General features: G+C 43.3%; 1 protein-coding gene across 8 annotated transcripts; it reads left to right on the top strand.

Annotated features, from left to right (window-relative positions):
- The first annotated feature begins 114686 nt into the window (after nucleotides 1-114686).
- Nucleotides 114687-526276, top strand: SCHIP1 (schwannomin interacting protein 1). 8 transcript variants are annotated; one of them, XM_060274433.1, is made up of 12 exons: nucleotides 114687-114835; nucleotides 188507-188571; nucleotides 191305-191385; nucleotides 196848-196998; nucleotides 418037-418783; nucleotides 503620-503738; nucleotides 514445-514562; nucleotides 516568-516765; nucleotides 518526-518649; nucleotides 521080-521173; nucleotides 523065-523115; nucleotides 525494-526276. In XM_060274433.1, the coding sequence occupies exons 1-12, from the start codon at nucleotides 114827-114829 to the stop codon at nucleotides 525543-525545; spliced, it is 1809 nt and encodes a 602-aa protein (XP_060130416.1). In that variant the 5' UTR covers nucleotides 114687-114826; the 3' UTR covers nucleotides 525546-526276. The 8 variants fall into 8 exon arrangements, with proteins under 8 accessions (XP_060130416.1, XP_060130418.1, XP_034988766.1 ...); XM_060274435.1 differs by lacking the exon at nucleotides 523065-523115; XM_035132875.2 differs by lacking the exons at nucleotides 114687-114835; nucleotides 188507-188571; nucleotides 191305-191385; nucleotides 196848-196998 and adding an exon at nucleotides 417554-417712.
- Nucleotides 526277-544407: the final 18131 nt, after the last annotated feature.

Below are 544407 nucleotides of genomic sequence, written 5' to 3'. Positions count from 1 at the left end.
CCCCACATCTACTCCTGAGGGTGCTTCTATTAGCAGAGCCAGAGAGAACACTTTACTGAGCAAATGGAAGAAAAAAAAACAGTGTGCAATTTGAGGAGAAAGGAACAAAGAGCATTTCCTGCTTCAGACCTTGTTTGTTCACCCGACATATGGAGGGAAAGACTCCTGCAGATTACCTCAGTGAAGACCATTGTTATGTACTGAGCTGAATCCTAGAACAATAGTATCCAGAATCAGCAGCCTGATTGGTCCGCAGGAGCCAGCCAATCCAACTCCAGGTGGAAGTGAACCAGCAACCTGATTGGCCTGCAGGAGCAGCCAATCAGGCTGCTGGCAGAAGTGAATCCGCAACCTGATTGGCCTGCAGGAGCAGCCAATCAGGCTGCTGGCAGAAGTCAATCCACAACCTGATTGGCCCACAGGTGTAGCCCTGAAGTAGCCAATCATGCAAGGCCCATTGTGTAAATAATGTATATATAAGCAGATGATTTTGGGAAAAGAGCCATTCTTCTCTTCTTCTCCTTGATGACTACGAGCTGAATAAAGAGCATGAAATTCACTCTCTACTCCGAGTATATTTCAACCATGCTTGGTCACTAGCATCACCTCCACCCAACACCCCTTGGATGGCTGACAAATAACAGAATTAACCCTGAAGTCACAAATAGAATGATTTCTGCTCTTGCCTTTCCAATACCTGCAACCCCCTGCAGCAGATTTTGAGGGGGTTCTAGGGCTAGAGCAGGCTTCCTCAACCTTAGCCCTCCAGATGTTTTTGGCCTACAACTCCCATGATCCCTAGCTAGCAGGACCAGTGGTGAGGGATGATGGGAATTGTAGTCTCAAAACATCTGGAGGTCCGAGGCTGAGGAAGCCTGGGCTAGAGAATGGGGGAATCCACTGCACAAGTAGAAACTTGTTGCCAGAGTTAAATGGTAGTGTTGGATGCAGCCATTTGAAAAAGGAAGAACTAACAAGGGATCCTGCCCAACACCCCAGTGAGGAGTGAGCATGCTCAGTGTCTACAGATGCTGACCAATGGTCAAAAGGGGACAATACTGAAAACTGGATGGGATGGCTGGAAAAGGTGGATGTAGGAGAGAAATAAAACTAGTGACTGACAGAGTGTGAAGGGTAGGAGCACACCATATATTTTAAGCACATCCAGTGTTCATGTAAAGCAGATGACTTCCCCTAGAGAGTCCTGGAGACTGTCATTTCCCCCCTCACAGATCTACAATTCCCAACAATCGTAGCAAACAATGACCTTCAGTTGTGTGTTGGATATTCTTTAAATGTAAGGTGTTCCCCTGCCATTGTTGTTTAGTCGTTTAGTCGTGTCCAACTCTTCGTGACCCCATGGACCATAGCATGCCAGGCACTCCTGTCTTGCACTGCCTCCCGCAGTTTGGTCAAACTCATGTTGGTAGCTTCGAGAACACTGTCCAACCATCTCGTCCTCTGTCGTTCCCTTCTCCTTGTGCCCTCCATCTTTCCCAACATCAGGGTCTTTTCCAGGGAGTCTTCTCTTCTCGTGAGGTGGCCAAAGTATTGGAGCCTCACCTTCACGATCTGTCCTTCCAGTGAGCACTCAGGGCTGATTTCCTTCAGAATGGATAGGTTTGATCTTCTTTCAGTCCATGGGACTCTCAAGAGTCTCCTCCAGCACCATAATTCAAAAGCATCAATTCTTCAGCGATCAGCCTTCTTTATGGTACAGCTCTCACTTCCATACATCACTACTGGGAAAACCATAGCTTTAACTATATGGACCTTTGTCGGCAAGGTGATGTCTCTGCTTTTTAAGATGCTGTCCCCTGCCGTTATGCATCATCAAAAAGGCTGACGGATTTCCATAAGAGTTGTGTGTGCTCCTTAAGATGTATTGTTGATCCAGCATTTAGAAATAATTACTGCAATTGAAATAAAAATGCAAACTATATATTGATGGGAAAGACTGTGGCCAGGCAACCTGTGTACCTGCTCAGTCTGCTGTCCAGCAGCTGGCCGCCCCTGTGATCTCCCTTATTGTGCTTGCTTATCTTTAAACAAGAGTTGGACTGGACAGCCTTCCAATGGAGAACACACCTCTGTGAAGCAAGACACAGGAGCCACTCTCATTGCTCATTCAGCATATGATATCCTACTGGGACACAAATTGTAGCACTGGGACTGATCACACCCACTGCATGTAAAGAAACCACAGTCCTCTTCGAGGGGTTGAGGCCTAAAACATCTTCCCCCTTCAGGAAGATTACATGAATGCAGTCCTGGCCACAGTTTGACTAGCCAGATTATGGAATTGACTGTGCAAGATTTTGTTGCCTTGCGTTTTCTTGAAGAGGAGACAATTGAAGCCTAAATTAAATATATTTAATTTTCCGATGTGCCTGGAGTTCTGTAAACACGAAGCTATAATGTGCCCCAAATTACCGAAATGCTCTATTTTTCTAAGAGCATAATCACTGCAATTAATTGTGCTGTTTACATGTTTACAAAGCTTGCTCATGGAGCTATTATGCAGCTGTTAATGTCAGCAAGGGGAAAGCCAGTTAGCTTCTACAGTACTTTGCATTTTGCCCTGCCCGGGCAATTCAAACTGAAGCCTTCCTGACAGGCAAGGGACCCTTACTATATTGACCCAATTCTGCAAAGGTATCCTGGGCATGTAATGTTACCGGCATGAGTAATGCCAGTGAAATCAATGAGGCTGCTGATTGACTCATTATTGTCAGATTGTCCCAGAGCTGCAGTCAATTAGATCAGGATTTAATTGTCTTAGGTACTGATACTGCCCAGACATGTGACTCGATGATGTTCCATTCCTCAAAGGCCTTACTGATTGCCCAAATAATACAGCTGATGGATGCAACCAATAAACAAGTGGATTGGATGTAATATCATGAGATAAGACTGTATTATGGGAAAGGTCTCGGTAATGACAGTTTAGTTGGGACAGATTTTGTATTGTCGTAGGAAAACCAAATTAAAACTTAACAAATGTACCATGGCTTAAAATTATGAAGACCAAAGTCCACTTTAGCAGAAGTAGGAAGTGGTCTCCTAGGTTGTTGTTGTTTAGTTGTTTAGTCGTGTCCGACTCTTCGTGACCCCATGGACCAGAGCACGCCAGGCACTCCTGTCTTCCACTGCCTCCCGCAGATTGGCCAGACTCATGTTGGTGGCTTCAAGAACACTGTCCAACCATCTCGTCCTCTGTCGTCCCCTTCTTGTGCCCTCAATCTTTCCCAACATCAGGGTCTTTTCCAGGGAGTCTTCTCTTCTCATGAGGTGGCCAAAGTATTGGAGCCTCAGCTTCACGATCTGTCCTTCCAGTGAGCACTCAGGGCTGATTTCCTTCAGAATGGATAGGTTTGATCCATTCTTAAGGTCTCCTAGGTAGACAGTAGCAGTTGTGTGGCTTGCAGAAGTGGTGGTTTTTGACCCATTCCCTAGGTACGTTTTCATGGCTACTGCTTTTAGAATACATTACCAACGTAAGGTATATATGCTGATGGGCTGCCAATTAACTGTGACTATCCAAGAAACAGATCTTGGGGTCCTAATGTGGAGAGCATCGGTTTGTTGAAAAGGGCAAGTACAATGCTAGGAATTATTAGGAAGGGAGTTAAAAATAAAACAACAATTACTGTCTCAATCAAGTCACAATAAACCATGGTTTATGAGCCTGAGGAGAAACAATGCACTCAGGGGCCTTCCTTGCTCATGTGCTCAGCTCCCTGTGCCATTCTAACTGAGAAACTAGCTTAATCACCACTTACAAGCCAGAATATGATCGATCCAATGAGGAATGAGGAAACTGCAATTTCCTCATCCAGACGTTAAAGGAAACAAGCGGGGACAGAAACACCAACACAGGAGGGTGTATGTGGGCTTGTGGCTTGTTATCGGGTTGATGAGCCATTGGCTCATTGTCTGCTATGTCTGAGCCAAACTATTATTAAATAATACTAGTTACAGGTAGGTAGCCGTGTTGGTCTGACGTAGTAAAAAAATAATAATCCTTTCAGTAGTACCTTAGAGACCAACTAAGTTTGTCATAGGTATGAGCTTTCGTGTGCAATGAGGAAAGGTTTCATTTCTTAGAATCATAGGAATTCCTTCCACTAGCACCTTAGAGACCAACTAAGTTTGTCATTGGTATGAGCTTTCGTGTATATCTTTCGTGGTATCTGAAGAAGTGTGCATGCACACGAAAGCTCATACCAATGACAAACTTAGTTGGTCTCTACGGTGCTACTGGAAGGAATGTTTTTATTTTGTTTCAACTACGGCAGACCAACACGGCTACCTACCTGTAACTAGTATTATTTAATAATAGTTTGGTTCAGACATAGCAGACAATGAGCCAATGGCTCATCAACCCGATAACAAGCCACAAGCACACTTGTATCTGAAGAAGTGTGCATTCACACGAAAGCTCATACCTATGACAAATTTAGTTGGTCTCTAAGGTGCTACTGGAAGGATTTTTTTAAAAATTTTGTTTTTATTATTAAATAAGTCAAGCTATCACATCTTTGCAGCCATGTTTAGATTGCTTTCTAGAGGAGATAAACAGTTCAAACAAGGTTCCAAGTCCCAGAAAGGCATCCAAATTACAGATGGATAAGGTTTTTAAAAGACTTTAAAAACAGCTGATAAAACCTTTCTTGGAGGAACAACGTCGAGCCTCTTTATGCAACTCCCTGCTGAGCCGCCATCTTCTGAGTCTTTTCATTATTTGTTACTTTGTCACCACAATCCAGCAGTTTCTTCCATGGAGCTAAACTGTGTCCGGACGTATGGCAACACTACAGTTTTCATTTTGAGCAAAAAACCTCAACAACTTTTGTGTCTGGATTTTCACCTTTTGAAATATGATGTACCTTACCTATGAGAAATAACAAAAAATAAAATAAAAAATGAAGCTTTTAGTTTAGAGAAAAGTTGACTAAGGTCAGGGACTATGTGACAGAATACTGTTGTTGTTTAGTCGTGTCCGACTCTTCGTGACCCCATGGACCAGAGCACGCCAGGCATTCCTGTCTTCCGATTATGCAATTACAAATGGAGAAGATACAGTAAGAGATTCTGCCCCCCTTCTATTCTCATACTTTGGGTTGCCCAGTACAATTGATTGGAAGTAGTTACAGGCAGACAAAGGAAATGATTTTTGCACAATGCATGAACAACTTAGAATTTACTATCCAAAGAGACAACATGGCTATCGTTTTATAGCCTATGTAGACATTGCTGTCACTGGACAATCCATGGCTGCTCATGCATGTGGTCAGAGTAAAGTAGAAAGATGAAACTCTCAAAAGATCATTAGTTCCAAGTTGTGATTTTCCTATTTGCAGAAGAGGAGCTATACTGCTACATTATTAACCTAAGACGTTTAGTTGACATAAGTAGGCCATTCATGTGAGTAGGTAGTTACAGGGATTAGCCTGCTGGAATGATGACCAAAAGGGATGAGAGGGCTTTATGAAGGTGGAATCTATCAACATGCCTGGTAATTCAGATGCACTAGTGTTGCAAATGAATTACCAGATCTGAAGATCATTGGAATTACCAGGTCTGAAGATCTGAAGATCCTTGGGACCAACTAGGAATGATCTGCTTAAGGCCATTCTAATTTATGCCCAATGGAACTTTGTTTTGATTCTGGAGGGTACCGTAATTTTCCCTGTATAAGATGCCTCCATGTACAAAACGGCCCTTACTGTTGGGGTCCCCTAATTTAGAAAATGGGCCTATGCACTATCCGTGTATAAGATGCCCCAGATTTTTAACCTTACTTTAAAGTAAAAAAAAGTACGGTATTTACATTCTTGCTTGTCTAATGCAGAGAACCAGTAACTCTGTGTGTGTGTGTGTGTGTGTGTGTGTGTGTGTGTGTGTGTGTACCATTGGATACAATTATTTAGCTGCAAATTCAGGTGCAAAGGTGCAATATAGGCATTTATTACAGATTTATAGAATCAGCTAGCCAAGGTCTGACTTCCAGTTTTCCTCTGCAGAGACTTATTTAAAAATAGTAGTTTTAGTTGCTGACAAAAAAAGAGAAAGATGTTAAAATCATTATCTGTGGAACCTTTCATTTAAGATCAGCAAAGCGAAAAAGATGAAGAAAGGCTGTGGAATCGTAAGGTTTAATTTAAACTTAAGACTTATCCTTAAATATTTTATATTATTGATGTATTCTTGTGCCAATACGTTCTGACATAAATATGGCAATCCATAACATATCGACTGCAATGTCAACATTATTTTAAAGCTGACTCAAGAAGAATACCTCATTGTTGCTGCTGATATATACATGCTAAGTTTTATGAGAGGAGTAAACCCTTTTAAAACCATTGAAAATACAGCCTGGATTTAACCTTTTTCTTTCTGTTCAGTGTGAAAATCTTTCTAAAGGTTTGTACAGAGATACTGCAGAACCCCTGGCCTCATTGTCTCTTGGTTGTATGTGAAATATCTTATACATTCAATAAGGAATCTAGGGGAGCTCATCAGATCCAAGCAAAGCACACATGCACATACTGTCTCTCACTATGTTGGAAATAGTGTATCACAATAATTTTCAGGTGCAAAACTTCCTCGGAATTCTGTAGCTAGCAAAAAGTTGAATGTCAGGCCATATTTCAAACATGGTAAAATGGTGATAGGCAGGGAATTCTGTGCCATCAAAAATGCCAGCATCTCTGCTTTGGTGTTTTATATATATCTTTTCTAAAGTCTTTATGGATTTCTTCCCCATAAGTACAAATCCGTGCCTTTAGCTCCAGACCCCAGGGATTTATTTGCCCATTATGAAGACCTGGGGGGAGGGTGTTTCTTCCACCTGTGAAGTTCCAAAGTCTTTTTTATTCTGTGCTCAGCTCAAGCTGATATGGAAATTCTAGCTTGTTCAAAGAGGGATATTGCCTGAAGAGGCTATCCTGCAGGCATTGTCTTCAGACAACCTCATTCAATGTTCCTGCAAATTCTCAGAGGTGATGTACACCACATTGGCTGGCACACACAGGAATTAAAATTGTAAGCATACCACATTTACAGCTCAAGTGTATAAACCCTATTTGCATTTTGGCATGATGCAGAATTTGGGAGGAGGCAAGCCCAGAACACTGGGAATGGCTTAATTTTTTAAAAAAAATATATAGTAGACTTTTATCCTGGTAGGTGGCCTTAAAGAGCCCCTAAGGTACCTTGCAAAATACTGAAAGAGTACAAAGATAACCTGAGAACATGAGAGCCCTGTTGGATCAGACCAAACTTCGATCAAGCTTATACTTTTCCCCCAGTGGTCATCTTGTTGTCTCTGCAGAAGCCAGAAGCAGAATTTCTAAAAGGAGAGAAAAAAAGGAACCAGACCGAGTGCTTTCAAGAAAGACTCGGACTGCCTTGGTTTTGCAAACTGCACTGCTTTCCATTTGAACTGTTAGCTGGGGGAGAATCGGGTGGAATTTGTTGTAGAATGTGCTTGGTGCTGTTGAAAACAAGGTTGGTCGATGAATAAAATTCTGTATGGAGAGAAAAGTAAGTCTTGGGCTTATAGAAAGACCCTTCATATGATAACTTGAAAGAGGGAAGTGGTTAATGGTGTAATAAATCAAACTTGCAAGGAGAAAACTATCTGAGGGTACTATATTCACTTGGGGAATTAATTGTTATGAAGAATGTGAAAAGGGTTCGGTGTGTCTTAAATAATGAATCCCAAATAATTCCAAACTAGCTAATTGTTTACAGTGCAATTCATTGCCATTGTTTATATATGGATATCTTGTTATTTCTAATTTGCCCTCCATTTCCTCCCCTGCCTTTTCCATTATATTGATATTTTAAGATATTATTTTAAGGGTCATCTCTAGCTAAGTTATACTGACAGTAGGTCCATTGAAACTGATGGATCCATGTTAGCCACATCTATTAATTTCAGTGGGTCTACTCTAAATAGAACTAACATGCTAACTTACCCAAAATTAGGGTTGCCATATTTCAAAATGTAACATTCCTGACACACACAAAGTGTGTAGGAAGTAGCGAGACCCCAAAATTGAGCTTTTGGGGGGGAACAAACCCAAATTGTTGAGCATTTTAGGGGAAACAAAACCCCTAAAATAGTGATTTTAAGCTTTTTGTGCTGTTTCCGCTTATTTTCCCACCGTGTTGCCATACATCAGGGTTTTCTCAGAAATTTTACTGATTCGGCAAAATTCCCCCTGATGCCAATTTCCCTGACATATGGCAAACCTACCCAAAATCTTTCAACCAATTTGTGCACTGGTATTGCTGGACTGAAAGTAGCCTTCTGTACCTATGAACTCGGGAGCCAAAAATGGATTTCATGCGTAAGATCTGGACTGTGATTTGCTGTCCTCCCCCCCAATCTTTTTTAAGAACGTCAACTATTATTGGGGCAGTAGCTTAAGGTGGCAGGTGCCGAACCTTTTCTCTGTGCTATTTCCCCTGTGAAATTCATTTCCCCAAAGCTGCTATTAGGTTTGTTGGAGGAGAAAATATACTGAGAGCAAGGTACTGTGTCTATCTTTATTCCCCAGTATGGCTAATACATTTCTTTAGGATATTTGTTTGTGGTGCATGATTTTGATCAAGGCAAGTGGCACAGAGAGAACAGCTAAATAAAACCTTCCTCAGCATCACATCTCAATCAAATTCTTCTGTCAATGAATGCTAGAAGGAGATGCAGTTTTGGTTTAACACTTGGAAACATTTCCCCCAATGAATATACAGTTGGGAACTATTTATTAGATTATAGTTGTTCCCCATTTGCTTTGACTCTTGCATTTTTTTATTTTCTCTTCACAACAACCCTCATCTGTAACTTGTCGCACCAGAGTGGTGCATGCTCTCGTTATCTCCCGCTTGGACTACAGCAATGCGCTCTACGTGGGGCTACCTTTGAAGGTGACCCAGAAACTACAATGAATCCAGAATGCGGCAGCTAGACTGGTGACTGGGAGCGGCCGCCGAGACCACATAACACTGGTCTTGAAAGACCTACATTGGCTCCCAGTACGTTTCCGAGCACAATCCAAAGTGTTGGTGCTGACCTTTAAAGCCCTAAATGGCCTCGGTCCAGTATACATGAAGGAGCGTCTCCACCTCCATCGTTCTGCCCGGACATTGAGGTCCAGTGCCGAGGGCCTTCTGGCGGTTCCCTCGCTGCAAGAAGCCAAGTTACAGGGAACCAGGCAGAGGGCCTTCTCGGTAGCGGCACACGCCCTGTGGAACGCCCTCCCACCAGATGTCAAAGAGAAAAACAACTACCAGACTTTTAGAGGACACCTGAAGGCAGCCCTGTTTAGGGGAGCTTTTAATGTTTAATAAATTATTGTATTTTAATATTTCTGCTGGAAGCCGCCCAGAGTGGCTGGGGTATAAATAATAAATTATTATTATTATTATTATTATTATTATTATTATTATTGACAGAGGGACATAACTCTGCCCGGACATTATCTTAAAATGTGTCTATGTTTGCACACATGTTTCGCAAATGCACATGTTGCGTGATTCTCATTGTTCGGTTCTCATGCACAGTCACATTTTATTGGCATGTTCATTCAGCCTTGCTGAATCTAATATTAGCAAGATCTCAGTTGGTATCGCAGCCAGGGTGCTGCAAGAAACAGGCACCAAGGTGAACTTATTGACTTGAAGCATGTTTACCCTGCGCTCCATATACCAAGGAATCGAGCGATAAAAACAAAAATGGACTCATTTATAGAGCACTCCTGTCCTCTGCGTGGTAAAGCTCTGTCGATCCCACTGATCAAGAAAGCAAATGAGGTGGCTACACCTGCCACAGAGAGGCCACAGGATGCTCTTTCACTGCCGCTGCCGTTCGGGACAAACACAGGATTCGCAGCAGCAGCACTGGCAGGGAAACTAGGGACATTCTGGGATCTGAACAGGAGCCAGGACGGCTTTTTGTAATTCTGCGAATGTCCCTGGAAAATTGAGACACTTGGAATGGAATGGGAATGGCGTGCTTGAAGGTGGTGCCTCCAGGAATGTTAGCAGCAAGACCACTGGGCATGTTCCCCAACCCCGAACAGTGTTTACCTTTCCTATTCTGGCACAGCACCTGAAGAGGGCTTCATCCTTACAACTGCTTGATCAGATATGCACAGGACACGAATACTCATATATATGATTTAATATCACAGGTCAAGTGACAGGTCCATAACTAAGTAAGGATTTGAACGTGAGTCTCCTTGGGATAAGTCCAAGATACTTATCTCTAAAGCAGCCTCTCAGCATTTATATAAAGCCCCACTACTGTGGGAAAGATTGAATATGTGTGTGAGTGACTTCCTGTGAACAGAAAGTTGATTTGTCTGGAGAAAAACAACAAAACCCCAATCAGCCTGCATGATCAACAGTTAATGGATATCTTTATTAATCCACCTAAATTTGCTGACTCTTGTATAATGCATACGTGAAGCTGCACTTATACAGCCCTCATGTCAATAAAACATTGTAAATGTTGCATTACTCTGAACCGAAACAGTGGCACTCTTGGGACTTGAGATTCAAATTAGCTGATCATTAAAGGAATGAATGGAGGATCTAAAACCAATCTCCTCTTGGATAGAAAGCACGTTTGTTACGGAGCTAGGAAAAGTAATTTTTGCTCATTTGGAAGCCATTTACAAACTTTATTAGGCAATACTCAGGTGATGGATTTCAAGAGATATACCCTGTACAAGCAGCTATGGCTTGGAACGCCACAATTAGGTTAAAAGAATGAAGGCACTTCCCCCCATTAATTGCATGCAAAAGGCAAAAGGAAAACACTGGGGACAAATTCATAGTTTGGTCCATTACATATATAGATGCTTTAAGACGTGGGCATCTGGTGGGTTGCTGTGAGAACAGGAAGCTGGAGTAGATGGTCCAGCAAGACTCTTCTGATATTCATATCTTCAGACAAACTCCCAGCAATCTAGGCAACACATGATCAGATTATTGACCAGTGCTTTTAGGGAAAAGGGCTTAATGTTTTATTTTTATTTTTGTAAAGGGAGATGTGACAGCGCTTGCCAATGGACTGAATATGAGGAACAAAGGCAAGAGAAGAGTATGGCAATTTGTGGCTTCTTGAAACTGAGGCTTCAATATCTCAGATACTTCTGCAGGACATGCAATTTCAGCCAAAGGAAGAGAAGGGACGAAAAGCATTGTGTATAACTGAATTGTGCTTTTGAATATATGCTGAACGCTCTTCTTATACCAGAGGCACTGGTGTGAACTAGAAATGAAGATTCCTAAACAGTGTTAGATGAGGGGCGGGGGGCAGGAAGGGGAAGTAGAATGATTTCATTTGGGAGAGGAAAAAGAAACCGGATGGTTTCATTTCAAATTAGGACAGGCTCAATTTTGCCCATTGAAAAGAAGTGGGATAATTAGGCCCTCCCAACCCACTTTGAGCACTGGTTGCTAAACATAAGCAGTTGCCTTATATTGCATCTAACCTAGGAGTGGGGAAACTCTGCCCCTCCAGATGTCGCAGAACTTCAAATCCTATCCCCAGCTAGCTAGGAATGATGGGAGTTGTAGTTCAGCAACATCTGGAGGGCCAAATATTACCCACACCTGGTCCAGCCCTCCAAATGCCAACTGATAACCTCTCTCCAATGTCACATAGAAGTTTCCCCAGCCTCCTACTACCAGAGATACTAACTGCAGGGGTGGCCCTACCATTAGGCAGAGTGAGGTGGCTACCTCAGGTGACCGATGTTGCGTAGGCAGGCTGTGGCAGTCAAATATGCCATGCAGCCTGCCTTACAAGCCCTAAACTAGCCTGCTGCCGTCAGGTGAGGATGCTGTCCTGACACAAGGAAGGAAGGAAGGAAGGAAGGAAGGAAGGAAGGAAGGAAGGAAGGAAAATTTGCAATTGCAGTGGCTACTTTACTTACCCCTCACCAAAAAAAGAGGGCACAGGTTTGCATAAAAATTGCACATGCTAATTGACGTGTATAGGTGCAAATGTAGAAACAATTCCTGTAATTTAAATAAAAACATGATATACCTCACCATAGTGGGGAGGATTAATAATACAGGCTCACATGCATGAATTCTGCATACAAGATTGGATTAGTTAGCTAATTTTTCAGTCCATGAAGGCACAAGTAATTTCTTGAATAAAGGAAAGGGAAAACTGTGTTCCAGCAGTTCTGAAATGTTGTTTTTTGTGCCCTTTTTAAGGCTTAACAGGATCCTTGACTTGTGAATGGGTAAATGATTACTTTAGTTACTTTCCAGTAGTTGCCTGGGTTTAGAAAGAGCTTCTAAATTAACAGAAAATTGGACATCATTGCATATTACCTTAGTCCGTCTGATGTATTGGTTTTGTTTTCAGCAATAAGTGGCTTGTCACAATGGGTTATGACACATAATGAGGCTCTCCCTACCCCAAATAAGCTGTAGTCCTTTGAGCCAATGAAAGGGTCTTCATGCCAGCATAATAAGGATCTTGAATCAGCGGTGAGTTATGGACAATCATGAAGCATATTTGGGCACAATAACTTTCAACTGGCAAGTGAAGAAGCATAGACAAAAGTGTGTGTTGCTGTTAAGCTGCTGAGAAAGCTGGCCTGCTATTCTACCAAAATGCCATTGCGCCACATGTGTCTTTTTTGTGTCTCCTCCCCCCCCCATGTAGTTACACACTTCTTTCTTGCTTCAAAAGCATTTCTATAGTGAATCGATCCAACTGAATCATAGCACCGAATGTTATGGCGAACAATATTTATTTGCAAGTGTCACACTGGGGTGCCTAATTTGTCCCCAAGAGAGAGGTTTTCTGCTCAGACTTTAAAACACTGCGATAAAATTCCTTGATTGATGCTGATTATCAGATTAAATGGCTTAGCTCTGGGTACAAAAGTTATAAATTACAGCCACCCAGAAGTTGTGATTGGCGACTGGAGATCTTTCCAAGTGCCAGCGGTTGTGGTTTTTTTTTTTAATGAGATCATATATTTTCAAGTCTCTATGATACATCAAGTTTTTGAAGCTTATCGAAACAGTGTTTTAAAATAACACTGCGTCAGCTTTTAGAAAATTCAGATACATTCTTGATTTACTTGGCCAAACATTCAAAGACTGAACAAAACACACCAACCCCATGAAACTTGATGCTTAAGAAGTGTGACTTTCTGTGTAAATGCAGTACTTAACAGCTGAAAACTCAAAGCGGGGGTTCCATACAGGGCATGTTAATTTAAGGGCAGATCCACACCATGCATTCAAAACATGTTCAATGTATATTGGCTTCCTCCGAAGATCCCAAGGAACTGTAGTTTGTCAAGGGTGCTGCGAATTGTAACTCTGTGTGAGTGATAAGTACAGCTCCCGGAATTCTTTGTGGGAAGCCATGTGTGGATCTGCCCTAAAGGTGTATCCTGGTAACATTTCCATCAATTGGAGAAAGTGGTGTAAATGTCTTTTAGTGAGGTGTTTCTCCTTTGTAACTTTATCTCCATAATTTACAACTTTCCTTCATAATTTCATTTTCAGGTACACAAATAAGGCATTTCTATTCCTGACAGCAACATCCCCTTCAAATATACCGTACCCTAAGGGGTTTCTAGAATGTTCCAGGAGCTATGTATAAACCTTAATGAATCTGACAAAGATGGTAAAGGGTCATATGCTCATTAAACACGACTTTTCTAGCTTTGCGATCAATATTTGATTATATATAGACACCGTGCTGATCTAGTTTGCAATCCCTCGGTTTCTGTCTCAGCAGGCTTCACTGGTTCTTGTGCAATGTATAGCCAGCAACTGCTGATTTATACATTTTCTGTATTGTTACACACCACTTCCAAAGACAGATGCAAATTGGACGAGATGACTCAAAGTTTTCAGCTTCCATAAAGTATGACAGGTTGTAGTTACAACTGCATGTGTGCTGTTTAGGTAGAGGTTGGACATAGTTTGAATAGTAGCATGAAACTGGGAAATACAGAGTTTTGAATTTGGAGATACTTGTTGCATGGCAAGGCCCCGAGACCTCACCCATTTCTTGAAGAAGAAGAAGAAGAAGAAGAAGAAGAAGAAGAAGAAGAAGAAGAAGAAGAAGAAGAAGAGTTTGGACTTGATATCCTCCCTTTCACGCCCCTTAAGGAGTCTCAAAGCGGCTAACAATCTCCTTTCCCTTCCTTCCCCACAACAAACACTCTGTGAGGTGAGTGGGGCTGGGAGACTTCAGAGAAGTGTGACTAGCCCAAGGTCACGCAGCAGCTGCATGTGGAAGAGCGGGGAAGCGAACCCGGTTCACCAGATTACGAGTCCACCGCTCTTAACCACTATACACACGGACACCAATATTTTGAGTTAATGGGATAATTAAGGCCACAACTTTAGTGGTTACTGGCTTAGGCATTGGAACTGAACCAACTATATCTGACTCCTGCCTGTTGTGCAGGTAGTCTCATAAGGGTTCACCCCCAGTAGGGGGAGCCCTGTTGATGTACATCTACTGCGAGCTCCCCCAGGGTCCCTAATGGGGTCATGGCATGGCCCTAGCCCTTACCCAGGCTTTGGGCAGGATCCACACCCCTGGATCCCTTTAACGGAATACCCTTAATGAGGAGGGGCAGGTGAAGGCCACAACCTCCCCTCCATAAACCAGGTTTTACCAATGCCTAACTGCAAAACCGTACAAAGTCATGACGATTGCTACGAGGCAGACGAAAACCATATGGCTGGAAGGTGGAAGTAAGGAGAAGGAGCCCCTGGCCACGCGGCGGTTTAAATAGGGCAAGCCATGCCCCTGGTCGACCGGAGTGATCAGCTGGTGGTTGTATGTCAGGAAAAGGCCAACTTACGAGTAGGACCCTGGCAGAGACACATGCCCAGCTGGCATGTTCTCCCCCTGCTGGGCGATCGTTCGGGAGCTTCATATGCATTCTCCTGCCCGAACATCACAGTGGCTGGTGTCAGACGAACACCAGCACACTTCACAGATATACAGAGGTTTGCACAGTTGCGTACAGACTCAGTAGCACAGCATTTGGCTAAACTACTTCACTTACATATAAACACACACGGAGCTCTTCATCATGGCTCCCTCTCTCTAGCTTCACAGACAGCAAAGAGAATGAACAAAGAACAATAGTTCCACTTCAGGAACACGTATGACAAACATCCTGTCTACGTCACTTCCACTCTGTGGAATGAAAACACATACAGTCATATGACAGACAACAAACCTAGGACTGCACACGAGGAATGAATCTCCCAACACGTGACACTGCCGGGACTACCAGTGACAAGGGAGGCTTCACCACGCCTGCCCCCCACTGTACACAGGGAGTACACGTGGCCTGTCTGCAACCCCGCCCCCCTAGGAAGGGGAGTGGCCTTCCCACCCTGCCCTGCTGTTGCTAGACCAAACTGACATGGGAAACACTCTTTCTGCGGATTTTCAGGCGAGGTAGAGTGTATGCTCCCTTCCCATCTCTCTACAATGGGGATAGGAAGTTTTGCAACACTAGCATGGGCGTTTCATTAAAAAGGCAGGGCAGGCTTTATAATCCTACTCCATACCTCCAACATCTTGAGTCTCAAAACTGGGATGTGTGTCTTCATGCTTGTGCTTCCATGTGAGTCACGTGACGTGCAAGATCAAGGAGCCCCAATGATGCATTTTTTTCCTCTGGGGCTGTGCTCTAAGATGCGCTTTTTTGGGTGCTGAATAAGATTGTGGCCCCCCCCCCAAAAGTTCTTTGTCGGGGTGAGATCTTGGTGAAAAAATGGGATGTCCCTTTTTCCTGGGATATTTGTGGGGTATGCTACCCATCATTTATCCATACAGAGAAAGCATAGACAAATGGTGCTGGGCTTCACCAACCAACTGCAGCCTCTAGGCAGGAATTCAGATGATTTTGAGAAAACTACAGTAGCATTTCAGAGGTGTCCATGCCAAGAGACCCCTTCATCTTTCCTAATGTCCGCAATTTTAAATTCCAATTTCACCCTTTCTTAGGGTCTTTTTCCATGGCCAGAACTGGGACGGGGGCAGGGGATATTTCAGTTTTGTCTCTACTCGGCTTATACTCTCCCCCCCCACCCCTGTTCCTTATGCACTGTCATAAACTAATTGCAAATCCTTTTAGTTGCTAAGAAGTAAAAAGGAAAATGTACCTTGTAGAAGATTACATCAGACGGAAACAAACAGCCACAATTATTATAATGAATTATAATAATTGTGCATGGCAACATGCAGCAACTTAAAAGAAATTAATTTAGCATCCTTTAAATATGAATAAGTAATAAACACTGCCATGCACTGGGACTCTTATTTGTTTAAATTTTGCACATATATTAACAGCGTTTTGCAAATTTACAGGAAAGCCCCCCTCCAAACCATATACAAAGTAGAATATAAAAAGAAGCAAGCTAGTTCAAGTGTGAAGCGTCACATATTCGTAAAGGCAGTCCCTTGTTCTTACTTAGAACATAAGTTCCATGGAAAGATACCATTCAATGTTTTCCAGCAGGATTTGATGGTTTGGCTACCTTTAACCTCCCTGCAAACAAGGCAACATATAGTAAAAATTAAAACAGTACCAGCAATGAGACAATAACAATAAAGCTACTAGGATATGGCATTACGTAAGTTTGGTAAAGATAAAAATAAATCAGGAGTATAAAACTTTTGAAGGCTACCAGCACTTGAAAAAACAACACCAACCATTCGCACCCACCTGATTAGGGCCCCATCGCTGCTTTGATTTTTGGGAGGGTTCATAGAAGAAAAAGAGCTCCCTTCACATACTCTGTTTTGCGTGACAAAGCTCCCAGAAATCCCAAAATAGCTCACAACTGACACGATATTTTAGGTTTGGGTTTTTGGCATTATTTTGGCCACAACTTTATTCAAAAATACATTTTAATTCTGAGTGTTGGCTTAGGCTTTGGTTAATCCATCTGTCCACTCTAAGGGACAGGACCATTTCCATCTGACCCCCATTGGGTCAGGACCATTCCATCTGCCCGGGTTGGGCAGGACCAATTCCATCTGACCCATTTGGGTCAGGACCAGCTCCGACTTACCTGATGGTAGGTAAGTCAAGTAAACACCCCAAGGGATTGGAGGTACTGTTCACAGGCACTCTCCTCCCCCAAGGAATGTTCCCCAAGGCTCGGCTCTCTAATGGCCGCACCATCCTTGCCTATGGCAGGATGAATGGACTAGAGTCCCTGAGCCCCAGGATTCCTTTAACAGAATACTTCTATAAGGAGCAAGTAAGGGGGGTAGGCATTTTTTATGCCATGCCCCTCTTATACCAATTTTAACCAAAGCCTAACGGCCAACCTAACAAGTTGTGACAATTTGCTTGTCAGTAGGCAAAAACCAAATGGCAACAGCCAATCAGCCAAGTGGCAAAATTCCTACTGGGCCCCTGAATACAGGCGACCCCCACGAACGGGCAAGCAGTGTCGACTAGGCCTAAAAGCAGCGGCCGGCAGGCGGGAGATTCGAAGGCTTTTTTCCGAGTGAGGTAAACCGAAAGCAACGTGGGCGTTAAGTAAAATGCTGCTGTCAATCAACTCAATGGCACGCCCCGTGACTCAGCCTAACTACAACCCACCCCCTCCCAGATTTCTTTTGAGCTCGTCCGCAACCCCCACTACACTCTATGAGTGTAATGGGCTTTAAGCAACATTTCAAAATAGGCTTTCTGCGGTGGGTTGAAAAGAAACCCTTCAAATAATGGTTGCTGAAGGCCTTTGGCTTCCTTTTAAAATTTGGTTGATCTTTTAACCTAGAAGCAATTTTGTGTGGTTGAGATTTGCTGATACTGTAGTTAGGGGAGTTTCTGAAACCCGAGAGAGATTTCTTCAAGATCTCTCAAGAGCAGAAATGTCTCATTGTTCTGTGCTATATATGGAAAAGGAGGAGAAGAAGAAAAGCCCTTTTCTCAGGTTGAATGCCAGCACACACATTTTACCTCAGAAAATGGAATGACACTGGCAAAAGGCATTTGTCTAAGAACCAGAAAAAAATGAGTCGTGCAGAGTAGGAAGAATTGAAATGAAGGGCAGAGGAGACTTGAAGGGAAGTAATTCCTCATCTTATTGAGGCTGGCCTGCTTGCAAGACTTGTGGAATTATATTTATATTGATTTGGTGAAGATGTCAGAAATAACAAATAAACTGCTTCGGCACAGTAAGTAAAGCATCTGATTATTGTGTGAAAGATATTTTGGCGCCCAGCAGGTTGGTTCTGCAATTCTGTCTGTGCTTCAAGGGGGAGGTCCGGAGTGTGGATAACTGCAAACTTCAGTGTCGTCATTTTGGCTTCCATTTTGGGGATCAATTCAAAGCCCACTGTAATTAACTAGAAAGGACAACATCGGAGCCTGCTGCTGTCAGACTATTGACTCCAAATCACAGGGCCAGCGGACGCCATCTGCCCTGTGGGAAGGAAGAAGAGATTGAGAGATAGAGGCAAACAGAACATGCAGATGGATTGCCCTCACCACTTTGCCCCTGGGGCCAATTTTACATTTTATATCATTTATTTGGTTTAGTGTTTGAAAAATTATAAGCTGCTTTGGTGACTTGGCAGACATGCAGCAGAAAACATGCAAGTCATTTATTTATTGAGTGAGCCTACCTGATAATTCCATATCTACCAACCCTTCCAAGTCTCAATGTGGCATGAAGCTATATGTGACCTGTGGTTGCATCCTTTCTCTCATTTTTTTTTAAAAAAACCCAAAACCATCTCAAAGAGCAGTTATAATCTTGAGCAAAGGACTTGCCAGGAGCTGCATAGCTTGTCAGCTAATTAACTTTTCCTCCTCAGGTCATCCCCCCCAGTGGAAACATATGGGCACCATTGAGTCCCTCAGCCTATCTCTGCCTCCTTAAATGTTTGAAAATTCAAAACATGTTAATCCCTACTGCAGACTCCCACCATTCCCACCATAAGGAGGGTATCTTGCTGGTATCAGCAGAAATTGTGTGAGGGCAAACTACGGTGCCCAGAATTCTTTCAGGAGAAAAAATGTGCTTCAGATATGCTTTAAATGAGTTGTGTGCACACCCTCTATGCCATGATGTTCACATGTTATACGAAACACAGATACAAGCTTTTTCCAGTGGCACCTGGGGCAGGACTAACCACCTGGCGGTGCACACACAACTTCCGTACGGACTGTGCATGCGCGGCAACCCGTACGGTCGCCATACGAGAGGCAGCCTGTACGGGCGGTGCCTGAGCAGCGCCCATACAAATTGCATGTGCTCCTTCGGCCGCTCTACAGCTGGGGGGAGGCAGTGGGCCATCTTGTCACCCCCCCTGAGTGGTACCCGGGGCGGCCCGCCCCCTCTGTACACCCCTGGCTGTCTCTACACACAAACAACTGTTTGTGTGAAAGAGTGTACCCTGGTTGATTTGTGCAGCTCAGTTAATGGGCACGCAGGTACACAGAGTGTACATTTGTGGAATGCTATGGGAACACCCCATAGTCTCATTTCAAGTGTCTTGGGGTGGCGGTGGAGAAGTGGAGGCCACCAGTGGATGAGGGGTTAAAGCAGGCACCCTCAAACCTGGCCCTCCAGATGGTTTGGGACTACAACTCCCACCATCTCTAGCTAACAGGGCCAGTGGTCAGGGATGATGGGAGTTGTAGTCCCAAAACATCTGGAGGGCTGAGTTTGGGGATGCCTGGGTTAAAGGAAGGTAGGAAAAGCAAATGAAGAGGCTGCCCTGCCCCTTGCCCATCAAAGTAGCAGAATATTGGCAACTCAAGGCAAGAATAGCAGGAAAGAGAGAAAGTACACAAAAAACTGAAGCAAGCTCTACTCCTCTTCCTAACTAAAGACAATCCAGAGGGAAAACAACATCTAGATAATCTCACAATTTCAGGCTAATCCTGGAGAACATGTGGTGAGAATTGGGGATTTTGCAAGTGCAAAGATGCACAGCTTTTGAAAACTAGGTGTTAAATAACAACCCTTAAATAAAAACCACTGGGGGGGGGGGAGAATGTACCTGAGGACATAGTTTGAATGTCATGCATTGACAATATCTGACAGTTTAAAACTGTTCATGGAGGGAGTTTATGAATAGCTTCTTTAAAAAACAAAAAAGCACATACATTTGTTTGCATAGTTTATCTTTTGAAGTATTGATGCATCTGTTCATTGGCTATCAGAGTACACCTGAAGCAACTAAAACATTCCTTAGATGATTTTGGATGCTTTGCTTTCTGCTTAAACTGCACAAGGGAAGCAAACGGCCAGATGGATTACTGCGCTTTAAGCCTTCTGTCCGCAGACTGCCATGGTTTCATGGCCATGTAAGCAAATGATTCACTCTAAATTGAATTCTTACCAACCATAAAAATCACCTTGCAGGTTGAATTTTAATGAGCTAGAAAAACATTAACAAATATGACCTATTGCTGTGCTGTGGCATTTGTGGTAAGGCCAGTATTTCTTTATGGGCTGTGGGAGGTGCAGAAAATAGCAATTCATGTTTTGGGGGGAGTGAGGGAGTTTATTCTTGGTTAGCCGTTGCTTACTTTTTTCAAAATTAGCTTTTAAGAATTTATATTTTAATTAAAGATTAACGCTGTTTAATTATGCTATTGCTTATTTATTTATATTGTATTAATCATTTGGCTGTAAGCCACTTTGAGGAACTTTTGTAATGGTTAAGGAAATTTGAAAAATGCATTCGTCTTCCCTAGCTTTTAATTGAAAGTGGTTTTTTTTTTTTAAAAAAAAATGTATATGATGCTGCTGGAGTTTCTATGCCATTTTGAAATGTATTATTTATTCCTGCATTGCAGGGGATTGAGCTGGATGGAGCTTGGGGGTCCTGTCCAACTCTACAATTCTGTGATTTATTTCATTGCATTGCATTGCATTTATATCCCAACATTCCTCCAAGGAGCTCGAGGCTGCATGGCTTCCTCTCCATTTTATTCTCACAACAAACCTGTGAGGCAGGTTAGCCCGAGAGACTGTTAATGGCCCATGGTCATCCAGCAAGCTTCGTGGCTGAGTGGGGTTTTGAACCCTGGTCCCTCAGGTCCTAGTCCAACACTCTAACCACTGTGTTCAGCTGTAATTCCTGAGTTGGTCTAGATGACCCTCGGGTACCTTTCCAACTCTACAATTCTATGATTCTTTTGGGAGGGAGGAGCATATACCAAGATTAGAACCATCACTTCCTTCTTCATTCACCTGGGGCATGTGCAGGAAAAAAAAAAGGCATGGATAACCTAACCAAGAGTTGGATTTTCAAACCCATGCCACATAACTGCACCCACCTTTTGTGTCTCACTTATGAACCAACATGTGTTTAAACTCCTGTAATGGTTATCATTAAGTCAACATGCAGTTCTATTTCAGAAGTGCGTCCACATACTTTGAACTGGGGACTGGGGACCGGACAGCCCTCACAGAAATGCAACACTTTGCTGCTAATTAAACTTCAATGCTATGACAAACAGCTAATTACTGGCCTCTGCTGTGTGAATACAGGGAGAGTTTTGTCTATTGACACACCCATAGTAGCTATTGGTCGCGTAACCCCCATCTTCCGTGGGGGTGTCTGTCACAGCTTCCTTTCTGGAGGGTGGACGTTAATAGCGATGTGTTTCTGCCTGATACAATAGAAAATCAATAAAAGCCAGCTCTCTGGTGTTGCCTAGTGCGACCCTAGGTACTGAAATAATGCAACGCAAGTGGCCTTAACCCTGGGTTAAGGCTAGAAACCTCGGCTTTTCCCACACTTTCTCTGGCACAGAAGGATCTGAAGATTTACTGCCTGTGAAACTGCCGTGTGAGTACTTGAATCAAACGGCTGTGATTGAGTTGTTCTCAGTGGGATTCAGTATGCTGAATCACTGATTTATCTCTCAGGGAAGAAACGATGAAATACAGTCGTACAGTTTGAACCGAACATCTCCAAGAGGCCATCCAAATTCCAGAACAGGAATATATATATGAGAGAGAGAGAGAGTAGATTATGAATAATAATTTTAGCAGCTGCAATTGATTCTGCCTAGAGAGTTTCAAAAAAGCACTGGGACTGTCTTATCCCACCCATTCCCCCCCTTTTGTGGCTACATTAAGCCAGAGGAACTGCTAGTGTACATCCCTCCCCAACAAGTTCAGAAAGGGCAAATTCGGCAGGTGTGAACTAAAGCAATTTTCTCCTTAATTCTGAACTGAGGGCACTTTTCAGGAATTGCGAGAGTTAAAAAGTGAGTAGAGGCTACTCCCATCGTTCCCCAGGTGTGCTGACTCCTCTCAGATTTGTTCATGAAGGTTTGAAAAGGGCTTCTGTATGCATTCATCCCTGTGCACGCTTGTAACCTTTTGGGGCTCAAGGAAACAGCTGAAGAGGGCTTGTGGCAGATGTGCAGGTGATCCTCAGCAAACAAGCAAATGTAGAATGGGCTCCAAGGTGGAAAGTTGGAAAACTATTGATTTAATCAACTGCTTTGTCAAAAATGCTATACTATACACTTTGGGACTATTATGGCCATAGTAAGATAGGTGTACACTCCCTTCTCTAGTCTGGTTGTGCTCCCACCCACCCCACTAAATTAGCAACTGTAAATCCATAGTCATTTGCAGCAATCCTAGACTGCCAAGCTGCACAAGGACTGTAAATCTTGCTTGGCTATTCATCTGTCTGTCTTGATATATCAGAGAGGGCTTCCACTTTTCCTACTTACTTGAACTTTCAGAGCTTGTCCTTGAAATGAATAACGTTCAGTTCACAGCTGTAAAAAATAAAATCTCATTCCAGAACCGCAGAAGAGAAATTTGTTGTGCTCCTTGTTAGACCTACTGTGTGTAAACTGTATGCACTGTGACACCAGCATTCCTCTTCAGCTGCAATTTTTTTAAAAATGACAAGACTCCCATGGAAGATGTCTGCTTTTGTGTTGTATTATTTTGTTTCAAAGTCTCTAGAAGGTTTAGCTTTCTTGTGCTATGTGAATGAATTTGCAGTTTAGATATCAGTGGTTATGGTGGCCTTGCATCCTAATTTACAGAGGGCAGTACTCTGTTGGAAGGGCTGTCAAAGGACAGTTCTCTGTATTTGAAAAGCTCCCCAGTCCAAGGGCTATCAAACAGTGGTAACTGGTGTCCACTAGGACTCGTAGGATGGAAAGCAGGGAAGCCAATGTTAGGAGGAGCTAACTACTTCTAGTTTTGTCCCCATCCTCCTCCCTGTTGTTGTCAGGAGTATGGGCAGGAGTCAGGCTCTGGGGCCTGTAGTGCTTTGCAGGACTGGGGCCTGCCTCAGCTTGTGCTGGAGAGGCAAGGAGTGACCACTCAGGTGAGACTACTTGATATCTCACTGCACCTGGTGGCAGGAGCTGGGAGGGATAAAAGCTCAGCATTTCCCTTCAGCTCTTTGCCACAGCAACGCTATCCCTGCCTGGTTGCATCTGGCCTCTTGCTCCTCGGACCCTTGCCTTGCCGACGCCTTGCTCCTCGGACCCTTGCCTTGCCGACGTCTTGCTCCTTGGACCCTCGCCTTTGCTGACGCCTTGATCCTCGACCCTTGGACCTTTGCCTTGCCGACGCCTTGCTCCTTGACTCCCAGACCTTTGCCTCTGCCTTGTTCCTTGACCCTGCCACTGCCTGCTGCTGGACCCTCAACCCTACACCTGTTCCTGCTTCTACATCACCATCTTGCCTCTGGTCCTGACGCCCTCAGCCAGGGCTTCAACCGCCCGCCGACCGGACCGTGACAGTTGTGTTCTGCAAGTGCAAAGCAGAGGCGAGGGAGGAGGTACAGTAGCTGACAGCCAGGGCTGACTGGGGATAGACTGGCACTGGTGAGGCAGTGCTCCATTTGCCCTAATAGACCACCCCCAGTGCTACCTAAGGGCAGTCCTCTAAAGAGAGAGAACCATCAGACGTGAGATCAGGGGCATTGAAGTTGCCCATCAACAGCATCTGGGCAGCAACAGATACACAGGATCAGTCTTCCCTACTATGATGAGATGTATTATAACGCGGGTGGCGCTGTAGGTTAAACCACAGAGCCTAGGGCTTGCTGATCAGAAGGTCGGCGGTTCGAATCCCCACAACGGGGTGAGCTCCCGTTGCTCGGTCCCAGCTCCTGACAACCTAGCAGTTCGAAAGCACGACAAAGTGCAAGTAGATAAATAGGTACCACTACAGTGGGAAGGTAAACGGCATTTCCGTGTGCTGCTCTGGTTTACCAGAAGCGGCTTTGTCATGCTGGCCACATGACCTGGAAGCTGTACACCGGCTCCCTCGGCCAATAGTGCGAGATGAGCGCCGCAACCCCAGAGTCAGTCACGACTGGACCTAATGGTCAGGGGTCCCTTTACCTTTATTATAATTCTATTTAAATTATAGTAATTCTAAATTTGCATCTATACACATAAATTGGGACATGGAATTTTAATGGAAATATCTGTGTCCGCTTTCCTTGCAATGTATTTATTGGACATCTTACAAGTGGTGGCTCATGTCGATCTGGAGACAGCTTTTATTAAGGGAAATGCAAATGAAGTTCACTTCCTTTGAGGGTGATCCTCATGGAATACATTTCATGCTATCAGTACTTTAAGCAAAGTTTGCAAGTCTTGTAACCTGCTATGTCTTAGTGCAGGCATAGGCAACCTTGGCTCTCCAGATGTTTTGGAACTACAATTCCCATGATCCCTAGCTAACAGGGCCAGTGGTCAGGGATCATGGGAGTTGTAGTTCCAAAACATCTGGAGAACCAAGGTTGCCTATGCCTGTCTTAGTGCATCATATAAATTTGCATCTATACACATAAATTGGGACATGGAATTTTAATGGAAATATCTGTGTCCGCTTTCCTTGCAATGTATTTATTGGACATCTTACAAGTGGTGGCTCATGTCGATCTGGAGACAGCTTTTATTAAGGGAAATGCAAATGAAGTTCACTTCCTTTGAGGGTGATCCTCATGGAATACATTTCATGCTATCAGTACTTTAAGCAAAGTTTGCAAGTCTTGTAACCTGCTATGTCTTAGTGCAGGCATAGGAAACCTTGGCTCTCCAGATGTTTTGGAACTACAATTCCCATGATCCCTAGCTAACAGGGCCAGTGGTCAGGGATCATGGGAGTTGTAGTTCCAAAACATCTGGAGAACCAAGGTTGCCTATGCCTGTCTTAGTGCATCATGTTTGCGCCGTTTCTGAATTGTAACAGGAGACTGGATTGAGACTAGACATCCCCAGCTCCCCCTGCTCAGTTGTTTTGTGGTCACTGAATGATGGAATCCAGCAGAGCAGGATCTCCGTTGAGGTCCTTTCTTTATCCAGTGGGTCAGATCAAAAAGGCACTACCCCTCTATGGGTCATTTTGACATGTGGGTGAGTCCACAAACTTCTCAATCATCCGATATAATGAACTCAAGTGGATTGGAGCCTACTCGATAGCACATTCTTATGTTGTCACCTGCTGATTGATCCTTGGCGGTGCTTAAATTCAGTGCCAAATGCAAGCCCCGCTGCTTTCAACAGAGATCAGCTCCACTTGGGACCTGCAATCCTGAGCTCCCAAGTGGAACTAATTCCAACCGGACTTCCATTCAGAACTGAATGTGCATAGCCAACAGGTGTGTTGGTGACTGGAAGGCAGGGCAGGCCTGCAAATGTGTGAGAGCCCCTTCATGCATTCATACTGAATTCCACAACATCTTGCCTGCCACAAGTTGCGCTTACAGGAGTACAGAAGCGTATGTCATCCGAAACCCATGACAATCCAATTGCTCTGTATTCTTCTCTGAAAAACAGTAATCAGCTAGTGGTGAAATAAATGGCTGTTTTCTCAGAACCATGTGAAATAGTCATTGTGTTCATTTTCTCATCCAACTGCTTTAAGGTGTGAACTGATGTCTTTTGGTGCTTTGAGCAATTGAGGTCAAGTAGATACAGCAGCTGCTGCTTTGCCAGGCACCTTCTTTTATCTAGCTTAAAATTGTTTCCAGTACAGTGCATTCTGGGCTGCATTCCAGGTGGTAAAATTGCAAATATCTCAAATGTAGTCAGTGCATAGTCTATATATTCAGGTACCCTAGTTAGTTAGGACCCTCTCTCTCTCTCTCTCTCTCTGCCTGTCCATGTTTTCCAGTCTATACGGCCTTTGGGTGAATCAGAGGAAAGAGCCCACCTACATATTCTGTTCATCACTGTACAGCTAATGGGACAAGTTCACATGCTACTTCTACTAAAATGTCTAGGCTGCAAGCATGCCACAAGCTCAAAGGAAGCACTACAAGTGCACGCAAGCCAGTTAAGTCAAGCAGTGTGGAGCCCAGTTGCAACGGCATGTCAAGCAGTTACACATATAACATGCAGGTTCCCTTGTTAGCCCTCCATGCATGAACAGAGGAAAGAGGAGGGAATGTGGCTCCGCCCCAAATGCATGTGCATCTCCCGCCTCCGACATCAACATGTTCAGTGGAACATAAGGAGATGAGAGTGCAGGGTTATTGATCCCTGGAGATCCTATGCCCATACAACTGTACGTGACTCAGTTCTCCTCTCCCACATTCTGCTAATTCATGGAGATCTCAGAAGGGCCTAGGGGTGTAGTCGACTTCTTCCATGCATATGGTATATGCCCAGAGGCCCAGCCCTGTAGCCACTCTCCCTTTTTAGGTGGGGCATTTTTGAGGGGCAGCACATAGCGCCAGCCAACCCTCCCCAACACACAGGTGAAGAGGATGCGAGGGCCAGGCAGTGACCTTCCTCCTCGCTGCTCTTCCATGCAGAGAGTATGCTAACGTTATATAATGGGCATGCCATGGTCAGAAAATTGAGTATGTGCACCGTTTCATAAGAGGATGATAAGGAATACCAGTGGATATCAGACAGAAGGAGGTGGTTGCTCCTTAGAGCAGATATTTGGAAAGTCATACTGCACCCTGCTCCTTATGCTTCTACTATCCTAAACTTATCCACAGCTGTAAATGAGGCTTTGCTTCCCTTTATAACCAAGAAGCAGAACCATTTTCAGAGCTGCGGTGGAAATCAGAAGTGCCCTTTGGCAGAAGAAAGATAGCTGCGCTCTTTGTGCCGAGGGAACTCTCAACTGCATATCTGTGTAACTGCCTGAGCTGTAGCTTCTCCGTAGCTTACTTAGCATAGCGATTAATCCATTCCTGATCATTCTCTGCCCTGCTGCCTGCCTGTCTCCCCACTGCTGGCTGCAAGCCCAAGACACGAGACGAATGCTTCATGCTTCCAGTGGACTGAGACTGGACTTGAACTTAAAACTGGGGACCCTAACAAGAAATAGCGATTGAAGTTCTGACCGTAACAAATGAGTTCTGCTCAGAGAGATGATTTACTATAAAACGTGAAGTGGTGAAATGTTTATATTCCTACATTACATTTTTAAAAACAAATAATATTCCCCAGAGCTGAATCCATCACATCTCAAATAAAAAAAAAGAGCAAAAGCTTAAATTTAAAGTGTTGAGCATTGCTTTACAGCTTCCTGGGCTCCATGGATTTGAGACATGCAGCATGTGGACAATTTGCATATGATTAAACGTGGTATTTATGATACATTTTTTATGTTGGTATAAGTAAATGGAGTGGCACTGACATTCATTTTAGCTGTAACCAGAGGCAATGAAGACTTTGTATAACAGGCTAGTGACTTTTCAAGAGGCAAACACATAGTTATTGCAATAATTCTAGTTTTTTTAACTTCATTTATGTGAATTCTGATAACCTGGGTTTTAAATGTTTAATGTTTTAAATTCTTATTTGCAACCCCTGCTGTCTGATTATTTAATTCTGTAATTGCAGATTCAGAGCTGGTGCAGTGTAGCGGTTAAGAGATTGAGCTATGAATTGGGACATTTTGTTTCTGGACAGACAGGCTGAATTAATATGCAATAAATAGATAAATTCTATTTCCTTGCACTTCTTTTCCTCTGCATATATAAGCCCCCCTGGTTTAAGACATGGGTCCCCCTGGTCTAACTTCACATCAGGGTCAGCTGGGGCAATTGCAGGAGACAGACTGATTGATCTTTTGCATCTTGAGGCTGAGGACTCTGGAAATGAGCTGCCCTGAAAACCTGACTGAAGGATGAGGTATGAATCCCTATAACAAAACAAACACAAGACACGGAATTGAATGCTAAAGGACCACAATTGCCAAACTTTGTTCCACATTAATTCTAAAAAGAATCCAAATCACCTACTCATTCCTTTTTCTAAAGTAGTCTCTTGAGTTTTCATTCAGTACAACAAAGCTTTGGGTAGACTAGCCTGCAATTGCCCCCATTCTCCAGACATTATTGAATACTTGCCCCCAGGCCTTTTGGGACACATTTATTCTAGTGCCTCAACTCTACTTTCTAATTGAGACCACTTAACAAGCACCATGTTAATTCCAGTTACTTAACAAGCACCATGTTAATTCCAATTCCAGTTAATTCCAGGTAGGTAGCTGTGTTGGTCTGCCGTAGTTGAAACAAAATAAAAAAATTCCTTCCAGTAGCACCTTAGAGACCAACTAAGTTTGTCATTGGTATGAGCTTTCGTGTGCATGCACACTTCTGTTTCAGTGTATCTGAAGAAGTGTGCATGCACACGAAAGCTCATACCAATGACAAACTTAGTTGGTCTCTAAGGTGCTACTGGAAGGAATGTTAATTCCAGTTAGGCTCACACCAGTTGTCTAAACTGCTCGAGATGTGAGGGCTATTGGTTATTCCCTCTTTGGGCTCTCTACCACTTCCTCTGACCTTCCTCTCTGCAGGATCCGATTCCTTGTCTACCTCTACCTGCTTTTCCCGAAGAGCTGGAGTTTGCCCAACAGGCTTGTTTGTTTAGGATAATTCTGCAGAGTCTGTAAGATAAGCTGATATAGATTTACTTTAGGCTCTGCTCTAGCTCTGAGCAAAAGTCCTGCCAGCAGTTCATTGGCATCTACTAAGATGATGGAACAGACCCTTCATAAAGGTGATAGTATTGTTTGAACATTGTGCTGAAATGCCCCCTTGTGTCTAGGGATGTTGGTGAATTCTGATGAAAGCAGAAACGAGAGTGGAAATTGCTGATCTTTGCTTATAGTACATCCCGTGTCTGGAATGGAAATCAATTCAGCTAATACGATTGGTATTCACTGTTATTGTTGCTTTCACTCCACAAACGATACACAATTGATTACTTCCCTCCTTCGTTTGTACCGTGTTTCCTTTGCATTGAAATGGATGGTATAATGTAATGGCAAAATAATAAACATAATTAATTACATAAGTTGCAAAACTTCACCATAGCAGACAGAGAAATGAATAATGTAGTTTTTGGTAGAAGGTGGAATGAGGTGGAATGTAAACAGCGCTGCATGCAATGAGTACAGGGCAAAATGGAAAATGATTCCTTCTTACATCCTCTGTTCGCACATGCACAAATACCTGCAATGTTTTCTATTAGAAGTTGGGACCTGGTATCTTAAGTAAACAACGTGAAAGCAGTCAAAGCATGCCTTTTAAAGGTTGTTTAAAAATAAAATAAAAAAGAAAAGAAAAGAAAAAGGAGAGTAAAAACGTAGTTACATTCAGACCATGTAACTTCTGCAAACTTCTGTTGTTTCAGTCTGATGTGTGAAAATTATGTCATTTGGAGCAAGTTACATGAGTGGCTTTTTGCTAAGTTGAAATACATATTTAATTTTTATTTATCTACCACTTAGACAAAAACCTCTAAGTGGTTTACATAAAAACATATGAAATATTCAAAATATAGTACCAATAAAACCCAATGTTAAAAGCAAGAAGACTTAAAATTTAGCAAAATATGGATAAAATCAGTAGTTTTTAAAACATTACATGTTTGCTAGACTTGCCTAACAAAAAAGTCTTTAGTGGGTAATGAAAGCAATACAGTGAAAGACACCTGCCTAATATTAATTATGAACAAGTAAAGGAATGTATGAGGGCAGATGAACCTCATATTGGAAAGGAATTCTGAAATCTGGGGGCTTAGCTGTGTGATTGCCATGTGGGACAACTTTCATATGGGTTTCAGGGTTTTCCCTATAGAAGAAATAAAATATATGTATGCATTACATCAGCCCAGATGAAGGTGTGTGTGTGTGAATCTTGCTTTTTCACTGTGACAGTGGTCGGTAATAGATTTAGAAACTGAATGTAGATCACTTTAAGAATGAGGCTATTCTCCTATCCAGTTTTGAGCACTCTTCACACGATTGATGAGACGGCGTAAATAGCAGTGAAAAGTTCACTTTCCTTTTTTGCCACATGTCACGTAAGACATCAGCTAAGCAGTAAAAACACATACTTGAGAGAACAATGAATCTAGTTTTCTCCATAATGGCTTGAAAGAATACACAGTGTAGTTATTTACATCCCCATAAATTTGCAAAATTCACTGAACAGATGGTGGATGAAAAATAAAGCTTTCCTCTAACTCTTCTATAAACTATCTCAGATGGAAAGGTTTAGGGGTTCTGCAAATAAGTATTACATTTGCTGCTTCCTGGAGATAGCAATAGCAAACGAACAGTGTAATCCTTCCTATGTTTCCTAGTTGGAAGTAAGTCCCATTCTGTTCAATGGGGCTTAGCTCCAAGAAAATGTGCACAGGAGCACAACCAAAGGCAGAAGAGTTTATATGAGAAGAAGTAGTTAACAAGTGAGAAAGAGAAAGTTGAACTGTTCAACTGTGGAAGTTGGAGACTTCCGACAAAAACGTGAGGGAGAAATGGACGGAGGGTACAATAGAAAAATAAAGGAATGGCAGATGAAATTGACAGAATATATAGAAATGGCTAATTTGACGAGTAGACTAAGAGATCAGGATGAATATATATATAAGGAAGACTGGAAAAATATGTAGAATATGTGAAGAATAATTGTAAACACATCAAAATGTTGATAAAATGAACCATGGGCGGGGTGGGGAGGGAAGCTGTTGATAAATATATGTTTTGCATTTGGAATTAAAGTTGTCTGTTTAAATTTGTAAAAACAAGACAAAACAAAACATAAAGGCAAAAACATGAGGGCAGAAATTGCCAATGCTCACTTATCCATCCCATGTCTGTAATGGAAATAATTGCAGTGAACACTGCTGTTGTTTTCAACCCACAAACGATATTTTGTGACCTGCAATTGATTATGATATCCTCCCCCATTGCATTAAAATGGTGTGTGGAGTAACATAATGATAATGTCATTCATCACATAATTAATTATGTAAAATTCCACCGTAGCGGATAGTGAGTTGACTAACTGCAGCGGAAAGGAAACAGCACCGCATGAGATGAATATGGGAAGAAACGGAGACCAATGCCTTGCTACATCTCTGTGCTCAACTCCTATTTTGCCCCCAACTTCTCCCAGAAGGGCAATTGTTTGCAGGTAAGTAGTATGACTGGCGAGGGTACAAGACTGCAATTCAAGATTGATCAGACATTGATCCTGATGGACTACGGAATGCTGTGGGGGACTTTCCAGTGGATAGCTCAAGTGATCCTGCTGAGGCTCTCATCTCACTGTGGAATGGTGAGGGGCAAAGGGCTAGTCATATGTTCACTTCAGAGCACCCTCTCTCTGGTGCTATGGAGCCCTCAGTACCCCCTGGTATTCTAGGGAGTGGCATGTGATGAAACTGGCATAGAATTCACTCTGAGGCTGGCCAAGTTAGAGTGCATAATTACACCTACCATGTGGCAATAAGGCCAGTATTACTGTGTGGCATCTATTGTGTCCTGCAGCAATCCTCCAGCAGAGCTTTTCTGAGTCGTCCTATTTGCTGGGGATGCTCCAATTATATGCTCTGGCTCTGGATTCCTTGCACTGAACATGGGGTTGGACTCAGTAACCTACTATGCCCTGCCCAAAACTATTATTCTGATACTGATAATATGAGGTCTTTGCTCTGCGATCGTAATACTTTAAACACCTTTAGGGGGCCCAATTAAAAACGTAAGATCATATGCCCATCTAAACCACCATCCTGTTCTCACAGGGGCCAACCAGATGGCTGTGGGAACCCTGCAAGCAGAAACTGAGTGCAACAGTATTCTGCCCATTTGTGATTCCCAGAAACTAGCGTTCAGGGGCATACTGTTTTGGACATTGGAGGAAGAATATACCCATTGTGGCTAGTAGGCACAGATAACCTTATCCTCCATGAAATTTAATGTTTAGGCCTGGGAATTTAGGAAGGAAGTTACAGAGCTTGATTACCGTAATTGCCGATTATAAATTTGATTACCTGTATTAGATGTTATGTTCATATCATATCGCCATGTTGTCCTTATGGCTTTTTCTTGTTAAAGCCTTTGAGCTGAACTGAACTGAACATGGAATTGAAATGACGAAACTTCAACTGAATAAGTGAATAAGATAATTAGTCATCATGAATCTTTCACCATTCTTCTGTGTATCTGGCTGATAAGGTAGAAGTTCCCAAGTTCAGACTTCAAAGCCATGTTCATTTATCCAAAGTAAATGCAAGCTTTCATCCAGTAATGTGTGTGTGTGTGTGTGTGTGTGTGTGTGTGTGTGTGTGTGTGTGTGTGTGTATATATATAGAGAGAGAGAGAGAGAGTTGAAACTTCATGATCCTGCAAATAGGCAACAGCACAGAAGAGCCCTCTGCTTAAGCAGGGAATAATTTATATGTTATTTTGGCATGTAATTTCACCCCTGCTGATCTGGAAACTCATTACAAGGTAGCAGGGATTGCTAATCAAGATTTCTGGGTCCCATTCTCTTTCTGATAAACCTGCACACCATTATATCATAATCTTCAGCTGATATCAGCATGTCTCATGTCTTGCTGTAAGTGATAAAATGTAACACAGTGTTCTATGGTCCTGTTAAGTATAAATGAATAACGGTAAATCATCTGGAACAAATTAACTTGTTTGGGGGTTCTCCAGTTTATAGGGTACATTCTTTACAGCCCAGAATCTTCCTCAACACGGATCAGTTTTGAAGGCTAAACAGAAGAGCTAACATTAAATAAACCTATCCACCACACAGAAATATTAAAATCGGTCCTGTTTCTGGTATTTATTTCAGCTTCTGAGGTTGGTTGTCACTCATTTGTATGAATTATAGGTGAAATTGGTAAGTAAAATATGAGTTAAACACCTGTCTCTGGCTTTTTATAAGGGATCAAGTCTTTGTCCAGTCATCAAGTTTTCATGAAAGGTCCATTATGTCAAAAGGAGAATTGGTGGTGCTTTGTCCTGGATATTGGGCAAGTCGATCAAAAAATTGTAGCAACAACTTTTGGGTTTTCCTATAAAAAGCTCAGAAATTTTGGGGTCTTGCTAAAAACAACAAAAACAACAACTCAACAACTTTTGGGGTGTCCTGATTTTTACTTATTGAAATATGGCAACCCTAATTACACCGGTCAGGATCCTGGGGGAGGCTGTGTGCCGCCAAGAAGAAGAAGAAGAAGAGTAGTTTGGATTGATATCCCACCTTTCACTCCCCTTGAGGAGTCTCACAGCAGCTAGCAATCTCCTTTCCCTTCCTCCCCCACAACAAACACTCTGTGAGGTGAGTGAGGCACCGGCACCTGCTGCTTCAACAAACTGAATGAGGAGGAAGCAGCACTCAGTTAGACCTGCCCCCTGAAAGAGTCTGCTCCTTAGCCTGCCTGCAACTGGCCAGCGAGGCAGACCATTTGGCTTCACTGCTGTCTGGATATGTCCTCAAACAGGTGTTCATTGTTGGATTCAGGCAAGGTGGCACTGGCCTGCAATGCTGCCAAACCAATAAGTGGTAAGTGGACTTGTCTCATAAGACGAGCTGAATTGATGGGAAATTCAAGACAGACAAAAGGAAGCACACCCCCCCCAATCGCATTGTGAGGAGACCTCTATTTTCACCACCGAGCTACAGTTCCCAGAGTCCCTTGCGAAGAGGGATTGACTGTTTAAGCCACTCTGAGAAGCAGAACACCGGACTTGGTGGGCCTTTGGTCTGATCCAGCAGGGCTCTTATGATGTTATTAACTGAACTCAGGCCCCATGCTGCCATTCTTTATAGTCAGCAAGAGAGTAACCCCCTGGAAAATATGACTAACCATGTTTACCACCTGAATACTGATGCTGCTAAGTTCAAGGTCAGCCGTCCGTGCTGCTGCTTTTAATTTGGTATTGACCCACCATTGTCTCCTTGAGTTCAATTTTAAGGAAAACCATCAATTAGAATAATCCAAGAGGCATCATTATAAATTGATTTTCAAATTTAAATGTCAGTGCCTTTGCGTATCACATCTAAAATGAAATGGATTTCTGTTTACTGCGGCACACATTTAGGCTCTGTATTATTTGCCAAGAGAAACTATTGTATTTATCTGCTTTGGTTTGGTGCTCAGAAATTGCATCCCCCCCCCCACTCCACAACATACCCTTGCTCCTTTTAAAAAAATGAATTTGTTTGGGAGAGGTTTACCTATTCATCATTCATAATGGTAATTTCTTCCTAGGCACCTTTCCCTCCTCCCCTCAAGATTGCCTGAACAACCGAACATTAACGCCATCTGACTAGGTAATATCGTTGAAACAGACTGATACAACTTAGTGGCAAAATAGAGTTTAAATATCAAGCCATAAGGGGAAATGTGTGCAGTGTAGTTGCACTTAGACTGACCTGGCCTGAAATTCCATTTCTGCTCAGCTATGAACCTCCTTCTATAAATGTCTAGGCGATATATAGTGAGATGTTTTAACTTCCTAATGAAACAGTTCATGCCCTATAAATATTCTCAGTCCATCCAACATAGCTGAACATGAACGACATTTTAAATACAGTTCCCATTGCTGAGCACCCCTGCCGGAAAGTTCACATTAAGCCTAGGGATGTATCCCTATCGTTAGACAAAGCATGTCTGTGGAATTTTAGCTATTATGGTCCTGAAAGTCTCCATTCAAAGTGACAGTCTAATAGACTGGTAGGTCCCTGTTCAAACACAACAGCCTGAGGTCCACACACAATGTGTGTGCATCATTGTGTGTGTGTGTGTGTGTGTGTGTGTGTGTGTGTGTGTGTGGTAGCTCGGCATGGCAATGGCCTGTTGACTAACCAGGGCTCTGGCATGGAGCATGAGAAAAAATGAACACCCCAGTGTTAGCAGTTGTCCATTCTCTTCTTTTAACATAACTCTGTTGACTGAGGCCTTTTTGCATGAGCTTATGCATTCCCTGCAGGAGATTCAAGCAACATTCTTGTACTTAGCATGCCCACCGTGATGGAGAGTTTCCTCCTCAGGTAGTATATTGATTGCAGGGAAATTGCATATCCTCTGTTCTCAAACCACAGAATGGAGTTACTGAGTCATGGGATTATTCCCACCAACACGCGCTTCCCTTACTTCCAATAGCTGCAGGTATTCTGGTGGTGAGAGCATTGTGGGCACCTATCATTTAGTGCCCATGACATCTCTAGTGACCAATTGCATAGCCATAGACCTCTCCCATCATGCTGGTGGCACTGTATATCCTTTGAAAACTTTTGGAGAGGGGGTTAATTAATTCCCCCCCTTCTAATGAGCTCTTTTTCCTTTACTTGTTACAGGTAGGTAGCCGTGTTGGTCTGACGTAGTCGAAACAACAACAGCAACAAAAAATTCCTTCCAGTAGTACCTTAGAGACCAACTAACTATTTAATTGCTCATCTTCTAACATTGTGTATGCCATCAAATGCCAATAGTGCCCTTCAGCTCTCTATATTGGACAAGCAGGCCAAACCCTACACCAAAGGATAAATGGACATAAATCTGACATCAGGAATCACAAGACAGAGAAACCAGTAGGAGAACACTTCAATCTCCCAGGACATTCTATACAAGATCTCAGAGTAGCTGTCTTATTACAGAAAATTTTCAGAAACAGACTGGAACAGGAAGTTGCTGAATTGCAACTCATTACCAAGCTTAAAACCATGGAGAGACCTGGTCTGAATAAAGACATTGGATTCTTATCTCATTATACATGATAAAGCTTTCTTTAGCCATCTCACCCCTTGCTTTTTCCCGCAAGACCAATTGCAGTCGTTAACAGTTGTTAACAGTCGTCAACAGGTTTACCACTCCTATCAGGCAATCACCCATTCCCACCACCCTTCTGAGTAATACCCCTCCCCACCCTCTGACTATACATAGGGTCTGGTGACTTCTGTTTCAGTGTATCTGAAGAAGTGTGTATGCACACAAAAGCTCATACCTATGACAAACTTAGTTGGTCTCTAAGGTGCTACTGGAAGGATTTTTTTGTTTCTTTTTCCTTTAAACACACACACGAACAAAACTGATATACATCTGTACACTCCTCCCCTTCCACACTGGAGTGCACAGACAAGTGGTGGGTTGTTTTTTTTTTACAGTATGAGATGGAGGAATGGGAGCCAAGAGGGCAGCAAGACTGTTCACACCAATACCCAGTTTAGTGTTCTTAACTAGCTCATACCATGTAAATATGGTTTTAGTACCAGCAGATTTTTGTCCCCTTTTTTTGTCTTTCAGAAACATTCTCAATTCAGCCCTTGTATGCATAAAAATCACTCAGCTCATATGATTATGGTTTTTTGTTTTTTAAAAAGAATTTCAACAAGACATCACAGCAATAACATTTTAACGAGACTCTCAACTACACCCTTCCCCACCCGTTATCGACCCCCACCCCCGTTCAATAAACTTTCAATTGAACTGTTGATCAATATGCAAAACATGAAAAAGGAAATAAAGCGGAGGGGAAGGAAAGGGAGGCGAACACACATGGACGCAACAACTTAGATTTCAAATAGTTCCTGGAATCCTGCCCAAACTTTGTCAGTATACTTTAATCAATAGGTATGTTTCCCTTGTTGGAGATGTTCCTTCTGGGGGGGAAAAAACCAGCAGAGTTATATGAGTATGTTTTATTAAAAGGAAGAAGAGACATACTGCCCATAGATATTTTTTTTAATGTATCTCCAAATGGTATTCATTATCAAGTACCACCAAAGAGACAGGGAATATAATAAAGCTATCTATCAGGAAGGTGTTATAATATTCTTCTTCTTCTGTGCCACCCCATCCTCCTTCGTTTGTTTTGTTTCCCTTCCGGCTCTTCTTTTTCAGTCCTAATAAATTCAGTCCCAAGCCCTGAAAGAGGCAGCTGCAGCTGGCGTTGTGCAGTTGGTTCAGTGGCCTGGCAACTGTGACAAGAACCATGTCAGTGCCATGTTGCAATCCATGCCAGGCTGATTACCTGGCAAGATGCGTCCCGGTCATGATTGTCCTGAAGCACATGCCAACGCATATCATTTCTGTTTGGAACGCATGTATCTCCTGACAGACTGGCTGGCAATCCTGTTTATTACTCATTAATAAGCTCCTGAATAGGACATTGCTCTCTTTCTCTCTCCCCCTCTCCCGTGTTTTAAGTCAAGGACAACTGAAATGTTCGATATGAATGGGCACTTTGGAAATGTGTCACAAGCCTGGGGATTGGACCCGCTTTGCATGTCTGATTGCAGATAATTAACATAATTTGCATGAGCAAGTTGAATGTCAGGGCACTGTTGGCAGAAATGCCCTGTTTCACCAAGATGAATCTTGTCACCATCTGGAGTGACAAAGGACCCTATTACTTGCTCCCAGCAGATTTGCTCAAGGCAGCAACATGAGAGCCAATCAACTGCATACCTCACATGCCAGTGGTGCTAGACTTTTGAGGGTCCTAGAGATCAAAAACAGGTCAAGTCTTCAAGGGAATACTTTAGAAATGCAAAACCTGCAGCATGTCAGGTATTGTTGGATTTCAATTCCTATCAGTCACAGCCTGTTCATCAGCAGAAATTGTGGGAGTTGCACTTCAGCAACATCTGGAGGGCCACCGTTTCTCCATCACTGGTCTAAGGTAACAAAATGCTTTGTATGTTAGGACATAAATTTATCTCAATTTTTTTTAAAGATACTTTGACTTTGCAACAGTCATTCAGGCCATGACATTATAACAGTCTGGTCATATTTCAAACTGCTTTAATTGCATGCATATGTTAGGGCACAATCCTAATATTATTTTTTTTAAAAAATAAATAAAAATAAAATGCACACTGTAGTTCCCTGTTTAGGGAAGCTTTTAATGTTTAATAGATTATTGTATTTTACTGTTTTGTTGGAAGCCGCCCAGAGTGGCTGGGGGAACCCAGCCAGATGGGCGGGGTATAAAAATAAATTATTATTATTATTATTAATGTTAGAATCATAGAGTTGGAAGGGACAGTGAGGGTCATCTAGTCAAACCCCCTGCAATGCAGGAATCTCAATTAAAGGATCCATAACAGATGGCCATCCAACCTCTGCTTAAAAACCTCCAAGGAGAGAGAGTCCACAACCTCCCTAGGGAGACCGTGCCATTGTTGAACAGTTCCCAAATATCAAAAGCTAAAGTACCACTCTTTAGGGCCTCAGACAAAAGAAGGCAAAATTTTACAGTAGCAGACGGGACCAAAGTGGTCCAAAACTCTAGTTTGGAACCCAGACTTAAACCAAAATGAAGAGGTAGAAGTTTCAGTAATTTAAAAATACCAGGCTAGAATGAAACCCATTTACCAAATAGGAAAATTAGGAAAGGAAAATACTATTAGGAAGACAACAAGACAACAACAATTAAGCTAAGCTAAGCTAGCCTAATATATTGTCATTTAATCCATGACCTCATGAGGATGGAACACAGGTGCCAATCAGGGAGGTAAAGACACACTTTCACTCCATAACTAGCCTGACTCTTTGCAGCCAATCAGAAGATGCCTAGGCTATAACTTTCCAAAGCTGACTCCAGGGTGCACATGTGACTTCACAGCTGTGGAATTTTTCCCAATTAGCAAACTGGCCATCTTTAGCCTTTAAGTCCTGATACAAGCTAGGTAGCACAGGTGTAATTAATGAGAGTGCTAGCAACCTGCTGAGAGAAAAACTGCTTTCTCATGAGCTCGCCTCTTTACCCAGAAGTCTACATTCCTGACAGAACCAGCATTTGTGAACAAGACCTCATACAAGGCTCCTTGATATCTGGACAACTTCCCCCTTCCTGAGGTAAGCCCAACTTTGAGCTGAATTCAGTGAGAGGGAGATAGGTTTACATGCCACTCTTTCCAGAGTGGATTTGGTCTAGAGGTTTCTTCTCTCCTCATGGTTGATCCTACTGGTTTGGAAGTGCTGCTCTCAGTTAAACATACCTCTGTCCCCCTTTAAAAAGCAGAATCAACCACAAATGCTTGAGGGAAGAATAGCAGAATCAAGATCAGTTTAGTTTAAGTCTTCATGACGGTCATATCAGGTTAATAAGGTGTACAAAATGTAGTGGTAGAAACCTAAAAACAACTCTCAAAGAGGACTTTCATAGTATTCTGAGATAGTATTCTTTATCTATGGGGCCTTCCGTGTGTGTGTTTTTAAATTGCACATTCATGATGATTCATGCTCATGATGGTACCTTGGCAGTTATATGCGATTCTGTTCCCATCACCCCCACCCCCACCCTCTGAATATACATAAGGGTTTGGTGGATTCTGTTTCAGTGTATCTGACGAAGTGTGCATGCACACGAAAGCTCATACCAAAATAAAAACTTAGTTGGTCTTGAAGGTGCTACTGAAGGAATTTTTTAAATTTTGCTTCGACTCAGACCAACACGGCTACCTACCTGTAACTGTTTTCAACGCTGTATGTAAAGATTTTGGGGCAGTCATACTGCTTAGTTTCTAATTGGTACATGGCGTTAAATTACACTGAGTTAAATTACATGTGCTTGGTCTCATGTCTTAAGGAGCACATCCCTCCCCTCTGGATGTTCTGAGATAAAGGTGCCACACAAAGAAGGTGGACTGTATGACTTGCTGAGTCATGGATCCTCCCATTGCTTCAGGAATGTAGACAAGTACAGTGGTACCTCGGTTTATGAACACAATTGGTTCCGGAAGTCTGTTCATAAACTGAAGCGTTCATAAACTGAAGCGAACTTTCCCATTGAAAGTAATGGAAAGTGTATTAATCCGTTCCAGACGGTCCGCAGAGTAACTGTTCATAAACTGAAGCGAACTTTCCCATTGAAAGTAATGGAAAGTGGATTAATCCGTTCCAGACGGGTCCGCGGACTACTCAACCTGAAGCGTTCATAAACTGAAACATGGGTGTAATTGGTTCCGGAAGTCTGTTCATAAACTGAAGCGAACTTTCCCATTAAAAGTAATGGAAAGTGAATTAATCCGTTCCAGATGGGTCCGCGGAGTTCATAAACCGAAAATTCATAAACCGAGGTGTTCATAAACCGAGGTTCCACTGTATAATAGTTTCTATGGCATTGGTTTCATTATGTCCAGTTGCATATCTGTGTCCTGATGCTGTACTGCTTGCTGTCAGGGTCTGCCTCTGAATCTGTGAGAGTCAGGGGAAGGGGCTGTGGATTTTATACAGCAGCTTTGGCTAGTATGGTGATAATGTTAGTGGATCTGCACATATCTTTCCTTCAGTGACTAGAATAACTACATATAGTAGATACTGTAGTAGTTTTTAGCTTTGTCTTGTATCTGGAGACAATAAACACTTTTGTTACTTTGAACTGTGTGGGAGAGGAGTTTTTGCGTGTGGAGGTCCCGATAACCACCCCTCAAATAACTCACCACATAGACAGAATTTTTGTTTAATGGTTTTTTGGCATGAATTTGGCCACAACTTTTATTTAATACAAAACATGTGAGTGGTTGCGTAGGCATTGGTTCTCAACTGTCACCTAAGGACAGAAATAATAATAACTTGCCTTGTCAACACGGGGAAATCCTACAGGGAGAGACGGGGACCCGGGTGCAATGAACTCTACCCTCTCCCTTCAGGCTCCCAGGGGCCTCAATACCCCGTCCTGGCCCCCTACCTTGGGGTTACGGACACAGCATAGAGCCCCTGTATTCCTGACCGGGATTTCCCCAACCACGCAGGCATAAACTTGGGGCCAACATACCGTGTTTCTCATATTATAAGACATGTCTTATATTCATTTTTTCCTCAAAAAAACACACTATGGCTTATTTTCAAGGGATGTCTTATTTTTTTTCCTCCTCCTGCCGCGGCCGGCATTGCTGCTGCACCTATCACTATGTCTTATTTTCGGGGTATGGCTTATATTCCTTGAATGCTTAAAAATCCTGCTATGGCTTATTTTATGGGTATGTCTTAAAATATGAGAAACAGGGTAATCAATAAGACCCTTTAATACAACCAAAATAACCAATGCCTAACCGCCAACCTTACAAGTTGTGACTATTTGCTATGCAGTAGGCAAAAAACCAGATGGCACCAGCCAATCAGCCAAATGGAAAAAATTCCTACCAGGCCCCTGAATACAGGCAACCCCTGAAGAGGCACAGCAATGTCAACACAGAGGCCTATAAACAGTGGAGGGAGGGTGGGGATCAGAAACGCAGCCAAAGAGAAAGAGAAACCAAGCATTTAGCCATTTATACCCCAGGGGTTGGACTTGCCACTTGCAACATGCTATTTTGTCCAACAACAGCCCAGGTCCAATCGGGCGGTGGCCACTCATGCCCCCACCTTTGACTCAGGAGTGGTTTGCTAGCCCCCACCGCAAATCGTGCTCTCTATGATAGAGAACCCGCATTCCCTTAACTGGGGAAGAAGCTGTTCTGCTGGGAGCAGGAAGTCTCTGAAGACTCTCCATAATCTGCTAGTAATCATCATAACTGTCAAGTTATCCCTTTTTTTTTAAGGGAAATTCCCTTATGCTGAATAGACTTCCTCACGCAAAAAGGGAAAACTTGACAGCTATGGTAATCATACTGGGCAAGGTGTGGGTGAACTACTTACTTCCAAAAGTGTGACTTCCACACATCTCCCATAGCTTCTTGCTGAAATCCTATAACTTTCCCTACTATAAATGTTTGGTGTGTGTGTTGTGTGTTGTCCTGGAGAAACATCACAGAACAACTGATAAAGTGGAATGATCTGTAGATGTTACAGTATAAAATTCACCCCTAATACACTATTATTGCATTAATTACATGTTGAAGACAATACCTGCACAAAAACACAGGAAACACTGGTCCCCAGCCTACAAAGCAGTCTGGAGGGCCCCATAGCGTTGACTATGTTTTCGGCAACATTGCCAGTTCACTTTTCTCCCTTCCAGTTTTTCTTAAACACTAACCTCATTGTGTACTTATATGGGAGAACAAGGCTATACAGTGGTACCTCGGGTTACAGACACTTCAGGTTATAGACTCCACTAACCCAGAAATAGTACCTTGGGTTAAGAACTTTGCTTCAGGATGAGAACAGAAATCGCTCGGTGGCAGGGCAGCAGCAGCAGGAGGCCCTGTTAGCTAAAGTGGTACCTCAGGTTAAGAACAGTTTCGGGTTAAGAACGGACCTCCGGAACGAATTATGTTCTTAACCTGAGGTACCACTGTAACATCTTACTTGGTTGTAAGACCCTGGTCTGGGGTATTATACAGATAAGGATAAGAATGTAATTCATTTTGGTATGTTTTTAATGGCTTTTGTGGTTTTATCAAGTGCATGTTTCATTTATTCATCCTGAGCTCTCAGAATAGGTTGGCTTAAAAGTCATGTTTCCCTGACATGCAAACTTTGACCAAGAAAATAGCTACCTTTGCATGAAAAGCAAGGGAATCCTTTTCCTCTGTACATACATGTGTGCTTCCGTCTTGCAGACTTGGAGCTGTGCAGGAAGCAGTCCAAATACCACAATCAATTTTTCTCTTTCATGATTTATCTTTGGTGTATCACCTGGTTACTGTTGTTCCCCAGTAGCCAGTATTCAGCATATATAATCATCATTACTGGTAACCAGTCACCAACTTGTCCTCCATGAATTTGTCTAACTCTCCCTTTTAAGCAGGCCCCATGGGGGACCTGTGCTCTTCCAGATATTGCTGAATTATATCATCATCATCACTTTTAATTTGTATACCGCCTTTCTATCATACAATACTCAAGGCGGTTTACAAGCTGAAGAAACAGAATCTAATGAAATACAAAACTACCTCATAACAATCTAATGCAATACAAAAATGTGATAATAAAACATAGCTTTAAAATAAGCAATCAAGGATGTTGGGCAAAATACGCACCAACCGAGTGGCAACAGCGGCAGGGTCGACGAAATAACAAAGTCGTCTTCAGTATCTTTGCTTGCTTTTATTTACAATTATATACAACAAACTCCTCTACTCCTTTCCTCTCATTTCACAATACATCACCCCCACCACACCCATGAACCATTTGCTTAAATACAGAATTCAAAATAGTCAATTACCCAATCACATGACAGTAAGCAAACTCTACCTTCAATTATTCAAATTAGCAAAAGCTCACAGGTGTGTTAATATTCAGAACAAGGTTACAAACACACATCTCTGTGTAGCACCATTGGCCACATCAGTCTTAAAGGAAAAACCTAACAACCCCCTGCTGGTCAATGATGCGTAGCAGTAACATTCAGCATCTTCTGTGTATGTTTAAGATGCGTAGCTGTTGGCAAAGCTTTTGTGAAAATATCTGCTATTTGCTCTAGTCCAGCTACGTATTCAAAAGTAATAATTTTTTCATTAATCATTTGTTTTGCAAACTCCAACCGTAACCGTAACGTTCTGGTACGTTGGGTATTGCCTTCTGATGTCAAAATGGCTATTCCACTTTGGGAATCAATGTGCACAGGTATTGGTAATTTTACTTTTATTTTTAGGTCTGCAAACAACTGCAAAAACCATTCAATGTCTCTGATGGCTTCAGAACATGCACAAAGTTCACTTTCTGTGGTTGACAGACAAATTACGCGCTGTCTGCGTGTTCTCCATTCAAATGGACATTCAAACAAAACCGGACACACCTTTATATTTGAAAAGTTCGGACGCATGAGATGCGTCACAAAAAATATCGAACCCCGTATCATTATGCGCCTTAATATGTAATCTGTAATGCAGTGTGTGTTTAAGATAAAGCACCACTCTTTTTAATGCTCGAAAACACTGCTTGGTTGGATTCTCCACAAATGTGGAAAGAAAATTAAAACTGAAAGATATGTCTGGTCTGGACACGCGCTAAATAAAGTTCAGCTTTCCTAATATCGACTGGTAAAATGTTTTGTCATGAAAAGGTGTATCCTCTTTAGTAAAAGTAAATCCACATGTTAATGGGGTTTCTTTTCCTTTTGCGTTCTCCAAATTTAGCACTTCTATTAAATCTCTTATTTTTGCAGTTTGATGTACAGCAAAAGAACCATCTGCAGCCCTGTCTATTTGCATGGACAGGTAATTCTTAACTTTCCCCAAATCTTTTACATCAAAATGTTTACCAAGTTGAGAAATAAACAACTGGTATTCCTTTAAATGTTTACATGAAAATAATAAATCATCAACATAAACGGCCAATTTGACAACAGAATTACCACATTGTCTGGTAAAAATGCAATTATCAGCTTTCCCCTGCGCAAACCCAAAATCAATCAAGGTTTGTTTTAAAGTTTTGTGCCAGTTCCTGCCACTTTGATGCAGGCCATACAGAGATTTGTTTAATTTACAAACTACCCCAGGTGCAGCATCTACACCATCCAGAACTTTCATGTATATGTGTTCATGCAAATCAGCATTAAGATAAGCTGTGGAAATGTCACAATGGTACAATTCACACCCATTTTTAACAGCGTCTAGCATCATTAACTTTATACTTTCATACTTCACACTCTGAGAAAACACATTCTCATAATCAATGCCTTCCAATTGTTGGTAACCCCTTGCTACTAACCTAGCTTTATATCTCATTACTTTATTTTTATCATTAAGTTTTACTTTGAACACCCATCTTGAGTCTATGACCCGCATATCAGGTGTTTGCTTCACAAAAGTCCAGGTGTTATTTTGATTTAGAGATGCAAGCTCAGAGTCTATTGCTTTTTTCCATTGCTGAGCTTGTGACTTTGGCATGGTTTGTATCTCTTTAAAACTTTTTGGTTCAAAATTAACTTGGTTACAATATACATTGTTTGCAACTTCTTCTATTTCCTCATCAACAGTAGCAATATTTCTACGTTTAAACAACTGCTCCTGTCGTTTCTGCCTTTGTAGCTGTTGTTCATTGATGTAACGTTGAGGCTGTCTAGTTATCCTACTGGAGCGCCTAAGCTCTGGTAAACTTTCACTGTCAGCTTTTAAATTTCCTTCCAAAACTTCAGAAATACGGCTAGTAGAGGGCTTTGGACTATAAGTATGGTCTGAGTTGTCCATTGCCTCTTGTTTCCCTTTAAACTCACATTCTCCAATCTCTGACTGATTACTGTCAGGATCGGTATCAACTGGCTGCTTGTTAGCATCAGCTGTACTCTTTGGGGATATTTCTTTTAGACCATCACTGTCTTGAAACTTAGCTACACCATCCCAGTGTACTGAAGGTATAATGCTACGGGTAAGGTGAAACTTTTTGGTGTCTGGTAAATAAATGCGATAATTCCCTTGTTGATATCCCATAAATTTACCCGGGATACCTCTTTCCTGCAGCTTCCCTTTAGCTGGGTAATGCATCATAACATCACTGCCCCAAACACACAAATACTTTAGATTGGGACGCTTTCCAAAAAGCATTTCATAAGGTGTTACTGTTAATGCAGAATGATAGGATCGATTCTTTATATGAGTATAACAGCTCAAACATTCAGCCCAGAAGCTATCAGGAAGTTGAGCATCATGGAGCATTGTTTTTATCCCAGATTGTAGGTTTTTGTTAACAACCTCAGCAATCCCATTCTGCCAGGGACTCCTGGGTGAGGACACTTGGTGTACTGTCCCCTGTGCATTTAGGAACTCTTCAAAATCCTGGGACATAAATTCACCTCCAAGATCAGAGTACAGATTTTGTATATTTTTACCAAAATGAGTCTTAACCCAATTGCAAAACTTTTTATACATTTCTAATGCTTGAGACTTCTTAGAGATTGCATATGTCCAAACATATCTGGTTTTCTGGTCCACAAGTGTTAGCTAGAATCGGGACCCTCCAAGAGATTCTGGCAATGGTCCTACTAGATCACAGTGAACCCTTTCAAAAGGCTCTGCTACTTCTCTCATAGTGCCTTTGCCCTTTCGTGCCACCTTAATTCTATGTTTGCAGCATGATAGACAGTTCATGTAAAATTTACATGGTTTAATCTCTAGACCAGGCACTATATCCCGTGTTTTCAAAACATCTGCAAAGTTTTTATGGCAAAGCTTGCGGTGAGCTTCATGTAAGCAGTTTTTATGTGGCTGGCAATTTGCCAACCCCTGCCTGCTCCTATTGGCTACACCACAACAGCTATTGCTTCCTCCTGAAGAGGAGTGAAACTTGAGCCTGTAAAGCCCACGAGTCTGTTTTGCATAGAGAACCTGCTTATTGGCCCGATAAAACAGGCACAATTTTCCAGTAAATTTAGCTCTAACACCTTGACGTGCAAACTGATAAACCGATAATAAATTCCCACACAATTCAGGGCAATAAACAACATCTGATATAGTAATATTCAAACTATGCAGTTTTATAGTACCCTTTCCAAGTGAGGGCAAAACTATTCCATTCGCTAAATGCATGTTTCCAGTCTCTGGTGTGTACGTTATGAAGAGACTGTGATTGCTGCACAAGTGCTGCGATGCGCCACTATCGATGATGAAAAAGTCCCAATTACCTCTTAACCTCACAAGGCTGTGGTTCTGCAAAGAATGCTTGTGGCTCGGGTCGACTACCTCGCTGCGGTCGCTGTGAAGGCTTCCACCCCTGAGTGGCTGTGTGTCCCTTTTGCGACCTAGAGGAAGTCTTTTTACTCTTTGCTCTGCATTCTGAAGCAAAATGTCCCAAAAGGCCACAGGCAAAGCATTTCTTGTTGGCTCTTAAAGCTACAACATCCCTATTGTCATTTGAATGCACATTCTGCTCTTTGGGAACCAGCATAACAGAGGCGTCTCGCCTGTCCAGTTCCGCCATCAGTTTTGCAGTCACACCTTCAATACTCAGCTAATCAGGAGGGACCAAAGCGAGCTGGCTTGCGACTGTGTCATACTCTTTGTTTAACGAGCAGAGGATTATAAAACAAAATTAATTAACAGGAACCACAACGTCTCTTCTCAAAAGCTCCAACCTGATTTCCTGTAAATGTCTCAGGTGAGCTGCCAGGTCACCGCCAGGTTGCAGCTTTGCCTGATAAAGCTGGCGGTAAAAAGCCAAGGCTGACGCGGACTCTTTTCTCAAATGGATTGCAGCCAAACTCTCCCACATTTCTTTAGCCGACGTTTTATCTCTGATATATACAACTTGCTGGTCGGACACTGCTAAGTTTATAAAAGCTTTGGCTTTGTTATCCCCCCGTATCCATTCAGGGGTGATTATCTGAGGAGGGTCATCTGTGGCGTAGTCAAACAGGTCCTTACATTCGAGTAATCCTCTCATTCTAAAGGACGAAAGACTATAATTACCATCAGTTAGTTGAGGAAAGGTAAGCGCCGTCTGGATATACTTCTGGCTCCTTTTCGACCGGCAGATAGCTCAGCTTCGCAGCCCTCTTAGCAAGCAGTTCAAACACCCATGCGCAGTTCCTGGGCCCATAACCGGATGTTGGGCAAAATACGCACCAACCGAGTGGCAACAGCGGCAGGGTAGACGAAATAACAAAGTCGTCTTCAGTATCTTTGCTTGCTTTTATTTACAATTATATACAACACACTCCTCTACTCCTTTCCTCTCATTTCACAATACATCACCCCCACCACACCCATGAACCATTTGCTTAAATACAGAATTCAAAATAGTCAATTACCCAATCACGTGACAGTAAGCAAACTCTACCTTCAATTATTCAAATTAGCAAAAGCTCACAGGTGTGTTAATATTCAGAACAAGGTTACAAACACACATCTCTGTGTAGCACCATTGACCACATCAGTCTTAAAGGAAAAACCTAACAAAATAATGTAATGTTCAACAATCATTAGAATAGTATAGAATAATATCAGCATATTAAAATTAAACAGAAACCCACTCTTAACATTTATAATAAATAATTTCAAAACAACAATCAATAAAACAACAGCAAGCCACAGTGCATAAAACAATACAATACAAATCAAAAAACAGAAGCTGGAAAGTGAGGCAAGGCAGGTGGAAGGAGGCCTTGCCTGATTGAGTCTCTCCCCTCATCATTATAACTCCCATCAGTCCCAGGCAGCTTGACCAATGATCAGGGATGGTGGAAGTTGTAGTTCAGCAACATCCGGAGAGCCAGAAGTTCTTCACATCTGAAGCCCATGTCCGCCAGCACATTTTTTGTGGTAGCCAATTCTAATGGTTAACTGTGCACAGTGTGTCCTCCTGTTGTCCTTCTGAATCTCCTGCCAGTCAGCTTCATTCATTTCCATTTTTATGTGCATTTTCCAGCCTAAACTAAGAAGCCACAAACATTGCAACCTTTCCTCGTAGGCAAATCAAATGTAGGATCTACTGCCCAATATAGCAGCTACAGATGAACGCTAGGAAAGTTCAATTTGGTGTGGTGCTGTGACAGCACACATAACTTTCTTAATTACTTGCACTGACAACAAACACTGTTTATCAGGCTTGAGATAAAGTGGTTTTAAAGTTAGAAATTTACTAGATCTATGTGCTAGTCAGATGGTTGTAATTTTTAGGGCATTGGTTTAAAGGGACATAAAGTAAGAGATTAAAAAAAGGGAAGATAGCAACTTTTAAATTAAAGGAGGTGGCATGCATTTTAATTTTGCTGGTTACTTTGCCTTGTAATGTATCTAAAATAAACAGCTGCTTTCCATTTTCCTTTCTAAACCAGAGAACAGAGGTTGTTCCCTAACCGTGCCCTATTCAGTTTATTGCAAAGCCAAGGAGATGCTTAGATGGAATTGTCACATAGAGAAACAAGTTGCTGGCAGCTACCATCCTTCATGGCAAGGAGAAGCATGTAATACATTTCCTTCAGGGAGATAAACGCACCACTGCTCTAGAGATGCAGAAGGTAGGAAGGGCAGGGCGCTACCCTGTAGAAAGCTGTAGTTTTGCTCATTTAGGGAGGCAGTAAGAGAACAGAAGATCTTAAACTGATGGGTCCTTTTTGCATGTCTAGGGCTGCCAGGCAATATCTTTACAACATGGTGCATCGTATTGCAACCTTAAGTACTAAAAAAACCTGCATGACAGAATTAAATTGCTGCAGTTGCGTGCCGCAAAATACCAGCTTCTGGTGCCACGCAAGCAGGAGAGGCCTATTGCAAAGGTGAAGTTGACACAAATTCCTGCATTCACACATAAAATCTACTAAACGTTCTGTCAAAGTCCAGAGCAGAGGTATTTTTCCTAGCAGTACTGTATTCAGATTCTGATTGACTCTCTCTTGAGTCACAAGGGAAGTCAGTGTATAATTGAAGAGCTTCAAATGGGGTGACTCCCTTTATCAGTCAATGTTACTTCACCCCCACAATTCCGGGAAAATACATAATACACCTTTTCTGAGTTTCGGGGATGGGGGTGGCGCACAGAACCAATTGCTCTTTCTTTTTCTTTTTGGATTTAACAAGGATTACAAGTTTTCAAGAGGCTTGAAAAAATATTGGGTTAGTAGATACGGGAGTATTTTTTTTTTAGTGATTATGTAGGTGGCAGCATGGAAGGCTAAGTTCCAGGCAACGCCATTGTGGACTTTGAAAAACAGTCTGATTCATCATGAATGGGTCTTCCTTGCTGATGCTTTTTCAAACTGCAGAACAAAGGAGCAATTTAACACTTACATGCTCCCCTGATAAATTAAACACAAATTGGCTCCATTGGGGGCAATATCCCACCACGCTTCAACATACTTGGCAATCTTTAGCATCCATCTGACACAGCAGTCATTCAATTATGCTTTCTTTCTTTCTTACTGGGGGTGGGAAAACTCATGAAAGCCTCAAGTTTGTTTACCTGGAGCTGTATCCTTGATGCCAAATGGAATGCTAGTGCAATCGAGTGATTGGCTTCCTGGTTGTATGTATGGCTGCCTAGCAAAAATCAGGTTAACGGGGTTGCAAACTGATTTTTTTTCCTGCAAGCATTTAACATGGAAATTAACACCAGATTTCCACTAAATCCTCCAAATTTTTCATGTCTTCTGAAAGATCACATTAAAAAATCATCACATAAGGAAATGCCAGGAAAATGGAATAAAGTGTTGTCCGAATGCAGCTGCTCTTTTACACCCTCAGTTTACTTCACTCCCAAGAAAACCCTGTTTAAATGGCTCGCCCTTTCTGCTTTGTACTTCCAGCCACCAGAAATTTATGATTCCTTCCTTTAGCACTATGGCAGGGCTAAGGAGTCTAAAGGGGCTACTTAAATACAGTGGTACCTCAACTTACTAAGGACTCAACAACCAATTTTTTCGACTTACGAATGGGGCAAATGGCCGCACGTTTATGATTTTTCCGACATCCGAATGGAAACCGCGGCGATTTTTGATAGGGTTTTTCGACTTACGAATTTTTAGATGGGGTTGTTTCGACTTACGAATTTCTCCGTTTCCCATGCGCTTTTCCAATGGCGCTTTTCGACTTACGAATTTTTCGACCTACGAAGGTGCCTTCGGAATGGATTAAATTCGTAAGTCGAGGCACCACTGTACATCTTTACATCTCCCCCCACATGTTCCCTGGACTCAACATAAATTGGACTACTGTATTTACATCTTAAAAACAGGAACCATTCAGAGGCTAATTCCTTTGAACACATCCATTTCCTGTGCTGGGTATGTTTTATTAGTGGAAGGGCTCTAACTTCAAGTGAGGTTCAATCACATATTGGTAAATTCAGGTTGCACAGTTATAGTTGATTGGAAAGTCCTGTGCAACAAACCCGCGTCTCCAACAGATTGGACTTTTTGCAGTAAGGAAAGCGATGGGGAAATACACTCAAAAGTGTGGGATAAAACTTCTTTTGATGAAACATCATTTAACCAGCAAATGAATAAGAATGAATGGGCATTAAATAGCCAACATTCTCCAATCTCTATGCCAGGCATGTCAATCCCCAAAAAAGGTCAACAACTTTGTTTGGTCAGCCTTCACGGCCCTTCACTTCATCAAATCTGGCCCTCTTTGAAAAATGTTTGTGCAAACAAATCAGGATGAATTCTCAACAAATAGTTGCCTTGGAGTGCCTGAAGCTTCCAACCTTGCTCATTAGTGCCCGAGGCCCAAACACTGGGTGATGAAAGCATTTTGGAAAAGCAGTTCCCTCATCAAAACTATTTTTTATCTATAAACCACTGGAGCTTGAGGATTCTATCAAGCCCAGAGTGCCATTGACTAGAGCAAGGATGGAGAATCTGTGGCCTTGCAGAAATTGCTGAACTACAACTCCCATCATCCCTTATGATTGACATGCTGTCTGGGGCTGATGGAAGTTGGAGTCCAATGACATCTGTTGGTCACAGATTCCCCAGCCCTGCTCAGTATCATCAAAAATATCAGTAGGGTGTGGCCATATGAGATGCAGAAAGAATAACATGTTGCTATTGTAGAAATAGATTCAAAATATTACCTGGGTTTAGGATGATTGCCTTGTAAATTGCTTTAAAATATTCTCCATACTTTTACACATTGGGATTGTAAAGACAACAACATTTAGCACTTCACTGACTCCACCGCCTGCTTGAATAACAGCCTTGTTGTTTTTCCCTGTCTGTGCAAATATCTCCAAAAACCCTTCTGGGAGAGTGATATATATATTATCCATTAACAAGTGTATTCAAGAGGGGCAGCTTATTGATTCTAGTATAGCCACCCCTGCAAATTTTGTAAACAACTTAATTTTATGTTTGTTCCCAGGACACACAATAAGTTGTTTCAACTTATTTTTCATCACACACTTATTTCCTCTATCACTGCTAGCTTTTCATTATCAGTATAAAATAAGTTTTTCTTTTCTTTTGTTCTTTCTCGAACTGACTGATTTACATTGGACTCTGGAGTTCCTTTGCAACTCCTTGACTAATTAGGAGTTGAAAAATCAAAGAAACAACTTTCAACCAATCCTGATTCTTGCCTCTTTGAGGTATGTTGCAAACTCTGGCAGGTGCATTCCCTGTAGGACTGTTAACCAATGAGGGAATTATCTGGTTTTAATTGGTCAATTGATGCAATTTATACATATTGTTTCATTTCAAACAAACCCTATTATGAAGGTCTTTCTGAGATATTAAAGAGAGTTCAAACTTTTAAAAGCCCAGTTCTCTGTAGAGATAGCTGTGCTTAAGCTCATTGAAATAAATGGACACAAGTTGTCTAATTCTGCATAGAATCTGTGTGTAAACCTACCATTTATACTTGAGTATTTTCTTTTGCATTCATTTTCATTCATTCTTTCAAGACAAATTATGTCTATTTGCATTGGTAAGTACATAAAAGCAAATCACAGAAAATGGGACAATAAAACAATTGTTGTTGTTGTTGTTGTTGTTGTTTAGTCGTTTAGTTGTGTCTCATTCCTCGTGACCCCATGGACCAGAGCACGCCAGGCACTCCTGTCTTCCACTGCTTCCCGCAGCTTGGTCAGACTAATGTTCATAGCTTTGAGAACACTGCCAACCATCTTGTCCTCTGTCGTCCCCTTCTCCTTGTGCCCTCAATCTTCCCCAACATCAGGATCTTTTCCAGGGCGCCTTCTCTTCTCGTGAGGTGGCCAAAGTATTGGAGCCTCAGCTTCAGGATCTGTCCTTCCAGTGAGCACTCAGGGCTGATTTCCTTAAGAATGGATAGGTTTGATCTTCTTGCAGTCCATGGGACTCTCAAGACTCTCCTCCGGCACCATAATTCAATAAAACAATAAAAAGTCATAAAACCGAACACTGCCTTAAAATGCCTGTTGGAATGTGAAATTCTTAGTTATACCCCTGAAGTTCAGCAAGGAGTGTATGTGTCTAATATTGCATCTAATTTTCAACCAATTGCATCTGATATTGCATCTAATTTTCAACATTTTAACTGATGCACTGAATAATAAAGTTTTCAACCCTGGCAAAATTTCAGAAAGATGAGAGTAGGCCATAGGGAGTTATGAACAACCACCACCACCACCAACCTCTGGTTTGTGTTCTGCTCAGTTGGTACCCTAAATTACAGAAACAAAGCTGATTTGTCAGGAGTGGATGCATACATAGCTGCCAAGTTTTCCCTTTTCTCGCGAGGAAGCCTATTCAGCATAAGGGAAAATCCCTTTAAAAAAGGGATAACTTGGCAGCTATGTGCATAGGCGTGTGGTCAAGGCGTTCTCTAAGCAAGAACCACTAGCTGAACTAACAAAGAACACAGTACAGTACAGACAAGGACTTTAGGTCATTGCGTCAACAACCCTTCCTCAAAGCACTGTGATTAGAGAGCAGTTGTAAAACCATTCCCTCTAATTAGAAGCTAGACCTGTCAGTCACAAAAGAGCTCTTTCCCCCTCCCTCTGGTGATTTCCTTCCTTGACAAGCTTGGGGAGAAATGATTCAATTTTTCAGATGCACATCTGCAGCATTTTTGAATTTTTTTATTTTAAATCTGATATCTCTAAAACACCTTGGAGCATTCTGTTTGAGGTTCCTTGGAGAAATCACACTTTGGGTTGGACAATACCCAAATTCCTCTGAAATAACACCATGTTGGTTCTGGATTCAAGATACACCTCCTTTTTTTTGCACACCCCTAGGAAGTAGCTCTGCCAGCTGTCTCAATTAGGATGTCTTTCCCAACCCTGCCGTGTGAGATCCTCTGATTGGAAATTCTGGGGATCGAACCTGCAACCATCTGTATAGACCATGTGTTCTGCTACTGATCTATGGCCTCTGACTCCTATTATAAAGAGGGATGGGGCATTGATGAGGATGTGAGATCCTTTCACACAATGGGAAATGTTGTTGCATTTCAGTTTTATTGAAATGTTTGGAAGAGAATCTCCTCCTGGACATTGAAGCCAAGTTATCAATAAAACATGTACTGTATAGTGATTTTTTTTTACTACATCTCCCCCCCCCAGAAGGAGGTTGCTAAAGAAGGAGCCTTGAAAATGCAAGGTTCCTCCCCCCCTCCTTCTGCTTGTTAGCTATAAAATGCGGTGAAATGTTTCATTGCCAATTACTGCCATAGCCTAATTACCTACGGCCTGGAAACTCGACATTCTGACACAGGAGAAAGTGAGTGTTAATTTTGCTGAAATGGGGGGGGGGGAGAAACCACCTCACCACATTTATGACTAGATATAAAAAATAGCCTTAACTGATGTTTCTCTGAGCAATTTTAAAAGAAATTCTCCATTGTTAATAATAAAACTTTCACTCACTTTGCTGAAACTATTTAGCTGATCACCTGGATACTTTGAAGAACCTGTTTCAATATGGGGAGCCTTAGCTAACTGGGTTGCAGATTCTAGTCTCGGTAATGGAAAAGATTGTTCAGAAGTTGTTGTTTAGTTGTTTAGTCGTGTCTGACTCTTTGTGACCCCATGGACCAGAGCATGCCAGGCACTCCTGTCTTCCACTGACTCCTGCAGTTTGGTCAGACTCATGTTGGTAGCTTCGAGAACACTGTCCAACCATCTTGTCCTCTGTTGTCCCCTTCTCCTTGTGCCCTCCATCTTTCCCAACATCAGGATCTTTTCCAGGGCGCCTTCTCTTCTCATGAGGTGGCCAAAGTACTGACCTAGATAAACCAATGGTCTGACCAGTTATAAGGCAGCTTCCTCTGTTCCTATATAGCTCCAGCCTTAGCTCAAAATTAGCATAATCCTCTGGAAAGGATGCTAAATGGACCAGTATGGACTGGTCATTTTGTCAGAGGGCAAACGGGCAAATTTAGCAGGGGATCAAATACTTTCCCCCCTCACTGTATATGGATGATTCAAAATTATCTGCTGAAATTGTTATGCCCCACGTCTTCATCCCAAAAACGGGACTCCTAAGCTCACCAATAACCATAAAACAACTAACATTAAAGTAATATAAAAACTAATTAAACAGAAATCCCCAAATCCCAACTGAGCCAGCCAGAGTCATGACAACATCTACAACAACAACAACAACTCAGAAAGCAGATTCCAGCTTATTGAACTGAGAATGCTTTTGTGTCAGCATCACGTAAACAGATACAGTGGAACCTCGGTTTATGAACACCTCGGTTTACGAATTTTCTGTTTACGAACACTGCAGACCCATCTGGAACGGATTAATCCACTTTCCATTACTTTCAATGGGAATGTTCGCTTCAGTTTATGAACGCTTCAGTTTATGAACAGACTTCCAGAAACAATTGTGTTCATAAACCGAGGTACCACTGTACTTTATATTTGCTGGCGATGGAAGAGACTGGAGGGTGTGGTTGTCTACATTGTGTTTTGTTTGTGTGTGTGAAGGGTTGAGGTGTTGCTGGGTGAAGTTATCTTGATTCGTATACTTTTGGGGTGTGTGCGTGGATGTAATAAAGGGGAGCCACACCAGGGTGAAGGCGCCCTCCTGTGTTTGTCCCCATGTTAACTTCAATCTGTTAGTTAGCTTCTCTAGTAGGGCAGTTTCCCATACAGTTTGGCACCAGTGGTCCATGTTCACTCTTGATTGATTGCTGGGAGGCATTGAGGAAGGTGCAGGGTGCTGCAGCCAGCCCTATGCAAGTACCCAGCTGCTGGCTCAACCTGGCCACAGACATAGGCTACTAATCTAAGCCTGGGCAGCTATCCATTCATCCGCCACGTGCTTGCATTTGTGCTCATTGCGGCAGTCTGCCTCCATGCGCCTTAAAGATATGGAGAGTGGATTTCCCTCCCCATCAATCACAACACAGCAGCTGCAGGTAATTTCGCCTAATAAGCCACCTCAGTGTCCGGTGTTGCTTTATTTTTATTTTTAATGTGGATTAAGTGCAGTCAGCTACAAGGCTTCCATTATACCTGAAGAGCATTGTGTACAGATCAGATCTATATATTAAGAAATGCATTAGTCACAGTGGGTTAATTTTGTTCCAAGGTGTTTAAAGAAACTGTGACTCATGTTTGCATCACACCCAAATTAGGCGGCATAGTACGGATGTGAGGTAGGTGTTTAGCTTCTAAAAAGGAGAAAAGGCGATTATAAATCTCAGCATTTGTCCTTGAAAAGTTGGCCGCTGCACTGTAATATTTTCTGAAACTGCACAACATTAACTGGCATGTGGAAGCAAGATTCTGTCCAGAGCAAAACATGGTTTTGTAGGCACATGCCTAGGATGCCTTACTCACTTCAAAAAATTCCACCAGTGACCTTTCCTAAGAGGTCAGAGCACTAGCAATCTTGCCTTCCAAGCCCTCCATGGCCTTGCCCCTCATTATTTCTCAGTGCTCATTTCCCAACATATCCTTTCTTGTGACCTTTGCTCATGCAGGGCTTTACCCTCAGCCATCCAAAGGCCCCCTGCTCCCTGAAAGAGCTCCCCTCATTCCCACCTTATTGGCCCTTATGCTTGGAACTGCCTCTTAGAAGGTCTCTATGGGACTGCACCTTCCTTTACTCCCTTTAAGTCTCTCCTCAAATCTCAATCTGTCCAGGAAGCCTTTGAATTGTCCCCCTCAAAACCAGGAGTAGGAACCATCGGACACAGGGATCAAATGTGTCTGGGCTTATCCATCTGTCCCTCACAACTCAACCTAGGCCACACCCTTCACTCATCCTATTTTACGTCCCAAATGTTTTTGCCTGGCTGAAATGTGTTCTTGAACTCTGACAATGCTACTTGCTTTTCTGGGCTGAAAATACTTTGAAGTCTTCATTCTTTGCTCTGTATACTTTTCCTTTGGCCCTGACCACCACCAACATGTATGCTTCAGGTGGTTGTTCAGAAGGAAATACGGACCTCAGCCACCCACCCCATCCCTGCCTTTGTCCATACAACTATGCCAAAGTATGTAAAATTGAAATGATCACATATTTTCCCGCTGCCTACCTATGGCTCCATTTCACACCCTACCTGGGACAGGGACCAGTTATATATGTTCTTTGTGAGGTGCCATGTCAATAAATAATAGCATTAAGGAAATAATGTATGACCACATTAGAGTGTTGAGGTCTTATGCTATGCATACAAGAGAGAGGAAGATATTTTGAGCCTTGTAAAGATGCAGTTGAAACCCTCGAATGTGGAGACAGCTTGACAGTGAAGGAAATGGTGGCAAGAAGAGGGTTAAGCAGCCCCCTCTCCTGCTGGTTTTTCACACAAAATTCCCCCTCCCCACACTGCTTTTGCTTACCAAATGGGTCCTTTTATGCTTGCATTTAATGAGTAGTTGGTTGCTTAGCTTTGGCAGCTGGGAATAAAGTGGTTTATTATGGTTAATAGAATAAGGCAAATCCCCACCCCCAATTGCCTTCTCACTTCAGATATTGTATACATTTAACTAACAGAATATTTTGGGGATATTGTAGTACAGGTACTGCTGCTAATATCAAGAATCATGTTGAAATTTTCACTGTTCCAATGACATCTGCCCTGAGAGACAATATTATCCTGCAAGGGAGAAGATGGCAAGGAAATGTGCTGTGTGCTAAGATGAAAAACAAACATTAATTTCCAGAGTGGTATTTGAACAACACAGCAGTACCAGAATGAAAAATTGCACGTTTAATCTGAATAACACTGGCTCACTGATCAAGGATCATTTGAACGGATCTGAAGGGCAAAAATATGAGCTATGCAGGTGTTGTGATTGTACACTCTGGGATGTTTCAGAATATTACAAGTGGAAACTGCAAATAAATGTTGAAAGTATACCCACACCCATTAATCCGAGGGCTCCTGTTTAAGGTACCAGCTAGTCGTGCAAGGGGCTAAAATAGGCCAATTCACTCTTCTCACATCTCACTCTGCTTTTCTTTCAAGCCTTGCCCTATATCACACCAGAAATGTATGCGGGCACTAGTTATGGGCAGTCAGCAGATTGCTATCAGAAGCCCCAACAAAGCTGCCGTATTAGCAGTACAGAAAATCATCTGATGTTTCTTGTTGTCAGGAGTATGGGCAGGAGTCCTGTAGTGCTCTGCAGGACTGGGGCCTGCCTCAGCTTGTGCTGGAGAAGCTAGGAGTGGCCACTCAGGTGAGGCCACTTGATAACTCACTGCACCTGGTGGCAAGAGCTGGGAGGGATAAATGCTCAGCATTTTCCTTCAGCTCTTTGCCACAGCAATGCGTTCTCTAGCTTGCTATGTCTGGCCTCTTCCTGCATCCTGACTCTCGGACCTTCGCCTTTGGGACGCCTGCCTCCTGACCTTTGCCTGCCTCCTGACCTTCGTGATCCCTGCCTTGTTGCATCTGGCCTCCTGTTCCTTGATCCTTTGCCTTGCTCCTTGGACCTTTGCCTTGCCGATGCCTTACTCCTTGACCTTCAGACCTTCGCCTTTGTGACACCCTGCTTCCCGACCTTCGGTTCTTCGACCCTGCGACTTCCTGCTGCTTGACCCACAGCCCCACGCTACCTGGACTCCCGTTCCTGCTTCCACCCTGCCATCTTTCCCCTGGTCCTGACGTCCTGAGTCGGGACTGCCACCTCCCACCAACCAGACCGTGACACTTGTGCTGTGCGTAGTGCCCACATACACTACTTAATACGTATGAATGATTGAAAACCCTCTAGGCCAATCCTATCAGTCTGACCTATTTGTTCCAGTGCTCTACTCTTGATTGGCCATAATTCCCCATGCCCAGAGCTTGAACCTGGATCCTTTTGTATGCAATGAATGTCCACTTACATAGAGTCCCTTCAGAGGGGCCAACTACAGACAAGCAGGGTTTGTTTTTTGTTTTTTGCAACATGGCATTGGTTATTTATGATCTAGACCTAATACAAAATGCACAAGTTCCCTTAATGAAATTAAACTGGTGACCTCCTAATGTATTTTATTGTTTATATCATCTGGGTGGCCTCATTCCACACTTTTAAAGAAATGCAGATCCTTCTTACATATGTTGTCTCTTAATGAAGTAACACACTGTTAGGAGCCTCCCAAGTATCCGAAATGGCCCACTGGTTTCCAAAGCAGCTCCAGGCTGTTGTGTCTTGCTTATTCTCATAGGGAAACAATGTCTTGCTCTATTTTTGCTAGAGGAAACAAGGAATTAGAGCTGATTGTTATCATTAACTTGAATTTAAATATTCAGATTGATTGTATTGTGAAAATCACGCTGTGGCAGTATTTAAATACTGTGACTTTTCCTTTGAACAAAATATTGATGGAATAGTGCAAAGGAAACTGGCAGAAGCTGAATATGCAAATAAGTTTCCAGAGGATACCTGTCATTTTGCCCTTAGAAAATGAAACTGGCAGTGGGATTCCCCCTGTGGGGTTTCCTCATTGGTTCCCCAAATTCATCAAGATGAGTGAGGGGTGTGTCTCTCTCCAAGTGAATACTGTACAGTCTGAAATACAAGGTTAGGACTCTTAAATGGCAGGTAAGAGCCTAGGTTCTCATCTGAACACAGTTGTACCTGAGAAAATCTGGGTATCCCACATTTCTTCAAGATGAGACGTAGCACTAATTTAATTTACTAGGGTCCTTTAGCTACGTAATGTTAAGAGGCCAAGTTTTGCCTCTTTTGTTAAAATCTTCCTGTACTCAGAAAATGGTGGAGGTGGACTGTTGTTGCAAACACAAAAAGAGAATTACAATTCTCTAAGTGAATAGCATCAGCTACCCAGGGCATGGCTTCTTATGCTGCTTTCAATCTGCTTGATAAAAAGATCAGTCAGCTCTAAAGTGGGGGAAGAATCAGTGATAATCTGTCATACCTGTGATACTGTGATAGAATTTAAAATGTCGTGCTGTGCTGATATAGTAGAATTTTTTATCCAGCCTTTTGTTTAGCTTAACAGGACAAAAATCACACAACGAAATTACTTCTTAAGTTTGCTCAAGGTCTGGCCTGCTTGTACTTGTATGCACATCTGCACACGGGCTTCTCATGCTCCTATTATTCAGTGCTAGGTGTGTAAAACTGTGCATGCTCTCATGGAAGAACACTGTGAAAATGTCCACTTTACCACGAGAGCCTATGCTGAGGAGCTAATATGTTGAATCTTTTTGGGAATGCTGCTAAGTGAAGTGTGTTCACATAGGAGGGGACCTATATCCTCCCCTCCCCATAGAAGGTTATGGGGAGAGTCAGAATAATGTTATATGGGCCTCTTGATCATATACGCCTTTGAATCTGGGATAGCAGCCAAAATGTTTAGTTAAGGGTAAATTTGTGCACAAATCTGTATTTTACTGCTTCTGTCGCCCACCTGATTTCTCCCCCTCCCCTTTTTAAAAAAATGTAATCTCCACAGTCTCTCGTTTGGCACTGCAGGGCTGACCTGTTACTGTATTTATTGTGGTAATGCATTCATAAATCGCAGAATCCGATGGGTGCACCAGGAAATGGTTCTGCTGCATTATTATAAATGTGATAATGAGAGGCTGTATATCACTGTGAAGGGCAAAATCGTCTGGGAAGATCTGTGGTCACTGGTGCTTGTTTTTGATGTTTCAAAGCCTCTTTCTACTGTTGTTGAACGCCTGCTGTTGAGCTGGTGGAAACCTGTAGAGCTTGGCTCCCTGAAATGCATGTTGTTATTAGGAGAGTAGTAGTAGTAGTAGTAGTAGTAGTAGTAGCAGCAGCAGCAGCAGCAATAATAATAATAATAATACTTTTCTGTAGGGGTTTTTAGCAGAAATTTGTGAAACCTGCAAGAGGGAGTATTATTAAGCAGCTGTGTTTTCCATGCTTAAGGAACAGATTTCCATAGGAAACCCACCTGCCATTTGACCATTAACTTGTGGGAGTGTGATAGATGAGTGGTCTTCAACTGGTTCAGACTTAAGACCCACTAGACCTTGGGGTGAATGTCTTCATCCTATCTCCGTCCTCCCTACTTTGTGGAAAGTTGCTTGGATGTGGTGGGTTCTTAACTGTCTTAAGCACCTGAATGCACGGTGCCACTAATCTTCCTCCTTAAATTGTTACTAATGATGGACCCTCCAAAACATTTGCACTGCCTCACCTTTTTGCATGACAAATTGGTTTGGAATATTTGCGACACCAATTTAATAGTATGTCTGTGTCTCTGTACATGTGTGTGTCTCTCTGCGTGTCTGTGTATCTTAATATTTTATTGGGTAGTTGTTGATACGTCCCATCTGTAGAACTTATTTGCTGGCGCAGAAAGTTTCAGGATTGGGTCATAAATTTGAGGGCATTATTCTTAGGCTCTTGAAAGCTTTCTGAGAGGCTGTGTTATCCCTTTCTGTAATGTGGTAGATTGAAATAGTTTCAGATGTCTGTGTGGCAAGAGCTATGGGAGTTCAGAAAATTGCTGGCCAAGCTAAATGATCTTGGGATAAACATTATGGCAGCACTCCTGTTGGGTTTCTCTTAAATTCTCCTTTCCTGAGATAAGTTTGTTAATTTCAGAAACCCTCCCTTCCATCCAAACCCTATTATAAGCAGAGACTTTTTTTTTTTTAAAAAAAACCCTGTCAAGGTACAGAACCTTGGAAACAAATGGGTTTAATTTGTTTTCATACTGCTAAAGCTGTCGAAATGAAGCAAATTGGGTGGCCATGAGAAGGACCAGTCACTTTAGTGCTGTGCCAAAGCAGGGGGAGGATAAACATTGTTTATGAGCCTTTGAAAGTCCTTCTCTTAAAACATCCTTTAAATATAGGCAACTTTGGTGAGGTTAATAAAGTCCAAGATGTACAGATTGTTTTTCATCCCTGTTATGCAGAGTTCTGTATTAATTGTAGACCTTATTTCCTTTTATGTTTTATTCTATTCAATTTATCAGTCTCCTAATAACAATAAAACTCAGCAGCAAGCACAGGGTCCAGAAGTCATGATTCCAAGGCACACGACCAAGGCAAGAGATATAGAACTAAATGGAAACAACAGAGTTGTCCCAGCAGTTGTCACACTCCTCCTGCCAAGTATTTAAAAATGAGGCAGGGTGAGCTCATGGTTTATGAGAATGTTGCATGTGCAAATGTGTATTTTGTCTAGGCTGGTTCCCCCCCAACACTGGTGTTGCCTGGTTCTCGGCAACAGTACTGTGTCCTGCCCCTCTGACCCCAGCTCCAGCATAATCTGATCCTGCTCAGCCTCTTACACTGACTGATGGAAGTCCTACCCCCTCCTCAATTATGCTTTGTGCTCCCGCGGGGGGGGGGGCAGTAAGGAGAACAGGCAGATCTGCTTCCTCCTCTGTGAGATCTAGAGTCACAATGGGAGAACCTGCATTGTCCATCTCTTGAGTGACAGCCTTCAAGATTCCCCTCCCAGCGTGGTGTAGTGGTCAAGAGCGGTGGACTCACAATCTGGTGAAACGGGTTCACTTCCCCGCTCCTCTACATGCAGCTGCTGGGTGACCTTGGGCTAGTCACACTTCTCTGAAATCTCTCAGCCTCACTCACCTCACAGAGTGTTTGTTGTGGGGGAGGAAGGGAAAGGAGATTGTTAGCCACTTTGAGACTCCTCAAGGGGAGTGAAAGGCAGGATATCAAGTCCAAACTCCTCCTCCTCTTCCTCCTCCCCTTCTTCTTCTTCTTCCCTGTCTTCTGCTTCCTCCTCTTCCCCTTCCAAACCATGCCAGTTCCTGATGGAATTGAGGAGCCCATGATCCTCCCAGACATTCTGCTCTGTTGCCCCATAGCACCTCCCTAGCTCTGCCCGCCTCCACACTTTGAGCTTCCACATGTACAACTGAACCCCTGAACATGCCTTCTCTGATGACTGTGCACTCGGTTGCAAGCTTAGGTTTGCCTCTGTGTATTGTGTGAATGACTGCAGCGGAGGGCACAAGTAAACTTTTGGCTACAGTATAGCATAAAAAAAGCTTCAGAGCACCTCTAAATTATACTGGCAGTTCTTCCATCCCCTGCAGCAACTCCACATGATGAAGGCATGAGCAATAGCCCCGTGGTGCATTGCTGCTAATAGTATTTATTACCTTATGGACTGCATTCAAAATGCCAGAAGTTTGAAAATGCTAATATATATACTTTCATGCGTTACTGCTTTGTCAGTTATTGTTCAGTTTCCACTGGGGGAAAAACATTTTTTTGTTGACTGTCACAAAGTTGGCTTGGAAAAAAAATAAAATCTTTCAGCCCTTCAGGGGGATCTTTGAATGAAAACTTCACTCCTCTTTTTGTAGGGTAGGTGGTAAGACTTCTCTTTTCAACTGGTAGAAAATAAAAATATAAATGTGGAGAACAAAGGCTTTTATTTTGATGATGTGGGATTTGTGAAGCCTTAAACTTTAAGGCTTGAAGGCATTAGGATGGGATCTTCATAAGATTTACCCTGTGTCCAAATTTAATTTGGAGGAGTGAAAACTAGGAACCTCCATGTTCTGCTGAAACTTCACTTTGCACCATTGTTATTGACCTCTAGTGTGTGTTAATGTGTTAGTGTATTGTAATGTGTTAAAATACAAAGCTGAAGGGCAAATAAGACTGATTAGGTGTCTATTAACTTTAATTCTAAAAGGCAGGTTGTTGACAGGTTTGCGAACCCAGGAACTATATTTAGTATACTTCATTTAGTAAAAAGAATTCCAACTGTATCTTGTTAGTAAATCATGCACGATTTGAGAGGGTGCTTTATTAGTTGACCAAGATTTGACAGCACTCCATATCTTTTCTTAGATTTATATTCAGGGCCGTCTCAAGCAGGTCGGGCGCCGTGGTGCGGAGATTGCTTCGGCGCCCCACCCTGTTTCTTGCCGCGACTGGTGGGCTGCTGCGCGGCGTGGCCACGCGCGCCCCCCTGCCAGCCCCACGCCCTGGTGCCCCACACCACCCAGCTTACCCCTAGAGCTGGCCCTGTTTATATTCTATCTTTCTTCTCTGATGGAACCTAAAGGGAGGTATATACGGATCCCTGGCAGTTACCCCTCTAGACACTGACCAGGTGCAGACCAGCGCACCTTTAGTGAGGTGGTGGTCTCATGTATCCTTCAGACAACACCATAGGAGGATACTATTGCCTTTGGTTGCCAAAGGCAAAAAAACAAAAACACTTTAGGGGAGGGGGGAATTCATGGCATGGTATGTTGATGACCCCATGCCATATTTTGAATTATCCCTAGATAATTGAGGAGGGCGGCAAAAGCAAAACACATGGCTTGTCCGAGGTAAGGCCCCAGAGTCCTTAATAATAATAGAATCATAGAGTTGGAAGAGACCACAAGGGCCATCCAGTCCAACCCCCCGCCAAGCAGGAAACACCATCAAAGCATTCCTGACATATGCCTGTCAAGCCTCTGCTTAAAGACCTCCAAAGAAGGAGACTCTACCACACTTCTTGGCAGCAAATTTTAATTTTAATTAATTAATTAATTAATTAATTAATTAATAATATTTATACCCCGCCCATCTGGCTGGGCTTCCACAGCCACTCTGGGCGGCTTCCAACAGAAGAACAAATTACAATAATCTTTTAAATATTAAAAGCCTCCCTAAACAGGGCTGCCTTCACAAGTCTTCTAAAAGTCTGGTAGTTGTTGTTCTCTTTGACATCTGATGGGAGGGTGTTCTACAGGGTGGGCGCCACTGCCGAGAAGGCCCTCTGCCTGGTTCCCTGCAACTTGGCTTCTCGCAACGAGGGAACCACCAGAAGGCCCTCAGCGCTGGACCTCAGTGTCCGGGCAGAACGATGGGGGTGGAGACGCTTCTTCAGGTATACTGGACCAAGGCCATTTAGGGCTTTAAAGGTCAGCACCAACACTTTGAATTGTGCTCGGAAAGGTACTCAAATGAAGATTGGCTGTTAATGCAGGAAGCCAGTGGCAAGCAACAAGGTGGGCATGGTTCAGATTCTAGAGAGGGTAGAGCTTGTGGCTGCCCAAAGAAGCTCAATGTTGGAAGATTCAACACAGGCCAAAAAGAGAGAGAAGTACTTCATATAGTTTAGGAGTTGCTTCATCATTTTGGTTGCCCTTTTCTGAACCTTTCCTGTGTTCTGTTTTCAGCATCAACCTTGTGTTTTCTGTAAAATCTGGTTTCTTGAGCTTCTTTGATGAACTCCTAAGTGCGGCCTCCCACTTCGTTTCCAGATACGTCTTAATTTGAGCTCATTTTCTGGGTCATCAGCTTAGTCTCTGAGTGCTTTACAGTCCCGAGGAATCCCATTTAGAAAAGGGTCATATCTTTTAATCATTGCTACCATTTCGGCTCCGTGCAGTTTTCTAACAAAGCTTTCAAATCCATGTTCATTTCCGTGACCTGAAATGCCCTCAGCTGTATAATGCTAACTGCATTGCCTCCATTGGTATATTGAATCCATACCTCATTGGTATCACCTCTTCAATCAAGATTAAAAATCAATATTAAAAGAGGTTCCAAGGTTGAGATGTTTTGATTAAGAAGTATTTCTCCAGTCTTGTAGCTCAATGGAGAGCTGAAGTGCTTGGTACATTGCATGTGAATGGTTCCATTACAAGCAGTCATAAGAAGATAAGTATAGCCCTGCTGGTTTAGACCAAAGATCCATCTAGTCAAGCATTCTATTCCTATGGTGGCCAACCAGATACTTAATGGAAGCCCACAAGCAGACTATGAGTGCAATAGCCTTCTTCTGCTGTGGTTCCCCAGCAAATAGTATTCAGAGCCATGTTTAATTTGTCCCAGCATCTCCACCATACTCAGTGAGCCAGATCTATCTATCTATCATCTATCTATCTATCTATCTATCTATCTATCTATCTATCTATCTATCTATCATCTATCATCTCTCTCTCTCTCGGCATGGAAGGGGGGAAATGAGGTTGGAGTTAAATGGCAATAGAATGGAAGCGTACAATCTGTGACAATTCGGTTAGAACTTAAATGCATGTAAATGACCTTTTACAGCAGTAGTGTTCCAGCTTCTGTGGAAGCCTACATGTACAGAGGTCAATGAGTGTAAACTTCCACTGCTCAGAAACCCATGGACATTGGGGGCAACCTTGAAATTAAGAAATACACAAAGCCTGGCCTGTGGTTGTTTCAACAGCAGATGCATTGCCGTGTGCTATGGCAGAATGCAGGGAGAGAGCATTCAAATATTGTTTATTTGATATATAACATTGACCATAGTTGTTCTGAAGCACTGTGCATGTGCCGTTTTGAAGAATCCACCCTGCATTTAAAAGATTCCTTTTTCTGAACAGTATACAAATGATTTGCTACATCGTTGTCAGCATTGTGATATATATTACAATGCATTGTCTGCCTCCTTTGTGTATAATTTAGTGAAGCCAGTTTCATAAGGGAAAAATACAGTTAATAATTGCATTAGACACCAGTGATTAATGGGGAAAGGGGCCATAAACCTGCCATTAGCCGCAAATGCTTTTGTGCGACTCTGTTTTCCACAATGCACCCAAGGTGGATGTTTGATGAAGTTATCTTTTGGCGCAGTCCACCACCTGTAATATGGGGCTAATAATATCTCATATTTCATGATAATATATACGAAGAGCTTGGAGAAGTTTAAAGCATTATATAAATGATAATTATTTAGAGATGGGCATTTGACTAGGCAAAAAGGACTTGGTCAAATGACTAATCAAGTACCTTTAAAGCACTATTGCTAGGAGAACACCAAAGAAGATACTCATAAGCAGGTTGGATGATTTGTAATAATCCAATCTGCTCTGGAGTTTATGTGTATTTAAACTACACCCACCCACACCCCAACCAACCAATAAATAAATAAATTAAAACCACAGTACAGTACAGCTTTAGAATGAGAATGAAACAATTAATACACATTACATCATTGGATAAAATGTTGATTGGTGGGAAACTGGGTTGGAGGTAGTGATGTTAAATTCTCGAGAATAATCTTTTGGAGAATTTTCTCGGGAATATTCCTGAGAATGTTCTCGATTAATGAGGTGTGTACATTTAAAGCAGCTGCATAGAAGGCACAGAATTTACAGTTTGTGGAGAATATTCTCTGGAAAATTTTCTAGCAGAGTTAAATTCTCTCCGGAGAATATTCTCACCTCACCTCACTAGTTGGAGGAGACTAGTTGGAGGAGGGGGGTGTCTCTTATTTCCTCCCTAACTTCAGCTGCTTTGGAAAGGGGAGCAGGGATACCATCACTCCAGAACTTCCTGTGGAATAGAGTGCCTTGGTAGAAAACTTCTGAACTTCTTGTCCTGCTCCTAAACTCCTGAACCCTCTCCTGTTAAGCCTGTACTGTTGCTTGCCTGAATGAGAGCCTTTGTTTACATATTTTGTGGTGGGGTTCTGGACAATGGGAAGTCCACAAGCAGTGCACTAAATGCAACAACATTCTTCCTATTTTTGATTCCCAGCAGCTGGTATTCAGAGGCTTACCGCCTCTAATGGTGGAGATAGAACATTGTCATTGTGGCTAGTAGTTACTGAAAGCCTTACACTTTATTGATTTGTTTATTCCTCTTTCAAGCTGGTGGCCATCCCTGCACCTTGGGGGAGAGAATTCCATAGTTTAGCCACACGTTGTGCAAAGAAGTATTTCTTTTGCATCTTCCAACACTCAGGTTTATTGGGTAGTTTAAGGGTCTAGTATTATGTGCGGAAGAGAGAACCTTCTCTCCAGCCACTTCCTCCCCATTCCCCCATTCATACTTTTATACACATCTCTCATGTCCCAAGAATAAGAGGATGGGTGGGGGGGGGGAGTTGAAAGGGAGAGACCCAGATCTCTCCAGTATGCTTGGGTTCAAAACCACAACAATAAGAGCTCAGACATAAAGGCAGATCAGGAAAGGTACCTCCAGGATGCTAGAGTGGTTAATGGGCGTACTGTACAGTTAAAGGAAACTACAGTATTAGAGGCAAAATGGACAGCTCCTCTCCTGCCCAGTTCTAGGCCCCTGACTACTAGCATTGCTGGACAGCTCCTCTGCCTTTGTCAGAAGGCCAGAATGGGACAGCAACCTCTTACTCTCAGAATCAAGAGTACCTTTCACACTTGCTGCCAGTAGCACCTATGCCGGTGATGGGCAACCTTTTGAGTTTGGTGTGTCAAAATTTGCCAAAAAACCGAGCATAACTCGAGTGGCGTGTCACTTCGAGAAAAACCCCATTAATTTTGCGATATTTATAGTTTAAATAACAAAAATGTATAATTGTAATATATAACTGTATTTAATAAACCAAAAATTAATTATTTAACCTAACCAAAAAACCCTTATTTATCACAAAGTGCCCAGAGTTGTTGAGCTTCTTGGGGGGAGCTGCTGACCAAAGTTTTGGAGGTTTTTTTTGGGGTGTGTGTGCAAAAGTTGCTTTGCTTTTGGGGGGGGATGCCCCAAAGCTGCTGTGCTTTTTGGGGAGGAAAGAGAACAGAAATAAATGATGAATAATACCTTCGCTGGAACTAACACGCAGCACCGGCACAGTCTGCCAAAGCGCCAAAAAACCCAGCACAGAACGGGTTAAAAAACCAATCTCTGGCTACCAGCAACAACAACAAGAAAAAGGATCTGGGTTTTAACAGTGGAGACAAGCTGTAGCAGAGACAAACAAGCTCTAGCGGAGGCAAGCTGTAGGAGGAGCGGGAGAACAAACAACAACAACAACAGCGCGAATGGGCCGATGGGGCACATGCCAGCAGTGAGGGCTCTGCGTGTCACGTCTGACACGCATGTCATAGGTTCGCCATCACTGACCTATGCCATAGGTTGTTTACCCTTGTCTAACCAGAATTATTATTTTAGGGGACTACATGATCGGCACAATCATTTAGGTGAAATGCACCCCCCCACCGCCAATGGACAAGCTTTGCCTTGAGCCATCATCTTGAACTATAAAAAAGTTATGTGAGCAACAATTTACAAGCGCAGCTTCCCCCAACATGGGGACAGAAGTGATAGGGAGATGTTGTTCTGTGAGATCTCTGCCTGCCTTGCCTGTGGAACAGATACCAGACTGGGCTATAAATCAACAAACACACTCCACATTCCCACAAATCCTGAGAAACCATAATATTTGTCTGGTGTTCTTCATAGCTGCAATAAATAAAAAAATAGCAGGTACAGCTAATTTTACAGGACGGGAAAACCGTTTTGTATATTTGGAGATTCTAGATGAATTCCGGTCCAGTTTCACACTGAGGCTCTGCTGGAAGTGGAAGCTGCTGGTAGACGCTGGAACCGATCCCAGCAGGGCAGGCAAGTGGGATGCTGAATCCAGTGCATGCTGAGTTAAGCTATTTCTATCCCCCTAAATATGCATAGCAGGAGTTCTTCTTAGTCCAAGTCAGATTGCATGCTAGTTTTATAGAACAGGCAGGCGTGCTTGGCAGGTGGATGCCATGCTCTGATTCCATTCATGTGAAACATCCCTTCTGGTCTTTTCAGAAATTGAGAGGAATGGTGAGAAACTAACATTTTAGTTCTTTCTTTCTTTCTTTCTTTCTTTCTTTCTTTCTTTCTTTCTTTCAAGAAAAGCAAAACTTTGCAGGAAATTGTATCTCAGCAAATAATGGGTCCAGAGCTGGATATTATATTTGACATGATACAGCAAAATAAATTAACATTTCTTCTTCTTCTTCTTCTTCTTCTTCTTCTTCTTCTTCTTCTTCTTCTTCTTCTTCTTCTTCTTCTTCTTCTATGCACTATTATGTTATGTTGGGGGCGGGGATTCTGCAACGAGACATTTCCTCCAGTATTCTACCCTAGTCACTTTCAGAGATGTGGATACTTAAAGGGTAGGGGATCTCAAGCCCAGGTACCAAATGTGGCCCTCCAGGCCTTTCAGTCTGACCCTTGGGACTCTCCCCAGTTGACATGTCCTCCTCAGCTACACTTCTCTCCCGTTGACTGTGATTGCCTCGTGTAAATAGGACCCCATACAGTAGAACAGCTGATCAGTTCAGGACTGAATCTGACATGTGGGTAAAACTATATTCTGCAAAGGACATGTGGCTGCTACAGATAGCAGTAGCTCTGCACCCCCCCCCAAAAAAAACCTCTCCTGGTAATATGTATGAAACAAGGCATTTGTTGACTGGTATGTGTGTGCATGTGTGTGTGTATGGAGGGCAGGGAAACTCTCTGTCTGGTTCTCTATCACCCTTCCTTTAATGGGCATTATGCAGAAGACACAAAATATGCACACCCCCCCGCATAATATGTCTAGTTTGCCTTATAATCTCATAGGATTCAGTTTCAATGAAACTTGCTTCCAGGCAAGTGCTCAGGATTGCTGTGTAAAACCTATTCCAAGGGATAGTCGGTGGGTTTGTGGAATGAAAGCTCACCACCTGCTGAATTATCTTTAGAGTCGGGTAATGGTTGGCCCCTTGTCTGTGGTGTGTGAGTGACTCAGTTCAGACTAAAGGTGGGGCCAATAGAAGCAGCCTGGAAGCAAGGATGAGCCACTGCTGGAGCTATTGCGAGGACTGCTGAAATTTGTACAGTCATGGCATTGGATGGCCATGGGAAGCTGCCTTATACCAAAATCACACACTGGTACTTCTGGCTCAGTATTGTCTACACAGTGGCTCTTCAGGGTTTCAGACAAGAGTCTTCCCCAACCCCACTTGGAAATGCAAGAGATAGAACTTGGAATATTTTAATGCAAAGCACATGTATATTCATTCTGGCCATTGGTCCACTTCAAGCTCAGTATTGTCTACACCACATTTCCCTAACCTGCCACCCTCCAGATGTTCTGGGCTTCAACTTGCATCAGCTGTTGAAGCTAGCATGGCCAGTGGTCATGGAATTATAGTTAATAACATTTGAAAGGCATCAGATCTGGAAAGATTGGTCTACACTGAATGGTGACAGCTAGCCAGGGATTCAGACAGAAGTCTTTTCCTGGAGATCTCAAGGACTGGAGTGGCAACCTTCCTTTAGCATGCTAATCATGTACTCTACCACTGAGCCTCAGACCTTCTTTAAAGACATGCCACAAGTTATTCATGAAAGGGGTAAACATTCAACCTAGTGGGTACTTCTTAAAAAAAAATCACACCACATTAGTCTTTGCTTGACTTGGACCCATGTCTATAAAATTCGCGTGCATTGTATACATCAGTGTGGGGTGAATCTGAACATGCTGAAGCACTAGCAATTTACGACGCTTACAGCATCAGAGGGTGCTGGGATTTTTAATGGTTTAATTATTTTCAGGTGAGACTGCTGTAAATGTTTAAAATTTGATTAAAATTTTGAGCTGCTAGCTTTGATTTCAGAAAAGGGGAAGAGATGGGAAGCCAAGCATCTCTGTTGCTTGGGCACTTGAGCCAAGAGGCAAGCAGCCAGTGAACAAAGCCACTAGCGAGGCCAACACCACCCCACCACAGCCAAGTGGAAGGCTTTGGTGCGGTAGAAGCATCCATAAATGGACTGAGCAGCTTGGAGCAGCATCTAAGGAGACATAATTAACTGGCCTGAAATGGGTAATATCCTTTGAATTCCTGTCAAGGGTTAGGAATCACATTTCTCCTATTGAGGGAAAAAAAGGGATTTCCTTATTTTATAACTCATGACCAGTCTACCAGCCTTAGAAAATAGGTAGTGAAGGGATGGGGAACCTGTGTCCCAACAGTTCCAGCCAGTACTGCCACTGGTCATGGATGATGGGAGTTATAGTCCAGCATGATCTGTAGAGCCATACATTCACCATTCCTCCAGTAGTGTGATTGTCAGAGCAAGCAAAATAAAAAAAAAATCATTCAGTAGCACCTTAAAAGGTAAAGGTAAAGGGACCCCTGACCATTAGGTCCAGTCGTGACCGACTCTGGGGTTGCGCGCTCATCTCGCATTATTGGCCGAGGGAGCCGGCGTATAGCTTCCAGGTCATGTGGCCAGCATGACAAAGCTGCTTCTGGCAAACCAGAGCAGCACATGGAAACGCTGTTTACATTCCCGCTGTAGCGGTTCCTATTTATCTACTTGCATTTTGACGTGCTTTCGAACTGCTAGGTTGGCAGGAGCTGGGACCAAGCAACGGGAGCTCACCCCGTCACAGGGATTCGAACCGCTGACCTTCTGATCAGCAAGCCCTAGGCTCAGTGGTTTAACCACAGTTCCACCTGGGTCCCTCAGTAGCACCTTAAAGACCAACTAAGTTTTTATTTTGGTATGAGCTTTCATGTGCATGCACACTTCGTCAGTGCATGCACACAAAAGCTCATACCAAAATATAAACTTAGTTGGTCTTTAAGGTGCTACTGAAGGAATTTTTTTTTATTTTGCTTCGACTCAGACCAACATGGCTACCTACCTGTCAGAGCAAGCTGATACATGTCAGTTTGTTGAGTTCAAAGGTATAGGATTAGGTGCCTTTATGTGTCACCCCAGCTATTGTAAGATTTATCTTGCATTTGCAAAATGTCCCTTTCTAGTTGAATGGTAATCTGGTATATGATAAATTCAAAGGTGAAGTAATACAATGGTTTTGTATGGTGTACATGCAAAATTCAGTCTGTTGCATCCACAGGTAGAGTTGTGAAAGGAATCCCAGAGAACTGGTTTGATTTGGTATAAATCTGTTTCCTGTATTCCTAAGCAAAAGGATAAAGGTGATACCCTTGAGTGTCACTGGTAATGCATAATCATAACAATTAAAAAAAACAGACTTAACTTCTGATCCAACCTTTTTGCCATTCTAGGACAGGACAGTGAGTTCTCTGACTGTAAAATGATATATTGATAATCTACTACAGGGGTGGCCAACTCCCAAGAGACTGCGATCTACTCACAGAGTTAAAAACTGGCAGTGATCTACCCCCTTTTTGGGGGGTTCAGGTCAAAGTTGTTGAGCTTTCTTTTAAGAAGAAGGAAGGTGATTCGGGTAAAAGTTGTTGCGTTTTTTCAGGGAGCAGGTAAAATGTTGAGCTTCTTTTTTAAGGGGAGCCACAGTTGTTCAGCGTCTTGGGGGGGGGGAGCCAATGATCTACCAGTGATCTACCAGTGATCTACCTGTTGGACATGCCTGATTTATTTCATTGGGGGTTTTATGAATAACTGCTCAGTTTATCCATGGTAGGAGAGGGATTACTGTAGCATGGGCTGATTCTTATCACTCTATCACCCTTTCCAGGCTGTCAGTTTTGGAGAATTCTAGTCCATGGAAATATTGTGCTGAGTTACCGCTTTACGCATCACCACACCTGATATCCTGAAAAGAGGTGCAGCATCATGGGTAAGAGTTACAGGTAGGTAGCCGTGTTGGTCTGGATCGAAGTAAAATAAAAAAATTCCTTCAGTAGCACCTTAAAGACCAACTAAGTTTTTATTTTGGTATGAGCTTTCGTGTGCATGCACACTTCTTCAGATACAGTGAAATGGAAGTTTCCAGGCACTTATGTAGAGAAGGGGTGGGGAGGGGTGGGGATGGGGAGGGGGGATCACTCAGAAGGGTGGTGGAAATGGGTGATTGACTGACTGATAGCTGTTGATGACCGCAAACGACTGCAAATGGTTTTGCATGAAAAAGCAAGGGTTGAGATGGCTGAAGATCGCTTATCATGTATAATGAGATAAGAACCCGATATCTCTGTTCAAACCAGGTCCCTCCATGGTTTTGAGCTTGGTGATAAGTTGCAATTCAGCAACTTCTCTTTCCAGTCTATTTCTGAAATTCTTTTGTAGTAAGACAGCTACTTTGAGATCTTGTATAGAATGTCCTGGGAGATTGAAGTGTTCTCCTACTGGTTTTTCTGTCTTCTGGTTCCTGATGTCAGATTTATGTCCATTTATCCTTTGGCGTAGGGTTTGGCCTGTTTGTCCAATATAGAGAGCTGAAGGGCACTGTTGGCATTTGATGGCATACACAATGTTAGAGGATGAGCAATTAAATAGTCCTGAGATGGTATGTTGGATGTTGTTGGGGCCAGTAATGGTGTTGTCTGGGTGTATGTGGCAGCAAAGTTGGCATCTGGGTTTATTGCAGGCTCTGGTACCAGTGTCCATGTTAAGTCTGGTGGTTGTATTATTGTGGGTGAGGAGTTGTTTAAGATTGGGTGGCTGTCTGTAGGCAATGAAAGGTCTTCCTCCCAGAGCTTGAGAAAGGGAGCGGTCATTGTCCAGGAGAGGCTGTAGATCTCTGATGATGCGTTGTACTGTTTTAGCTTGGGAGCTGTATGTGATGACTAGTGGTGTTCTGTTATTTTCTTTTTTGGGTCTGTCTTGCAGCAGGTTCTCTCTAGGTATCTGTCTGGCTCTGTTGATCTGTTGTTTAACTTCATCAGGTGGATATTTTAGTTCTAAAAAGGTTTGCTGTAGATCTCTTAGGTGAGATTCTCTGTCTGTAGAGTTGGAACAGATGCGGTTGTAACGTAAGGCCTGGCTGTATACGATGGATTGTTTGGTATGTTTGGGATGGTAGCTAGAAGCATGTAGATATGTTTGTCGGTCAGTTGGTTTTCTGTATAAGGTGGTGTCTATACGTCCATCCTGTATTTTTATAGTAGTGTCCAAAAAATGTATTTCTTGCATAGATTGGTTCATTGTTAGGTTGATGGTGGGGTGAAAGTCATTGAATGTCTGGTGGAAGGTTTCCAGGGTCTGTTGTCCATGTGTCCAGATAATAAAAATATCGTCAATGTATCGCAGGTACAGGAGAGGTTTGAGTGGGTAGGAGTTAAGGAAACGTTGTTCTAAATCTGCCATGAAGATGTTGGCATACTGTGGGGCCATGCGGGTGCCCATGGCTGTGCCGCTGATCTGGAGGAACAGGTCATCACCAAATTTGAAGTGGTTGTGGGTAAGGACAAAGTGGCAGAGTTTGGTAGCAAAGTCCGCTGTGGTTTTATCTGAAATGGTGTTCCTTATGGCTTGTAAACCATCATTGTGTGGGATGTTGGTATATAGAGATTCCACATCCATAGTGGCTAGTATAGTATTGTTAGGAAGATTGTTCAAATATTGTATTTTCCTCAGAAAATCTGTGGTGTCACGTACGTAGCTGGGAGCACTGATAGCATATGGTTTCAGAACAGAGTCCATATAGCCGGAAACACCCACTGTAATGGTGCCAATACCTGAGATGATGGGGCGTCCTGGGTTTCCTGGTTTGTGTATTTTGGGTAGAAGATAGAAAGTTCCTGGCCGAGGTTCCGCTGGTGTGTTTGTGAGGATCTGTTCTTGGATGTGTAGGGGTAGCTCCTTAATAATCTTGTTCAGTTCTTTTTTGTATGCTTGTGTGGGGTCTGAGTCCAATTTCATGTAAAAGGCAGTATTGGAAAGTTGTCTGTGGGCCTCTTGGATGTAATCAGTTTTGTTCATGATGACGACAGCTCCACCCTTGTCTGCCTCTTTAATTATAATGTCTGGGTTGTTCCTGAGATTTTCTATGGCTCTCCTTTCAGCATGGTTTAGATTTTGTTGTAAGCGATGGTGTTTTCTGGTCACATCCGTTTGGATTCTGTGGCGGAAGCATTCGATGTACAGATCTAGTGTGGTATTGCGTCCATCAGGAGGGGTCCATGTGGAGTCCCTTTTTGTGTAACTTCTTTTCGGTGGTAGTTGGTGGTCAATGTTCTGTTCATTGATGCGTTTGGAGGGTGATGGTTGTTCCCCAGTAAGTTGAGAGGTGTTGTGTTGTGGGGATGTAGTTTGTTCTACTTTGTCTTGTTCTTGTGTGTGATGAAAATACTCCTTCAGGCGTAAACGGCGGAAAAATGCTTCCAGGTCCCCGCAGAACTGAATCATGTGTTGGGATTTGGCAGGGCAGAATGATAGTCCCCGTGAAAGGACGGATTCCTCAGCTGGGCTGAGTGTTTGCTGTGAAAGATTGACGTTACAACCTTACGTTACGTTACAACCGCATCTGTTCCAACTCTACAGACAGAGAATCTCTACAGACAGAGAATCTCACCTAAGAGATCTACAGCAAACCTTTTTAGAACTAAAATATCCACCTGATGAAGTTAAACAACAGATCAACAGAGCCAGACAGATACCTAGAGAGAACCTGCTGCAAGACAGACCCAAAAAAGAAAATAACAGAACACCACTAGTCATCACATACAGCTCCCAAGCTAAAACAGTACAACGCATCATCAGAGATCTACAGCCTCTCCTGGACAATGACCGCTCCCTTTCTCAAGCTCTGGGAGGAAGACCTTTCATTGCCTACAGACAGCCACCCAATCTTAAACAACTCCTCACCCACAATAATACAACCACCAGACTTAACATGGACACTGGTACCAGAGCCTGCAATAAACCCAGATGCCAACTTTGCTGCCACATACACCCAGACAACACCATTACTGGCCCCAACAACATCCAACATACCATCTCAGGACTATTTAATTGCTCATCCTCTAACATTGTGTATGCCATCAAATGCCAACAGTGCCCTTCAGCTCTCTATATTGGACAAACAGGCCAAACCCTACGCCAAAGGATAAATGGACATAAATCTGACATCAGGAACCAGAAGACAGAAAAACCAGTAGGAGAACACTTCAATCTCCCAGGACATTCTATACAAGATCTCAAAGTAGCTGTCTTACTACAAAAGAATTTCAGAAATAGACTGGAAAGAGAAGTTGCTGAATTGCAACTTATCACCAAGCTCAAAACCATGGAGGGACCTGGTTTGAACAGAGATATCGGGTTCTTATCTCATTATACATGATAAGCGATCTTCAGCCATCTCAACCCTTGCTTTTTCATGCAAAACCATTTGCAGTCGTTTGCGGTCATCAACAGCTATCAGTCAGTCAATCACCCATTTCCACCACCCTTCTGAGTGATCCCCCCTCCCCATCCCCACCCCTCCCCACCCCTTCTCTACATAAGTGCCTGGAAACTTCCATTTCACTGTATCTGAAGAAGTGTGCATGCACACGAAAGCTCATACCAAAATAAAAACTTAGTTGGTCTTTAAGGTGCTACTGAAGGAATTTTTTTATTATGGGTAAGAGTATTATCATTAAACCCAATCTGCAGGGGTGCTCAATCCCAAAGAAAAGAACCCCAAAGGTGAGGGATCCCTACCAGTTCCCAAATGTATCCGATTACCTTAATGCAGGCTTCCTCAACCTCGGCCCTCCAGATGTTTTTGGCCTACAACTCCCATGATCCCTAGCTAGCAGGACCAGTGGTCAAGGATGATGGGAATTGTAGTCTTAAAACATCTGGAGGGCCGAGGTTGAGGAAGCCTGCCTTAATGCCTGCCTACAGGTTTCTTTGTCCATGGAGTTTTCTTGGCAGGGATACTGGAGTGGCTTGCCAGTTCCTTCTCCATGGTCCATGGGGTCACGAAGAGTCGGACACGACTAAATAACAACATGTTTCTGTCTAGTTCAGTCAGTTTTCCTCATTTATTCTGTCACGTGGACTGCATTAAAATATCCTTCCTCTTTCCCCCCCCATTTGCATCCTAGAGCTCTGGCACAACATTTATTACATGCCAATTAAAAACGAACCGCCTGCAGATTGGCAACATGACATCTCGTTTCCCTCTAGAATGTAGCTCCATGCCCAATGGCAGTCCACAAAGCATATCTTGCTGTGCAGTTCTATTCCTTAATAATACGCACCCTCCCCCGGCTTCATTAAGGAGCATGTTTCTGTGCAAAGGGCTGTTTTTTCTTACAACTGGAGGCTGGAGTTTCTGTTTTGTGTGTGTATGGCCATTTGTAAATCACACTCTTTGTCCAAAATCTTTTCCCCCTTCCTTGCTTCTCTGTTTGTAACCACTTCCATGGCACAGCTGTTGATAAATGCAAGATTATGATCCCTCTGAAAACCAGGAGGCTCTGTATACAAGAAGAGGGAAAATATTTGTTTGGAGTCAACCATAGATAACTGAGAGATTGTTAGATATATTTTTTAATAATTCCTATGGTGTCTTTCAGAATACAGAATGCTTACGGTTTCTGCTTATGTTTAAAATAACCCTGTGGAATACATTGTGGGGGAGATTGCAATCTGGCAAACAGTGATTTAAGACCTCCATAGACTCAGTGCTCTAGCCCAGTGGTTCCCAAACTTTTCTGCCATGGACTTGAAAATTGCTGAGGGCCTTGGTGGACCACTTAATGATTTGCCTGCCTGTTGTAATGCACTGTGCTAGATACTGTATGGTTTTTAATTGTACTATTATTGCTTCTTCTATATCTTCTATATTGCAGTTTATTGCATTGCTATTTTAATTCCATACACTATAAAAAAAATAAAAGCAGCAAGTAAATGCAAGTAAAAATCAGTGTGGACATTTAATGCAATTAAAATACTTAAACCATGGCTAAGGATAAGCTTGAAGCCAGGATATGAAACCAAATGCAACAGCAGGAGTACTGGATTGGCTCTGTTGGTGTATTTGAACTGTGCTGACCTCTCTTTGACTTTACCCCTCTTCCTCCAGTAAGCAAAAGTTGAACCACCTGCCAGGAAGGTAGTGTAGTGCCTCCACCACACCTGGTGACCTGCTGTTTCTGGCTGGACTACAACTCCCATTATCCCTCACCAATAGTTGGGAGTTGGAGTCCAGCAACTTATGGAGGGCCACAGGTTCACCATCCCTGTTCTAGTTGGTTGGCTGATTCAGCCTTCAAAGAACATCAGACTATTTGAGAGTGATTTGCTTGGTTTAGGAATTGATTGATTGTATTCTGATGAACTATTTTGGAGGAATTGATTGGATGTTCAGAGCTCTGAATGAGGTATCATTCTTTCTATATTCCATTTTCACTTCAGAGTTAATTAATGAATTGGTTCTTCTCTGATTAAAAGCATTTAACTAGCTGAACTGATTAGAGTCTCTAATTCTTAAATGGAATGAATGAGTTTCTTTTCTAATTGAAACAAAGAAGGTAAATGAAACTGTGTTTTTGAGCTAGCTTCTTCTCTGATAGATGCCATAGGAGCTCACTAGCACTGCAACCTCTACGACCAGGCTGCTAATGCTGGCACTGCCTTGGTATAACGTTATTGAAATTCTGTGCATACCCAGCAGCAAAGCAGAAAAGAAAACAATCTCAGTAGAAACAAGAGACAACATCGTGGCACTGACAGACAGTTGCACGGCTTCCATGGCCAAACCTATCAAAGCATTGTGCACTCATGGTGCTCCTGCATTACTTATGAACGGAGTGCCCCAACTAATGTGGAGCAATGGAAGGACAATCCCATGTGTAGAAAGGTTTCAGTAGCCAGGGGAGGGCTTTCCCCCAACCCTATCTCCCCAAAACAAGCCAATTGATAGAAATGCTGCCACCACCCTTTGCAAATAACTGCTGCCAGCCCAAACAGAGGGGAAAAGGGATAAGTCCCTCTGCTTTTCCAGCTGCACAGCCTGAGTTCACTTTCCATGAGCACAACTCAATCCCAAAACAGTAGGAACGAGCAGTCTGGAGCACTTTAGACTTAGCTTTGCCTCATGGAAGTTCCCCCCCAAAATCCACAGACTAGAAATAATATTTTCCAGGTTTGTTTAAAGAAAACCACATATCATATCAAAATTACATAGTTCCCAATTACAGGTTACAGGTAAACAAAATAAAAACATTGTAAAATATACTGACTAAACTTGAGAAAGTACTTACAAACAGAACAGAATTTACCAACACCTTGGCTCCTCTCCCGAAGGTAGGAATCAGGCAAGAGTCTTAGGCAAGTTCCTCCAAGAAGTGACTAAAAGCCTCTGCTTAGAGCAGGGTTAAGAGCAATCTCCATTACAAAGAACAGGACTTTTATCCTTCTCAGACCCACGAGGGAAAGTTTGAATTAACCAATTAACATACTTGTTTAATTAGGGATTAGCCAATAGCCGGTTGATAGACATCCATCTTATAGCTTGACAGGACAAAAGCCAGATGTATATGATTTACCCATAACAAAGAAATAACCAAGGCACTCCCCTCTCCCATTCCTGGACGCCTCCCCATGCAGCTGGCAAAGGTTAGACGCCCTTTCACAGCTAAGCCTTATCCTGCAATCAACCCATAATTGAAAGTTACCCCCTCTTTCTTGCCATCTCACACAGAAGGCAATTAGCATGGAAAGGCACCTCACACATGGCTTTTACAGAAGACCAGAACACATTCCAGATAAAGGTCGGCATAGCCCATTTCCCAAAATGCCGCTCCCTCTCAGTTCCAGAATGCACTCTACCACGAACCCCAGTTTCTGGTTATTCACAGAGTCCTCTATTTCACTACACCATGATTTCACCATACACAGTAAACATACATACAGAGTGCAGTGAGACAGTGTACTTTCCCTGCACATGTCATAACCTTGAGAGGACATCAAAACCCCTGGGAACTCACCCAACAGATGTCTTCAGATCTTGTTGGGCTCCAGTTCCCATCAGCCCCTGTCAGTTTGACCAGTCATTAGGGAGATGTATAGCATCTGGAGAGCCACAGGTTAGCCTCCCCACACCTTGCCTTAAGGAGTGAGTGTGCATATAAATGTGCACACACACACTCATTTGTCTAAGGAGAAATGGCTTCATCTACCTTGATTTTTTTTTTTTTTTACGAATTTGGTGGCAAACATTAATCCACGTCCTTAAAGAAATTATGGATTATCAAGTACCTCTGAACTGTTTCACAATTCTTCTTTGTGATCTGAAAGAGCAAGTCAGAATGTATTACTTGAAATTTATTATTAATCCCCGTTGCAGTATCAGGATAAACTTGGAAGCTAATTGGGGGAAAAATGCTTGGGGAAATGTGGCAGATAGACAAAATGACAAAATGGACAAATTTCATGCGAGTTAGGGAAGGACGTCAAGTTGGTAATAGATTAACAGAACATTGGGTGTGTTGTTCAACTTTAGAATGATAAATTGAATTATAACATTCTGGTGTAGCCTTTGTTCTGTAAATTATTAGTGATACATTTTCCCCTGTCTCTCACTCTGAACCCACATGCAGCTATTTGCTTATAACCCTTTGTTATAATTCAAAAGTCATTTTCTCTTTGTAACATACATTTCTGATTTCCAAATTGAGAAATACAGCTTCTGTTACTTATTTATTTAGTTTTTCTTTTTTAAAAAGCATACCCCCCCCCTCCCTCTGCAAAGCAACTTGTGGACAGGGCTTTAAAATGTGGCCTTAACATGCTCCCTCTCCCTCTCTCTCTCTCTCTCTCTCTCTCTCTCTCTCTCTCTCTCTCTCTCTCTCTCTCTCTCTCTCTCTCTCTCTCTCTCTATCCCATCAGAGTGATGCCATATCCTCCTTCCCAGTGTTGATTTTGCTATTGGCACCAGTGCTGCGGCAAAGCAAGGTATACAGCTCCCTAGAGGAGTTATTTTAGCTGCTTATTCATTGCCTATCTCCCCTGTCCTCCTTCCAAGGACCTCAGATTGGCACAGATGAAATTATATTATCCATTTTCACCTCACAACAGTCCTGCTAGGTAGGCCAGGTTCAGAGAGAGCTTCATGGGGGAAGCTGCCTGAAGTCAGACTGTTGGTTCATCTAACTCAGTACTGTTTACACCAGTGTTTCCCAAACTTGGGTCTTCAGCTGTTTTTGGACTACAACACCCGTCAAGACCAGTGGTCAGGGATGATGGGAATTGTAATCTGAAAACAGCTGGAGACCCAAGTTTGGGAAACACTGATTTGCACTGAATGGATGCGGCTCTCTCGTCTTTTAGGCAGGGGTCTCTCACAGCCCTACCTAGTGATGTTGGGGGCTAAACCTTCTTAATGCAGAGCAGATGCTCTACCTCTGAGTAAAGGAACCCCTGGTCCAGTTGTGACCGACTCTGGGGTTGCGGCGCTCATCTCGTGTTATTGGCCGAGGGAGCCGGCGTACAGCTTCCAGGTCATGTGGCCAGCATGACAAAGCTGCTTCTGGCGAACCAGAGCAGCACACGGAAATGCCGTTTACCTTCCCGCTGTAGCAGTACCTATTTAGCTACTTGCACTTTGAGGTGCTTTCAAACTGCAAGGTTGGCAGGAGCTGGGAGTCTGGGACCGAGCAACGGGAGCTCACCCTGATGCAGGGATTCGAACTGCCGACCTTCTGATTGGCAAGCCCTAGGCTCTGTGGCTTAACCCACAGCGCCACCTGTGTCCCACCTCTGAGCTACAGCCCTTTAAATTACCTGTGCTGTAGTGATTTGAACCTAGGCACCCCTGAGCTATCTACCATACACAGTCTATTGTAGAACTACCTCTGTCTGTACTGTGACAGCCCGAAGCAGCAACACAGGATTAATTTGTTTCCTTAATAAATGGTGTTTCTTTCGGGGGGGAAAGCAACTTGTGCCTCTGTCTGCCTTTCATGTTCTACAAAATTCGCTTTACATAAAAAGTTAATCTGATTATGCAGCGCAGTACCTGCCACCCAGGCTGCAAGATATCATTACCATGTGTTTAGCTTGAACTTGTTTTTAGAGGATATGAGGTGAAGGAAGGTGATAACCGATTTACTGACCCCACCAGTCACTGGAGTCTAGCAAAATGAATTGCTGTTGCCCAAGAATTGCTATATTATCTGAGTTTACAGTTGGCCTTCCTTCCTCCTCTGGCTCTTTCTGTATCTAATTTAGCAAAATTGCATTTAAATTAGTCCCTGATGAGAGACCCAGAGCTGACATTTTTCCTTTAATAGACATGTTAGTCTCCCTGCATGCTAAAATTCCATAAATGGCTCTTTACTTTTCACAGGCGAGACAGCTATTATACATCAGTCAGTGCATTATATTCCTAGATTCACCTTGGGGAATTATTACTAGCCGTCACAGCATTTCTTCCAGGAGAAAGTCAGGATTTCTCGACTGGCTAATTTATATTTGTATTGTTCATACCCGCCTCCCCCTGCACAGCCATCTTGTAAAGGGTACTTTTCAGCAAAGTTAATTTAGGGAAAAGAAAATGAATTCAGTACAAATGAGATTATATGTCTATCTTTAGACTTGAGCTCTTGAATGTTAGATTGTGTTAATTTCTAGCCCGCTGATGATACACATTGTTGATGGCACCACTGAGGACGACCTACTCAGCTGAAACATGTTCAGTTGTCAAATACTAAATTTGTCTGAAGTTATCGTCATCTATATAGTTCATTGTTAGATTAGCTGTTTTATTATTATTATTATTATTATTGATATTGCCCTGGCCAGGTTGTTGGTTTTTTTAAAAAAATCAAATTCCGTTTGTAAGAAAGGGATGCTATACTTGAACTGGCTATCTGTTCCTAAACAATGGAAAGCTTTTTCCTCTGGCATGCTTTAATGCCACAAGCTAAGAACCAGATTAAAGCACATGCTAAAATTTTACATGCCTGGATAGGCTTGACTAAACTACAGTGTTTTTAGGAGGTGATGGATAGAATACAGTGGAGGCACCTGCCTGATGTCAGGAGGCAGGGGGTACCGAAGTGTAGATGTTGCCACACTAAATGCTCAGTTTCTTACAAATGCAGAATGAGTGTATTGTGGCCTGAGCCCCTGAATCTTTGATGCTCTCTGAATTTAGAACTTGGTGGAAGACAGCCTGTTTTGCAATCAGACTATGCCAGATTATATCTCTGGTATCTGCAGTTGAAAAGATCAGGTAGGAGGGCGTGGCGTTTGCCCGTTCTTTTGGAAATGTCCCGTACAGGGGGAGAGAAGAGTTAATAGGTAGGCCAATAGAAAAGCCCAGAGGCGGAGCCTACCTGCTTTTAAAAGGCTTAGCCCAGAGGTTTAGATAGTTGGGAAGACAGTTGGAAATAGAAAGACAGTTAATTTGGTTGGTTTCTTGTGGGTGGGAGGCATAGGAGTCGGAGTGGGTTAGAGACAGAGGGGAGACAGAGTGAATCGGATTACAGTGTTTCAGAGTCTTTAAGCAGAGGCTTGACAGGCATATGTCAAGAATGCTTTGATTGTGTTTCCTGCTTGTCAGGGGGTTGGACTGGATGGCCCTTGTGGTCTCTTCCAACTCTATGATTCTATGAGAGTATTTAAAACTTGTTTGTGTTCACAATAAACTGGAATCTTTGTTAATACGCTACAACCTGACTGAGTTTGAATATATTACCGGGGAAACCTGGTTGGTGGCAGTGGAAGTGAATAGACGTGGTGGCACAGGGTCAATAGTCTGTGGAACGACCGGGGGCTCTGTGTGAATGCCACAGAGGGCATCAGGTCCTGCCTGTGGGCTTTCCATTGGCATCTGGCTGCCCACTGTGAAGACAGAATGCTCATTGAGATGGTCCATTGGCTTAATCTAATGGTGTTCTTCTCATGCTTTTATGGCATGAGAAATGTTGGGATGTACAACATTTCCTGTTTGCCCAGAATGAACTCATAGGGGAATGTTGCTCCAGCCAGGAGGACTTCCTGTCACATCTGGTCTGGAGCATCCTCCCCCTGCGTGTAAACAGGTAGATGGGCGTGACACTGCGAGACCCCATAAAAGGGCTGGTCACATAGCCATCTTCCCTCCTCCTCCTCCTCCTCCTCCTCCTCCTCCTCCTCCTCCTCCTCCTCCTCCTTCTTCCATCTTGATGTATTTTGCTGTCTGCTGGCTCTCAGCCAGCACATGGGCTCATTCCCATATGGGATGAACTCAAACTCTCTTCTGTAACTCTAAGCTAAAGTCTGCCTTCAGGGATCCTAATGTGAACTGAATGTGAGTAAACTTATAATTACTTTTAAAGAAGACTGTTGTGTCTTTATTCTTTTTAGGAGGAATAAAAGGGGAATTTACCAGGAACAAAACCCAATCTGGGCAAAGCCAGATTGGATTGTTTAAGTAAAGAGATTCAAACAAATCTACCAACTAGCTTCCTGCTATACACTGGGGAATGTACTCTGCTAGTGACTCACTAGCGTGAATGAGGAAGGATAGTATTTAATCAATGTATCATCTCCTAGTATCCACAACATTCCCACAAGAAATAGGTATGTGTGAGATCCCAGCAGCTGCTGCCCGTCAGAATAGACCATGCTAGGCTAGATAGACACAGCACCTAACCTGCTGTAAGGCAGCATCCTAGACTCCCAAGAGATACCAGTGCAAATGTGTTTCCATTTCATTTCACGTGCCCTGTCGTGCTCTTCAGTTGTGCAAAAAGGTACCACTTTGTTAAGCATCAGAAAAGAAGCAAGTTAAGGGGAAACCTTCAGGTGGAAGAAAGGCTGTATATTATATACCTTTAGCTCCCATTCCTACAGATGATGCTTTTGAATTTTGACAGGCTCATATTATTTCAAATTATTGCTGTTGTGTATAACGGTGGAGTGATTTAGAAGTGGCAGGATTTTATTTGCCACCCTAGAATTGCATGCCTTTGAAATGGCTTTAAAAAAACAACGCACCTGCAAACCTACTCATACCCCCCTTTAATGCTGAAATTTTTGTTCATTTCCCCTGCTAGGAAAGGAGCACATAAAACGTCTCTGGTGTAGCATCTTGAGGCTGCAAATAGCTGTGTTGATGGCTCTGTTTTGATTTAAAATGAGCTCTCATCTCATGTAGAGCTCAAAGCGTAGGGGCAGCTTCTCCCTTCGATGCCACACCTCTAATACACATGGAAAACAACTGCTGGGTGGGTGAGTGGGTGGGTGGGAAGGCAATGCACTTGTAGAAAATGAATGCCCAGGTAAGGAGTCAGAATGGATGGCACAAAGGGCCAAGGGTTGAGACGAGGCTCATTCCATTACTCATGCTCTTACTCTTGGCAGTAAAACTGTTGCCCACAGATTGTGAGCCACGTATCATTATATTCCTGCAAATGGGAGAGAGGTGCTGTGGCAATTAGGGGTTGGAAGCCGTGTCTGAAAAGTGCCGTGATGTTTAAAGGCAGAAAGAGCACTGAAAGCCTTGGGTGGGCTTTACTATACGAGGACTGAAGAGTGAATAACTTTTAGCGCATTGTGATGCCAGAGACTGACAGGAGTGATCATTGAATGCTGACCTCTTCACTGCTCTTCAAAACCATCACAACAACAACAACAACCACCCCACTGCTGCCTCTTCCTCCAGATTTTTTTTTAAAGCTGTAAGAGATGGATTGGTAAACACATGCACATACAGGGGGTCTTGGGCAGCGGTGCTTCAGGAATTTTATCTTCGTGAATTTTGATATTAACTCTCCTGTTCTGCACCTCCTGTTATGCAGTTCAGATCATATTTAGCCTTTGGATTTCATGCTTTTTCCAAAAAATAAATAAATCTGATGCAGTGCTGAGGTTCCCCATGATACTCTTGTAAAGAAGCTGGTAAAATGCGGGCTAGACAATGCTACCATTCAGTGGATTTGTAACTGGCTTACTGACCGAACCCAAAGGGTGCTCATCAATGGCTCCTCCTCATCCTGGAGAGATGTGACTAGTGGGGTGCCACAGGGTTCTGTCTTGGGCCCAGTCTTATTCAACATCTTTATAAACGACTTGGATGATGGGCTTGAGGGCATCCTGATCAAGTTTGCAGATGACACCAGATTGGGAGGGGTGGCTAATACCCCAGAGGACAGGATCACACTTCAAAATGACCTTAACAGATTAGGGAACAGAGCCAAAGCAAACAAGATGAATTTTAACAGGGAGAAATGTAAAGTACTACACTTGGGCAAAAAAAAATGAAAGGCACAAATACAGGATGGGTGACACCTGGCTTGAGAGCAGTACATGTGAAAAGGATCTAGGAGTCTTGGTAGACCACAAACTTGACATGAGTCAACAGTGTGATGCAGCAGCTAAAAAAGCCAATGCAATTCTGGGCTGCATCAATAGGAGTATAGCATCTAGATCAAGGGAAGTAATAGTACCACTGTATTCTGCTCTGGTCAGACCTCACCTGGAGTACTGTGTCCAGTTCTGGGCACCACAGTTCAAGAAGAATACAAGCTGGAACGTGTCCAGAGGAGGGCAACCAAAATGGTCCAAGGCCTGGAAATGATGCCTTATGAGGAACGGCTTAGGGAGCTGGGTAGGAGAAGAGAAGGTTAAGGGGTGATATGATAGCCATGTTCAAATATATAAAAGGATGTCATATAGAGGAGGGAGAAAGGTTGTTTTCTGCTGCTCCAGAGAAGCAGACATGGAGCAATGGATTCAAACTACAAGAAAGAAGACTCCACCTAAACATTAGGAAGAACATCCTGACAGTAAGAGCTGTTCGACAGTGGAATTTGCTACCAAGGAGTGTGGTGGAGTCTCCTTCTTAGGAGGTCTTTAAGCGGAGGCTTGACAGCCATCTGTCAGGAATGCTTTGATGGTGTTTCCTGCTTGGCAGGGGGTTGGACTGGATGGCCCTTGTGGTCTCTTCCAACTCTAGGATTCTATGATTCAAAAAACAGTAGCAATGTGCATTTAAAGCATGTGTTTTGCGAGAAAATAGGTTCGGAAATACTATTTAAATATATATTTAAACGCAAACTTCCATGTGGACTATACATATGCTCAGATTAATGTATAAACTGGATGGAATGGATTTATGAACGGCCACATGCAAAAGCGGCACAGAACAGGAACCAAGGGATCCTGCTTGTAATGTCTCAGTTCTAAAACTAAGAATCAGTGTATCAACTCTCCTTCCCTGGTATTCCTCACTGCAGACAGCTCCTCCCTTTCTGTTGAACTGGTTTATTCAAGGCAAACGAAGTAAATCAACATTTCTGAAATGCTCAAACCAAAACACAGCCATCCTTTGAAATTTGCACAACTCTGTATTTTGCGATGTGCTTCTCCAGTCAAGTAATGTGTACAAAAATGCATGCATAAATTCTGGTAAACTGTCCACACAAATGCAGATATTAGCAAAAAAAAAAAAAAAAAAGCCATACAGAATTATATTAGAGAGAACTGCTTTGCAAAAAAGGCATATATTAGGCAAAATGTGTTTATTAGGAGGAATTTGCACTAAAATGGCAAATTGTCATGGGGATTTTTAAAAACACACTTGCAAATTGCTGTCAAAATATGGAGAACAGAATATAAGATTGGAAAAATGAGAAATGGAGAAAAATGGGAACAGACAGATCTATCCACTCCTGGTCTGCAATAGCTTGACTTGCACTGATTTAAAAGCCCATGGGGGAGTATTCAAAAATGTTGATTCACATCTGTAGCCTATAGTAGCACAGTCCAGCAAAAGCACTACCACCTGATTTTGCTGAATGTATAAACTGGACCATAAAAGTACTGTGACTGTTTGAGGGTCATATCTCAAGTGTTCCTTGCACGTCACAATTGACTTTAATACAATATTCATCTCACATCCCCGACTCTTTGACTCAGAAACCATTTACACAAAATATTAAATAATATTGTTAATCACTGCATGCATAACTCAGGTGGAATGTTCTTTTTGGTTTCATTTTATGCTTCTATCTACCCCATGCCATTTCTGAAATCATCACCTTATGGTTGATTTCAAAACGTGCCTTCCTTTTTCAGCAAGGCATTTTTATTTTGTAAATCAGCATAATTTTTATTTTTATTTTAAAAAAACCCACATTATGCGCCTTGTTGATTGTAGATAACAAGGGCTACTGTGTTGGGTTGTTTGCCATTTGCTTATCTCAATTTATATCACTTTTACCTGGCTCACAATATCAGGATACCAGTTTGAAGCCACCCTAATTTTTTTTAGCTGTTTGAAAGATCAGTCACTGCTCCACATTTACCAGCTTTTTGTTTCTTTTCAGTCCTTTTTTTTAAAAAATCTGCCAACCTATTGCTGGCTCCCCTCCCTTTTGATTCTTGATGTTGTTCTAAAGCAAGATATTTTTGCTCATTTTCTGCTACTATTGCCAGTAGGGCTCCATATGAATCTATAGAAGGCCCTGTTGCACTAGTTAGTCCCCTGTTGCCATTGGGACAATTTCTCTGTGAAAACAGTGTGGCTCCAGCTGCTCTGCTTATGACCCAGGTATGAATTACACTGTAACCTTCTGAGTAATACCCCTCCCCACCCTCTCACTATATATAAGGGTCTGGTGACTTCTGTTTCAGTTTATCTGAAGAAGTGTGCATGCACACGAAAGCTCATACCAATGACAAACTTAGTTGGTCTCTAAGGTGCTACTGGAAGGAATTTTTTTTAAAAAAAATTGTTTTGACCGTAACCCAGATATTTATTCCGGCAGACCATGGTGGAGACCTGTTTACTGGCTCTAAGCTCAAGATGCCTTGTTGTTTTGCTTCAGCCGAATAATGGAGACTTGCTTTGGGGGCTCCCTGCCGTTCTTGAAATGTGTGCCAGCAATCAAGAGGTATTCTGAGAGGCCTTAAAAATCGATACTGCATTTGAAGGGCAGAATTGTGGATATCCTCGTGTACTGTGACCTTCCCTTAAATACTCACCCTATCCATATGTGCCTGTGCTTTTCTCTTTGGGAAGGCGGCGAGTGCCTAGCAGCCACCTTGCTAAAATGATGCCCCATTACAGAATTTATATGGAATATCTAATCCTTGCAGTATCAGCCTGATGAGCTTAACTGTTCCAAATCGCTACAGCGACAGGATGCACTGCTTGTCCGTTTGACCCACTGTGCAAGTGGGGATGGTCATTACTGTTGCTTTGCTGCTCCTGGAAGTGTCCCCCAGCTGTGGAGGTTTGGTGTTTTACTGGATTTAATTACCTCAAGAGGATCCTGCGGCAGTTCTGAGCACCTCGAGGGAATCAGATGTAAGAGCATTAAAAATTACAGAGCAGATGGTTCCTGAAGTCAAAGTAATGGCTTCTAGCTTTGCGAGGGGAAAGAAAGATGAATAGACTGGCCTTTTCCAACAAAGCATTCCGTTTCCACAGTGCTTGCTTATCTACTACCAGAAAACGTGGGAGAGTGGAAGCTTTTTCGGAATGTCAAATGCACACGTTGGGGGGGAAAAGATCGAATTGCTCAACTTAAAGGATGCCCAAATTTGCCTGCCTGTGCTCCATGTCACTTTTGCATGTACGTCTGTTCATGCAGATTTCCACATCAGTGTGGATTTTTAAAAAATGTGCACAATGTTGCCTTAAAATACATATTTTAGAAACGTATTTTTTCTCTTTAAGACACACATTTCCAATGTGTGTTTCCTTTCACAATGTGAAGGAGCAGCTGGAGGTAGGGCAGCAGCAGCCACCTGGCATCCTGGCATTGGCATCGCTGTGGATTACTGGGAGGTGGAGGCAACAGGTAACTTAGCACTGCGTAGTCCCAACAATGGAGCCGATCCATAGCTAGCTCCTGCTGGCGTGTCTGCACAACACCAACCTTCCTGTCACCTCTCCCCTGCCTCCTTATTCCTCGTAAGCTGTAGAGATGCCAGTGGAGGGAGACCAGATATGTCTACTCTTCACAGGTCACAACTTTCTCTTTTATGCTTTACATTTATATTTTGAGGTTTTTTTTAAATTGATGGAACCCACCCTGAAACTTTAGGCTGAAGGGTAGGATATAGATCTCATTCATAAATCAGTATTTTTTGTGTCAATACAACCGCTCTCTATTGCAGACTTACTGATTATGACTTCTGATGGTATTCCTCTGGGCAGGTACATACTTTAGTTTTCAATATTATCTACCACCTTATCATATACTTTGATTCTGGCCAACATCATCTGAATTGCTACTGAATTGGTTATTCTTCTGTCATGTTATGGCCATATAAATAAGCTTTCAGATCAAACCATCGTGACTGATGCTTACCAGAGCTGAACCATAAAGATTTAAAGCCTAAGACGTTTTTATATTGTCATACATTAATGTGGTTGCTATTCATATCTAGGAATGAGATGGTTAAGGTTATGCAAAAGTTATACTTAGCCTATACTGGCTTTCATTAGAAACCAGCAGCACGACTAATAAGCTTCCCTTTGCTGAATTTCTCCTGTGATTTTTTTTTTGACAACTCAGTGTGTCGTCTTCCCAAAGCTTCTGTGTACATAGGATCAGCTATGTGAGTTGAAATTTCTAGTCATGCATCTTTCCTTAATAGAGTTTTTCCTCCAGAAGCCAGGTCAATGATTATATCATACAGTCATTAAACCTTGTCCTTTTATCGCACATTGACCTTTTATTATTCATGTGGGAACATTGTTTCAGGGAGCATAATTCCATCAACAGCTATTTGCTGTGATATTTATTTATGAAAATTATTTTCCACCTTTTCCACAAGGCAGCTAAGTTGAAAAAAAAATCACTGCCCAGTTTAGAAAAAAAAGATAATTATGGAGGAAAGTGTATAAATTTATCATGGTACGGAGAAAATTTCTCTCTCTTATAATACTAGAACTCAGGGCCATCCTATGAAGTTGAATGTTGGAATATTCAGGGCAGACACAAAAAAGTACCTCACGCAACCTCCAACATGGATGGCTTTAAAAGAAATTTAGACAAATCCATGATAGATAAAGCTGGCTATGGCTTCTAGGCATGATGGTTATTTTCTGCCTCCACTGTCATAGCTAGTATGTCTCTGAATAACAGTTGGTGGGAATCACGAGTGTGGAGAGCACAGGTGTACTCAGGTCCTTCCTGTGGGTTATGGTTGGCCACTGGGGAAATGAGATGCTGGCTGATGGCACACCCTGATGCTGAGACAAGGAATGCTATAACTTTCTATCAGAACTGGGCTGTTGGCATGTCAGGGACCGTGCTGAGGAGGGCTGCACTGAGGAAGAATGGTGGGAGTCACATCTCCCCCTGATCCTGATCCTGAATCTTCCCAGGAGCAGGAGGACAGTATAGATTTAGAACATTGGTTTGCAGAGGGGTATACTGTAGTTCAGAAGGCAGAAGCTGGGAAACACTGGCAGAAGAAACACTAGCAGAAGAAACACTAGAAGAGAGAGAGAGAGAGTTAACAGATTCACAGTCTCTGGACAGCACTCACCCCCCCCCTTCTCCAAAGACACGGAGGGCTCAGAAAGTGTTGGAACAGAAAGCGTAGAGGGTACAAGCTCAGATTACAAAACGTAGGAGTGATGTAGATTAATAGGGATGGAGGCGGGGAGTAGGCCTTAATTGGGAGCACCACCATTTCTAGGTAGATGTGTTCTTTTATCTCTTACTGTGATTATTAAAGAATCTAACTAGTAAGACGTTCCTTTCATTTGATCTTTTTATTTACTGCCACGAGGGAGGAAGCTGATTTCCCTGAAGTCAGATGGCATCAGTCTGAGGCAATCAGTATTTCAAGAGTTCTTTCCCAGCTGTACCTGCAGATGCCAGGGACTGAATCTGGACCATCTGCATGCAAACCTGATGCTATATTACTGAGCAAAGACCTTTTCCCATAGAGCCTTCATAGATGTGTCATACAGCAAGAGAATCAGTTCACATGTTCTGTCACCAATCACCAAGTAGGGACAAACCATGTGATGTTGTGAGCCAGATTTTTCTCCTTCTTTTCAACAGGCACCCCCTGCACAGGTTCTATGGGAGGGAGGCTGAGCAATGAATTGGGCTCTCTCAAAAGTATTCCAACTTCTATGGAGGTTACTAAGTGGAGTAGTCCATAAATTAATGATGGTAAGTAATACTTCTGTTCTGCGGCCAAGGAACAAGCCGTTCCATTTTGAGTGCATCCTTCATATGTTCAGTAGGACTATTTTTTGCAACAGTAAAGAACAGACCATTTGGGGATGAACTCATTTTACAAGGCACATTTCTTGCTCTCAGAACACTATTAAATATTACTCTGAGAAGTCTACACTTTTAAAAAAATGTAATAAAAATAAGCACAGAAGGCTTTTATATAAAGCCAGGTCCATGATAAAAATGGAAGTGGAGTGTCATTGCAACAGATCTCGAGTATGCTAGTTAATTATAAATGGCATGTAATAAAGGGATATGAGTGACAGAGGAGAGTTCTATGAAAAAGGAAAGACTTCATTATTCCTACCTTCTTTTCTCACAAATGAGGGCTGAAATTATTGTCCTTACAGAAGACGTCTGTTTTGCTCTGTTTAAAATATGATACTTCTTGTATAATTAACTATGCAGCACCGTGCTGTGGGACCTTGAGGTTTCTCTTCCTGCTACAAATTTGTTGTGTTTGGGATTGATCTGTTAGAAATGCACCAATATATTAAATAAATGTGCAGAATCTAGTTATACCAATAAATATGTATCAAACTAAACCAGATATATTGCTTGGGGGTGGTGGTGTAACCACCGCTACATTACTTATGGCATTGCAAGAATAATTTACCACTATTTGCCTACAATTAAGTTCAATAACTTTTATGCTGTGATTAATTAAATCCTAACATTTCCCCGTAACCCCTGCATATATTAAACATGGAAATGAGTTTTCTCTACCAACTCATTAAGCATGTGGCAAGCCCAGTGATACAGTGGAGTTTCACTCTAATAAAAAACACTTAGTCTTTACATTGCATGGAGATCTTTATATGCATAGCAATCACTTCTAGCTCTCTAGCTGACCCCCAGAGGGAAGCACAAGGCAGCATGCAAGTCGCAGAGCTGATGCAGTGATGCTGACAATGTTTTGCAACTGCCTGCTTGCATACCATGAGTAGAATATCTAAATGTCATGAATATTAGGTTATTGGAAATATATATGGATTTTTCTAGAGAGGAATAAATCATCAGTTTGTCTTGTGTAATTCTGCAGAACTTTCCCTGCACTTCCTTCATTTGAGTATGTTTTAATGGACATCTGCCAGTCAAAGTGGGAGGTTCACATAAATGACTTTGGATGGTACACGAAGGTGTGATATAACATGCAATGTCACAAGCAATCTTTGAGGTCTGCAATAAAACTATGGGCTCATCTGCATGTAATATTCTTGCTTGCATAACCATAGAGAAGCAATCAAGAGTGGCCTGCAAGGTCCTATGCTCTTCCTCTCAACTTTTCCCTCCTGCAGCATGCCTTGCCTGCTAGCCTTATCTATGGCTACGTATACCATGGGTAGCAGCACCAAGGACTGATGTGTGTTGAATGCAAAAAAGTCCAAGGTTCAATCTCTTGTTTTCCCAGGTAAGTCTGGGCAAGACCTTTGTCTGAAGCCCAAGACGCTCACTGCCCATCAGTGTAGACAATATTGTACTAGATAGATCAATAATCTCACTTGCTGTACAGCAACTTTCTATTTTTCTAACATTATTGCAGTCAGCATTGGTTAACTGTAACCATAGTGAATACCTGGGCTGATGTAGCTCTGATCAAAGGTGAAGGCAAGTGGATGAAGGTTTAGGCTACGGGGAAGGCAGTATGAGACCCACCAGTCAGATTACTCATTGTTTTACTAACTTCAGGTAGTAGACAACATTAGGAGTCCATTTAAAACTTGTTTGAAAAGAGGCGACCACCCAAAGTGTAGATGTGTATCCAAGTGCTTTATTCATTTAGGGAAACCTGTGGCCCAGATGTTGTTGGACTTCAAATCCCATCAGCCCTAGCCTGCATAGCTAATTGTCGGGGATATGGGTGCTGTAGTCCAAAACATTTGGAAGCCCACCCTTAATATAGGCGGAAATGGACTAAGCACTTTTGTGGATGCCCAGAGATGCCCATAACATTCCCATGGATATATGTCTGAAAGCTGCATTGCAGCAGTGGTTGGCTCTGTTTTTTCAAGCATCATTTAAATTTGATCTCTTTCGAAAGCTTCATTACCACAGAGTATGGGGGAAATGGGGTGCCAATATTCAATCTTTTTTTTAAAAAAATGCAATGAATATTCCTTTTGTTTGAATGCCTTTGCATTTTGTATGTGCATTGGATAAATTTTTGCAAAATGCACCCAAATTTTGTGAGGATATTTGTAATTTAAAAATGTTCTTGCAATTCATTCAGAGGGCAAAATGCTCCTGGTATGCAAATGGCTTAGCAATTCTTTCAATTTCACAAAATCGGCTTCTTGACATTAGTGAAACAAAGGGGCTTCAGAGCTGTCTAATAGCTTTTGTTTTGATTTATTATCTAAGATTTGAAATAGCAAACAGACCCAATGCTAAGAGATGGCTGATTTTTTTTTCCCAGCAAGTCTTTCCTGCACTAATTAGCTCCCAAGAGGTGAGAGATTTTTGTTCTGGCTTCAGCTTTGAACAGAAGGAGCCAGCCTTTCCTCCCCCACCCCCACTCCGTTTCCCATTGGCATTCAAAATGTGTATTGTTTAAAATCAGAAGCCATAGCTGATAGCCATAAATGATTAATATGCTATTTATAGGGTACAATTTTCTGCAGTGTACAATAGGCACATCTAGAGTAATTCTTCTTTCAAGTCTTTCAAAGCCAAATTACATTGAAAGTTTGTTAGGCCTTAACGAAAGTTAAAAGCATTAAAAACAAGGCAGCTTCAGAATGATGGGTGTGAAGCTGTATTTGCTGTGTTTAATTGATAAAAGCGTCTCCATCCCCGGATGTCAAGTGGGAATCTGATTGCACTTAGTAGAAACTGAAAAGTTCGGGGTGGTTCTCCAGTGCTTTACGACTTCCTATCAAGATGTTGTCTTACAAATGTTTTGCATGATCATTGCAAAATAGAGCAGGGGTGCTTGGGGAGTGAAGTGGCAAATGTATAATACTATTGAGCCAGATATCTATCCAACAGAAATTAGCCCAGGGTGGGGAGCCCTTATGAGCCCGAAGGACTTATTCTGTCTTGGGCAACCTACCAGGGTTTGCATGCCAGTGGTGGGTGGGGCCAGAGGAAAAAGTGGGTGGAGCAATGGATGTGACTCTTACCTTTGAATAGCAGGTTACACTGGTAGCCAGGCAAAAGTCAAGAGGTTTTTAATTCTCCCCTCTTCTAATCTTTCAACCCAGGGATGTTTTTCAACCCAAGGCAGTATTGTAGTTAAGGAAACCATTCCAGGCAAAAGTGCTCAAAGAAGTTGTGGATCAGGGTAGGTGAAGGGCAGGGGCAGATTTAGGTTTGATGAGGCCCTAAGCTACTGAAGGTAATGGGGCCTTTTATACGGTATGTCCCGCTGTCCTTTGTCAACAACAAATTGTCACTGTTTTTTGTGTTGAATATATGCTATATGGTAATTTATGGACCTAATAGGTATCTAAAGCCATTTGCACATGCAGAATATAGGCACCCTATATATAGAAATGAACAAACCAATGATATTTTAGGGAGCAGGCCAGCAGGCGGGGCCCCATACTTACACAACACAAAACACTGTTGCTATATGTAGGTTTTATTTTATTTGTTTTTTATCTTATATTTTGGAAATGTACATCCAGTTTTTTTCCTTTCAATTTTTTTGGGGCCCCCAAGAGAGTGGGGCCCTAAGTTATAGCTTGTTTAGCTTATACGTAAATCCGGCACTGGTGAAGAGTGTGGCCTGAGGAGATGGATTTGTGTGGTGGCCTGGGGAGCAGGTGTGGCCTGTTTAGTATCCCAAGGACTAAATAGAGATGCCTAAAGGGTCACATTAGACCCCTGGGCCCGAGATTCCCCATCCCTATGTTAAAAGGATTATTACTGCCTGAGAAACAACTCATTATTTACTTTAGTCTGCAGCAGGGGTAGCCAACATGGTGCCTTCCAGAAATGGCTTGGACTGCAACTCCTTCATCCCTCACTATTGGCCATGCTGCCTTGGGCTGATGGAGTCCAATGGCTTCTGGAAGGCACGTGTTGGTTACCCCGGGCTACAGTAATGTGCAACCGACTCTTCTTTCATAAAACTTTGAGCAGTCCTCTATTTAACTACTGTATCCTGTTCAGTATCATTTTCTAGCAAGTCCTCTCACTTTCCTTCATCTTCGTCCCATCAGTTACACTTAGATTGTAAGCCCTCCGGGAATGGCATGTGTCGCTTTGGTTTGCACTGCAGGTTACAGTACACTGTAGGGATCACTAGTATTGTTAGCTTCTGATTTGCATTTTGAAAGCTATTGAGGAAGCATTGATGTACAAGTTGATGTAGAGTGTAGTTGCTAAGCATTTTGTCTCCCTCTTTCTTTTCAATGGGTTCACACCCAACTGACGACTTATAGGAGTTTAGGAGAGTCCTACACAAAAGGGAGGAATTAACTCTCACAACCTTCAAAGCAAAGGGTGGCACTTCTTATTGTGTTTTTCAATATTCTGTTGGAAGCCACTCAAGAGTGGCTGGGGCAACCCAGTCAGATGGGTGGAGTACAAGAAATAAATTGTCGTCGTTGTTTACAGAACAACCCTGTGCAGAGGAGTTTCCTCTTCCTTTCATTGTGTTGCTTTGCTCCCCTGGCTAAAGGGCAGCTACCAAGTTGATTCTGCTTGGAACCCCTGGTGTATTTTTTGAGAATGCAAATCTCACCCTGTTTGTATACTTCAAAGGTTACCCCTGCATGTTCTCAGTGGACTGTGTTATTAGTGAAACTGTGAGTAGTGCTGGACCTAGGGTAGGCCCTTGTGGAACTCTGCTTACCTTCTCGCAACTTGATGATGTCCAGTTCAATATTACTTTGGAGCACAACTTTCCATCTTGTTGCCACAATTAGTGTTCTGACCAGAGTAACTGCTCTTTTGGATTTGAAGGCAATAAGCCAGGCATCCCCAAACTGCGGCCCTCCAGATGTTTTGGCCTACAAGTCCCATGATCCCTAGCTAACAGGACCAGTAGTCAGGGATGATGGGAATTGTAGTCCAAAACATCTGGAGGGCCGAAGTTTGGGAATGCCTGCAATAAGCACACTTTTGGGTGAAGACTACAAGTTTTATTAGTTGCACAGCAAGCATTAGGCATAAAAAAATGCACACCAAATCTATAGAGAGCCTCCTCAGACTGAGTAAGGCAGACTATTGAGCATTTACACACAACAAGCACAAATTACTTCCCTCTCTGCCAAATGCCCTGGAAAAAAGGGACATCCTCTTTTTGTGTGTGAGATTGCAGTGGCTGAAAATGCTTTGTTTGGGGCAAGAGTGAGGTGCAGGTCATGTGACTTGCCCGAGAGAGCATCCTGGAAGACACGCATCCTCGCTTTGGGTCTCCAAAGGTTGGACAGTATGCCTTTCCCATACTGCTTCATTCTTGCATTTCATCTGCTGTTGAATGACAGTGAATGCTTCTCCTTGGAGAATGACCAATGCAAAGCACTAGCTTGGTCTGTGCTGGGTTTTCCTTGACAGCATCTCCAGCTCCCATATTTTTAGGTTGCACTCTGCAGAGTAAGCTAACTTGTGCATTACTCATGTAGACGCAAGTCACACATCGGAGGTCCCAAGACCTTCCCATATGGATTAAAAGGATGAGATTGCAAGTGCAGCTGTCTCATGACCCTGGCTTTCGAGGTCACAGCATGTGACTTCACCCAGCTGGTGTCTAGGAGATAACCACCTGCCAATCATTGGCCATAAACTTTCTCTTTTGCATTCCTTCAGCAGTGGCTTTTCTCACCAGATGCCAGTGAGAAGCCCGAAAGCTGCTTCTGAGCGCAACAGCACTCTTCCAACTTGTAATCATCAGCAATTGGTAGTCAGAGGCATACTGCCTTCAACAGTGTAACCATCATGGCTAGTGGCCACTGATATCATTATCCTTTCTGAATTTATCAAAACCTGTTTTAAAGCCATCCAGGTTGGTGGCCATCACTACATCTTGTGAGAGTGAATTCCATAGTTTCCACGCTGGGTGAAGAAGTTCTTTCTTTTGTCTGTCCTGAATTTTCCAGTGTTCCCCTTCAGTGTATTATCCTGGGTCTCAGGGGCACCCAGAGAAGGACTCATGTCCAGCAGCAGTTGGACTTGCAGAACTATCCTTATGAAGTAGTTGCATAAGAAACTGGCAGGCAAAGGTTGAGAGGTTTCACAGTGGATCCTGAAGCTTCCCCCTAATGCCTATCCCTTTGGCCATGCATCAGCAGCACATTTGCACAAGCAATGCCATCATTAAGGGCACCCCTCCCTCTTGGTGACTGCTCATCAATAGCAGCTGCTTAAAGGCCTCTACTCCAGATCACTAGCCACTGCTGAAACAGATGGCTCTGGACAAAGAAGCATTACTTTTCCCACCCACCAGATTGGGATTACATTAATAAATGAAAGAAAAAGAGTGCTTGGAACAGAAGATTTTTTATTTTATTTTTAAAAAATACTTTATTAAAAAGGGCTTAGCTGCCTCCTCCTCCAACTCTGCTCCAGGAATGAATTCTCATAAATAATCTCATCTTTAATCAGCCTGGTTTTTTTTATTTAAAAAATTACTTTCCCATCAGTTAATGTTTAGTTACTGATTAAAAACAGAGTAATAAAATTTAACGATGCTATCTTAATAAGAATAGTCATTCAGCCTCCTAACTATTCTAAGCCGAATTCATACTGCCAATGATCTGAGAGGCTACAACTTGGCCCCTGCCCAGGCATTTTAGAAGAGCTAGGGTGTAAATCATTAACTGCTTGGACAGTTCTTCAAAATATGCAAGCTTTAAGCCAGAGTCTAATGTCCTGGCCAATGGCCGGATTTGGAGAGGTTGTAATGCAGGTGCAGGCATGGACAGAGGCAGAAGAGGATGAGAATGGAGGAACTTCATAGAATCTGATTGCAGGTGGACTGGAGCAGCATGGCAAGTGCAAGATAAATTGAGGAACTGCTACATGGTCCCATCAGTTTCAACTCCAGATGCCCCTGCATTTGGAGGTTCAGCTAACGACGGGAGACAGGGGCTTGTTGGTGGTGATGCTCCATACATACAATGTTCACGCCAGGAACACTCAAATGACACTTTACGTGGTTTTAGGTGCCAGGGGATGCGGGTGGCGCTGTGCGTTAAACCACAGGGCCTAGGGCTTGCCGATCAGAAGGTCGGCGGTTCGAATCCCCGCAACTGAGTGAGCTCCTGTTGCTCAGTCCCAGCTCCTGCCAACCTAGCAGTTCGAAAGCACGTCAAAGTGCAAGTAGATAAATAGGTATCGCTACAGCGGGAAAATAAACGGTGTTTCCGTGCGCTGCTCTGGTTTCGCCAGAAACGGCCTAGTCATGCTGGCCACATGACCTGGAAGCTATATGCCAGCTCCCTCGGCCAATAATACGAGATGAGCGCTGCAGCCCTAGAGTCGGTCACGACTGGACCTAATGGTCAGGAGTCCTTTTACCTTTACCTAGGTGCAAGGGGAAGTCAATTATATGTGGCCAATTGATGTGCTCAGGTTACAGTGGTACCTTGGCTCTCAAATGTCTTGGTACTCAAACAACTTGGAACCCAAACACTGCAAACCTAGAAGTAAGTGTTCTGGTTTGCCAACTTTTTTTGGAAGCCGAACGTGCTCCATTTTGAGTGTTGCGCTTCCGATTTGAGTGTTACACTGAGGTCTGTTTTTGCTATTTATTTTGCATTTTTGTTTTTGACGCTTTTTTGTTTTGCTTTTGTGACTGTGTGAAATCCAGTTCAGCTACTGATTGATTGATTGTGTGACTGCAGTACATCGTTTATTGCTTTCATTTTATGGATCAATGGTTTTGTTAGATCGTGTCCTCCCTCAAAGAGGGCATGTGTTGCGGTGAGACCTGGCAACCAAACCCTTGTGTTGTGGGTAGGTACAATTGGATAGCCACAACACCCGATTGGTAGGTCCATTGTTGCTGGGTTTAATCTGACCAATGGGATGCTAGCCAAATGGATCAAGGGACCTATATATGCCAATCCTAAGGTTCCTCTCTTGGTCAGTGCATCGGAACACCCGCCCACCTCTCCCTATATTTAGGGCTTGTGCGCTTGACCTTGCTATCGTGTGTCATCTGTCGTTGGGACAGGGGTACGGCAGGAATTTTCCCCTCTTGGCTGACTGGCTGGTGCCATTTGGGTTTCGCCTGCCGCGTAGCAAATCATCACAACTTGTAAGGTTGCGGATAGGCTCTGGTTCAGGTGATAGGGATGGGAGAATGGTCTCGCCATCCCTATGTGAAGGGGTATTCTGTTAAAGGAATCCAGGGACTCGGTGGTTAGGTTGTGCCTGTGCCTGAGTCCAGGGGGACATCTGGGTGGTGGATATAGCATGTCCTTGGCTTTCTGCCATTCCAGGTGTTCACCCTTGGCTGACCTACGATAGAGTTCTGGGTCAGTGCTACCTGCAACGGTGCAGGGAGCTAGTTGAACCAGAGCCTATGCAACCACTCACTTGCTGTGAAGTTGTGGCCTAAATTCTGCCAAAAACCAAACCAAAATTTGAGTCTTGTGTGAATTTATTTAAGGGGGAGGTTTAAAGGTCTGAACATGCAAATAGTAAAAGTCAAGTTAAATTGCTGTTTTAGGGGTTGTTTTTAAAAGTCTGGAACGGATTAATCCATTTTGCATTACTTTCTATGGGAAAGTGTGCCTTGGTTTTGGAACGCTTTGGTTTTAGAATGGACTTCCAGAACAGATTAAGTTTGAGAACCCAAGGTACCACTGTATAGTCCTAAATGACATAGGCCCCAAACATCTGAAAGAGCACCTCCTTCTTCACACACCCTCTCAAGTGTTAAGATCAGTAGAGAGGTCACTCTTGGTAGTTCTGCTGTCCTCAAAGATTCGGTGGTGGATGGTGCAGGAGAGGACATTCTCTCTGGCAACTCCTCTGTTGTGGAATTTCATACCCACAGAAGTGCATCTGACATCTTCATTGTATCGTTTCAGTCATATGCATTGGCCTGGCCTTTGACACTTACCCTATTCCTATGCCTGTAATTTTGCTGTTTTTAAAATTGAACTTTAGATTGTTGTAGCTTGTTATAATATATTCATGCTTCTCTAGCTGTTGTATTGCTTGTTTATTGCTGCTGATTGTTTCAGGGCTGGCCTCTTTTATTGCTGTTTTGACATTGCTGTATGTATTTTAGCTGATTACTTATGTTAGCAAAAATAATGCAGGAAGGAAGCTCAGAGTTCTGCTTGAATAGAGATGTTCTCCCTCTCTCTCTGTGTGTGTCTCCCCAATAAAGTATTGTACTGGAACAGGCAACAATGACATTATTCTGTGCTGGTAGGATGTTTTGAGGGGGAAAGCATCTCTTCTCCATGTCTTGCATTCTGTCTGACTAGCTGCAGGAAATATAATTGTATAACAGTGTAAATGGAGTTGTGCAGGAGCCATAAATTATAGCTGTTCTGGTGTACATTGTTAGGTGATATCAGCTACTCCCACGTGTGTGCAGTAGACTGTCACACAGCAAATAGCAAACACCTCCAAAATATTGTTGGCACCTGTCTGTCTCAGGAGACAATGGAAATGTGTGCCTTCAGGGGTAAAGTCATCTGCAAACAACATATCTCGGATAAGAACCTGCCGCACTTTTGTCTCAGCGCAGACACATGCCAGGCTGAACAGACCTTCATCGCTTCTTGAATGGAAGGACACATCATCTAAACTGAAGGCATAGGAGAGAGACAGGGAGAAGAATATGCCAAGGAGAGTTGGGGCAAGAACACAACCCTGTTTCACACAGCGGGAAGGGAAGGTGTCCAAGGATGAACCATCATACCTGGACAGTGTTGTTCATGTTCTCATGGAAGGACAAAAAACTGAAAACAAAACAAATGCACCATATCTGCTTTGCAACTTTCCTGTGCCTATTAGTAGCAACCCCGCTTCAATCATAGGCAAAGAATGAATTAAGAAGAAAGCAGTGTGTTATTTATGCAGCACATAGATGTTTCTTCACAAAAATCTATTGCCATGCTAACATTCGCATATTGAGGTTTCCTAACACACACTATATGGCACATAAACAGAAAAGGTTATGACAGTCCCCGCATATTCCAAACAAAGTATGCATTTTGCGCCAATATGTCTAACATAAATAGGCGTTCTAAATGCACATGTTCAGGAAGCTTAGAAATGGGAGGACTCACCCAGTGCCAGCTATTAGCCATTATGCGTACATCACTGACCCTGGTGTTAGATTTATAGGATGCTGATAGTACTGTGTGTTCATATAAACTTAATGAGCTTCGACAATTTATTGTGTTTACAGTGAGCCACTGTGCTGAACTGGAAGGCCATGGGACTGGATGTTAGCTCGGGCAAGGCCAGTAGAGGCCGGTGTGGAGGATCAAAGTATTGCAACTGCCTTTCTGGCACTAACATCACCACAGCTCACCTGGGTTGGAGTGGAGCAGGGTGGATTGGATGGCAACCGAGGCCAAGACTGTGCATATGCACCAGTGGGAATGCTGGATTGGTTTACAACAACAACAACAACAACAAAACCTTTTTTTATAAAATCAAGTGGTTTTACAATTTACTACATAAAAATTTCGAACCAGAGATCACCAGTTAACTATTTCTGAAGAAGGTTTCTTAATTGTCTGCATAAGCCTGGTAGCATAGCAAACTCTTCAGGAAACATTCAAAGGTTAAGATGGAAGGTTCTTGCTGAATCACTAGGGAAGGGCATTTCACAAGAGTGACACCAAAGACTCAGTTTCATACCGATGTCTTATGAGCCTCAGCAATATGGGGAACAACAAATGAAGCCCTTTCAAATGGTGTTGGTGATAGCCCTATGATGTAGGGCGGTGTTCTGGTGGTCCCTAAAGTAACCTGGACCTAAATTATTTAGGGTTTTGCAGTAGTTGGGCAGCCAATGCAGATGTTTTAACAACGGTGTTACATGTGAAGCCAGTCCAAGCAATTGCTTCACTAAGACTGGAGCAACCTTTAGAAGTCTCTTTGTTTTTTGTCCTGCTTTCCTTAATAAAGAAACAAACCTTTAAGTTAAAAAACACTAATGGTATTACATGTTGTTGGCCATGTCGCCTCATCTGCAAATGATCCTTCTGAAATGCAGTGTGATTTTTCTCCCTGGAAGAGGGCTACAGGTAGTCCTTGTTGTGACAGTTTGGCATTGCTCAGTCACCACGTAAGGGGAAGGGCATGGATTCAAGGAGCAATGGGGTTGAGCAAAGCGTTCTCAGGGGCATTGTTCACTTATTGCAATGCTTCTTTCATTTTATTTTTCCTTTTTAAAAGAAGAAATTGTGTTGTTCTCTTATTTAAACGTCCCCTTGATGCTGTGAACACTTTCCCATTCTTTTACTTTAAAAACAACACATAATTCACTTTGCATTTTAATTCATTTATTTGCAGGTTCATTGGCTGCCTGCCTTCTGACTTTATTCACAACAATAAAAATAAATATATGCAGTTATACTTGGTGTGTGTGTGTGTGTGTGTGTGTGTGTAACACTCCCATCCATTAAAACATGCCATCAAAGGCCTGTTGAAAGATATCTTTGAACCTGTCCCCCAGGTTAATGCCACTTCTTTTCATTTTGCAAACCCTTTACTGCTGATATTTTCAGTGTAATCACACATTCCAGCTGTTCTCATAGTCCTGTCATGCTTTCGCCTGTTGCCTGGCAGGGGTGCTGCCTGGGATGTGCTTGTTAGCGCCTTGAAGTTCAGTTCCTCTTCCCTCTAGCTTCGTGGACTTCTGTGTTTATCCAGAGCCATACATAGAAACTCTGGAATTTAATGGCCTAGCATTCGTACAACCAACTTTTCCCTATTCCATCTCTGGGATGCTGTTTGAACAGAAGTAGGACCACGTAGCACTTCAAATCCAGAAAGGAGCACTTCTTTTGTGAGTCACACCTGATTTCCAAAGCCCAAATGTGTCAAATCCAGCTAGGTCCCTTTAAGACATGTTTTTCCATACATGGTTTCCATCGGCAATAAAGTTCCCACAACCAGAACAGTTAGTTGGTCATTTTGTAGATTTATGAGGCAGGATAAGGATACAGCTTGTTCTTCTGAAGTGTGAATTAGATCTCTAGTGAAAGTAGTAAAAACATGGCTATGGTAGTAAACTAAGTGGATGCATTTTTAAAAAATTACCAAGGGACAGATATAAAACATACAGTGTCCTTTTGTGTCACGTCTGACCATAAGAGAGCAAATCTGGGATTATAATGCCTTCCAATTTATAAAGGTTTTTTTATATTGCAAATATGCTTTATATCTTTCTCTCTTAAATTTTTTTTTGCAAACAGTTCTGTACCTGGGGAGAAAAGATATTTCCCTTTTCCTTTGCTTTGCATAGATGAGCATCTTTACTGCGAATGAAAAGATGTGAAGCATTCTAACTTATAGAAATCCTATAAACTATTATTCTGTGTAAAGAGAGAGAAAAGGCTTACAAAACCAAACTGGTTTTATTCATGAGTGTTAGCGCGTGATCACCATCCAAAGCTTCTTGTTACATTGTGCAGACACTGGAGGATCCCTCCTGTTGTCTGCTTACATGTGAAAATGTTTTGTGAAATTGTTTTCTGGCTGATCTAAACTGGCTATAGCTCACAATTTTCATATCCCTGCTATGCGGAATTCAGCGCCAGCTGGAGCGTGAAAAACCCATCTTGTTTAAGTTGGAGTGATGTGACATGGGGCAGTGCCGTGGCAACAGGATGCAGACAAGATGCAGACTCTGCATGAGAGATCCTGCCAGAGGAACACCCTGGTAGGTTTTGCTGCAGCAAGGCTGCAGATATTTAAACTTAAGAGGAAGGATGCTACCATCCCAAAACTTCAGAGAGAGGGAAAGCAACCTGCTTTGCCTGCAGATGGTCCTAGGTTCTATCCCTGGCATCTACATCTAAGGCTAAGAGCTGCCTGTCTGTGCAGGCAATATTGAGCTAGATAGACTCAGTACAAATGAGCTTCCTATATTCATGGGAGTACAGTGGTACCTCGGTTTACAAACACAATTGGTTCCGGAAGTCCATACTTAACCTGAAGCGAACTTTCCCATTGAAAGTAATGGAAAGTGTATTAATCTGTTCCAGACGGGTCCACAGAGGACTCAACCTGAAGCGTACTTAACCTGAGGTATGAGTGTAATTGGTCCCGGAAGGCCGCACTTAACCTGAAGCGAACTTTCCCATTGAAAGTAATGGAAAGTGGATTAATCCGTTCCAGACAGGTCCGCGGAGTACTTAAACTGAAAATACTCGAACCAAGGCATACTTAAACTGAGGTATGACTGTATTTGGAGCCAGAAAGGAGAGATACAAAACTTCACCAGGTTGATTTCATTAATGTATTTAATGTATTTACTTGTTTAACGTCTCACCATAGCTGCCAAGTTTTCCCTTTTCTCACGAGGGAGCCTATTCAGCATAAGGGAAAATCCCTTAAAAAAAGGGATAACTTGGCAGCTATGCGTCTCACTGTTCTTCAAGGTGACATGCGTTGTTCTCTCAATCTCTGTTTTAAGCTCATGGCAACCCTATATGTTAGGTTAGACTGAGAGAAAATGACTAGCCCAGGATCACCCATGTATATCATTCTAGCTTTTTTCCTTAGCTATCTACAAAGGTCCGTATAGTTAAAGCTATGGTTTTCCCAGTAGTGATGTATGGAAGTGAGAGCTGGACCATAAAGAAGGCTGATCGCCGAAGAATTGATGCTTTTGAATTATGGTGCTGGAGGAGACTCTTGAGAGTCCCATGGACTGCAAGAAGATCAAACCTATCCATTCTGAAGTAAATCAGCCCTGAGTGCTCACTGGAAGGACAGATCGTGAAGCTGAGGCTCCAATACTTTGGCCACCTCATGAGAAGAGAAGAATCCTTGGAAAAGACCCTGATGTTGGGAAAGATTGAGGGCACTAGGAGAAGGGGACGACAGAGGACAAGATGGTTGGACAGTGTTCTCGAAGCTACGAACATGAGTTTGACCAAACTGCGGGAGGCAGTGCAAGACAGGAGTGCCTGGCGTGCTCTGGTCCACGGGGTCACAAAGAGTCGGACACGACTAAATGACTAAACAACAACAGCATCTGTTTCAGGGAGGAAACACAGAACTTTCCCTGCAGAGAGATCATGGTTTTTTCTGTAAGTGTCACTATTGCCCAGAGGGGCTCATTGCATGAGGCAACTTCCCTCTCCCTATATATAGACAAGCTGGAATGTGTGCAGAGGAGGGCAACCAAGATGACTGAAGGTCTGGAAACCAAGCCTTATGAAGAGCCATTAGGGAAGTTGGGTATGTTCAGGGCTGGCTCTAGGTGGAGCCGCGGTGGCGTGGTGTGCCGGGCTGGTAGGCAGGGTGCTGCGCAGTGAAGCCGCGCAGAAACCATGCTGCGCCCTGCGAGGGTGGGGGCGCTAGAGCAATCTCTGCCCCTCAGCGCCAGGGCACCCAACCTGCTCGAGACTGCCCTGGGTATGTTTAGCCTGTAAAAGAGGAAACTGAGAGGAGATATGATGGCCGTCTTCAAATATCTCAAGGACTGTCACATGGAAGAGGAAACAAGCCTGTTCCCCCCTCCTCTGGAGGGTAGGACTTGAACCAATAAAGGGGGTTTCAACTGAACATCAGAAAGAATTTTCTGGTGGTAAGAGCTGATGGACAATGGAACAGACTCCTTTGGAAGGTGGTGGACTCGCCTTCATTGGAGGTTTCTAAGCAGAGGTTGGATGGCCATCTATCATAGGTACTTTCGTTGAGATTCCTGCATTTCAGTGGGGTTGAGCTAGATCAGGGACATCCAACTCCCAAGAGATAGAGATCTACTCCCGGGGGAAAAACTGGCAGCGATCTACCCATTTTTTTGGGGGAAGAACAAAGTTGTTGAGCTTTTTCAACTTTCAACTCTTCAATTCTACAAGTCAATGTTTCATTTCTTTTTAGCATTGTAGCCGCGTGGTGTTTTGCCTCTCTTGACTTTCTGCAAGAGAATTCCCTCTGTAAAACATCTGTGGCTTCTGACTTTGCATCAGCTTTATCGCTTCTGAGGGTAGAGAGGGATGGAGAGTAATGCAGGGCATCAGAAGATGCTGAGCCAGCCAGGCATTCTGCTTTTCCACTCTAATTTGTGGCTGGTGAGACTCAATACACACATTAGATTTTCTATAAAGTGCCCACATATTAGGGGAGTGTTTGTCGGCTTCTTCTTCTTCTTCTTCTTCTTCTTCTTCTTCTTCTTCTTCTTCTTCTTCTTCTTCTTCTTCTTCTTCTTCTTCTTCTAAAAGTATATCGAAAGGTATCCAAGTACAAAAATGCACAAGCCTCTTATCAATTATGAAAGGCATGTGTGCTTCAAATGTGACACATAGCCCTTTAAAATGTGTTAAAGTGCCAATCAGGGAAGGGGGTGGTGCCCCTGCTTTCAAAGATACGCACAAGAAATGTTATCCATTTATTTATTTAGCATAATTTAGATATCACCTGATTTTAAAAAGCAACACGCGTACACGCCTTAGTAGTTTACAAAAATATAAAATACAATTCTTGATTATAGCAGTTAAAAACACATATTTTAAAACATTCCAGAGATGATGAAAATCAACAGTAGCTAAGAAGAGATTAAAAACTTTTGCATGTCTGGATAGACCTGCCTAAACAATTTTTTTTTTAAAAAAAATCAGGCACCAAAAAGCGTTCAGCAAAAAGCACATCCCTGATGCCAATATGTGCACCCGCTTTAATGTGATAAACAACTCATCCATTTTGTACTTCATTTTCCATAGGCTCATGTATATACATATTACACACACAAAGTGCCTTGGTGGTAAAAAAAATGAGTTGCCAGTACTCACATCTTGATAAATGTGCTGTGTTTGCCAGCACACAATGACATAAAAAGTGGTGCTGGCATTTTGTACCAGTGAGTATCATCAGAAATACATTTGTGTGTGTGAAGGAATGGATTCCCTTTACGTCCAGAGCTGATGAGCCTGCGCTTGGCTTTCGCAATCTATTACCTTGAGATAGCAAGTTAGAATAATGCTATATTTCTTTGCAGGCATCTGAACTCGTCTGGACAATCTCTAGCTTTAAATTCACTCTTTCTTCTCTCTGCTATAATGTACATTAGCATGTCTGGTATTGATCTCCCTGATCCTGTGGCTCAGGGATTGCACAGTCCCTGCCTATAGGAACGGGCTATATATCCACAACCACCATGTGTTTTCATAGAGTTATGGCTAAGTAGCAATCATTATAGATTGCTTCAGTAAACATGACCCAAACCGGTAGAATCCAAAGGAAATTAAGGTATGCTTTTCTGAGCCTCTTTCTCCCACCCCCCTTTTTTTGCTTGAATGGGAGAGGAAGGACCTGTCCACACTTACCATTTAAAGCGGAACAGATGGTGTTGGCATTATTTAGCTAGCATTTCAAAAAAATGGAATAGACACCTTCCTTTCCAGAGGCACTGGGTTGATGACATGTCTGTGATGGAGGAGCTGGCCACTGGATGTGTGTTGTTGTGCGAGTGCTGTCACGCTCGTGTGAGACGTGTGCAGGGCTGCCTGAATATTTTATTCAACTGCTAACTATACAGAAAGCTACTCTGTTATCAGAGCTAAAGGAAATTCAGCACAGGGTCTCCTAACAACTCTCAGAACTTTAAACAAACTACACTTCCCAGGATATTTTTGGGGAGGGGCCATGACTGTTTAAAGTGGTATGGTGTGCCTGGGGGCTTCTATAGCTTATTTAAAACAAATGTTAGCTTTGCACGTCTATTTTTATTCTCCCTAACTTTTGATAAAAGAACGGCTGCCATTTAAAAAATGTATATCTGTGGTTCTGGCTTTGTGCCAAGTTTATTGCTTATGTCATAAGGCATTTCCTCACCCTTTTGACTGCAGAAGCTTGCCAACTCCAACAGGTTTCTCATTAAGACTCAATTTCAGAAGGTGCTATAAATTCCAAATGTGAAAGAGGCCAACTGCACACACACACACACACACACACACACACACACACACACACACACACGATATTGTATCCTCCTGGATGCCTTGCTGAACAAGTTGAGTATTTCATGTGGAAAGCTTTTAAGCTATTTATACCTTTCGGTTATTCATCTGTCTGACACAATGCCAGTCGTGGAACACTGCTGTTTTCACATGCTTGTGGCAAAGCAGTTTGGCAAAAACAATAATATAAAAAAAGCCACTGTTTATGGCTTGCTTCTCTGCATTAATCACTTTAGACAAGTTTGTTTGTGCCACTAAAGGCAGTATAAAGAACCCAAAACAAGAAATTTGGGGAAGTACATTCCTAGAATGTTTTTGGCATGTCCTGTTAATGGAGCGTGTATTGCGAAGCACAATCATGACCAAATGAGAATAACTTCACACTTCTTTTTTTTTACTTCTTTATGTATTTATTTGCATGATGTCCCTCAGTCAAAACAAGGATGGGGAAGTGGTGACTCCCCAGGTGTTGGTGAACTCCACATCTCATCAGCCCCGTCTAGCATATAGTCCTCAGCTAAAACAAAACACACACTCCCAGAATAGCTCACATATTGGAATGGCCCTATAGAATAAGAGTCAATAATTAAAATACGGTTTCAAAATGTTAAAGTTGCAGAAACAGCAAGGCTCAACGCAATAGAAAAACATGTTCTATTTATTTTTATTTAAAACATTTATTTTTTTATTCAAAGCATTTATTTTATATTTATTGCTTTTTATTTTATTCAAAACATTTATTATTTCTACCTCCAAGGTGACACAGATGGAATTAAACAGTCACAACACTAAGGCTTACTTACACACTGAGGGGATAGACAACTTACACTTACTAGGGATAGACAACATTTTTTGAACTTGAGTACAACTTTCATTTGGAGGGAGTCACATTTGGAGGAGGACAAAGCTGGCTGTGGTTGGGTGAGAGAGTCACTCCACTCTCAAGAACATCACCATTCCATATGGCATCTCTTTCTCCCCCTGAAGAATCTTGAGATTGAGGAACATTGAAGGGTGGGGATCATCTTAAGAAAACAAAGGCTGTGCTCCATGAGTTGTGTATAGGATTGCACTGTGATTTTCCCCTGACACCCAGTGAGCTGTATGGTCAAGTGGGGATTTGAACCCTGGTCTCCCTAGCTAATAGAGAAGAAATCCCAGCAGACTTTAGAGATCCCAAAATAATCGATCTCTTTTTTTTCTTTTTTAAAAAAGTGACAGAACTGATTGTGGAAACTATCGAGGCATCTCTCTATTAGCTACAGCCGGCAAAATTCTTGCAAGGATCTTAGCAAACCATCTCGTAACAATATCTGAGGTGACCCTTCCTGAATCCCCAAATGGTTTTCGGCCTTCTAGAGGGACAGTGGACATGCTTCAAGAAAAATGCAGAGAGCAAAACCAACCCCTGTATATGGCGTTTACTGACCTGCCAAGGCTTTTGACACTGTAAATCGTAATGCTCTGTGGACTGTCCTTCTGAAAATTGGCTGCCCAGATAAATTTGTAAACATCATTTGGCTCCTCCATGATAATATGACAGCAACAATTGCAGATAACAATGGCTCTCAAAGTGAACCATTCACAGTGGGATCAGGTGTTAAAAAGGGTTGTGTTATTGCCCCAACTCTATTCATTATTTTCATGAATTGCCATGATCCTACACTTTGTCGAAGGGAAACTCCCCACCGGAGTAGAAATCATATATCGAACAGATGGAAAGCTCTTCAATCTGAGCAGGCTGAAAGCAAAAAGTAAGGTTACTGTAACGTCCATCATAGAGCTTCAGTATGCTGATGACAAGGTAGTGCACGCGCGCTCAGAGGATGAACTCCAAACCATCCTAAATATCTTTGCAGAAGCTTACAAAAAGCTTGGCTTATCACTCAACATTCAAAAAACCAAAGTGCTGCACCAATCAAGTACAAAATAACCCCTCTGCAGCGCCACAAATCCAACTCAGTGGTGTAACGTTGGAAAATGTCGAGCACGTCTCCTACCTAGGAAGTTAGCTTTCAATGGCCAACATTGATGCTGAAATCCAGCATCGCCTGAGCTCTGCGAGTGCAACTTTCTCCCGATTGAAGTGCAGAGTGTTTGAGGACTGGGACATTTGCAGGGAAACCAAAATGTTCGTTTACAAAGCTATTGTACTACCAACCTTACTAAATGCTTGTGAAACATGGACCAGTTATAAACGCCATCTCCAACTCCTTGAAAGATTCCATCAACAGTGTCTCCAAAATTTTTTACACATCACTTGGGAAGACAGGCGAACTAATATCAATGTACTGGAAGAAGCAAAGATCACCAGTGTTGAAGCAATGATTATTCAACATCAACTTCGTTGGACTGGTCATGTTGTGCGGATGCCTGATCTTCCAAAGCAACTACTCTATTCCGAACTTAAAAATGGAAAGCATAATGCTGGTGGTCAACAAAAGAGGTTTAAAGACTGTCTCAAGGCAAATCTTAAAAAAATGTAGTATAAACACTGACAACTGGGAAACACTGGCCTGCGATCGCTCCAGTTGGAGAACAGCCTTTACCAAAGGTGTCATGGGGTTTGAAGACACTCGAACTCAGGATGCAAGGAAGGAAGGCACACTTGGCAAATCCACACCGTGATCAACTCCCGCCTGGAAACCAATGTCCCCACTGTGGAAGGATGTGTGGATCCAGAATTGGCCTCCACAGTCACTTATGCACCCATTGTTAAAACCGTGTTTATGGAAGACAATCTTACTTGGCTACGAGTGATCAACGAAGAAGAAAGAAGAAAGAAGAAAGAAGAAAGAAGAAAGAAGAAAGAAGGAGAAGAAGGAGGAGGAGAAGAAGAAGAAGAAGAAGAAGAAGAAGAAGAAGAAGAAGAAGAAGAAGAAGAAGAAGAAGAAGAAGAAGAAGAAGAAACTACAGTAGTGCAGTGGTGGGTAGCCTGTTCAAGCCTGAGGGCCACATACTTTTCTGGGCTACTTTCCAGGGACAATCATACTTGGATGGGTGAGGCCAGTGGCAAAAGCAGGCAGAGCAACAAATGTGGTTTTTACCTTGTTCAGTAGTCTACTTTTTGCACCAGCCAGCTAGTCTCCATCCAGGCAAGGACACATTCTAGCATAAACTCTCAAGTAGGGTACAAAGTAGCACTGGAGAAGAGGGGTGTGTCTGAGGAGGTGGTGTGGCCTGGGAATTTTTTTGAGGATCTGGAGGGTTGCTTTTGTCTCCTGGTTCTGAGGTTCCCCATCCTTGACATAAACACTGGGCTCTACTAGCTCCCTCCAACAGAAGAATTGATCTGAAGCAGGGACTCCTTTAACCAGTGGACAGATTCCTTCTGTAGGAGGTGGATTCTATCCATTTGATAGTTAAAGGAACTTGAGAATCAATCCCAGTATTAAATAAATAAAAAGAGAGAGAATGCTTCTCAAATCAATGTTTTAGAAGTTATTTCTATTTCTTTGTATGTTTCGCTCCCTCCACAACAAATACTTATTTCAGAAACGGACTTGGTTCTTGTGAAAAGAGTCCAATGCACGACTTATTTGCAGCCTGAAAGACCTGAAGGTTTGCGTTTTGTGGGGTGACTTGGGAACTGAATGCTTGCTGGGCCATTTGACATGGTTCCCACCATAGAGTCGTTATATTTTTTAAAAAATCTCATTTTGATAGAAAAGCAGTTGTTTGAATTCAGCCTTAAGGATATACAGTATGAAGAACAACCTTAGAAAATACATTTTAATCATATTGGTTGGTTATTTGAACATTAATACTGTTTTTATTTTCTCATTTGCCACAATGTTTTTTTTTTACTGGAACCAACATGCAATGTGGTGAGTACTTGGAAAGATGCATTTCCTTTTCCAGTATTTTTTATTTTAAATAAGTGTAGCTTCATAAAATATCTGAACTCAACTAAATGTGGGTTTGTTTTATGCTCTTGGAACAATTGGTCAGTAAAAATATATAGGGCTAGATCCAGATATTCATGTTTTACAATACAATTCTATACGTGCCTACTCAGAAGTAAGCATGGGTTCAATGGGATTTACTCCCAGCTAAGTGCTTGAAGGACAGCAGCCACATTCCCATTGAAATCAAATGAGACAAGTTTGTCATGGCTAATTTGACCCATTGATTTCAGTAGGACTAAAATACTATAACAAACTTTATCTGGATCCAGTCCTTTAGTCTTTTCTTTTTTAGGGGGGTTCTTTAACTGGGGAGATTTGCCTATGCTGAATGGGTAGAAAATGGCTATTTACTGTCTCTTTTCACCCATATATCTACAATTTGTTGACAGCCATTTTTGTTCAGGGCTCGGATTTTTGTTCCTTCTTTATGCTCTTAGTGAAAAGTCTCAAATTCCTTCATTTTAATAGTGCTGGCCTTTTCTTGTATGAGATCGTGTGTGTTTGTGCATGAGAGACATATATTATTATTTTTTTGGAACTATATTTTAGTTTCTTGGTGGAGTATCAGAAATTCACTACTGGCATAAAAGCTGTTTATATGTCTAAAGTGCATTATAAAAAGGTATGAATCCACTTTCAGGCATAAAAGGAATTAGATCTGCTATAACAGCTCTGTGCTGGGATTAATAAAATGCAGAGCAAATAGCTGATGGAATGACCTGTTTGAAGTTGGTTCTGCTATCTGGGAAAGCTGGTCAGAACTGCTGTGTGTGTGTCTGTGTGTCTCTCTCTCTGTGTGTGTGTGTTTGTGGGGGGAGAGTCAGATTTCTTCAGTATTATTTCTGGAACAGCATTTTAAAATTAGCTGAGATAAAGCCTGCACATATTTGCAGAGCCGGTTAAGCAGGGACAAATCCATCTGTAAACCTAAGTTTCCCTTCATTTCCTTCACTATATATCTCCAAATTACAGTGAATTCATTCCTGGGTTGGAAAGGTGCCAGAAGTTTCTCATCTAGCTATTTGTGGGCTGCCTCTTTCTTTCTCTCTCTCTCCCTCCCTCCCTCCCTCGCTCCCTCCCTCCTCTCACTCCCCTTTGAGGCTTTCTGATGCCTATAGAGTGAGCTCAACTCAAAGGTTTTCCAGCCTCACACTTTGCTGGTATTCTGTAACAGTCAGATCAGGCTCTGTGTAATATTAAGGAATACTGTGGCAGCATCCGATTCCTAGCATTTTCTCTCTCCTCTGCAGGTGATCCTGCAACTTCACAATGCATCTGGTAATGTATACCTTTTTTACTAAATAAACCATGCAGGGGTTTTCCCCTTGATTTTTATGCATCTTTCTGAGTGAACTGAATGTGAATATGGTGTGTGTGTGTGTTTGTGTGTATTAAGGTATATGTGCATGCTGTTTTAAAACTAAATGTATTTAAAGTGTCTGTGTAGAAGATTCTCATCCAAGTAACATTTTCTTTCGGAGCAAAGCTTGTGAAAATAGAGATCAGCACAGGCAATTTAGAATGAGCAAGTTTTCCAAAGCAAACTGAAATTGAAGACTACAGTTCACACCAGTATGTTTGAGTGCTGAGATGAGATACTTGCCTGACAGCAATAGATTTAAAAGCAAGGACTGAATAAATATCTGGAGACTCAATGAACTCTGAAATAGCAAAGATCCTGCTGCTGTGGCAGAATCTCTGTAGATTTTTTAAATAAAAAATATATCTTTTGTCTTTTCGTTTTGCAACTCCTGTGGAGAGAAAAATGTGGTTGGCATTATAGCTATTCTAAATGCTACACCTTGAATAATAAGTTAATGTAAACCTCTGTAGCCAAGAACTGAGTTGTTTTGCCATGAGTATTTCCGGGGGGCGGGGGGGGGGGTAACATATTTGTGTGAAAAGGCAGTTGTGCTCAGTTGAGATCTGTCTGACATGTGGCTCTGAGCTGATTTCTAGTGTAAATTTGTAGCAATTAAAGTTAACTTATCAAAATGCTTTTGGGGAGAAGTCTAAAGACACCGTTGATGGTTCACTAGCATCTAGTGATCTAGATGTGAGATGGCATAGACGCCTTCTATTAGAAGGATACAAAAAAAAGTACGGATATCACTCCCAAGTACAGAAAGGCTCCACATTTTACTTGTTGGCTGATAGGTGTGGCATAAAACATTCACTTAGTCTGCCATCATTATACTTACCTGGGAGTAAGTGCTCTAATGACCACAGTGGGACTGACTTCTGAGTACAAAAGCACAGGATGGCACTGTTACACTGCATAAGCCGCTGTGAACTCACTATAATACTGTTTCCTAAAAATCTAATTTTTTAATTTTTTGTTACATTCCCTATTTAAATATCCTCATGTATTGATTAAACTTTTACAGTATTGCTCTGTCTTTACAAAACCTGTAGACAGGCTACATAGCTAAGAATCCAAGCATTGCATGCTATTAACTTAAGGGACAAATAAAGTGGAATGGTGCATTTCTGAGATGGCTAACTGGTATTCGGTTCAGATGCAACTATTTGGGCAGTGGCAGGTTGACCTTTGGAAGCTGCATTCACTTTTTTAAAAAAAATTGCATTGAGCCTGTCCTTTGGAAAGAGAATTGTAAGCTAATGAATTGGCATGAGTTGTAAGCTAATCCACAGTATTCTGCCATGTTGGTGCATCAAAGCTGTGATATGAGTTAAATGACATCACAGCTTTGCATTGGTATTAAATTGTAGTCCTGGAATTGCGGTAGAGAAGTTGTTAACTTACTCCAGGTTGAGGGTCTGAGTGCAAATACATTATTCAAGGAGGGTAGCAAAAGATGATAGGGAGCAGAGTTGATGAAGACTAGGAGAAGTGGGTGTAAGCTGGACCAATTCCACAATATCCCATGAGTTTCCTGTGCCCCTGGTTTCATGCTTTGGTGCATCACAGATTTTTCTGTTATGAATAATACAAAAGCTGCACAATAGATTTCACACCAGCAGTGCTCCATGAGAACTGCACCACAGCCTACAATTCACCACATCCACAAGATGTGCAAGCCACCAGCAGCATGAGAAAGCATGCTCTTGATGGGACATACTCCCAAACTGCTAATCCCTTATTGCGTCCTTAGAAAACAGTCAAATAAAGCTCAGATATTTTGTGGTAGCAGCTCTTGGAAAGCCTTTTCAAGGTGGATTGTGTTATCCCGTTGGAATACTTTTGCAGTTCCACATGGTATTATATTAGCATTATTCAGGTGTGTGAGCGATGGGAATGTGCCACACTTACCCACCTTCCCCCGCATACGAGGATGTCTATGAATTGAGGACCTGTCTAAAGCAGGACTCCAGCTTATGGCAACACTTGACAAGCTGCCCAGTTTCAGATATGATGTCACCATTTGGAAACATTGGGGAGAGGGGCAGAGCAAATTCACACAACCCTCTCATGTGATTGTCACTGTATATTTTTGAATGCTCAGATAGCGTCTGATAAGATTCGCCGTGAGACAACCCAATTTGGTAAAGATCTGTCTCTGAGGAGGTGCAGAAATCAATTCATGATGGAACAACCCCCCCCCCCACCTCAAAACAAATATGGTTGTGTGAATCTTGCACCAAAGGAAGTTTGTGTGTTTTGTTCAGCGCTGTTCCCTGCTGAATAACCAACCTTGGACCATAATCTTTGCAGACAGGGTTGCATTATGACTCAGATCTACGGTGATATCTGTTCAGTAGAATAATCTTACACCAGTTCTTGGCTTGGAATTTAAAATATTGACTAATGGGCTATGCAGAACTAATATAAATCTAAGCCTCAGCATTCTCTAACAAATTTATTGGACAATTACAGACTATTTTGTTAATTCACACAAATGAAAATGTGCATTAGTGATGATTAATTTACCAAAAGGTGGTTAGACTTTGATTCACTCAATTGTCCAGCCAAAGCCTCGGTATCCATTTGCTAATGGTTGCCTATATATTACAAATGTCAGCACACACAAAGTGCCAACCTTAGAACTTTAATTACATATTGAATACATAATTTATCTGAAAGGCAGCTTAGTGGCATAAAACACTGTAATTGTGCTCTACTTGTTCACAAATTAAGCCATTTTATAGATCAGAAGCTTCTGTCATTGCCTGCTTTGGGTTTTCTGCTCTTCTATAGGTTAGACTTACAGCCTAAAGAACTACAATGTTTTATGCGCATCTGTGGGTGACTCTCACGTAACTTTTTTGTATATGGCAATTCTCTTTTATTTCAAGAATGTGGATATAATGTAATGTAAACTGACTGTGCACATATATGTTTTGGCTCTGCCACACATGTTGTGAAGTCATACGTGCTGTGAAATCACTGCAATCATTTCTAGTGAGTATAATAAATTGGCCGCTATATAACCTCAGGAAAGTTCTTTATAGTGGTTCAAATCTCTGCTCAATCATGAATACCACTGGATCGCCAATTATTATCTCTGTCTAGCCTACCTCTCAGCGTGTTGTAGGATAAAATGGGCTATCCCCCAATATATGCTGCTGGAGATCCTTACAGGAAGGGTGGGATACATATGTGACAATTGTGTACACTGGACTGTGATTATGCTGGTGAAGCCCTTGAAACCAGTTAGCCAATCTTATAATCCTATTTGGGGGGCTCCAAAATTTAGAAAATAGTGGGGATGAGCTTTGGGGGAGGATTATTTGGGGGAAATGCTGAAAATCACTAACCCGCCAGAACACAGCACACAACTGCTCGCGTCGCTTACAATTGCCGCTTCCAATCTCGGGCTCGCACTTCGTTCCAGCGGGTGAACGATTTTTGGCACCCCCCCAACAATCAAGGGGGGCAAAACACCGCTTAAAATCTCAGGCTCACGCCCAAAAACCATTTGCCCGCTCCCCCTCAGCACTACCCGTGTTTAAGACAAACCTAAATTTTGAACCTCATTTTTGGGTCTAAAAAGCTTGTTTTATACATGGGAAAATGCAGTATTCTGTGGGGGAGTCTGAGGACTGGGGTTTGCTGGAGGTCCAGAAACAAAGCGGCTGAAGGAAGGATGCAGAGTAAGTAATGGACCTATGCACAGGCATCTGATGGAAGAGGAGGATATTGAAATAAATGGACAGAGAGGTTTAAAGAAATGGTCTGAGACAAGGAGAGGGAAACAAGGAAACAGTTTCACATTTTGTTCTGTACTAACCAGCTTGTTCTATGGGCTGCTGGCTTCCAGAGTATATAAAGCAGGATGATAATGACACCACACAAAGCAACTATAGCGATAGATATAATAACGAAATATAATGTACCAAAGGAGCACACAGTGGACTTTCCCAGTAACTAGCTCAACAAGTAAGGTGAAAATTTCTACACAGTAGATAGCTTCTCTGGCATACAAAAGCTCCCATTCATAATGCTGTGCGTTTATTTTAGGATGGTACAAAACCCTTCTCCACACACAGTGCCTGTAGCTTGTTTTCCGTAAAAATTAAAATGAGTAGAATGAAATTGTGAATGAGTCCAGCTAATTGGATGAGGTGTTGGGAAAAGGATGAGTTTGAAGGTGCTTGTTACATTTTAAAAAGGTAATAACTGGGAGGTCATGAGCAGTTGATTTTAGTTTGCACTAGTTTCCATGGGTAACTGCAGGGTTAACAGAGAAAAAAGTGGGCCAGTATGGTATGTTTGGCAGTTCCAAATACAGTTGGGGAATTAATACTTGATTGATATAAAATCAGCTGTACGTGGAAGCAAACACATATTTCTGATCTATGATAATGAAGCTTTTTTACTTTTTGTAGGGGTGGGGTTGAGACTTTCAGTTTGCATTTAAAAGTAAATCTACCAAATCCACACTTTTCAAAACAATGCACAATCTGAAACAAAGACATGCTTCAAAATTCACACTCTTCTGAATTTTGCAATGCAGCTCTCCAGTCAAGTAAGGTGTACAAAAAATGCATATAATCATGGTAAAGTTTGCTTTTAAAAAGTGCATATATTAGTGAAAATGACATTTAAAAATACATTAACTGGGGGAACTTGCCTTGCAAAAATATGTATGCTGGGCAAACTTGCATATAGAAATGTGTATATTCGGATAAATTTGCACTAAAATGCTGATGAATTTTCATGGGAACTTTATTTTTTAAATAACAAACTGATATTGAAATAAGGACAACTGTAGACTAAAAAATGGGAAACAGTGAGAAACTGGAAATGACACATTTGCCCTACCCTAGAAAAATGCTGTTGACATCAATCTGACTTCTCCAGAATGAATGTTTTGATGATTCTCGTTATTATTATTATTATTATTTAAGCCAAAAACGTTTTTGCTTTTCACAAGTGCAAAATTGGTGTCAGTGGCATGGGAAGTGTTTGTACGTGAGTGCTGAGTAGAATCGCAGAACTGTAGAGGTGGAAGGGACTACAAGGGTCATCTAGTCCAAACCCCTGCAGTGCAGGAATCCTTTTGCCCAATATGGGGCTCAAACCCACAACCCTGAGATTAAGACTCCCATGCTCTACCAACTGAACTACCTTGTTTCATTCAATCGCCCTGGTTCAAAGTGGTTCTTAACTCTCTGTTAATCAGAGTTCTCATTTGTGAATATGCTTCTAAGGCTGTGTACACACAACATTATATTCTACTGAGATCTTGGTGGTGTTTTTTTAAAGTGCTCCTGAAACCTGCCTTACTCCTGAATAAGCAGGTAATAGTAGCAGCCAGGAGTGCAGTTTCTACCCTTGCATAGAACAGGAAATCTCACCATGATAAGCCATATAACCTTGAGGGTTGGCTACTATAATCTACTCAGCGCTGGGCCGCCTTGAAGATGACTCAAAAGCTGCAGTGGCTGCACAATACTGCTTAATCAATTCAAAACAGATTAGCATGGCTATAAGCCATGAGAGTTTTTTGTCGTGACAACCAGAAGTGCAGCCTTCATTTCTGATGACAATACTTTTTCAAACTAGAAACAGAGGACACACAGGGGATTTGCTATGACCTTAGTGTGAATCTATGGTATATCATCTGTTTGACCACTGTTGGTAGACAAAAAGTTGGTTCAGTTGCTGTCCTAGCTTTATTCTGGTCTCAGTGCCCCATTCATCCCTTCCATGTGCATTCCTGTCTAGGTTATCATTCCTATTATCTGGTACGGGGTCTTTCATTAACTCTTCTACAAATTCCCCCCTCATTTTATCTGTCTCGATCCATGCATCCAGGCTGCCATTATTTTGTAGAAGGGATTCAAGTGGATGCCAGAATTTTAGATTTGTGCATTTAAAGTGGAGTAAAGGGTTCTACCGCCCTAACACAACAAACCGACTTTTAAAAAAACATGGGCCTTCTTTCAGCTTGGAAAGGGACAGGGAAGTACCTTGAAACACGTGAGGTGAAGAAATGACTTGTGAGAAGGTGTTTAAAAAACATCGCAAGCAAATCAAGATGAATGAAGGATGAATACTCATTGATGTATGACCACCCAGAAATGAATCAGAACAAATGATCAACAAAAATGTGATATAGTCCAGTGTTTTTCAACCACTGTTCCGCGGCACACTAGTGTGCCGCAAGATGTTGCCTGGTGTGCCGTGGGAAAAATTGAAAAATTCGATTTATATATAGTCAATATAGGCACAGAGTTATTTTTTTAAACATTTTCTAATGGTGGTGTGCCTCGTGATTTTTTTCATGAAACAAGTGTGCCTTTGCCCAAAAAAGGTTGAAAAACACTGATATAGTCTAACCTAGGGGTCAGCAAACTTTTTCAGCAGGGGGCCGGTCCACTGTCCCTCAGACCTTGTGGGGGGCTGGACTATTTTTTTTTGGGGGGGAGAACAAATTCCTATGCCCCACAAATAACCCAGAGATGCATTTTAAATAAAAGGACAAATTCTACTCATGTAAAAACATGCTGATTCCCGGACCATCCATGGGCTGGATTTACAAGGCGATTGGGCTGGATCCAGCCCCCGGGCCTTAGTTTGCCTACCCATGGTCTAACTACTGCATATGACTTGTACAAGCAAATCAGGATTAATGCTGAATAAAGAGGTAATCTGGAGGAGCCCTGGGGTGGGTGTGAACATCACCACCAGTCTTTAAAAATGGGCATCATAACTCCTGCAAGAATGAAGGGGTTACTCAACAGCACCACTTCCACCTTGTCTGGTCCATCTAGTCCACCATCCTGTTCTCACAGTGGCCTGTGGGAGCAGAACATGAGCAGAAGAGCACTCTGCCCTCCTGTGGTTTCCAGCAACTGGTTTCCAGATGCATTGCTGCCTCCCAACTGCCTCCAAAATTTAGTTTCTTTTTACGCTCCAAATGATCTCTTCTACTTGCTTCGTTTAGCTGTTAAACGTCAGACTTCATGGAACAGTGCTGGTTTGTGGACAATCACTGGTCAATTCCAGTAGTTCTGAGACAAAAATAAATAAATCAAGCCATTGGAATTTGAATCGGCCTGGGCACCACTGGTGGCTTGTGAGGGCAGCAGTGGCAGTGGTGTCCGCCTGGAACTAGCATGTTGCTCATTGAGATGGAGATGTGATGGGTACCTGCAGAGCTGCTACCAACCTGGAGCTTCTTGATCTCGCTGCTGCCTCGCACTTCCCTGACCTGCCAAGCACAGTCTGCTGCTGGGAGGACACCACTGCCCCCATAAGCACCCCAGCTTGGCACCCCAAGCACCATACTGGAGGTCCATATGTAGGGCGATGCTTATCTAACTCATATCTGGCTTCTCTGAGGGGCAGTGGCTCTCCGAAGTCCCAATCGGGCTATCTGCCCAAGCCTAAGGCTGGAGATGCCAGGGAATGAACCTGTGGGGTCTTCTGCTTGCAAAACATGTTCTGTACCTCTGAATGAGTCTTTCCTATCAGTTGGGAACCAACCCTCTTTAGGAGAAGAAGGAGAAGGAGAAGGAGAAGGAGAAGGAGAAGGAGAAGGAGAAGGAGAAGAGTAGTAGAAGTAGTAGTTTGGATTTGATATCCCGCTTTATCACTACCCTAAGGAGTCTCAAAGTGGCTAATAATCTCCTTTCCTTTCCCCCACAATAGACACCCTGTGAGGTGGGTGGGGCTGAGAGACTTCAGAGAAGTGTGACTAGCCCAAGATCACCCAACAGCTGCATGTGGAGGAGCAGAGACGTGAACCCGGTTCCCCAGATTAGGAGTCTACTGCTCTTAACCACTACACCACACTGGCTCTCTAGGATGGAGGGTGCCATTTGAAATAGGCAAGATCTTTGGGTTTGGTCCCTTGCTCGCATGGTTGCATCATTTATACACAGCCCTCAGCTACGTGGGATGTAATCACAGACGTTCAGCTCCCATGCGTAAAGGGTAGCTTGGTCACTAAGGAGTCCAGCTGCTGCAGAACAGCCGCCTAAAACATTTTCTCTGCGACGATGCTGTCTGTATAGTACCTGGTGCATGTCTGTGACAGCTGAGTCTTCAACACCCTTTATCACCAGAGGCTTTGTTTCCATGCCAGATCCGAAACAGCCCATCCAACGTGTGTCTTGCCAAGCACATTTGGCTAGTTATTAATCTGGAACAGACCATATCAAGTTCAAATAGACTTCAGCTGGTTTCAAACAGCATGGAGAAATAATGACACCTTGAACTTTACATTATGTAGGCATCTGTGAGCTTCCCGTCAGGTGTTTTAAAGTACCTGTCTCCATTTTTATGCAGTCTTCTGATCTCCTGCTCATATCGTGCTACCCAAAGATCATTTCTATCTACACTTTTGTCTTTCAAAATCAAACTCTAGTATTTACATGCTAAGCTCTTTTTTTTAAGCTGTTATTTTTCCCGTAAAACATTTTAGCCTTACTGAATTAGCACAGGTGCTCCAGGTTCTCCCATCTGTATACCTTGCAAATACCAGGATTGTTTGGCAAGCTTTTGTGCTGTCAGGTTTCCTGTTCTATAATATGATTTCCTTTTACTGGCACTTTAGGTTAAAAAAAAACCCACCAAAAAAAATCTACATGATTCCTGCTGTTGGGCTTATTAGTAGTTTGGCTACCATAAAGGTAAAGGGGCCCCTGACCATTAGGTCCAGTCGTGACCGACTCTGGGGTTGCGCGCTCATCTCACGTTATTGGCCGAGGGAGCCGGCGTACAGCTTCCAGGTCATGTGGCCAGCATGACAAAGCCGCTTCTGGCGAACCAGAGCAGTGCACAGAAACGCCGTTTACCTTCCCGCTGTAGTGGTACCTATTTATCCACTTTCACTTTGACGTGCTTTTGAACTGCTAGGTTGGCAGGAGCTGGAACCGAGCAATGGGAGCTCACCCCGTCACAGGGATTTGAACCGCTGACCTTCTGATCAGCAAGCCCTAGGCTGTGTGGTTTAACCCACAGCACCACCCGTGTCCCATTGGCTACCTCACCACAATGAAAAACTGATTTTTCTCATTGAGTCTGCTCATAACACTGAGATCCATGTGGTTGCTTCAGAATATGAGCTGAACAAGCATATCTCAATTTTGGCATACATATGATATAGAAATAATAATAATAATAATAATAATAATAATAACAACAACAACAACAACAACAACAACACCTGCACTGCAGACCTAAACTGGTTTAACAAGGAACCTTGAGGGTTGTAATCCTGATAGTGAATTAGCGTGGGATACCTAACAGGAAATTTCAGCATCCTGCCGTACAAAAATAAAATAAAAATCCCTGGATTCTTTAGGGAAACCACAATGATTTAAAGTCTGTAGTGTAGAAATTCCCAAAGTTAGTTTGCAATGGGAAAAGTGGCTATATGAAACCAGCCCGGGCAGCTCATCCTACCACGCTTGGCCAGTGTGTATCTTTTACTTGTTTTGTTAACAACAACAAAATAATAATAATAATAATACACTACAGATCTCTTTTAAAGGCACTCTTGAAAAGTTTCATCTAAGCTCTAACTTATTCATGGACCATGTTCTCAAATGCCTTGTGTGCATCCTGGCTGCTGCATCCTAAGCCTGAATTTATAACTGTCAATGTTCCTCCAGCTTTATAATGTTTAAAAGATGAACACCCAGAACACTCTGCTAAATTTGAGCTCAGGAGATTTTCCATATTTTTATTTATTTATTTCACACAACAAGGCAACCTGCAACGACTCCCAACTGAACCCAAACAAGCATTAGAGTAGATGAATTACAAATAACCACCAACTCCCAAAAATTGCATTACAAATTCCCAGTGGTTGCATCTTTCCTTGATCCTAATATTTCCCCTCCACTATTATTTTATTTATATGGCTTTATTGCCCTGGAGCTTCAGACTGAATTTAATCCCAGTTTATTTATTTTATTTATTTAAAAGCACGTCTAAACTACTTAATATTTAAAATCTCTAAGCAGTGTACAAAAACAAACAAACCTAAAAATAATAAAACCATATCATAAAAACAAAGGGGAAAAAACTAGAAATAATTCTAGGGTCCAATCTTATGGAGCTGGGCAGAACAATAGGCTTTTACAAGATGTCAGAAGCAAATTATGGGTGATGGCTCATGTATGGCAAAATGAAGGGGATTTCAGAGCATAGGGGCAACAGTTCATTTTTGGGTCATTGCCTTCTGGTATTCTGTAGAGTACTGTGGCATGAGTAAAATTTCCCCAAATGACCTAAGTCAAACAGAGCCAATGTGGTGTCTTCCTGATGCTGTTGAACTACAGCTCCCATCAGCCCAAGCCAGCATGGCCAATGGCCAAGGATGATGGGAATTGTAGTCAAACAATATATGTACGGCACCACATTGGCTATACTATAAACTAAACTTTAAACTAAGTTTAATAGTGCCACTAACCGTAATGCACAACTGTCGGGCACGTGGTACACAGCCTCCTAGTATTCCTGTACTTACGTAAAAGCCCAGCCAAGGATGCACAAGCCCTTGGGAAGTCTTCAGAAGACAGACCAATGGAGTGATGTTTGGTAGAACAAGCATTCCCCCCCCCCAAAAAAGGTAAGAGCAACAAAGTCCCCACAATCTGATGAGTATTTCACAAAACAATTCCACCCCATTTGATATTTTTGAATGCAGTATCTTTTATCATGAATTGACAAAGAATGGTTATTGGGTGAGAATGGAATAAATTTAAAGTGACTTTTCTTAATAGGGATCTGTAAAGTTTCACTACGGTATTTAGGGATGTGTCTGTGGTATCCCTGAGATTCAGTGCATAAACGTGCTGTAGTGATAGCTGCTACTACCTTGAAAACATTTTGTTACCATCCTTTGCTTAAATTGTCAGAAGCAGATTTCAGGACCATAGTTTAGTTAGTTAGTTAGTTGGTTAGTTAGTTTTCCATTGAAACAGATTAACAAATGCAAAGGCTGCTTATCCAGTACTTGGGTTAGCGATGGTTGCGACCCAGTGCAGTGGCTCCTCTGTCCTCCCAGAGCCACACCATTTTGTTTGTGGCTGTTGGCCCCTTCTCCTGGCTGTCGCAGAGCATCCTGGGTTGCCACCAAACTGAGTCTTGAATTCTGGCCTATTCATGGTGGCCTGGGGGGTGGGGTGGGGTTGGGGCCAGGGAACAGATCATGCATCAGCAGTCTTCACTTTGGTCTGCTCCCTGGGCATTTACGTGAGCCAGTGACATTTCCTTCAACTGTGAATTGGGTCAAAAGAAGGGTGTTCAGATAAGAGGATGATTAACCATTTCCATTTTGGTTGTCCACACAAACCAATCAGGTGAAAAACCATCTTGCTTTGGAGGGAGCAGAAGAACAACAACCAGTTAAACTGTGACTCCTCCACTCTGAGTAATATCCTGTCTCAGGGCTTTTTGGTGTGTATATGTGACCCACTGAATTTGTGTAATGTAATTTGACCCACAGGGAATAGATTATTTTGACACTTATGGGAGCCAGATGTGTTTTTCTCCCCTTCACTTGGCAATTTCCAAAGGCACAGGTGCGTATCAGAATGCAACTGCCTTGCTTCCTGAGAATTTCTACACCTCTTGATTGCAATCCCTGCTGAACCAGCTTGTATTATGAACTCTGTGGTTAAAAGTTGAAAGTGCTAGAGGCAAAGGTTGTAAGCGATGAGAACTGTTCAAGTGATCACTATCAGCCACAAGAGCAAGGCATTATGTTAGTTAGGTTTAAATTAGCAGGAAGTAGAACCATTCTGAACAGGGCAAATCTAAAAAATTACTTTAGCCCTACTGAAGCCAAGTGCACGCAGCATTATTCTAGAAGCTTGTTGTAGTAGATCACTACTACAACATTGTCTTGCCAGATGTTGCCATACTTGAACTGATGGGAGTTATTGCAACAACTGGAGGGCCAACAATTCCCCTCCCCTGCTCTAGGGTTAGGGACAGTCTAGTGAAACCACTGTTGAATCAAATGTGATGGCAAAGCCCATCCAATTTCAACCAAGCTGTGTGTAATATGTTGCTTATAGTTTGCTTATAAAGAAATATCCATGTATATTCAGCATACGTTTTACTGGATTCCCATCTAAAGGATTTTCTGGCATATGAACCTACCCAGTGCTGGGGATCCTGTGGGAAGAGATGTCAGCTTTGGTTTCTATTGATTTATCATTTTCCCAATCAGTTTGGTTTGCACCATTTGTGATTTTTTTTAAAAAAGTTTCACTTGGAAATTTATATGCCAGGGCTGATTGGAGTTGAATGATCAGAGCTCTAACTTGCTGCCTCTCACTTCAGGGAAACTGGTTGCCAACAATGATTTACATTGAAGCAAAGTAACATTTCCACACACACATATATATATTGGTGAAAATTTGGTAGTTTTCTCCTGCAGAAATCTGGTCCCTATCCTCTATAAGCAAACTATAAGCACTTTGACATTATCAGTAGAAGTGCACCCACAGCCTGAGCAACTTGCTGAAATTCACACAATTTAGTTATCGTTTAGCAATATGCAGCCAATAACAATGTAATGGTGCATTCCTAATTCGTGGTTATTCAAAGCCAGAAGACTAGAAGCAGTGAGAAAAGGCATGCCACAGATTTGGAAAGGCAGAAAAAGTCCAAGTGAGTACCAGCATGGCTGTTGAGTTATAGAGTTAAGGAAGATCCAAAGGACAAGAAGGCTTCTTTACAAAAATGGAAGCCAGGGTCCAAATGTGGAAAATAAAAACACCCTCAACTCTGACCAAGCAACCATAAGCAGGCAATGAGGCAAGTGGAAAATAGATTTTTGAACTGCTAATAATAATATATATATATATTTAAACGTTTCTTTAAATACATTAGAGGCAGAAAACCACCCAGTTGGCATGCTCGATAATGGCAGAGGTGTAAAAGGATTAATAAAGTTGAAGACTGCAGAAAAGTTCAATGATTTCATTGTGGAGAATATTGTAGAAATACCCATACTTGGTCCACTTTCTCAGGAAGGACATCTGAAGACCGATCTCCTGCTTGTTTATTCCAAATCAGGTTTCAGTGGATTCGAAAGCAGAAAATTGCACTGGACCTCCTTGGGAGGAGGCATGCAGAAAAGGACCTCCAGTGATGATCTTGGGGTCTGGGCAAGTTCTTATGGGGAAAGTCCTGAGGTACAGAGGTCCTGAGTTGCATAAAGCTTTAAAGGTCAAAACCAGTGCTTTGAATTGGGCCCAGATACAAATTGGCAGCCGGTGCAGTCAGGCCAGAACCAGTGTTATATCGTTATAGCTTCTGTTTCCAGTTAACCATCGAGCTTTGGGCTTTGAACTTTCCCATTTCAACACATAAGAAGAATCAAATAGTCCCATTACAAAGAGGGATACACAACACATGTGTGTATGTGTGCTTTAATGAATAAACTCATTGATGCAATGCAGTTTCCTGCATATTTTCAGCCCGCTGTTCTTTTGTTCCCTAGTCTTAATACTATTTTTTAAAGAATAAAATAGGATCAGAGGTTAATTTTGTGATTCCTGGAGGGCATTTTTCTTTCAAAAAGTTTTACAGAAGCATTCTAGAATATATTATGCAGGTGATTCCATGAATCCATAATATGAGAGCAATTAACTGAGCCTATCTTGAATATGTTTTGCTCCATATTAACTGAGCAATAGATTGCACTTGTGTAGCGGAAAGAAGCTGTGTAACAATAAAATTAAAATTAAAGGTGTTTTTTTAAAAAGAAAAGAAAAGAAAAAACCCTCCTTCTTGAGAAGCATATATTAAGAGCCTGAGACTTAATTCTAGTTGATCCTCATGATTTGTGAAAGATCACACCTGATCTTCCAAAAAGGTTACTGGAGATTTAGCATACTTCAATTATAAAAATAACATCTAATTTGAGTAGCAAGCTGACTTTTTACACTCACACACTTGCTAATTTACATAAAAGTAAATGTACTTGACCGTTGCTATACTACTGCAACAGGAGGAGGCAACCAAGAATACTTGATATGAAGACTTAAAAGGAACTGAACAGATTCTGTTAAACTGTTAAAAGGAATTTAAAACAGGATTTGCTCCAGGTCCAAGGGAGTGTGTGGTGGTAAAGTCCTCTCTGGTGGGCTCTCTTGTCTACAGGAATCCAGCTGGCTTACCTAGTAGGAGCACCAGCAACCAGTGATAACAGCAACAGGTTTTCCAGTCAGTCTCTGCCACTTTAATTTCTGATCATAACCCAACATAGTGTCACCCCAGGGCACTGTGGGAAACTAGAATGATGGTCCTCCTGCACAGATCAGGAGACTTGATTTAAAGAGGGCTCAGGAAAGGCATCACCAGCAGCCATGCCAGGAGTTTGGGTCTCTGGTAACTTCCCAAGGGTGCTGTATGCCACCATTTTGTCTGCTTCTTTAAATAAAATCTCCTCTAAAATGTTTCATGCATATATCATGCTTCATAGTGACTGTAATGCATCCAGGCATGGCCAACTTGTCACTTGCCAAGCTAAGCGCTGCCCTAAATTGGACAGCGATTTCCTCATTCTTGAAGCCCCAGGCAGCAAAAATAATGGCGATATCCTTCTAGGGTTTTGCCTTTGTCTTGGTCACAAGTTGTGCCTGGCCTACAGTAATATTTATATCCAGCTTCTGTGATTTCATTTGCAACTGGGTGTTATTAGTGATGTCCAGCCTTCAATGAACCACTAAATTGAACATAACCTTGAATCACTAAGAATTGTTGCAAATTCAGCCTTGTGTACACCTAGGCATATAAATTAGCATATGCAAATTAAATGCAAACTGGCTTCCTCTTTGATTCATTTTCTTCTTTCTGTGGGTGTGTGAGTGGTCACCTTAATTCCAGAGGGTACCTAGATGATTAGAACAACTTTTGGGGGGCAGTGTAAAGGGTTGATGTCAGGGAGGAGGCAGGCTAAGCTCTGTTACCTGGGAAGAACTCCACTTTTGGATCTCTGGACGCTGCCCAAAGACTTCAGAAAAGCCTCTAAGGTTCCCTTAAAAGTTGCAAGATAATATTTCAAGGCTTTGTTAATTAAAACAAATGCACTTTACACTCATATACATTATTTCAATATAAACTCGTCCATTCTAGTAGATGATTTATTTTTCTGGCATGTATAGTCTCTGGGGTAACAGCTACCTATGTATTTATAACACGTTAACAATGCTGCCTTATCCGGAGCCTTTAACATTTAAGTAGCATTTCCCCCCCCCCGCCCCCATACATGCTTTCTGGGGACTCACTTATCCATAAACACGGTTACAGAAATTGGGCTGTGCCCCAAATTGGGGCTGCATAAATACTAATGAGGGTTAAAGCAGTCAATCTTTCTGGTCTTTGTGCATTTAGCACATTTATAGCTGATATGCCTAAATGCTCAAGAAACGTTGTGTACGTAGAACATGATTCACCTACCATTTACCCACTTCCCCTGAAATAAAGCTATGATCATAATAGAGTTCACACTTGATTCTCTTAAAACCTTATCTTATAGAACCCAAGTCAATGTTGTAACTCACTTGGCAATGTCTTTTCTTGGAGGATATTAAATATATATATAACCAGTCATAGCAGGGATTTCTGCTATGTAATTTTTCATAGAATATAAATATCCTATTGTGATAGTTATTGATCAAAAGATTTCTCTCTAAATGGAAAACTTCTATCATGCGCCACAATCTTAGGCTGCTGATACATTTAACCCTTTGCACAGAGGTTACTATAGAAGGCATCTTCATAGAAAGTATGCAGTTACCATGCCCAGAATTTCAAGTGGATCATGTGTGTGTGTGTGTTAAATTATATATATATGGGGGTATAACACCTATGGCTGTAACAGATAAGCAGTAAATATAAAAACCACCAGATTCCAAATGTCTTTTTGGAAATCCATGTTTTCTTTTGCCCAAAGCTGCTCAGTGCTGGGACCAGGTGGGTCTCCCTGTGGAGAGCATTCCATAAGGTTGGCACCACTACTGAGAAGGCCCTGCTCCTATTAGACATCCCGTCAAGGTGTGCATAGGAAAGCACATCTAGGAATAGGCTGTCCTTAGCATACCCAGGTCCCAATCCATTTAGGACTTTAAATAGAAGAACTAGTATATTTAAATTGAGCCCGGAGATGAAAAATCAACAGAGGTAGATTGAAAAATGCTGAAATAATATGCTCAAGTGATGGCAATCAGGTGGAGGTGTTACCAGCTGAAGTTTATGGCGTTCTTTAAAGGCAGTCTCAGATTCCTCCTGGGCCACATCAATAACTGCTGCCTTCTGATCCATGTGTGGATAAAAGGCTTTGCCCTAACTCCTCTATTTCTTTAAACCATCTCATTGTTTTGGGCAACTGAGTTTCCATGGCCTTTAGTGGGATGGGAAGATAAAAGCAGAGACATGCGACACTGTGTTCATTGCAGTCCTTAATGTTGGCGCACTGCAACCAGAGCTGCTATGTAATGTGTTTGGAGCATGTATGTTAATGTGTGTAAATGTATTGTTGAATGCCTGGAGGATCTTATCTTGGGAGAATGGGCAGGAGGAAGTGATCACAGAATTAATTTGTTTCATGATTCATGTAAATAAAAAAAAAGCACTAGGCAAAGGAACAATAATGTCCATGTATAAAACTGTATTATTTACTGTACTATAAGAAGTGAATATTAATTCACATAGCTTCTGTTTTGTTTTCCACTCATGTTCTGCAAAACATCTCCAAAAATAGATGGATAATCTCTGTAATCGGCTCCACTACATTTTTGCGGTGTGGGGTGTGTGTCCCACATCCAAAATGATGTGCCCTTAAACTTCATCAAACTCAAAGGAATTAAATCCCATTTATTCCAGTGGAATAGAAATATTCCACAATTTTGTAGCAAATGTACCATCATGCTCAGAAAATGTGGAGCTTTACCATAGTCACAAGGTTTTCATGGAAATCTAAATTACCCTTTTTTTGTTGTGGCGGTTGCTTAGAACCAGCAAATTAATGTCATCTGAGTTGAAAATTTAAGTGCTACTCTGCAAATTAAAACCTACATTTTCCTTCACTTCACTTTAGGACTGGAAGTAACATTCTTGAGTGAAGTTTTGTAATTAAAACCAAAACAGAGGCCTGAGGATGATAGATGTGACCTGCAGCTCCAACATACTGAAAAGCCTGTGCAATTTTTCTTTGGCAAGGGATAGGCTGTAGATTTATCATCAGGACAGCAAACATATTCACTTGGGTTGGGGGTGGAGGAAGCAATTAAATATAGACCTTGGTGACAGTGCCTGTCACAAAGAAGTGTATGAATATCCTTACATGAATTTTAAATTAAAATCTGGGCTTTATTGTCCTTGTGAGTAACTTCATGTTCATTTCATAAGCCAAGCAATGAGATTAGTGATAGATACGTTCCACTAAATGCAATATGTGGAGGTATTCTTGACATGAAGAGATAAAGCAGTCTTAGACAATAGTTACTAGTGGTGCCTGTCACATAAACAAAAATAAACTAAAAGCATTTGGCTTGCAGTCCTTTACCCAAGAGTAAAGACATGCAGAGGATTGTGCTGCAAATAGCAATTGAATGTCCTACATGTTCAATCAGACAGTCTACCCTAGTGTTCTTTGATGGTGTAATCTGTAATGTTCTACTGGTGGATATGATTAATGCCCATCTAATGGAACAAAGAAGCTGAAAACATTTCCTTTCCTCCCTACAAAAAAATTGGAAGCATTAACCTAGGCATAAATGGCATAAATATTTGAAAACATCGGCTCGTTAGGACCAATAATGTGTATAATAACAGCACTTTTCAAGTTTACTGCTGTTTTCACTACCCCAGATGGCTGCAAAATTGGACCGTGAGCTTCCATTGTGTTCTTTCCCTCTGCCTAGCTAACAAAAGGATGCTAACATTTCCACTCACCATTACACAGTATGTATGTTAATTGTGTAAATGGCTTTATTGCACTTCTAAATTTGCTCAGAGCAGCAAGGCAAGATGGGAGCTCTCTGAATGTGCAGCTCAGGTTATGTACTGGTTGGGGTTCTTCAGCATGGATAATGTTGCACTGCTGTTTAGTCAGCCTGCTTTTCACAGAGTTTCTATTATATAGTATTTGACTTTTGTTCCCCTGAGAGGCATCAAGCTCTAATATCTTCTTCCCATTCCTTACTACAGCATAAAACTTATTGCGTCCCCTTGCATTATAGCTTTTGGAGAATATGGGTTTTCAGAAGTTACCTCCTGTTTGTGTTGAGGTCGGAGAGGGAAACCTGTTAGAGATCCATTCCCCGTGTTTGCTTTCATGGGATTGTTCTCTATCACATGACTGTATATGTTTTACATTTCACAGAGTGGGAAGTGACAAAGACAGGATGTTTGTGTTACTGTGTTTCCTGAAGTGGGACTGTTGTCCTTTCTTCTTTCTCTTTGCTGCCTCATGTTAGAGAGAGAGGGAGCCATGTTGCAGTGCTGCGTGTGTGTTTATATGTAAATAAACATAGATTAGCCAAATGCTGTGCTACTGAGTTCTGTTACGCGACTGCGCAAACTCTGCGGATCCATAAGTGTGCTGATGTCACTTGGCATCAGTCACTGTGATGTTCAGGCAGAAGAATGCTTTTGAAGCTCCCGAACGATCGACCAGGAGGGAGAGAACATGCCAGTCGGGCATGTGTCTCTGCCTGGGTCCTACTTGAGAGTAAGAGTTCCTAACAAAACCATGGTGTATAATGGTACATGTAACCTGCTGGGGAATATTACTGGAATTTATGAATGGGCTTTAAATTATAACCTGACTTGGTTATAGTATGCTGTGGATTTGGGAAAGGTACTCCCTGTGGGAGGAAACCTTGCAACAGTTTTGTCTTAACACCAGGAAGCAGCAGGTGGCAGGAAAATCTCAGTAGCTGTATTTATTTGTGACCAACAGATCAACAACTCACAATAGCAAATAGGACTTGCTAAAGGTTCCAAGGGAGCCACACCCACATGGAGAGGAAAGCCAGGAAGTTTCTATTAGAGAACAGACAGGCCACACACACTGACTATACTGTCTAGTCTTATTGTCTGTTGGTTAAATATTCCCTAATCTTATGCATTGGTTAATGGGTTATTGGTTTATAATTTCATTTTTCTTAATCAGGTATTTATTTATTTTTTGCCTCGTTGGGCATCTTCTGTTGCAGGTGTGGAGAACCTGTGGCCCTCAAAATATTGCTGAATGTCAATTCTTATAATCCCTGGCCATTGCCCACCTAGGGCTGACAACAGTTGGGGGGTCAAAGGTTCCTCACCCCCATTCTATTGGACACTTATACTGTATTTTTATTATATATTCATGAATTGTTCAATGGTTATTATTGGTTGTGTGTTAGTACCTTGTTAATAAGTTCTTCATTGTATTTTATATAGTGGTGTTATAGAATGGATTATTATTGTGGTGGTTATTATATTTTGGGGGGGATTACCATATTTTTAATAGTTTTGACACAAACTGTTACCTTGATCATTATGCCTCTTGGATATGGAAAGGGTGGTATTTAAATAAAAATGACCATTAGAAGGAACGATATTTCAGCACCAGGTTATTGTGGACAGTTCTAAAATCCACATGAGAATTCAAGTGCATGGACACAATGCCTTTTTTCATTCTCTCTGTGTATCTATGCTTATTTTAGTGGTCTACTGTAATGTTGGTACTATTTAAAGGCAATTGACTTTCTCATTCATACTGCACTCTTTCTTTAAACGACCTGAGATGTTCTGATGAAGAAGTGGGAGAGGAAGGGAAAGAGATTTGCCCTTCCTTTCATTCTTCTAATAGGGAGTTAAGATCCCTCTCTCCATGAGAAGAATGTGTGATGGGGGCTGCAGTCCCAACAGCCATTCCTCATTCATCTGTGCTTCCAGCTGGTGTGTGAAGGGGTCGGCTTTGACTGGACTTAACCATCCAGGGGTCATTGACTTTTACCTTTAGGGATGTACCAATGGGTGTACCTCGAGCTCCTTCGTGTAATGGGACATTAATTGGACCAGGATCCACCCTCTGCTTGTGTAGATCACTGTGCAAAAAAGCCTGCTCAGTGGGTGGAAGACCAGAGGACATGACCATTGTGTTCACCACCCCACTCATAAGTGTGGGAGTCATCTGAATCCCCAAGTAGAATTTTCCATTTATAACTTTAGATTGAGGTGGTGTTAGGTGTGGAGAAAGCAATGTATGCATTACGTTCCAGTGTCAGATATTGTATGCCTCCGAATACCAATTGCTGGGGAATCGGAGAGGGATACTGCTATTGCACTCATGTCCTGCTTCTAGGCTTCTCATAGGCATCTGGTTGGCCAATGAGGGAACTAGATAGGCTCTTGGTCTCACCCAGGTGGGCTCTTGCATTCTTATGCATTATTTTATAAGTGTCATGCTAGAAGAAACACAACTCACTTGTAATTCCTGTCCTGTTTCTTTCTTCAAATACCTCAAAGCTTTTCTTTGTGTAAGCCACGGCAGACAACTTCTGCATTCGACATTCCACTGCCAGTTCCTTGCCACAAACGTCAAATAGTTAGAGTTAACATTGTTTCTGGGCAATGGATTGGGTTGGCTGCTTCTTTACCTTTGGATGAGAGAGTATGACACCGTAGTGGTTGCACTGTCTGCCCTGCTCCTGGACTCCAGCTTGGGAAGTGTTTTTCCTTACAGTGTTTTTTCCATAGACGCCAACATTTCATACATCACTAAATTGAGAGACTGTAATTAATGGCTTTTGTTTGCCAGCTTCAGCCAGCATAAAGTGCTCATCTGAAGTTGAATGATTTCATGTTTGTTAATTGAGGGAAGAAATAAATAAAATGCCAGTCAGAATGATGAAGCTTCTCGCTGGAGTTCTTTGTACACTGTTGTAGATTTCCTACAGTTTTGGAGCCATCTGCATAATATCTCTCTCCCTCTTCATGGTGTATGTGAGAGAATATGGGGTTTGTTTGTTTTTTACATACCTCATTTTATAAAAAACAAAACCCAAAGCAATTTCCATGAAATAAGTATTGATAATAACAAAATCAACAAAGTATCATGAGACACTATTAAAATATTAGTAGTAATTAATAACAGCTTAATTCTATTTAGCAGTGATACAAAAAGAGAGATCCAAGCAGATTTAATTAGATTTAACCTCCAAAGGCTTTGGGAAACAAATGGGTTTTTATCATGGGTCAAGAGTCCATCAATGGAGTGGCCATTCAAGCATCCAAGGGGAGGGTGTTTCATAACGGTGCCAGCAGAGAGAAGGCCCTTTTTAAGGGTCCCTGTAGAATGAGAAACATCTTTCAATTGATGTTCAGAATAATATATTGACTTCTTTTGTTGTCAAATGTGTTTTGTTGGCATTTGAAAATGTTTCTGGTGTGTGTTGTTGTTTTGAGTGTCAGTGAGTTAATAGATTTGGGTATAGTTCTTTTCTCTAATAAGATAATGTTACAAAGCTCTGGATGTTCATCAGTGTTCTAGTTCAATTTATCTGCATAAGCTATAGCAATATGAGCAGTTGTCATTGCAGTGACAATGAGTGGTATTCAATTATGTTTTATTCAGAATAGAACCACTGAGATTAATGGGCCTAACTTAATAACGTTCATTAATTCCAATGGGTCTACTATGAATAAAGCTTAGTTGAATAACACCCCGTAACTTCCAGCCAGATGAACACTCCTCAGATTCCTTTTGGACTCAGGTGAACATGCCAGATGACATGCACATCTTGTCAGGCATGGAAAATGTATGCATGTAGAATTAGATAAATTTCTCAAAGCCACACAAAAACAGTAGGGTGGTTTTCATAGCTGCCAAGTTTTCCCTTTTCTCGCGAGGAAGCCTATTCAGCATAAGGGAAAATCCCTTAAAATAAGGGATAACTTGGCAGCTATGGTGGTTTTCTCTCTGTTCCTGCTTCCCATTTTTTTTAAAAAAGGACACACACTTACCCTAATTGGGTATGCCCTTTGTGCTTGATGGGGCATATTTGAATTTTATACTCATGTATCCATACCTGAATACCAAACATTAAAGAGAGAGTTTTTATCCTGTATTTTTATGTTGTGAACTGCACTGAGATCTACAGCAGAAGGGCAGTATAAAAATATAATTAATGGTGATGATATCCATTATCTGAGTTTAGTATGAGTTTGTCCAAGAAAACAGGACAATCTGACTCTTCTTGAAATAAAATTTTTCCAGTCCAACTTGTTCCAAAAACCAATGTTTGAAACAATAATGTTACATTCGGAATACTGTATCTGAAAGCAGTGTCCAGGCAGAAATAGGGTAAATGTCCGGGAAAATCTGGATGTATGGCAACTGATGCCAGCAGTGTTTTTTATTTTTTATTTGCCAATTTCCCTAAAAAAAATAGCTGAAAGATGCCCAATTTCTTTGCGAAAATAAGGTGTGTCTGCTCAGAGCTGGTGTTCTAATGTCCAGATGCTAACTCTTGCTGGGAAACTTCAAGTCTCCTGCTCTGTCCTGTTGCTCTTTTATTTTTCAACTTGGACCCAACAACCCTTAAAACAGAGAGTGGCAAAGCAGGTCACACAGCCAACCTTTGTGGGTTATTGTTTTCGAAACTTAAATTCAGCAAGTCCAATGCTGTAGTACGACAACAGCATTCACATTCAAGTGCTAAAGAACAAAGCAAAGAATGAGGGGAAATATACAGGATATTTGACCAATATCAAACTTGGGTGTGAATCCTTGGGTGTGGGCCTAGAAAAACTGATCTTACTGTAGACTAGACCTTGACTCTCACCATAGGGTGCTTGGTAATGTTGCTAACTTTTGTAAACATGGTTGTGGACATGATTAAAGGGCTAGAGGATAGAATACTTTTAAGCTAGCTTTAAGTTAATTCTAGTGCTCTCCAGCTGGAAATTTCCAGGTGGAACCATGCTTGTTACATCCTGAAATTACATTTTCTGAATGATCACATCCATTTCCCATCCTCCGCTTCACACCAACAGAGACAGGCTAATGTGTGTTTCAGAGCTGGAAAAACCAGCAAAGAATAATTTTGTCTGTCAAATTTTGGTGACAAAACATTTACTTAGTGTTATACAAAGCACTAATAAAGAAGAGTCAATAGAGGCAAGAATGTGTAATCTATCCACTGTGAAGGAAAAGTACTGTGTGTTTGATCTGAGGTGAACCATTAGTCACTAAGATAGCCATTTTGTGTGCTTGTAAAGGCTCTTTCCATTTCTTTTTTTTCTCCTTAAAAACAAAACAAAACAAAAACCCACCAGATACATAAACAGCCAGGTAATCATCACAGTCCCCTTTTTCAAAATTGCCACCAAATGGAAATGTTTCTAATAAATAATTGCTCTGAATTTCAGGAGTGCATTATTGCTTTGGGGCGCGTACACTCAAATATGAAATGGATTCTTGTGGAAATCTAGCCAGTTGCCTTATTACATCAAGGAGATGTCTGATATGACTAATAGCTTTTGAATAAATGAGCAGGGAGTTCAGCTAAGGACTTTCACTTGCATATTCCAGGTCTTGGTTTTGTGCACATAGTTTCCATCAACTTCCAGGCATGCATACAAAGGAGGAATTAGTACCCACGAGTGTTTTGTATAATTTATGCAAGTAAATTGATTTAAATTATTCAAATGGATGTCTGTACCATCTCAGGGGGAAGACATTATGCATGCCAAAACATTTTGGAAGAAATAAGAAGAGATGTGCAGTGTCAAAATGAGAACAGACACTGATTGTTGGGGGAGCAAAGCATTCCCCTATATAAAAATTAATTAAGGGTAGTTCCAGATGGGGGCTTAATTTGCAAATGGGTCATTGAGTTTTTGCAGTTGGGTTATTGGCAAAAAGTTCCTTATCAGATTTTCCCCGGAAAGGGGAAGAGCCAGAGCTCAATAGCAGAGCATCTGCTCTGCAAGGAGGGTCCCAGTATCGGTGTCAAGGTAGGGCCAGGACGAGAGACCCATATCTAAAACCTTGGAGAGCTGCTGACAGTGCAGATAATATTGAGATAGATGGACCAATGACTTGACACTCTGTAAGGCAGATCATTCCTAAACCTGGATTAAAGGGGTGGGAGGAGTAGGGGTTGGCAGTTAGGTGCCAAAGCTATTACTTGTGTGAATGCTGCAAAAAAACAACAACCTTGCACGTATGAGAAGCACGGATCCTACAATAAATACCTGTCTGGAAATATCCTAAGATACTGCTATAGATTTTCCTTTCAAAGCTGGTGTGAATAAACAGTTAAAATATTTCTTTAAAAACTGAAGTGCAAAACTTGCTTTCACAGAAATTCCTATGTAGACAGTGCCTCAGGTTCTATCTTTACAGGAGAGTTTCTAAGAGTCGGGGGCAATCCATCTTCTCTTTGCTTGCTTACTTTTCGCTTACTGTACCGCAGGCTGCTGCATTCAGTACTATGTGCACCAATCAGAGCTGTGCATGTCCACAGGACAGTAAGACGGGGTGGGTAGCTGCCAGGTTTCTGAGACCAAGGGGGCAAGGCTTACTGAGAAAAGCCTAACTTAGAATAGGGAACCTTTTCCAGTTCAATAGCCACCAACATAAATCCTGAGCCCGGGTTCAGCCAGAGCTACATACAGTATGTCTAAGTATCTCATCCCAACTCAGATCCAGCAGATTTTAAACTGGTGTAAACCCTGAAAAGGGGGTTTCTGGGTGAGTGTAGGAGGTGGCTAGACTTAGCTGGATCCTCAGCCTGTCCAGCTTGGTCATGTGACCCCACAACCCAGCATAGTCTAAACTGGGAAAAGGGGTGGTGTAACTCAGTTTTAAAGGCTTGTTTTCCCTCTGCCAGGCTTAGATTGGCTCAGCAAGCAGGAACACTGCTTCTGAATGGAGCTTGGATCTGGCATAGTTTATGCCATTTTAATTTAAGCTGGTGTAACTTCCACTGGCTTCCTCTTCTTAAGATTGCTTCCTTAGTCCATTAAATCACAAAAAGTAGCAACAGGTGCCGTAGGTTTGAGCTCATTCCGTATGATAATCCCAATGCATTTGCAGACTTGTCAAAACACAGCAGTGTGTCTTCAAATTGTTATTTGGGAAATGGCAATATATAAAATATATGCAAGATAATAATGCATTCCTTGTTATGCCGGTTGGATTTTTTATATATACACAGTATAAAGAAATCACCTTTCCACCTCCCTGCTCTTGTACAAGTTCCAGTTACATTTCAATGGACTGTGCTCAGAACTGCTGCCTATCCTTGCCATGTGTCAGTCACATTAATTTGAATGCAAATTCTGCTCTTGAAGCAGAAAGGGAGGGAAAGGGAGGGGACAAGAGAAACCATTTCCAGAAATGTCACTAAACTTCAACAAGCATACGCTTGGTGAACTTTATGTAAAGAGGTTTAGTAAAGGAAAATGAAGCATTTGATAAAAACTCTTGTCACTCAGCCATGTGCTCAGGTGTACTTAGGGTAACACATGGCTGTGCTGCACTTAGACCAAGATTATTTGGGCTGCAGTTTGGCGCTCACCTACCTGGTAATAAGCCCCATTGATTCAGAAGGGACTGGCTTATGAAGAGATGTGTAAAGGTTCGACAACCCATCTGTTCTGAGCTTCTTTTCATTGAGAGGTTGAGGCTGATGGGAGTTGGAGTCAATCAACATCTGGAGGACCACAAGGGTCTCAATGCCTGGTCTAAACTGCTGCTGGTTTTGAAACTGCATCTTTTAAATGATTTTCATTGGTTTGGATCAACAATGTGCTTGACCAACATGTTCCAAAACTGCTGTTTTAATTACTTTAGTTTTATTGGAATACAATATTTTACTTCCCCGAATCTTCCATTTTTGTGCTTTTTCTAAGTTTCCACTGCTTAAGTCTTCCTACAGAGTGATACAGAAAAACATGGAGACAGTGTTTTTGGAAGTTGCTAAGTCAAAATCAAACCCTCTTTGTTTACTAGTTTAGTACTCGGCTTGACTCACAGGGACTTGGACACATGACATGCATATTTTAATTGTATTATATATTTTTTAAATTATCATTCATGATCACATCAAAGAGCTTTAATTTAAACAAATAAGGCTGCTTGCATATAAGTTTGGGTTGTTTCCGATTGATTAATGCTGCCACCACCACCACCCCCGCCCCCACACAGAGTGTAGCCTGAGTCTCACAAACTCCTTGGCTACAGACCGGCACCTGCTTATAAACCCAGTAGGCATTGTGTTTTAATTAAAAAAGCAATGGGAGACAATATTTGAGCAGTGCTGCCACCATAAAACCTGCATCGTTGTGTGTGTGTGTGTGTGTGTGTGTGTGTGTGTGTGTTGCTGCAATGCAGGAGGGAAAGAAAGGCAGCTCAATTAGCCTCATCATCACTTTGTAACTTTCCAGAGTTGACTTCCTGTAATAAACTTTTGTCACTGAACCGTATTCCCATCAGAGCCTATTTTTAAAAATAAGCACTCTTTCTGTTTGATAGATGAAGAGAGGAGTGATGCAAACAACTTTAAATTGCAAACAAAATCTATTCGGCTGCTTTAGTCTCGTCCTATTAAAGAACTGGATCTGGTCATTGCTCTGCTATCATCATCACTTCTTGTTTATTTTGTTATTCAGATTCCTTGGATCATGTGTAGAAACCAGACCCCGTGTTAAAGAAGCAATGACCACTTCTTCTTCTTCTTCTTCTTCTTCTTCTTCTTCTTCTTCTTCTTCTTCTTCTTCTTCTTCTTCTTCTTCTTCTTCTTCTTCTTCTTCTTCTTCTTCTTCTAAAATAATAATTTATTAAAGCTTTTCCATAATACAATAAGATAAAAGAGACAAATCTGAATAAAAACAAAGTCAGAGAGAGAAATAAAAAAGAAAACAAAGAGTCCCCTCTCAATGGTAGCTCTTAACCTTTGTCTTGCACACAACCCTCTCAGCTCTCACCTGGGAACTTTCCTTTTTTCTATCAGTCTTTCTCACCCTGGGAGGTCCTCCCTTCCCTGTCATCACTCAGGGTCCTTCCACCAACCATCCACCACCTTCATGTGTGTGTAATGCATGGACCCCCAAAATGGCCCAGAGCAGAGGACACCCAAGGAAAAGGGAAGAAAGAAGAAAGAAGAAAAATATAAATATAAAGGACTTTCAATTTTCCATTTGTCAGACGCATAAAAAGAAATTATTCAAAACATTCACTCTAGTATGACATCCAACTGTTAAAGAATATTTTCCCAGTCTTCCAACCCAGATGTCCCAAATTCATGCATTTTCCTTTTCACACAAACAGTCCAAAGGGGTTTCTCTAATTGCTGTTATTAATAAACGTCAGCAATGGGTTTTCTCTAATCAAATAACTTCAACAACCATTCCTCCATATTAAACAATAATAAGTTATTCCGTCTTTGTTCAACACAAGAGTCTCTCTGCTGTGATCATATATTAAAATAACATTCCATAGTTCTTTTCTTGTTATGTATTCATTAACTCACACCTAGTTCTATATCAGGCATCCCCAAACTCAGCCATCCAGATGTTTTGGGACTACAATTCCCATAATCCCTGACCACTGGTCCTGTTAGCTAGGAATGATGGAAGTTGTAGTTCTGAAACATCTGGAGGGCCGAGTTTGGGGATGCCTGTTCTATATCTTCCATTCCCATTTCCAGGATGGTCTTCCATCCTGATTTTAAAAATTATCCCTTCCCTTTACACATTTTCAATTCCCCCCCCCCAAGAAAAGAGCCAGAGGTTTGATAGCTTTTCTTCTAAATTCAGTCCAAGTTGTACACAGAGTCCTTTCTCTCTCAGCTTTATTGCTGCTAGCTCAGGATGTCTATTCATCTCACCATCCATGGCTTCATTCCACTTCTCCAACAAGACAACTCTACCATCTGGCTGTTTCATTCCTCTAAGCTTTTCCATTTCACCATCTGTTGCTGCCAACTCTTCCATTTCACCCTCCTGTTCTGACAATCTTTTATCCATATTCTTCTCCAAAGTATCTGTGTCCACTTTGATTCCACCTTCCCTATTTCATTCTTCTCTGTTCTACTTTCATTCCCCATTTCATCAGTCTTTGCTCATCAAATATTTGCTGAATATTAGAGAATGGTGTTGGGTTTTTTGTTTTTTAAAGCCAAAAAGTAGCACACACTGAATGTAAATTTCCACTGGCAGATGGAGAAACCTTTCTCAGTTGTAAATTATAACCATCTCAGAGATGATTAAGAAAGGGAGACTTTTGCAGACCACAGGCCCATCAGGGCTCTTACTGGTTTTTGAGCACAATGTTGATGCCTCCACTCATAAGTTGCTCACCCCTGTCAGGGTTCCCAGGAGCTGGCAACTTATCAGTCTCCAGACATAGAAAATGGCTTTTTCAGAGCACCAGATGTTCATCCCCTGTTCACTCTTTCTCCAGAGTGAATTTGATAGCCATGTTTTATGCTTAGCTATCATCAATCATCACATAATTATCTTTGTTGGCAGCCTGCTGACCAACGACGCTCAGTCCGCCATGTTCCTCTCCCAGAAGTCCCAAGAAATGACCACTTCTGTGACTGTGGTTCCTGCAGCTCCATCACTCTATGGGCTGAAACAACCATGGTCTGGAAATGGATGCAACAGTGGTTGTATAGTTTGAGCTTCAAGGTTGCCTTCTGGGTGTTTGTAAACCAGTTGTGTCTCCTTTTCTAGCATAGTTTTTAACAAAGGGAAAGTGAATATTTTGAAATTTGCACACATGCATATGGACAAGAACAAGAGACAGCTCCTTTCTTTCCTCTCCTACTCACTTACTCTAAGAGACCTAGCCATGCTTTTTATATATTTTTCACCAAGAATACTGTACTGAAATGTAAGATACTGCACATTTTAGAATACTAATGTACTGGTTTAGAATGAATAATTACCAAAGACTTGCCAAGAAAAATTAGGCTACCATAGGAACAGGAAGTATTGATCTTAATATATGGTTCCCCTTTTTCTTGCCTGGTAATAAAATAGAGAGCATAAGGTTTAAATAGAAAACCATTCACTTTCCAATTGTTTTACTGTATTTGTTCTAAATTTAGGGGTAATTATGTCCTCATTGCTGCTAACAATTCACTTTCTGCTCTTTCTGGAGCATTTTGACTGATCAATATTTTGCCAAGCATAACAGTTTCCCAGCATCACTTTGTTTGTAGCAAAAAGGTTTATGATCTTCTGCATACCATCTGCTAGAGGAAGATGGATTAGCGTGTGAGTAAAATGATGTGGCCTGAATGACAACCACCTTGTTGGGGGGGGGGGAGCTGAAACACCAACTCAAATTGATCTCCAAAGAGCATTTGTTTTTAGAATCTAACCACACAATCTGTAGGCAGAGATATAATGCTACAACAAGCCGCACCAGGCATTAAACAAACTCATTTCTTTCACCACAGTTAAACTGTGGCACTTGCTTCTACAAGAGGTAGGGATGGCCACAATGACTTGAAAAGAGAATTAGGCAAATTCGTGGAGGTTTAAGGTTATCAGTGGCTACTAGCCATGATGACTGTATTCTTCCCGTCACTGTCAGAGACAGCATGCTTCTGAATACTGGCTGCTGATGGTGAGGGTACTGTTAAACTCCAGTTATGCTTGTGGGCTTCCCATGGGTGTGCTGGCTCTCCTCAAACTTGGCAAGAGCTGAAGTGTTCCACAAGGCATTGCCATTTGTCTCCTTGATGGGGAAGACAAGTGGCAACATTGCATATGGGAAAATTATGGCTCTCATCAAACTTGGTGTGAGCCAGGGTGCTCTGTCAGGCATTGCCGCTTGTCTCCTTCGCTCCAGAGGCAGGGAAGACAAGCAGTAACACCACATGATGAGAAGGGGGCATTCTGGGGGTGGCAGAAGCAGTGGGGCAGGCTGGGCACTGCTTGCTGCACTTCCATTGTCTGAGGCAGGTGCTTCTTCCTGCCTCATGGGTGGGCCAGCTGGGTTGTAAGTCATATGTTTATAACCATAAGAAGAACACACACTATTTCTATTGCTTGATGAGATAATGGGTGCTACTATGAACTCTTAACATTTCCAAGGCTCAGGAGTATCACAACATGAAGCTCTCTTCCCTAAAGTATGATGCTATAAATAGTAAAGGATTTAAGAGGTTGTAATTATGTGTCATCTTATGATACTGTAGTTTGCTAAAGGTTTGCAAGCTTCTTAAGTCATTCTTTATTGTGCTTCATTTGACATTAATACAAAAAATTATGTCAAGATCTTGAATCAAGAATATTTTAAGCTAATTATTGGGGAGGAACAGAAGTTAAAGTGGGGAAAGCCTTGTGGACCTCCATGCATCAAACAAATATTGCTCTTTTAAGATGTTTGTATGTGGATGTCTAAGATAACACACTTTATGAGCCATTTGCACTTTCCGTAGAGACTGAATCTGGTTACTTGCTAAGCCATCTATGACCATTGCTGTATCCAACAGCTGGGGGAAGTTCAGTGCTCGTATGTGTGTTGTTCCTTATATCAGAATTATATCTATGTGCGCACACACACACAGAGAGAGGGGTGGGTGGATGAATTGGCTGGTTTTGGTTTCCACCAGCTTATCATTTTTCAAGTTCTAAGTTTAGTTCTCCTCATTTTGACATCAATTAGCAATTTTGTTTAAACAAGAGTCACCATGAAACCTCAACACTACAGTGGTGCCTCGACTTACGAATTTAATCCGTTCCGAAGGCACCTCCGTAGGTCGAAAAATTCATAAGTCGAAAAGCACCATTGGAAACACGATTTCCCATAGAAATGCATTGGAAACAAAAAAATTAGTAAGTCGAAGCAACCCCATCTAAAAATTCGTAAGTCGAAAAAACCCTATCTAAAACCGCCGCGGTTTCCGTTCGGATGTCGAGGAATTCGTAAGCGTGTGGGCATTTGCCCCATTCATAAGTCGAAAAATTCGGTTGTCGAGTCGTTCATAAGTCGAGGTACCACTGTATTTGTTAGAAATTGTGTGTGTGTGTGTGTGTGTGTGTTTTATATGACATGTGTCTGTGTTTAAAAGGAAGATATATGCTGTGACCTCTGTGACAGCTATGAGGCCTTGCATAGTTCTAGTAACAAGCCTGTTTAGCAGTAGTTGCTAGATGACAAGTTATGGCGGAGGAAACATTTAGTAAGCAGCACTGCAAATTTCTGTCTAATTGGCTGGAGGTTCCACTCTGTTGGACAGGTAATGGGCAGTTCGTGGGGGAGGGTCAACTGTCAGTGAGAGGGGGGCAGCAGAGCATTGGTTGGTGAGAGGCAGTGTGGACATAATTGGCTGGGTTGGAGGACTGGGAAAAAATGGCTTGAGGGAAAAGCCTCTTTGAGGCTTCTGTGAGGAGCAGTGACTCTCAAGTCTTCAGAAACTGCCAACAGTCACATTTGAGGTGTGACTTTCCCCCTATCTATATAAAATGTATATATGTATATAAAATGTGTGTATATATATATGTCACACACACACACACACACACACACACACACACAGTATACCCAGTTTAAGTTTATCCCAGCTTTGGTGGAAGAGTCCATCACTCACCAAAGCTTAACCATGTTACCATAACCCTCTAACATTTCTCAAATGAAAATAGGGGCATCCTAAGGAAAAGTGGGACATTTCGGAATCAAATCAGAAACTGGGACGGGTTCTCTAAATCAGGAACGTCCCTGAAAAATAGGGAAACTTGGAGGGTCTGTGTTACTGGCAAATTGTGAAGCATTGTGAGAGAACTGGTTTCAGCAAAACAGTGAAGGAGGCAGAAACACAGGTACAGTGGTACCTCGGTTTTCGAATATCTCCGTTAACATACGTTTCGGTTTTCAAACATCGCAAATCTGGAAGTAAATGCTTCAGTTTTTGAATGTGCCTCGGAAATCGAACATGAAACTCAGCTTCCGTATTGAGTTTTCCATATTGAGTTTTAATTTTTTAAAAAACATTTCGAAACTCAAACCATCTTCCAGAACAGATTACATTCGAAAACCGAGGTACCACTGTACTAGATAACTGAGACTGAGGAAACGGGGATATCTTACAGGGCTCTAGAATGTTCTGTCAATGAAAGTCTAACTCTGAAAGGAACACATCATTGGCTCTAATAATGTAGCATTTTTCTAACCAAAAGCAGCTAACCCAGGGCTCTCCCCAGAGTAGTCTAACTCTGTTACATTGGTAGAGCACTAATCACAGCTGACAAAAGCTTTCTGATCAGCAATGGAGGTTGACAGACAGGGCAGGCCTACTGTTAGGCTGCATGAAATGGGGGCGGAGAGTGGACTGAGGTGTTAAGAGGACAAATCTGTGTGCATGCCACATGGTCGGCCCTGAAGGCAGGGGCGTCTTAGCCATAGAGGCTACTGGTGCAAGGCACCACAGAGCCACAGCCTGGAGGGCGCTTTGGAGGGCGCCTCCTCCATGCTGTGCCATGCCCAGAGCCTCCTCCGTGTGGGAGGAGCAGCCCTCAAGCCCTGCCGGTAGCGCCGCACTTGCCCGCCTTTTCTCGGGCTGCGGGCACTGTTGCGGGGAAGCCGGCCGCGAGCCTCCCATCGGCATGGCAGCCCGGGCTCCCTGGGCGGCAGTGCTGCGCAGCCACTTCAGCTGAGCAGGCGGAGGCGGCTCGGTGATTTTCATAAAGCGGAGACGCCTCGTCTGCCCAGAGGCGGAGGAGCCACAGGAGGAGGAGCGGTGCGGTGGCGCTCCGGGTCAGGTAACCTCTCCAAGGAGCACCCCGGGGCTTCCCAAAGCGGGTGCACGAGCCTGTATTTGAGGCTGGAGGGAAGAGACGGGGGCTGGATGCCCAGCCTGGGGACCTCCTGTTGTGCTCCATTGAGGTGGTGGAAGGGAGGTAGGGGTGGGGGTGGGGGTGGGGTGGGGTGCCTGAGGGATCCTTGCACCACGGCACCAGATAGGCTTAAGATGGCCCTGCCTGGAGGGAATCTGCTTGTCACCAACGTCGAAATCCGATTGACCTGCCAGCCCAGTCAGTTTCTGTACGTGGAATGGAATGCCGTTTTAGACTTCACCTCAGGCAACAAAATGGATTGTGCCAGCCCATGTGATAGAGAACCAGGTTTGCCCCAGCTCTGACTTCTGGGAAACAGGGACAGCTTCTTTAGTGTCTAGCCAGAAAGCTGTCAAGCACCTGGCCATCTATCCAGCCTAGCAACTACACCATCATTAGGTACGTAATACAATCATGGGAAAAAGAAAGTGCACCCTCTTTTAATTCTGTGGTTTTTACATATCAGGACATAATAACAATCATCTGTTTCTTAGCAGGTCTTAAAATGAGGTAAATACAACCTCAGATGAACGACAACACATGGCATGTTACACTGTCATGATTTATTTAACAGAAATAAATCTTCCATAAATACAGCATCCTGGAGAAGAGAGAATCCATTATAGTCTGTCTTACAGCTGTGCAAAACCCTCCAATCATTTTCTTTCTGAGATCTCTTTTTCTTAACAATGCAACATTTACTCTCTGTTCTGTACACAATTATGCTGGCATAAAATTATATATACATAAATTAGGCATGCCTATTTGTCACTGACTACAAAAGCACTGCCCAAAGGACTTTTCTGGCTTTGGGAGAGAACAAGAAATGAAGTTTGTACTTTGTAATATTTGACATGTGCATTGCGAGCAAGTAAATAATGAATTTCAATTTTGTACTTCTCGGTATTCCCAAGGTAAGTGTGACATGGACCATGTTTTGGGGAGAATGTAAAACCTATATAATTTAATTGTAATGGTATTCAGTTCAGGGCCTTCGCCGTATTCAAAGGCTAAGAAATCCCATTGCCACTTCCGGTCTGTCGCGGCGGAGAGAAGGACGCAGGGACCTCGCGCGCCGATGTCCCTGGCTTCGCGGAGGGGGGGGAGGTCCGCAGAGCGAGCGGATTCCCCGTAAAAACACCGGGTAGAGAGTCCCGGTGCCTCATGCGCCCAGTGGCTGCTCCGTTTTTTTTGCGGATCCCCCGCTGCCCGAGAGCTCAATAGAGCGATCGAGAGCCGGTGGGGTGGAACCGCGGGAGCCATTTTGGGCTTGATCTTACCTCCGAGAAGTGAAGCTCCGAGTCCCGACCCGGCAAGCGGCAGATTCTTCCGAAATAAATTTGAACTTCCAAAAAAGTAAGTGGAATTGTGATTACGGACTTTAAATTCGTTAATTGGAAAAATAGGAGAGACTTCAAAGAAACGGAAGTCGGTCTATTCCTAATGGAAAACTGGGAGGCGCTTTAAATAACCTTAAGCTGAACGACAAAGATCTTTTGAGATTGTGGACCCGAGAGAAAGAAGACCTTTTTGAACCCTCTCAACTCCCGAGTCCGGCTCCCCTTGAGGTACAGCATCATTAAGGGGGAGAGCGCTTTGACAGCTGTCAAAAAGCTGTCAAGCTGTCAAAAGATTGGATGGACTGATTGTACTGTTAAAATCAGAAAAAATTGGATGAAAATGTGCTAGAATTATTTAATTTTGGATTTAAGATTGGAGTTGTGATTGAGTTTAAAAGACAAAGGAAAAGATCAGCCAAAATGGAGTCGACCGTCTGAGAGAGGAATTTTCCAGTACTTCTTTGTTCTCCACCTCCTGTTTGTCTGCGGTCAGAAGAAATATGAAAACAAAGTACTCTCGAGCCTTCCAGGAGGCTGTGCTGAACTATCTGCAAATATGGGAGGATATTTACAAGGAACGGCAGCATCCCAATCTACCAGCAGACGAGGATGAAGTCCAAGCCCAGGACATAGAGGAAAATTTGACTTTAGAGACTGTGGAGATTGAATCTGGATGTCAGGAAGAACAATTGGATCAAAATTTTAAAGAGGACTTGGACTTTAAAAAACATGTTTGGGATGAAGCAAAGTATGGACATCAAAAGGAAGAAAACCAAGCAGATCAAGACACTGAGAAGCAAAGGAATTTGAGGATTGATGGACTTGAAGATCCTGGAGGGGGTGAAATGTGGGATGATGTTAAGGAGGAATGGAAAAGACAGGGGCAGGGGGGGACAAGGGCCTGGAGATGGACATGGGAAAGAATGGGTGTGGGGTGAATACTTTAGTTAAAAGACTTTGTTTTTGGTTTTAAAAGACGGTTTTTCGAAATTTTGGCTTGTTTAATGGAAATGCTGATCCAATTGGGGGAAAAGACTTAGGGAGAGGAGATGGAGCTTAAAAATGAATGGAAAAAGTTGTGCTTTCTGGAGGGAATTATAAGAGCAGCTTAGGAAAGAATCTAAGTGAATGTAAATTTTTGTAAGATAAGTTAGATATAGGCAGAAAGCTGTCTACTCTTCTTTCCTTACTCTGAGATACTCAGTGGCAGGGGGTGCTCGGAGGGGTAAGGAGGGGATATAATGGAACCTTGGAAATGCTGTGCCTCACGGATTTCCCTTGTGGCAGGAGGGGGTCTGTGGGAGGGCAGCATGGAAAAGGAGGAGGGTTGAATTAATATTATAAGAAAAGGATTTTAATCTGAAATAGAAACCCGCCATCAATTTTAGATTTTGTTTTAAGGAAAACCAGGAGGAAGACTATCGAGGAAGTCACAAGTATAAGGTTAAGGTAATAAGAATTGGGGAGTTAAAACTCTCCCCTATTATGTCTGTATTTTGTTTGTATTGTGTTAAGATATACTTATGAAAGAGTTGGGGGAATCCAATCCTCAGAACTCCTCCACTCCTGTCCTCTCAGTGGCAGGGGGGGGGGAAGAGGGGGGGGAGGGAGGGGGGAGGCTAAACCCAGCTTACAATGGACCCCTTTGTTGCTCAAAGCACACTGGTTTCACTGGTGGCAGAGGTGAACCAGTGTGTGGAGGGAGAACGAAGGGACAGTATTATATTGTATGTTTGTGTAGTTGTTTAGTTTTGTTTGTAAAATCAATAAAAATCATTTAAAAAAAAAAAGAAATCCCATTGCCTCATTTTCATGAGGAGGAGGAGGAATGCACTTGTAAAAATTTCTGCTAAAAGAAAAAGGTGCAATCCATAACATACATTAATAGATCTTCGAACACTGTGTGTGATGTAGACTTCCAAGTCATGCTTAAAGTAAACCCACTGAATCCAATGGGATTTTTTTAAAGCCCCATTGAGTATGGTGGGTGTATGCTAAACGTGACTTAAGTTTGGATCTAGCTTAACGTACTTTCCGTTTTCACGCTGACCTTTCTGCTATGGAACCCAAACACACTGAAGCGGTTTCTGGGACTGGTAGACTATGCCCCTGGCAGGACTTAGACCCAAACTAGGCATGATGTTGTCATGCATTTCCCCTTTGCATTTTTTTAAAATAGCCAATATGTGTGCATGGGGGAGCCAAATTGGGACTGACCTGAGGGAAGAGGAGCATTAACCCTTTGCTTTACCATGCTCCCAATCAGAATCAACCCCCCACCCCAGTGGCTGCTATTCACAATGGGAGGGAAGCAGCCATTGGTGCCAATGGGAACTTTCCTCTCATTGTGAAGAGCAGGTATATGTAGTTCTGATCAGGAGAGCAGAGGGGCAAAAAGTTAAAGCTGTTCTTACCACACATAGGGATGCCAGAGAATTCAAAAAGAAATGGGAGCCCTCATCCCATGTAAACTGTGGGTATAACCTGAAATCCACCCAGTGCTCTCCTACAGCAACACAATGCAGGGAAGATAAATTAGGATGGGCAAGTGTGAAGTTTTTCATGTCATTTCTGATCATCTTATCCTGACAAGCTTCCAAGGGCTCCAAAGTTAAGTTTCCCGGAACAGTTTGAAAACCACTGTGTTAATATATTTATTTTGGTGGGTAGAAGGAAATAGCTGTATCGTTCACAGGGCAAAGCAGTTAGGTAACTGAGGACATTACTGTGTTCACTGTTGTTGGCATCCATGTGTCTTAATAGACAATGAAGTGCACCTCCAGGGGTGAAGTCAAATGGCTGCATTAACAGTACCAAAGTGACCGTCCCAGGGTACAAGCCTGGGAAGCGTGTATGGAGGTCCTGGATTGTCCAGATGACAAGAGCCTCCCTCTCCTGGCCTTGCTGATGTGGTTCAAAGGAAAGCAGAACAATACATTGTTACCAGCTTGGCTGCAGGAGTTGCCGGAAGCGGGCGTACGAGGCGCCATCCAACCATCTTAGGAACTCCACTCCAGATTTGTGTACTCCTTTGCCTATGGTTGCTGTAGGCTGTAATATTTACATGAAGAATGGTAACCAAACCACTTCATTGAGAACAAACTCCAACACATATTAAGCATGAAAAAGCCCTCCAGAAATTAGAGAGGTGAAAAGGCAACATTTTCTGTTCTGCCTTGTGTTTATTGCATGCAGCATAGTTGCTGTTCTGCTTCAGTTCGTCTTCTGCCAATAAATACACTATTTTACTCTCTGTCTGCTGTGGCAAAATTATCTAACATATGCAATATATGTAATTAGAATCATAGAATCATAGAGTTGGAAGAGACCACAAGGGGCATCCAGTCCAACCCCCTGCCAAGCAGGAAACTTGGAAATTATGTACATTGCAGGAAATTATGTACATTGCATAATTACTAGACATTTAGTTTTAATTATTTTGATCCAAGAGTCTTAAAACAGCCTACAGCAGTTAACAACAAGGGGAAAAATAAGAGTTGCACACAATTTTGGGGATAGGAATAGATGCTAGGAGAGTATATATTAATTAGATATTATCCTTCCTTCTTCACATTTGTGAGTTCAGCAGAGTGCTGTCTCTTTGCAGCTTAAAGGGATAGGCTGGTGTTAGCCTTTTAGTTTATGTATTATGTAATCCAGGATGCCTTAAGGAAGACTGGATTTTCCTGGTGTTTCCCCCTTTTCTCCTCCTTAAAACAACCACCGCACAAACAGTATTATTAGAAGATAAAAGTAGCATTTACTCACTCAGAATACTTGTTGAAGAGTAACAGATACAGCAGCTTTGTTCAGGCAGGCTTAAAATGGTAATTCAGTTACAAAGACGCACTTGAGGCTAGCTTAAAATGCAGTCTGACCATGGAGCTCAGACTTAGCAGACGTTCTCACATTGCTGGCAGAGCGGAAAGAGATGGAAAGACGAAAAGGGTGTGCCCAGGCAGGAAGGAGAATATATATGTGGTTACACTCTCTCCCTGCCAGGGCACAGTGGGCAGAGAGTTCTCTCCAGCAAACTTACAGGAAAACTCTGTGAACTTCAGCTCCTATAATGTGCCTGTGTAGCAAAACATGATTGTCGGTTCAACTGCACTTTCGTATGCCACAACAACATCTGTAGGGCTACACCTGGTCTAGGTGGTGTCCCTGTGTTGCAGTTCGGTCAGCCAGGTTTGCAGGCAGGGCAAATTGTCAGTGGTGTCCTGATTTCGGATTTCCCACTACTCCTCTACTGCCTTACATGAGCACAAAAAAGTCAGAATTAACCTATGGCCACTGTGAGGAACTTAATAAAGGTTATCTGTAAAAGTCCTGAATGCTTCTATTAAATAAATCTCTACTACTGAAGAAATGCTCATTATAATGTCACGAATTGTAATAACCAATTTTCAAAACTATAGCATGAAACTTCTGCACTGGAGATAATTCTTCTTCATTTACTGAGTGGAAATTTACAAGCTTGTGTAATGCTGTTTATTTAAATAAGGAAATTAGTCCTGGGGACAGTGAAAGCATTATAGGAATGAACTTTGCAAATCTGCAATCCTAACTGAGAGCTGAAATTGTTTAAAATATTTGCATGATTTGGGTTTGTTTAGCATTAAAGACATATTAACACAGGAGCTCAGATAAGACTCCTCTGGTGATGCTGATCATAAAATATTAATAGTTACAGGTAGGTAGCCGTGTTGGTCTGAGTCGAAGCAAAATAAAAAAATTCCTTCAGTAGCACCTTAAAGACCAACTAAGTTTATATTTTGGTATGAGCTTTCGTGTGCATGCTTTCGTGTGTATCTGAGCTTTCGTGTGTATCTGAAGAAGTGTGCATGCACACGAAAGCTCATACCAAAATATAAACTTAGTTGGTCTTTAAGGTGCTACTGAAGGAATAAAATATTAACATTTCTATTACAACCTTGATTTCCTGTTTGGAATGATGCCACTGTCTTGGAAGCATTTTGACTATGAAACTTTAGCCTATTACAAAACAGAATTTTAAAAGAATATATCAAATGCTTTGTTGTTGTTTAGTCGTTTAGTCGTGTCCGACTCTTCGTGACCCCATGGACCAGAGCACACCAGGCACTCCTGTCTTGCACTGCCTCCCGCAGTTTGGTCAAACTCATGTTCATAGCTTCGAGAACACTGTCCAACCATCTTGTCCTCTGTCGTCCCCTTCTCCTAGTGCCCTCAATCTTTCCCAACATCAGGGTCTTTTCCAAGGATTCTTCTCTTCTCATGAGGTGGCCAAAGTATTGGAGCCTCAGCTTCACGATCTGTCCTTCCAGTGAGCACTCAGGGCTGATTTCCTTCAGAATGGATAGGTTTGATCTTCTTGCAGTCCATGGGACTCTCAAGAGTCTCCTCCAGCACCATAATTCAAAAGCATCAATTCTTCGGCGATCAGCCTTCTTTATGGTCCAGCTCTCACTTCCATACATCACTAATCAAATGCTTTAGCACCTCATATATGATATCATAGCATTGGAAGAGACCTCAAGGGTCATATAGCCCAACGGTTCATGGATAGAGGTAACCCATTCAGTATCCCCATTTGTTGTCCATGAAAACATCCACTGCGAGGTAGTCTTTGTCTATACTAATTAATGAAGGTGCGAAACACACCTTTGTGCAGGTGGAATTCCGCCAAATAGGAGCTGCACTCTTCCAAAACTCTGAAGGTGGTGGAGCTGCCAAGAAAGCCTTCTCTGTTTATCTTAACATCCAATATGATCCGTAGGGAAGGAGGCAGTCTAGAACCTCTAGAACAAGAGTGGGAACCTTCAGTCTGCAGATTTGATTAGCATCTTCTCCACTTCTTCATCTAAATCCAATTTCTAAAGATTCTGAAAAACATCACGCCCAGGACAGCGCCCTTTGAAGATGCAGTTGTCACCTCTGTCCATGTTAACAAAGAGTATTTGATTAGGACTCTTTAGGTATGGTCCCTCAAATCCACCTAACCCTAGGATCATCTAGGGTTACATTTTACTAACTTTCCAACAAAGACCATCAGACATTGATGATGTGACCATATATTATAAAAACTAGTTCTTGGATTTCTTCTTCTAGTCTCTCCAATAGTTATCATGCACTGTTCCAAGGAACAGTTCGAAGTCAGCTTCTCTGCTTGGGAATGGTATGAATTGGGGCTAGGATGGGATTTTCCATTTCTCTTCCACACACCCAGACCATTACCATAATAATGTCTCCAAGATCATGGAAATTATGAATCCATTCAATTTGCCTTAAAAACAAAAATCTTCATCCAGATTTTTACTTTAAGGAAATTTATGCCACAATAAAATCTGTTGAAACATCCCAATACTGGTGTTGCCACATACTGCACCAGAGAGAGATATAACCTAGATGCCCCCACCCCTCAGTATTTCCACTGAGACTAGTCAGCTTAAAAGAAAATAAAAGCACCGTGTGCAGAGAGGAGGTCTTCAGTTTACCTTGCCTTTGGATTTTGACCTCGGAAACAGCAACGGCATCCAGAAAGTAGTGGCTGAATCAATTTATTTTGGATAGTTGCTATGGAGACTTCCTACTGATACAAAATTCAATGAAAGGGTTAGGGGAGAAAAATAGGGCACTGGGTTATGAAAGCTGACAGAATGGAACTGCACTGTGTGGCACACATTAGGAGCCAAGTAAGAAAATTGTTCTTGGAATTATATTTATTGATTCAGTGATATAAAGATCAACAACCTAAATTAGGAGGAAATCATCTTGGCTTTGAGACAGATCATAGCAATTAAACTATTTCATTGTAATTTTCTCCCATCCTCCCCTGCTCTTCTTCCCATGGGAAAGCCCTTCTAACAGTACAGGCTTATATCAATGCACAAGGATACAATGTGATGGAGATCTTCAGTGTTTCGTGTCCTTCTGACTCCAGTTCTGCACAGTGGTTCCATTTTGGATTTCAGTGGAGTGGGATGGAACAAAGATGAGAGAGCGAGAGAGAGAGTGCATTCATTAAACACATTTTGGCAATGCACATTGTAAATGTGAGGTCTCCAGCTCCGATTGAGGGGCAAAGAGTCATAGCCACCACCCTCCAACCCTTAATCTGGATCCCTGGACTTAAAGGTGGTGCTACACCTGTCTAGAGCACCTGGTGACATTTTCCTTCTGGAAAGACTGTCTTTTAATGGTAGAGCATCTGCATTGCCTGCAAAAGTCCCCAGGTTCAACCCCTGGCATCTCCAGGTATGGAAAAGAAGGCTCCTTATTTGGAGAGCTGCCGCTGGATGAACCATGGGGTCTGACTCAGAATAAAGCAGCTTCCTATGTAAAAAAGCAACTGTACCCTGCCCCCAGTTCAAGAGAGGTCTAACTCTTTCCCCCTCAATCCAAATCTTTAATCCAGGTAAGTGAATATAGTATTTCACCCTTAAGAGACTGAGATGCAATTTGGGAAGTCCCCAGTGCATTCCTCATCTCTGGCATGACCTTACTAGGTGATTGTGGGAAAGTCACCCATTCTCATTTTTGATGTCCCCCAACTTGTCTCAAGACTCCATCTATAATATGGGAGTTAGGGGAGGGGTAGTACCTCTGGTGGAGGACATGTTGTGCTCCTTCTGGGGTGGTTTGTGCACCTTTGGCTCCTAGAAGCTGTCAACATGCAACAGCTGCCACATGCCAGGAAACGGCTTCATCTGGCTGGCTAAACCAGCTGAGGGTAGCTGATGAGTCTCAAACCCTTGGTGAGTTAGGAACGTCCCCTGCATGCGAAGACAGACTCCAGCAGATTGAGTGGACAAGACCAGTTGTGGGTCCAACAGTCCAGAAGGTGGTTTCTGCATGTGGTGTAGAGGGATGTGAGGGGCAGATTGGGCTCATCAACCTGGGAAGGTAGCCCATCTAGGGGAAACAAAATTCTGATCCTAAACCTCCGCTACTTTGTGGGATATCTTTGGGAGAAAAAAAGGATAACGAGTAAACTCTACACAAATCTGGAGTGGAGTCACTAAAATGGATGGATGGTGCCTTGTATACGTTCTGGCAACTCCTGCAGCCAAGCTGGTGTCAAATGTATTGCTCTGCTTTCCTTTGAACCACATCAGTGAGGCCAAGAAGGGGGTCTTGTCATCTGGCAGCCCAGGACCTCTATACACACTGCCCAGTGCCCAGGGGGGTCTGTTGGTCAGGGCTGGCTCTAGGCCTGCTCCCGGTGGCGCGGGGCGCCAGGCCACCAGGGGCGCTGCTGCGCCCGCGGCTGAGGCTGGCCCAGGCGCGCCTCCGCTGTTCAGCGGCTTCAGACGGCTCTCCGGAGGCGTGCGGGCCTGGGGCCGCCTCTGCCGTGCGCAGGGGCGTCACAACAGGGGGCGGGCAGCACCCCCTGGCCCAGGGCCGGCCCTATGGCAGGCTGGGTGGCGCAGTGCAGCTGCGCCCGCGGCAGCCCCCCTGCGCTTGGCGCGCTGGGAAATGGGGTGGAGGGGCGCCGGGAGGGATCCAGCGCACCAAGGCGCCGGGCATGCTTAAGACGGCCCTGCTGTTGGTGCTGCTAACACAGCAGTTTGATTTCACCCCTGGAGGTGCACTCCATTGTATCTCAAGACAGATGCCAACAACAACCATACTAACATGTTTTACAGAGTTGTTGCACAGCTGAAACCTAGATAATGTGTGTGAAGCACTTTGAATGCTTGAAAGTGTTGAGTTTTATTATGGTCTTCTTGAAACAAGTGTCTGCACAAGCAATGAAAAAACTACCCCAGGCTAAGAATATGTATTTGTTTGTTTATTTATTCAGGTAATGTATTTACTGCTCCATATTTCAGAGAAATTTCTGTTAAGTTTTCAGCATAGATAAACATCCCAAATAAAATGTTGAAATCCTCATTTTAAAGCAGCACAAAACACCAATATAAACTACAACAACCAACATATGAATGAGCAACAATCACTTTCACATGGCAAGTTCATGATCATTATACTTTAAAATGTTTCATTGCTCTCTCCCCTCCCCCAAATTGACAGATGAATTATTTACTGCTGTGGGTTATAAATATATATCTCTTTAAAGGCACCAACAATTTCATACATGCTGGGACACCAGGAGGCAAACCAATATGTGGTTCGAGAAGGAAATGATTTGTATACACAAGCCTACTTTCCATTCAAATCACCCGTCTTCGGTGACATAGGCTTTTTTGTGTGTGATACAGGAATTACAGGGCTTGTTACAGAGGGAATGAACATTTCCATGGAAGTGAATGAATGCTAAGTAGTTATTCCATGTTAAAATCTGTGTTTGAAAATAACAGGTTACAGTTTATTCTGCTGGTACCCCTACACTAAAGGTTTGGAGAAAGAGCTGCAACTTGGCCTGTTCCTTTCTACGAAACACATGCCCAATGTATTTTATGGCTGTATATTCCCACACTCAAGGGAATGCATCTATAAGTAATATTCAGTTCCTTTATTCAGGAGAAGAAAACCCTGGTGTGCTTGAGGCGAGCATACTTTAACCACTGTGCCTGACTATGCTAGGGAAAACATAAATCAACAGTTTAACATTACACTTGGGTGTATTTTTCTCTTGGTAATTTTATTCCGTTGTATTTGTGTAGTAAGACACAGGTCAAATAAGGAAGGTTAGTTTAATGTCCCAATAAATAAACCTAAATCTGTTTTTCGGTAAAGAGAGTAGTTGCCTTCTAAAGTCACCTTGGGTCTCAAATCTTGCTACACTGAGAAAGAGGCACAATTTCTCTCCTCTCTGCAACACCATAGCTAGTCATCAGAAGGAGCTACAGGTAATTCAGTGCTCTATGCAGTGGAGATTAATCCATTAGGGTGAATGAGGCATTGCCCCAACAGCCTCAGTCTGCCCTCAGGAAGCCCTCAACTGCCTGACTTCTTAAAGGTAAAGGTAAAGCGACCCCTGGCCATTAGGTCCAGTCGCAGATGACTCTGGGGTTGCGGTGCTCATCTCGCTTTACTGGCCGAGGGAGCCAGCGTACAGCTTCCGGGTCATATGGCCAGCATGACTAAGCCGCTTCTGGCAAACCAGAACAGCGCACGGAAACACCATTTATATATCTATTTGCACTTTGACGTGCTTTCGAACTGCTAGGTTGGCCGGAGCAGGGACTGAGCAACGGGAGCTCATCCCGTCGCGGGGATTTGAACCGCCAACATTCTGATTGGCAAGCCCTAGATCAGTGGTTTAACCACAAACCAGCGTGTAATACTGCTTTTCAGCATCCTCCTCCTAAGTCTCAGTGTTGCCCTTGTACAACTCAGCAGAGAGGAGAGTGAGGACAAAATGAGAATTAGTTGGCTCTGGCTGATACTGGCTCTTGGCTCCCTGCAGTCCACCCTACCAGTCTAAATGGACCCAGCCACAACTGTCTCATAGAAGTTGCACCCAGAAAATTAGGAGATGCATTTGCTAAGGTCCCAGATACATCTAATACACTTAACACATGCAAGGTTTATAACTTGTTAACTATACAGCCCTAACCATGTTTACTTGGAAATCCTATTAAATTCAGCAGGGATTACTCCCAGGCAAGTAGAGTTAGGAATGCAGCCTAAAAGTTCAGAATGTGTCCCCAGAGACCTGTAGAAAAAGTCAAGGGGATCACAGCCATTCATTTATTCTTTGTTGTTGTTTAGTCATTTAGTCGTGTCCGACTCTTCATGACCCCATGGACCAGAGCACGCCAGGCACTCCTGTCTTCCACTGCCTCCCGCAGTTTGGTCAGACTCATGTTGGTAGCTTTGAGAACGTTGTCCAACCATCTCGTCCTCTGCCATCTCCTTCTCCTTGTGCCCTCAATCTTTCCCAACATCAGGGTTTTCTTCCAGGGAGTCTTCTCTTCTCATGAGGTGACCAAAGTATTGGAGCCTCAGCTTCAGGATCTGTCCTTCCAGTGAGCACTCAGGGCTGATTTCCTTAAGAATGGATGGTTTTGATCTTCTTGCAGTCCATGGGACTCTCAAGAGTCTCCTCCAGCACCATAATTCAAAAGCATCAATTCTTCAGCGATCAACCTTCTTTATGGTCCAGCTCTCACTTCCATACATCACTACTGGGAAAACCATAGCTTTAACGATACGGACCTTTGTAGGCAAGGTGATGTCTCTGCTTTTTAAGATGCTGTCTAGGTTTGTCATTGCTTTTCTCCCAAGAAGCAGGCGTCTTTTAATTTCGTGACTGCTGTCACCATCTGCAGTGCTCATGGAACCCAAGAAAGTAAAATCTCTCACTGGCTCCATTTCTTCCCCTTCTGTTTGCCAGGAGGTGATGGGACCAGTGGCCATGATCTTAGTTTTTTTGATGTTGAGCTTCAGACCATATTTTGTGCTCTCCTCTAATAAGGCTGTTCACCAAAGCCAGATATCAACTCTGCCACCATACGCTGACAAGCAACAGTGTTACAAGGCCTAATTACACCAGCTCATACCATTACTGTTATTATTAATTACCTGACCTTCAGCCTAAGGTCCAGGGTGGGTTACAACAATTTAAAGTACAGCATTAAAAACAGATTTAAAAACCTCACAACCATGAAAATGTGTCCTGAAAGTAGATGTCTCAGGTGTTTATGTAAGTTTGTGTGAGGGGTAATGTATGTACATCTCATTTTCCTTTCGCTGTGGCTGACCTCTTCCATGTTATGGTATGATTTTTTTTTGTCTAAAAAATGAAAATAAATGAGCACTAATGGTCCCCCCCTTCCTTCATCTGCACTCCTCCATGTACCTCAGGGTAGTGTACATAGTGTGTATACTCCAAGTGTATCATTATAAGGATCACCATAAAAACCCCTGTGGAATAGGTTAGACTAAGAGGATGGTGTTAAATTAAATATGCACTAGTGCCTAAGGATTTTGCCCCCCTCTTACTTCCCCTGCACACACCCTGCACCATCCCTAAATATTTTCTGGAGGGTTTTTGGGGGGAAATACCAGAAACAGGTTGGGCAGGGGGGAAAGAGGGAGAGAATGTTCCATTGTGCAAGGAGAAATCCTTGCCCTGATGGAACAGGCTCAGCTCTATGTTGGAGACAACCCAAAGGGCGCAACTGGCCTGAGGTCACCCAGTAAGCTTCATGGATGCATACAGTATTTGCACCTAGGTCTTCCTGGTTCTAGTCCACCAGCTGCTTCAACACATTAATTCATATTCTATTGTAGATCATAATGACTAGAAGCTATTATACAACTCTGGTTGGTTTTAATAGAGCTAGATTGCACCCACAGTGGCACTCTGTTATATGTAACGGAGGCCGGAGTCATGCACAGGAGAATGAATGCATCTTAATTTGAAGTCAAAAGTTTCTCGTGGATGAACTTTTCTCAGCATGACAGAGAGCAGAGCACAAAGCTTTTGTATTAAAGATTGAGGAGAAATACACTTAGGAAGAATGCATTAATATTTAAATAGGCGAAGGGAAAGAATATTGCAACCACTGGCCTCCTTTATGGATCAGCTTCTTTTTCATAATTCAGCAAAGAGGTGACTGACTGCACTTTTGTAACTTAGGGTGTAATCCTGTTCTCACACTGCACCAGTGTACACTGGCATTCCCTTGATCACTCAACCTGAGTCTTCTGCTTGAAATGCTGTACTGTATTACTGGAATAGTTTCATTGCATATTTTAATGATGGATGTTTATATTTTAAAGTTTTAATGGGATTGTTTAGTGCATATTTTTATTGCAGATTTTTAAAATATATTTTAATGTTTGTGTGTGTATCTGCTTAGAAGAATTAAGCTTCTTCATTTCTTTTTACTTGTGGCTTTTTCAAGGAGTTTAGCTTGGTAAATCAAGCCCTATGCAGTTTGAGACACAAGGATTTGAAGGAGTACTAGTTCCATTATCTACTGTCCCCTGCCTTAATATTTCCAGGGGACACCTTGTCAGTGGTCCTGTTGATGACAGTGGTATCATCATCATCATCTTCCACCCCAACCATGTTGGGTGATGGTGGTGATATGGGACAAGGCATTCATGGAATTTCCTCCTGGTGGAGATAACGGTTGTCCCCCATATTACCAGCTTCTTGGTGTCAAATGACCACCTGTCAGCTGCGAGCTGGCAGTAAATCACACTGTGCAAGTTGGAGTTAACTCTTCGTTAGCAAGAACACGATCTGCACAGAATTAGCGGAGTTGTCATGCCTAATGAGCACAGCAGCTCAGCTCATCCCTGGTAGGTCTTGCTCCATGGATCAGTTGCTTAGACTGAAAGTCCCTGCCTCCCCACAGCTGTGTAAGGAGTCCATGACACCATGCATATTTTTCTTCAGGCTTTTGGACATGGATGTGTGTTGTCTGTCTGCTGCTAGGTCATACATTCTATTGTATTCTAAGGATGGCCGTTTCTTACGTTTTTATGATTTTATGTTGCACTTTATCTTAAATACTGCATAGTGCCCTGGGAACCCTTGAGCTGAAGGGTGATTTAAACATCATCATAGAGCACATAGAGGAAATGGTAGTTGTTCCATCAGCATCATGGAACATAACCCGTTCATTCATAGGATGGCTCTGCACAGTGCCTAAACCAACATAAGACCATAAGAAGAGCAGGCCAAAGTCTCACCCAGTCCAGCATCCTGTTCGCCCAGTGGCCAGTCAGGTGCCTATGGGAAGCCCACAAGCAAGACTGGGTGCAACAGAACTCTCCAATTTAACATTTTCCCCTACCTCTTTCCACTTTTTCTTTTAAACTTTCTTTTACCACCAGACAGCATTAATTTGCATCACGATGCACTCTAGCCAGCGCAAACCCTCCAAATACGCTGAATGCTTCAAATTATCCCTGTGTGTTTTTATAATAAAATGGAGGAACACTAAATAATTTACATAGACAAATGAAAACTAATTTGCTAATTTTTAATTTTTATCCAGTTGCACGATCCGTGGTGGTGAATAATTAACAACTAAAAAATGAATATCAAATCAAACTCTTTCTCTGTAGGGTCTTATCGTAAATGTTATCAGCTGCAAATCCTTCCCGAACACTCATTTATTATAAAAACATATTTTTTTAAAAAAAGAAAAAGAAATAAAATAAAACCCAGAGGAAAGAGTGTTCAGAATGATCTGGGCTGTAATAAGAAGAGTGGCATGCTCTAGAGAGTTCATTTTGTATCCATGTAGACCCAGGATAATTTGTTGGAGGCTGTTTTTGAATTATTCACATACACCAAATGCTTGGCTTTTAGAGGCTGAATAAAACCAGCTTCAGTCATATGCTGCTTTTATAATATTTGCATTTAAAGCTTTCTTATAAGATGCCTTTCTTATTCAGCCACACAGCTGGGTGCTGCAGGATTCCATCCATAAACTATATAACATTAAGGATAGGAATTATATCTAGAATGGTGAATTTGACGAATTTGGTTCTCTCGGTTTCTTACTTTTCCAAACTTAAATTGAGTTCTCCACATTTTCACGGCAATCTGATTTCCTTAAATAAAAATCCTCATGAAAATCTTCCAGCATTTAGGTACTGATATCACCTAATAAATATATTTTTGTATGTGGCTGTGACTAATGCACACATTTTTGCAAGCAATTTTGCCTAGTAGCATGCATTTTGTATGCTATTTTCACAAACATATGCATTTTTATGGACACATTACTGTAACATATGTATTTGTGTACACATTCCTTGGCTGGAGAACTGCACCTCAAAATTCAGAGAAGTGTGAACTTTAAAGGATGCCTGTGTTTTGGATCATTTATTATTTTGGAGCATGCAGATTTTGTAGGTTCACCTTTAATTGTGAACTAAATCAAATCCCCCCCCAATCCCTACTGGCAGGTGGGTCTTGCAGCAACATACTCCAAGGCAGAGTACTCCTGATCACTATTCCAGCCAGTCAGCCATTCCATTTCTCCTCTTCCTATCATCATCATCATCATCATCATCATCATCATCATCATCATAGAATTGTAGAGTTGGAAGGAACCCCAAGGGTCATCTTGTCCAACCCTCTGGCATGCAGAAATCTTGCCTTCAGCAGCCCCTGGGTGGGCTTGAACCACCAACCTTCTGGTTAACAGCCAGGTGCACCAACCATCTGACTGGGTTGCCCAAACCACTCTGGGCAGCTTCCTACAATTTTTTTTTTAAAAAAATAAGGACAGTAAAACATCAAATATTAAAAACTTCCCTAAACAGGGCTTCCTTCAGATGTCTTCTAAAAGTTAGATAGTTGTTTGTTTCCTTGACATCTCACAAGAGGGCGTTCCACAGAGCGGGTGCAACTACCTGACCTCTGCCTGGTTTTCCTTCCCTCCCACCCAACAGTCAGCATTCTGTGGCGACTGAACGTATCCAGTCTGCACCAAGCTGTTTTGGGGGTTCCACCATAGGGCCTTAAAAAAAACAAATAAAGTTGTGTTCTTCTTCTGCAAACCTTGGAGTTCCCCCGAGTATGCTAATGCCTCACACTATGAGCAATATAAAAAAATTCCTTCAGTAGCACCTTAAAGACCAACTAAGTTTTATTTTGGTATGAGCTTTCGTGTGCATGCACACTTCTTCAGATACACTTGAAACAGAAGAGCCAGACCCTTATGTATATACAGAGGGCGGTGGGGGTGGGTGGGAACGGGTGATGGACTGATAGGAGTGGTAAACCTGTTGATGGCTGTTAATGATGGCTGATGACTACAAGATCTATACAATATCTCAAAGCAGCTGTTTTATTACAGAAAATTTTCAGAAACAGACTGGAAAGAGAAGTTGCTGAATTGGAACTCATTACCAAGCTTAAAACCATGGAGCCACCTGGGATGAACAAAGACATAGGATTCTTATCTCATTATGCATGATCAAGCTTTCTTTAGCGCCTCAGCCCTTGCTTCCCCCCCGCAGGACCAATTGCAGTCATCAACAGTTGTTAACAGCCATCAACAGGTTTACCACTCCTATCAGCCCATCACCCATTCCCACCCACCCACACCACCCTCTGTATATACATAAGGGTCTGGCTCTTCTGTTTCAAGTGTATCTGAAGAAGTGTGCATGCACACGAAAGCTCATACCAAAATAAAACTTAGTTGGTCTTTAAGGTGCTACTGAAGGAATTTTTTTATATTGCTCATAGTGTGAGGCATTAGCATACTCGGGGGAACTCCAAGGTTTGCAGAAGAAGAACACAACTTTATTTGTTTTTTTTAAGGCCCTATGGTGGAACCCCCAAAACAGCTTGGTGCAGACTGGATACGTTCAGTCGCCACAGAATGCTGACTGTTGGGTGGGAGGGAAGGAAAACCAGGCAGAGGTCAGGTAGTTGCACCCGCTCTGTGGAACGCCCTCTTGTGAGATGTCAAGGAAACAAACAACTATCTAACTTTTAGAAGACATCTGAAGGAAGCCCTGTTTAGGGAAGTTTTTAATATTTGATGTTTTACTTTCCTTAATTTTTTTTTAATTTTTTGCTTCGACTCAGACCAACACGGCTACCTACCTGTAACTAGAACTATGAGCAATGACACTCTTGCCTGAACACCAGAAATAGAAAGGATGAAGCTCCTGACATTCCACACAGTGCACAAGGAAGGATGAGCCCCTGAAATGTGAGAAAGCAGGTTGACAAATCTTGACAGAATTGACGTTATTTGTTTTGACTCAGAGTTACTGTCGCAGAAAAAGACACTCATTAAAACTTCACATGTTGAATCGGGTCCCAAGTCTTTGTGGTGCTTTTAAAAAATACATTATAATGAGCAGAGGTGAAGAATCTTGGGTCCAGGAGCTGAATGTGTTCCTCTGGGCATCTTTATTTAGTCCTCAAGACTTTCTCTAGGTCACAACTCTCTTCTCAAGCCACACCTTTTACTGGCCCTGTCCACCTGCCCCTTGAGTGCTTTTATCTGGCTGGAATCAACCGACAATGCATTATTTCTACTAACCGATGGAGTCTAATGTACATTTTCCCATAATGGATGTATTTTTGTATACAATTTTTGGTTGAAGAAACTGCATTACAAAATTCAGAGCAGTGCAAACTTCGAAGTATTTCACTTAGAAATCAAAGCACTGAATGCTGAATAAAATCAAATACCTGATTCACTAGCTAATATTTTCCAGAAGCTATTGAGAAATAGAGTTTTCTTGGCAGGGATACTGGAGTGGCTTGCCAGTTCCTTCTCCAGGTGGAGCACATTTAGTCAAAACTCTCCAATATGACCTGTCCATCTTGGGTGGCCCTGCATGGTGTAGCTCATAGCTTCTCTGAGTTATTCAAGCCCCTTCGCCATGACAAGGCATTAATCCATGAAGGGGATCAGCCCTGAGTGCTCACTGGAAGGACAGATCCTGAAGCTGAGGCTCCAATACTTTGGCCACCTCATGAGAAGAGAAGACTCCCTGGAAAAGACCCTGATGTTGGGAAAGATGGAGGGCACTAGGAGAAGGGGACAACAGAGGATGAGATGGTTGGACAGTGTTCTCGAAGCTACAAACATGAGTTTGACCAAACTGAGGGAGGCAGTGGAAGACAGAAGTGCCTGGCGTTCTATGGGGTCACGAAGAGTCGGACACGACTAAACGACTAAACAACAACAAATTGAGAAATATTTTCCTCCATGCTTTGATTGGAGAGCTAAGCAAGTTAGTTCACCTTTTGATGTGTGTAGCTTTATAACAACCACTATTATTTTTTGAAGCACATAACTTAAAAAAGAGCCCACTGTACACATGTAAGGTGGACAATGTTCTCCGAGCACATTCTCACCATAGGAACTTTGTTTCTTGAAACACTTCTCCATGACTTCTCAGAGAAGTGTGTGAGAGAAAAACTTCTAGTCAGTCTGAAGTCTGACATCTACTTTTATTCTGGTACTCAGGTTTGCAGTGTTTTAATTGGTATTTATCTCCTGCGGGTGAAAAATCTTCCCCGCAACAGGTATTGCAGAACAAAGTTGCTATGCAACCATATAAAAATCTTCCTTTTAAAAATTGGCAGTGGGAAAGAGATTAGATTAACTCCTGGGGAACTGAGAGAGGAACTGTTGTTATTGCTTTCCCACCCCCCTTTCTGTATTGGTTGTGGCTTTCAATGAAAAGATCACACTTCAGAGTACACAGTTTTCCTTCTCTTCCATTTTAAAACAATGCCATTGTCTCTCCCATTCCATTACAGAAGGTGCCACTTTGATACTAATAAAATACCAGGAGAAGGAACCTCAACTCCATAGGGCTTCTCCACTTATTGGCCCCTTGCTGAACAGTTGTATACATAGAAGAACTTGACAAGCTGGGACTGCTCAATCAGTAGAGAATGACACTCTTAATCTCAGGGTCGTGGGTTCGAGCCCCACATTGGGCAAAAGAATTGCATGGGGTTGGATTATATGACCCTTGGCTGGATGCCTGAATACTGCAACTGGATTGTCACATGTGCTTCTTGGATGTTGGAGTGTAAAGCTTGCGTGCAAAGCCCAGTGCAGGGGGCTGAATCTAATGGTGGCTTTCCCAAAGCACAAAGCTACCACTGGATGCAGTCCATGAGTTGAGCATTGCTTGCACTCTCCCAACTTCTGCCCATGCAAGATGGAGCACCCAAATTTTTGCTGACACCCATCGCCTACTGCAGCCCTCAGGAATACTACACAGTCCTCTGTGGTAGCTTTGGAGGAGGGGTGGGGGTTAATAAAAAATTGGGTTCCCTGAATAAGTGGGGGCTTTCTACTGATGCAATATCACCCTTGGATACAACCCATACGATTCAGCAATACTGGATGCCACCAACCATTGGTTACAGCTATATATGTCCACAGTACAGTTGTTTAAAATCTTGAGTAGCCTGCCAGTTTTAATACTGCTCTGCACTGCCTTTCATTGTTTCTTTAATGTTGCACACCAGCCAGATGTTTTATGAGAGGGCAATATATAAACACCTTTATAAATAAACAAACCCATAGTCAGTGTGGACTTGTAGCACCTAAAGGATTTTAATTTGATCTTCAGTGCTTCTCTTTATGTTTGTGGGACATAAGACCACTTTGGAAGAGCAGCTCAAAAATCCCTGCTGCATATCCCTGATCCATTTCGCCATTTTGTTCCTCCTACATGGTAATAAAATGAAATCAATCCTGCCTGTGAGTACTGCTCTTTCCATCTCCTTCAGTTTAAAGGAGTGTGCTCAGATACTTCATAAAAGTGAATCTTCCCACTGAGACAAACAAAGGTTGGAATCAGAGCTTTTCTGACAGAGAGGGTTTGAGTTCTTCCTTCCCAACGGCACAAGTAATCTGGAAGACTATTAAAATTCTCCCTCTTGTCCTGTAATGTATCAAAACGCTTTGCCCATCCAAGCTCCCGTCTTTCTTCTTTGCCAGGGATTGTTCTACTCCTACTCAATGCTTGTCGCCTCCTTGTTAGCCGGATTTCAGTCACTTTGCACTCCAGGCAACTCTATTTGAAGCAGACTCAGGTCATTTATGCCTAAAGGCTATCACTTGAAACTCCTAGATCTGTTCTTTGACTCTTAGGCTCCAGGTAAACTGCACTGTCAAATTAAAACAGATGATGCAACAGGGAAGTGATACAACATATTCCCTCTTAGTCTTTTTATGCTTCCTTCATGATGCGGCTATGCTCTGGAATGCCTCTGCTGAAGTGGATTTACTCCCAAGTAACAAGGGAAGGGATGCGGGTGGCGCTGTGGGTTAAACCACAGAGCCTAGGGCTTGCTGATCAGAAGTTTGGCAGTTCAAATCCCCGCGACAGGGTGAGCTCCCGTTGCTCGGTCCCAGCTCCTGCCAACGTAGCAGTTCGAAAGCACATCAAAGTGCAAGTAGATAAATACGGTAGGTACCAGTCCGGCGGGGAAGGTAAACGGCTTTTCCGTGTGCTGCTCTGGTTCGCCAGAAGCAGCTTAGTCATGCTGGCCACATGACACTGGAAGCTGTATGCTGGCTCCCTCGGCCAATAAAGCGAGATGAGCCCTGCAACCCCAGAGTCGTCCACAACTGAACCTAATGGTCAGGGGTCCCTTTACCTTTACCTAACAAGGGGGGAACTGTGCACAGAATGTGCTTCTGCTTATTTATTTATTTTTTTACTGCAGGGATAGGGAGCCTGCAGCTTTCCTGATGTTGTTCGACTCCAGCACCCATCCTCCTCAGCAGCACAGCCAGTGGTTAGGGATGATAGGAGTTGTAGTTAGCGACATCTGGAGAGTGATGGGTTTCTTGTCCTTGTTTTTGAGATCATTTTTGTTTATGCATGCAGCTGCTGAACCTACAATTTGAAAGGGAACCACACTATTAAGAAGATAAGAAGTAAGAACTGGTGTTTGAAGGTCACATATAGCATTGGTTTCTAGAAGCTAAGCTATACTGAAAGACAGCCAGACAGGAAATGGAGGCGGCGGTGGCGGTGACTGGGGGGGGGGACATTTCCCCTAGCTGTATAACATCTTTACACTGTTTTTGTGGACAGAATGAAAGGATTAAGCTTCCAGTAGTACAAAATATATAATGGGAAATTACTGGCCCCTTTAACTACAATGGAAATTTAACTCAAGCTGTTAAGTCACCACATCCCAGTCTGTCTTTAATCAAAGAAACTTGTATACCTTTTGTACTATTTTAGTGCTTGTAATTTGTTGCTATTCACTGAAAGGAATATGTATTGTTGGGCAGCCTGCCTTCCACAGGACAGAGTGTCCTACCAAATTGCAGTTAAATAAATAAATACAAGTGGAAAGCAAATTAGACTGGCTCATTGAAAGAGTCCCCCACCCCCCGCTTCTCAACCTGTTGCTTTCTGTGATGCTTCTTAAAATCCTTTTCACCGCAGCTGAGATGTTAAAAAGATGCGAATGAATAGTGCGGTAATTTGCCTCTGAGTGTAATCTCTGGCCATCTTTTTTAAATGGTACAGTAAAATTATACACAGGTAGTAAAGAGACCACAGTGGATCGAACAATCATGTTAAATGACTGTTATCAAGTAATTAACTATGGAGTCGGGTGTAGAGAAAATTGGATTATTTCACCTGTGAGATTGCCATGCTCTGTCTCTTAATGGCATAACTAATTAGTACGATTCCATATTATAGTAGGTCCCAACGAGCTGCTAAAGTTAAGAACTTATTAGTACAGTCTCCACTCCTTGATACATCATCTTGGCCATTGCAAACTGTTTTTGAGTACAACCCGCAATGGCAGGGATGTGTCACCCGTTCCCCTCCAAATGCAGCTGGACTCCCAACTCCCATCATCATCATCATTATTGATTAAAGTTGTATATCATCAGAGCCGTCTTTCCCATAGGGCTTAGTGATGCATTGCGCCAGGGCGCCAGCCTCTCAGGGGCAGCCTAGCGAGTGATGGAGCTGCGCGGCTTTGCCTCCCCCTTTGCTGCATGCCCACCAGCTGCGCCCTGTCAACCACATGGCTGGCGGGCATGCAGCTTCCCTCCCAAGCCTCTGCAGGGATTGCTGTCCCACAGCATCATGGGGGAGAGTTGCGCACCGCCCCCCCCCATGGCTGGCAGTGCGCAGCTTCGCTTCCCCTCCCCACTATCCGTAGTAATTTGGGGGCACTGAGCGGATATTTGCACCCCGGCACCGCATCTGCTAAAGACGGCCCTATATATCATCCATGATCTTTGGCCATGCTAGCTGATGGGAGTTGGACTCCCAACATCTGGAGGGCTGCAGGTTTCTCCTATCCCTGCCCTAGGAAATTGTGCAGGGTCATCAGAAAAGCATGTCATTTGCAAGAGTGCAGTGGTCGCATTATTACACTGGAGAGTTCTGGAGGCAAGGTAAGATTTTTGGCTATCTAAGGGCAGTTTTGGGGGCAAGATGCAATCTATGTAGCATTGTTAAATCGGGTGGGTGGTACTGCATTAGCCCCCTTCTAATGTAGGCATTGCGGCAACCTGTACACGTGGTCAGGAAGGAGGTACTGTTCTTGTTAGATAGGCACAATCAAAGAACACACTCTGCTTTTAATGGAGTTATTTAAACGCTTACATACTATGTTGTTGTTGTTTAGTCGTTTAGTCGTGTCCAACTCTTCGTGACCCCATGGACCATAGCACGCCAGGCACTCCTGTCTTGCACTGCCTCCTGCAGTTTAGTCAAACTCATGTTCGTAGCTTTGTAGCTTGCATACTATAAAACCAGTTGAAGTCACTCCAACTATATTCCATACATATTTAGGCTAACGTTTTCTATTTTGATGATGGATGCTTGGTTGAAGCTCTTATTTTTGCAGGGCACAGAGATAATGGCTCGTGGTGCAGCTGATATGTGCTTGGATTAAGCAGCTTCCGCGGCTGATGAAATGTTTGCTTTGCAAATGCTCCCACTTCACATTCTCAAGTACCATAGAAACAGTCATTAGAAGAGTCTCAGACACATTATCAACAGGCTTCCACTCTCCAAGTGTTCCTGAGGCTGCAGTCCTATATCCACTTAACTGAGAGCAAGCCCCACTGAACTCAGTGGGACTTACTTTTGAATAGGATTGTACTTTTACAGCGCAATCATATGCATGTCTGCTCAGCAGAAATTCCTAGTGAGTTCAATGGGACTCACTCCTACAGTAGGTATGTGTGTATAAGATTGCAAACTTAATTTTACTTTTTTGTCTTCTCCTAGTCTTTTTACCAAAGATAGTTTCAGGACCTTTCAATCTGGGAAATTGTTTTGATGAATGAATAGACAGCCATGCACTACCAGGCCAGGTTCCAGGTTTTTATATTAATTTATGAGGCCCTTAATGACTTGGATCCAGAAGATTCCAAGGACTGCCATATCCCTGCCTATTTGCTGAGGTCTTCACTATTAGTGGCCTCCCCTAGCTCAGATGCACAGTTGGTACCCGTGAGTGGGGAGATGGATGGGACAGGGTCTTTTTACAAGGCCACTGCCCTGGCTGTGAGCGGTAACAGGCACCGAAGAGCAGTCACTTGGTTCTGGCTTTCTTCATTTGGCCACTATGTCTGTGTCCTTGCCCCAGCCTCTAAGGAAGAGGTGTGGGGAGGGATGACAACAGGGGTAGGACACTGATGTAGAATATGTTCCTATTTTCATCTGAGGAATGCTGGAGGGTACGCACAGGCCTGAACTACATACTGCTGCCTTTCATACAGCAGCTACCTTAGAACATTTTTGACACGTTCTCTTTCATAGAAAGAGCTATTCCCCTCCAAATTATTTGTGCAGCATAGGCATAAACCATTATTCCCCCCCACACTTTGCTTCCCCCCCATCTCAATATTGCCAGATGTTGTTTGTGAGGTGGATTCTGAATAGCACCGCTCAGCAAAGACATCACACAGGAATACTGCTCCAAGCTTTTTCCATTCATTATGACCATCTTCCTTATTTTAGTTTCTCGCTCTCAGACTGGGCTCCGTTTGCATATGTGGCTTAAACAGCTGCTGGATATTAAATCTGAGCGTGTTTTATATTGATCCACCAAGAGAGAAATAATTCATTTGAATAAGAGAAGGCAGGGAAATGAAAAATAGGAAGCGTTGATTTTCAATCCAGCTCTGCTTTGGTTGACAATAATTAATGGACGGTTGATTCTTTAGGGTTTGTTTTTTTTGCTAAAAGTAATCCAAAAGGCTTCATTTCTTTCAAGAGAAAGTTTTTCATGGCATAAACACAGCATAAGCCTATTCAAAGGAAATCACCCTTTATATAAAGATTTAGGTAAAGGTAAAGGGACCCCTAACTGTTAGGTCCAGTCGCAGACGACTCTGGGGTTGCTGCTCTCATCTCACTTTACTGGCTGAGGGAGCCGGCGTACAGCTTCCAGGTCATGTGGCCAGCATCACTAAGCCGCTTCTGGTGAACCAGAGCAGCGCACGGAAACGCCGTTTACCTTCCCGCCGCAGCGGTACCTATTTATCTACTTGCACTTTGATGTGCTTTCAGACTGCTAGGTTGGCAGGAGCAGGGACCGAGCAACGGGAGCTCACCCTGTTGCGGGGATTCGAACCGCCGACCTTCTAGTTTACTTAGTAATATTGGGATTACCCAATTACATTTGATCCATTCTCAGTTCTAAAGTTACAATCCTGCAAACACTGATGGGCCCATAAGTGTCTTGATTTCAGTCAGGTTATTCCTTTCCTAAGCACCAGCAATAGAACTGCAGCCTTCAAATATTTTTAGATGCACCTGAACTGATATAGTAGCATTTTCAAGGAGCTGTTAGCTTATGATACTAGGTCAATGGTTTGTTTTATAGAAGGCTGCTTAGCAGAATGCTCTTGAAGCTGATTATTAAAGGGCTCATCAGGAAATGCATTTTGCATTTATAGTAAAACCACACACAGGGCCAAGCTTCACATCTCTATCAGGTATGCTTGTTTGTGATGTTCTCTCTGCTTTCGTTGCAACTGAGGTTTTCATGCATTTACTGGATCTTTCAGAAGACAAAGCAAACAACTAGATCGACCCTGTTTCACTGAAAAGAAGACATACCCATAAAATAAGCCATAGCAGGATTTCTAAGCATTTGCACAATATAAGCCATACCCCGACATCGTGATAGGCGCAGTTCTGGAGGGTGCCAGGGAAGAGGTGAGGCTGGATGCAAAATAAAAAATAAGACATCCCCTGAAAATAAGCCATGGTATGTCTTCTTGGGGAAAAATAAATATAAGACAGTGTCTTGTTTTCGGGGGAACACGGTATGTAGTGTGGAAACAAGACAAAGGAATTGTTCCAGGAGAGAATGACATGGTGTGATTTTTCTTTTTAAGTGATACAATGCTGTATCACTTAAGATGACATTCAGAGAATTAATCTAGGCTATTATCAGTCCAAATTTTGGTGTACACCGACCTTCCCCAACCTGGTGCCCTCCAGATGTTGTTTGATCAGCCATGTCAGGAATGATGGGAGTTGTAGTGAAAATATCTGGAGGTCACCAAGTTGGGGAAGGCTGATGGACAAAGTGCAGGATATGATAGAGTATTCTTTTGCAAACTTGGGTCTCCAGCTGTTTTTGGACTACAGTTCCCCTCATTCTTGACCACTGGTCCTGCTAGCTAGGGATGATGGAAGTTGTAGTCCACAAACAACTGAAGACCCAAGTTACAGAAACTCTGCATTGGAGTGACTTTAAGGCCGTAAAGGACCTCTAAGAAAAATAGATTTAAAGCTGAAATTTTATTTAGTTACCTGTATTAAACCCCACTGAACACAGTGGGGCTCACTTTTGAGCAATCATGCATAGGATTGTGTACAAATCATGTGTCTGGGAACTAGAAAGGAGCACAGTGCAGCCTGAGCCTGGCTGGCGCAGGCTGTTAATCACAGGTAGGTTTGTTTATTTCATTTCAGGGCAGTTTTCCGTTTTGAAACACTACAGCAAAGAAATGGCATGAAATGTGGAGCCATCTGGAGGGTACTGTGCTGGCTGCCCCAGCGCTGCATGCACCTTCGCATCTAGCTCTGGCTTTACATGCCTTTTTTATTGCCTCCTTCAGGCTCTTGTGGCCACAATCTCCAGTGACAAACATTCATGTATTTTAAAACAAAAACAAAGCAAAACTCCGAAAACAAAAGAAATGTATTCTCTTTTCTTGGCTTTTGCTCATGTCAAAAAGCTGACATATTCTAACATGTAGAGCTACCGCTGCAGCTAACATAAAAGAGTTTCATAAAGAAATTAAGGGGGGGAATGTGTGTATGTGACTGTGTGTCCCCCCTGCATTTGAGTGCCCCTTGCGGTACCATTTTTAGGATGTGTGTGTGTATTTTTTTAACTTGTAAAGCTGTATGGGATAACTCATTACTATGGGAGAACAATAGGACCCTGCAGTTTCTTTTCATGCTACTGAGGTGGTAGGCATGGAAGAAAACAACTTATTAGCCAAAGAAATGGGACAGAGCACAGCATGTCTCAACACAGAGACACATGTGGGTGGGAGATCTAAATAGGGAAATGGTCTTTGGATTAGCCCGTGCTCTGTTATAAAAAGAAATGTCAGCTGTTAACTCTCCATTGCCTTCTTTATGTTCTCTCGGGGAACTTTGCTTCTCCTTCCAACTCTTCTTTCTTTATTCATTATCATGGCTGTCGTTCATAATTCATTTGTTTTGTATAAAAATGTCTGGATGGGATCCTATGGAGTGGAGTATTGTGCAATCTGAGATGAAGGAGGTGTTCCTGTTGTCTTACAATCTAGCGAAACTGTGTGATCGTTGCCATTGTCATCGCTAATGCAGCCCTTGAGAAACATGAAAGATCTAAGTGGGAGGTGACAAGCACCACACCCAGGATCTAAAGAACAATGAAATTAGCTCCATGAGATCAGTAGCAGCCTGCAGTGCCCAAGCATCGCCCTTTGAAACCAACCATCCAAGTTGGACTGGAACCACCACAAAGCAGTGCCGCCCAGCCTGAACTCAGCCCCTCCCCACATGTATATAAGCATACATCGTACCTTGGAAGTCAAATGGAATCTGTTCCTTAAGTCCGTTCGACTTCCAAAACGTTCAGAAACCAAAGCGTGATTTCTGATTGGCTGCAGGAAGCTCCTGCAGCCAATCAGAAGCCACGTCGGACGTTCGACTTCCAGAAATAGTTCGCAAACCAGAACAGTCACTTCTGGGTTTGTGGCGTTCGGGAGCCAAAACGTTCAAGAACTAAGCTGTTCGAACAAGGTACGGCTGTATAAGTATTTGTAGTAAAATTGCCATCAATAAAGCTCCAAGATTTCGAGCCGTATTCTATCCAAATCTTAGGAGTGTTCCTGTGGAGTAACTATAAGAACCTAGGAAAAGCCCTATTAGATCTGACCAAAGGCCAACCCGGACCAGCATCTTCAATGGCCAACCAGATGCCTCTGAGAAGCCTAGAAGCAGGGCCTGAGTGCAACAGCACCCGCCCCAGAGTCAAAGGATGACAGAACATCTGGACTACATTTTAAAAAAGAACACACGCCCTTTATGCATACCTCCCAACATTTGTCCGATGAAAATAGGGGCTATTTTTCTAGAAAGAAAGGTGCTGGAAATCACCAGCAATACCTCCCTTGATCTATTATAATGGCAATGGCACCCATCTGAGGGGTGCCAGAACTAAGTTCCACCGAGTACCAGCTGAAAAAGCCCTGTTCCTACCATACCTTACAACATTTCTCCAATGGAAATAGGGACATCCTAAAGGATAGTGGAACATTTCGGGATCAAATCAGAAACTGGGACGGCTTCTGTGAATCCAGGACTGTCCCTGGAAAATAGGGACACTTGGAGGGTCTGAGTATGTATGGAAGATGGCTTTCCTAGGCAGGCAAATTTTGTGTGTGAAAGGGCTTAAAAAAAACAACTAAATCAAGAGAACATTCATAAATGTAATCCTCCATCTGTGGTCCCAAAGTGTTCCAGCCCAGAAACGCATCATGTGCAATAGACTACTGACGGTGCTCTTCTGTCTCACATGGTGGCTGTGCTCTGCCAAATGTAGAGCTTGTGCTGGTGCTAAAGATGTGTTTTTGAAATGGTCACAGTACTCTTGATTATTGCCCTGTGAACAGCCCCTAATAAAATATAGTAGGGCACACGTTGAACTGCAGCATCTGCTAGAACGGAGAATAATGAAACGAAGAGCAATAAACAGTATGAGTTAATTGCTTGGTGGCTACTGCTCCCGTAAGTGTATTCCATTTATCGGGTAGGTATTTAGAAATCTTGCTTGCAGTGCCATCACTTAACCATTTCCACTAAGCATCCACAAAGCGTAATGTTTATCCCAGTGGTGTTCTAATTAGCAGTTATATCTTTCCATTTTGAAAGGCTCCAATTATTCCTGCCCTCCAGCTCGTGCTCTTGGCTTCATTTCTGTGCAACATGACACCTTCCTCTATTCTGACTTTCATTGGTCTTTGATTGATGCGTGTTGTTTAGAAATACAAATGCATGCATGAAAGCACCCCAATGCGCCCGGCTGTATATTCTTATCACCTCTAATGATGCAACAACAACAAATGGCTCTGCCAGGTTGCCACCCAGAGAAAGCTTATTCATACCTAATACAGGTGCAAGCTGTCTCTACAAGTGCTCGTGCGAAAGAGCATACATTTGTTGATTTGTGCAGCTCAACTATTGTACACAGGGACACAGACTGTACACCCTGAGCATTACATGTGAACAACTCTACGAGCATAACAGCTCAACGCCGTGTAAACAGGGACACAGATTCTAACTTTGGCTGAATGTTACTGTTGAAGACTCCCAGAGTGGAGAGCTTTGAAAGCACCAATTCATTGAAGAGACAAGGGATCGGTAATAGGTCCTGTCCACCCCTCTCCTAGTCCTTTTGTTTGCCCCTCCTGCAGCAGGAGTAAGGCAAAAATTGCTACTGCAGATGGGTTGGGGGAAGCACTGGGGGAGCAATGGTCGGTACAAACTGTTATAATAATAATAATAATTTATTATTTATACCCCGCCCATCTGGCCGGGTTCCCCCAGCCACTCTGGGCGGCTTCCAACAAAACAGAAATTCTAAAATACAGAGATCCATCAAACATTAAAATACAGAAATCCATCAAACATTAAAAGCTTCCCTAAACAGGGCTGCCTTGAGATGCCTTCTAAAGGTCTGGTAATTGTTGTTCTCTTTGACCTCTAGTGGGAGGGCATTCCACAGGGTGGGAGCCACTACCGAGAAGGCCCTCTGCCTGGTTCCCTGTAACTTGGCTTCTCGTAGTGAGGGAACCGCCAGAAGGCCCTCGGAGCTGGACCTCAGTGTCCGGGCAGAACGATGGGGGTGGAGACGCTCCTTCAGGTATACCGGACCGAGGCCGTTTAGGGCTTTAAAGGTCAACACCAACACTTTGAATTGTGCTCGGAAACGTACTGGGAGCCAATGTAGGTCTTTCAGGACCGGTGTTATGTGGTCTCGGCGGCCGCTCCCAGTCACCAGTCTAGCTGCCGCATTCTGGATTAGTTGTAGTTTCCGGGTCACCTTCAAAGGTAGCCCCACGTAGAGCGCATTGCAGTAGTCCAAGCGAGAGATAACTAGAGCATGCACCACTCTGGGGAGACAGTCAGTGGGCAGGTAGGGACTCAGCCTGCGTACCAGATGGAGCTGATAAACAGCTGTCTTGGACACAGAGTTGACCTGTGCCTCCATGGACAGCTGTGAGTCTAAGATGACTCCCAGGCTGCGCACCTGGTCTTTCAGGGGCACAGTTACCCCATTCAGGACCAGGGAGTCCTCCACACCCGCCCGCCTCCTGTCCCCCACGAACAGTACTTCTGTCTTGTCAGGATTCAATCTCAATCTGTTAGCCGCCATCCATCCTCCAACCGCCTCCAAGCACTCACACAGGACCTTCACCGCCTTCACTGGTTCTGATTTAAAAGAGAGGTAGAGCTGGGTATCATCAGCATACTGATGGACACCCAGCCCAAACCCCCTGATGATCTCTCCCAGCGGCTGCATATAGATGTTAAAAAGCATGGGGGAGAGGACAGAACCCTGAGGCACCCCACAAGTGAGAGCCCAGGGGTCTGAACACTCATCCCCCACCACCACTTTCTGAACACGGCCCAGGAGGAAGGAGCGGAACCACTGCATGACAGTGCCCCCAGCTCCCAAACCCTCTAGACGATCCAGAAGGATGTTATGGTCGATGGTGTCAAAAGCCGCTGAGAGATCCAGCAGAACAAGGAAACAGCTCTTACCTTTGTCCCTAGCCCGCCGGAGATCATCGACCAGTGCGACCAAGGCAGTTTCAGTCCCATGATGAGGCCTGAATCCTGACTGGAAGGGATCCAAATGGTCCGCTTCTTCCAGGCGTGCCTGAAGTTGTTCAGCGTGCCTGAAGTTGTTCAGCTCAATCACCTTGCCCAAGAATGGAAGATTTGAGACTGGGCGATAGTTGGCCATATTGGCCAGATCTAAAGATGGTTTTTTAAGAAGCGGTTTAATAACCGCCTCTTTCAGCGGGTCTGGGAAGGCTCCTTCATGGAGAGAAGCATTTACCAACCCGCGAAGCCCATCGCCCAGCCCTTCCTGGCTAGCTTTTATAAGCCAGGATGGGCAAGGATCAAGGAGACAGGTGGTTGGTTTCACTCGTCGAAGCAGCCTGTCCACATCCTCGGAGGTAACAGATTGAAATTGATCCCACAAAACTTGACTAGACAGGACTCTAGCACTCCCCCGCCCCGGCCCTGCTCCCACGGTGGAGTCTACCTCTTCCCGAATCTGAGCGACTTTATCTGCAAAAAACTTTGCAAAATCATTGCAGGAGATCATGTGGCCCGTACTGGGCCCGGATGGAGCAGGTGGTTCCGCTAAATTGCGAACCACCTGGAAGAGTCTCCTGCTGCTGTTTTCTGCAGATGCGATGGAGACGGTGAAGAAGGTCCTCTTCGCTGTCGCCATTGCCACTTGGTAGGCTCGAAGTTGAGCTCTAGCCCGTGTCCGGTCTGATTCAAAATGAGTTTTCCACCACCGGCGCTCTAGCCGTCTCAACGACTGTTTCATCGCCCTCAGCGCCGGGGAAAACCACGGGGCTGTCCGGGCTCCATGCAATCTGAGAGGGCGCTTCGGAGCCAGACAGTCAATAGCGCTGGTTAACTCCGCATTCCAGCGGGCCACCAGGGAATCAGCTGAAAGGCCATTGACATGGGATAAAACATCCCCTACCACTCTCTGGAAGCCAATTGGATCCATTAAGTAGCGGGGGCGGACCATCCGAATTGGTCCCACCTCCCTGCAGAGGGGAAGGGTTGCGGAGAAGTCCAGTTGCACCAGAAAGTGATCTGACCATGGCACTTCTTTTGTTTCGCTTTTACTTAATGTCAGATCACCAACATCCATAGAGGTGAACACCAAGTCCAAGGCATGTCCGCGGCTATGAGTTGGGCCAGACTTATTCAGGGACAGCCCCATGGTGGCCATGCTTTCCACGAAGTCCCGAGCGGCTCCTTGTAAGGTTGTGTCGGCATGGATGTTAAAATCCCCTAAGACAACCAAGCTAGGTGTCTCCAGGAGCACATCCGACACGACCTGAAGCAGCTCGGGCAGGGAATCCTTGGTGCAGCGGGGAGGTCGGTACACCAAAAGGAATCCTGTACTGCCCCTATTGCCCAACTTCCAGAACATGCACTCAGAAAACTCCGTCTTACCAATAGGACGCCTGGTGCAAACTAATGACTTCCTAAAAATCACTGCAACCCCCCCTCCCCGCCCAGATGGCCTGGGTTGCTGTGCATAAGAGAAACCTGGTGGACAAGCAGCGCCAAGAACGGGCCCATCGGCTTCATCCAACCAGGTCTCTGTCACACATGCCAGGTCAAATCCTCCATCCACAATCAGGTCGTGAATGGCAGTGGTCTTATTCATCATCGACCTGGCATTGCACAGCAGCACCTTCAGGTCATGTGGGTATCCCTTGCTGATTCCAATATCCGTCCGGTCAGGACCAGACCCGGAGGCAGGGATAGTCCTCAGACAATGACTAAGTCTGCCTCCTCGGTAATGACATGGTCTGGTCTTAGCGTAACTCCTCCTCCTACCCGTGACCACTGAGATCGGTTGTCCCAGTGCATCACCCCCTGTGGAATCTGCCCCAGCCATTTTGCTTGCTGGGACCCCTTCCCGGGCAGCCCTGACCCCTCCCCCTTAAAAACAAAATAAAACCTCTGTAAAAACAGCAAAGAACAGAACAAAAGAAAAACACAAAAAACACAATAAAACAATAAAACCAAAAACAATAAAAATTACAAATACACTAAAATTTAACAGATTCCCACACCCGACTAAAAATCCCTCCCTAAAACCTATGTAAATAAAAAAATACAGTAAAACAATACAAAGACAGAAAATTACAAACTAAAATTGACCCCTCCCCTTAAAATCAAATTTAAAACCAATACAGAAAACAAACTAATGCAATAAAACAATACAAAGACAGAAAATTACAAACTAAAATTAACCCCTCCCCTTAAAATCGAATTTAAAACCAATACAGAAAACAAACTAACAGACTAAACGATAACCAAAAACCAAAAACAATAAAAGTTACAAACACATCAGAATTACAAGAAAAGCAGCAGCGGTACTGTTTCAGGCCTCCCAGGAGCCTTAAAGCTGTGGTAGAGTATGGGTCCCGCCCCCGGGCCCAAGGTGGAAGTGGGCTTCAGGGGGAGCAGTCCTTCCAGTACTCACAGCAGCAGTGATGTTCCAGGCCTCCCAGGAGCCTCAAAAGCTGTGGTGGAGTGGGGGACCCGCCCCAAGCCCCAGGTGGAAGTGGGCTTCAGGGGGAGCAGTCCTCCCAAACACTCCCTGGCAGAGCAGCAGCAGCAGCAATGTTCCAGGCCTCCCAGGAGCCTTAAAAGCTGTGGTGGAGTGGGGGACCCGCCCCAAGCCCAAGGTGGAAGTGGGCTTCAGGGGGAGCAGTCCTCCCAAACACTCCCTGGCAGAGCAGCAGATTTTTTCCATAGACAAATCAGTGCATATACATATTCGGAACCATAAATAAATAAATAAATATTGTAGAAAAAGAAAAGAAAGAAAATGAAATGAAATTTATTATGGTCCCAGACCAGCTTCAAAGAAAGAAAAAGGAACAATCAATGACTACCGTGTCAGGGAAACAATTTGATGTTGCCATAAATTAAAACTTTCTTCATTTTTGTTCTTTTATAGATTTTTGCAGGTGGTACAGGATGCAAACTTCCACCATCAATCACCAGTGTTAGTCGGCAGGCATCAAGCATTCCAAATGCTTGTGGTCTTCTGAAGAGCCTATAAACATTTTAGGAACAATTAAAAATACACCTGGAGATAAAAAATGGTTTATACCCTAAAATAGGTTTATTAACTTATATAAAAGGGGACAGTCTAAAAACAGAGAAACACTGTTTCTTATGAGAGTAGCAGCTAGTCTCAGTACTTGTTTCATAATTTTATTTATTTATTTACATACTGCTTGATTGGAAACAGAGCCTTAAGTGGCTTACAAAAAATTAAACTTCTGGTTTACCCCCCCAAAAAAAGTCAATAAAAACAAAAATAAGTATTATTATTTTTATTAAATTAAATCAGCATTTAATTAAAATGAGCAGTTGGGTCATAATAAAATGAAACACATGCCAACTTCTACATGTCTGGATAAAGGTAAAGGTAAAGGTAAAGGGACCCCTGACCATTAGGTCCAGTTGTGACCGACTCTGGGGTTGCGCGCTCATCTCGCATTATTGGCCGAGGGAGCTGGCGTATAGCTTCCAGGTCATGTGGCCAGCATGACAAAGCCGCTTCTGGCAAACCAGAGCAGCACATGGAAACGCCGTTTACCTTCCCGCTGTAGCGGTTCCTATTTATCTACAGTACTTGCATTTTGACGTGCTTTCGAACTGCTAGGTTGGCAGGAGCTGTCTGGATAGACCTACTTAAATAAAAATTTTTTAGCAAGTGCCAAAAAGAATACAGCAAAGGCACCTGTCTGATGTCAATAGGCAGGGAGTTCCAAAGTGTAGGTGCTGCCATGTGAAAATACCAATTTTCTACCAGTGTGAAATGGGCATCATCTGGCACCTGTAACCTGTGCCAGTTCTGCAGATTGAAGCAATCGAGTCGACATATTTGTGTTAGGGCGATGCCTCAAGAAAACTGGTCTTAAGCTGTTTAAGGCTTTCTTGAGGAAACTAACCTGGTCCATCAGGTTAAGCAAGGGGCATGTACTACAAAGGTCCGTATAGTTAAAGCTATGGTTTTCCCAGTAGTGATGTATAGAAGTGAGAGCTGGACCATAAAGAAGGCTGATCGCCGAAGAATTGATGCTTTTGAATTATGGTGCTGGAGGAGACTCTTGAGAGTCCCATGGACTGCAAGAAGATCAAACCTATCAATTCTGAAGGAAATCAGCCCTGAGTGCTCACTGGGAGGACAGATCCTGAAGCTGAGGCTCCAATACTTTGGCCACCTCATGAGAAGAAAAGACTGCCTGGAAAAGACCCTAATGTTGGGAAAGATGGAGGGCACAAGGAGAAGGGGACGACAGAGGACGAGATGGTTGGACAGTGTTCTTGAAGCTATGAATTTGACCAAACTGCGTGAGGCAGTGGAAGACAGGAGTGCCTGGCATGCTCTGGTCCATGGGGTCACGAAGAGTCAGACATGACTAAACGACTAAACAACAACAACAAAAATGTACTACATATGTCTGAAACAGAATACCAATTTATTAGGCATCATTGGAATGCTGGACAAGATACAATAATTGAAAGTCCACGTCATAAGAAGAGCCCTTCTGGATCAGGCCAAAGGCCCATGTGGTGCAGCATCTTGTTTCCACAGTGACAAACCAGACAAGCCCGAAAGAAGGGCCTGGGTGCAACAGCACCCTCCCCTAGAGGCAAAACGCATATAAAGCCATTGTCACCGAGAGCCATTGATAACATTATTCTCCCAAGTGTGGGCCATTTGGTTTAAAGAACAAAGTTTACTGACACTGTCAGCCTCTGTGAAGCAGGCAATACTTTTTGTGTTCTCTCATTAGTCCATCAGTCTCAGTGCTGAACAATCACCATGGCAACTCACCCTTAAATGAGAGGGACAATTAACCATGTAAGAGCCACAAAGCAGATGAAAGCTGAGGTAAGAAAAAAAGTTACATTTAGATGTGTTACACTTCAGATTCTCTTGACTGGAGTTTGCAGTTTTGTACATTTGCATAGGCTAAAATGCTAACTTGAAAGTTTCTCATATTATTATTATTTGTATATAGAAAGATGGTGTGTGTGTGTGTGTGTGTGTGTGTGTGTGTGTGTGTGTGTGTGAGAGAGAGAGAGAGAGAGAGAGAGAGAGAGAGAGAGAGAGAGAGAGAGAGAGAGAGATCGTGGAATGCCTTCCAGAAAAATTAACCAGGAACCAGTGTTACTTCATTTCAGGCATCTGGTGAAACACTTTTTATTTGCTCATTTTAAGTATTATATGTGCTGTGGGTATTTTTATTATTATTATCATCTCTGCTGGGTGCCCCTAATAAGCTGGTCAATTTTATGCATTTCGTATGTTGTCCTTTTTCTAGATTGTCCAGGAATAATATTTTAATGAAAATTTACACTTTCTTTAAAAACAAAACAAAAAACAAACAAACAGCACTTTCCCTCAAAACTCATCCAACATACCACTTGAAAATTGCTGAAGGTCTGGGTGGGTCTGCTTTTATAGCAATTGACATGCACTCTGATAGGTGCTCTGTGATTTTTAATTGTGTTTCAATTGCTTCTTTTTATCTTGTATATTGTATTGTTGTAGTACAATTTGAATCCCATATAATTCACATGGAAATACAGTAACATACAATCTAAGAAAGAAAAGAAGCAATAAAAACACAATTAAAATTAATAATGGATATTTAATGTGGACAAGCTACAGACCACCAGAATGCAGCTTGTGGACCACTGATGGTCCACAGAACATAGTTTGGGAGTCCCTGCTATAAATATATTGGTATTGAATGTTTGGCCCCTTAACACATGAGCCCAGCATTCAAAGGTTACCAGAGCATAATGGGATCAAGTGGTGAGGGTGTGATTCTGACATTGCCTAGGAAAACACATGGACATCACCAGTTGTGTGAAAGAAATGTTGGCAGAGCTGGGAGAAGTAGCTACAGGAGAATAGAATGGCCTGCTGCATTTCATTCCTTGATAGACTTTCCCAAGCAACACTTGCGTACGGCACCACAATATTATTCCTCAACAATATAAATCTACAAACTCCATAGACACAAGCAAGAAATGTTCTGCACTTCAAAAAGCAAGGTTGCATTTTTGGACCCCCAGTTTCTTTAACTATTAATGTCCTTTCTCAACAGCGGGGTTGGGAAGAAGAGGCACTGCACTGAATTTTACAGTACATTTACATTATAACAAGTTTATAGAAGCCTCGTAATTCACCGTGTATTTCAACAGAAGTTTGGACTGCTTCCAATTTAATTTTCTGAAGTTAGATTTTGCAGCTGGGTCACTCCCGGCATAATCTGGGAGATGTATCTCCTAAGGCTGTGAATTGGAACAACAGCATCTCTGCTGTAGCCTGTCACCAGGAGCCATCATTTACGGCACTTGAGGTCTCAGGGCAAAACATCAAAATCACTTTATGTGGACACAGCAACATGGCTGGCTTCATAAATTTTGTTGCAAGGAGCAATAATCAATACTTCATGTTTAATGATGCAAAACTGAAATTAGTATAGATTTTATGTCTTCTGCTCTTCCAAATTATGCAAACTTTACTAGCTCCTTTTGTAGTTGTCCTATTACAGCTTTCCATAAAAAACAAGCCAATAATATTTAATCGAATGATTGAATGGTCCCAAAAATGTCACAGGCATTTTTTTTAGGAAGGTTTTTTTTTTACTAAGTCTTTACCCCTAGGTTAATATAAAATGATGTCAAACACATGCACAAAATGATTTATGTAAGTCGTGTAGGTTTTGTCACCCTTGGCTATATATAAAGTCAATTGTAAATTGTTTCCACATTCTAAATTACCTTATGTTGCTTTGGGATACACTGAAAACAAAATTGACCGCTGGAGTGCTTTGGAAAATGAAAAAGGTTATCTTTTAGAATCAAGTACTATAGGCAAGTAATTTTTCAGGAAAACTTGGGGAGTTTTCTGAGTTTTACACATGTCAAAAAGGAGAAACTATTTTTGAGGAAATCTGGAAATGGAAGATGAGTTTAATGACTAGGCTCCTCCAAATGGCTTTTAAATTGGTCTGCAATGTTTAAAATCATCTTGCAACATTTCAGCCATTTGATGAAGTGGTTAGGGGTGCGTCGTTCAGAAAATGAGAAGTTGGAAGACATTTTTTAACACATCTTGACAAATCTACTTTATACCTGACATATTGTTGAAGTATTGATCGGTGTTTCCAAGTTGATGGGAAATGAAAGTTGCATCATTAGTAAATCTGTAACTGACTGTGATGCAGTGTCCATTTTTAATTTCTGAAAATTCTGCTTCCCCACAGCAGCAACTTAAGACTGTTTTTGTTTTGTTTTTTTGTGTGGTGGAAAGTACATCTACCAACTTTTAGAACACTGTGACTTTGCAGTCTCATTGGGTTGGGTCCAGGCTTTGCCTTCTGCAGATGAAAAGGCCCTTTCTGTCAACAGATGACTTTTGAGCCAGTGCAGAGATTCTGCAGCTGGAAGAAGTGTCTCACTAGGTGGGGCAGAACGGTTTTGCTAGCTTCCCAGCAGATGGATTACTGTTACTTCCTGGGAAGTTTGGGGGTGCCTGTGCCATGATATCCCCCTGGGAATGGAATTCCAAATGGAGGCCAGCGCTGAGAAGGCCCTCACTCTGATACTCATTAATCTGTCAGCAGCAGCAATAACAACATATGCTTCAACCAGACCATCAATGTTTAGTATTTTCTACAGACGCGGGTGGTGCTATGGTCTAAACCACAGAGCCTAGGGCTTGCCGATCAGAAGGTCAGTGGTTTGAATCCCCGCGACGGGGTGAGATCCCGTTGTTTGGTCCCAGCTTCTGCCCATCTAGCAGTTCGAAAACACGTCAAAGTGCAAGTAGATAAATAGGTACTGCTCTGGCGGGAAGGTAAACGGCGTTTCCGTGCGCTGCTCTGGTTCGCCAGAAGCGGCTTAGTCATGCTGGGCACATGACCGCTGTCTTTGGACAAACGCCGGCTCTCTCGGCCTAAAGAGCGCCCGCAACTGGACCTAATGCTCAGGGGTACCTTTACCTTTACCTTTACAGACATTAAAGGATTAGCTCCCGTATCAGGTGACCTTTGACTCAGCCCTAAACTGGCCCTTTATTTGAGAATGCAGAACACAGGTATGTTTGAGCTATGGATCTCCTTGCCAACAAATCCAAAACTTTATTTTTATTCCCAGATTTATTTCCAGGTCAGCTTTGGCGCAATGTACAACACACATTTCCTCCTTTTGTTTTTAGAATGATATTAACCTTGTCAACTTTGAGGGTTTCTTTTACCTTGCAAACTGGCAAGCAATTCACCCTGAGCCTCACTTAGTTCCAATTGGCCTTTGTCTTTACATTACATTCTAAAACTAATCAGCTAAAGGAAGACGTGAAACAATGCCTCAACTTCTTAAATTGCCTTCAAGTCCACTTCATGTTAAATTAGTACAGGATTGATGCACAGTAGAGAATGGCGAGATATATTAAGTTAGAGATGATGTGTTTGTTTTCTAGTCTAATTGGGTTCTTTGAGCCTTTTGTGGTTTGTTTCTTTTTTCCTGAATAACTCTTTATTGTGCTAAATCTGAGTCTAGAACTTGTTAATGAAAAGCCTGTCAGCAAAGGTCCCTTCACACAGAAAGATGCCTTTCTCAGGGACAGGTAATTGCTTTTCATATCAAGGGCAGAGCCTATTTATATGTTTTATCCCTCTGCTTTTCTTGTTAGGCCAGGGGACTCTTGTCCTGCTATTAATAATCTTTGCCACAGACTCTGCCTGGCTTTTCTTTGCCTTACCTTGCCTCTGCCTCGTCTTTGCCTCACTGCACCACCTTTGCCCTCCCCACTCCAATTAATGGGCATCATGTAGGTGACCCTTTTCTCCAGCTGTATCTCATGTTAACCGGATGGGGCAATCCACTTAACCTGAACACAAGAAGAGTCCTGCTGGATTGGACCAAATGTCCATTGAGTCTTCACAGGGTAGCCTTCACAAAGCCGATAAGCGGACATGGAACTAATAATGTTTTCTTACTCTTCGTCCCCAGCAAGTGACATACATGTGGGTCACCATCATGACTAACAGGCAGATAGACCTGTTGTCCATGACTTTGTCCAAGCCCTTTTAGATCTACAGCTTTCCTCTCTCCCACCAGCAAAGGTTGCAGCTGGAACCAGCAGTCATTGCACGAGAGGCAAGGAGGATGAGATTGCTGTCTGTCTGTAGCGCCATCATCATTACCTGCCATTCACCAGCAGGTCCCAGGACACGTTGCAACAAATTAAAGTTCAAACAAAGTACAGTACAGTCATGGAAATAGGGTCGATTCTAGTTGTGATGGCTTTATAGCAGGCATCCCCAAACTGCGGCCCTCCAGATGTTTTGGCCTACAACTCCCATGATCCCTAGCTAACAGGACCAGTGGTCAGGGATGATGGGAATTGTAGTCCTAAACATCTGGAGGGCCGAAGTTTGGGGATGCCTGCTTTATAGTCTGCAGCATCAGAGGTGGTATAACTCTGTATATCAGGTGCTGGGAATCAAATATGAAGAGGTTGCTGTGGCACTCATTCTGCTTGCAGGTTTCCTATAGGCATTCGGCTATCCTGAGAGCTGCAGTGTCTTGCTTCAAGACAAATACTGAGTAAATCAAATCAACGCATTGACATCTTTTATTTTTGTCCCACTGCAGGAAGAACTCAAAAAACTGCAACATATATTGGAGCAAATTAGTGATGGGAAATATTTGCTTGAAAAGTAAGTACTAACGTTTTTGGATTGCCACCAAATAAAAACCTTGTGTAGATTTTAATGGAGACTTTTGTTCAGCTTTAATCTGATCGCTCAGCTAAAGCTTTGTTGCAATCCTACACCCATTTTCCTGGGAGGAAGCCCCACTGAACTCAACAAGACTTACTTCTGAATAGTCAAGCATCATGCTATTAGTGAAATCAGTGGGATAGGAATTTGTTTAGTTTTAAGCATCTTGCTTTATTTTTTAATATAATTCTAAAATGAGCTTCTATGTCTGCATCTATCTGCATGTATATCCTTTATGCAGCATCATCTAGGTGTCACCTTTTCTAAAGTATAAAAGGACAGATCCCTCTTACAACCTATTCATTAATAGAAGGCAGTCAGCAGAGGAAAGGAGGGAAAATGAAGGCAAGAATATAAGGGGGAAGAATAGGCAATTATTTCAGTTATGTACATTTAGGCACCACAGCACCCCTTGTCACCTCCCATAGTGTCCTGAGGCCTCTTGCCCTTATGGACTTTATCTTTTGCTCTCTCTCTTTTAAAAAAATATTTGGGCAGTAGCTAGGCTTTCAGGAAAATAAAGAATAGCCCTCTCTATCTGCCCTACTTTCTTCCCTTGCTTTCCTTTCAATTTTTAATTTACTTGTAGAAATTAATCTCTCTCCCTTTGTTTCAAGATCTGGAAGTGGGTGGGTGATTGTGTCAAGTATATGAAGACATCAAACAAAGTATTATAATACCATGTACATGTGGCCCAGAGGTATTCTTCTTTGGAAAGGAAAGCAAGAGGGCAGGGCAGCTGGAAGCCAATGCTTTGCTGCCCAGTTGCCTGGACTGCTTGAAAAATAAATAAAAAGAGAATAAAGGGAATGCAAAAATAACACTGCTGTTGAGGGGTAAGTTTGGGGAACTGGCAGGGGCTGGAGAGTCTTTGGGGGACATCTTTAGGGGGTGCCTCTTTGGGGAGGGGGTGATTTACCTGTTTCAGTTTGTTTGTTTGTTTGTTTTTTGCCTTGGGGCCTTTTTTGAGGAAGGGGGTGGTGGGTGGTGGTGGGTTTTATTTGAGTATCACCAGCTTTCCTTCTCAGAAATATGTGTTTTTATGTGCTTTAGGGAGGGTAGTATCTGGGACTCAAGCCTTGTACTTATTTTCTTGGGAAATGTGTCTACAAGCTCGCAAGGATTGGGCAGGACAGGGGCACGCTGCAGTAGGGTATAAGGAGTAGAGCAGGCATGGCCAAACTTGGCCCTCCAGCTGTTTGGGAACTACGGTTCCCATCATCTCTGACCACTGGTCCTGTTAGCTAGGGATGATGGGAGTTGTAGTCCCAAAACAGGATGGTGCCAAAGTATTTTGAGGAGGGACCTGAAGGAAATAATAGAAGTGATATAATGGAGGTATTGTGGGAAGCATAAGGAACAACAAAGGAGAAAGGGTGAATCGTTCTAAGGTAGCAGGAGATCTTCAGGCGCCTGTGCGAACTTGATGAGCAAAGGTCACACATAGGGAAGTATTTCAAAATACAAGCAGACCAGTAAGAGAAAGCAAAACTATGAAGGGTTTTGAAGGCAAGGATGAAGAACTTGCATGGAATTGGGAAAAGGAGCCAGAGTAAGGATTAAAGGAGAGGTCAGAGCAAAGAGAGAAGTGATGATGATAATGATCTACCAAGTAAGGTAAAAGTAAGGTTGAGGACCCCTGGACGGTTAAGTCCACTCAAAGGTGACTATGGGGCATGGCTTTTCAGGCCAAGGGAGACGGTGATTGTCCAGAAGACAGCTTTCTGGGTCATGTGGCCAGCATGACTAAACCGCTTCTAGCTCACAACAGAACACCGTGAAAGAAACCAGAGCACACAGAAAAAATGTTTACCTTCCTGCCGCAGCAATACCTATTTATCTACTTGCACTGGCATGCTTTCGAACTGCTATGTTGGCAGGAGCTGGGACAGAGCAATGGGAGCTCACTCTGTTGTGGAGATTCAAACCGCCAACCTTCTGATTGGCAAGCCCAAGAGGCTCAGTGGTTTAGACCACAGCGCCATCCACGTCCCTACTGATCTACCAAGTACTGCTGCATGAGCGACAATTGCAAGGGTTAAGGCATTGGTGGGAAACTTGTGGACCATAGGGCTCATTAGGCCTGCAAGGCAGTTTCCCACAAACCACAGTTACCTCCCCCACACCTTTATGGTGTGCTTCTAGTGCCACTCAGCTAGTTTTGAAGTTTGAAAGGTGCCTATCTCCTGATGTCATTATGGTGGCAGCTGATTGACAGGTGAGTGGTCCTGCCCATCTGTCAAAGTTGGCCCGCAGAAGTGAAAGGTACAGGAATCTGGCCCACCAACCTTGGGTTCCAGGACCCAACCTTGGTTAATTTTTGTACAGTTTTGTAAAGCACATCAATTGCGTAAGAAGAGGTACGGCTGTTTTCAGCTTGAGGAATGTGCTGCTGGAAGAACCAGCAGTATCAGAAACATCAAGAAAGGAAGTCCAAACAATGGTAAAGGCAAAACTAGCCCATTATGCTGCTTTTGACCACATTTTAGGGCAGCCTGGCCTTAAGATCTCCAGCAACACTTCCCTCGTCGGCTCCTGTGTCTTCTCCAAAGGAGACCCATTTCAGAGCAAGCAATTGGAGCATGTACTCTTTTAAATGGATCTATGTACTTGGAGACTTTACAAATGTAATGGTGGAATAGATTTTAATGGATAACCTCTCTTTTACAGCCATCAGCTTGCTATGGATGTGGAGAATAATATTGAGAAATATCACATTAATTTACAGCCCTTGGAATCCAAAGTGAAAGTGTAAGTGATATAAAGTCTACTCTTTTATGTTTGCTTTAGAAATGCAGCAACATTGCCGGAGCTCTAGGGAGACGCCTTATTTGGCTGATTGCCTTTGATTTTTAAGTGTCTTCCTTCTTCTTCCTTTACATGTAAGGTTAGGATTAATCTAACAGAAAAAGGTAACAAGAGCATATTTGATCCCTTTTAAATCATATAAAACTAAAAATTACTGTGGAGTGCAAATGCAATATACAAATGCCACAGAGGAAGTTTTGCATGGTACATTTTCTGCTGGTTATGAATTCTGAGGGAAGATGGAAGAGAGTCTGTGTGATACGAAAAAGAAGATAGGTATTGATGCTGGATCCCAGGTGTTTTATGGCTGCTGAGAGGCTGATGTTGCATTATCTGAAAGCTTCTCTATGGTGGTCAGATGCAAAAGAGGCCAGTGTAAATAAAAAGTTGCATAAGAATGTAGAGCAGGGGCCCTGAAGTCATTTTATTTTATTTTTAATTATTAAATTTGTATACCGCCTGTGAGGGACAGGGGATACCGGGAGGTCCCTCCCATCTTCAGCTGCAGCCCATCCCCGAGCGCTGGGGAAAGCAGGGAGAGTTCCGCCTCAAGTGGAGAAGCAGGAAGTGGTGTCCGAGGCTCAGGCAAGGTAGCGGAGCCACTGCCCAAGGTGGGACAGGAAGGGGGGAGCAAGGGGGGAAGGCCGATCCCGCTGACCCCGGAATTGCGCAAGAAACGTCGTGGGAAGAGGCTGGGTCTCCCCAAGCTTTTATGCTGGAGGAAAACGCGCCAACCTCCATTCGGAGGTTCTGAAGAAGACGGATAAGATGTGCCACTCTCTGTAAATAGCACTGCCTTTAGCACTGTAAATACATAGCACCAATAAAAGGATAAAATGCAGAGCTGTGTGGAGTCGTTACTCTGAAGTAGCCCACCCAGGCCACTGTGACACCGCCATTCATCCATAGATCTCAGGGTGGTTCACAACATAAAATTACACAATAAGGAAAATAGGGGGGGGCAGCAATCAGCCCCTCCCACAACACATTTAAAAGGGCATCAGATGTCAAACATCCAAAGAAGAATGCTTTCATCTCGTGCCTAAATGTGTATAATGAAGGTGCCACAAATGGGGAGCCACTGCAGAAAACGTCCGTTCTCGTTTGCCACTCTCCAGACCTCTTATAGAGGAGACACATGAAGAAGGGCCCCAGAGAATGATTTCAGGGTCTGGGTAGGTCCTGAGCTGTTTAAGGTTTTATAGGTCAACACCAGCACTTTGAACTGGGATACAGAAGCAGCTCCCCAGGTAGGGGGGTGGGGAGCCACTATGCAAAATTCTCACCAGTTGCCACAAGCGGTTGAGGTCAGTGTGGTGCAAGCACACTGGTGGAGCCCATCTGGCACTCTTGCCAATGTGTTTCCAGCATGTTGACCTCCCTGCCACGTCACCCTTTCCTCTCCTCTTCTTGGTAAGCAGCAGTGCCCCATCTATTGGGAAGCTAGCATAGGAACTCTACCCCACCTGGCAAGGCACTTCTGTGATGATGAGTATTTATAACCGGCTTTTCAGAGAAGACAGTGATCACCTGAATGGCAAAATGAGCAGGCACACAGATCTCCATTTCTAGCTGCAGCTGTACATATAAACCTGTGTCCTCCTTTGACCTCTTTTTGGGTGTTTTATAAGTTACTGGCTGACTCTGCCCCCAGAAGCCTTTTCTCCCAGTCCCCAGAATATACTCCTTGTCTTTCATTTTAGCAGTGGTAGGGAAGGTGAAAAGGTTTTCACCCCCCTCCCTTCTCAGATGCTCCAGCACATTGATTAGCAGTATGTAGGGTGGCAGAATTGATTGTATCTGAGGATGCAACTCTCAAAAAGGCTGCTAAGTCAGAAGCAGATGAGCCGTAACTCAGGGACAGAGCACAGGCTTTACACGCACAAATTCAAGGTTCAATCCCCAGCATCTTCAGGTAGAGCTGGGAAAGACACTTCTCAAAAACCCTGGAAAGCCTCTGCTAGTCAGAGTAGACAATGCTGCTTGATGGGCCAGTGGCTTGATTTGGTGCAGTTTCCTTTGTTCCTTTGGAGAGCATTTAGCATCTACCCAGCTCATGAACTTTTGCTCTAAAAAACAGGTCTTCATCTTCCCAGCTGGAAGGGAGAAAACAGATGTGTGCTTAAGCCGGGAGTGGGAAACATGTGACACTCCAGGAGTTACTGGACTCCACACCCCATCAGACCTGACCAGCAGGGCCAATGGTGAGGGATGATGGGAGCTGGAGTCCAGCAACATCAGTGTGTGTGTGTGTGTGTGTGTGTGTGTGTGCGCGCGCTTGGGGGGGTGAGTTCCCCCACTCTGGCTTAACTGGCCTCTGGCCTGTAGTTTGAGCCTCAATTTGACTCTGTAAGACTTGCCAAAGATTACTTTTCCTAGGTAACCTTTCCCATTACTAAACTGAATCCTACTTTCAGATCAAAAAGCTCAAGCTCAAGCAATTTAGCGAATGTTAAAATATTACTAGAATATTTATGGGACATGAAGATTTCAAATTAAAACCAAGTGTATCCTTTTAGTGAAGCAGATTGTAGGTAGATGAAGGAATACGAAGAGTTTAAGTAGGCTTTGGATAGAAGCTAGTGGTGTGGTGTGAAAATTCTAGATCCCGTTTTAGAAATGTAACTGCCTTTACTTTTCCTCTTTTTATTTAACTGAGTGCTTCTTCATACTGAAAAAATGAGTTTATCGTTGGTGCATATATAGTTGTGTGCTACAATACTTTGCATGCTTACTCATAAGAACCCCAAAAGATCAGACCAAAAACCCATCTGGTCCAGCATCTAGTTCTCATTGTGGCCCACCAGTTGCCTGTGGGAAGCCTGCAAGTAGACCTGGCTTTCCCAAACTGTGATCTCCAGCTGTTTTTGGATTACAGTTCCCATCATCCTTGCCCACTGGTCCTGCTAAGTTTGGGATGATGGGAGTTTAAATTTCCAGTTTAAATGGAAGGAGCTCGCCCATCACTAAATGGAAATAACACGTGGGTTATTCTCTAAAGGCAGAAAACATGTTAGATTCCTCCCTTCCTATAATACTAATACTAATAATTTATTTATAGGCCGCCCATCTGACTGGGTTGTCCCAACCACTCTGGGTGGCTCCCAACAAAAAATAGTAAAAACACAACCCAAAACCAAACACTAAGAACTTGGGATGATGCAAAATATATTGGCCTTTTGTGGAGTAAAGAGCTTAGGTGCTCAACTTCTATATGCCAAAGAGGATTATTATTATTATTTTAAAGTGTTTGGAAGTATATCGAAAATAAAATAAAGAATTGACACAAGAATTTGTAGATTTGACCAGAATCTCAAGGAGTTGTTGTCTGGGATTTTGTTTGTGTATGAATCACTTCCCACGAAACAACCCAAAGCGATTTAACAATATAAGCATCAACAATATAAACATATGTAGAAACAATTTCAAACCCAATACAGGTGCCAAATAGGATTTATACAGACAATCTTCTAATGAACAAATTTTATCTGAGTTACTGTAACTATTCTAATTTGAAAGCTAATTTGTTTGATATTACACTGCCACCTGGTGTCAAACACAGGGTTGTAACCAAGCACCTGACTTCTCAATAATCCCAATTTTTTATTTATTTTAAAGACTGTATTGGAAACCTGTTTTAAGAATGTGCATATCAAAATGTAGGAAATGCATATATTTTCCATGGTCTCTGTTGCATATGCCTCTGGTTCCAGAGTAGCTGTGTTGCCAGTTTATTGCAGCAAAAACAACAAAGAGTCTTGTGGTTCCGTAAAGACTAACACATTTATTATGGGATACACTTTCATTGACTACATTCTATTAATCAGGTGTCTGAAGTGTTATCCCAAGTTATGGTTGTGTATTCACATGTGAGGGGGGGGGGACTGTGAGCACTGAGGTCAGAGGGAAATAAAATATAGAACGCCTAGACGGCGATAATTGCATAATTAACAGGGGCCATTTACAAAATCATTGTTGCTGATAACAGAGATCTTGGCATTGGTGAGCTAATTAACACATTAATACATCTGTGCATATGTCTATGTATTAAATAAGATTGTATTGGGGTTTTTTCCCCTTGATATAAAACAAATCAAGTTGCTTTGTACTCTTTTTAGAAAAAGCAGTGTGTGTGTGTGTGTGTGTGTGTGTAGGTAGGTAGGTAGGTAGGTAGGTAGGTAGAACTCGGTAACCAGATAGCAAAAGATGGAATGGACTTGTGCACCTCTAATTGCTATGCAGAAGAGGAAATATTGGCAGGCTTATTGCAAAAGCTACAGCTGCTGAAATTTCCCTTTCTGTACAGCTTTGAAAGGGGCACAAACCCTGTCCTCATTTCCGTCTGGCTACCCTACTGTGGGCACAAGTGGGGCTGGAGTAGAGCAGCATTGCTTACCTGGCTTTCCAGTGCGAAGGTTGCTGCTGGTAACTGAGATGAGAGGGAGGGGAGGTTGGTGCAGGTGCAGGTGCAGAAGTGCTGCTTTGGTTCTGCTACTGTGGCTGCACCATTCTAACCCTCTTGACCTTCTGATCTCATGTTGGGAAACCAGGTGAGCCATGCAACTCCCTGCCACCAACCACTACTGGCTAAATGTAAAGCTTAAGAAGGTGGGAGGGGGTTGGTTGGTTAGTGGAGAGCAGTGAATAAGTCAGATGTATCTAAATTCAAGTTCCTGCTCTTCCTAATTTGCTTTCCCCCCAGCCCTCAACATGCCAAATTCTGTCTGTTAGATTTCATATAGAAATTGACAAGTTGATCAGTGGTGCGTGGTCAGTCGACTAAGGGATCAAAGCTGTCCCCCTAAATGTTCTTGGCAAATTAAAGTATTAAAGCCTAGTGCTTCTTTCCCAAAGCCTGGGAAGCTTCTGCCTGACTTAGGGAGGGAGGTGCGATGCTCATGCATGCAATGTTGGTGCGCCCCCCTCAAATCACTCTTGAAAGTTGGTGCCTCTGGCCCTAACTGCTCCCCTATGAAAAATTCCACCACACGCCACTTAAGTTGATACTTTACATTATTGTTTAAAAACTTCATAAACTAAACAAGCAACACAATCCTATATAAGTCTTTTTTTAAGTAAGCCCCATTGAATTCAGTGAGACTTACTGCAAGTAAGTGCACAGAGGTCTGCAGCTTGAAGCATGCACTTAGCGCTTCCCTTGAAAAGAAACAAGCAGGCTTTGGATTTTGGGCTTGGTTTGTACCCTGTGTTTTTGGAAAAGCATATATTTGAAAGTCCAATTTCAAAAGATGAAAGATTTTCATTTAAATTCCAACACTGTGCAAAATTTCACTCTGGCTCTGCGAGATTACCTTCTATCAGGCCCCCATTGGAGGGAAATGTTTCAGTAGTGTGCGCATATATAAGAGGTTTCTCTATTCACCCATGTTTCAAATTACATACAGCATTCAGAGAGCATGGCGTGAATATCTACAGCGTCAAGATTTACAGAGCCAGGAGCATCTGGAGAAGCGCAGTCCATCACCCCCTTCCTTGTCATCTGACAAGATGAGCAGCTCAATCAGTATGAACACCTTTTCAGATGGCAGCACCCCTGTAAGTAAAGTTTTCCCCTTCAAAGGTTGTTTTGCTAAATATATAAATATATGTTATTTTTTTGCTAATATCACTGCTCAGAAATACTGTAAAGAATCTCTTTGTGTTTCCAGGCCACTTCTCATTGTATGTTAGCTCTCAGATGACGCTGGTAGCTCTTTGCTCTGCCTGAGGATTTTGCAAAGTCTAGCATCACGTTTGAGCTTTGAACTAGTTGCAGAAGCATGAGAACAGGGAATGTGGATATGCTCGGCGTGTTCCTGTTGTTTGTGGATTGTGCTCACCTCTGTTTCAGTCTGGAAGAGTAACTGTTAGATTTGCATTTATTTATGCCATGACTATCCAGACTCTGGTGAGATAGATCTCTTTAAGCTTTGGGTTCCCGTTGCAGCGCATGCAGAGGCAGCTTTGTTTCTCCTCAGTGACTTTCTGCTGTGGTCAAATTATCTGGGAAGAAAAAAAAACCCTCCCACTATTTACAAAGTAATGGAAGGATATTTCTGGGGAAAGAATTGAAGGTCAAATGCGAAACTTGGAAGCAGCTGCCTGTGAACATAGGGCCATGGTGGCAATACTAACTGTACTGTATTATTTGGAAACCATATGCCCAGGTGGTAATGCGGGAACCAGCTTTAAACAAACATTTATGTTCCTTAGACTATTCTGTCACTTAAAATACCTAAGGGTAAAACTACATGTAATGTATGCATCTACACTCCTCAGCTGCACCCACATCCCCGGGAACTTTTGAAAACTAAGCCTCATAGCCATGTAAATGAACCAGTCTTTAGGAGGGCATGGCTGAAAAGCGAAGGCATTAACCTTACTTGCCCACTGTGATCCTGATAGTGACATCTCAGTCCCCTGAATCTGGGAAGGTTATGTGATTACAGTTTGCAGGCTTGTTTTACTGCATGTCCTCACACTTGGTAGAGTAGGAAACTCTTAATCTCAGGGTCGTGGGTTCAAGCCCCACGTTGGGCAGAAGATTCCTGCATTGCAGGGGGTTGGACTAGTTGACCCTTGTGGTCCCCTTCAACCCTTTGTTTCTGTGACTTCTCTGTGTCTCTATGTAGAGGTGAATGTTTTATTTACAGCGAGAATATTTGAGGTACATATTTCATTTCCTGCCTTTTATACTACCTTTCTATCAAAGCTTTTGGGGTTTTTTCACCATTTAAAATAATGGCTAGTATGCTAGCTAGGGACCCCCCAAATGCTTTTAGACTCCAACTCCCACCATCCCCAGCCAGCATGGCGATTCCTCGGGGGGGGGGATCTGAGTGCAACAACAAGAGCTAGTTTGGTGCAGTGATTTAGAGTGTCGGACCAGGAGCTGGGAGACCAGGGCTCAAATCCCTACTCAGCCATAAAGTTCCCTGGGTGGTGTTAGGCCAGTCACAGTCTCTCAGTCTAGGCTGTGTCACAGGGTTGCTGTGAGTGTAAAATGGGGAGGAGAAGCACACCATCTTGAGCTTCTTGGAGACAAAGTGGGGTATTAAAGTAATAATAAAAATACCAGTATATGGAACCAAGGTTGACTTCCCTTGGTTCCGAGGTTGAAAGATACAATCCAAAAAGGAAGAGGAAAATCAGTACATTTGGGTACCAGTTGTTTCATAAAGGTACTGTAGGGCAGGTCAGATGTCTCACTTGTCCCTCTGTTGCAGCTGGGTGGCAATGTGATACCCTATCCCAGTTTCAGATCATAACATCTCTCACACCAAGGCAAAAATGCATCTCTTCCCTAAAAATTCATTGAACTATGGAGTGTAATGTTTGCATTTTTGGCAGTTTCCACTGGGAATCCACTGACTCTTTCACAGTTCATTACACCATAGGGAACACAGGGGTCTGCTTTATACTGTGTCAGGCCACTGGTCCATCTACCTCAGTATCGTGTACACTGACTGGCAGCAACTTCTACAGGGTTCCCAGCAAGGTTCTCTCTCAACCCTACCTAGAGATGCCGGGGATTGAACCTGGGACCTTCTGTATGCAAAGCAGATAATCTACCACCTAACTATGGCCCATAGGAAGGAGCAGGAAGTCATCGTGACTGTGCATGTATTGAAGTTTGGGGAAAGGAAGGGAGTCTAGATTGTTAGAATATTGGGGTGTAAATTCCAATATTCTTACTACTGCCCCTGGCTTCGGTTAAGAAGACAGTAAACAATCGTAGGTGTTAATCTACGTTTATTAAGAGAGTGTGGTTTAAGTGTATTCGCCATCACTCTCCAGTTCAGAAGTGAAAGTAGAAACAGAACAAAGGAACATCACATGACAGGAGATCAAGTTACACTGTCTCCTGTGTGTGGGAAAATACAGCAATCTCATAAAGTAAACAATCAGCCACATGCAGCATCTGTGCCATGTAGAGGATTTATGCTAACATAGATAAGTTGACCCCTTCCTGGTACAGAAGGGCCTATAGATAGATTAGATAGATAGATAGATAGATAGATAGATAGATAGATAGATAGATAGATAGATAGATGTGGAGCAGAAGTTGTAGGGAGTGTATGGGAAAGGGCCTGGAAGGGGGATCTCAGCAGAGATGAGCATGGCAGGATACTTGCAAGGCTAGAGTGGCTTGAAAGTGGGACTGCTGTCTATGGTGCTGAAAGGATGAGATAACCAATAGTTTGCAGTTTACTTCAGTGGCTACCTCAAAGAGAAAGGAACAGGTCATTTAGCTGGTGCAGTTTAAGGGTTTTGCCAGAGGGAACATCTCAGCTGACTGTCCCATGCCAGTCTTAAGGGGATGAGTTATAATGTTTCCTTTCCCATGGCATCAAATGTTATGCCATGCACTTCTTTTATAAATTTAGGGCCTGTTTAAGCATAGCTATCACTATCTTCCTCTTTATTTTCCCTCCTGCAATGATTTTTTTTAAAAAAGATCACAGTTTTCAACTCGGTGAAATCTTTTTAAGCCTCTTTCTGCTTAAATAAAGTTTGGGTTCTTTAAATGCATTGGTATATATTAGACTGTGCCATTTTTTAAAAAAGCCACAAGAGGTCTCTCTTCTACCACTCAGGAATAGCTTGGCTTTGACTCTGGTAAGAATCAGTTAACACTGGTAATGACAAAGGGTTCAACTCACAGCTATTAACACCAACTGGAATTTTTCCAATGCCTTCAGATGATGGTTTTTTTTTATTTCAAATGTATATGTTACACATGTGCTTCTAAAATTCTCGTATGTTGAAATTTCATGATAGCTATTTGTGACATTAGGGCCCCTGGGTATTACCTTCCTGGCTACCTCTAGGTAGACTATGGTGAAAATATTTGTACACCCTTTTTTCGGGCTATCACTCTTGCTCCACTTTCTGCTTGCTCCTTCATTCTCACTGTTTTTGATGTTCAGATCTGAGTGCCAATGCTTAGGAAGCCAAAACTAAAATGCAACAGGGAGATATCAGGAGGCTGGGGCGGGAGGGAATCTCAGTGTCTCCAGTAGTACAACCAACCAACCCAAAACACTAGGGGGAAAGTGCTTCGTAGGGAAGAAACCTTCAAAACGCCCACATGAAGACTGAGCATACTCATAGGTCATGAAACTATCTGTTGGCAGGGACGAATTTGAGCTCTCAAATTTCATTACCACCCAGTACGATGTTAAAATTTGGCACCCCCTGCCTCTCTCACTCCATTCTGCAGCATTGTTGTGGTGCACCCTGCAGCATGGCTTCCAGTGTGACCACACCAGTCATGCTACCCCAAAACCGCCTCTGCTGTTGAGGAATGGAGTCTCACAGAAGAAGGCATGGCTGACTTTCTGGAACAGTGAACAGGAGCACTTCAAACTACAACCTTTTATGCAGGTCCCACTTACATTCCACATTCACATCTGTCTCTGTGGCATCTGTGGGGTAGCTTATTCTGAAAGCTCAAGTCTACCCAGTGAACTTCCAGACTATGGGAGATGAGAGTGCTGGGTTGTCTGCCTAGCATCTCCAGGGATGGGGAACTTGTGTCCCTCCAGATGTTGCTGGACTCCAGCACCAATCATCATCCCTGACCATGGGTACTGCTAGAATCCAACAACAGCTGGAAGTTCCCCTGTACCTGCTTCAGACAGTGGAATGGACTCCCTCAGAAGGTGGTGGGCTCTCCTTCATTGGAGGCTTTTAAGAAGAGGTTGGATGGCCATCTGTCAGGGATACTTTAGTTGAGATTCCTGCATTGCAGGGAACTAGATGACCATCGGAGTCCCTTCCAACTCTACAATTCTATGATCCTATGATTCATAGAATCACAGAACTGTAGAAATGGGTTCATCCAATTGCTTACTTCTATGTGGTCTCAGTCACCTGCTGAGAAAAAAAAACTCCAAACGTACTAGGAGAATCATGACAACCGTGTTGATCAGCTTCTTCCTTAATCCCTTGAAATCAGTGGCTCCAAGTCATAATTCAGTGGGCTGACGTGTGCTAGTCAGCCATATCACAGCTTTCATTTGGGTGGTTTTTATAAGAGTTTTTAAAGGCTATTAGGGTTTCATGAGCTGGGGAGAGCTACTAAAATTGAATTTCCCCCTAGCCAATATGATGTGGCCGACATGCAATCAGTCATTTGATCACTGGTGCGTTATCTAGAGTGATAGGGATGTTCCCTCTGGTGATGTGTTGCTTGTACATCTTCCAAAAAAATAAAATAGAAATAAAGGAGCAGCAGTGATTTAGTATCTGTTTCTTAGCCTCTAAACAGCAATAGGGTTAGATCAGGTTTTCTGTAAAGCTGCTTGCCTTCAGACAATCTGCTTCTCTCTCTCTCTCTCTCTCTCTCTCTCTCTCTCTCTCTCTCTCTCTCTCTCTCTCTCTCTCTCTCTCTCCTCCCTCCCTCCCTCCCTCCCTCCCTCCCTCCCCCCTCCCCTCCCCCCCCTCTCCCTCTCTCCTCCTAAGCTCTTCCACCTGATAAATCAGCAATAGTGTCCCACAGTGCAGACATATATCAAAGATTTTTGGAGCCACTGCCTATGCTCAGACAAAACTGATGCAATCTTTGCTATAGAAGGTGATGCCTCAGACTTGGGAATTCATGTCATCTTTGAAAAGCTAGAAATGCTCTCCCCATGCAGACAAGTGCTTGTGTCACCCAGCTCTTTCAAGACAAAGAGATTCACCTGTTAACGGGTAAGAGACAAATCATACAGCAAGCCAAGCATCAGGAACAGAGAGCCTTGTCATCACCTGCTTCACGCATTATGAAAATAGGTATACATTGTGTATGGCAAGTACTGACAGGCATGTGAGAATCATCTTTCAGATTGCAGGGATTTTCAGCTTCCTTCAAACCTTGAGGGACAGAGCTTACCCCCATATCTCCTTATTTGATCATGCAATTTTTAAAAAGACAGAGATTGCTGCATGGCAGATATACATGCATTGTACAGACCCCAGCTGCTAGTTTCTCTGTGGTTTGAATGAGTACCTAATGTACGCATGCTTAGAAGCATTTAGTTACCTTCAGAAATGCAACTTGCAAAAGGAGCCGGTTCCCTCTCAAGTAAGCTGATCAGATAGTGGCCCTCACTTCCTTTTCCTTCTCTCCTACTATGTGGTGGGTGCAAAGTACCCAGAGGTACCTAATGGGGTGCAGAGACAAGCACTTCTGCATAACTTGGGAATTACTGAGGTCCAGTGCCGAGGGCCTTCTGGTGGTTCCCTCGCTACGAGAAGCCAAGTTACAGGGAAACAGGCAGAGGGCCTTCTCAGTAGTGGTGACCACCCTGTGGAATGCCCTCCCACCAGAGGTCAAAGAGAACAACAATTACCAGGCCTTTAGAAGGCAATTCAAGGCAGCCCTGTTTAGGGAAGCTTTTAATGTTTGATGGATTTCTGTATTTTAATATTTTGTTGGAAGCCGCCCAGAGTGGCTGGGGGAACCTGGCCAGATGGGCGGTGTATAAATAATAATAATAATAATAATAATAATAATAATAATAATAATAATAATAAATTATTATTATTATTATTATTATTATTATTATTATTATTATTACAAGTCCTCAGTCTCTCTCACACACCCTTGCTTCTGGTCTCAAACCTGTTCACACTCCACTAGTTGAGGTTCAGAGGTTGCTATTAAAGGGACTGATACTAAAGAACATACAAAAAAATAGATGAGATGAGGGGAGACACAGGGTTGGGCAATGAAGCCAGAACTGTGTGGGAGGAGATACTTGCCTATTTGACCTCCTTACATGTATGTAATGTGTTCACATCAGTGGAGGGTCCAGTACTAGATGCGGCTGATGTCCATTTGGACTGGTGCGGCAGAATACAGGGAGCCAAAACAATAGGGGGAGCCAGAGTCTATAACACAGAGAGCCAACTAATTCCCCACCCTCTTTGCTGTGTTCTACAAGGGCAGCACCGACACGGATGAGGAGGAGGAGGAGGAGGAGGAGGAGGAGGAGGAGGAGGAGGAAGGTGACAGGGAATCACATCCCCCTGGATTGGTTGAAAGTAAGAAAGCAGGCAGCTGGGGGCTGGCTGAAGTTGGTGGGGCAACACCAAATTTGCCGCCTCTGTCCAGTAAGATGTTTTTCCTTCCTAATTCCTGATTCCTGTGCAACCAAGCCTGTTGGTAAGGTCGGGGTCAAATGCAAAGAGACAGGTCAATTCTCTGGAGAACCTGCATTCTATTGTGAGACACAGGAAGGGGACAGGAAGTCTTAAAGCTCTTCCTTTTTCCATTCAGTGTGTTTGTTTCTGTAGCCTTTGGGCACAGTTGCTAAAGCTACTTGTCTCTGTGGCATTCCAGCTCCTGCCTGCAGGTGTGCAATGTGCCCCCCTTGGCTTGCTGATGAGTAGCAGATGGTAGGAAAAGGCTGCCATTTATTTTCTCAAGCCCTGACATCTTTGTCCTCATTCTTCCCGGCAGCAGATTTTGTTGCAATGAGAGTGGAGAGTTGGCTCCAGTTGTGTTTTTTTTAAAAGGAACGGTAGTCACAGGTAACATGCACATAAGAGAATGCTACTCATGTGAAAAACCAACACACAAAAAACTAACCGTTGTTCCCTAGCTAGAACTTTACTAAAGGCCATGTCATGAAACTCAAGGATGGGAAAGCATATTCATTCCTAAGGTCATATTTCCTTTTGGGCAGCCTTCCAGGGGCTACATGCTAGTTGTAGGTCAGGCTTCCTCAGCCTCAGCCCTCCAGATGTTTTGAGACTACAATTCCCAGCATCCCTGACCACTGGTCCTGCTAGCTAGGGATCATGGGAGTTGTAGGCCAAAAACATCTGGAGGGCCGAGGTTGAGGAAGCCTTTGGTGGTGGAGGCAGAGACAAAAGTGGGCAGAGCAATAAATGTGAATTTTGGCTCTGCAGAGTCAGCTAATTTATGCTACAGACCTGGGTCCCCAAACTAAGGCCCGGGGGCCGGATGCGGCCCAATCGCCTTTTCAATCCAGCCCGCGGACAGTCCGGGAATCAGCATGTTTTTACATGAGTAGAATGTGTCCTTTTATCTAAAATGCATCTCTGGGTTATTTGTGGGGCATAGGAATTCGTTCATATTTTTTTTCCAAAATATAGTCTGCCCCCCCCCACAAGGTCTGAGGGAAAGTGGACTGGCCCCCTGCTGAAAAAGTTTGCTGACCCCTTCCCTGCTACAGACACATTCACACCCCTCTCTATCATTCATCCAGGCTTTTTTTTAAAAAAGCATCACCCATTAAGCCAGTGTGGTACAGTGGTTGGAGTGTTAGACTAGGACCTGGTAAACCATAGTTCAAGTACCCAGTTCGCCATGAAGCGCACTGGGTGACCAGTGGCAGTCTACTGGTCTGACCTACCACAAAGGGTTCTTGTGGGGATTCAATGAGGAGGGAGATAAGCTGAGCTCTGTGGAGGAAAGGTGGGATATAAATGTAAGAAAGAAATAATAAATTTATTTTTGGCACCCATCTGTCTTGGAGGTTAGCAGCATCAAAATGACCTCCTCAGGGTGCAAGCCTAGGCAGTGTGTATGGAGGTCCTGGGCTGCCCAGACGTGGTCCCAAGGAAAGCAGAGCCATACGTGGCTTGGCTGTAGGAGTTGCTTGTAGGAGGTGTATAAGGAGCTATCCAACCATCTCAGGGACTTCACTCTTGATTTGTGTAGGGTTTACTCCTTAGCCTTTCCTTCTCCTGAAGATATTCTGCAAAGCAGCAGAGGTTCAAAAAGGTAAAGGTAAAGGGACCCCTGACAATTAAGTCCAGTCGCAAACAATCAGAGTTTTCCTTCTCTTAGATGGGCTGCCTTCTCAGATTGATGAGCCCCATCCAGCGGCGGAGCTTCATGCTCCGCCACCGGGGGTGGAGAACAGGCGTGCTGCCCCCAGTGGCGTGGCGTGCGTTCTGGGGGCGGGGCGCACCGTGCACAGTGACGTGGCATGCATTTTGGGGGCAGGCCGCGCCGTGGGCGGTGACGTGGTGCGCATTTTGGGGCGGGATGTGCCGTGCACAGTGACATGGTGTGTGTTTTGGGGCAGGGCACGCCGCGTGCAGGGGCAGGGCACACGTTTGGGGGCGGGGCGGGCAGCAGCGATGGCGCCCCTGGGATCGCGTCACTCGGGGCACACCGCCACCACCGCCCCATCTTCCTACGCCCCTGGCCCCATCTGCCCCTCACTTCCTGCCTTCTTGACTGTTGGACCCATTATTGATCTCATCTGCTCAATCCACCTAAGCCTGTTTTTGCATGCAGGAGAAGTTCCTAACTCACTGAAGATTTAAGACCCATTGACTACCCTCACCTGGTTTAGCTGGCCAGACAAAGTAGTTCCTGGGGCGTGGCCGCTGTCACATGCTGACAGTTCAAGGTCATGTTCCACCCAGGTATAAACTCTCTAGGAGCATGTGAAGTAGGATTGGTAAAGGTTGTTGCCGGGTAGGGCTGGGGGAGGGAATGTTTCATTTCCACCAGAGAGAGAGAGAGAGAGAGAGAGAGAGAGAGAGAGAGAGAGAGAGAGAGAGAGAGAGAGAGAGAGAGAGAGAGAGAGAGATATGCATTTGCCCCACACTGACATGGGCAGTACCCAGATAAGGATTCAAGTTGCTCCTTCCCTAGTCATCCAATCGATAACCCGCCCATTAATTTAGCTGAGAAGCAGGGCTGTGTACCTGCGCATATGTTCTGTTTATGTGCTATATATGCATGCATGTGAGAGAGTGTGCTGGCTATACCTGCTTTGGTCCACACTCACCCCACACAGCCCTTAGCAGATAGGCCAAGGGTGAATGTGGCCTTCAGGCAAAGAGAGAATTATTTTCAGTCACTCCTTCATCAAGCCTGTGCCTTCCTCTTCACCATCATTCTGGTCATCTAACATTTGATCCCGATCCAAGCAGCTTATAACATCATTTGTGGATCCTATACTGCAATTGACATACTGTAGGCATGCAATAAACATGCACTTTTATCTGCAAAGGCTTTGTCTCCTAAGGAATCTCATGTCGTGCAGCTATTCCACTTATTTATGGGGAGGTAGTAAATATGTTTACTGAATTTGTGGTTCCACGAAACCATTTAAAACCAAAATTAATCTGCTTCCTCCTCCTCTCTCAGCACAGCCCTCAATGCAATGTTGGGGTCTTTCCCAGCTGCTTTATATCCTTCTTTTTAAAAATTGCAATAAAGAGCCCGGCTAATTTGTAGAAATGAGGTTTTACTTCATTGGTTTATAGTCTACATAGAGGAAAAGACTTAAGTTAGGATTATATTAAATTTGGGTTCTAACTAAATCCACATGTTGTATTTTATAAGCTAATCACAGAAGGCTGATTTAAATGCCCCCATGTGGTCATCAGTACAAACTGATTACACATGATAGGGCTCCACATGGTGAGCATAACATTTAAAAGCTTTTTACTCTGTGCATCAGCTAGGGTACAAAGACACAGCACCAAAGGTTATTCTGCAGCAGCTTGTAGACACAGCATATGGTGGGACAGCATCACCTTTTAGAAATGGTAACCACCGGCATGCTGGCACAAATGAATGCTTTTTGGTGGCTTCATAGGAGAGGCTTAACATTTCAATCACCTCTAAAATATCATGTATCCAACAATACTAAAGGAACTTGTAGATGTAATCCCAGAGGCTCTGTCTATAATCTTTGAGGATTCTTGGAGAAGAGGTGAGGTCCCTCCAGACAGGAGGCAGGCAAATGTTGCCCCCATCTTCGAAAATGGGTGGTGTGGGAAATAAGACTCAGGTGACGACCAACCAGACAGCTTGATGTTGATAGCAGGAAAGGTCCTAGAACAGATAATTAAACAGCCAGTCTGTGAGCAGCTAGAAAAGGATGTTGTGATGACTAAGACCCAGCATGGCTTTCTCAAATAAAACTCATGCCAGATGAATCTCATTTCTTTCTTTCTGGTGGATCAGGAGAATGCTGTGGTCATAGTGGTTCTTGATTTCAGTAAGGCTTTTGACATGATATGTTTGCAGAGAAGCTGGAAAAATGTGGGCTGGACAAGGTAACTGTTAGGCAGATTTGTAGCTGGTTGGCTGACCAAACCTAAAGTGTGCTCACTAATGGTTCCTCACAGTGCTTTTTTTCCTAGGAAAAAAGTTCTGGTACTGCCCCCTCACATCAAAGCACCACTTCCACTGAGTGCCTGCTGATGTCCAATCCACTTGTGCAATGACTTTTTTTTTGTTAAGGGAGTAATTGTATGTAACTATACACAAAAATCCATAGTGTGTGTGTAGTGGAGTTCAACATTGCTCCAGGATGAATGTTCTGTCTGCACAAGCATTTCAGCTTGCCAGATGGAACATGCCCCCTCTCATCCCCCCAAGCTCTATTCTAGGGGTTCTCCTCATCTTTCCCATGCTAATTTCAGGGGGTGCTTGGGGCAAAAGGGGGAAGCCCAATTGCCCAAGTACGACTCGTAGCATACGGCTTCCATTGAATCATTAGGTGTTCACTAGGTGAATCCTGCCTGATATGTATAAAATATTTACATCACATGCTACACTATACTTCTGCACCATTCTGTGGTCTAAACCACTTAGCCACCTGTGTTTGCCAATCAGAGGGTCAGCAGTTCAAGTCTGTGTGACAGGGTGAGCTCCTGTTGCTTTGACCCAGCTCCTGCCAACCTAGCAGTTCGAAAACATACTAGTGTGAGCAGATAAATAGGTACCACTGCGGTGGGAAGGTAAATGGTGTTTCCATGAGCTCTGGCACTCATCACGGTGTCCTGTTGTGCCAGAAGCAGTTTAGTCATGCTGGCCACATGACCCGGACAAACTTGCCACTGTCTGTGGACAAACACTGGCTCCCTTGGCCTGAAGCAAGATGAGTGCCACACCCCATAGTTGCCTTTGACTAGACGTAATCATCCAGGGGTCATTTGCCTTTGCCTTTACCTCTGGCACCATAATCTTACATTAATATATAGGGATTTTAAAATGAAAATGGTTCACTGAGAACTACTTAGTAGACATAGCCTGCTGCTTATTGTTGTGGGAATGGAAAGCCAGAGTGGGAAGGATGGATGGCTTGGAGTATCTTAGAAAATGGCATAGCTGCCTGGCTGGAACCCTGAATAAGAGCAGTCAACACTGCAACATTTTGTTTCAGGTCCCACTTGTAAATTCGACATCTTGAGCAAGGAGAAGAAGGTTTAACTTTCCACAACTCTGACTTCAGTAACTGTGCATACCATAGGAAAAATATTTCAGGTTTGAGAGTCTGCTTGTACAAATCAAACATTAAGGGGTCTGGCAAGGCATCTGTTGTCTGGTCAGACAGTAGACAGATTTGATTTAAACCTAATGATGCTGAATAGCCATGACTGCTGCTTATATGCAATTGTAATTCTATGTAATTGGCGTGGCTTCAGGTGATGCACTTGCCTGCACCATGCTGAGGGGGAGCTGCAAAGCAGACTGTTTCTCTGTTGGCGTTGGACAAGCAGTAGATTACGGTGCAAGAACACTTCAGACCAGACTGAAAACTGGCAGGTTTCTTGAACTTGCACAGAATTCAATGAACAGCAGATGCCTCAGATGAAATGCTATGTGTAGAGGGAAATATTTTTGTTAGGCAAGTGCTTCTACATGGTGTAAAGCATGCATAGGCAAACTTGGCCCTCTAGATGTTTTGGGACTACAACTCCCATGATCCCTAGCTAAGAGGACCAGTGAGCAGGGATGATGGGGATTGTAGTGCCAAAACATCTGGAGGACCAAAGTTTGCCTATGCCTGGTATAAAGGCACAGTGTTGCGTATACCAGAGTAATAAATTACTTGGTCACTGGTGGTGTGCTTTTTAAATTCTGAACATGGAGAAACTGGATTATTGCTTACTTTCTGGCTGTTTACCGTCATGTTTGGTACTTCTGCCCTTCATACGTATGGCCAAGGCACAACTTTTTGACATCTTTTATATGTCTTCTTTGCCTCTTCAACAAAAGGTTGCATAATTACTGGATGTTTAAAAGAAATTAACTGCATGCGGTGTATGACAGGAGTGCTGCCCAAAATGGCATCCGTGAGCTGATTTCCCACTGCAATGTTTTCCTTTGTCTCACACCACTGCATGTTTTCCCTGTTTCTGCTCCACATAATTTGTTGCTGCTGACAAGGGTAGGGAAGCTCATGATGTAACATAGGAATCTATGGCTTAGCATTATGGTGATCAGCACTGGAATTCCACTTTTGAATTCCTGTGTTGAAAGAAACATGCAGTTCCCTAGCAATAAATATTAAAGTTGCAGTTTTTACCTTGGCCACAGTCCATGGCTTAGCTCTGATCTCTATGTTAAGTGCTCTCCAGTTTCCTGAACTAGGGGCAGTAGAATAAGGTTTAGTTTCCTTCATAGTGCATTGGGGACACATTTGTTTATTTAACTAACATAATGCATATACGTATGAATATAATGCATATATGTATAATGCATATACGAATATAATGCATATACGTATAATGCATATACGTATGAATATAATGCATATACGTATGAAGGGCAGAAGTACCAAACATGATGATAAACAGCCAGAAAGTAAGACATAATTCAGGACAGATCCTGAAGCTGAGGTTCCAATACTTTGGCCACCTCATGAGAAGAGAAGACTCCCTGGAAAAGACCCTGATGTTGGGAAAGACTGAGGGCACAAGGAGATGGGGAAGACAGAGGATGAGATGGTTGGACAGTGTTCTTGAAGCTACGAACATGAGTTTGACCAAACTGCGGGAGGCAGTGGAAGACAGGAGTGCCTGGCGTGCTATGGTCCATGGAATCACGAAGAGTCGAACATGACTAAACAACAAAATGCATATAATAAGAATAACAATACCACTTGGTTGTTAAAAGTATCAATAAAACAGCTAAAAACATATGATATCTTTGTGATTTTTTTTCTTTCAAAAATAGAAGATTAGAGTGGAAGTGAATACAACAGGCAGGAAAATGGCTGGTTCTGCATCAGACTCCCAAAGCAATGGTGTGAATCCCACCAGCACTATCAGTTACTTCCAATCAAGCTAAACTCCTGTTCAAATACCAGTTGACTCTACCCAGACATTCTGTGTCTGCCAAAATTAAACTGGCACCTCTCTCTCTCTCTCTCTCTCTCTCTCTCTCCCTCTCTCCCTCTCTCCCTCTCTCCCTCTCTCCCTCTCCCCAACTGAAGAGCGCTGTCATCCAAAGGCAGGGGAGGGAGCATTCCAACTATCAAGGAACATTAATTTTCTTTGATTAAAATCCCTGAGCTCTCATTAGTTGCCCACCAATAGTCCCATGCACAGTAATCAAGACAGCCTCGTTCCTAGCGATAATGTAATTGTTGACTGCAAAGATGAATTATTATTTTTTGGTGAAGTTTTGCAAAAAGCTCTATATGGTATCACAGTGACTCTGGCTCTCAGTTCTTCAAACACAGCTCTGCTCTAATTGTCTGGTTTGAATTCCAAGATTCCATCATGGAACCAAGATTGTGAGGAAGGTGGTTGAGTGAGGTGGGGTGAGAAGATAAATGGATCAGCAATGATAGTTTTGCTGAAAGATTCCAAAGTGCTGAGCCATGGTAGTCTGTGAGTGCTTATTTTAAAAGAAAAGCCTTGATACTGGAAGAACCTGAAGAACCTTAAGACTGACTTATTTTATTTTAGGAGCCTATACTTCAGCAGACTACATAAGAAGGGATTTTACAATTTTAATATGAAAATGACTCTGCTAGATCTTTGACTTAACGTGATACGTCTTAAATCCTGTCATACTTTGCTTCATGGGGAAGGAAATGATTGCAAATATGTTAATATAGCTCTTAGCTCATGAGTAGCTAACCCTAATGTTCCAGGGAACTTCCCTACACCACAGGGTTGTCATGAGGACAATGCGATGGGTAGAAGTGATGGTGGGAAGTGATGCATACAGACCCAGACTCATCATGCAGCTTGTAAGCATTCCCTGGAACTTCTTTATGTGCCAGCAGGTTGGTTTAGGAGACCACAGTATAGAAGGTCTCCTCTTTTTTTTTAGCCTTCCAGTTGTTCTCTGGCTCCTTGCTCCTGATGCCCTCTCTTTGTCATGTTGTACGTTCCCTGTCATCCCCTGGAACTCAGCAAAGCATGGCCTCTAGCTATATTGGAGCAGTAACGCTCAGTTTCTTTGCTGTGGTCTTTAGTCTGATATGTAATAAAACTACTACTGGAAATGATCTCCAAATGATTTTACAAAATTTTAAGACAAACTTGAAGCCACTGTCATTTGTTTTCTGATCAGGATATAAGAAGTCCCAGAGTGTTTGCATTTAGCTATGGCTGTAATTGTGATTTATTTAAAGATGACATCGGTTAAAATCAGGGGGCTCTTAAAATGGTTCAAACATAATGCCCAAAAGCCACAGAGAGCTTGCTCTGTGCTGCTGCGGTAATCCTCAGCAGATGAGCAAAAACAAGCAGGAGACATCCCCAACTATTGAGTTTTTACAGCATTCTTTTAAAATAAATTCAAATTTGTACCAGAAGGATAACAGTAGTTCATCTCTTCAGACAGAAAAGGTTATTTGGTGAAAAATAATCAAATCTGCTTTTGTGCCCCCCCCTACTTTGGACACTTGACTTTCTGTGGAAACACCTATATTCTTGTTATGACCACGTGTTCTTGTTCTTTAATGCTCACTGCTGCAAACTCTTATGAAAATAATCGTGCACAGTGTGTGTGATTTTTCAGAGAAGCTTACTTTACTGCAGGTGTGAGGAATCTTTTCTCTCCTCCCATTGATGTTGCTTAACTACAGTTCCCATCACCCCTAGACATTGACCATGACTTCTGGGACTTCTGGGGGGGGGGGGTCCAGCAAAATCTGGAGGGACACATGTCCCCCACACCTTAAAGCCAGTCTGAATAAACAACTGTTGCTTTCAAATAGGCACTGTTGCTTTCAGCACCGTGGACAGCTCAGGACAGCATTCTGTAGGTCAGCCATAGGCAAACCTGGTCCTCCAGATGTTTTGGGACTACAATTTCCATCATCCCTGACCACTGGTCCTGTTAGCTAGGGATGATGGGAGTTGTAGTCCCAAAATATCTGGAGGGCCAAGTTTGCCTATGCCTGCTGTAGATCTTTTGCAACCCTTTTGGATATTATAAAAAACCCCTTTCTGCCATGCTGGTTCCTCTTTTAAATGTGCATAAGTTAACATGAGATCTCAACACAGCATTGGCACTGTGGACATTAGACAAGAGGTTCAGTGTCGAGAAAGAGCAGTCAGGTGCAAGGATAGGTTGTCAAACGTGTGATGAAGATGAGACAGAGGAGACTCAGGTAACAGTGAAGGTATCTTGTTTCAGGGAAGGATCTTGAGAGAGAGACCTGAATGTGATGGAAGTACCTTGGGGAGCAGAGCACAGCTAGTGGAGCTATTTCAGTGACAGGGGCATCGTGGCAGAGGAGAGTGTGATGAGGAAAATAAGGTCTGGAGACAGCAAGAGACATGGCTCAAGTGTTAGGCCTCAAATATTTGATTCACAGTTTGGTGAGCTGTTCTCTTATTTACATTTATAATTCACATGTACAACTGCATTGTAAACTTTGTTGTTGTTTTTTGCACAGTAGTAAATATTAGGTTCTTTCATTATTATTATTATTTTTAATGGTTTGTATCCAAGGCTGTGAATATCAGAAGAACAACAGGGTGATGTTGTTGAAGTGGCATATAGTTCTGCAGCATTTGGGAAATTGGAGTGAGAATTCACTGGGTACCCTTAGGCAAGCTGCAGTCTCTCTGCCTCCTACCTTCAATATGGAGGTAATAACACTGGGTAACCATTATGGGTTGCTGCAGAGATGATTAAGATAGTAATGCATGGGAATTGTTTTCAACATGTAGGCAAAGTGATATTATACTAAGTAGGCTGGTGGCTTAAAAACTTGGACAGTTTATATATGCTGGAGGAGGATCTGCTTTAATAATTTTGGGCAATATTGGTGATATCCTGTTTTTAGTCTTTTGCAAACAGCTTTTCAGATCCATTTGGACTGAAAATAGATGGAAACATCTGAAATGCAAATATAGAACAGAGTCCCTCAGAACCAAAAGGTTGCCACATAAATTCTCTATAACCTGCTTTGCATATGGTTTGAACTTGTATATCTGAGCATTCGTAGTGCAAAGCTCCCTTTCCTGCTGTTTGCATCTATATTTAACTGCAGGTGGGGGTGAGACCAGAAAGCCTGAGCCTTATCTTTGCTCTCCAATCTTGCCTGCCTCTCCACGTGGCTCTTTTGCATACATTTCCTCCACCTCAGCATGGATATGCCAACATCTGTTATAAGCTGGTTGGGGTTAATAAGAGCTCTCAGATAACATGATGACTCTGTGTTTCCATGCACACTTTAAATCAACTCCATTAAAAACTGTTCCATTAAACTGCAGAAGTACACTGAATTATTGAGAAAACAATGCCCCAATTTCAGTCTAGTAATATTTGTGTAAATTGGTTTAAACCAGTATAATGCAGGCAATACAAGATGTTAGCTTTTGCAAAATGAAAAAAAAAAAAACCTTTCTCCTATAGTCCACCTATCTGTAAAACCTGCATAGGCTTCCCAGCATTACCTGTGTTCTTCACAGATATATGCACTATTAATATCCAAATAGCTGTCACCATCCCTACCAACCTGCTTGGATATTGAGATCTTCAGAGGGGGCTTTCTTGTTGTTAGTTAGTTGGTTAGCAGGTGGCACTGTGATCTAAACCACTGAGCCTCTTGGGGTTGCCGATCAGAAGGTTGGTGGTTTGAATCTCCGCAACAGAGTGAGCTCCCGTTGCTCTGTCCCAGCTCCTGCCAACATACCGGTAGTAGTTTGAAAGCATGCCAGTGCAAGTAGATAAATAGGTACTGCTGCTGCGGGAAGGTAAATGGTGTTTTCATGCACTCTGGTTTCCGTCACAGTGTTCTGTTGTGAAGTGGTTTAGTCATGCTGGCCACATGACCCAGAAAGCTGTCTGAGGACAAACGCTGGCTCCCTCGGCCTGAAAAGCGAGATGAGCGTCACAACCCTATAGTTGCCTTTGAGTGGACGTAACCATCCAGGAGTCCTTTACCTTACCTTTACCTTACTTGGTAGATCATTATCATCATCACTTCTCTCTTTGCTCTGACCTCTGCTTAAATCCTTACTCTGGCTCCTTTTCCCAATTCCATGCAAGTTTTTCATCCTCGCCTTCAAAACCCTTCATAGCTTTGCTTTCTCTTATTGGTCTGCTTGCTGACCGCATGACCCAAAAAGCTGTCTGTGGACAAACACCGGCTCCCTCGACCTGAAAGCGAGATGAGCGCCACAACCCCATAGTCACCTTTGACTGAACTTAACTGCCCAGGGGCCCTTTATCTTTCTTTTTACCTAATTAATTAACTATCCACCTTTCACCTAAGGTCCCAGAATAGGTCACTTTTTAATATAAAAAAGCCACATCAAAAACTGTTTAAAAATGGATTACAATCACAAAACAGGGGGTGTCCTAAAATATATACAGTGGTACCTCTACCTACGAATTTAATGCGTTCCAAACATACATTCGTAAGTCGAAAAAAATTGTAAGTCGAATCCCATAGGAATGCATTCGTAAGTAGAAGCAACCCTAGCTAAAAATTCGTAAGTAGAAAAAATCCTATCTAAACCGCATCCAAGATGGCGGACAGAGCTCCATTCGTAAGTAGAACCATTCGTAAGTAGAGTTATTCGTAAGTAGAGGTACCACTGTATCTCAAGTGTCAAAGATGGTTTGTAAGAAATTGTGGCGAATGATGATAAAGCATGCTCTGTGACAGCCATTAAGCTGTGGAGCTCCTTCTCCATAGAGGTGCATCTAGCATCTTCTAGTGTAATTATTTTATTTATTCAATTTTATATACTGCCCTTCATCAAAAGATCTCAGGGCGGCTCACAAGATAAAAGCACACACAAATAAACAGTTCAAACAGAAACAACAAAACAATAACCTGCCTTCCTTTTGTAGTTTTTTTTTGTAAGCTTCCTTTCCAGCCACATTATTGTGTCTTTCAAATTTTGAAGTGCTGTCCTGATAATTAGAAATTTTGGTCACATTTGGCTGCCTCTGAGATGCACAATGAGCTTGAGGTGGGGAGCCTAGCAATGAAATTGCATGTGATGAGGGGTCCACCTGAATCCTCCCTAATTGTACCAGCCCAGGCTCTCTTGACTTCATGGTGTGTGTCCAAATGAAGGTGGAGAAACTGAATTCAATTTCACACATAATAAAACTGACCAATATTGGTAGAACAATCTGGTTCCTGAGGCAGACTTCAAAGATCTTGTTAAAAATAGCAAATACGAGGCAAGATGCTTATTAATTGGCTGGGTGGGAGTTGAGGCTTTCATCGGTAAAAATAAATAACATAGCATAACTCTGATCAGCTCTGGGTCTCACACTGACTGATTGCACACATTTATACATTTGATTCCATGAATTCCTTCTTTGTTTCTGGGCTTCAAATGTGCATTTTTTTATTATGTGAGTAATACAGCATGGCTTGCATATCTTAATAAGTCATCACAGATCTGACGCCATCAGTGCTCTATCACTTCAAATGCATAGTTTTTCAGTGCAGTCAACTGTCAGTTGAGATGCTGCAATGTGGTGCAACCCAAGTGAACTCTGGCATTGGTTGGAAGGGTCTTTCTGGATCAGAGTGAACAGCTGCACATTTAAAATCCCATTGAAATATAAATGCCCTCTTCAAAAGTAGTTTTATCACAATCACCATTCCTTCTAATAGCAAACGCTGTGTTCCCATGCCATCTGCCAACAGGACTGGAGTCTGTTTTTACCAGTCCTCGCCGAGAGCAGCCATTGCAGCTCTGGAACAGACACGGTGGGGCTCTCCCCCTTTGATTTTGGCATGAATGGAGGAGACACTTACACCTCTTCTCACTGTGCTGATTGCTGAAGACACCATACCTGCCAAGTTGCTGTCAGAGAAATAAGGGACCAGGCCGGAAATAGCAGACCGGAAGTAGCGCTGCTGCCATTTTGGAACTGGGCGGAGCATGCTCAGAAGTGACTTTTGATGCTGCTTTGCCCAGTTCCAAAATGGCCGTCGCGCCAGAATAAACCGGGGAAAAACAAAAAAATCTGTTTTTTCAGCTAGGAACAGCTGGAAAAACGGGGATTTCCTGGGGAAAATGGGAGACTTGGCAGCTATGGAATACACACCTGATCAGGCAAGGGGCAGGCTGGTCATATCCCTGCCATTCCTCCCCCGCTGCCTCCTAGAACCAGGAGGGGCTTGAAGAGGGAAGCACAGCAATGACTTCTGTGCAGGGGAAGTTTCAGGTTGTGTGACTGCACTCCATCAAATGAGGGTGTGTGTGTGTGGCCCCACTGTTGCTTCAACTGCTCCGCCAGTCCAGGGGCGAATGAAGGCGTCATGACACCCAGGGCGGGGCATCGCTACGTAGGACGCATGTGCGATGTCGCTACATACGCTTCACATGTGCTGTACATAGCAGTTTGCTGGCGGTGGCGCTCCAGCGCCGTACGGGCGGTGCCGGGATCCTCTGCTCGTGGCTGCAGCCACGAACGGAGGATCATCTGTTTGCGGCTGTAGCAGTGGTGGAGGGATCCCATCACCGCAGTATGGTGCTTGAGCGGCACCGGCGGCAAACCGCTATGTACAGCGTATGTACGGTGTCGTTACGTACAGCTCGTGTGCGCGATGCCACGCATGCACTGTACATAGCAGGTTGCCGCCACAAACGGAGGATTGTCCACATGCCACCATGCCCGGGCCGGGGCAGCAGGGAAAGCACCCCGTGGGGTGCCTTCTTGTCACTCTCCCAGATGTGGAAGCTGCAAAACAGCTGTGTAGATGTTAGAAAAGTTTGTGTGTGTGTATGTGTGTGTGTGTGTGTGTGTGTGTGTGCACATCCGGTGCAGCTAAGGAGCTGCTGTAAATGTGTGCTTTTATCAATAAATAATTATCTGTCGTTTCCCTTCTGTGGCTGGGTGTGCACAAGACATTATATAAACGATCAGATTCTATAATATTCAGAATATAAAGAACATGCATATGAACGCATATCCTAAATTATGTTAAGATCAATGAAGCACCCCAAGTTATCTCTGTGTCTTTTCAGTGCAGTTGGGATCCCTTTTGAATGGAATGTTTAATTCAATACCAGACCAGCTTGAGCAAAAAATACTTCCAGGTCTGTGTGGCTGGAAGGCCCCTTTGTCACCATTTTTGTCTCAGTGGAAGGAAGGGAGGAAAACAAAATCTGCTGAAATGTGGTGATAAGAGAAATAAATGTATTTGGAAAGAAAGCCTCTGTGTAGCTGCCTTTGTTGTTGGTTTTTTTAAAAACAACAACAACAGCACCAATCGGCCCAGGGAAAGCAAGAAGTACAATACAGTAGATTCTTTGCAACTCCAGGTGAGAACAGCAGATTCTAACTTGTCTCTGTTAATTAACCCACACAATGATATGAATGATCACCTCTTAATTGAAGTAAAAGGGGAGGAAAGCAAAAGAAAAACAGGTTAGTGAAATAGGAAATGAAATGTTGAAAGATCACCAAATACATTTCCCCCCCCCCGTGAAGAAAGAATCTTTACAACACTGGTGTTTTAATACTTGAGACCAAATGCTTATTAGTACAGTTCTACTTCTTCTTTTAAGGAAAGGCTTCATTCTAATTATATCAGTTGCCATACCAACTATGAAAGGTGGCTGTAGCATTTTAGAAATGACTCTTATAAAAAGAGCCGTGCATCTCCTAAAATGCTGTCTGCTCACATTTGCTCCCAAAAGACACAGCTGTTTATTTTTGGTCCTCCTTACAAATGTATTGGGGGGGGGGGGCTTGACGTTGAAGAATGAAAGTAGTGAACAATCCTTTGTGGTAGTTTTTGTTTATTTTGTTTTTAGCAAGAACTCCCACTGTGATTATTTCTCTTCTGGTGTCCATCCAAACACATCTAAATATATCCAGATAAGCAGCTTTTTATACTGTTTGAATGCTTCCCCCTGTGCAGGAGCTGTAGAATTTGTGTTCAAGAAAGTTATTACAGAATATGCTCAACATTTCTGACATATCTGCAACTTTTCTTGTATAACAGAATTTCAGGCTACATTTGCAGGCCCTTCTAAATGGCTATCAATATATAGGCAAAGTCTCAGGTATTAAAGGAGCAGCAGACTTAATACTGCTGATGCAATATTTTTCAATGAATTAAGGGAGATGGTATATTGTAATGTTCTGTGACCCAAGGAATCCCTTATATTTATCAATTAGCTCAACACATGATTCACAAATCACACAAAGTCAAAATCCATGACCTCTGGCCATGCCATTTGAAATAAGGACCCATCTGTCTGTAATGAGGTCATTATCTGACCCCTCATTCTGTTGAATAGATGACATAAAAGAAACTACAATGCAGCCATTATGTCACTCTGTGAGCCATCTTCCATTGCAACTGAGGCAACAGTCTTGTTTACCAGTTGAATTTTCACTGACCTCTGCCTTCACAGATATACACATTTTGCTTTGGATCACAGAGCGGAAAACACATTGTGGATATCAATCAGAAGAGCGACAACACTCACATTCAATTTACCTCTCCTCTCTATACAGTAGATCTCTTTTCGGTCCTTCAGTGTATACAGTATTTCTCTTTGGCCAGAACAACAGCAGTGCAATTTAGAAACCCTTGAGTATTATATCGTAATGCATTATTCCATAGGCACTTAACGGACACCTGTAATAAGCAATTGCATTCTATCACAGTCTTTTTAATAACTTTGGTGTTTGTCATGCAGGGGTATACAGAGCAATTTCAATACGAAAATAGAAAAACTGTGTAATGCATATCGTCTATGCCATGCACAATAATAAATAGTTGAATGTTATCATTACTCCAGAATGCATTCCTTCCCACTGTATTCAGCACAAACTTTCTGCTCAGATGCTAAATTTATACCTCCCTGGGTTTCTAGGAGTAAATTCATATTTATGCATCCCTCTTCTCTAGGAGAGAAGGCATATACATCTTCTCTTTCAACACATCTGGGAGACTTAACCTGTACTTTCTTTTCTGCCAAGAGGGAAGGAAGAAAAAAAGCCATAACATTTGATAGCAGACTCATCGTAAGCTTTCTCCACAATATGTGTAATACATTTCAGTCACTCTTTTTAAATTATAAGAGGCAAAGAAAGGTTGTGCTGGATCTGGGAGCTGGCAAAGTTAGAGCCTGATGGGCTGTGGGCAAAAGGTGATGCTCTGTTGCATATAGGAAATTCCTACCTGAATCACTGTCCCCTCCACTCCTGAGATTCTAGGGGTAACAAGGGCCAAGAGGCAGGTAGGAACCCAAGCAATTGGTGCAAGAGGAATGTTTCAGTCCTAAGACATCTTATGGTTACAAGTGGTGGTGAGATCTGTTGTAGGGTCCTTTTCCTCTGAGAAAAAGTCCCAGTGTCTTGGCTAGGTGGAACCTTGATCCCCACAAATCCCAAACTCCTGATCGCAAGGCAAGTGCAGATATTGTTTAATGGGTTTTCTCCTACAGTGATACCTCGGTTTATGAACACAATTGGTTCCGGAAGTCTGTTAATAAACTGAAGCGTTCATAAACTGAAGCGAACTTTCCCATTGAAAGTAATGGAAAGTGGATTAATCTGTTCCAGACAGTCTGTGGAGTACTTAAACTGAAGCGTTCATAAACTGAAGCAAACTTTTCCATTGAAAGTAATGGAAAGTGGATTAATCCGTTCCAGACGGGTCCACGGAGTCTCAACCTGAAGCATACTTAACCTGAAGCATGGGTGTAATTGGTTCCGGAAGTCTGTTCATAAACTGAAGCGTTCATAAACTGAAGCGAACTTTCCCATTGAAAGTAATGGAAAGTGAAATAATCCGTTCCAAATGGGTCCGCGGCGTTCGTAAACTGAAAATTCGTAAACCAAGGTGTTCATAAACCGAGGTTCCACTGTACATCCATTTTGTGATGGTAATGACTTCTACATGACTTTCTCCCTTGGGTGAACTGGGCAAGTCCTGTTTCCTCCCTTCAGAACAGGATACCCACACAGTTATGTTTCTAAGGGTGGTATCCAACACACTTGATCTATTAGTGCAAGGATTTGTGTTTGTGCAATGGAAATTTCCCTCCTCTTCTGCATAAACATTGCATCCCCCACAAATCTGCTACAGAGGGTTGCGGGAAGACCCCGAATAGATATAGTGGATGGACAGGGAGAGCCAGAGATGAGAGAGAGTTTTGTTCAGCAATGCTAAATCCTTTTGCTAACAAAACCAGTTCCTTAGTGCTTCATTGGATTCAACCCCAAATGCATAGCTTTAAAAGCCATCCTTAGCATTTCCATTTGACATGTTGCAAGCAAATTCTTCATCTCCATGTCACGGTTCATACAGCAATTAGTCCATCCATTTGAAAATGTTTCCTTATCAGTGTTTCTCTGCGGGGATGTGTGTGAATCTCATTCCAGAATGCTTTTGTGAATTAGATAGGAAATTGCTGTTTTGCAAAGATGAGTTAAAGCTTTTGTGCTAGTGGAAAATATTGACAGATGAATGCTGTAATAGAATATGTCAATATTTTTTATTGGTTCATCTTGACAGAGTCAACATTACTGTACACTGTGTCAAAAAGAAAGAGATGTTTGTGTGCATGCTATAAAGTACAAGCAATCAAAGTACTATTATTCACAGTGCAATGGAACAAAATACAGAATAATTGATATAAATGGCACTTGAAAGTAACAGAGCTTTTACCGATCTCAAAAATAACATGGTTTTTACCACCTGCTTATCTATGACAGCTGTTGCTTAAGACATGCCTGAACTTGCCTGCCTCTGTCTCGTTAGTGGATGCATTTAATTAAACTGAAAGAGCCTCAATGCCTGGCCAGGCTAGTTGGCAATGAGGGCAAAATTGATGGGAGATGAACAGTTAACAGCAGGAGATACAAGGGGGGAAGAAATAAAAAAGCAATAGTGGAAGGAAAGGATATTGCTGCCGTATATTATATGTGACATTTACTGTCTTGTCTAAAAAATCACATTCTTCAGATGATGGGCTGCTATGTTACTTCATTGCTTGACTTTTTTGCGAAGCTTTTGGGGCCTTTTAACCTGATTTGTAATCCCCCCCTTTTTCAAGCCCTCATTATGTTGGTTATTTTAATTGTATGATTACCTTGTGTGTTTCAGTCTGGCTACTTAGCTAGAAAGGCGCCTCCGTATTCATGTAAATGGAGGTGTCCTGGCTCATCCAAGGTATTTAAGATTCTGCTGTGGTTTCCATAAGCCACAGACAGTGGGTTATTTTTCACAGGGAGGCAGTACATCCTCCTCTGGGGGGTTTTGTGGACAGGCTATATAAAATGATAACACAATGAATGGGGGATCTGCCATACCCTATCAACTGCTTAAATCAGCTGCTTTCAGACAGAAATCCAATACCATAGTGTGTTTCAAATAGACTTGCAGGTTTGAGATCGAACAAGGGTTTTTGGCGTCTTGGTATTTAAATGCATGTCATTGCTTCATCAGGGGAACAAGGCAGAGAATGGGTTTTGAATCTCTCTGCCTAACCTGCCTCATAGGATTGTTGTTAAGATGGGGGGGGGGATCTTGTTTGCCAGCATGAGCTTCTCTGAAGAAGGGTAGGGCAAAAATGTAATACAACAAAAAATGCAGGTTGAACTACTGAGCTCAAAGTGTGGGCTTTGATGATGCTGTTTCTCCATCTGACTTAACGCATAGAGTTGTTCTGAGGATAAAATGCTTTTCCTAGTAAATACAAGATGTCATTCTGGGCCACAAGAGAAAGAGCAGGCCACTGAAGCTGCACTGTGCTTGGCTCCATGCTTGCCCCTGATTTTTTAAAAACATTGGGAGGCCTTGCCCCCCTCCCCATGTTGTTGTTGTTCAGTCGTTTAGTTGCGTCTGACTCTTCGTGACCCCATGGACCAGAGCACGCCAGGCACTCCTGTCTTCCACTGCCTCCCGCAGCTTGGTCAAACTCATGTTGGTAGTTTCGAGAACACTGTCCAACCATCTCGTTCTCTGTCATCCCCTTCTCCTTGTGCCCTCCATCTTTCCCCTCCCAGAGTGTTTGTTGTGGTGGAGGAAGGGAAAGGAGATTGTTAGCCGCTTTGAGACTCCTTCGGGTAGTGATAAAGTGGGATATCAAATCCAAACTACTCTTCTTCTTCTTCTTCTTCTTCTTCTTCTTCTTCTTCTTCTTCTTCTTCTTCTTCTTCTTCTTCTTCTCCTTGTGCCCTCAATCTTTCCCAACATCAGGGTCTTTTCCAGGGAGTCTTCTCTTCTCATGAGGTGGCCAAAGTATTGGAGCCTCAGCTTCAGGGTCTGCCCTTCCAGTGAGCACTCAGGGTTGATTTCCTTCAGGATGGATAGGTCTGACATTCTTGCAATCTTTGGGACTCTCAAGAGTCTCCTCCAGCACCATAAAATATGCCCCCAAAATATGAGGGGGGGGGGAAAGGGTTGGGCCCCCAGCTGAGCCAAGATCAGGAACTTAGGCCTAGTGCTATTTCTGAGGGGAAAGAGGTGCCGGAACTCACCATGAACGCCTCCCTTGTTCTCTTATAATGGCAATGGTGCCCACCTGAGAGATATCAGGACTGAGTTCTGGCAAGTTCCGGCTGAAAAAAAGCCCTGGTAGGCCAGTGTATGTTTGACTTACATTGGCATAATCCAGCCTGAGGTCTGCTGGATCCTAACTCTGCTACCCCCAGCGGATCTAGCCTTAAGACGGACCCTTAATCAAACTTGATAGTTGTAGGAGGGTGGTGGTGAAGAGAGAGGATTGTTGACTTTTAAAGCCAAGATGAGGCAGGAAGAGTGGTTCCTTCGTCTTTTTTATTTTAGATGAATTCCTTGATGCATTTTCTCACTAAGTATATCAAACGCCCAACCAGCTGCTTCTGCATATCTTAAATTCTCTAACTGTAATTAAGAGATGCTTGAGATCTCCACATCATAGTCTTTTTTTTCAATGTTGGTAAATCTTGAATAGTTGAGAGTTTTTCATTAAGAGCAATTTTATTAATCAAGTGAATTTGGCTTAACCAATTAAGTAATTAGCACACTAAACTCTGTTACAGAATCTGAATATGGGTAAAGCAAAGTAGAGGATAATTCACAAACATCAGCTGTTCCCTCCCGCCATTGGCCAATTCAGGAAGATTTGGTCACAGACTGTTGTGGGTGCAATTTAAATGTGGGAGCGGGGTTATTAGTTTGTTTTGTTCTTGTTTATATTATGCGCTTTTATTTTGTACTTTTATGCTGTGAACCGCTCTGAGATCTTTGCATGAAGAACGGTATACAATTCTAATATATAAAATAAATAAATATTTGGGGGGGGGGGTGAGGCTTTGCCTCTTCCTTTATTTCTAGCAAACTTGCTAAGTTTCCCCCTCATCACCCAAGGGAAAAGCCACCCCACCCGAGAAAACTACCAAATAAATAGTGGGTCAGGAACACAACATCATTGCCAGTTCATCCCAGGCATTCCTTCTGTGGGGAGGTGGGTTTTGGAAGAGTAGTCTAAAATGACAGCCTCCCAGATTGATAGGAGTAAGCCGATCATCCTGAGTAATCTCTCCTAAAGAGGATTGCAGAGAACGTTCTGATTTTACACATCACAGCATAAGGCTTTGTGCTTCTGTGCTTCCCACCTTTTGCTGGTTTTGGTGCCTTTAGGATCTGTGAGCTTTGCTGAAAGGCTCGTGTCATAGGACATAGAATGGGGCCAAGAGTACCCTCTTGGCAACTTCTCCACATGTAAAACGAGACACAGACACTCACTGGAAGTAAGGCTGGTCAGCCTCTGCCAAGCTTCAATTCATGAGCATTAAAAAAAAATATATCCCAAAAGCATACAGTAATTACACCAAATAACTAAGTGTCCACATTATAAAGACCTATAATATACATACATTAGTATTTTGCTACGTGGAGAAGCTATTATACTCACCATCATTCATGTTATATTTATTCTTCATAAATCCCATTAGAGGATTCTACATCCTTCCTGTATGTTTTCTTCACCATCGCTATCATTCTTCATCAGCTCATGGGAAAAAAAATTGCATTCAAGTGTTGTCAAATGGTGAGCAGGGGAAGTTTCTCCTGGGTTTTGTTGTGCTTACTTTCAAGCTGGCCCAAATTGGGTTTTTTTAAAAAAAATTAATTTTTTTATTCACTTTTCTTTTTATATCATTACATACATCTCATATCAATAACATTTATATTGCATCACCTCTTCCCTTCCCTCCCGGGCTTCCCTCAGCTTCCACTTCTGGTTTGTTTCCCCTTATTACATACTGCTGTTTTGTAAAAGTACACTATATCATTTCTTTGTTATTTTAGATGTTCTTTGTTAATAAAGATGTGAGTGTTTATTTAAATCCTGCCATCAAGTCAATAGTCTTCTTTTGTTTCTGCAAATATATTATAAATGGTTCCCACTCTTTTTCAAAGTCACTGTTGTCCTTTTCTCGAAGTCTGTCTGTCAATTTTGGCAGTTCTGCGTAATTCATCAATTTCTCTTGCCATTGTTCTTTAGTTGGAATTTCTCCAGTCTTCCACTTTTGTGCTATCAGAATTATCGCCGTCGCAGTAGCTTACATAAATAATGTCCTCTTCTCTTTCAGTAGATCTTGACCTAAAATACCTAACGGGAAGGCTTCTGGTTGTTTAACAAATGTTATTTTCAACATTTTCTTCAATTCATTATATATCATTTCCCAGTACATTTTTACAATCCCACCACATATGATAAAAAGTACCTTCAGCCTCATACCTCCAACACTCCTTCTTTTCATTTTTATGCATTTTTGCTAGTTTGACTGGTGATATATACCATCTATACTTCATCTTCATATAATTCTCTCTCAACAATATACAATCCGTAAATTTCTAATTTACTTTCCACAATTTTATCCACTCTTTAAATTGTATATTGTGGCCTATATCTTGTGCCCATTTTATCATTAACGATTTTACTTCTTCATCTTTAGTTTCCCACACCAAAAGGATATTATATGCCTTTTTTTAATAATTTTGAGTATTCTTCTATCACTTCCTTTTGAAATTTAGAAACCAAATATGAAAAACCTTTCTTATTGTCCTCTTTAAAAATATCTTTTAGCTGTCTATGGTGCAACCAACTTTGAAGATGCTCTCTTATTTCTTCATATTCTTTCAGTTTTAATTTTCCCTCCTGTTCTACTAATAAATCTCTATATGTTGGCCATTCTCCCCCCCCCCCAATGTTTTAAGTGACAGTGCCTCAATAGGTGATAACTACCAAGCTGTCTTAGGTTCTAGTAGGTCTTCATATTTTCCCCCACACTTTAAACAATGATCTCCTTATCATATGATTGTGAAACCCTTTATGTATTTTCACCTTTCCATACCATAGATAATCATGTCATCCACACCTGTTGTCATGTCCTTGCAGTTCTGTTATGGTATTTCCTCCCTATCTAACTTGATCCAATTCCGAATCCCTATTAGGGATGCAGCTTCATAGTACAGTTTTAAATCTGGAAGTGAGAATCCGCCTCTTTCTTTTGCATCTGTAAGTATCTTATTTTTTTATCCTTGGCTTTTCCCCATTCCAGATAAATCTTTAGATCTCTCTTTGCCATTCTTTGAAGCATGCATTCCCTGTTATTACTGGAATAAAATCCTTGGAAGTACATTCATTTTTATAGTTGCAATTCTTCCCAATAAAGAGAGAATCAACCTATTCCATATTTCCATATTTCTTTTGATTTCATGACAATTTTTTTCATAATTATCTTTAAAGATGTTTATATTTTTTGCAGTTATCCATGCGCCCAAATACTTTACTTTTTATGTACTTCTATCCCTGTCATTTCTATTATTTCTTTCCTTTCAGATTCTTTAAGGTTTTTAAATAACAATTTGGTCTTGCTTTTATTTAATTTAAATCCTGCCACTTGACCAAACTCTTGTATTATATTCATTACTTTTGGGAGAGAGTTTTTTGGATCTTCCATGGTTATTACCAAATCATCTGCAAATGCTTTCATCTTATGTTCATTTTTCTTTTCTTTTATTCCTGACACTTCTCTATCTTCTCTTACCCTTCTTGTCAAAACCTCCAGTACCAGAATGAACAACAGTGGTGACAATGGACATCCTTGTCTTGTTCCTTTTTGAATATCACATTTATCTGTTATCACCCAATTTACATTTATTTTTGCATTCTGTTCTGAGTAGACAGCTTGTATCCCCATGTTAAAATTTGGTCCAAATCCCATTTCTTCCATCACTTTCCTCATGAAGCTCCAAGAAAGATTATCAAATGCTTTTTCTGCATCTATAAACATCAATGCTGCTTTTTTCTCATTTCTCACTTCCAGGTATTCTATAATATTCAGTATATTTCTAATATTATCTTTAATTTGTCTGCCTGGAAGGAATCCCGATTGGTCATAATGAATAAAATCTTTTTTAAAAAAGTTCAATCTATTTGCCAAAACAAATGCAAACAATTTATAATCATTAACTAATAATGATATAAGCCTATAATTTTTTTACCAATGTTACATCTGAATCTTGTTTTGGTATCAAAGTTATATAAGCCTATTTCCATGTTTCTGGAACTTCCCCTGTTTTTAGGGCCTCGTTCATAGTATCTTTCAATGGGTTCACAAGCTGGTCATTCAGTTTTTTATAATATTTAGCTGTTATTCCATCTGGCTCTGGGGACTTCCCTACCTTTGTTTGGTTTGTTGCTTCTATTACTTCTTGGGGCAATATTTCTGTATTTAATATCCTCATTTGCTCCTCTGTTATCTTTGGTAGCTTGCTATTTTTGATATAGTCTTCTATCAACGTCAATTTCTCTGGTTCCTTTTTGTAAAGATCAGTAAAATATTTTACAAAGGCTTCCCTTATTTCCTTTGTTTTCTCAGTTATTCTGCTGTTAAGCTTTATCCTATTTACATAATTATTTTCTCACTTTTTTCAATTGCCATGCCAGAAGTTTTCCTGGCTTGTTGGCATTTTCAAAAAAAATTCTGTTTTGTTTTCTTAATTTTCCATGCTATTACCTCATTAATTAACATAGAATATTGTGGTTACAATAATTTTATCGCCTGTTTTGTTGTTTCTTTGTTTGGTGCTGTTATTGATACTTTTTCTTTCTCTGCTATTTCATTTAAAATTTCCTTCTTTCTTTTCTCTCTTGTCTTCTTTTGAATTGAATTTTGTTGAATAAATAGGCCTCTCATGACCGCCTTGCTAGCATCCCAGACTATTTGAAGTTTGATTTCATTATTCAAATTTTGTTCAAAATATTCTCTTATTATCTGATGCTGAACAGAGCTTGGATTTGGTGTACTTTTGCACCAGACTATCTTATACTGGCTCACTGTTAGTCAGCTGCAATAGTAATCATTATGAAACTGAGTCAATTGGTTAGAACATGGTGCTGACAACACCAAGGTTGCAGGTTCGATTGCCATATGGGACAGCTGCATATTCTTGCATAGCAGGGAGTTGGACTAGATGATCCTCAGGGTCCTTTCCAACTCTAAGATTCTATTATTCTTTAATCTGTAAATTATTGTGTCTGTTGCAAACAGAATATAGGAGTACAGTGGTACCGCTACTTACGAATAACTCTACTTACGAATGTTTCTACTTACAAATGGAGCTCCATCCGCCATCTTGGATGTGGTTTAGATAGGATTTTTTCTACTTACGAATTTTTAGATAGGGTTGCTTCTACTTACGAATTTTTTCTCCCAATGCATTCCTATGGGATTTGAATTTTTTTCGACTTACAAATGTGTGTTCGGAACGCATTAAATTCGTAAGTAGAGGTACCACTGTAGTTGCAATTACCCATTGTTGCAACATATACTTCTTTGGCTGGCTCCCTAGTTCTTCTATTCATTAGGGTTTTAGATTGGGGTTGGTGGATGATAGACAGTGTGTTCCTATTATCATATTATTGGGGTGGAGGTGTTTCCACCCACAGGGCTTCTGTGGAAGATTTTTATTTATTAAAATCACATCCCACCGTTTCTCCCAAAGAAACCCAAGAGCGCGAACAAATGATGAAATGATGAAAAGATTTAAAAATCAAACATCTTTACAACGTCTAAAGATGCTTCTGAATTTTTCTAGCAGTAAAAAATCAGGAGGCATAATTGTTTTGTTTTGTTTTAAGCCGGTTTTGGTGGGTGCATTTGCTGGCATCCGTTTTGTGAGTGACCAGAGAACACCATTTTTAAATATGTAGCACATAATGGAATGTTTAGTCATCCATGACAGTTGATTCATTTTGCTTAACAAGATCGAAATCGGGCTTATAGATGCAACATTTATTTTCATTTGGTTGTAGGCCAAAACCTGCCGTTCTCTTTGGGGGTGAAGAACTATTTCGCTCACCATTTGTGCTCTGCACCCTCCTTCAGTGTTTTTGCCTGGCTCAGTTGTGTCCTTGAAGTGTGATAGTGCCTCACGATTGCCTGAATTGGGGGGGGGGGGGGGTTAGAGAGAGGTGCATGTTGTGCATGAGTTGAAAAATGTAACCATTGCTTGTTTGGGATGCGGCCTACTGTACAAAGTTAAGAGTGAGGTCGAGCCATTGTTTTGTCCTAGCACCCTGGCAAACTAAGCAGTGGCTGTGTGCAAAATGGTTCTAAAATAGATAAATCTGAGCTGTTGAACTCAGATCATGCTTGTTGACTTCTCATAGGCCATTGTGAGAACAGGATGCAGGGCTAGATGAGGCACTGGCCTGATCCAGCAGGGTGCTTTTATGTTCTTATGCCAATGCGAAACTGCATGCTCCGGCATTGGGAGTGGAGAGCAGGCGGGGGCGTGGCTGGTGCGCATCCCACGGAGTGTGGCACGTCCCCCGCGGGGGCATGACACGTATCCCAGGGGCATGGCATGCCACCCGGCGCGGTGGGAGGGTGTGCGGCATGTGTCTGGGGGCGGCCACAATGGTACCCCCTCCCCGATGGTGCTGGGGGGCGGTGCACTCCCCCCACCCCCGTACCTCCACCAGTGCTTATGGTCACACATTTACCAGATATTAAGTATCACTGAACTCAAATGATCTTCCAGCAAGACCTGCATAAATTTGGGGTGAAAGTTTATCAAAAGATCAGTACTGAAATCTGCTTGTGAGCTCTCACACGTAAGGCAGGAAGTTGGTTTCTGTGTGAGTTTTGATGGAGCTGTGTATTGGACTATAACTTCTATTGGCCCTAGCCAACATGGCCCTACAGCTGGAGTCTGAAACATCTGGAGGGCGCCAGGTTAGAAAAGTCTGGTATCGCCCACCAGAAAACCACTGCATCCACCCACCCACCCAGATTGATGCATACATTTTATGAATATATGGGAGGGGGAATGGTAAAATATGATACCCAGGGCTTCTTGACATGCCTGTTTTTAATTAAAACACATTTTAATTAAAACAGGGGAACAATTTCTGAGAAACTCTTTCTGCCAGATGGTGATTCCTAATTTACCTCTCGTGTGTTGGATGCAACATGATTCTTTTCTGATTAGATGAGGTTGATTGGATATCCAGGGTACTGTTTTTGTTGTTTAAAAAAATAATTTGACAAATTATCCCTTCTTGATGAAAGGAGCATGTGCGGAGGGTGGGGGGAAAAGACATTTTCTTCCATAGACATTAGAGAATTTAAGCATGTATGTGATATGCTTCATAGCAAACTTCCTCTTGAAGGGTTTGGGTATGTTAACATTTTAATAATTTTAGATTTTAAAAATAGGGAAGCTCTGTGATGGTATGTTTTTATTACTTGCAATGAAGCATTTTAAAGATGGAAGGGGAAATAATTTGTCACACTTATTTGCTTTGCTTTGTTTTTATTTGCAAAATAAAAACATTAAGAAAAAAATACCATAAAATCAACAATAAGATTACATTCATAAAACAAAAACAAAGTACATTACAAATCATTAGTACAGCTTAATACATCAACATAGTTAGATAACCCATCAGGGAAAGAGTGGGTGTACAGATGAGTTTTAAACAGGTGTCTAAATGCCAATACTACCCATCTATGCCCTCCCATCAGATGTCAAGGAAATAAGAAGCTAACTGACTTTTAGAAGACATCTGAAGACAGCCCTGTTTAGGGAAGCTTTTAATATTTGATTAATATTGTAATTTAATATTTTGTTGGAAATTTCCCAGGGTGGCTGGGGAAACCCAGCCAGATGGGCAGGGTATTATTATTATTATTATTATTATTATTATTATTATTATTATCATCATCATCATCCCTGCCTCATGTTTATTGGGGGCGCATTCCAAAAGGCAGGAGCCACCATGCTAAAGGCCCTGATTTTAGTAGACATGATAAACCTATGGCAATTAATCTGTTTTATTATTTTAACTTTTGTATGTTTTAAAGCACCGTTGCCATTTTTTCTTGATTTTCTTGTTTAATCTTCTTGTAAAGTGCTATGAGAGGTTTGGGGTTTGTTTGTTTGTTTGTTTTTGGTTTTTTTTGCAACCAAGCAGTGTATACATTTTATGAAATAAATAAATAATATGATACTACTAAGAGTGTCTCTCACAAGGATCCATGTGACCAGGTAGATGTATGTAAGGCAGTATGGTAACGTGGTTGCAAATTGCTATGGGCTTTATCTGCTAATAGTAAGACCTAAACTTTGAATCGCAGAGTTCTAGAGTTGGAAGGGGCTTGGTTACTGGTAGGTATTCCATTTTTTATTCCCTTTCTTCCTCGAGGAAGATGGGATCCTGTACTGCAGTGGAAGGCATGTGATTGTGCAGCCACACAGTGTGCCAACAATAGCTGGCAGTGGGGCTTCAGAAACTTTAAGAAGCTCTGGTGCCCTTTTTGCTGCTTGTGGAATCCACCCTCCACCTCTCTTCAGTCAAAACGTGTAGGCATATTTGCTTACCAAGCAGATTAGCCTAGTTTACACAAACTCCACATACTGCTTTATTTAGGGGAGGATTTGTTCTAGCAACAGTTTGTTTGGTTTGTTGCTTCTATTACTTCTTGGGGCAATATTTCTGTATTTAATATCCTCATTTGCTCCTCTGTTATCTTTGGTAGCTTGCTATTTTTGATATAGTCTTCTATCAACGTCAATTTCTCTGGTTCCTTTTTGTAAAGATCAGTAAAATATTTTACAAAGGCTTCCCTTATTTCCTTTGTTTTCTCAGTTATTCTGCTGTTAAGCTTTATCCTATTTACATAATTATTTTCTCACTTTTTTTCAATTGCCATGCCAGAAGTTTTCCTGGCTTGTTGGCATTTTCAAAAAAAATTCTGTTTTGTTTTCTTAATTTTCCATGCTATTACCTCATTAATTAACATAGAATATTGTGGTTACAATAATTTTATCGCCTGTTTTGTTGTTTCTTTGTTTGGTGCTGTTATTGATACTTTTTCTTTCTCTGCTATTTCATTTAAAATTTCCTTCTTTCTTTTCTCTCTTGTCTTCTTTTGAATTGAATTTTGTTGAATAAATAGGCCTCTCATGACCGCCTTGCTAGCATCCCAGACTATTTGAAGTTTGATTTCATTATTCAAATTTTGTTCAAAATATTCTCTTATTATCTGATGCTGAACAGAGCTTGGATTTGGTGTACTTTTGCACCAGACTATCTTATACTGGCTCACTGTTAGTCAGCTGCAATAGTAATCATTATGAAACTGAGTCAATTGGTTAGAACATGGTGCTGACAACACCAAGGTTGCAGGTTCGATTGCCATATGGGACAGCTGCATATTCTTGCATAGCAGGGAGTTGGACTAGATGATCCTCAGGGTCCTTTCCAACTCTAAGATTCTATTATTCTTTAATCTGTAAATTATTGTGTCTGTTGCAAACAGAATATAGGAGTACAGTGGTACCGCTACTTACGAATAACTCTACTTACGAATGTTTCTACTTACAAATGGAGCTCCATCCGCCATCTTGGATGTGGTTTAGATAGGATTTTTTCTACTTACGAATTTTTAGATAGGGTTGCTTCTACTTACGAATTTTTTCTCCCAATGCATTCCTATGGGATTTGAATTTTTTTCGACTTACAAATGTGTGTTCGGAACGCATTAAATTCGTAAGTAGAGGTACCACTGTAGTTGCAATTACCCATTGTTGCAACATATACTTCTTTGGCTGGCTCCCTAGTTCTTCTATTCATTAGGGTTTTAGATTGGGGTTGGTGGATGATAGACAGTGTGTTCCTATTATCATATTATTGGGGTGGAGGTGTTTCCACCCACAGGGCTTCTGTGGAAGATTTTTATTTATTAAAATCACATCCCACCGTTTCTCCCAAAGAAACCCAAGAGCACGAACAAATGATGAAATGATGAAAAGATTTAAAAATCAAACATCTTTACAACGTCTAAAGATGCTTCTGAATTTTTCTAGCAGTAAAAAATCAGGAGGCATAATTGTTTTGTTTTGTTTTAAGCCGGTTTTGGTGGGTGCATTTGCTGGCATCCGTTTTGTGAGTGACCAGAGAACACCATTTTTAAATATGTAGCACATAATGGAATGTTTAGTCATCCATGACAGTTGATTCATTTTGCTTAACAAGATCGAAATCGGGCTTATAGATGCAACATTTATTTTCATTTGGTTGTAGGCCAAAACCTGCCGTTCTCTTTGGGGGTGAAGAACTATTTCGCTCACCATTTGTGCTCTGCACCCTCCTTCAGTGTTTTTGCCTGGCTCAGTTGTGTCCTTGAAGTGTGATAGTGCCTCACGATTGCCTGAATTGGGGGGGGGGGTTAGAGAGAGGTGCATGTTGTGCATGAGTTGAAAAATGTAACCATTGCTTGTTTGGGATGCGGCCTACTGTACAAAGTTAAGAGTGAGGTCGAGCCATTGTTTTGTCCTAGCACCCTGGCAAACTAAGCAGTGGCTGTGTGCAAAATGGTTCTAAAATAGATAAATCTGAGCTGTTGAACTCAGATCATGCTTGTTGACTTCTCATAGGCCATTGTGAGAACAGGATGCAGGGCTAGATGAGGCACTGGCCTGATCCAGCAGGGTGCTTTTATGTTCTTATGCCAATGCGAAACTGCATGCTCCGGCATTGGGAGTGGAGAGCAGGCGGGGGCGTGGCTGGTGCGCATCCCACGGAGTGTGGCACGTCCCCCGCGGGGGCATGACACGTATCCCAGGGGCATGGCATGCCACCCGGCGCGGTGGGAGGGTGTGCGGCATGTGTCTGGGGGCGGCCACAATGGTACCCCCTCCCCGATGGTGCTGGGGGGCGGTGCACTCCCCCCACCCCCGTACCTCCACCAGTGCTTATGGTCACACATTTACCAGATATTAAGTATCACTGAACTCAAATGATCTTCCAGCAAGACCTGCATAAATTTGGGGTGAAAGTTTATCAAAAGATCAGTACTGAAATCTGCTTGTGAGCTCTCACACGTAAGGCAGGAAGTTGGTTTCTGTGTGAGTTTTGATGGAGCTGTGTATTGGACTATAACTTCTATTGGCCCTAGCCAACATGGCCCTACAGCTGGAGTCTGAAACATCTGGAGGGCGCCAGGTTAGAAAAGTCTGGTATCGCCCACCAGAAAACCACTGCATCCACCCACCCACCCAGATTGATGCATACATTTTATGAATATATGGGAGGGGGAATGGTAAAATATGATACCCAGGGCTTCTTGACATGCCTGTTTTTAATTAAAACACATTTTAATTAAAACAGGGGAACAATTTCTGAGAAACTCTTTCTGCCAGATGGTGATTCCTAATTTACCTCTCGTGTGTTGGATGCAACATGATTCTTTTCTGATTAGATGAGGTTGATTGGATATCCAGGGTACTGTTTTTGTTGTTTAAAAAAATAATTTGACAAATTATCCCTTCTTGATGAAAGGAGCATGTGCGGAGGGTGGGGGGAAAAGACATTTTCTTCCATAGACATTAGAGAATTTAAGCATGTATGTGATATGCTTCATAGCAAACTTCCTCTTGAAGGGTTTGGGTATGTTAACATTTTAATAATTTTAGATTTTAAAAATAGGGAAGCTCTGTGATGGTATGTTTTTATTACTTGCAATGAAGCATTTTAAAGATGGAAGGGGAAATAATTTGTCACACTTATTTGCTTTGCTTTGTTTTTATTTGCAAAATAAAAACATTAAGAAAAAAATACCATAAAATCAACAATAAGATTACATTCATAAAACAAAAACAAAGTACATTACAAATCATTAGTACAGCTTAATACATCAACATAGTTAGATAACCCATCAGGGAAAGAGTGGGTGTACAGATGAGTTTTAAACAGGTGTCTAAATGCCAATACTACCCATCTATGCCCTCCCATCAGATGTCAAGGAAATAAGAAGCTAACTGACTTTTAGAAGACATCTGAAGACAGCCCTGTTTAGGGAAGCTTTTAATATTTGATTAATATTGTAATTTAATATTTTGTTGGAAATTTCCCAGGGTGGCTGGGGAAACCCAGCCAGATGGGCAGGGTATTATTATTATTATTATTATTATTATCATCATCATCCCTGCCTCATGTTTATTGGGGGCGCATTCCAAAAGGCAGGAGCCACCATGCTAAAGGCCCTGATTTTAGTAGACATGATAAACCTATGGCAATTAATCTGTTTTATTATTTTAACTTTTGTATGTTTTAAAGCACCGTTGCCATTTTTTCTTGATTTTCTTGTTTAATCTTCTTGTAAAGTGCTATGAGAGGTTTGGGGTTTGTTTGTTTGTTTGTTTTTGGTTTTTTTTGCAACCAAGCAGTGTATACATTTTATGAAATAAATAAATAATATGATACTACTAAGAGTGTCTCTCACAAGGATCCATGTGACCAGGTAGATGTATGTAAGGCAGTATGGTAACGTGGTTGCAAATTGCTATGGGCTTTATCTGCTAATAGTAAGACCTAAACTTTGAATCGCAGAGTTCTAGAGTTGGAAGGGGCTTGGTTACTGGTAGGTATTCCATTTTTTATTCCCTTTCTTCCTCGAGGAAGATGGGATCCTGTACTGCAGTGGAAGGCATGTGATTGTGCAGCCACACAGTGTGCCAACAATAGCTGGCAGTGGGGCTTCAGAAACTTTAAGAAGCTCTGGTGCCCTTTTTGCTGCTTGTGGAATCCACCCTCCACCTCTCTTCAGTCAAAACGTGTAGGCATATTTGCTTACCAAGCAGATTAGCCTAGTTTACACAAACTCCACATACTGCTTTATTTAGGGGAGGATTTGTTCTAGCAACAGTTGCAATGGTCTCCATTGCCAGGGTTTTTGTGGGAAGATAGGGAACTAGTGTTAACACATGTCATAATGGCGATTCCCAAGCCACTCTGGCCTGTGTGTGGATTCCTGGAGCTGGGAGGTTTGGGAGGGGGTGTGTGATTCTTGCAGAAAAGCCTCAGCACCTGAATAGGTGTGGCTGATGAAAAGGGAGAGAGTGTTGTGGCATGATTATCCCAGTGACTGCATGAGCTTGGTATATCCTGATTCATTGCTCTGACATCTTTTTCCAGTGTGTAGCCACAAATGCTTTTGCCTTGAAGAAATACAAAGCAAAATGCCGTGCCAATTTCACACATTTGATTGTTTTATCTTCTGATGCTCCTGAGTCTTGATTAAGGTTTCCTAAACATTTCAGCACTGCTTTGATGCTTCACTTCCTTTTTGTTTGTTTGTTTGTTTACAGTACCTGTGTTTTTGATGCTGCCCTCACCTTTTCTCCTCTCCTCCTCCTCCTCTTCTTCTCTTCTTCTTCATCATCATCAACACATAATAGCACAAGGAAAGTGGAATGAAATAGTAAATTACTGAAGTGGGAGATCATATGATACTATTTCTGTGGGTGCTCTGAATCACGTCCCTACACTCATTGCAAGTAGGCCTGTAAGAAGGGGTGGTTTTCCGTTCTTCCCTGAATTCGTCACATGAAACACCATTTTGCTCCATAGCAGTTTGTCTTCCACCAAAAACTACATTAACTGTACTCGCTGTCCGCTATCGCAAAGTTGTGTAACTTGTAATTTATGTAATTGAGGCATTGCTGCATTATTCCACCCCTTGCATTTCAGTGTAAAGGGAACATGCCGTGCAAATGGGGGGTAAACACAATTCGGTTATATATAATTTGTAGCCTGAAAGCAACAACAGCAGTGACTACCAATAGTATTTGCTGGATTGATCTCCATTCCAGACATTGGATGAATAAGCGGACCCAGGCAATTTCTGCTCCTGTTTCTGTCAGAATTCTCCGACATCCCTACTTTCCAGGATAAAACTAGCATGTAGTTTACTTGCCTTTCTCAGTCTGGTGCTGTACAGATGTTTGGAGCTACAACTCCTATCAGTCCTATCCAACATTTCTAGGGACCAAAGTTGATGGGAGTTGTAGTTCAAACCATCTAAGGGGCAACAGGGTTGGAGAAAACTGGTGAACTCTTACCACCTCAGGATTCTACAGCGCTCTCTCTCTCTTTTTTTTGCATGGATAAACCAGGTATTGGAATAGACCAGCAGCTGATCTGCTGAGTGCTACTAAAACATTTTCTGTCATAATTATATAGCAAAACTAGACAGATTGCTGAGGCTTAGAGTTACAGCGTAACTGGACAGGAATCCTGTAAATTCTTGAGCTGGGTTTTGCATACCTTGCTCACAGACAGTGACTGTCCTACTATTTTCTACCTGCAGTTTGGCATTTGGAATGTCACCCTCCCTCTTTTTCCACCCGTATTATTCTGAGCGTGATCAAATTTAATTGACACTCCAACTTTATATTGCTGTCAAAATGCTGAGCTGAAATCCAAATTAAGCTTTATTTCCGAAAAAGAAGAAGAAGAAAAAGCTCGCGCCATGTCCCATGGTACAATTTTCAAAGCAATTTATTCAATTTCAGCTTCTGGTCATAGTTGGATTTGTCATCTCAGCAACACAACTGAAGGTCTTCAGAATGATGTTATTTAATTGGGAAATATCTGCTTGAAAGAAACAAGGCAGCGTTTACGTGGGCACAGCATTTCTTCCATTTCTCCATGTATTTATTGTCTTTTTTTATGCAGAAGCTACCTAGGGTCCAGCTACAAGGGAAGGGGGGCAATGCTACTCAGCTGAAATTCACCCCCTGGTCCCTGATTTGGAATGGAAAGTTAGTTTTAAAACTTCCCTGTTCCTGTATTATTGATTACTATTCTTTATTTAATTTTTACTTTACTGTGCATGCAGAAGGTTTGGAGTTCAGTCCCTGGCATCCCCACGTAGGTGTGGAGAGAAGCCTATCTGAAACCCTGGAGAACCACAGCCAGTCATTGCAAACAGTACTGAATTAGGTGGACCCAATGGTTTGAGTATAAAACAGCATCCTCTAATCCTAAGCAATTTCTTTTCTCATTAGTTGATAGAAAATGCAGTAGATTCTCCCCCCCCCCCAAACACTAGTTTCTGCTCTCTGTCTTCTTCCCCACAAGCAGTTTCTTAGCTTGGAGCCATTAAAGGCATGGATTGAGCCATCTGACTGGCAGCCCAAATTATGTCTTCATTTCTTCCCTTTTGATGAAGCAAGGCTCTCCAGAGCAGGAATGCATCCCCCTAATACGGAGCAGCTGGAGGACCTTGTAAGCATGGATTGGATAACTGTCCTGCATGTTTTGTTTTTATAGTAATTTTTTTATTAGTTTTCAATTACAGCCCAAAGATAGCCACATTATAACAACCTCAATTTATAATACAGTTATTAATACCAATTGTTCAAATACCAAATTATATAATTTAGATAAAGTCCCCCCCCCGCGTGCTAGATTTGATGGTTTGATGATTTTCTTTATTTCTGTGTTCCAAAATCTCATTAATTTCAATTACATTCTGGTCATAATAATAATCCCTTATACAACAACTGCAATATTAACTTCCATTCGTGTTGACACATTAAATGATTTATAAAGCTACAAGTGAGGAACTCAAACTATATCCTTGTTCTTCCTTTGTGTGACAATTATTCTGTCCGTGGTGTTTCTTCCTGTCCTTGTAAGATGTTATGTCTTTCTTCCCCCTGGTTGTTGCTGTTATCTGTCATGCCTTGGGCAGAACTGGTATCCCATTGTTGTGCCAAAAAATTCTCCATTGCTCCATCCCGTGCTTCGTTGTTTTGCAACTCTAACAACAGCTGCAAAAATCAGTCTGTCCCAGTAAATAACCTGTTGTCACCATTTTTCCTCTCAGCTTGGGAAGAAGAGTGGTCTGTCGAACTGCAGATGACTCAATAATGAACCTTATCGGTTTCTTGGCAGTTCACAGACTCTCTTTCATCCTTCCAACTGAAGATATATGAGCAATTATAATTCCAATTAAATTAAATTCCAAGTCCTCTTAGTGTTATTAAGTTTACTTTGTAAATAATAAAGGATGGGGAAGAGTCAGCTCTAAGTTTCCATTGTAAACTTTTTGCAAAATAGAGCTTCCCTCCCTTCCCCCCCTTTTTTTACACACACAGTTCCGTTTGATGTTATATTCCATATTTATAATAATTTCTTCCATCCACACTTGTACAAATATAAGTTGAACTAAGCTTTAGATAGGGGTTGCCAAATCATAAATGTAGAGATTAAAACTTTAAATAAAGAAACCATAGGCTCCCTCCCCCATCTTTTGCACCAAATGAAGTCTTATCTCAAGTTCAAACCTTGCGGTTGGTTTGTTCCGCAGTTTGTGATCTCTTCTAGTACATGCCTGTACTTTAGTCCAATTAAGCTCTAATTAACAGGAGAAGCTCTGCTTCTTAATGGCGGCATTGGACGGTTTTTGGCAGGTGAAGTACTTTTGCACTCAGCGCCTCCCTGCCCCCCACATTCCATGCCTCAGCGAGAGCTAGCTACCAAGATTCTCTGCGAGTGAGGCCCGTTCCCCTCCCCCACCCTGGGGGGGGGAATTTGCAAGGAAAAATTCCCTCAATCATCTTTGTTTTTCCTTTGCTAATGATCTCCTGCTGTCGTGGGGGCTGCTTCTATTAAGGCAGAGCTGAACCGGAAGCCTGCATGGTTTTTTTAATGCTCCTTCTCTTCACCCCTGTTCTGCACATGAGTTCACACATTGTCCACTATTTTGAGAAACTTGCTCCTTTCTTCGTTCTGTAAGAAAATTATCCAAGTTTCCTGCTACCTCCTCCTTGTGTGTTTGACTAAATAGGCATCAGCATGGAGAAATAGAAGGAATACCTGTGGAACGCCCTCCCACCAGATGTCAAAGAGAAAAACAACTACCAGACTTTTAGAGGACATCTGAAGGCAGCCCTGTTTAGGGAAGCTTTTAATGTTTAATAAATTATTGTATTTTAATATTTCTGTTGGAAGCTGCCCAGAGTGGCTGGGGAAACCCAGCCAGATGGGTGGGGTATAAATAATATATTATTATTATTATTATTATTATTATTATTATTATTATACCTGCCAAACTTGACCTTAAGCAGAGAAATCATAGGATTCTCCTTTTTAGGAAAAATTCAACACTGCTGGTTTTATCTTTTCCATTTTTATTTACAAAGGCCAGTGCAGCTTGTGATGCTAGGCCAAATAATGCATTCAGGTAACATCTTTGGACTTGAGACATGACAGATGTTGTTACACTGACTAGCGATGCTCTTGTAACTAACATTGCTAACTACTACTTTGCATACTAGTTTATTTCCCACTGATAAGGTTTTTCCAGCTATTTGAATTTGCATTTCAAAGTAGCATTAAAATATGTATTTGGGTGCAAAGCATTAGCATAAAACTATTCAGTATTATATGTTCTGTCAAAAGTGCCAGGATGAAGTCCACAGCTATTGCCTTTCCATCTGGCAGTTTCTTCCAAGCCTGAACAATTGCATAAATATTTCAGCAATAAAGAGAAATTATGAAACATAAACTCTTTACATTGTGTTCCAAATTGATTACTTCTTCAAAATTTAATAAGCCAAGGAACCGTGCAATTGCAAAGCAAACTGCTTCTCTGCTTTCCAACTATCTTGGGAATGTTACTCAGGAAACTGCCATTCACATTAATGCCTGACTTTTTTTTTTATTAAAAAAAAGCCTATTAAAAATCAAAGCAGCAGACTTTGGGCTCTCAAATTCAGCGGCACCCTGTGCAATTTTAAAATTTGCCATACCTCCACCTCTCATGCTCCATTCTACATCACCGGCACTCAGTGCAGCTAAACCACTCATGCTACACTAAAACAGCCTCTGGGCTGGACAGTGGAACACTTACTTTTAAGCCCTGTTAAGGGTACCAAACTGCTCTTTCATGCCATCCCATTTGCTTGCCAGCCCTCCCAGCTGTCATTCGATTAGCATCAGTCTGAAGGAAGTCCCTTCCACAGAATTGTGAACCCTGACTGGCCTGGGTTCCTATTACCATTTTGGAAAGCCTACATGCCCTGTTTAGGGAAGTTTTTAATGTTTGATGCTGTACTGTTTTAATAATCGGTTGGAAGCCGCCTAGAGTGGCTGGGGAAACCCAGCCAGATGGGTGGGGTATAAATAATAAATTATTGTTATTATTATTATTATTATTGTTATTATTAGTGCTGCTGCCCTTCCCTGACTGATGCCAATTATGTATTGGTAGGGAGTGTGATTGGTGCATGCATTGGGGCTTAGCAGATGTTAATATTTAATGCACGTATGGGAGCTCTGAACATTCTGCAAATACTTTGGAGCAGGGATGGGGTACTTTAAGCTCAGGGAATGGTTGTCTATCTGGCTCAAGGAATTATTCTCTGACCACACAGGAATTCTTCCCTGGCCACACCCCTCCTGTAGTGAATGGCAGAATGGGGCAGTGCTACTTACCTGTCCTCTGGTCACCCACATCACTGCTGCATACCATGGTAGAGAGGAAGGAGGCGAGGAGGCGTCCAGGTTGATGTAGTGCAAATGCACCATTGGAAGCACTGGTGGAAGCTTGCCAAGCACCTTTCAGTACTAACCACTCATGGGCAGTGAGTTTAAGCCTACTCTCTTCAGGGGTTGGCTGTATGGTCAACTTCCCCATGCAGCCAACTAGGTTGCACAACCGACTCAGCACACTTAAATTCACTGTTTTCTGCAGCTATCCGTAGCACAAGTGGTTTGCATTAAAAACCACTGCCAAAATGGAAGAAAAAGAGAGCTGAATTTTAATGGAATTCCCATGCAAACCACAATGCTATTGGAACAAGACATGAACAAGGGAATTTAGTGGGGAGAAAGTACCACCTGACGTGGCCTGCAGTTTGTTTTATATTTTTATGTCCCCGATACTGCGATCAAAGTAAAGTCTTTCTGAGGTCAGGTCAGAGAGAGATCGTCAAATCTACGAGGCATATAACCTGGATCGGGTGTTGCTTTCTCACTGGGGTGTAGGGAGAATGGAGGGTGCGTGTGCGTGTGCAAGAGTCCAATACTACCATAGCTTTGCAAACATCTGGTTGCCTGATTTGAAAATAATACTTTTTTAAATGCTATAGAATGCACACAAATAACTTCTAATAGGAAAGGGCCTCTAAAGTTCTCAAAACTTTAAGCAACAAGAATGTGTTAAAAAGAGAGCCAGCATTCTACTTTATAAAAGTTTGAGATATGGAGCAAGGATCGATGATATCATAAATCAAAAGGAACAATATATCTGCCGCTGAGCAGCCCAACCTGATTACTCTGGCAGTGAAAAAGCCAAGAAATGGCTGGATCAGAATAGTTTGCACAACTCTCCATCTATCTTGTCATTAACACTCAGGCAGGTTATATTTACACATGATCAGATAGCGCTTTTCTGATCTCGGGGACCTGGAACTCAATTTTCAGTGATGCAGCCTGCGCAGTTTTCACTAAGTTTTATACTTGAGAACATAATGCCACCTGATTGACATTCAAGATACAGTGTTCATGCAACTATTATTCTGCGTTCAGTCTCTCACTTGTACAGCTTCCCTAATGCATTAAACTGGGCTGGCCCTCCCATTAAGCAAAGTGACATGTCTGCCCCGGGCAGCAGTTGTTGGAGGGCAGCATTTCCTTGGACTAGCCTGCTGCCCACAGGTGCTGTGGAGGATGCTATCTCATTGCCAGAGTTGAAATAACATTAAACAGCCAATCCAGTCAGCCACTTTATGTGGAATGCGGGCGCCATCTTTGCCTCAGGCAGCAAAACTTCTTGGGCCTGCCCTGGCATTAAATTGAGGGGGGGAGTATGACCCTCCAAATACATTGAATTCTTACTGGCAGCATCGCCACTACACAGAGGAGGTGTAGTCCAGCAACATCTGAAGGACCAAGGCAATATTTGGATGACAATAAAGATAAAGGTAAAGGGACCCCTGACCATTAGGTCCAGTTGTGACCGACTCTGGGGTTGCGGCACTCATCTTGCTCTATTGGCCGAGGGAGCCGGCGTGCAGCTTCCAGGTCATGTGGCCAGCATGACAAAGCCGCTTCTGGCAAACAGAGCAGCACACGGAAATGCTGTTTACCTTCCCGCTGTAGCAGTACCTATTTATCTACTTGCACTTTGACGTGCTTTCAAACTGCTAGGTTGGCAGAAGCTGGGACTGAGCAACGAGAGCTCACCCTGTCGCAGGGATTTGAACCGCCGACCTTCTGATCAGGAAGCCCTAGGCTCTGTGGTTTAGCCCACAGCACCACCCGCATCCCATGACAATAAGTGAGGGTCAATTTACTCCACACCACCATTTTCAACTCATTATGGACAAGGAAAAACACAAAGTCAAGCTATTTATATATTTATTGTTGTTGTTATTACTGTGAGAAGGTGCACATTTTTCTGCCAAAAGATTATCACAAGCAAGCATCATAAAACAGCAGCTAAAAAAAAACCATCCATTCTTCAAACAAGAGACAGGTATCAACATTCAAATGCTTGGATGTATAAAAAAATTCTTAGCTTGGTGCCAAAAAGAAGTTAGATTTTGGCCCAGGGTCACTGAGGACAGTGTTTCTGTGGGTGGCAAAACAGAAAAGGCCATGCCTTGGGAGGCCTCTGAAACTGGCCTCTGAAATTTGCCAGAAGTCAACAGAGTAGAATTATGTATTTATCTCTGTCTTCTTTCAGGTAAATCCAAAACATTTTATATAAGACTACCAGACATTGGGTTTTTTTTTTTAAAAAAAGATACAGTCCTGAAATAAAATTGCCTAGCTTTAATGGCTCAACAGTATCATGTTTCTTAAGGTGATTTCCTAGACTTGTTAAAGGTAAAGGGATCCCTGACCATTAGGTCCAGTCATGACCGACTCTGGGGTTGCACGCTCATCTCACATTATTGGCCGAGGGAGCCGGCGTATAGCTTCCAGGTCATGTGGCCAGCATGACAAAGCCGCTTCTGGCAAATCAGAGCAGCACATGGAAACACCGTTTGCCTTCTCGCTGTAGCGGTTCCTATTTATCTACTTGCATTTTGACGTGCTTTCGAACTGCTAGGTTGGCAGGAGCTGGGACCAAGCAACGGGAGCTCACCCCGTCACAGGAATTCGAACCACCGACCTTCTGATCAGCAAGCCCTAGGCTCAGTGGTTTAACCCACAGCGCCACCAGGGTCCCTTAGACTTGTTAAAGGTAAAGGGACCCCTGACCATTAGGTCCAGTCGTGACCGACTCTGGTGTTGCGCGCTCATCTCGCATTTTTGGCCTAGGGAGCTTCCAGGTCATGTGGAATTGTTATTCTGCTACAATTGCTACCATTGTTATTCTGCTACAATTAGTGCCATGACCACAGAGAGTACAAGTCTCAAAATCTTAAAGGAAAATTGCTGCAAATGTCAATTTGAAAAGACTAAGCTTAAAAACATACCCACTCATCTTTCTTATTGCATGTAGTAACATATATCTGGAAAAAAATGTACAAGGTCAAGCTTGAGCTAGCGTTTTTAGCAGAGGAGGAAGCTGGGTATATGTTAGTCAAATGGGAAGAAGAAGAAAAACTTAATTAACCTATCTGAATTCTGGATGCAAGACATAACAAAAGCTGGGGAAACTGTTGCCAAAGTGATACTAAAATCTTAATAACCTGTCAAATTTGCTGTTCAAATGGCATTTAGAATGAAAAATAGAGCAAGGATTTCTAACTGAACAATCTACAGTCCACCGCAATTCATCAAAATTCAAACTGAAAGTTAATTTGCCTTGAGTCACGATCAGGATGAAAACCAATCATGGCCATCTTTTCATAGTTTAATGGAAGAAAATGGGTAGCCACCTATGACTTTTTGCCTGCCAAATGTGTGAGTAATAGAATAGCATATTTTGATTACACTGAGTTAGCTAACATACATATTCCTATAGGATTGGTCCAGTTCCGAAAACTATTATAGCTATGAATAAATAATACTCAAATAATAAAGCCAGAATGGAGCTCTCTGGGATATTAGAGCTAACTGGCCTAATGGAAGTGACGAATTGTAGTTTAAAATTAAGCCCACACTGTTGAGTCCTTTGGGATCTGATGCAAATGAGCTGATGCAACAGAATATGAAACAGATCAAGTGGCATACACCCACACTCTTTTCAAAACCCAAGAACTGCCCAGAAAAAGTTGCTTGCTGGCATTAACAAAGACATGGCTAATGTGTTGCAAGATTAAAATTAGATGCAATTGAGAGAGAAAAAGTGCCCAAGAGGGGATTTGGAAAAGAGCCCAGATGTCTCTCGACTATGAGGACATTCAGCCTTCGTACACACCATACATCTAAAGCACACACACACACACACACACACACACACACACACACACACACACCAAGAATCCTGGGAACTGTAGTTTACCTCTCACAGAGCTGCAATTCCTAGCACCCTTTGCAAATTATAGTTCCCCGGATTCGGGGGGGGGGGGCTGATGAATTTTCATGATAACTTTTTTTAAAATGCAAATAAATTGCAAATTGAGGCGAAATGTGGGGAACTGAAGTTAAGATTGGAAGAATGAGAAATAGAGAGAACCCACTTGACCATTCTTTCCATCCCTACTCTAGTCCTCTTCAGGCCACTACAGCCATGCCTTTAGCTCCACCTTTGTAGTCACGTGGTTGTGTCAAGTTTCCCTGTGTTCTAATGTAATTGTTAACAGCTGGGAGTCTTTTCTACTCGTGGGAAAGCAAGGCTTTTTAACTTTATTCAACTCTAGTTAAACTATGGAATTTGCTCCCACAAGATGTAGTGACGGCCACTAACTTGGATGGCTTCGAAAGAGGGTTAGACAAATTCATGGAGGATTAGACTTTTTGATTAGATTAGATTAGATTACAGTGGTGCCTCGCTTAACGAATGCCCTGTAAGACGAAATTTTCGCTTAAAGAAAGGATTTTTCTAGCGGAGGTTGCCTCGCTAGACGAATTCATTTTACGAAAAATTCGTCTAGCGAATCGCAGTTTCCCATAGGAATGCATTGAAATTCAATTAATGTGTTCCTATGGGCATTTTTTTAAAAAATAATAATAATGCAATGCATTCCTATGGGATTCGCTAGATTAAATTTGTCTAGCGAGGCACCACTGTAGATTGAATTGATATACCGCCCTCTACCTGGAGGTCTCATGGCAGTTCACAATATCAATATCTGCTCTCAATGGTTCCACCTCCACTGTTGGATGTAGTGTGCCTCTGTATCCTAGTTGCTGGGAATCACTCAGCTCTTTCTTGCTTCTAATGGGCATCTAGTTGCCCTCTGTGAAAACAGAATGATGAGCTAGATGGGCCATTGGCCTGATCCAGCAACCCAAGCTGGGATATTTTCTTTCTTCCAAAGGAGCAATCATGTGTTTTTTAATTAGGCGAGTTATTACTGTTTCCAAATTTTTGGCAGGAAGCTATGAAGAGATGCCAAGCAAGCATTTGTTTTCAGTCCAGTGTACAGTGCTGCAGCCTCATCATACTCCTAAGTTAACATTCCTCTGCTTTTTAAAACTTAGTAGCCCTCATGCCTCGAAGCTGCGTCACTTGCAGATTTGCATAGTGACAAATTGCAGCACCCAACTTGACACCTGCTGCTCTAGTTCCTTAATGTGAAACATGGGATCCCACAAAAAATATAATAGAAGGGTTGGGAGGGAGGTTCCCCTTAAATAATAATAATAATAATAATAATAATAATAATAATAATTTATTATTTATACCCCGCCCATCTGGCCGGGTTCCCCCAGCCACTCTGGGCGGCTTCCAAAAAAACAGAAATTCTAAAATACAGAAATCCATCAAACATTAAAAGCTTCCCTAAACAGGGCTGCCTTGAGATGCCTTCTAAAGGTCTGGTAATTGTTCTCTTTGACCTCTAGTGGGAGGGCATTCCACAGGGTGGGTGCCACTACCGAGAAGGCCCTCTGCCTGGTTCCCTGTAACTTGGCTTCTCGTAATGAGGGAACCGCCAGAAGGCCCTCGGAGCTGGACCTCTCTTCCTTGTTACGTGATTTGGTGTCAGAATTAAAGCTGTGGGGAGAAGCTTCAATCTGCGACTCAAACCTGGTCACATTTCCAAGCAGGTTAAAAATGAACTAGGGGGGAAAGTGGAAATGGAGAATGTCTCAGATTCAGTCTCTGAGTGTATTCTACCTGAAACCCTGGACCAGCTTTTCCCAAACTTGGGTCTCCAGCTGTTTTTGGACTACAGTTTGCATCATCCCTGACCACTGGTCCTTCTAGCTAGGGATGATGGGAGTTGTAGTCCAAATGCAGTTGGAAATACAGGTTTCCCAAACAGTAGACAGTACTGACTTGGATGAACCAATGGTTTGACTCATTATAAAGCAGCTTCCTATGTTACGCAGGTGGCACTGTGGGTTAAACCACAGAGCCTAGGGCTTGCCGATCAGAAGGTCAGCGGTTCGAATCCCTGCGACGGGGTGAGCTCCCATTGCTCGGTCCCAGCTCCTGCCAACCTAGCAGTTTGAAAGCACGTCAAAGTGCAAGTAGATAAATAGGTACCGCTCCAAGCAGGAAGGTAAACGGCGTTTCCGTGCGCTGCTCTGGTTCGCCAGAAGCGGCTTTGTCATGCTGGCCACATGACCTGGAAGCTGTACGCCGGCTCCCTTGGCCAATATCATGAGATAAGTGCCGCAACCCCAGAGTCGGTCACGATTGGACCTAATGGTCAGGGGTCCCTTTACCTTTACCTATGTTACTAAAATGACAAAAAAATGAGCATTTGCACACAAACTTGTAGGCATGGAGCTTGTGACAGGTCAAACTCCAAAGATGTGGGGTCATTGCAGAGCAGGTCTTATCCTGCAGGCCCACCAACCTGATTGTTCTCACTGGCAACAGCAATAATATCCAGGATAGATGGCTTTTCCATGAACTTCTTCCATTGTCCTGGCAGCTTTCTAAAACTGGGTTAACATCTCAGTTAATTTCCATGCCACATTTTCAGTGATGTGCTGAACCTAGCAATATAACCTGTAACATCTCAACACAAATGGCAGAAGATCTTTGACGATCTCATTAGGCTTAGCCATGAAGATATCTTTGCGCAAGGAAACACCTAGTAAATGCTGAACATGGAGGTTGAAAACTTACCTTTCCCTGTAATTAATGCTCCCATCTCTACCCTCTCTGACACAGAACAAATTAAGCAGGCACTGAGAATAGGAAAGAGTCATTACTCTTAAAACAAGAGGTTATATTTCTCAAGTGTACAAACTGTTAATTAGAACGAGACAGCTAATTTAACCAAAGATGTGAGAAGCTTAAATTAAGAACGTTGAGTTGCAAATGAAATGGGAAAATTTTAAATGCTAGGAATGAGTACTAAGGCAATAGTAACGCTTAGGCTGCACTTTGGAAACCTGACTATTGAGATGTGCTGGAATGTCACACGGTTTGGAAGTATAACCAGAAGAAATGGAATCCATTGTTGTTTCTTATTCATGTGTGTGACAGAGAAGCAAAACCCCCCTATTACAGTTCACAAATGAGTAAATTAAGGAGTTTATGCCGGCCGTGTACACAGGATGACTAATAGCATCTGGGTGTGTGGCACCATTTTCTGATCAAGATATGAGAGTGAGTAGCCAGTTTAGATACCATGCAAAGTATATTAGACATACTTTAAAGGAGACAGACACAAATGCCCATGTTCATCCATCACTGACGGGGCAATAATTGATTGAAGTAAGAGATTCATCAGTATTTATTCAAATGCACTGAGCCTGTTTGTGAAAGGCATGTCCTCCTCTGGGGATCTGTTTTGGAGCCTGACAAATGGGATCTACAAGAAAAAGTTGCAGTATGCAATACTCCTATTTAGGGTTCCAGCCAGCAAGGATACTGGGTTTCAGGATACTCCATTACATTTTCCATTCCTCCCCAGTTTTCCATTCCTCCTCCCTCCATCCCATACCTCCAAGCATACTCCAACCGGACTGTTGTTGCTTTTTTTTGGACCTTTTCCTAAACATTTTTGAACTCCAAAAAAGTTTCCTCAAGCTGGCTAACCCACTCACCCATCCACCCCACCACCACACTCACCTGTACATAGATAATACTTATTTTGGCTACATAAGCATCCATGCTTAGGAAATGAGTTTGCTAATGATATAGAGCAAGGATGTCCAAGTTACAAGAGACTGTGATCTACTCCCACTATAAAACAACTGGCAGTGGTCTAGAGCAGTGGTCCTCAACCTTGGGCCTCCAGATGTTTTTGGCCTACAACTCCCATGATCCCTAGCTAGTAGGACCAGTGGTCAGGGATGATGGGAATTGTAGTCTCAAAACATCTGGAGGCCCAAGGTTGAGGACCACTGGTCTAGAGGAACCTGGGCTCTGCTGAACCAAGCTTCCAGCACTTCCTCTTGCTTGGAGGAAATAGAAAACCAGTTGTCTCTTGAAGGTTCTTCATGGGGTTTTACTATAATACAACAGCAGTGACTAAAAATGGGCCGCTTGAGTCTTGCATACTGAAAATGTGTGTGCATGTGTATATTTACCCATATGAAGTAACTTCACAAGTTTGAGCATGTTCACAGGAGAGATGTGCCTTTTAGTCAAACTATATATGTGTGTGTGATGCCATGTAAATGAGTATTGATTTGGAAATGATTAGTGCTGTGCTGAATTTTTTTTTCCACTTCTTATTTTTTAAACCATGAATTAATGAGAAAAGAAATTGCATTTGCAAAATTCTTGACATGGGAGAGAATAGTTTAATGATGGGCTTTTCATTGTTGTGGTGGTGCTCCCTTTATTTTTGAGGTGTTCAGGTGTTCTGCAAGTGCCCTTTCATCTTTCACCTTTAAAAGGTAAAGGGACAGGTTTCTCTTAAAAACGAAGCCAGCAGGTTCAGACTTTTTGTGATAAGGAAAGTGACAGGGAAAATGTGCTGGAAAGTGTGAAATAACACTTGAAACGTCATCTAACTTCCCCACAAACAAATCAGAATAAACGCTCCTCAAATAACCAATGCCATCTAATTGTTGCGATCCACAGAATGCTGTGTGAAATAGTAAGTCTGCAGGCCTGAGTGTACAGTGGAACCTCGGTTTATGAACACCTCGGTTTATGAATTTTTCGGTTTATGAACGCTGCGGACCCATCTGGAACGGATTAATTCACTTTCCATTACTTTTAATGGGAAAGTTCGCTTCAGTTTATGAACGCTTCAGTTTATGAACAGACTTCCGGAACCAATTACACCCATGTTTCAGTTTATGAACGCTTCAGTTTAAGTACTCCGCGGACCCGACTGGAACGGATTAATCCACTTTCCATTACTTTCAATGGGAAAGTTCGCTTCAGTTTATGAACGGTTACTCCGCGGACCGTCTGGAACGGATTAATCCACTTTCCATTACTTTCAATGGGAAAGTTCGCTTCAGTTTATGAACGCTTCAGTTTATGAACAGACTTCCGGAACCAATTGTGTTCATAAACCGAGGTACCACTGTACTAGTAAAGTGAAACCGGCTGATGCAATACTTTCTATAGAAGTGCTGGGTCAGAATGACTCAGCAGTAATGTGCTGTCAGTTGATTGGCTGTCAGTGGTTTAAAAAGAAAACCTTTCTTGCAGTGGGGTGGTGGTGTTGTAGAAGGGTGTGGTCAGTGAGAGGTTTAGAGAGTGTATGAACTGCTTGTGTATGAACTGCCTGTAGATATTTGTATATAGCTCACAATAAATATACTGCACTAAAGAAACTGGAACTCTTAACATCTCTGCTAAAGCGCTGTGAAGGAATTCGAAACATATCTGGGTGAATGCTCATTAAGCAGGTAACCTGGAAGTGCCCTCAGACTCCAAGCATTCCCAGATTGCTTTAGTTTCATTTTAATGTCTAGTTCATCCTCACAAATATGAGTAGAGTTTTCAGAAAGGAAAAATTATTATGGATTAGAAACAACAACAAATTTTGGCATTCAAGCCAGTCTGATGCTACTGAGTACAGAGGTACCTCGACTTACAAAGTACTCGACTTCCGTATTTTTTGAGTTACGCGCGGCAAAAATGGCCGTGCGCTTACGTTTTTTCCGACCTCCAAAGGGAAACCGTGGCGCTTTTAGATGCGGTTTCCTTAACTTAAAAAGTTTTAGATGCGGTTTACTCGACTTGCAAATGTTTCCGTTTCTGTTTTTTTTAAAGGGGAAGCCGCTTTTTCGACTTCCGAAATTTCCGACCTACAAAGGCACCTTTGGAACGGATTATCTTCGTAAGTCGAGGTACCACTGTACTGGGCATAACAACCCAGTTAGGGAACAGTGTTCTATAGTAATGTGAGACACAAAACTTGATTTCCCCTCCTCTCCCATTCCTTTTTCCTCGTGTGATTGTGAACCTGAGAACAAGCATCTGTCAAGGGACTGATTTTTGTAAGCCACTCAGAATGCATTTTTGGCTAAAGTACAGGATATAAATGCAATAAGTCAGTCAGTCAGTGGCTCCAAAATGCTTCGGACCACCTCCCTGCCCCCATTAAAAAAACTGGTTAATAATTTGACAGCACATGGCCATTGCATACTCTGCTTCTATTTCTGTCATTTCTGTGAAAGCCGTTGATCAGCATCAAAATTCTGATGTCTGAAGATCGCAGCTTGATAACGCATCTCATTGTCACCAAGACACAAGCTGGGGTGACAATCATTTATATCTTAGCTGCTTGCCTAGTTGCTCATGGTGGCAATTAATACGAGTGTCTAATATTTACAGAATTCTTATTGCCACATTGTGTGTTACTGCACTAGCTGCTGTTCATTTCCTACATAAATTATTTGATAACCGTCTCAGCTTTGCAAACCAGTAAAAAGGATCTTAATTACACAATACATTGAGCACAAAGCTTCTCGGTAGGCCCCAGACAAAGGAGATCAGTGATAAAATGCATTAAGCCTTCACTGGTATTGTTTATACATTTATAATAGTGGTTGTGGTCTTTGGTGATAGCAGAGGCAATAAATAAAAGCTATTAGAACTGTTCTTTTCATTATCCTATGATTTTATAGCCCCTGGTTTCTTAACTAGCCATGCATAAAATTAACTGATATCATTCACAATTACGGGAAATAACTACTTTTAGCTCTTCCAGCTGATATCTAGAGCTATAAACTGATTTGCAAGATGCCGGTAGGCCTCATCACAATATTTCAGAATGTGTTTGTTAACTAATAGTCAAATGAAGTAAAGCATGTGTGCTGCAGCTGGGTAGACAAAACGACCACCTAGGATCATCTCTAAATGAGTTTGACACTCAACTTGATTATTATATTGATGGGGGGAATGTAGTGGCCCAATCCTGCCCAGTCTTCAACCAGGGATGGGGCAGAAATTCAATCCATTTTGCATTTAAAGGCAAATTTGCATTTGCTGAAACACTTCCCCGAATTTTGCAATGCAGCTCCAGCTGAATTTATGTGCACCAAAATGCATAGGCTAGGCCAGGCATAGGCAACCTTGGCCTGCCAGATGTGTTGGGACTACAACACCCATGATCCCTAGCTAACAGGACTAGTGGCCAGGGAAGATGGGGATTGTAGTCCCAAAACATCTGGTGGGCCGAGGTTGCCTATGCCTGGGCTAGGCTATACTGTACTGTGTATAAAAATGCCTGAACTGGTGGAAACAATGCAGAAACATACATTATATTGGAGTAATTTGGTTTGCAAACGTGTGTATTAGGCAACATTGCACAGGAGAATGTGTAAATTAAGAGAAATTCACACAAAAATGCTAATAGATTTTCATGCAAACTGATGTGGAGATGTGAACCAAGCTTAAGATTGGAAAAAGTAGAAACATAGAGAAACTGAAATTGAGAGAGTCACCAATCCCTGCTCCTAACATGGCCATTTACCATGGACAATCAGGATTCTTCTTCTTTCTCTTCTTCTTCTTCTTCCTCCTCCTCTTCTTCTTCTTCTTCTGATTTATATACTACCCTTCATCACAAGATCTCAGGGTGGTTAAAGAGTACTCACTACTGGTTCCTCACCATCCTGGGGGAAAAGTGACAAGTAGGGTGTCACAGGGTTCTTTCCTGTGCCTGTTGCTATTCAGCATCTTTATAAACAACTTGGATGAAGGTATTGAGGGAATGCTCATCAAATTTGCAGAGGACACCACACCATGAGAAGTAGCCAGTGCCACCTAAGACAGAATCAGGATTCAAGATTGAAGAAGTGGGTCAAAATTAACAAAATGCATTTCAATAGGGACAAATGTCAGGTTCTGCTGTAGTGGGCAACTTTGCAAAATCTTTGGGAGTCAGTTTGCCGTAGGATATCCAAGCATTTTGGTATGCTATCCTGGGACTTAATTAATTAATATGGTGATCTGATAGTTATTTATTATGCTTTCTACATAAAATGTCTCAAAGTGACTTACAGTTGTTAAAAAACAAATTCAAACTCGGAGTAGACCCATTGAGGTTAATGGACATGACTATGTTAAGGCTATTCATTTCAATAAGTATATTCCTAAGTAAAAGTTAGTTGACTTCCACCCAAATATTTAAAACATCAAAAAATACAGCAACATTATTTGCTAAGAGGTTGCTTCTTGCAATATTATAAAAGGATGACTTCTACCCCACTCCACTGAAAGTTGAACAGCACAACACAACATTATCCTGTTTCACAGAGATAATCTAGCAAAATGGATTTTCAGTTAAGCCCTGTTGAAATCCATGGAATGAGGCTTAGACACAACTAATTTTGCTGGGTCACATAAAAATTTACAAGGGGTTTTATGAAAAGCTATTCCTTCCAGGCACTGTGAACCCAGAACTTTTTCTTTTCTTTGGTTTACTGGTGTTGGTTAGTTTCTATTAAACGTAATAAAATAGGGGTTAAAACTATAAAATGCCTTCTACCCTTGGCATCTTTCTGTTCTGTGCAATTTTGCAACAAAAGTAAAAAATGATGAGAATGGACAGCCCTGGAAAGTCAGATGCAAGGCATAATGATGATGGACGAGTGTTTCAGACTGGCCACATCAACGTTAGAAAACCCAGTGATAAATCTCTAAATATGAAATAGTGTGATGAAGCCCATAATATTAATAACATTCCTAACAGTTCAATAATTCTTTTGGTGGGAGATATTTTCAAGAAGCCCTTTTGAGGGCTACTAAATAAAAGTTCAGGGTTCCCAGTGCAGTGCTTTGATGCTTAGCATGGTTGATGGCTAGATTGACAAGTGCGCCAATATATATCTAGGCACTGGAGCCATGGGCTGCAAGTACACCTTCAAAAAGGCCATTACTGCAGTTTAGCATGACAAGAAAATGTCACAACGAGCCTTGCACTCATGAGTTAAGATCAGAAACTTTCTCTTCAGTTTCAGTTAACCATGGTTTGGCATGTCCTCCAAACCCAGAGCTGAGTTCACCTGAGTTATTTTTACCCAGGGTTTATTGACACAAGCCAACTTTGTAAACTACAGACTAAGGGCCACTTCTTAACATTATTCTGACAGTGTGGGAGCTATTGCAACGTGGTTCCTTCTTGCAGCACATGATAAAGTGAGTGAGGAACTGGATTCAACCAAATCCTGAATCCTGGGATGAATTTGGCTGATTTGGACCAATTTGTATCCTGTCTACATCAGGTTGAAGCACCTACAAATCACCACCACCCATGACCAGATTGTATATGAAATAATGCTCCAGCATTTTACAAAGATGAGGGGTTTTTAACAAAAAAAAAGCATCAAAAACATATTTAGAAAAGATCTCCTCCAAATACATAGTCTAGTTTTTGACCCTGTCTACATCAGTAATGTGTAGTACAGCAGCTGGTGTGCTATAAATGGAGCTGCTGTCTAAGGCATATGGTACAGCTCTTTTAAAATCTGAGGAGTCTTGATGACACAAATAAATTGCTTTCCAATTCACAGCCCCTTCCTCTTTATAAATAGTCTTCACTTCTCACTTAATAATGGACTTTTCTGGCTTAAAACATAATGATTAGGCTGAGCGAATCTCCTTTCCTTTGATCAATCTTTCCCCAACAGGTCTGGCTCTGGGAGTACTTCCTTTCAAATAACAGATTTGCAAGTGCACTGTGTGTGTGTGTGTGTGTGTGTGTGTGTGTCCCTTCCTGCCTTGGAATATACTGAAGTCTTTGCAGATTCACCACCCTACAAGCTTTGTTATCTACTCCCAAACTTTGCTTCATCTGTACTGTACTTCCTCTGCAGTCTGAGTACAGAAATTTAGTTCCCCAAGAACACTACAGCAAAAAAAAACCCACACAGTGCACCAGCACCAGGTCCTGCCCTGAGAGAACTCTCTGACCATGAGCAGCTGTTTGACCTGTTGATCAGTGCAGCAGGAAGGGTGGCTGGGATAGAAGGGCTGTCTGAATGGGTAGAACGTAGGAGGTAGTTAAGCCAGAAGTTATTCAAGCTCAGCACTTAATTCCTCCTCATGCATCTCTCTTTTTGAGATGAGCATTACAAGCTCTCCTAGCTTATGTTTAGGACCAAGCTTGGTAGTGACCCACCCAGGGTGGAATGGAACAAAGCAAAGGCATAGTAAAGTTACTTTGTCCCCAAAATGCTTTGGTTGTCCTCAGAGATGCGGTGAGTCAGCCTTCAGATACAGGTTCACCCATGACTGGTGAGCCTGGCAAAGGGCATACTCATCTGTTATAGCAATAATAATAATAATAATAATAATAATAATAACAAAACAACAACAACAACAACAACAACAACAACAACTGCAACACACTCTACGTGGGGCTACCTTTGAAGGTGACCCGGAAATTACAACTAATCCAGAATGCGGCAGCCAGACTGGTGACTGGGAGCGGCTGCCGAGACCACATAACACCGGTCTTGAAAGACCTACATTGGCTCCCAGTACGTTTCCAAGCACAATTCAAAGTGTTGGTGTTGACCTTTAAAACCCTAAATGGCCTGGGCCCAATGTATCTGAAGGAGTGTATCCACTCCCATCGTTCTGAGGTCCACCTCCGAGGGCCTTCTGGCAGTTCCCTCACTGTGAGAAGCAAATTTACAGGGAAGCAGGCAGAGGGCCTTCTCGGTAGTGTCACCCGCCCTGTGGAACACCCTCCCATCAGATGTCAAAGAGATAAACAACTATCTGACTTTTAGAAGACATCTGAAGGCAGCCCTGTTTAGCAAAGTTTTTAATATTTGAAGTTTTATTCTGTTTTTAATGTTCTGTTGAAAGCCGCCCAGAGTGGCTGGGGAAACCCAGACAGATGGGCAGGGTACAAATAATAAATTATTGTTATTGTTATTGTTAAGAATAATAATAAGAAGAAGAACAAAGAATATTTCTTGAAAGTCTTTGAAAGGTGCCACAAGACTCTATGTTGTTGTTTTCCTGCAAGAGACTATCACAGTTACCCATCTGGAAAGAATGTGACATCGCTAAAAAAACGTAATTGTAAGCTTTTGCAGACTGACTCTAACTTTGTCAGCCCCCTCACAATTTCACAGCTAATTTGCTCCCCCACCAGCATCTTTTTAAATATATGTAGTCTCAGATCTCCCACCAGGCAGATGCAGCTTAAAAAAAGAAGAATTAAACATGTGTGAGAATAGGGAATAAAATCTGTAAAACAAAGTGGACGGTCCCTTCTGCCTCTAACACAATTCTGTTTGAAAATGCTGATATTATAGACCATCCAGCAATCATTCAATTTCCCCCCTCTCCTTTAAATGCCTTTTTTCCCAGTGACCAAGTATTTTATGAATAAGTGATGTCTCGCTAGTCAACATGATGAATGTCAGAACATGGAGGGAATAGTTAAAGAATTTGTTTTAACGGTTATGCATTTAAATTGTTCTATTAGAGTGGATGTTCCTGCCTTCGCTACAAATAACCAGTTTCTGAAGCTGATTTTTTTGGTCCTCTTAAAGGTGTAGCTTTTGTTATCTTGCAATATCCTGGATTAAAGGAGTTATTAATAGAATGATGAAGCAGTCCAAGCTATTTCTCACACTTGTTGATTTTTTTTTACCAAATTCTTTCATCTTAATCTAGAAATGTCATCTTAAAGACATCAGGATTTGCTCTTAAAACTCTTTACTAACTAATGCTAAATAACAGGGCAATTCCACACATCCATTAGTTCTGCTGGCTAAGGCAAGCTTCCACCAGCCATCACCAGCCTAGTGACACATTGCACCCTAGCACACCACCTTGCCCCCGCATGTCAACACTCCCCATGGCGTTCCAGAGCAGGGAAGGAAACCAATGAGACACATTGCTCAAACTGAGATGTCAAGCTCAAAGTAGCACTTACATCGAGTCAGTCAGACCCATATTGGTTCATTAGATCCCTGAACTGGCTCAGCTAATGAAGCTTGTTCTCTGATGTTGAAGCCATGTTCTCATGGTGCTGAAGGCATGACAGAATAGGAAGTTGCCTTATAGTGAATCAGGCCATTGGTGTATCTAGCCCAGAATGGTTGACAGCTTACCTTCCAAGTCCTGGACTGCAGAATCTGGGACTAGCAGCCGTGTGACACCGGAAGTTGCGTCGACGTAACTTCCGGTGTCGCTTTGCCCTTCTATGGGCACCAAAAATGGCTGCCGCCGGCTTCGAAAGTCGCTTGTACGCATGTCAGGAAGTGCGTTGACGCAACTTCCGGTGTCGCTCCGCCCATCTATGGGCACAAAAAATGGCTGCCGCTGACACCGGAAGTCGCGTCTATGCACTTCACTTCCGGACATGCGTAGATGCAACTTTTGAAGCTGGCGGCCATTTTTGGTGCCCATAGAAGGGCAAATCGGAAAGGAAAAAAATGGCCACCGGCAGGAGAAAATAACGGAGAAAAACGGGAGACGAAGTGATACGGGGGACCACCGGGAAAAGGTGAGTAAAATTGGGGGTTTTCCAGAGAAAACGGGATACTTGGCAGCTATGGTTGACAGGGACTGGCAGCAGCTGTCCAGGGTTTCTGGCTGCATTCTCTCCCAGCCCTACCTGAAGATGCTACAGATTGGACCTGGGACCTTTTGCATGCATGCCACTCAGCTATGTCCCTTATGTCATCAAGCCAGTAGTCCCTTCAGTCTGGCAACATTTAAAACATCCATTAATTTTTTTTGATACCACATCAGACACTCGTGGCTTCCCCCAAAGAATTTTGGGAGCTGGTTAAGGGTTCTGGGAGTTGTTAGGAGACTCCAAGTCTCCTCTTCCCAGGGAATTCTGGGAATTGTAGCTCTATCAGAGGAATAGGGGCCTCCTGACAACTCTCTCAGCCCTCCTAACAAACTACAGTTCCCAAAATCCTTTGGGAGCAGCCATGGCTGTTTATCACAGTACTTTAAATGTATCATGTGAATGTGGCCGCTGAGAGCTGTCCCAGTGGGGCAGGGGATAAGAGTACCAAGTTTAGTTCAAGTTGCCCAGTGCCTTATACCTACTTCACCCTGGTCCAAATCCCTGGTTCTTTACACTGTGAAACAGATTTTGTGGGGCTCATGGGAGCAAAGTTATCTGGTGGGATCAAGGATGAAGCATGCTTCCCCCTGGGCTCACTGAACTTGTGCTTCCGGTTCTGTGAGCCCAGGGAAGAGCACGGTTCATCCTTGATAGTAAACAAGAGGCTTTGACAAGCTACTTTCACAAGGCTCATACATGGCATGCCACATCTAATTCGTAAATGTTCCTTTCAACAATGCATATTTCTCTCATCTGAGAAAATGTACATTTTTATATTTAGGTACTGCACATCTATATAATTTTCTGCTGGCGGAATAAACCATATGGTTTAATCTTGGCAGCTATCTACCTACATCAGGTGCTCTGCTGAGCAAGGAAACCAAAGGGTGGAATGTGTTTATTGCAAACAGTTATGCCTAAGAAGCAAAAAGTCTACCACGTCTCCAACAGCAAAGCAGGGAATGAGAAATATATGTTGACTTGGGGAATATAATAGCAAAAAATTAAGGCAAGTCCCTTGTGTGAGCAAACGTTTTTTCTTATAGTTCTCCTGTCTGTTCAGCTCTGCAGTAGTGTCGCCTGCAGACATGGAAATGGAGAAGCAAACTCTTGGGCACTCCATTGCGTCCTTGATGCCTTCCTGTTAAAAATGCTCTGGGAGGAACATGGGGAATATTTCAAATGACATTATCTGACTAACAAACAAACCGCAAGAGTTCATTATTTAATAACAATAAGTAATTGCATATTGCATATTCATCCTGCTTCCTCAGCTTTTTTAATAGATGCATTTGCTTAAATGTTTAATTTGCATGCTGTCTGTTGCGGAATGTATAATATATTTCCAGGGTGGGAGTTGTACTCTCAATACAAAAGAATGGACAAGCTTTCTTCAACATGCAGCCCATTCAAATTAATGGCTACTTCTTTGCAGTGACACAGCACTGGAAAAGTTCCAAGCTGAGTGCAACTGTTGGGTGCAGGTAGCAATCACAAATTTGCTATTGTGTCACTCTTTATAGAGGACAGTCCTCTATTTGAAGGTGTCCTCTATTTGTAGAGTTATTTGACTGAACCCTGAGATAGCTCAGTTGGTAGAGCATGATACTGTTAATCTCAAAGTCATGGGTTCAAGCCCCACATGGGGGAGAGATTCCTACATTGCAGGGGGTGTGACTGTTGTGATGTATGTAAGCCCCATATGAAACACTCGTGAGCCAAGCTGTACTTCAAGTAGGGCTTTATTCCAGTTGCAGTCTTGCGTCATCATAAAGTAGACTTCTTACATTCAGGAATCAGCATATCACAGGTGGAATTGCGTACAGGGGAGAAGCCAGTGTGGGGAGGTCAACCATACCATTTTATACTAGCTGGCTATAGACCAATTAGGCAACACCCTATGTCTCCTGATGCTTACTCATCACATGCTGCTGAGTCAGCATTTCCACTTAGCACAGAGCATTAACTCCTTGATACCCACAACACTCCAACATGGACTAGATGACCCTTGCGCTCCCTTCTAACCCTGGTTTAAAGATAAAGAACCTTAAGGAAGGAGAACAGGCGCCTTCAAGTGCCCATCAACAGTTAGTACCCATATAGCAAACTGAGCAGGGACCCAGGTCACCTGGGCACAGTCTTCCTCACCATTGTGAGATACAATGTACTTCGATTTAAATAATAGAAATTATGTCTAAATGTGCATCTATGCATATAAATTGGCACATGCAATTTTTATGCAAATCTCTGTCCTCTTTCAGTCCTCTTCTTGAGTAATATGTGGTCACCACGGGCATTTATTATTACCTTAGTTTTGCTTGTCTCCCCTCAGTCACTAGTTGCTCTTCTGTGAAATGGGTTTATTTCTATGCATCAAATAGTTGCTAGTTGACATCCAGTGTTAACTGAACATGGGACAGAGCATAGGAATCCGTTCACTGTCTGAAGCAGGGAGCCTCTTGCACTTATGAAGGCTCCGCACATCTTTTAGAAATCAGATTCCCGCCCCCGCCCCCCAGGATTCTAAAAAAGCACAGGGAGCATTCAGAAGTTCAGATGGCTCCCTGCCTTATATATCCATCCTCCCAACTTGTTGGTGGCAGAGTGAACAATGATCGGGCAGGGCTAATGAGCAATCTCACGTGTATAGTTTCATTAACCCTGGATGTGAACACCTGAAGAGGGTGAATGAGTTGTGGGAATTTGAAAATTGTTTGTTGCAAAGTAAAAGCAGCCATTTGTTGGGGGCTCTTTGAGGGGGATTCAAGGGCTCCTAAGATACCAACTCCTTTCAGTCCCATCCCACCTTTTTGGCTCACTCACTGATCTTCCCTTTATACGTTCTTGCGACCTCTATGAATCTATAGTGCCTGAACTACAGCTTTCTGTGGGGGAAACGTGCTTTAAATAAAAACCTTTGAATTTTTCATCACATTCAGCAGCCTGTATGATAATTTCTGATAATAGGCATGAAATATGACCAGATGCAGATACAGCAAATGAGGGAAGACACTGTTCCATTACTCATTCCTGGAGACTACAATATTTATGGAATTATAGACAAGCATAAGCTCTCTACATGTTCGTTGAAATAGGCATAGCTAGCAAAAGACATAAGGGTATTTCAGGCCAAAACGGAGCATTATGGCTCTGAGTGAATTTTAAAACTCATGTTAAAAGGATACTGTCACAGTGGCCGGAGTGGACTACTTCAGAGTAAAGACGCTACGCAGCTCTGCATTTTATTCTTTTATTGGTGCTGCGTATTTACAGTGCTCAAGTCATTGCTATTTACACGGAGCGATGTTGTCAGTCGGTTTCAGAACCTCCTAATGGCTTTTGGCGCGTCTTTCTCCAACACAAAAGCTTTGGCAGACCCATCCTCTTGCCCCTCCTCTTCCTGCGTAATTCTGGAGTTGGGGGGATGGGTCTTCCCCCCTTACTTGCCCCTTCCTGTCCCACCTGGGACCCTGGCTCCTCTACCTTGCCTGAGCCTCGGACACGACTTCCTGCTTCCCCACTGGAATCGGAACTCTCCCTGCTTTCCCCTTTGCTCGGGGACGGGCTTGAACTCAGGAGGGGAGGGACTTCGCGATATCCCCTGTCCCTCACATCCACCCCCCTCCCAAGCTCTCCTTCACCCCTCCCCAGGCCCCCCCCCATGTGTCGGTGACGACTGGAAGCCTAAAAACTCGGTGCTCTCCGAGCCCGTTGGTGTGAACACCTCCCCCCAGTCCTGCGAGCCCCCCCCTTCCGCCTGGGAGGACGGGAATCCCAAAAAGTCCGTGGCGTCAGAGCTGGTGGGGGTAAAAATGTTTTGCCAATCTGCTCCTTCCTCTGACTGGGTGGATCTTGGCGACACCCATACCTCATCCTCTGGTTCCTCAAACTCCGCTTCCCAGCGCCATGGTGAGCTGTTCTCCCGTGCCTCCTCCTCCTCCCCCTCCCTTTCCATGTGCCAGGGCTTGGGTCTGTGGGGAAAGAGGGCGTGAAATTCTTCCACCAAGAATTCCTCCTGTATCTGAGTGGCGGGAACCCATTCATTCTGGGACGGTGGAGCATCCTCCCATGCCATGAGGTACTCCAGGCCCCCCACCCCCCACCTTGAATCCAGGATGGCTGTGGCCTCATTGAGTTGCTCCCTGCTTTCCCTCTCCCCCCCTCCCTCGGGGGTTTGTTCGCTGTCTCTGAGCCTGCTGCTTTCCCTGTACGGCGACAGCAGCGATCTATGAAACACTGGATGCACCCTCATGTCCTCTGGCAGTGCCAGCCTGTATGCCACCGGGTTGACCTGTTGCGTGACCGTGAAGGGGCCCAGCCATTTGGGTGCCAGCTTTTTGCACCTCCCTCTGGTGGGAAGGCCCTCCGAGGACAACCACACCTTGTCCCCCACCCTGATGACCTCCCCTTGTCGCCTGTGGCGATCTGCCCCCTTTTTGTACGCTTCCTTGGCCCTCTCCAAGTGTTCTCTGAGCTGCTGGTGCACCGTCTCCAGTTCCTCTGCCCAATCCTCAGCCTGTGGGCCCTCCTCCTCCTCCTCCCTCTCCCTCTCTGGGAAAGATCTGAGGTCGCGCCCGTAATTGGCCTTAAAGGGCGACACCCCTGTGGAGACGTGCACTGCATTGTTGTAGGCAAATTCTGCTAGTGGCAAGCGATCCACCCAGTCCGTTTGCCGCTGGCTGACGTAGCATCTCAGGTACTGCTGCAGAATGGCGTTGACCCTCTCCGCTTGTCCGTTGGTCTGCGGGTGTCTAGCCGTCGACAAGCTGACCTCCACCTGCAGGAGGTTCATGAGCCGCCGCCAGAACCTGGAAACAAATTGGCGGCCACGATCCGAAATAACCCTTAAAGGTAATCCATGCAGTCTGAAAATGTGATCAACAAACAGTTTGGCTGTCTCTTCTGCCGAGACTGCCCTGGCACACGGTATAAAGTGACACATTTTGGACATGAGGTCCACCACCACCAACACTGCAGTCTTACCCCTGGACGAAGGCAGATCTGTGATGAAGTCCATGGACACCACTTCCCACGGCCTGTGTGGTGTGGCTAAGGGCTCCAGCAACCCTGGTGGCGCTGCTCTGACCACCTTCGCCCGCTGGCAGGTGGTACAGCCCCTTACATAGTCTCGAACATCTTCCCTCACCCCTGGCCACCAGAAGTGTCTCATGACTAGGTGAGTGGTCTTGTCCCTTCCAAAATGCCCCGCTGTAGGGTTGTCGTGCATCTGCTTGAGGACCGTACGTCGAAGCTGGGTGGTGGGTAGGTACAGCGCACCCTTGTAGAAAAGCAGCCCTCTGCGTTCTGCAAAGTCTTTTGCCTGCTCCCTCCCCCCTCTCAGTTCTCTGAAGATGCGGTTGGCAAATTCATCCGCTGCCGTCAGTGCTGTGAGTTCTGCCTCGCTCACCACTGCTGCTCCGCAGGACCATGCCGACGGGGGGAAAATGTGCCTTGGGGCTGGTGGCGCCTCCTCCTCCATGTACTCTGGCTTGCGGGAGAGGGCATCCGCCCTGACATTCTGCTCTCCTGGGATGTAGTGTATGGAGAAGTTGAAGTTCGAGAAGAACTCCGCCCACCGTATCTGCCGCTGGTTGAGCACCCTGGCAGTTCTCCAGAACTCCAGGTTCTTGTGGTCTGTGCACACCTGGATGGGGTGCTTGGCGCCCACCAGGAAGTGTCTCCAGTGCTGGAACGCCGCGTGGATCGCAAGAAGTTCCCGATCAAAAACTGTGTAGTTTCGCTCGGGCTGGGTCAACTTCCTGGAGAAGAAGGCACAGGGTCTCCACTCTCTGTTGGCGTCCAGTTGCAACAAAATGGCGCCCACAGCCTTATCAGAAGCATCTGTTTCAATGCGTAGGGGCGCGTCCTGAACCACGTGGAACAGGTTCTGGTCTGAGGCGAACACCCTCTTGAGGCTTTCGAACGCTGCTTGCGCCTCTGGTGTCCACCTGAACTTCTGCTTGCCTCTCAGGCAGTCAGTGATGGGAGCCGTAACTCGAGAGAAGTTCTTGATGAACTTCCTGTAGAAGTTGGCAAAGCCTAGTAGGCGTTGGGCATCTTTGCGCGTCCTGGGGCTGTGCCAGTCCAGGATGGTCTGCACCTTGTCCTTGTCCATTGCCAGCCCCTTGTCTGACAGCTTGTAGCCCAGGAAGTCCACCTCCTTGGTGTGAAACTTGCACTTATCCAGCTTCACATACAGGTGGTTCTCCTTCAGGCGCTGTAACACCTCCCTGACGTCCTTCACGTGCTGCACTGGGTCGTTGGAGTAAATAAGGATGTCATCCAGAAAGACCAAGCATTTCCTGAAGAGTAGGGACCCCAGGACGTGGTGCATGAAGGCCTGGAAGCATGCTGAGCCCCCTTGCAACCCGAAGGGCATCACCAGATATTCAAAAGAGCCCAGAGGCGTGAACATCGTGGTTTTCCACTCATCGCCTTCCCGGATCCTGATCAAGTTGTACGCCCCCCTCAGGTCTAGCTTGGTGAAAATCTTGCCTCTGCGTGCCGCTGTCAGGAGATCATCCACTCTGGGCATGGGGAAAGCCACTGGCTCTGTCACCGAATTCAGCCGTCTAAAATCCACCACAAGACGGCGCTGTTGCGTGTCTTTCTTGTCCACCCAGAAGACCGGGCTGCCCCCTGCTGCCTTGCTTTCTCTGATGAACCCCCGCTTGAGGTTCTTGTCGATAAAAGCGCGCAGATCCTCCAGTTCCTGGGCTGACATGGCGTACAGCTTGGCTGGGGGTATAGTTGCCCCAGGCACCAGGTTGATCTGGCAGTCAAAAGGCCTGTGTGGGGGCAGGTGGTCGGACTCCGCTTCACTGAAGACCTCCTGCAGGTCCCAGTATGGTTTGGGTATCGCCTCACCCCCTTTGACGTGCATGGTGGCCACCGTGGCTATCGGAGGCCCCTCCCCTGGTTGGTGCTGCATGCAATGTTCCAGGCAAAAGTCCGATCCAAAAGTGATGCATCTCTGATGCCAACTTATGGAGGGGTCGTGGCGCGCCAGCCAGCTCATGCCCAAAACGATTGGGGGGTCTGAGATGGTGGTGACGTTGAATGCCAGTGTCTCTGAGTGCCTTCCAACCGTCATTCTCATGGGGGGGGTTTGATGAGTGATGGCCCCTCCCAGCAGCTCTCTGCCGTCAATGGTTGCCACGTGCAGAGGAAAATCCAGCTGCAGAAGCTGGATCTGGTGCTCTTCTGCAAAGTTTCTCGAGAAGAAGTTGGCTGAGGCACCACTGTCAATTAGGGCGAGGACCGTCAATGGATAGCCATTTGGGAGCGTGAGCGTCACTTCTAGAACCACTCCTGCTCTGGGAGGGGTGGGCTGGCTCTGCTCCTCTCTGTGCGGGTGGGTGGGCTGGGGCTGTTGTCTGCTGACTGTGCCTGGCTGCCGCCCCTTGTCTCCTGCAGCCAGGCTTTCCCGTTTCCCTGCTGTGGTGCTGCGTCAGTGGGGGAGGGCACAACCGTTCCCGCCTTTCCTTGCCACTCCCTGCGATGTGGGCAGTCTCTGACGAGATGCTGGGGGGAGTTGCAGAGAAAGCAATTCCCACCCCTTCCCTCCTTGCGTCTTGGCGCCGCTGGGGTTTGAAAAGCCCGCGCGCGCGCGCTATCAATCTGCATGGGTTCCTGGTCCTGACTGGCCCCAGGCGTGGCTTGAAAGGGTTGTTGAGGGAGTGGCTTCTCCTGCGACCGTGGGAACCAAGCCCGCTTTGCGCGCGTTGCTTGCTTGTCGCTCCATCTGGATTCCTGCCTCACCCCCACCGCCAGAGCCGCTTTGCTCAGTTGATCCATATTACTGGGCTTTGGACCTCTCGAGAGCTCATCCTTCACCTCCTCATGCAACCCCAAGTAAAACGCCGCTTGCATTGGGGCAGACTCCAGATCCCACCCCAATCTGTGCACCAGCATGGTGAATTTCGCCCAATACGCGCGAACTGTCATATTTCCTTGGCGTAAATTATGAAGTTCCTCCTTAGTCTGGTCCATATGACTATCGGACGAATACATCGTTTTCAAACCTTCTAGAAATAGTTTGACATTCTTCATGCAAGGATTCCTTGTTGCAATTAACGGTCTTAGCCACTCCCTGGCCGCCCCTGTAAGGTGCTCCACAATAAACGCTACTCTGTGCTCATCATCAGGGAACTCATCGTGGTGCAGCTCAAGAGCATACACAATCTCAGTCTCAAAGCCCTGAAACTCCTTCGGGTCTCCATTGAACTTGCTTACTAGGGTCCCGGCTCTCCTTCCTGGCAGCACTTGGACTTGGGGTGCCCCTCCCGCCTTGTTTTTCTCTGCATCCAGCTTGTTTTGGAGGTCTACCGCCACCGCCCTTAAATGCTGCTCTTTTTCCTGGAGCTCTCTCACCTGTTCCGCAAGTTGTAGCCGGTCGTCCTGGACCTTCTTAGTCTCCTCTTTAGCTGCCTTCAATTCTCCCTGCGCCTGCAGCGACAGCTGTTGCAGTTCTAGCTGGGCTTGCTCAGCGATCTGCCGCCACTTCTCCGCCTCTGACACGCTCATCCCGGCAACTCCAAAGTAGCCCAAAAAGGATTAGGAGGTTGCTGTCACAGTGGCCGGAGTGGACTACTTCAGAGTAAAGACGCTACGCAGCTCTGCATTTTATTCTTTTATTGGTGCTGCGTATTTACAGTGCTCAAGTCATTGCTATTTACACGGAGCGATGTTGTCAGTCGGTTTCAGAACCTCCTAATGGCTTTTGGCGCGTCTTTCTCCAACACAAAAGCTTTGGCAGACCCATCCTCTTGCCCCTCCTCTTCCTGCGTAATTCTGGAGTTGGGGGGATGGGTCTTCCCCCCTTACTTGCCCCTTCCTGTCCCACCTGGGACCCTGGCTCCTCTACCTTGCCTGAGCCTCGGACACGACTTCCTGCTTCCCCACTGGAATCGGAACTCTCCCTGCTTTCCCCTTTGCTCGGGGACGGGCTTGAACTCAGGAGGGGAGGGACTTCGCGATATCCCCTGTCCCTCACAGATACCTTCTTTTACTCTTCCTGAAATGTGGTACTGCTGGTTTATTAAATCCCACTGACTTTTAATTTCTTATGATATTTCTCTTTCATGCCCTTGGATAATAAGTCAAGGTGGGGGAAAAGATTGTATATACATCAGCGCTGTAATATACACCAGCAATGTCATATTTCAATTACTTTAATCACTGGTGTTTTTTTAAAAATTTAGCAAATAAAAGGCTACAGTAACTAGCATGAAGATCTGTGTACCCATTATTTTCCAGAGGATTCTGAATTCATGCTTTTGTGTTATAATTCTCGGTGTGGGGAAAGATCTGGTTGGCAAGAAGACCAGTCCTGATGACAAATGTCACTGGGAGATGGAAGGGAAAGGTAAAATAGAGCTTAATTTAGGGGCCTCTTAAAACTCTTTCACGCAGCCTCTGAGACGGAAATCCAATCTCTTTTTAGTTTTTCTTTATCCTGAAGTCTAAACTGAAGGCTGGACCACAGCCAACATATAGTGAAATGGCCTCTGGGCCAGCCTTGACTCACATACTCTCCTTCCAATGACCCATGCATGCCATTCCTATACATTCATCCAGGTCTATACTGCTGCAGGTAGACCGGGTAGCTTCTCTTCTCTTGCCCTCAAACAGTCTCTCTTTCCCTTAGAGCTCATCAGTGCCACCTCAGGAAACCCTGCCTCACTAATTTGGATAACTTGTGCTGCAGAGTTTTGTTTCCCTGCTTAGCCTCTAACTTCCAGGAGGGAAGACAACACAGATGCAAGATTTGGATCCTGAGTACCAACACTAACATGGCATAGTAGCCATGTTAGTAGCCCTAGGCTTCCCCTTCATATTATTTGAAATCAGAGAACCTTGCAGGAGAGGTTGATAAGATGGCATAACTCCACCTGGAGGAAGGCAGTGCTAGCTTGGAAAGTTTTCACACTGTGTCTCACACATGTTATGGTCAGGGACCAGGAAATAGATGCCTCATCAACGAGTGTTGGTGAGGACTCCCAACCTGAAAGAGAAAGGGGCTTTAGTTGGACAATAGTTATTGAAGAAATCTGTTCATCAATGTACCATACCAACTCCTAGGTTAAGGGCCTCATTTTGAACTGGCCTTTAAATCTATTTTTCTACACTGCTTGGAATTCATTAATATGGATCACTTGTTATTTAATCTTTTTATATATCAAAATAATAATATGTCATACAGTTAAGGAGTGCTAAGGGCTGAGAAGCAATGGGAATTAAGATAGGTGACAGGCAATGCTCAAGGAATAATCCCACATTCACACCCTCCCCAGCCTTGTGAAAAGGTCTTTTGTCTAAAAATACCATCCGCAGCCTGATTTTCAATTCTTAGCCAGTATCTTTAAGAATTTCATTAGCTAGCTGCCAGTAGTTACCCTACACCCCCCCCTTGCCATTCCTTAAGACAGGCTTGCTCTTTAAAACAAAACAAAACATGGTTGAACCCACCTGCCATGGTTTTACAAGACTCTGATATTTCCCTGGAGTCTTTATTTCAGGAGTTTGAAGCTTCCTCTAAAAAAGAACTCGTGTTTACAGAACCTGAAAGCAGAACAGGAAAGAGCAGGCGATGTATAGCAAGTTCATTCAACCGTTGTGTGTCAGTAAAATACTGGCTTCCCCCCCCCCCATTTGTTTGTACGCAAGAACCAATGTACCGCTCAACCTTCTCAGGCAGTGTTAGCATTATAGCATCTGCTGATGAATTTTTAGTTCAGAATATTTTGAATGAAAACACTTCTTTTTTTCAAACAAGGAATAAAATACCGTAAAATAAAATTCAGAGCTATTCTCTTAGATGTAGGGAGGTTGGAGAATTCCAACCCCCCCCCAAAAAAAAAGTGGGGGGGGAGGAAGCAGCATTTGTCGCAGTTCACAAGTACACCCGTGATCAGGAATGGAAATCAGTCAAGTGTATACTATCGGTATTCATTCACATTGTTTATTTTAAAGTCCCCTAATGATATGTAATTACATTTTCATATTGTTTTGGTGGTTTGTTTGTTTTTCACAGAAATGAATGTAAGTTAGGTAAATAGTTACTTAAAGACTTGCTTTTTTAAGCAGAGGGTGGGTGGTCATCTGTCATGGATGCTTTAGTTGAGATTCCTGCCTTGCAGGGAGTTGGACTAGATTGCCCTGGTGGGTCATTTCCAACTCTACAATTCTATGATTCTATGAAAACACTATAGTTCACAGTATTTGGCTGATGTGGCTTAAGCCACAAACACAAAGACTCCCAGCTCCTGAAAGCAAGCAAGCAAGCAAGCTGGGATTCTCAGGCTGCCAAGAGCCTACACCTGTTTAGTTTGATGCACGAGAGTTCAAACCGTCCTTGTGATAATGGAGCTTACATGCACCATGCATTTTTGGAGAAGGAGATACCATCAATGTTTCCTAAACGTAGAGCTTCCTCAAATGATCGTTTAATTGCAGTCTCTAAAAGTTAGCACATAATTTTATAGGAAAGCTGATATCATTTTCTCTTCAGGGGAGGAAAGGTTTTCCTGTTAGGGAAAATAGGTGCAAATGTGAAGCAGGCGTGTACTTTGATGCTCTTATAGTACTTAATTTGAATTCTTGGAGATACTGGGTGGGGGAAGCAAGTAATTCTCTGTAATCTGACTCCATTTTCATAAGAGCTCAGTTTATTGAAGCATATTATTCTGGAGGGATATGCATGGCAAGCTGAGCTAAAAAGAGGTAAAGCAGATTAGCTCTGTTTGCATAATAAGGGCCACCTAAGTGGGTTCTTTTTAAATTATACCATCTGACAGCCAAGGCTGAAATTTGCAGCTGAGGAGTAATGTAAGGGAGCCGGAAACTGCTCAGAAGGCATGTTTTCATTTTCAACTCCTCACTTAATGCTTGAAGAGGAGGAATTGTCTAAAACAGCTTTTGCCTGCCAGCTGCTCTCCGTATGTTTTGGACTAGACCTCTCATTAGCTCCAGCCAACATGACTGTACTGACTGAGGCAGATGGGAGGTCTAGTCCAAAAGATCTAGAGAGAACCAGGTTGGCAGAGGCTGGTTGAAGGGCTGGGCTTCATCTGCAACAGGACCCAAATTGCAAAGCATTTCCTGAACAATACCACTTCCAGCTGCAGAATGCTCACCAATCACATGCCAAGGGATATGCTTTGCTCATAGAAAACTGGCGTGCTAGCTGCGTCCCAATAGGCAAACATAGAGACAGAGACATAAGCTGGAGTTGGACTAGGCCACTTTTATATAGACCTTAAATTAGAATCAGCAGAGGGGGGATTGCTATGGGGCGGAAACTAACATAACCGGATAACTACAGTCCTTGGGTGACCCATCATTGCCTAAGAAATTAGGGCATGGCTCCCGTGAAGGTGAGAAGGGAGGCCTTGCCTAGCTCCCACCACCCAGGAGTGCAAAACCCCAGATGGATGCAGGAGTTTGGCATCAAAGGAAGCTCTTTTCCCACCTCCTTAACTGCAGAGCCTAAGACATGAGCCTCGGGGTCAACCTGAAGGGTACCTAAAGGGCATCACCAGGCTAAACCAAACTTTATTTCCCTGCACCTAAACTGCCAAAAGTGACCAAATCAAGAAGATCAACCTATTTAAACAACACAGCAGACCACCTAGCACTCCAACCTGCTATATGGGTTCATCTCTATTGTGCCGCTGGATTCCCAGGGGAGCATCACAGTCCTAGTATAATTCTGGAAGTTTAAAATCCATGGCATTGGTGTCATGAACCTTCAGGAGAAACAGAGCACAATTCTAATTTGAGCTTGTTTGTAAGACTGGTCAGACTGGATGTTGTAACTGCAGGTCGCCTGCTTTGCATAAACCTTTCCCCTGCAGCCATGCAGGTAATTTCTAATCTCTTCAGAAGTGAACGGTTTAATGCAGATGTGCTTTAATGACTGTGACTTTGCTTCATCCCTCTCGCTACCCTTTGCTGAGGGACACAACATAATTTATTAAATTTCTGTACTGGAATATGTTCTCTTGGAGACTGAGCGGAGCTTTGCAGCCTGCTAAGCCACATTCATGCTTGCCCTTTTAAGAAATGCACAAAAGAAAGATGTGTAAAATAAGCACGCCCAGGGATCACAACACGTACCAGAGATTTAGGTCCCTTATCGTTGCCAGAAGAATGTTTCTTGATCCCAGATCCCACTGATAAACCACAGCAGCTTTGCATTTCTGCATTGAATTTAGTTATATAACTATGCCTGTAAAATAGCATAACACATCAGGTTGTATGAGGACAGAAATGACATTGAGCAGGATCAACATAGTATGGAGGTGGCCCCATAAGGGGCCTGGGGGGAGGATTGGGATATCTTCCTGGAAGGAAACTGCACCCTGGTTGCCCAGTGAGAACTTGCTTGCCTTGCATCGTGGAAAGGTTCAACACTGGCCAACTCCCATGGAACAGGTTTGGAGCAGTCCGAATCTGGCAGATCCATCAACATGGGGCTTGGGGAATGGTGAACTGATCCTGGGACCCAATGCCATGCCACCCCTTACGCTGCCTGCTGCTGTCAGTAAAGATTTGGCCTGATTTCATCCCATCACTGTTGTACAGTCTGGTCATTTTGCTGCTCTCATGGGTCACATAATGTTCCTGCCTGGGCAATGTGCATTCCACTAGGTTATCTAGTCAGTTTGGTTGTAGCCAGGACCTTACAGGTTTGAAAGGGCCCTTGTCTAACCATCCTCTGGTGGGCCCTTTGTGCTGCAAATTGGCCCAGTGGGGGGTTTAACTGCTGGAGAAGAAGAAGGAGAAGGAGAAGGAGGAGGAGGAGGAGGAGGAGGAGAAGAAGAAGAAGAAGAAGAAGAAGAAGAAGAAGAAGAAGAAGAAGAAGAAGAAGAAGAAGAAGAAGAAGAAGGAGAAGAAGAAGAAGGAGAAGGAGAAGGAGAAGGAGAAGGAGAAGGAGAAGAAGAAACACAGGTTGACTAGACCATGGTGGCCATGTTCTGCCTTCACTGTCAGAGACATTACGTGAAGAACTGAATTTAAAGTGGGAAGAAGAAGAAACTGAGAGAAGCCAAAAAAATTCTGAGATTCTGAAACTGAGATTCAGCCACTCCTGGTTGCAACTCATAGATTATTATCAGGCATGAATGCTGTGCTAGCAGCATTAATGGAAATCAATGCATATATGAAAACCGTGTAGGTTGAATCAAGAGTAAAGGAAACTGGCATCAGGGTCCATCCCTGCCCCAACTTTTCTCACCCACAAAGAACATGAGAAGAGCTTGAAAGAGTGTTCAGTTTGATGTAGTAGAAGTAGATTATATCCATCTGGAGCCTCAGAGAGAGATTCCCAACAGACCGCTGCTTGGGACAGTGAGCTCCAATGAATGATTTTGAAGCTCCAGTCAATGAGCTCTTCATGGCATCAGCCTGACTAGCAATAAGCTTACTTGCAGCTTATCCCCCCACAATCTCCGGTTGGTCAATGCCTGAATGGACAAATATACAGTTTAAATGCACTACTCTTGATTTGTTGGATTGATTCCCCAATAGGATGTTTTATAGTCTGCATCACTTCTCAGCTGGTGGGCTAGAAATCTCCAGGAGCTTTTGGCTTTCGGGTTATCCACAAAGAATAGCAATTGCTTTAACAACTGTTGTGTGCTGGTTGTATATAGCCTCTGTTCCCATGCAACCACTGCTGAATTTTTTTTTTAAGTAAGCCAAGGCAAGCAAACAAACAAACAAACAAACAAACAAACAAACAATAACCTCAGCATCCATTTGAAAATAGGTTTCTAGCCCTCAGGATTGCAGGAGAAATGTTGACAATGTGAATATTGTGTCTAATCTTCTGAGCTTGTGGGCTGATTCATGCTTACAGTGTGCAGTCTTTGGACAGAGTAAGGCACACAGGGAATCTAATAGTGCCTGTACGGGGGGGGGGGATATTACATTGATATAAGGACTGTTTCTGACCTACCAGAAAAGCATTGCAGGAGGAAATTGAAGCCAAATCTAGATAAGTTGTTCTGCATCTACAACACAGAGAGAGGGAAAGGGCCGCAGCTAGTGTTTCGCATGCAGAATGATGTGGAATCTAGGTAGGGCTGGAGAAGACTTTTCTCTGAAACCCTGCATATATGCTTCTGCCATGACCAGAGGTCAGACTTCACCTTCAGGAGATGAGACCAAGGATTCAAAACTGGGTAAGTCATTGTCCCCAGGGACACCCCCAGATGTAGATACTCGTCTAGAAGCACTTGTACAAGAGATGTCTGTTGTGGCAGTATCTTTCCAGCATGGGAAAATTGCATTGCCCTCCTCTGACTCCAAGGAGTCCAGTTCAGAAGGCCTCGTAGAACCTCAGTCTCCCCATCCCCTGACTCCCTTGAAGTCAGTGACTGGTAAATTAGGCTGCTGTTCTTTAACTGAAGAACCTCTCCTCATAGACTCTTCTCTAGGGCCCCTCCAGGATTAGGAGCCCCTTTGCGTACACTTGTGCTAGGATCTTGCCTTTGCAGTATTCCAGATTGCATGGAAATATCCCTTTGTGCAAACGGCTGTAGATCACCTATGGAGCCTGGAACTGCAATACTGCTCCCTGCAATATGCGTGTTCATTTAACTCTTTTTAAACATAGGAGGAAAATAGACTCTAGTAGAACCTGAATTTGACTGACTTTTCAGACCCCAGTGCTGGTTAGCTGGTGGAAGGACACAGTTGTACTAAGTGGACCAGTAAAATACCAGTTGCTAGGCCTGTTAGGCAATCCTACTTTAATTATCTCCTAAGGCTTGGGCAATCTAATTATTATTTTTCTAGGACATCTCCAGTGACAGTAATTATACAACTTAGCCTAATAACATTGTCTATTGCTGAAAGTCCTTAAATAAGTTGGAAGGGTTTTTTAAATGCTACTTTGCAGAAAACTTCATTGTATCGCATTGCACATTAAATTGCTATGGCCTATGACCATGTTTTCAATCAACTCATGTAATGGTTTAGTATTAAAATAGCAGGAAAGTGTTGTTGTTTTTTTTACTGTGAATTCCTAATTAAGTCAATTCACGATAATGCAAGAACAACAAATGTTGTATAGAATACATCAGCGCCTTGCTAATTGATTTAGGATAGACTTCTCTGCAGAAACAATACCTGAAACTACTTTAGGTAGACTATATTCAACTTGCCTTAAGGAATGAAGCTGGAAATTAGAAAATCTTTGCTAGATGCTCAGGGCCAATTTGAAATCGCCATGTAGCTCATCTAGACTATGGATGCATGCTGATTAAAAGACTGACAAGGAATTATTTACATGTTACATTTTAAAATGAACAAAAAACTTTGCAGTTTTTGCTTGCTCTGATGGATGTTGGCGCAAACTAGCCTCCTCCGTCTTCCTGGCAAAGTCACTTTTGGAGCATCAATCACCAAGGTCAACACTAGCAGAGATTTCTGCTTTTACCCCTAAAGCTCAAAACATCTATCCATACTGTTAGGGAATATGCCTCACACATTACACTTCCATCAGGTGTTAGATATGAGAAATCTCTAATGCTCTCTCAGTGATGTGAATTGCCAATTGGAAATGTGATAAAGTGTCACGATCGGCTATGAAGATTTGAACAGCATTTACAACAACACAATCTGTTTTGGAGCAGCGATGCTGGGTGCGAGCAGAGGTTTTCAAATCTATTTAGCTTCCCCAAGTCAAGAAAATAACTGTTTGAGCCTTCCTTTGTCTATAACAAAGTATAAAGGACTTATTTTGCATTAAATTCCCACTCACTAGCAGTTCCCTGTAGAGATGGAAGAATCAGTCCATGTCAAGCATTGCATCTGGGCCTATTGAGCACACATTGTGCGTGAACCTGAACTCACGGCTTGTTTCCGAGATAAACCATGAGTGGCAAGTCAAGAACAAACGTTGGCCTCCACATGTGGTTTCAAGAAAAAACACAAGCCTAGATTCACACATAATGACAAGCTAAACTGTGGCTTGTTTTCTCCCTGACAGCAGCAGGGGAGGAGTGAAGCAACATGCAACAGCACACAACTCATTCACATTGAACCATGGGTAGGCAAACTAAGGCCCGGGGGCCAGATCTGGCCCAATTGCCTTCTAAATCTAGCCTGCGGATGGTCCGGGAATCAGAGTGTTTTTAAATAAGTAGAATGTGTGCTTTCATTTAAAATGCATCTCTGGGTTATTTGTGGGGCATTGGAATTTGTTCTTTTTTTTCCCCTCTTCAAAATATAATCCGACCCCCCCACAAGGTCTCAGGGACAGGGGACAGGTCCCCTGCTGGAAAAGTTTGCTGACCCCTGCATCAAACCATAGTTTGTTTTAACTATGGCTTAATGTGACATGTGAACTAGGCCAGTAGACTGTCCTCCCCCCTCCCCCCAAAATGTAAATAGATATTCATGGAAAGTACAATGTGCTAAAGTAGGAAGGAAGTGCCACATATTTAATACCTGGTAGTTTCCATTCAAGGAGTTGATCCTGGAGTAATGCTTTGAAAGGAAAGAAAGCTATAAGGGCAGGCAAATCAACCTCATTTGCATACATGCATACACCTGTGCAATGGTTGTTTACAAGTGTTGTGTTTCCAAGAACCATCTGTCAATATTTAATTTGTTGGTTAAGATTAACGTATGTAGACAGAACAATTAGAAAATGTAACACTGCATGTTAATTGAACACTGGCTTATTCCTTTCTGATTATAACAACTCAGAGAAGATTAAATCAATACTAGTTTCTCCTTGGATCATTTACGCATTGACTTTTGTTGCTCTTTAAACATAATACAGTGTATGCTTATGTGATGCTTAAATCAGCCAATAGATTGATATTAAAGGGGTTTTTTTCGCAGTGAAATGAGATCCGTTTTCCTCTTAGCTCTACAGGGGCACCGGTCCCCATCCTCAGTAGTAATGTGATAACCATACCAATGGAATGGAAGAGACAATGGCTGCATATGGGATAATTTTGCAGGGGGTGAACTGTCTGTTGCCTCCTTAGGAAAAAAAACACCAGGAACTCAACACTGTGGTACTGCAGGGAAGGGCATATATTCCTGAAAATAGCATACATTTTACTGAAAATATGTGTATATTAGTCAAAACTACATATAAAAATATGTTTAATAGAAGAAATTCACATTAAAATCCTGATGAATTGTCACCAGGATGTTTTTATTTTTAGAAATTTCTAATTGTTGTGGAAAACTTAAATATAGATTAGCAAAATGTGAAGCTGAGAGAAACCAAAATTGACAGCTTAATCCAGGCATCTCCAAACTTCGGCCCTCCAGATGTTTTGGACTACAATTCCCATCATCCCTGACCACTGGTCCTGTTAGCTAGGGATCATGGGAGTTGTAGGCCAAAACATCTGTAGGCTTAATCCATCCCTATTCAAGTGGTAAACCAAGTAAGCAAACACTCATTATCAAACTCTGCCACTTCAGGTATACACACACACACACATACAGAGGAAAGCATCAAAGGCAACACACTTACCCATGTCAGCCTTCCTATAATAATTGCTGCCTTTGCTGTCGCTTCTAATATTGGACAGCTTTAGCATATTCAGGAATCAAAGCTTTGTATCTCCTATGTAGGAAATGTATACTTTTTGTCACAGTAGCCAACCAGATGAAACTATCTGAAACACCAGTCTGATTTCAGCACTCTGTCTAGAACAGGGGTCCCCAAACTAAGGCCTGGGGGCCAGATGTGGCCCAATTGCCTTCTAAATCTGGCCCGCGGACAGTCCGAGAATCAGCATGTTTTTACATGAGTAGAATGTGTCCTTTTATTTAAAATGCATCTCTGGCTTATTTGTGGGGCCTGCCTGGTGTTTTTACATGAGTAGAATGTGTCCTTTTATTTAAAATGCATTTCTGGGTTATTTGTGGGGCATAGGAATTCGTTCATATTTTTTCCCCAAAATATAGTCCGGCCCCCCCACAAGGTCTGAGGGATAGTGGACCGGCCCCCTGCTGAAAAAGTTTGCTGACCCCTAGTCTAGAAAGTAAAAAAAGAAACAAGTTAAGGTGACTGCCAGACACTGTGCCTGTGTCATGGGGAGCTACCCTCACCCCAGACCTGTGCTCAGTGATCTGTCCGCCGCAGCATCGTGGAAACCACAATAATCACTTTCCGATAATGTTGTCTTCTCCAGAGTAAACATGCCCAGATATTTCAACCATTCCTCATTGGACTTGGTTACACCTGGCAGTGAGGAGGGGTGTTGGCACAGAAGGGGTACCCCTAAAACTCTATAAAAAGTCTTTTTAAAAAAACTGTTTGCTGGGGTCAGATTTGTTGGGGTTTGCTACAGCAGGGAAAAAATGAACATGTGGACCTCTTGCTACCAGAGCCTTTTTTTTTTTTTTTACGAGTTGGTGAGGTGGCTTTTCTCAATGGAAAAATAGTAGTTGCTGTCTGTGGGACATGATTTCCCCTTTCAACCTAACCGTATATTGCAGCTACACTATTAAAGTTTTCAAAACTGATTCTTTTTTTTTAAAAAAAACCCTCTGCATTTTTATTCTGATGAGCCTTTGGGGAAATTTGAGAACGTTGCTGTTGTTAGCTTTTATTACATTTTAATTATTTTTACGGCCATTTTAATTTGCCGGTTGTTTTGCTTGCATTTTGCCAGAGAGCTCTCTTATTGCTCTATATATCCTCCCAAAATGTGTGGTTGTTTCTTTTTTTAAAAAACCACAGCATTAGATTTTGATGGCAATGGGGCAGGTAGCAGCAAGGAGGTGTTGGAGGCACCTCCTGTGTAGGCTGTCTTGAACCCCCTAAGCATGCCTGTCTCCCTCAGATGTGGTAAAGGTGATGTTGAAGCCCGTGTTGAAGAAAGATTTAACTGCCAGCCTCGTCAGCTTCCTTATCCTGTATGTGGGGTGTTGGGGAGCAGCTGCAAATAAAACATTTTAAATGTGTTGTAAAGTGCACTATACAAACGTGACGCTAGATGGCGACAGTGAGCTATGCAAGATGCAATGTATTTTTTTCAAACGTTTTTTTTAAGCGTTTTGTATATGTGTGTAGATTCCACCTTGGTCTCGGGAAGCAAAATGCGTTGGGATGGCCCTGGATCAGAGCCATCCTCTTAACACAGCTGTCTCACTGTGTCTAATGGCAGGACCTGCCTTGCCCTGGCTGGGTGCACCATTATAGGGCATTGTCAACAGATTGACATTTATATAATCTTGGGGAAAACCATTTGGAATTTTTTGCCTCAAGAACTGTAATGCCCCAGGCTACTTTTGTGTCATTTTCTCTTTGAGCTTCAAAGCCTTTTTTTTCTCCCTACTTCACGGGAGAACATTTGCAGCGCTGAACAAAGGGGGTGCAAACTTTAGATGATCTATAATTGAGAAGATCCATGTAGTGGCACCCATCTTTTGGTCTTGCACAGAGTACCTTTTAAAGATTATCCAAGTCCATCCCTGAATTTTGGCTGGAAAACTGGTGGAGCAGATTTCGTTTGGGGGGGAGTGGGACAAAATTCCTTGAAAGGTTCAGGGTGTGTGTGTAATGGCAAAGTGGCATCAATGACAGCCATTTCCTGCCCCCCCTCCCAACTTGTGCCATTGTGAGAGCAGCAGCATAGATCCTCTATGCTAACAAATAGATCCTCTGCTTTTAGCACACTCTTAACAATGCCCCTCTCAGACTGATGCTGTGTATCCCCAACCAACTTCTTCGTCAGATTCTAAAGTTCTTCACAGTAACCTCACCCCACAGTAATTTGGAGCAGGGCTTTTGGTGTGGTTTCCCCTGTTCTGTGGAACAGCATCTGGTTAAATACGGCAAATGCCCACTATTTGTGCTTTCTGGACGCTATTGAGAAGATTTTTGTTCCCACAAGCTTTCCCAGTTGAATGAATACATCTGTCCCATGGGGAGCCTACTTTGTATTGCTTCTGAATATTTTCTGCTGTTATTTTCTGTGTTGTTTTCAATGGTTTTTTTAGCTGGTTGATATGTGTGTGGAAGGTGATCAAATGATGATGATGAAGTAGTACATAGTAGTAGTAGTAGTAGCATTGCTCCAGGAACACTGCAGGAGAAATTGCAGCACTGCAGGAGAAATTGCAGCTACTCCTGCCCCCTTTGTGCCTGGGTGGTGCCATTTTGGCTACATAAGCACCTGCACTCACCTCTGAACATTGGGCGCAAAGGGAAGGAAATATCATTTCTATTTGGAAGGGAATGGTTGTCTCCCTTATGCCATGCAGGAATGCGAACACATTATAAATCCATAATTTAAACAAATAAGGTTATTGAAAATAAAACTGCTGATTTTAGACAGGGGGCTTCTGCATATTTTAACTGAAACATCTGTCCGTCCCAAATGCCTGCAAACCTTCTAGCAGATGGGGGAAGCAATATCAGATTATCACAGTTGGGTTCTTTATCGATTTTACTGTTAATTTTCATATTCATTTCTAATTTCCACTATTAAATCAAATGAAACAGCTGCAAGCATTACCTTGCATGGAAGTCAGAGGATTGTGAAATCATGGCTAAACTACCCCCCCCCCCAATTTTCTGTTTATATATATTTTTTTCCTGCTATTGAGAGGTGTGCTGGATTGCAGTGACCTACCATCTCAATTCCTGCACAACACTGTGCCCCTACCCCTATGTAGCATCTATCTCTTTGGCCACCTGGAGTATGCTATATCAAAGCCAAACATGCACACCCATCAACCGTCCTGATTAAATTGGGATATCCCTTTTGGGGGCACCGTGCTGAGAGCACAAGATCGTGGAGCCCCCCCAAAACATGCATTTTGGAGCTCCGTGATCTCTCATGGGTCCCACAACTCACACTGGAGTGCAGCTGGGAAGTTGCAGGTCCCAGTTTTCAGCATCAGCATGTTGGAGGGTATGAATGTGGGGGGATTAAATCAGCTGCTTCCCGCCCCTCGCAGTGCCTCTGGAGTAGCAGATCCCACCTTATTGCTACCACTGCTGCCTGCTGGGTTGCCTGGTCAGCCCATAGCAGCCCAGCAACAGGGAAGGGAGGGAAGGGAGGGGGAATTAGTGAGTACATAAGACGAGCCCTGGCTGCTTCAAGCCACATGCTCAACCCGTTCTCACAGTGACTAGCCAGGTGCCAGGGGAAAGACCACAGGTCATGAGGCAATATCCCTCTTGTGATTCCAGCAGCAGATACTCTGAGGCATGCTACCTCTGACAGTATAACATAGTCATTGTGGCTTGATAGCCTTTGTTGTTTAGTCGTTTAGTTGCGTCTGACTCTTTTTTATTTTTTTTATTTTTTTTATTTATTTTTATTACAAAGAATAACATAAAACAGTCACACACAAGAAGAAAAACAATACACTTACGTTCCTGCACATCCATCAGTTACATAATACAAACAAATCTATATCTTTATTTCTCCTGTTAACATTTACCTAAAGTTAAGATCCCAAAAAAACTATTACTTACAGTTGCGTCGGAAAGGAGAGGAGCAATGGGGAAAGAGAAAAAACGGAGAAGACATGATAATAATGGTAATAATAATAGTTATATTATTACTAATACTGAGAATTATCTTAGACAAAAATAAAGTCAACGATTAAAAGAAAAGAAGAGGAAAAAAGGAGAAAGAAAAAAGGGGGGAAAAACAGACTAAGAAAAGAAGGAGGCAAGCCCCAGTTGACTGATTCAACAGTCATATCTTAAGCACTTGATTACACCACATCTTCTACAGCTTCCACCGCACTTTGCACAGAATTTCGATCTTCTATACTTCTATATCTTGTCCTCTTAGTACAATACACTGACTTCTGTTAACAAAACTGAAGTCTTCAAGTTCATACACAGTTATTCTAAGCATAGCCATGTTCTGTTGCCCAATCCTATTTTGTTTAAATAATCATTTAAGCACTCCCACTGTTCCTTGATTTTATGTCTAGGTTTGTTACGAATCAAATCAGTTAGTTTTGCTAGTTCTAAATATTCGCAAAGTTTGTCAATCCATTCTCCTCTCGTAGGTATCTTAGGTTCTTTCCATGATTTAGCAATGATCATCCTTGCTGCTGTTGCTGCATAAAGATATATATTGGTCTTATCTGAAGGTATTTCATTATTAAGAATTCCCAATAAATAGGCTTCTGCTTTCTTACTAAACGGAGCTTTAATTAATTCTTGAACTTCCCTGTGTATCATTTCCCAAAATGTTTTAATTTTGGAGCATGACCACCACATGTGGTATAACGTTCCGGTAGTTTGCCCACACCTCCAGCATTTGTCATTACTATTCTTATTTATTTTGGCTATTTTTTCAGGCGTTAAGTACCACCTATAATGAACTTTCATGAAATTCTCTTTTAAAGCATAGCAGGCTGTGAAATTAATTTGTTTATCCCAGAAATCTTTCCATTTTTTGTATTCAATCTGATAACCTAGATCTTTTTCCCATTTTTCCATGTAATTGTTCTTACTTTCTTGTTCCCAGTCCTGCTCATTTAAAAGTTTGTACATTTTCGAGAGGGTTTTTCCCTTGCTGTTAATGATTTCTGATTCAAATCTCGTTTTTGTTTCTCCAAATCCTCTTTCCTTTATATCTCTTTCAAATGTGGCTTTTAATTGATAGTATTCTAGCCAGGATATTCCTCTGTTCTTAAGATCATCATATTCTTTAAGTTTAATACTATCGTTGTCCTTTTCAGTAATTTCTCTATACGTAGGCCAGACCTCTTTCTTATAGCATCTTAATGTGGCATTAGCTTCCACCGGTGATGCCCACCAGGGAGTCCTATCTATGATTTTATCTTTAGTTCTTTCCCAGACCTCCCATAGGGCCCTCCTTAAGATGTGACTTTGAAACTCTTTGTTTTTCTTTCCTTTTTCATAAAACAAGTAACCATGCCACCCAAAGATCTTGTTTACCCCCTCTAGTTCCAGAATATCCGATTTTTTTAACGTTAACCAATCTTTAATCCAGGTCCAGCAGGCTGCCTCAAAGTATTTTTTCAAGTCTGGTAGGGCAAATCCCCCGATCTTTCTGGGGTTCGTTAATATCTCTGCCTTCATCCTTGCCTTTCTTCCCTGCCAAATGAAGTCCGTCAGGTCTTTTTGCCACTCTTTTAGATATTTGGTTCCAATTAATATGGGAATGTTTTGAAACAGGAACAGAATTTGGGGGAGAATCACCATCTTAATCATAGATACCCTACCCCAAATGGATAGGTTCATACACTTCCATTTTACCAATTTCTTCTTTACTTCTTTCCATTTCTCGATATAATTATCCTTCAATAAATTTGTGTTCTTGTTAGTTATCTGAATCCCTAGGTAGTTGACTTTTTTCTCAATTTTAATCCCTGTTATTTTTTCCAAACTCTCTTGATCCTTTACTCTCATATTTTTCGTTAGCATTTTCGATTTGTCTTTGTTTAACCTAAATCCTGATACTTCCCCAAACTTCCCCATCTCAATCATTCCTGTTACAATTCCTTCCTCCGGATTTTCGGTCATAATGATTAGATCGTCAGCGAACGCTTTAGTTTTAAAACAGTAGGCTCCTAATTTTATTCCTTTAATCGCTTTGTTTCCCCTAATTGCTATCAGTAAAGTCTCCAGGGTTGTGATGAATAACAGGGGAGACAAGGGGCAGCCCTGTCTTGTACCCCTCTCTATGCTAAATTCTTCGGTAAGTTCATTATTTATAATTAACCTTGCTCTTTGTTCACTATAAATTGCTTTGATTCCCCTTAAGAACCTTTGCCCCAGTTTTAGATTTTCACAGGTGTTTATCATAAAATCCCAAGACACCCGGTCAAAGGCATGTTGTTGTTGTTCAGTCATTTAGTTGCGTCTGACTCTTCGTGACCCCATGGACCATAGCACACCAGGCACTCCTGTCTTCCACTGCCTCCCGCAGTTTGGTCAAACTCATGTTCGTAGCTTCGAGAACACTGTCCAACCATCTCGTTCTCTGTCATCCCCTTCTCCTTGTGCCCTCCATCTTTCCCCTCCCAGAGTGTTTGTTGTGGTGGAGGAAGGGAAAGGAGATTGTTAGCCGCTTTGAGACTCCTTCGGGTAGTGATAAAGTGGGATATCAAATCCAAACTACTACTCTTCTTCTTCTTCTTCTTCTTCTTCTTCTTCTTCTTCTTCTTCTTCTTCTTCTTCTTCTTCTTCTCCTTGTGCCCTCAATCTTTCCCAACATCAGGGTCTTTTCCAGGGAGTCTTCTCTTCTCATGAGGTGGCCAAAGTATTGGAGCCTCGGCTTCAGGAACTGTCCTTCCAGTGAGCATCCAGGGCTGATTTCCTTAAGAATGGATAGGTTTAGCCTTATCCTCCCAGACATCCAGACTGATGGCCATCTCCACATCTTGTACAAGCATGCCCCCAAGTGGGCGGGGCGCAGAGGGCGCCCTCTGTGGGTCACAGTTCAGGGGTAGGAGAGTGACGGGGAAGCTGCTGCCCCCTCTCCTCCTGCTCTGGTCTGACCTGGCAGCAGAGCTGCTGCAGCAAGGCAGGAGATGCCTTGCAGCCAAGGAGGGTGGGCAGCAGCATTGCCCCCGACTCTCCTGCTCTCCGCCTCCAGGTCAGAAGTGACTTGGTGGTAGAGCTGTTGCAGCGGCCGAGGAGGGTGGGCAGCAGCGCTACCACCCACTTACCTGCTCTCCTTCCCCAAGTCAGGCCTGACCCGGGCCCCACAGAGCTGTGCCAGGCACAAGCGCCGTAGCCGAAGCATAGCTCCTTCCGGCGCAGAGTCAGGCTCCAATGAAGGAGCCTGCTGTGGGGGCGCCTGTTTGCGCCCTCTCTCAAAATTGGGCCCGGGACCATGGCACCCACAGCACCCCTCTGCTTGCTGCCCATTCTACATTGCCCAGCTGAAGCCTTCTTAGAGGGGTAGTTGGTTGCAGACCTGTTTGCTATGCTTTGCTCCTGCTGTTTGCAATCTATAGCTGGTTTCCCACACACATGCAGCAGCGTAGCTCACGCACCTGGAACGTGCCTGTTTTGCCCAGGGGCGGGGCAAGCCGCCCAATGGGTGGGATGAGCTGGGGCAAGGTGCATGGCATCAAGCCTCGCCACGCCCCCCCCCCAGCTGTAGGGTGGCTGAGGGAGTGGCAGCGGGCGGATGCAAGCCCCACACTGTCGTTTTGGGCAGCGTGGAGCCTGCAGGTGCCCAAGCCACCGTGTCACACAGCCCATAGCCAATTTGTCACCCCCTTCCAGAATGACACCCGGGGCAGCCCACACCCACTGCACTCCCCTTCCTATGGCACTGTTCACAGCAGGGGGAAGGGGAGAAAGGGCACAGGAATTGAGGGCCCCTCCTGGGCCTTGCCCCCCTCTCAAACCCGACCCACTGGGCCTCTAATTCAAACTTTGGATCCAACTCAAAAGTTGCCAAAAAAGAAAGAAAGAAGCACTGGTGCAAGGGAGCAGGTTTTAATCCTTTATTTCCATCACAGACCCAACTGGAAGCAACCTCCCTCCACTTTTACTGTTAGCAAAGGGTGGAAATTTCAGTGCGGCTTGCACAGGGAGATTTTATTATGAACTCCTCCCAGTATTGCCTGTATTAGAGTTCAGTGATTTAATTACCAGCATCGGAGGATATGGTTCAGGAATTTATTATATCATATGATAGAATATAGTGTTAAGAAGTTAATTAAATGCATATTCCTTTTTTCCATAGTTTTACTATTGAGGACTCCTATTAATCAGATATTTTTGGCATTTTAAACATTTACTTCCTCACTGAGAAGGAAGAGAAGGCTGTCACTTTAAAAAAAATTTTTAAAGGGCAAATATATAACAATCATTTATAGTTAATCTCTGAACAGTGAGGGAAGCTGGCAAAAACCAAAACAAAACAAGCCTAATATAAGTTAGGCTTGTATAAAGTATGCCAGATTCAAACTCCACTTAGAAGCAGGACTCCCTTAGCTTGGTAGAGGGGAAAACAAACCTTTAAAGTAGTGTTTTGAGCTAAACTAGCTTTTTTGCTGGCTTATCATAAGCTGGGTTGACAGGTGACATGACTGAGTTGAAGAGCCTTAGGATCCAGTCCCCTCTCTCTAGTCCCACCCCAACCACATCCCCAGACAAGCAAGCCCCGTCCTGCATAATCGATCACAGGATGTGGCCCATGCACACCATTTGAAAGGCAGCACCCATCAAATTTGGGAGAGGGACAGACCCCTGAAATACATTATTGGGGGCCATGTCTCCAGAACACACTCTCTCTCTCTCTCTCTCTCTCTCTCTCTCTCTCTCTCTCTCTCTCTCTCACACACACACACACACACACACACACACACAAACTTTTCAGGGCTTATGCTAGTTTAAGATCTGCTGAGCTTGGCTCAGCTGGGATGTGGGAGGTGGACTGACACATCTCTGGCTGAGCTGAGAACATGGGGGTTGGGCCTATGAAAGACATATTACCCTGTTGAGGTTTTTTATTCTGCTGGACCGTTGCAGTGGCAAGCATTTTATAAACTGACCAATTCACGTGAGAGCATTATTTTTCTGCTTTTTTAAATTGCAAAGTCAATCATCATCATCATCCCCCCCAAGTCAATTTCTCTTGCAAGTTCAAACTTGATAGGCAAAACAGCTTCCAGCAGGGTGGCTTAATGTTTTTTTCCCCTGTGTGTGTGTCTGTGTGTGAACTAGACATGAGCTCACATACATTTTGGAACACCCATCCACCTGCCTTCTCCACTGAATCTACCAAGTGGGAGTGTTGCGTGGTTAGGAAGCCACCGTTTTAACATTCCTGCAATAACCTGAAGCCATGCTGTGGCAGGGCATTGTGGGAATGCCATGCCGGTGGGTGTCTTGTCATTGGTAAAGCATGACAGTGCAGTTGCCTGCCAAAGCACTACTGCCTCTGGTAAACCTACTAATGTATAGGAGACCTGAGTTGAAGGAAGCCTCACAGGTAGGGTTGCCAGACTCAATAGTGGACAGGACTTCTGTGCCTTTAATTGCCCTGCTCTCTTTTGAGTCTGGAAACCTTAAAGAGAAACCAGCAGACCCTTTAATTTCCAAGCAAAGGGTCTGCTGGTTTCTCTTTAAGGTTTCCAGACTCAAAAGAGAGCAGGGTAATTAAAGGCACAGAAGTCCTGTCCACTATTGAGTCTGGCAACCCTACTCACAGAATAATAATTTTTCCAGAAGGGTCTCACATCTGGAGCAGGCCTTTGTATGTTAATCATTGCCAGCATGGCAAGGGATTGGTTTCAGCCACCTCACAGTCCTCACTGCCAGAAGTGGATCATTAAAGCATGCAATATTTTTTAAGCTTCTTTTCAACGCAGACAATGTTGGTAAGAGGTATAATGTTGGCATCTTGCAGTTGGAAATGATTATAGCCAGGAAATGCATACATGGCAACAGAGAGAGGCAGCACGCTGCCTATTTACTAAGAAATCAAATTGTCTGAAGTTTTGAACTGGCAGCTAATCCCCTTACTTGTACCCATTTTCCAGGTCCAGCGAAAAATCAGCATTTCCTGCAAGAGTTATGTAAAGAGGGCGCCTTGGCTTTCCAAAGGAATGGGAAAGGTGATGGCTAGAGCAGATTAGAGGAATTGCTCATGGTATCTAGGGATGGGGGGAAATTTTGATGCTCTTTGCATCTAAAGGCAACTATACCTAATTTTCAATTTCTGAAACACTACATAAACCAAAACTCAGCCGGCCTTCAAAACTTGCACTTCTCTGAATTTTGTAATGCAGCTTTCCAACTAAGTAATATGAACAGAAATGCATATACTAGGGCAAAGTATGCATTGAAATGCTCATATTAGTAAAAAGAACATACAAAGATATATTATATTAGTGGAAATTGCTTTGCAAAAAGGTGCATATTAAGGGAAGTTGCATACAAGTGTATATACACAGTATTAAGAGAAATGATTCTGATGAGTTTTCATGAGGACATTTCTAAAAACTGATATGGAAATGTGGAGAACCAAGATTGGAAAATTGAGGCACTAAATTAGACGAGCTTGGCCATCCTTAATCACAGCCATAAATGAAAAAATAGGACATAGAGATGAAAGCATGACACCTGTCTATCATAAGCAATCAGGATTACTATTGTCAAGAAAGAAGGGGGAAGAGGTTTTATATATCATCCAGGGACTTCCGGTCTGTCGCGGCGGAGAGAAGGACGCAGGGACCTCACGCGCCGATGTCCCTGGCTTCGCGGAGGGGGGGGGGAGGTCCGCAGAGCGAGCGGATTCCCCGTAAAAACACCGGGTAGAGAGTCCCGGTGACTCATGCGCCTAGCGGTTGCTCCATTTTTTGTGCGGATCCCCCGCTGCCCGAGAGCTCAATAGAGCGATCGAGAGCCGGTGGGGTGGAACCGCGGGAGCCATTTTGGGCTTGATCTTACCTCCGAGAAGTGAAGCTCCGAGTCCCGACCCGGCAAGCGGCAGATTCCTCCGAAATAAATTCGAACTTCCAAAAAAGTAAGTGGAATTGTGATTACGGACTTTAAATTCGTTAATTGGAAAAATAGGAGAGACTCTAAAGAAACGGAAGTCGGTCTCTTCCTAATGGAAAATTGAGATGCGCTATAAATAATCTTAAGCTGAACGATAAAGGATTTTTGAGATTGTGAACCCGAGGGAAAGAAGACCTTTTTGAACCCTTTCAACTCCCGAGTCCGGCCCCCCTTGAGGTACAGCATCATTAAGGGGGAGAGCGCTTTGACAGCTGTCAAAAAGCTGTCAAGCTGTCAAAAGACCGGGTGGATTGATTGCACTGTTAAAATCGGAAAAATTGGATGAAAATGTGCTAGAACTGTTTAATTTTGGATTTAAGAATGGAGTTGTGATTGAGTTAAAAGACAAAGGAATTTTGTCTGAGAAATTTTCCGTCTGAGAAAGGAATTTTCCAGTACTTCTTTGTTCCCCACCTCCTGTTTGTCTGCGGTCAGGAGAAATATGAAAACAAAGTACTCTCGAGCCTTCCAGGAGGCGGTACTAAACTATCTACAAACATGGGAGGATATCTACAAGGAACGGCAGCATCCCAATTTATCAACAGACGAGGATGAAGTCCAAGCCCAGGACATAGAGGAAAATTTGACTTTAGAGACTGTGGAGATTGAACCTGGATGTCAGGAGGAACAATTGGATGAAAATTTTAAAGAGGACTTTAAAAAATATGTTTGGGATGAAGCAAAGCATGGACCTCAAAAGGAGGAAAATCAAACAGAGCAAGACAATGAGAAGAAAAGGAATTTGAGAATTGATGGACTGGAAGATCCTGGAGGGGGTGAAATGTGGGATGATGTTAGGGAGGAATGGAAAAGACAGGGGCAGGGGGGGACAAGGGCCTGGAGATGGAGATGGGAAAGAATGGGTGTGGGGTGAATATTTTAGTTAAAAGACTTTGTTCTTAGTTTCTGAGAGACGGTTTTTCGAAACTTTGGCTTGCTTAACGGAAATGCTGATCCAATTGGGGGAAAAGACTTAGGGAGAGGAGATGGAGTCTAAAAATGAATGGAAAAAGTTGTGCTTTCTGGAGGGAACTATAAGAGCAGCTTAGGAAAGAATTTAAGTGAATGTAAATTTTTGTAAGTTAAGTTTAGGCAGAAAGCTGTCTACTCTCCTTTCCTTACTCTGAGATACTCAGTGGCAGGGGGTGCTCGGAGGGGTGAGGAGGGGATATAATGGAACCTTGGAAATGCTGTGCCCCACGGATTTCTCTTGTGGCAGGAGGGGATCTGTGGGAGGACAGCATGGAAAAGGAGGAGGGTTGAGTTAATATTACAAGAAAAGGATTTTTAAATGAAATAGAAAATCCGCCATCAATTTTAGATTTTGTTTTAAAGAAAACCAGGAGGAAGACCACCGAGGAAGTCACAAGTATAAGGTTAAGGTGATAAGAATTGGGGAGTTAAAACTCTCCCCTATTATGTGTATGTTTGTATTGTGTTAAGGTATCTATGAAAGAGCTGGGGGAAACCAATCCTCAGAACTCCTCCACTCCTGTCCTCTCAGTGGCAGGGGGGGGAAGAGGAGGGAGGGGGGAGGCTAAACCCAACTTACAATGGACCCCTTTGACTCTCAAAGCACACTGGTTTCACTGGTGGCAGAGGTGAATCAGTGGGTGGAGGGAGAACGAAGGGACAGTATTATATTGTATGTTTGTGTAGTCTGTGTAGTTTTGTTTGTAAAAATAATAAAAATCATTTAAAAAAAAGAGGTTTTATATATCATCCAGACATCTAAAAGGAGGCGTTCAAAACCAGAAAGGCTATTAACCATTGTTATAAAGCAAAATAGATATTTATTGCATGTTTCAACCTGTATATTTCAAAGCATGTGGCAAATTAAAGTATGTTTAATGCTATGTTCAATTTCCTACTTAAAATGCAGCTTTTAAGTTCAGCCAACTGTTCAGAGGCAAAGCATTTGTAATTGCTAGCCCAATTAGGCCTCCAATTACCTCACTGAAATCCAAATGTGTGAGATTTTACACTCAAACTCTTTCTCTCAATGCCATACACAAAGGTTGCTGGCAGATGAAACAGAACTTATCTATGGTTGATTGCTCTTTTAGCTGACAAAAGACCTCACTTAAACATTTTTGTTTAGATGAAATTAGCATAACTTCTACTCCTTAATAATATTTATTTCGTTGACATCTTCACAAAACTTCCTAATCATATCCTCCATTCTGCAGCTGGGAAATCATGTGACCCCAATACACATGATAGTATTGACCCTTCCAAAACAGGATTTTAACATTTTGCGATTGGCTGTTTTGTTTCCTCTTCCTTCTTTTTTTTTTTAATAAAATGGCAACTTTCCTGGTTACTAGCAAGAACAGGAAGGTCTTTGGACAAAGAATCTGGCATTCAAGTGACATGTATAAAAAATGGAAAGAAGGACAGGTCACTAAGGATGAGTGCAGATGAGGAGCCCAAACGTGTACATGCTCATTGCTCAGTGCAAAGCTAAAATAAACACATAATTCCAGGACATGTACAGAGTTCCAGCTGAACCAAACTTCTTCTTAATAAGATGCTTATTGGCGTTTCATCATCATCAATTCTTTATTGCATTAGCATTTAGCCATAGCATACAACCCAACAAAACAGAACAGAAGACTGCCAAATGCATACAACAGAAAACATATCAATTGCTACAATCAAGACATAGCATAATAAAAAACTTTAATTACAATAAAGTAGGTAGAGCTAAAATCTAAACTTTAAAGACCAAATATCTAAAATTGCTAATAAATATACAACAAATAAGAACCTGGGATAACCTCTACAAATTAAACTAGGGACAGAATAAGGAGAGTGATGATGGTCTGGGGCTGGATCGCACTACCCTGTCAAATCAACCCTAAGTTTCAGCGCCTGCAATATGAAAACGGCCACTCCGCGTGAAACCTGTGGGTTTGCATCCACTAGGAGGAATTTCAGACAATCTACCTTAGTTATAATGGTGGACGAGATCAGGAGAAGAAGCTTAGGTCTTATTGAGTCATATAAGGGGCAATAAAAAAAAGAAATGTAAGAAGTCCTCCATCTCTTTCATATTGCAGGGGCAGAGGCACTGATCAGTAGGGATCTTGAGGTATAATAATAATAATAATAATATAATAATAATAATAATAATAATAATAATTTATTAGTTATTATTTATACCCCGCCCATCTGGCTGGGTTTCCCCAGCCACTCTGGGCGGCTTCCAACAGAAATATTAAAATACACTAATTTCTTAAAGATTAAAAGCTTCCCTAAACAGGGCTGCCTTCAGATGTCCAGGTATATGCCCTGAAGGAAGGCCGTGGGTAGAGTATGAAATCGGGCCATAGAGAAAGCTCTTCTTAGATTGGGCTCCGTCAGATCACTCAAATAATTTGCAAGTGATCTTACAACCTTCACTCTAGGGAACCACATGGAGAGTCTTGGACCATGCCAAATCCATGGCTTTGTCTTTAGCTAGGATCCAATCACGAATGTTGTCTTGATCCCAAGCACAGCAAATTCCAGAAAAGAGTATCATGTGAGGATAGTCTCCATTCCCTTGGACCATGTAGAACTGTGGGAAAAGGTTAAAAAAGCCTGCTTGGCTAATAATAAGTTTGGAGCATCTACTAATTTTTTTGTAAAAACTAATGATCCTAATATGAGCTTTCGCTACAATGGAGGGGAGGCCCAGTTCTGTTCTTAACTGGGTGGCTACAGACCCCTTAGGAAGACCTAAGATCTTTCTTGCAAAGGAATTTTGCAGGATCTCCATTCGTTGTAAGATTTTTAGATTCCACCCCCAAATTTCAACCCTGTAGAGTAGCATCAGGAGTATTTTACTAATGTATGCCTTTCTAATTGGCAGTACCAACTGGCCACCTTTTGCATAAAAAAAATTCTCCAGGGCTCTGATGGTTCTGCGGGCTGCCAGTATGGTCGTATTTAGATGGGCTGACCAACTAAGCTTGTGCTGAAATGTAATACCCAGGTATTTAAATGTCAAACAATGGCCAATGGAATGGCCCTCTATATTCCAGAATGGCTTCATATTTGTCATCTTTGGCATTTGGTGCATTCCTGCAGACATGAATAAGGTGCCTCAAACGGCATGTGCATACAAGACTTGTGGTTGAAGTAATTATTGACATAGCGTTAACTTGTCCTCTGAAATGGGTATTGTAAAATGAGTACATGCTTCAGGTCAGTTCAAACATTTGCTGAAAGACAACTAATATACTTTAGCTACATTGCTGAGCAGCAGAGAGGTAGGTGATAAACAGCCGGTCATTAAAATAAAAAAATTCCTTCAGTAGCACCTTAAAGACCAACTAAGTTTTTATTTTGGTATGAGCTTTCGTGTGCATGCACACTTCTTCAGATACAGTGAAATGGAAGTTTCCAGGCACTTATGTAGAGAAGGGGTGGGGAGGGGTGGGGATGGGGAGGGGGGATCACTCAGAAGGGTGGTGGAAATGGGTGATTGACTGACTGATAGCTGTTGATGACCGCAAACGACTGCAAATGGTTTTGCATGAAAAAGCAAGGGTTGAGATGGCTGAAGATCGCTTATCATGTATAATGAGATAAGAACCCGATATCTCTGTTCAAACCAGGTCCCTCCATGGTTTTGAGCTTGGTGATAAGTTGCAATTCAGCAACTTCTCTTTCCAGTCTATTTCTGAAATTCTTTTGTAGTAAGACAGCTACTTTGAGATCTTGTATAGAATGTCCTGGGAGATTGAAGTGTTCTCCTACTGGTTTTTCTGTCTTCTGGTTCCTGATGTCAGATTTATGTCCATTTATCCTTTGGCGTAGGGTTTGGCCTGTTTGTCCAATATAGAGAGCTGAAGGGCACTGTTGGCATTTGATGGCATACACAATGTTAGAGGATGAGCAATTAAATAGTCCTGAGATGGTATGTTGGATGTTGTTGGGGCCAGTAATGGTGTTGTCTGGGTGTATGTGGCAGCAAAGTTGGCATCTGGGTTTATTGCAGGCTCTGGTACCAGTGTCCATGTTAAGTCTGGTGGTTGTATTATTGTGGGTGAGGAGTTGTTTAAGATTGGGTGGCTGTCTGTAGGCAATGAAAGGTCTTCCTCCCAGAGCTTGAGAAAGGGAGCGGTCATTGTCCAGGAGAGGCTGTAGATCTCTGATGATGCGTTGTACTGTTTTAGCTTGGGAGCTGTATGTGATGACTAGTGGTGTTCTGTTATTTTCTTTTTTGGGTCTGTCTTGCAGCAGGTTCTCTCTAGGTATCTGTCTGGCTCTGTTGATCTGTTGTTTAACTTCATCAGGTGGATATTTTAGTTCTAAAAAGGTTTGCTGTAGATCTCTTAGGTGAGATTCTCTGTCTGTAGAGTTGGAACAGATGCGGTTGTAACGTAAGGCCTGGCTGTATACGATGGATTGTTTGGTATGTTTGGGATGGTAGCTAGAAGCATGTAGATATGTTTGTCGGTCAGTTGGTTTTCTGTATAAGGTGGTGTCTATACGTCCATCCTGTATTTTTATAGTAGTGTCCAAAAAATGTATTTCTTGCATAGATTGGTTCATTGTTAGGTTGATGGTGGGGTGAAAGTCATTGAATGTCTGGTGGAAGGTTTCCAGGGTCTGTTGTCCATGTGTCCAGATAATAAAAATATCGTCAATGTATCGCAGGTACAGGAGAGGTTTGAGTGGGTAGGAGTTAAGGAAACGTTGTTCTAAATCTGCCATGAAGATGTTGGCATACTGTGGGGCCATGCGGGTGCCCATGGCTGTGCCGCTGATCTGGAGGAACAGGTCATCACCAAATTTGAAGTGGTTGTGGGTAAGGACAAAGTGGCAGAGTTTGGTAGCAAAGTCCGCTGTGGTTTTATCTGAAATGGTGTTCCTTATGGCTTGTAAACCATCATTGTGTGGGATGTTGGTATATAGAGATTCCACATCCATAGTGGCTAGTATAGTATTGTTAGGAAGATTGTTCAAATATTGTATTTTCCTCAGAAAATCTGTGGTGTCACGTACGTAGCTGGGAGCACTGATAGCATATGGTTTCAGAACAGAGTCCATATAGCCGGAAACACCCACTGTAATGGTGCCAATACCTGAGATGATGGGGCGTCCTGGGTTTCCTGGTTTGTGTATTTTGGGTAGAAGATAGAAAGTTCCTGGCCGAGGTTCCGCTGGTGTGTTTGTGAGGATCTGTTCTTGGATGTGTAGGGGTAGCTCCTTAATAATCTTGTTCAGTTCTTTTTTGTATGCTTGTGTGGGGTCTGAGTCCAATTTCATGTAAAAGGCAGTATTGGAAAGTTGTCTGTGGGCCTCTTGGATGTAATCAGTTTTGTTCATGATGACGACAGCTCCACCCTTGTCTGCCTCTTTAATTATAATGTCTGGGTTGTTCCTGAGATTTTCTATGGCTCTCCTTTCAGCATGGTTTAGATTTTGTTGTAAGCGATGGTGTTTTCTGGTCACATCCGTTTGGATTCTGTGGCGGAAGCATTCGATGTACAGATCTAGTGTGGTATTGCGTCCATCAGGAGGGGTCCATGTGGAGTCCCTTTTTGTGTAACTTCTTTTCGGTGGTAGTTGGTGGTCAATGTTCTGTTCATTGATGCGTTTGGAGGGTGATGGTTGTTCCCCAGTAAGTTGAGAGGTGTTGTGTTGTGGGGATGTAGTTTGTTCTACTTTGTCTTGTTCTTGTGTGTGATGAAAATACTCCTTCAGGCGTAAACGGCGGAAAAATGCTTCCAGGTCCCCGCAGAACTGAATCATGTGTTGGGATTTGGCAGGGCAGAATGATAGTCCCCGTGAAAGGACGGATTCCTCAGCTGGGCTGAGTGTTTGCTGTGAAAGATTGACAATGTTGTTGATCTTGTTTTGATTGGTGGCCTGTAGGTTGGAAAGGTTGCAGAGTTTTTTATTTTTCTGGTTCTTCAGTAACTCCAGTTGAGAGTGGTAAATGGTTTGTTTTTCCTTGTGGAACTTCTGCCAGGCCGGGTGATTCCTGATGGAGTTCTCCAGTGCAGAGAGTTCCTCCTTTATTAACTTCTGTTTGGAATACAGAACGCCGATAAGATGTTTCAGCAGTTTCTTAGATAAAGTGTGGCATAGTTTTCTGGCATATTCTGTGGGATAAGTTGATTGAAGAGGGTTCTTAATTCTAAGACCCTTAGGTACATTACTATCACATAAATCATTACTATCATTACTATCACATAAATCTTGTAATTGTGGGCTCCTGCAAGAGGTACTTTTTATATTAATAGCACCAGCTGGGCCAATAAGTGTGTTGCTGAAGGATTAGAGGCAGGCAAACTCTCTCTTTTTTTACAGCCTCCTTTTGTCTTCTCACCCTGCAGTCCTAGAAACTCTGAGCAACTTTGCGAACAACTATTATCCATCCACTTAGCTGCCAGATTTTTATACTCACCATCAATATACAAACATCAGGGCATTACAAAGGTCAAAACAGAGCAGGTATGCAGTGAAAAAAGTTGGCAAAACCATAAAGGCAGCAGGAAAAAAGCAGAAGGAATTGACTGAGAGGCTGTTCTATAGTTGGCCCACATTGACTGTTTACGTGCAAAGAGAATGGCAAGAGCTTATTCACAGAGCAACAAATGTGAGAGAGGAAATAGATTTTTTTGGGGGGGGACGACATATAAAGCTGCCATACTAACTGTGGGGTGTGTGGGGAGGCAGTGAGCTAGCAGTGAGGATGATACAGTGCAAACACATTGGCAGGACCACTGGGTCAACTCTGCTGGTGCATTTGCACCACCCCAACCCTGCTACCAGCTTTCCCCTGCTGGTAAGCCGCAGCAATAACAGTTTGTGTATATTCTGCTGCCCTGCTGACTGCTAGTACCCGTGGCTCTCCAGATGTTTTCAACTCCCAGCAGCCTGTCAAGGGCCCTGGATGCAGGCACAGCCAGCTTGTCTAATGGACAAAGATGGTGGCAGTTATAGTCTAGCCAAAGATTCCTGGCTCCCAATCTAGCCCATCTATTCTGACGGCTGGGAATCCTCCAAATGTCTCAAGCAGGCTTTTTCTGTAGGCCTGCTCATTTTGATCCTTTTAGTGGGAGAGGCCAAACATCCCCTCTACCACTGATTCACATCCTTGGTAGAAATAAGTAAGATGGTTTCTCATGTGTTAGCTGCACAGCAGTAAAATACCTAACAATGGGCATTTAGGAGACTTTACTAAGGAATTTGTTTCACTTTTATGCAGTAACGGTAGAAAATTGCATGCACTGCATAAGATTCATGAAACAAAACACTAACCACTTTATTTTCATCTGGTGTTTATTGAGGAATCTATGATTCACACAATACGTTGCGCTGCAGTTAACAGGGAAAAACAGTAAAATAATCCTACAATCACTATAAGGTATGGGTGCTGATCATAGTGATTTTCTGTGACAGGAAAATGTATCCTTTGGGAGGTCTTATTAATACTTCAAAGCAGATTATACTATGCTTCTCTGTATGTTTACTTTATAGTAATGGTTGCCTTTTGACAGCTGTACCATTCAGGTTCCCTGCTGAATATTGTGAATTTAATGCTAAACCTTGGGAATGATAACTATGGATTACATGGCAAGTAACAATACATTATTCAGAAATTGTGTTCAGCACTCATGCATCATCTTTTAGAAAAGGATTTATCTCCAGATTTCTTGTTACATACTTTCCATAATTCAATACTAATATCATCAGCTGTTTCAGATAGCTCTGCTCTCATGCTAGGTTACAGGCTCCCCCCATTTTTTCCCATCCAAAATAGGAAACAATAATGATACATTCTGATTATATATTTGAGTTGTGGATATTTGGATACTAAGCCATGTGCTGACTGATCACTGTGTAACATATTGGTCTCTAACATTGATGGAACACACTTGAAGAATAAGTCTTGCAAAATACCAGCAATGAACAAGGAAGGATGTGATACTGCCTAACTCTGGATGTCCTTAGGGAAGTCACTATATCTCAGCTTCAGACACAGAATCCAAATATTAATAATATTCTGTGCCAACATCTAAATATGACTCAGAGTCTTGTTTAGGTAAAATGTGATGGTTGTAGGCAACCTTACTCAGAATATGCCCATTGAACTTCAGTAGATCTACTCAAAATACCTTAGTTGGATACTGGATACACCTTAGTTGGATACTGGATACACACACACACACACACACACACACACACACACACAATTCCCCCCCCCCCTGAAAATCAGCAAACATTACCTACAAGTTTTAATACTTTTGCCATTTTTCCTTCTGGCTTTTCAAACGTGGAATGTTTGAAATTAACAATTCCTTATAAAACCACTTGAGGACAGAAAAAGCCATACAAACTCAGTAGCAAGGCTAGATTGCTGCACCCATTTTTAAATTTAATTTTAAATAAGGCAGGCCTTGTTATAGTAATTAGCCTGACTGTGATAGCTTTGCTGCTGTTCATACAGGTCCCATGGTAATAAAGCTCATCTTGAATAAAAAGGCAATTCTGGCCCCAGCTATGTATCTCTAGGGTCCTTTTTCTGTGCTTGCTTATTGCCCAAATTCATAATTGTTGAGCTGATGCTATGTTTTAATTGCACTTGCTGTTCTGTATGCAGAGCAAGCCATAACATTGATGACTTTTGCACTTTGATTAAGCTGTATGAAAATGTACTCATTTTATTTATAATCACATGCCTCTCTAAAAACACTAAAATTCCTAATAAAATATTAGAGAGTGACCATATGACACTTCTTTTCCTGTATGTACATCAGGAGTTGCATACATTTGTGGTAGGCATTTTGTGACCGCACGCAATAAAATAAACGTATTACAACTTTTAAATACAGTTTTGTGTGTTCAATGGCTACTAATCATGATGGCTTTATTATGCAATTTCCAGGTTCAGTGGCAGCATGCATGTGACTGAGTACCACATTGCTAGGAAGCAACAAGGGAAGTGGGCTATTGACCTCATGTTCTGCTTTTAGGCTTCACCACTATGAGAAACTGACTGCTGGATTAGGTGCCCCCTTCAACTAACAGAGCAGAGTTATATGTAGGAGCATATTGGAAGGGAGCAATTCTGAAAAGCAACCAAAATAAAAACAGTAAGAAGAGAATTTATCCAACAAGGGAGAAGCTGTCTGGAGTACTCCAATAAAAATAAAGCTGAACTGATTTTTTTGAGTGAACATCAGATTTCCATAAGAAACAACAATCTAAAAGTTGTAATGGTGCTTGGTACGAAGAATAAGTCTCAGCCATACTTGTCAGGCTGGCCTTATCACAGGAATCCTTCAAAAGTCCCATGTACTGTAGTTGCTTTGGCTTCTTTCCAGGACCTGGAAATGGGAGGAGCCATTGCGCTAACTTAACAGGAAGTGACCAGTTTCTACTTCCTGTTGTGATCAGAGCCTAGCCGATCCTCTCCCTACAACCTCTAGCTGTCATACCAAGTAGTGCTTGCCTTCTGGAGTAGAAAGGCACCCATAGTGTGGAATGGCAATCTAATGTTGTATTGATCATTAAAATCATCTGTAGTGTGCTAATAAATAATCCTCAAAGGAAATAAACAGAGTGCTAGGGTTCAATTGGTGTTCTATATTAGATCTGCATAAACAGATCAAGCAATTAACTTTGCCTTCAGCTTTGTCTATTCTGCTGTTTTCTCGCTTGCATCCTTAAAATTTTGTTTAATTTTGTCTAATTATGCTAGAACCATGGGGGAAGTAAACAAATTTCTAGCTTTTAGTGAGTAATTGTCTTGTTCAAAGGGCAGCAATGTTTTCTTCCAATATGAGCAGGAAGCTGCAGAAGTAATTTGTGATGCTTCACAATCTTTGAGAGTGGGAAAAGTACAGAAGGCTCCTTCCAACTTTCTTCATCAGCTCTCACCCACTGAATTGTATTGTCTCCAGTGCAGAACTATGCTGTGTAAAGATGACAATTTGTCAGACTTGATTCGACTAATTTACTCTTAATTCAACCCCACACCTGCGGAAAGTGGGGATTTCTTAATATATAACTTGATTTATGGCTAATTGGGGATAAATGTCGCATTCCCAAACTCAAATTTGCCCAGGAACATGAACACATGGCACTGGGTCACAGAAAAGCTTCTGTAGTGTGTAGCTGAATAAGAATATAAGAAAAATCTGCTGGATTAGGAAGCTCGCCAATCTAGTCCAGCATCTTGTTCTCACAGATGTCTGTGGGAAACTTTCAAGCAAGACCCAAACACACACTCTCCTCCTGTGGTTTCCAGCAACTGGCAATGTGTTCTTGGAGGATGTGAAACTAGTTAACATTTTAAAATGTAAAAGTTGAAAGCCTAAATGCATAATGTTTCCTGTGTGTGTCATTCAGCGAAAAGGTGAATTATATTTTCAAAAAGACATGAAAAGATTTAGCCATACAACGCCAGTCAGCATCAATGAATTCACACAGTTGGATGCCTCTCAGAAATCAATCTCTTTCTTTTTCTTTTTTCAAATTGTTTTCAAAGGCAACCTTAAAGTCCATAAACAGCTCCTCTCCTGTGGAGTTGCATGTTTGTTTGTGCTGTGGTTGCCAGGCCTCACTCAGTTGGGAAACATCCCAATTCGTCATCTAAATAGCCTTTTGCCGCACTGAAATGGTTTTTGATGTACTCATTACATACACAAGTTTTATATAACCCAAGTCCAAGATTGTTGCTTTGAAGCTAATTTTCAGGTTCTACCTTTCGTCCTATCAATTTGGTTCATGCAGCAGAATTCTAAATGCTTCTTAACAAGTACTCTTGCCTCAGAAGTTGCCAATCAAATATCAGAGTCATTAGAAGGACAGCAGTTGTTGGCACATTGTAGGCAACAGCAACCAAAATATAACAAACCAGCAAATAATTCTCATATTGGCTTGCTCCTAACAAATAAATAGTGCAATCTTCAGCAACCTGGCGCCATCCAGTTGTTTTGAACTACAACTCCCATCAGCCATGCTGATGGGGAGTAGTGGTCTAAAATATCAGGTTGCCAAAGGCTGAAATAGCAAAAAGGTAGGATAGGCATAGATAGGATTAGGAAACCATTGTTCCTTATGTTTTGTCCCTCTGTCTTTCAATGAATTATGCATTTCAAATACCTTTTTCACTCATGGGAACTATCCATTCGACATGGACAACTCAATTGGCATCAGTAGCCTGCAAAATCCTAACTGTGGACAATTCTGCAAGTCCACCATTGCATTCCCTCTCCACTCAGCAAGTTGTGAGACAGAGGCACTTGCCAAGGGCTTTTGAAATTTAGCCTCTGGCCCCACACCACCATGCTGGCTCCTTTTCGTTGTCACACCCATTGCTTTGGCTCTTATTTTGTACGGCCATCAGTTATCTTAATCCAGGCTTTTAATCAGTTTTATCAAGGGAACACTGCTAATGTCCTGTAGACCATATTAAGCAAACTAAGATCAGCACCCTATTTGTCTCATAAGATTATTTTTTTATAAATTGCAAATGACAGTCAGACAGCAACACTATTTGCATGCTATTTTTTCCAAGCTCCGTAAATTACTTGTAGCATGGTTTCATGCATCATAAAACACTTGGCACAGACAAGCGAACATAAGAACAAAATTTGGGTGGCTTTACTGGTTGCATACAAAAGGGTTTGGATATTCTGAGACTCTATACTTAGGGTAATTTTGCAGGGTATTTGTCCTTCATATTCTCATCCATGCAAGATTATTACATTTTTCAATTGTCCACCCATGATATTTCACAGGAGCCTTTCATCCTTAGATAAAGCTAACACTTACTCTGGGCATGGTGAAGAAGAATTTCCAATCAGGTTTTCACTGGCTGAACTGGAGTGAGGGAATGTGGGGGATGAACGCTATATTATTCTGTGATGCAGTTTTTGATAGTAAATGTTATCGTTCAGTTTTTAATGCTTGGTGTTTTAGATGTTGGTTGAGCTACAGTTTCCACTGCCAAGGGCCAGCTGTCTCTCCAATTCCTTCAGTGTATCTCCAACTCTGCAAAGGCACAGTGCAAAAGGCTTCTGATAACTATTGTGGTGCAGTGTGTAAAAGTGTGAACCATATCAGATCAGACATAATCATAGTAAAATGTACCGTAGCAGTAATTCTTGTAGAATGCCCTCTCTAAGAATGATGGCCTGGTGCCAACTGTGATGTAATTTTCACATCACATTTTTATTTGCTCATACATTTTATACATATAAACACACACACACACACACACACACACACACACACACATATCTGCAAGCTATCCTTGGGTTTTGTTTTACTTCTTCCACTAAATTTTATGATTTGAAGTGCTGCTTTCTTAAGTGTCTACTTGCTGGTTTTTTATTTATTGTTGATATAGTGTGTGTGTGTGTGTGTGTGTGTGTGTGTGTGTGTGTGTGTGTCTGTTGTAAACTGCCGACAAACTTTACTGAAGAGCATATTTAAAATTAGCAGACAATGTATATCAGGTTTCTGTTGTTGAGTATTAAAAAGCGTTCACATCCATTCTCTCAGTAATCCTCACTTCACCCCTGTACAATCTTTACTATTACCCCTTCTATTGAAGGTGGGACTTGAAACCAACAAACACTAATCCATTGGCCCAGTTCCCAACAAATCATGGCTTAGCAATATGTACAGGAACAGGGAGGAACCCACTCACACATGGTCTCCTCTGCTCCTCCCATGTAGCCTAGAGAAGGACTTCACTGTCATTTACTTTCAGCTTCCATGGAACTGCAACTTGGCACTACGTATGAACCAAAGACCATGCTTTGAAACAAACTCTGGCTAATTAGACAAGGCAACTTATTAAGAAACCTACCAGAGTTTGCTTTGAAACACAATCTTTGGTTTATACTTAATGTACTAAGTCAGGATCCTGTGAAAGTGAAATCAATGCTAGCAGAGTCCTTCCCCCAGCCATGTGGGAGAAGGGGAATCATGTAAACTTGAAGCTCATTTCAGCTCATGCGTGCAGCACTAAACCATTGTTTCATGTTAATCAGCCCAGTGGGTGGCTCTTGGAGAGCCAGTATGTCTTTCACTTGGCCCTCCATCAGTCATAAGAGGATAATAATACCGACTTGCCTTTCAGGGTTATATGAAAAAAACACCCTGATATAATGTAAGGGAAACACTTTTAGGTGCTTAGGAAAAGCACCATATTGCTACTAAGTATTGTTTTTGTATTGTGTCCTGTGTTCTTGAGGAATTGGGGGATAGGGTCCCTTCCTATTTCAGCATCCATTCCTTAGCACTAACGTCAGCAGCTAGAACTAATTACATAGTGCCATGACAGATGAGGGTGGCTGGTCTATCTGACAGAAAACTGGAAAAATGGCTTTTAGCTGGGCAAGCTGGGACTTCTTTAGCCACTGGGGAGCAATCAGACTTTTCCACTTGAGCTCTAATTTAAGTGTCTATGGCAGTCAGGCAAGCCACGGAATCAATGACAAAGTAGGTTCTGTGTGTTTCAATAGCCCTCCTCATACATTAGGGCTCTTGTCTACATGTTGGCTGTAAATAGAGATGGCAGGCAGCGGCAAGCTCTCCTACCACCACCCACCGTGAGATTAAAAATTGTGTGGATCCATTTGTACCAGGGCCCCAAATGATCAAGAACCCTGAAAAGGCAGGGCCACCTATTGTGTGGTGCTTAGGTGGTCAGATAAAAATGCCAGCTATTAAAGGTGCAGGAGCCCTGCTCTCTTTCTATCAGGCCACCCTATCTGGAGCCTTGCCACCATGCAGATATGCAGGTGTCAGCTGGATGAGACTGCCCCACCACTACCACCACCCATGCAAACAGCACACTTGCAAATGAGAGCTTTAAGGCAGGGGAGGGCCATAGTTCAGTGGTGGAACACCCGCTTTGCATATAGAAGGTCCTAGATTCAATCCCCAGAATCTCCAGGTAGGACCCAGGGAGACTCCAGTCTGAAACCCTGAAAAGATGGGCCAGTGGTCAGACATGAGCTGAAGAAGACACTGCAGGTCTACAGATCATAGCTGCCAAGTCTCCCGTTTTCCCCGGGGAAACCCCTTTTTTACTTACCTTTTCCCGGTGGTCCCCCGTATCACTTCGTCTCCCGTTTTTCTCCGTTATTTTCTCCTGTCGGCGGCCATTTTTTTCTTTCTGATTTGCCCTTCTATTGGCACCAAAAATGGCCGCTGCCAGATTCAAAAGTCGCATCTACGCATGTCCAGAAGTGCATAGACGTGACTTCCGGTGTTGGCGGTGGCCATTTTGGTGCCCATAGATGGGCGGAGCGACACCGAAAGTTGCGTTGGCGCACTTCCTGACATGCGTACAAGCGACTTTCGAAGCCAGCGGTGGCCATTTTGGGTGCCCATAGAAGGGCAAAGCGACACCGGAAGTTACATCGATGCAACTTCCGGTGTCAAATGGCTGCCGGTCCCAGATTCTGCAGTCCGGAACTTGGAAGGTAAGCTACAGATACTGCAAAGGATCCTGCTTTGCTGGCCTGGCCAAGATGGAAGCTCGGGTTCCTATAGCCTCATCTACAGGTGTGCATAAGCCTCATGCACAGATTATGGTCTATAAAACAAAGACAACACTGTCCTACTAAGGAATGGATAAGGAGCAAGATCTAGCCAATGGATCAGATCCTGGGATCCTCAACCCCAATGGGCCTCTGTCAAATCATGATGACATTAGGTGACCAATTTTTCCAAGAAAGGCCAAGCAGGGTAGTAGCTACATAGTAAACTTAGTATTTAAAATGTATATCTTAAAGGTTTAACAGACTTTTCGCAGTAGGTGTTAACTGTTCAAAATGTGATGCATTTTTATAGGAGCTATGCGATTTCTTGGTCATGAAAAATAGCAAAATTCCATTCCTTTGTAGAAACAACTTTTGTCTCCACCTACAAAAATTTGACTCCATCTACAGAAGTCAGTGTATTACATCACACAAATTATTCAACTCCTGACAGTAATGCCATCTTTAATTTCTGGATGCTTTTGTTTTATCAAGTAACAGATACCTTCTCTGTAATTTGAAATGAGCATCATGCATAACCTAATGTATCTCTAATGAAAGAGCTCAGAACATGTGAGCAAATCAGGTAGTATAAAATATTAATTTAATTAACATTAATTACTACTATGCCTAACTTTTTTAGGTCTTGCTTGCTCCTACTGTTTTCAGGGAGGGAAATGTTGCTTTAGTACTGTTTGCTAAGGTACAAAGTACTTTATGGATTTATTGGTGTGATGTCTGGATGCATCTTATTGGTGTGACATGTGGAGACGTTCATGTAGGAAAGTTTCAGCACCTACATTTTCTAATTTAAACATAAACTGACCTTAAAATCCAAGTAAAATTTTACAGCATGAAAAGCCAAAGAACTGTGATTCCAATCCCGAAGATCAGAATTAGGTGTGCATCTATGGATCCAGTTTGCCCTTAAAGCTAAGCCAAACCATGGCTTAGCAGGAACATGCAACAAAAGGCATAGGCAAACTCGGCCCTCCAGATGTTTTGGGACTACAACTCCCATCATCCCTAGCTAACAGGACCAGTGGTCAGGGGTGATGGGAGTTGTAGCCCCAAAACACCTGGAGGGCCGAGTTTGCCTATGCCTGTGCAAGAATATAGGTTCCCAGAGAGGAGATTGTGGGCTGACCAGCTAGTGCTGTGCTGTTGAACCATGGTTTGACTTAGTGTGCCATCCAAACCCTGGCTCATGGTTTATCTCAGTCTAGACAAACCACCAGCTGTAGCCAAGGTTTACTCTATGGCTTACCATTTGTCATTTGTCTGAAGGGGAGAAACCATGAACCTCAATCTCATTTATTTCCCCTTCTGGCATCTTATTTTTCAGAACCACTGAAATACATATTTTCTCCACAGTCTTTACTCTGCATGAGTCCTTTTGTAGTGGCACAGAAATGGCATCAAAATATTTCATGTAGGTTTAGATCCAGCACAAGCCTTATAGCACCCTGAGAGAATTTGATACCCAAAGCATGGCTGCTTCATACCCATTATTCTAAATGGCTTTCTTCTCCTAACAAACTGCATACTGGTCTATCCAAAGGAAGGCTGCGACAGAGAGATTTGAGGTTTAATTATCTATTATTTGCTAAGTATGTATATTGCTTTGCTTGAGTAAATTTTTTCAATTTAATTTTAAACCCACAAATTCCTCTAAATAGGCTGCAGCATACAAGATAAGCAGGCATATTACACAAGATTTTAATTCCATTAATAGCCCTTAGCCACACCATAAAGCAAGAGGCTGAAGGTTAAACGGGCAGCTATTGGAACCTAAAGATGGAATTTCCTAGAGGTGCTTATCTACTTACATATTGCAGTTTTGTTACCCAGCATTGCTTCTCCACAGAGCAACAGCATTCTAAATTCTTTTAAAACCTAATTGGCTCTACTCTGCTTTAAAGGCTGCCGTGTATAAAGAAACAATGCAGCAGTTAACAGAGCAACTTAAATGTGATCTCAAGTAGCCAAGCACAAGTTTGAGAGAGAGATAAAAGTGTTCACAAATTGCCCCCCATGTTACAGAGGCCTCAACTCATTTCATATTGTTGGTCCCATATTGTGGAGCACAACCCCAGCAGAGTTTCAGCAAGCATCTTCACTTTTCACTTTCAGGCATCTCATGAAGACATTCTTATGGATAGCTCAGTTGGTTAGAGCAACACCAACCCCGCATATTCCTTCACTGCAGGGGGTTGGACTATACAGAGACATCCTCTCCAGCAGTGGAGGTAATATTGTCAGCATCCAGAGGGGGTTGAGAGGCCAGCTGACTAGCCCCCAACTGGATCATGTCCTTCCAGCCGACATGCTGGACGATCCCCCGATCTCTGGTGTGACATAAACCAGCGACCTAGACTTCTAAAGTCTGAGCACACTGCGCGAACAGAAGCAGCGTGAGGAGGCTTGTGAAAGCATAATAACAAGCAGATTTATTAAGCATATATCAGGACAAAGAAAACATGTTGTCTCTCCTTCGTCTCCTCAGAGAGAGTTACCAAAAGCAAAAGCTATACACAACGGAAGTTCCCAGCAATCTGTGCTGGTGTGTAAACAGACATGTGACACGCAACAGTTCCATTTCTGCACTAAAGGTGGAATGGCATTTCCCCCAAAATACACAGCTATCATGGCTAGTAGTCATTGATAGTCTTATCTTCTATGAATTTGTTCCAAATAATGTTGCTTCAGAAGAACATCTGAAGGAGGTCTATTATAACAGAAGCCCCAATCAAGTGCTGAACCTGAACCATTAGGGAAGTTTCCTGTGCCACCACGTGAGTGGTTCGTCTCAATACAACTTAGCTGTCCATTTTAACCAGTGGGATGTAAAGTAAGAGCTTCCTGCTGTTTTGACTTTATCGCTATGGCACACCACAGTTAACCTTTCTGAGCAAGAAAATGAGATGAGCTAAAGAAGGTCAAATCCACAGAGAAGGGTTTAGCTTTTCTTCAAGCAGAAACTGAAGAAAATTTATGGAGGTTTTTATTTGTGCTTTTCACCCTTAGGAAATAGCCTGGACATTAGCTGAGGTTCTAAATAATATCAAGGCCACTCGATTCTCCCTTTCCTTGTCCCCCGTGACACCCATGGGCACCATGGTGCCTGATACTACCTCCCATAGCACCCATAAAAAGTCTCAGTACATTCCTTCAAACTTCTATAATGCATTAGAGACTGTTTGATCTCCAATCTTGGTCCTCTTAGCCTCACCTACATTGAATATGTCCCTTTGAACATCACCACATTTCACTGTATTAGCCACCCATGCTCTCCTCTGTTCTGAATAGACAAGAGGGGCAAAGAGCTTCTTGCTGTGATCACAGTGGTGGCTGATATCAGTCCCCTTTTCCCCATTGGTGGGAGTGGCTGGCCTGCCATTTTCTGGTCCTATTTCTTTTTGTGCTCTTTGCAGTGTGGCGGCCATTTTGTGTTATGGCACACACAAAAGCCACACACCAGAGCCTGTTGGCAGCCCCTGAGTTCGTGGAAAGGCCTTAGTCAAACCACTCTCTCCCAGTCTGTCTCCCTGTATGCAAACATGGGAATAAAGGGTAGAACTATCTCCTCCTTTGGTGACTCCTGGATCCAGGTGATGAGGGAAGTGTCTCTGTTCCCTGAGAGGTGGAGCAGGGCTGGCAAAACATCCCCCTCTGGAGGGGCAGGGCTACTCACAGTGTCTTAAGGTGCTGGGCAAAGGGACATACCAGACATTGTGGATGTCATGGTCCGGTCGGCGGTTGAAGCCCTGGCTGAGGATGTCAGGACCAGAGGCAAGATGGTGGTGTAGAAGCAGGAACAGGTGCAGGGCTGAGGGTCCAGCAGCAGGCAGTCACAGGGTCAAGGAGCAAGGCAGAGGTGAAGGTCTGGGAGTCAAGGAGCAAGGCGAAGGTCCAAGGGTCGAGGAGCAAGGCGAAGGCAAGGCAAGGGTCTAAAGGTCAAGGATCAAGGCGTCGGCAAGGCAAGGGTCCAAGGAGCACCGAGCAAGAGGCCAGCTGCAACCAGGCAGGGATAGCGTTGCTGTGGCAAAGAGCTGAAGGGAAATGCTGAGCTTTTATCCCTCCCAGCTCTTGCCACCAGGTGCAGTGAGGTATCAAGTGGCCTCACCTGAGTGGCCACTCCTTGCTTCTCCAGCACAAGCTGAGGCAGGCCCCAGTCCTGCAAAGCACCACAGGCCCCAGAGCCTGACTCCTGCCCATACTCCTGACAGTGGAAGTGTAAGAGAGGGGCTCCAACAGCTGTGAAGACAAATGAGGCGAGAGAGCAGGTTGAAGGACCCCGTCCTCCGGATCCTCACTATCAATTTTGGCAGAGACCTCCACATCCCACTGGAGCCCTCCCTCAGGTCTATGGCAAACTGTTCATCTGCATCTTCCTAGCTACACCAGCCCATGACGCCCTTCTCCTGAAGGAACCCATGAAAGCTCTCCATAAATATACCCTCAAAAATTAACAAGGTATGAGAGGCTGTTAGCTCCTCCTTGAATGGCCTTGGCTACTCCTACACTTGGCCCTCATGGCAGCCATTTTGTGTTACATAAATAAATTAAATAATGAGCTATATAAATAAATTATCTTACATCCCACAACAGCCATTTTGTGACAGGTGACTACAGGACTTTCTCAAACTTCCAAATGTTCCTACTGACCCAAAAAGGTTAGCAACCTTGGTCTACACTGCTTGGAAGCTGCTCTCTGGAGCATGAGAGGGGTCTTTCTTAGCCTTAGTTGGAAATGCCAGGTGTCTGACATTTTAGGAATAGGAAGAATGCTCTCATTGCTGCATCCATGTTTGTACTGGGATTTTGTCATATCATTTTCAATACCTCAGTCATCATAAAAATATTTTCCTCATCTCCCACGTACCATACTTCATTAATCAAAATTCCTGATTAAAGTTTCAGGTTCCATTATTTCAGAGGCATTTTTCTTACAGTCATAACAATGTAGTTACAGGCAAGGGGAAAAACAACAGAAAGGATCGATTTTTAACTCCAATGCTGGCAGGAGAAGGTTTGAACTTTGTGGCATTTGCTCTGCCTTCTGCTGTCAACAAGAAGAATGCAATTGTCTCAGGTCATGGCAAATGGTCCAAGGGTTTCTTTTGTTACTGGGCAGCTTAAAAAACTGGGCCCCACTTTTATGAGAAGCAGATCAAGCGAATATGCAGGTTATGTGCACTGACCTGCTTAGTACAACTGCAACCTCTAATTCAATAAAGATTTGGAGTCTGAAAATTCAAAAACCTGTGCCAGCCACAACCCCTGGAAGCTGAGCAAGTGAATGGGCTCCTGACATAGATATGCTTTAGCTAGAATTGTTTTTGCTATAACTCGGAAAAGTAGCCAAAGATGAAGTGAGACAGGAAACAATAAGGAGAAAATGGGAACGGTTGGAGCTGGTTCATTATGGACAATCCTCCTGAGGAAGCTGCAAATGTAAAAGTGACTCTGAGAAGTTGGAATCCAGTAATTCAATACATCAAGGGGAAATTAGGGATGGAAGAGGAAGAGACATGGTGTTGTTAATCATATAAAGGCGGTGATATTGAAGTTTTGTTTCAACTAGACCGGATTAATTGCACCAGTACTCCCTTCTCAAAAGCAGGACCTGAGTGCAACAGCTCTCTTCCCACTTGCATCCAATATCCCTCCAATATCTGAGGTAGTACAAGGAACATTTTACCACACCAAGCACAAATACTGTATTATCTTTCCTGCTTGTGCTCCCCAGCAACTGGTACTCCGAGGCATTCCCCCTTAGATCCTGGAAGTATATGCATAAACAAACGCTGTCTCCCTTATTGTGGGACTGATAAGAAAAATGTCCTCTTTCTTGTTTTGATTTCCGCTTTCTTTCCTTTCAGAGTTAAATTCACACTGAATTTAACAAGCACTCAGTGAACACCACCTACAGAGGGACAACATTCTTTCCATGTTTCACATATATCAGGGGTGTCAAACTCAAATTCATCGGGGGCCGCATCAGCAGTTTGGTCACCCTCAAAGGGCCGGTTGTATCTGTAGGACTATGTGTCCAACTCTTTATTATCATAAATTATTATCACTGCATTCAATTATTACTGTTTTTTGTAATAATGTAAGTAATAACTAACATAGAATAATGGCAAGTAGATATTCAAATGTACAATTATTGTACAATTTATTGAAAAATGATTTTTGGTAACTGCACTGGGTGGTGGAGGCTCGCTAGGGTTTCATGCAGGAGCTTTGCAGAGCTACTGGTACCTGGAGATGCTGGGGTCCTTCTGCATGCAGGACAGATGTTCTGCCAGTGAGCCACCACCCTTCACCAAAGGGACTGGCTGAGGTTGACTCACTGGAGCTGTTCTCCTGGTTCCAGGGTTTAAGGGCCAGAAGTATAAAGCAGCATCCTATGTTTCTGAGGAGAGGGAGAGGGAGGGGAGGGGAGGGGAGGAGAGGGAGGAAGGAAGGAAGAAAAGAGGGAGTGGGAGGGAGAGAGGAAGGAAAGAAGCGAGAGAAAGAAGAGTAGGAAATAAGGAAGGGAATAAAGAAGGAAAGAAAAAGAAAGAGGGAGAGAAGACAGAGATAAAGAAGGAAGGAAAGAGAGGGAAAGAAAGAATAAGAATGAGGGAGAGGAAGATAGATGGGAAGGACGGAAGGAAGGAATTAAGGAAGAAAGAAAGAAAAGAGGGAGCAGGAGGGAGAGAGGAAGGAAAGGGGAGAGAAAGAAGAGTAGGAAATAAGGAAGGGAATAAAGAAGAAAAGAAAAAGAAAGAGGGAGAGAAGACAGAGATAAAGAAGGAAGGAAGGAGAGGGAAAGAAAAATAAGAACAAGAGAGAGGAAGAAAGAAAGGGAAGGGGGGGGTCGCTGCCTTGATTCAGCGCCAGAAAAGAGCGTGAAGGGACCCAGGGGCAAAAAGCATTTCCCGTGCAGTGTGAGGCAGCGGGTGTCCATTTTAGGAGACGTGCGTAAAGCCTCAGAGTTGCACGTTCGTGAGGCTGAGCCGCTGCTGAGCTCACGTTCATGAGGCTGAGCCGCGGCAGGAGGAGGAGGAGGTGAGGCAAGAGGAGGAGGAGGAGGAGGAGGCTTGCCAGGTCGGTGCCCAGCAGCGTACGGAGAGTCCCGAGCCTCTGGGACGCAGCAGTGCTCTGTAGCACTTTGATTCCTTCTCCTCCTCCTCCACGCGGCACTGCTGGGTGCTTTGTCTGTGCTTCAACATCAGCAGCAGCAGCTGTTTCCAGGCGCCGAGCCGTGGCAGGAGGAGGAGGATTCAAAGTGCTACAGAGCACTGCTGCGTCGCAGAGGCTCGGGAGTCTCCGTGCGGCGCTGCTGGGCGCTGACCCGGCAAGCTGCCTCCTCCTTCTCCTGCTGTGGCTCGGGGTGCTCCACACAGCGCTGCTCCAGCCGCCTTTCTACCCCCCCCCCAGGCCCCAGATGTTTGTCGGCGCTTTGTCGGCGCGGCGCTTCAGCAGCAAGGTCCCGCTGCTGGGTCCCACTGGCTGGGGCACTCGGCGGGCCACATGACGAGGTCTGGCGGGCCGGATTTGGCCCCCGGGCCTTGTGTTTGACACCCGTGACATATATCATTCACAATTAAGCATGGGTTGATAAGAATTTGAAGTTCCCCAAATACCTTTGTTTGCTAAATGCTTTTCCACTGAATGCTTCTCGTACAGGTATGTTGAGAGCTCCTTTGAGTTTGGGCCTTTTATTGCCCGACTTCATTCTAATGTAATCTCGGGAGTGTAATAGGCAATCAGGGGTTGATTTATTTCATCCCATTACTGAGTAGGGGGCAAGGAAAATGTTTGCTAGTTCGTGTAAACTTTGGAAATGGAAAAGAATGGATCTTCTGTGGCTCTTTAAGATTTTATCTCTTGGCTGTATTCAGCACTGAAAATTCATTTTTATTTTAACTATGTTGAAGGAGTTTTCAGTTTGACCATAGAATGGAGGGTGGAGGGAGTGCACACAGCAAAATCCCAGAACAACAAAGTTCAAATGGTTGCAATTTTCACTTAATGGCAGGAGGAGAGTTGAGCTCATTAAAATGACGACTGCTTTATTTCTTTAGCCTGCATTAATCTTTTTGTCACCTTTAGCAAAGCATGTACAATTTATGCACCATCCTCAAATTCAAGTGTGAATAATTACTGCATATTCAGTCTCCACAAATTGCCCTTACATTTTCATCTTTCAGCAATATTCTTTGTCATGAGTTACTGGGGCTAAAATAGGGGCACCTGATTTATATTCTGCTGCCCTCTGCAAGCCACCCACTCAGGACTGCGTGGAAAAGGCTGAAGACAGTTGTATTGTCTTTCCAGTTTCCAGCGTAGCTCCAGCTTCTAAGAAACTCCTCCCCATCCCTGCATGTTTTAATAATTTTCTTTCAGGTTCTTTGCCCAGTGAGTGATCAGATACCAACCTTGTCTGCATCATTTTTCAGGTGCTCTCCGAGCCTTTGTGCTTCCCAACTTGATTGCCTGTTCTCCACTCTGCCTGTCTTTTAGAGGAGAAGTCATAGCTCAACAACTTGAGTACATGCTTCACCTAGAAAAGGTCCCAGGTTCAATCAAAGGCATCTCTATGCAGGGCTGGAAAAGCCCTCTGTCTGCTGGAAACCTTGGAGAGCTAGCTCCCAGTCAACATAGACAAAGCTGAGGTGATGATGGTTTTGATTTATTGCCTGTCCTTCACCCTAAGGTCCCAGGGTGGGATAAAACAATTTAAAAGACAACTTTAAAATCAGTTTAAAACATTTACAATCACAAGAATAGGGTAGGTCTTAAAATATATACATCTCAAGCGTCAGAGGTCAGGGTAAAGTGGTGCATCTTCAGCATTCAGCAAAACCCATATAGTGAAGGTACCTGTCAGGGGGACTCCTTACAGGGAGCCTCCCCCCATCATCCTGACCCAGTGCTATAATAATAATAATAATAATAATAATAATAATAATAATAATAATAATAATTTATTATTTATACCCCGCCCATCTGGCCGGGTCTCCCTAGCCACTCTGGGCGGCTTCCAACAGAAGAATAAAACACAATAATCTATTAAACATTAAAAGCCTCCCTGAACAGGGCTGCCTGTCTTCTAAAAGTCTGGTATTGTTTTCCTTTTTGACATCTGTTGGGAGGGCGTTCCACAGGGTAGGCGCCACCACCGAGAAGGCCCTCTGCCTAGTTCCCTGCAACTTGGCTTCTCGCAACGAGGGAACCGCCAGAAGGCCCTCGGTGCTGGACCTCAGTGTCCGGGCAGAACGATGGAGGTGGAGACGCCCCTTCAGGTATACTGGACCGAGGCCATTTAGGGCTTTAAAGGTCAGCACCAACACTTTGAATTGTGCTCGGAAACGTACTGGGAGCCAATGTAGATCTTTCAAGACTGGTGTTATGTGGTCTCGGCGGCCGCTCCCAGTCACCAGTCTAGCTGCCGCATTCTGGATTAGTTGTAGTTTCCGAGTCACCTTCAAAGGTAGCCCCACGTAGAGCGCATTGCAGTAGTCCAAGCGGGAGATAACTAGAGCATGCACCACTCTGGCTAGACAGTCTGCAGGCAGGTAGGGTCTCAGCCTGCGTACCAGATGGAGCTGGTAGGCAGCTGCCCTGGACACAGAATTGACCTGCGCCTCCATGGACAGCTGTGAGTCCAAAATGACTCCCAGGCTGCGCACCTGGTCTTTCAGGGGCACAGTTACCCCATTCAGAACCAGGGAATCCTCCACACCTGCCCGCCTCCTGTCCCCCACGAACAGTACTTCTGTCTTGTCAGGATTCAGTCTCAATCTGTTAGCCGCCATCCATCCTCCAACCGCCTCCAAGCACTCACACAGGACCTTCACTGCCTTCACTGGTTCTGATTTGAAAGCGAGGTAGAGCTAGCAGCGGGTCAGGGGAAAGCGGAATGGAAGGGGGAAGGCTCAGTGAGGCATCAGAGCCCTGGCAACGCTCTGGGGAACAGACAGTGGAAGAAGGGCTCAGTGACTTATCGGAGCCCCTGCACCACTCTGATCATCCAGGGGTGGAGGGTCGGCTCAGGGATGCGTTGGAGCCCAGGCACCGTCCCAGCCAGCAAGGGGAAGAAGGGACACCGCTCCTTCCGACGCCCGAATTGAGGCGTGCGCCCAAACACAGGGCGAAGGGGCAGCTTTTCGGGGTGCCCCGGTTATTATGCTGGCCCCGAAGCCAACGGGCACCATTTCCGGGTTCTGAGAGTGACTAGGTGGTCATGTTTTCTGCTATCTCTGCGCTGTAAATAGTATGCACAATAAAACCTTGAAAGACACATCGGACTGGAGCATTTTTACTCGGGAGTAGCCGCAACAACTCCCTGACAGTACCAGAAGCACCTCTCCAACAGAGAATCTCCTCTCCTGGGCCACCCCTCCAAATCAAGAGCCCCCCCTCCAGGTCTGTAGGGAAGGAGCTAGCCTTTCAGTTATTTGAGGCCTGTAGCATTTACAGCTTTAAATTCTCACATGAGCATCTTGAATTAGGCCCAGGGGTTATATGGATACCCAGCAAGTAACCTGGTTGCTGAAGTTTCCAAGTCACCTTCAAGAACATCCCCACACAGCACACAGTATAGGCCAGCTTCTTAGGTTCCCATTCCCTCCAATATTCCTCAGATGATAATAGGGACATTTCTCTCACACACACAACTGACCCTCCTCAACCCTCCCGCCCCCCAACTTTTGAGTCCCTACCCCACACAGAATTTCTTAGAGAAGAAGGGTGAAAGCCGCCGCCACCACCACAGCAACCTGTCACAGCACACACACCCTCTACCCAAGGTAGGAGGCCTGTGGCGGCAGCCATGGAAAAGCCATAGAGAAGCAACGGGATGCTCCCTCGCAGCTGCCGCCATTGCTCAGGACAAGCCCCGGCTCATCCTCCTTCCTGAGCTTGGCGACGGCATCACAGGCAGGGAAAATAGGGCCATTCCGGGATCAAATCTAAAACGGGGGTGGCTTTCGCAATTCCGTGACTGTCCCTGGAGAATCAGGACACTTGGAGAGTATGTGTTCTTATGCTTCTTTTGCCTGCTTTTTCAGCTGAATGCTGGTCCTGTTCTAAATAACCTCCCTATAGCTGGATCTCGTACCTCTTTCTTATACTGCATTCCTTGCTGCTCGGCCTCCTAGCTGAAGCTGGGCCAAATATCACTCCCTCCAATTATACAAGATCACCCCCCACACACACACACACACAAAAAACATGTGTATGGGGATATTTGGTGGGAGAATTTTAAGTGAGCTGATCTTACCTTTAAATATGATGTGGCTGAGGGTCCCCTTTTCTGTTAAGCCCAGACCTGCTTCTAATTTTGTTACACCACTGAGCTATATTAAATAGTTGCTGCAATTTTCCTACAGATGCCAAAGCTTTTTTTATTTGTTGCCACAGTGATATATTTGCGAATGTGGATGAGAACTTTTGGGATCACAGACATTAAATGACCATAAAGTTGTGTTATTGAATGTCGCTGGGCAAAATGCTTCTTTATCATTTTTCTGTAGCTGGAATAGATTTTTTGGGGGGTAGGAAATATAAATCTGAGCAACGTATTGATTGCATCAAAGTAATATAGGGTAATCTGCAGCTGCAATAAATAATGGATACAATATATTATCATTATTTGAATGGCGCCGCCGTAAACTGCATGACAAACTGGACTATGAGGTTGCAATCCTGACTCGATGGGATTTACCCACAAGTAAACACATTACTAGTGTTGTGCTAGTGCTATGCAGGTGTGCTATACTGTTTTAGTTCCATAGTTTTTACTTATTGTGTGCTTCTATGGTGTGGAGTGCTGTGGGCTCCCTTCAGAAAAAAAGGATATTTTATAAACACAATAAACAGATAGATGCCAGAATAATCCCTTGTATTTGGGGATACCGGACTACCAATCCCCCCCCCAAAAAAAAACCCCTAACCAGGTGTGGAATTCAACACAATTACTGCAACTTCCCAAACAAAATGATCCCCCCTCTCCTCACCCCCCACACTGTTCTCTGGGATCTATTGAGCTCCCAAACCAATTTCAGGGGAAACTGGGGAGAGTAGCTGGGTTGCAGGAGTGCAAGCCCTCATGAAGGGCCTCTGCTGATGGGACTCGATGGGTGAATCCCGCCCTAGAGATTATTTTTTTAGTATTATTGCCTAAGCCTTAAGATACTGTGATAACACAGTGCTAATATGGAGGTGCCAATGCTTGGTGTGTGTTTTTTACAATACAGTGGTACCTCGCAGGACGAATGCCCTGCAAGACTAATTTTTCGCAAGACAAATGTGTCTTGCGATCTGATGGTGACTCGCAAGACGAATTCATTTTGCGAAAAATTCGTCTTGCGAATCGTGGTTTCCCATAGGAATGCATTGAAATTTAATTAATGCATTCCTATGGGCAAAAAAAGGAATTTCAATGCATTCCTATGGGAAACTGCGATTTGCAAGACGAATTTTTTGCAAAACGAATTGACTCGTGGAACGAATTAAATTTGTCTTGCGAGGCACCACTGTACAAGACAACAATAAAGATCAGCCTCTTGGCTGTACCTCTCAGGTATTGACATAGCGCAGCCTTCCACAACCTCAAGGTGTTCTGGACTTCCATTGGCATGGCCAATGGGGCTTTTTATTTTCCTAGAGATCTTTTTTTTTTTAATGGTAGTTATCAACATCATCATGTTTATGTGCATGCCACTTATCCAGATTATGCTCAGCAGATCACAAAAACAGTGAGGGACAACTGTTGTGTGTAGATAATAGAAACACTTGTAAATATATTGAATACATTTCATAATGTAATGTTTGAATTGGGGTTGGGAATCTCCATACGTTGCTGGGCTGCAACTCCCACTATCCTCAAACATTGGTCTTGCTGTCTGGGGCTGATGGGAGTTGGAGTCCCCTGACCCTGGTTGAAATCCACATTAGCAAGCTAACAAAAGAAAAAGAAAAACACAATTAAACATTCTTTTGGCACATTGCTCCGTTACCAGAAACCCATGCTCTAACTACCACATGTGACAAAATCTTAAGCTTTAGCTCCAAAATATGGAATTTCTTACTGGTGCTAGAGAACCATTTGTAAAGGATTATGTAGGAATTAGCAACTATCAGTTTCAAGTATCAAAGCTTAAGTGAGTTCACAATGATGGAAGCGAATCTGCATACGATGTTAAGGCTATTCACGGTGCATTAAATTAAAATGAGGCAGAGGAGAAAAGCCAACAGGCACAAACTCATTTGCCTCTTGACACAAATTATTAAATATTATCATTTTTTGTGACCTAATCCACATGCTTTCATGGATCAAGAGAGATTATCCATGTTGCTCTGAAAACGAATTAGGCATTCTTGTTAAGGAGAACATTTATGGAAGCATAGCACATAATTTACATGTAATTACCAGTATTACAAGTGAAAGCCCTTTTCAATTTAAAATAGGGTGTGTAGCAGAGAGAGAAACGTGCCGTTTCACAAGTAGCATCTTTTAACAAAGACTAGCTTAGAGGAGGTAATCCTGCTTTGGGAAGGAAAGGGCATGCTGAGACATTGGCAACTAATGCTACTTAAAGTTTATTTACAGTTAAAGCTATGGTTTTCCCAGTAGTGATGTATGGAAGTGAGAGCTGGACCATAAAGAAGGCTGAAGAATTGATGCTTTTGAATTATGGTGCTGGAGGAGACTCTTGAGAGTCCCATGGACTGCAAGAAGATCAAACCTATCCACCCTTAAGGAAATCAGCCCCAAGTGCTCACTGGAAGGACAGATCCTGAAGCTGAGGCTCCATGGCCACCTCATGAGAAGAGAAGACTCCCTGGAAAAGACCCTGATGCTGGGAAAGATGGAGGGCACAAGGAGAAGGGGACGACGCCTTAAAGCAGGTTCATGTTGGTTCAGTCCCCACTGATGAGTCATGAAGCTGATCAGGTGACGGTGAGCCAGTTGCCTAAATTGAGGATAAAACTGTGGGACGGGGAAAACTATGTATATGCCATCTTTTGCTTCTTGGAGGAGAAGGTGAGACATAAACATAATAATAAAACTGCTTCTTTCTGGCCTGACATGAGGTTGCAATGAACTAAGTGCTGCTTAGAGTAGACCCATTGAAATTAATGAACCTGATAGTCATGTCCTGTATACACTGCTATTTTATCCCCCCCCCAACCGCTTACTTGCCTTTTTCGTAGCTTAAAAAAATCCCAAATGTTGCAACGTGTCTTCATAGCGGGCTTGTTTAGACACAGCAGGATGTACGCCTGCATAAACATGTGCAGGATTCAGCATTTTGTGCCAAAGTCACCTGCTGGCATCTGTTATCTTGGTGGTGGTTGGGGGAAGCAGGAACTTTATATCTCAGAATGACTCGCGAAAAGTCCACCAGGCTTTGCAGAGTTGCGAAGGGAGTGGCGTGCGTTTTTGTCTCTGTGTCCATGTGCTTGAATCCTGTAATCACATTAAGAAAACCTGTGTCTGTTGTAATTTTGTCAGCCTCAGGGCTTCAGTAATATATGCCTTCCCTTTATAAAAAATGAGGGAAATGTGAGAGAGGCAGGAGCCCTCATGGGCTTCTTAATGTCTGTTACCCTCACCCATTTAAATCTACCATCTGATAGAAATGCCTTTTATGGAGCAACAGACTCTTCTCTTGTAGGGCCCTTAAATCTCAGGCCTGAGGCAATTACAGTGCAATGCTATGCATATTTACTCAGAAGTAGTTTAAAGGGTCTTACTCCTGGGGAAAGGGCGTATAGGATTACACCCTCAAGATGGTTTTCATCAGCAGGTCATTTAAGTAAGAAATGGAAGATAATTTTGTTAAGTTCCATGTTTTTACCTGTGCTGTGTGCATGTGCATATGCACATCAATGTGTGTGTTTGTGTCCAAATGCAGCATGAATGAAACATGTGCCTCCAGAAATTAAGATTTACAATGCAATTCCATGCATATTTTAATGGTATGTATTTTTGGACTTTTATATTGTAAACTGCCCTTGATCTTCAGATGATGTGTGGTATAGAAAATAATAATAATAATAATAATAATAATAATAATAATAATAATAATAATAGCTTTGAAGTGAGGCTTTCCCCCCTTTTTATTTGTGTTTAGGATTGCAGCCTTAAGTGCAACGTCCCCAAACCTTATGATGTCTTACAAATATTCTTAAGGATCTGCCAATTTTGCATATGCTTGAGGCATTTGGCCCTTGAGCTGAAGAAGGCTTCCCATCCCTTCCCATCCCTTTTCTTTCTATCTCATAGGGTCATAGAGTTGAAGGGAACCAAATGTAGACTTTTATCAATCCCTCATTGGGAAGCAGATTCTGCCATCTCTAGTTGTTTTCCTTCTCTCTCTCCCCCCCCCCCCCGATTTGGGGTCACACCTGCATTTGCCCTGGCATCTTTAGGTGTGTGAAGGTTTGTGATTTGTTCATGACCTGTTATAATCAGGGCTTATTAGGAAGTTCATACAGGCCAGGGTGGCACCATGCAAACTGAGAGCCAGCGTGGTGTAGTGTAAGAGGAGTGCAACCAGGTTTGCTTCCCCACTCCTCCACATGCAACTGCTGGGTGACCTTGGGCTAGTCACACTTCTCTGAAGTCTCTCAGCCCCACTCACCTCACAGAGTGTTTGTTGTGGGGGAGGAAGGGAAAGGAGAATGTTAGCCGCTTTGATACTCCCTAGGGTAGTGATAAAGCAGGATATCAAATCCAAACTCCTCCTCCTCCTCTTCTTCTTCTTCTTATTATTTACACTTGGGTTGCAGGTGTGACAGTAATGTGACTTGTATAAACATTTATGTTTTAATTTTTTCTTAATTTCTTGAGGCCCATTATGTGTTTACCAAAGCGTGTAACAGCTTTATGTTAACAATGCAACAATGCATCATTAAAGGCATGCCAGCTGTTCATATTTTATTTTTCTGTCGCTGATAGCCCTCTGCATACCCTGTCAAGAGGGGGAAATGTATGTTTCCTCTTTAATAACTAACACTAACGCATCAAAACAAGAGGCATTTAGCGGTGAGTCCTTGACACATTGCTTTGATAAAACACTGTCTTGGAACTCATTAGCGTTAACAGGCTGGGTATGAAGTGGTGTATCCAGGCATCAGCCTCAAACTTGGAGAGCTCGGCAGCAATGAGGGTCTGCAACAGAAGATTCATTCTCTGAATGGATTTGCTGATGCCCTTCCAAATGGCAGGTTTATGAATGCCTGTGAATCCCAGGTCACAAACAAACACTCTGTTTTTCAACGAGAACTTTCAAATAAAACATTTAACAAACCTGTTTGGCTTCACGCTACAAAATACTGAGTGATTAAACAGAGACTTTCCAACAAACTACCCAAATAGGGAATAGAAAATGGTCTTCCATTTGGCTGACATCTTACTAACTGCTCACGATGCAAGAAAAGTAAAAGTCTTAAGCTTCTAAGGGCATGCATGCAATTCTAAATTTAGAGGCTTCTTCGTTCTTCAAATATTTTATTTTCATTTTTTAAACAATATTCTTACACATTTACATCATTTTCAGTTTCTACACTTCTGGGATTACTTTGATCCCTTGGACTTCCCCCCCCCCTGGCTTCCAATTTTTCCCTATTTTTTGCATCTAATTACGTTGTTTTAATCCATTTTATCTCCTTTTTTTTTAACCGAAAATCATATTATATTATAAGTGCTATAACAATCCTGCTAACATTTTTAAGTATCTACAGTGGTCTTACGATATTCTATCATTTCTCCCCACTCTTGACTATTTTTTTTATCATCTGATCTTCGAGGTCATCTTTGCCATTTCGGCGTAGTCCACCAGCTCGTTCATTCTTCAATTGCTCTCCAGCGATCCCTGCCCTTATCTACATTTTTGGGTTAGATTTTGGTCTGCCTGCCTACATTATTTTTTATTTCCTTTGAAACAAGATGAGCAAATACATTAAAATGTGCATGCTTAGTAACTACCTTAAAAGGCAGAGTACTAAAATGCCTGACTGGAGTTCATTAATCTAAATGGATGATAACTGGAGTGAATGATCAAAGTTTTTAACCAAAAAGATCTGGAGGGCACTATTTTACAATGTGACCAAGAGATGGAATCCAGGAGCTGTGTGTGGCCTCAACTGCACTATACATTTAAAGCAGTATGATACCACTTCAACTAGTCATGGCTGCCCCTCCAGAAGAATTCTGGGAACTGTAGTTTGTTTAGGGTTCAGAGAGGTATTAAGAGATATGCAATTCCCAGATTAGTTTAACAATCAGTCCCTCTTCCATGGGCACTTTGGGAATTTTAGCACTGTGAAGGGAATATTGGCCCCCTAAAAAATCTCAGTACACTTAACAAACTAAATTTCCCAGTATTATTGGGGTGAGGCCATGACCATTTAAAATTGTGTTATACCATTTTATATAGGTGTGAGTATGGGTGTACATTCCACATGTTCATAGCCCAGTGGAGGTTGGGGGGGATGGCATACTGGGAATTGTATCCTCAACTGTCCTTCATCTTCCATTCATAGTTTAGACCAGGCATCCCCAAACTTCAGCCCTCCAGATGTTTTGGACTGCAATTCCCATCTTCCTCGACCATTGGTCCTGTTAGCTAGGGATCATGGGAGTTGTAGGCCAAAACATCTGGAGGGCCGCAGTTTGGGGATGCCTAGTTTAGACCCAATAGTTCATTCTGTCTGCATTTAATTTGTTTATCTTTTTTTCATTTTCATAATCTGTTTATTTATATGCCACTTTCCCACAAAATGGGGCCCAAAGTGGCTCACAACATATCAAGTGAACAATTAAGTATCACAATTCTCTCCCTCTCTCTCTTAATAATAACATCAATAAATAAATACCAAATCCAGACAAGTTGGTATAAAGCAATACAAACCAACCAATCTAATTTAACAGCTTAAAATGGAACAGGAGAAAGAATAATGCCTAACACAGAACTTTAAAAAGTCATATTTCACAATTTTGGCGTTCTCTGGACATAAAATGATAGGCATGGAAATTGTATCCAATGGTATCCATGCTACCAGACGATGAAGACAAACAGTGCTATGGCTTAGATTTCTGCAGCTCATGGAAATAACATGCACTGCATACTTGAGGAGGCATTTTTATTGCTAATTGTCATACTTTTGTAGTAGCTTGTGGTATGTGAAAATAAATAAGTAACCCTGAAGGGAATATTTCACTGGAGGGTGACCGGATTCAAGATAATCTATTACCCTGTGTGCTCCTGCTTGGAAAGCTATTGGAAGCTGTGAGTTTTATGCAAGAGTCAACAACAAAGATGGATAAGTCTTGGCCACTTAATGGGTTAGCTTTTAAGAGCACGGTATGCAAGGTCTCATTTCTGAAGCTAATGCTTAGCAATCATACCAAACTGGTCTGCAGACATGTTTGTTTTTTTAGCATTTGACTGTTTATTGTCCATGGAAGGAAGCACAAATTGGTCTGATGACTTTTTAAAAAAGAAACTGAAATCCATATATGCCTACTCAGAGGGAAGACTCGCTGAGTTCAATGGTGCTTAAAGGTAAAGGGACCCCTGACCATTAGGTCTAGTTGCAGACGACTCTGGGGTTGCGGTGCTCATCTCGCTTTACTGGCCGAGGAAGCTGGCATACTGCTTCCGAGTCATGTGGCCAGCATGACTAAGCTGCTTCTGGCAAACCAGAGCAGCGCACGGAAACGCCGTTTACCTTCCCGCCAGAGTGGTACCTATTTATCTACTTGCACTTGAATGTGCTTTTGAACTGCTAGGTGGGCAGGAGCCATAGCTGCCAAGTTTTCCCTTTTCTTGCGAGGAAGCCTATTCAGCATAAGGGAATTTCCCTTAAAAAAAGGGAGAACTTGGCAGCTATGGCAGGAGTTCATTGTTCTGCTTATTCCTCAAGTACAGAATTTTTTTACAGAACATGACAATTATCGTGCTAGATGAGCCTGAGGGTCCATCTGGGACAGGGCCGGCTCTAGGTAGACCCCCAGTGGCGGAGGGCACCACAGCGCCGGCCCACCAGGAGGGCGCCGCGAGCTGCGCCTGCCCGCTGGCCGGCCGGTCCGCCGGTTCGAAGCGCAGCTGCGCCCGCCCGCCCACCGCGCTGGGAAACGGGGCGGGGGCGCCGGAGGGATCCGTCGCTCCACGGCGCCAGGGGCGCTTAAGACGGCCCTGATCTGGGACCAGCACTTTCAAGAGTGGTCAATTAGATACTCTGGGAAAGCTCACACATAGGAATACAGGAAGATGCCTTACACTAAGTCAGAACAAGTATCCATCTAGCTTTGTATTGTCTATCCATGCATGTCCAACTCCCAAGAGGCTGTGATCTACTCCCATTATAAAAAAAACTAGCAGTGATCTATCCATTGTCATGGGAGGGAGGAGGAGCCTGTGTGGGGTGGGTGGATAGCCCAGAATTGTTGACCTTTTTAGGAGGGAAGTGCACAGAGTTGTTGAGCTTTGGGGGGGGGGCTGCAGAGTTTTTTATCTTCTCCCCCTATAACTTTTTGCACATGATAAGGATCCCGCGATCTACCAGGATCAGCCGGGGATCTACTGGTAGATTGTGATCTACTGGTTGGACATCCCTGGCCAACTGGTAGAGGCTCTCCAGGATTTCAGACCTTTTTTATCCTCAGCAAATGGTACTCAGAAATATACTAATGGCACAAGTATTAAAGCATGGCATTTCACTGCCTAGTATCCACTTCATCCAATACATGATAATTTCTATTTCCTAACATTGAATTTGCTTTTTCTGCTGCCTCATTGCACTGAGCTGATCTTGGAGGGAGATGAATACTATTGCACTTGATCTGATTGCTAGGGAGCCAGAGCCATATATATATATATATATATATATATATATATATATATATATATATATATATATATATATATATATGCATTACTTTGCAGTTTCACTGAATATTGTCTGTCATTCTATTGCCCAGTAACCCACTTAGCAGAGAGACTTTTTGGAGCTTTCCACAGTCTACACAAATTATCCTGAATATTTTGGTGTCATTCACAACAGTGGATAAAAGGTGTGGGAGGGAAAGGGCCTGAGATTAGCCACTCCTGACCTAGTTTGTTTCTGACTTTATATAAAACTATGCTGCAAGATCCCAGATTACTTGTATGGTTTGCCTCATCATATTTAACTAGACCACTCCCATATGTTGGACAGATATTTGCCCTTTGTCAAGAGCAAGCCGGCAGTAAATCACACCGTGCAAGTTGGAGTTAACTCTTCATTAGCAAGAACATGACCTGCAAAGACTTGGCTGAGTGTCAGGCCTAATGAACACAGCAGCTCATCCCTCTTAGATCTTGCCCAATGGATCAGTTTGCCGAGACTGAAAGTTTCCGTCTCCTCACAGCCATCTAAATTCCCTCCCCAGGACTTTTCCCAAGCCATAGGAGACTACTGCTGTGTGAAGCCAACCTCTCCTCCACCCTTTACATGCCTCTTCTGGTTCTGGGAGACAAGAAGAGGGAAAGGAGCTTGTCACAGCAGGTGAAGAAGACACCTGTGACTCTTCACAAGTTGGACTCATCTCGGCCTCTTGCCTCCCAACCCCCTGCTTCAGCTTCTGCCTCTGATTCTGGACTTCTCTCTGCCGCAGACTTTCCCAGCTCACTAAGCCCTGTTACCCCTTCAGTTTCTGACATCTCTTCATGGGCGTACCCAGCACGGGGCAGGGGGGGGAGTTGCCCCCCTAGAAGCAAAAAAGGGAGATCATGGCACGACAGGCAGGGACGCTGCCAGCTGTGCTCTGCCTCAGCCTGCTCGACTGAAGCGAAATGGCAGCAGCAGCAGCAGCATATCTGCCTCCGTCGAGGGAAACCTGGATCTGGACCTGGGCTAACTTCAGCCCACACTCCTTCAAGTCACAGCGAGCACAGCACAGAAAGTGCTGCCCCACAATGCTCCGCGGCACCTCATCTACTGCTGCCTCATTTATAGTCACCGCTGCTGGTAAAGGAGCAGGCGAGGTGGCGGCAATGGCTCCAGCCCCCTCTCCTCTGGGGGGCGTGGATGTTGACCACGCCTCCTGGGGGGATCCCGGCCACGTCATTGCCAGCCAGCCAATCGGGTGGCTGGGGGTGGGGGACTTGGCTGGCATGCCCCCCCTAGTTTTGATCCTGGGTACGCCCATGCATCTCTTCTTCCCAATCTTCTCCCTCTTCTTCCTCTGACCACTTCCTGGGATCTGAGCCTTCTTCCCTTGGTAGTTCCCCAGCCGGTTCCTCCCACCATTCCTCTGTGTCCAGCCTGCCCATGACATCTCCTTAGCATTCAGAATGTCTAACTAATGACATTCTAGCCCAATGACTAGCTCTTTGGAGCTGGGCTTGAGTGAGGAAGGATTCAGCATCTGGCATTGCATGTTACTCCAGAGCACTCTCAAATATCTCGTCTAAGGACCATTGCATCACCCCTTCTCTATTATTTGTTTTCAGTCATGCATATAATTGAAGCAGGGTAGCCAGCCAGAATTCTTATGCAGTGGGAGTGACAGCATAACGGCTCTGTTTGATTCCAATCTTCAGTTGCTGGAAGGGAGGATCAAACCCATTTATCTGGGCTGGCACAGAAGTCTTGGAAAAACTAAACTTAACCATAAGAAAAATTACCCCGATGCCATGGACTCTCTAGGGACTAATTAGTTTTGTACTCATGGCATGATGGATGATGACTGCCCCTTTTTGTAGTTTTAATGTACTATGTCCCCTAAATCCTAACAAACTTTACTTCTCAGTCAATGAATTAGAGATGCTAGTGCTATGCTTGATATAGTTCTGGACAAAGAAAAGGAGGGCTGCAATCTTAAGTGTTAAATTCTGCTTTAAGGCGTTGCAAGGAATAGGTAACCATAATATATTTATTGCACCAATCTGGAGGCGAATAGAGAACTTATGCCCCATTAGGCATTGCTCCAATATAGTGATTATTTACTGTTCATTATCTGAGATCCAGTGCAGCAAGTAAACACTATATGAATAAATAAATTGATTGATAGATGTACCAGATATTGATGCATTATTTAATACTTGGTTATTGTAATTTATTCCATTTGGGAAACCCAGCCAGATGGGTGGGGTATAAATAATAAAATTATTATTATTATTATTATTATTATTATTATTATTATTATTATTATTATTCCAACTTTCCTGGTTCCAGTGTGGGTTTGATGTTGAACATTTATATTTCACCAAGCAAAAGCACCAATACATTTTCCCCAAACTTGACCCTCACAAGTTCAAGCAACCTTTTCCAACCTGGTGCCCTCCAGATGTTTACAACTACAATTTCCATTTTTAAAAAAATATTCATATAGCATATACATTTTATTAGAAGCATAATATAATAAATATCTATAAAAACATTTTTATACCACACTTCATTCCATTCAACATTTCAAGATAATGTATAATCAATTAGATTAAACATAAAACGCGACAATAAAACAACAAGGGAGAACTAAATTCTCAAAACATGCCCAGGATCAAAATGCCCAGATGAGCAAAAAATCTTGGTGTCAAAAAGATCACAATGCATGTACCAGGCAATCCTCCAAGGGGAGAGCATTCAAGAGACAGGATGCCACCAGTGAAAAGGCTCTTTCCTTGGTTGCCACATATTGTCCCCAGAAGTTGCTGCAAGGTGGCACAGGTGAGACTGCATCGCTCTCCTTGCTTGCCAATACTGCACTTTCCTGCCGCTTATTGGAAGGGTGAGCAGGAGGGGCAAGGCAGCAAGAAGCTTGGCAGGGGTGGGTGTGGTGTCAGGAACATCCAATTGACTCTACCTCTGCACTGCAGTGCTCCCTGCTGCCTTGCCCCTCCCGCTCGCAGTAAGCAACAGCAAAGTGCAGAGCTGAGAAACTGGGAGAGCAATGCAGCTCCACTGGCGCTGCCCTGGCGCTGCCCTGCTAATTGTTCCTCTGTTAAAGATAACTGAAGGAGGACCTAAGCAGAAGGTCTTAATGTTCAGGCAAGTGAGAAGAAAGCACTCCTCTGGATATTTGAGTCCCAATCTTGAAAGGTAAACATTGATCGCAATATATACAGTAGTGGCTGGTGTCCATTGGCGACTGGCAGGACATAAGGCAGAAGACCAACACGTAGGGCAGAGGGCCAGCAGTAGGAGCAGTCAGAGCCAATAAGTGGCAGATGCAGTAATTTCTAGCTTGTCACCAGCTTCCTCCCTATTGAGTTCTACAAAGGCAACACCAAGAAGAGAAAGGAAGAGGAGGAAACTGACAGTCATTGCCACCCTCTGGGCTGGTTGGAAGCAAGAGGGCAGACAGGTGGGGACTAGCTAGGGGCAGACTAGTGGGGTGGTGTCCCATATGTGTAAATCTGACTGTGCCAGCCAAAGGTCTTCCCCAATGGGAACTTCAAAGCCAACATCATGTATAATGCAATGCAGGAATATCCGAACCAAAGATTGGCATCATTGACATTGTTCTCTCACATAGACATTTGCATCTTTTCCCCCAACAGGTGATTGGCATCACACCACTCATAATATCAGAAGAGACAGACTGCTGATTGGCAATGTTAGACAAAGTGCCATGCCACTTAGACTTATTTCCAGCAAAGCTGAGCAACATTATGCTAAAAATAATGTCAGTGGCATCTGGCATCCTATCTGCATTAGGTTTTTTATAGTGCAGACGCGAAACTAGAAGAATTGGTGTCAGCAGCAGTAGTAGGAAAGTTTTCAAAGGGGTCCCTAGTGTAGATCACGCCATAGAGAACTTGCCAGCAACAATTAAAATTGCCTGGAAGCTGCTCCTGAGTTGATGGGCTTCCATTATTCTTGGCAAAGAAAGGACCATTACAAAAGATTGAATCCATGGTTGTAAAAGAGAGATATTTTCCTGCACATCTTTGGGGAACTAGTGTACAGTTTTGTAGGGCATATTCAAAGAATTTCCGCATACATGGCAAAGACAAAATATGGAATTAACTTGTCTGTGTATGCGTTTTGTTGCTGCATAAATACTTCTAAGCAAATATTCTCTCAGGATACCTTTGCATTTCTGAGACTAAACAACTCTGAGAGTAAACAGCACTAAGGTCACCTTACATTTTCTGTTCAGCACTCACTTGAACACTGGCTGTGCAACAAGGACATTTCGTTGTTCAGCAGAATTTCCATTTCCTTTCCTTCCCTCAAGTGCCACCTTAAACCATTCTGGGGGTTCTACCAATCCTGGCACTGGCAGAAACATCTCATCAGATACTGCCTGGCAAATTTCAACAAGCATTTTCATTAATTTCAAATGGTGTGCTCTGAGTAGGACAGCCATTGGGTACAATGCTGTATTTTCCATGCACCATCTTCTTTTTTTCTGAATATTTTTATCCTTGCCGTAGAAGCATACAGAGAATTGTTTTAACAATGTGCCTTTGTACTTGATCATAGTTTAAAAATATTTGGCTCAAAATCAACAAATGTAATATCAGTAGTACATGTGAAAATGATCTAGGGGTCTTAGTAGATCACAGGCTTAACAGGAGTCAACAGTGTGATACAGCAACAAACTAATAATAATAATAATAATAATAATAATAATAATAATAATAATAATACCCTGCCACTCTGGGCGGCTCACAGCATATATCAGAACATACTAAAATATCAAACGTAAAAAACTAATGTTTAGGTGGTGTTTTTTTTAAGGGAGGGCGCCACTACTAAGAAGGCTCTCTGCCTGGTTCCCCGTGACCTCACTTCTCTCTGTGAGGGAACCAACAGAAGACCCTCTGAGGAGGACCTCAGTGTCCAGGCTGAGCGATAGGGGTAGAGACACTCCTTCAGGTATATTGGGCCAAGGCTGTTTAGGGCTTTAAAGGTCAGCACCAACACTTTGAATTGTGCTTGGAAACACACTGGGAGCCAATGAAGATCCGTTTAGGACCAGTGTTATATGGTCCTGGCGGCCACTCCCAGTCTAGCTACCGCATTCTGGATTAGTTTTAGTTTCCGGATCATTTTCAAAGGCAGCCCCACATAGAGCACATTGCAGTAGTCCAAGTGGAAGATATCCAGAGCCTGAACCACCATGGCGAGACAGTTTGCAGGCAGGTAGGGTCTCAGCCAGCATATCAGATAGAACCAAAACAAAAAAACGTGACAATAAACAATGAAAATGTATAATAAGTCTAAACCTTAACACTAAGTATACTATGTACAGAACACCACACCAGGTGGAAAGAGAGATAGAAAAGAGTTAAACTCAGGCACCTTCTGGCCTTACTATTATAGTCAGCATGACCTTGACAGAAGAGATAAGAGAACCAGTTTAAGCCAGCTGTACTCAGCTTCTCGGAGGGAGTAACCCAAACATCACGAACCTTCTGCTTGTTTCTTTCACACAGAGAAGCTTCCAGAACCCTCTTGAATTAATTAGAATAGGAAGGATCTCTACACATCAGATCAATACTTTCTGCACTAATAAATGCAAACCGAGCTTGCCTTATACCAGGATGTTTTGCATTATGCTGTTGGCACAAGCCAATCTAGGAGACTTCACCAAATCCCAGTGGAATAGATTTGCGCTGTTAGGCAGCAACAGCTACTGTAGCTAAGTATTTCCTTATGACATCACACTGAAACAAACAGAAACAGAGCCTAAGCTGTGTAACAAATGAGGGTGTCGGGAAATGATTTAGCACAATTCACTTTCCTAAAATAGTTTCTGTCGTCACAGAGCCTTCAAAACACAGCACTGTGGGATGAACCTGCTCAGCCAACTTCACACAAGGCACCATTTTGATGAGCTTGACCCACATCACTCTCAATTCCAAGTGTTCTGGGTTTGTTGGCTTATAGATTTATTTTGATTCGCAATGCAGCCAAAGACTAAAAATATCTGAAATGAAACAGATTGTATGGTATTTGTGACTTGGAAACATACGACAAAATCTCACAGGGTTTTTCAAAGCCATCTTTGCAGTCTGGAAATGTCAAAGAGAGGTTTAGATGTCTATCAGAGCAGGAAACATTTTGTCATACTTCTGTTATCTGCTCCTGTTTTTCCTTTTTATTCAGTTACCGGTATAAATTCATTGGATCAGCATGACAAAGGGCTCCCATCTTCAGGCAAAACCTTGGAAACTGGGCTTCTCTTTCAACCTGTGCATAAAATAGGGGCCCCTTCAGACATGCAGCATTTGTCTCTATTCGCTTGTGCAAAACATTTGCAGATGTTAGATTATATCTGGTCTTCATTGGCTTTCATTCAGATTGGTTTATATGGGGGCTATACAACAATAAGAGTTTGTCCTGCATTCATCCTGATTTGCTTACAGGGTGGTTACTTGTCATTCATTCATTCATTCATCCCACACTATTCAATGCAGCTGAATCACTCCTGCAAAACACATGTGCAATTCTGCCAGACAAAAAAAGTCTACACAAATGGTGGGGAGGACCCTGCCTGCCTGATTTGAAGGAGAATAAATAATACCAATTTCATATTTGTTTCCTGGGTGGTGGATCAATGTACCCCAATTTTTCACCTCAAAAATCATCTCAGCTTTGCAAGTACTCATCGTAAGTACCCATGAAAATGACAAGGAGACTTGCAGGTACTCACAAAGAATACCAGCAAAACTCAGGCAAAGCAAGCAAGCAGAAAGAAAGAAAGAAAGAAAGAAAGAAAGAAAGAAAGAAAGAAAGAAAGAAAGAAAGAAAGAAAGGGGATCTTGCTTGAGCTGGGAACTAACCAGTGAGAAGAAAGAGGCCCAACTCCTGAACCAGTTTTCTAGTTTTGTCGGTAGTATCATTTTTAAAATTCTTGTTTACCATCTTGCCTTTGAGGCAGCCAGCGGGAGCGAAGAATAGCACTGCTCTCCTGAGCTGATGTCAAAAATTTGTAAACCAGCCAACATGACGTGCCAGCATGATGCACTGTAATTCTTGACTGTATAAACTAAGTCAGAGTAAAATTTTGAAGTCAATGGTTGCACAAACACATGCTAAGCTCTCGAGTAATCTTCCCTCCCATTCCCACAAAAAAAGCCTTGCAACACTAGAGTGTCTGTGGCTCACCATAGCACACGCTTTGCGGGCACAAGGTACAGTGGTACAAGATACATCTGAAGGCAGACCTGTATTGGGAAGCTTTTAATGTGTGTTCTTTATATTCTGTTGGAAGTCGGCCAGAGTGGCTGGGACAGCCCAGTCACATAGATAGGGCACAAGTAATAAATAATTATTATAATCATTGCTGTTATTATTGAAGAAAATGACTGCCACCCCCTGGCTACACACAGTCAATTGTGGCTGAGTACTCAAGGTTGACACTTGCAACAAAAGTAATGGCATTTAATGAACTTTTTATACAACTCTGAACTTGATTACGATAGCTAATGGAATGTTTCCTCCCTTTTAAAAAGCAACATTGGGCTGTTTTAAGATGGGTTGATCAGTGCTGTTCATTTCTTTGAATGAAATAATGGATTGGCCCTGTGTACAATCCAAAGGCTATGAAAGTTCGTGCCAAGGAACTCTTAGAGGACACACCTGTCAGGAAGCTAGACAAGAGCTTTATTCTCTCCCTCCAGCAAGAAACTCCTGACTTCATCCAGATACAGATAAGTCCTGCGCCATCAAATAATTTAAACTCTATAATGACACTATCTTCACAGTTTGCTCAACCTCTGGATTTATATGATTGCAGGGCAGAAGAAGCTGGATATTTTTGCTCTTAGATGCTCTCCCTACAGAACTGCCAAACTCAGTGACTTTTGTGGGGTAAATTCCTAAAAAGAAAAGTCTTTGTAAAATTCCGGCCCACGTGGAAATGAAACACTTAGCATTTCTGTGTATTATAGCTTTGCTTATTTTATAGTATTTTTGTATTTTAAATATTTCTGTAAGTTGCATTGCATTGTACTTATTTAAGTAAGTTGCTTTTGAGACTTTTTTGTAAGAAAAAGTAATCAAAATTAATAAGTGATGACAATGAAGCATACTGACACCCCCCTTCCAGTTGTTTGTGGTTTATAACTGCTAGGATTAATTATTTTAACATACCCCCTCAGCACTTTGGGAATTTGCCACTTTTAACCTAAGATTCCATTCCAAATATTTAAATCCTCTGTGATAAAATTTTAAAACCGTGTAATTCCAAGCATTTTACAGCACCTACTTAATTTAAAAAGGGCCGCACTTCTTTTTGCTCTATTAAAACACCCTTTATTCATATATTCAAATTGCAGCAATCTACATACTAGATAATGGGTAATTGCTGTTTAATACTTTTATATCCTAATTCCGCTAGAAAGAAATAAAAATTATTAAGATCGTTCTACAGTGTTCTCTTTTGATGAAGACAATATTAGTGAAGTAGTCTTTGGTGCTAATTCTTCAAGTGAATTCAACTAAATTGATCACTTACAGTAAGCCTCACTTCAGCTGGGGAAGGAGATATCTCTGAGCCCTTGGCAGTACAAAGAAGTAAAAATGAAGAGAGACACATGCATTTTGAAAACAGCTTGAGAATAGCTTAGAGGAAATAAAACACAGCGTTGTAATTCAAATCTCCTGAGGGCTGGGTGTTTAACCGCCGCAACATTTGCATTCCAAAACTATGCATCCCCTGTCTCCTTTTTTTTCTATCAGATAAATATATGCCCTGTTTTTCTGACTAAGGGATTACATCAATTTCAGTGTCTCCCCCTTATCTTTATTCCTACAGAAATGCTGCCCCTGTAAATGAAGTGTTTCTTGACTTAGTTGTTGTTTAGTCGTTTAGTCGTGTCCGACTCTTCGTGACCCCATGGACCATAGCACGCCAGGCACTCCTGTCTTGCACCGCCTCCCGCAGTTTGGTCAAACTCATGTTCGTGGCTTCGAGAACACTGTCCAACCATCTCGTCCTCTGTCGTCCCCTTTTCCTAGTGCCCTCCATCTTTCCCAACATCAAGGTCTTTTCCAAGGATTTTTCTCTACTCATGAGGTGGCCAAAGTATTGGAGCCTCAGCTTCACGATCTGTCCTTCCAGTGAGCACTCAGGGCTGATTTCCTTCAGAATGGATAGGTTTGATCTTCTTGCAGTCCATGGGACTCTCAAGAGTCTCCTCCAGCACCACAATTCAAAAGCATCAATTCTTCGGCGATCAGCCTTCTTTATGGTCCAGCTCTCACTTCCATACATCACTACTGGGAAAACCATAGCTTTAACTATACAGACCTTTGTAGGCAAGGTGATGTCTCTGCTTTTTAAGATGCTGTCTAGGTTTGTCATTGCTTTTCTCCCAAGAAGCAGGCGTCTTTTAATTTCGGGACTGCTGTCACCATCTGCAGTGATCAAGGAGCCCAAGAAAGTCAAATCTCTCACTGCCTCCATTTCTTCCCCTTCTATTTGCCAGGAGGTGATGGGACCAGTGGCCATGATCTTGGTTTTTTTGATGTTGAGCTACAGACCATATTTTGCGCTCTCCTCTTTCACCCTCATTAAAAGGTTCTTTAATTCCTCCTCACTTTCTGCCATCAAGGTTGTGTCATCTGCCTATCTGAGGTTGTTGATATTTCTTCCGGCAATCTTAATTCTGGCTTGGGATTCATCTAGTCCGGCCTTTCGCATGATGAATTCTGCATATAAGTTAAATAAGCAGGGAGACAATATACACCCTTGTCGTACTCCTTTCCCAATTTTGAACCAATCAGTTGTTCCATATTCAGTTCTAACTGTAGCTTCTTGTCCCACATAGAGATTTCTCAGGAGACAGATGAGGTGATCAGGCACTCCCATTCTTTTAAGAACTTGCCATAGTTTGCTGTGGTCCACACAGTCAAAGGCTTTTGCATAATCAATGAAGCAGAAGTAGACATTTTTCTGGAACTCTCTAGCTTTCTCCATAATCCAGCGCATGTTTGCTATTTGGTCTCTGGTTCCTCTGCCCCTTCGAAATCCAGCTTGCACTTCTGGGAGTTCTCGGTCCACATACTGCCTAAGCCTGCCTTGTAGAATTTTAAGCATAACCTTGCTAGCGTGTGAAATGAGCACAATTGTGCGGTAGTTGGAGCATTCTTTGGCACTGCCCTTCTTTGGAATTGGGATGTAGACTGATCTTCTCCAATCCTCTGGCCATTGCTGAGTTTTCCAAACTTGCTGGCATATTGGGTGGTTGCTGGAATAAATACACATTGGATAGCTCAGTTGCTTAGAACGTGGTGCTGATAACGTCAAGGTTGCAGGTTCAATCCCTGTATGGGACAGCTGCATATTCCTGCAAAATCCTCAGGGTCCCTTCCAATTCTATGATTCTATGAATCTGTGTTGCAAGGTTTAATTTGTAAAGATGAGAGGCCCAGGCCTCCAGACATGCCAGCCTTGGGGTTATGAGACCACCACCAAAAAAGGTGTCCCTGGAGTGAGTCCTCAGAGCTGTAATGAGTTGACTCCACCCCCACCAGCAGCTGCCCTGATACAGGAACAAGGGGTGGAAGTATTCAGAGATAGCCAACTTGCTGCTCTCCATCGGTTGTTGGGCTACAACTGCCATCATCCATTATCCATGACCATGGTGGCTAAGGCTTACAGGAAGTGTAATCCAACAACATCTGGAGGGCATCACACTGGAGACCCTATGATGGAGAAAATACATGGTAATAAGATCCTTTAAATATTAGGGTGGAGAGAGGAAGAACTGCCCACAGCAAAGTAACAGATAAACTAGTTCTAAGTCTAGGAAGCTCTGCCACCTCTCTGAGACAGGGGACCTGGCAGTGGTGGGAGGTGGATGGTTGTGCTGTGAGTAACCGTTTTTATTGCCCTGTTCTTACATCTAGCTAAAGCACTGAACCCCTGGCATCCTCAAGGACCCACTGAGAGCAAACGGGCTTCACATTTCAAGGCTAACTATGCTGGCTTCCTAGAGACCTTGACTCCACAATCGATGAAGTTCCAAACTAAGTCCCCAGGGCAACAGCTTGTCATGTATTGTGGGATCACTTTCAGTGTATGCAGCCTGACGATGAGGACAAGGTGCTTGCAGCTCTGCATCCAACCGTGTTCCTTCTTGATCCTCGAGCCTCTTAGCTTAGCAAATCTAGTGGAGGAGGTTTGATTAGTTGGGTCCAGAGCATGTCCATTGCATGAGGGGGTGGTCCCTGCTACCTTGAAAGAGGTAGTAGTACGACCAGAGCTGGCCCAGCTTCAGGTGGCACAAGCCTCCAGGTAGCACACCCTGGTGTTGAAGATTCATTCCCCGTGTCTGCTGTCATGGGATTGTTGTTTATCACATGATGGTGTATGTTTTCATTCCACAGAATGGAAAGTGACAAAGACAGGATGTTTGTGTTACTGTGTTTCCTGAAGTGGGACTATTGTCCTTTGTTCACTCTCTTTTCTGTCTGATGCTAGAGAGAGAGAGGGAGCCATGTTGCAGTACTCCATGTGTGTTTATATGTAAATAAAAGTAGATTAGCCAAAATGCTGAGTTGCTGTTCTCGAAGCTACGAACATGAGTTTGACCAAACTGCGGGAGGCAGTGCAAGACAGGAGTGCCTGGCGTGCTCTGGTCCATGGGGTCACGAAGAGTCGGACACGACTAAACGACTAAACAACAACAACAACAACATGCATCTGCTGTGCTTTTTGAACTTGTAACCAGTAGACCCATATCTGGGTGCTATACTGAATGGGAAAAAAAACCCAAGACAGATTATACTAATTATCTGGATCCATTCTCATCCAGGGTTAGACCAGGCCATGGGTCAAATTGGCCTTGGTTGCCCCGATGGGGGGAAAAGACAGGCAAATACAGCATTATTCTTTGCTTCTTCTTGTGGTTTTTGACGCTGTTGACCACGATATCTTCCCAATGTTCAGGCAGAGGGTGGAATTTGGCAGAGATTAAAATTTCCACATTCTGTAATTAGATTTCACTGCCTCCAATGCCTTGTATTTAATTTTTAGAAACACATACTGTGTTTGCTAATTACATTGTAAACATCACGTGTAATTAGGCCCTAAGATTGATGCAGTACAGGTGATCTCCAAGACTAGGGGATCACTGGAATGCTGAATCACAACGCTGTTCCAGCTACCTTTTAAACACACACACACACACACACACACACACACACACCTTCCATTCATACCTTTCACGTTTGATGTTTGCCTTTGAAGTGTTGTAGTTTTGTTTTGCTTTCGACTTCAGCAATGCTGGCATCTCATAGTAGTTGTGCACTGCCAAATAGTACAAAATATAGGGCTGTCAAAATTATAGATATCCTTCAAAGTATTATCCTTATTGACTGTATAATGTTATGTGGTCATTGCTTTACATTGCCTCCAAAGTCTTCCTCTGCATATAAGGCATATACTTGTTTTGTTCTAAGAATTACTACTTCAGCTTTTTTTATTTTTTCCAGGGGGTAGGGAAGCTTCTTCTACATTATATAGAAGTCTTGGGAATATTTTTTCCCCTTCCTTTCTTTAACACATCCTCTTTGATGAGGATATTTTATAGCTCTTCAGGTTTTTAATCTCTCCCTCTAGAGACATGAAGAGATCTGCCTGCTTTCTTTAAAGTAATAAGTCTACCCAATTACCTACCCCATAGAAAGGCTTTTAGTGCTCCTTAGCATTATCCTTCAAAGGGCACAGAATGTGAGTAAGTAGCAGAGCAGACCACAAATTCTCTCCCGGTATGGAAGCCTGGGGTGTGTGAAAGAAAGGGGTGAAAGCCAAGGATAGATTTGAGTGCGGTAGCTTTAAGTTTGCCTTCTCCTCGCTGCATCTGGAAGTCCCTTTGTGTCTAAGTGCAGGTGAAGAGGGCTTCCCAAATGAATGGGGAGATCCTGATTACCACTTGGCAGGATGATACATACACAAACACCCTGCAGTCATTTGCTTAGAATATAACTTCAGAACATAAGAAGGTCCTTGCTGGACTAGGCCAAAGGCCCATCTAGTCCAACATCCTGTTCTCACATTGGCTGACCAGATGCCTAAATGAAGCCCACAAGCAGGAACTGAGCACACTAGTGCTCTCCCCATTCGTGATTCCCAGCAATGGACGTTCAGAGGCATACTGCAGAGGCATACTGCAGGCATACTGCCTCTGACAGTACACGTAGAGGCACACAGTGTGTGCAAACTCTTAAGACAGCAGTGCCATTTCATTGCCAGCACTGCTTCCTTTGAGGGAAGCTTCTCCCAGAAACAGCACCAAGGGTTATAATACTTGGGCATCTGCCAAGGTCCCCCCATGCCAACAGGGGCCCATTGACAAGAGCCTCCTTGACTCACACTCCTCCTCTGCACCATTGCAGTGAGCTTCTTCACCTGCATCTTGTTCTGGCCCAAAGGAGATGAGCAAACAAATAACAGAGGCAGAGTAGCTGCCACCGCTTGCTTGGCAAGCAAGCAGGTGATAGCAGTGGTGAAGAAAAGGACCAACTGCAGAAACAGGGACAGCCCAAGATATTTTGCTGCCCAAGACACGTTCCGTATGCAGAGGACAACTGGACTGGCAGTTAAACCTTAATTCAACACTGGCAGTGGGGTAGTGCCCCCTGGCACACCTGAGGCAGCAGGCTAGTTTGTGGGGGGTGGGGCAGGACATGCCATGGAGCATTCACCTCTCTGTCCTCTGTCCCAGTAGCTGATGCTCATTGGGACTGGTAGGGTGGAAGTCTAGGAAACTGGAAATAGGTGGAGCAGGAGCCAATGACAGGCAAAGTTTTAAGTTAGAAGGCAGGCAGGTTAGGGTTGGCTGATGGCAAATTGTGATTGGTGAAGCAGTGCCCCATTTGCCCTGATGGACCAGCCGCCACTGGAAGACAATGCCACAGGGGCTTAGGAGTGACAGTGCGAGACAGGGGTGCCGCTGCTCCCCAGCACCTGTTGCCTGAGGTGGTCGCCTCACTTTGCCTAATGGTAGGGCTGGCACTGGAACAATGGCAGCGTGAGGGAAGTCTCACTGAGGGAAGTGGGCATAGAGGACATCTTGCCCAAAGGTCCTTTCAAAACTGCCTTTATATTATCTCTGACAGTTTTTCTTTATTCAGGTAGGTAGCCGTGTTGGTCTGACACAGTCAAAATACAGTGGTCCCTCAACTTTTGAACTTAATCCGTTCTGAATGCACATTCATAGGTCAAAAAGTTCAGAAGCCGAAACGCGGTTTCCCATAGGGGAAAAAATATTCAAAAAAATTCGTAAGTCGAAAAAACCGCATGTAAAAATTCGTAAGTCAAAAAAACCGCATGTAAAAATTCATAAGTAAAAAAAACGCATTTAAAGCTGCCAACAGTTTCCATTCGGATGTAGAAAAATTCGTAAGCGTGCGGCCATTTGTCCCGTTCATAAGTCGAAACCTACGGATGTTGAGTAATTCGTAAGTCGAGGGACCACTGTATATAAAATAATAATAATAAATTGTCCAGTAGCACCTTAGAGACCAACTAAGTTTGCTCTTGGTATAAGCTTTCGTGTGCATGCACACTTCTGTTACAGTGTATCTGAAGAAGTGTGCATGCACACAAAAGCTTATACCAAGAACAAAGTTAGTTGGTCTCTAAGGTGCTGCTGGACAATTTTTATATTTTTTTATAGTTTTTTCTTTATATTGGCTACCCAGAACTTGGAGCAAAAAGATACTGATGTGGCCAGTAATATGGCATACACTTTTCTCATTGATACAAATGTGTTTTTAATAAAAACAATAATACTGCACTGGTCCCCAGACACACCAAACACCCATCACCCAGTTTTATATATCTCAAGGGTAGGCTGGTGCAGTGTGTGTGACTTACCAGACTGAAGCTTGCAACTCTTAACTCAATGGGTAGGCCTGTAAACATGTGACCCACCAAGCCAAATCACTCCACCACCCATCCTTGCCATGTTTTTGAATTACCAAGCAGAGTTGGAAAACAACCCTTATCGAGCTGCCACAAATGCATGGTTGGTAGATGACAAGCTGTGCAGCTTTGCCTGAGGGTGACTTTTGGTGTCATGGACCGCACTATCCAAAAGCATCCTTCTCAACTATATTTTTAGCTCTCTCAGAGGCCTCTCTGCAGACAGTCCCCAGAGACCCCACAGTCACATTAAATTTAAATACACAAACTTCTCTTTTGTGTTGGGAACAAAATCAAGACCAGTCACTTGTAAAGCAATGGCTACGTTTGCCCAAGCGCCAAGTCTGTGGCATTGTTTTAGCCTTCCGTTCACATATGTGAGTGAACATCTGTACGTGGACCACTGAGAACTGAGTTCAAATCCTTGCCACAGGAGCAATCCTATGCGGAAGCTGGTGTAATTTAAGGCAGCATAAAGTTACATCAGATCCAAACTGCTGCTGCTGCTCTGCCTAAGTCTGGCAGAGGGAAAACAAGCCTTTATAATAATAATTTATTATTACGGTCAGAAACCAGCTTGTAAAACACATAATGGGACTGCACTCCCAAAAGCAAAGCAGACATTTAAAACAATATACAGCAATGGCTTACATGTTTAAAAAATGTGCTAAACACGTAAAATCTATGGTAAAAACTACCATAGAAAATTGGCCCAGAGTTACCTGTGGATCCAAGTATGGGGATTTTATTGACTAACCAATTTGTATCGGGGGATGGCCTGCGCCTACAGATCTGTAGACAGAATCTGGTGACCATCTGGGTTGTCTTATGATCTTTACCTAAAAGGAGAAGATAAAATTTGTGTTTTTCCGGGAGGTCAGCAAGCCTCTTCAGCAAGTGGTTGATAATATCTCTACGTGTCTCATTATAGAAAGGACACATAAAAAATAGATGTTCGGGGCTTCCTATATCCCCCAATGGGCAGGCACAAAATCTCTCGGCATATGGGACTTTTTTGAAGGATCCTTCCAGGACCGGGGAGGGCAGAGCCGAGCTTCTGGCAAGTGTAAAGGCCCTTCTTGCATTTTTGGATACAAGAAAATAGATATGTTGCCAGTGCAGTAACATATCTCTCAGTTTCTAGAATTTTGTAGTCTTAGGCAGTCTCTCAGTGTCTATAATTCTTTGCCTGACCGTAGCTTTTGCTTGGCCTAAGCCCAGGCCTAAAAGGGCTTGAAGGGCAAAGCCCAGTTTCTGAAGAACGTTCAGGACTGCTGTCTGCCAGCCTGACTGACTGGAACTGGTCGCAAAGGATCAGTGGAGTTATACCATGTGGGAGCAGTTTCAGTGTCCGCCATTTATATATAAACAAGTCTTTAGAACAGAGCATTTCAGTTTGGTCATGTGGGTTTCCAGGTCACATGACCAAACTGAATGGGTTTAGGATTCAAACTAAGTCTACACCCCACACCTTTTTTGTGGGTTTACACTGGCTCAGCCCAGCCAGCTGAGCCCTGGCAAAATTGGGATGAGCAAGCTGCACCGGTGTATTTCCAGTTGAGCCAGGATTAGGGATTAACGCTGGCCGAGTCCAGCTGAGGCAAGAAATGGCTGGCTGAGGCAGAGGTCTACTGGTCATCCCAGTGGATCTTACCGTAGGATCTTGGACAAATCCCTTTTAGCGTAACTCTCGCAAGGTAATTTGAGAGATACAGTTACAGTGGGATTGTGCTGCCCTAGGGAATGGTGCTTTCCAAGGTGAAGGAGAGCTGTGCCTTTTTTCTTCATGACCAGAGGGCTAGTAGGAGACTCCATGGGTTGCTTGGCCAACCTGCTGCTCTACAGTGAGGCATGCTGCACTTGACACATCATTGACAGATGTTGTTCCAGCTGTTTAATGAAACTCCAGAATATCCTTCCAGACCTGTAATCAGAATTCCCTCAGCTACGAGCCACGTCATATAGCCAAAATGGCAGGATCAAAACACACTGCTAAGCCTGCAATGTTATGTTTGTAAGCTCCCAAACCACCCCCACCCTAGCCCTTTCAAACAGCTCTTCTTCCTTCTTAAGCAAATAACCTTGTGTTTCATATGATTGAATGTCTTTCGGGAAAGACCTTTAAAAACAAAGTTCCTGATGAATCTGATCCCTGACATGTCAGGTTTCTGCACTTAATCCCTAATATATTATACCTTAGAGCCAGCAGATGGATCTCATCTTTGCCCTTCGGGGAAAAGTAGGCTTTACTGAAGTTAAGGAATAATGCCTATATTTCAGAGATAACAACTGCCCATCAACCTGCTATCCTCTTATTAGGATAAATGACTTCACTATTATTGCATGGAAATTAATGCTGACCTTATATTCTGACAGAAGGGAGGAGTCACTATTATACTCCCCCCACCTACCCACCCACTGTGAAAAGATGGTATGCAATGCTAGTCCTACTCAGAGTAGACCTATCAAAGTTAATGGGCATGATTAATTTAGGTTCATTCATTTCAGTGGGTCTATGCTGGGTCAAACTTAGCTGAATACAGCCGAAACCATGGAGCAATACGTGTGTTCCATTTTGATAGCAGTAAAGGGCCCTTTCTAGCATTTTCTGCAATCCAGAAGTTGGGAAGCAAAACAGCTCTATTCTTGTCGGATCTGCAAGTATTTTCTTTGTTGCAAATTTCCTTTGCAGTTTGCCATTTGTGCAACAGACAACACCAGCACAATAGAGGCAAATTAGCAAATCATTGTTTTCAGTTTCAGTAAACAATGCAACTGCATTATTGGCAATTGATTGACTGGGCTTGGTAGCGAGCAGCCTTGCCAACCAAATTTAGCCTATGAAGAACATTGGTGCTACGAAAAGTTACAAGCTTTCAGCAAGAAGCTGTGGGACATATACCAAACTGAAAACAAAGCAGTATGGCGAAAACGTTTGCAGGTGCCAAAAATACTGAAAGCAGGATGGTGTACCTAATGATCATGGCTTCACAGTAAAAGAGTCATTTGGAGCAGCCCTTCATCGATTTATCACAGGTCTGAACATTGACACCCAGAGATGAAGGTTTGTGTGTTCAGACCCAGAGACCTCCCCCCTAAATAAATTCACACTTGACTCAAATTTTGGTTTGGTTTTTGGCACAATTTAGGCCTAGGGATGCCAGACTCAATAGAGGGCAGGACTTCTGTGCCTTTAATTGCCCTGCTCTCTTTTGAGTCTGGAAACCTTAAAGAGAAACCAGCAGACCCTTTGTTTAATTTCCAAGCAAAGGGTCTGCTGGTTTCTCTTTAAGGTTTCCAGACTCAAAAGAGAGCAGGGCAATTAAAGGCACAGAAGTCCTGTCCTCTTTTGAGTCTGGCAACCCTATTTAGGCCACAACTTTATTGATTACAGAAAGTGAGTGGCTGCATAGGCTCTGGTTTGACTAGCTCCCTGCACCCTTGCAGGCAGCGCTGACCCTGGGCACCAGCATAGGTCAGCCAAGGGTGAACACCTGGATAAGCGGAAAGCCTGGAACAGGCTATGTTCACCTCCCAGAAGTCCCCCTGGGCTCAGGCACGGGCACAACCCCCTCACAGGGGTTGACCAAACCATTTGAGTCCCTGGATTCCTTTAACGGAATACCCTTCACATAGGGATGGCGAGAGCGTTCTCCCATCCCTATCACCTGAACCAGAGCCTATCCACAACCTTACAAGTTGTGACGATTTGCTATGCAGCAGGTGAAACCCAAATGGCAACAGCCAATCAGCCAAGTGGGGAAAATTCTACCGTGCCCCTGTCCCAACAACAGACGACACACAATGGCATAGCAAGGTCAAGCGCAACAAAAGTAGGGAGAGGTGGGTGGGTGTTCCGAATGCACGCACTGAAAGAGGAAGCTCTGGGTCACGTGCATGGGCATATATAGGTCCCTCGATCCGTTTGGACTGCACTCCATTGGCCAGATTGAACCCAACATCGAGGGACCCAGCAATCAGGTGTTTGACCAATCTTACCCACCCACAACACAGGTGGTCGGTCTCCAGGTCTCACCACAACATGTGCCCTCTTTGAGGGAGGACCCGATATATGCATCATTTCCTCAAGTACCCAAGATGATATTGAAGGTGCTACCCACGTTCACCAGAGGAGCCGTTTGTGTTTCATTTCCCTGCTGCCTATCCCTCTGTTTTCTAGGCAGATATAGCAAGCATCTATTTGGGTTGGATTGAGATTACGTGCAATTGGAAATCTACTCACAGGATACTCATGCAGGAGCAAGGGTGGGAGAAAGAAAGTAATCTTTACTGAGTACTCCTTTCCTCAACAACCTGCTGCACCTACTGAAAATCTCTGGGTGGTTGACAGACCCTGCAGAACAATGTGGGAGGGGGAATAAATGAGAATCACTCTCCTCCTTCCTCTCGCAAGAGCCTTCACAGGATCTCAGTCCCTTCTGTAAACAGACAATTCTTTTATTCACAGAATGGCAAGTCTGGACCCAACCTTTGGGAGACTGGGTTTTCTTCTTTTGGACAAATGTCAGCAAAGATTTGATAAAAGTGAATGGAATTTTGAAGCCTTTAATGCTGTCTTGGGCTTTCATTCCAAACCTCCCCGCATAGTATAATCTTAACATAAACTAAACACAGCTATTTCAGCAGTTTTAAAGGTGACTTGATAAAATATATATGCAGATTACTTCAGGGCAAGTAGTCTGAGTTATCAATTTATGACAGGTCAGGCCTGCAAAGGCCTCCAATTAACAACAAGAGAAACCCACGGCCATATATCCTGTGCTTTGATTGCATCCCTGCTTCTTGCTAGATAATGTGTTTTTGATTCTGAGTTCATTTGTTTTGTATATGTAAGTGGAAATGAATGCACGATGTTAAGAAGTTCAATCGCTATAGGCAAATCCCATCTCTCCAGTTTAAAAACCAGCACTGATTCCTTGTGGCTGGTATACTGTATTTTCTTCTCTTTTTTCCCTTTTTACTGCAGTGGTACATGCTTGACAGTCTTAACCTTTCTGCTGCATATTGGAACTCTGCCATTTTTCTTTCCCTCACTGCTTATGAAAAGTGAGGGATTGACAGCACTGGAGAGACCAAAATGCTCTGCTTAGCTGACAGTCTGTGCAGCTCGCTTTCTCGCACTCAGCCAAATGTCCTTCATCCTAACCTCCAGAAACCCATCTCTCCTGATGCGAAAACATAATCCTCCCTTTGTGCTTGTATAATCTTTGACCTCTGATGAACAAAGGCTCCAGATCACTCTTGTTTTTGGCTATGTACACACCATCATTTAAAGTACATTTTCCATGCCAAAGAATCCTGGGAAGTGTAGTTTGCCCCTCACAAAGCTACGATTCCCCTTAAGACACTGCAGCTCCCTTGATTCTTTGGGTACAAATGTGCTTTAAATGTATGTCGTATGTAGCTTTTGTTTATTTCTTGTGAGATGTTCCTGAGCCCCTGAAAGCCTACCATTTTTTACGCTGTAAATTGGTTGTAGTGTGAATTTGTCTGTATATGCGTCCATGGGGAATATGGAGATACCGGTAATGAAAGAATGGGGAGTGGGGTGAGGAGAGATTGTGCACATTGCACAGTGTAATAATATCTGTGTGCAGGAAGGAGAAGAAAAAAACAGCCTAGCTAGTAACTATAGTAAGTGATCTAGGGCCAGAAATTACAAGCACATCATAGAGAGCAGGGCCCATCCAGATGTTGCTGCACTGCGTCTCCTACTATCCCTGATAATTGGTTGCTGGGGCTGATGGAAATTGGAGCCCAGCAACATCTGGAATAATAATAATAATAATTTTTTATTTGTACCCCGCCCATCTGGCTGAGTCTCCCCAGCCACTCTGGGCGGCTTCCAGTCGAATATCAAAACAATACAACACAGCCACAGATTAGCTACCTTTGATACAGAGTCAGTGAAAATCAGTACCTTATAGTGGTTAAAGTAATGGGCTAGAACTGAATCCCTGCTCAGCCAAGATGTTTGTTTTCTTGCCAAAGGATGTGGGTAGCTACACCTGCAACAATTGCAAGTTGGTTGCCCTACTAGAAAACAAGGTTGCCCTTCTGGAAGAGAAGGTGCAGCAGCTTCAGGGGCGTGTATCTACGCTCCAGAGAATTAAAGAGCTGGAGCTTTTCTTGGATGCAGCAGAGCACACTGTCTGCACCAAGGAGGAGACAGGGGATCTCCCTGAGGAGGAGGTCAGTTCCCCAACACAGCAGCCAGATGTATGGAGGAACGTGACTCATAGAAGTAGAAGGCCCAGGGATCGCTCTGAGTGCTTAGAATTACACAACCGTTTTGAAGTGCTCATGGAAGACGAGGAACAGACTCCACCTGAGGATCTCTCCCTCATCACAGTTGATGAGGAATATGAAGACGAGCAGCAAAGTCAGTCCTCCGGGAATATGCAGGTAACCTTGGAAGGGACAGCACATGGAAGAATCCCAACCAAGCCTATGAAGAGGCGTGTAGTGGTGATAGGGGATTCCCTACTGAGGGGTACAGAAGCAGTGATCTGTGGGCCTGACAAGATGTCTCGAGAGGTGTGCTGTCTACCTGGGGCCAAGATCAAAGATGTAACAGAATGGCTGCAAGGAATCATAAAACCCACCGACAAATACCCCTTCCTTTTGGTGCATGTGGGAACCAATGACACTGCAAGCCATAGCTTACAGAAGATCAAAAATGATTATGAGGCTCTGGGCAGGAAGTTGAAGCAATTAGATGCACAAATTGTCATCTCTTCTGTCCTCCCAGTTGAACGACATGGCCCAGGGAGAGAGGGAAAAATAGGGGAAGTGAACAACTGGCTTCGCAAATGGTGCAAACAGGAACGGTTTGGATTCCTAGATCACGGTCTGCAGTTTCTTGAAGATGGACTTCTGGCAAGTGATGGACTGCACCTCACAAAAGTTGGGAGGAATGTTTTTGCCACGAAACTCAAAAACCTCATCAGGAGGGCTTTAAACTGACTTATGTGGGGGAGGGAGACAGTGGTCCTGAAGGTAGGAGTCTATCAAATGCTGAAGATGATCATCCAAATGTCAAGGACCAAATGGAGCAAGCAGCATGCAGACCTAGTGGTGGGACGAAAATATCCTTAAATAAGAGACATGGGGGAATGATCAACGGTCTTCAATGTCTGTATACTAATGCACAGAGCATGGGAAATAAACAAGATGAACTTGAGCTCTTGGTACAGCAAACTAAATATGACATAATAGGCATCACTGAAACCTGGTGGGATGAGTCTCATGACTGGAATGTAGTAATAGAGGGATACAATCTATTTAAGAGAAATAGACCAAACAGGAAAGGAGGAGGAGTAGCTTTATATGTTAGGGATATGTATACCTGTGAAGAGATCCAGGATTTAAAACTTCAAAGCCAAATTGAGAGTATCTGGGTCAAAATTAAGGGAGAGAAAAACAACAGTGATCTCATTGTGGGAGTTTACTATAGATCCCCAAGCCAAACTGAGGACACAGATGATGCCTTCCTGGAACAGATGGCCAAGCATTCCAAAGGAAGTGAGATAGTAGTAACGGGGGATTTCAACTATCCTGATATTTCTTGGATGTCAAACTCAGCCAAGAGCATAAGGTCGAACAGATTCCTCACTGGCCTTGCAGACAACTTCATTGTCCAGAAAGTGGGAGAAGCAACAAGAGGATCAGCCATTTTAGATCTGGTCCTAACCAATAGTGATGACTTGGTTAGTGGGGTAGAAGTGGCAGGATCATTAGGTGGGAGTGACCATGCTCTTCTGGAGTTTATTATCCAGCGGAAAGGAGCAACCAAGCATACTAAGGTCCAAATTCTAGACTTTAAGAAAGCCGACTTCAGAAAACTTAGGGAAACGCTGGGTGAAATCCCATGGACAGTAATACTAAAAGGGAAGGGAGTTCATGATGGTTGGGAGTTTGTTAAAAGGGAGATATTAAAAGCACAACTTCAGGCAATACCAATGAGACGGAAACATGGAAGGTGCCTAAAGAAGCCAGGCTGGCTATCTAAAGAACTTTTGACTGAGTTAAGATTTAAAAGGGATATGTACAAAAAATGGAAAAGGGGGGAAATCTCCAGAGAGGAATTCAAACATATAGCCAGCACGTGTAGAGACAAAGTCAGAAAAGCTAAAGCACAGAATGAACTCAGGCTCGCCAGAGAGGTTAAAAGCAACAAAAAGGGCTTTTATGGGTATGTCCGTAGCAAAAGGAAAAACAAGGAAACAGTGGGGTCACTCAGAGGAGAAGATGGTGAAATGCAAACAGGGGACAGAGAAAGGGCAGAACTCCTCAATGCCTTCTTTGCCTCAGTCTTCTCCAAGAAAGAAAACAACGCCCGACCTGAAGAATATGGAGCAGATGATTCAGCAGGGGAAACACAGCCCAGAATAAGTAAGGAGGTAGTACAAGAATTCTTGGCTAGTTTAGATGTATTCAAGTCTCCAGGGCCAGATGAACTACATCCAAGAGTATTAAAAGAACTGGCAGAGGTGATTTCAGAACCACTGGCAATAATCTTTGAAAATTCTTGGAGAACAGGCGAAGTTCCAGCAGACTGGAGGAGGGCAAATGTTGTCCCTATTTTCAAAAAGGGGAAAAGAGAGGACCCAAACAATTACCGCCCAGTCAGCCTGACATCAATACCAGGAAAGATTCTAGAGCAGATCATTAAGCAAACAGTCTGTGAGCACCTAGAAAGAAACTCTGTGATCACTAAAAGTCAGCATGGGTTCCTGAAAAATAAGTCATGTCAGACTAATCTGATCTCATTTTTTGACAGAATTACAAGCCTGGTAGATGAAGGGAACGCTGTGGATGTAGCCTATCTTGATTTCAGCAAGGCCTTTGACAAGGTGCCCCATGATATTCTTGTAAAGAAGCTGGTAAAATGTGGGCTAGACAATGCTACCATTCAGTGGATTTGTAACTGGCTTACTGACCGAACCCAAAGGGTGCTCATCAATGGCTCCTCCTCATCCTGGAGAGTAGTGACTAGTGGGGTGCCACAGGGTTCTGTCTTGGGCCCAGTCTTGTTCAACATCTTTATCAATGACTTGGATGATGGGCTTGAGGGCATCCTGAGCAAGTTTGCAGATGACACCAAATTGGGAGGGGTGGCTAACACCCCAGAGGACAGGATCACACTTCAGAATGACCTTAACAGATTAGACAACTGGGCCAAAGCAAACAAGATGAATTTTAACAAGGAGAAATGTAAAGTACTACACTTGGGCAAAAAAAATGAAAGGCACAAATACAGGATGGGAGACACCTGGCTTGAGAGCAGTACATGTGAAAAGGATCTAGGAGTCTTGGTAGACCACAAACTTGACATGAGTCAGCAGTGTGATGCAGCAGCTAAAAAAGCCAATGCAATTCTGGGCTGCATCAATAGGAGTATAGCATCTAGATCAAGGGAAGTAATAGTACCACTGTATTCTGCTCTGGTCAGACCTCACCTGGAGTACTGTGTCCAGTTCTGGGCACCACAGTTCAAGAAGGATACTGATAAGCTGGAACGTGTCCAGAAGAGGGCAACCAAAATGGTCAAAGGCCTGGAAACGATGCCTTATGAGGAACGGCTTAGGGAGCTGGGTATGTTTAGCCTGGAGAAGAGAAGGTTAAGGGGTGATATGATAACCATGTTCAAATATATAAAAGGATGTCATATAGAGGAGGGAGAAAGGTTGTTTTCTGCTGCTCCAGAGAAGCGGACACGGAGCAACGGATTCAAACCACAAGAAAGAAAATTCCACCTAAACATTAGGAAGAACTTCCTGACAGTAAGAGCTGTTCGGCAGTGGAATTTGCTGCCAAGGAGTGTGGTGGAGTCTCCTTCTTTGGAGGTCTTTAAGCAGAGGCTTGACAGCCATCTGTCAGGAATGCTTTGATGGTGTTTCCTGCTTGGCAGGGGGTTGGACTGGATGGCCCTTGTGGTCTCTTCCAACTCTATGATTCTATGATTCTAAGAAACTCACTCACCTTGGGCCACTTACAGACTTACTTCTCTCAGTCTCAGCCTAACAAGATCAATGTGAGAATAAGAATAAAAGGGAGCTGTATAGAAGAGTGTGTGTCACCTTGGGCTCTCTGGAGAAAAGGTGAGATGCCCCACCGACTCCTTCTGTTTGACCTGTTTCTCAGAAACTCTTAACACTGTCACATCCCACAGCTTACAAGGATATCCTTAAGGTGAACAAAATTCAGTGTGCCGTGCATTATTTTTGCCTAGCGATGAGCTGTGTGTATTTCCCGGTTTTGATTTTCAGGGAGAAATGGGCAGTTTGTGGAGCAGAGGACTAACCCTAAAAAGTCCTAGTTTGTGCACAAGGCCTAGCAACCCAGCAGAAATTACACAAACTCTGTTCTAAATGCTTGTTTTCCCTCTGCCAGGCTCGGGTCAGCTGAGCAGGCAGTAGACCCACTCCAGAATGGAATTTGAAATAGGGGCAAGTTACACCTGATTTACCCTGGCATAGGTTGCACTGCTTTCCTATAGTTTGGAATGTTCTGCTCCAGAAGCAGAGGGAGAGAAGGGAAGTAGGACCCCTCCACTTGCTCTGCTGGCAGACCAGTTCCATGGGGCTCTGCTTATGCCTGAACTGTTTCCATTCCAGCAGTTCCCAACAGAATTTGCCAGCAGTTCCCAACATTGGCACATGCCACTTCGTTGCCTATCCTCATTCTGACACAAGGGGATAGGCAAGGAACTGAGGTTGGAAAGCCTCTTATTACTTATTGCTTTGCAGGGTGCCCGGGGAGCCTTCTTTTGGCTGAAGAGTGGTATTTTTAAAATGCCTTAAATAAAAAGAAGAAGAAGAAGAAATTATAAAAGGCAGGCTTAAAATTTAGTGCTGGAATAGTGAAGCCCTTTCAGAACAAGGTGGCATGCAAGAGTGCTTTTAATCAGGACTGAAGCTAAATCCCACACGGGACAAAGGTTTCCAACATCTGCATTTGAGTCTTTTGTCGATATTGAAATTAACAAGGCCTCTCTCTAGGCACCTGCATGTTAACAGAATCCTATCCATCGCAATCAGGTGCATCAAGCAGCCTCCTGTCTGAAAAATGTAGATGGAACAAATGCAGATAGACGATAAAAGGAGGAAAAACTTTTAGAAAGAAGACAAAGGGGGTGGTTGGGTCTTGATCCCATGAGTGCTGCCTACTGTGCCTGTTCAGGGACCATGAAATTTCCCACGGTATCCATTACATCAACTGTAACTTCAGGGAAATGAGAGTATTATAGGCCTGGGGCTGTTTGGGTTCTCCCTTCAGAGAACAAAGGTCAGTGTGGAATACTAAAAAATGGAAGCAGTTCAGGCATGCCCATTCTGCTTCAGTTACCGTACTGGGAATGCCTTTCATTCCTAAGGCTGCGTGGGTGCTGCTACTGCGAAGAGGCATTGTAAATCCATATAGGTTAATCTCTGAAAGGTGAGAGGACAGTGACTCCTCATTGTTAATACAGTTCTGCTACCAAACACCCGTACTCTCTGCTGTTGCATGGCAGATTTTTTATGGCTTGATGTCTCATTGACAAGGAACACAGATATAGTGCAAGCAGCTAGCTAACCTCCTAACTCAGTCTAATTAAAACACAGTAGAAACTTTCGCAGGCGGAAATCTATTTCTGAGGCGTGCTGGGCATACCAGATATCGCTCTTCCTCAGAATGTGGGTAAGGGGCAAGCAGTTCTGCATCACAGGTTCTTGCTAGTCTCGTTTGCAGAGGCACTAGCGCTGCAGCAAGAGACATTTGCTGAATGTAGACCTGTTCTCCCTGTTGAGAATCTCCCTCCTTGTAACTCAAATGATCTTTCTTAGCAGTTGAGAGTGGTAGGAGTAGGGAAGATTAGCCATCAGCTAAGAGCTTTGAGTCCCTTGGCTTTCTTTTCCTGTAAAGGTGGCCTGCATGGAGACGTCAAGGTTCTACAAAGGAAGAACCCAGCAGACAGATAAAGATATCGATATTACTGTGAATAATATGCAAAGAGAAAAAAAGGAACCTTATGGACAAAGGATAGCACAAATAGCATATTGTTTTCTATGGCTGGGCAAACCCAGCCAGATGGGCGGGGTATAAATAATAAATTACCGTATTATTATATATTCTTATTATGGCAAAAGTAAAATTAAAAGTTCCAGATTTCATAGGAAGCCAATATAAGTTGTTGCTGTTAGGTGGAGTTCATTTGTTTGCAAAATGAAATTCCACCAGATGGCATAGAAATGTATTGGGTGTAGCTGTGTCTTGCAATATTCGAAGACAGAGTGTAACTTTTTCCAAAACAGCAATATTCCAGATGTTCTTGAACCAAAGCATAAGGTCTAAGTCCTGTAATGTTTTCCAGTTGGCAAGTGGGCAGCAACCAATAAAAAAACTAGATCTTTTAATATAACTGTCTTCTTATTATGTCCAAAAAATAGATAGGAGAGCAAGAAGAGGGGATGATTGAAGTTACTCCTTAGTAACTGCAGCAATTTCTTTGAAAACATCTCGATCCACAGGCACTCCCATCAGAAGTGATTATGTTCCCCTAGCACCACATCCTTGCCAACAGGGTGTTATATGTCATTTGTGAAGTCTGTACCAGGGTCTTCTACCACCTCTGGTACAGGTTGTTGTTGTTGTTGTTGTTGTTGTTTACATTTGTACCACCTTTCAGCCAAAGATCACAGGGTAGCTCACAACATAAAAATGCAAAAATAGGAACACAAAATACATAACAACAACAAACCAATAACCCCCCTCCTCCAGGGCTAAGTGTGGTTACCCATTCATGGGCCAAGGTTGACTTTACTGGCTGATCAGGCCACATTACATTCCAAACACTATCACCTATATTCCTCCCTATATCTCCCTCCCAAACTGGTTTTAAGCCCAACATGGAACCTGTGGTATAGATTAATATAGTAATTGCTTATATAAATCTGCAACCAAACCTTTCCCATATCCCATACTAAGGGACAGTATATTAGTTTTTGTAAGAGGGCTAGTGGCCGGGGCATAGTTGTGGGTCCGACAGAAGGTATGTTACTTGATGAAAGTGAAACCAGCCTGCGTCCAGCAGTTTTTTTACATAGTAGATGTGTGTAGCTCATCTTTTGACATGGGGCACAGTTTTTATACAAGAACATTCCACAATGATGAAGTCAGGCATATAAAATGGACTTGCAGTACATTCTTCTGCCAGGTTTCCAGTTAGGGATGGATAAATCAGTCCATTTCTGATTCAAGTCACTTTCCCACTCATAATTCCATTCCATCACATATTAATCTGCCGGGGGTGGGAAATTTGCATTAGTTATGTGTAAGGGGGAGAGATTACAGAGAACCTCCCCCTCTCATCAGGAGCAGTTCGTCCCCAAGCAGCCATGAAAGCGCGGGGTCTGAAGGGGCTAGTCAGGAAGCGGAGAGAGAGAGCCAGGTCTCCGGCAGCATGGGAGAGCCCCTGCTCCACAGGCGGGAAAGGAGAGAGACGGAAAGGGGGGAGAGGGAAAAGACGGAGTGCAGACCCTTTCCCCCGGCACTGGAATTAAGGAGGAGGAGAAAGAGGAGGAGATTTGCTGTCCCGAGACTGCTATGTTGGTCCAAGTCACGAAAAGGGGCAGTGCCGGATTCTGAGATGGAGTAAGCAGACATGAAACCGACAGCTCACCACACTGTAAATAACGTGCACCAATAAAGACTCTTTTAAAGACAAGTATGTGGAAAGCAGCCGTAACAACCTCTGACATTATGTATCAAAATACATATTTATAAACCTGGTTCTCTCAAAATATGCATATTAATGTATTTTGATACCTTTTTGGGGTTAAGAACTGTGTTGAAGACTCAGACCAACACGGCTACCTACCTGTGTTGAAAACTGTGAAGGCCAATTGATAACTAAATTCTCATTCATATACAGTATTAGTTTGAGTGCTGTAGATCAGGTCAGCACCCAGAGATCACCTCATACAAGTATCCCTTTCCCCCAGCTGGGTTTCACAATTGAACTGACAGATAAGCACACTAGATGGCTGAATGCTGATTCAAGCCATTAGTCTTGCCTCCTCCTCGCTGCACTTATACAACTGTGGAAATGTAACTTAGCACCCTGCAGCCAGTTTCATGAGACAGGAAGCTACAGGGGTACCTTGTTAACTTTCCCTGGCCCAAGGAGGAGGTGTAAGCAGCAAGTGAGAAAGCAAATGACTGTAAAGAGGCAAGGCTGATGGTTGAACCCATGTCCAGGTTTGGTGTGCTCATTCATTCGTGAAGCTGGTAAAAATTTGCAAAGAGTGCTCTTCATATTTTGCACTCCTCTTCGTTTCAAGACAACTTCCACAAATTGACTTGAAGACTTGTTGGATGGCGTAGGTTGCCAACATGTTGCTCGTGGGTGCATGTGTGCCTGCAGAGACCTTACCTTGTGTCCATGGCGTGAATTGGGCTAGAAGGAAGTCTTCTTTGGCCAACATAATAACTTATTTCAAGCCTAATTAGGCACCAGGCGAAGGTGTTCACATTCACCATGCTGCTAATTGGTGTTTGCCTTTTTTGCTGCTAATTGGTGTTCGTATTTTAGTTGGGTGAGGTAGGATGTGTCCTTTTTATGTTACTGCAGGCTGGGCACTTTTAGTTAATAATGCTCATTTAATCTTTTGATGTGTTTTAGTCTGGTATTATATGCTTTTTAGAAAAGGGGTAGTAAGTGACAAATAACAAGGTTGTTGTTCTATGAGAGCCAATTTCACAAGGGTTATGGATGGGCAAAGGAGAGCTGCAGCATGCACAACAGCTCCTCTGGTTTGCAAATGTGACTACAGGCGTAAAAAACATTGGTGACCCCTAATGTATAGAATAGCATCAGTCCCACTATGGCCCCCCCACCCCACAACTGAAGTCAGGGTGGGACTGCAGAATACAGCTTTAACTGGGGCACTTTTGTATAAAGCTAAAAAACACCCAAAGCAAAAATGCATTTCCCATTTCTTCTTCTCTTCTGTCAACCTCCTTTTGAAAAACTATTTAATAATATATTATGTTCTTTTCTTCCTTCCTTCTTAATTTTGCTGTGATTCTGCAGCCCTGCTGTATTCTGTGTTAAGCAGAGTCAGGGTCCTTGTTACATGCTATGTTGTCCGTGTTGTCCATTCCTCAGAAGCTGCTGCAGCAATTTTGATAATCCTGCATTTGAGAACTTCTAAATAATGGAACATAGGCACAAGCGGCTGGCGGTGAGGGAGGGAGAGTTGTAGTTGTTTATGGAGGGTCCCCCCCCCTTCCTAAAGATAAACAGTATAAATATTTAATTGAGCTTGTTTGGGTGAAGCTGTTAACTTCAAGATGAAAGGTAGTTCCATTCATGTCTCTTCTTCAAAAAGTCAGTTGTACCTTAGAACAGTGGTCCTCAACCTTGGGCCTCCAGATGTTTTTGGCCTACAACTCCCATGATCCCTAGCTAGCAAGAACCAGTGGTCAGGGATGATGGGAATTGTACTCTCAAAACATCTGGAGGCCCAAGGTTGAGGACCACTGCCTTAGAACAGTGTTTCTCAACCAGTGTGCCTCCAGATGTTTTGGGACTACAACTCCCATAAACCCTAGCTAGCAAGACCAGTGGTCAGGAATGATGGGAGTTGTAGTCCCAAAACATCTGGAGGCACACTGGTTGAGAAACACTGCCTTAGAAGACCCAGCCCAATTCCCTCTGTATACCCTTGACTACAAACATGGCAATGTGGCTAGCAAAACTCTCCATACTTTTGTGCTAAAACACGCAGATGAAGGAATATGAGCAATTATAATGGTTGAAACTTAACAATTAGCAACCTGTTTAAAAGAGGTTCACTTACCATGTGCATTTCTACACATTCACAACCTACTAGTTTTGGAGCTTGGCTTTTGATCCCTTCCTATTTAGTTTTCTAAGCATGGTCCCTTCCTATTTAGTTTTCTAAGCAATGCAAGCCTAGGCCATTTGGTTCTAGCATGGCAGTTCTGTATGTTCTGCTCTGGCTGCCAGTCAGTTTCTCGGGTCAATTCAAGGTGGTGATCTCAACCTTGAAAGCTCTTGGTGACTTAGGACCTGGGTACATTGGGAACCATCTTTTTTGATATGGTCTTCCCTGCACAGTCCAATCCCGCTTTCTGGCTCTGCTCCAGTTCCCTGGATGACAGGAAGCAAGACTGGTGTGAACTAGAGTTAGGCCTTTTTCTGTTGTGGCAATTACTCAGTGGAATGTCTTGCTGAGTATGTCCATCAGGCCCCATCAAAAAGGCCTTTGGTCAATTGTGACTTTTTTTGTCTAGCTCAGCTGTGTTATTTTTGTGTTACTGGAATTATTTTTTTAAGACCTTTTACTTACTGATTTGTCTGTATATTGTATTTTTAGAGCATTGTGGTTATTTTATTGTTTCATTTTGCCGCATTCACACTCTACATTTTAAGCACTGTGATAAAGCTTTAAGCAGTCTTGGCTTCTCCCAAAGAATTCCAGGAGCTACAGTTTGTTAAGTGATGAGAATTGTTAGGAGAACCCTATTCTGCTCAGAGAAGTACACTCCCCGGCACTCCCCGCAAAGAGGGATTTGTTGTTAAATCACTCTGGGAATTGTTAAACTACTCTGTATTGGGCATGCTTAGCCTTGAGACTGTTATGTGATGATATGATAGCCATCTTCAAATATTTGAAGGGCTGTCGTGCAGACGATGGAGCAAATTTGTTCTGGGTTAGAATACATGGCTAAGTGCACGCTAACATGTTAAACCAACAAGACACATACACACATGAAGCAACTTCCTTTTTTTGTGCAGGGCAGGCACTGCTATTTGCACAGCAAGCAAACTGAGTCTCAGGCAGGCCTGTGTAGAACTTGTCTGAGGCCCAGGGCGGAAGTCTTGTTAGAATAAAGTTATAAACTGGAGGGGGGGAACCCCCCCAAAAAAACACAACCCAAAAAACCCTCCAAAGCCCAGGGCAGGTGTACCCAGCTGCTTCTCACACCCCGCACAGGCCTGGAGGGCCAAACAAATGAGCACTCCTTCAAAAAGGTTCAAGGCTTGTTCATACCACTGCATTCTTGGAGTCATAGCCAGCTGAGCATCAGACTTGCTGCCAGTTGCCTCTCACAAAGGGCTGGAAGTGGCACCACTATGGGTGGTTTTAGGCTTGGGATAGCCAGTGTCTGGGGGGGGATGTTATTTGTCTGACAGCCTGGAGGCTCAGTAAGGGTCTCCATCCCCACCCTGGCCACAGGTGCCTGCCCCTAAGCTCACCTGCCATTGGCCAATTTGTCAGCCAGGCTAGATCCAAATTTCCTGACCGATGGAGAAACCGTTTTGTCTCTTTGCTGGCCGGGGAATCTACCAGCAAAGGCAGCCCTCTATCTGGAAGTGCCGGGAGAGGTGGTGCCGGTTCACAACACTGCCCTACCTTGTGAAAGGTAAATTTGTTTCCATGGGACTCATGATGGGGGTGAGGACAATTTTTGTCAGGGTTATGGCTGGGAAGGGACGGGCCAAACCTCCCCTCACCACACATTGTGGTCTTCCTGAAAATCCCACCCTCTGGACAGCCTTAAATGTTAAAACAATTGTAACCTAGTTTCTAATGATGCATTTGCCGCCAGGCTAGATTGACCAAGCATCTAGCCACCAGCTGTCTCCTGCATTTATTCAAGAGTCTGCCAAACCAGAACCTCTCTGAATATATCAATTTTAGAAGGGAATTTTGTTTGTATGTTTTCCATTTTCTGAGATTCCCTCACCTTTAGAGCACCTCTCTGAAGGTGGGCTATGCTGTGGGACCCTTGAAATGAAACAGATGTGCTTTTCTGGAAACAGAGTGAGATTCAACCCTTACGCAGGATGTCTTCTTGTCAGATGCACACAGAGGGACCAGCTGGAACTTTTGATCTTCTCTAATTTATTTGATTTCATTATAGCTTGGCCTGTTTTTTAAAAAATGAATTGTTCTTTGAAGTTTGTCCCTTAGACACCATGCAGGATCATGTTTTTGTCTGTCAATTATCGGGTAACTCAGTAGAACATACCGGTAACTGTTTTAATCTTTGCAACCCTTAAGTAAAGTGGATGCGATATATATATATATATATATATATATATATATATATATATATATATATTCCATTTCTGAAAGGTGTCTCAGCACATATGCTATAATCCTATCCCTACTCTACAGTCCAAGGACCAGTTCTGACTTAATACATTTTATATATCAACATGCCAGGCAGCCAGTGACTTATGGGGACATGTCATCCTGGAGTACTTCCAGAAGAAACAGCTACTGCAATTTCATACAAATGCAGTCAGAGAAAACCTAACTGCTAGATCAGATTGCAAAAATAATAAAGATCTCACAACTATCTCAAAACCCATGGGAGGAATTCAGTTGAAGCCCTTTGGCAAATGTTCGGGGGGGGAACCAATTTCAGGGGGCACACTGAGGGAGGAGAGGAGGGAAAGCTCTGTTGCACTAGCAAATGTCCTCATGCTGGCTTCCGCTAGTGGGACTCATCAATTGAATTCTACCTTGCTTGGTGAAAAGAAGACATGGCATGGATTCACATGTATCTTTCTCTGACTTTTTGTTTTTATTTTTAACATTATCAGAAGAAAGTAAATGTGAGTGGAGGGGCTTCCTAACCCATTCCTTTCTGGAAAACTTTCTGGGGGCCACATGCTAGTGTTGGGCATGGCCAGAGGCAAAAGTGGGCGGAGCAATTAATGTGAATTTTTGGGGCAGTAGTCTGGTTTCCTCACACTCTCACACACCTCCATCCACAAGGAAGATGCATTATCAGAGTTCATTGCTGACATTCCCAGCCAGGCAGAAACACTCAGGGAGCTTATTAATTAGTGCTGCTGAGGGATGTGGGCTGGGGAGAGTCCTGAGGGCCTGATAGAAAGGCCTGCAAGGCCTTATTTGGACCCTGGCCCTGAGGTCCTCCAAACCTGACCCTAAATTCTCAACTTCCTAAATCTTCTTTTGGCTTAGCTGTTTTGATGTCACTGAGGCTTTGGCTAGCAGAGACTGGTGAAGGAGGCCTTAGTATTTTAATTTTTTTAATTATGAGGAACTCGTAGTTAGTAGAGTTTGGATTTGATATCCCGCTTTATCACTACCCAAAGAAATCTCAAAGCGGCTAACAATCTCCTTTCCCTTCCTCCCCCACAACAAACACTCTGTGAGATGAGTGGGGCTGAAAGACTTCAAAAAAATATGAGTAGCCCAAGGTCACCCAGCAGCTACATGTGGAGGAGCGGAGGCGTGAACCCGGTTCCCCAGATTAGGAGTCTACCGCTCTTAACCACTACACCACACTGGCTCTCCAGTGTATGTACAGTGGTACCTCGGGTTACAGACGCTTCAGGTTACAAACTCTGCTAACCCAGAAATAGTACCTCAGGTTAAGAACTTTGCTTCAGGATGAGAACAGAAATTGCGGCTCGGCGGCAGTGGGAGGCCCCATTAGCTAAAGTGGTACCTCAGGTTAAGAACAGTTTCAGGTTAAGAATAGACCTCCAGAACAAATTAAGTTCTTAACCCGAGGTACCACTGTATATACTGCTGGCAGACCATGGAATCATGAGTGACTTATGAGTGAAAATCTGTTGTAGTCTTCTGATGATGGCATACTGCTTATAGTTGCTTTCATCATCATCAACAACAACAACAACCTGCATCATTGAAATATACTCAGAGTCGAGGAGAAGAAGAAGAAGAGTTTGGATTTGATATCCTGCTTTATCACTACCCGAAGGAGTCTCAAAGCGGCTAACAATCTCCTTTCCCCTCCTCCCCCACAACAGACACCCTGTGAGGTGGGTGGGGCTGAGAGACTTCAGAAAATGTAACTAGCCCAAGGTCACCCAGCAGCTTCATGTGGAGGAGTGGAGACGCGAACCCGGTTCCCCAGATTACGAGTCTGCCGCTCTTAACCACTACACCACACTGGCTCTGAATTTCATGCTCTTTATTCAGCCACTGAGCCTAGGGCTTGCTGATCAGAAGGTCGGCGGTTCGAATCCCTGTGACGGGGTGAGCTCCCGTTGCTTGGTCCCAGCTCCTGCCAACCTAGCAGTTCGAAAGCACGTCAAAATGCAAGTAGATAAATAGGAACCGCTACAGCGGGAAGGTAAACGGCGTTTCCGTGTGCTGCTCTGGTTCACCAGAAGCAGCTTTGTCACGCTGGCCACATGACCTGGAAGCTATCCGCCGGCTCCCTCGGCCAATAATGCGAGATGAGCGTGCAACCCCAGAGTCGGTCACGACTGGACCTAATGGTCAGGGGTCCCTTTACCTTTACCTTTTTATTCAGCCCATAGTCATCAAGGAGAAGAAGAATGGCTCTTTTCCCAAAACCATCTGCTTATATACATTATTTACACAATGGGCCTTGCGTGATTGGCTACTTCAGGGCTACACCTGTGGGCCAATCAGGTTGTGGATTGACTTCTGCCTGCAGCCTGATTGGCTGTTCCTACAGGCCAATCAGGTTGCAGATTCACTTCTGCCAGTTGCCTGATTGGCTGCTCCTGCAGGCCAATCAGGTTGCGGATTCACTTCCACCTGGAGTTGGATTGGGTAGCTCCTGCTGATTCTGAATCCTATTGTTCTAGGATTCAGCTCAGTACATAACAACCATGTTTTTTTGATGGCCTATATCATTTGCATTTAGATTATGAACCTGCAAACCAGTCTCTGAATACCAGTTGCTGGGGTATTACAGCAGGAGAAGGTGGTTGCATTCACACAGCCATGGTACATGAAGTGTGGTGCCACCTTTTTGCTGCCGTCCACTCACTAGGACTTGATCGGGTGAGGCACTGAAGTTAATAGTGAAAAAGCACCTGGTTGTTGGTGGCCACCACACTTGAATTCACACTTGCACCTGTCACTGCCCGCCCATGGCTTCTCCTACCTTCCTGCCATCCTGCTCCATACCAAAAAGCGGCAACATCACCCTAACTGGAAAGGTGGAGCACTGGGGCAGTGACAGAAGCCCATATCACAATTGTGATATTGTCCTCCCATCCTGCCTATGGACTTTCCATAGCTACCTGGTGTCGCGGTCCCACTGACCTGCACAACACCCCCGGACGTTTGACGGTCTATTGGTGTTGTGCCAACGACAAACAAATACTCTCAATCACTCACACACTTCAGACCAGGATATAGTAAAATAAAACAGAATAGTTTATTAAATACTCTTAAGCGTATTGGTTACTGTACAAAGCTTAAACGGTTTCCAAAGTCACAGATGGTTCCTATACCGGCCTAATACCTCTAAATATGATTTACCGGCCTATTACCTCTAAATAATACTAATAATAATTATCACTAAACTCCTAACACTATATCCTGTCTATCTCGCTATTTAACAGCCACCACAATATTAACCAGCTCTATTCTTCACACCAGCTCCTCTCATCTATCTCTCTCTCCTCACATCTAACTCTCTCAACTCTCTCTCCTGCCTGCCTGCATTCTTCCTATATACACCCTGCTTCTGGCTGGAGAGCTCCCATTGGTCGTTTCCCTCCTGGCAACTTAACCCCTTCTTGGCCCTCTAGAGGTGAAACGCCACACCTGGCATCCAGCCACTCTGAGAAACTGGCTTCTGTACCTCTGGTCTGATCCAGCAGGGCTTGTCTTATGTTCTTAATCCTCTCCCAATGCTTTTTAGAAGTTATGCAAAATCGAAAATTCCTGGAGAGGGAAGGAGTGCACTTCTGCCGTCATCCTAGAGCAGTAGGAAGCTATTACCTTATTCCTAAAGTTCTGTAATAAAATACCTTGGGATTATTAGCCCCATCATTTACTGCTTGTCTGAAGCTTCAAGCCAACTGTTTTCATCTGCCATATATTTCCTCTTAACTCTCCCCAATAATGGCATAGCAGAGGTAATTTCCCAGAACACTGAGGTTATGTCAAGAGTAAATTGTCCTGCATTTTGTCTGATCTAAAAGATGCCATAGACGCGCTACTCAATAAACCTTTTTAAATAGAGTTGTATGATGGTTCCTGTTGCATTCTTTGGCTCAGGTCAGGAAGGATCAGGGACCTCTGTCCATCAGATGTCAGATCTCCCATATACAAAACGGCCAGAGCTCTGACAGCTGCCGTGATCTTTGCCAGAGATGTGGCAAAGCAGTTAACATTTCCTTCTGACCCAATTTGTTGATTTTGCAGTTTTTTATGATTCTCTTGTGGTTCTCTGCATCTTACACTAGCATTCACACACAAAGGCAGTTTCTACTATTATTGTTATACTTATTTTCTGTCCAGAATTCCACAATAATATTTTGTAACCTGAGTGGACTAGCCGGGTTATTGTTCTCATAACCTACTTTTCCCTGTACATATTGAATTTTTTTGAAAAGTTGCGTAGCATTCACAAATCCTCATTGCGTGCTGCAGAAACCTGGCTACTATCCCTATCCTATCCCCATCTTGGGTAAACATAATTGTCTGATACCAGGGGCAGTGCGACCGATTCTATTTATCTCTGTCCACAGGACATAGTCTATCTACAAGTGGTGTTTTCTGTAATCTCCCCTGTAGCACTGATGAGGTAGTACATTCAGTCTTGCCAGCATGTAGGCCTCGTGTTGATTCAGGTTGGTCAAATGGGAGAGATGCAACAGCCTCCACTTGTCCCCATGTGGTCCACATGGCACTGCAGAACTAGTGCAAGCTGTACAGCCTGGGCAGCTCCATCTTGTGAGTGTTTCCTCGGAAGTTAGACCTACTGTGTTCATTGTGATTTATTCCCTAGAGTACAGAAGTAGCTAACTTGGCCCCCTCCAGATTATGCTGAACCTACAACATCTGGAGGCTACCTTGTTGGCTTCCCCTGCCCTACTGTGTGTGTTTAGGCTGCAGTTCTCAGTACATTTACTAGTCAAAAAGGTCAACTGAACTCAACAGGACTTGCCTTTGAGTATTTATGCAATTTCTGCTTTTGAACTCTAAACAAAATGTCCCAAATAGCGCATGAACGTTATTTTAAATACAACGGAGGACAGGAAATCAAATCAAGCTGCAATAGAACCGAAAGGGGAAAACAGCATTAAGCAATGAAAATAATAATACAGCTGATAAGACACCATTATGCAAAAGTTCTCAGCAGATAGTATAAAAATAGCTGTTTTTCACATTCCTGTGCAAATTCTTCTTCTTTCTTCTTCTTCTTGCTTGGCGATCACTCGTAGCCGAGTAAGATTGTCTTCGATAAACACGATTTTAACAATGGGTCCGTAAGTGACCGTGGAGGCCAATTCTGGATCCACACGTCCTTCCACAGTGGGGACATTGGTTTCCAGGCGGGAGTTGATCACGGTGTGGATTGCCATGCATTCCTTCCTCTTGGCACGTTTCTCCCTTGCGTCCTGAGATCGAGTTTCTTCAAAGCCCATGACACCTTTGGTAAAGGCTGTTCTCCAACTGGAGCACTCGCAGGCCAGTGTTTACCTTTACCTGGGCAAATAAGGAGTACTTAACCTAACACCTGTAAGCTCATGAGGAAGATGGCAGGTGGTTCTCCCTGTAGATGATGTTTCAGGCCAGCGCCCCTGGTCAGCTGCTGCGTCACCCAGACCATGCCAACCTCCCTGCTGCCTTGCCCCTCTCCCTCCCAGTAAGCAGTAGTAACACCACTGCAAGGAAGCTAGCTTCGCACTGCAGCTGTTCCTGCTTCTGGACCTGTTTTCTTTCTTCATCATTTCAATCTGCTTGCTCAAGTGCTTCCTGCTCTGGCTCTGAGGAGATATGAACATGCAAGCAGCAGCAGCAGCAGCGGTGAGGAGGAATAGCTGCCACTGCTTGTGTGTCTAGCATCAGTGAGGAGGCATCAGTGTACTGGCAGTGTGAAAAACTACCGGATGCAACAGAATCTTGCTTTGGGCCTTTGCTCTGCCGCATGACCTGTTTTAAAAACCAACGGACCTTCAGGAACCGCCTAGGAGACCCTGATGCATGCATGGAATTGCTTGAATGTACTAAGGCTCTCTGAATGTCAGCCTCAATTGCTTCTTCTCCTGTAGCAGTTCAGTATGGACTTCAATGTCTTGTTGATTCAGAGCTATTCTAACTAGGGTTGCCATATTTCAAGAAGTTGTTGGGCAAAGTTATTGAGCTTTTTTTCTTTTAACAACTGTTTTGCTAGCAAAATTCCCCCCAGATGCCATTTTTACATTTCCCCCCTCCCCCCGACATATGGCAACATGTGACTGAGTCCTGAGTTTAACCAGTGGAAATAGTCAGATTCTTCTGTGCCTTGTAAAAAAAAAAAGGTAAATCATCAACCGCACATTATTCTGCATCCCTCTTTCTTCTCCCTTTCAATATGGGTTGCTTAATCTTTATCACCCATCTGCTGCAATTCTTCACAAGTCTCGGTATGGATCTGCTTCTGAGTTAAACAATAAGTGACAAACAGAAACAGGAATGCTCTTTCAGGCAAGTGACATTTCAGAAAATGAGATGGACATGAAAGGAATGTATCAAAGCCTCTTGCAGCAGAAATACGCTGTCATTCTTGTTCCGAGCACAGAAAGAGAGAGTCATTCTGGCACGCGAAACCAATACTTACTCTTGAACCGTGAGTGCTAATGTAAAGTAATGGAAACCCACCGTAATAAATTGATTTGGAAGCAGGGACTTGGGCCAAAGTAAAGCATCCTGCCCTTTTAGACTTTTGCATGTTGATGTTGCAGCTAATCAAATGAACAGGGAATTCGGATAATTGCATCATAGTCCCCGTCAGCAAAGTGCGGATAGGCTGGGGGAAGATGTATAATTGACTAATATCTGGTCACTGCTGTCACTGTATATCTTCATAAACCACTGGCTGCTTTATCCTTCATAACCACATGGAAGTGAATTACTATAGCTAATCTACTGTATGACAGAGCCCATGACATTATTTGATGGGTTTTTCATTACTAAGACCATGGAAATAATTTGTGTTTTACCACAACCCAGTAATAATTTATTGCACATTAAAAGATTGTATTAAGGCCATTTCCCTTTCCTCACTCCCTACCCTTTGCCCCCAATGGGAATTTCTGCTGCAAATATCTAGGAACCCAAGCATTAACTTTTCTTTTCCCTTTTTATTAGAGCTGAGTGGAAATGCCTTGATGTTTTTAAAAATAAATTCCAGCTGCCTCTTTTTGACAGTGCATCAAGTCCTCCTTGCAAAACACTTCTTTAAATTTCCCTCACTTACTCTCCTGTAACCATCATGGCCCAATCAGAATGGCTACATAGATGGCCATTCCATTCCTTTACACAATCCTTGATAGTGGAGGGGTCACTCATGCATGAGGCAGGCTGGCGCAGGTGCCTTGGGCAGCAGAAGCACTGGGGATGGCTAACCACCTTCATCACTGGCAGAGAAGAAGCAGCAGCAGCAACAACAATGGCTTCTGGCAAGAGCTTGCTAGATCTCACGGGAACTCACTGTGACTGCTGCTGCTGCTTTGTGGGTGCCACCACGCAACCCAGGGAGGTTTCAGGGGAAGTAGGGTGGCAGGATTGGGTGGGGTAGCACCTAGGGTTGACCTCTTTTGGGGGGGGGTAAAGTTGTTGAGCTTCTTCGGCAAGATTGCAAGAAAATAATAATAATAATAATAATAATAATAATAATAATAATAATAATAATTTATTATTTATACCCCGCCCATTTGGCTGGGTTTCCCCAGCCACTCTGGACAGCTTCCAACAGAATATTAAAAACGGTACAGCATCAAACATTAAAAACTTCCCTAAACAGGGCTGCCTTCAGTTGTCTTCTAAAAGTAAAATAGTTACTTATTGCCTTGACATCTCCTGGGAGGGCGTTCCACAGGGCGGGTGCCACTACCGAGAAGGCCCTCTGTCTGGTTCCCTGTAAGCTCACTACTCGCAATGAGGGAACCGCCAGGAGGCCCTCAGTGCTGGATCTCAGTGTCCGGGTTAAATGGTGGGGGTGGAGACGCTCCTTCAGGTATACAGGACCGAGGCCGTTTAGGGCTTTAAAGGTCAGTACCAACACTTTGAATTGTGCTCAGAAACATACTGGGAGCCAGTGTAGATCTCTCAGGACCAGTGTTATGTGGTCCCGGCGGCCACTCCCAGTCACTACTCTAGCTGCCGCATTCTGGATTAATTGCAGTTTCCGGGTCACCTTCAAAGTAGCCCCACGTAGAGCACTTTTTGAGCTGCTTTTAAGGAAAATTGCCTAAAATGACACTGCCAACATATGGGTTGCCATATGTCCAGATTTCCCCAAACATTTTTACAATTGCTGCCTGGACACTGCTTCCAACTGCAGTATTTTGGTTATGTCCAGGAAATTCCAAACGATGGTATGGTCCATGTGACTAATCAAGAAAGGAGGAAGAAGCAACAGTCAGAGAGAACACAGGAAGCGGCCTTTCTTGTCCATGCCAAGCCATTGGTCAACCTAGCCTGTCTACATTGACTGTCAGTAGTTATCCAGGGTTTGGGGCAAGAGTGCTCAGTCCTACCTGGAGATGCCAGGGAAACAACCTTCTGCATGCAAACTATGGCTCTCAGAGAAAAGAAGCCATCATGAGGGGGAAACAACTGGAAATATAAACAGGATCTGCAATCTAATGTTGTTGTTTTTCTCAGGAGAAATTATAACCCTACTAAAACCAGTAGTTTCATACTGAAAGTGGATAATACTCTATGCAACCCTATTTGAAAAGCAAGTTGGTGAAACAAATATTACAGTAGCGGAGTATGGAAAACAACACTGTAGTTTGGTTTGTACAATATTATTCATTTATGTGTTATTTATTTTATCTTCCACCTCTCTACTTGTTAAGAAAAAAATGTCAAAGGAATGAAATAAAATGCTACAAGAAATTCAGTAAAAAATATAAGGTGGGAGCCAACGAAGTCAGAGTAGTAGATGCACTAAAATTAACAGACATACGTTACTGAAGTCCATTGATTTTCATATCACCCATGAGTTGTGTAAGAAGGATAAAGTAGCAGGCAAAACATACATTTAAAATACAGACAGATTAAAAATTTAGCAAATTATAATTTATCAGGTGGGTAGATAGGTATCTGTCAGAACAATAAATATTATAATGTTTAGGCCATGATATAGAGACGATTAGATGCAGAAAAGTGATGAAAAATATATGGGGCACTAGGATGAAGTAAGGTTCCCAGCAGGCAGGCTCCGGCATCTTAGCTGTTCCACTACTGAAGCTTAATTTTTGTCAACTGAACTGTTTTCCCTAAAGGTGCCGTTTTAGGCTGCCATATGAGCTGACGGTATTCAGTTGGCTAACCCCCAGGACTCAGAAAAGGAGCTTGATCGTCAGTCTGAGCTACTTCTTTCACTTGGAGCAGACCCTACCTTGCTATGTGGTTGTTGCCCTTTGGAACGTCTGCCTGCACTGCAGCACTCCTGTCATTTTTGCTTTTCTAATGGAAAGCTATACTTGCTTGCCCTAGACCAGGGGTAGGCAACCTCAGGCCCGTGGGCCGGATGCGGCCCAACCGCCTTCTCAATCTGGCCCACGGATGGTCCAGGAATCAGCATGTTTTTACATGAGTAGAATGCATACCTGCCAAGTTCCTCTCTGAAAAATAAGGGACCAGACCGGAAGTAGCATACCGGAAGTAGCGCAGCGGCCATTTTGGAACTGGGCAGAGCATGCTGAGAAGTGACTTTTGATGCTGCTGTGCCCAGTTCCAAAATGGCCGCCGCACCAGAAGTCGTGCTGCAGCCATTTTGGAACTGGGCAGAGCAGCATCAAAAGTCGCTTCTGAGCAAAAAAAACAAAAAAAAATCCGTTTTTTCGGCTGGGGACAGCCGGAAAAATGGGGGTTTCCCGGGAAAAACGGGAGACTTGGCAGCTATGGTAGAATGTGTCCTTTTATTTAAAATGCATCTCTGGGTTATTTGTGGGGCCTGCCGGGTGTTTTTACATGAGCAGAATGTGTACTTTTATTTAAAATGCATCTCTGGGTTATTTGTGGGGCATAGGAATTTGTTCATTTTCCCCCAAAAAATATAGTCCAGCCCACCACATGGTCTGAGGGACGACGGACCAGCCCACAGCTGGAAAAGGTTGCTGACCCCTGCCCTAGACCACACTGCTCACCTCTGAATCTCACCATTTGTAGGGTGGAAGAAGAAGAATGGGAATGAAGCGCCGAGAATCAGTTGTCCTACCCCAAACCCCACACCAGCAATCCTTTACTACATACTATGGTTTTTTTATTGTTTTAAAAAATCACTAGTTTGTTGCCAGTTACAGAAAAGGACCTGCATTCGAAAATGTGTCTGAAAGATATAAGCCAGTGTGTATAAGTGGCAAGAAATAGGATGATGCAAATCTTGGCAGTGGATTTGTATTCTTTTCATTTGTAGTATCAGATGATAATAGAGGGCTATGTGCTTTATAAGTATGAATAATATTTGGATAACTGGAAGAAAGAAATGTATGTAGGTATCATCTGTTGGGATCTATTGTATTCCTAATGGGTACAGTTGTTGTTGTTTTATGCATTCATGGTTCACAAAGTTTGTTTTCCCACATGAGTCCTCCTGGCTTTCTTTTGATGTGAATTTGGGTGCATAAACATGCAGCGCACTGCTTTCCATGTTTACTTCGAGGCAAGCCATGCTGTGATCAGCAAGTCCCACTCTTATCAAAGCAAGTCCCGCTCTGATCCTAGGCAGCAAGTGTAAACTGGATCACACCCTTGACTTGTGTACAGGGCAATCACAGAGGTGGTAGACAGTTCTTCCTGATTACAGTAGCCTCTGGCCATACCTGTGATTCCCTAATCCGCACACCATGCTTATCAAAGTAGGAGCACACATGCTCAGATGAGGAAAAAAGAAAACACACTGTGAAACAGTCCAAAGAGATAACAACCAGACTGTAAAAAAAAATGTGGTAATCTTTAAGAGGGTGAAAAATACAAATGCCGGCATAATGATTACGTATTCCCTTTGAATTCCAATCGTGCAAGTCATGTTTAAAACATATTGGTAGAGAGCACTTGCTTCATTGTTTGTGTTTGTATGTAGTATTTGAAGTATGGCGAACCTTTGTAATTTATGGCCTCCAGCAAGAATAATAAGGTAGTGCAAAAAATCCCAACAGTTTTCTGAAAAGGCTTGTGAGACAAGGAATGGGGCTTTTCGTATCAGCACTGGTAACCAGGAAACCCAACTTTCAAGGGGATGAAGAGTTTAGTACAAAACGTCTAGTCCTTGCATTGAAGGGTTGGACCTGAATCAGTTTATGAAGGAAACCTCTTTTAATAGGACCTTCAAGTCAATGTACAGCATAATCTTATGCAGGTTTATTTGGACCGTGTTCAGTGGGGCTCACCCGCAGGTAAGCGTGCAGAGGAATGCAGCCTTAGACATTAAGGGTGGTATTCAACTGAGGTTTACTCAGAGTAGACCCATTGAAATTAATGACCCTAACTTAGAAATGTCAGTTACAGGTAGGTAGCCGTGTTCGTCTGCCGTAGTCGAAACAAAATTAAAAAATTCCTTCCAGTAGCATCTTAAAGGTAAAGGTAAAGGGACCCCTGACCATTAGGTCCGGTCGTGACCAACTCTGGGGTTGCGGCGCTCATCTCGCGTTATTGGCCGAGGGAGCCGGCATACAGCTTCCACGTCATGTGGCCAGCATGACAAAGCCACTTCTGGCGAACCAGAGCAGCACACGGGAACGCCGTTTACCTTCCCGCTGTAGCACTTTGACATGTTTTTGAACTGCTAGGTTGGCAGGAGCTGGGACCGAGCTGGGACCAAGCAATGGGAGCTCACCCTGTCATGGGGATTCAAACCGCTGACCTTATGATTGGCAAGCCCTAGGCTCAGTGGTTTAACCCACAGCGCCACCCACATCCCAAGTAGCACCTTGGAGACCAGCTAGGTTTGTGCATTGGTATGAGCTTTCAGGTATCTGAAGAAGTGTGCATGCACATGAAAGCTCATACCAATGACAAACTTAGTTGGTCTCTAAGATGCTACTGGAAGGAATTTTTTTAAAAAAAATTAGTAATGTCATTTAGATTCAGTGGATCTGCTCTGAGTAAAACTTGGTTGAATAGGGTTGCCATATTTCAAGAAGTCAAAATCCGGACACAAAAAGCTGTTGAGCTATTTTGGGGAGATCCGGACGTATGGCAACCCTAGCAAATCCATGAGAGAGAACCATTTGAAAACTTCATTTGTAAAAAATAATGGATGCCAGTTGCAAATACAATAATAATAATAATAATTTTTTATACCCTGCCCATCTGGCTGGGTTGCCCCAACCACTCTGGGTGGCTTCCAGCACATATAAAAACATAATAAAACATCAAACATTAATAAGAACAGTCGGATCCAATACAAAAACAGTCCAAATACAATATAATCAAGCTTAGCCATTTCAATGTTTTGATCTTTGTTTACTAAATACAAATGAAATATTGCATCACACTCTCTAGAAAATGTTGTGATGCAAAGTGAACATTTTCCCATTCAGAATTTTCAATAAAACCTGCACCACTGACAAATCTGCACAGCTGAGGGGAGATTCACTTCCTCAGAAATTCACATTCAGCTTCCCATCCCTGGTTCAGCTAATGAAGTGTCCTAATTAACCTTGGGCTGGTTACAGAAAACCATCTCCCAGGTCTGCCATAAGAGTAAATGAAAACTGTAAACAGTAGTATAAAAACTTAATATAATAATTAGTCTTCAATATGTGAAAATATAGATTTCTTCTTTTTAATAAATGAAGTGGAGATTTAAGCATGGGAACAGGTACTATTCATATGAGACACACGTTTTCAACATATCAGAGAAACAAATCGATTGATAGATATTGAAGCCATCACAGATAAGCAACACTCCTGCAATCTTTAAGTATTGGCAGGCGTGCCACAGAGTAATGAAATCCAGGAAGCTGTGAGTTAAGTCATTCTTTCTAGCGAATGACTGAACAGGAGGAAACTGCAGTTTATTCCTGGATATCCCTCCCACCCCCATGGAAGAATGAATGCTAATTGCATAGCCAACATCAGGCATCCCCAAACTTCGGCCCTCCAGATGTTTTGGACTACAATTCCCATTTTCCCCAACCACTGGTCCTGTTAGCTAGGGATCATGGGAGTTGTGGGCCAAAACATCTGGAGGGCCACAGTTTGGGGATGCCTGGCCAACATCATCGAATCTCCTTGCAAACCATTCAGGGTGAATGCTCAAGGAACAGGTCGCCCTCTGTTTCAAACTCAGAAATCTGTGGAAACCCAGAAAGCTGTGGAAAAGGTACTGCTCGCCACTACAGTGTGGTCAGTCAGTGGTGGAAGAGGGATTAAGGAAGTGTTAGCTCTGTGGGTGTCAAAGGCATGTCCAGTTCCCTTCAACGAAAGCCTCTGTTTTGTATGTGATCAAACTGATATGGGTACTTCTTCCACAAAATCAGCCCGTATTTGACCAAGCCAACATGGGGTGGTGGTTAATTGACAGAGCTCCAAATAAATGTAGGAAGTTATGGTCTTCATCAGCTAAGGAGCAGAGAAAAAGCACGATTCTTTGGGGTATTTGCACTCAGTGGAGCCACACTTGATCATTCTAAAACAAAAATGAAAGCCTGAACTCTGGAGCCTCTAAAAGAGACAAGGTCACTGAAAGACTGCAACATACTTGACATTCTTAGATTTCCTGGTTGAATAACCTGTCTAAAGCCTCCTACTAATGAACCAAAGTGGATGTAAACAGGTTTATAATCTACCACACTTACAGCTCACCTGCTCTCACTTAAGTGCTGTGCCAAAACCTGTTCCCCGGTTTCTCAAATGTTTTCTTCCTCTGTAAGAGAGGGTTCCATTTTTCTGCTTATTTTTCTGGGCATGTCAGAATTTTCTTAGAATTTGTTTAGAATTTAGGTGTGTATGTGTGTGGTTTTCAGCATACCTTAGCATTGTGTGATGGCCAAGGGTGGTAAAGGTACTTTTCTTTCCAGCAAACATTTCTCCAACACCCTGCAGCCTCCCTGGCTGCCTGCATGTCCTGATCTGAAAAAGTCCCAGGAAAGGAGTTGCTTCAGAATCTCTTTCTCTGGGCTTTAACTGATACATGGGCATCCAGGAAGACTGCAAAGTGCAAACCACTGATGAGATGTTTTGTAGAGTGCAAGGACACTAACAAACACCACCACCCCATTCTCAGAAGTAAAGTAAGTGTAACAAAAAGCCTGTAGCTTTTTTCACTGATATTTTCTCTCCCCTTTCATAATTTTCAAATGCAATTTATTTTCTGTGCAAACACCACCCCCTCCTACCTTAGTGCTTAGCAGCCTCGCCCCAAAACTTCCCAACCTTTCTGTGACATCAAAGCAACTACGCCAATGGTTGTGGAGGCCACAACCCTGCTTTATAAACAGGTATCCCTGTGACTTCAGAGCAAATAAACCAATTGTTGCTGGATGACATCCACAACGCATGAACTGTTGGCATGGTGTTGGCTTGTGTTGAGTAGTCTCATTTGAGTCCATAGGACATAACATATTCATTAGCTTCTCTAATGATGAATGATAAACCAACACATTGGTTTTTCTGCTGTTAAATTAGTGGATTGTTATGATTTTTTTTATATAAAGAAATCGTTTTTTTAATGATTGCATAGGGAGTGTTATCATATACTGGCCAGCTGTATCAGTCTTATACTAAATAATAATGTTAATTGTGTGTCTCCAAAGTCATTAGAATTTTGTCTAGGAAGCTATTATGTTTAATGTTATGACATTTTCAAGTACTTCTACCCAGCAGGCTAGCCTGCCCCAGCATTCAGCACTGTGCAATTTCCTGTAGGCTGCATAAAAGTTCAGTTGGATACTATTACCAGCTGGGAAGGGTGGGGGTAGTACATTTTCACTAATCTTAAGGGGCTTAATGAGCTTCGCAAGGCCAATCTAAGAGAGGGCAAGACTACACCAAATTAAAGCTCCCACAATGTTTCCAATTGAAAGTCAATTGTGATACCTGTATAAACTCCACAAAGGATTGCCTACAGTATGTCAAAACCAGCCAGTTATGTCTGAGGCAAAAGTCAAAGCTCATAGGAAACTATATGGGAAAGAATAATGAATTATGACAACTCATCTTTTAAAGGGGACTTTTTAATATAATAAAGTCTAGGTAGTGACATGGGGTTGTAGCCAGCAAAGTACCAAGTTAGTCCCTTAGCAGTGTAGTTGTTCAGTTGGAAAACAGTTTTGCACCAGTGGAACATTGTGACACAAGAGAATGCATAAGCAGATTGCTTGTAACTTTTGCACCATAGACTGCACAATCTGTTGCATAATGAGCTTCCACAACAACTGTTGTGTTGGATTTCTCCATTACACATTAAAACTCATTGTTCACTAGTACAAGAGCTCTTCCACTAGCAGACAAGGAAAGTTGGATGCAGCCCATGGACTTTGCCTGAGTCCCTATGCTTACTACTACTACTACCTACGCCATCCATATGACTGAGTTGCCCCAGCCACTCTGGGTGGCTCCCAACAAAATATTAATACCCCCAAACCTGAAACATTAAAAGCCTCCCCAGTACAGGGTTGCCTTCAGGTGTCTTCTAAAAGTTAGACAGATGTTTCTTTCCTTGACATCTGATGGGAGGGCATTGCACAGGGCAGGCACAACTATCGAGAAGGCCTTCTGCCTGGTTCCCTGTAACCTTACTTCATGCAATGAGGGAACTACCAGAAGGCCCTCAGAGCTGGATCTCAATGTCCGGACTGACTACTACCTGACTTCAGGGGATGCATAGTTGCTAGCTACATCTGGAGTCAATTTGAGCCCCTTTTCAGATAATACACAAAGTACACATGGATAAGACAGAGCAGGACTTTACTGCTGGTCGTACTCTAATGTTGCATGTGCCACTGGCTGTACCTCCTCAGTGTTTACCCCTTTGTCATCGTCTTTTGCTCTCCCCTTAGTGTTTATCACATGGGAGTCAAGAGGGCAGGGCCAGCTGCCCAGGCAGCATTGGATGTACGGTTCAGCAGCACAATCCAACTCTCTCTTCTCTACATGGATATGAGATATTGGGTGTGTGGAAATAGTATGGAGTGCTTGCCCCACTGCCTGATGGAACCCACTCTTCTTGTTGACTCCATTGCATTCCCATGATGGTTTGGGGTTGAGGGGTTGGGATCTTAAGAAGTTTATTTATGGTGGCCTGTTCTTGCTGTGCCACAATGCCAACATGGGCAACATCTGCCTCATGATGACAGAATTGCCACCCAAATAACTCCACAACACTTCCTGTTACTGCTGTGGTTGGTGTACAGCTGTTTTATTTGTCAGGTTTTCTCCTTGCATCGAAATAGTATAAATAGCTAGGAAAAACTTTACCCATCACAAAAAGCGCCATGTTTAGGGGAGGGGAAAACCTAAGCAAAAGTTCACCCGGTGGCATCATCTTCTCATGCAATTGTTAAAATCACAGGAATCCTTCCAGCGGGGAAAAAAGATAGCAATTTAGACAGCGCTGTAAAAGGTGTCATTGCTCCCACCTTGGATCCTGCCTACTTTTAGTCAAGAGAAATGTGGCGAAATAACACTTGAGGATGTAAGAAGGCAGCAATTTCCATTCCAACCTGTATTCATCACAATCAGTACTGTTTCCATTCTGTTGCAGTTCAGTTTCCACCAAATACTATGTGAGATGGAAGGACATGGGTGGTGGGGGTGGGTGGTGGGTGAGGTATAAAGTGTGAGGGTTGGCAAGCAGGGGCTAGGCAGGGTTGGCAAGCAACGTGAGCAGGGCAGTAGCTCCTAGTAACTTACATAAATTTCTTTCATTTCAATGTAAGGGAGATGTGAAAACAAGGTTTTAAAAATCATAAATCATGTGCCATTTGCAGACTTAAAAACAACATCAATGTGAACAAATGCCTATATCATATATGCTTGGCTGATGTACATTCCTGACCACAGATAAACATGCAAACTGCAGCAGTTTCAGGTTCCTTTTCCATTTTTTTCTGATATCCCTACTTCCATTGAGAAGGCAACCCTCCAAGCACAGGCTGCAGTGCAAAGATCTGTATAGAATTTGTGAATAGTGATTTATATTTTAGATACAAATTTAGAAATAATTCATATAATTTAAATACAATTACAATAGGTCTCATTCATAATGGGGAAGACTGTGAGGAGGAGAGTTGTGTGCCTATTCTCCGGATGCAAACTGCTGATGGACAACTCTAAGGCACCTCTTGCTCACCCTGCTTTGGAGTACAGTATTTTATCTTTTAACCCAGATGTGGTCTAGACAACCCGCTAAGTCGGGAATGCCTTCAAGCAGAGGATTGTACGCAGCAAAGTTGGGCACATGGCCCTACCAGCGCCTTATTGCCATTTGCCTTGAGCAGAAAAGTTTGGATTCAGGAGATCTTTGGCTCTCCCAGTTGAGCTGGGACTGTGCTGGCATAAGTCAGATATACCAGCATTAAGTTCCTCATCCCCACTCAGCTGGGGTTCAGCAGGGGGACCTTGAACTGGTATAACTTATGCTGTGCAAGTCCCCAAAAAGTTGCATTCAAGGGGCGAGGCAGGGACAGGGTGGGGCAATGAGAGATTTACACCTGTTCCAAGCCCCATAAATCTCAGTCTGAGCTAGGGCCAAATCTTCAAAAACCTGGGTTCAGTCTCAGCTGCTACTCAGATGGCCGTAGAGGCTCCTGAATTTGGAGTTTGGAATAGGGGTCAGTTTTGCCAGGGTAAGTGCAAATTATGCCAGCTTCTTATACGGTAGTTAGGATTGCTTTGTCAGCCCAGCCCTCTGTAATGTACTTTTGTGGATTCTGTGCAGGAAGGAGCAGACACACCCTTAGATTCCTGAATTGCAAAGAGGGCTTTACTTTGCCCAGTACATCTTATATCACTATCACTTGCACCAACTAGTGACATTAAGTGTAAGTTGTTGTTGTTTAGTCGTTTAGTCATGTCCGACTCTTCGTGATCCCATGGACCATAGCATGCCAGGCACTCCTGTATGGCACTGCCTCCCGCAGTTTGGTCAAACTCATGTTGGTAGCTTCGAGAACACTGTCCAACCATCTCATCCTCTGTCGTCCCCTTCTCCTAGCGCCCTCAATCTTTCCCAACATCAGGGTCTTTTCCAGGGAGTCTTCTCTTCTCATGAGGTGGCCAAAGTATTGGAGCCTCAGCTTCACGATCTGTCCTTCCAGTGAGCACTCAGGGCTGATTTCCTTAAGAATGGATAGGTTTGATCTTTTTGCAGTCCATGGGACTCTCAAGAGTCTCCTCCAGCACCATAATTCAAAAGCATCACCAGATCCCATATATTACACCCTGCAGGAAACAAAATGCTCTGCCATTTGACAGAGAAGCAACCACCATACACGCAGTAGGTTCCTTCTCCATAAACCCCAGAAAGTGTCATTTGGGCGAAGGCCCTCCATTTACAAGCAATTACTTTCCTAGTCTAATGGCTAAATCTAGCACTGCTGGCAAATCTGCCCAAGCAAGAATGGTTTTGCTATGCTAGTTAAACATTTCCCCCTGCTTATGAGCATGCTTGAAACTGTCCTGCTGGTCTGTGCTGTTGGAAGGCAGGGAGTTAATGTGTCACAGGAGAACGGCTGCTTCTAAAGTGGGAGGCAGACGGTGGCAGAGGTAGCTCCGAGGAGAAATAGCTTTTCAGGGGAGGAAAAAGCTGATACCATGGATTCTGGCGGAAGATAAAAAAAATATGATTTGTGTGCTTATGGGTGGGCTTGAGGGAGCTTTAAAGAAGCTGGCAGGGCAAAGCTCCAAATTTAGCATTAGAGGCAACAGCAACCAAAAAATAAAATAAAATAAAACCCATCTGAGTTTCTTTCCTTTAATCATTTGGGAGTTGTCAGTAATATTTCCTAATATGCAACCTGACTCTGCTCTCCCCCCCCCAACCATGCTTTAGATATAAGGAAAACATATTATCACATGCTGGCTAAGACTGATGGGAGTTGTAGTCCAGAGCATCTGCAGGGCACCAAGCCAGTGAAGGCTGTTCTTGTCTAACCACCAGTTCCTAACTGCACTGAGGATGAAACTGTCTTCCTTTCACATCACTAGTCTCCCTGTCCATGATACAGTGGTACCTCGGTTTAAGTACACAATTGGTTCCGGAAGTCTGTACTTAACCTGAAGCGTACTTAACCTGAAGCGAACTTTCCCATTAAAAGTACTGGAAAGTGGATTAATCCATTCCAGACGGGTCCACGGAGTACTCAACCTGAAGCATATTTAACCCGAAGTATGAGTGTAATTGGTTCTGGGAGTCCGTACTTAACCTGAAACGTATTTAACCTAAGCAAACTTTTCCATTGAAAGTAATGGAAAGTGGATTAATCTGTTCCAGACGGGTCCGCGGAGTACTTAAACTGAAAGTACTCAAACCGAAGCGTACTTAAACCGAGGTATGACTGTAGTGGCTTTGGCTGCCATGAAAGGGCAGCAAATGGCAATTTATTTAATTCATTGTTGTTGTGTTTTTACTGCCAGGGAGGGGCCAAGGCACTTGTGAATGGGTGGCTCTGCGGTCTAAACCACTGAGCCTCTTGGGCTTGCTGATCAGAAGGTCGGTGGTTCGAATCCCTGCAACGGGGTGAGCTCCCGTTGCTCTGTCCCAGCTCCTGCCAACCTAGCAGTTCGAAAGCATGCCAGTGCAAGTAGATAAATGGGTAGGAAGGTAAACGGCATTTCCGTGCACTCTGGCTTATTATTATTAGATAAAATTTTCATCTCCAATTAATAATCTCCAATTAGTGCAGACAAATATCAAAAACTTCTGAAGCTCTTGCGAAACACCAGCTCTTAAATCAGCCTCATGGGTCACATTCTGCCTGCACGAAAACCTCCCTGAGTGTGATTTCCATTTGCCGACTGTGCTTCATTTGTTTTATGTCCTAAATGAATGCGTTTGGTACTTTAAATGTTTCTTAAATGTGACATGATCGGCAAATGCATCTTGTAAACTTTTCCTAATGAAGTTATTGCACACCAGGACTACAGCAGAATTTTTGCTGATGGAGCAATTCAAAAACTTGGCAATAAATTTACATCAAGTATAGAAATCTAATATAATTGATCATAAAAAGCTGTGAGTTTGTGCTGTGATTTTATTCAAAGAAATTCCCTGCTGGTGAAATGCCGTTTAGCAATTCAGAAAACATGGCCAAGATTTCCAACTGTCTAGTCGTAAGCTGAACAGCAGGGACTGGATGAGGCATTAGCCTCCTGTAGACGAGCTAATTGTTAGATCTTATTTTAAATTAATAAGTGTCATCCATATATGAGAAAAAACTTATAGGCCTTTAGAGACAAATAGAGCTTTAGTATAAGGATGCAGTTGCTATGGTGATTGTTTCTGTTCTCTAGAAGATATAGGTTAAGAAGATTCTAGTGTGGATGTTTTAAGATATACCTCAGGCAAGGTAATTCTATTTACACTCAGTCACTGTGCCAGACAGAGGAAGGAAATCCAAAATTCCAATGAATGCAGAAGCAGCATTATTTTGTCGATCAAAAAACCAAACATACTTCATCCCATCAGAGTTGTTTACCATATGTTGAAGGATATGTCTCCAGTACACATCAGAGAGTGAACTTTCCAACTGTTGATGTCAAGGTTCAAGTTGGCATTGAATTCGACTCAGCACCAATTCTGTCTCAACCAAGTCCAATTCATGTAAGTGGGTTAGTGGTTTGTAAATGTAAACAACAGCAAGGCATCACTGGAAGTGTGTGAGACTGTGGTGGAACCTAAGGTCCGGGAGCCAACCTCTGGGGCCTTCCTACCTAGCCCTTGGGATTCTTTCCAAGCCATACCTACTTATAAGACACACCCCTTCAGCACAGGCCATACCCCACACATTTCCTGTTCTTCACCCTCCTTTAGATTTTCTCAAATGCATCCCTGTGCATGCATAGAAACCTGGCTTTTGGACTCTGGTCATGCCTACCACAGGCATGTAGCCCCCAGAATGTTGTCCTTCTGGGGGATGTACCCCTTTGGCTGAAAAATCTGCCCTATCCTTGTTCTGAGTGTTGATCTACACAGTATAATTGTTTGTTTGTTTGTTTGTTTGTTTGTTTATACATACCCCGCCCATCTGGCTAGGTTTCCCCAGCCACTCTGGGCGGCGTCCAACAGAATATTAAAATACAATAATCTATTAAACATTAAAAGCTTCCCTAAACAGGGCTGCCTTCAGATGTCTTCTAAAAGTCTGGTACAGTAGTTGTTTTTCTCTTTGGCATCTGGTGGGAGGGCGTTCCACAGGGCGGGTGCCACTGTTCAGAAGGCCCTCTGCCTGTTTCCCTGCAACTTGGCTTCTCGCAGTGAGGGAACCGCCAGAAGGCCCTCGGCACTGGACCTCAGTGTCTGGGCAAAACGATGGGGGTGGAGACGCTCCTTCAGGTATAGATTAGTAGAAACCAATCCAATACCATTTCATGCTATGGTCCCCTTTTTTAAAAATCACTGCAGACAACATTAGAAGTCTTTAGATACGCATATGTATTACTTTTCCATCTAATGAAAGTTGGATATATAATTTAGATATTAATACTCAGAGTTTTTTCTTCTTCACTATCATCACTATGATATTATTTCAACATGTTTCTCAATCTTATATTTATAAGAGATATTATGGGTGCAATCCTAAAGCTTAAATATGCCAAGATGAGTGAGGTTAGGATCCAATGGATCTCTGGCTGAGCCAAGCCTGGCAGATCTCCCCAAAAATAGGAAAAGGAGAGAAATAAAAAAATGACAGATTTGCCCATCCCTAGCATAATAACTCTCCACCTTGTTCTGAATAATGTGTGGATCTGTTCTGATTCCCTGGTAGGCAGCTACGCCTGAGCATCCTTTGTACATTGAAAGTTTCCAAGTCACTGGAAGTGGTAATTTCATTTTATTCTGCCCTAGTCAGACCTCATCTAGAGTATTGCAGCCAATTCTGGGTGCCACAATTTAAAAAAGATATACACAAACAGGAGCAAGTTCTGAGAAGGGCAGTGTAAAAAGTGCAAATAGTGGGTGCCTGTCATGTTGTTGTTGTTGTTGTTGTTGTTGTTGTTAAGATTTGTATACCGCCCTTCACCAATAATAATAATAATAATTAAAAATAATAGGCTTCCTCAACCTCGGCCCTCCAGGCCTACAACTCCCATGATGCCTAGCTAGCAGGACAAGTGGTCAGGGATGATGGGAATTGTAGTCTCAAAACATCTGGAGGGCCAAGGTTGAGGAAGCCTGAATAATAATAATAATAATAATTCTATTATTTATATCCCACCCATCTGGCTGGGTTTTCCCAGCCACTCTGGGAAGCTTACAGTAGATCTAGGGCAGTTCGCAACACAAAAATACAATATAAAAAACACAAAACACATAATAAAAACAAGAACAAAAACAGATCATGGATGAGGAAGGTCTTACTCCAAGCTGACCTGCCATTCAGAAAAGCATCCACAGTCAAAGTATAACAAGGATGTTATGACGCAAAACAGGGGCTGCCACAGTGAAAGCCCTGCTCCAACTGACTGTGGAGTGGGCTTGTGGGATCTATGGAACTTGCAGGAGAAGTTTATCATGTGCATGAGATGAGATGTACGTGAACAATGCAGAAAACTAGAACATATCCGTGAGTTTATATAGTATTTCTTTGATCTCCTTTGGCTCTACCCCTTTAAAAATAAAAATTATGGGGTGTTTTTTTTCAGTTGTCTGAACTTTGAAAGCATTGCGAAAAGATAAAGGAAATTATTATTATCATTTATTTTAAAAAAGGAAAAGTGAGATCTCAGGTTTCTCAAGTGCATTAATTACGTATGGATTTCATAACTGACTTTATACTTCCAAACTGCATTTGGCACATAAGCAGTATGCAAGCTGAATGAGTAATGATTACTTTATTTCCAACCACTTTTACATAATAGCCGGCTCAATTCAAATGGCATTTGTTATCTTCAGAGCCCCCAATCCTATGCATGTGATAGGATTGCACCCAGAGAGGTCAGTTTACAGAAGAGTATATAATTAATATCACTGAGAAGAGAAAAGGTGGGGCAGGGACGACCTGTGACATATGTCTTTAGAGTGTATTGTTAAAGGCATACAACACAGCTTTTTCTTCATTAGGAAAAAAAAGGCAAAATGAAAAAAGTCGTGCTGCATTAAATGATTTGAAGCATATATATTGGGAGTGGTGGAAGGGGAAGGTATCATGAATAATTCAGAAGAGAGACGGGATTTTCCTTGCAAGGTCGATGAATGAAAAAGACAAGGCTTTAGGACAGATCAGCTCATATTCTTCCAGCGTTGTTGAGAGATCACCATCCAGCTGGAGGGTTAAGGCAAGTTCATGCGACGCAGCGTACCAGCTCCAAGAAAAGATTATATTGAAATCTATTGGCACACCAGGTTGTGGTTCAGTGGGAGCCTAACAGCTGCTGGGAAGGGTTGGACTCTGCATGCTTGATGCCAAGTGAATTGGAGTCTATTTTTGAACTCAACTTCCATATCCTGAAGGAATGGTTATCAAAAGGAAAGAGAGGCGATGAACAATACCCCAGGCAGCCGGTACGGAGAACACGACCCTACTTTATTTATTCCATTGAAATGACTGGGATTCCTTACAAAATGGCTTGAAAGAGAAGGTCTGTTTGTGTAAGATGAATGTGAGTATTGCTAAAGGGTTTGGGGGGGGGGGGAGAAGTGCTTTCAAATCATTTCTCCCTTTAATAATGGACATTTGATTTCCCCTGAAACTGACGACAATAGCCATTGTAGGAGGCAACGTGTTTAAACGGTGCATGGACTCCACAAGCCTCTTAGAATGGAACTTTTTGCTTGGCTTTGTTGCAAACTATGTCCACAGATATTCCAGCTCAGGGTTTGAACAGAAACTGAAGGCATGGGAACAAATAAAATCCACAGCACCATGAATGCATTTCAGATTTTTGCACTCTTTAATTGGATCTCGGTGGTACCTAATCTGAAAGGGAACACTTTTTTATTTTTAGAATTTCAAATGCCTAAAGTGGCCCAGCACAAAAATATACCCTGGTTAGCTTTCTCGGCGGCTTGAAAAGGCAGGAAGCAAATAGCAAAATTATGATTTAGTGCTATTCATAATCAATTATGCAGGCTTTGCAACTTTGACAGGCAGGAAAGCTGAAGCCTGCAGCTAGGCTAATTTAGAAGGGCAATTGCTAATTATGTATAGGGAAATAGTGTTAGAATTGGAAAATTTAAAAATTAGGTACAGTTTGAACAATATATGCAAGATTCATTTAGGGATAAATCCTAACTCCTTCTATTAAATGTGATTTTCTTGGCTGGATTGATCTGATCTATTACTCATGCTGTTTCTAAATACTGGGTATGCAAGAGGATTCTTAAACCCTTGGCTTTCAGGCTTTGGCTGGGCTATTTTGTGATCCAATAATTTTGGCATTGGAAATAATTATGGGTCACACATTTTAAACTGGATTTATTTTGTACATTATAAAAATGCCTTTAAGTAGCTTTCTTCCAGCTAGATTTACATTCCACCACAGCTGCTGATAATAATAATAATAATAATAATAATAATAATAATAATAATAATAATAATAGAATTTAAATACTGCCTGTACCCAGAGCTAGCTGGAGATATGAATGGTGTAGCTTTAATTCAAAGTTGCTTCCAGAGTTTTATCAGAGGAAATGTCCTAATGAATCAACTTGTATGTATTTACATGAAATAATGCCATTTGGATATGTGGCCCTTGAAGTGCATGAAGACAAAGTTAGCTTCTATCAATTAGTCCAAATTCCATAAGAATATGTGAAAAAGTTGGTTACTTACCCAACCCCGGGGGAGGGGAGCCCATCTTCACATTGCAGCCTGTGAACCAAACATTAACATGAAGCCACGTTTTTCTGGATGCCAATGAAAAATATCTGCTCCATAAACGGCTAGTTTTGGTGTTATATACATCACACTGTTAAATGATTCTGGGTGCTGTTCAGTATCCCTAATAGGAAGAAAGCCCCCATTGACTTGAATGGGACTTATTTTTTTGGCATGTATAGGATAGTGCTGTCCATGAAATAAAGTGAAGGCACTGTGCACATTCCTCTAAATTTAACTTTAATACTTATCTGTTCAAGGTTGTTGTTGTTTAGTCATTTAGTCGTGTCCGACTCTTCGTGACCCCTTAGACCATAGCACGCCAGGCACTCCTGTCTTCCACTGCCTCCCGCAGTTTGGTCAAACTCATGTTCGTAGCTTCGAGAACACTGTCCAACCATCTCATCCTCTGTTGTCCCCTTCCCCTAGTGCCCTCCATCTTTCCCAACATCAGGGTCTTTTCCAGGGAGTCTTCTCTTCTCATGAGGTGGCCAAAGTATTGGAGCCTCAGCTTCATGATCTGTCCTTCCAGTGAGCACTCAGGGCTGATTTCCTTCAGAATGGATAGGTTTGATCTTCTTGCAGTCCATGGGACTCTCAAGAGTCTCCACCAGCACCATGACTAAGCTACCACCAGGTAGCTTAGTCATATTACCCCCAAATTTCAAGTGTCTGGTTAAGGCTGGGAGAAGAGTGGGTCACCTAAGGCTGCCTACTGTATAGCAAAGGGAATAAATTTGAAGCATGGGATTCCTATTTAGTGTCCCACACCCTATTATGTTATGCTAGTTTTCAAGTCATGGGTTGTAAAAGCACATTTATGCAAACCACAGTGTCCAATGCAAGCAATTCGGTCTTGTACTGAAAAGGGAGGTTGCACATCAGCCTTTGTGGTGAGAAGCTGCTGTAAAGAATTGTTGTGATGGAGCTGGCTTTCCTACATCAATTTCTTTCTTTCTTGTTCACTACCCAAATTCATGCACAGCAGGCACATAACCTTCCTCCTCATGACCCATAATTACCACTGCATTTTGCGATAAGATAAGAGCTTGCTTCACAAACCTATTATCATGCATAAGGGCTAAATTTATGAAGAGCAGGACCACATATCGTGGCCACACCCCTGATGTCATGCCCTCTGCTGGCATTGCCCCTGATGGTTGAATATTCATTGAGGAAATCTGGGGAAAAGGGCCCATGCACACGTAACTGTGTCCACGTAGGCTTCCACTCAGTTGAGGACCTGGATCGTGCAGGATTTCTGGTCACATGGAAGGAAGCCTATACTACAACTTTCCAGATGCCCACACTGAATATGTGAACACAGGAAGTGAAGATTGCAGTGCTGGAGATGCATCTAGAAAGGATGGTCCTCCTCCTCCTCCTCTGCTACACATTTAGCACTATGCATGGAAGGAAATTTGTGAAGATGTTAATCCAGGCATAGGCAACCTCGGCCCTCCAGATGTTTTGGGACTACAATTCCCATCATCCCTGACCACTGGCCCTGTTAGCTAGGGATCATGGGAGTTGTAGTCCCAAAAACATCTTGGGGGCCAAGTTTGCCTATGCCTGAGTTAAGCTATAGAGCTGTTCTGAGGATAGCATAGGGAGGATGAGAGCCATGTATGCCACTACGGTAAGCACAATGGAGGAAAGCCTATGGTAGACCAGGGCTGGCATCTTTGAGCGATGAGGACCAACAATGAGAATCCTAGTCAAAGAACCACCCGAATCTGTCACAGGAAGCAATTGCTTTTGAATGTCTTTTTTTTTTAGAAGCACTTATAAATCACTCAATCAAAGTAGCGTATGTAATACACTATAGATAAAAACACTGCTAATAGCCACAAATCATTCACTCTAACCTTCTCAAATTTCTCTTATCCAAACTTCCATTCAATAAGCCGGGATTGCCAACCTTTTTGGGTCTGTTTTTGAAAACCAAAAATGTTCTTCTTCCAAGCATAATTTCAGTGGGGGGAGGGGACCCCCATGAATGCCTAAAACGTCACCTATGGGTGCATGTGCACCGATGAGCGCCATGTTGGCAATTCCAGAGAAAGCTGTCTGTCTGTGATGTAATCTGCTGTGTTTGAGAGTGTGCACGAAACACATTTGCACATACATAAATTTATACAGATTACATCTCACTTGCAAATTCTTTCCTCTCAGTGCAATACTCATTCCTATGATGGAGTGATAGATAGCAATGCAATCTTAACCCTCTCTACTCATAAGTAAGTCCTGTTTAATTCAATGGTACTTACTCCCAAGTAAAAGGTGTCGCCAAGACTTAATGCTTTCACTTTCCTTTTTACTGTTATTTGGTGCAAAATGATACAGACAAACATCTGGGAGACATTATACAAAGAGCCAAGAACGAAAAGAAAGCAGGCTTTAAAACTGACCATTTCTAAATTAGATCTGTAGGCAGCTATCATTGTCAGTCTGTATCTCTGTCTTTGGTAATATGATCTAGGGAAATCAAAGGAACAACATAGTGTGTCACATTCATTTGGAGGCTTATTCATATATATCCTGCCATTCAAGATTTCCTTGCACCCCTCACTCATAACTCAGAAGAGAACTCCAGAGTTTTAGATATGTTGTACTCTAGGGGAAATGATAATTTATATTTTATTGTGTGCAAAGATAGCATTTGCATAAAATCTTTTGTGTTGTGAAATGTGCTAATCGCTGAAGGAATGCTGCCAAGATGGCTACATTTTTTTCTGGCTACATTTCCCACTTATCCTGTGGGGTACTGTGGAGAGTAGTAGCTCAAATGGCCATCTCGGCAGCAAAGCCATCTGTAACAGTGGCACTTTGCTGGGACGAAGAACAGCTGTTTACAAACTATCTGAAGGAACATACGAAGTTGCCTTATACGGAGTCAGACTACTGACCCATCTTAGCACAGTGTTGTCTAACAGTGGCCAAGAGTGATGGACAAGGACTGAGGAGATTTCAGATAAAATGAAAGCGAGTAAGGTGCCGTGGACAGAGGGTCAGACTAGACCTAGGAGACCAGAGTCCAAACACCTACTCAGCAGTGAGTCACCTTGGGCCAGTTACTTTCTCTCAGCCTAACCTACCCACAGAGTTGTTTTGAGGATAAAATGGAGAAGTGTGCATGCCACGTTGAGCTCCTTGGACAAAAGGTGGGATATAAATTATTAATAATAATAATAAATCAAAATCATATACCATTCCGCCATGAATCTCACTGGGTGATCCTGGTCTAGTCACTATCTTTCAGCCTAAGCTACCTCACAGCGTAGTCGTGAGGTTAAAATAAGGAGGCTTGGAACTGGGACCCACTGGGTGCAGAGTCTTCCATCTGGCTTTTTCACTCTCTCCATGTAGAATATCATCTCCCCCAGTGGTGTATGTGATGTTGATCTATACATCTTTTGGTCATGTGAGCCTGAGAATCTCAGCCATGGCCCTTCTCATGTAGGCAGTCCCCCCCCCCCCCCCGAAGCATGTCCACCAAGTGTGTTCTCTCTTCCTGGCTGGGCCAGAAAAAGACACACACACACACAATTTTTAGAGATAGGAAGATGCAGTCTTTTGTAGATCTGAATTGACTTCTTAACAGCAGTGAGAAGCAATAGAGTTCATAGAGCTAAAATTCCCAGCGCCCTTAACAGACAACGGTTCCCATAAACCTTTGGGGAAGTGCATGTCCTTTAAATTTATGGTGTGTACACAGATCTAGTAAAAAATAATAATAATCCCACACCTCTGAACTATAGGAACATTGACAAACTGCTGTCAAATGCCTAATTTTTGTTTATTTTTTCTTTAGAAGGATTTATAAACCACTTGATCCATGAGCCCTTTAAGCAGAGTACATAATTATTGTCCAGCTAAAATCCACCAAACTAATACATGTGCACACACACACACACACAAGATAATTTTATTTGTAATTTTATTGTAATTTTATTGGTGTTAGCCGCCCTGAGCCCGGTTTTGACTGGGGAGGGTGGGGTATAAATAATTTTTTATTATTATTATTAAAATTTTATTATTATTATCATCATCATCATCATCAGTAGAGCAGAGATAAAATCAGTAAAACATTTAAAACAAATCTACCAGTAGGTAACTAAATTATAGTTCTGGGTAGGGTTGCTGAAATAATAAATAAAAAGCTTCTAGCAGATCTCTAAAACAATATAGTGAGGTTGCCTACCTAATGTCAAAAGGCAGGAAACTCCAAAGCCCAAGTGATGCCAGGCTAAAGGATAGACACCACACAAATGCAGACTGAACACTATGTGGCACTTGTAAAAGTTTCAGTTCCTCAGAGCGAAGGATGTAGGACGGTAGGGCTTTCTTAGCATAGGGTTTAATAAATAAAATGCCTTCGAAAATTGCATGTGTGTAGGTCAGGGCCAGACCTTGAGTGTTTTGGCACTGTAAATAAAACATTAAGTTGTTACAGAAGGCTCTCTCCAGTCCCCAAATACACACAGAGAGTTTTCAAGGAGCTGCTCATAACTCCTGTTTCCTCTGTTGATCAGATTTATGGGGCGAGAGCAAACCTGGTTTTGTCCTGCCCCATCCCAGCAAATTTTGAAGCCAGACACTTCTGCTCTTGGCCTCTGTCTGCATCCTGCTGCCCAGCTACCACTGCCAACTTCTGTTATATCTAAAGCTTCCACTTGAAATAACACTCGGAATCCATGTGCGCCGTTCACCTGGACTTCATTTCCCCACCTCCCCAGCTCCCTCCTAGTGATGGCATTCACTGGGATGAGAATTCTTACGCTCTCCTTCATTTGCTGCATCATCAAATGGGTCTTTCCCCCCCTCCACCCCAAAATTTGCTGGCCTTGAAAATTGTGCAGGGGGCCTTTCTAAGCAACAAGGCCAACCTCTTCTTCTGTCCTTTGGTTTGCCTGTGTTGCTTTTGCGTCTGTTATAGATAAAATCATCACATCCACTTTGGGGTATGGCATGCACATATTATTCTCTGATGAAATAAGGAAAAGCAGTTCAGGGAGGTTGCAGTTTGAGCAGAAGGGTGCTTAATTTTTTCTCACTACTAACTGTTTACACTTCATCTCTCCCGCCCCCCCAACTCCCCACACAAAACATTTCCCACTTGTGAGATTTTAGATGTGTTTACGCCTGCAAATGTGCGCTTACATATGTAATACCTTGTTAAGCCCTTTGCAACATCCTATCAGGTAGACTAGCACATTTCCTTAGTACTGTTCACCCCAATCTCCAAACGGTACAAGATTTCAGGGGTATCTGGCACACTTACCATGAACTATGTTTCCTTTTGGAACATAAAGGCTCCAACATATTAAAGGCAAAAACCATAACATCATCTTCTGGTACACCATCTTCCAATTTTTTTCTCACGAGTGGATGACAGCCATTTTGGGCGCCATGATTTCATGCGATTTTGCGTTGCGATTTCCCCCTGAAAAAAGTGCTTTTTCAGGCACAGGGTGCTATATGAGAACTTGGCATTGGAAAAAACCACTTTTTTTGGGGGGGTGTCATGGCATGGAATCACATGAGATCACAGCGCCCGAAATGGCCATCGTTCTCTCACAAGAAAAAATGGGCTGTCCAGTTTTTCGAGAGCTCTTGCTAGGTATGTGATATATGATTTATTTACACACATATACAACCTGAACCTAGATGAGGAGAGTGCAGAGCATTCACATCCCAAGAGGGTTCTGTTCCTTCCATTACTGCAGCTTCAAATTCCAAGATACCCCAATCATAGTTCTAACCTTCTCTGCAGCCTAAAACAGACTGCCTTCCTTCTGCTCTGCCCCATTCTCCAGCTTGCAAAACTGACACTTTCCCCCTATTTGCCTACCTCATTGCATCCGATACAATTCTGCCCCCTCCTCCTGAAACTCTGGCCTTTTGTCTCTGCTATCACCTCAGGGAGGGGCTTTCCCCCATTTTGTATCTGGCCCAGAGACTCTCTTTTAATGGCCTTCTTAATGGGTTAATGGATCGGCCATTCCGGTGATTACCTCTTGATGGTTCTTCTGTTAGACGGTTTCCTGGACCCAGAAAAACTGGTTTAAACTCCAGCCCCCACTAGACCAGGAATTTAGTTTTTTTGCTTAAATTCCAACCCTTTACTGAATCCAGATATTTTAGGGGAGTTTTGCCCCCCACCCAAACTTATAACATCATGTACTCAGACTTTCAAAGTATTGTGAAAATGTAGGAAGCTTGGTGAACAGAAGCAGAAGCATTTATGTGGTTTGAGGTTAGCAATTATCTCAGAGAATGATAAAGCAATTTTCTGGTGTGTCCTTGATATAGTTTCAGAAAAGCCTCAGGGATATATATTCATCTGGGTGCACTGGAGTTAACATGCATGAATCACTATGCTTCGAGATAAAATTGTAACCCTGGGGCAATTGACTAATTTTATTTTAAAAAAAGATCTTGCTGATCGGGCATCTAGTAAATGGTGTTGATATATTATTCAGGCAGAGTAATGACTGGATACTGAGTTAGAGACACTATCCTGCTATGAGGGCTTGTGGGGCTGTGTAAGGGTCTGTGTTGCTTATGTATTTATTTTATCATTTTCCTTATTTTGGAGGGTATTGTTTTCGTTACTTGCTCTTTCTTCATTTTCAGAACGTGTGGCCTTTTCAGCAAGGCCTGTGCAGTGCTTAACATCTAAAATGACAGGATTGTGTGTGGTTAAAAATGATTTGGGAGTCACATACTTCAACCTACTGTAGTTTTCTCAGAAACACTGCCAGGTCTGAGGAGAGAGGCTGGTGAGGCGGGTTTGCCATGCTCCTTTTGTCACTGCTCTGGAGCTCACACACCCGAAAGGTAGCATCTGATTGGCTGAGCTCTCTGCCACTCATCCTGGGGTGGCAATGATTGAAATTAAAATAGCGGCCAACTGAAGGCAGAATTAGCCAGTGTGACACTTCACTTCCTAACATGATGTGGCTCTCCATTCTCTCTGTTAGGTGGGGGGGGACCTCACCCACCCGAGCTGTATGGTGTAGACCTTGGACTTTGACCATATAACTCACTCTTAATGGCACCACTTAATGCTGGTTTGTTGGGGAAGCTATGGCTGCTTAACATAATAGGAAGTGCACTCTGCACATGGAATTCTCCTCTAAACAGCTTTTGAGGTTTAACCCTGGCTCCAAGCAACCACAAACAGAGCAGAATTCAAAAGGTCAAGTTGACCTGAAGCATTCCCTCCTCCTCCCCCCCCCCAAGTATTTTTGTGTATAGACTAGTCACACAAATCATACATAGATGGGTGCCAGCAGGTAATGGCATAACCATAGTAACACCATTACTGTATTCTGTGCTACTGCACTTTCTTGTGGGTTTCGCCAACCTCTCTAACCTGTCGCGGAGCCACTGCCTGTAAATCCATGAGATCTGATATCCTGTGTCAAGTCAATAGTCAAACAGGCCCGCTGATAGTACTCCAGGTCAAGCTGTCAAAGTTATTTGAAGATAGGGCTGCCAAGCTAAAGCTTTATCCTGCTTTCAGTATATAAATACATCCAGTCTGACTGGGGAAAGTGGTTCAGTGTGTGGTTCATCATGATGGGATGGAACTGGAGAAGGTGGGTTTTTTTTCTTCATTCTATCATCTATCTATCAATCAATACATTTGTATCTCTCCTTTCCTCCATAGTTCTCTCCCTCTCAACAACCCTGTAAAGCAGGCATAGGCAAACTCAGTCCTCCAGATGTTTTGGGACTACAACTCCCACCATCCCTAGCTAACAGGACCAGTGGTCAGGGATGATGGGAATTGTAGTCTCAAAACATCTGGAGGGCTGAGTTTGCCTATGCACACTGTAAAGGTAGCTTAGGCTCTGAGACACTAACTGGCCCAGGGTCACTCGGTGAGCTTCATGGCTGAGTGGGGATTTGAACCCTGCTCTCCCAGGTCCAGCTCTCTAACCACTGCAGCACACCGGCTCCCATACTATGCTGCTCAATGCTCCTTTTACTACGATGGACCAGTGTTCTGTTGTGAAGAAAGGTATGGACATGGATACTGTCGTTAGCTGCTCTGGCGGTTTTGAACATTTACATTTTCATTCTAACCCATGACTAGACATTTTGTTCACCAAGGTGACCTGGCTTAAGCATGGCTATGCTGTGGCTTTCTGTATAAACTGAGCAGTGCAATTAATCACCGGTTCCAGAGATCTTGTAACGCAAGTGAAACTGCTGTACTTAACATATTATTGGCTCATTGAGTCCAATCTCTTTAAATCAGGCAGCTCAGAGCATAATGTAAACACCAGGTAATGAACGAGATGGCAATAAGAGGCCCAAAGGATACGTTTGTGGGCACGCTCCAGTTGGTTTGCAGTTAATGGCCATTTCGTCTGTTGAGTGGCACTCTGGGTTTCTTGCCCCTGCAGAATTAGATGCTTATTTCACCTAAACCATGCCAGCTAACAATCTCCAAACATGCCTGAAAAACGAATAAATAAGTTGTACATGTGTTTCAGCAGTCCTTACTGTTCCCCAGTGTATTTTAGGATCCATACTCAGTGGTGGACCTACATTTTGGGGGCCCTGAAGCTTGAACTGTTATGGGGGCCCCTTCACAACCAGCAACAAGGTCTGGGTAACCGCTGTTATCTCCTTTACAACTTTACAACATCTGTGCCACTACTCTCAAACTTAAGGATTGTTGGAATATATATACAGCAAAAAAAAAAAATCAATTTGAGTCATGTGAGTCTACTAGACCCGTTATTTTTTTTAAAAGGCAACATGAAATAAAGCCATTTCTGGGGGCCCTCCAAGATGAGGTTTAAGCTTCATTAGTTTCATAGTGGATTCACCCCTGTGCTTGCGCAAAGTTAGGGGTGGGGGAAGAAATTCGATTCAGTTTTCTCTTAGCAGTGAACCTGCCCAATTTCCACTCTACAGTGTTGGAGGGAAAAAATAATTTGTTCTTTTGTCAGGAGGTCACAGGCTTCAATCAAAGACAACTTAACTCAATGAGGCTTACAAGGATTGTACTATAAATTTGTTAATAGTTGAAACTGGGTCACTTTTACAAACATGCCCAGCTCGTGAGTCAGTGTGTGGCTGTAAACCGGAAGACTGGGGGTTCAAGCCCACCCAGGGGCTGCTGTGGGCAGGATTCCTGCACTGCAGCAGGTTTGGCTAAATGAACCCAGGGTCCCTTCCAATCCTACAATCCTATGATGCTGTTATTCAGAACCCAGTGCAGAACAAGCCACTTCAGAATAAATCTGTACAGTAGGAAAGAGATGAACCTTTATTGCAATAGTATGTGGGGAGGATAAGAAATGGGGTGTTTTATGTATACAAGAGAATCCCTATTTTGCACTTATGAAATGGTGGGAGCTATTAACTGGTGCAGCCTGTCCATTTCTAATATTTTAAATGTCTGCTTGGGCTTTGGCAGAAAGAATACATGGTGTCTTTTTCTTAAAATTCTGTCATTCCAATCAAGAGGTAATTGTCACAGCATGCAGGGTCTTGCCCTCCCATGAGGCAAGGTGGAGTGACTGCCTCATGAGATAGGATCCACCAAGGTAGTGGATCCCAATACCCATCTTTCTCCCCCCCCCTTTGTTCCAGTCCCCTTCTTCCCTGGTCCACCTCAGGTGCCAAAATGTATCGGACTGGCCCTGATAGCATGTATTGTTAGCATTTTCTTGCTTTTAACAATGGTATGCTGTGTTTCATTTCAGCAACTAAAAACTGAGTTGCAGAGATGCCGTTGCTATGAATATATCTTTAGAGGAAAGGGAGTGATGGAAAAGAAAGTAATGTTTTTCAGCCAGTAAACATCTGGAGGCAGGTGCTACATTTTTTCCACTTCCTTTTCAGGATTGTCTCTTTTAAAAAACAAGTTACTCCTATACCAGAATGCATGTTGAAGACTGATGTGAAAATGAACTTATCTGTCTTTGGAAAGAGAGATGCAATCCCAGGAGCCATTTCCAGAGCTTTGCCGAGCATAGATCTTGTTTAAGGTCCTGTTGCATGAAAATTCATACCCTGCTTTGCCATATACCTGATTTTCTCACATGCATGATTCAGAAGAACACACCCCAATCTCTACAAAGATTACAGGGAAGCAGTTCCTCCATAGTCATTGTTTCACATTCATGTTTACCTCTTAAGCTATGGCTCTGACATATGGTGAATGATGACTTCAGGCTGGCTATTAATGTAAAGCTGGATCAGTATATTTCACTTGTGAGTGTTTATTAAAGCATCTACTTCTGCTCATCTAGACGAAACAATTTTCCTACAAAGGAATGCAAATGTTGAAATCACACATGCCGGGCTGCGCTTTCCAAAATATGCAATCCGCCTACATTGCAGTTCAGGAGCTGTTGAAAGATGAGGCTTCAGCCTTGCAACAGCTGTGTAAAGTAAACAGATAAAGCTATCAAGAACTGGATTAAATTTGTACTGATCCTTATATAATTGAAGTGCCACACGTTGAATGCTGATTATGAAGGCATTTCAAATACCGTAGATCTGGTTTATTCAAGATGCTCGGCACTGCTGCCTGTAGGAAAGGGAATACTTTCTAGCCAGTACTTCACAAATACTTCTCTTAATATATTTCACCATGACAGACCCTGGCTGCTATCCCATCAATCCATACATTTTAAAAGAGGATTAGATGAATTCGTGGAGGATAAGGCTCTACTACTTTCTGGAAATTGCCAGTGGGAAGAATGCTGATGCATTTGGGTTCAGTTTGCAGGCTTCCAATACACATCTGCTTGTCCACTATGGGAGCAGGAGTTTGGACTAGATGAGCCCTTGGTCCAATCTAGCAGGGCTCTAGCCCCAAGTCCTTTTAAATATCTAGCAACTCTCCTGGTTATTTAATTTAACTAGCTTTAATTCCTCTGCTTGAACCTGAATCTTCTCAATCATTCAGTCTCCTCTGGAGTTGCTATGTCTGTCAGTCTGTCTTTCACTCCTTATCTCTGCTTCAAGCTCAGAAATTGCTGCCTTACAAGAACAGTCAAGATAAGGTTTCCCAGTGATGGCTGCTCTGTACTGCTCAGGGGTTATAAACTATGCCCCTTACTCTGCCCATCCCTCCTGGAAGCACTGAAGGGAACAGAAAGCAGAAAAGGTTTCCATTTCGTTAGCTGCTTCCTTCCCTACCCCCCGTTTGGAAATTCACTGGGATTTAGAAATGTCACACTTATAAATTCAGGGTGGTTTTTATTTTCCTGGAAACATTTGCTTGCAGCCTCTTGGGAGCACATACTCTGCATGTGGTGTTCGTGATTCAGAAGAAACACTGCCAGAATAAAAGGTGATGGGGGGGATTCATGTCGAGGAACAACCTATAGCATCTAAAGCAAAGCAGAAATATTATCCTTGGTTCTTTTTCATACTGCAAAGGGTTGATGTCTCCTTTGTTGTGAGCACTTCTTTTCCACCTGGTGAATAGCCTTTCCCTCTCTCTCTCTCTCTCTCTCTCTCTCTCTCTCTCTCTCTCTCTCTCTCTCTCTCTCTCTTTCTCTTTCTCTTTCCCTCTCCCATGTATTTCACTATTTTGCACCTGATCATCTGAAGGCCAGGGTTAGACCAAGAGAATGTGGTGCCCGAGGCCTCCCAATTCCATGTACAAAAGCCAAGCCAACTTATCTTATTACTTCAACACTAGCATTGGGACAAAATCTTCCACCACACCCGAAGACAGCCTTTTCCTGCACACTGCACCTGAATCACAAGTGTGGAAACTGCTGTTGTGCTTAGGTCCTGGTCCTGCTGGTTGGCTTCTTGCTGGCCATTGTAAGAACAGGAAGCTGGTCTGATCCAGCAGGGTTCTACTTACATCCTTAGGAATGAATCACATGGCAACAGTTTTAACATATTTTGTTGGCAAGGTGAGCTGCATCTGCAAGAGGATCTTTAAGCGGGCTAGGTGTGAATCATATGTCCCACTATGCTTTGGGGAGAGTGTACGGATCCCAAGATCATTCACATATTTCTACACTGTGACAGTGTGGGTACATGAGCTTACTCCCGTTTCTGATTTTGTAGTGTGAGCTTTGTCATTCAACCATCACCCATGCTTTCACTTGTGTGTGTTGCCCAGCACATGATCATGCAGGAGATGAATAGCATGCAGCGGGTGGGGCTGTGGTCTAAACCACTGGGCCTAGGGGAAGGTTGCCGGTTTGAATCCCTGCGACGGGGTGAGCTCCCGTTGCTTGGTCCCAGCTCCTGCCAACCTAGCAGTTTGAAAGCACGTCAAAGTGCAAGTAGATCAATAGGTACCACTCCAGCGGGAAGGTAAACGGCGTTTCCGTACACTGCTCTGGCTCGCCAGAAGCTGCTTTGCCATGCTGGCCACATGATCCGGAAGCTGTACGCCGGCTCCCTCGGCCAGTAAAGCAAGATGAGCGCCGCAACCCCAGAGTCGTCCGCGACTGGACCTAATGGTCAGGGGTCCCTTTACCTTTACCTTTTACCCCATTGCTTTAGTTATGAATGACTCTCAACATATTTGAAGCTGAACAATAGGAGAGAGCCAGCATGAATGTTTAATGCTAACACCATCATGCCCAACAAGAAACGTTGCGGAGGAGGAATATTACCATGGTGTGACATTGTGTGCTTTCCTTAATGATAATAACACTGTGATTACTTACTAGCTTAGTCACTCCAATTACCGATACATGCACATTAACTAAAACTCTTTGGAGAAGATAAAGAAATTCTCTCACAAAATTGCACTCTCAGAGCTAGTTCAGAAAACCATTAATGGATCTAATATTTTTCATAAAAGCAATTAAAAATAATTTAGCTTGACATCAGAAACACTAAATGAGATTATGAAAAACCGAAGGAACGCTCACAGTTTAATAACATAATTACACTTGATACCTATGCCGCTCTCTTTTCTCTCAGATCAAGTTGCAAAATATTTCCTTCCCCACTACCAAAACAAGCAGCAGTTAGATTCCTACCATCGTTTTATCTGGCATTTCTCTTTGGAGTCTTAGAGCAGGCATAGGCAAACTTGGCCCTCCAGATGTTTTTGGCCTATAACTCCAAAAGTTATATTAGATGCATGTCCAGACATGCGTAGAAGTGACTTCCAGTGCTGCGCTGCTGCTGATCCCGGATTTTTCTTACCGGGAGTTGGAGGGTATGCAAACTTTGAGACTGTACAGAAAATCCTTCCTTCAAACACGAGCGGAGTGGCGTGAGATCCAGCTTTGAGCATAACAGCAGTTTGGATGGATCTGACATAAAGTCTATCTAGTTCAGCATCCTTTTTCCACAGTGGTCAACCAGATGCCTATGGGAATCCCACAAGCATAAGGGCTTTAGTTCCCTCTCCTTGTTGTTTCTTACCAAGTGTATTTAGGGACATACTACCGTGTTTCCCCTTTTTTAATACGTAGTCAGAAAGTAAGCCATGGCAGGGTTTTTAACCATTTGAGAGCTATAAGACATACCCCGAAAATAAGCCATACTTCCGCACCAGCTAGCAGGACCCAGCATGCCGGCCGCGACAGGAGGAGGAAGCCTGCCGGGTCGGGTCAGTGCCCGGAAGCGGCGGTGGCTGCTTTAGTGCCAATAAAGCGTGCAGCAGTGCCGCACGGAGCACCAGCCAGCAGGACCCAGCTCCTGCAATGCCGGCCGCGGCAGGAGGAGGAAGCCTGCGGGGTCGGGTGGGTGCCCAGAAGCGGTGGTGGCTGCAGCGCTGACAAAGCGTGAAGCAGCGCCGCACGAAGCACCAAGGGCACGAGCGGCAGGAGGAAAGAGAGAGAGGCTCGTTACTTGCGGCACTTTAAGAGAAGCAGCCAGAACCGATCTCCATATTCCGAGCCTCCCTTTTGCGCGTGCGGGCATGTTAAAGCCCCGATCACTTCACTCCCCACTTCTTCCTCGCCATCCCTCCCTTTCACGCATTGCCTTGACCCCGCAGCCCCCCTCCCTGGCCATCTTCCCCTAAGTGCAGCGCTGCTTCGTGAGCGCTGCAGCCGCACGCTCTCTGTGTGTGCTGCAGCCGCACGCTCTCTGTGTGTGCGCGTGTCTCTTTCTTTCTCTCCCTGTGCGTCCGTCTCTGTGTGTGTGTGTGTGTGTGTGTGTGTGCGCGCGCGTCTCTCTCTCTCCCCCCCCCGTGCGTCTCTCTGTGTGTGTGTTTGTGCGCGTCTCTTTCTTTCTCTCCCCGTGCATCCGTCTCTCTCTGTGTGTGTGTTTGTGCGCGTCTCTTTCTTTCTCTCCCCGTGCATCCGTCTCTCTCTGTGTGTGTGTTTGTGCGCGTCTCTTTCTTTCTCTCCCCGTGCATCCGTCTCTCTCTGTGTGTGTGTTTGTGCGCGTCTCTTTCTTTCTCTCCCCCGTGCGTCCGTCTCTCTCTGTGTGTGTGTTTGTGCGCGTCTCTTTCTTTCTCTCCCCGTGCATCCGTCTCTCTCTGTGTGTGTGTTTGTGCGCGTCTCTTTCTTTCTCTCCCCGTGCATCCGTCTCTCTCTGTGTGTGTGTTTGTGCGCGTCTCTTTCTTTCTCTCCCCGTGCATCCGTCTCTCTCTGTGTGTGTGTTTGTGCGCGTCTCTTTCTTTCTCTCCCCCGTGCGTCCGTCTCTCTCTGTGTGTGTGTGCGCGCGTCTCTTTCTCTCTCTCCCCCGTGCGTCTCTGTGTGTGTGTGTGTGTGTGTGCGCGCGTCTCTTTCTTTCTCTCCCTGTGCGTGTCTCTCTCTCAGTGTGTGTGTGTGTGTGTTTGCGCGCGCGCGCGTCTCCCCCCCCCACAGAGAAAAGGTTCCGCTTCGGCTCGTCATTCAGCCGCGCGCGCGCGCCAGGGGCATGGGCCCAAGCCTCGTCCCCCTCGCGCTTCCCTCACAAGCATCTCAGAGCGGGACGGGTCACGGCCTCCCTCCTCATTCCTCGGCCGGCGTGAGAGAGCCCGGGGAGCAGAAGGATCCCAGGTTTAACCCCCAGGTACCCCCAAGTTTGAAATTCTGGAGAGCTGCTGCCAGCCTGGTTGACAGCAAAACCTGGATAGCACAGTAGGCTAGAGTGTGGTGTTTATAATGTGCGCGGAAGAGAGCACCGAGTGTCCTGAGCCAGTGGGACCCAGTTGTACCAGCACTTAAAAAAAAAGACACCCCCTGAAAATAAGCCACCGTGTGTTTTTTTGAGGAAAAAAAGTTATAAGACGGTGTCTTAAAAAAGGGGAAACACGGTACCTCAGAAACTGGAGGCTTCATACAGCTAATGAATTGATTGATTTATCCTCGCTGGCTAAGTCTCAGCCACACTACTCCCTTGGGCCTGAGGCACATTGGCTTTGAACATACCTTATCCTTCAGCCCAGCACTACCTAAACAGGATTTTGCATGGATTAAAAACTGCAGGTGTAAAGAAGAACTGTACTTCCTTCCAATCCCATTGTTTAAATGTGTGCAAGAATGAAAATCAGAAATAGAATGGTGCCTACAGTCGCTCTCAGGCAAATATGGTAATTTATGCAGGGGACCAGAATAAAGGGGGGGGGCTTGCTGCATCTGTTCTAAGCGAAAATACACCAAGAACAAGATTGTATCCATTCAGATATAAATATAAGTGTTGTAATTATGTATTTCATCCTCCTAGGCATTGTAATTATTTTTAAATGTTATCACGTTTTCTGTTTTGTTTTGCATTTCTCCTGAATGGAAGGTTAGCTGCGGATCAGAAGCATCCGTGGCCTTATAAACCTTTAGTGCAAACCTTGCCGTTGCTATTTCAATGGTGCATTTCAGGGCTTTTATCATACTGCCTTCTGCTTAGAGCTCGCTTAGTGACACAAGCAGGTGAATGACAGAGACCTTCTAAACTCGATATTTATCCTCAGGCAGCTCTTCGTATTTTGGCACATCTGTTTCTTGCAAAGTTGCATCAGGAGAGAAAGCAGAGTGCAGGGAGATATTTATACTGGGGGACCTGGCTTTAAGGCCAAAATGTCTCAACCTCAATTCTCCATCTGCAAAATCATAAAACCTCTTCCCCAATGACAAATGGCACATAAACAATGAGTTGGGAGGTGAGGGGTGTGGGTTATCCCTTAGTTGGTTGGACGTGCCAACTTTCAGGTACAATTACTGATTCCCTCTAGTGATGCCATCTTTAGTCCTGAAAGATATTTGGAACTCACCCAGGACAGTTCAGGGTTTTCCCCAGTGCCTTGAGATGGCTAATTGGGTTTCTGTTTGCTCATAGCTTGCAACTCCAACAGAACTGCATACATCTCAACTAGACCCAGTACCTTGGAGGCAGCGGTAGGGAACTTCAGGCCCAAGCTTGAAAAAGCCACATTCACACCATACATTTAAAGCACTATGATACCACAGTCATGGCTTCTGTCAGATAATTCTAGTTGTTGAGGGCGCTGAGAGTTGTTAGGAGACCCCTAGTTCCCTCCCAGAGCTACAGTTCTCAGAGTGTTTTAGCAGTCAATACCTCTTCACAGGGAACTCTGGGAATCTCACTGTAGGGTTGCCATGAGTCCTCTTTTTCCAGGACACATTCTTTTTTTCTGTAAAATGAGAGTCGTCATAGCGATCCATAGTTAAAAGTCGGCAAATGTGTCCTGTTTTTTTGCGCTTGAAAATATGGCAACCCTACGGTGGACTAACAACTCTCAGCACCTTTAACAAATTACAGCTGAGAATTCGGGGAGGGGCATGACTATTTTAAGTGGCATCATAGTGGTTTAAATGTGTCGTGTGAATGTGGCCTAAAGCCTCTTCATTTGCCTCCTGGCATTCTGCCCAGACTATACCTCTCACTGGCCCTGCTCTGCACCATCTTTTCCTGACATTTTTTCCTTGCTTAAGTACGCCCTGTAGCCAGGCCAGAGCTGGCCCACCCATGAGGCAAGGTGAAGCAACCTCAGGCGGCAGCATCCACAGGGCCAGCAGATCCCAATGTATATTATTTTCCCCTTGTTCCTAATGTAGATCTCTACTCAACCCTCCTTCCCTGGTTGCGTGAGGGGGTGTGTGTGTACCATTTTGTGGTTCACCTCAGGAGCCAATATGTCCAGGCCCTCAGTGATTATGTTTGTGTCTTCTTCTTCTTCTTCGGCGATCACTCGTAGCCGAGTAAGATTGTCTTCCATAAACACAGTTTTAACAATGGGTCCATAAGTGACTGTGGAGGCCAATTCTGGATCCACACGTCCTTCCACAGTGGGGACATTGGTTTCTGGGCACGAGTTGATCACGATGTGGATTTGCCAAGCGTGCCTTCCTCTTAGCACGTTTCTCCCTTGCGTCCTGAGATCGAGTTTCTTCAAAGCCCATGACACCTTTGGTAAAGGCTGTTCTCCAACTGGAGTGCTCACAGGCCAGGGTTTCCCAGTTGTCAGTGTTTATACTACATTTTTAAAGATTTGCCTTGAGACAGTCTTTAAACCCCTTTTGTTGACCACCAGCGTTACCCTTTCCATTTTTAAGTTTGGAATATAGTAAAGCTGACTATGGACTCCATCAATGTGCAGCCTATTCAGAGATTGCATTAAAGCTGAATCAGAGACTGGATTGATGGAACATTTGACACACACAACACACGCTTCCTTAGCCTATCAAAAGAACCGAGCCATGCAATGCCATGAGGCACACCTCGTTATTTTTGTCCATTCAACCAGGTTCAAATCTGCATAACACCCAGGTCTCTTTTTCAGTGCAAAGATAATTTTCCAATGCTCAGCCTCTTCTGTGGCGATGAAGAATGGCTACGGGAGCATTGTATCTTAGTCTCCATGTATGAAAATAGTACCGCTGTCCACCTGGCATCATCGTCTGGAGATGCTGTATTAAAATATAAATACATACCACCTCAGCAAATGTAGCCTGGGGAATTGAGTTTACATTTCTGTCATTTTTTTTTTTAACGCAACAAAATATATATATATTCATAGTCAATTTAAAACACCAAGATGACAGGGCTGTACCTCAGACAGAAAAACCCATAAAGCATTCCTAAGGTCTCTAGAGAACGGCAAAGCATGACTAGCATCAATGAAAAAACCAAATAGGGCACACGAGTGCGAGTATAATAGCTGCTAAAGATGCAAAGTCAAAACCACATGAATATATCCCACTGCACAGGTGCACTTGAGATTCAAAACCAGGAATCAGCAACAATTGCAAATAAAGGTGTTGGAGCAAAATTGAGGCAGATTGCTGAATTGTAGGGTGATGGTTTGAAAGGAGCTAGAGAGTATAAAATTTGTAGAGCCTTCTTGTTTTCCCGGTTGGTTTGCAGCAACTGATTTTGTGGGGAAGCAGGGCATGAATTTTACAAATAAATAAATGCTCTTTTTGGTACAAATCCACAACGATCCATAGAATGATTATTTCTAGGCTAGGGCAGGCATTTTCATCCCAACCTGGGAATCTCCCATCTCATATGGTGGGACCATTGCAAATGTGTATGCTGCTGCACACGGGGGATGTGCATGTAAAAAGAGAGACGGAGGCTCTACCAGAATAACGGTGAGCCTTAAGGTGACATTCCAGACTGACAGCGAAATCCTTACCATGTCTACTCAGAAATATTCAGTGGAGTTACTCTAAAAAAAAATGGGGTTTGTATTGCTGCCTGGCTTAAGATGCAATCCTAAAACTAGATCCATCAGGATGAGCAGGATTAGGATACAGTGGATATTCAGATGATTCTTTCTTCTTCTGTATGTGCATCCTGACCCTACATCCCACTCTATGTAGAAAACAAGAGCATGCGGTATGAATGGAATGCAAGAGTGCTTCCAGTTCTCAAAATGTGCAAAGCCTCTGATTTCAACAGTAGATGGATATTTACCTCTGCATTCAGATATGAATGCCTGTCTGTCTCTGGTTTGTGGCTGCCCCTTTTATGGATTCCACATGTGGAAACACTCCTGCACAATTCTTTGGGGCGTGTGAGCATCTCTGAATTGGAGTCTATCTCAATAGTGTGGGCAGAGCAAGTGGACCTGCATCGATACCTAATTCTCAGGGCTGTCAAGTGATTCTATTTGATTAATCAACCAAAGGAAAATTGTCACTAATTCATCATATACCATCAGCTGGTTAATTGACTCCTAAATCTTTGCGTTTAAATAAATGTGCACGCTAACATGAGAAAATTGACTGGTTAATAAGCAAAATATATTTTATATTTTATATATTTCATAGTCATTCGCTGCCCTTACAATAAAATGCCAAAAACAAAATTGCCTTTGAAAAAGTCAGTCTCTCCGATTTCAGCCCCACCAATTAAAATTTGCACTTTCTGACAAAAGTTAGCCCATACCAATTGATTGGCTACAACAAGGATGGGGAACCTTTTCTCAGCCCAAGAGGCATATTCTCTCGTAGTTTAGGAGCTGCATACCGTACTGGATGTTTTTGAAGAGTGGATTTTCATGGGGAAAGCTCCAAGGCAAAAATAAAAATAAAATGCTTGGACACAGATCTGTAATAATAATAATAATAATAATAATAATAATAATAATAATAATAATAATAATTTATTATTTATACCCCACCCATCTGGCTGGGTTTCCCCAGGCACTCTGGGCGGCTTCCAACAGAAATATTAGAATTAGAATACACTGATTTCTTAAAGATTAAAAGCTTCCCTAAACAGGGCTGCCTTCAGATGTCCTCTAAATGTCTGGTAGTTATTTTTCTTTTTGACATCTGGTGGGAGGGCGTTCCACAGGGTGGGTGCCACTACCGAGAAGGCCCTCTGCCTGGTTCCCTGTAACTTGGCTTCTCGCAGCGAGGCAACCGCCAGAAGGCCCTCGGCACTGGACCTCAGTGTCCGGGCAGAGCAATGGAGGTGGAGACGCTCCTTCAGGTATACTGGACCGAGGCCGTTTAGGGCTTTAAAGGTCAGCACCAACACTTTGAATTGTGCTCGGAAACGTACTGGGAGCCAATGCAGGTCTTTCAAGACCGGTGTTATGTGGTCTCGGCGGCTGCTCCCAGCCACCAGTCTAGCTGCCGCATTCTGGATTAGTTGTAGTTTCTGGGTCACCTTCAAAGGCAGAGCAAAAGGTAAGGGCATATAATTCCTAAGAGGTATTACTGTATTGCAATTCAAGGACACATTCCAGCCAGGCAAATCACTCAAGGAGAGCACCGAAGAAGGCCATTGAGTGATGTGTCGTGGAAAGGTGTGTGGCCTGGGGTGAGTCCCGAGGGCCTGATGGAGAAGGCTAAAGGCTGACAACAAATCTTAGACATGATCACTCAGAAGTGGAGCTTACTCTCCAGTAAATGTGTTTAGAATTGCAGCTTCGAGTTGGCTAATGCACAGTTTGCAACACAATTATATGCCTGGAAGAGGTAAATCCTATTCTGCTCAATGGAGTCTGCTCTCATTAAACGAGAGTAAGCTTGGGAGACAGTTCCACTGAATTCAGTAGGACATACTTCTGAGCAGACACGGTCAGGATTGCACTGTTAATATGATTTAAGCTTGTGGTTGTGATGGTTATACAGAGCTGATGATATGGAGAATAAAAAGCATCATTCTTAAAGACTGAATAAAATACGCATCCCATGGTGCTTTAATCATTTTTCAAGACTGTTCCTAGGAAATGTTTCTGTTTCTCGGGATTCGATGCTTAGAACACTTAAAGCGGCTGTTTTCTCTCTAATGTAAGCAATGTATTGAGCAGCTTTATTGTTTGGTGCTATTAAAGCTTAGAGAATAAGTTGCATGATCATAACTTGTCTGAGGAAAGGTGGATGCCGCAAGCACAGTCGGGATATTCAGCACTCTACAAAGCACAATTAACGATAAGGAGGCATGTATACCTAAAGCAGTTTCGTACAATGAATGGCTTTTGAAAACCATTTAACTTAAAAGCTACTTAGAAAGCAGTGTACACCTACCCACAAAGAAGCACATCTCCAGCTGCATCTATTGCAGTAAGTGGGTTGAGCTGGTGCCCATGGAATAGGGATGAGTCAAAAAGTAGAGTAGGACACAAATCTTAAGGGACCTGAGTCAGCCTGTTTACATTCCCTTCCAGAATCCAGCACATATTGGTGCATAGACTTTCTGGAGGATGACGTGTGCATGTGACAGGGATTATGCACAGGTCATATGTAGGGTATCTCATATGAAGGTTGTATTAGTATTGGAAGACTAGGCCTCAGTTGGGACTGAGAAAGTGGTCCAACCTTAACTGTAGGACATAACCCATGGTGGCAAAGTAAGAACTTGCAGCAAAAGCTATATTTACTCAGAAGCAACTTCTACGGTGTTCAATGGGGGTTTATTCCCTAGTATGTGTGTTTTCTAGTGAGTGTCTCCAATAATACTCACACACACTGCGTTTGTATGCTAGGCTGGATTTTAATTGCCCAGCTATACCTTGATTGTCTAGACCCTGACTGTTTTGCCATGGGGGGGGGGCAACATGGCCAATAACGGTTGTGATGCTAATCCATAGTTTACAGTTATGAAACTGAGCCTAGCCTCCCACTGGGCTTGTGTGCTCCTCCTTGTGTGCTTCCCCATCGCATGCACAAAGAGGAATCTGGGAGCTTTCACTTTCATTTTTTATCAAGTGCAACTTGCCATATAATTGGAACCTTAGGTTTGTCATTGGTATGAGCTTTCGTGCGCATGCACACTTCTTCAGATATCTGAAGGTATCTGAAGAAGTGTGCAAGCACACGAAAGCTCCTACCAATGACAAACTTAGTTGGTCCCCAAGGTGCTACTGGAAGGATTTTTTTTATTTTGTATCGACTACGTCAGCCCAACACAGCTACCACCTACCTGTAACTATTCTTAACTAACCAACTTCAGCCTGAAGCTGTCTTGTTTTCACTAACCATTACTAAGATTAACCACAGTTTAGGGATTCAATAACATGCTCTGGTTCACCAGAAGCAGCTTTGTCATGCTGGCCACATGACCTGGAAACTGTAGGCTACGCCAATAACGCAAAATGAGCGCCGCAACCCCAGAGTCGGTCACGACTGGACCTAATGGTCAGGCGTCCCATTACCTTTACTTTGCCTTGCCTTTGTCTTGCATCACATCTTCCCAGACATTGTGTCCCTCAAGATATGTGCTGACAGACCACCAGGTATGCAAGCAAAATATACACACTCATCATATATAAAAGCCTCAGACCATTTCATCCAACTCCATATTTGTATTTATTTATTCCATTTTTATCCCGCCTTTCCTCCATGATGGAAGTCAAAACAGAGTATATGGGAGGTCCCCCACCCAGGTGCTAATCAGACCCCCAATCTCTTTTGATTAAGCAAGATTACTATCTCACTTGCTCACAGGCCGTGCCCTGGAACCTTTTTCTTTTCACCCACCCAAATGTCAAGAGAGAATAAGCCTCCTTCCCCCCCCCACTGTATAGACTGGCAAATGCCTATGGATTTCTTCTGTTTCATATACTTCTTTTATGTCACTGTAGCATGAATGTGCATCATGGCTTGAAGGAACACAGCTGTCAACATTATGTATTGGCTCATTCAGACTAAGATCTTAACTGTTCAAAGGAAATGAAAGCTCTGTGGGCACATAATACCTCATGCTCTTGGGATCTAGGGAATATTGACCTTGATGGGGGAGGAGGCATCGGTGGGTGAAGAAAAGATAGCTCAGCTGAAAGAGACCTCATCATGTATTGCTTACCAGAGGCAGGGGAGGTCCTCAAGGCATGCTGTACTTGAGTGATATTCATTTAAATTAAAACCTTCCTAAAGTCTATTTTTTATAATTGCCTTTTATATTGCTAACCTACCATAAATCCAATGGCTCGCTGTGAAAAACTCCAGTTATACACAAAACAACAGGGATGAGTTGTGAAGAAATCCATACTCTGCTCACTCAAGGTGCTTGGGGAACACAGGAAGCTGCTTTTATATTGGGTCAAATCACTGGTCCATCTACCTCCATATTATTTTATCTGACTTCTCTCTTGCTATGTTGTCATTTTATTGGCCCTGTCCACACTATGCATTTAAAGCAGTATCATACCACTTAAAACAATTCTACTATTCTATGATTCTACATCTTCCCTCAAAGAATCCTGGGAAGTGTAGTTTGTTAAGGGCATTGAGAGGTGCTTGGACTAGGCCTCATTCCCCTCACAGAGCTACAATGCCCAGAGTGGTTTGACAATCAGGGAACTCTGAGAACTGTAGGTGCCAGAATCTCAATCTGTAGTTTGTTAAAGGTGCTGAGAGATGTTAGGAGACCCCTATTCCCCTCCCAGAGACACAATTCTGAGAGTTTTCTAGGGAGAGGAATTGATTGTTATACCCAGAGGTGGACTTTGCTAATCTTTGGTAAAATGGCGCCCAGAGCGAAGCCAAAAATTAGCCCCAGAAATGGATCTTCTGAACGACAGATCTTCTAAATTTTGAGCCCCCTTGGTTGCCCTGTACACTGCTCTAAATCCGGGGCTGGTTACACCACTTTCAGCACCCTTAACAAACTCCCAGAATTCTTTGCGGAAGCCACAACTGTTTAAAATGGGATCACAGTGATTTACATGTATGGTGAAATTGTAGCCCAAATGAGTAGCAATGGCAGTCAAAGTCAGAAATTGACAAAGATTACCTGTGATGTGAAAAGTCATTTCAACACAACCTTATTCCATCCATTCACTTTTTGCACTTTCTAAGCTGCCTTGTAAGAGGTTTTTAAGCAGAAGCTGGATGGCCAGCTATCAAGGATGCTAAGCAGTAGATTTCTTACACCAGCAGGAAGGTAAGCTTTGTGGCTCCTTCCAGTGTTTTTTTTCTGGGGGTAGGCAGGGGTACGCATACCCCTAAACATTTTGTGAATCTAAGTTTGGCCTCAATGAGGGGCAGTATTTCAGTGTGAGTAGGAAAATGAGAGTACCCCTAAACATTTTTATTTTTATTTTTTTAGGAAAAAAACCTCTGGTTCCTTCCAATTGTGTGATCCTCTGCTTCTGGAACTTCCTACCTGTTGGCAGGTGCCCTGTACCTGCTGACTTCCTTTTTTGTTTTGGCAAGTTTACACAGACATATTGTTTAGTTACCTATATTTCTCTCAATTTTTATTTTTATTTTGCTGATTTGCATCAGTGGTTTAATGTTGGTGGTTTTATGTATATTTATTTGTTTGTTTTTAGCTGTTGTTTTATTTACACCTTTATCATACTTAAAGAGTTATTTAATTGAGCAGTTTCTAAATCTTCTAAAACAGTAAGAGCTGTTCGGCAGTGGAATTTGCTACCAAGCAGTGTGGTGGAGTCTCCTTCTTTGGAGGTCTTTAAGCAGAGGCTTGACAGGCATTTGATGGTGTTTCCTCCTTGGCAGGGGGTTGGACTGGATGGCCCTTGTGGTCCCTTCCAACTCTATGATTCTATGATTCTAAAATGAAATGAAATGAATTCTATTTGGCAATGCCAAACACAATGAAATTATATAAATATCAGATTGGTTGAAGTCTCATTATATCATAGATAAGGCTGCTGTCCTAACCCCACTTACCTGAGAGTAAGCCCCATTTAATTCAATGGGACCTACTTCCCAATAGACGTGGTTCAGCTTGTAAGTCTCGGAAGTTTCAAGTATGCTCCTACCATTATTTACTTTTTGATAAAATGGACAGTCCTTTGCATTGCATAGCTAGCAAAACAAACATACTTCTATTATTACATGCATTTTAATACTGGCTTTTTATATAGGTTGCTAAAGGTGGTTAATAGCAATGGATTGATTATAATGATTATACGGTAATACAGACTACAATGTGTGGTGCAAGATCATTTCCAAATGTGCTATTATCCATCTTCATTAACAGTTAAGGAAAATGCCAGGCAGATGGATTTTTAGCAGGAAAAAAAGTTTGTATTTTTTTCTCCCAAGTAATTTTTATTATTATTATTATTTGGTTGTGTGTTTTAAGTATCATAAATCACTCAAAGACTAGTCATTTCTCTACAGCAGTCATGCTGGGGAGTGAAAGTAATACTGTATTAAAATTCCTTACATACCACATCCCTTTGGAATAATATTTATCTGTCTGAAGATACCAAGGGATATTTATTTGAAAACATAACTGCTCTGTATCTTTCTGTGATAGACAAGAATGTGATACATTCAAACGTATTAATCACAGGAAGCTCCTCCTCAACCCCCCCCCCAAAAATACAGCTTCTCCTCTGTAAATTGAGGACAAATCATTATCTCTTTTATTTGCTTGTTTATTTAGGGGACTGAGCAGGATTGCTTAATGGAAGAAAATAAAAGTTCCAAGTCAGGCAATCCTCCTTGAACTTCAATAGAACCTTCATAAATTGGAAAAACTGAAGCACGGAACAAAATGTTCTCATCGCTCTTCTAAGGGTAACACTTAAAATAATCATCCTGTGACAAACTGATCTGAAAATAAAGTCTGCCACTCTTTAACAAAAACAAAAGTTTCCAAATCTCAGATATAAGGGCCTGTGATTCCTCTCCTCCTGTCCCCTGCTCAATTGTAAGATTATATAACAAGGCCCAAATCTGCATTATTTTAAATACTGGGAGCAATAGATCATAGAATCATAGGGTTGTAGAGTTGGAAGGGATCCCAAGAGTCATCTAGGCCATCCCCCTGCAATGCAGGAATCTCAGCTAAAGCATCCATACCACATTGTACCACAGGGATGGGGCCCCTGCAGCTTTGCAAACCTGCCAATTTTGATTTCTCTGTGTTTCTGATTTTGCCAACCTTAAATTTAGTTCTCTGCATTTCCCACAAGAATTTGTTTGTTTGTTTGTTTGATCTAAAGTCTTCATGAATATCACCAGCATTTCTGTGTGAATTTCTCTTAACGTACTTTAGTATGTGATTCTGCCTAAAATATCCATGCGTACGGACTTATGGAGAAGTGTGCATTTTGGCATGAGTCATTTCAGAAAGTTCAAATTAGCTAGGTGTGCCTTTAAATGGAAACTGAATAACATTTCTCCCCCGCCCCTATCCCTGACCATTGGCCAGGCTGGTTGCAGCTGGTGGGAGCTATAGTCCAATGAGGCACAAAAGAAGGATATGTAAACCTCCAGTTACCCTTAGCAAAAAAATGTCATGAGTTTTAGTCTAACATAATCAGGAAGGCCACAGGTTCCCCATTCCGGTCCTACCTGCACAGTTTCAAACACTTCAGGGTGCAGCAGCAAATTTGGCCTGAACTGATAATATACTGCTGATGTTGCATTGCAACTTCCTTCACCCCTGACCATTGGCCATGCTGACTGAGGCTGGTAAAACCCTTGGATAGCATCTGGAAATATCTCTTGCAAGCATGTTTTAGATACAAAAAATTTAAGCTTGCTACCGCAGGACTTTAACTTCTATTTCGTACTCACAACCAGAGTGGTTAAAAACCAGAAGGGGGACACCCTTCCCATTCTGTCAACATACAATTACTTCACTGGCCAGGACTTGACCTTCCTGCTCAAAGCCTGGGTCAGCAATCCATTCCAGGCACAGTTTCTTGCCTAACTTAAGCATCGGAATCCAACCAAAGACAAACAAAAAGTCAGGGGTCAGCAAACTTTTTCAGCAGGGGGCCGGTCCACTGTCCCTCAGACCTTGTAGGGGGCCAGACTATATTTTGAAAAAAAATATGAATGAATTCCTATGCCCCACAAATAACCCAGAGATGCATTTTAAATAAAAGGACACATTCTACTCATGTAAAAACACCGGGCAGGCCTCACAAATAACCCAGAGATGCATTTTAAATAAAAGGACACATTCTACTCATGTAAAAACAAGCTGATTTCCAAACCATCCGCGGGCCGGATTTAGAAGGCAATTGGGCCACATCCGGCCCCTGGGCCTTAGTTTGGGGTCCCCTGCAAAAAGTGGTGGAGCTGTTAGAAAGATTCATATCCTGTTCACCTTATCTACTTTATTTTCTTAATACAAGTTCACATCTTTGCCAGTGATGAATGAGCCAAATAGATTTAATAACCTACGAACGTGTTCCTATGACATTTTGCTGGGACATCTGCAGTGCTTCTTTGCTTAGTCAGGACACAGAACACAAGACATTTTGCCGTCACAGGTGCTTGCATTCCACATGTCAAACACTGCATCCTAGTATTCCCTGCAGTTTCATAGGGGACCCTATAAAATTGTCACCTGATATGCTCAGAGTCACACATGCTAGGTTAACCCCATTTGTTCCTCACAACAACCCTGCGAGGTAGGATGGTTTGACCAGGTGTAACCGGACCAAGATCACTCAGAATGTTTCATGTCAAGCAGAGACTGTACCAAATCCAGCATTTGAATACAAGAGTGGGGAACCTATGGCACTTCAGCTATTGCTGACCTTCCAGTTTCCATAAGCACCAGCCAGCATAGCCAATGGTCAGGTATGATGAGAACTGCAGCTCAGCAACATCTAGAGGGATACCAGACTACACCCTGACTGATTCTTTGAAAAGAATCGAGAGACTTCCAAGCTGGTACTTGGGTTCTCTGCATGCATGCACACACAAGAGCCCTTGATAGAATGACAGCAGAGAACTACATGGCCTCCTCTCTCTGCTGTGCTTCATTGCCACCATTGAACCAAGAGCACTGGTTCCCAAATTGTGAAATGCCCTGCTCAGTGTTTCAAAAACACAAGAAGAGCTTGGGTGGCTCAAACCCAATGACCATGCGGTTCAGCATTCTGCCCACCCACAGCAGCCAGCCAGATGCCTCTGGGAAGCCCACAAGCTTGAAGGCAACTCTTTCCCTCCATTATTGCTCTGCGGTGGTGGAACACCCACCTTGCCTACTCGAGGTCGCACTTCAATCCCCTACATGTTCAGGCTGGGCTGGGAGAAGCTGCTACTGATACTCTGGAGAGCCCTGTGCTGTGACAGGCAGCTCCCTGTGTTCCATAATACTAGCAACTGTATTCAGTAGTGCACAGTTTCTGACACAGCAGTGCAAGAATTGCAAGATGTTGCATCCATCTAGGTTTTTTTCGGGGGGGGGGGGTGTGTGGACAAGGTGTCAGCTGCAGGCACTGAAATGCATTGTTGCTTCTGCCAAATAACGGAGCTTGAAAGAATTGTTGCGACTCCTGACATACAAAGGACGTGTCTTGAATAACAGAGACTCCTTTCTTCTTAAACTGAGTATCGGATGCATCATCTTTCATGAGGCTGTTAATTTTCCAAGCGGGGGGGGGAGGGGGGCACTGTCACTGGTTATGTCATCCTCCACGACAGAACAAAAACTATCTTCCAGAACAAAAACCTATTGTTTCCCACGGCATCTCTAAGGGTCAAAGAAAAAGATGCTATTTGAATAATGAAATTGCAGGGTGGGGAATGATTTGAGTCCACTTATCTTCCCAACAGTGTTAACATTATCCAAAGTTCTGGATATAAATTGGGTTTTTTTAATATATCATATAGTAGCTCACTTCAAAGAGAGTAACTGATTTATGAACAATTTGCAAAATGCAACCTTGTGTCTTGAGTATTAACAGCTACGCTGGGTGCTTTGGTTTTTATTATGCTGATGCGCTGGAAACACTACAGATGCAAAAGTACAATTATTTTACAACATCAAGCACCATCTCTCTTCAAGCAAGGCATTTTTACTTTCAAATTGATTCAACACTTCACTGTAATTCCTTTATTTTCACCATCAAGCTCCACACTGAATAGGCACAGTATTTATGTTGCAAAACTCATTTAAATCATTGTCCTTTGGAGAGAGAAAAAGTCTCCACCCTGTCTCATTTGCCCCCTCTCCCTACTCTTGTACACCACTAGCATGTTGAACTGTAAAGTTTAGGATGTTTAGAAAGTTTGTATCAGTCTTAATTTGTCTTAGTCCATGCTATTATGGTTTTAACTTCTTTATGCTTTAAATTACAGTCGTGAATATTTTAGCAATAATTGTATTGTTTTATCCTTTCTGAAAACCGCTTTGAGGTTTGTTCTGTAATCAAGCGGTGCATACATTTTATGAAATAAGTAAGTAAGAAGCAAGCAAGCAAGTAAATGAGTTTTTCAAGAGGTCAAAGCAAGGATGGGGCACCTGCAGCCCTTTCGATGTTGCTGGGCTGCAACTCCCATCATCCCTGGCCATTGGGCCATGCTGGCTTGGGCTGATGGGAGTTGAAGTCCAATAACATCCAAAGAGTCACAGTGCTGAGCAAGATAGGGTATTGTGTAAGCAATAGATGGGTACCGGTTGAGCAGCTTTGTAGTGGTCATGCTTCCTCACCCCCTTCCTGTATGTCAGCAGGGCCCCAATCCTGAGCACATGTGTATCTTCTTTCCTCTTCCAAAGTAGTACTAAGGGATCATTAGAGGCTTTGTTCTACCAGGCCTTCGATTCTGCCCATGTTTGGCCCACAGATAACGACTTACATGACCAGGGAGGTTTATATTGCACCCAGTTTGCATGCTTGCTTACTTCGTATGGCATGAGATGTATGGAATGGAATTCAGGAGAATGAAAGAATTTGTCTCTCCCTTTTGGGGGGAGGGTCTAAAGTTGGGGTAGAAACTTTGGAAGGAGTTTTCAGAGTAATTTGGACCAAATTTGGAAGGACAAGATGAACAAGTGTGGGTGATAGGGAAATATCTGAAACCCACTTTCTCTATTCTTGTACTGCTAAAGAGCTATGGGTGTATTATTATTTTAAAGAGAAATGCAAACTGATGGCTTTCATGATTTCCCAAGTACTATAGCACTGTATAATATATTTATTTTAGCATTCAGTTATTGAGGACTTTGAGGGTTATGGTTTACTATATTTTCACTTTGCATTCTAGACACAGTAAGCAGGCTTTTCCTTTTCTTTTAATCTACCATGAGTCTAGGAACAGAACACTGAGAAATAAAATAACACCCTCTAAACTGCATGGCACAAATTGCAGCTAAGCTGGTTCCCAGAGCCCATAAGTGTGTGCTGATAGCCATTAATTGCTTAACATGTTATAAACAGCTACTGAGGATCATGTAATTACTAGCATAATGTTCTCCAAATGATTTTTGAGCTGCAGTGTCATGAAATCGTTTGACTTTATAGGACCATAAAAGAGGTAGGCGCTCAGAAGGCCTGTGCCCCTGTCTAAAACTGCTGTCCTTGGATGCCAACGTCAAGACAAATAGGAAAAGCAGCACACAAATCTGCCTTCCACTTCTCTACCTCACAGCCTCCTTTCTCTTTTTCAGGAAAACTTTCTGGATCTCCCATTAAGGACCAGTTTTGCCTGGGACAGGCACTGAGGTCTGAGTGCTAGTATAGTTCATGCTTTAGATTGCATTCAGAAACATCCCTTGGCTATCCAAGAAGTTCTCGCAACAATCCAATTCTAACAGCCCATAATGAACTTCGATTATTTCAAAGATAAATATCAGTATTATAAACTTTCCAAGCTCTGCCTGTTAACACACATCCTTTTCATTTCTGCAAATTAAAATTTGAAAGTGTTGCTGAAACGGAAAGATGATTAAGTCGACGCTATGGAAAGCCTTCCTTTGTAACACTGTTCTTTGAAGGCCTCAAATTTGTATTATAGAGCAGGCTTCAGTGAACCAGGATATAATAAAACAGATTAGCTTTTTAACCGAGATATTATTTAGAGGCTACTGGTAATTAGTTGCAATTAAGAAAAACAATTGGCTAAATCACCAAGTTAGTGCAAACTGATAATTATGTGGATGTACCTATATTAATATACACCCTCTGGTGCAGCTGGCACTCAGTATCCCTGGATTTATAATTCATTCAAAGCCTACTCTTGAAAACTACTATCAATCTAAAGATACTATCCTCCACTGGCTTGTGAAGGGAGTCTGCGTTAAAAAAAAAAACACCCAATATCCGTTGTAGCATGGAAAATTGAGTGGGTTACTTCTTTGTATTTTAATTGGTTTTTTCAAAACCATGAATATATTTTTCAGAAATGTTTGATAGCAATAATATTAATATTTAGTCCTCATATTCCACATTTCAGTTGTTGTTGTTGTTTAGTCATTTAGTCGTGTCCGACTCTTCGTGACCCCATGGACCAGAGCACACCAGGCACTCCTGTCCTGCACCGCCTCCCTCAGTCTGGTCAAACTCATGTTCGTAGCCTCGAGAACACTGTCCAACCATCTTGTCCTCTGTCGTCCCCTTCTCCTAGTGCCCTCCATCTTTCCCAACATCAAGGTCTTTTCCAAGGACTCTTCTCATGAGGTGGCCAAAGTATTGGAGCCTCAGCTTCACGATCTGTCCTTCCAGTGAGCACTCAGGGCTGATTTCCTTCAGAATGGATAGGTTTGATCTTCTTGCAGTCCATGGGACTCTCAAGAGTCTCCTCCAGCACCATAATTCAAAAGCATCAATTCTTCGGCGATCAGCCTTCTTTATGGTCCAGCTCTCACTTCCATACATCACTGCTGGGAAAACCATAGCTTTAACTATACGGACCTTTGTTGGCAAGGTGATGTCTCTGCTTTTTAAGATGCTGTCTAGGTTTGTCATTGCTTTTCTCCCAAGAAGCAGGCGTCTTTTAATTTCGTGACTGCTGTCACCATCTGCAGTGATCAAGGAGCCCAAGAAAGTAAAATCTCTCATTGCCTCCATTTCTTCCCCTTCTATTTGCCAGGAGGTGATGGGACCAGTGGCCATGATCTTGGTTTTTTTGATGTTGAGCTTCAGACCACATTTTGCGCTCTCCGCTTTCACCCTCATTAAAAGGTTCTTTAATTCCTCCTCACTTTCAGCCATCAAGGTTGTGTCATCTGCATATCTGAGGTTGTTGATATTTCTTCCGGCAATATCAAAACCTTTATTGGCATCACTTACAAACATTCAAAGTAAATAGGCCAGTATGATCTCGTCGCCATATCATCAGTACAGTCACTTGCCAAAGGGAAGAGGGGCCAACAATCTATTTCACCTCTGTGGGTCTCCAACAAGGACATTCCTGTAATGTACTTTGGCAGCAAAAGATCAAATAGAGGAATTTAGCTACTGTCTTGTTGAGCTCCTGATCTCCCCCCTGTAATAGGAAGTGTATAACCTCTGTCTCCAGTTTCCATATTGGGATACAGAGTTGGTCTAGGAATTGTTGGCGGAGATCATCATACATTTTACAATTGAGGACCATTTGAGCTAGAGTTTCCACCAGGTGGGCAAACCAACTTCACACATATTTTTTATTATTATTGTATGTACCGTAATAGCAAAGGTTTACATACCCTCCGGCATTTCTCCAATGAAAATAGGGACGTCCCATTCCATAGTGATAATTTTACTATTTACTGTATACCCCACACATCTTACTGGGTTGCCCCAGCCGCTCTGGGCGCCTTCCAACATATATAAAAACCACAATAAAACATTAAACAGTTTTTTTAAAAAAACCTTCCCTATACAGGATTGTCTTCAGACAGCTCAGGGGTTGGATACCTCCATGCCCTCCAACATTTCTCCAATGAAAATAGGGACATCCTAAGGAAAAGTGGGACATTCCGGGATCAAATCAGAAACTGGGGAGGCTTCTCTAAACCAGGGACATCCCTGGAAAATAGGGACACTTTGAGGGTCTGGGTTTAGCATTATGTGAAAAAGCCTCTGCTCATAACATTCCCACCTTCCTTCCCTTCATCTGGTGTGGATGTGAGTGTATAAGAACCTTTTGCCACCATTTTCGAACCACCATGCACTCCTAAGCACATTTACCAGAGAACTGATTGTGGCCTGCCTTAAGGGGGATGCAGCAGCAACACTCTCAGTGCACAGATATATGTTGTAAAATTAAAAAGTGTGTGCCCAAATGATTGTTTGGGCTACTTCCTTCTGAGTAAACAAGCACTGATATATGCTGTTAGCCATCAGGGCCGGCTTAAGTATATTTGGCGCCCTGGCGCCGTGGTGCGACGGATCCCTCCGGCGCCCCCGCCCTGCCCCGTTTCCCAGCGTGGCGGGCAGAGCTGCGTGGGCGGGCGCAGCAGGCGGGCGGGCACAGCTCCGCAACGGGCGGGCGCCCTGGCGCCCTGCGCCACCCAGCCTGGTCATAGGGCCGGCCTTGTTAGCCATTATGCTAAACCAGCCTTTAAAACAGCTCTCTTTAGGCAGCAGTCCTATAATTTTTTTCCTGAAAGTAAGTTAAGGGAGCAGTCCTAATTATAAGAAGTTAAGTTAAGCCAGTGTAGAGTACACCAGATCCAAACTGTGTTCATGAGCAGTGCAAAGCAGAAGCTGTCTCTGATGGACTTGTCAGAAATTATCAGCTGTATTTCCAGGATGTGATGCACCATTCAGCTATAAATATTTGTAGCCAATATTTTGATGGTAGATGTAATCAAGATGCAACCATTTAAGATTTTTTTTATTTTAAAAAAGTTTATTTTGGGGTTTTCTGATTTACAAACAGCCACAAAGAGAGACAATAAGACAATATCCATAAATCCCCTTGGACTTCCCTCCTCCCCTTTTGTGGGTCCTTTTTCTCCTGCATCTTCTCTGTTAATCCAATTCTATTAAATCTTCAATAAAACCATAGTCCAGCTTTTAACTACAAGTATCATTCCAATCCTACCAACAATTTTAATTGTTTATGTTAGGGAATTCACAGGGGGGGCACATCTTTATTATAAATATTATGCATAAATGTATCCTTTCAACTTGACAGCTCAGGGAAGTTACCTAGTTTTAAAAACCATATATAATCAACTCCAGTTTCCCCATTCCAACACTATTTTGCCCTTGAAAAGGGACTCCAGGAAGTGCCCAGAGGCACTTTGCTGAGCTGATTTTTGGCCAAGCCTAATCCCATCACCAGACCCACCCAGGTGACAGTCGATGCAAAGCCAGGGCCTTATTGTTCTTTCTCAGTGGATACTCAAGAAGTTCCTCCTGGTACTTATCACACATTTACTTTTGCCCTGAACCATTACCCTTATGTTAATCTTGTTTACCAGAATGTTAATATTGTATGTACCTCCCCTTTTCTGACATTTAGCTATGTAACAGTGATGTAGGAATGACGCTTTTGAAATGCATTATGGGATTCAGGTGGGAAGTTTTAAAAGTTCTTGTAACCCTGTTCTCAGTGTTCAGTCTTGGCTTGAACCTGCTGCGCAGTAATAAACCTTGCTGTTTGCTCCGGATGGTGGCTGGACTCCTTCATTTTCATTCCGCAGTGGACCGCGGGCTCATGCCTGACGAGCTGGGTGGCAGAGCAGCCTCGCACCCAGATTTTCCCCTAACAGTTTACAATGATTTTTTTAAAATAAATTATGTATTTTCCCCATTCCTTATTGAAATTTTGGTTTTCCTGATTCCTAATTCTTCCGGTCAGTTTTGCCATTTCTGCATAGTCCACCAGTTTAATCTGCCATTCTTCCCTTACCTTCTTTCCATCTCTGGGCTAATAGTGTCCGGGCAGCAGTAGTCACATACATAGTGTCTTCTGGTCACTTGGAATTCCCAAAAGAAAAGCTTCTGGTTTCTTAGAAAATGTTATTTTAAACATTTTCCCCCAATTCATTATATATCCTCTCCCAAAATTATTTTACTACTTTACCACATATGATAGAAGATGCCCTCTTTCTCTTTACATTTCCAGCATGCATTTGATTTTGCTTTATATATTTTAGCTAACCATTTAAGATATAACTAGTTAGTTTGTTGCTTTTGAAGATGCTAATCTATATCTTTCCGCTATTTAAGTTGGGCATGGGCTGAAAGGTACAGGATAAGGCAACTTTGCAAAAGCCAGGCAAATCTAGTTCTGGCCAATGCCTAGATAGGAGAATCACCTGGGAAATTTACCTATACACCCCCTTTGTTTCCCTGATTGGAAAAAGGCAGGATACACATAAAATAAATTGGGTACACTTAATTTTGAAGCAAACAATGCAATCTAGTATGTTTACTAAAAAGTCAATCCCACTGTATTCAATGTGGGATCACTCCTAAGTAAACATCTATAGAATTGCACCATAGTAGATGTCCCCATCTGAGTACAAAATGCTGCTATTTAACAACAACAACAACAACAACAACAACAACAACAACAACAAGTAAATTTTTATGCTAAGGTTGTGCATTGCACTGACCATCATGGTCTATAGAAGCTGTATCGCATTTCTATTGCTTACAATGACCTCCTCTTACTGAGTTTGTGAAAATAGTCTAGTAGTGACTACTAGCTAGTTTCTGATGGAGATCAAAGTTTTATCTGTAAGCTCCTGAATGTTACAAGTTTGTCTACCTGTTAGGACTTGTTTCTGAGTTATACAGCTGTTTTGTGAATCAACAAAGATGTCTTTGGTGCGACTTGTCTTGATTTATAAGAAGTCTGAATCTGTTGACCTTCTGGGCATGTTGCAAAGCTCATCCATTTCCTCAGGCTGTTTTGCAAGGAAAGAGGGATTGTGGAGAGGGGGAAGAACTTTGGCTTCATTGTGAGAATATATGAATGTGACATTTTTTCCCCCCTTCCTGGGACTTTATTTATTTATTTATCCGCTGTTATCATTATTTTGGAAGAAGTTGAAATGTTTCCCCTGTATTGACTTGTTTGAAGTGCTTTATTATTATGAGTGCCAGGTTATATGGTGGCATTTTTCTTATGCTATGGATTTACTTTAAAAAAATAAAAACCTGGCAAGATGCCTAGAGTTCTGGATAGGTGTGTTAAAAATTGATTTGTATATTTAAAAACAACCTTTGCAGGCTACTTTTTTCCATTTATCTTTGCAATGAGGAAGCGTTGAGGGCTTTCTGTGGCTTGCTAAAACCTTGACCAAGGAAGCTTGGGCAATGCAAAAAAATAATTTGGCATTTTTACTAAAATGTACAAACCCTGGACTTCATTGTATTATGAAAAACTCTAATAAAAAACATATCAACATGAAAAAATAATATATAATGTAATGTAATAGGAGGAAGCCCTACTGAACTGGAGGCCTACTTCTATGTAGAAGACTGCGGTCCATTTGTTCAAGAGAAAGCCCCATTGAATTCAATCGAACTGCTTTTGAATAAATGTTCAAGCTGAAGGTTTAAACAAACTTATCAGGAGATCCACTACATCTTAAAGCTGCTCATTCCAGTAGATCTTGCTATAGGATTGCCCCATCATTTCTGAGTAAATACGCCTTAGATTGCGCTGTGAATTATTTTAGAAACTCGGATGAACAGCCATTGTGCCCAATTAATCTCACTCCACTATTCGCTCAAGAGTGGGAAATGGAACAGGGTCAGGCTTCTCAGCCTCTTTTACATGTTGCAGCCCAATGGGTCATGTGTGTCATCGTCGTCCCCACTCAAACCCCAATCCATGGAGATGCCGTGGAGGCTGATGGTACCATGTGCCAATCTGGCTCTGCCCCACTTTTCAAATTCAAACTCATGCTTCCCCTGCGAAGTGCAAATCTCCCCCTCCCCTCCAAAAAACCCTGCTGCTTTTACCTGTGTGAAGGAGAGGATATAACTGCCCGTCACCCCCCTGAAAAGAATTCGGGGGAAGAGGTCCTCTAGGGTCGCCTCCCGGGGCCACGCTTTTTGCTCTTTCTCGGCCAGGATCTCTCCGGCTGTACCGTAGGGGGCGGTGTGGGGCCGGTATTGTCTCATTCACTTTTTTTCCTCCAGTTTTACGCCGGCTGCGTGGGGCTCCCAGACTCCCTCCCCCCCTCCCAGTCGCGCTACCGGCGTAGCTCGCTCTCTCTATTCGCAAGTGGGCGCGAGGGAGCCGGGAACTTTCCGGAGCCGCTGCAGGGCAAGGAGGGACTCCCGGCCGATGCTGGAGGAAACTGTTGGCGGCGGCGGTGCCGGCGCCTGAGCTCTCCAGGCGGAGCGCTGCCGGTGCTGCTGCGCGCCCCCTTCCTCTTCGTTAGGTGGGGCTCAAGAGGGACCGCCCCTGCTTGGGAGACCTCCCTGCCCTCTCCTCGCAAAGCGGATGCCCTGCCTAGGTGGGGTGGGAAACTTCGGGGAAGTGCCGGAGATCTCCCTTTCCCACCCACCCCGTTGGCTTCTCCCCCCCCCTCCTCCCCAAGATTCCCTTCGCCTGCTTTTCCCTTTAAGAGTCTGGCAGCATCGGGAGAGGGGGAAACCGGGTGTCTGGTTCTTTCTGTGCCTGGCGGGGATGTGCAGCAGCCAAGGCAGAGAAGAAGAAGACCTAGACTAGGTCTTTTCTAATGCCCTCTTTCTCTGTCCTCTAGGATGGCATGGATCTAGGCAGCGACCCTTGCAGCAGCCGCTCCAGCTCGGAATCGAGTTCCAGCAAAGTGACCCCTTGCTCGGAATGCAAATCTTCCCCCTCGCCCACCAGCCTGGACTTGGCTGCATTGGAGGACTCGGAGGAGGAAGACGAGGAAGAGGAGGAGGAAGACGAGGAGGAGGGGGCGGAGGACTTCCAGGTGTACCAGAGGAAGGTGACTGATGCGTGGGCGGAGGACAGGGACGATGCCCGCCGCTGTGCCCGAACCGCCCCTGCCAGGAGGAGTTTAGCGCAAGAGCTGGAGGAGGCGAGGAGCGCCCGCCTCGCCCTCCCCACCATCACCGCCGCCACCCCTGCTATGCCACCCCCGGCTCCCCACGGCCACCCGGCTCCTCAGCATCCCCAGCGCCAGCACCGCCAGCCGCACCACCCGCTGGACCTCCGGCACAATGCCAACGTGGTGCCCTCTAGCCGCAGGACTGGGCACAAAGGGGGCGGCGGCTACAGCAAAGCCCCCCGCCCCCAGAAAGGGCAGCCCGGGGGCGGCATGGGCAGGCTGAGCAACGGGGGCTCTCTGGTAGCCTTCCACCCTTTGGAGAACTCCTTGGGGGGAGGAGGAGGGGGCACGGCTTGGCAAGAGCAGGAGCCCCCGCTGCCCACCATGGACTGGGAAGCCCTGGAGAAGCACCTGGCGGGGCTGCAGTTCCAGGAGCAGGAGATCCGGAGCCAGAAGAGCAACTACACTTCCGTAAGTTGGCGCCCCCCCCCCCCCGTCTCCTTATATCTACCCGGCTCTGCCTTTGCGGAGGAGAACGGCAAGGGAAGTGTTAATTTCATTGGGAATTATTAGTTAGGTCGAGCAGGCGGTGAGTCACTTCCCTCGCTGGGAGAGGGATGGATTTTGCTTTTTTTTCTTTCCCATAGAAGGCAATTTGCACACAGTTGCTGCAAAAGGGACAGCTGTGGCTCTCCTCGGTTTGGGATGCATGTCCTGGCCCCCTCCTCCCAAATATGTCACCACTGGTGGTGCTTGTAGAGAAGCTGCATGATGTGTGTGTTGCCTATGAGAAAGAGAACAGCTTTCTTACTCAGCTATTTTATTTTGGAAGAAGGGGTTGGAATTGCCTCTTGTCTCTTTCTTCCAACAAGGGAAGGAGTTGCTTGACTCTCCGACCTGACCTGGCCGAGAGAGGATTTAAGGAATAGGAAGGAGTTGGGCAAGTGACCCTCTGTGTGGCGGGGGGGGGGCGCTTGGCACTACTTCCTGTTTCTTATCAGAAGGACACCTGGCTGCATTCAGAGACTGCCAGACAGTGTGGGTGGCATCCAGAGAGAAGGAGAGGAACGAAGAAAAAAAGGGAGGGGTGGAACATAAGGAGGAACCCTTGCCAAGCTGGTACATGTCCCAGTGTGGATTTGCCCCAGTGAGAAGGGTTTGTACTATTTAGATGCATTGTTGTTGTTTCCTTTCCTACCGGTATGTGAGCAGCTGCCTTTCAAATAGCAGTAAGTTGCAGTTATTTGTGGTATTGGCTGGTTGTTGCTTTCCCCCCTTTAAGTGCACCTTGGCCTATTAAGGATGCTTTGCTGAGCCTAGCTAATGAATATGCTAACATCACAATATGCCTTGGGGTGTGACTTGAGAATCCATAGCCTTCTGGAAATTGGGTGCAATGCACTTTGACTTTAGGGCATGAGCATAAGTAACTTCAGGGTTACTGGGAGGAGACAGGGGGGTTGCAATTGTCTGCTTTCAGTAAGAGAGGGGCAATAAAGAGGGGGGTTGTCTTCCTTTCCCCTTAATATAATGGAACTGCTGGGAAAGATCCCCCCCTCCGGTCACTGCTCTTAATAGCTGCTACTTGCTTGTCCTTTTTCTGGATACCTTGTGTATTTCTTTTAATTAGAAAGCGGGGGAGGGAGAAAATAATATCTACTAGATTCCAGGGGATAAAACATGTCCTTTTGAGCTCCTGTGTTGTATTTTAAAACCTTTTTTAAAAGCAGATCGAGTGTAAAGTCGAATCATGCAGCTGTATATATTTGCATTTGCCACTGTAATGATAAATACTGCGAGGTTTCGATTCAGCAGTGCTGATGACACTGCATTTTAAGTACCTTGTAGTTTTGGAGATTGCATGCGCTTTGAGGGAGACTGTTTTGCCTGCAGAGAGAACTGCAGGACTCAAATGTCTTGCTTTGTTTGCTGCTGGGACAAGATTTTCCTATGTTGTTCTGCAAACAGACTACTTCCAACCAACCAAAAAGTTATTCACATTTGGAGGTTTGGAAAGTCTTTTAGACAGATGTCATGTGGCCTGAGCTGGAGTGCTTAATTTGGTGTTTGATTCCCCCCCCCTTCAGCCAGTCTTTAAGATAAGCAGGTGCTATTGGAAGGGAGGAATGTATAAATTCATATTGGCAGCTATTCTGACTTCAGATTTGAGTATCCTGAGTCAGAAATGGATGGATATCCTAATTCAGGGTTCCATCAGCAAAAAGGGCCTTCATTATCTGACTAGAAGCATCAATTTGTTGACATTTTTATGGAATCCCTGCGTGTGAACACATTCACCAAAAGGTATCAGTTTGAGGCTTGTGTTGTAAGGGAGCCTGCGTTAAAAGGGAGGTGCTAAGCAAATAGGGTGGGAACAAGTCAGAGTAAATATTTGAAAGAGAAGCTCCATGAAATACCAGCAAGGTTTAACACCCCGATTATATTGTCTTCTCCTGACCTAACTTCCAAGTTTAACTGTGCTTGGTGCTGGCTAATTCAGAAGTTCAGAAAGTGTTAGGGTGCAGGCAACTATAGATTTCATGTAGGTGAATTCTTATTTGAAAACACTCCCCTCTCTGGCCCCCAAACTGGAGATACTGTGAAAAAAATTAAGTACCTCCAGAGGCAGGCTAGACCAAGGTGGTCCAACACATGTGGCCTTTTTTGTGGCCCTCAGCAACAACTGACACCCCCCACAGCCCTCATGCTGCTCATGAGTGTAGCCCAGACATGTCAAACCTGCGGCCCTCCAGATGTTTTGGACTACAATTCCCATCTTCCCCAACCACTGGTCCTGCTAGCTAGGGATCATGGGAGTTGTAGGCCAAAACATCTGGAGGGCCGCAGGTTTGACATGCCTGGTGTAGCCCATCCCAAAATTATTGGAAAGCATTGAAAGTACTGGTACTCAATTAATTGAGGTTCTGCTGCCCCCCCCCAGCAGATGCCTATCCCCCTATGGAAGCTTGCTCCCCACAATGGGGGTATTTTTACCCATGATGTCCCCAAGAAAATTCAACAACTTAGGTGGGCGATCTCCTAAAAGAAGCTCAACAGGCATCCCCAAACTGTGATCCTCCAGATGTTTTGGCCTACAACTCCCATGATCCTTAGCTAACAGGACCAGTGGTCGGGGAAGATGGGAATTGTAGTCCCAACAAAAATCCTGGTTATGCCCATAAGCAAGGCACTGGGCTTTGGGAAGGAGGAGTAAGGGCTCTGACAGGGTCCTAGAGTCCTGTCCTCTCCTTGCCGGAGCCTATTTAGCACTTTTCCAGCTTTGGGAAGGAGGTGGGACAGCTCTAGGACCCAGCCAGAGCCTCATGCCTCCTTTGCAAAGCCCAGCTCCTTGTGAAGGCTGGGTGTGTGTGTCAAATTTTGGCCTCATCCCCCCCCCCAGGCCATGTGCACCCAATGGGTTCTGTGTGGAAGTACTCTTGTGGCCCACTTGGTATGAGGACCCCTCTGGCCTAGACTTGTAGAAGTCAGGAATGGGGAATATTTTGTGAGCTACATTCCCTTACAGGCAGGACTGTATGCTGATTGTGAGCAGGGCCCAAACCAGCAGTAAGTGGAGCTACTCCTTTCCCCTCTCTCTTTCTGGCACCTCAATTTGTCTCCCCCCCCCTTCCTCCCCTCCAGGAGATTGCCAGGGTAGGAGAGATCACTCTTGCCTTAGGTCTGAAGTGATTACTTTTGAAAGTAAGCCAAAGGCGACTTAAAATTTGGCCAAGGGCAACAGTCAGCCCATGGGTTGTGGGTCACCACCCCCTCTCTGTGGTAGTGCTGCACTTTTTATCATGAAAACCCTTTTTATACTTTCGCCTCTATTGTGGTAGAATTGGCCCCGAAACTAGAATATTCAAAGGTTCATTGGCACATGCAAAATTAAGGCATCGCTTGCTATCACTCAATGAGAAAGTGTGAGCTTCCCCTGTTGAAAAGCTTTAGTGGGGGCGATAGGAAAGTGCCATCTGAGGTAGATCTTCTGTGATAGTCATTGAGACATGCAATTTCTCACCTGAGGTTGCAAGCACCAAGGATAAATATGCAAATGTAAACTCACTTGTACAGCACTTCCGGAAGATGCTCGGCCTCTGAGATTGCAGGGGGAGGGGAAGGGATTCAGTAACTTTTGAGGCAGCCTTTAATTGCCTCACGAACTGCCGCCTTGCAAACACACCTTATTGAAATTCAAGATACCGTGGCACCTGACACTCTGCTTTCCATCTTCTCTTTACATGTGATCAGATGTAAAGAGACAAGGCCTTTTTGTTGGTAGGGCCAAAATGGCCTAGCCTAGTTTGATGGCAGAAAGATGTGGTTCCTGGCAATCCTGAAATCACTGTATTGAGAGAATGTGATGGTACCAACTGGTTTTAGAATGGTTTAATTATATTGTTATTGTTGTGTTGGCTGTCTTGGACTCTTTTAGGAAGGAAGGGCAGGATGTAAATTGAAATAATAACAGTACATTTCCTGTGGAAATCTGCTGGGCTTCCTCTGTTCTCATATATCTCCTTCCTGATAGCTCAGCTGGTTAGAGCAGGCACCCCCAAACTGTGGCCCTCCAGATGTTTTGGCCTACAACTCCCATGATTCCTAGCTAACAGGAGCAGTGGTCGGGGAAGATGGGAATTGTACTCCAAAACATCTGGAGGGCTGAAGTTTGGGGGTGCCTGGGTTAGAGCGTGGTGCTCATAACACCAAGGCTGCAGGTTTGACCCCATTCCCCCATATGGAACAGCTGCATATTCCTGCATTGCAGGAGGTTGCTTTACATCATCCAACTCTACCATTCTATTATTCCTATTTCAGCTGGTTTGATTATTTGTTTTTATTAATGTTCATGGATTGTTACGCAAAAGGTAAAATCCTGTGCATGTCTACTCTGAACTAAACCAAGCTGAATTTCGTAGGAGTTACTCAAGGCAAAGGCTGCAATCCTAACCCCATTTATTTAGGGTTAAACCCCCTTTCCAAGAATTCTTCAGAATAAGGCCAAAGGCCCATCTAGGCCACCTTCCTGTTCTCACAGTGGCTGTCCAGATGTCTGTGGAAAACCCAGAAGCAAAATCTGAGTGCAACAGCACTGTCTTCTTCTTGGGATGCCCTGCAACTGGTATTCAGAGGCAAATTGCTTCTGTTGGCAGAGGCAGAATATAGCCATTGTGGCTAGTAGCAATTGATCCTCCTTTAAAGCAATCCATGTTAGTGGCTTTCACTACACCTTATTATGACAACAAATTGCACAGTTTAGCTGTGCACTGTGTGAAGAAGTGTTTTGTTTTGTCTGCCCTGAATCCTTTTTGGGGGTGATTAACACATAGAATCATAGAATTGTAGAGTTGGAAGGAATGCTAAGGGTCATCTAGCCCAACCCCCTACAATGCAAAAAAACTCCGCTAAAGCACCCATGACAGATGGCCATCCAACTTCTGCTTTAAAACCTCCAAGAAAGAGTTCACAGCAGGCATCCCCAAACTGTGGGCCTCCAGATGTTTTGGCCTACAGCTCCCATGATCCCTAGCTAACAGGCCCAGTGGTCAGGGATGATGGGAATTGTAGTCCAAACATCTGGAGGGCTGAAGTTTGGGGATGCCTGGTCCACAACCTCCTGAGGGAGACTGCTCCGTTGACTCACCGCTCCACATTTCGCATCAAACTGATGAAACCTGCATGATGGTTCGGATGGCACACACGGAAGTCTCTGGGAACTGTTTTCTGGCTTCTTGTACAGAGTGAGGTGGGTGGGTGAGATGACACATGACTTTGATGCTATCTGACTTACCACAGCCTGAAGCTCTGTTGCACATCTTGGGTTGGCTGCTCCTGGAGAAGAGAGTTAGACTTGACCCTTGGTTTGGTTGAGCGTATTATTATTATTATTATTATTATTATTGGCATCCGTCTGTCTTGGGAGACATTGGAGTGCACCTCCGGGGGTAAAGTCAAACCACTGTGTTAGCGGCACCAAAGCTGTACCAGGAAATGATTGAGTGGGTATATACAGCATGTGGCAAGGCAATCCAGCAGGTTAACTGGTTTCTAACTATATGTGTCCTGAACATGAACTTGGAACACACAAAGGGACCTCAGCTGAAGATTGTTAAGGTCCTGTTTCAGGTAAGTTTGGCAGTGTCTAGAAGAAGGACCACACAGGGCCAGGTGTGTGGCATAGTTCCTCCCCACACCAGAAGCATAATGGTGTAGGAATGAACCAAGCCATTCAGTGTGCCCATGTGGTTCTTCTTCTCATAGATGCTTGCCAGAGCTGCGTAGGATTCAACAACGGGATATCAGCACCCATGGCATTTCACAAATATGTTAATTGAGCTGTGGGTTGCCAGCTGGCTGTTTTTGTTGTTGTTTTCACCAGCTGCCCTTGGGACATGTGGGTTGAGGCTTGAAAGGCTTTTGTTTCTTGTAGTCCAGGAACGTAAAATGATGCAAAGCATTTCCCCCACCAGGTGGCATTTTGGACTGCGTGGCTTCTTGATACTTCTGAGCTCTGTGACCCGCTTAGGAAACACTGTAGTTTGCAGATATGGTCACCTGAGGGATTGTGTAGAACTACAACTGCGCCGATGATTTGGTGGTGTAGTGCACCCATACAATGGGTAAATGCACCCTGTAAATGCCCCCACCATTATCCAGGAGGTGTAAGCTGAGAAGTCCCTGGTTCAGATTTGTATCTATTAGTACTATGGGCATCATAATATGTACTGGCTGGAGTTATAGGACTTTTGTAAGGATTGCTGAGATAATGGATTTGAAGCAATTTCAAACAATCAAAAATGTGCTTACATAAATTCCAAATTGCTGTCAGGTGCTGAATTCAAATAAAATACCATTCCTTCTACTTGCATGCTACTTGTTTGAAATGTTGACATGTAAATTTGATGCACACCCCTCAAAAGATGTAAATAATAGGAGTACTTAAAAAGCAGAGACATCACCTTGCCGACAAAGGTCCGTATAGTTAAAGCTATGGTTTTCCCAGTAGTGATGTATGGAAGTGAGAGTTGGACCATAAAGAAGGCTGATCGCCGAAGAATTGATGCTTTTGAATTATGGTGCTGGAGGAGACTCTTGAGAGTCCCATGGACTGCAAGAAGATCAAACCTATCCATTCTTAAGGAAATCAGCCCCGAGTGCTCCCTGGAAGGACAGATCGTGAAGCTGAGGCTCCAATACTTTGGCCACCTCATGAGAAGAGAAGAATCCTTGGAAAAGACCCTGATGTTGGGAAAGATTGAGGGCACTAGGAGGAGGGGACGACAGAGGACAAGATGGTTGGACAGTGTTCTCGAAGCTACGAACATGAGTTTGACCAAACTGCGGGAGGCAGTGCGAGACAGGAGTGCCTGGCGTGCTATGGTCCATGGGGTCACGAAGAGTCGGACACGACTAAACGACTAAACAACAAAATAGGAGTACTTAAACCTAGGATAGACAATATGCCACCCTCCAGATATTGTTGTACTTCAACTCCCATCAGTCCTAGCCAGCATGGTGAATAGCTAGGGATGGTGGGTGTCATAGTCCAAATCATCTACTAGCGATTCCATTGGTTACACCCAACTTAAACGGAAGAAGTACTGTTTGGAGACTCAAAAAACAGCAAATCAAGCATTCTTCAGATATGCCTGTTATTTCCTCTTATATTATTCAAGTGAATTGGATACCCTTCTCTTCTCAGCTCCACTGCCTGTGCTGGAAGGAGATTACAGTTCTTCATATCCTTTTGGCAAGATTCCTTTTACCACTTTAATGTGTTTCTCCTGCAACAATTGTAGCATCCTGGCTCCAGTCTGGAGCACAAGCAATTCCTTTTTGTTCAGCAGCAACATATAAATCACCTGGAGGAGGAATTTATGAATGGTAGATTTGTCAGAATGGAACAGACTTGTATTTCTTTTCTGTTTATACATGTTTCAGTGTTTGGTGTAAATAATTTGAGATTCTTTAGCCTGCAGTCCTGTACACACTTACCTGGAAGTAAATCCTGTTGAACTCAGGGGGGTTACTTCTGAGTAGGCATGCACTGGCTTGCACTGTTGATTCACTAATCATGTTGGACTGTTGACACATTGGTTCTAACTGTGTCCAGAACTTTTAACAAGTGTTGTGATTAAATATACTTAAACTAGTTCATTTGGATCCTTAAGCTGACCTATAAAACTTCTGGCATAACCAGTCATATTTATTTTTAAAAATTTGTTTCCACCAAATGGTGCTCAAGATAGCTTACAAACAACAGCGCAAATACAATAAAATAAAATATAATCAAATACAATAAAACCCTTGGTTGTTTTTAAGCTGGAAAAAATTAATAAAAGTAACCAACTAAAATGAATTACAGCACATTTGCAAATCAATTTAAAGTCTTTTGGCAAGGAGTTCCAGAGCTTCAGAAGAGCCACTCTCCTCTGTCACCCTTTACATTTTGGAAACAATCAATTGCAAGTTTATATCCAAAGAATATAAATTTATGCACACTAAGTATGTTAGCTGTGAGTGTGGACCAGCAGTCTAAAAACCTTGACATAAATGAAATGTCAAAATGCAGTTAATGGTCTGCTTCTCTTGGATACCATCCCTGCCTGGCATGCCATTTTCATAGCAGTATGGTTAGCTCTGTTTTTATGCTGAGCAGGATATGCCGTGTACACTTTTATGTGTATTTGGGGTAATGTGGATCTGTGTCACTCATGCAGAAATTTTGTTCCTCCCGCCTATGTGAACTGGTCAGGCAAAGGCTGTTGTGGGAACAGAAGAAGAGAGAGCTAGAATGATAAACAATGATGAGCCTGGTCCATTGATTTTTAAACTTAGAACGGGGTTGGTTTTGACTAGATGAGGTGTGGGGAAATTTTGGCACTCCAGATGTTGCTGAACTTCTGCTGGACCAGAGCTCTCTCATATTCATTCATATTCTCTCTCTCTCTCTCTGTGTGGGTGTGGGTGTCTCTCTCTCACACACACACACACACAGACACACATACATACCTAAGGGCTAGATTTCTGTTTGCATTGCTAACACATCCTACCAAACCACCCACACTAACCCCTTAGACCAGGGATGGGGAACTATTTGGCTCCCAGCAGCAGGTGACAGCAGCTCTCAGAAGCTATAATTCATAGTGCCTCCTGTGAGAGGCTACACAAACTACAAGCCTGATGACAGCCTTACACAAATGTATATAGGAAGATATATGGACATTCTCTCTCTCTCTCTCTCTCTCTCTTTCTTTCTCTTTCTCTCTCTCTCTCACACACACACATACATACAAACACAAACACACACACACACACACAAGTTGTACATAGCTGCAGAATTCCAGAAAGTATGAAGAGAAAATGCATACCCGTAAGGCAGAGGGACATGTGCTGAATGTGTTCTGGATAGCAATGGCTGCCATAAAATAACTGACTTTCAGTGCATGCATTGTATGTTTACTAAGTCCAATACGGCTGACTCATAGGGGCATGTACATCAGATTGGAGCCTCTCTGCTCCTTCAAAATGACAATAGCATAAATAAACAGGACTGGCAGCTTACAATATACATGTCAAGTTAAAAAGGAAACTGTAAATATTTACAACAGGAAAACTGTAAATGGCATAGGAACAGATGTTGCAGTATATGAACTATCAAGTTCTGCAATTAGACTAAAAGGTCTGATGCATTCTTAGTGCATATCGATTTGATGCATTGCACACTTCTCTGATAGGTTTTGCGCTGCAGCATGTATTTCATTCTGTCAAGAAAAGATGTAAGATCTTTGTGTACAGTCAAATTTATTTTTATTTCTTGTATTGTATTTGTATCCCACCTTTCCTTCAAGGAGCTCAAGGTGGCGTACAGAGTTCTCCTCCTCCCCATTTTATACTTGCAACAACTCTGTGAGGTAGGTTAGGCTGAGAGGCAGAGACTGCCCCAAGGTCACCCAGTGAGCTTCATGGCTGAGTGGAGATTTGAAACCTGGTCTCCCAGGTCCTAGTCTGATACCCTAACCCAGGCATAGGCAAAATCTGTCCCTCCAGCTGTTTAGAACTATAATTCCAATCATCCCTGACCACTAGTCCTGTTAGCTAGGGATGATGAGAATTGTAGTCCCAAACATCTGGAGTTTGCCTATGCCTGCCCTAATCACTGCACCACATGGCCCTCAACCTAACACATTTTATCTTTTGTATGATACTCATTTATGTTTATACCTTGTCTTTTAGGATTACTCCTGACAGAAGTGGCTTACAGAAACTGGGATGTTAAAACATTGACTAATCAATAATAATAATAAAATAAAGAAATAATATAAAACATCTCAGCTTAAATTCATGCCAGCACATCTAGATTAAAACTAATCATAACAAGCTCTCATAAATAAAAGCATCTTTAAAACATGATTCAATGTGACTAGAGAAGAGGCTTGCCAGATTTTTTTTCTGGATAGAGTTTTAAAATGCATCTGTGAACCTCTGCCAAGCACTGGCCGTATGACATTGCTATTCCCATACGCTCATTTCGTGTCTGTCTCACCTTTTGTCCCAGAATGCATGCATGGTCCTCCCCCTGCCCCCGTGTCATTTTATCTTCAGTACAACCCTCTGAGGCAGGTTAGCTACAGAGCTGCATGGCTGAGATATGAACCTTGTTTCCTCAGTCCTAGGCCGTTATCTGCACCATGCATTCCATATTATTTGTATGCCTCCTTTCCATAGTTCAAACCATGTTCAAGGCAGCTTACAACATGAAAAAAAATTACAGTTACAAGCATAACAAAAGCAGCAATGTTAACTAAGACATCAAAAAGCACACTACCAAATTAAAACAATTTTCACATAAAAGAACTGAAAGAAAGAAAGAAAGAAAGAAAGAAAGAAAGAAAGAAAGATGATAGATAGATAGATAGATAGATAGATAGATAGATAGATAGAGAGATGTTGTTTAGTCGTGTCCGACTCTTCGTGACCCCATGGACCAGAGCATGCCAGGCACTCCTGTCTTCCACTGGCTCCCGCAGTTTGGTCAGACTCATGTTGGTAGCTTCGAGAACACTGTCCAACCATCTCGTCCTCTGTCGTCCCCTTCTCCTAGTGCCCTCCATCTTTCCCAACATCAAGGTCTTTTCCAGGGAGTCTTCTCTTCTCATGAGGTGGCCAAAGTATTGGAGCCTCAGCTTCAGGATCTGTCCTTCCAATGAACACTCAGGGCTGATTTCCTTAAGAATGGATAGGTTTGATCTTCTTGCAGTCCACGGGGTAGATGATATAGATAGATAGATAGATAGATAGATAGATAGATAGATACCAAAAACAGCAACAAAAACACACCCCACACCCCAGCCCGAGTCTATTCAGCAGCCTCCGCTTTTGTAGCTGGAGTCAGTCGGGGCTTTGCCCTCCCAGGCCAGGTGGGAAATGGCCTGCAAGGCAGGGAGCAGATCTTCCAGGACTCACAGCCAAGAAGCATAATCCCACTTTAAACAGCCACGGCTTTCCCCAAAGAATCCTGGGAAGTGTAGTTTGTGAAGGGTGCTGAGAGTTGTTAGGAGACCCCTGTTCCCCTCACAGAGTTACAATGCTTGGAGTGGCAATAATGGGTCACCTGGTGCCATTGTAGCACCAGGTCAGTGACAGGGGGCACCCTTGCTGTCAGGCTTGGCTGTGAAGGGGGGGGAGAGAAGAGATAAGGATCTGGGCCACCAGCCAGATCCATTCCGCCCCACACCATGCCCTTTAGTATATGAGGGGGCCCACCATAAGTCATTCTGCCATTGGCACTTTAAATCTGAAGCCAGCTCTGAACCCAAGCTATTGAGGCACTGCCATTTCCCAAGTAAACTGGAAGAGGGAGTAAGCTTTTGAGAAAATGCATATCTTGGAGATAGGCAGCATAGCATGGTTAATACTTGGTAGTAAACCTCTATTGATCCTACTGTCCAGCAATCAGATGTTTCATGGAATGAGGTTTAGTGGCTTTGCTGACTGAATTTTTTTGCATCTGCAGCAGGTCAGGTGTTATCTCTGGTGAATTTAATCATGGGACTCCTGCTGCCTTCTACTAAATCTTTGAAATAATAGGTTCTGTGCAGGAAGAAGTCTGCTGGCTCATCAGAAAGTCTACAGTAACCAAATCTGAGGGAACCGAATGTCTGCATGGCTATGTTATTGATCATTCATTTCAATGTCATGTTAATTTAACTTGAATATTCATGAGGCAAAGTGGGGGGCTTCTGCATAACCTCTGGGCTGCTCTCATTAAAAAAAGAAAAAAGCTTTCCCAGGTCAACAAGGTTTAAATTTGGCCAAGTTCAATTAAATGCATAACAAACCCTTGCATATCTGCTGCTAATTTGCAGCAACCATCATATTTGCTATTGAACTTTGAAGCTGTAAAGCCATCTACCCACTACAGTATTTGAATTGCAAAAGTTTTCCCTCACCTCTCTTGGTATTATAGGCCCAATCTGCACTGCACATTTAAAGCACTATCATACCACATTTTTTAAAAAAAATGTGGGGACTCTACTTTGTTAAGGGTGCTAAAAGTCATTCCCTGCCAAAGCTGCAGTTCTGAGAACAGTCAATCTATCTCCTCAGCAAACTCTGAGAATTGTAGTTTTGTGAAGGGAAGAGGGGTCTCCTAATGACTTTTAGCACCTGTAACAAACAATAGCTCCCAGGATTCTTTGGGGGAGAGTCATGATACTGCTTTAAGTGCATAGTGTGTATAGACTAATAACTTATTGAAGTGATCTAAAACCTTCTGCCCATGTCATTCTGCAAAGGTTTGTATGTGATAACCTTGTGGGTACCTATCCAGATCTTGCACTCTCTACTAAATAATGGATTCCACCACCCACCACCCCTTTTTTTACAGAACTGGAGAGAAATATGGATGAAATACTTGTGGCTGCCCTGTCACTTCTGTTTTGGTCCTTAGAAGTCACTTGACCCCAGATAGTGTCAAAACACAAACCTTCCAAGCTGGTCCTAGGTGCCTAAACACAAGGATAGCTAATCACTTACTGAATATCAATTCCATTTCTGCCAACCCCACCCCAACCTTATTCCTAATGAAAATGAAGCTGAAGTGGGCACAAGCTAACAATGAATTTCAATAGGGGCAAATGTAAGGTTCTGCACTTAGGCAGGAAGAACCAGGTGCACAAATATAGGATGGGGGACACCTGGCTTACTAGCAGTACATGTGAAAAGGATCTAGGGGGTCTTGGTGGACCACAAGCTGAGTATGAGTCAATAGTGTGATGCAGCAGCAAAAAAAGGCTAGTGCTATTCTAGACTGCATCAACAGAAGTATAGTGTCCAGATCAAGGGAAGTAATAGTACCACTCTATTCTGCCTTAGTCAGACCACACTTGGAATACTGTGTCCAATTCTGGGTACCACAATTTAAGAAGGATGTTGACAAGTTCGAGCGTGTGCAGAGGAGGGGCAGCCAAGATGATCAAGGGTCTGGAAACAAAGCCTTATGAGGAGTGCTTGAAGGAGCTGGGTATGTTTAGCCTGGAAAAGAGGAGACTGAGAGGAGATACAATAGCCACCTTGAAATATCTTTTTTTTAAAAAAAATATTATTGATTTTCCAAACACACAAAAACAAACAAAAAATACAATAAACACAGCATATTAATCATCATATAACTTCCATCTCGCCCTGCCGGGCACCGACTTCCCTCCATCCCGCCCTCCGGTTTTCTCTCCCAATCTATTTTTTGCAGTCCTTTCTTTTAATATCCAGTCTATGTTGTAGGGTTTATTTCAGTCCTGCTAGAGTCTGCAACCCTTTACAATTCACATTCATATATTCCACAAATTTACTCCAGTCTCTTTGGAATTTTGCTTCCTCTTGATTTCGGATCCTGCCAGTCAGCTTTGCCAATTCTGCATATTCTATCATCTTCGTCTGCCACTCCTCCAGCATTGGTAGTTCTTGTAATTTCCCTTTTTGGGCTAGTAATGTCCTCGCCGCAGTTGTTGCATACATAAATAGTCTCTGATCAGTCTTTGCAATTTCTTCTCCCATCAAGCCTAGCAAAAATGCTTCTGGCTTTTTGGGGAAGGTATATTTTAAAATCTTCAATTCATTATATATCATTTCCCAATATTCTTTTATCTTTTCACAAGTCCACCACATATGGTAAAATTCTCCATCTTGCACTCTACATTTCCAGCATGCTCTATTACTCATCCTATACATCTTTGCTAATTTTACTGGTGTTAAATACTATCTATACATCATTTTCATTACATTTTCTTTCAATGTAACACATGCAGTAAATTTCAACGTTTCATTCCACAATTTCAACCACACATCATATCGAATATTGTACCCAAAATCCATTGCCCCCTTTATCATCACCTCCTTCATCTGTTCATCTTTTGTGAACCATTCCAACAAATAACCATACATTTTTGACAACAACTTAACTTTACCTCTCAACAAATCAATTTGAAATTTAGATTTTTTAATCTTCAAATCCTACTTTCTTATCCATCATTAATACATCATTCACCTGGTGATATTGCAACCAACCTGTAAACATATCTTGAATTTGGTCATATGTTTTTACTTTCCAACCTTTTTCTGTTTTCTCCAAAAATTCTTCATAGGTGGCCCACCTCCCCTCCATGTTCAACTTTTTAACGGTTAACATCTCTACCGGTGATATCCACCAAGGTGTTTTCCTTCCCAACAATTTTTTTGTTTTCTTTTCCAGACCTCATATAGAGATCTTCTAATCACATGGTTCATAATACCTCTATGTGCGGTACTTTCACTTTATCATACCATAGATAAGAATGCCAATCAAATCTGTTGTTGTATCCTCCTAGGTCTAACAAATCTGTATTTTCTAATGTAATCCATTCCTTTAACCAACAGAGACAGGACGCTTCATAATATAATTTCAAATCTGGCATGGCAAAGCCTTCTCTTTCTTTCTTGTCTATCCACCTTCAAATATCTTAAGGACTGTCACATGGAGGAGGGAACAAGCTTGCTTTCTCCTGCTCTGGAGGGCCCAAACAAATGGCTTCAAGTTGCAAGAAAGGAGATTCTGACTAAACATTCGGGGAAAACTTTCTGACAGTAAGAGCTGTCCACAGCTGAACAGCAGTGGAACAGTCTCCTGCAAGCAGTGGTGGACTCTCCTTCCTTGGAGGTTTTTTAACAGAGGTTGGATGGCCATCTGTCACAGATGCTTTAGCTCAGATTCCTGCATTGCAGGGGGTTGGACTAGATGACCCTTCCAACTCTAAGATTCTGTTATTCTATTATTCTAAGTAATACCAAACTGCTGCCATTATTTCTTTTTTATCATCAACTCCACGTTTTTAGCTTGTGTTAGAAATAATAGCAAAAATGTCGTTGCATGATTTATTATACTTAGTAGCAGGTGTAATAAGATCACCTTGAGTGAATAGGAAATAACCCTCTTATATTCTCATCATCAATAATATTTCTTACAAAATCAACATTAGCTCTAATAGGGTTAGCTTCATTCTTTTCATCATTTCTCTGTGACTCATAATGATAATCAATAGATATATTTTCAGAAAAATGATGCATGTATGAAAAACTCTGCAGGGACTTGTAAAAATGACAGAGTTGGAATACAGTAATTATATGGTCTTTTACTCCATATAGCTTTGTGCACAAGTTGCTGTAGCCACAAACTAGGGCTGAGGTGGGCAAATTGTGGCCTTCCAAGTGATGTTGGATTCTGTGTGAACTAAACACTTATTAGAAATGGATGAGTATGGCCACATAAGCATCCTCTGCAAATTGTGTATTGACTATGCAGTGTGGCAGCAAATCAGTTGACTGCACTTCATCATCGCTGGATAAGTGACAATTTCATATAGAACATAATGAAAGATTGTGTACTGAGGGACGGCTTAATAAAACTATTCGAGATGCATCTACAATAAATGTCATCTAAATATAGTTTGCGATAGGGGAAACGGTTGCACTTATCGTTGAAATAACTGAAAGAAAAGTAGCTGTGCATTGCATTAATACTGGGAGATATTTTGCAAGCAAAATGTGATTAATCTTCTGTCTGTTTTCTGAGAGCAGACTGTAAGTATTATTATTTTCTGCTCTCCAACTCCCGTCATCCTCAGCCATTGTGGCCGATAGTGCATGGGAGTAGAGAAAGGGATACCTCTGGAAGATGGAATGATATCAGACATGCTTGCATTGAAGGCATTCTCTCCTCTCTCTCCCCCCCCCCCATTATTCTGGGGTTTTCCCTGAACCCCTGAGCAAGTTGAGGGGAAGGAGAGTAAACGAAAAACTGCATTGTGTTAGCAGAAGGCCTTCCACTGGCTTCCGTTAGTGGGACTCATCAGTTGAATCCTGGAAAAGGTTCATGTTCTTTGGTCACACAGGTTTTATTAGGTTTTCGTTGCTGTTGTTGTCTTTAAATGGCCTATAAGAAAGATTCCAAAAATCCATATTAGGGCAGTATCCTTTTTAGGCTGAACAAAAAAAATAAAAAAATAACAAAATACTGTGCAACCTTCTAAGAATTCTTAATCATGTGTGACAAGGAACAGAATAATGTGAATGTAGAACAGGAGGCGAGAAGGAAAAGGGGGGAGAAATTGTTGACTGATGTTTCAGTCACTAAGCCTGGCTGTGGTCTTGGTCTTCAGGTGAATGATGAGTAGTTGTGCCAGACATTCAAATGAGGCTCTTTGGGGTATCAGTTTGGTTTTTACTGTTTTTTATATCTTATTGATATCTTAAGTCTATATATCTCTCACTTGGAATGTATTTTTGGATAAAATCATGGCTTAGTCATGTACAGAATAAATAATGCAATTAAAACATTGGATTATGGAAGGATTTTGCAGAAATTGGGGGGGGGGGTTGTAGGAGAGATTTTGAGTAAAGGGGTGGGGAAATATCATGCGATGTCCTGGGAGAAAATTCTGTAACTGTAACATGATAATGAATTAAAATACTTTAAGCTATGATACATAGCAGACAGCTGTTGGGTTGCTATTATTATTATTATTATTATTATTATTACTGTTGAATGAAAAGGGGGAAATGGGTTATGAAAGGAAAGTAGTAACTTTCAGTCTTGCAACAGCAGAGTAGCACAAACAGCACCTGCCATAGTATAAAAACTGTGCAGTAAATCCTTTTTAACAATCATTTATAAGCTGGAAGTAGTTTAATGAAAATGTAGTTTCAGCGAAGCATGAAGCATCTTCCATATGTTGCAATCATCATTGAAAATGCCAGGCCGGTCTTGTATTGGGAATAATTGCATGTCCGGAGTAAACAGGTTAACTGCTGCTGACAAAGCTTGTAAATAATAAATACGATTCACCATGCCCAAAGTCCTTAGGGTACCTAACACAACATGATAAAATAAATATTACAAGCAGGAAAGCAGCATGGCCCACATACAGCTGGAGAAAGGTTTTTTATTCCCCTCCCCCTTTCAAAACTGCTAAACCACAAATAAAAGGATAATGACAGATGTTACATTTTAAGATGCCTTATAGAGGCATTGTGGCCTTAGAAATGCATGCATTTTTTTCTGTCTAGGGTTGAGCTCAGGGGTGGGGAGATGTTCTGCAGGCTTTTAGGGTGATTCATGTACCGTAGAACTAAGGTAAAGTTGAATATGAGTAATGCCTATTCCTACATTGTTCAGCAGGGCTTGTTGTTGTTGTTTAGTCGTTTAGTTGTGTCCGACTCTTTGTGACCCCATGGACCAGAGCACGCCAGGCACTCCTGTCTTCCACTGCCTCTTACAGTTTGGTCAGACTCATGTTGGTGGCTTCAAGAACACTGTCCAGCCATCCCGTCCTCTGTCGTCCCCTTCTCCTTGTGCTCTCAATTTTTCCCAACATCAGGGTCTTTTCCAGGGAGTCTTCTCTTCTCATGAGGTGGCCAAAGTATTGGAGCCTCAGCTTCAGGATCTGTCCTTCCAGTGAGCACTCAGGGCTGATTTCCTTCAGAATGGATAGGTTTGATCTTCTTGCAGTCCATGGGACTCTCAAGAGTCTCCTCCAGCACCTTCATTCAAAAGCATCAATTATTCGGTGATCAGCCTTCTTTATGGTCCAGCTCTCACTTCCATACATCACTACTGGGAAAACCATAGCTTTAACTATACGGACCTTTGTTGGCAAGGTGATGTATCTGCTTTTTAAGATGCTGTCTAGGTTTGTCATTGCTTTTCTCCCAAGAAGCAGGCGTCTTTTAATTTCGTGACTGCTATCACCATCTGCAGTGATAATGGAACCCAAGAAAGTAAAATCTCTCACTGCCTCCATTTCTTCCCCTTCTATTTGCCAGGAGGTGATTGGACCAGTGGCCATGATCTTGGTTTTTTTTTTATGTTGAGCTTCAGACCATATTTTGCGCTCTCCTCTTTCACCCTCATTAAAAGGTTCTTTAATTCCTCCTCACTTTCAGCCATCAAGGTTGTGTCATCAGCATATCTGAGGTTGTTGATATTTCTTCCGGCAATCTTAATTCTGGTTTGGGATTCATCCAGTCCAGTCTTTCGTATGATGAATTCTGCATATAAGTTAAATAAGCAGGGAGACAGTGGAAGACAGGAGTGCCTGGCGTGCTATGGTCCATGGGGTCACGAAGAGTGGGACACGACTAAACGACTAAACAACAACAACAACAACAAAGCAGGGAGACAATATACAGCCTTGTCGTACTCCTTTCCCATTTTTGAACCAATCAGTTATTCCATGTCCAGTTCTAACTGTAGCTTCTTGTCCCACATAGAGATTTCTCAGGAGACAGATGAGGTGATCAGGCACTCCCATTTCTTTAAGAACTTGCCATAGTTTTCTGTGGTTGACACAGTCAAATGCTTTTGCGTAGTCAACGAAGCAGAAGTAGGTGTTTTTCTGGAACTCTCTAGCTTTCTCCATAATCCAGCGCAAGTTTGCAATTTGGTTCCTCTACCCCTTTGAAATCCAGCTTGCACTTCTGGGAGTTCTCGGTCCACATACTGCCTAAGCCTGCCTTGTAGAATTTTAAGCATAACCTTGCTAGCGTGTGAAATGAGTGCAATTGTGTGGTAGTTGGAGCATTCTTTGGCACTGCCCTTCTTTGGGATTGGGATGTAGCCTGATCTTCTCCAATCCTCTGGCCACTGTTGAGTTTTCCAAACTTGCTGGCATATTGAGTGTAGCACCTTAACAGCATCATCTTTTAAAATTTTAAATAGTTCAGCTGGAATATCATCACTTCCACTGGCCTTGTTATTTGCAGTGCTTTCTAAGGCCCATTTGACTTCACTCTCCAGGATGTCTGGCTCAAGGTCAGCAACCACAGGGTCAGCAACCACAAGGTCAGCTGGAATATCATCACTTCCACTGGCCTTGTTATTTGCAGTGCTTTCTAAGGCCCATTTGACTTCACTCTCCAAGATGTCTGGCTCAAGGTCAGCAACCACACTACCTGAGGTGTACGAGACCTCCATATCTTTCTGGTATAATTCCACTGTGTATTATTGCCACCTCTTTTTGATGTCTTCTGCTTCTGTTAGGTCCTTACCACTTTTGTCCTTTATTATGGTAATCTTTGTACAAAATGTTCCTTTCATATCTCCAATTTCCTTGAACAGATCTCTGGTTTCTCCCATTCGGTTGTTTTCCTCTATTTCTTTGCATTGCTCATTTAAGAAGGCCCTCTTGTCTCTCCTTGCTATTTTTTGGAAATCTGCATTCAATTTTCTGTATCTTTCACTATCTCCTCGCATTTTGCCTGCCTTCTCTCCCCCAATATTTGTAAGGTCTCATTGGACAGCCACTTTGCTTTCTTGCATTTCCTTTTCATTGGGATGGTTTTCGTTGCTGCCTCCTTTATAATGTTACGAGCCTCCATCCATAGTTCTTCAGGCACTCTGTCCACCAAATCTAAATCTTTAAACCTGTTCCTCACTTTTACTGTGTATTCATAAGGGATTTGATTTAGATTGTGTCTTACTGCCCCAGTGGTTTTTCCTACTTTCTTCAGTTTAAGCTGGAATTTTGCTATAAGAAGCTGATGATCTGAGCCACAGTCAGCTCCAGGTCTTGTTTTTGCTGACTGTATAGAGCAGGCATCCCCAGACTTTGGCCCTCCAGATGTTTTGGACTACAATTCCCATCATCCCTGACCACTGGTCCTGTTAGCTAGGTATCATGGGAGTTGTAGGCCAAAACATCTGGAGGGCCGCAGTTTGGGGATGCCTGGTATAGAGCTTCTCCGTCTTTGGCTGCAGATAATATAATCAATCTGATTTCGATGCTGCCCATCTGTTGATGTCCATTTGTAGAGTCGCCTCCTGTGTTGTTGGAAAAGAGTATTTGTGATGACCAGCTTGTTCTCTTGACAGAACTCTATTAGCTTTTTGCACTAGAATTGTGTAATATTTGTTAGCCAAAATTGGTAAAGATTCCAAAGACCATTACCTATGTCAGGAATACGTAGTAATAGTAATAGTAATAGTAATGTTCTTCATCCAAGGATCTCAGGGCAGTTCACAAGATACTCTTTTACAGGTCTCATGTCTAACTTTCCCCCTTTGGAACTGTAAAAAGAGGAAAAATGAAATGGTTTATATGTCTTACCTTTAAGAAGGTATGGTATGTTGTGAATCTTCTTGTCTAGGATGTTGCCCTTTTCCTCTTACCAGAGGCAAAAAATGAACAGCTTCTAAAAATAAAATCAGTGGCTTTTAAAATTGTTGCATCAAAACAAAAGAAGCAAATTATGTTGATGCATGGTATTCAGCATCTTTATTTAATGGATTTCTGCCACAGGCAGTTGACAAAAATTAAAGTCTCAAAATAAAGCAATACAATGAACTACAGCAGGGGTGTCAAACTCAAATTCATCGGGGGCCGCATCAGCAGTTTGGTCACCCTCAAAGGGCCGGTTGTATCTGTAGGACTATGTGTCCACTCTTTATTATCATAAATTATTGTCACTGCATTCAATTATTACTGTTCTTTGTAAGAATGTAAGTAATAACTAGCTCTGAAAGCGGAAACATAGTCAGAATAATGGCAAGTAGATATTCAAATGTTCAATTATTGTACAATTTATTGAAAAATGATTTTTGGTAACTGCACTGGGTGGTGGAGGCTCGCTAGGGTTTCATGCAGGACCTTTGCAGAGCTACTAGTACCTGGAGATGCTGGGGTCCTTCTGCATGCAGGACAGATGTTCTGCCAGTGAGCCACCACCCTTCACCAAAGGGACTGGCTGAGGTTGACTCACTGAAGCTGCTCTCCTGGTTCCAGGGTTTAAGGGCCAGAAGTATAAAGCAGCATCCTATGTTTCTGAGGAGAGGGAGAGGGAGAGGGAGAGGGAGAGGGAGAGGGAGAGGGAGGGAGGGAGGGAGGGAGGGAGGGAGGGAGGGAGGAAGGAAGGAAGGAAGGAAGGAAGGAAGGAAGGAAGGAAGGAAGGAAGGAAGGAAGGAAGGAAGAAAAGAGGGAGTGGGAGGGAGAGAGGAAGGAAGGAAGGAAAGAGGGGAGAGAAAGAAGAGTTGGAAATAAGGAAGAGAAAAAAGAAGGAAAGAAAAAGAAAGAGGGAGAGAAGACGGAAAGGGAGAAAGAAGGAAGGAAGTAGAGGGAAAGAAAGAATAAGAATGAGGGAGAGGAAGAAAGTTGGGAAGGACGGAAGGAAGGAAGGAAGGAAGGAAGGAAGGAAGGAGGGAGCAGGAGGGAGAGGAAGGAAAGAGGTGAGAGAAAGAAGAGTAGGAAAGAAGGAATAAAGAAGGAAAGAAAAAGAAAGAGGGAGAGAAGACAGAGATAAAGAAGGAAGGAAGGAGAGGGAAAGAAAGAATAAGAACGAGAGAGAGGAAGAAAGAAAGGGAAGGGGGGTCGCCGCCTTGATTCAGCGCCAGAAAAGAGCGCGAAGGGACCTAGGGGCATAAAGCATTTCCCCGGCCCCAGCTGTTTGTCGGCGCTTTGTTGGCACGGCGCTTCAGCAGCAAGGTCCCACTGCTGGGTCCCGCTGGCTGGGGTGCTCGGCGGGCCACATGACGAGGTCTGGCGGGCCGGATTTGGCCCCCGGGCCTTGTGTTTCACACCCGTGAACTACAGTCTTTTAATCTTTAAACCAGTAGCCCAGTGATCCAAATGGAATAACTTGCATCAGTTGAGCCTGTGTGATCGGATTCTTCCATGAACTTTGTTTGACTTTTTGCTACATTCAAGGGGAGAAACCCCTTTCTTGTGGGGTAGATTTTATTCCTGAACTTTGAAGACCTTTGGATATGACAATAAAATTGATTCTGTTCACATTAACTAGAGAACTTTCATCATCCATGACCATTGGTCATACTAGCTGGGGCTGATGGGAACTGGAGTTCAAGAGTTAGAGGCTACCATGTTGGCTACCCTTCATTTAAGTAGTTGAAGCCAGTTTTCTGACTACAGTTCCTGTAGCACCCAGAGCTCTAAGATCTCCATCAGTGTTGCTGTATCACGTGTTCTCATGAGTGCTCTCCAAGATTGCACACTTATTATAATTCTGCAAAGTATCTTTCCCCCTCTTTTCTGCCTTTCTCTGAACTTGCCTGCCTTTGCAGACAATGTTGGATCTTTGCTCTGAACACAATTACTTAAAGAGGTTATAATTTGCTCTCCTGATATAGTGTGATGGAAACTAGGTTGCTGCCGCCTCCGAGGTTTTGATAGCTGGTAGTGATTTCTATAATTAATGTCACATGACAATATTCATGATGCATATTTATGCAGCTCTGTGGATATTTTTTAATCAATCATGAAAATGTGGCATGTTAAGTGGTTACTATTCACGATCCTGAGAAAGTCCTGGATCCTTAGGATGCAGCAGGCCAATGACTCAGCTGGCTGATTCCTGACTCAGCATTCCTGACCACAGCCCAACCAAAGATATGCCAATGTAACTTGCTCATCCCATCTCAGCTGGGGCTCAGGCAGCTGGACCACTGCTGGTATAAGTCTCCCCAGAAGAGACAATCTGGAAGTGTGGCAGGGGTGGGAGCAGAAGAGGGGGGAGATTTAGGCTGGATCCTGAACCCATTCAGCTTAGTCACATGACCTGGAAACCTGACATAGAACACTATTTTAAAGGCTTGTTTTCCTTCTTCCAGGCCTAGGCAAAGCAGCAGCACCACTGCTGATCACGGTTTGGATCTGCTGTATCTTTGTGCCGGCTTAATTTACACCAGCTTGCTTTGTCCCAGCTTCTTTTGCATAGGATCTCTCCCTAAAATAGTGTTTTCTGGTTTTATAAAAAACAAACTATTTAAACTTGCCCTGCTGCATTACTGCTTCACAACATTTGTTGCTGTAAGCGCTGAGTTACTATGGATACATGGTACTGCTATGAACTCTTCCTCCTAGAAAAATGGAATCGTGCAAAGATCAGCCACATGATACATCATTTGAGCATCTATCTGGAGTCTTCCAGTAATTGTGTTTAAAATTTTGATATCCATATAATTTGGTTTATGCATTGTATTGAACACCAAACCGAATGGAGCCCAACAGCCGTCTGCAGCAGCCCACCAAGAGGGGCTCAACCTCTTTATGTTGTGTTTTGGCTGCTTAGCAGGCATTTACAGTGAGGGGGGGGGAAGTATTTGATCGCCTGCTAAATTTGTCCGTTAGTCCTCTGACGAAGAAATGACCAGTCCATAATTTTAATGGTAGGTTTATTGTACCTGTGACAGACAGAATAACAACGGGGAAACCCCCAGAAACCCAGAAGACAAAAGTCAGAGGTTGATGTGCATTATAAGGAGTGAAATAAGTATTTGATCCCTTTGCAAAAGATGACTTAGTACTTGGTGGCAAAACCCTTGTTGGCAATTACAGAGGTCAGACGTTTCTTGTAGGCGGCCACCAGGTTTGCACACATCTCAGGAGGTATTTTGTCCCGCTCCTCTTTGCAGATCTTCTCCAAGTCAGTAAGATTTCGAGGCTGATGTGTAGCTACTCGAACCTTCAGCTCCCTCCACAGATTTTCGATGGGATTAAGGTCTGGAGACTGCCTAGGCCACTCCAAGACCTTGATGTGCTTCTTCTTGAGCCACTCATTTGTTGCCCTGGCCATGTGTTTTAGGGTCATTGTCATGCAGAAATACCCATCCTTGACCTATTTTCAGTGCCCTGGCTGAGGGAAGGAGGTGCTCACCCAAGATTTGATGATACATGGCCGCGTCCATCGTCCCTTTGATGTGGTGAAGGTGTCCTGTCCCCTTAGCAGAAAAACACCCCCAAAGCATTATATGTCCCCCTCCATGTTTGATGGTGGGGGTGGTGTTCTTGGGGTTGTAGTCAGCATTCCTCCTCCTCCAAACACTGCGAGTCGAGTTGATGCCAAAGAGCTCAATTTTGGTCTCATCTGACCACCACACTTTCACCCAGTTCTCCTCTGGGCCATTCAGATGTGCATTGGCAAACTGTACGTGTGCTGTCTTGAGCAAGGGGACCTTGCAGACTCTACAAGATCTCAGTCCTTCACAGCATAGTGTGTTACCAACTGTTTTCATGGTGACTATGGTCCCAGCTGCCCTAAGATCATTGACAGGTTCCCCCGTGCAGTCCTGGGCTGCTTTATCACCATTCTCCTGATGATTGCAAGTCCGCGAGATGAGATCTTGCATGGAGCCCCAGACCGAGGGAGGTTGACAGTTATTTTGTGTTTCTTCCATTTGTGAATTATTGCACCAACTGTTGTCACCTTCTCACCAAGCTGCTTGGCGATAGTCTTGTAGCCCAGTCCAGCCTTGCGCAGGTCTACAATCTTGTCCCTGACATCCTTGGACAGCTCTTTGGTCTTGGTCATGGTGGCTACTTTGGGATCTGCTGGATTGATTGCTTTTGTCAACATGTGTCTTTTGTACAGGTCAGAGGGCATATTTCAGACTGGGGTTCATAATGTGGTTGACTTGGTTTAGGTCATTTATATGCATCCTTTCCACAGTGAGCTGTGCCCAGAGCAGCTGAAAACAAACACCCACATATTATGAAATGCAAAACATGGGGGAGGGTGGAGAACGGGAGAGAAAGCAGCTTACAAAACAATTTAGCAAGTGTAGAATGAATTCAATATTGTACAGTGATACCTCCAGTTATGAACTTAATTCGTTCTGGAGGTCCGTTCTTAAGCCGAAACCATTCTTAACATGAGGCGCGCTTTCGCTAATGTCTGCTACTGCCATGCCGCCAGTGCACGACTTCCACGCGCATCCCGGGACAAAGTTCGCAAGTAGGGGCATCTACTTCCGGGTTAGCGGAGCTTGTTACCCAAACATTCATAAGGAGAATGGTACGTAACCCGAGGTTCCACTGTATAAGAAATAATCTAGGATTAAATCCAAGAAGTACAAGGCAAAAAGAAAGTTGACACAATAAGTTCAAGCTGCTGGTGCTGGCAGCCTGGTTTTAAATACAGATCAGAGGTGAGTGATCTTCTCATCAAGCTAGATGGCTTGCAGCTTTCTCCCTTGTCTCCCTTCCAGAGGATGCTAACAGCATAAAAAGGGAAATGCTGGGATGGGCAGTGATAATGAGCGCTCTAGCCTCAGCCTGATGGAACTTCCAGCTTCTGGTGCAAGTCTTATTATAGTTGCCAAACCCTGAGACGGCTATGTTGGGTTTGGTTGGCATCCTTCTGTCTTGGAAGACAATGGAGGAATTTGCCTTTGGGGGTGAGGTCAAGCTGTTGGAAGGTTGTAGCACCTCCCGTGGCTGTAGAGATTGAATCAGGAGAGACATGTTTTGTTGCAGTTGGGGCAGATGAAGGCGTCCGGTTGTGCTGCTGCAGATGCACCATGGCGTATGTTAGGTACCTCCTCAGGAAATAATGTAATCCCATAATGTGATGCTATGGCAGGTCCACATCTGAATTTTTGGGTGTTCTATCATTCACTAAAACTGAACAGCTTTTTCAAAAGAGGTATTTGTTTATAACCAAGGCATTTGATTGTCTGAAGGACACTGTTACTTTTAACTCTGAGGTTGCAGGATGAGATAATGTTTAAAACTGTTTTTTGAAAGTTTTTAACGGTAACTGTTTTAGAGTCCTTTTTATGTTTTGTTGTGGATCTGTTTGCTTCCCTGGTCTCCTTCAGGAGGCAGGATGGGCACAGTAGGTCTGCACCAGAATATAGTGGCAACTTCTCTTGTCTGGTTCAATAAACGTACTCAAAATACAAGGGTTAAAGGTAAAGGTAAAGGGACCCCTGACCATTAGGTCCAGTCGTGACCGACTCTGGGGTTGCGCGCTCATCTCGCATTATTGGCCGAGGGAGCCGGTGTATAGCTTCCAGGTCATGTGGCCAGCATGACAAAGCCACTTTTGGCGAACCAGAGCAGCACACGGAAACACCATTTACCTTCCCGCTGTAGCGGTTCCTATTTATCTACTTGCATTTCGATGTGCTTTCGAACTGCTAGGTTGGCAGGAGCTGGGACTGAGCAACGGGAGCTCACCCCGTCACAGGGATTCGAACCGCCAACCTTCTGATCAGCAAGCCCTAGGCTCAGTGGTTTAACCCACAGCGCCACCTGGCTCACAAGGGTTAATGTGTGACAAAAAGATCTAGCTGGGTACTCACTCTTCTTGGTTTGCACAGACAATTGCCAGTCAGCGGTCAGACATGAATACTTTCACTTCTTATGTGAATTGCTTGCAATGGAGAGAGAGTATGCTCTCCTCCTAGATTGCCTTCCTGCTCTGGGGTCCTTGCAGTGATGCATGCCTAATCAGCAGACTGACACTGTACCTCATCTCTTCTCTTGACAGTAGGGAGAAGAGCAGGGGGTGAAGTCCCTTTCCAAATTTATCATGAGAAGGAAGGTTAAAGTCAATTTGCATGTGATGGTGGCATGTGACGAAGATGATACATATATATTACATCCTGAGGTGTGGTGTATGCTGAACTACAAATCATCAATTATTCTGAAACATTCTTTGGTTGGTGGTTTTGTCCGCTTATGATTACTTGGCTATCAGCAAAGGTGTGATCAGTCATCCGAAATATTTTGTGCGCAGTGTTAATATCATGATGAGTTTTTGCAAAATAAAAATAAAAATCCAGGCCTCTATTACTCCTTCGTGGTGCTTTTTCAACCAGGACACTTAATGAAAACTGTGAGTGATTTGTGACAAGCATGAGAGCTACATTGTACATACGAGAGCCTAATGGAGTCCCCATGGAGGAGACTGTGACAGCCTAGGGAGCTTGTTTTCCTGCTAGGATAGACTGGCTATCCCATGGGGAATTCCATAGCACAACCTGTAATAGCTGACTTGCTCTCACTGCCAGTTATCTTATTGGCTATCAGTTTCATCAGCTGATTGGTGGTGTTGGGCAAGCCTTGCTTGCCAATGTACAGCAGGGAGCACACTTTAAGAATATTGATGGTACCTGGCAGCTGCACCTTCACCTGCCCCTCACCTGACATCACATAGGACTTCAGGTGGGCATGGCTTGGGGAAATGGCCTCATGGGCCAGGCCAGCTTAGGACTGTGAGCAGATGCTACCCAACTCTGATATAAACAGTGCTCCTTTTTTTTCCAGAAGCACATACATACATTATTTTATTTGTATGCCGCCTTTCCATAGTTAAAGCCACAACCCAGGCAGCTTGCAACATGAAATAAGTCCATAATTACAAACATAACAAAAGTAGTCATAAAATATATAACATCAAAAAGCACACTACCAGACAATTTTCCACATCAAGCATAATATCTAAAATGTAAATGTTCGTTTGTTCAAAATCTTAAATCTCCGAAAGTTCTTTACTTATTGCTTTGAAATTTTGATACAACGTTGCATTCGAATACGTGCATGTTTTTATATACCTATATTATATAGATGTCACACCTGTGACAGGTAAAAACATGCTTTTTTGGAAAAACAGCGCCATCTGTTGGACTTCAAAGCAACACACGCTATACTAAATATTTTACTTCCAGGACGCCTTGGGGCGCTGGGTGGCATCCTTCCGGCGGGAGCGCGCAGAGGCTGCTGGGAGCAGCTGGCCGGCGGCTCCTTCTGGGAGGGCGGGGGCCAGATCCTGCCCCTTCGCTGCCGCTGCCTCGCCTCTCCCCACCGCCCTCCCCACTGGGGGGAAGCAGCCAGACCCTCCCCAAGATGTACATGGGGTATACGAGGGGGGAGCGAGAGAGGGGCTGAGGTGGCGGGTGACATCACGCGCGAGGAAGATGATGTCACATGGCGGGGGAATCAGAGAGAGGGGTGTCATGATGTCATGCAGCTGGGGTGGTGATAAATAAATAAATATATGATAAATAAATAAATAATAATATACAGTATATGATAAATATAGGATAAATAAATAATAAAATATATGATAAATAAATAAATAACAGCAACAACCCTCCCCCCCCAAACAGTACCACAGCCCAAGAGTGGCAGGAAATTATCCAATGCAATGGGGTCCAGAGAGGATAAAGAAACAGAGGTTTCTCCACCACTTCTTAAATGGAGCCATAGCATCTTGTAGGATGTACCAATGTATTGTGCCCCCCCCTCAAAAAATGTGGTGGTGGGGAGACAGCTGTAGTGGTAAACAATAAGATTTTCTAGGTAGAATGGAGCAGAAGCTGCTTCGCCCTTCCTTAATCTTGGCAAATAATCTGGGCAGCAGCAGTTGCTTTTATGGCTGCATAACTTGGCATGCTGAAGCTCAGAGAAATGGAATGCTGGAAGCTCAGAGCAATGCCAAAGAAGGGTGATGAAAAAAACTTAAATGGTCCGGTAGTTAGCAATAGTGGCTAAAGCAGAATCTGTCCAACACTCCTCCCCTCCTCTTTGGACATATAAAATGGCTTGTTTCAGAAGTGCATTTTGCTCTACAGAGAATAAAAATGCTTTTAGTGCATTATTAAAAATTTAGTTTAAACATGTTTTTATTTAATGTAATTTCTATATTGAATTTATTAAGCAGGGAGTTAGGGAATATCAGAACTGTATACTTGTGTTTAATGCAAGGCCATTCTGATTTGTTTGGGGGTTTTCCCGTTAAAGACAAACCATCCTTATCGTTTGCAGTTTCTCTAACTTAGGAGTTTTATATTTTGTATAACTTAGGAGTTTGAGATTTGTGGATTTTTCGCACCTAAGATGTAGAATGCCTCATCTCCCCCTCCCTTTAAATGTTATCATTAAGCATCATGGTTACATCTCTTAAAATGATTGGACAATGTCTGTTTTCGTAGAACAAATTCTTGTTTGTGGGAATTGGCTGGGTGAGTGGCACGTGGTGAAGCAAGTGGGGTTTTATAAATGTTTGTGTTCAAGTACATTTTTGTACATCTTGTGCTCGATCATTAACAGCTAAGAGCCTCTGTGCTGCTCTTTGCCAACAACTGCTACTTCTGCTAAAGATTCAGAATACTCCCCATTAGTGATGGATTATAAATGGATCTCCCTTCAGTTGGTTTTAATATTTTTTTTAATAATCATTTTGCCTTGCAAAAAGTAGAAGGCTGCTTTTTCTGATTTTCTTCTGTGTATCTAGAGAGAGAGAGAGAGATGCTAAATCCCTAATGAATAGGAAATGGATACCAGTTTTGCAGACTGTACTTAATGCCTGTTTTGCATGCTGGTCTGGGGAGCCCATAGCCACTAGACAGCATCACAGAAAAAATGAAGTCTGTGCATTCATACGCTTTCATTCAGAGACACGCACATATAGACACATTATCCTGCAGATATTTTTCTGAAATATAGTATTCTTTCATTTGTCATCCTTGTGTTCAGTCATATTATCTTTTAAAGACAAACCCACCTACGTATATGCAGCCTCTGCTATACAAATTCAGTTCAATATTGTACCTTCTGAGCCACCAGATGGGGATGAGTTTTGGGGGGCATCTTGGTATATCTATGTATATGTATGTGTGTATATACCATTGAGCTGCAATTGTCTCTAAATGCAATACAAGAAATACAATACAGAAAAGGTTTTGTAAAAAACGGTTAAAACTATGAAATCCGTTTCAGTTGAAATTTGATGGTTCTGCTACAGTGGTTCTGATAATTTATTTGGGAGTACAGTGGACGCTCGTTTTGTGAACGTGATCCGTGCAGGAGGCATGTTTGCAACCCGCAGCATTCGCAACCCGGATCTGCGCATGCACAGGTCGCAATTTGGTGCTTCTGCGCATGCACAACACGTGATTTAGCGCTTCTGCACATGTGCGCACACCGAAACTAGAAGTAACCCATTCCGGTACTTCCGGGTTTGGCGCAGAGCACAACCTGAAGTGGCTATAACCCGAGGTATGACTGTAGTCTTAGAAGGTAGGGATGGGGGCCTCTTGGTGGCCTCTTGAGGTTCTGCAGGGTTCCATTGGTCCCCCATTCTCTTCAACATTGTCTCTTGGCTCTCCAGCCGAGAAAGACACACATCAGGTAGTTGACTCTTTGTTGACAAGAAAAGCGCTTACAGCAGCTTTCACAGTGCTCCGGATACACAGGCACATATGTCTCCAGGCAGCTGTCCACAGGTCTAGGCCAGGCATCCCCAAACTTCGGCCCTCCAGATGTTTTGGCCTACAACTCCCATGATCCCTAGCTAACAGGACCAGCGGTCAGGGATGATGGGAATTGTATGCCAAAACATCTGGAGGGCCGACGTTTGGGGATGCCTGGTCTAGGCCAACCTACTTGCCAAACTTATATACCCTCCCTTGACGGGTTGTGTGCCTGTAACCTGAGACTTCTGCACTGAAGTTGTCGCTGCTCTTCTTGTTTCCAGCCTCTTCTTTTTCAGCCACATCCTGTGAACCTTCCTCGTTCTCGGACTGCCCTGACTCTCACCCTCCCCTGGCTCCTGCCTTATGGGTGGTGCCCATCTCCATAGATCACTGGTCCTTGCTCCTGGGTCACTCTTCTGGTCCCCTGCCTCTCCTGCCAGTCCCTGACAAACATTGACATAAAGCAGCTGAAAGTGGTTCCTCAGAAATCTGGGATGGGGTCATGTCCTCCATATGGTGGTGTATGTTCAGACTGAGGCACACGTTCCATTCATGCACTCTTCGATTTAGGTTTCACTGTGGTTTTGGGTTTTGTTTTAATTTTGTCTGGTTGTTTTCAATCCGGTACTGTGGAGTTTGTTGACTGCCCTGAAAGTCCCAGATGTGAAACATGGAATAGATATATATTTATATTAAAATCATCATCATCATCATCACAAGTCAATTTTGAGCATGAAACAGATTTCAAGAAGAAGCTTCTGCTCCTTTGACCCAGTTAGAAAAATAGCAGCATGGAATGTCCTTATCTCTCTTTCCATGTGTGTTCCTTTTGAGTGAGCTGATAGGTAAAGTGCTTTCCCCCCCCCTGTGGTTGGCTGTTGTGTCTGGCTCCATCCTAGCAACAGGGACCACAGAGTTCAGCTTTGGGCACATTCTCCCATAGGGAAACCCAGTGAGACGAGTCTCTTACAAATGCCACATTTGGGTGGATAACTGGACCAGCAACAGGATTAGAATACTGCAGTGGGTGTAACTTTTCCAAAACTCATCAAAGCTGTAGCCCCCTTCATATGTTAATTGCAACTACCCATGCAACTATATGCTTCCACTCAGTTGCTGGAGAGCAGGGCCACATTGCTGCCCTACCCAGTGGACTCCCAGAGCCTGTGCACATGGGAGCATGTAAGCTTCATAGCTGCCAACCCTCCCTTTTTTTGCGGGAAACTCCCTTAATCTAAGCCACAGCTGTCAACTTTCCCCTTTTTTTGCTGGAAATTCCCTTATTCCAGCGCCATTTCCCGCTGCTATCCTGGATTGTTAAATATACCGTAGACTGTCCCCAGGACAGGTGAGGCTGCTGATCCCTTATTTTCAAATCCGAAAGTGGACAGGTGAGGCTGCTGATCCCTTATTTTCAAATCCGAAAGTTGACAGCTATGGTAAGCTTAGACATTGGCAGTTGCTAGCTCCAACATGTAGACAATACAGGAGCAGCTGCTAGGGGGTCCAAAATCTAACTGCATGAAGACCCCTTCATGAATAATTTTTTTTTGCATAAAAGAAGCTTATGTTTGTTTCCATATTCTTTAATCCCAGTTATTTAAGGGCACAGTCCTAATATTAGATTCACAAGAATGAGTGAGGTTAGGATCCAGCAGCTACGCCAACATAACTTCACTTGGGTGCCAATAGCAGCATCCATTATTTCAATGCAGATAAGAGAAGCAAATTAAAGCAACTATTTTGGCACAAAGAAATGTTTTGGCTTCTAAAAATAGGGTTGAGTGGGAAGAAATCTTTTAGATGAAATAACTGGCAGAGGAAAACAAGACGTCACCGCCTGGTCCTGTCTAGTACCTGCTTGTCAGAGCATGAACAACTAATATACACACACACTTGTTTGTTCTATGTATGATATAAGGGGCAAGGCTGAGACTCACCCTTGCTGGTTCCTGCTGGTTTTTAGTTTTATTCATCCAACCGCTTAGTTGGCCTGTCTTTTTAAAACTACAGGGATGTTTATTTTCACGATATTGTGAATTTCATTTCATTTCCAGAACATTAGTCTGTGAATTATCCCAAAGAGTCTCAGTAATGCATGCATTGCTCATTTGCTGTTTTCGCACAGCTGTTGTCTTCCTGGCTTCTTTAAGCCATTCAACAATTTCCACTGTAAACTGTGCTGGAAAAAAAAGTATTGTTTGATTTTGCTCAAGAACTCTGGATCGTATCCAGTTATGCTCAGGAGTAGACTCACGGAAATTAATGGACCTAACTTAATGGAGTCCATTATTTTCAGCAGGTCTACTCTGAGTAGGAAGAACATCGGATACCCAATCTTTTGCTCGTACAAAATGTTCAGTAAATGGTAGCATGTTTTTACATACAAAGTCACATACAGAATTTGGCTTTCAGCTTGATTGAAAAACCTAACATGTTAGCTTACCATCCTCAATATAGATAGACTTTCTTCTATAGCCACTGCATGCACAAGTGGTTTCTCTGAACAGCCCAGAAAGCCTGCCACCATCTTTTGTAGCTAGGCAGTTATCTGCGAAAACAGTACTTGATCTTGAAGGAAGTTTTACACAATTATGGTGGGTGTTTTTTTAGTTCACAAACATCCAGAAAGTTCATCCCTGCCATTTATCTCCTACAATTAGAATGGACCATTAGCATTATCGCAGAGATTGCTTTTGTGAATGAGCTGCCCCTTTCTTATATTTGATGCATCTTGTTTCTGCATAGAAACATCACAGGCCCAGCATATTCCATGGCCCTTTGCCCCCACTGTTCCTGGTATTTCCTTATGTGTGTACATGAATTTTAGTGCTTAGGGAGCCAAGAGACTCTTTGAAGCAAGCAAACTAACTAATGCAGCTATCCCTCTGGAACTTATCAGTTACCATTCGCGGTAGAGTTTTAAGTGGCTTAAAGATTCAGAAATGTATTAACATAAATAAATAAATTACTCAAGTTCATTTGGTACAAGTTACATTCAACAAGTGCATCATCTGTGTGCACACATTTTTGAGCTGTTCCTGTTATTCATATGTAATGTTCAGTGAGTGTACAGTCCAGGGCAGTCTCGAGCAGGTCGGGCGCCCTGGCGCTGAGGGGCGGAGATCGCTCCGGCGTCCCCGCCTTCGCAGGGCGCAGCATTGCTTCCATGCGGCTTCGCCGCGCAGCGCCCTACCTACCAGCCCGGTGCCCTGGCGCCCCGCGCCACTGGGACTCTACCTAGAGCCGGCCCTGGTACAGTCTGTGTACTAGGCCCGGGTGAAGTATCTATGGTACGAGGGCCAGACCCCCTGCAAAGAGCCCCAAGGACCCTGCTGCTTGTGCGTAAGCAGGGGTGGGATACCGAGGCTCACTCAGGTGGGGGGTGGGAGCCTTCCCACCCCCAAGCAGAGCAGTGCAAACAAGCTAAGTCATTCCGGCCCTTGAGGCGCTGGGGTAGCTCCCGCAGCGAGAGTTGCGGCAGTTTCACCTCACGCCTCGCAAGCTGGGGCCAATGCAGCTTCTTGTTTCAATATCGTGGTGTGTCGCCAGATCACAATGTTTGGCTGGTGAGACATCTTGACGTTGAAAACCCTGTTCTAAATGCTGACAAAGTGCTCTGCTAGCTCTAAAGCAAGGTGATGTCTCTTGCTCCTCTGTAACAATAGATGGGGGAAAGGAAACAAAGGTTTAATGTCTACATACAAGGCATTTAGTCATATAAAGCTTATCAAACTAGGATAAATCAATATTAAGTTTAATCATTCTTTTCCTTAGGAAAGAAGCAGCTTAATTGCTGTTTCTTTCTTTCCACCTGCTTCAGCACTGTATTTTATCGCTGTGTCATAGGGACCTCTAGTGATTAAAATTGCATTACATCCTTTGATCTTGGAGGCGATATTTACAAGTCTACCTTCATCCTGACCATTTACAGTTGCAAGCCTATTTTATGCAGCAACATGAACATAGGAGAATAAATTATGCTTCAACGTATTGACTTTATTATGTTGAGTTAGTATGTGGAGATTTTCCTTTTTCTTCCATTAGTTCCATGCATGCTCACTCTGGGAGCTCTGGTACTATCCAACCGATCCATCCACTTAATGAATTTGCTTTAGTTCTTTTATTTTTAACCTGATGGGAGATCATCAGTGTATTTCTTAGGGATTTGGAAATGAGATGCACATAGCCACCAAAGAGGAAGAAAAAAATCATTTGTTCTGCTATTGCAGTGTTTCCCAAACTTGGGTCTCCAGCTGTTTTTGGACTACAATTCCCACCATCCTTGACCACTGGTCCTGCTTGCTGGGGATGATGGGAGTTGTAGTCCAGGAACAGCTGGAGACCCAAGTTTGGAAAACACTATGCCAGGGGTCCCCAGACTAAGGCCCATGGGCCGCATATGGCCCGAAGGCCTTTTTTATCCGGACCACGATGACCCCTGCCGCCCGCTGCCACCACCCGCTCTCACCGGCGCGGTGGCGCGCTTCTGGGTCGGAAAAAAGCGCCGAAAATCATTTGTGTGCATGCCTATGGGCCTCTCCCGACCCGGAAGTGCACCGGAAATAACGTTTGCGTGCTTGCACAAACGTCATTTCCGGTGCACTTCCGGGTCTGGGGAGGCCCATACGCATGCGCACAAACGATTTTCGGTGATTTTCCCTGACCCGTAAGTGTACCGCCATGCCAGTAAGAGTGTGTGCGCATGCGCACGGGCGCACACTCCCCCGCCCTCCAGCCCGCCGCGCGATCGGCACGGTGGGCACCGGCCCGAAGCCGGGTAAGTTTGGGGACCCCTGCACTATGCTATTGTGTTTCCCATGGAGGACTCATAGATGTTGAGTAGTCAGCAGGAGTACACTCGGCATGCTGCTGCCCTTCCTTCCTTTAGGCACTGTACATGTACTTTGATTGCCTTTTCTTTTAATACTGTCACACATAACCCCAATCTCCATAGCAATGCAAGATTCCAGGTGCACACCCAGAGTTTGAGTTTCTTTTTAGACAACGAGGCACGGCGGAGACTGTGGTGTCTTTATGATGTTGTTGTTGTTTAGTCGTGTCCGACTCTTCGTGACCCCATGGACCATAGCACGCCAGGCACTCCTGTCTTCCACTGCCTCCCGCAGTCTGGTCAAACTCATGTTCGTAGCTTCGAGAACACTGTCCAACCATCTCATCCTCTGTCGTCCCCTTCTCCTTGTGCTCTCAATTTTTCCCAACATCAGGGTCTTTTCCAGGGAGTCTTCTCTTCTCATGAGGTGGCCAAAGTATTGGAGCCTCAGCTTCACGATCTGTCCTTCCAGTGAGCACTCAGGGCTGATTTCCTTAAGAATGGATAGGTTTGATCTTCTTGCAGTCCATGGGACTCTCAAGAGTCTCCTCCAGCACCATAATTCAAAAGCATCAATTCTTCGGCGATCAGCCTTCTTTATGGTCCAGCTCTCACTTCCATACATCACTACTGGGAAAACCATAGCTTTAACTATACGGACCTTTGTAGGCAAGGTGATGTCTCTGCTTTTTAAGATGCTGTCTAGGTTTGTCATTGCTTTTCTCCCAAGAAGCAGGCGTCTTTTAATTTCGTGACTGCTGTCACCATCTGCAGTGATCAAGGAGCCCAAGAAAGTAAAATCTCTCACTGCCTCCATTTCTTCCCCTTCTATTTGCCAGGAGGTGATGGGACCAGTGGCCATGATCTTGGTTTTTTTGATGTTGAGCTTCAGACCATATTTTGCGCTCTCCTCTTTCACCCTCATTAAAAGGTTCTTTAATTCCTCCTCACTTTCTGCCATCAAGGTTGTGTCATCTGCGTATCTGAGGTTGTTGATATTTCTTCCGGCAATCTTAATTCCGGCTTGGGATTCATCTAGTCCAGCCTTTCGCATGATGAATTCTGCATATAAGTTAAATAAGCAGGGAGACAATATACAACCTTGTCGTACTCCTTTCCCAATTTTGAACCAATCAGTTGTTCTATATCCAGTTCTAACTGTAGCTTCTTGTCCCACATAGAGATTTCTCAGGAGACAGATGAGGTGATCAGGCACTCCCATTTCTTTAAGAACTTGCCATAGTTTGCAGTGGTCGACACAGTCAAAGGCTTTTGCATAGTCAATGAAGCAGAAGTAGACGTTTTTCTGGAACTCTCTAGCTTTCTCCATAATCCAGCGCATGTTTGCTATTTGGTCTCTGGTTCCTCTGCCCCTTCGAAATCCAGCTTGCACTTCTGGGAGTTCTCGGTCCACATACTGCCTAAGCCTGCATTGTAGAATTTTAAGCATAACCTTGCTAGCGTGTGAAATGAGTGCAATTGTGCGGTAGTTGGAGCATTCTTTGGCACTGCCCTTCTTTGGAATTGGGATGTAGACTGATCTTCTCCAATCCTCTGGCCATTGCTGAGTTTTCCAAACTTGCTGGCATATTGGGTGTAGCACCTTAACAGCATCATCTTTTAAAATTTTAAATAGTTCAGCTGGAATATCATCACTTCCACTGGCCTTGTTATTAGCAATGCTTTCTAAGGCCCATTTGACTTCACTCTCCAAGATGTCTGGCTCAAGGTCAGCAACCACACTACCTGAGGTGTACGAGACCTCCATATCTTTCTGGTATAATTCCACTGTGTATTCTTGCCACCTCTTCTTGATGTCTTCTGCTTCTGTTAGGTCCTTACCACTTTTGTCCTTTATTATGGTAATCTTTGTGCGAAATGTTCCTTTCATATCTCCAATTTTCTTGAACAGATCTCTGGTTTTCCCCATTCTATTGATTTCCTCTATTTCTTTGCATTGCTCATTTAAGAAGACCCTCTTGTCTCTCCTTGCTGTTTTTTGGAAATCTGCATTCAGTTTCCTGTATCTTTCCCTATCTCCCTTGCATTTTGCTTGCCTCCTCTCCTCCGCTATTTGTAAGGCCTCGTTGGACAGCCATTTTGCTTTCTTGCATTTCCTTTTCCTTCGGATGGTTTTCGTTGCTGCCTCCTGTATAATGTTACGAGCCTCCATCCATAGTTCTTCAGGCATTCTGTCCACCAAATCTAAATCCTTAAACCTGTTCCTCACTTCCACTGTGTATTCATAAGGGATTTGATTTAGATTGTATCTTACTGGCCCAGTGGTTTTTCCTACTTTCTTCAGTTTAAGCTGGAATTTTGCTATAAGAAGCTGATGATCTGAGTTACAGTCAGCTCCAGGTCTTGTTTTTGCTGACTGTATAGAGCTTCTCCATCTTTGGCTGCAGAGAATATAATCAATCTGATTTCGATGCTGCCCATTTGGTGATATCCATGTGTAGAGTCGTCTCTTGTGTTGTTGGAAAAGAGTGTTTGTGATGACCAGCTTGTTCTCTTGACAGAACTCTATTAGCCTTTGCCCTGCTTCATTTGGAACTCCAAGGCCAAACTTGCCAGTTGTTCCTTTTATCTCTTGATTCCCTACTTTAGCATTCCAATCCCCTGTAATGAGAAGAACATCCTTCTTTGGTGTCATTTCTAGAAGGTGTTGTAAATCTTCATAGAACTGGTCAATTTCACTTTCTTCAGCACCGGTAGTTGGTGCATAAACTTGGATTACTGTGATGTTAAAAGGTCTGCCTTGGATTCGTATCGAGATCATTCTGTCATTTTTGAGATTGCATCCCATTACAGCTTTTGCCACTCTTTTGTTGACTATGAGGGCCACTCCATTTCTTCTACGGGATTCTTGCCCACAGTAGTAGATATGATAGTCACCCGAACTGAATTCACCCATTCCCTTCCATTTTAGTTCACTGATGCCCAGGATGTCAATATTTATTCTTGCCATCTCATTTTTCACCATATACAGCTTACCATTATCCATGGTTCTTACATTCCAGGTTCCTATGCAATATTTTTCTTTACAGCATCGGACTTTCCTTTCGCTTCCAGGCATATCCGCAACTGAGCGACCTTTCGGCTTTGGCCCAGCCGCTTCATCAGCTCTGAATCTACTTGTACTTGTCCTCCGCTCTTCCTCAGTAGCATGTTGGACGCCTTCCGACCTGAGGGGCTCATCTTCCAGTGTCATAACTTTTATATGCCTGTTGTCTTTGTCCATAGAGTTTTCTTGGCAGGGATACTGGAGTGGCTTGCCAATTCCTTCTCCTGGTGGATCACGTTTGGTCAAAACATAACTTCTCTAAGTTATTTAAGCCCCTTCGCCACGACAAGGCAGTGATCCATGAAGGGGGTCTTTATGATACATGACTTATTTACACATATATACAACCTGAGCCTACACTGGAGGGGTTCACAGCATTCACACCCCCGAGAGATTCTGGCTTCTCCCATAGACACAGCAGACTTGGACTTAAGCAGACCTCAACCACTGCTCTCAAACATTGCTCTCTGACTCTCCTCTTTAGCCTGCAGCTTTCGATCTCGGTTGCATAACTGCAATCCTAAAAATCATAACCTAAAACGCTGGCATGGTCTTTTAAACTACCTCTCAGTTGAGGGAGGGAGGGAGCCCACACATTTGATCCTTTGTCATCCTAATCACTTGTTACTGCCAGTCTAAGCCAGGCTAGTCCTGGCTTAATTAGCTTTTGACAAATGTTGATTCCAGAGGGTTAGAAGTATCTAGTGCACAGCTCAAATAAGCACATGGTTCTAGCAGCCAGTTTTAACACATAAGCCTTAATTAAATTCTAACACTTACTAAACCCGGTAATTTAGGGTGTCTGGCACCCACAAGCTCAAAACAAGATGATTGTATGGCTCACAGGCCGCCAGTCTGCAGCATGTGCGCCAGAAGTGGCAGTGGAAGCATGGTTTGCAGCACACCTGGTCCAGAGAGGGAGGATCTGCTACAACATACCAACTCTTCATATATGTATTTATTTCTCCTTCCCTCCCCTTCACACTCCATGCTTAGATCCTGCATTCATTTCTATGTAGAGGAGAGGAACATTGAGAAGAACCACATCAGCCCAAGGCTGCATATTCAGCCCTTCCTGCATATATGCCCATGTGAAAATTGTTTTACATAAATGCACAAATGTTAGTTGCAATGCCAGCGGATCAGGAGGTATGGCCATTGGTGCAGACTTGCTTCCTCTTGTCCATGGATGGGTGTTGCACAATATATGATTCGTTAATGAAGGCTTATAGCTATGACTTTTAACATATTGTCATGTTTTGGTGTAGGTTTAGTGTAGTCTCTCTGTTAGGGCAAAATTCTGGGTGCGAGAATGCTCAGCCACCCAGCTCATCAGGCAAGGGCCTGTGGTCGTTGTGGAGTATAAAAGGAAGGAGTCCAGCCACGATCCAGAGCAAACAGCAAGGTTTATTACTGCGCAGCAGGTTCAATGCCAGACTGAACACCGTGAACAGGGCTGCAAGAACTTTTAAAAGTTCCCACCACCATCCCATAATGCACATCTGAAAGCATCATACATACATCACTTGTGACAGTGTAAAACGTCAGAAAAGGGGAAGGTGCAAGGGGCATTAGCATACAGGTAAACAGGAGGTAAACAGGATTAACATAAGGTAACAATGCACAATGTCCCAGGACATTGATAAGCAAGTACCAGTAAGTATCTGGGAGGGGATCCTTGAGTACCTGGCGGGGGGGGGGGGGAACAATGGGTCCAGGTGTGTGTATTGCCTCTGGCTTCGGATGGACGGGAATGACAGGAGATGGTACCTGAATGCATTATGGATATGCAGAGGAGCACCACCCTGGCTACGTGACCTCTCGCTTAAAGGATTATGGCTGTTCCCTGCATCCCTGAGAGCCCTTGGAAGGGGGTTTCATTTAGAAATACAGATACACTGTATTCATTCATAAAGAAATATGGTTACATAGAGTCTCAGGCAACAGAGAAAGGGTAGGAAAGGGAGCCTTTATTACACAGGGCTTGATCTTGAGGGGTTCGATCAAGGGGTTTGTGTTGGTGCGATACTAGAGTGGTGTTGTAGGATCAGACAGGGTCCCCTTGAGGGCATTTGTGCCAATCTTGATTCCCAAATGAAGCCTCGTTTGGGTGCCCCCCCCCTATAAAATTCCCTAACACTCTCTAAAACTGAGGGTGAAAAGCATTTCCTTGTCTCAGGATAGCCATCCAACAACTCTGGGATGTTGGCCTTTGGGGTTACTCATTTACCGCCAGGGAACTGACACAGAGGCAGTGAATTACTCAAGGTTGTAGGCAGCAGATCTGCTACTTTAGCTGATGTGACTCAACTTGCTTCGGAAGAGGCAAATTAGCATTCTTGGAAATGTTGACTCAAATTGTTTTACACTTGGGTTCCAAATAACATGCTCACCTTTGCAGGTTTTACTGTGTTCCAGGGGGTGGGGGTGGGGAAGAAGCCAAGAGTCTAAGAGCTACCACTTCCCTGCCTTCAATGGGTAAAAAAGGTAAACAGACCCCTGACCATTAGGTCCAGTCGTGACCGACTCTGGGGTTGCACTCTCATCTCACATTATTGGCCGAGGGAGCCAATAGCTTCCAGGTCATGTGGCCAGCATGACAAAGGCGCTTCTGGCAAACCAGAGCAGCACATGGAAACGCCGTTTACCTTCCCGCTGTAGCGGTTCCTATTTATCTACTTGCATTTTGCCGTGCTTTCGAACTGCTAGGTTGGCAGGAGCTGGGACCAAGCAATGGAAGCTCACCCCGTCACAGGGATTCGAACCGCCGACCTTCTGATCAGCAAGCCCTAGGCTCAGTGGTTTAAACACAGCGCCACCTGGGTAGACCCACCATCAATGGGTACCTTGTCTGAAGTGGGTACCTTGTATAGAGAAGTTGTTAATGTTTGAGATCTTACTGTGTTTTAAATAGTTGGAAGCCTCCCAGAGTGGCTGGGGTAACCCAGTCAGATGGGCAGCATATACAGGTGAAACTCGGAAAATTAGAATGTCGTCGAAAAGTGCATTTATTTCAGTAATGCAACTTAAAAGGTGTGAAACCAATATATGAGATAGATGTGTTATATTATTATATAATATAGATGCATGACATGCAAAGCAAAATATGTCAAGCCTTTATTTGTTGCAATTGTAATTATTTGTCATTAGGCGGGTCAATTATAAATGGAATGGAATTAATGAAATGGAATAGCGATGTTTATTTTTGTATTATTGTAGCTATTTGCTTTATTACTGTGGAATTTCCAAAAGAAAGCATTTGTAAAAATAAAAATAAAAATAAAAACTAATAAGTTGCATTAATGAAATAAATACACTTTTCGACGATATTCTAATTTCCCAAGTTTCACCTGTACATACATTATTCTTGTTCCATGTGGTTCCTCTCCAGAATAATGGTGCAGTGGTGCTGGAGAACAATTTCTGCTCCACCATTGCTGGAGTTTTAGCACTGACACAGAAGGAGCATGCAAAATGTAGAAGCAATATTTGGCAGCTTCCACTATGGAAATGAAGCAGATGAAGCAGCACTTTGAGACTTCTGCAAATACTACCTGCATCTCTTGAGTGCAATGAGAAACATTTACTGGGTTCTACCAAAGGATGGTTCTCCAAATAAGCAGCAGACAAAGAAGTTCATAGAAGGGTACAGAGACAAATACATTCAATAACAAGCCCAGTGTGTTTTGGGCTGAAGATAGCCCTTCATCAGGGGAATGCTGTTGTTACCGTAGAAGCATGCAAGGTTGGCAACAGGGGAATGAAACGAGAAAACATGTTGTGCTCCACACTGGAATGTCATTTGTTGTCAGGTTCATGCTTGTGTAAATCCTTGAAGCAATCTACTTATTTTTCTTTTGCAGACAAGATAGTGATTTTTCCAGGCATTCAAAACAGCTTTATGTGGATTATGGTAAACCCCCGTTGGATAAGTATCTAATACCTTAGTGATTCATATAATTCTAGTTAGGAGAGCAAGACTGTTATCCGTTCAGATTCGTGTTTTGTTGTTCCTTACAGAATACATTTTATAATATAGGCAGATAATAAATGACCTATAGGTCACATTCAATTGCATGGTCTTCGTTTCGTATATGTTTTAAATGACATGTTTCTAATTCTCAATCTGACACAGGAAAAAAAAACCTTTGTTCAGTTTTGTTTTAGTACTACCCTTCCTTCAAAGTCAGGGTGCAGGTTTCATGTTCAACATCTCATTTTGGTCTCACGACATTTCTGTAAGGAAAATTAGGCTGTGGGCTAGCCATTTGCCAATGATTACCAATTTTCATGCTAAAGCAGGCACCCCCAAACTCGGTCCTCCAGCTGTTTTGGGACTACAATTCCCATCATCCCTGACTACTGGTCCTGTTAGTTAGGGATGATGGGAGTTGTAGTCCCAAAACAGCTGGAGGACCGAGTTTGGAGGTGCCTGTGCTAAAGCATTACCAGGAACAGTGAAGTCACGCTCAGGGATTTTTTTTCCAGCTGGAACTCACCCAAACTCAGTTCCAGCACCTCTCATGTGAGTTCTGGCATCTCCATTGCCATTCTAAGAGAAAGCAGGAGGTGTTCCAGCACCTCCTTTTTCTAGAAAAATAGCAGTGGTTGCACTCAAAACGCTTAAAAATACTCCAGCATTATTTAAAAAAGTAAATATGAGGATATACTCTGACCTTCAGCCTTACGACTAAAGCATGAGTAACAGAACAGTATTTTCCCCCCACAGTGTTCTCTACATATCATTTCCAAGTTCCTTGAAAGCTAGCGCTGCCTCTTCTTTAAATAAAGAGCTTTCCCCTGGCGTTTGTGCAAACTCTAGCCTCTGGCAGTGGAAAAAAAGGATGACTAATTATGGGCAGGTATGCATAGCAAAATGTAATATGTCATTTGTGTGAGTAAGGGCTGGGTGGTTATAACTGTCTCATAAATGGCCAGCCAGTGACTAATCTCTATTACTTGCTATTACAATATAAGAGAGATTGGAGTGTAGATTTCTGCTTTAATCAGAAAATAAAGCTGCAGTTGGAAACCTGTGGCCCTCAAGCAGTTGCAGGACTCTTATCAGCCCCGGCCAGTATGCTCAATGGTCAGAGACAATGGGAGTTGCAGTCTAAGAGCATTCAGAGGCTCCCCATTCCTTGAATGAAATATGGGTGTGTGGTAAAATTGCCTGAGGCCAGTTGCAGAAGGGTGCCAACCATATTGAGCTAAAGCACATAATGATTATAGGCTTGAAGAATATCTGTGAGCTACTAAAGGGTGTGTGGAACCTCGGATCAATATTCTTGTAGCGTCATGCCTTCTCAGCAGGGAACCTGGCCACAGTATCTCTCTCATGCGATTGATTTATGTGCTTGCTTCATGTATATACCACCTTCCTAACCTGAGCACTCAAGGCAGTTTGCAGTTTAGAATTGCGTACAAGATACACGTACATGGGGGAGGAAAGAAGAATAAGCAAAATTAAGGTGCCAGCTCACATTACTGTTGTAGGCATCCATCTGTCTCAAGAGCGTGACTGCGGGGTCGAAGTCAAACCACTGCATTAGCAGCACTGATATACCAGAAAGATATGGAGGTCTCGTACACCTCAGGTAGTGTGGTTGCTGACCTTGAGCCAGACATCTTGGAGAGTGAAGTCAAATGGGCCTTAGAAAGCATTGCTAATAACAAGGCCAGTGGAAGTGATGATATTCCAGCTGAACTGTTTAAAATTTTAAAAGATGATGCTGTTAAGGTGCTACACCCAATATGCCAGCAAGTTTGGAAAACTCAGCAATGGCCAGAGGATTGGAGAAGATCAGTCTACATCCCAATTCCAAAGAAGGGCAGTGCCAAAGAATGCTGCAACTACCGCACAATTGCGCTCATTTCACACGCTAGCAAGGTTATGCTTAAAATTCTACAAGGCAGGCTTAGGCAGTATGTGGACCGAGAACTCCCAGAAGTGCAAGCTGGATTTCGAAAGGGCAGAGGAACCAGAGACCAAATAGCAAACATGCGCTGGATTATGGAGAAAGCTAGAGAGTTCCAGAAAAACGTCTACTTCTGCTTCATTGACTATGCAAAAGCCTTTGACTGTGTTGACCACAGCAAACTATGGCAAGTTCTTAAAGAAATGGGAGTGCCTGATCACCTCATCTGTCTCCTGAGAAATCTCTATGTGGGACAAGAAGCTACAGTTAGAACTGGATATGGAACAACTGATTGGTTCAAAATTGGGAAAGGAGTACGACAAGGTTGTATATTGTCTCCCTGCTTATTTAACTTATATGCAGAATTCATCATGTGAAATGCTGGACTAGATGAATCCCAAGCCGGAATTAAGATTGCTGGAAGAATTATCAACAACCTCAGATATGCAGATGACACAACCTTGATGGCAGAAAGTGAGGAGGAATTAAAGAACCTTTTAATGAGGGTGAAAGAGGAGAGTGCAAAATATGGTCTGAAGCTCAACATCAAAAAAACCAAGATCATGGCCACTGGTCCCATCACCTCCTGGCAAATAGAAGGGGAAGAAATGGAGGCAGTGAGAGATTTTACTTTCTTGGGCTCCTTGATCACTGCAGATGGTGACAGCAGTCACGAAATTAAAAGACGCCTGCTTCTTGGGAGAAAAGCAATGACAAACCTAGACAGCATCTTAAAAAGCAGAGACATCACCTTGCCGACAAAGGTCCGTATAGTTAAAGCTATGGTTTTCCCAGTAGTGATGTATGGAAGTGAGAGTTGGACCATAAAGAAGGCTGATCGCCGAAGAATTGATGCTTTTGAATTATGGTGCCGGAGGAGACTCTTGAGAGTCCCATGGACTGCAAGAAGATCAAACCTATCCATTCTTAAGGAAATCAGCCCTGAGTGCTCCCTGGAAGGACAGATCGTGAAGCTGAGGCTCCAATACTTTGGCCACCTCATGAGAAGAGAATAATCCTTGGAAAAGACCCTGATGTTGGGAAAGATTGAGGGCACTAGGAGAAGGGGACGACAGAGGACAAGATGGTTGGACAGTGTTCTCGAAGCTACGAACATGAGTTTGACCAAACTGCGGGAGGCAGTGCAAGACAGGAGTGCCTGGCGTGCTCTGGTCCATGGGGTCACGAAGAGTCGGACACGACTAAACGACTAAACAACAACAACAACAGCAGCACTGAAGTGACCTCCCCTTGGCACAAGCCTGGGCAGTGTGGGAATGTTAGGGATGTGGATTAGGATATATTATTAGATAGATCCTATCCAAGCTTGTGTTATCAAGTTTCCAATATCAGCAGAGTGACATTCCCCTTTTGTGCGCAGCAAGACGTATGCGTTTAGGTTTGTTAAAACCTATACAATAATATTATACTTCCTGGCAAATCCCCTTTATCCCTCTTAAAAGAAATACACGACACAATAGTATTAAAATAAGATAGAGTTTACTCACATGACATCCTGAGTTAACAGCATAATCTCAGAAAGGCAGGCTTGCTTAGAAAAGTTACAAATATATACATCTTTTTAGTAAAGTTTAGTAAAGTAAAATTTAGTAAAGTGAGGCTCCATCTGGTCTCTCTCTTGGCAGCAGGCCGAGAGAGAGAACCATCCTAACTTCAGATCAGGCATCCCCAAACTTCGACCCTGCAGATGTTTTGGACTACAATTCCCATCATCCCTGACCACTGGTCCTGTTAGCTAGGGATCATGGGAGTTGTAGGCCAAAACATCTGGAGGGCCGCAGTTTGGGGATGCCTGCTGTAGATTCTCTGGAGATGTGATCCCATTCAAGAAGAGATGGCTAAGAGAGAGAATGGCTGCTGGCTAGGGGCTTTTATCTTCCAGCTAATCCATCTCATCTGCATGTCTGGAGGAACAGGAAACTGAGCCTTGGTCAGGTGTTCCTCCAGGTGAGTTCCTTTTAGTGGACACTCAGGGAACTGTTGTGACTTGTCTGCCCCAGTGTTCCATCCCACAGGCAGGGTGTATGGAGGTCCTGGGCTGCCCGGATGACAAGACCCCCCCACCCATGGCCTTGCTGATGTAGTCCAAAGGAAAGCAGAGAAGTACGTTTGGAGCTAGCCTGACTGCAGGAGTTGCCGGAAGAAGGTGTATAAGACGTCATCCAGCTGTCTTATAGACTCCACTCTGGATTTTTGTAGAGTTTACTGCTTAGCCCAGGCATAGGCAAACTCGGCCCGCCAGATGTTTTGGGACAACAACTCCCATCATCCCTAGCTAACAGGACCAGTGGTCAGGGATGATGGGAATTGTAGTCTCAAAACATCGGGAGGGCCTATGCCTGCCTTAGCCTTTTCTTCTCCTGAAGATATCCCACAAGGCAGCGGAGGTTTAGGATCAGAGTTTTCCTTTTCCTAGATGGGCTAACTTCTCAGATTGATGAGCCCATCTGCCCTTCACTTCCATTTATAGCATGTGCAGAAACTACAGTGGTGCCTCGATTTACAAATTTAATCCGTTCCAAAGGCACCTTCGTAAGTCGAAAAATTCGTAAGTCGAAAAACGCCATTGGAAACGCAATTTACCATAGGAATGCATTGGAAACGGAAAAATTCATAAGTCGAAGCAACCCTATCTAAAAATTCGTAAGTCGAAAAATCCCTATCTAAAACCGCCGTGGTTTTTCCCCCCCAGGTGTCGAGACATTTGTAAGCACACTGCCATTACCCCCATTCGTAAGTGGAAAAATTTGGTTGTTGAGTCGTTCGTAAGTCGAGGTACCACTGTACATTATTGACCATTGAACCCAATATTTGTCTCATCTAATAATAATAACAACAACAATAAAGGTAAAGGACCCCTGGACAGTTAAGTCCAGTCAAAGGCGACTCTGGGGTTGTGGCGCTCATCTCTCTTTCAGGCCGAGGAAGCCAGCGTTTGTCCACAGACAGCTTTCCGGGTCATGTGGCTGGCATGACTAAACTGCTTCTGGCGCAATTGAATACTATGACAGAAGCCAGAGTGCACAGAAACACTGTTTACCTTCCTGCCGCAGCAGTACCTAATTATCTACTTGCGCTAGTGTGCTTTCGAACTGCTAGGTTGGCAGGAACTGGGACAGAGCAACGGGAGCTCACCCCAGCACGCAGATTCGAACCGCCAAACTTCTGATCAGTAAGCCAAGAGGCTCAGTGGTTTAGACCATAGCAGTATTAGTAGTAATAATTGTTATTAATAATAATAATATATTGCTTAATGCCAAAATATAAGCAGTTTAAAAAGTATAAAAAACATTTAAAGCAGGAGGTTTAGGTCAGGAGTTCAATAGAATACCCAGGTAAAGAGGTGTGTCTTCAAAAGTCTTACGAAAGTTATCTACAGTTATGTAATGAAACAGCTGGAATAAGTTTGTGGAGCGGAGGAGCCAAATGGGGGTTTGTCCCAGTCAAGTTGTTGGAGAGGGCCTCACAACCTCGCTTTTTTCTCTCCAGTGCCATCAGACGGAAAGGCTGATGATGAATGGTCTGAGCCAATGGAGCAGTTATTGCTTCATAAGGGAAGAGTCTCCATACTCCAAGCTGTACTGAATTTTAAAGCATGACATCCGGAGTAGAATGTGGAGTACAAGGGTCCTGAGTTAACAGGAGCACATACACCTGGAATTACATGTTTGCTAGGCCCTGGAGAAAAACTTTCGATTTTTTGTTTTAAAAAATTACAACAATGCTATGCATTATCCTACTAGTGTGGTCACTGTTTGTCTTTTAGATATGGAATCAATATGTCCATAAATATAAATTTTACTTAATGCAATGTACTGGGTCAAGGAACTTCCATGATTGTTGCTGCCTCAACACTGGTTCCTGACATCAGAACAAGGGAGCAGAGTGTTCCTTCCATACAACAGTGAAATGTTTTTAACCCAAAGGCTGCCTTCCCTTCTGGGCAAAGCGATGGATGGGGCCTGAGGCAAAAGGAGGTGGGGCAATGCACATAAATTCTACATTTGTGCAGTAGGGTAGTTTATGAACACCCTTGCACACCCCTCGATATCCTCTATCCGGGCAAGCAAGATTGATGTTCAGAGTTCAATGACACATTCCAGCCAGGCAAAAACACTAAAGAATGTGACACAGGGCCAATGTGGGGCTGGGGATAGATGGGGCTGGGGAGGAAATGTGGCCTGGGGAGAGTCCCATGGGGCAGTTGGAGAGGCATGGAGACCCACATTGGGCCTCCAGGCCTGAGATTCGCCACCCCTGGTCTAAATCCTCCAATTGTCCCTATTTTCCAGGGACAGTCCTGGATTTACAGAAGCCATCCCAGTTTCTGATTTGATCCCAGAATGTCCTGCATCTCCTCAGGATGTCCCTATTTTCATCGGAGAAATTTTGGAGGGTATGGAGTTATGTGACCCTCGAGCCAAGGAGATAATTAGCTATACAACTCTTGAAAGGCATCTGAAGGCAGCCCTGTGTAGGAAAGTTTTGACGTTTAATGTTTTGTTATGTTTTTATATATATTGGAACTTGCCCAGAATTGACTGGGCATCCCAGACAGAAGGGTACTGTATAAATAATAAATTATTTATTATTATTATTATTATTATTATTATTATTATTATTATTATTATTATTTGAATAGGACATTCCTATTTTCATCAGAGAAATGTTGGAGGGTATGCTGGTCTCTCTATAATCTGCTACCTCTCCTGGCTACTTATGCCAACAAAAATTAAATGAATGTTTCTGGTACTAAACAAAGGTAGAGGAAATCTGAAATTGTCAAGCCTCCGCTTAAAGACCTCCAAAGAAGGAGACTCCACCACACTTCTTGGCAGCAAATTCCACTGTCGAACAGCTCTTACTGTCAGGAAGTTCTTCCTAATGTTTAGGTGGAAGCTTCGTTCTTGTAGTTTGAATCCATTGCTCCGTGTCCGCTTCTCTGGAGCAGCAGAAAACAACCTTTCACCCTCCTCTATATGACATCCTTTTATATATTTGAACATGTCTATCATATCACCCCTTAACTGTCACGGTCTGGTCGGCGGGAGGTAGCAGTCCCGCCTGAGGACATCAGGACCAGGGGCAAGATGATGGTGCGGAAGCAGGAACGGGGTCCGGATGGTGCAGGGCTGAGGGTCCAGCAGCAGGCAGTCGTAGGGTCAAGGAACTGAAGGTTGGGAAGCAGGGCGTCATGGAGGCGGGGGCCCAAGGGTCAAGGAGCAAGGCGGAGGCGAAGGTCTGGGAGTCGAGGAGCAAGGCGTCGGCAAGGCGAAGGATCAAGGAACAGGAGGCCAGCTGCAACAAGGCAGGGATTGCGTTGCTGTGGCCAAGAGCTGAAGGGAAATGCTGAGCTTTTATCCCTCCCAGCTCTTGCCCCCAGGTGCAGTGAGTTATCAAGTGGCCTCACCTGAGTGGCCACTCCTTGCTTCTCCAGCACAAGCTGAGGCAGGCCCCAGTCCTGCAAAGCACCACAGGCCCCAGAGCCTGACTCCTGCCCATACTCCTGACAGAAATTGCATTAGCTACATTTATCAGTAACTTTTGTGCTCAAACGGATGAACCCGTTATTAATTTCCTGATTTGTGCCTTGGTAGACATATCTTTTTCACTCAGGTATTCCTAATTAGTTACAATGGGAGAGTGATCCTGATGCGCAGGTCACAGGCCTTCAGTTTCTAAGCGAGTCTCCATTGGATTTCATTCCACGGTAATGGAAGGTTAAGTTCCGATATGCTGCATGTCTTATGCCACTGCTACCTAGATAATATTTTAAAGGGAACTAATTTCTCTCGAGGCCTCCCTTGTGTGGAGTTATTCCTACAGGCGTTTAATAATTGCTGCATGTTAGCTGCATTCATATCCCTTCTTTTCCCTCTCAGCTGCTTAGAGGATTAAGAGTTCCCAAGCCATAGAAATACCTGAAATACCAGGAGAGGGTGTAACAGAGCCTGCAGGGCTGTGAAACATTCCGGCAGGCTTGGTGAATTCAAAGCATGTGTGAATTTAAGCAATGAGAGAGTGTTTGTTTTTGCTCTCAGCACATCCTGGCTCAGGGAGGAAGAGATAAGAATATATTAGTGGAGGTTTTTAAGGAAGGTTGGCTTGGGTTCGCAATCTTCTTTTCTCTTCCTTTAAAGCGTTTATATCCCACCTTACCGTAAGAGGACATGGTGACTGGGGAAAAGAAAAGAAAAACGGCTAGGAACATTTACTAAAAGCAAGAGTTAAACATGGCAGTATAATGCATGAATTAAATACTAGGAAAAGGGAGCAGCAATTAAAACAAAGGCAATAAACTGGAAGCAACAAATAAATTCTCATAACTGAAGTGAACCAAAGGCCGAATAAGATAATAATAATAATAATAATAATAATAATAATAATAATAATAATAATAATAAATTATTTATGCCCCGCCCATCCAGCTGAGTTTCCCCAGCCACTCTGGGCGCCTTCCAACCAAATATTAAAAACAGTACAGCATCAAACATTAGCTTCCAACAGAAAAATAAAATACAGTAATGTATTAAACATTAAAAGCCTCCCTAAACAGATGTCTTCTAAAAATCTGGTAGCTGTTTTTCTCTTTGACATCGGATGGGAGGGCGTTCCACAGGGCGGGCGCCACTACCGAGAAGGCCCTCTGTCTAATTCTCTGCAACTTGACTTCTTGCAATGAGGAAACCACCAGACGGCCCTCAGTGCTGGACCTCAGTGTCTGGGCAGAACGATGGGGGTGGAGACACTCCGTCAGGTATACTAGACCGAGGCCATTTAGGGCTTTAAAGGTCAGCACCAACACTTTGAAGACCAGTGTTATGTGGTCTCGGTGGCCACTCCCAGTCACCAGTCTAGCTGCTGCATTCTGGATTAGTTGTAGTTACCAGGTCACCTTCAAAGGTAGCCCCATGTAGAGCGCATTGCAGTAGTCCAAGCGAGAGATAACTAGAGCATGCACCACTCTGGCAAGACAGTCTGCAGGCAGGTAGGGTCTCAGCCTGTGTACCAGATGGAGCTGATAGACAGCTGCCCTGGACACAGAATTGACCTGCGCCTTCATGGACAATTCTGAGTCCAAAATGACTCCCAGGCTGTGCACCTGGTCCTTCAGGGGCACACTTACGCCATTCAGGACCAGGGAGTCCGCCTCCTGTCCCCCACAAACAGTACAGAAGTCTTGTCAGGATTAAACCTCAATCCATTAGCCACCATCCATCCTCCAACCGCCTCCAGGCACTCACACAGGACCTTCACCACCTTCACTGGACCTTCACCGCCTTCACATTTGAAAGAGATGTAGAGCTGGGTATCATCCGCATACTGATGAATACCCAGCCCAAACACCCAGCCCAAAGCAGCTGCATGTAGATGTTAAAAAGCGTGGGGGAGAGGACAGAACCCTGAGGCACCCCACAAGTGAGAGCCCAGGGGTCTGAAAACTCATCCCCCACCACCTCTTTCTGAACACAGCCCAGGAGGAAGGAGCAGAACCACTGTATGACAGTGCCCCCAGCTCCCAACCCCTCTAGACGGTCCAGAAGGATGTTATGGTCGACGGTGTCAAAAGCCGCTGAGAGATCCAGCAGGACTAGGAAACAGCTCTCACCTTTGTCCCTAGCCTGTCAGAGATCATCAACCAGTGCGACCAAGGCAGTTTCAGTCCCATGATGAGGCCTGAATCCCAGCTGGAAGGGATCCAAATGGTCCGCTTCTTCCAGGCAACCACTCGCTCAATCACCTTGCCCAAGAATGGAAGATTTGAGACTGGGCGATAGTTGGCCATATTGGCCTCATCTAACGATGTTTTTTTAAGAAGCAGTTTAATAATCGCCTCTTTCAGCGGGTCTGGGAAGGCTCCCTCACAGAGGGAAACCTTCACCAACCTGCAAAGCCCATCGCACAGCCCTTCCCGGATAGCTTTTATAAGCCAGGATGTGCAAGGATCAAGGAGACAGGTGGTTGGTTTCACTCGTCCAAGCAGCCTGTCCACATCCTCAGAGGTAACAGATTGGAATTGATCCCACGCAACTTGACCAGACAGACCTCTAGCACTCCCCTGCCCCGGCCCTGCTCCCACGGTGGAGTCTACCTCTTCCCGAATATAAGTGACTTTATCTGCAAAAAACTTTGCAAAATCGTTGCAGGAGATCATGTGGCCCGTACTGGGCCCCGATGGAGCAGGTGGTTCCACTAAATTGCAAACCACCTGAAAAAGTCTCCTGCTGCTGTTTTCTGCAGATGCAATAGAGGCAGTGAAGAAAGTAAAGTCTTCTTCGCCGTCGCTACCGCCACTTGGTAGGCTCGACATAGAGCTCTAACCCGTGTCCGGTCAGCTTCAGAATGAGTTATCCACCACCGGCGCTCTAGCCATCTCAACAATTGTTTCATTGCCCTCAGATCCGTGGAAAACCACGGGACTGTCCGGGCTCCATGCAATCGAGGGTCCTTCAGAGCCAAACAGTCAATAGCCCTGTTTAACTCCACATTCCAGCGGGCCACCAGGGAATCGGCTGAAAGGCCATCAACATGGGATAAAGCATCCCCTACCACTCTCTGGAAACTATTTGGACCCATTAAGTGGTGGGGAAGGACCATCCAAATCAACCATCCACCTCCCTCCAGAGGGGAAGGGTCGCGGAGAAGTCCAGTTGCACCAGGTAGTGATCTGACCATGGCACTTCTTTTGTTCCCTTTTACTTAATGTCAGATCACCAACATCCATAGAGGTAAACACCAGGTCCAAGGCATGTCCGCGGCTATGAGTTGGGCCAGACTTATTCAGGGACAGCCCCATGGAGGCCATGCTTTCCACGAAGTCCCAAGCGGCCCCTTGTAAGGTTGTGTCGGCATGGATATTAAAATCCCCTAGGACAACCAAACTAGGTGTCTCCAGGAGAACATCTGCCATGACCTGAAGCAGCTTGGGCAGGGAATCCTTGGTGCAGTGAGGAGGTCTGTACACCAGAAGGAATCCTGTACAGTACTCCCCCTATTGCCCAACTTCCAGAACATGCACTCAGAGAACTGGGTCTTCCCAATAGGACGCCTGGTGCAAACTAATGTCTTCCTAAAAATCACTGCAACCCCCCCCCTCCCTGCCCACAAGGCCTGGGTTGCTGTGCGTAAGAGAAACCTGGTGGACAAGCAGCAGCTGCAACAGGCCCATCTGCTTCATCCAACCAAGTCTCTGTTACACATGCCAGGTCAAGTCCTCCAATGAAGAAGACTAACACAAGACTTCCTAAAAATGAATATCGTTGTCATACAACAGACAGTAATCCAAGGGGATGTTCCGGAACTAGTGATTCGGATGACCATATATCCTACTTGACTTTGGAGAATAGGGTTATCCATTGCTACTAGCCAGGTTGTTCTATGTCCAGGGTTAGAGGTCAGCTTATGAATACTACCGTGTTTCCCCTTTTTAAAGACACCGTCTTATTACTTTTTTTCTCAAAAAACCACAGGGTGGCTTATTTTTGGTGGGATGTCTTACTGGTATTTTTATTATGAGTCTGAGGGAAGGGATGTGTGTGCGTCCCTGGCCCAGCCCTCTCTCCCCAACCCTGGGATATTCGCAAAGGCTGCTCTCTCTCTCTCCTCTGATGTGGGGACTCACTTAATAGCAATCTGCTACACTGGAGCTTCTTAAATCTAAACCAGTATAATGGAATCTACCTGTGTGATACAGTCCTAGCAGTAGCCTATACGTAAAGCAAATGAGGATCTCTACTAGCCAGCTGCCCAAGACTTAAGTTCCAACAGTCTGAAGTTCCAACAATGTAACACTTTGTAGTTAGCAAACACTGATAGCAAAGAAGCTACCTGCTGAGAACAAAGAAGCCAGCTAAACAGCAATTAAGATTGCTGACTTGGTAAATGGTAGCAATTAAGAAGCAATTGAGCTAGCGAGGTGAGTTAAAATTTTGTTGGTAAAGGAAGCTAGGACCAGCAGTTTAACTTTTGTGCTCGCAAACAGCAAGACAAACAGCAAGACGGAAAAAGTCCTTAATTAAAAAAAAAAAGTCCCCAAGGCGATCCAAACTACTTACAAATCCTTAAAGGGGCAGCTCCACAGACAAGGAAGCATAAGGTAGAAAGGAAGGCTGCTTTATGCCTTCGGTAAAAGCAAGGAGACAACAATCAGACACAGGAGACTGCCGTCAAGAGGAAATCAACAGGCAACTCATGGGTGGGCGCATAGAATGGAAGGGAAAGGTGGAGGGAAGCGAGAGGTGGGCTGTGTGTGTGTGTGTGAGAGAGAGAGAGAGAGAGAGACGCGCACACGGAGATCTCTCCCTTAAAGGGAAAACAGCCTTTGCATTCAGTTGCCCCTCTCCCGTCAAGAGGAAATCAACAGGCAACTCATGGGTGGACGCATAGAATGGAAGGGAAAGGTGGGGGGAAGCGAGAGGTGGGCTGTGTGTGTGTGTGTGTGTGTGTGTGAGTGAGAGAGAGAGAGAGAGAGAGAGAGAGAGAGAGAGAGACGCGCACACGGAGATCTCTCCCTTAAAGGGAACACAGCCTTTGCATTCAATCGCCCCTCTCCCGTCAAGAGGAAATCAACAGGCAACTCATGGGTGGGCACATAGAATGGAAGGGAAAGGTGGGGGGAAGCGAGAGGTGGGCTGTGTGTGTGTGTGAGTGAGAGAGAGAGAGAGAGAGAGAGAGAGAGAGAGAGAGAGAGAGACGGGGGGTGGAGAGACAGAGAGACGCGCACACGGAGATCTCTTCCTTAAAGGGAAAACAGCCTCTGCATTCATGAGGCAGCGGCTTCAATCGCCCCTCTTTTCTTCCTCGTGCCTTCATCTCCTCCCCACCCCACTTTTCTCCTCTTCACCAAGTAGTAGAGCTTACACAGCTTGGCTAAAAAATATTTTCAAATCCTTTTATTTAAAAAAATGTTATCAGAAACGGGGAGGGAAAATCACGAGGCTTCGGCAGCCAGCAGCTACAGCTCTTCAGTGCATTTTTCCATCTTTTAAAGGAAATACGTGTCTGTGGAGCGAAAGCAAAATGGGGAGATATTTTTAAGGGGGGGTTGGCTGGCGGGAGGGGGGGTTATTGCTACTGGGTGAAGGGTCTATCAGTATGTCTTATTTTCGGGGTATGGCTTGTATCGCGCAATTGCTTAGAAATCCTGCTATGGCTTATATAATGACTACGTCTTAAAATAGGGGAAAGACGGTAGTTGCTGGAAACCACCGGGGGGGGCGTGCTCTTGTGCTTTAGGGTTTCCCACAGTCATCTGGCCCTGCCTATGACTTATTCTCATGACTAGCCTACTCCCCATCTTAGTGTTTTGGAACACCCCCACTGAAAAATTCTCACCTACCCATTTAATGCATTGCCTGCCCTATTGATATGTGTCGCATCCAGGTTGTCCCCTGTTAATTTACCCATTGGCTTCATCCTCCCCCAAGCGGGGAGAGGGGGACTTACTTTTTCCTTACCTGTACCATGAAGAGGCCTGCTCTGTCTCTATCTCTCCTTCTCCCTCTTGCAATAACAGAGACACTGGGGTGAATGGAGGAGCTTAGAAGCTGGTTCCTCGAGGGATGCACTAAATTTTCAAGAAGGCTGCTGACCAATCAGCAGAGAGATAATTTTGTCATAAATGGGGACTGAGCCAGTGACCTTCCGGCTGCTCTCTGTTCCATTACAATGGTACTGTGACTTCACACTTCAAAACTGCCATCTTGAAGGGGAGAAAAGTACAAGAAACTCGTTTTGTTTTCATTAGCCACTAGCTGTCAGGGTTTCGCGGTCAGCAAAGAACACGAGGATTCACCATTTCTGAGCACAATGTTGTTGTTTTCTGTAAAATTGGTATCTTGTGCTGTCCATGCCAGTCCCTTAGATTTCTAGCTGTTCTGGTAGACTGGACCCCAGATGGAGACTGTTCATTTGTATCAGAAGCCTTTGCTTCATAGGCTTTGAAGCTCAGCCATGGTCTCTTTTTAAGATCTGAATGCAAATGGATGTTTATACAGTTCACTGCTGGATTGGGTCCTGAGTGCAACCCATTTAAACTGGCTTGCCACATTCTTCTGTGGCATGAAAAAAGAAAAAAGCCCCATCCTGCAGGGATCGCCAGAAAAGAAATTAGCTGTTAGGTGAATGGCTTGTCTTTCCTACTTTGCACCTTGCCCCACACCATTGCTGTATCCTGCAAAGATAAAAGTAACACTTGTCAGAAATTTGTAAGGTGTGAAACAGCTCTGAGTCACTGTCACTTCAGTTGTTGATGAGCCAGTGAGAAATTCTATCATGATTTAAAAAAAAAAAGTACCTATATTTGGCATGAAAGCATTACATAATATGAGCCTGAAGAAAAAGCACTGGAGAAGTTATTCTCACACTGTGATCTTCTGCCTTGTTTTTAATAGATTTTTACCTCAGCCTTTGCGTCGGCAGATGGAAGTTTTAGTCCCAAAATACAGTGGTTCCTTGGTTCTCAAACTTAATCCATTCCGGAAATCTGTTCCAAAACTAAAGTGTTCCAAAACCAAGGCACGCTTTCCCATAGAAAGTAATGCAAAATGGATTAATCTGTTCCAGACATTTAAAAACAACCCCTAAAACAGCAATTAAACATGAATTTTGCTATCTAACAAGACCAGTGATCCATGAAATGAAAGCAGTAAACAATGCAAAATAAATAGCAAAAACAGACAGACCTCAGCGTAACACTCAAAACGGAACTGTGGCACTCAAAACGGAAGTGTAACACTCAAAAAGGAGCACGATCGGCTTCCAAAAAAAAGTTCTCAAGCATTCGGGTTTGCAGTGTTTGAGTTCCAAGTTTTTTGAGTACCAAGGCATTTGAGAACCAAGATACCACTGTATATTGAGGGCACCAGGTTGGTGAAGGCAGTTTAACAGCGATGTAGCAGAAATTAAGTATAGTTAAAGAACAAATTAGATCTTTCTCTTGTAAATAAAACAAGCCTTATCATGCACAGTTGAAAGAAAAAGAGTTTGTCAACAAAATAAATATGAAAAACTTTCCTGCCTGCCATTTTTGCTTCCTGTTTCTCCAAACCAAACTAGATACTTTACCTGCTACATGTGCTCCATGCAATTTCCTTTCCTGGGAAACAGTCATCTCCCTTCCTTGGACAGTTCTGTTTTTAATATATAATTTCAGGCTGCTTTCAAAGACCAAGTCCTGGATTCCACTTGCATGGCCTCTTCTCTTCTAACTGCACTGCGCAGCTTCTGCTTAATGGGCACATAAGAGTGGAACCATTTGTGAGGTCTTTGGCTTTAAGGGAGGGGAGCGTAAACACCTGGGAAGCAAATACATAATCCTGCAAATTGCTTTACAGGCAGAACCTCAGTTTACCACTTGTGGGCTTCCCAGGGTCATCCTGCAAAGAGAGGATCCTGCAAGCTCCCCTTATGTTCTTATGTGTACCAGTCCTGCAGACATAGCTGCCAAGTTTTCCCTTTTCTCGCGAGGAAGCCTATTCAGCATAAGGGAAAATCCCTGTAAAAAAGGGATAACTTGGCAGCTATGCCTGCAGATTTCAGTTGAACTCAGTTCTAGTAGAATTTGGGGTGGACTGCTGCTCTCGGTTTAGCATGCTTAGGTCTATTGACCAGAATGCAAAGAATGGTTAAAGCAAAGCACCCGTGTTTCATTACTGGCGAGTAATCCGTCTCCCCTTTGCCCTTGCCAAATAGCCATTGCCTTGCTTGAGGGAAATGAGGAAAGATGCCCCAGAGGCTATCATGCAGCAACAGCAGAGAGGCCCATTTAGGATGTAACACTAAACTATGGTTTAGCATTTAGGATGTAACACTAAACTATGGTGGCTAACCTGCGGCACTCTGGATGTTGTCAGGCAGCAGTTTGCATCCGCCCCAGCAAGCACGACCAGCAGTCGGGTGGAGTCCAGCAGTTCTGGGCAATGTTAGCTTTCCAACAAAGTAATGTATCACCAGCCAAACATTGCAATATAGTGATACATTGCGATGTTGAAAAGCAGAGGGAGAAACAAGCTGCATCGGGCTGGCCCCACGAGGCACCAGTGTGAAACCGCCTCAGTTCCCTCTCGGGGAGTGGTGCCAGTTTCATCCTGGCACCTTGCAGGCCCAGGCCCAATTCAACTCATTCCTCCAGGTGCGGCAGTGGAGCCAGTCCCTCCGCCACCAGCACCCAGCATGCTGAGGGAGGGACAAGCTCCATCATTTCTGGCACCTACTGACCCATTCTTCCCTCAGTTTGAGGGCCAGAGCACAATGGCAGGAGCGGTGGTGGTGGTTTCACCTGCAAGAAGCCGCCATTGCTCTCTGGCCCTCAAACCAGTCCTGGACAATGTCTCAATACATGGCCCAGGCCTAGGGTCCAGCAACATCTGAAGGTCCACAGGTTAGTCATCCCTGGTTTAGCATTGTATGCATGAGCAACAGCAAACCACATGCCCATGCACTCGCCCCTCCTTTGGCACAGCCAGAGGTGTGGGGTGGAGGGTTGGAAGCTTTAACACTTGCTTTTAAACTAACCACTTTGTTTATGCCTGAACGCAGTAGAACTGTGGTTTGAGTGTTTGAACAAACCAGAGTTCAAGTTAACCAGAGTTCTCTGAGTTTGGATGTAACAAGAAACACTGGTTAGTGTGGGAGCAGAAGCTAAAGCTTCTACTTTCCCTGTGGTTATGCCAGCAAAGCGGGAGTGGAGGACTATATGAGCGTGAAGCCCACAGAAGCACGTGCGCATAGTGTTTACACATGTTTTTAATTTACTTCCAAACTGGTCCTGTGAGCTTGGTAATACCTGGTCCCTACTTCTCTGTTGACCCGTTGTGTTGAAGTTTATTTGGTGGACTGTGTGTGCTGCAGAGACATCTGGGTCCATTCTGATCTCTACGTCAAGGTACTTCTGTTTTTTTCCCCCCTTTTCTCTTTTTGAATGCACATGTGCAGCTGATATTTTCTGAGTAAATAAAATATAATTGGGACAAGATATAGCTCCTTTGTTCTTTTTTTTAGGAGCCAACATTAATTTTGCATTAAAGAAGCTAACAAAATGACACCAACAAGGATATGAAATTTAAAGATGAATTTGAAACTGCATGCGTAACTGAATTAATAGCATTGCACCCTATAATTGCTGCAGATCAGGCATGAATAGAGGTTGTCAAAAGTTCAACCAAGTTTTTCAGATATTAGTAATAACCCCAGCACATACAAGATGTTTTACTGAATGATTTAATATCTTGGATATTTCTTAGTAAAATACATGATCATTCTGCAGAGAGAAATACCAGGAGGTTTTGTTTTGCATCTAGAAAGGTTGTTCATTATCATAATATTTGTCTGAATGTGTCCTTTTATCTGCATATTTCTTTTTAAAGATAGGGTTATGTATTTTGATGTTTTATTTTTAAAAATGTTACTTTCTCTTTAAGCTCCTACTACAGAGTCAAATATTGTCTTATGTGCTTCATCAGAAAAATGACTGCATGGAGAACAGGGCTATTGATCTATCTTTCTGCATTCCCTTTTCTCTTTAATGAGGACTAGAATGTTTCCACATCAGTTAACTGCCTCCATAAAGCACCAGAAGGTCACACCAGCATCACACTCATCTTTTTTTCTTTGTGCCTATAATATAATTGGCTGATTGTGTTGGTGATGAGTGAGCTCGCCCCCCCCCCCCATTCCCCCAGAGCAGCCTTGGCTACATGTTATTAAACCTCATTGCTCGTTCCCTGAGGAGAAACAGCTCTGCTGCGCTGTTCGCTAGCAAAGCCAGTGCCATTGCGCAGGTTGAAACGGCAGAAACAGCATCCATTTTAATCTGCGGGAAGCCTCTCGGTTTACAAGGGCGTTCTTTTCTCCTTCAGATGCTGTAAAAATTAACTGTGCAGCTTCTGTAAACATTCTTGGCTCTCGGTGTCTGGTTTCTGTATGATGCACTGAGATGGTACACCAGGAAAACTGTTCGTATCAGGTAAGAATTAAAGCTCTTCTGCCATAATCGGCATCATCCCTTTTAGAAGAGAGGAGGGAAGAGGCCTGCCTTTTTTACTTATTTTTTTATTCCGAATGCAGCAGGTTGCTTCCTTTCAGCTTATGTAAAATTGGGTCACTTTTCTAAATGGAAGGATTTCTGGGTTGCCGTTTTGTCGGTGTTCTCTTTTCAGTGCTGCTATTAACGGGCACAATGAGCAAAGCCGACAAATAATCCTTACTTTGCTTTTTAAGATAGTAGGTTGTTAAGCAGCTATTGCCAAGTCTCTGTGTGTGCCTGTTTTCACAGTGAAGGAAAGCAGCTCCCTATATCAAATGATAAGGAATCGGCTCCACTTCAAAAAACAGCATTTTATCAGCATTATACAGATTTTTTTTAACAGATTGGTTTGTGCCATTTAGTGGATGGTGATACTGTGGGGAGCATGTTAGGGAAAGATGGTTAATTGAATAATTGTCATTAAAATATCTGTAGTAATCTGATTGTAGTATGAATGTTAAATTCTACTTGTGAGCACAATTGACGTGGGCATGTTTTGACTGTGATGAGGTGTAAGAATTTACACATCTGATACATGTAGCTCAGTCTATGTTTGTTGTTTGTAGTCTCAAAGAATCCAGATACTATGTTTTGTAGGCAACACATCATTTAGCATGCTATCTCTAGAAATATTGCTTCCTTGTTTTCTGAAAGGTGCTTCTTTTTAGAGGGATTTGTTTTTCAAATGTTTTACATTTATTGTATGCATGGACACGCCGAGAAGCAAAATATTAGTTGTGTAGATTTGAAGCTGCTTTGAGAAATGGATTTCTCCCATCTTATATCTTCATACACACCTTTACATGACTGGTTTCCTATCCCAGTAGAAGTGATTAATTTAGATTATGGCTTGATTGCTGTGGTTGGTGGTGCATTAGTGGGGGGAGATATACCATTTCAAATCTACAGTTAAAAGAATATTTAATGCCAAACGAAACACAGAAAGTTGCATTGGTGTCGGTGCTAACCCAGTCTATGCTTAGAACAAAGTCCTTTTCATAGGCTCAACTCCAATCTTTAGCACATATATTTCAACTCCCACCTTCTAAAATTTATTGAACTTGATCCCGACTAAATTAGTCACGCTTTTGTCCCATTGAAATCAACAGGGTCATGGAGAACTTAATTCCCATTGATTACAGTGGGGCTAGAGCGTGACTAACTTAGTCTGGATTCAGCCTATTTTATTTTTTGCACAGCACGTAATCAGGAATAAAATAAAGGTGTGTAGAGGAGCCAAATATACTGAACTTGCAAGTTGTTTACAGAAAAGTGCAAGTGTTGTAGGGAAAGGGATGAACCAAGATGCAGAGGGAAAGTTGCTGTAGGGAACAGATCTAACAGTATGCTTAGTCTGTGTGTTCCTACACATAATGAAGGTAGAAGTGCAAAAATAGGAACTAAGTAATGAGCAGCTGCAGCTTTTGTAAATTTTATTTTGTGAGTCTTAAGATTTTCCATTCAAGCAACAGTTTTAGGAAAACTGCTTCCCCCCACCCCCCAAAAAATCTTTCCACTTGCATTTTCTCCCATTTTTGGATTTCTGCACATTTTAGCCCATGTTCTGCTTAGTCAACAGCACCACTTTGGCTTGACGCCTCCTGGCATTTTAATAAATAGCCCAGTTGCTGCCTCACAAAGAATGCCCGGCAGCCACATTTTGTAATCTGGTAGGGGTCAAAGGTTGCCCATTGTTCCCTTTGAAATGGAAGTCACTTCTTCGGCAACCATGATTAAGAGAAGGGTACACTGAACACCATCCTGATATTGGGATGGTCTGCTCTTTGACACATTTCCGCATTTTATGAATGTGTTTGATCATAACCCATCTCCGCTGTGGGGGCACTTGCTGAGTTCTGCATATGAACCTGGGAAATCTTTGCCAAACGAAATTGTTGCCTTTAAAAGAAAAGTGGAGCCGGGAAGGTGTCTTGTGTAAAACACCTTGTTAGGGTGACACAGTTCACCAAAAGCAAAAGCAACAAACCCATTAACCTGGAGGTTGCATTTTTAATCCATCTGTGATGTGGAACCCAGGGTTTTAGCATCACACTGGAAGCTATAAATGATTAGATTTCAGCAGGCCTGGCCATAAGGGCAGCTTCTCTCAGCGGGGGATGGGGAAATGTCAGGAGCTCCTCCTGCCGCTGTCACAAGTGCCATCTGCGGTTAAATAATAAATGCCTTGTTTTGCATCATACTGTAAGCCAGATCAGAGCTTTTTTCGCATTGCCCTTAGCAAAGAATATCTATATCCTGCTAAAGTGTAACACACTCTACTTTTCAGAGATATGCTGTTTAAATATTGGAGCCCCTTTCTCCTTTAATTTTGAAGAAAATATTAATAAGGGCCTTCCCACATAATATCGCTTGCCACCTAATATTGTGCATGCTGCTGGGTATATACTTGACAAGGAACTGCAGCAATCCGAGGATACCTGTATGGTACTGTTACTAACATGCTTGATCTTTCATGTGACTTGTTATGAGTAGTCTCTGACTAAGACATACTTTGAGCAGATGCATTGAAATGGGTGGGCTTTAGACAATCATGACTAACCTAAATCTGTCGATTTCATTGGGCCTATTCTGATGAACAACCTTTCCTCTCCCCCCCCCATGTGCTGTTCTGGGGGACCTTCCAACCCTCCTGAGCAGAATTGAGGAGGAAACAAGGGGAAGTCCTCTTGAGCTATCAAGACTTATTGCTCTGGCTTCCACTAGCGCCACAGCTTACTTGAATCTGGCCCTATAACTTTAATGTACATTGGAAGCACAGTTCACCCCCTCAAAGAATTATGGGCCTTGTAGTTTAAGGGTTGCTGGAATTGTAACTCTGTGACGGGTAAACTGCAGTGCCCACAATTCTTTGAGGGGATGAAATGTGCTGCTACAAAGGTGCTTTAAAGGTATTATGCATACACACAGCCTTAGTTACGTGAAACCATAGGTGCGCAAGCTTTAAGAAATGACCCATAATGAGTGACTGGCCCTGAGATTGAAAGGTGATATGAAATATTCACAAAAGTATGAACAGTTGGGAGAGGATACTGGAACTAATGGTCTCCAAGCAAAACTGTTGGCAGATCTGGGCAAACAGAATGTGTTTAATGGGCATAGAGGATTCTTCATAGGTGTAGAAGCAGCTTTTAAAAAAAATAGAGACAGTTTCGTATGTGTAAGGTGAGTGAATAGGCATTGTTTTGTTGCCACTGAATATGAGACCATTGTGGTGTAGTGGTTTAAGCGTTGGACTAGGGCCCAGGAGAGCCCAGGGTTCATATCCCCATGCAACCACGAGGCAAAAGAGAACCATATATGCCACCCACAGTTCCTTTGAGGAACTGTAGAGCATCAATGTATTAAAAAATAAACACAAATTCTGGCTACAAATGTGAATTTTGTGCACTATTCAGATGCTAGCTATCGATGATAAACCATGTAGTTACATTTTTTTAAAGCCCCACTAGCATCTTAGCTTAGACAACTTACAGAATGGAACCTGAGGAAGAGGTTGGAAGGTAAAGACTAGCTCAATTATCAGTGGCTCCATGGGCTGCATTTGAGATACACTGGGAGCAAGACTGGTTCGTTGCCCTGGATAATGGGGTCACCAGAGGTAGTATTCACAGCCTGGTGATTTCCTGAACATACTCCTTTGTTAGATCTATATCCTGCCTTTCTGTCTTGATAGAACTGAGAACAAAAGTCCATAGTGTCCCCAGATGCTTTTCCATCCAGGCAGTAATCAAACCCAGGAGACCTGCTTAGTTTCAGCATAGTGGCTGCATCATGTGTCTCCTGATTGTGCCTAGGGATGATTTGCTTACTCCAATGGGGGAGGAAAAAAGAAAGAAGAGCCAGATCAGATCAAAGAGATCAAAGTCCAGCTTTGTGTTTCCAGTAGTGACCAGCCAGGTGCCTCGGGGGATCCCAGAAGCAGGACTTGAAGGCACCAGCCTTTGCCTGGTGTGTCCCAGAGGTTGTCAGCCGAGAGATTCCATTTTAATTGACAGGCCGATCATCTGTGAATTTGTTTAATCCTTTTTATAACCATCCAAGCCACCTGCCACCATCTCATCATATATGGTGGTGAATTCTATAACTTAATTATGTGCAGTGTGAAGAAGCACTTTCTCTCGCCTGTCCTCAGTCTACTACCGATCGGTTTCAGTGGGTGACTCCGAATTGTTTCTCCATACCTTCCCTAATTTTAAGGAGCATCCCTTTCAGGGATGTTTGTCTGGCACCATCTGTGTGGTCTTTTCAGCACCAAGCAACTGGGCCTTTTAAATGATTTATGCAGTCTGGGCCTCTTGTTTTTTAAGCATGTGTTTTGATTTTGGGGGTGCTGTGGTTTGTGGCCACAGTCAGATGGACGGGGTACAAATAATAAAAATGTTGTTGTTGTTGAATTCAGGTACTGTTGGGGCTGTATTTGATGCTGTAAATATGCTTGCGCAACTGACTTCCATGCATGCAAACCCTCCAGCCCCCTCTCCAAGCACCAGGGGGTTGAGAGGGCCAGAGGATTTGGAGGGCGTGTGGACAAGGGAGAAGAACAAGAAGTCCAGTTGTTCAAGTGGGGAGGCTTTGCTTTCCCCCATAAAAAATAAAAGGTTTTACTATTTCTTGGGTAAAGGTAAAGGCACCCCTGACCATCAGGTCCAGTTGTGTCCGACTCTGGGGTTGCGGCGCTCATCTCGCTCTATAGGCCGAGGGAGCCGACATTTGTCTGCAGACAGTTTTTCCAGGTCATGTGGCCAGCATGACAAAGCTGCTTCTGGCGAACCAGAGCAGCACACAGAAACGCTGTTTACCTTCCCGCCAGAGCGGTCCCTATTTATCTACTTGCATTTTGATGTGCTTTCGAACTGCTAGGTGGGCAGGAGCTGGGACCAAGCAACGGGAGCTCACTCCGTTGCAGGGATTCGAACCGCCGACCTTCTGATCATAACCAGAGGTGCCACTGTATTGAATAGAGCTCTATTCAGGCATTCATCATAATTGCACAATTACTGTCCCATAATAAGGGGAAGAGCAGGGAGGTGCTTTTTCTGCCACCCCTCAAATTATATCCCCTGCTGTCCTCATATTTTGGGGAGGAGGGGAGCTATATTTACATGCACAGGCTCTTCATGATCAGGCCACTAAATCATGTCAGGGATCTACATTTGTAGAGAAGATTGCCCTCTTCAGACCTCCACTGAACATGAAGACAGCAGAGACCCAGTAATCACAGTCCCATTCTTCCCCTAACACAATGCTAATTGCATGAGCATGAATGCCAGATGACATAGGTATTCACCAGCCTGGTGCCCTCTCCCAGTTTTGGACTACAACTCCCACCAGCCCCAGCCATCACAGCTAGAGGGCAACAGGTTAGCTTGCATAGGAGTTTAGCCAGGAGACTTTGGTGAAGCACTTCATCCAAAGCTCTTTGAGAGCCCTGGTCTTGAGGGCAGTTCTGCAAAGCCTGGAAGCCAGGTGCTGGGTGGCCCATTTTTCCACCAGTAGAAAACCCCTTTGGGGTTGGACCTATGAGTGCTCTGAACACAGGTGCAGTCACCCTTCCCTGAAATCTACACACAAATCTCACTCATCCTAATGACCGGGATTCTCCCACTTTAATTTGACTCAGGGCAACTTCCATTTTAAATGAACACTGTATCTACCATTGCCAAAGACCATAGGTTTATGTTATGTTCATTTCTGAATACAATGTATTAGAGGCCATTAATGGCTAAAGGAAACACTAAAAGGTTTATATATCTACTATTGCAGAACTGTTCTGGGGGAGGAAAGTCTTTTGTATTATTTAGGTCATCAGTTTGAATCCCTTCCCAGATCAATGGTGACACACAAAATTAGATCATTATTAATACAGAATTTTCATAACCTCCACACATTTATCAATGCAGAATATCCTACTGGGTCCCTGGTTCTCTGCTTAAAATTACTGAGTGCATTTTCTATACATTAAAGGTAAAGATACCCCTGACCGTTAGGTCCAGTCGCGGACGACTCTGGGGTTGCAGCGCTCATCTTGCTTTACTGGCCGAAGGAGCCAACGTTTGTCCACAGGCAGTTTTTTCCCCTGGGTCATGTGGCCAGCATGACAAAGCCGCTTCTGGCGAACCAGAGCAGCGCACGGAAACACCATTTACCTTCCCACTGGAGCGGTACCTATTTATCTACTTGCACTTTGACGTGGCAGGAGCTGGGACCGAGCAATGGGAGCTCACCCCATCGCGGGGATTCGAACCGCCGACCTTCCAATCGGCAAGCCCTATGGTTTAGACCACAGCGCCACCCGCGTCCCTTTTCTATATATTAGTCCACACTAAATGAACTCTTAATTATTATCACCCACTTCTGACTCTGAACTGCTTAGATGGTGGTTACCAGCACAGAGGCATCATTTGTCTGAAGCATGATTCTGCAGTCGTAAGAGTCAGAATGACTTGCTCACAAATAACTGGCTTCGGACTGTGGGAGCTTCGCAAATGGGTTGCCTTGTCAGTTCCAGAAACAACCTGAAATGTTCCCTTTGCTTTGGAGGGGAAGCTGACGGTGTTACATATAAGTTTCATATCCATGCTGATTTTAGAGCTTAACATAATGTTTTTCCAAAAAGAAAATAATATCTGGGCAAAATTGGAAGTTTCCCTAGAAGCCTCTCGGAGTTCCACAACTATGTTTACCTATAGATCTGGTAGTAATATACACAAAGCACGTCAAAACACAGAAGGAATATATATATATTGTTTCAGTTCCTCTAGGAAAATATCCCCTTCTCCAAAAAAAAAGTTTGCTCAGTCAGATGCAGATCAAGCTCCATAGCAGGTCCAGCAGTTGATCTGGCTGTCCAGCAGTTACAGTAGCAGCCAGGAGGTTTCAGGCTATTTTGATTACTCAAATAGCTTTGGACAAGCGAACTGAATTTCCAGGATGTCATTTGGGTGGGGAAAAGTTGTTCCTATGTCCAGGGCACCTGCATTCTTCCTCTCTCCTATGCAAGTTTTAAAAGTTTGGTGTATGGGTCCTGTCCATCCGTCCCGGCCCCCGGCCCCCGGCCTTTGCAACTATTTTGTGCTTCCTTTCGTACTCTTTCTTTTAAGGTGTCCAAAGCTACTGTCAGGAAGCCATGGTTTTGGCTTAGACCAATGCCTCTATTTTATATTCAGTAGGTTTATAGCAGGCATAGGCAAACTCGGCCCTCCAGATGTTTTGGGACTACAACTCCCATCACCCCTAGCTAACAGGACCAGTGGTCAGGGATGATGGGAAATGCAGTCCCAAAACATCTGGAGGGCTGAGTTTGCCTATGCCTAGTTTATAGATTTCCATGCATAATATGTGCTGGAAAAATATTTGCCTAATTCATTGTTGCCATCATAAGATTTTAGACACCTGGTGTGACCAGGCAGCCTGATATAAGCATTGGTCGCAGCAGGCACCTCCAGGCTTTTGGACACATCTGCAAACTGAACAGAAGCTTATGATCACTGTGCGCACGCTATAACCATGTTCATGCATGCACAGTCTTCCCCACCCCTTCCCAGCTAGCATTTAGGCTTGAAAAATTGTTTCGGTTCTTTTCCAAGACAGGTGCTTGGGGCGGGGGGGGGGTAACCATCTGGGAGAGTGCAACCCATGTGTTACAGGAAATATAGTTTTTTAGATGACGGTGACTTGAAAGCAGCATATGTTAGTTTATACCAGTGGTTCCCAACAGGTGGTCCGGGGACCCCCAGGGGTCCGCAAGCTATGCCAGAGGGGTCCGCAAGATGCTATTAGAATAAAAACTATATTAAATATATTTCATATGATAACAGATTTTTTGTTTTGGCCACTTCCTGCATGAGCAGAGTCTAGCGCAAAACTAGAATTAGATGAGGCAGTAGTTCTGCTGTATGCCGTTAGGTGGCGCTTTACAAACACTACTGTTTTGCAAAGAGGCAGCGCGCGCATTCTACTAACGCTCACCTCCCCAAGATGCTTTGCACGCGTCGGCTTCATTTGTGCGCTACTGCGCAGGTACCCTCTCTTCTCCATTCCCCTCCCTCCTCCCTGGACTCTTATAAAAAGACTCTTAATTTGGCTCACACTTTTAAATTTTAGGATTAGGAATTAATGGGGGTCCTTGTCACAATAGCGGCTCGATGAGGGGTCCTCGAGAAAATTTTGTTGGGAACCCCTGGTTTATACATACTGTACACATGCAGACAGGGGAATAATTGCTATATTTTAAAAAGAAATACAATACATATCACCATGGGAAGGGACTACAAGGATCATGTATAGTCCAGTCCTCTGTAACGCAGGAACCTTTCACCCAACTTGAGGCTCGAACCCATGACCCTGAGATTAAGAGTCTCATGCTCTGCCAACTGTGCTGCCCCTCATGAAGAGTGAGGAAGACTACAACCAGGTGATATGTGTGCCTGCCCACCGGTCCTTAAAGACCTTCATTGGCTACCGGTACGTTTCTGAGCACAATTCAGAGTGTTGTTGACCTTTACTGCTTCTGTCCTATATACCTGAAGGAGCATCACCACCCCGTCGTCCAGCTCTGAGGACCTTCTGGCAGTCCCCTCATTGTGAGAAGTGAAGTTGCAGGGAACCAGGCAGAGGGCCTTCTTGGTAGTTGTGCCTGCCCTGTGGAATGCCCTCCCGTCAGATGTCAAAAAGATAAACAATCATATGATTTTTCACAGTCATCTGAAGGCAGCCCTGTTTCAGGAAGCTTTTAATGTCTCATGTTTGGTTGTGTTCCTTTATACAGTGGAACCTCAGTTTATGAACACCTCGGTTTATGAATTTTCGGTTTATGAACGCCGTGGACCCACCTGGAATGGATTAATCCACTTTCCATTACTTTCAATGGGAAAGTTTGCTTCAGTTTATGAACGCTTCAGTTTAGGAACAAACTTCCGAAACCAATTACACCCATGCTTCGGGTTAAGTACGCTTCAGGTTGAGTATTCCGCGGACCCGTCTGGAACGGATTAATCCACTTTCCATTACTTTCAATGGGAAAATTCACTTCAGTTTATGAACACTTCAGTTTATGAACAGACTTCCGGAACAAATTGTGTTCATAAACCGAGGTACCACTGTATTTTGTTGGAAGCCGCCCAGAGTGGCTGGGGCAACCCAGTCCGATGGGTTGGGTACAAGCAATAAATTATTATTACTACTACTATGTGCATTTATCATATGCATCTTAGTTTCTTCATTCTCCCTCTGATCTCATGGGTTATGAGGAATGTGTATAGAAGGATCCTTTGATTCCCAACTATAATCTGTACTACAGGTGAAACTCGGAAAATTAGAATATCGTCAAAAAGTGCATTTATTTCAGTAATGCAACTTAAAAGGTGAAACCAATATATGAGATAGATGCATGACATGCAAAGCAAGATATGTCAAGCCTTTATTTGTTGTAATTGTATTTATTTGTCATTAGGAGGGTCAATTATAAATTGAATGTAATTAATGAAATGTAATAGCGATGTTTATTTTTATTTATTTTTGTATTATTGTAACTATTTGTTTTATTACTGTGGAATTTCCAAAAGAAAGCATTTGTAAAAATTGAAAGAAAAAGAAAAAATAATAAGTTGCATTACTGAAACAAATGCACTTTTCGACGATATTCTAATTTTCTGAGTTTCACCTGTATTTTACATTTACTTTGTAAGGGTCTTGCTGCTTCTCCTATACTTACTGTAGTCGTGGAACATGTAGCATTAGCAAGCAATACAGTATTTTTCTGTGGTTGTGCAAGATGGTTTTAATGTCCTTACTAAGTTGTCAGCAGCACATACATAAAAGATGAATTTGCTTGTAATGCGGGCTTGTAATTCTGACTCATTTTTCACTCCCACGGAGAAATGGAAAAAGCTTGCATCCCACTAACAGTGCCATTGTGGTGTTCAGGAAAAGGGAGCATGTGAGTATTTTGAAAAGCTGTGAATGACGTGTGAACGTTTTGTTGCAATTTAAAGTTCACAGCAGTAAAACTAACAAACATGCCTTGTAAATCTGCACCCCTGTAAATGAATGGTTTTTTTTCTTTTGTTCAACTGATAATTGGCTTATATAGGTACCGGTATAAGCCAATGTTATGGGGAGGGGAGATAGAATGGGGGGAAGGAGGAATTAATTTTAGCAACACTAGGAAATGACACGCTGAGTCAGCTGTGAGGATGGGAGCCATAAAAAAGTAAAGCATATTAACATAATTCCTACGTGCAGAAAAGTAATTACATAGAAGCCTACTAGGAAAATAATTGAATTTAGCTAGCCCAATATATTAATGCATGCCTTCTGTTAAACTTTTGAATAGTGCGTATTAGAGAGATCTTTTAAATAGTCTTGCCTTTTTAGAGTTGCTAGTAAATGTGTTGTAGGGTCAAATCTTTTATGGGTATTTTATGGGAGATTTAGAGGGAGGATTTTAAAGGCAGTTCTATAATCTCATAATCTTATAGTATACATTTCACACCAGTTCTTGTTTCATTGGGGTGGGTCACCCAAATTGTTTTCCTTAATGCTTCCTCCCTTAGAAATTTAGGCACTTATCCAATTCTGAAGCACTTACACCTAGATAGGAGTAGTCTCATCATCCTAAGTGCTTTTGTGGGAGGAAAGTGAAATGTAATAGCCTACATTTGCAAAAAGGCCTTGAGAAGTTCTGATGTCATTATGGAGTCCAGACAAAAAAGATGATTCACTTTGTTGCTGAAAATACTATTGATAAAGCGATGTAGCCATCAACAACTGCAGATTGTAATACCTTAAATCTCTGTTGCTGTACTACAGGCATGTCCAACCACAAGTAGCCTGACATCTACCATCCAAAATCAAAAACTCGCAGTGATCTACCACACTCTCCCATTGTCATTCTTCATCTTAAACACATTATATTTGGCTGAGCTTATGATAAAAATAATAACAAATGATAGTCGCTCCCATAAAACCTGAAAAGTTTGTCACAAATCAATATATTTTTAAAAATACATCCTTTGTATACTTGTAATAGCGTAACATTAAGGACAGGGTCCTACTTAATGCATGCACAGCTTGTTGTTCACAAAAGCTCATGCCATAATAAATGTGTTAAGTCTTTAAAGTACCCCAGGACTCCTGCTGTTTTTCAAATGAGTCAGGGGCACTTATCATCCACAGCAGTTTCCCCCATAGTTTGAAACAGAAATTGGGTAAACTGAACTGCAGAGTTGACATCCTTCAAGCACCACCTTAAGAACTTGATGAAACCTGTAGAAGCCCTCTCCCCTGGATCCAACCCACCCCTTCCTTTTGAGTAAATGTAAACCAGCCCTTTCTCTCTCTCTCTCTCTCTCTCTGACTGCGCACACACACACACCTCTCCCCGCATGGGTGGGATGGCAGCCGCCAGGAGGGGTCCCCCACTCCCTTGTGCATGTGCCCGTGCTCAGTGGTCGGTTTACAGCCAGTGGGGAGGGGAGGGGGCAAGGCAGTCCTCTCCTCGAGGGTTGGCTCCTGGAATGTCCGGCACCATCTCTCTCACACCCAAACCAGCCCTTTCTCTCGAGGAGCCAGCGCGCATAGCTTCTATCCATGTGTTGGGCAATGCTGCTGTAGTAGGACCTTAAGAATCAGAAAATCCAGAGATAGAAGTTCCGTGTTATTTTAGAAGCTTTTCCTTTGTTGGATATGCAGGTTTGACGGATTAAATGCCAGCAACATGGTGAGATGATGCAAGCCTTGGGCTCATGTACCTCCCATCCCTGCAGCCACAAAGCTGAATTTGGGTGGTGTGTGTGTGTGTTTACATAATGGCTTTCTAACCTACTTTTTAGGGCATTTACCCTCCCAAGGTGGATTACATCAAACCAATACAGTACAAAATGAAATTTCCAAGATTTGAAATAACAGCAACAAAATAAAAAAAATAAAATAAAATAAAAAATTCCTGGTAGCACCTTAGAGACCACTGGTATGAGCTTTTGTGTGCATGCACACTTCTTCAGATACCATGTTTAAACAGTTATTTTTAAACAACCACAAAAGCTCCTGATTGCAGACCAGGGGGGAAAATACCCCCTGTATTTAGGGCTTTTCTGAAGGATAACAGAACTGGTGGTGGTGGTGATGTGTGGAATACACATTTTTTGTGTGCAGAGGGCATTTCTGAAATGCGAAACCACTACGTTTTTTATTAGCTCCAACTTGTAGTTTCATCTGACCGCAATCAGCTGTGTTTCATTTTAACTATATTGTACAGTAGTTTGAAACACAACGTCTTATAATGGGTCGTAAAACTTAACAAATCTTAACCAACCACAGTTAAGATTAACATTATTACCTGAAACCTAAACTTTGTTTAAACTGCGGTCAGTAAAAAAAAAGAAAGAAAGAAAGAAAATTTTCTGTAGCAGCTTGTTCCTGAGGGAGAACATGCAACCCTAAGGCAAGCCTCGCCTAGACTCATTCCATTCACTATAAACCATGGTTTATTGCAACATAGTGATGCAGCCAATTAAGGTGTTTCCCGTGGATAAACATGAAGAAAGTATTTGGTGAACAAGAAGGAAGTCTGTGCTTCGCCCACTGCAGTAAGCTGCATGTTCCACATCAAATGATGATGATGATGGTAATACTTTATTACTTATACCCCACGCATCTTCCAACAAGAGATTAAGACCATCCTATGCCCCTCAGTCAAGAAACACTTCTTTGTAGACTAATACCAGCACCTTAAATTGGGTCCAAGAACAAAATTCAGCTACTAGTGCTGAATTAGGTGTATTGTGATCTACTGGTAAATGCATAGCTAGCTCACTGTTTTGGACCCTAAAAGATGAGTCACTGTATTCTGCTCTAGTCAGACCTCACCTGGAGTACTGTGTCCAGTTCTTGGCACCACAGTTCAAGAAGGACAAGCTGGAACGTGTCCAGAGGAGGGCAACCAAAATGGTCAAAGGCCTGGAAACGATGCCTTATGAGGAACGGCTTAGGGAGCTGGGTATGTTTAGCCTGGAGAAGAGAAGGTTAAGGGGTGATATGATAGCCATGTTCAAATATATAAAAGGATGTCATATAGAGGAGGGAGAAAGGTTGTTTTCTGCTGCTCCAGAGAAGCGGACATGGAGCAATGGATTCAAACTACAAGAAAGAAGATTCCACCTAAACATTAGGAAGAACTTCCTGACAGTAAGAGCTGTTTGGCAGTGGAATTTGCTACCAAGGAGTGTGGTGGAGTCTCCTTCTTGGAGGTCTTTAAGCAGAGGTTTGACAGGCATATGTCAAGAATGCTTTGATGGTGTTTCCTGCTTGGCAGGGGGTTGGACTGGATGGCCCTTGTGGTCTCTTCCAACTCTATGATTCTATGAAACCACAACATGAAAAGTCCACAGGGGCTCTGTAATAAGCCATAAGGCCTAACCAATTAACACTTGGATTAATCTCAAAATGGCTCAGGTCCTCCCCCTGCCCCCATCCCTTGTGCTTCCAGGAAATTCTCTTGATGATAACTCCTTCACTGAATTACTTGGAGTGGGCGGGGAGGTTTCCTGCTTCCATTAACATGAAACATGTGCTATAATCACCCTACTGTTCTGAAGTTTCATAAAGAACAAGAGACTGCACAGAATCAAGAGAGACGAGGCAGAATGGTGTCAGTTATCCACTATTACAAGATTAATGAATGACACGACCCCAAAGTGGCTGGTTGGCTTTTATGGAAAAGCAGGCATGGACTCCAGATGCACAGCATGAGAGGCAGCGGGGAATGTGGGGGGTTTCATCGCCAAAGCGTGCGCTCATGCAGTGTCACTAAGCTCCAAGCGTTCCTGAGATGTGCACCTGTCAGTGGGACTTTGTCTCGATCTGAGAGGCGAAGTGTTCTAAGCATGTGCATTTTGCATATCCGGGTTGATCTCATAATGTTGTGGTTGGCAGCAAACCTTCCAGGCTGCGGCTTGAACTTCAAAAAGCCTTTATTGTAAACTACTACGGTGGAACCTCGGGTTACGCACCATCCTCCCTGCAAACGCTTAGGGTAACGAGCTCCACTAACCCGGAAGTACAGTAGATGCTCCTTGTTGGGATTCTGGTGAACACAGAGTTAAAAAAACACTCTGAAGGTTGCGATCTTTGCCCAAGGATGCGAGCAGAAGTCGTGCGCCAGCAACGGGAAGCCCCATCGGCGAAAGCACGCCTCGTGTTAAGAGCAGTTTCGGGTTAAGAACAGACCTCTGGAACGAATTAAGTTCGTAACTGGAGGTACCACTGTATATAGTAAAAAATTTTGAGCTGTATCCAATGGCATCAGTCAGCTGATGGTAAAGGTTCTGTCAGGAGAGCAGGGAAGGAAGGAATTTTCACGGATCCCACCACTTATCACCACAGTAACCCTCTTAAATCTGCTCCGGAGGGGGGGCCTCTCAGTGGGGAGGGAGTTTGCAGGGAGGAGAGAGAATTTCACTGTGGAAAAGCCCTACAGTCAGCTAAGTACTGTAACACTGTTGGCTACAGCCTAGTTATTTTCAGTACTCCTGTTTTTTTCTGAGCAAGTCCCTGAAGCAGAAAAATTGCCCAAGAGAGGATTCAGGGGAAGCATGTGTAAGTAATGTGCATCCGAAGAAATGTCTGTAAATTGGAGTGATACTGGACATGCTCTGTAACTATCTACTAGATTTTTCCCCCTTTGCTTTCATTAATTAGCTAGATCGAGGAAACCTACTTATCAATTTGAAAGTAAGAGGAAAAAGAAAAGAAGGCAATCCATCTAGCGCAATGCAGGTTGTCCTTGTCCCCTGCTATCTCCCCCCCCCCCTTTTTGCAGTTGGAGGCTGGAGTTGCCCCAGGTCTGGACAACCTGAGATAGAGGGGCTCCTTTTAAAAGATGGGTCCTCTAGAGTTTGACTGTGTGCTTCTGGGCCCTTTGGCCTGCTGCTTATGGCTGCCGGCCATGCAGCCTTGGCTTTTTATATCATTCTGCTTTGTACGTAGCAGGGGGGGGTGTGTGTTTTGCTCTGGTGTACTCTGCTAGGCAGGCCTTTCCATCTATTTTTAACCTGCACTACCAGTGACTAGAGGAAGATTGTTGCTTTCCTTGTGTAACTGGCGAAGAAGTGTAATCAGCTGGCTTCAACTCAAAGCCAGCCTTTACTTTATTTGGAGAAGAAGAAAAAGCAGCATACTTTGGAGTGGGTTGTAGCTGCATGCTTCAGAGGTAGGTGATAGCAGCTGGCGAGAAGATCAGGCTCCTGACAGGTCTCAGTGTCTGAGGACAAGAGACTTTTAACAGCCGGGAATGGACCCTCCCGTTGCACCATAGTGAAAGAAACCTGGCCATTTCTCTGAATGAAAAAGAAGACTGAAACTACTGGTCTGTTTTGAAGCTGCCACCTGAAACTGCAGCTTTAAAGAATGGGCTTCGGGACAGGAGACTTGAAGCGCACAATAAGCTGCAGGCAGAAGAGAAAGTGACCAGTTTGTTTTCCTAGGGGCTTTTAAGGGTTAAAGGAATGCATTTGGATAGTGATGGAGTGGATGATATCATCACTGAAGTATCCACATTGGATGTGGAGGGGAATTATAAAAAGGTAAGAGACACAAAAGGGCTCTTTTGTCTGGGAACAATTGCTGCTGTTTGCAGGGGAGAAACAAATCAGGGCCATGCAGTTGCAAAGAAAGAAAGAAAGTAAAAGCATTCACAAAACATTCTTCAAGGATGCAAAAACAGAAATAAATGTGCATGTTCATGACAGTGTCTCTTTATTTCGCTATATAATGGCATTTGTTGTCATGATAAATGTTTTCACCAACTTTCTGTTAAGCTTTAGTTCAGAATATTGCATTCTACATACTTTTTGGTTTTGCTATACAGTATAAACCATTTTAACTGTTAACATTGCAGATCGATGGAAATCAGGGGCTAGGAATGTATTGATGATTGTAGTATGTTGTAGAAAGTTAGGCAATCCAGTTTTGATCAATGTTTGAAACTTTATGGTCTTTCTCTCTTTTCTCTCTCTCTCTCTCTCTCACTGCTCCCACCACCATTGAATAGAAACTTTTGAAATTGAACAGTACAGTGAGTTTACCCAGGGTGTGGAGAGTTTATATAAACTGCTGCATTGGCATGTCTTTAAAAAGCATGCCAGCTGCAATATGGAACTTTAAATATAGTAATTGTCTATGTCTGGTAATAACAGACGTACTTAAAAATAACTTTAGCTGCATGGCTGAGGTCTTGACATCAAATTACAAGAATATGCCAGTTCTTAGCCTTAAGAGTGCCCAAAAGTTCCACTCTTTTTATATTTGTCTTCTTCTGGCCAAAACTTGTTGCCTTAAGAATCTGTTGAAAGTTTCCTATAGATGGGTTTATGAGTGCACAGATTTCCCTTATGTAGGGAATTTGACACATTTTACTGTCACGTTGCTTAATGGAATGTATAGTGATACCTATTTAAATCTGCAACTGTATGTATTAATGTGGAAGGCTAATGACACCTACCTTGTGGGCCGTGGAGGATGTTGTACCAGCTGGGGGGGAGGCCATAATTCCAAGCATAGCATACAGTTTGCACGCAGAAGGTCCCAAAAGTTCAATCCTCGACATCTCCCTTTAGTGGAATCTCCTGTAGCATGAAATAGCAGAGACCCTGGAGAAGTGCTGCAGTCAGAATGTGACTTAGGGACTTGCAGTCATCTGTTCACAGTTGGAAAACTTCAACACACTAGCTTTATAAATTTGCAATAGTGGGGTCAATTTTTTTAAAAAATCCCATAATGGTCACAAACTAGTGTCTGAGAATATTATCATTTTTCAATCTCGCTCCTTAGCTGGTACCTAAAATATTTGTTTCTGGCTCTTTTGAAGCCTAGATATTTGAAATAAAAGTTAAATTTGGATTCTGCCATCTTTGAATTGCTTTTATGTTACTATAGGACTAATTAAGCATTCCAATTATGGTGTTTTGTTTGTGTTTCTAAGTAAATTAGAAAACATAGTAAACTATATGCAGTAAATGAGATGGAACAATGGAACTACAATTTGACTTGTTCCATAGCTGCCAAGTCTCCCTTATCCCCCAGGAAACCCCCGTTTTTCCAGCTGTTCCCAGCTGAAAAAAACGGATTTTCTGTTTTTTCCCCGGTTTATTCTGGCGCAGCGGCCATTTTGGAACTGGGCGGAGCAGCATCAAGTCACTTCTTAGCATGCTCCGCCCAGTTCCAAAATGGCGGCAGTGCTACTTCCGGTCTGGTACTTCCGGTCCGATCCCTTATTTTTCAAGAAGGAACTTGGCAGGTATACTTGTTCTGAACTCTTAACGGCTTGCATTTCTGGCTGTCTACCTTCCTTGCAGCCATATTTCTATTGCTATAAATGCCACGTTGGTAAAGTGTTCCAGAGAATATGCACATGGACATATCCACTTAATACAAAAGGCCTTGCATTGTGAGAGGAAAGGGGCAATAATACCTAATAAGAGACCTGTCAGTTTCATATAAATGTTGACATACTGTTCTCATTGTGCATGTATGCAATGTAAAGCTCACTATGAATGTACACCATTAACACATAAAACTCATTTATTGGTAATATCTGGAATAAAGTGTCCTTTAAAAGGGTCAATAAAATTATCCTCTGACGTGTTATTGCTGCCGGTTGAGCAATCAGCTAATGATCCCGCTAGCTTTTGTGAGACTCAGGCTCTCCTTTAACAATTCAGACAAAATGATAGGAGTAAGTCAGGAGCATTTCTGAAGCACCATAAAAAGCATCAATAAAACAGAGGGGCCACAAAGCTTATCCAGTGAGGTTTTGCTTGAAGCACACCAATTTGGGCCAGCTCAGGAGCATTTTGTGAAATAATAGGATGTGGGCACTGGAGGATGCCACCCAAGTTGGATCCAGATTTTATAGGTTTCTTGGGCAAGAGACTCTCCATGGGTCCTCCTCCCTGTGCAATTTTGTCTCCTTGCTGCAGTAGGTCCAGGGGGCTTTTGGCAGTGTTCCTAACCCCCTCCCTGGGTGTCAGGAGATGCTGGCACTTGACACAGCCTCTGAACAACACATTGGCTACCCTTGATGGTACGGCAGTGGTGAAACCAACTGCATTGTGTGTGGTGGTTTGTACTACTATTTCCCCTTTCATACAGATTAAGCTTGCATTACAGTGGTACCTCTGGTTAAGAACTTAATTCGTTCCGGAGGTCTGTTCTTAACCTGAAACTGTTCTTAACCTGAAGTATCACTTAGCTAATGGGGCCTTCCGCTGCCACTGCGCCACTGCGGTGCGATTTCTGTTCTCCTCCTGAAGCAAAATTCTTAACCCGAGGTACTATTTCTGGATTAGCGGAGTCTGTCTGTAACCTGAAGCGTCTGTAACCCGAGGTACCACTGTACAGAACAAAATGTAATTCATGCTATTATGTGAAGGACCTGTAAGTTCTTAAACAGGCATGCCCAAACTTCGGCCCTCCAGATGTTTTGGACTACAATTCCCATCTTCCCCAACCACTGGTCCTGTTAGCTAGGGATCATGGGAGTTGTAGGCCAAAACATCTGGAGGGCCGGAGTTTGGGGGTGCCTGTTCATAAAGCTTTAGGAGGCATCCCCAGAGAGTTACATCTCAATATCTCTTGATATTGTATCTGTGCAGCTCCTTGTTTGGTGCAGATCACATGATAGGTATTACCCAGGTTTTACTGAAGCATGTATCAAAACAGCCATTCATGTTAATGGAACCATATTGCACCAAACATGAATCTTGAGTTTTATGGTGGCTGTACTAGATCTTTGCATTCTAGCTGAGAGTTGTTAGAGGATGCCTACGGCAACTACAATTTGCAGAGTTCCCTGGGGTGAGGGATTGACTGTTAAACCATTTTGAGAATTGTAGCTTTGTAAAGAAGCAAGGGGTCTCCTTTCCATTCTCAGCCTCCTTAACAAACTATGCTTCCAAGGATTCTGTTTAAAGTGGTATGTTACTGCCTAAGTCCTACACAGAGTTTACTTGGTGAAATCAATGAACCTAAGTTAACAGTGTCCATTGCCTTCAATGGGTCTCTAGCATTGAATACAGCCCAATAGTCTGTATAAAATAAAAACCCAAACTTCCCATGAGTTGGACTATTTCAATAGGAAAGCTGCTGAGTTTTTAGAGACTGAACTTGCAAACGTTTAGGAGGAGAGGAGAATTATTAAAAAGTAGATCAATGGCCTGTGAAACAACCTTGCGGTGTATAAACATATAAATATTTGGCCAGCACTTGTAAACCTGTTATAATAGCTAGCACTAACTTGTCTTTAGATGAGTTGGCCAGCTTCCTCAACTGTTGTTTAGCTGCCAAAGTTCATAGCGTAAACCCCAAGCTTCCAATATGCAGGTGCAACATTTGGCTTTTTAATGGATCGGAAAGACCCCGTGACCCCTGCTACCACATAGTGAAAAGTAAAACCAACATTGTTAGGCCATAAGTGTGTGTACACTTCCTTAAAAAAAATTAAAAAATTAATAAAACGATTTTCTAGTAACCCTCTGGTGGTCTGTTGTGGACTTTTGCTGTAGCCATAAGGCTGCTTTTCTGCCTGCCACTTTATGATGATGCTAATTATGCCAGCTCTCATTAATTACTGTGCTAACTGTGTCATTGCTCCACCCGCACAGGCATGTCCAAAGTCTGTTTTGTGGGTCTAAACCGACCCCTTGGCCGGTTTTATCCTGCCCCTGTTGCAGTTCATTTACTGGGGCCAAACAAACAAAGGTCAACAAGTTCAATCCTAAGAAAAGCTCAACAACCTTGGGGTAAAATCGTAAAAAAGGTCAACAACTTCAATCCTAAAAAAAGCTCAACAATTTTGGTCGGCCCTCATGCGTCATCAAATCCGGCCCTGTTTGAAAAGTTTGGACACCCCTGGGTCTACCGCTTGTACTTGCATCATCCTCACAATTTAATTAGTCTCTTTATTCTCCCCGTGTCCTCCCATGAGCCACTCTAATTGTAGGTAAAACAAGTATTATGGCCGCAGATCTTATGCATAGATGTGATGCAACCAACAGATCAATTGCACTGATGCACAAGTACTTGCAAATCACTACATGTAGCATTTGAGCTGAAAATTGCACTCTCTCTTTTAATCTCTACAAACTGATGTGTGATGGCTTCAAATAGGGACAGATAGATCAATCTGTTTCTGGTTTCTGTCATACATTGATCGGCAATTTAAAACCACGGGGTTGTCTCTCCTTCCCTCATGCACCCCAAAAATCAACTTCAGAGGGTCCCCCAAGGTCTAACCTCATATGTACCCACTCAATCGCTTCAATCTCCGGCAATGGCGCTGTTATAGGTGCCACCCAATATTTGCTCCGCACTTGTAAGAAACCATTCTTTTAGTTTCACCTACACTTTGGAACTCCCTGTCTATTGACATCAGACAGGTTCCTTCACTGTATTCCTTTCAGCATCTGCTTAAAACATTTTTGTTTAGGCAAGGCTATCCCGACACACAGATGATGACATGTTTAATCTCTTTCATTTCCTGCTGATTTTATTTTATTTTTAATGTTTTTAACTACTTGTTCTCAAGTTTTTATTGATACTTGTAATATTGCATGTAAAGTGCTTAGAGGTTTTGCTACAATCAAGTGGTGTACTGTATATATATATTGTGTTAAATAAACAAAAAAGGGTGGATGGCAGGGCAAGGGAGGAGGGAAACCTGTTGCACAAGTGGAACATTGTCTGATACAATACAGACACATGCAACACCTTGTTTTCTGTATCTTTTTACATAACATGTATTTAAAATGAATATATTTATACGCTTTCTATCCCAGTGTATGCAATTTCATATGCATTTTGGCATGTTTTATGAACCAGGGGCTGTTCGCAAAGTTGTAAGCAGCCTGGAAACTGAAAGTGCATTCCAGTTTGAGTATTTAATCCAGGAAATGTGAATCAGCTCAGTTTGCTTTTTAAAATGTGTGCCAGACTAAAGCATCCCTAGCTTCAGAGCCATGGATCTGGATTTCAGCGCGCAACCTTAGTCAACATTTGCCCTTTAAACTGCTGCATGCAGTCTGTAGGAAATCTGTAGATTTTTACACTGAGACTTGCACATGTGAAGTAACACTTGACTCACTGACTGATGGATAACGTGTTATGTGTTGTTGCTTTTTTTTAAACATTGCAAATGCATACAGTATTTTTTTAAAAAAAGTTTGTTTTAAACAAAAACTGGCCAGTGCAATGCCCAGATGGTGAAATTAGCTCCTGCAGCAAACTTGGAAGATGAGGGAAATTGATTTGTTGAGGACTTTACTTGTGGGATGTTGTGCTGGGTGCTAGTCCTCATTCCCTCTTTAGCCTATGCATTTCATTCCTTCCGTAGACACAACCACAGTGCTCACCACACCAGACGGGTGATGTTTTCAGTTTAGAGAAACCTTAAGGTTTTCAGAAGTACAAATAATATTTAGAAAGATACTTTGAAGGGTTGGGAGTGGGCAACATGTGAGGATTGGGCATCGTAAAAAGGTAAAGGGACCCCTGACCATTAGGTCCAGTCGCGGACGACTCTGGGGTTGTGGCGCTCATCTCGCTTTATTGGCCGAGGGAGCTGGCGTACAGCTTCCAGGTCATGTGACCAGCATGACAAAGCCGCTTCTGGCTTTGAACCAGAGCAGCACATGGAAATGCTGTTTAACTTCCCACTGGAGTGGTACCTATTCATCTACTTGCACTTTGACGTGCTTTTGGACAGCTAGGTGGGCAGGAGCAGGGACCAAGCAACGGGAGCTCACCCCGTCACGGGGATTCGAACCGCCGACCTTCTGATCAGCAAGCCCTAGGCTCTGTGGTTTAACTCACAGCGCCACCCACGTCCCACAGTGCCACCTGCATCTTGGGCATGTTAGTGGATGCATATTACTGATGGGGTGGGGCAGAGAACTGAGGGTGGGGGTAAAAGAATGGGAAAAACGGGGACCGCCTTTTGTTGCAGGTCCCACTTGTTCTTACTAACATGACAAATGGCGAGTGTCTTCTTTCTATAAATGCCAGCGTGATAAAGAAGGAGGGGACTTCCGGTGGTCAGCAGTTGACATATACCTTTTGGGACCCGAGCTACAGGAGGAATCGCCCTCCGCTTTCAACCGAAAGGTGGGACGGAAGGAAGGGGGACAGGGGAGGGAGTGGAAGGCAAGCGGCAAGGGGAAGGTGGGTGGTGGTGGCGAAGGCGAGCGGAACGGCAAGCTGTGGTGTCCGGGGGGCAGGGGGGCAGGGCAGGGAAAGAAAGGCAAGCGGCACGGGGAAGAAGGGTGGGTGCGGGGCCCTAGCTGCGCGGTCCGGGAGATGGCGAGGCGAGAAGCTACGGCCCGATTCCAAGACCTAGAGGAGGAAAGAAGTGGCGTTGAAAAATGCCTTTTAGTGATTCAGCTCAGCGGAGATCCTTCGATGAGCAGCCAAAGCAGGAACCGGGTCGAAGAAAAAGAGGCTGATTCCCCCCAGATTGGATGTGCCGAGGGCGCACCGCGGCGGGGGGTCAACCAATGGGCTGGGGGGAATGCTAGCCATTCCCCCACCACGTGAAGTCCTTGTGTGCCCACAACATCTCCTCCCCCCGAGCGGGAAGAGATTTTGACATATACCTTTTGGGCTTCGGGGGTGATTCGTGGCTACTGTGAGCATGGACTGCTGTTGGGAGTAATGTAGAAACTTCCATGCGAAAGTTTCATGTATAGCTCAGTTGGTTAGAGCGTGGTGGTGATAATGGCAAGGTTGCAGGTTCGATCCCTGCATGGGGCAGCTGCATATTCCTGCTAATTCAAAGAGTTTTCCTCAGGGTCTCATCCAACTCTATGATTCTATGACATGCACCAAGCATGCCATTCTGGCTGAAAATATTCTGTTCACCATGATTTTTGTTGGCTATTGGTGTCTGCCGCTGTCAAACCTTCCAGATTTTTTGAGTGCTTGACTGGAATTTCTTGGTTTTTATTATTTTAATTGTATTTTTGTTTTGCATATTGTTCTTTTAGGATGCCTCTTCTTTTGCTTCCTTCTGTAGTGGTTTATCCTCTAGGCGACTGGCTGCTGCTACATCTAGATTTTTATTTTATTTTGACAGTGTCCGAGTTTATCCTTACACAACTGTCTCCACATCTTTATCTGAATTCTCCCCCCACTGCAGGGAAACAGCTTCATAAAACAGCAGTGCAGATGGAAGCATCTTCAGTAGCATGTAATAGATTGGATGAAAAACAAAATCTAATGAGAGAGCCGCCTGAGATTCCTTTTGTGTTACAGCAGCACTTGTGGCAAAGTGAAAATGAATATACCAGCTTATTAAGTTCAGCCAGTGTGCTCTTAAAGTTATTGATTTTTCCCTCATGTCGCAGTTTGTTTGCCACTGCTCTTTTTTGAGACAGAAAAGCTATATACCAGATGCATAGTGCGCCAGACGTTTCAAAGGATGGTTCTTGGAAGCATTCAGTTAGTAGTCGTATCTATAGGCAATCACTAATGAATTCCACTAATGGTTATGCTCCTCAAAATCACTAGGCTGTAATTGCTTCAGATTAGACAGCGTGGCACCAGTTTCCAACTCTTAATAAACAAAGTATGAATTAAAACATATTGTTCTTTAGACTGAATACATAGAGGGAACTGGGTGTGTGTTTGCTTGCTTGCTTGTTTGTTTGTTTGTTTGTTTGTTTGTTTGAAGAATGTAAGAAGACCCCTGATGGATCCTGCCAAAGGCCCATCTAGTGCAGCATAGCTCAGTAGGTAGAGCATGATATTCTTAATCTCATGGTTGGGGGTTCAAGTCCCACCTTGGGCAAAAGATTCCTGCATTGCAGGGGGTTGAACTAGATGACCCTTGGGATCCCTTCCAACTCTACATATCTATGATTCTACAATCCTATTCTTACAGTGGCCAACCAGATGCTTGTGGGAAACCCACAAGCAGGCTTTTTTTGTCTGTTGAGGGCCGCATTTGCTCTGGGGTAAGCTGATTGGGGCCATATGCCAGTGGTGAGTGGGCCATAGCCAAGAGTGGGTGGGCAACCATTTTTCTCACTTTCTGGTGCCCCCCTTTTCCCTTTTACACTCTTTCCTCCTGCACTGCAAACTGCCAGGTCTTGCCAGAGTTCTGAACAGTTTGCTTACAGATGGCTTTCCACCCCTTAACACACACACACACACACACATTTTGGCTTTTTAGCCCCTCTAAGCTCTCTCCATTAAGGACCACAGGTTGCAAACCCTAGACTTCATAAAATTCAGAAGCGTGGTTGGCTTAGGCAAGAATTGTCCAATCTGGAAGTACAGCATGGAGTACCATGGTCAAGTTATCTCTCTCCCAAAGGGGCCATAGCTGGTGAAGCAGCTAGACATGGGCCTCAAATGACAGTTGGATCCAGGAGTAATCTCAGGCTATGGACCTGCTCCTTCCAGAGTAGTGCAACCCCATCTATAACAAGCCATCTTCCCACTTCCTGGACTCAAGAACTTGGAACAAATGTTTTTAATTATGACTTCTTGCATTGAGTCAGATTGTTATAAGATGTGTGGTGTTTGTTGTGCATTCTGTTGTTTCTGTGGCTCATACACTGCCTTGTGTATAGCAGTGTAGAAAGGCAGTAGACCAAATTAAAAACGATAATGAACTGAAATAACACTTGTGTCAGGGTCACCTAGTGACTTGCCTGAGACAATATTCAACATGTATTCTCTATTTGAAACAAATCAAGAGGGTACATGATATCATTGGCGCTTTATCTCCTTGTCTCAAATTATAGCATTGAGTGCTGAAAATGTTGGATTAACTTTAAAGTTCTGTTTACAGGAATGTGGTTTGCTGCCAGCGGTTTGACGATAACTGTTCTGGTTGTGCTTTTTTTCAGGCTCAAAAAAATGAGAGGGAGTCTATCAGGCAAAAACTGGCGCTTGGAAGTTTCTTTGATGATGGCCCAGGAATTTATACCAGCTGTAGTAAAAGTGGAAAGCCAAGCCTTTCTTCTCGGTGAGTGAAAATGGCACGGTGAACATTTATCATTTTAATAGCTTTCATGTGGCATAATATCATAGAGTTATGCCGCGTGGCATAATATCATAAAGTCCAGGCTTTTGAGACTGTGACATTATCTTCAGTGTTCTGTCCGTTCATGATTTAACTACAAAGAGAAACCCCTAAACTGCCTGAGCAACATTTTCTAAGCTTCTCATCTTCTTTCTTCCCCACTGCCATCTGTTTGTCCAACAGTACCGTGCATTTTCAATGTTGTATGTGAATTTCATGCTTGCTTCCATTTCTGTGACTGTCAGTCATTTCCCCAGAACTTCATTCTGTGTGCCTTTCAAACATGTTGGGAAAAGGTATGGTTTAATATACTATTCCATAAGCCATCTCAAACTTAGCAGAGGTGAAGATATAAATATTTAAAGAAACGTCGGTAACATCTGTAATGAATAATTTCTTCAACTGCTTAAAGATTTCAAAAGTGCTCAGCACATTACATCTGGATACTGTTTGAATTATCAGTGTTACTTAAAAGCCTTTTGAAGTCTACATCGAGTTACACACTGCACTTAACTGAGTTTATTTGGCTATTCCAGCGGCTAGTCATGATGCTTTTCATTGGTTAAAGTCATATATTTAGTGGCGTCTTGCTTTTTGTACTATTGTATGATTGTTTGCCTTTGGCTAAGCCAGGCATAGGCAAACTTGGCCCTCCAGATGTTTTAGGACAGGCATGTCAAACCTGCGGCCCTCCAGATGTTTTGGACTACAATTCCCATCTTCCCCAACCACTGGTCCTGCTAGCTATGGATCATGGGAGTTGTAGGCCAAAACATCTGGAGGGCTGCAGGTTTGACATGCCTGTTTTAGGACTATAACTCCCATCATCCCTGACCACTGGTCCTGTTAGCTAGGGATGATGGTAGTTGTAGTCCCAAAACATCTGGAGGGCCGAGTTTGCCTATGCCTGGGCTAAGCAATAAAGATTTGGATTTAATGGGAGATTTCAAATGTATTACAAAGAAATACAAATGATTTTATGAAGCAGCTCACTGCCTCCCTTCAAACAACTGATCTCCAGGACATAAATTTGGGTACAGCCACCCAAACCCCCAGTCTTACACTGGCCTCGGGGCATACAAAGTGGGGGGCAGAGGGGGCAGGCTGCCCTGGGTGCCACTCAGGGGGTGACAAGATGGCCCCTGCCTCCCCCCAGCTGTAGAGCGGCCAAGGGCGCACACAGTCAGTATGGGCGCCGCTCGCGTGGCGGCCGTACAGGCTGCCGTGCGTGCGCACTCCGTATGGGATGCCGCACATGTGCAGTCCATATGGGATGCTACTCGCAAGAGGCAGCCCGTACAGAGTGCATGCGTACAGGATGCTGCACATACATACTCCGGACGTTGTGCATGCGTCACCGGGCAGTTTGCCCCGCCCCTCGACATCCCACCCCAGGTGCTAGAGAGGGTTCCTCCGCCACTGACTGGCATATAAATTGTATATTCTTTGAGAAGATATGAAAACACCTTTGTAAGAAGGTGAGAGCTAATGGTAAACGTGGTTCTGCCTTCATAAATGCAGGTCTGTATTGAAAACTGGTTGCTTCCATAGGAACAACTGAGAATTGAACACTGAGTTTTATGTGAAATCCAGTCTCTTGCCTCTGTTGTAAAATTCTGAATACTGTACGCTTAACATGGACAAATGCCACGGCAGCTGTAAACGCTTTAATGGTAACCAAACTTTTATATAGGCATGGTAAATAAAAGTGTGTGAATGGTCAGTCCTGATGAAAATTAATTTTTAACATAAATGTAGAAACCAAAGAGCATTTGTGCGTGCAGTGGTGAGCTGTTATTGCCTGTGGGAGACTCATCAAAATATACATTCTCCAGTTTATCACTGGAAAAGGATTTTGTGGCTCCTGGTTATTTAAACAGGCAATGCATTATCTGGAAGGATAAAGGACAAGAGTTCTTCCAACATCCCATTCTCCATTTTGAGGGCCAAACTAGAGTCCATGATCCCTTGTTGACAATAATAAGAATTGGACTAAGGGTGCCTCCCCACCTCCCACCCCAAATATTTGGTGCTCAGCTCTCCACTTTTCTTTGAGGACACAAACTGAGTTAAAGTGGCATTTTTTTGGGGGGCTAAACATTGTATTAATCACCCACCTCGCTGCACATGGCCACAACCATCGCAGAAAAACTTCATGTTTCAAGCACCTAATTTTGTTACCTTCCAGTAGTAGCAGTTGTAGTAGCTCCTCAACGGTGGTATAGTGGTAAATTTGTGAAGAGTAGGAACTCACCATGACAGCCCTGCCTCCCCTTGAAGCCACACCTTCCAAGGGCACTCCAAAATCTCAGGCTGGGAAGAGCCCTGTTCATATCTATGTTCAGCCATGGTGATCCCTGGGTGACCTTGGGCCAGTCACTCCCTAAGCCTGCCCTACCTAACAAAGGTATCATGTGCCGGGTCAGATTTGTCCCACTCCACAAGCTTGCAACACGGTCAAATACTGCTCTGGTAGGGACCCCTTGGGACCCCTTCCTCTTCCATGGCGTAGGTAGAGCAGGAAAGATGTAGTGCATGGATTTCTCAAGCAAGCAGACACAAGTTCACACATGCAAATGCCCTGACTGCTTCACTGATTAGGCTTTTCTTTGCACCCCAAAACCATGTTTATTGAACTCCTGCAAGGGTATGGGTTCAGGCAAAATAGTCTCTGAATGGCACAACCTGGCACTTTCAGAGTTCCCAGGAAGGGGCTTGTTAGAGGATCGTCGTGGCTACTTTAGAGTAACTCCGCTTGAGTCCAATTTGTCTTTAAAGACTTTTATTGTGCAAAGTATTTACAGTTTAGAAACAGCTTAAAACATGACCTTTCATCCTGAATCAGAATCCAGCAATGACGTACGTCTGTTCCTATGCCAGCAAAGTAGTCTGGGCACCCCAAAACTCTGCCCCCTTGACCTGCATTGCAGTGCTCTCCTCATTTCTGGTGCCGGAAGGACCTGCATCCCTCCGCCTCCGAGCTTTCCCATTGTTCCTCACTCTGAATTCTCTCCCCCTCCAAGTATTTCCCTCCCCCTCTGGCTGCTTCAGAAACACTGGTGCTCTCTGTACTTGATGAGGTGGATGTTAGGGTGATGGGGGCTGGCTCCCTGTAGGGAGTCCCCCTTACAGGTCTGTTTTCCATGCACAGGAACCCAAAAGTCAAATTTCCTTGAGGAAGCAAGGGCAGCCAAGTGTGGACTTCCTGCCCTAGCACTGATTGAAAGTCATCTGCTGTTTTTCTTCCTCTGATCTTCAAGGTTCTTTGCAAAACAAAGAACAAGAAGGCCTGGTTCTTACTCTGGCTCCCCCACCCCCCCCACCCCTTGGTTTTTATAGCAAATTTAACAACAAGAGTCAGGAAGGAAAAGGGGGGATTTCAGCTCATATTAATAGTACAGTAGCCATCAGTACCTCCATCTCAGTTTAAGCATACAAGTCAATATACATAGCCTGATAGAATCATAGAGTTGGAAGTGACCACAAGGGCCACCCAGTCCAACCCCCTGCCAAGCAGGAAACACCATAAAAGCATTCTTGACAAGCCTCTGCTTGAAGACCTCCAAAGAAGGAGACTCCACCACACTCCTTGGTAGCAAATTCCACTGCCAAACAGCTCTTACTGTCAGGAAGTTCTTCCTAATGTTTAGGTGGAATCTTCTTTCTTGCAGTTTGAATCCATTGCTCCGTATCCGCTTCTCTGGATAGATATTCAGGATTGGCCCTGATTCTGATCATATGATTCTGGCTGTAATTGTGTTTTTGTTTTGTTTTTATGGGATGACATTCAATTTCGTTGTACTATGTACAATGACAATAAAGTATCTATCTATCTATCTATCTATCTATCTATCTGTATAGCTACTGGGACATAAGTCCTACCATGTTCACCGAACTCACTACCTAGTTGATGTGCATGGAATGGGAACTTACAGCATACTCCTATGCATGGATACTCAGGGGGGGAATCCTATTGAGTTCTGTGGTACATACTCTCAAGCATGTATCTATAGGACTGCAGCGTTTGTCTCCTAGCTTTCTCTCTCTCAACTCCTCAACGTTTTCACTATAACGTGTGTGCTGGCATTAGGAACAGAGGTTACGACTCACAAAGGAGTAAGGAGTTAATCTATTTCCCTTTGCAAACAATGCTAGAATAAAGCAAAGGAACAGTATATGTTATCACACCCTTCCCCGGATAGCTATAATTTATGCTTCAGGCCTAAAGCCCATTGAATGTCTTGTGCAGCAGAAAAAGACATGGCGTAAAAATGTAAGTATGCAATTATTCATTATATATTGCATATTAATAATGCATCCAAAGAGCCATTAAAGTAAATGGAAAATAATATTTTACTGTCCATTTCCACTGAAGAGTAATACAAGATTAAATCTCCTGGGGATGGGGGCGCAAAGGAGGAATAGCATAAATCAAAGCCCATGTTTATTAGTTACACATGTCTTGTCTGCCTGGTGATATGTTTTGTTTACCATCATATTTCAAATTCTTAATGAAATAACAAATTAGGAATGGTTCTTCTGTGAATCGCAGTCGCTGTATGGATATTCCATATCTGTCCAGAGGAGGGAAAAAACCCATATGCTTCTGTATTGTCTACAGAGTCTCGGTGGCTATAAATCACAGTTAGCATTTTTATGGCTTGACATTACACAGCTTAGGAATTTTGTCAAGGGAGATGGCTGAATAGAAGTCCAGATGGCCAGAAGCATAACATCACCACAATCACAATAAACACCTTTATGGAAGAATTGTTTCTGACTAGAGAGACCAGCCGAATGCATCATCGAAATAACGCTTTAAAAAATAATCTCTTCTCCCTGCCTTGTGCACAAGCTAATATAATACTTTAGCAGGTGCTCTCTGTATGCACAAATAACTGGATGATTGGTGAATTTTAAATTTAATCCTTTAGTAGGCATGTGGCTTCCATTACAACCCATTCCTTATTTATGATAAAAGGATGCCTAAAGTTGCAGGAAAGTGCTACAGGCCACCTTGTGGCTGAGATCATGTTCGATTTTAGAATAAAGGAGCCATTATGTACATTATACCAGTAAATAGGTTGTTAAAGTATTGCCTGCTAATTTAAGTAAGGACAGAGGGCTAAACTGCTTTTAAGCTTTGGACAATCCACTGGCGCTGGGTGGTTTCTGTTGTTGTTTTTCTTCCTTTCCTTATAATGCATTTTATTGCTTTTTACATATAATAAACACAATTTAAAAACACCAACCATGTCAGCCCGTCTGTCATTTCTTGGGAAAAGGCATAACAGCAGCTTAAAACTAGAACCGCGACGCAGAACCAGTTTAAAATGCGTATTGAAAACTCTGATCCAATCGGACTCTCCAGATGTTTCCATAGATCTAAGGAGGTTTGTCTCAACTTCCTGACTTAATCTGTCCCAAACAAACTTGAAAATCTCTTCATCACCTCATTCACTTGCCAAAGCAAGGAGTGCCCTGGTGCTCTGGCAGATCATATCATTGCTTCTGTTCTGAAAAACATCCTGGAACCATGACACACACACACAACCTGCATCCTTGCTCAGCTTCATGAATCATCTTGGAAGAGACATTCCCCCTTTTTAGACAGGAAGAAATTGCTCTTCTTGACATCTGGAGACAGACACAGACACACACACCTGTATTAAAGAAAATAAACAGCTTATGGTGTCTGCTCTGATACATTCACGAATCATCTAGAGTGCTATTTTTCTCACCTGCACATTTATGCAGGTTTAACTGGCTAAAGGGACCCAGGTGGTGCTGTGGGGGGCTTGCTGATCAGAAAGTCAGCGGTTCGAATCCCTGCAATGGGGTGATCTCCCATTGCTCGGTCCCAGCTCCTGCCCACCTAACAGTTCGAAAGCACATCAAAGTACAAGTAGATAAATAGGGACCACTCCGGCGGGAAGGTAAACGCCGTTTCCGTGCACTGCTCTGGCTCGCCAGAAGCAGCTTTGTCATGCTGGCCACATGACCCGGAAGCTGTCTGCGGACAAATGCTGGCTCCCTCGGCCTATAGAGCGAGATGAGCGCTGCAACCCCAGAGTCGGACACGACTGGGGCCCCTTTACCTAATTGGCTAAAACTAATATGACTTTAAGATTTTTTTTAATCAGCCGATGGTCCTATTTATAAATGGTGAATTAAAAAAAAACTTACAGTGGTTAACTGATTCTTCAGCTAGATTAATCTTTTAAAAAATGCTCATAAAAACTGCAGGTGGCAACCATCATCTTACAAGAAATACTTTCATTCACACATAGGGCCAGTACCTTTGTGTATATCATCAGAAAAGTTTCTTCTTACTTCAGATATACTTTTCTACCTGTAGGCAACTCTACACAAATTTAATTGGTTGTTTAATTGATTACAATTCATATCTTAAAATTCATATCTTAATTAGCACTTTGCAGCTAAGAAGTGGTGCCTGAGTTTGCTTTCTTCCTCTTCCTCCTGATCCCATTCTCTTTTGTGTCATGTTTTTTAGACTGTAAAGCTGAAGACAGGGGACTGTCTTATTACTGATCTTTATGGCCCTTTTTTGGCTGAAGAACAGGGTTTTTAATGCTTTAAATAATAGTGTGTTTAGTTCCACTTATCTCAGTGGAGCTTAAGTTCAAGTAACACAGCCTAGAGCCCTGGTTCTTTGGGGGATAGGGCTGTTGAGTAGGACTGTTCTTGGTCTTCCCTTAAGGAAATGCCTAGCCTGCCTTTGCCTAAAATAGTACTCAATGTACAGCAGTTAAAATTGGCAGTACAGTACTAGTGCAATAAATGATTTTTTGTGTGTCTATCATGAAACAATGTTAACTGAAAAGTTTCATCTCTGAACAATGCTCAGAGCGGTCTTTCTGTAACACTCAACATTTGCCTTATCATTGGGACCCATAGAGTCACCTGTGGGCCAGACTGGACAATTCCACTTCCTAATAAGCCACAGATGTGGTAGCTCCACATCGACCTGCAGGAGCATCAGAAACAGGGCAGGTGTGAGTGCAGGTGTGGCCCCGGATTGGGAAGAGATATTGCCTCCCTCAGTATTTAATCATTATGCCAAAATGCTGTTCTAGCAATGCTCCACAAATATAAGAACAAACTTTAGAAAGAAGTTCTATACTGCTGTTTTTTGCAGGCTCTTTGAAGTTCTCCTAAATTACAACCAACCATTATGTTCTTAAAATGAATTGCATTCAAATCAAAGGTAGGTAGCCGTGTTGGTCTGAGTCGAAACAAAATAAAAAAAATCATTCAGTAGCACCTTAAAGACCAACTAAGTTTTTATTTTGGTACGAGCTTTCGTGTGCATGCACACTTCATCAGATACACTGAAACAGAAGCATTCAAATCACTTATGCTATGAGGTTTCTGCAGCGCTCAAAAGTGGCCCATATGGGTGTCTACTAGCATACATTTGTAAAGAGGGTGGATTCCCCAGCTCCCAAGGCTTTCAGTCAAAGAATATGTGGCCAGTAGGGCTAGGGGCCAGGAGGGACGCGGGGGGCGCTGTGGTTTAAACCACTGTGCCGCTTGGACTTGCTGATCGGAAGATCGGCGGTTCGAGGCCCCGCGACGGGATGAGCTCCCATTGTTCGGTCCCAGCAGTTCGAAAGCATGCAGTGCAAGTAGATAAATAGGTCCCACTCTGGCGGGAAGGTAAACAGCGTTTTCGTGCGCTGCTCTGGTTTCGCCATAGGCGGCTTAGTCATGACCCAGAAAAACTCTGCGAAAGCGGACAAACGCCGGCTCCCTCAGCCTGTAAAGCGAGATGAACGCCGCAACCCCATAGTCGTTTGCAATTGGACTTAACTGTCAGGGGTCCCTTTACCTTTACCTTTAGGGTTGTCAATTAAAACAATGATAAGGAAAGGCCATGTGGTGAGGCGCTTGTAATTATTGTGGTGGGGTTTTTAAAGAGGGTGTGTGTGCAGATTTATGGCATGTGCTCTTGCTAAATAAAGCCTTTAGAAGATTGACACACTTTGGGAGATCTTGAGGGTATTTGAATGAGGAGGAGGAGAAAGTGAGCAGTTGAATGAATGCCAAGATGATGTTGCTCCACAGAAGGCTTCCTTACGTGCCAGCAGGGGCGTAGCCAGGATGAAAATCAGGGGGGCAAGGGGAGGGGCCAAGGGGCGGGGGAGGGGCCACAGCGGGGCAAGGAAAGCTCCCTTCTCCCTTGCCAGCTTTCCCTCCTCCCCCTCCGCGATCGGCAGGGGCAGGTGGAGGGAAAGCCCCAGAGCCGCGCAAAGCGGTTGCCTGGCTTTCCCTCTGCCCGCCCCACAGCCAGCCAGGGAGAAGGGAGACGGCACCCGGCGGGCAGCGGGGCAGGCTGGCCAGCGGCCCTGCTTCTAGGGGGGCAATTGCCCCCTCCTGCCCCCCTGCCTACGCCCATGCGTGCCAGAAGACTGGTGTCTTCTAAATGAATACCGGTTGAAGCTAGGTGGCATGTTTATATAGAACTGATTTTCCAGGTATTCTGATTTTATTCCTTTATTTAGTTCAAACTTTACAGGTGGTTTGTTTGTTTGTTTGTCAAGATTTATATTCTGCTTAATAAATAATTAAAATCTTAGTGGTTTATGTGAAATGGTATAAAGTATTCGTTTTCTTAAAGCAATAGAAACAGACTTTTAAAACAGACATAATAGAATTGCTAAACTATACAGGTGAAACTCGGAAAATTAGAATATCGTCGAAAAGTGCATTTATTTCAGTAATGCAACTTATTATTTTTTATTTTTCTTTTAATTTTTACAAATGCTTTCTTTTGGAAATTCCACAGTAATAAAACAAATAGTTACAATAATATAAAAATAAACATCGCTGTTGCATTTCATTCATTACATTCCATTTATAATTGACCCGCCTAACAACAAATAATTACAATTACAACAAATAAAGGCTTGACACATCTTGCTTAGCATGTCATGCATCTATCTCATATATTGGTTTCACCTTTTAAGTTGCGTTACTGAAATAAATGCACTTTTCGACGATATTCTAATTTTCCGAGTTTCACCTGTAGATAAAAACCAACATATTTTAAAAACAATTGTACATAATAAAATGGCATGTCTGGGTAGGGTTGGCCAGATCAACATTTTTAGCAGGCATTGATAACCGATAATGCTATTAGGCACGGAGTTCTAGAAACTACCTTCTGAGGTGTTTTTACATTCTTCAGCTTCTTCTTCTTTTTAATTGGGGAGGCCATTCCTGGCCAGTCATGCACAAGAGATTTTGTGATATTTTTTTTCCTCAACAGTTTACCAAAAAAAAAATAACCAGTAAGTTCTCTGGGTGTGAAGAAGGCCCTTTTGAATTTGATTGCAGCCATTCTGCACGAGAGCACTCAGAGCTAATCAGGTGAACGGAAAATTACTGTTTTGGACACAGGCAATGGCAGCTGATTGCATTTCTCTAAAATAATGTAAAGCAGCATTAGGCAGAAGGTAGGTCAACATCCCTGGGTGACTTGCAGTAGTTTGGCAAGTGTCTACAACTGAAAAATGGCCTTTCCCACCTAAATTAGGCTGCTGAAATGGAGAATGCTAACCGGGAGTGGATTTTTATGCAGAAAACACTGTGAGTCAGTTCAGTTCTGGTACTCCTAATGGGCTCAGGTGTTCCCTGCCCTTCCATTCTAACTGCATTTTGCACCTGACTCTGGGTGGTAGTTCTTTGGGATCTAGTTATATAAAAAAAACCAAGTAGAAGTAGCAAGCCTGAAGCCTATCTACCCCCTCAGGTAGAAAGAGCAAATCTGTACTCGTCTTCCCTTTTGCAGGCAACTGTAAATCCAACAGTAAAAACAAATTGAGATATGTGAGTTCTAAATGCAATTTTGTATTTTATTATTCTGACATGTTAACTGTTTCCAGAGTGAGAATCTCCATTATTTACATGTTTTCAGAATGCTTGCTTCCCCCCTCCCCGCCTTTCAAATCTAGCACAGTTACAGCTTGGGAATCTATTTGCTAAACTTTGCTAAATTTGGGTCATCTCAATATGTTGTAATGATAAACTCTCATACATAACCCAACTTTTTTTTCTTTTTAGCCTGTTCAGCTGTAATTAAAATGAAGCTCAAGCAATGGTAAACATGTTACTCAAGCATGTAAACTGTTTTCTAGAGGCCAGCAGAGAAAAGGAAACATAGGGGGTGGTATTGAACTCCCAGTAAATGTATATGTCAGAATCAGATACCTATTGGAAATGTAAAGAGAAGGAAGGTACCTTTTTCCATATGTGGTAGTCATGTAAGGTAGCGAAACCTTTCTGGGAAATGATTTGTAATAAGTTGAAAAAAATGTTGAAGATAACTTTTGTTAAGAAAACCAGAAGCTTTTCTTTTAGGGATATTGGTGGATAGATACCCAAATAGCACACACAAAATATATTTATGCACACTACTACAGCTGCGCGAATTATTTATGCCCAGAGATCGAAAGAAGAAACAATTCCAGCGAAGGAGGACTAGCAATTAACATTGATGGAGTATGCAGAAATGGCAACACTTTCTAGAAGAATCAGAAACCAAGAGCCGAAGTACATTTTGAGTTGTTGCAGGAAGTAATAATCCAATCTCTCTTTCCCTCTCCCTCTTTTTTTCTCTGTTCAAGGTTACAAAGTGGGATGAATTTACAGATTTGTTTTGTAAATGACAGCGGAAGTGACAAAGACAGTGATGCCGATGACAGCAAGACCGAAACAAGCCTGGATACGCCTTTGTCTCCCATGGTGAGTTTCAGTCTCACAAAAGGTCTTGATCCCTTGACGAATGTCAGGAAATGTGCACCAAATTCCAGGTTTTCTTTTTTAAATTTTTTTTTAACCTTTATTAAATTTTAAAACACATTAAAAAAAGAACAAAATACTACAACTGTCCAAACAATATTATACACTTCAAAGAAACAAACTGGCGCAACGTAACATTGGCAGCCAAAACAGTACTAAGAAAGAAATAAAATATATAAATAGCACACCAAAAGAGAAAGTATTTCTGGTAAGCAATTCTGATATCGTGACATTGTGCCACACTTGTTTATAAGAAGGACTGGCCTTTCACAAGAGCTTGGAGCGTAGGCTATTTATGTGCATAATCTCTCATGAGAAGCGTAGGCCTCAGTTTGTATTGCAGGTTATATGTATGGCAAGGGATGATGTTGCTCCCCAAGGCCAGATCCCTCACCACTATTTTATGGAAAACCTATGTGCCTAGGTTGTGTGTCCTAAGAACATTGGTTGCCATATGTCCTCTTTTTCCAGGACGCATCCTCTTTTTCATGGGTAGAGTGGTCATAGCAATCCATAGTTAGGAGTCAGCAAAAGTATCCTCTTTTTTTGCTCTTCAAAATATGGCAACCCTAAAATATTATGGGGCAAGTGGCTGCTTTTAGCACTGGCCAGTTAATTAGGCAATTGGGTATAGTTCTTAGACCAAGGATGGCTTACCTAGTGCCCTCCAGGTATGGTTGAATGGGAACACCATCAGCAGGTGAAGAGAGGTGTCAGTCAAATTGTTTAGTCGTTTAGTCGTGTCCGACTCTTCGTGACCCCATGGACCATAGCACGCCAGGCACTCCTGTCTAGCACTGCCTCCCGCAGTTTGGTCAAACTCATGTTCGTAGCTTCGAGAACACTGTCCAACCATCTTGTCCTCTGACGTCCCCTTCTCCTAGTGCCCTCAATCTTTCCCAACATCAGGGTCTTTTCCAAGGATTCTTCTCTTCTCATGAGGTGGCCAAAGTATTGGAGCCTCAGCTTCACGATCTGTCCTTCCAGGGAGCACTCAGGGCTGATTTCCTTCAGAATGGATAGGTTTGATCTTCTTGCAGTCCATGGGACTCTCAAGAGTCTCCTCCAGCACCACAATTCAAAAGCATCAATTCTTCGGCGATCAGCCTTCTTTATGGTCCAGCTCTCACTTCCATACATCACTACTGGGAAAACCATAGCTTTAACTATACGGACCTTTGTCGGCAAGGTGATGTCTCTGCTTTTTAAGATGCTGTCTAGGTTTGTCATTGCTTTTCTGCCAAGAAGCAGGCGTCTTTTAATTTTGTGACTGCTGTCACCATCTGCAGTGATCAAGGAGCCCAAGAAGGTGAAATCTCTCACTGCCTCCATTTCTTCCCCTTCTATTTGCCAGGAGGTGATGGGACCAGTGGCCATGATCTTGGTTTTTTTGTTGTTGAGCTTCAGACCATATTTTGCGCTCTCCTCTTTCACCCTCATTAAAAGGTTCTTTAATTCCTCCTCGCTTTCTGCCATCAAGGTTGTGTCATCTGCATATCTGAGGTTGTTGATATTTCTTCCGGCAATCTTAATTCCGGCTTGGGATTCATCTAGTCCAGCCTTTCGCATGATGAATTCTGCATATAAGTTAAATAAGCAGCAGGTGAAGAGAGGTGTCAGTCGAATTATGAGGATATAAAGAGGTATTTTGTGTTGCATCACAGGGATCCTTTCAGATCTATACCATCTGCTTAGACTTGTAGCAGTTCCCTAATGTCTCAGGCAGAATTCTTTCCCAGCTCAGATATCTGGTGTCCTTTAAATCAGGAGTGCCAAAGGTTTAACCCTAGAATCTAAACACAATTCTAGTAGAGGGGTGGTTTAGTTCTGGTTCATGCCATTCACATTAAGGCAGTGCTAATGTCTATTGTTTTAATTCATTGATTAAATTGGTAGCCGCTGAATTAGACAAGCCTGATTGTATATCTATCTTGTGTCTTTTTTCTAGAGCAAGCAGAGCTCTTCCTATTCTGACAGAGACACTACTGAAGAGGAATCTGAATCCCTAGATGACATGGATTTTCTCTCAAGGCAAAAGAAACTTCAAGCTGAAGCCAAAATGGCCTTAGCAATGGCAAAACCAATGGCCAAAATGCAAGTAGAGGTGGAAAAGCAAAACAGGAAAAAATCTCCCGTAGCTGACCTTGTAAGTGTCTCGTAGAAGATCAATGCTTGCCAGTTGTTTCTAGCCGTGGAAGTTGCCCCAGTTGCAATAAAGCTCTTTGGAATTTGGAGGAGCTTGTAGCTCCACCTGAGATGTAAAAATGAGTTTTAAAAGTGGAGCATATTTATTTAATATATTTGATTCAGATCATGCAGGGAAAATAAAGTTTTTTCCCCTTTGTTAGAGTATAGCATTTATAAAATCTTAGTACAGTATGTGGTATCTAAACTTGATGAATTTTATGCATTCAGTGCCTGGTGACTAATGTTCAGGATGGTAGGTTGCCATAATTAGCTATTATTGCTAATACATTAGAAAATAAAAAAAAAATCATTCCAGTAGCACCTTAGAGACCAACTAAGTTTGCTACTGGAAGGAATTTTTTTTACCGTGTTTCTCATATTTTAAGGCATCCCTAAAAAATAAGGCATGGCAGGATTTTCATGACCTGGCGAAATATAAGGCATACCCCGAAAATAAGATGTACCAGTACCGGGTTGTGGTGGGAGCAGGTCTGTGCAAAATACGGTACCGTAAGAAGAAAAGGAAGATGCCTCCTCGGAACCGGATGCTGCTGCCACGTGGAGCTCCGTCCGAGTGGGAGCCAGCAAGAGCTGCAGCACGCACAGCAAGAGCTGCAGCAGGAGCCTCAGTGTCCGCTGTGCGAAGCCCGGCTACGGTAGAGCCTCAGCGCGCGGTGCCGGGACCCTGCTAGACCCGCAGCTCAAGCCGCGCAAAGCCCGGCAGCCGGCAGGAGCCGCGGCGGGCAAAGAACAAAGGATCGGGACCCTGCTAAGCAAAGCCCCGGCAGCCGCCAGGAGCCTTAGCGGGCAGCGCGCGAAGCCCGGGAGCTGGCTGGAGCCGCAGCTCGAAGCGCGCTCCTGATAAGCCCCGGCAGCCAGCAGGAGCCTTAGCGGGCAGCGCGCGAAGCCCGGGAGCTGGCTGGAGCCGCAGCTCAAAGCGCGCTCCTGATAAGCCCCGGCAGCCAGCAGGAGCCTTAGCGGAAGAGTTGTCAGCCTGGGGTACTGCTGTTAAGTCAGGCATTAAGAAAAAATACTTCCCACACCTCCTTGCCCTACGATGGCTTAGCAATGACTCTAGAAGGGGGCATGATATCAATGGGAAAGAAGAATAAAAACGGGATAACGGTGCTAAAGAAAAAAGAACAAACTTCTGGCCATTAACTAATTCCTGTTATTTTTCTACACATAAGTTAATAATGAAAAAAAAGATTGTTATAACAAAACAAAACAAAACTTGGTCAAATGACTGCTCCAACCAACAGTAGGTTGACACAAAAAGATGTTGAGCCAGTTCGCACGTCATGATAACTCGTAGTTAAAATAAACAATAGTTTGATGCACCTGCAATTACAGCACTGGGCTTAGCATTACGTGTGAACGAGTGCTCACGGTTCATTTCCCTCAAACAAACCACAAGATGTTCCAGAAGAAGACAACTTAATTATAACTGAATAAATGTAGTTTGCTTTACCATACTTAATTAAAAAATAAGACATCCCTTGAAAATAAGCCATGGTGTGTTTTTTTGAGAAAAAATAAATATAAGACATGTCTTATAATATGAGAAACACGGTAATTCTGTTTCGACTACGTCAGACCAACACGGCTACCTACCTGTAACTAGAACATTAGAAAATGTGCTGACAGAAGTTCTTTCTTTTTGTCATTGTTGCTGGCCATGACAGTGACCTAAAGTGTTGTTGTCGTCGTTCTTTTTAGCTGCCACATATGCCTCATATAAGTGAATGCTTGATGAAAAGAAGCTTAAAGCCCACAGACCTGAGAGATATGACGATTGGGCAGCTACAGGTGATAGTCAATGATCTACATTCACAGATAGAAAGTAAGTCTTCTCCCTTGGTGTTATGTCCTTTCACTATTCGTGGCACCTCTGCTTAAGCGAATAGAAACTGTTCCGTTGCATGTGAGAGCTGACACCAACATTGAACCAAGGAAGGGCTGTAGTTCAGTGGCTGAGCATCTGCTTTGCATGCAGAGGTTCAGTCCCTGGCATTTCTAGGTAGGGCTGGAAGAGACCCCCTGTCTGAAATCCTGGTGAGCCACTGCTGGTCAGTATGGATAGTACGGACCTAGATGGATCAGTGAGCTGACTCAGTATATGTATGATCCAGTCCTCCTAGGAGTATGCCATCTCCAATACAGTGGTACCTTGGTTTACGAACTTAATCTGTTCTGGAACTCCTTTCTTAAACCAAAGCGTTCTTAAACCAAGGCGTGCTTTCCCATAGCAGCAGGGGACTCAAATCACAAATGGAACACACTCAACAGGAAGCAGAACATGTTCTGCTTCCAAGTCAAAGTTCACAAACCAAAACACCTACTTCCGGGTTTGCAGCCTTCTAAAACCAAGTTGTTCATAAACTTAAGCTGTTCTAAAACCAAGGTACCACTGTACTAGAGGGAAATATCTTCAATGGCAACATTTTCTCGTCAGATAACATTGGGGGCCATTGCCCCCAAAGGAAGTTTTAAATCAAAACACATTGGGCTTTTTATTCCATGCTAGCTCACGGCACGTTGTATTTCTTGTACTTTTCATCTTGGATATGGGAGAAGAGAAATCACAGATCTGGAAGTGACTTTTGAGCTTCAGACTTTAGGTCAGGAGTGGCTATTATTCAGTAATCTAATGCCAACTGAGGAAGAAGGAGTCTCTCTCTTTTCAGCAATCCTTGAACAATGGCATAGGAATATGAGTTCTCTCTTTAGTTTTACTATTTGGAGTGTTTTTGCATGAGATGCAGAAATGGGGAGATAGGAAGCCATGCATTTGTGGTGATCTTGCACAAAAAAGAGCAGTACACGCCTCCTGCACGCCATGGTTGGTTGTAGGTGTCTTCCAGCTTTGCATGATACCTGGAACTGTGTAGAGAAGAGGAACCATGAGATACCCATGTTTCCAGCTCTCTTCCATTACATCTTGTGCAAAGGCACAAGTAGACAACTTCAGCCCTTTGCAATATTCAGGCCATACTAAAGCTTTTTATGCCTTTGAGCAGTCCTTCCACTGGACTCTCTTTTGTTGTTGTTGTTGTCCTTTTTAGAGCCAAAGTACTGCTATGCTTTTCAGTGATACGGATTAATTCATTACAGACAGAAGAGGCTCTAAATAAAAAGAAATTAGCACATCACTCCATGGTCCATGCCAATGTGCGCTTATTAATCAAATTAGTCAAAGCAGCTGCAGTGTGGCTCTTTGCCTAGGCACCTGTGAGCTATGCTCAGCCAAATGTGAATAATTCTCCCCTGAAGTCTGTTAGTGCTGTCTGCTACTTTGGAATTGCTGCTAGGATGTTAGAAAATCAGTGGACCTGCTAGAAAACACCGATAAATCAGTTCTACCATGACTTGGCTTACCGTAGTTTAATATTTTAAGGAGAGCATTGGGTGAGTGACATGTATTTCATGAGTTTTGGTTCTCAAGTTAGTGTTTGTATTTTTAAAAAATCTTCTTGTTTCCTTATATATATAACCTGCCTTTCAGAATAAAAATCATCCCAAAGTGATATACAACTGTACACTAAAAATGCAAATGATTTGTATGCAATATACAACAACCATCCTAAAATCAATACTGAAAAGGATTGTGGGATAAATAAATAAATAAAAATCCTATGATCCAAGTCTAAAGACTAGCAGAATGAGGACTTAGTGGAGTACTAGGGAGGTGAATTGCACCATTGCGGGGCTGCCATTGAGAAGTCCCTGTACCTGGTTGTGCACAGAAAGCAGGGGTTTTATTCCTCTGGTGTTGAATGGGCGCACAACACAATGGCACTTCCTGGCACCATTGGTAGCTGTTGCAGTAGGAGCACCTACTGCTTACTTGCCTCTGTGGAAACAGGCTGACATCATAGACAGTCAAGCTTATTTCCCTGCCAATGTGTTGATGCATGTTCAGCCTTGGTAGATCACACCCAGTTTTGAGGATTTTCCATCACCAACCACAACCAGAAAAATGCCAGAAGTTCCATGGGTTGGTTCCCAAGTTAAAGAGTGCATTCTGCTTTTGGAGATCTACAGTAGTGTCATGTTGATGGTTTTTTTTACTAATGTTTGTTTTTAACAATACTGGCCATTGTTCTTGTTCCATTACTTCTTAGCCTCCCTTATTTATATGCCAAGCCAAATACCCTTCTGTTTCTTGGAGTGAGAGCCATGTACTATGGTGACTAACAGATCCCAAAATGTTAGACATGGGGAGTACTGTGGCTAAATGAGCTTAAACACTTTTTCTTTTTTCTGCTGTCAGGCTTGAATGAAGAATTGGTGCAACTGCTGCTGATTCGGGATGAATTGCACACAGAACAGGATGCTATGCTGGTAGACATTGAGGATTTGACCAGGTTGGTAACCTTTTCAGATACGTCCTGTTGCAAAGGTCTCTCTTTAGACAGTTTTGTTGCGATGATATATTTTATTTTAATTGATGTATAAAATGCCCTTCATCCAAAAATAGATTTCAGGGTCAAAGTAATTTCAAAATTACAGAAACATAATAACTGTCAGGGGGGAAAGCTAGGGTATGTTATGTTTGAATGAATTAAGAAATACATAAAATCAAAAGGTGCAAAACCATTCAACCAGCTAAAAATATAATCAAAAATGCCTGAGGAAATAAAATGATTTTAACCTGATGCCACAAAGAATGTATGCCTGTGCTGGCATACCATCCTCAGAATGGCTTTCTACAGTTGAGGCACCACCACAGAGAAGGCCCCGCTCTTCCATTCAAGCATAATGCACTTCTTTTAAAGGTGGAACACTGAGAAGGAATTATGATATATTACTGATACAAGGTGAATTGTCTGATCTGTAATGCTGTTTTCTAATCAGTACCAGCTAGGATCATACCCTAAAGCACGTTATGATAATGTCTTTTATTTGGACCAACCACAGTGTTACAAGGTCATGAACGAACCCAGAAATCTTCATCAGGCACTTCATAGTGCTGCTGCCCCAGAATCTGCAGTTTATAAGATAGAATGCAGGAGAAGCTCTTCAGGCATTATTAGATTAATCTTGCAAGGTGCCATACATTGGTGCATGCGCCCAGAACTACTAGACCAAAAGAAGCAATCATGAAACTACATAAATGTTCTGCCTACAGCTCCAGTGAAAGCTTAGGTCATAAAAAGTGCACCTGGTTCGGTAATGTAAATCTACCACTATTAGTGCTGTTTGCACCGAAGCAACTGTTTTTGCTGCTGTTTTTCTAGGCACCTGTCGCTGTGACTGTTTGGTGTATGACAAATGGCAGATTTGGACAGTATGCTATTTCTTTGTGATCCACACTCTCTATCAGATTATAAGTGAAACTTCTTTGGCCATTGAATCAATTTATAATCTTAACATCCAATGCCTAATAACTTTCTCTAGTTGCTTGCAGCAACATGGTGCAGAGCCCTTTAATTTTGGGGAATTATTGCCGCTAGGAAATGTAAAACTTGGTAAATTTGTCTGAGCTGACAAAGAGAGTGGTCCTAAAGATAGAGACAAAAACTTCCTTTATTCTGGAATCTGCCTTTGTGATGCCTCCTCTCAGTTAGAATCCCAGCTTCTATTTTCTCCATTTGATAATGTAGCTGCCATCTATTCTTAACTTTCCTTTCCCTTCCTAAATTATCTTTTCTTAATGATCTTGGAATGGTCCTTTCTCACTCCTTACTTTACTGGGTAGACAATGTGCCTTATTAACAGCTTGCCCCTCCGTACTAAAAGCTGTCATTACATATTCAGTCCTGTAGCGGGCAGAATCAATCAGAGTGACTTTAGACATGACTTCAAGACCTGGGAATACTCCAGAAGGTAAAATCTGGGTGTGCATTGACATTAGGTCCTGGCAGTTCCAAGGAAAAGGCCAATAACAGTGTCAATAGCTAGCGACCATGCTTTCATCTTGTCCAGAAGTGGTTTCAATTGTCCTGTCGAAGAGTGGAGCCTGTTGCAAAAAATTAGATGCAGGCGGTACAGTTCACGGCTGCATCCTCGTGAAAGCAGGCATGTTAGTCTATCAGGTGGATGAAGTTACTCTTCTCTGGTTTGATTCATAGCATCTTACCAACAGTCTGGATATATCGCTACTTATGCTCTTGCTGTGACATTTCAGTCAAATCCTGTGCTGGTTTTTAATCTTAAAGGGAAGAAACCTGTTTGCCACCTGCAGACAGAGATGAGACTTAATTGAACCAAAGCAAACCCAACTATTCTTTTTTTCCTGTAATATTTCTTTTACAGTGCGGCCCCCTATCAGTACCATGGTAATTTAGCACCATTGCTGCCGATAAGGTAAAATACAGTAACACCTCAGCTTTCCCAGATCCCTTTAATCCAGGCCTTTTCTTATTCAGTACATACCTTTTCTGTTCTCCCCTTCTATCTATCCTCTGTCACCCTCTGTTCCAGGTTATTTTCACGTTTCTCAGATTGGCTGGTTAAAGAAGGTTCAGTAGTAACTCAGCAGCCAAAAATGCTAAATCGCCTCTCTTACAGTTTCCTGCTTTGTGGTATTTTCCAGCTATTCCACTGCACTGAAACCTCTGCAGCTCCACGGAACGAGCTCAGCTGGTTAGAGCATGGTGCTGATGATGCCAAGGTTGCAAGTTCGATCCCCATATGGGACAGCTGCATTGCAGGGGGTTGGACGAGATGATCCTCAGGGTCCCTTCCAAAATTTGGAGACTTGAGTAATCTAAATGGGAGTTGCATTCTGATCTGCAAGCAACTTCAGAAATATTAGAGTGTGTCAGTCCACAGCAAATAATGATGATAATTGCCCACCCTTAGCACTGTCTCTCTCATGCACACACACATACCCTCAGCACTTGACTTTGTTGAATTTTCTCTGCTTTGTAGCTTAGAAATCTTTCAAGAGAGGCAGAATCTCTTCCGCTTTACACAAAGACCAGGGGAGGGTGTGTGGGTGTGGGTGTGTGTTTCCACATGCCATTATGTGTCTGTCTTTCGCATGGCATTATCCTTCCCCACCACCCTCCCCCACTATAATTTGGTGGATCTACCAGAGGACTTCTGCGTAGAGGAAAAGATCAGTGTGCTCACTATAGTACGTGCCTACACGTTCTTGCAGAAATCTGCTGCTGCAAATCAGAAGACAGAGGAGTGATTTTGCTGCTTCACCTCGTAACACAGCAATGCACATACTCTGCCTGTTGCTCACCTCCAGAGAAAAGGAAGGTTGTTGGTGTCCCCCCACCCCCGTGAGCAAACAGGTAGTTCAGATTTGAGAGCACCTGTGCCTTGCAAAAAAGAAGGCGTTGCCACTACCATACACAATGCTGGTACTTTTCACTTGCTGCTTTATAAACCATTGTTAGTGAGGGGATAAGAAGGCACAAACACAAAAGCAGCAACCCAAGTTCAAGGAAAGTGTACCAGTGATGGGGTGTTTTCCCCCCTAAGCGCTTGTCTCTGAGTGAAAAGAGATCAGCAACAGGAAGTGTAGATACAATGCCTCATTGCATAGTTGAAGTGTGAACTGTTTAAGCAGAAGAAACTAAAAAGAGAGAGAGAGAAATGTTTTATGGGTGTTTTATGTTTTATGGATACGAAGACTGAACAGATCTTGCTAAATCTACAGAGAGATGGTTCTATATATTCTTGGATGGTCTCTAATTTGAATACCAAATTGCAGGTGAAAATAATCAAGAGTTTGGGTCCAGGGTGCATGATGTTTCTGTCTCCCCCACCTCAATTTTACCATCTCAGCATCTCCAACCAGTTGGTTAAGCTGGAAGATGGTGACTGCCCCCAGCATCACCCAATGAGCTTTGTGGGTGTATGTCTATCTAAACTTGTATTTCCCTGGTCTAACTTTCTGCTACGCAACCCTGGCAATCTTTTCTTTCCCTTGTTCTAAAACAGCCTACTGCCAACTTGGTGCCCAGAAACTTTGAGGTACGAGTCTGTTTTAATGAATAGAAAGCATGGCCTCCGGCTTCTATTGGGTCCACAGGGTGCACCTGTGGGGGCTCTCGGGGGCTTATGGAAGTTGTAGTGCAGAACTTCTGGAGGGCACCAGGTTGGGGAAGGGTGTTACAAAACTACTTTCTCATGTTGGAAGCAGTTTGCATTTCTAGTTACTGGAATCGTTTACATACTTAATTAGCCATTCAGATACCCTCTGTGTGGGCCACATGGTTGGCAGTTTGGTGAGAGGTGAGTTGTTTTTAGTTCTATCGATTGTTGAAATGTTGCTACAATAGGAAGCTAGGGGTCATCTTGTTACATCCTTGGATTGTGTTAAGACAAATAAGTTTCCTATCCATAGGAAGGAGGTGAAACTCCTCCTTTCCCCCCAGATAAAACTTCCTTTCAATCTTCTTGCAACCTACAGTTTCAATTCTAAAGCCATTTCCTTGAAATCCCCCCCTGCTTTCCTTGATTTTACCTCCTGAAGACTGTGGTTGTTATTTTTCTTCCTGTGCTGGATTTCTGCAGTCTAGAGGAGTCCTGAAGAAAAGGACTATTTAAGCCGGCTAGATAATTGCAGCAAAAATTTAACACATCTCTTTAAGCAATCTTTTCAGCAATCGCTGCGCTTCCTTCCTTCTCTGCAGCTTTTAAGTTCTGCCAGTAAAAAATAAAAATAAAAATCTTCATTTATTGCACCTACGCAATATTATCCCTTTTTTCCCATTTCCCTCCAGACACGCTGAAAGTCAGCAGAAGCACATGGCAGAAAAGATGCCAGCAAAATAAAACCGGAAGCCATCAGACTGAAGAAACAAACTAAAACGTTTTGCTTCTGTGGTTGTACCAACGCTGATGCTCCACGGGTGGCACACAAGAAAAATCAGTGTTAGTCATTGATTCCGGGCGCAATGTGCCAAGCACCAGGAAAACCCCGCACGAACCCTTCCTTGAAACTAATGGTGGATGCACAGCGACTGTGCTTGGCGAATTTTTCCCAATGTCTGAAGCTTTATGTCCAGTGGTTGGCCTATGCCTTTTAATTTATTTGCTGTTGGGTTTATTTTATTTTTTACTTGTGCCACTAAATATCGGACAGTTCAATAATCTTATTGTAGAACAAAATGTACAGTACTTATAAACATTGCAAACATGAAGAGGGAAAAAGAAGAGAGAGGGTAGTTTTAACTTTTATTTTTGTTTATTTAGAGAGACCTTTAAGTTAAAGCAGTATTTTACCATCAGCTACTTTTTATTGTTTTTCAGCGTAGTTTTAAACAAATGAGACTGTAATTTTGATGGTGCTATACAAGTGAGAGAGAAAATATACATGCCTGCCTCGTAGTGAAGTCGTAGCTTTCAGTAATATGTATATTTTAATCAGTTTTCAACATTTTGTGAATGTTGACTACCTGACATTCATTTTTAGATGTGCTATTAACATGCAGTTGAGTTGAAAGAGTTACCTTGAAAGTTTTATGTATAAATATGTAAAATAAAAATTAAAAATTTCTTTCATATGATATGTCTTTTTGTTGACTAGTGGGACAACATAGTAATATATTCATTGAAGTACATGTGAAATTCCTATTTTTCTCATTTCAGATTATAAATAGATATATATAATATGAAAAGTCTCTCTTCATATATATATATATAGATATATTTAAAAAATGCTATTCACTTAGAACACAGATAAGTTATTATAGACTCACTTGAAGGCAGGCGCAAAGGTAAGGTTTAAAGTTAACAAATAAATACCGGTACTATGTGGGCTGAAAAATGAAAACGACACCTCAACTGTATACATAAACTTGAATTAAACTCTAACACACTTGATATGGGAATTGATTGCTTTTCTCCCCCCCCTCTCTCTCTCTCTCTCCCTCCCCCCCTCTCTCTCTGCTCTGCTGAGATTGCACTTGCTATCATCATACATTTTAATACGAGCTACAACCTCTTTGTGAGTCTTGTCCTTCTTCCCAAATTCATAACCCAGCTACGATGCATCTCTCCCATTCACTTCAATGGAAGCAGCAACTACATTTGCCAGTGATGGAGAACCTGAGCCCCTCAAGATGTTGCTCACTGACCCATGTTGGTTGGGGCTCACGGGAGCTGAAGTTGGACTAACCTCTATTTTCCGGAGCGTGCTATTTACTAACTATAATGTGAAATTAGAAAAGAAAAGAAATGCTCTTCTAGGTTCTTGCTTTTGTTCTGTTATTTTCAGAAAGCCGAAAAATAAAATGTTCTAAGCCTTTTTTTAATGCCGTTGTGGTGCATAGGGCCTAGATCACATGGCAGTTTTCTTCCAAGTTTGTGGCTTCCAGTGGGAGGATGGGAAAAGGTGATGGGAAATTGGAAGCACCTGCCTCCCCAACCAACCAACCCACATCCTGATTGTCCACCAGCAAAGCCTTTTGCTTTACTGTACCATCTAGCTGAACTTCCAGTGAGACTTCCAGAGATTGAGGCAAAAGCAGCAGTTTTGATTTATGATTTTGTTACACCTGGATCTGAGCAGCCACTGTAGTATCTTTGAGGTCAGGAAACAATTGCAGAAGTGATAAGATGAACAACAATTGTGTTGTTTTAATCAATAACTGCCTAGCCAGGGTCAACAGGTCTCACCCAAGCTGCATTGAACTAACTTCCCAGGCTCTAGCCATCTGACCAATATTCACTGATAGAGGTCCTTAAAGCAACAGTCACATCTACAGCAGCCAGTTGACTGGCTGACAGCCCCTACAGCCAAAGGAACAACAACTGTAGCCAACTGGGCTGCTGCTGGCAGGCCAACCCGACTGGGATGGAATGAGGCGGAGGGCTCCACCCTTTGCTCTTTTTTTGCTAAAATATTGCTGGTGCCGTATTGTTGCATGGGATTGGGAAGTGGGACAGGTGCCTGTGGACTTGTTTCACCATGCATAAGACTACAGTGGTACCTCGCAAGACGAATGCCCTGCAAGACGAATTTTTCACAAGATGAATGCGTCTTGCGATCTGATGGTGACTCGCAAGACGAATTCGTTTTGCGAAAAATTCGTCCTGCAAATCGCGGTTTCCCATAGGAATGCATTGAAATTTAATTAATGTGTTGCTATGGGCAAAATTTTTTTGCTGATTTTTTAAGGAAATCAGCCCTGAGTGCTCACTGGAAGGACAGATTGTGAAGCTGAGGCTCCAATACTTTGGCCACCTCATGAGAAGAGAAGAATCCTTGGAAAAGACCCTGATGTTGGGAAAGATTGAGGGCACTAGGAGAAGGGGACGACAGAGGACGAGATGGTTGGACAGTGTTCTCGAAGCTACGAACATGAGTTTGACCAAACTGCGGGAGGCAGTGCAAGACAGGAGTGCCTGGCGTGCTCTGGTCCATGGGGTCACGAAGTCGGACACGACTAAACGACTAAACAACAACATGGGCAAAAAAACAACAAAATGCATTCCTATGGGAAACCGCGATTCGCAAGATGAATTTTTCGCAAAACGAATTGACTTGCGGAACAAATTAAATTTATCTTGCGAGGCACCACTGTAATTGCACTCCTTAGGGTACCCAATGTGAGAGACTGTTGGGCCTCTACGTGATAAGCATCTTCTGGGGGATGAAAGGTGGAGCATCCTCACTCTGCCATTAAAGCACTGCTGTGCCACTTTTGACAGTCATGGCTTTCACCTAAGAATCCTGGTAACTGTACTTTGTCTATAATTATAATTATAATGATTATACCCCGCCCATCTGACTGGGTTTCCCCAGCCACTCTGGGTGGCTTACAGCACAGGAGACTCCTGTTCCCCTCATGCAGCTTCCAAGTTCTCTTGAGTCCCCTGGGAAGACAGGTTGATTGTCGAACCATTTGGGAAATTGTAGCTCTTTTGACAAGAACAGGGGTCTCCTCTAACAACTCAGCACTCTTAACAAGCTACAACTCCAAGGATTTATTTTTTTCCAGGGGAAGCCAGGACTGTTAAAAGTGGCATCATCGTAGTGCTTTAAAGGCATAGTGAGGATGTGGCTTGTATATCTGAGTGCTCAGTTGCCAGAGCAACCAGAGAAGGCGTCATTGTTTAGTGTGTGAGCTTACCAGAGCCACCTAGTGGACCAGCGGGGGGAATAAGGATGCTGGACTAGGTATATCAAGAGTGAAGAGCCTGAGGTCCAGGAACCAAACACAGCCTCCTAGAAGGTTGTCTATAGGAGAGTATGGCCCTTGGGCTAATATAGGACTCCCCAACCCATAGACAGGTCTTTGATAAGATCCAGCAAGGCTTATGCTCATGTGTAGACCAGGCCTGAAACTGCTTAAGCAAGACAGGAAAAGTAAGGAAACATAAAGTTCTAATTTTCAATACAAGGGAATAGTAGGGTTAGAGGAAAAGAGGCTTTATATCAGTTAGGAAAAGCACCATTTGGAAATGGTCTCCATAGATTTGCACAGTACAGAGCCAAGCTAAATTAGTTGTTACGATTGCAGGAATATTGGACTGCCTTTAGCAGTTTATTTCTTCCTTCTGCTTCTTAAAGTCAGGATTTCATTTTTGAAAGGGGATTCTGTATCTCCGGCTTTGATGTAAACCCAATCTCTGAGTGGGAAGTCCAAACTAGAAAGTATCAGAAACATAATATGCTATCGTAAAAACTGGAGTCAAGTGAGAGTAGCTGAGGTGTTGATGACAACAAGAGGCAATGCCATTCTCTGTGTGTCTCCTCAAAATATTCACCATCCTGACTTGAATATGGGTAGCATTAAATTTTCACACATTTGTTTCTTTATTAAAATCACCCCATCTTTTTCTTCTTCTGAAAAGGGAAACTCAAATCTTTGAATGCACTGCAGGAATAGCTTGGCCACTGGTCCCATCACCTCCTGGCAAATAGAAGGGGAAGAAATGGAGGCAGTGAGAGATTTTACTTTCTTGGGCTCCTTGATCACTGCAGATGGTGACAGCAGTCACGAAATTAAAAGACGCCTGCTTCTTGGGAGAAAAGCAATGACAAACCTAGACAGCATCTAAAAAAGCAGAGACATCACCTTGCCGACAAAGGTCCGTATAGTTAAAGCTATGGTTTTCCCAGTAGTGATGTATGGAAGTGAGAGCTGGACCATAAAGAAGGCTGATCGCCGAAGAATTGATGCTTTTGAATTATGGTGCTGGAGGAGACTCTTGAGAGTCCCATGGACTGCTAGAAGATCAAACCTATCAATTCTTAAGGAAATCAGCCCTGAGTGCTCCCTGGAAGGACAGATCGTGAAGCTGAGGCTCCAATACTTTGGCCACCTCATGAGAAGAGAAGAATCCTTGGAAAAGACCCTGATGTTGGGAAAGATTGAGGGCACTAGGAGAAGGGGACGACAGAGGACAAGATGGTTGGACAGTGTTCTCGAAGCTACGAACATGAGTTTGACCAAACTACGGGAGGCAGTGCAAGACAGGAGTGCCTGGCGTGCTATGGTCCATGGGGTCACGAAGAGTCGGACACAACTAAACGACTAAACAACAACAAATTAAAATCACCCCATCTTTTTCTTCTTCTGAAAAGGGAAACTCAAATCTTTGAATGCACTGCAGGAATAGCTTACTTTTATAGTTTGGTAAGTAAGATAGGAAGGTAGATTTGTGTAAATATATATATATATAGCTGCTAAAATCACAAGCACAGAAAACATCATGAATACTGAGAAAAACTCTATCTGGATAATAATAATAATAATAATAATAATAATAATAATAATAATAATAATAATTTTATTTATACCCCGCCCTCCCCAGTCAAAACCAGGCTCAGGGCAGCTAACACCAATAAAATTACAGTAAGACATAAAAGAAAAAGAAGAACTGCCCATCACACTTCTGAATTTCATACTGCTATTTGCATAATTGAAACCATGGGCACCAGTAGAGTTTTAAATGGTGGCTTCTTCATACCAATAGTTGACTGCAGAGTGAACTTCATCAGGACTGCTGCAGAGGTTAAATCTCTCGTCATACAATCTGCTGCTGCTCTGTCCTCTCCATAGCTATTTATTTACATTGCCGGGGGGGGGGGGGGGCAACCACTGGAATCGTGATTTAAAAGGCATTGATTTGACCCTATTTATCAGATGTTCTGATGAACTTGCAGTGGCTATCTGCATCATTCTCTGTTAGTAGCTCCCAGAGTATTTTGACAATACTGGAAATAGAGATGCTGGACTAAACTGCTCTTTGGTGTGATTGAGCAAAGCGGCACTATTTAAATGTTATTACATGTTCTCTAGGGGGATGCGGGTGGCGCTGTGGGTTAAGCCACAGAGCCTAGGGCTGGCCGATCAGAAGGTCGGCGGTTCAAATCCCCGTGACGGGGTGAGCTCCCGTTGCTTGGTCCCAGCTCCTGCCAACCTAGCAGTTCGAAAGCACATCAAAGTGCAAGTAGATAAATAGGTACCACTCTAGCAGGAAGGTAAACAGCGTTTCCATGTGCTGCTCTGGTTCACCAGAAGTGGCTTAGTCATGCTGGCCACATGACCTGGAAGCTGTACGCTGGCTCCCTCGGCCTATAGAGCGAGATGAGCGCCGCAGCCCGAGTCAGTCACGACTGGACCTAATGGTCAGGGGTCCCTTTACCTTTACCTTTTACATGTTCTGTAACTCTTCCAAGGTTGCTTGACTACAATACCCATCATTCATGACCAATGGCCCTGCTTGCTGGTGCTAATGGGAGTTGGAGTCCAACAGTGAGGTGTTGGGGGGTGCCATTTCCTGTTTTAAGATGACCTCCTTATTGGCATAAGTGAAAACCTCAACTGTCTGTTCTTGAAAGTAACACCTCTGCATGGGATTGAGTGCAGTTTGAGAAAGGAAGTAATTAGCCCAAGTACTAAATATCACAATGTACTGCAAGAGTTATTTTTAGTCTGCCCCTTTAATATAGGGGTAGGTTACCGGTACCTATGGCCCTCCAGGTGTTAGTGGACTCCCATCAGCTCCAGCCAACATGGCCAATGACGAGGGATTGTGGAAGCTGGAGTCCATTAACATCAGGAAGCTGTGCAGGTAAGTCACCCATATTTGAATACTGATCAAGCCATCTTGCACAGTTAATATCAATCTTGTGAGAAGGGTTTATATGTTTCAACTTGTTGAAGGTCTTTCTGTGGTTTGGGTCAAACTGTGATAACCAAGTTGTGCCAAGTTTCAGGAATTTGGCCTGTGTTCTCTATGTCAAGAAACAATTTCAGAATAAAAGGTGAGATTTATTCTGAATTTTTAAAATATTAAAAAGACAAATGAATTGGTTGGCACCGTGTGCTTTTTGGGTGGACTTTTATATTTTTGATCCCATTTTGGATTGATCTATTTTAGAGATTCCTGGTGTGTGGTTAAATTTTGGGTTTTTAATCCTTTCTAGGAACTTTGTGGAGATTTTGAGTATCCGATGGTTCAGATTCATAGAGTTTTGTATTTTTAGAAAAATAATTTCTCCAGAATTTATTTTTGTTAATTTTTTTCCACCTTTTGCATTTTAAGAGTGCATCACTCGTTTTGCTTGCTTTAGGCCTACTTGTCTCAGGAGGGCAGATTTTTTGTTCTTGAATTCATAATAATGGGCTGTGTGTGCTTTTATTGCTGCTAGACTATTAATTGGGGAGGGGGTTGACTGTAGAAATTAGTTTGTGTCTTTATGTTCTGTATCATGGGTAGGCAAACTAAGGCCTGGGGGCCAGATCCGGCCCAATTGCCTTCTAAATCTGGCCCACGGATGGTCCAGGAATCAGTGTGTTTTTACATGAGTAGAATGTGTCGTTTTGTTTAAAATGCATCTCTGGGTTATTTGTGGGGCCTGCCTGGTATTTTTACATGAGTAGAATGCGTGCTTTTATTTAAAATGCATCTCTGGATTATTTGTGGGGTATAGGAATTTGTTCATTTTTTTTTTCCAAAATATACTCCGGCCCCCCACAAGGTCTGAGGGGCAATAGACTGGCCCCCTACTGAAAAAGTTTGATGACCCCTGTGTATTGTGTGAATTGTGTAAGCCATGTTGGGTGAATAGCACTAAGAAGGGCGGTCTGTAAATCCTTTGTAAATAAATACATTTTATTCCCCGACTCAGAAAGAGAGCTGTATTCAGGCAAGGCACGTGTGGGGAAGTTTTGACCTCCAGATCAGGCATCCCCAAACTCAGCCCTCCAGATGTTTTGGGACTACAATTCCCATCCTCCCTGACCACTGGTCCTGTTAGCTAGGGATGATGGGAGTTGTAGTCCCAAAACATCTGGAGGGCCGAGTTTGGGGATGCCTGCTCCAGATGTTTGCTGAACGACAACTCCCACCATCCCTCTCCCTTGACCATACTTGCTGGGGCTGATGGGAGTTGTATTCCAACAGCATGTGGAGTGCCAAAGCTTACCCACACCTACGGGGAGTCACTAGAGCGAATTGTGTCCTTAACTTTTATCAACAGCTTAATCCTTACTAAAGCACAGTAGCTTGCAAATATTTTTTCTTGAGTATTAAGAGCCCAACAAAAAGATAAAAGTGAGCCCAGTGTAAAGAGTATTCTGATGCTTATCACAAATGCAGCTTTCCCCTGTTAACAGAAGCCATGCACTTGATGAAAGGTTAAATTATTTATTATTTATTTTAAGCAACCACGTCCTACTTCTGCCCCCAGAAAAAAACAAAACAGATGTAGGCTAATAACAATAAAACACAACTCAAAATGACACGCAATAAATGAAATTTGAGTAGTGGGTGTATGTATTTATTAAACAGAGGGTGAATAAACCACCTACCATATTTGAATGGCAGTGAAAGCTACACTGCACAACAACCAGTGCCGCTCTGAGAAACTGTGCTAAGCCATTCCACAGTGATTTATTGTGCAAGATTAATTGTTTGCAGGGGTAGCTGTGTAATGACATCTCTGTTCCCTCACATGCACGCTCTTCTGAACTGTAACCAGATTATTGGGCCTAAAGGAATGAATTGGTTTTAAAGAGGCTGCAGCAAGCTGTTAAAGCAATGGCTTAAGATCTATGTTTATAACATATAAGTACATCTGAGTTAGGAACTGGGAACTTAAGACTCTCCAGCCATTGTTGGAATACCATTCCCATCGTCCCTGTCCATTGGCCATGCTGCCTGGTGCTGATAATAGAACCAACAGCACCTGGAGGTCCTTTGGTTCCCTATGCCTGCTCAAAGCCAAAATAAAGCTGAAGCCATTTTACCCTCCAATCCCTGTGCTTCACAGAGTGAAGTAGAAATTTTGGCTTTGAAGGTGCCAGTTTTTTAGCTGCTTTCTCTAAGACAGGGCATAGGCTTTACTTCCCTCTCCCCCCCAAAAAAATTAAAATTTGTATGTGTATATGTATTTGGAGGATGGAGCATTTGGAAGATGCAAAGTGTGACAGCAAACATGCTTTTTAAATAAACAAGTAAAAGTTGCTTTGTAGAAATAAGTCGCGCCTGCTTTGCATGTAACGAGCTATGGCGAACATAAACCAAGGTTGATTCAACTTTGTTTGTGATTGGTTAAGTCACTGGGTTGCCTACAAAGCTGTGGGCTGGGTTCAGAAAACCTAATAAACCAGGAGCCTTGGATCCGCCAATGCAATGGTGCCCACAGGGGCTTTCATTGGTGCCTCAGAGCAGGTGTCCCATAATCTGAACTTTTAAAAAATGAAGTCTCTAGCCATCCCAGGAAGAAAGTTATAGGGCAAAATGTGCAGGTACTTCCTAAGTGATTCCTGTGAATAAATTACCAAGTAAATATGTGGAAGCCCTGTCTAAGAATCAAACGAGATGTGATGGTGGCAGTTGTGTGTATCACACACAGCCACAAAGAAAGCATGAGGTCTTGTTTTAAGAGGCGGGGTGGTGGGTAAGTAGCACTGATATTTCCCCCACCTGTGACTTATTTCATGGCAGCTTCTCTACCCCAACATAAGTCTGCTTTGCTGATACCAGAAGTGGCTGTGGCTGGGCAAAAATCACGTGAGCAGAAAAGCTGTGAGGAGGGAAGCACTGTGGTGAAAGATTTCAGGGAAGTTAGCATCTATTACTCTCACTCAAGCTGCCTTTTGTGGTTAAAAGTGGGCCCCAACCTCCTCTAGCTCTTACTGAACCCAAACAACTGTATTTACTCAAATATAATACTTTTTTTGTCAAATTATGTTGCAAAAATTAGGGTGTGCATTAGATTCGATGGCGTGTTACATTGAGTATTCTCTAGACAGATTTGTTTAAACTGCTTTTAGAATTCTATTTTGTTACCCACCCTCAAACATCATGGTGAAGGGTAATAAATTGTTAATAATAATAATATTTAAAGCACATAGAATTAGAACAGTCACTATGTGGCTTCATGGTGGAGGTTAAGAAATTTAAATAATAGTAATAACAGCAATAATACATAATAGAACTGCAACAATTAAGTTTCACCCCCTTAAATGACACCCCCTACTGCCACCATCACATTAAGTGTGGTCCTAAGATTGAAAAAAATTTCCCCTGAGTCCTTCAGATACAGGACAGAATATATTTTGTCGTCTGAGGTAGAACAGCAAATTGCCTCTGCTGTTTCACCACCGACCCTCCCCAAAAATTAAGGTGGATAGTAGCCATAGCTGCCCAATTTTTATATTTTGGCACGTGAGGGGGGGAATGCCACAAGGAGTACAAATACAATAATGGTAAAGAACTAATTATTTTACTTCCCTTTCATAACACCCAACGTCAGCTGCCAGAGTTGACTGCGTCACACTGCCTAACAGCAGTCCTGTCAATCAACAAGAATTTTTCTAACATTAGTTATGCAGTTACGGTAATTGCTTCCATCACACAGCTGAGAAAGTCATGTCCGCACAGTGCTTTGTCTGTATGTTGTGTTGGAACTGGAGGGAGTGGTGAAGGAAAAGCCATGATGCCAAGGAGAGGAGATCTTCCCATCCTAAATATTTTGTGTGGGTGGCTCTCCTTTGTAGACATTTCTCTCAGATGCATGGGTTCTCCACAAACTCTTTCCTCAGATAGGGTAGCACCAGGAACAGTGGAGGGCAGCGCAACTTCCAAGAATATGTGCCACAACAGATAGTGCAGGAGCAACATGTGTTTATTCATCGCTTCACGTGAACATGCAGTTTCATTTTCAGAAAATTGGGGAAATAGTGCAGCTGGGGATTCTGTGTGGTTAGTGGTGTGGAGATCATGGTACATGCATGCCGCCATCTGCACAATAAGAGACAGGATCACAGCTCCTCTACCATGCAAACACCTCATGTACCATACAAACTAGGGTTGTTTTTTCAGAACTTACCTCGGAAAACCCTACCAAAAGTACCCTCATTTAGCTCAATTGCAAACCGTGATTCCTTGCAATCATTCCCATTTTAGCCCTGAGTCGAGAGTGGAGAAAAGGCAACAAGGCTTCAACGATGTTCCTGGACAGCCATTTTAAACCTGTGGGGAGCTTATTTAACCTTGTGGCCTTGTGTGCAGCAGCCATGCACTTCAAATGTGTAGCACAGTGAAGCCGGCAGTCATTCGCTCCTCTTTATTTGCCTTGGTTCACTGCCACTGAAATAATTGGAAGAGAGGTGAGAGACAGGCCCATCACCACAAATGAGAAGTAATGAGTTGTCTCGGGCAAGCCAGGAGTTCTCAGCCTCAGGCAGTGTGATGTATTGGCAGTCGTTTAAGAACAGCTGTGGCCCAGACAGTTGAGGCCTCTGCTCCCTCCTCACTTCCGCTGACATGAATCTGAGGGATCTTCTCTGAAATTGATAGTCTTAAAACCAACATAGTCTATGTGGCACACATCTTGGGTAGCTGAGGACACTTTGTACTGACTATGTAATCCGAACACCTTGAAAGTTAACCCAGCCTGGGCCCCATCTGCACTAACACATTTACCTCCTTATCATACCCCTTCAAAGTGTCATGGCTTCCACCAAAGAATCCTGGGAACTATACGTTACAGGTGCTCAGACTTGCTAGGAGACTTCTATTCCCCTCAAAGAGCTACAAGTTCCCTCAGAAGAGAAGTTAGGCAGGCTGTATCCTTGTTGCTCTTCTGCCAGCAGGCAAAGACCATCTTGTTCCAACAGACCTATGTTTAATTGTCTATTATTATTATTATTTATTTATTTATTTATTTATTTCTATGTTTTTAGCTGGTGTTATTTTATCTGTAAGCTGCATTGTGTCCCTGTCAGGGAAAAAGGTGGGATGTAAAATAACAACTTGTTAAATCACACTCAGAATTATAACACACTATTTCCCAGGGCCATAACAATCAATAAATGAATTCCTTCCAGCAGCACCTTAGAGACCAACTAAGTTTGTCATTGGTATGAGCTTTCGTGTGCATGCACACTTCTTCAGATACCATGCACACGAAAGCTCATACCAATGACAAACTTGGTCTCTAAGGTGCTGCTGGAAGGATTTTGTTGTTGTTGTTTCGATTACGTCGGACCAACACAGCTACCTACCTGTGACTAAATCAATAAATGGGGTGAGTTAGCTGCTTTAACCAGCTGATTATAAGTGTCATGAAAGTGCAGTATGTTGCTATTTATTTAATGAAACTGTATCTTTACCGCCAGGGATGAGAAGGAATGCTTATGGCATTTGCTGCCTCAGGTGTAAAAATAACTTGGCCCTACTTCCATAATATGCCTCTTGACTTGAGCAGCAAGAGAGGCTTTGGCATTGCACCTTAGGCAGAAATGGGCATTGGACCATCTCTGAGCATTCCTAAGTCTTCCTGCCACACACAAACAAACCCTCAACTCACCAAACACACTCTTAGCAAAATTTGCCCCAAGAGAACCTTATAGTTGGATCAACCTAGAATATGTTCTCCAATGTGAAGTTTCACACATTGTTACTTAAAAAAAACAATGTTTACACACATGAAAACTAATCAGATTGGGAATTTCTTACTTCAATAAGTGCCTTTTAACTAGATCATGGAAATGAGTGGTTTTTCATTTTTCATTAACTTTTACTTCCAGTGTTTTCTCTTCCTACAGCCATCTCTTAGAAACACCAAAGTGATTTTAAATGGTTGGATAACTATATATGGTATTTCCTGTGCTGGCTGTCTCCTGCACTAAACATATTGTGTGCTGGTGTAGATCATCAGATTAATGGATTAAATTACATTTTTTAAAGTAACATTCTTTCTGAGTCAGTCGTATTGCTTCCGATCACGGCTATTCTCTGTCATCGTTTCATCTCAGAAATGGTTATTGCAAACGCATGCCACCTTGTGGTCTCCGAAGCTGTTTTCAGTTTCTGTCGTCATGTTTTTGTTTTCTGGTGGTTTAAATGATTAGTTCTAAAGTTAATATTCTTTTAAAGCTATCATTTAAGCACAATTTTTTGAAAAAGTTTTTTTATATATAGTCTTTTAAAAAATAGAAGTAGTATGGGATGAAATACATTGTGAAAATAGGCTTATGCAGTTTTATTTAATAGGGGCTGCACCCTATTAGTTCAGTCATCTTGTGCTTACAAGTACGTTTCAATTAGTATATATATAATATAGAGCTATGCGGTGGTGTGGCCTAACATCTTCAGATGAGATCTCTGTTTGAGAAATCCAAAGAAACCAAATTTCTAATAAGTTGTTTCTCTTTCTTTGGTGAGATGCATGTTTTCCGTTTCAGCAATCTCCCAACATTTTGCCCCAAACCCACTGTTGCCAATGAGTAGTTGTGGCCATTCCTTCTGCAGAAAGCTGCTTGTGATTATGAAATGAGTTCTCCTCTGTGTCAGTTTCTAGGAGTCAAGTATTTTTCCATACTTAAGATAATCAGTGTAATATGGCTGTGTCTGTATAAGCTGTGCCAATGAACAGTTCGAGGGATGAAGCCCAAACTTCTGAATGTTGTTTTGCCAATGCTGTGCCAAGTCTGCCTTTCAATTAGCTATGTAAATTGCTTTACTATCCAAAGATAGAAGTAACAGGGTGTAGCGCATAGCTGAGATCAAACTATTCATGTCACTTTCAGTTGTCTGAATTAAATCCTCAAAGGGAGTCTGATTCCTTAACATTTGTGTTACTAATCCTGAACTGAACATTTGTACGTGGTGGAAGATGATTATCTGCTCCAACATTCTCTCTCTAAAAGAAATTATCCCTTAGTAACTCCATTATCTTTAAACTGCCTAGTATAATTTTTCCTCCAGGCATCAAATGGTTCCTTTTTCTGTCCTGGCAATGAACCTGTAGTGAAATCCAGATGGGAAACCACTGGGAGCAGCTTACTTCTTCAGTGATCTCAGGTACACAGCATTTCAAAGAGATGAAAATACGTAGGGCACCAATCTGGCTTCTCTTCTCATCCATTTAAGTCAGTGTAGGTAAGGGAATCTTACATGCACTGCAAACATCCTGAAAACCAGTCTCTCCCATGACCCCATAATGTATGCCTTGTAGGAGGAAAGGAGATGTCTATCTTTTTCTTAAAGAAAGTATTATAATAATAATTAATAATTTATTATTTATACCCAGCCACTCCGGGCGGCTTCCAACAGAAAATTAAAATACAGTAATCTATTAAACATTAAAAGCCTCCCTAAACAGGGCTGCCTTCAGATGTCTTCTAAAAGTCTGGTAGTTGTTTTTCTCTTTGACATCAGGTGGGAGGGCGTTCCACAGGGCGGGCGCCACTACTGAGAAGGCCCTCTGCCTGGTTCCCTGCAACTTGGCTTCTCGCAACAAGGGAACCGCCAGAAGGCCCTCGGCACTGGACCTCAGTGTCCGGGCAGAACGATGCGGGTGGAGACACTCCTTCAGGTATACTGGACCGAGGGCATTTAGGGCTTTAAAGGTCAGCACCAACACTTTGAATTGTGCTCGGAGACTAACTGGGAGCCAATGAAGATCTTTCAAGACCAGGGGTGATTTTTCAGCAGAAAAACTGCATGAGAGGAAAGAATCGAAGAGCCCCCCTTTTTTCTTTCTTTCTTTCTTTTTCTTTCTTCTTTCTTTCTTTCTTTCTTTCTTTCTCTCTCTCTCTCTCTCTCTCTCTCTCTCTCACACACACACCCCTCAATGCTTGACTGCTGCTTCAAATGGCAACCTTGTTTACAGTAAATAGTAATAATTGGATGCCTGCTACGTAAACACAACCTTAAATTTGGGGGGGGGGGGGGTTAAAAAAAGAACAACAACAACAAAACATTGACGACTAGTCCCTCAGTCTAAACCCATTGATATAAGGGTAAGGACAACTGAAAGTGAATGGAACTTGCTTCAAAGTTTGTGTTGGTTGAGGGGTTACACATGTTTACATAGTTTCACAGAGAATTCATGTTGATGGTGTTCAAATTTCCCAAACGAGAGTAAAAGAGCTCTTTGTCAACAGGTTTCACCCAGCAGAGGAAGATAAAAATCCTCTGTGATAAGCAGTTCCTGTTTTATTTATGGCAAAAGCGTGCAGGTTACAAGAAACCTTGTCCCAAAGGTCAGAGCAGCTGCTGACAGTTGTTTTAAGGGCAGTGTTCTAGGCTAGATAATAGAGCACGGGATTCCCACCCACCCACCTTCCTAGCTAACGTAACTGCTGAGGGCCACTTCGTACTCTGGAATTTATTCCACATCATTGAACACACAGGAACTGGTCTCATTTGCACATACCACTAAGCAAACGATGGCTTAATGTGAAAAAACAAGTGTGCTGCTCACATGCATGGCATGAAAGTTGTCACCACGTCACACCTCCTCTGCTGTTGCACTGCCAGGAGCTGTGCCATAGTCTGGCTTAGTGTTACCTGCAAGCTCAGACTCTATTTCCCTCACTTCACACAAGCGATGTGCTTTAATCGAAGTTTGTTCTTGATTTACCACTTGTGGTTCACACGTAACACTAAACCAAACCATAGCTTAGGTCTCAGCTGTGCAGAATTCCAGGAGAAGTGAAGTGGCTGTGACTTTTACCCCTTACACACCAACACATTTATTCACTATAGTTTGGCTTGCCATTAAGTCTGAACCTGCCCACCGTGTCTTTTATGAATAGTATTCATGGGTTATAAATCACAGCTTTTTCTACAAAATCCTTTTGATAAAGCAAGCTGAGAAGCATGCTATTTGTTATGATTGTGACATCCAGTTCTCTACATAACTCACAAGGAAGGCGGAAGCTGCGAATGCATCACAAACTAATAGATGGAGCCTGTACTCAGGTGAATCTGAAAGAAGCCAACTACCCTTACTTTGTTTATTCACAAGGAATTCCTAAACCAGGGGTCAGCAAACTTTTTCAGCAGGGGGCCGGTCCACTGTCCCTCAGACCTTGTGGGGGGCCGGACTATATTTTGGAAAAAAATATGAACGAATTCCTATGCCCCACAAATAACCCAGAGATGCATTTTAAATAAAAGGGCACATTCTACTCATGTAAACACATGATGATTCCCGGACCGTCCGTGGGCCGGATTGAGAAGGCAATTGGGCCACACCCGGCCCTCGGGCCTTAGTTTGGGGACCCCTGTCCTAAACTTTCCTGTAATCAAGGCAGCTTCCACAGCAATAGAAAATCAATATAAAGCAACACAATTTTAAAGCAAAGAAACAAGAGTATCAACATATTAAACTCAGCAGCAGAAGGCTTGTTGAAATTTTTAAAAAGTATTGACTGCTGTGAGAAAAAGCAATCCAATGGAGGCAGCTAAATCTCTACCAGCAGTGTTTTAATTCCTCAATATTTGGGGAGACTACCTCCCCCCCAATTGATGGGCATTGCCGTTCAAATGGTGTGGATGAGCCACATCATGTGATCAATTCTGTGGGGCAGAACCTACCTGCTCTCCCCCCCCATATTTTATGGTACAGCTGAAGGTGACGAGACAGAGCACAGAGCCTTCCCTTAGGGCTGTAAGATATATCTATCCTGGATTTTGAAGGGGCAAAGGAACCAGAGACCAAATAGCAAACATGCGCTGGATTATGGAGAAAGCTAGAGAGTTCCAGAAAAACGTCTACTTCTGCTTCATTGACTATGCAAAAGCCTTTGACTGTGTCGACCACAGCAAACTATGGCAAGTTCTTAAAGAAATGGGAGTGCCTGATCACCTCATCTGTCTCCTGAGAAATCTCTATGTGGGACAAGAAGCTACAGTTAGAACTGGATATGGAACAACTGATTGGTTCAAAATTGGGAAAGGAGTACGACAAGGCTGGATATTGTCTCCTTGCTTATTTAACTTATATGCAGAATTCATCATGCAAAAGGCTGGACTGGATTAATCCCAAAATGGAATTAAGATTGCTGGAAGAAATATCAACAACCTCAGATATGCTGATGACACAGCCTTGATGGCAGAAAGTGAGGAGGAATTAAAGAACCTTTTAATGAGGGTGGAAGAGGAGAGCGCAAAATATGGTCTGAAGCTCAACATAATAAAGAAAAAACTAAGATCATGGCCACTGGTCCCATCACCTCCTGGCAAATAGAAGGGGAAGAAATGGAGGCAGTTAGAGATTTTACTTTCTTGGGTTCCATGATCACTGCAGATGGTGACAGCAGCCACAAAATTAAAAGACTCCTGCTTCTTGGGAGAAAAGCAATGACAAACCTAGACAGCATCTTAAAAAGCAGAGACATCACCTTGCCAACAAAGGTCCTTATAGTTAAACTATGGTTTTCCCAGTAGTGATGTATGGTAGTGAGAGCTGGACCATAAAGAAGGCTGACCGCCGAAGAATTGATGCTTTTGAATTATGGTGCTGGAGGAGACTCTTGAGAGTCCCATGGACTGCAAGAAGATCAAACCTATCCATTCTTAAGGAAATCAGCCCTGAGTGCTCACTGGAAGGACAGATCCTGAAGCTGAGGCTCCAATACTTTGCCACCTCATGAGAAGAGAAGACTCCCTGGAAAAGACCCTGATGTTGGGAAAGATGGAGGGCACAAGGAGAAGGGGACGACAGAGGACGAGATGGCTGGACAGTGTTCTCGAAGCTATGAACATGAGTTTGACCAAACTGCGGGAAGCAGTGCAAGACAGGAGTGCCTGGCGTGCTCTGGTCCATGAGGTTACGAAGAGTTGGACACGACTAAACAGGGGCGTACCCAGGATCAAAACTAGGGGGGGCAAGCCATGGTTGTTCAGGGGCGGGGCCAAGGCACGGGAGGGGGGGCCACAAAGTGAGAATGTGGGCGGGGCTACAGGGCCAGCAGGCCCGACGACGCGGACGCGGCTGCAGCCGCTAAATGAGCCCCCTAAACTCTCTCATACAAAATCCCCCTGCTCTGAAGCAGGGCCGTCTCTGGGTCTGGGTCCGGTGGCGTAGAGCGCCAGGGCGGCAGGCCACCAGGGGCGCCACTGCGCCCACTGAGAGGCGCGGCGGAGCCCGCCCCAGGCACGCCTCTCAGCTGTTCAGCGGCTTCAGGCTGCTTTCTGGAGGCGCACGGCCCTGGGGCCGCTTCCGCCGCGCGCAGGGGCATTGCAACATGGGGCGGGTAGCACCCCCTGGCCCAGGGCCAGCCCTACGGCCAAGCTGGGTTGCGCAGGGCTCCGGCCCTCCAGGCGGCAGCCGCGCATTGAGCTGCGCCCGCTGCGCCGGGAAACGGGGCAGGTGGGGGCGCCAGAGGGATCCGTCACACCACAGACCACAGTGCCAGGGGACCAGGTATGCTTAAGACGGCCCTGCTCTGAAAACAACGCTCCCATCCATTTACGGCTAGCCACCCCCCTCAAAAAATCCTTTGTGCCCCGCTTTCCCTCCTCCAGGTCCCCACAAAGCCTTGCCAGTTCCCACCCTATAAATCTGGGATGGGGAAGGAGCTCAGAGGTCTGCTAGTCCTGGGGGGCCATCCCCCCGTGGCCAGGGAGGATACTGGGGACCCCCCTGCCAAGCTGAGACCCTCAAAGAAGAAGAAGCTGCCGCCGCCTCCCCATCACAAGGGAGCAAAATATGGGAAAGGTGGGGTGTCGCAGCGCAGGCGAGCGAGCCCCCCCAGCTGCGACCCTGCAGCGGCGGCGGCTCCCCCGCTCTCAACACCCCTCTCTCGGCAGGGGCAGCAAGGGAGAGCGGCTGGGGGGGTGCATTGCAAAGAAGGAAACAGCAGCCAATGCCCGGAGAGGGCAATGCACGCAGTGGGAGCGGAGAGCTGTGCCGCACCCCAAGGCAGCTCCTTTCCTATTGCCGGGGGTGGGGGCGGCGAGGAAGGGTCACTGCCACTAGGCTACTCCTGCCGCCGGCAATCCAGCGCAAACGCCCCCACGCAGCTTCCTTGCAGCAGCCACAGGCGCCGCCTTCGGGTGCCGCCCCTGCTCCTCCTTTGCGGGCTTCTGCTGCTTCTGCCCGCCGAGGCTGAACTGGCTCCTGTCAGTGCACTTCCTCTCCCGGCCCAGGAGGAGTCTCAGTAGCAACTCCTAACTCAGGGGGTGCGGAGGGGGGAAGGGGGCGATTCCCAGCTCGCGGCACCGACGATTGCAGTGCAGTCTACCGGGAGGTAGAGTGCGGCAGCGGCTGCAACCAATGCAGGGAGCCGCGTCTCCTTCGCTTGCCAGCCCAGCAGAACTCTTAGGCAGGAGAGGTTGCCGCCCGGCAGGGCTTTCCATTGGGAGGCGCGAAGGCTTTAGTGGGCGGGAATTGGTGCAAATGTAGGCAGGGTGGGCTGAGAGGAGGAGCTGCCGC

This window comes from Zootoca vivipara, chromosome 5 (genome assembly GCF_963506605.1).
Source record: "Zootoca vivipara chromosome 5, rZooViv1.1, whole genome shotgun sequence".
In the NCBI taxonomy this organism is placed as follows: Eukaryota; Metazoa; Chordata; class Lepidosauria; order Squamata; family Lacertidae; genus Zootoca; species Zootoca vivipara.
Note: the sequence above shows the minus strand (reverse complement) of the source record. Positions and strands in the feature narration are given on the sequence as shown.

Coding starts and splice junctions, on each gene's coding strand:
- SCHIP1 (XM_060274433.1), top strand. Junction 418,784..503,619: donor AGAAGAGCAACTACACTTCC/GTAAGTTGGCGC, acceptor GCTTTTTTTCAG/GCTCAAAAAAATGAGAGGGA. Junction 523,116..525,493: donor GCACCATTGCTGCCGATAAG/GTAAAATACAGT, acceptor ATTTCCCTCCAG/ACACGCTGAAAGTCAGCAGA.